The 534,630-nt window shown below is 58.5% G+C and overlaps 49 protein-coding genes and 3 long non-coding RNA genes across 72 annotated transcripts; 22 read left to right on the forward strand and 30 right to left on the reverse strand.

Moving 5' to 3' along the window:
* Positions 1-15,105: 15,105 nt before the first annotated feature.
* EPS8L2 (EPS8 signaling adaptor L2) lies at positions 15,106-62,108 on the reverse strand. Its single transcript, XM_082284530.1, has 21 exons — positions 61,941-62,108; positions 43,503-43,567; positions 42,398-42,453; positions 32,153-32,217; positions 27,974-28,135; positions 27,537-27,686; positions 27,331-27,410; positions 27,059-27,198; positions 25,552-25,631; positions 24,960-25,086; positions 24,540-24,628; positions 22,983-23,057; positions 22,173-22,321; positions 21,901-22,027; positions 21,432-21,547; positions 19,432-19,543; positions 18,558-18,665; positions 17,554-17,695; positions 16,283-16,466; positions 15,744-15,876; positions 15,106-15,417 (listed from the first exon to the last, which is right to left on the reverse strand). Exons 2-21 carry the CDS (start codon positions 43,544-43,546, stop codon positions 15,346-15,348), a joined length of 2,211 nt encoding a protein of 736 aa, XP_082140656.1. The 5' UTR covers positions 43,547-43,567; positions 61,941-62,108; the 3' UTR covers positions 15,106-15,345.
* Positions 62,109-66,373: 4,265 nt separating this feature from the next.
* Positions 66,374-72,181, reverse strand: TMEM80 (transmembrane protein 80). 2 transcript variants are annotated; one of them, XM_082282821.1, is made up of 6 exons: positions 72,134-72,162; positions 69,831-69,847; positions 69,432-69,560; positions 68,535-68,607; positions 68,341-68,433; positions 66,374-67,420 (listed from the first exon to the last, which is right to left on the reverse strand). In XM_082282821.1, the coding sequence occupies exons 3-6, from the start codon at positions 69,432-69,434 to the stop codon at positions 67,215-67,217; spliced, it is 375 nt and encodes a 124-aa protein (XP_082138947.1). In that variant the 5' UTR covers positions 69,435-69,560; positions 69,831-69,847; positions 72,134-72,162; the 3' UTR covers positions 66,374-67,214. The 2 variants fall into 2 exon arrangements, with proteins under 2 accessions (XP_082138947.1, XP_082138946.1); XM_082282820.1 differs by lacking the exon at positions 69,432-69,560 and having other exon boundaries at positions 68,535-68,628; positions 72,134-72,181.
* A 105-nt stretch (positions 72,182-72,286) lies between these two features.
* DEAF1 (DEAF1 transcription factor) lies at positions 72,287-92,029 on the forward strand. Its single transcript, XM_082282819.1, has 13 exons — positions 72,287-72,984; positions 73,759-73,856; positions 74,211-74,340; positions 75,190-75,336; positions 76,130-76,269; positions 76,887-76,952; positions 77,834-77,960; positions 79,840-79,968; positions 80,718-80,846; positions 82,620-82,870; positions 88,549-88,614; positions 90,337-90,426; positions 91,434-92,029. Exons 1-13 carry the CDS (start codon positions 72,768-72,770, stop codon positions 91,536-91,538), a joined length of 1,695 nt encoding a protein of 564 aa, XP_082138945.1. The 5' UTR covers positions 72,287-72,767; the 3' UTR covers positions 91,539-92,029.
* A 2,260-nt stretch (positions 92,030-94,289) lies between these two features.
* DRD4 (dopamine receptor D4) lies at positions 94,290-102,583 on the reverse strand (the record flags this gene model as incomplete). Its single annotated transcript, XM_082283352.1, has 4 exons — positions 94,290-94,492; positions 94,908-95,455; positions 95,799-95,911; positions 102,353-102,583. The coding sequence occupies 4 exons, from the start codon at positions 102,581-102,583 to the stop codon at positions 94,290-94,292; spliced, it is 1,095 nt and encodes a 364-aa protein (XP_082139478.1).
* An 11,204-nt stretch (positions 102,584-113,787) lies between these two features.
* On the forward strand, positions 113,788-116,055 carry SCT (secretin; the record flags this gene model as incomplete). Its single annotated transcript, XM_082284563.1, has 5 exons — positions 113,788-113,876; positions 114,618-114,722; positions 114,955-115,059; positions 115,260-115,361; positions 115,944-116,055. The coding sequence occupies 5 exons, from the start codon at positions 113,788-113,790 to the stop codon at positions 116,053-116,055; spliced, it is 513 nt and encodes a 170-aa protein (XP_082140689.1).
* A 1,706-nt stretch (positions 116,056-117,761) lies between these two features.
* CDHR5 (cadherin related family member 5) lies at positions 117,762-128,557 on the forward strand (the record flags this gene model as incomplete). The annotated part of the gene is made up of 14 exons (XM_082284360.1): positions 117,762-117,840; positions 118,030-118,205; positions 119,166-119,216; positions 119,413-119,505; positions 119,633-119,731; positions 120,874-120,984; positions 121,313-121,489; positions 121,852-121,942; positions 123,123-123,220; positions 123,555-123,761; positions 124,271-124,387; positions 124,906-124,978; positions 126,948-127,108; positions 127,973-128,557. 14 exons carry the CDS (start codon positions 117,762-117,764, stop codon positions 128,555-128,557), a joined length of 2,118 nt encoding a protein of 705 aa, XP_082140486.1.
* Positions 128,558-147,678: 19,121 nt separating this feature from the next.
* Positions 147,679-151,770, reverse strand: LOC309574578 (uncharacterized protein; the record flags this gene model as incomplete). The annotated part of the gene is made up of 4 exons (XM_082284361.1): positions 147,679-148,027; positions 149,203-149,290; positions 150,400-150,492; positions 151,426-151,770. The coding sequence occupies 4 exons, from the start codon at positions 151,768-151,770 to the stop codon at positions 147,792-147,794; spliced, it is 762 nt and encodes a 253-aa protein (XP_082140487.1). The 3' UTR covers positions 147,679-147,791.
* A 2,023-nt stretch (positions 151,771-153,793) lies between these two features.
* MPEG1 (macrophage expressed 1) lies at positions 153,794-155,950 on the forward strand (the record flags this gene model as incomplete). The annotated part of the gene is made up of 1 exon (XM_082284241.1): positions 153,794-155,950. The coding sequence occupies one exon, from the start codon at positions 153,794-153,796 to the stop codon at positions 155,948-155,950; it is 2,157 nt and encodes a 718-aa protein (XP_082140367.1).
* Positions 155,951-156,998: 1,048 nt separating this feature from the next.
* On the reverse strand, positions 156,999-164,803 carry DTX4 (deltex E3 ubiquitin ligase 4). The gene is made up of 9 exons (XM_082284305.1): positions 164,473-164,803; positions 161,449-162,163; positions 160,555-160,616; positions 160,253-160,414; positions 160,082-160,143; positions 159,670-159,822; positions 158,835-158,996; positions 158,474-158,563; positions 156,999-158,224 (listed from the first exon to the last, which is right to left on the reverse strand). Exons 1-9 carry the CDS (start codon positions 164,681-164,683, stop codon positions 157,991-157,993), a joined length of 1,851 nt encoding a protein of 616 aa, XP_082140431.1. The 5' UTR covers positions 164,684-164,803; the 3' UTR covers positions 156,999-157,990.
* A 4,352-nt stretch (positions 164,804-169,155) lies between these two features.
* CNTF (ciliary neurotrophic factor) lies at positions 169,156-172,919 on the reverse strand. The gene is made up of 3 exons (XM_082283891.1): positions 172,787-172,919; positions 169,869-170,159; positions 169,156-169,642 (listed from the first exon to the last, which is right to left on the reverse strand). Exons 2-3 carry the CDS (start codon positions 169,980-169,982, stop codon positions 169,157-169,159), a joined length of 600 nt encoding a protein of 199 aa, XP_082140017.1. The 5' UTR covers positions 169,983-170,159; positions 172,787-172,919; the 3' UTR covers position 169,156.
* ZFP91 (ZFP91 zinc finger protein, atypical E3 ubiquitin ligase) lies at positions 170,988-186,549 on the reverse strand (the record flags this gene model as incomplete). 3 transcript variants are annotated; one of them, XM_082283890.1, is made up of 11 exons in its annotated part: positions 170,988-174,292; positions 174,616-174,715; positions 175,222-175,336; positions 175,610-175,688; positions 176,216-176,266; positions 177,797-177,919; positions 178,251-178,337; positions 178,770-178,806; positions 179,000-179,215; positions 184,135-184,160; positions 186,479-186,549. In XM_082283890.1, 11 exons carry the CDS (start codon positions 186,532-186,534, stop codon positions 173,782-173,784), a joined length of 1,401 nt encoding a protein of 466 aa, XP_082140016.1. In that variant the 3' UTR covers positions 170,988-173,781. The 3 variants fall into 3 exon arrangements, with proteins under 3 accessions (XP_082140016.1, XP_082140015.1, XP_082140014.1); XM_082283889.1 differs by having other exon boundaries at positions 178,251-178,340; XM_082283888.1 differs by lacking the exon at positions 186,479-186,549 and adding an exon at positions 184,833-185,182 and having other exon boundaries at positions 178,251-178,340.
* Positions 186,550-189,425: 2,876 nt separating this feature from the next.
* Positions 189,426-190,866, forward strand: LPXN (leupaxin; the record flags this gene model as incomplete). Its single annotated transcript, XM_082284362.1, has 6 exons — positions 189,426-189,539; positions 189,615-189,764; positions 189,845-190,018; positions 190,099-190,180; positions 190,377-190,525; positions 190,600-190,866. The coding sequence occupies 6 exons, from the start codon at positions 189,426-189,428 to the stop codon at positions 190,864-190,866; spliced, it is 936 nt and encodes a 311-aa protein (XP_082140488.1).
* A 480-nt stretch (positions 190,867-191,346) lies between these two features.
* CTNND1 (catenin delta 1) lies at positions 191,347-218,343 on the reverse strand. 6 transcript variants are annotated; one of them, XM_082283048.1, is made up of 20 exons: positions 218,279-218,311; positions 204,780-204,898; positions 203,725-204,038; positions 202,636-202,707; positions 202,227-202,385; positions 201,499-202,031; positions 198,105-198,568; positions 197,828-198,011; positions 197,453-197,570; positions 196,987-197,140; positions 196,579-196,596; positions 196,258-196,326; positions 195,473-195,600; positions 195,209-195,359; positions 194,773-194,965; positions 194,568-194,682; positions 193,969-194,056; positions 193,571-193,618; positions 193,368-193,465; positions 191,347-192,954 (listed from the first exon to the last, which is right to left on the reverse strand). In XM_082283048.1, the coding sequence occupies exons 3-20, from the start codon at positions 203,917-203,919 to the stop codon at positions 192,946-192,948; spliced, it is 2,796 nt and encodes a 931-aa protein (XP_082139174.1). In that variant the 5' UTR covers positions 203,920-204,038; positions 204,780-204,898; positions 218,279-218,311; the 3' UTR covers positions 191,347-192,945. The 6 variants fall into 6 exon arrangements, with proteins under 6 accessions (XP_082139174.1, XP_082139173.1, XP_082139175.1 ...); XM_082283047.1 differs by having other exon boundaries at positions 191,347-192,957; XM_082283049.1 differs by lacking the exon at positions 196,579-196,596 and having other exon boundaries at positions 191,347-192,957.
* A 6,249-nt stretch (positions 218,344-224,592) lies between these two features.
* Positions 224,593-225,820, reverse strand: SELENOH (selenoprotein H). Of its 2 annotated transcripts, none has more exons than XM_082284197.1 (5): positions 225,754-225,820; positions 225,264-225,476; positions 225,042-225,187; positions 224,857-224,970; positions 224,593-224,766 (listed from the first exon to the last, which is right to left on the reverse strand). In XM_082284197.1, exons 2-4 carry the CDS (start codon positions 225,413-225,415, stop codon positions 224,870-224,872), a joined length of 399 nt encoding a protein of 132 aa, XP_082140323.1. In that variant the 5' UTR covers positions 225,416-225,476; positions 225,754-225,820; the 3' UTR covers positions 224,593-224,766; positions 224,857-224,869. The 2 variants fall into 2 exon arrangements, with proteins under 2 accessions (XP_082140323.1, XP_082140324.1); XM_082284198.1 differs by having other exon boundaries at positions 225,264-225,534; positions 225,754-225,806.
* Positions 225,821-225,970: 150 nt separating this feature from the next.
* On the reverse strand, positions 225,971-228,177 carry TMX2 (thioredoxin related transmembrane protein 2). The gene is made up of 8 exons (XM_082284196.1): positions 227,978-228,177; positions 227,490-227,550; positions 227,216-227,329; positions 227,006-227,082; positions 226,824-226,930; positions 226,671-226,736; positions 226,433-226,562; positions 225,971-226,345 (listed from the first exon to the last, which is right to left on the reverse strand). Exons 1-8 carry the CDS (start codon positions 228,164-228,166, stop codon positions 226,205-226,207), a joined length of 885 nt encoding a protein of 294 aa, XP_082140322.1. The 5' UTR covers positions 228,167-228,177; the 3' UTR covers positions 225,971-226,204.
* A 205-nt stretch (positions 228,178-228,382) lies between these two features.
* MED19 (mediator complex subunit 19) lies at positions 228,383-229,785 on the forward strand. Its single transcript, XM_082283533.1, has 5 exons — positions 228,383-228,596; positions 228,922-229,178; positions 229,251-229,347; positions 229,431-229,525; positions 229,649-229,785. Exons 1-5 carry the CDS (start codon positions 228,398-228,400, stop codon positions 229,709-229,711), a joined length of 711 nt encoding a protein of 236 aa, XP_082139659.1. The 5' UTR covers positions 228,383-228,397; the 3' UTR covers positions 229,712-229,785.
* Positions 229,786-231,374: 1,589 nt separating this feature from the next.
* On the reverse strand, positions 231,375-247,459 carry ZDHHC5 (zDHHC palmitoyltransferase 5). The gene is made up of 12 exons (XM_082283531.1): positions 247,372-247,459; positions 241,122-242,380; positions 235,908-236,029; positions 235,396-235,553; positions 235,138-235,310; positions 234,934-235,036; positions 234,521-234,612; positions 234,308-234,440; positions 233,764-233,887; positions 232,889-233,001; positions 231,864-232,744; positions 231,375-231,553 (listed from the first exon to the last, which is right to left on the reverse strand). The coding sequence occupies exons 2-12, from the start codon at positions 241,223-241,225 to the stop codon at positions 231,388-231,390; spliced, it is 2,169 nt and encodes a 722-aa protein (XP_082139657.1). The 5' UTR covers positions 241,226-242,380; positions 247,372-247,459; the 3' UTR covers positions 231,375-231,387.
* A 290-nt stretch (positions 247,460-247,749) lies between these two features.
* On the reverse strand, positions 247,750-249,864 carry CLP1 (cleavage factor polyribonucleotide kinase subunit 1). 2 transcript variants are annotated; one of them, XM_082284550.1, is made up of 2 exons: positions 249,206-249,864; positions 247,750-248,523 (listed from the first exon to the last, which is right to left on the reverse strand). In XM_082284550.1, the coding sequence occupies exons 1-2, from the start codon at positions 249,809-249,811 to the stop codon at positions 247,885-247,887; spliced, it is 1,245 nt and encodes a 414-aa protein (XP_082140676.1). In that variant the 5' UTR covers positions 249,812-249,864; the 3' UTR covers positions 247,750-247,884. The 2 variants fall into 2 exon arrangements, with proteins under 2 accessions (XP_082140676.1, XP_082140675.1); XM_082284549.1 differs by having other exon boundaries at positions 247,750-248,556.
* Positions 249,810-252,427, forward strand: YPEL4 (yippee like 4; the record flags this gene model as incomplete). Its single annotated transcript, XM_082284363.1, has 6 exons — positions 249,810-249,910; positions 250,518-250,588; positions 251,123-251,409; positions 251,897-251,940; positions 252,042-252,150; positions 252,330-252,427. The coding sequence occupies 6 exons, from the start codon at positions 249,810-249,812 to the stop codon at positions 252,417-252,419; spliced, it is 702 nt and encodes a 233-aa protein (XP_082140489.1). The 3' UTR covers positions 252,420-252,427.
* A 297-nt stretch (positions 252,428-252,724) lies between these two features.
* On the reverse strand, positions 252,725-257,655 carry SERPING1 (serpin family G member 1). 2 transcript variants are annotated; one of them, XM_082283387.1, is made up of 9 exons: positions 256,785-257,655; positions 255,912-255,981; positions 255,665-255,734; positions 255,091-255,550; positions 254,865-255,002; positions 254,581-254,784; positions 254,317-254,459; positions 253,793-254,012; positions 252,725-253,345 (listed from the first exon to the last, which is right to left on the reverse strand). In XM_082283387.1, the coding sequence occupies exons 3-9, from the start codon at positions 255,731-255,733 to the stop codon at positions 253,098-253,100; spliced, it is 1,482 nt and encodes a 493-aa protein (XP_082139513.1). In that variant the 5' UTR covers position 255,734; positions 255,912-255,981; positions 256,785-257,655; the 3' UTR covers positions 252,725-253,097. The 2 variants fall into 2 exon arrangements, with proteins under 2 accessions (XP_082139513.1, XP_082139512.1); XM_082283386.1 differs by having other exon boundaries at positions 256,713-257,655.
* On the forward strand, positions 256,307-258,057 carry LOC309574066 (ubiquitin-conjugating enzyme E2 L5-like). The gene is made up of 4 exons (XM_082283389.1): positions 256,307-256,330; positions 257,076-257,165; positions 257,541-257,727; positions 257,793-258,057. The coding sequence occupies exons 1-4, from the start codon at positions 256,310-256,312 to the stop codon at positions 257,951-257,953; spliced, it is 459 nt and encodes a 152-aa protein (XP_082139515.1). The 5' UTR covers positions 256,307-256,309; the 3' UTR covers positions 257,954-258,057.
* A 103-nt stretch (positions 258,058-258,160) lies between these two features.
* SMTNL1 (smoothelin like 1) lies at positions 258,161-260,213 on the reverse strand. The gene is made up of 7 exons (XM_082283388.1): positions 260,081-260,213; positions 259,717-259,885; positions 259,523-259,556; positions 259,286-259,426; positions 258,696-258,798; positions 258,471-258,622; positions 258,161-258,392 (listed from the first exon to the last, which is right to left on the reverse strand). Exons 2-7 carry the CDS (start codon positions 259,772-259,774, stop codon positions 258,248-258,250), a joined length of 633 nt encoding a protein of 210 aa, XP_082139514.1. The 5' UTR covers positions 259,775-259,885; positions 260,081-260,213; the 3' UTR covers positions 258,161-258,247.
* A 321-nt stretch (positions 260,214-260,534) lies between these two features.
* On the reverse strand, positions 260,535-261,932 carry LOC309574728. Its single transcript, XR_014226550.1, has 2 exons — positions 261,304-261,932; positions 260,535-260,735 (listed from the first exon to the last, which is right to left on the reverse strand). It is a non-coding gene; the product is annotated as an uncharacterized lncRNA (long non-coding RNA).
* A 183-nt stretch (positions 261,933-262,115) lies between these two features.
* On the forward strand, positions 262,116-264,135 carry TIMM10 (translocase of inner mitochondrial membrane 10). The gene is made up of 2 exons (XM_082283094.1): positions 262,116-262,326; positions 262,818-264,135. The coding sequence occupies exons 1-2, from the start codon at positions 262,256-262,258 to the stop codon at positions 263,017-263,019; spliced, it is 273 nt and encodes a 90-aa protein (XP_082139220.1). The 5' UTR covers positions 262,116-262,255; the 3' UTR covers positions 263,020-264,135.
* Positions 264,136-264,348: 213 nt separating this feature from the next.
* RTN4RL2 (reticulon 4 receptor like 2) lies at positions 264,349-268,066 on the reverse strand (the record flags this gene model as incomplete). Its single annotated transcript, XM_082282796.1, has 3 exons — positions 264,349-265,098; positions 265,445-265,932; positions 268,033-268,066. The coding sequence occupies 3 exons, from the start codon at positions 268,064-268,066 to the stop codon at positions 264,349-264,351; spliced, it is 1,272 nt and encodes a 423-aa protein (XP_082138922.1).
* Positions 268,067-273,185: 5,119 nt separating this feature from the next.
* Positions 273,186-276,728, forward strand: SLC43A3 (solute carrier family 43 member 3; the record flags this gene model as incomplete). The annotated part of the gene is given in 12 exon segments (XM_082283096.1): positions 273,186-273,346; positions 273,348-273,533; positions 273,702-273,748; positions 273,833-273,909; positions 274,004-274,096; positions 274,295-274,434; positions 274,572-274,678; positions 275,011-275,169; positions 275,247-275,360; positions 275,613-275,799; positions 276,036-276,159; positions 276,573-276,728. Coding segments are annotated over 12 exon segments (1,551 nt in total).
* A 212-nt stretch (positions 276,729-276,940) lies between these two features.
* On the reverse strand, positions 276,941-278,130 carry LOC309574581 (proteoglycan 3-like; the record flags this gene model as incomplete). The annotated part of the gene is made up of 5 exons (XM_082284364.1): positions 276,941-276,999; positions 277,256-277,367; positions 277,553-277,684; positions 277,810-277,901; positions 278,070-278,130. The coding sequence occupies 5 exons, from the start codon at positions 278,128-278,130 to the stop codon at positions 276,941-276,943; spliced, it is 456 nt and encodes a 151-aa protein (XP_082140490.1).
* Positions 278,131-281,874: 3,744 nt separating this feature from the next.
* Positions 281,875-290,598, reverse strand: TNKS1BP1 (tankyrase 1 binding protein 1). Of its 3 annotated transcripts, none has more exons than XM_082283068.1 (12): positions 290,462-290,598; positions 289,859-289,984; positions 289,114-289,732; positions 288,335-288,407; positions 286,298-287,542; positions 283,790-286,002; positions 283,352-283,667; positions 283,004-283,133; positions 282,784-282,920; positions 282,467-282,633; positions 282,288-282,353; positions 281,875-282,100 (listed from the first exon to the last, which is right to left on the reverse strand). In XM_082283068.1, the coding sequence occupies exons 2-11, from the start codon at positions 289,950-289,952 to the stop codon at positions 282,293-282,295; spliced, it is 5,055 nt and encodes a 1,684-aa protein (XP_082139194.1). In that variant the 5' UTR covers positions 289,953-289,984; positions 290,462-290,598; the 3' UTR covers positions 281,875-282,100; positions 282,288-282,292. The 3 variants fall into 3 exon arrangements, with proteins under 3 accessions (XP_082139194.1, XP_082139195.1, XP_082139193.1); XM_082283069.1 differs by having other exon boundaries at positions 282,288-282,322; positions 283,352-283,670; XM_082283067.1 differs by having other exon boundaries at positions 283,352-283,670.
* A 1,242-nt stretch (positions 290,599-291,840) lies between these two features.
* SSRP1 (structure specific recognition protein 1) lies at positions 291,841-297,926 on the reverse strand. Of its 3 annotated transcripts, none has more exons than XM_082282966.1 (17): positions 297,840-297,926; positions 297,176-297,335; positions 296,776-296,961; positions 296,500-296,605; positions 296,114-296,304; positions 295,816-296,046; positions 295,623-295,726; positions 295,383-295,511; positions 295,020-295,241; positions 294,865-294,937; positions 294,301-294,439; positions 294,165-294,210; positions 293,547-293,670; positions 293,118-293,288; positions 292,801-292,883; positions 292,499-292,679; positions 291,841-292,218 (listed from the first exon to the last, which is right to left on the reverse strand). In XM_082282966.1, the coding sequence occupies exons 2-17, from the start codon at positions 297,227-297,229 to the stop codon at positions 292,150-292,152; spliced, it is 2,109 nt and encodes a 702-aa protein (XP_082139092.1). In that variant the 5' UTR covers positions 297,230-297,335; positions 297,840-297,926; the 3' UTR covers positions 291,841-292,149. The 3 variants fall into 3 exon arrangements, with proteins under 3 accessions (XP_082139092.1, XP_082139093.1, XP_082139094.1); XM_082282967.1 differs by having other exon boundaries at positions 297,811-297,892; XM_082282968.1 differs by having other exon boundaries at positions 297,843-297,858.
* An 869-nt stretch (positions 297,927-298,795) lies between these two features.
* Positions 298,796-302,726, forward strand: P2RX3 (purinergic receptor P2X 3; the record flags this gene model as incomplete). The annotated part of the gene is made up of 12 exons (XM_082283663.1): positions 298,796-298,935; positions 299,610-299,745; positions 299,847-299,918; positions 299,990-300,056; positions 300,657-300,750; positions 300,841-300,918; positions 301,118-301,259; positions 301,765-301,895; positions 301,983-302,076; positions 302,172-302,237; positions 302,421-302,498; positions 302,604-302,726. 12 exons carry the CDS (start codon positions 298,796-298,798, stop codon positions 302,724-302,726), a joined length of 1,221 nt encoding a protein of 406 aa, XP_082139789.1.
* Positions 302,727-305,480: 2,754 nt separating this feature from the next.
* On the forward strand, positions 305,481-306,628 carry APLNR (apelin receptor; the record flags this gene model as incomplete). The annotated part of the gene is made up of 1 exon (XM_082283203.1): positions 305,481-306,628. Exon 1 carries the CDS (start codon positions 305,513-305,515, stop codon positions 306,626-306,628), a length of 1,116 nt encoding a protein of 371 aa, XP_082139329.1. The 5' UTR covers positions 305,481-305,512.
* A 5,263-nt stretch (positions 306,629-311,891) lies between these two features.
* LRRC55 (leucine rich repeat containing 55) lies at positions 311,892-312,825 on the reverse strand (the record flags this gene model as incomplete). The annotated part of the gene is made up of 2 exons (XM_082283849.1): positions 311,892-312,127; positions 312,216-312,825. The coding sequence occupies 2 exons, from the start codon at positions 312,823-312,825 to the stop codon at positions 311,892-311,894; spliced, it is 846 nt and encodes a 281-aa protein (XP_082139975.1).
* Positions 312,826-315,984: 3,159 nt separating this feature from the next.
* LOC309574229 (inner centromere protein-like) lies at positions 315,985-326,146 on the reverse strand (the record flags this gene model as incomplete). The annotated part of the gene is made up of 19 exons (XM_082283671.1): positions 315,985-316,184; positions 316,531-316,687; positions 317,228-317,314; positions 317,493-317,594; positions 318,377-318,455; positions 318,641-318,762; positions 318,991-319,101; positions 319,759-319,870; positions 319,999-320,108; positions 320,575-320,586; positions 320,696-320,788; positions 320,860-320,995; positions 321,492-321,579; positions 322,096-322,195; positions 322,442-322,475; positions 323,009-323,060; positions 324,001-324,683; positions 325,753-325,866; positions 326,016-326,146. The coding sequence occupies 19 exons, from the start codon at positions 326,144-326,146 to the stop codon at positions 315,985-315,987; spliced, it is 2,523 nt and encodes an 840-aa protein (XP_082139797.1).
* A 609-nt stretch (positions 326,147-326,755) lies between these two features.
* Positions 326,756-339,408, forward strand: INCENP (inner centromere protein; the record flags this gene model as incomplete). Its single annotated transcript, XM_082282992.1, has 17 exons — positions 326,756-326,928; positions 327,016-327,129; positions 327,677-328,425; positions 329,788-329,839; positions 329,986-330,019; positions 331,449-331,527; positions 331,980-332,031; positions 332,530-332,647; positions 332,730-332,864; positions 334,747-334,856; positions 335,207-335,327; positions 336,012-336,134; positions 336,328-336,503; positions 336,773-336,863; positions 337,370-337,483; positions 338,600-338,759; positions 339,194-339,408. The coding sequence occupies 17 exons, from the start codon at positions 326,756-326,758 to the stop codon at positions 339,406-339,408; spliced, it is 2,616 nt and encodes an 871-aa protein (XP_082139118.1).
* Positions 339,409-341,001: 1,593 nt separating this feature from the next.
* Positions 341,002-346,034, reverse strand: VPS51 (VPS51 subunit of GARP complex). Its single transcript, XM_082283331.1, has 10 exons — positions 345,810-346,034; positions 345,198-345,327; positions 344,828-344,974; positions 344,430-344,646; positions 343,608-344,337; positions 343,241-343,459; positions 342,720-342,941; positions 342,423-342,544; positions 341,878-341,965; positions 341,002-341,548 (listed from the first exon to the last, which is right to left on the reverse strand). The coding sequence occupies exons 1-10, from the start codon at positions 346,020-346,022 to the stop codon at positions 341,288-341,290; spliced, it is 2,349 nt and encodes a 782-aa protein (XP_082139457.1). The 5' UTR covers positions 346,023-346,034; the 3' UTR covers positions 341,002-341,287.
* Positions 346,035-346,362: 328 nt separating this feature from the next.
* Positions 346,363-349,731, reverse strand: BET1L (Bet1 golgi vesicular membrane trafficking protein like). The gene is made up of 4 exons (XM_082283214.1): positions 349,604-349,731; positions 348,869-348,960; positions 348,132-348,188; positions 346,363-347,904 (listed from the first exon to the last, which is right to left on the reverse strand). Exons 1-4 carry the CDS (start codon positions 349,620-349,622, stop codon positions 347,737-347,739), a joined length of 336 nt encoding a protein of 111 aa, XP_082139340.1. The 5' UTR covers positions 349,623-349,731; the 3' UTR covers positions 346,363-347,736.
* RIC8A (RIC8 guanine nucleotide exchange factor A) lies at positions 349,703-361,803 on the forward strand. Of its 2 annotated transcripts, none has more exons than XM_082283213.1 (11): positions 349,703-349,784; positions 351,149-351,320; positions 353,564-353,611; positions 355,695-356,309; positions 356,650-356,744; positions 357,534-357,684; positions 358,289-358,384; positions 358,534-358,678; positions 359,040-359,184; positions 359,866-359,985; positions 360,740-361,803. In XM_082283213.1, exons 2-11 carry the CDS (start codon positions 351,237-351,239, stop codon positions 360,858-360,860), a joined length of 1,620 nt encoding a protein of 539 aa, XP_082139339.1. In that variant the 5' UTR covers positions 349,703-349,784; positions 351,149-351,236; the 3' UTR covers positions 360,861-361,803. The 2 variants fall into 2 exon arrangements, with proteins under 2 accessions (XP_082139339.1, XP_082139338.1); XM_082283212.1 differs by lacking the exon at positions 349,703-349,784 and adding an exon at positions 350,504-350,674 and having other exon boundaries at positions 351,147-351,320.
* Positions 361,804-363,050: 1,247 nt separating this feature from the next.
* Positions 363,051-368,000, reverse strand: SIRT3 (sirtuin 3; the record flags this gene model as incomplete). Its single annotated transcript, XM_082284537.1, has 8 exons — positions 363,051-363,559; positions 364,796-365,005; positions 365,341-365,502; positions 365,705-365,805; positions 365,923-366,155; positions 366,426-366,617; positions 367,810-367,885; positions 367,967-368,000. The coding sequence occupies 8 exons, from the start codon at positions 367,998-368,000 to the stop codon at positions 363,539-363,541; spliced, it is 1,029 nt and encodes a 342-aa protein (XP_082140663.1). The 3' UTR covers positions 363,051-363,538.
* Positions 368,001-368,254: 254 nt separating this feature from the next.
* Positions 368,255-374,639, forward strand: PSMD13 (proteasome 26S subunit, non-ATPase 13). The gene is made up of 13 exons (XM_082282950.1): positions 368,255-368,454; positions 368,725-368,803; positions 369,398-369,432; positions 369,540-369,595; positions 369,767-369,810; positions 370,003-370,089; positions 370,657-370,828; positions 371,322-371,401; positions 371,485-371,610; positions 372,085-372,147; positions 372,862-372,942; positions 373,602-373,718; positions 374,398-374,639. The coding sequence occupies exons 1-13, from the start codon at positions 368,360-368,362 to the stop codon at positions 374,491-374,493; spliced, it is 1,131 nt and encodes a 376-aa protein (XP_082139076.1). The 5' UTR covers positions 368,255-368,359; the 3' UTR covers positions 374,494-374,639.
* Positions 374,640-376,302: 1,663 nt separating this feature from the next.
* On the reverse strand, positions 376,303-377,677 carry LOC309573766. Its single transcript, XR_014226465.1, has 2 exons — positions 377,497-377,677; positions 376,303-376,520 (listed from the first exon to the last, which is right to left on the reverse strand). It is a non-coding gene; the product is annotated as an uncharacterized lncRNA (long non-coding RNA).
* Positions 377,678-379,764: 2,087 nt separating this feature from the next.
* On the forward strand, positions 379,765-386,981 carry PGGHG (protein-glucosylgalactosylhydroxylysine glucosidase). Of its 2 annotated transcripts, XM_082283845.1 has the most exons (13): positions 379,765-380,075; positions 380,488-380,698; positions 381,186-381,621; positions 381,834-381,953; positions 382,240-382,371; positions 382,644-382,755; positions 383,156-383,228; positions 383,662-383,798; positions 384,032-384,165; positions 384,332-384,427; positions 384,551-384,648; positions 386,018-386,229; positions 386,314-386,981. In XM_082283845.1, exons 1-13 carry the CDS (start codon positions 379,823-379,825, stop codon positions 386,376-386,378), a joined length of 2,079 nt encoding a protein of 692 aa, XP_082139971.1. In that variant the 5' UTR covers positions 379,765-379,822; the 3' UTR covers positions 386,379-386,981. The 2 variants fall into 2 exon arrangements, with proteins under 2 accessions (XP_082139971.1, XP_082139970.1); XM_082283844.1 differs by lacking the exons at positions 379,765-380,075; positions 380,488-380,698; positions 383,156-383,228 and adding an exon at positions 382,466-382,538 and having other exon boundaries at positions 380,712-381,621.
* A 1,222-nt stretch (positions 386,982-388,203) lies between these two features.
* IFITM5 (interferon induced transmembrane protein 5) lies at positions 388,204-389,184 on the reverse strand (the record flags this gene model as incomplete). Its single annotated transcript, XM_082283850.1, has 2 exons — positions 389,000-389,184; positions 388,204-388,422 (listed from the first exon to the last, which is right to left on the reverse strand). The coding sequence occupies exons 1-2, from the start codon at positions 389,156-389,158 to the stop codon at positions 388,204-388,206; spliced, it is 378 nt and encodes a 125-aa protein (XP_082139976.1). The 5' UTR covers positions 389,159-389,184.
* Positions 389,185-392,984: 3,800 nt separating this feature from the next.
* Positions 392,985-394,336, reverse strand: LOC309574305 (dispanin subfamily A member 2b-like). Its single transcript, XM_082283846.1, has 2 exons — positions 394,034-394,336; positions 392,985-393,514 (listed from the first exon to the last, which is right to left on the reverse strand). Exons 1-2 carry the CDS (start codon positions 394,226-394,228, stop codon positions 393,329-393,331), a joined length of 381 nt encoding a protein of 126 aa, XP_082139972.1. The 5' UTR covers positions 394,229-394,336; the 3' UTR covers positions 392,985-393,328.
* A 2,628-nt stretch (positions 394,337-396,964) lies between these two features.
* B4GALNT4 (beta-1,4-N-acetyl-galactosaminyltransferase 4) lies at positions 396,965-415,328 on the forward strand (the record flags this gene model as incomplete). Its single annotated transcript, XM_082284531.1, has 20 exons — positions 396,965-397,115; positions 404,233-404,336; positions 405,907-406,017; positions 406,092-406,187; positions 406,374-406,464; positions 406,795-406,895; positions 407,203-407,270; positions 407,594-407,672; positions 408,910-408,976; positions 410,326-410,469; positions 410,629-410,738; positions 410,995-411,095; positions 411,348-411,430; positions 412,032-413,232; positions 413,340-413,647; positions 413,837-413,990; positions 414,328-414,400; positions 414,491-414,644; positions 414,863-414,989; positions 415,214-415,328. 20 exons carry the CDS (start codon positions 396,965-396,967, stop codon positions 415,326-415,328), a joined length of 3,438 nt encoding a protein of 1,145 aa, XP_082140657.1.
* Positions 415,329-420,727: 5,399 nt separating this feature from the next.
* On the forward strand, positions 420,728-426,640 carry PKP3 (plakophilin 3; the record flags this gene model as incomplete). Its single annotated transcript, XM_082284441.1, has 13 exons — positions 420,728-420,947; positions 421,920-421,996; positions 422,113-422,819; positions 423,182-423,305; positions 423,427-423,631; positions 423,826-424,000; positions 424,150-424,267; positions 424,485-424,652; positions 424,985-425,170; positions 425,311-425,464; positions 425,682-425,874; positions 426,273-426,360; positions 426,605-426,640. The coding sequence occupies 13 exons, from the start codon at positions 420,728-420,730 to the stop codon at positions 426,638-426,640; spliced, it is 2,451 nt and encodes an 816-aa protein (XP_082140567.1).
* A 1,820-nt stretch (positions 426,641-428,460) lies between these two features.
* SIGIRR (single Ig and TIR domain containing) lies at positions 428,461-435,012 on the reverse strand (the record flags this gene model as incomplete). Its single annotated transcript, XM_082284365.1, has 10 exons — positions 428,461-428,660; positions 428,807-428,981; positions 429,581-429,731; positions 429,800-429,902; positions 429,974-430,117; positions 430,215-430,355; positions 430,518-430,648; positions 430,725-430,911; positions 431,188-431,296; positions 434,989-435,012. The coding sequence occupies 10 exons, from the start codon at positions 435,010-435,012 to the stop codon at positions 428,461-428,463; spliced, it is 1,365 nt and encodes a 454-aa protein (XP_082140491.1).
* Positions 435,013-436,131: 1,119 nt separating this feature from the next.
* Positions 436,132-450,104, reverse strand: ANO9 (anoctamin 9; the record flags this gene model as incomplete). Its single annotated transcript, XM_082284366.1, has 25 exons — positions 436,132-436,159; positions 436,994-437,113; positions 437,782-437,894; positions 437,991-438,084; positions 438,179-438,289; positions 438,756-438,903; positions 439,126-439,278; positions 439,696-439,862; positions 440,002-440,099; positions 440,245-440,302; positions 440,461-440,572; positions 441,052-441,088; positions 441,168-441,332; positions 442,026-442,130; positions 442,385-442,467; positions 443,376-443,436; positions 443,723-443,819; positions 443,920-444,054; positions 444,762-444,844; positions 445,054-445,112; positions 445,357-445,406; positions 445,690-445,826; positions 446,072-446,188; positions 446,384-446,449; positions 450,099-450,104. The coding sequence occupies 25 exons, from the start codon at positions 450,102-450,104 to the stop codon at positions 436,132-436,134; spliced, it is 2,403 nt and encodes an 800-aa protein (XP_082140492.1).
* Positions 450,105-454,120: 4,016 nt separating this feature from the next.
* Positions 454,121-484,191, forward strand: PTDSS2 (phosphatidylserine synthase 2). Of its 2 annotated transcripts, XM_082284426.1 has the most exons (12): positions 454,121-454,429; positions 462,530-462,631; positions 467,257-467,339; positions 471,998-472,065; positions 473,652-473,786; positions 474,592-474,642; positions 476,116-476,229; positions 476,834-476,952; positions 477,594-477,708; positions 479,317-479,462; positions 482,311-482,496; positions 483,292-484,191. In XM_082284426.1, exons 1-12 carry the CDS (start codon positions 454,245-454,247, stop codon positions 483,434-483,436), a joined length of 1,449 nt encoding a protein of 482 aa, XP_082140552.1. In that variant the 5' UTR covers positions 454,121-454,244; the 3' UTR covers positions 483,437-484,191. The 2 variants fall into 2 exon arrangements, with proteins under 2 accessions (XP_082140552.1, XP_082140553.1); XM_082284427.1 differs by lacking the exon at positions 454,121-454,429 and having other exon boundaries at positions 462,531-462,631; positions 473,621-473,786.
* Positions 484,192-485,376: 1,185 nt separating this feature from the next.
* SYT12 (synaptotagmin 12) lies at positions 485,377-495,532 on the forward strand (the record flags this gene model as incomplete). The annotated part of the gene is given in 16 exon segments (XM_082282851.1): positions 485,377-485,439; positions 485,443-485,503; positions 485,793-485,836; positions 485,840-485,849; positions 485,852-485,885; positions 485,887-485,938; positions 485,942-485,974; positions 485,976-486,017; positions 486,019-486,188; positions 489,887-489,951; positions 491,270-491,463; positions 491,759-492,151; positions 494,078-494,293; positions 494,375-494,495; positions 494,665-494,798; positions 495,359-495,532. Coding segments are annotated over 16 exon segments (1,806 nt in total).
* Positions 495,533-498,159: 2,627 nt separating this feature from the next.
* On the reverse strand, positions 498,160-521,360 carry IGHMBP2 (immunoglobulin mu DNA binding protein 2; the record flags this gene model as incomplete). Of its 3 annotated transcripts, XM_082283225.1 has the most annotated exons (15): positions 498,160-498,484; positions 499,915-500,087; positions 500,466-501,311; positions 503,195-503,318; positions 503,612-503,706; positions 504,649-504,767; positions 505,195-505,377; positions 509,972-510,146; positions 511,862-512,009; positions 514,023-514,223; positions 514,948-515,111; positions 519,449-519,546; positions 520,055-520,247; positions 520,522-520,691; positions 521,287-521,360. In XM_082283225.1, the coding sequence occupies 15 exons, from the start codon at positions 521,358-521,360 to the stop codon at positions 498,287-498,289; spliced, it is 2,961 nt and encodes a 986-aa protein (XP_082139351.1). In that variant the 3' UTR covers positions 498,160-498,286. The 3 variants fall into 3 exon arrangements, with proteins under 3 accessions (XP_082139351.1, XP_082139350.1, XP_082139352.1); XM_082283224.1 differs by lacking the exon at positions 498,160-498,484 and having other exon boundaries at positions 498,732-500,087; XM_082283226.1 differs by lacking the exons at positions 498,160-498,484; positions 514,023-514,223 and having other exon boundaries at positions 498,732-500,087.
* On the forward strand, positions 515,142-519,922 carry LOC309573954. The gene is made up of 5 exons (XR_014226479.1): positions 515,142-515,278; positions 515,473-515,661; positions 517,262-517,387; positions 519,458-519,624; positions 519,786-519,922. It is a non-coding gene; the product is annotated as an uncharacterized lncRNA (long non-coding RNA).
* Positions 521,361-521,419: 59 nt separating the features above from the next.
* MRPL21 (mitochondrial ribosomal protein L21) lies at positions 521,420-531,615 on the forward strand. The gene is made up of 7 exons (XM_082283927.1): positions 521,420-521,474; positions 522,053-522,113; positions 523,278-523,363; positions 525,549-525,712; positions 527,329-527,381; positions 530,771-530,874; positions 531,396-531,615. Exons 1-7 carry the CDS (start codon positions 521,444-521,446, stop codon positions 531,458-531,460), a joined length of 564 nt encoding a protein of 187 aa, XP_082140053.1. The 5' UTR covers positions 521,420-521,443; the 3' UTR covers positions 531,461-531,615.
* The last annotated feature ends 3,015 nt before the right edge of the window (positions 531,616-534,630 follow it).

Here is a 534,630-nt window from a genome sequence, read left to right on the forward strand (position 1 = left end):
TTTTTCAGTTTTATTTATAATGAATACATCCCTAATTAGAGACCCCAACAGGAGTTACACCATGTATATTATTACTATTCTTCTCCACCCTCCATAGTCCTGTGACTCAATAGCCACCAATGAACAATTACAGAACTTAACAAGGAATCATGCAACTCATGTGTCTACGCTGCCAAAACAAGAAGCTTTTTTACCCTTTCAGTGGATGCAGCTGTAGTAAAACAGAAGGCATCTACAGAGCCCTTTAGTCACCTAGAATTTAAGGCAGAGCAGCCAAACAGCTGCAGCTCCTCCCAGTGCTTTTATCCCTTCTGGTAAAATTGCCTCCTCCCTTTTCCCGGGCATTGTGGGAACGAGAGGCGGGCCCGGCCAGGGGTATATTAACCCCAGCCCTGGGTAAAAAGAGGCTCATTCTTTCTGTGGGGTTAGTTGGGTGAGGGTGTCTTTTTATTTCCATGAAGGGGGGGGTCATTCAGGTTTTTTCAGCTTTCTTTCAACAGGTGCTTTTGGCATCTAAAGCAATAGAGGCTTTGAAGACACTGTGAAGAAGATAGCATTGAGTGCATAGTTCGTGATTTTTGGATCGAGTGTTCAAGGTTGTTAAGGTGCTTGGTGCTTTTTGTATTTTTTTTTTTCCTTTGCCTTGTTTTTCTTAGAAGCACTGCAATTTCCTGAAATTCCAGATTGTGTCAGTATTACACTCCAAATTTTTCAGCAGGTTCATTGTGCTGCAAGAGGGAGCTACCCTGGGTCAGAGATGACATTGGAGATGAAGGCTTCTGATAGGTAAGTTAAAGACTGCAAGTATGAGTGGGAGCGGGAGCAGGGTCCCAGTTAGTAGCTGACTTGTTGGGATTTGGCTTGTATGCCACTACACTGGTGCATTGATTTTGGTTTTCTTTGTCATAGCTGACTAAGAGGCCAACCTGGTGATCCCAGTGCCTTTGGAGATGGCTGAGGTGGACTCCTTTGCATCCAGTGTGGATTCACATCACTGGTCATCTGAAAGCTAAGTTGGGGGCTGGGGCCCGGAGAAGGGATGATAGCAGGATAGTGGGTTGGAAATTGCTGGGAGAGATTTAAAAAGTAGTGTAGGGGAAAGGGATGCTCTCCAAGGGGCTTCTTAGGTAAGCTAAAGGGAGTAGCCCTACTTTTGACTGCAACTGTAGGGTGTGCAGCGCAGAGCAGTTCCAGTGTGTGTTGTCTTGTCCGGTGTGTGTTCTGTGTCTTTGGCTTCCCTTGGATCAGATCTCTCTGCCTTTTACCCTTAAGGGGCTCATCATAAGCATTGGCCATCATCTCTAGCTTCTTGATCTTTTGTACTTCTCTGTAGGATGCCAATATCACTTGTTCTTTTACCAGTGGGCTTGGCCACATCTTGGAATCACATCTTGAAAGCATTGAGTTGGATCTCTTTGGAGGCCTTGTTCCTGGCTGTACTGCCATCCATCCTTTCCAGCCTTGAGCTGTAATGTCCTGGAGCTTGTAAGATTGTCAGGATATGGGAGCATTCTAAATGTGGCCTTGTCTCTCACAGCCATCTTGATCATTGTGACTGACAGTTCTTAGAACAGGTCACTGTTCCAGTCTTTTCTTCTGCTCCTTAGAGCCTCTTTCATCCACCATTGCCATACCATCAGTTGTCTCTTTTGGCGTCGTCCCTGTCCTTGCTATCGTTCTTCTTGCTGAGAGCTTTTTTTTATCATCCTCATGTCACACTGCTTGTAGTATAATGTGTTGTTTGAGTTTGTGTCTAGCCTGGAATTGCTCTGCTCTGTAGAGTAGTCTTGGGGGGGGGGGGGGGGGAGGGGTTAGGTGGAGAATAAAGGAGACTTTACAGGGAGCCTTTTGCGTTGCTCAGCCACCTGAGCCACGCCTCGGATGGAGTGACTGTGGCCAGTCTGTGTGGTGTTCAGTGGAGATGTGGGAGTGGTGCAGTGGTGTCTTGCAGTTTCATAGTAGTTTGTCCTAAGGCCGACTACTGTGGGATCCTAGGCAGTTTGCTTTGAGGAATGAGAACTTGGGAAAGGCTAAGCTTTCCCTGTCTGTCTGGGTAACTTTGACAAATAATTCTTTTGCAGAGGGAGAGCATGTAAACCTGATATGAATGGAGGAGACCAGAGGAGCACAGCAGCGAGGTGGGTCAGTGCCTGAAGTCCAAGCTACGGCCTGACTTTGGGCTCTATGTTTACCTCACTGTTGGGATTTTCATTTTGAAGATGCAAAGCACTTGGCACAGCAGGGTATTGGCACCGGGGGACCATGAGCTGGATGAGTATTGATTCCAGCACAGAACTGGATGCTACTGGAGTTGTTGTATTAGTGATGAAACTATAAGTAGCCTTTGATTTTTTTTTTTTTTTGTTTTACAGGTGGTCTGCAGCATTCAAATCGCTACTCCAACATGACAGACACCCTTGCAGAAAGAGGTCACAGCCGAGCACTTTCAGGTGGAACCTATCTTGGCAATGCAACCTTTTTGGACACTACATGGGCATGTGCCTTTCCATTTTGTTTTGCCCCTTCTCCCCTGGGAAGGTTGGTCATCATTCAGCTTTTCAGGGGTGGTGTTTCATTTTGGTTATGTTGCAGGGCTGTTCTTTGTCTTTATTTTTAGGAAGTAAACCTGGATATCAGCAGTCAAGGTCAAGTGAGTGAGGTAAGCAGTGACCAGTGGACGCAACCAGTTATTGCTCGGGTGCCAAATTCTGGGGCAGCTCAAAGCATGCATTGTCTGAGCATCCATTTGTGTGTTTTAGGTGGCCCACTTGTATTATGCCTACAGGGGCTGAACCCCCTCATGGACCAGCTGATGGAGCCAGTTTATCACCCTTGAGCTGCCTGTCCCTGTGAGCCTTCCAGAAGTATTACAGGGCTCTGCGATGAAGCCTGTACCTTTTCTGTTTGAAGGTGCCATCTGGGCAGCCTTTGGCAATGGCTGAGGAGTTGTGGAGAGTCGGGGAGGGAGGGAGGAGCAAGGGTCCCCTCAAGTTTCAGTAATGCCACATCACCTTGTCTCCCCTTAACCCAGGGATACCCTGTGACGTCGGCGTCGGAGTGCGGCCACAGAGTATGAGCCAAGGACCGGGGCGTTCTCAGGAGCTGGTGAGTAGTGGAATTGTTGGGTTTTGGCTGATGTGCTGCTGAGTTCAGGCACTGATGTTGGGTTTTCTTTATTGTAGTAGACTGAGAGAGAACAGCCCTCTGAGGGCAGGAACTTCCCAGACGATGAGGTGGCCTTGTTTTGCACCTGATGAGGATTTGCATCCCTGGATATCTGAGAGCTAAGTCGAGGGCTACACCTCAGGGAGGGGGATGAGAGTGGGGTGCTGGGTCAGGACTTGGTGGGAGGGATCTTTGAATTAGCTTTGGAGTTGGGGATGTCCACGAGAGGGACCCTTAGGCCACGTAAAGGCAAAGTCTCGCTGTTGATCACAATGCTGAGGTGTGCAGGGCAGAGCAGTCCTGGTGCGTGTTGTGTCACTTGTCTATTGTGTGTTCTGTGTCTCTATTGTGGGCATCTTGTGTCACATGTCTTTTGCCTTACCCCTTTGAGGGGCTTATCAGAAATGCTGGGCATCATCCTCAGCAGCTCCTTTGCGTTCCTTGGCCCGACGCTGGTACCCTTGAACCTTTGACTTGCAGGCTCGGACATGCATCGGAATCGCATCTCTCTTTAGCACTATTGAGTCAGACACCTTTTACAGTCTTGTTCTGAGCTGTATTGACAGCTGTGCACGGCAACGATCCCTTATAACAGATTAGGACTTGGGAGAATGTGAGGATAGGTAGAGGATTCCAACCGTACGATTCTCGGGCGTCCATCTTTGCGGTTCTTGGCATAAGTCCTTCTGTTAAGGTCTTTTCCTGCCAGAGTTCTTTGAGCCTCATCTAGGTCATGTCATTGGTAATTCTTCTTGCTGAGACTTTCCTCTCCTTGTTGCATCCCCTTGTTTGTTATCTCCTGTGTCACAGGTGTCTGTGTGTTTGGCCTGGGGCTGCTTTGCCCTGCTACATAGTCTGGGTGTAGGTGTAATAGGGTAAGTCCTAGGGACTTGACATTTGTAATGTAGGGATTAGTTGGACTCAAGATGGTATTTCTAGATTAACACAAAGTGTCTGGAGCTGCTAAGTTATGATGCAGTACTTTGACTTTTGTCATCACTTTCTTTCAGATGCAGATGGATTGAATCTGTGGCAGAGTGCCCCATACCAGGTGAGGTGGTTCCCACAGGAAGGTCAGTCACCGTTTGTCTTTGCAGGGCAAGTGTAAATGGTGACTATGTTACAGCTTTGTTCTTCATCTTTATTTGTAGGAAGTAATGCTGAAGATCAGTGGTCAAGGTCGATGGAGCGAGGTGAGCGGTGACTGGTGGCCAGAATGAGTTGTTGCTGCTTGGGTACCAGTTTCTGGTGCAGCTCTAAGCATCCGTTTTTGTTTGTGCATTTTAGGTGGTCCACTGGGAAGGTGTCCCGGCCCTGGGATGCTGGAGGCCAGGTGGGTGCAAGCTTAAGCTGTAGGTGTGGTGTACTTGAGTTGGAGCAGGGAGGCTGTGGTTTCAGTCTCTCAGCATGTTTTATTGCTTTGCTTCTCTGCAGGTGCTGCTGCTGCCCTGGGCATGCCAAGGGACAGAGGCGAGCAGGTGAGTTGGCATTTAGGTGGGGCGACTGATAGGTGAGAGGTACGTGGCAGCATGCGAAGCGTGTCCCTTTTCGCTTTGCGGGTATCGTCCGGGCCACCTCCGGAGTCGGATGGAGATTTGAGGTGAGCCTGGGCCAGTGGTGCAGAGGGAGCCCAGCCCGTGCATTTATTCTTCTGGAGGGCAATAGTCGCAGTTTCTGTTTTGTTGTCTTAGGTACCACAAGTAGGTGCAGAGCCTGAGTTTGGAAACGGCCGGTGAGCGATGAGCCTCAGCAGTTATGAGGGAGAGAGGCATTGTGCAAGGGGTCACTTCTGGGACGTGTCATCACAGTCTGAATTTTGTCATTATTCTCCATCTTTTGCAGCTGCCCAAGTGGGCTGTGGGCCATGTATTGACATCCACGGTGCTGAAGCGTTCTTTTCTGTTGAGGATGGATTTCGTCTGCTGGTCTTCAGAGAGCTAAGTGTGGGAACTGTTGGTTGGGAGAAGGCAAAAACCTTTGGAATCACAGGAGGCAATTTGAAGTTAGCTGAGAGGAGAGGGCTGTAGTGGGCCAGGCCCCTTGGAGGTTAAGGGAGAGAGGGTTTCTCTTCAGCATCACTCGAGCCTTTGCTGGGCTGGGCAGTTCCAACCCATCTCCATGTTCTCGTGAGCTTTGCATCATTGGATTTTGAGTCTCGATGTCATTGTCCATCTTTTCACCCGAGGAGCCTGCCTTCGGGTCTGGCATGATTGCCACGGTCTAAAGTTTGCCTACTCTTCAGTGTAGCCATGCTTTTGAGCACTTTTGAGCATAGCAAGCACGTGGACATCTTGCATCTTGGCCATTTGTGGGTCGGTCATGTTTTGTGATGTCACTTCAGCCTTTGGCAGCAGAATCCTTCTCTAGGGATCCCTTTGTATCAGCTGGCAGTCGTTGCCTCCTTCTCTAGGCCTACTGCACTTCTTGAGCATCCTCTTACCAGCTTTGGCACTAACTTCTCATAAGGAGTTTACCTTTCACTGTCACGTGCTACTGCCGTAGAGCCTTCTTTCCTTCGGCGTCATCAGCCTCTGGCTCATCTTGCACTAGCAATCTTGGGTCCATCAGGTAAAACTGCTGGGCAGTTTCAGTTTGTGTCTATGTGATGTGGTCTGTGTCCGTTGTCTTCAGTGTCATAGGGCTTTGTGATGTCTCAGTGCTTTACAGGCATCGTTATGGGCCATATCGGCAGCAGGAGCACTTGCATGCTTTCCTGGATCGGGCTTATTCTGGCATCTTTCTGGTTTTGCTTTTTGAGACCAGAAGAAGTACACAAGGTGTTCCTATCCATCTTCCTTCTCAGTTTTGGTAGTATCTTTTTTTTCATGTGCCGTTCTCTTGGACTTCTGTATGAAGTATACTAGACCCTCCTCACTGCAGTAGTTTCGTAGCTTCCGTCGCCTCAAAGCATCCTGGTCTCAAAAATTTATCTTCTGAAGCGTTATCTCAAGTCTTCATGTCATCTTTGCTTATATTTGATGCACTGTGTGTCCATGTGCCACTTATGCTTGGAGCTGCCCTGCCCTGGCACATTCAGTCCTGGCTAGTTTGAACAGTTTTAAAACTCTCCTCTCTTGTCTATGGGCTTTTGGGTAGAAAGTTTATGGGGCTGGTGTGGGGATAACTCCTAGCTGTCAGCTACTTGCAGACTGCCTCATGCTGTCTTGCAGGTCCCTAAGGCAAATTTTGATCCCTGTGGTCACTGATGCTACCAATTTTCCCAGGATCTACTGTTCCACATCAAGGAGCAGCAGATGGAAGATGTTAAAGCATCTTCTTTAGGGGGGAGTGTTTCTAGTAAGGGCTGCAGTCAGCGTGTAAGCTGAAGAAGGGGTATCTGAGAGTGTGTCTGTCTGTGTGTGTTGACTGGCTCTAACCTTATATGTGTGTTGTTTTTTGCCTTTCAGGTTCTTCAGTTCATTTTAAAATTTAGAATATGAAGAACCCAGCTGGTCCTGCCCATGCTGTGGGGTCAGTCAGAGGGACACAGGGTTCCTCTTCTCCTTTCTGCTGGGATGAACTGCCTAGGGAATACCATTTCTGACAGCCCAGTCCTACCTGTGTCCTTTGGAAAAGGGCAGAGGTGAAGAGGCGACTGCCAGAGTTCCTTGGGGATGATGGAATTGTGGTGTTTGGCTGTGCCCAGAGGGGCAGGTTGGGCATTATTTGTGTGTCTGAGGACTGGGGAGCCGAGCTCTCAGTGCATTCCCAGCTCTCCCAGGGGTGGGAGCTGGTGCAGGGCTGGGTGACAGCCTCTGGTCGGGGCAGGCCCTGGCCCCGGCACAGACACGCTGGGGTGGTTTGGGGACGCTTGGGGAGCAATGGGAGGAAAATGAGGGATGGTGCTGGGCAGAGCGATCGGCCTGTGCTCGTGTCAGCGCAGCCGTGCAGGGCACTGGGATCTGGGTAAAACTCCAGCTTTCCTGGTGTTCAGGGATGCAAGGTCTGAGGGACTGGATTTACCTAGGGCTTTCCAGGAACAAGGGGAAATGTGGTGCCAGAGCTGTGCCCTATCAGGTTGTGTTTCCCTTTGGGGACAGGGAGTCTCTGGGCTGAGGTGAGATTGCTGTGTGAGTGGCAGGGAACAGGGAGCTGAGAATTGCAGGCACTGATGGAATAATTGTCTTAGGTCTGTTTGGTTTGTGTTGGTGAAAACTGGGATTTGGGCTGGAGAGGTGCTCTTGGGAACAATGGATAGAGTACATTTGCTCCATGGATGTGTCAGGAAGGACAGAGAAGGGGAGTATTTATAACCTGTTCTAAGTATTTCATGCAAATTTGGGGTGGAGCAGCAATGCAGGTGGGTGGGTTTGGCCTGGGCCTGTCAGGACTAACCACAAAGAATCCAGCAAAGCCCCTGACCCCTCAAGGCATCTGTGAAACACTTCCACAGCAACCCAAGTCAGAAATCCAGTGATTAGGGAGGTAAAATTATAGGTAATTGCCTATGATCTGTGGGGAATTTCCTTTGGAATTATCAATCAAGGCAGGGCCTATCTTTCAGCTCTTTTCCTGGTGTGCAGTTTCCTCTCTGGTTTCAATGAGTTTGTGTGCTCCTGTTAACAAGCAGTGTGTTTTCACCCTGAAATTTGGGGTGATAGGCCTTCTTTAGCGTTTTTCCCACAACTGAATCATCCCTTCCATGAGTAGTCCATGTTGTTCTACACAGCTGCTTTGGCTGTGGGTCAGAGAGAGAGAAGGGAAATGACTTTTTAGGGCATTGAAATTTCTCCAGGCAGGAGTGGGAGGTCGTCTTGCCCCTCCCCAGAGCCCTGCAGGCGCATGGGAGTAGCTCAGTGCCAGCGCAGCTCTCTGAGCAATAACAACGCTTGGGAGGTTCGGGTGTTGATAGCAGCTCTCCTGTCTCCTGGTAGCAGTCCTAGGCGGAGGAGGGGAAAATAGGAACTTGTGTTATTCATGGAAAACTTTCTGCTGTTTCTTGTGCAGTGTTTTAGATCTTTGTATGATTTACTATCCAGTGTCTGTAGGTAGAGAATGACTTATTGGAGGTAAAAATTGAGATAATCACTAATGGAAATGGTAGGGAAAACTTTTGAAGTGAACTTGAGGTGACCTGTAATGGAGAGCATGAAGATTTTGAAGTAAACTATAGCAATCAGTTGTGCACAGGTAGGGAAACCTTTGGGGGTAAAATACAAGGTCACCTCTAGGTGAGGGAATGAACACTTGTTGAGGTAAACTGAGTGAATCAGTTGTGGAAGTATTAGTAAATTCTGGGGGTGAAACTTGATGTAACCTCCATGGTAGAAAATAAATGAATCTTTTGAGGTAAAAAGGAAGTAATCAGTGTTGGAGAGGCAGGGAGATTGAGAGTAAACTTGAGTGTGTAGTCCAGAGAATGAACATACTGAAGTTAAATGGAGGTAGTAACTTGCAGACAGGGAAAAAATGTGGGGGTCAAGTCTGAGGTAATCTCTAGGGGAGACAACATTTTTGAGGTAAACTGAGGCAGTCACTAGGTGACAGGTTGGAAAAGTTTTGGGGGGTAGAAATTCAAATGACCTGTTGGGCAGAGAATGGACATACTGAGGTGAATATCAGGTAATAAGTAGTGGACAAGTAGCAATAATTTTGGAGGTGAAAGCTGGGGTGATGTGTGGCAGGGAGAGCGTACATCCTGAGGTAAAGTGAGACAGTACTGGAAAGATAGTGAAATATTTCAGGGTAAAACTTGATGAAATCTCCAGGATAGAAAGAGAATATTTATAGGTCAAAAAGAGTAAATAGTTAGTGGGCAGGTAGGGAAAATACTGGGGGTAAAACCTGAGGTTATCTCTAGGGGGAGAGAATGAACATAGTGAGGTAAAAATCAGGCAATGACTAGTGAATGTTAGGGCAATTTTGGGGGGGTAAAACTGGAGCTAATCTCCAGAGTAGTGAATGAATACTTTCTTGTAAAAAAGAAGAAATCAGAAGTGCACAGACAGGGACAGCTTGGAGGGAAAATCTGAAGCAATCCCCAGGGAAGAGAATGAACAGCATGAGGTAAACTGAGGTAGTCACTTGCAGAGACACAGTGAAAATTTTGGGGATAGACACTGAGACATTCTGGAGGACAGAGAAAATTACTTTTTGGGGTAAAAATGGGATGATGGGTAGGGCAAAGCTTGTGGGAAAAACTTGAAATAATCTGTAGGAAAGAGCATGAGCATTTTGATGGAAAAATGAGATATTTATTCTTTGCTTCCCTTTGGGATAACTTAATCTGCACCCTTCCATGAGCAATTCCTTGGCTTCTCCTGGAGAAAACCCCCATGGCAGAGGCAGTGTGCAAAGGAGCCCAGAGCTGTGCTTGGAGCAGAGAGTGCTGAGAGCTGCGTGTGCCTCTGCTGCCCCAGGCTGGCAATATCCCCATGGAACAGACTGGGCAAATGGCATTAGAGGAAGCACAATCCCTTCCTGGAAGAGGTTTTCTCCTGTGCAGATCAGGCACAGGGCAGGAAGGGAACTTTGGAGATCAGCTGCTTTCCCCCAGAAAGCATCACTCACACCAGCATGGATGACATGACCTGTGCCCAGCACTCACCATGCACCTGGCCAGAATCAAGAGCAAAGGTGGGTTTGGGTGTGAGCACTTGAAATAACTTTGAAAGAGAAGCAATCACCTTTTGCTGCTTCTTTCTTTCTTGCAGATGCTGGGATTGCCTCTGGGCACATGTGCTGAGCTCTCCCTGCAGGGAACTGTCAGCCCTGAATGCCTGTGCAATAACTGCAGCTGCCCAGGCAGACACAGGAAACTATTCCACACATGAAATTGCCATGACCCAAGGCACTCCTGGAGAGAGAGTGTAGAGAGTTAGAGCACTGATCCTGCTCCCTGCTTTCCCAGTAGTGCATGAACATGATTTCATCCTGATCCTGAGAGCTCCAAGGACAGTAACAACTGAGGTGCCACTGATGCTGCCACTTTTCTGATGGGCCTGGCCCAGAACCATAGCCCAGCAGGGGTCTGTGGGAGCAGTTCAGTTCCCCCTCCCTTCCTGCACTCTGGGCAGTTCCAGGAGCCATCTGATCCCTTTCCTAGGTTGCCACCACAGCCTAAGCTCCCCCCCCCCACTGGGCCATGATGGCATCTGCGTTCCCAGAGCCAGCGAACGGCTCCGGCCCTCGCACCACTGCCGCACATCAGGCCGGGCCAGGGGAGCTGAAATAAAGCCTGGAACTCTCAAGGGTAAACTGGCACCACAACCACAAACCTCCCTCAGTTGAGAGTAAAGAGGTGTCCCTGTATTTATACACGTCCAGGAACAATACTCCTCTAGAGCAGGCGTGGATTTACTTTTTTATCAGTTGAACTGGCACTGCTGCCCCCTGATGCCATTAAATTCTCCATCCCCACAATCCCTGGTTACCCTTGGCTGTGGGGTTTTTGCTGTCCCACAGTGAGTTAGGAGGGATCTCTGGCCAGCCTTGTTGCCCAAGAGCATTCAAAATCCTAATCCTCACTTCTCTGACTACTGACTACCTTAAATGCCACTCTGCGTTGTGCAAAAAAGTGCCTTGGTCCCACTGGGAACTGCACATCTCTAACAGCTGTTCTCAGTTATTCCAACTGAGTAAAATAATTATTAAGGAAAAGAGGAACCAGTTAAACCTAACAGCTTTTGCCTGATGTTTTCCTCAGGAATGAGTTAGGAGCTCAGTAGCAAGGCCTTCAGACAGGCACAGTGTCTGATATAAACTATATCTGGGCACACATAAAAAATAGGTTATATATAAATAGATAGCTATATGCCCTAATATATAATACATATTTATATTACAGAGTTATGTAAGGCATAAATATCTGCCCTACACATAACCAAAAATATTTATCACCAACTACCTCTAAATTACCCCCTGACCCCTGATGCTAGGAATGTAACATTTTTAGGGATCCTAAAATCAAACAGATGCAGGAAAATAAACCACGATTTTATGCCATTAATTCCAAGATGTTTTCCTGGATGTGTGCTGCTGCGTCTGTTTTTCTGTAAGATCTTGTGCCTTATCCCTGAAGTGCACTCAGAATTGTCAGGATCATGAAATCCATTTGGGATTTTACTGTTGCTGCAGTATCCAGTGAGATGAGTTTTTTCAAAATTATTTCTCTTGGACCGAGCACATCTCCTCAAGTTCCTTCTCACTTTCTGCATCCTGGAAATGCAAAAAGGGAAAAGATCAATGTACAGCTCAAGTGAAACAAATAAAAAGCATCATTTCCCTTCTTTCTCTCCAACCCCAAATCAGTTTTTAAGCATATCATGGAATCCTGGAATGGTTTGGGTTGGAAGGAGTCTTGAAGCTCATCCAGTTCCACTCGCTTCCACTGGGCCAAGCTGCTCCAAGCCCCGTCCAAGCGTGAGTCTGAAAAACCCCAAACAAGTCCCAGATCTAGACAGCCCACTGGAAGAAAACCCAAAATTAATTAGAGCAGCAGAGCCTGGCTTCAGTCTGGCACTTCTCCTTGACAGCACGCAGAGCTGAACGGAGTGGTCAGGGCACACTCGAGGGCAAACTGGGAGAAATCACGGCGGGGTCTGCCCTGGGATGGAGACCCAGCGCCGTCCCGCTCGCCCCCCCTCCGGCCCCAGGGTGGGTCGGTCCCCGCAGCGCGCGCCCCTTCGGCCGGGCTCGCCCACTCTCCGTGAAGAGGGGCGGGAGAGGGGGCTAAGCAGAAGCTGCGGAGACAGGATCCCCTCATGCCGCTTCTCACCGTTGAAGTCCCCGGTGTCGCCACCACCGTGGTGTGGTGCTTGAGCTGGTCCAGCGCCGACTCCACCTTCTGCCGCTTCACGGGGGACACCGACACGTCCGCGGCTCCGGGGGACTCGCGCGCCCAGGAGGGACGGTACGTGCCCGAAGGGCACCGGCCCGCGCGCTCCCGCCGCCCGCCGCCAATCCCAGCCTGGCTGGGCGGCAGCGGCCAATCAGGAGCGCGGACAGGAGACGGACGAGGCCGGGAGGAGCCGAGGCGGGGCAGCGGGAGGGAGAGCGATTCTGATTGGCTGGTTCGTGAGGGCCGGGCGGGGGTTCGCCTTGGCGACCGTGACGCCGCCATCGTCCCCGACGGAGCGTATCGGGGGAGTCTCCTGGCCCCGAGATCTCTCGGGCCCGGAACCTCCTGTCCCCGGAGTCTCCGTGTCGCCAGAACCCCCGGCAGTCTTCCCCGCGGCCGGTACGGCGCCCGACCCGCCCCTGAGCCACCCGTCCCTCGTGGCCGCGCGGGGCCCGGGCGCGGCCGGTGCCGCAAGGTGGCGGCGGGCAGCCCCTGAGGGAGGCGGCCGTGAGGGAAGGCTCGGGGCCGCGTCGGTGGTGCCCCGCTGCAGGAGCTGAGCGCTCTGGGCTCCCTTCCCCGCCGTTGTGGCAAGGTTCGAAATGGTTTATCGAGTGCAGCTCCAGGCGCTGAGAGAGCCCTCGGCCCAGTAAGGCAGGTGTTTTGGGCTCGTGGTTCGCCTGAACTTTATTTAGGCTGTAAAAGAGGTGATCTTGTTAGTGTGGGCCCACTTGGAAATTGTACTCTCCAAAACATCTACAGAAGGAATTACCAGTTATTTCAGCTGGGTAATTTAATTGTTAAGGAAAAGAGAAGACAAACTTTTGCTTCTGGAAACAGGATGGCTCTTGGCTGGAAATGTTGGAGAATCCGTGTAACAGGCTCCTAGTCATGGGGTTATGCTGTTCCCTCTTTCTGTATGGTTCCACTTGGGACAGCTGCCACAGTCGTTCCCCTTCCAGAGAGGCAAGAATGTGCTTTTGTGCAGCCTTCTCATGCTTTGCCCCTATTCTTAAGACACAGCTATCCAGGCCGTAACATCCTTCCTGTTGAATGTCAGTCCCCAAACCCAAAAGGAAATGTGTGGTTTCAGACATTCTGCTGAGTTTCTGAGACTCTCAGTGACAAAGCATTATGAAAACCCAGTGAAAGAGACGGAGATGGAGTTATAACTTAACTATTTTAATAAATCTTGTACAGTGCATGGTTATATCATTGTCTCCTTCGCTCAGTTACATCAATGTACAGTACTTTATAGCAGTGTCTGCAGGCAGTACAAACAGAACAGATGCACAGCTCAGTCGCGTGGAAATTTGTAAAAGTGGCCTCTGCAATAAGGTCTACTGAGCTATTTGTTTTAGGAAGTGCTCCTGTGGCTCCCGGCTTTACAGAGCTGTCATGTACACTCCTGTTAAAATCCCAGATAACTGTAATTCCCTGTGATTTGCTTTCCTCTACACCCCAGGACTAGAAGATGGTGTGTTTCCTAGCTCAACATTCATTTTTATTTTCATTTTAGAAACTTTTTCGCCTCCCGTGCTTGCCATCCTGCCTCCCATCTCCACCCTAATCCGGAGCCAGGGCTTCTCAGGAGGATTGTCCTCTTCATCCCTCCCTGACAAGGTGAGTGCCCTTCTCAGATCCTAGCAGGGCTGTGACTAAACCCAGGATCCTCCCCTGCCTGCACCCTAATTCTGCTGGTGAGAGCAGTGTCCTGTTTCAAATGAAGAAAACAGATTATCCATTGGAGACGCTTAAGAATGAAGCCAAAACTAAGGTGCACTGGTGTTCTCAGTTTTAGACATGAGCTCCCCAGATGCTGTTTTAAAGCTTTTTCCATTAAATGTGCAATGACAGGCACAAATTTGGACGAAGACTCAGCATGTGCTGAGAGAGAAAACCCAGCTGTCCCTGGGCTGTGGGCAGCTCTGGAGCTCTGTGTGCTTCACTGCTTTGCAATCAGATTGGTCTGTCAGTCAAACAGAGCTAGAAATGCAATGTGCCAAACTTGCTGTGGACAGGAACTACGCTGCTTGCTTGAGTTTTGAAATGGTGAGTAAATTTTGGAAGCATAATCACTTAATTCTGCTTCTAGGGAGAGGGATTTTCCTCACCCCTATTTACAGATTGCTATATACAAATGCACATAACTTTATGAAGGAAAACGGGAAGTAAAGAGCAACACCCTGTGCTAAATTAGAGGGGTTTTTTCTTGTGGCCATTTAATTTGTGTTAAACCTGCCTTTCCCAGTGTGCTTTGGGGTTTCAGCTATTTGGGAATCATTTCAGCTGACTTTTTGCAGTGAAAACGTGAAGATGGGGACAAGTGACCAACACCCTGGGAAGGGCTGTGGGTGTGCCTGGGTCGGGAGCAAACGGTCAGGGCTTATCTTCTCCTGGTTTGAGGCCCGGTTTGGCAACACCACCGCAACATTCCAGTGCAGGATCCGTGCCCCAGGGAAGGGCTGCACAGCTGCCCCGAGCCCCAGCCTCTGCATCAGCAGCGGTGGGCGGGTGGAACTCACCTATTTCCAGATTCAAATCCCTTTGTTTGTCATTCCTGCTCATTTCTAGGCACTGAAAGCTCATTTCAGCTGTTCAGAGATAGCACTAGCTGGTCCATGGATTTAAGGAAGCAGCCAGACTTCGGGAATGTGTGTTGCCATTCTAGCCTTGTCCAACGAGGGGGCACAGGGGGACAGGACAAGGACAGGCAGTTGTCACCGGCCCTGTGCTCGTGGGCTGCAGGGGACACCTGCACTGAGGAGGAAATGGAAATGGAAATAGAAAGGGTTAGGTTGCCCAGAGAGGTCATGACTCACCATTCCTGGAAGTGTCCGAGGCCAGGTTGGACAAGATTTGGAACAACTTGGGCTTGTGACAGGCATTCCTGCCCATGGCAGGGGGGTGGAATGGGATGAGCTTTAATGTCCTTTCCTTAAACCCAAACCATTGCAGGGTTCTAAAGCCTTATTCCTCTGGTCCAGGCTCCAAGCCTTGAGGCTGGCCTCTCTTGTGCTGTGTGCCACGCCTGCTCTGCCAGGGGAGAGTGGGGAGCAGGGGACAGCCCTCGGAGAAAAGCTTTGGGGGTCTTTTTTTGCTTGAAGCCAGCCCTTGTACATCCAGCCCCGTGTGAATCCTGCTCTGATCGCATGCACGGAAAATTTCAGTATAAAATATATAGTTATAAAAAAAATACTTCATGCAAAATTAAAACACCTTTCCCAGTGGGACATGGTCTTATTGTCAACCCTTCCCAACAGTGTTCAAGGAATTGTCACTCTGATGGCAGCTGGACCCCAAGGGGAGCTCTGCTGCATCTGGCCTGGGCCAGGAATCATTGCTTTCATTCCCTTTTTTTCTGCACTACTTAGGGCTAAGAGCTGAAATAAAGCAGAGAGACTTTAATTTGCAGAATCAATCCTTTCCTGGCGGCGCTTCATGATTTCTTGGAGCTCCGACTCCCCTCTGCTTTTCTGGAATGGAAACAAAACAGGCAGTTTGGATTTGAACTTCAAGCTGCAGTTAAGTGACAGTATTTAATTAATGCTGTAGAAGTAGAGCTAGTTTCAAAGAGATAAGTTATATCAATAAAAAGCAGATTAATTAGTGGAAACAGGGGGGTCTTACAGATTTGCTCAAAAGACACTTCGGAATTTTTACGTGTGTTTTATTGCTGGTGTAGGTTTGGTTGCATTTTTTTTCCCCACAATTGTATTTTTTAAAATGCCTGTTTAATGAGCTATCTGACGCTGCTGGTACAGCCCCCATTCCAGCAGGAATTATCCAGAAAAATGCTTACCTCCAGCTGGTTTTTCTCCACTGTGATCTTGCTGTAGACTCTGTTTCCCTCATCACCGCACACCTTCTTCAGCTCCTCTCTGTTGAGGGAGAAGAGCTGAGCTCCGGTGAGGATGCCCAGGTGTTCCACGGTCCTGGGGAGACACAAAGTAGGGAGGTGACGATTGTGCTGCACGTGGCCTCGTGCCAGAGGTGAGGAGTTGGAGATGGGAGGCCAGGAGCTGCAGTGGGACCATATCACGGGGCCCTGGGGCTGTTCCAAGGTGGCAGCTGCAATTCCAGTAGCATTTCAGGCCTTGGATTTAGTTAGTTAACTATTTATCCCCAAGAAAATATTTATACCAGAGAAAGGGAGTGACTTTGGGCTCTGAACATTCTGGTTATAGAGCCTGGATTGAACAGGGTTGAAATCTAATTTGCAACACAGGCTCTGTAAGTAAATCCAAGTGGCTTGTCCCAGGTGAGATGGTGCCGGTGGCCTCCCCCGCTCCTTCTCCAGGGAAGGACGAGCATTGCACGTGGCAATAGGGCAAATCTTACTCTTTGCTGAATGACTTGGCCTCCAGCCAGGCTTTGACTTCTTCAGTGCTGGATTCAAAGGTGAGGGGCACGAAAACTTGCTGAGGCTTTTCCACTTTGAAATTCCTGTGGGGAGGCTGAATTTTATTGTTTGTGATCTTCTTTAGCAGCTCGTCGTTCAGCTCATCCATTTGGTGAATAAGTTCTGTAGAAACAAGTAGGGAATGAAAGCAAGTCTTCAGTCAAAAATGCCATTAAATGTTTGTGGGGAAACTGTAAGGCAAATGGGGATGTGGCTCAACATTCTTATTTAAATTCAGCCCAGAAAAGTGATTCCCATTTTCCTGTGCCCCTGTGTTGCCATTTATTTTGCTCCCATCACCCCTTGGCTGGTGCCTGATGTGGAAGCACAGTTCTGTGAGAATCTACAATTGGAGGTTTGGAATTGAGACCTTTTCAGTCCTCTCTGCTGCTTCTAGTCACTAATTTGCTGATCGCAGAGCTCCAGGTTTTGCTCCGCAACAGAACAGAAGCGGCAGGAAGCACAAACTGGGAATGAGCAACACACTCATGATGGGATGAGCTTGAAGGTCCCTTCCAGCCCAGGGCATCCTGTGCTTCTGTGAAAACTCCAGTGACTCTTCATCCAGTATCGCTTTCCCCATGAAACTCCTGAAGACTGTGGAGAATAACTCAGTGATACGAACAGATTTGTGTCCTCGTATTGTGGGGCTTCCTGTCGCCCCAGAAGGGCTCCTGCTTCCAGGAGTGGACAGGGTGGGATAAGGGGTGAGGTGAGCAGGGCCCCTGATCTCTCTCCTGCTCTGTGAGCCCCACAGCACGTGCAGGGTGAGGGAGTGATGCGGATCTCCTGTTTGGCCGGGAATTCTGTGGAACCACATGAAGGAAGTGGCCAGGCGGGCACTGTGTGTGTGCCGGGAGATGAGCAAAAGGAAGTGAGAGAAAGGGATTGACCTGAGCTGTTCCTTAGACACACTTAAACATTTTGGAAGAGAAAGGAAACTCTCTCCTTGGGAGGAGGAAGTTAGAACTGGAGGAAGGAGGCATGGGGTGATCACTTATTGCCCTGCTCGGCCCGGGCCGCCCGAGAGCCCCGGCGGTGTCACAAGCCCCAGGGCTGCTCTCTTGGCTCTTGTCCTGCCTGGAATGGCCTCCAGACACAGTGCTGCTCCATTGCTGTGATCAGTAAAAGGTGCAGGGGAGCCCCTTGGGCAGGTCTGGTCCCCCGAGCGCCCAAACCCAGGGGAGCCCAGAGTGGGACACACACGTACGTTCTTTGGCGTCCTGTGCAGAGTGGCGCGACAACATCTCACTGCCCCACTTATCCCCGGCGTAGCTGGCAGGCAGCTTGTGGGTTGGGCTGGATGGGCCATGGCCCCTGGGGCTCAGGTCTCCTTTGTACCTCTGGTTAGACTGGTTAGAAAGGGGAAAAAAAGTAAGAATTTTTTTTGGTCGTTTTTAATTTTCTTAAGCTTTCTGCCTCACACCCACGGAGGGACAAACTGCCGTGTTCTCCTTGTGCTGATGTGGGGCTGGGGAGACCTCAGGTGGAGCTGCATGGAAGAAGTTAATTTCTGGGAATGAAGAACCCAAAGCAAAGTCTGAAGTTTGCGCAAGGGAATTCCTAGTTGTGCCAAACGTGTTCGATCTCATTGGAAGGCAGAGCCTCACTGCTCCGTAGCTGGGATGTGAAGCGGGACCACTGCCAAGGGCCTGGAGCGGACTGGAAAGTTTTTTGACATTTTGATTAAACTAGCAGGGATTTATCCAGAAGCCTGCTGGGCCCCCTTAGGCTTTGCCCAAACGCTGCAATACCAAAATGGGGAAGCAATTCCATGCTTCCCTAGGGTGTTTAGAACACTCCAGCTCCACATTTCTGCAGTGCAAGTTGCAGTATTCAGTTAATTCTCACTTAGATGGTGTTTCCATCTGCCTCCACTCCAGTAACGTGTTCCTGGTGCTGAACTGAACTGGCTGAGGGAAGTGTCCATCTTTAATTTAACCCCCAAGAAAAATCTTGATGTGGAAAAATATGGAAAGCAGGAGGCTGGTGCACAAATAGGAAGGATAGGCCTTATTTGGGAAGACGATCGTGGCAAAATGTGAATTTTATCATAGGAGACTCAGGAATCTCCTGGCTTTGTCTACTTCTGAGGGTCTGTCCTGATTTGTGCATAGTATCCTAAGAAATCAGGGAGGTCTAATGACAACATTATTCCCAGAGGCAGATTGTGCCCTGCAGCTGATACCAGTCAGGTATTACCTGACTACAGACCTGTTCGAGCTCTTCCAGTTTCACCACATCCAGGATATTGTACGGAACATAACCGGCCTGCCCACTCCGGTTGAGCAACTTCCACCACTGCTTATTATCTTCCAACACCTGAGAGAGGGACAAAAATAAATCTGCTGTGGGAAAATGGGATTTCAGGCATAAACAACCAGGATATAGCGGGGCCGAACCATCCAAAAGGTGAAGTTGCCAGAAGGACATCACTGAGGCCAGGAGCTCTAATTAGATCTGTTGCTCTCAGATGCAATCCAGGACTGAAACTTTTCCTGGAAAGCATCAGAATTTATCGTAAGGATGAACAGGAGAGCACCTCTGCGTGCTGAAGAACTCATAGTTCCTACATAATGTCCCTGTTTCTCCAGACCTTTTTTTCCTAATGACTGAGTTTCTAATGTCTTTTTGCATTAAAATAAATAATTAAATAAATAAAAAGCCACATTTTGCAGAGAAACCTTTTCCTCAGGTCACAGATCAGTGTCAGCCCAAGTCATGTCCCACCTTGTCCAGCTGCCAACAGTGCTGCAGTAAGAGAAAGGTTATGAGAAAGGTGCTTTTCAGAGAAAACAAATCCTCGTGGAGGAGGAAGTGGTGATAAGGAACCGACCCAGCGGGGGATGAGCAGGGCTCTAGAGCGAGTTGTTGTCCTCCCTCCTCACTGTGGTTAAAATGGGACCGATGTCTTTGAGCTGAGGAAATGACACGACACAGCACAGGCAGCCTGCTCCAGCTTTGGGTTTGAGCAAAGCTTTGTGTCACTGCTGAGATACCACCAGGGAAAATGGAGTTGGTGCTTGTTGCTATCCCGAGCTCTCTCCTGCCCCTGGGGGACACACCTTTTCCAGGAGCGGTCACGTACCTCCAGGATTTCATCCTTCAGCACCGAGAGCTCACTGGCGTTTCGCGCGGTGAAATCGTAGCGGATTTTGGCAAATCTCTTGGGCACAGCCACCCCCTGGGCCTCGAAATTCCTGCAGAAGAGAAAAACTGGAGTTTTAGTGGAGGCCCATCCAACAAGGCCAAGAAAATCAGAATTGGAGAAGAGAAATGATCCTAATTCTTTCCCTGCTCCACATTGCATCTCTACCACCTGATGTTCCTACCAGAATCAGTGATGGGGTGAATGAGAAAAAGAGTTATTTTGCTGATATAATTTGATTTAAGGTACTTGCCTGTGGATTTGAACTCTTGTAGTAAAGCTTATAAATCCTTTAGATTAGAACAGAAAAGCATGGAAAAACAGTCTGGCTTGAGGGTTTTTTCCCAGACTCGAACTGGCATCAGCAAAGTGGATGGTCAGCTGAAAACTTTGAGTCAAATCCCTGTAAAGTGATGTGTCAAATCACGGCAGAGGATTCGCGTGGAGTTTGAGAAGAGTTTGGTTGCGCTCCGAGGTGTGACAGTTTCCAAGGTGTGAGCTCATGTAAACAAGGAAGCAGATGGGGCTTCTAAACTCTGAACTAAAAGTACTTTGATGAAGGTTTTGTACCACGGAGTAACCGGTGATGGGAAATGAGTGTCAGGGCTGTTAGAAGGTGGAAGAGCCATCTTTCCCTTGGGGAAAAACCGAAGGCAAAGGGGTGGCCTTGTTTGTTCTGGCTTTGGAAGTGACCTTCCCAAGACTTCTGAAGAAAGGGGACGGGTTTTCCCCCATTTTCTAGAATTCTGTCTCATTAAGAAGAGTTGTCTGAACCCAGCGCCCTGTCGGTTCCCTGGGGGAGAGGTGGGCAGGACTGAAATACACTGTTCTATTCAGCCCCTAAACAGTGGGTTTGCCTTTGGTTTTGTCTAAAGCCAAGGGGGAGCTGCTGTCTCCAGTGAAACAAAGCTCCTTCCTCAGTTAAAATGTTTTCCAGCAGAGCTGGGAGGTCAGGCTGCTCTTCCCCGGCCCTGTGTTTCCAACAGGGTGAGGTTTGTGTGTGCCCTTCCCTTAGGGCAGATTCCTCCTGTAGGCAGATTCCTCCTGTAGGCAGCTTCTGTCTGTGCAAGCTGGGGTGACTTTGGGATGGATGGAGAGATCCTCCAGGGAGTCCAGAGGAGGCCAGGAAGGGCCAGGAAGTGCTCCAAGAGCTAGAGCATTACACAGATGGGCTGGGAGGGCTGGGAATGTTCAGCCTGGAGAAGAGGAGGCTCTGGAGAGCCCTTAGAGCCCTTTCCAGTGCCTAAAGGTGCCCCAAGAGAGCTGGAGAGGGACTTGAAGAGCCTGGAGTGAAAGGACAAGGAGGAATGGCTTCCCGCTGCCAGAGGGTGGGTTTAGATGGGATATTGGGAAGAAATCCTTCCCTGTGAAGGTGCTGAGGCCCTGGCACAGGTTGCCCAGAGAAGCTGTGGCTGCCCCTGGATCCCTGGCAGTGTCCAAGGCCAGGCTGGACAGAGCTTGAAGCAACCTGGGATAGTGAAAGGTGTCTCTGGCCATGGCAGGGGGTTGGAACGGGATAATCTTTAAGGTCCCTTCCCACCCAATCCCTTCTGTGATTCCATGATTCCAGCGTCTCTACACACATGGAGAGCCAAAGCGCAGTGCAGCATCTTTGGCACCTGATCCTTAAGGTCACTTTGCTGGGCTGATGTTGGGAAACAAGACCTATGGATGGACTGATGAAGTCAGTCAATATTTTTGCCTCCTGCGGTGGAAAACACCTGCGATTCCTTTCCTTGCAGAGCTGCTGGGGGTTAAACAGCAGACAGTGCTTATGGGAATAACCCCTCAGCTGATCTTTGTCTTCCCTTGGTGGTTATTAACAGTGGCAGGGAGTTGTCTCCAGGATGCCCAAACGTCCCAGTGTCACTGTACGTGTCCGTGTGCGTTCATGAGGTTCCGAGGTGGGAGCCAAAGCTCCGGGCGTGCGGATCCATTACCTATTTCCATGTGGAGTGATGTTCTGTTTGAAGGCATCCCCGACCTGTGTCTGCTCAGCTGTCTGGCCACGCTTGAGTGAGGAGTTCCGATAAGGATATCCATTGGCTGAGGAGAGCTGGAAAGGCAGACATGGAGTCAGTGTTACCAGGAAAGGGGAAAGCTGATCGGAGAAAAGGAGAGGGATAGTGGTAGATGAGTCATGGTCTGGCAGATTTTGGTCAAGGTGTTCTCCAGGGAAGCCTGTGTCCCTGGAGCTCAGTTACGCTGTAGGGTGCTGTTGCCTTGGATTGGGAGAGGCTCATTATTGCTGCCCTTTTCCAGCCTCATTTGCTTTCTGTATTTAACTGGGGCAACCAGATCCAACTGAGTTTTGAGCCAACTACTTGTTGCATGCCACCACTACCCCTGCAGCTCCATCTCTCCGGAAAGGGGGGAGGGAGAGTGAAGGGACAGGGACACAGGACTAACCTCCTCTTGCAAGTGTCCAATGTCTATTTCCCAGGGAGCTCCACGGAAGATTTCTATGGGCGGTTCCCAGCCGTTGCGGAATTTGGGGATGTAGGTGGGGATGTTCGTGTCTCGGGGCCACTCGGCTCTAGGACAGAAAGTGGGAATATGAGGTGACATTCACGAAGAATGTGTCTTTCAGGGCATCCCCTGAAAGAAGAAGCAGGAGCATCAGGGAATCCAAGCATCCCGTCTGCGTGGGGAGCCTGGGGAGATGGCAGCTCTGTCCTTACCTGGATCTGGTCCATGTCTCCCCCAGGGAATCCCAGAGGTTTATCTCTTTGGGTGTCAGGTGTCCTCTCAGGAAATCGGTGGCATCTTTAGAAAGCAGTGGGCTGAGGACAGACCGGGCCAGCTCGGGGCCACTGCAGCTGTTGATGATCTGGGTCACACACAAACCACACAAAGAGGAGAGAACTTGCAGGAAACGGTCAAAATGTCAAACCAGGGACACACAGAGGAGCAGGAATCGAAGACAAAGCTGATCCTTGGATCAGCACAGTCACTGCAAGAAACATCAACCTAAGTCTTTGAAGGAGACTGGACAGTTCAAGGGAACATGAGATTTTTTTGGATTGGAGTCAAAGGAAGAGCTGATCTACAAATGAGCTGTTGTTACAGACGAGTGAAGTGTCAGAAGCTGACACTTCAAAAAATGGAAAGTATCTTGCTATTCCTTTGTGGCTCCTTTTCCAAGTTGGGATTTCTGCTTCCAAGCATTTTCAGTGCAAATACTGAGCCGTATTTGCCTGAAGGTGAGACCAGACAGATTCCCAGTGGGGACTCCAGCTGGCTGCCCCTTTTGTTCACAGTAATGCCTTATTGACCCGGTGGAAGGATTCATATTTGCTGGGGTTCCTGTATTTACTTCAAGCTTCAAACCGGATCAGAGGCCAGGAACAACCGGCATCGCTTCTGGAAGTTCCTGAGAAAGCTGTGGCCAGGTGTGAGCAGTTTTCCAACCCTGTTGCACAATCTATCTACTTGTAAGTGTGAACTAGAAATAAAAGGAGTTCCCAGTGAGACCTGGGAATAAGATTTACCAGTTCCAGCGGCCCAAAGAGGAAATGCACCAACTCCGAAGCACTGGGGTTTTGGATGTGCTTCCTTAGTTTGGCCTGAAAAGAGAACGTAAACACAGTTTAACCTTAACCTGAGTGTGCCTTCTCTTTTCTGTCACATGGGGCAAGTGTTGTGGACTGATGAGAAGAGTAAGGGATGGAGGAGTAGGAATCATTCATTTTTATTTTGTGTCCATTTCTAATTCCCAGTGAATTTCAGGAGGGGGGGAATACCCTCTCTGTTAAATCAGTGCCTTTAAAGCTAATTTGAACAGACACAGAAGACCTTGGCTTATTTTGAAAGTCCTAGTGAGGAAGGGCCTGGATTATTGGTGCTACTGCCTCTTGCAGGGTTGAGAATCCCACTAGTTCCATGGATGAAAACAACAGGATAGGTGTTCTGAGGGTCCCCTGGCAAACTACTGACAAGGGAAAGTCTCCACCAAGGTCTTGCCTGGGGCACCCGGAGCTGCCCTGGCCACTGAAAGGCTCCAAATCCAGTGGTATTTGAGGTGAGCTGTGGCAGAATGGAGGAGCAAACACCTGGGATTGATTTACTGCAAGAACTGGGTTTCAGTAACAGCAATCAGCTGAGCTGTGGTGAGAAACCTCTCCAGTTTGTGCTCCCATTCAGCTCCTTCTGTCCTGGACTCCTGGCACTGTTGCCATGGGAGACAGGCTCCCCGCTCCTACCGAAATGCAAAGCATTTGAAATGCCGGAGATGAAACATTAATGTGGAGTGGGAAGTGCGAAACAACTGCTGGCAGCAGGGTGACCCAATGAACGGGCACTTCCCAGGGACTCGGCAGCCCCATGGTGAGGAACGTGGCAGGACCCCACCACAGTGTCCCAGCTCTGCTGCGTGCTCCACCCTGGGCTCTTGCCAGGAGATCAGCTGCTCCTTCTGATCCTGAGCAGGCACAAATTAGCCATATTTGCTTCTCAAAGAAAAGGCTGGAGCTTGGTATCCTGCTTTAAGGTTGTTTACAGTCTCTTGGTTTTCCTTATTAATAACTGCCCAGGAAGGAGCTTGTCGGATGCATTCGCTGGACAAGTTTGGTCACAACTGACAGAATTCCTGCTGCCTCGTTACCCTCCTGGCCTCTAGTGTTTCACTGAGCAGAGCTGGCAACACTGGGAACATCTTTATGCTCCTCCTTTTCATCCCCTCCTTAATCCAGAGGGTCTGACAGGGGAGAAAGAGAGGAGCCAGGACTATCGGAGCAATGGGGGACTTCAGTTACTGTCAACCAGAGACTTCCCAGGCCTGGATCAGAAAAGATCCAGGCGTTGCAACCCTCTGGCTGGTCTGTCCCATCCTGGTCTTGATGCTTCAAGTTTTGGTTTAACAGCTTGGCCCAGAAAACCTGCACAAGCCTGACACAATGTTTGTCCTGGGTTCTGAAGAACCTGGAATTCACACCTTTGTCCCTTGGCAGTGTTTTCTGTTCAAAATTCACTCTAAACACTCACTGCTGGGATACACGGGGGAAAGCCCTGCTGTCCCTGCATGGGATGGAAATTCCTTCGTGTCTTACCAAGAGGTTAAAAGCCAGTTTGGTTTTCTGGAAGCAGTCGATGAACTCGGCCTCACTGGGGGGTCTTGCTCGGAGGGTCAGCATTCCCTCTGCCAGGAGAAGGGGTACGTTAATTTGGACACCTTTGGGATGGTTCCATCTGCCTGCCATGCAGAAGGCACAGCAGAAATGGGTGTTGAGACCAGAACTACTGAAAATCAGGGGTTCAGGGAAAGGCAAACTCCCTCTGTGTGCCGGAAGCTCCATGTGATCTACCAGAGGTCCCCACGGAGCAGCGGCACCTCCCAAACTGGTGTGCCTGGATCCGTGGCTGTGCCACGGCATCGATCTGGCCTTGCTGGGCTGGGAGCTGAGGTGTCCCCCCCCACCTTCATCCATGCCCCCCCGTGCTCCCCATTTGTTCCGGCTGCTGCACTGCACCTGCTGGCCCTTTCTTCTTGTTCTTCTTCCCTTTCTTCCTTTGGTTGAGCTGTCGGAATGCCTCTGCAGCCTTCTGGAGCCGGGCGACAAACACTTCGATGTCATCCAGGGTGCAGTTCAGGATTTGCTGTGAGGACAGAAACCCAAAGGACCGAGGTGAAAGTGAGCCCGGGCTGTGCATGGCTGCGAGCCCAAATCCCAGGGCCTGCTGCATTTCCCAGGAGAATGCACAGGAGTGGGCAATCCAGGCATCAAATGGAGCTGAATGCATCCCTTTGCAAGGACAGAGCTGCTGGGCCTGACTGTGTGCTGCCCTTACCAATGTAACAGGTGATCCCTACTGATGGGCGGCTGGAAAATAACCCAAGTTTTAACAGGATGGGGAGGAGCAGAGCTGGAATCAGCAGAGCTGCCTCAGGTCAGAGGACATTGTCACTGACCCGGTGATGGAGATTTGCTTTTGGCCACCTTATCTTTATGCACAGCAGGTATCAATTGGAAAAATGCCCAGAAAAATGCCTGCTCACGGAGGAGCCCCTTGCTCCCTGCCTCTGCTCCTGCGTATGGGCTGTGCAGTGTCCTTGTCACCCACCGTTTCCTTTTCAATCTTCTGTGCTAACATGGCTCGGGATTCCTCATGGTCGTGAGAGCCAGAGCTTCGTCGTTCATAGTCTGCAGCCAAGGGAGAGAAAAATAGAGTTACTGTCAGAGTCTGGAAATAGGCTCCACGAAAGGCAGGGATCCATGGGATGGTAACTCCCAGCCTGGGTGTTTGTTCTGGGTTGTGAGAGGACCTTAGGAATAATGTTTGTAATAGGTGCTAAATTCCAATCATCCTGCAAAAAACCCAAGCCGGAGGCACCTCCTGGTTTCCAAAAGCCACACACCCAGTGTGGGGGGGATATTCCAGCAGGAGCAATCTCTGGGGTGGCCCCTCGTGCAAAGAAAATGGCATCAGTTCAGGGCAAGGGCTTGGAAAGGGCCGGCAGAGCAGGATCTGCCAAGTGGGAGAACTGGGGAGGCAGTTTTGGCAAAGGACCGTGACAAGTCTGCAGCACCTGTGAGTGTGGGGATGAGATGCCCCATTGGGACAGGTTTTGTAGGAAAAGCGGGAAGGCATTTCATGGAGAAGGGACCTCGGCAAACAGGCATCACTCAAGGCTTTTTCCTGTCATCTGCTCTCCTGCCAGGCTCTGTGCACTCAGAGCCAGAAATCCTGCCGGGGGGAACTCCCAGCTCTGCTGGTGTGAGCACTCTGTGAAGGGCAGAGGTAAGAGTGGCTGCTTTTCATCAGAATAGAGATATTTGTTCATGGTCCAGCTCAGAAATAGAGATATTCCTTTTATGATGCAGAACTGGACCTGAAATAAGTTCTCCGTTCAGCAGCCAGAGCAGTTGCTCGGCTTCAGATGCCATCCCAGGAAAGGAGTGTTTTGGATGTGTTACAGTATCCTATTACATGTTTTCCTTGAAATTGGAAATGAATGCTAAGAGAAGGTGGTATGATAGGCAGGGGTGAAAAATGCTTACAGTTTGTTCATCAGTTTGATTTTTTGTCAGAGAAAGAGCTTGTTTCTGTTCCTAGGAACTTACTTCTGTTACTTCTTTCTCCAAAGGAAAATATCAAGTTTTTCTAAGCCAACTCAAACGGGGTGAAGTCAGGATGGTTTTGCAATCAGTCTTCAGATGAGTGCATAAGAGGGATGAGTTCAGACCTGCATTTCCACACTCGACTTTACAAGAATTCATGAAAAACAGTTGATTTTAGAGGGTGAAATCTTGGCTCCTGTGAAGTCAGCAGAGCCAGGAATTTGTCTTTCTGACCAAATGTCTTGTCTGTACCTTTTAAGATCACCAGTGCCTGGTTCAAATTTCATGTGATGGCTTATGAGGGGCTTTTGCTTCTTTGGGAATTTCTCTATCCCCCAAATACAGGTGTTGTTACAAGGAGTTTCTGTGAGCTTTTCTTTGTCGAGCAGAGCAGAAGATGCCCAGTGGGTACAACACTTATTTTCATCACAGATCACTTCAGGAAGGTTGGCTGTCTGGATTAATTAGTCTCCCGTCCCCAGGACAGACTTCATGAGTGTTCCCGGTACCTGGATCATGCTGGGAAGGAGGTGCCACCCTGTTCCTGTTCATCGCTGAGCCTCTCATGTCGTGCTGGATCGGGATGGGAGCTGGTCCTTGAGGTGGGGGGAGGATGGATTGTCTCTGCTTGATCTTTTCCTGGTTTGCCCTGCAAGGAAAATGGCACAGACCAACCCCATCAGTGGCTGTGGATCCCGTTTCCAAGAGAGTGGAGCGTGACTAAACCACTGGAAGCAGGGGTTTATTGTTGTTACTCCCAGCTGTATCCCGCAGTACTTACTTGAGTGTCTGTGGCCGTATCTTCTTCCCGTGCTTGTGGTCTGCCAGGGCACTTTCTATGTCCTCATGAACCATCTCAGCCTCAAGGATAAAACAGGAATGTTTTTAAGGGTTTGGCTTTAGGAAGGATTGGAGGAAGGGGGAAAGGGCAGACAGCAAGAAATATGTTTTATTCTGTTTCACACCAAGCAGGAAGGCTTTGCTCACCTCCACCTCGTCACAGTTGAAGAAGTGGATGTCAGGTTTGTGCTGCTCGGAATCCTGACACACGAGCAGGAGGATGGAGGAGTAGCGCATCTGATTGAGCACTGTCTGACAGTGCTGTACTGTCGGCAGGGGGAAGTCCTCCAGCTCCTCCTGCAAGAGAAGGGGGAAGGTGTCAGGCAGTGGGGAACTATTAGACTGAGGGGGAATGGTCCTGTGCAGGAACTCCTGGGATCCATGGGCTCATATTCCTTAGTTTGTCATTGCTAAAAACATCCTGCTCCCATACTGCAGGGCTGACTCTAATCCAGGAGAGTACTTTGGTAGTGATTCACCCTTGTTTGTGTTCCTTAGAGCTTGCCCTCTCCCAGGCAGAATGGGAAGGGTACTCACTGCACCCCACACTTCAGTCTGGGGTCAGTCCCACAGGGCTTTGGTACCTGTGTCTCACAGTCCAGCAGCCGGATGGACTTGTCATTCACTTGCAGCAGCATCTCTTGTGTCCAGATCTTCTCTTTGGAGTTGAGCAGGATGAGTTTCCGGATTGCGTCATCCACTGTCGTGATGGACTCGCTCTTGTCCATGATGAAGGTGGCCAAGTGCTGAAGTTGGGGAGAGAGAGGAGATAAAAAAAGGTGGAAAATGTTTGTTGGGGTGTGTAAATCAGTGGTGAAAGCATCTCTAGAGGCTACCATTACTGTTTGTAGTTCCTCAGATCTCAGGCGTGAAGGAGGTGCTGCACAAAACAATTCTGGTTGTTGGTACCAGCCTGGCCATGGCAGTGAAAGATTTGGGTTTCATAATGGGTTCTCATAACCAGTTTCACCATCTGCATATTACTGTCATCAATTCCAGCAGCTCTGATCCCCGTCCAGCAGGGCAAATGCCTCACACACACGAGTTACTCCCTGGGCCCCTCTGAACCTGGCTTGGAAGTCAGACTGTGAAAGTTACACTTTGCTTGCCAAGCTATAAAAGCACTTGTGTTTTGCTTGTCTTGTGTAGCAAAGCTGCTTGTGTGGGATTTGTGCCAGGCAAAGTGCTCACAGAAGCCATGGGCAAGTGTTGGTGCTCTGTGCCAAGTGGGATCCATGTAATGTGTGGGGTCCCATCCTTTGGGAACAGCAACTCTGGAGAGCTTCTATGCTGCAAAGCCTGCTGGAGCTCCAAACCTGGCAGCTCACTCTACATCAGCCCTTTAAGCCCCCCTTAGGGCTGGGGTTACCTTCCCCCCAAAAATACCCAGCTCAGTCCTCACGGTAGTGAAAATGGGTGTTGCTGACTGTAAGAAAGGATTTTTTGCTGCTTGCCTCTGTCCTGCCCTGTGGCTTTGCTTGGTTATCCTGGTTTTTGTACCTCCCTCCACCTGTCCTATAAACCCAGCCCATGCTCTTCTCCCGTCAGCCAGGCTTCCGTGCTGTTCTCCCCTCCTTTGCTGTCCCATGTGTGCACTTGGGCCAGGAGCAGCTCAGCTACAGCGTAACCGTCCAAGCTGCTTTCCCATCCCTGCTCCAGCTACATACTGAAGCATGTGGTGATTCAGGCCTTGCACTTGGCACCTGCATGACCAGAGTTTGTGTAATGGGGCAGCACTTGCAGCTTTGGTCTGCTCCTGGGTGGGCCTCCATGGGAAGGGAATGCTGGGCAGGGAGGCAGCTGTGGAAAGGAGAGGTGTGTCGCATCCAAATGTATGCTCGCCAGCAGTGGGTGAAGGCCACTCCAAAAATTCAGGTGAGTAAGTGCTGCTCCCTGCAGATGGAAGAACCTGTTGTGTCTGCCAGCAGAGGGGACTGCAAAGCAAGAAGAGCTGCGACTCAGAGCAGCCAGGCTGTTTGCCCAGCTGTTATCCCTGTGCCAGTGGCAGCACAGCCAGGCCACATGTTCAGGTGACAACAGGGAAGGAAAAAAATCAGGAGGGAAAAGGAGGTGGTCCTCTTTCATCTTGTTCCTTTTGTTGCCCAGCTGTGTTCCCGGTGAGATGGGAAGGGGAACGTGCCTGACTGGCAAAAAGCAGCTGAAGCTTTTCCCTGTCTTTACCAACTTTTCCAGGAGAGAAAGGCAGGAGGTTTTTGGATGGATAAGTTTCAGGCCTGACCAAGGCATCTGTGCAGTCCAAGGGCCTGCAGCCCTTGGAGGCTTATTGGGCCAGATCCCAGCTTTTTCTCTTGTCCCTGGAATATTGAAGCATGACCCTCTCATCCTGGTTTCCTTGCTCAGTAGGGTACAGAACAGGCGCTTCAGCAGTGGTGGCTAAGCTGGAGAACCAGGAGCAGATTAAGCCTTGGAGCAGGGACACCCAGGTGCTGCAGGTAGAGCTGCCCTGGGGGACCAGGGACAGCAGTGTGGCCACCCCAAATTGTCCTGCTGGGCATTCAGAGTTTGTGGGGAGGGCAGCAGTGGAATGCCTGCTTCTCTCTGATGCAGACATCCTGTAGTCTGGTTTCAAAGCAAGAGCTGGAAAAACGGGGGGTGTTTTAAAGCAAGTCCTAAATTGATAGGAAATTTGTTGTAAGGGGATGAGTTTTGCCTGGCTTTTCTGCCTTTGATACCATATCTTCCTGTCTTCTCCTAGGAGAAGTAAGGGATCAGGTAACTTCTTTGTGGTGCTGATGTACTCATGAGCTGATTCAGTAACCCAGTAGGTTGTGTCCACAGTTGACATGTGCGTCAGTGGGCCATGGAGGAGGATGAGAGAGTTGCTGAGAAAGAATTCCTTTCTCCCTGTAAAAGCCCAGGTAAATGCTAAGTGGGAAGCAGATTAGGAGGCAGCAAAAGCTGATGCTGCTCCAGCATGTCCTGCCGTGGGAACTGGAACCTTGGAGAAGCTGTGGATCTCGGGATCTGACACAGACCAGGTGGACCCGAGAGGGATGTGTGCACTCAGAGCACACAGTCTTGGACAGTTGTGAGGAAGCACAGGCAAGAACTGTTGTTGCAGTTGGCTCCACACAAGGTGGATGCAGGGAAAGCCTCAGATTTAAAGCACTGGTGCACCTCACTGGCAGAAAGTCTTGAAACGTGCTCTTGGGCATTAGGGGTGGATAGGGTTTGTGGTGTCCCATTTGCTCTTAGATGATTCCCAAAGACGGGAGGAAGGAGCAGAGAAGAGGGCAAACACTTCAGAGTGCAAGGCCCATTCCTGTGTTCGTCAAGCAAAGGTATGGGGTGAGGCACTATCTAAATAAAACTCCAGGCAGGTGTGTGAGCCGAAAGCTGAGATTAGCAATGCAATCACGAATGAAAAACATGCTGGGTGTATGTTACTGTAATTGTAAAATAGTGCATGGGAAGGTATTTGCCAAGTCAGTCTTATCTGTGCAGAGGTGACGAGCCCTCTGCTTTCAGAGCAGTGAGGAGAATAGGTTTACTCAAAATGACAGGCATTTTTATCTCTGCTATTATTTTATCCACCACCTTTACAAGCTTCATAAATTCCTTTGCTGTTTATTGTTCAGTTAGTTTTCATGGAGGGGAAGCTACTTGTCTGACTCAGTCATTAAAATATTTTTCTGCTTTCCATTTTCCATAGATATGGGTGGATTGAGAGGGAGAAGCTTGCTGCTGTCTTTGTTTTATCCCTTAAAACCCCTTTTCACCCACATGGATATTCAAATACAGCAGCTTTTACTAGAAAGGGCAATGAGTCCATCCACTATTAAACTTTGATCAGATTACTTCAAAGGGTGTAAAATGCTTCCCACGAGGAAACTGCATTCTATCTCACTGCCTGCCACCACAGTCCTGTTTGCCTTGGTCAAAGTTCAGGGGAGAGACTCACAAACAGGCGGCTTATGGCATAACTAATGAAGAATTCATTTACATGTCACCATTTAAAGTCCCTTCTCTGCATCCATGAGTGACTTCTGAGCCACTGAGTTGGTTTCTCTGATGGAAACCAGGACCTCTTTCCAAACAGGCATTTTACAAGTCTGAATTTAGACTTTTAAGGGGCCCCATCTCCTAAATATGAACCTCAGGAAGTGTTTTCCTGTCTTGCCTCCCTCAGTTTTCGGTGATGAATGGCCCCGCCTCCTCCATGGAGTTCTGCACCAGCGAGTTGCGCTACAGGAATCGCTGAGCTCGGGATGGCCGGGATGGCCAGGCTGGCTCCTCTTTTTGGGGTGGGTGTCTGTGGCAGTGGGAGATGGATTTGGCTTATTGCCTGTCTTGTGTGAAGGGGTTTGTGTTACCAGAGAGGACACAGTAGCTGGGGAGAGCTGAAAGCTGATAGTCCATGTGGTCTCTGTTGTTTGGAAAGCTGAGTTCTGGTGACCACCATGGGAGCTCTGCTTTTAACCTGTCTGTACTGATCAGAAGGGTTTGAAACACAGGGTGAGAGGAGGGACAACATTTCCTGGTCTCCTTCAGACACAGAGGAGGGAGAGGACAAGAGCTTCTCCATTTCCTCTTTCCTTGTACAGAGTTCCCCTTGTTTATTTAAATCTTTTTTCCCCCATTCTCCTTTACTCAGTGACTTGGGACTTTACTGGTAGGGAGGTTCCCAACTCCGCCTTGGCCTCCTGAAGGTCCAGCACACACAGAACACACTGCACTACTGGCACCTGTCACTGACCTTGGCCTCTCAGCCCCTTAGCACTCCATTGCATGTGTGTGCTCACCTGGACGTGGTACTGGGAAGTCTCGTGCATGATGATGTTGGAGTTGGAGTATTTTTTCCTTTGTTCTGTAAGAAACAAGAAAACAAGCATTGGTTGTTTTTCTTTGGATCTGAGAATTACAACTCCGAGTCTTTCTCGTGGTCTCTGAGCTTTCCAGCTTGGGCTCCATGGGCATTGCCAGCAGGTGTCTCTCCAGAACAAGCATTGCCTTTCCTTGAGATTTGCCTTGGGGATTTCACCTTCCTCCTTGGCCAGCCAAGAGCTTTTAAATCGAGCTCCTCTTGGTGCACAGGGCTGAGCACAATCCTGCCCACGGCTTGGGGAGCATACTGAGCACCCAGAGATATTCCAGAGATAAGGATCGTGGAAAGATGCTGCTGCTCTTGTTTGGAGCCTGGCAAGGGTGGGTAGAAGCTGATTCAAGCCGATTTCTAAAGCTTTTTAACACTTATTCTAACACTCTTTAGGCTGCACCATCAGCCTGGCAGGACACACGAGTACTTCATACCTTGTAGCTCTGCACCTGTGGCTGAAAACACGGCAGTGTTTTGCCTCTGCACCTGACTGCTGACAGCCCTGGAATGGTGGCTGTTGCTCAGTAGAAGTGATTTATTGATTTATTGGTGGGAATATTGTCAGAGGCATTAATGGAGACTGCAGGGCTCTGAGCCTGTGTCTCATACACCACCAGCACCAGCTCGGAGGTGGAGTGAGGATGGTTCAGGGGAAAGACCTCAGACACCCAGCCCAGCTCCCTGCTCAGCCATTCCAGAGTGACCTTGAATGAACAAATTAACATTGCAGCACAGCCCCTTCCCACCTCAGGCTGGCAGGAAAGGCTCAGTGGCACTTTCTGGTTGCTGGGGGCTTTAATTGCAGTCTGTCCTACTTGAAATATGGGGCAAGGTCTGGGGTAGGGCACAGGCAGTGCATCCCGCAGGGATTCAGGGCTGATGTGAGGCACTTTTTTCCTCTCAGTAACCTCAATTTCCTCCCCGAGCATTTCTTGTGTAAATAGATGACACTGATGGAAATGAGAACACCACATTCATGTGGGATGGAGACAGATTTGGGTTTTAAGACATCCCATCTCCTCCTTTTCCAAAGGGAGTGGAAAAGGCTGAAGTGGGTGGTCTGGAAACAAAGGGAGTTTACATTCGGACAGGCAAGTGTCTCCAGCCCTGAGAGGAAGGGTGCGGAGTTGTGTTGGGAACTGGTAGTCCCTGAGGGAAGGAAAGAATAGCAGGGGGATGAGGTTTCCAGTGGGAGGCTAGCACAGGTCTGTGTTCCTATTAGGAAAACAGCCCATGCAGCTGTATCAGTGGTCAGGGCGACAGCTGGTTGCCCTCAGACCCTCTGGGATCCCCTCCAATGCCTTTTCCCCATCCTCCAAGCTCAAAGAAGCTGCACGTGTCACAGTCAGGGGAGATCTCAGCATCACCGCTGAGAAAATATTTGGAGAAGTTTTAGGGACTGATCAAAACCTCAGAACTCTGCATAGCCCATCTTCCCATTGCCTGCACTCCATGAGTGCAAGAGAGCAAAGGCCCCTTTAGCCCTTTGTAGCCTTGTTCAGACAGCAGCAAGCCCTGGGACAGGGAGAAACGCAGATGTTTCCCCTCCCTCTGTTGATTTTTCCCAGGGGGAATTTCTGCATTACCTCCAGGAGTCACAGAACTAGAACAAAGTGCCTCTATTTTGTCTCCCGATGTCATCCAAGTGATGTCCCAGAAGCTGCACAGGGCAAGAAATGGGGTGTTTCTGCATGCTCTGAAGTCCCTTCTGTCTCCTTGGCTTCTACCTGGCCCCCACACCCATGGAAACTTTTATTTTTGTGTTTCCTGCTGGCATCTGCAAAGAAGACCACGAGGTCTGGAACCAGACAGGCTTTCTGGGGACAGGGGGGTGTCAAAACACTGAAATCTCCTTCTTTCCTAGCGCTTAGTTTTGATTTAAACACAGGAAGAATTAAAGATCCAGACTGCAGATCACAGAAGAGTCAGGTTTGGGCCACATCTATCCAAGGAGTGTGGGTGCTTTAAAGAAAAAGAGTGGTGTTTGGTTTATATACTCAAAGCAATGTGGTGAAACACTGCAGGGCTTTCCAAGATGCATCATTATTTGTCTTTGATTAAATCTGGCCCTGGCTGGGCTGATCCCAAAATGCTTTTAGGAAGAAATTCTTCCCTGTAAGGGTGGTGAGGCCCTGGAACAGGCTGCCCAGAGCAGCTGTGGCTGCCCCTCCCTGGTAGTGTCCAAGGCCAGGCTGGACTGGACTTGGAGTAACCTGGGATAGTGGAAGGTGTCCCTGTCTGTGGCAGGGGATGGAATGAGATGGGCTTTAAGGTCCCTTCCAACCCAAACCATTCTGGCATTCTGTGAATGATGCTTAGAGCAAGATCTGTGGCTGTTTGACTCCTGGATCAAGGGGGATCCTTTCCTTTGCCCAGGTGAACTCCCTTGGCCAGCCATATACCTCAGAAGGCAGGTCAGCTGTCCTGTGTGGCTCCACCCTGCCCTTCTGCACAGCCTTGTCCCTGATCTGCTGAATTTTGTATGAGTGCATGCTGGCCTGTTAGCAGCAGCAGCAGCAGCTCATTTCCTCTGGCTTCATCTGACACCTCACATCAGGACACTTGGCATTTCTACAGCATCCTGCAACAGGACCTCGGCACCTTCAGGTGTTATCTGACCCCTAACCTGGCCCCAGGATGTGGAGAATTTGCATAATCCCCATGTGATAGATGAGCACTGCAGGAATACAGTGATGATTTCCCCAAATTAGCTCAGACACCCATCTGCATCTCTGTTTATCTCCTGCTGTGACCTTCAGAGTCTGTGGCAGTGGAGGACTCTGGATATAACACATGCAAAGGGCAGGGAGAGCTCCAGGGCTGTGGCACTGGTGCAGCAAACATCCAGAGGTGATAAAACTGGCATGAGCACACAGTGACCACCACTGTCCTTTTTCCCTTTTGTCTGCCAAGAGAACCAAAGAGATGGGAAAACAATACAGCTTTGTCCTGTCCTTTTTGTCTCTGGCAAGGAAAAAACCCAGCTCATAGCATGGGTATCCTGGCAGGTGCTGCTGTGATCCCCTGTGGCCTGAGGAGCAGTCGTGCTGATCCCAGACTGTATGAATGGGATGGGGAATCCAGAAACCTTTGAATGCCTTGAGCATGGATAACACGTGGGGCATGCGCAGCTTCTGGTAAACTGTCTAATCTCTTGCCTCTCAGGGTCTGGCCCAGTGATCCCTAAGACAATCCTTTGAGGGGAAAAAGCCCTATAAATGGTTCTTTAACGGAATTCACTTCAGTTCTCTCCTAACCAGGTAGCTTTAATCTTGCCTCTCACCCAGAGGCGTGCAATGTATGTTATCTACCACTGTTACCTTACAGCTAAACAGTGCTGTAGGAATGGTGTTTACCACTGGCACCAGTGAGGAAATGGGAAGAGCTGAGACCACTGCAGAGGTACAAGGTGGTACCTGAGGGCTCAAAACAGTGCTGGGCTGAAATCCCAGTGATGATACTAAAATCTTGGCTGGCAGGGAAAGAGTCCTGTTCGGCTTTATGTTAAGGAGCAGAAAGGATGAAAGAGAGCACTAAATGAGGAAAAAAAAGCAGTATCGATGCACATCCTGGAGGGCTGGGGTTATCAGCTTGGTCCAGGAAGCCAAAGCATGTCTTTAGTGCCAAGTTCCCTCCCCATTTCCATGCAAAACCTTATTTTACAGGGAGCTGGGACGTGGCTGTGAACGCTCCGTTCAGTGAGCACAGGAGATCAACTAGCGGGATAAAACTGCCAGCTTAGAGCTGGGATAATTGGTTAAGATCTCTGGGAATGTTGGAACAGTGCCAAGGACGGCAGGAGCAGGCTTGTCTTTCTCCATGCACGGCTTCTGCCAAGCCAGAGGGGCACAGCACCCCCAGTACAATGTGACAGTGGGCCCCTGCCCCGCCTCTGTGCATGTCATTCTCTGATTAATTAGTTTCACCACACAAGATCCCACAGGATCCTACCTGATCCTCCCTGTCCCCCCCCCCCATTTGTTTCCAGCTGTTGCTGGGCAGAAGGCACAGCAGAAGACGGGGGGATGTACAGACAAGTACGGAGCAGTCTGTGAGGAATGAGAGGTATTGGATTTGTTTTCCTTGCCAGTACCATACCAAGGATCTCTCCTCCATTCTCTGAATCACACTGCTGACCTCCCCAGCCTCCACATCCATTACAGCAGCCTAAGGGAAGTCCTGGCGGTGCCTTCTGGAGCTTGCCAGTTCCTTATATAATCTTCACATTATCTATACGTTATCTAGCAGTGCACATGCTGTTTATAGGAACCTGCCAGCGCAGTGTGAGCTGCTCTGTGCCAAATGGCAGATCAGGACCAGCCTCCCAAGGAGAAATGGGGCAGCAAATGCTCTGTGTGCTCATGGCAGCCACAGAAACCTGCCAGGCTGGCTTACAGAGCAGCAGTATGGAATAACCTCCATTCCAGGATCCCTGCATGGGGATGTGGCAGTTGAACTCAGCATCTGCCAGGTTCCAGCTTCCTCGCCAGGTAGGAGGATGGGATGCTCCAGGTTACCCATGGCTAATCAAGGATCTGGTTTTGGGCCTTGCACAGACCTGCTGTGCCTGAGCTCCCGACAGGGGAGAATCTGCAGGTCCTACCTTGCTCCTTCCTTGTTCTCTATGGCCAGCACAGGAAGACCTCCATTTTGGGATATCTTTGCAGATTAGGGAGCATCAAGCTCCCTGGGTTTGCTGCTAGATCCAAGGTACTTGCTGACGTGCTGGAACTGGTCTGTACCAGCGCCTGTGGCACTGGGAATGTCTGCCTGGTCAGCTCTCACTCACGGCTGGTGTGTGCGGATGGCTCTGGAAGCTCTTGGAGTGAATGAACAGCTCTCACTGAGGTGTGAATGGGCTGTGGCAGCAGGGAGCAGCTGCTCTGGGTGTCACACGGCTGAATTCCTATTTGGCACACTTTATATTTGCCACAGCTCAGCCCCAAGTGCTCACATTCCTGGTTTATTAGCTGAAGACACAACCCACTCTAGGAAAGCAAATAAAAACCTGGCGCAGCTCCTGGGTTGTGCAAGGACTGAGTACATGGAGGAACAGTGTGTGTTTGTGTCCAGTATGTCTGGCGGCACGGTGTCCACCGGCCTGCTTGGAGCAGGATAATCAGGGCATTGAGGAGCTGCAGCTCACTGGTAGAGATGTTCCCTTTTGCCTTTACAACCAGACCTGGAAGAAACCTGCAAATTATTTTTCACCAAAAAACCCAAAGTGGTGTTTTCTCAACTTCCTGTAGCTGGTAATGACATTTTTGAATGTCAGAACATAGTAAGATTGGGGGAATCCTGATTTAATTAATTCGCTTTATTTGAGTCTTGAAAAAAATTTGTAATGAAGAGTTCCCCCTTGGTTTTTTGTTGTTATTTTTATGAACTACCACAGCTTTAGCTCCCAAGCTACTTGGGCGTATCCAAAACCCCATTTCCATTTAGGAAAAGGTTCCTCTGTGTGAGCTCTGAGCAGTTACTCCATGTAAGGAGAGAACTTGTGCTCAGCAGTTTCAAGGTAGCAAAGAAAAAGGGTCACTGTAGATGCTGAGTGGCATTAGAGGTGGGAGATCCCTCTCCACAGCATCCCTGTCACTAACTGCCATCCCAAACTCCTGGCCAGCAGCACCTGGAGCAGTGTCTGCTCCTCCCAGTAGCTCCAGTCAGGGCTGAACTGAGCCAATGTGTTCCCTGTTTCACCCACCACTGGGGTTTGATCTGTAGGAACCAACAGGATTGTTGGCTTCCAGTTTTTCTTCCAGCCCTGTTTGCAGTTGGTGTATTAAATGTCCAAGACATTGAATAAACGGGTCACCCACACACAGAGTGCCAAGGGGAGCCGGGTAATCTGAAGCTGGAATCTCAGGTGGGAAAGGGGATGTGAAAAAGGGTGCTGGAATGGCACCGAGGGAGCAGTGGGGGAGGACAAGGGAGTTATTCAGGACTGGCAGCAGAGGAGATGAGCAATTAATGGTCTGGGCAAGGAGGCTGGACCTCTGCTGAACCTCAGGCTTTTTCTCCAGTATGATGAAGCCTTTAAAGACATGACAGTGAGTGGCACTGTTCAGATGTTGCCCAAATCCCTGTGGATTTAGGTATGGACACGGTCCTCTTGACCCAGCAGTGCAGCTGAGCAGGCTCGGGTTTAGCCACCTCTCCTGTCAGGGTTGTCTCTTGCAGACAATACCAGTGTGTGTTAAATCCTGCACACATCCTCTCCTAAAGGTTGTGGGGAAGGAACAGTCCCTCTGTGCTCCTGTCAGTAATGGTGTGACAGCCGTGTGGCCTCCAGCTGGAATTGTGAAGAAGCTCATGGTTTGAGCAGGGTGTGGCAGAGCCAGCAGCAGGGAATTACAGACTGGGCACTGTGCTCAGGGCTGGCGGGTCTCATCTCAGAGACCCCTCCATGTGGCTGGGCTGGAAGCCCCATTGGGATACAAGGGAGATCTGTGGAGACCCCCAGGAGTTGGTTCATGACCATTAAACGTAATTTACTCCTTCTCCATTGGTGTGTTCTGCCTGGCTAGCGCCAAGCAGCTGCCCGTGGCTCAGGGGTGATGCTGGCGCCAGTGCAGCCTCTCTGCCTGTGGCTCCCCAGGGAGATGATCCCTGTCCAGGGCCACGCCAGGCAGGAAGTGGCTCTTCTCTTTGTGATAGTGCCTCGTGTCCTGTTACAGCGCCGCAGCCTGGCTTGGGTTACGGGTGTGCAGTGTCAAGTGATCGGTGTTAGCACCGCGCTTCTCCAGCCTAACCCATTGCTCCAAAACCCATTTTCCAGCCCTGTGCCCTATCAAGTCTGGTTCTCTCCCAGAAATGAGTGCATCGAGGATGGGTGGGCAGGCTGGAACCAACTGGCTGTGTCCCTCTTGGCCTGGGGTGCTGGAAGGAGGCTGAGCACCGCAGGGACAGACAGCAGCTAAACAGAAATGAGCTGCACCTCGCCAGTGCCCCATGAGAAATCATTCCCATCATCAAACTGCCCTCAACTTCTCCAGCTACGCTGCCTAATCCATCAGGAGAGCCAGCCAGCGCTGTTTGACAGCCCTGGAAACAGCTGAGGGGAACACCTGCAGAAGTCCACCTGGAGTCACCTCAGAAAGGTGTGGCAGCAGCTTTCCTGCTGTGGGAAGTGCTGTGCAGAAATGCTGCCTGCCAGCCCTTCCCGTGGGTTCTGCTGGAGCCTGGTTTCACCCCCCCGCCACAGGCTTTCATCTGGGCTTGGAACCGACGCCTGTAAGCAGAGAAGCAGCCTAATTATTTATGGTGTGCATTAATATTTATTCAGCTGGTGGCTGTGTAGGGAGAGAGGTGGCAACCTGAGAGGGGCTAGCCATTCCCTGCTGCCAGCTGAGGCAGGACTGCTCCCTGCAGCCACAGACCTCTCCAGAATGTGAAGCTGAACGAATGTGGTGCTGTTTTACTAAGGGGGTAGGAAAAGGATGAGTGTTCTGCTCCCATGAGAGCCAGAAAACTCCACCGAGGATGGCAGAGCAGCTGGAAAACACATCCAATTCTGGTAGGGATAGAGCATGGGAGGGTATCTTGACACTTTAAGCCAATTTTGTTGTAGAATTCCCTTTGGTCATCTCTCCACATCCCTCTGTGCTCACCACAGACACTATGGTAGACAACATATTTGGTGATTAAAGCAATTTCAGTGGGCCAAGTGTGACACCAGAGCCTTCCCCACCCATCAACAGCCATGTGATGAGGCTGTGTCCTGTGAGGACCTTCACACTATGCCCTGGAGCCCCCCAGAGTGGTCCCCCACCTTCATCATCCGGGTGCCTTCCTGTGCACAGCCTGAAGCTGCTGCTGTGTTCCAGCTTCATCATGACAATTTTAAATATCCCTCTTCAGGGTCTCCCCCTGAGGTGGGTTTAATATTCCCAGTGTACCCTCGACTGGCACCCCTGTCAGATTAGGCCAGTATTACTGTAGGAAAAGCATCTTTGGAAAGCTAAACCCAAGGCCTTGTTCACCAAGAAATAATATTTAGACACCTGTGTGCATTGGAGCATCTGTGGTCATTACCCAGCGCGCCTTAAATGCAGTGGATGCCTGTGAGCTGGGAATTTGGAACTCACTGCACTTGCTTCTTGGAGGTCCGGCAGTGTACACAGGCTGAGGGTCCAGCCTGATTGCACTGGAGGAAAATGGAGATATGAAAAGTCTTGTCAGCTCCAAATGTCCCTCAGCAGTGTTGTAATCACATAATCAAGGCCAGCTCGGCTTGGTGTGATTTGTTTCATTATGAAACATAATTCTCCCTGGAATTTTAGTTTTTGCCTGCCCTCTACCCCCAAATGTGCCAGCTCACAGCAGAAATTAATGCTGGGGGAGGAAGGATCTGAGTGGGAAAGGGACCAAGACATTTAAATACTGGTTTATGCGTGCTGAATGTCCTTTACTGAATTAGCGGGTGGGTTTCAAGTGCTGCTAAGCAAAATCCCTCTGGATGTGCTCATGCCAGGGGCTGGGCTGGCGAAGAGCCACTGATTTGTGCAGGGAATGCCTGCAGAGCTCGTTCTGCATTTCAGTGGTGGCAGGGAAATAACAGGCAGCTGCTTTACTCCTCCTGAGGATTTGGCCCAGGGACATCCAGTCCTCATTTCAGGTTTGCTGGAATTTGGTCAGAGAGGTCCCAACTCTGATGAATTTGCTTTTGAGGTGTGTTCATGCAAAAAAATGTAGAAGATTAAATTCTGTGCTGAAAAGTGCTTATTTGAGAGCTGTGTTTGTTTCCAAGGCAGTCTGTCAGCCTTTACCTGCTCTGGCTTTCATGGCATGGGATTGAGGGGTGCTCCCTGTGCTATGGCACCATTAGATTCCCCCCTAGAACTCTGATGGCACCCGCGGGTGCCAGCCTGCAAATCTGCTTGACTTTAACGCCGTTGTGAGCTCCCAGGTTCATTTTTACACATCTCTGTAGGGCTGTTTACCTGGCAACTGCAGCCCTCCTGCCCCTGACGGCATGTGCCACAATTTCAGTGCACAGCCAAAGGAATGTGCATTGCCTTGGAGGCAGGAGTTTGTTGCATTAGCAGCCCTCTGTGCACCCAAAATTTCCACACCTCATCCTCTTGCTTCTTTATCATGTGTCTTTCCATCTTCAGAAGCAACTGACACATTCAAACCCCTGCTTGGCACCTGCCCACCCTGCAGCATCCAGGCCACAAACAGCCCAAATTTCTGCTCTGTCATTATCCCTATGTTTCATTTCTTGGCAGCTAATTGAAGTTAACAACGACTTTGTTTAACACTAAGTACAGCCCCTGCCATCCCGCTTCTCCCCAGGTGAGATCGGTCTCTCTGGACACTGCTCCAGGCCATCCCACACAGATAAACCTCCAGCCAAAACCCTTGGGCAGAGTCACTTCCCAGGGACAAATAAACCACCTTGGCAGTTCATAGCTGCCCAGTTATCGCAGGGCATCACTGATCAAATAGAAGATCTCCAAGGAGAAGCACACGCAGCCTGTTCCTTCCCAATTAAACATCGACCAGGTAAATCCACAGCTCTCAGGTGGGAGAGCTGGCAGGCTCAGACTCTCCGAAAGCTGCTTGAGTTCCCCCAGACAACCCCCAACTTCTTATCCAAGAAATAACTGAGGGAGGTGATTTCTCACATGATTTATGCTTGCTCTGCCCATCACAGAGGCCACATTTTCACCTGGGGTACCTGGATCTGCTGAGATCAGGAATAACTGTTATTGATACCTAAATGTGCTCAACCCAAACAAGCTGACTCTCAGACTGTGAAGGAACACCCATCCTGCCCATTCCCTGCACTTCCAAAGAGCCAAAGGGCATGGAATTTTCATAGTTCACTGAGTAGTTAAAAGAGGATAATCATTAACCTGCCGAGGACAGTCTTTCTTTTGTGAGGCCCTTTATCAGGTGATCTTGCTAACAGACCTGGGGAGGATCTGGGTGGGGGAAGCAGCCGTTCTGTTCCCACAAAATCCCAACTGTCCCCAGCGTGGGAGGTGTAGGCACAGATGTGAGGTGTGTTTTTGCTGCCAGGTCAGGCCAGCCTGTTGCATATGGAACCCTGGATTCATGAGGCTTTGGTTGAGTTCCAGCCTAAAGCTCCCCAGCGTCCACATCCAGCTCTCCAGAGGTGCCTTTGCCATGGGAAACTTTGGGTATGTTTGCAGGCACGACTCACCGTACAGGTCCTTTGCGCTCAGCTTGGAGGCTCCGTCGGCTTTGCCGATGCTGCCACTGGAGAAGAAAGAAGGTACAAATCAACCGTCAGCTCTCAAATATTTTTAACATCAGTTTTCACACAGCAGCACTGCAGCTGTCCCAGAGGGACCAGCCCTTCCCTTCCTTGCAAAGCGTTTCCTTGTGGGCCGTGCCAGCGGCTCCCTGTGCAACCCTATCTGCTATCCACACCGCAGGCACATGTCACTGAACCCAGCAGTGGAAACAGGACACGGAGCAGCCCAGCCAGGCCTGTCCCCACTAGAGTTACCTTTGCAGTGTCCCCTGGAAGGGCAGCACTCTGGAGGGGCTGGGCTAAGGACAGCGGCTCCCAGTGTGCCATAAGTGGGGCTGTTACAGGGAGACCTGAGTCCACCTGAACCTGAGGCAGTGTAAGAGCCAAGGTGATGATCCCTTCTCAACGGACATGTTGGAGATGTGCCCCTTGAAGGCAGGTGCTCAGATATAGAACATATCCCATGTAAGAATGTGAGAGGGTGGAATCGTGTGTAAACAGTCGAATTTTGGAGTGTCAGGTCTCTAAGCACCACATGTAGGGCCACCCCCCATGCCTGGGTTATGGGTAGGAATGAGCAGCCAGGAGATAATGGTGTTCTCTCTGGCAGAGGAGGATCCAAGCGAGATCTGAGGCACTGTGGTCAGGCTGTCCTGCATGGAGCAGTGAGTGCACGGGCGCCCAGGGGCTGCTTTGTGCTCTGTCACCATGTCCCCCGAGGGCAGGCAGTGGTTCAGGTGCTCATAGCCATTGCAGGAAGGAGGGAGAGAGAGAGCTGGTGGCTCTGGCTCCGTTAGGAAGTTGCCATGGGCTGCTGTAGCCCGAGGCTCCTGGTGTCCCTCCTGTGGAGAGGCTCCTGGTATCCCTCTGCTCTCTCCACCTAATGTGCCATTATCAAACCCCAGTGCACAGGGCAGGTGATGTGTGAAGCAGTCCCAGCTTGTGAGGTGCCCAGGAGGGGTTAAACAAACACCAAGGACTTTGGGGATGAGTGGGACTGCTTAGAGTATCCCCTGGACGGTAGGAAGGATTGGTGCAGGAAGATCCTTACTTTGATGGGCCGGGGTTGCTGCTGAGGGTTCCTTTGTGACTCATGTTGCTTCACAGGCCAGGCAACTGCAGCAGAAGCACAAGAGACAGGGTCAGTGGTTATAGAACAGGCTCTCAGGTGATTTATCCACGTGCACCCTGCCCTCCCTGCCTCCGAGCTGGGGTCTCCAAGCAGATGGAGCAGTCATGTGAGCACAAGGGTGTTTCCTCCCTGCTCTCAGTCACCTCTCACTGCTCTGACCCGAGCTGAAGGTGACACATCCCAGGATGCTTTTTCAAAACCTGCTTCCACCCCTCCCTCTTGCCCTTCCATTCCAGGCACACCCCAACTTCGTGGCTTTTCAGCACATCTTTTTCCAGCAGCACTGTCCTGCCTAGGGTTAAACAGGGACTGAGGTGGCCTTTGCCTTCATGGTCTGTCCCAGCTCCCTGTGCCTCTGTGCTCGTGGCTGTGTGTCCCAAGTCATTTTTCATGCCTAGAGTGCTGTTAGCTTCTGTTAGTGGTAATTTTAAGCTCTACACCAGCTGTGAAAGCATTTTTACAAGGGGACTGCCCACATAAAGAAAAATGTGATAACTGAATGCTGCTCCACTGGCAGCACAAGGATGAAGGAAAATGTACTGTGGTGTCTGAGTGGTTAGTGAAAGGTAGCCAGGATCAGCACTGATTTTTTTTCCTCCTCTTACCAATGAGAATTAGAATGTGGGAGGAGATGTGAGAGAGATCCAGGGACTGCTCTGACAGCAGAACTGCAAGGGAAAAGAAACAAAACCAGCAAACAGGGTAATAAGATCTCAGGGAATGATTTGTCTTGGTATCCAAGCTCTTCACCTGTGCTCCATGTGTGAGCTCAAGGGAAGCCAAGGCGAAGTCCTAAAGTTTTTTTAAGTCTCTTTTGGAAAGTTCAGGGGCACTTCTGTGCCTGGGTCAGACCCTGCTCGCCTCATGATAAGGTTATCAGAATTCAGAAGTTTGGCTTTGAAATACTCATTGCTGGCCTAAAGGAAGAAATTCCTCAGTGTCCTCAGTGGGATTTCCTGCAAGGGAACCACTGAGTGTGCTTGGCGTGTGCCAAGGTCTGCCATGACAGCCATGGGCAGGCCATGGAACTTCCTCCAAGGGTTTGTCTTCACTGAATCTAGGCTAAAGTGTGTGTAATCCCCAGGGAATACTTTGGAGTCATCCCTGACACCTGGGATTTCCCCTCTGGAGGCTGACTATGTGCTGCAGGGTTTGTTGTATCGTCAGCAGAGCTGCCCTAGATTCCTTACATATCCGTTTTATTCCTCCTGTTGGAACACTTGTGGTATTTTGCTCCATGTGTTTCACCCTGAGGTGAGGGCAGAGACAGTTCTCTCACTGATCTTATCAGAACTGTCAGTGGGATGTCAGAGGGATGCACTTATGGGGATGCAGGTGAAGTACCTGGCTGTACACAGACTGCATGGAGAACCCCAGCAGGTTTTGGGCTCAGCCTTACAACTTTCAGCCTGTTTTCTGTCACAGTAACACACTCAGCATGGAGACACTGCTAGAAAGGACTCTCAAGTGCATTTTAGTAGCTAGTATGTTAAATTCACCCTTTTTTGTCTCTGTTGTGGTCGATACTGAAATCCCTATGCACACCTATAAGAGGTATAAATCCATATCCACATTAGAATAGAAACTTGGTGGGTTTGCCAACACCTCAGAGTGTAATAAAACCCATCGCTGTGCCCAAGCTTGGGTACCTGTGAATTTTTCCTCTGGTAATAGCTGTCTGCTGGTTTCCTTTTACAGTCCTCAAACTGTTCCTATCTCCTGGATCTCTTTGTGCATTAGCATAAGATACCTGGAAAAGAGAACTGGGGCTTTTAAAAACCCCACTCTGCTCTGTTTACTGTGCACCACCCAATCACTTGAGTCCCACAGCTGATGACAGCTGGGAGTGTTTCTGCATATTAGTGTCATATTCTCACCCCCTTTCTCTCACTGCCCCAGGGCCATGTCCTAATGTACTGAAATCCAGGTTATTCCAGCAGGAATGTGTCACCAGGTTTGGCCTGTGGAGCTCAGACCTGCTCCCAGCCCCAGCTGTGAAACACTAGGAGGAACCAGGGATCTAGCTGAGGTCACCCTGGTTTTTATTTCTTCTTCCCAAGCTGTGTCCAAAAAATAAGCCTCTGGGATCTGCTCTGTGAGGAGCCCATCTGGTGCAACCCAAGGTGGCTGACAGAGGTGCAGACTCCATGGCAGTGGCAGAGGAGTCTGGCTTCGTGGGCGAAGCAGGACCAGCCCTGAATTCTTCATCTCGTGGTGGTTAATAAAATACTGATGGGATCAGCTGGGTTCCCCAAAGAATAAGATAACCTGGAAGGCTGTCCTCTCTTCCAGGGTGCCTGTGTCCCAAGGAGGCCATGAAACTGGAAGCAGTGCATACACCTGCCAAGTCAGCAGGTCCTTATTATGCTGGGCTCCCTTTTCTTTGTTTATTCCTGCTATTTTCCTATTTGCCCTTTGCTCGGCTCTCCCCGCTGCGTTCCGGCCGGGGCTGTGTTTGGCCTTGTGCTGGTGACAGCGAGGGCATGGTGTGGTGCTGGCCAAGTGAAACCAGGATGGAGCCTCATGCCAAAGCTTTTAATTCAGCCTCAATTGCCTGATATTAATTGAATCCAAACTGGAAGATTGCAAGGGGGAAGGGCACATTTCTGAGGGGTTGGAGACTTTCTAATCAATCTGCTAAATCAAGAGACAGCTGGGCTTGTGAAAGGTGAAGGAGGGCTAAGAGCACTTCACCTGAAATGTGGACAGAGCCGAAGACATGAGAGATGAAGCTGTGGGCTGGCCTTCCCTCTCCCCTTGGGTGGTTCTCTCTCCCCTTGGGAACATCCTTAAGAGCTCCCACAGTCTGCAGCCTCAGCCAGATGTTGTCTTCTCCCTGCCCTGATTAGAGGGTTCTCAGCTCCCTCTTATCTCCCAGCAGGTGTGGCTGCTGCCTCCTCCTTCCGCAGCGGGATGAGCGTAAGGAGGGAGACGAGACGCAAATGTCACCACACAGTGTGTGGCTGTGCAGGTGTCGCCTTTGACTCAGCCTAATCAAAGCCAATTTCAAGACCATCACCTGCCCCTTTGCTGGTGCAGGGCACTGGCTCTGCATGGGTCACCAAGCAAGGCAGCTAAGCCTTGCACATGTGTATGGTGTGGAATGGGACAGGGACTCCAGGAGCTACAGCAGGCTCAAATTCTGTCCGCTGCTGCTGGAGCAGCTGCAGGGAAGCTAAACTGCATGGCTAAAGCCTGGTACCTTGATCTGGCCCAGGCCAGGAGGTCCCAGAGGGACTTAGGAAGGCCAGCACAAATCAGTGCTGAAGGCCATCAAGGTGGGTGAAGACATGTTGTACTTTAAAGCACAGGAAATCCCACTCCCTGACTTTCTAGCCAGTCTTATCCTTGGAGGTCAGATATCCTCCCGAAGACACACGGAGCCATGACAGGAGCCTGGCATTGTCTGCACCACATTTCTGTACTTTAATAGCAAATGGAAGCTGGCCATGCATTGTTTTGGCTTTCTCTGAGTCTCTTTGAAGAGGGAGCTGTGACATAGATCCCTCTTCTCCAAGGGTGGAGAAGCACTTTGTGAAGGGAAAGAGTAATATCTCTTCTCCTCTCTGGGCTGATCTTGGCTATTGTTGTATTTTGTTTTTGTTAGGTATAGTTCTCCCTTATCTGCTGTGGTCAGACTTCTTATAGGGCATGGAAAGGACATGAAAAATTCTGGATTTGGCTAAAGATTGGACAGCTTGCAAATGTGAAATACTAGTGGGGTTTTTAGGGCTATTATTATTATCATTACTGTTAATAACAGCAGCATCTGGTGTTTGTGGTTTTTTCTCTTCATGGGTCTAAGACCTTTAAGACTGAGACTGGGTTCGTTGGTATCAGAGAATATTAGGATGTGATTGTAGCAGCAGGGACTTATGCTGGTCAAAACAGAACAGTTTTTGCTGGAACAGAAGAAGAATATGGCAAAACCCCCAAAAACCTTAAGCTAAGTGACCTAGGAGTAAAAACAAGTTTTTCCAAGCATGTTCTAACCCAGTTCTAACAGACCTTGTCTGTGTTTCCATCAGTCATCCCACCGAAATCTGCCTGGGGCAACAGGACTTCCGAATTGCCCATCAGCCATGGTGAAGGGACTCTCTGCACCAAGAGGTGAAGCCACTTGGGCGCTGGTGAGATCCCTGGGATGGAAACGCTCCCAGGGGTCCTGCCCGGAGTGAGGGGTCCAGTGTAACCCTGCTGTCTGTGCGTGTATCCTGCGCCAGGGGGATGCGCCAGGCAGAAATGCTGGGTTGGCAGCAGCCTTGGGGAGTAACATAAAGCGTCAGGGAGAAACATGAGCTGGCCACCACACGATGTTATCTCTTAGACTTCCCAGACCCACAAAGTGCCGTCTGTTAGGGCTGCTGGATGTTTTCCTATGGGAATGTCAGTCTGGAGAAAGCTGTTTGATGGGCTGTGCTGCAAAGCTTGGGCTGTTTGGACTCACAGGAGAGCAAAGGGAGCACAGGCACTGTGGTGTGTGTGTCCTGCACTGTTCCTGCTCCAGACAGCTCCCCCAGCCCCTGGGAGTATCCCACCAGCTCCCACAATCCATCCTACCCTCTCTGATGGTATGGAAGGAGCTGGCAGGGAAGTATGGCAGGGAAGTATGGTAGGGAAGGCCACAATCTCACATCAATCCACAAACAAAACAGCTTTTGGGCATTAGTGAGGCACTGGGATATGTGTGCTCAGGGCTCCTCATGAGGCATCAAGAGTCCTAAATTCACACAAACTGGTTTAGATCTCTCAATGCAGTTGTGAGAGGGACCCTGTGAGCCTGTGGTTGACTTGAGAACTTCACATGGGTCTCTGGTCTCCCGGTCCAGCCTCCTGGAACCACCCTTCTCCTGCTTTTTGTTGCTTTTCTGAACCTGCCTGTAAGGATGGCTTCAGGGCTCACCAGGAGAAACTCAGGGTCTCTGCCAGGAACATGCACTCATAAAAAAAAATAATATTTGGGTTAGTCAGAAAGCATCAGGAAATGCAAAGCCAGAGCAGAGAGGCTGACAGCCAAACAGAGGAACAGGTTGTTGTTTCTCCATGGAGGAGCAAGCCAGGATCTTGTCCCATCCAAAATTTCCAAAAATTTGCAAAATCAGGCCTTGGTTGACCAAGTCAGAACCTCACCACTCTGTTTTAATGGTGATGATTCCTGCTTTGGAAAGGGGAACACATCCAGATGACACCGCCTGGAGAGTCTGGTGGCCATAGAAGTCCCCATTGTTATCTGTGTTGTTTGAGATGCCTTCACAACACCCCAAGTCTGGGAAAGTGGCAAGTCCTCTGGTTTTTTCCTTCTTCCACCCTTTCAAGTTATCTTTACAGTGGCAGACCTACTCAGGATCATGGATCCCTTTGGAAAGACAGAAGCCTATGGAAGAGGGGCGTGTGTGTGTGGAGCTCTGGGGTGTGCATGGCACGTGCCGTGTTCCAGCAGAGGCAGTCCCCAGGTACAACCTGCCAGGTGTCTGGAGGAAACACTCCCTGTTCTGCACATCAAATTGTTCACATTGTGGAGATTCTCCGGAAGACGAGCACCTGGATAAATATAACCCAGCCCAACAGGTCTGGGCAGAGAGGAACAAAGTGTTCTTCAGGCTGCACGGCAGAAGTGGCAGCAGCTCTTTTGGACTGAGGCATCTCAGACCTACAGCCACCCCCATACCAGCTTTGGTGGACCATGGCCCGCCTTTGAATCCCATCTGGATTTACTGTTGGTCTCCAAGGGGCTGAAATGGAGCCTTGGGAGCTCAGAAACACAAACTGGCACTACAGAGCAAAAGTGCCAATATTTACAGATTCCTGATGGGAGATTCATGAACTACCTAGAGAGGGAATGTGTCCATGGTGATCCGCAGACAGACCTTAATTTAGGTCCCAGTCTGGAGTCCAGCAGCACTGGAGGCCCTTGGTGCCCACAGGCTGGAGTGGGAAAGGAAAGATCTTAACCTAAAATGAGGAGCTTTTATATTCCTGCCAGAAAATAAAACCTTCCTCCCAGAACTACAACCAAAAGCAAGTCTAGACAGCACCCTGCTCTATAAATACCCAGGGAAAATGCACGAATAGCCACAGTCTCCAAGATCTTGGGAAAAAACTGGAAGCTGGCTCCACTACCCCTCCGAAAGGCTTGTTTGCAGAGTCCTGGTGCCGAGTCTCAGCTCCTGGATTTACATTTTTCCTCTCTGTTGGAGGAATTCTGCAGAAGCTGGATGGAAGGAAAACAGGGAGCAGGTCTGGACTTGCTGTGTGTCTTGCCAGGGGTTCCAAGGTGAGCATTATCTATGCTTGGGCTGCAGTTTAGAAAGCTGGGGAGCCAGGCCCAGGAACAGCGCATTAAATATTAATGGATGCTTTTGGAAAGGTGGAAGGAGATGGATGAGCATCCTTACATAAAAGCTTATTAAATGGTTTAAATTAAAAGACCCCAGTTCAAAACTACCCAACTGGTAGAAAGTGTCATGTGAGTCACTTGTACTCCCCAGGAAGAAAAACCAGCATGATGTGTTTCCTTGGCTTCCTGGGAAGAGAGGAGTGTTGTGTGGAATTTTGTAGCTTTTTCCCTCTGTCCTGTTTTTGTTTTGTGCCCACACCTTCTGTGAGCTAATCCTGTCCTTAGCACCACCCAGCTTCTGGGAGGTGGGAGCCAAGGAGCTGTGGGAGGCCAGAGCTGGCCGTGGGACTGTCTGGGCAGGATGCAAGGGAAGGGCTGAATGGTTCCAGTGCTGCCAGGACCTGTGAGTGTAGCATGCCTGGTATCCAAAAAGTTTGCTGAAGAAAGCACTGGTGGTTGTCATGCTGAAGGTTTCTCTGCCCTGCATCCTTATTCACCCCACAACCCCCAAAAACTATCCCCTTTTCCCAGCCTGGTGCTGTACTCTGGGCACTGGATCACCAGCAGCAAGGGGTTTAAAGCTGTGATTTTTAAACATGGGAAGGATTTCACACTATTGATGAAAGGGAAGCTTTTTCTTTGCTCTGTGTAAAAATCAGGACTCAGAGATCAGGCCAGTAAAAATAGGGAGTGACTCTGCCTGTGTGTGTCTTATTCCAGAGCAGGACAGATAATGGCTGAGCCCAGACTGGAGCAGGGCATTGAATTGCCTCTGTGTTCAGGCAAAACACCAAAATCCTGAAACGGGCTGTGTGCTCGTGTCCCTGGCTGCAGGCACCAGCTCCCACAGCTGTTCCTCACGTGCACCTCCTGTAGAGCTGGAATATTTCTCTGATGGCTTTTCCAAGCTTGAAGGCATTTGTGGAACAGCTGGGAGACTCGGTGAAAGGCTGGCACCAATGGTGGTTGTGGACTGCCCATCCCTGGAAGTGTCCAGGGCCAGGTTGGACGGGGCTTGGAGCAACCTGGTCTAAGGGAAGGTGTCCCTGCCCACGGCAGGGGGTGAGTTGGATGGTCCTTATGGTCCCTTCCAACCCAAACCATCCCAGATTCTGTGAGGATGAGCTAAAGCTGGGATGGAGTTGTGAGGGTTCCTGTTGTGTCCAGGCTGCTTCCCACAGTAATGTCATAGTTCTGATGGAGAAAAGCACAGCAGAGTGGTGTTTGTCATGCTCAGATTTCAAGGAACAAAGCTCAGGGCTGGAAGGTGGTACTGTGTTTATGCAAAGCACCCACAGCAAAACTGCTTCTTTCAGAAGCTTCAAAGCTGCCTGGTCCAACAGGGACCACGCTGATATCCCCTGGGTAGTCCTGGTTTGTCTGGTGGGGATCAGTCATTTCTCACCAGGTGTGGGTGTGCAGGTAGGGGACAGATTGGCTTCGCTGTTTGACCTAATCATTCAAATGTCTTAATTTTCATTAAATGATTGCTGTAACGTGTAAATACACGGCGCCCTCCTCACATCAATCCTGCGCAATCCCTACGAGCCAGCCTCAGCATTCCTGCTTCCTTACCTCTAACAGGACAGCTGTAAAACCTAACAGATGCATTTGGCAGGCAAATTCATTTTCCACAGTAATTCCCAACCTTTAGCCCCAGGTGGAGCATGATACACCTGACCATCCTTGCCTGGCTACTGCCAGCCCAAACTGGGCTGAAATGCATCAAGCAAAGCTGGGGGATGTGGCTGGTCCCTCACCCCCTCGGGAGGAGCAGAGGGAGTCTTGTTTGTCAGTGCACTCCCCTGTGCTGACTTGTTCATGAGCAAGACAGAGCTGCTGAGATCCAAGGGACCTTTCCACCACCTCCTCCTAAAGGAAGGGCATTTTTGGTCACTCCTTGAAATGCTGATTCACTTCCCTGGCAGAAATTCAGGCATGTAGCAGGGCAGTTGGTGTGCCAAGAGCTTTTTCTCCAGCAGAGAAAAGCTGTTATTAGGCTGAGAGCCACTTTGGGGCCACGCTTAGCTTCAGTTTGTCTCCAGCAATGTCAGCTCAAAGTCTCTGGGGTTAGATGAGGATTGGTAAATCTGCACCAAGTAATTGGTCAATCTGAACTAAAAATCCTTCTCTGCCTGTGTAGGAAGGTCACAGCATCCTATCTTTCCTCAAAGAAAGGGAGAGGGCTGCAACCCATCTCCCTCTGCCTATACCAGTGAGGAGCTATTCCACTCTGCTCCTGTTCCAAATTTCTGCCCACAGCAGTAGGGGCTTGGGGCTTGGGAAGCATCAGCAATTTTTATTTCCTGCTGTAAAACTCACCCCAGGCTTTTTGATGGGAGGGTGGGGCAGAAGATTTAAGGCAGGAGATTCATCTCTTTAAAATCCCAGTTGATATTTAAGGTTTTTCCAGCCTTTTTAAGCTAATCATGACAACATTCATTACCATCTCTTCCCATCCTATTTTGTGCTTCCTACTCATATCCTGTCCAGGTATTTTTGGCCATTTCTAACAATTCATTTGAGCTAAAACTTGGCACATGGGAACTCAGCTCTGAGTGTCACTGCAGGAAAACAGCCTGACACCAGTTTAACCAGCTCAGTGGTGGCTCCCAGAGATGTGGCAGGACTCAGGTCAGATTTTGGTCTGACAACATCACTTGAGCTTTTTGAGTAGTAGTCTAATGTAGCTTTTTCCTTCTGTGGTTGGTATTTTCATATATATTATCATGGTAGGTAAAATTTTAAATGGAAAAATGGTGATTTATCCCTTACCAGTCACCTCTGAAAGGCAGAAATGGGGGTTCATCCAAAGGAACTTTTGCTGCCCATCATTGATTCATTTTGCGTGCAAAATGCTGAGATTTCTGGATTTTCACACAATATTCATTGCTGGTACAAAACATGTTCTGCTTCAAAATACTCAACCCAACCAGCTGAAGGATTCTGGGGTCAGAAGACAAGATGTACAGTCACAGGAAATCACTGGGTTGATTTCCAGTGTTTGGGCTTTCAGTGAAGCTGTGGATGAGACCACAGGAGGGTTTTGCAGCCTGAACATCCAGTTACCCAGTGACCAGAACAGTCCCAGGAGAGATCATTCCAAAACCAAAATAAACCCCATTCCCTTTGCCCTTTGTTTTGTATAGAATAGAAGGATGTGTGAGGCTGAGTTTATCAAAATAATTCAAATGGCAGTTTCTAATCTTGCGGTGCAGAAATGTTTTAACAATCTTGCCACAAAAAAAAAATTAATCTCTTGCGAGGGCGAGGAGGAAAAAGCACACAATTGGTCCCTGCAGAGGCTGGGATGGGAGTCTGAGCTGGCCTAGGAGGAGCCAGACTGATTCCAGGGCTGGGAAGGGGAGAGAAGAGTTTCCTGCAGCTCCTTAAAGAGGAAAGGCTTCTTTGGCCACTCCTGTGTGCCCACAGGGTCTTTGGTGCAGAGATTTCCAGTCCCAAAAGGCTAAAGCTGTGCAGGGCACATGAAGAGAGGGTTTCTGCTGTGGGAATCACAGCACTGTGGAACAGGTTTGCCCAGAGTGGTTGTGCCATCTCATTCTTGGAGATTTTCAAGAACAGCAGGAGTGAACTGTGCAGCCTGTTCTGATTTCAGAGCTGACCCTGCTTCAGGTTGGACTGGAGACCTCCTGAGGTCCCTTGTGGCCCAGATAACCTTGCAATCCTGAGAGGAGAGGGGGAAAGGAGCAAGAAAGCCCTTTTATGCCAGGTGGGCAAGGTGTGTGTGGAAGGATCAGGGCTGTTGGCACGCAGTGGGTCCAACACAGGCCACGTGGATGCTTGAGCAGCCAAAGGGGAGCCAGGTGGTGCTTACTGTGACCTGGGGTTTAAAAGCACTGAACTCTCCTTGCTGGTCTGACTGTCATTAGGGTCTGATCCTTAAATGAGCCACAGGTTTATGGGTCCCCTCTGGAGCAGAGAAAATTGTCAGAAGCAGAATTGTGCCTAAACATGCACACTGGAGAACCTGGCATATTCTGGGAAGGTCATTCTGAAGGAAGGGGCAGGCAGCCCTGAGAGCACAGGAATACCTGTGGTTTGGGAAGGATAAAGGGCTGTTCCTGGTGCTCCCCAGCCAGGTGTTCCTGAATCCTGCCCCAGGGGCCTGCTGCTGAGCTCATGGATGCTCAGGGATATCATGAGCTACCCAAATGCTCCTTTAGCTTGAGTTGTTGGGACAGGATTCCTAGAGAAGAACCTGCGTGCCCATCACCCACGTGGCGCTGGATTGGAGCACGGCCTCTCTGAGCAGCATCCTGGCAGCCACAGGCAGCTGGCAAGGGCGGATCGTGTCGGAGGCAGCTCCGGGAAAATACCGGGGACTGCCAAGGATGGTGGCAGCTCAGATCTCCCCCGCAACTTTCTCCTGCTTCACATCGTCCTTCTCACATGACTGTTTGCTCACCAGGTGTTGGCAGGCAGGGAGCAGGAGTGTCTTGAGGCTCGTGCCAAGTGTGAAGCAGATGTTCTGGGACCTGTCTGGTTTAGTTTGCACGTGGCTGTGGCAGGGCTTTGGCTGCCTGGCTGGTTTCAGGCCTCCCTTCCTGGGCTGTGACTAAACCTGTACAACGATTCCTTCCGCTGAGCAGTCACTGAGGCCAGAGCTCCTCTCCTCCCCTCCATCCTCCCCTTGGCTCAGAGGAACCAGGGACAGCTGCCTGGATGTGGGGTGGTCCATTGCCTCTCCCATCACCTGCCCTCAGTTCTGCTTGGTAGCAGGTTGGGGCACACATGGCTGCAGCACTCATGGATACCTGGAGGAGAAGCCAGGAACAGGACAGGAGCACGGGACGCCTCTCTGCAAATTTTCCCAGCCCCCAGCAATGGGAGTGAAGAGCTCCTGGTACCCTTTTCCATCCCTGAATTTCTCCAGCTTTTGGCCAAGCTGTGTAAACCTTAGACATCCTGAATGGCCTGTGGCAAGATGCTCTGTGCTCGGCTCTGCAGGGTGTTCTCAGCCACCTCCTTTTGTTCATGTTGCACTCGCCAGCTGCTGGTTTCATAGGATGCCCCCCAGCTCTGTCAGCAGGAAGCAGCTGTTCCCTCATTCCCTGTCTCTGTGCCATGGGCTGTATCACAGATCTCAAGGAGAGCAGCACCTCAGTGTCCCTCTCCCATGCTGAAGAACACTGGAAGTTTCATGGCTGAAGTCACAGACATAGGGGCTGTTCCTGGTTTGTTTTTAAGCCTGGAGCAGATGCAGCAGTGGCAAGAGGTGCTTCCTTGTCAAGAGATTGCTCAGGCAGCCGATGGCCCAGCCACACCTTGGGTGTTACCTGCTGGTTCTGGCAGAGACCAGCTATGAGCACAGCTCTGGTACATTTGCTCTCAATTTATCCTGTTGAACCTGCTCCTGCCTCGCTCCGTGCAGCAGCTTCTCTGACAGAGGCGCAGCTTTTCTGGCTTTCTTTTAGCTGCTAAAACTTTATCGACTTATTTTCCAAGCAGCAGCAACTCACAGCACACCTGACAATCTTGGAGTTGTCCCTGAGAGCCTTTCATGCCACTTTCACACTCCTGCCCTGCACCTTCTATTGCAAAAAAAAAGGTGGAAAAATCCAACCCAATATTTTCCTTGTGTTTTGACTATGGCTTGAATGCCAGGTTGGAGTGAGCATGTGCCTGGATGCTGGACTAGAGCCTTCCTTCACCAGTTGGGTTCCCTGCTATGGAAACTCTGCAGGGGCAGCTGGAGATTCTCTTCGGGAATCATGGAAACACAGAATAAATAGATAGAATCACAGAATCAGCCCTTTGACTTCAGTGGATCAAACTGTCATTTCCATGGCCCAGATGTACCACTCCCCTCCCACAGTTTGGCAGGGTTTTTGTTCTCCTGAGCTGGAAAAAGAGGTGAATCAGGAATCCACCTGCCTGCATGCCCAGGTCCCAAAGCCATCAGGAGATCAGGCAGAGATGCTGGCGTGCAGATGCCTGGTGGTACAAGACTCCTTCCCCCACCAGCCTGACGGACGGGACTCTCTTCTCGTGGGGAACAGGATCAAGCCTGTTAAAGTCCACGTAACTCCAATGAGAGGATTTGTTTGGGTGCAGTCTGGGATACCATCTCCATCACAGAAATCCTGCCTGTGTCACATATCAAGGGGCAGTCCCTTTTGTGGTCAGTGTACCTGGACTGAGGAGCCAACCCTACTACCTAACCTTACCTCCACACCTGCACAGTCTGCCTAGGTACATGTTATTCCTCTTCCTTTTTCAAGGGCTTTTGAAAGTCCCATATCTCAGCCCAGAAGCAATGCTGGGAGCACCAAGTACCGAAAGCAGGACGAACTGCCTGGCTGGGTGAAAGTCAGAGTTACAGGTTAACTCGCGGGAATGGCCACAAACAAGGCCATTCGCTTCTGCCCCAGAGGAAGACATTAATATCTTCCCAGAGAAAAGAGGTTTTAATTAGTGCTCCCTTCTGCATAGAGCCTGGCACTCCTCCTCTGTCTCCTCAGCTGAACACAGCTATAATTAAGAGGCAGCAGTGTCAGGAATGAGAGTAGGCTCCAGCCTATGATTTGTTAAGGGATATCGTGGGTGCAATTACCTTTCTCTCTTCTCCTCTCCCTGGTGTTTTTATGAAGTGAATTTACTGACGAAATTATTATCTCAGGCTCAGGCAAATGGACACCTCTGTGTTTATCTCAGCACCAACAGCAAAGTCACTCTTTTGCCTCCATACAGTCACCACTGAAAGCCTCAAATGTGACTTATCATAATGTCATAAATGGATTGGTTTGGGTTGGAAAAAGTTCCATTTCCCTGTCATGAACAGGGACCTGCCCTGTCCCTGCTTTCCACTATCCCAGGTTGCTGCAAGCCCCATCCAGCCTGGCCTTCAACACTCCCAAGGATGAGGCAGCCACAGCTTCTCTGGGCAACCTGTGCCAGGGCCTCAGCACCCTCACAGGGAAGAATTTCTTCCCAATATTTAATGTAAAGCCACCCTCCTTCAGCTTAAGGCCATTTCTCCTTGTCCCATCACTCCATGCCCTTGTGAAAAGGGCATGGAGAAGTTTGGAGGACTTGGAGGAGTCTGTGTCCACAGAGTCAGGTTCTGGCTGGCAGCAGCAGTGGGACAAGGAGTGACCCAAGGGAGTCCTGATGGTGGCAGTGAGGAGTGCATGACTGACTAGGACAAGCCACTGGCATTTCCACAGCAGTGAGGTGGGTCAGGTTTGGGATTCATTTTGTATTTGCCAGTGAGGGAACCTGGGGCTGCCCATGATTTTAGGTGTCAGCTCTGGTTCCAGCAGCCAACACCTGTAAGGCGTGAAGAGATTCTCAGCTCCCAGCTGGTTCCCACTTCTGTCCGTCTTGAGAGAGAGGGAAGTTAGGTGTAAACAGTCTGGGGGAGGGTAGTGTTGACTCAGCCTGATTCTAATCGCCATCCCACCAGCAGCACTATTTCACTTTCTGAATCAGCTGTGGTGCCTGAACTTTGCTTTATTGCCATTCGGATGGGCTGCACTTTACCTTTGTAGGATATAAATCTGGACACGTTGAGACTGATAAGACAGAAGAAGAAAAAATGAAAAAGAAAGCAGGAAGGACTAAACTTGAATTTGAATTATGAAAAGCTTCTGGGGGTCAGTGCCCCAACCAGAAACCAAAAATAGGAAAGAATTTTTTGTCCCATTCCAAGGCAGTGCTGAAAGACCCCAGCTCACAAATGTGGAGTGTTCCTGTTCCATCAGCCATGGAAAGATCTGCCTTCACCTGGGGCAAGGCTGGGTTGTAGGATCATGAGCCATGAGGGCTCATTTGTGCCACACCTGCCCATCGTGACAGCCAAGGCTGTTGCAAAATCCTATCCCATCACCCTGAGGGTGCTCAGCTCCTCCATTCCAGCTGAAATTGCTGCTAGAAGCTGTGGTAGTGTCCAGGGAGTGGGAAAGAAGAGGTAAATAGGTGGGCTAATGCCTCTACAGGTGAAACCCCAAGTGTGGACTGGATGGGGGAAATGCGCCCCTGGCTCTGGAGATGAGGATTTCTCGCATTTGAGATGTGTTTGCCCGTCTCAGCAGGACAAGGAGAGCCTTCGTGGGAGATGCTGGTGAGAGGGGTTGATTTGGGCCCTGCTCTGAAGGCAGGGATGGATGTAAGGGCACAGAGCATCCCAAACAGGGTCTAGCTCCGTGCCAGATGGGCTGGAGCAGCCCAGCCCCTGCCATCAGCCTCTTGCCTTGTGAGGGTCCCCTGATCCCACTGTGCCTGCAGGAACAGGCACCTCCAGGCCTTGCTTGGTGCTTTCAACCAAATCAGGGCCCCAGCAGCTTGTCTGGGCACTTCAGTCCCGGTCCCAGGGCAGCTGAGCAGACAGAGACTGTGACTCCTCACTTCTTCCCGGGGGTTGGAAGCTTTTGTTCTGTTCCTCAGCAGATGCTCAGTGGAAGTAAGCACGTTGCAGTAATGCCCTTGGGAGCACTCGGATAATGGGAACAAGGGCTGGGCTCTCCTGGGGAATTGCAGTTCAGGTGAATGGGAAATATCTCCAAACCGGTCCAGCTCAGCTACACACCCTTCCCTCCCTTCTTAATTGCAATTCTTCCTAATTTATCTGGATTACCAGGAAGTAAAATGCCAGGACTCTTTTGGTTACCCCCCTGGCATCGTGCATTTCAATTTTGGAGGCGGTACTGTCGCCAGCCCAGGAGAAAGGAAAACTCTCGCTGCCTTGGGAAAAGACAAACCATCACCTGTGTGCAGAGGCGGCCATGTCCATGTGGAAGCAGCTCTCCCTGGATCCCCTTCCTTTCCCTCTTGACACCTAAATATTTTAGGGATGGGTGACAGCATTTTTTTCCCTGAGCTTGACCTTTCAAACCCACTGCAAGCAGACAGAGATACTGTTCACAGCCTCCCCACTCTATGAAAATCCTTCTGCTCTACTCCATTCCTGACTGTGGTCTTGTCAGCAGGTGGGGATCCAGAGCCAAACTGTGCTCTCAGGCCTCCTGGGCCTCTTTGGATCTTGTCTCCTGCGTCTCTCAGGTGTTGTACGGTGCCTGGCACAATTTCTGATGGTGCAAGGACTCTCCTACAATGCGAGTGGATGAGCAGAGAGGGTTTCTGGAGTACCACCCTTCCCCTCCCTTGGAGTGGGAAACATGAATACCTCCTGGACAGGCAGATGGGTATTTTTCTGGGCACTTTCTGAGCCTTGGCCAAACAGGTGGTTCAGCAGGCCGTGCTGGCAGAGCCAAGTGCTGCTGGATCTGCCGGTGCTCTACGGGAGCTGCCATGCCAGGCAGATACTGAGCTGCTGGTAAAGCTCTAGCGCAGTGCAGGAGATCATCCCTGTCGCTCCAGGAAGTCTGTGGACTTTACTTGGCACTTCTGCTTGGGGGTCACCAGGCTAGGCTCAAGTATTTTCCAAGGATGATTGTTTTATTGCCAATGACACCAAACTCGCAGGCTAAAGGCCGTGCATTCCTGTCCGCCCCGGAGGGAAGGGCAGCACTGCTGACTGCATTTGTGGAAAGGAGTCATGAGCCCTGACCAGCCCCATGCAAGGACAAAAACATAAAGTCTTCTTCAAAACCACAAACCTGCCCTGACCCAGCACTTCAGGGAGACCATGGCATGGAAGGGAGAAAGCCAAGAGTATGACGGAGAGTCAGCACCCCCGGATGCAGCCCTCTGGGAATAATACTCCAAGAGTTCCCCACGCACTCAGGATTTATTTCATATGGATGTTTCTCAAGCCCACGCAAGCCAACGCATTTGTTCTCCCTGTTTCACTCCTTTCTTTTTTGCTACAAGGGCTGAAACCTCCCAAGTCCTACAGCACATTAGTGTCTCTTCTGAATCTTTCTGTTCCAGAATGATCCTGTGAGCCTATGAAAAGCATTTTGTTTTCCAGCACATTCCAAGCCATCTCATCCAGGGGCAGATGCCAACAAACCTCTGGCAGGTTTGGACCTGCAGCCATGCCCCAGCAGGGTCTCCTCTCAGGACTTACAGCCCGGTTGAATGACCAGAGTGGAGCAAGCAGGCCAGGGTTCCTCCTGTGCGACCCCTCCCTGTCTCTTCGTGCCCTTGGATGAATCCAGGCAGGCAGCCATGACAATTTGTCATAGCCTGGCAAAATGGTGGCTACTGTGACATTACCATAGACAGCATCTGCTCTGCAATGTCCCTCACGGAATCATCATGGTTGGAAGAGACCTTCGAGATCATGTAGTCCTACCCTCGACACCATCCATGGGAGTTGGGCAGATGGAGCCCTAGGATCTGCAGGGCTATTTCAGGCTCAGGGCTGGGCTTTGTCACTCCGACTGATGGCGAGTGGTTTGCAGTCAGCAAAGGTGGGCACTGAAGGCGCATTCTGTCTGTCCCTGCGATACCTATCCTGTGGCTCAGAAGACATTTCCTGCTGGTGCTGAGCAGCATCCAGGCTGCCCACCTCTGTCATGGTGCCTGTGCCCATCCTGACATCAGGGGTGATGGCAGAGGGGCAGAAAGCCAAGCACTCAAAGCTTGTCTTGGCAAACTGCTCCCAGTGGTGTGCGCACGTCACAGCCGTTCTCCAGCGTCACTCACAGCTGTTCCCTTCCCAGGACTTCACCAACAGCCAGTTCAACAATGCTGGTGCTAAACTTTTCCTCAGGTGCCTAAAACCACTCCCCGTTCCTCTAAGCTCTATGATTATATGACAAACCCACCCTGCCCTGCTGAGTACAGTGGAGTAGATCCTGCTCTAGACCACCTGGAGGGCGGGATACAGCTGGAAGAGCACCAGTTCCTTGGCCAGCCTTCCCAAGGCTTCAGCTATGGAAACCACCAGCAGGAGCAACGCAGGCCTGACCACAGTGGAACTGAGCTTAGTGTTGTCCCAAACACCAGTTCAAGCTTTTGTTTTAAACAGGGCCAACCAACGACCTCTCACAGACACCTTCCCACAGTGAATCCCAAGTCCCTCTTCCCAGTCCTGTTTTAAAGGGCTCCTTGATTCAGCACTGCTGCCTGCCCTTTCTGTCTGTGAAGGACAGAATCAACTGAAAACTCAGATCACAGAGCAAAATAGAGCAAGGAATGTGCTGCTGCCTGCGGCATCCGCAGGTGAAACCCTGTGTGGGTCCCTGCTGTATCAGCTGGGGGCTGAGCCTCTGGCTGTCACTTCTTTTCCTCAGACAAAGTCCTTTTTAGGGGCACATCCCAGCCAAGCTCTGGTACTCCTGGATGAGCAGCTACTGATGGATCTGATCCGTGCTTTTGGAGCAGCCCAGCAACACAAGTGTTAACTCCCTGTTGCCCTAATTACAGCGGGGCAGTCACCGGATTTTACTACTGTGCTGTGTCACAGTTATTTCCAGTATTTGAAAATAATGTTGGTCACATCATTTGTCCCTGAGCCTTGTCCTCGGTGGAGTTTGCACCAGCATTTTCCAGGAAAATAAGAGAAAGGGGACAGGAATGCTGTGACTCGTAAACGTGGATGAAAGCTCATCAGGAGGCAGAGCTGTCACGAGAGGGAACAGGGCAGCTCCGAGCTTCCCTCCGTGCTGAAATCGGGTGGTGAATCCTGCCAGGATCAGGGGTAGGGAGATCTCACCCACCAAAAGCAGCAGGTCCTTGAGGGGCCCGGCGGAGAACGGCCAGAAGTTCTACACATGTCCCCAAAAGAGGAAACCCCGAGGTTTGCAAACAAACAGCTGCTCAAAGCTACGTCTCCAGACTTCATTACGAAGAGAAAAAAAGCCTCGTTCTGTGCCAAATGGACATTTTGCTGCCAAGAAAGTGCCACCTACTGGATCTCACCTGGTGGGGAATCACCAGGACGGGAAACAAACTCAGAAAACACAATGCTAGGAAAAGTACGTTTTTTCATCTTTTTAAACTAAAACAACAGAAAACTACACTGATATTTCTCCCAGCCACAGCCCCTCTCCAGCCGTGCTCCCTCCACAGCAGAATCAGACAGACTTTTGAAGTGGATAAAAGCTGGGGAGGGGGGTGTCAAGTTTTAGGGCTTGCAAAGAAGGACTCACCGGTGCTGAGAAGCCGCTCTCGTCTCCCGCAGTTCGCTCAGCTCCCGTGAGTTCTCACCCAGTTTTCCGTGCCCTCCTACTTAAATCCTGCTGCCGTTCTCCAGCAGCCAAGCTCCCTGTCCTCCCTGCACAGGCTGTGAGCCCGGTGCCCCGAACGCTGAAGGAGAGTGGGAGGCAGAGCCCACCCGGCAGCCCGGCCTGGGGTCCCCGTGCTGTGGTTCCCCTCTGCCCTTTCCTCCTGGTGCCGCTCGCCCCGAGTGTCTGAGAGCAGGTGACAGAGGTTTCTTGGCAGAGGAGAGAGGAGGGGAGGGATGTGGAGGCAGCGAGAGGTGGAGCTGGGACCCGGAGCAACAGGTTACTGTATAACCAGGAGCCGGTGGCCCCGGGGGCGCCGGGGGCTGCTGCACCCTTCGCCCACTCCCTGGGCAAGGCGACCAAGAGCCCAGGAGGGACGTGTTAAACTTCGGGTTTCCTGCTCCCGAGAACATTTTGTACCCAATGAGAAAGTTGAAGGTGGCGAGGGGAAGTGAAGGAGTGCTTGGAGCTCAGTTTTCCATCGCCGGTGAGAGAGGGGACGTGCTGCCCGACCGCCTCATAGGGGGAACAAGGCACCTTTTGTGCAGCACAGGGCTCTCCTCCGCGCTGGCTCGCGGGTTGTTTTCCTCCAGCATCGCTCCTGCCTGCTCTCTGTCCCGACGTCTGCAGCAAGGAAAGGTGTTGGGAGATGGAGGGAGAAGGCAAAGCGTCCTCTCTCTCATATTCCCCAAAGCAATTGGGGTGCAGAGCAGAGTCCCCTTTGGGGTACCCCCTCTGTTGCACTGTGTTCCTTGGGGTTACGTGGCCATAAAGCCCCTCATTTTGTCCCAGCTCTTCCATGAAAGGTTTAGATGGGATACTGGGAACAAAGCCTTCCCTGTGAGGGTGCTGAGGCTCTGGCACAGGTTGCCCAGAGAAGCTGTGGCTGCCCCTGGATCCCTGGAATTGTTCAAGGCCAGTTTAGACAGAGCTTAGAACAACTTGGGCTAGTGGAAGGTGTCCCCGGCAGGGAAAATATCAGCTGGGTCATACAGACGTGTCGATGGCAGGGTGGGATCCTTCTGGTTAGCCATTCCTCTCCCAAAACAGAGGCTTTAAAGAGTGTTTTATTGAAGTGCAAGTGCCTGCAGGCCTCCCTACCATGCCCACGCTCCGCGTTGAATCCCCGCCGTGTACATGTGAAGTGAGACCCCGTGTCACTGGCCCTGGGAGGAAACAGCTGTAACTGTGACACTAGGGAAAGAAACAAGGAAAAGCTTCCCCCTCAGGACAGAGGTCTGCGAGAAGCCCAAATTCCTTAGCTCGACATATGCTGAGTTCCCCGCTGCTGTGGGTTTCTTTGAGGGGCTTGTGCCCAGCGCAGGGGCTGGCGCAGGTCCAGGCGCCGCACGGAGGAGCCGCCCCGGTGAGTTCCTGTGGGAGGAATGCGGCCGGGTGAGCCGGGAGAGCAGCTCCCTGCCTGACAGTCGGGATGTCGGCAGCTCGGGTTTGACAGGAACACGACCTCTCCTGCAGCGGGAGAACACGAACCGATACTCGGTGTGACATTCCCGCCCAGTGCCCCGTCATCCTCCTCGCCGGGTTCCCATGGGATACATTGTGAAAACACGGCCAGCCCTAGGAAAAGCGGGATTTAGGGAATGCCTGCCGTACCAGGCAGGAGAAGGGATATCAGTCCAAAACAAGGGAAATGCAGTGGGAATGTCAGCTGTGCTGGAGCCTGGTGAGCCTCAGCAGCTGGAAGGTTTTGTGCAGGAGATCCCTACTCCCTGAAATGCATCACTGGGGTATTTCAGGAGGACTGCTGGACTGGACTGACTTTCCTGGGATGCAAACGGGGAGTTGTCAGGATGGTGTTCTAAGGCACTGCTTCCTATCCAGCTCCACATTCACAATGAAGACAGGGCTACTGTGAGCTGCTGTGCCCCACAGCAAATCTCTTAACTGCTCTGCAGAGGCAGCAACTTTTCCTCTGGGCAGGGAAGAAAACCACAGCAGAGCTTATTACACCTTCCCTGCTGTCCCACCTGACAGCTGGTGCCGGCGGGGGTGGGCCAGAGGCAACTGTAGAATCATGGAATGGTTTGGCATGAGTGAATCATCCTGTGGCATGGTGGCGGTTCCTGGCGTGGCTCCCACGTGTGGAACCAACTGAGTGCATGTCCTTGGCCTCCCTCCTTCACCACAGCACCAGGCCACTCCAGAGGGACTTCATAAAGTCATGGACCCATAACACCCTATCTCCCAGTATCTCCAATTTGGAAATCACAGGAGGCTGACTTGCCTCTCAGGATCAGCCTTTTAAATCAGCTTGGCGGCAGACACCCCTGTGATGGCTCAAGAACAAAGACTTGTTAAGTAAACACCACCCAAACCCAGCTCCTCAAAATATGTGTTCCTCTAAATTTTTAATGCTGTTTGCATCCAACTTGCTTGTCCTGTTTCAGAAGGGCTGGGCCTCGTAATTAAAAGCTCCAGCGATTTTATGTCTGGCAAATGTCATCAATGGCTTCACTATGTGTGCCCTGCTTCTCCAAGCAGTGGGAACGGTTTGGAAAGGAGCTCCTGGTTAGGGGAACTCTCTGAAGCTGATTCACTTTGGGTCTTTGTACCAGCTCCGCATAGAGAGATGCCACCATGGCATCAGGGACACCAACACAGTGACAATTCCCATTGAAAATCTGGAAGTACTTGGGAGGAAGGAGCTGTTTGAAGCTTCCAGGCTTCATCCTTCATCACGAAGCACAGGGCTGTCAGCAGCAGCAGTATCCCACAAAAGAGTTCATGGACAATTTTATCTGAAATTGGAAAACTGAAACCAGAGCTGTCCTGCTCTTGGGAAGATGCAAGTCTAGGTTGGTGCCAGCTGACCCCAGCAGGCATCAACAGCCAGCCAGGGCTCTGAGCAGTTGGAGCCATCAGGCCCTGCTCTGAAACAAGCCCAAAAAGTCATGTGTGTTATCCTATGTGCTCATGGCTCACTATCAGCAAGTATTGGCACTCTCTGCTGATCCTTGTTTTTCACCTGGGTGATGAGGAGGGAGCAAAGGGTTCACCATGTTTTATAATACATATTTTGTATTTATTTTGTTTGTGCTGATCACCCCAAGAAGGTGAAGCACAGGGGCTGTGAATCAACATTAACCTATGTTACCCTGTTTACCATTTCACTTGCATTCAGGTAAATATCCCACTTTGCAATATTCCCTTTAAAGCCTGTCAGTTGTTCTGTGGGCAGACCTTTGTGTAAGGCATATGCAAACACCAGGAAAAGTTTGTGCTTTTTTTTGTGCCCATCCAGGAAGTTTTGCTTGTGTGCTTTGATCGTTAACGGGGCAGGGACAGCTCGGTATGTTGGTCACTCCTCAGAACAAGCATGTGATGGCACATTCCATCATGCCAAACAAATCTGGGAGGACAAATAGGTGGGGGCTCCATTCAGGCAGATTAAGCACAGGAACATTTGGTCGTTCAGTTTCCTGGGTGCTCCTTAGCCCCAGTTCTGCTGCTGTGACATTTCCATGGGAACAGCAAAGGGCCGGCTGTGCCCTGGCTTAGCAGGACCTGTCCAAGGGGATTTGTGCCAGTGGGTACTTTGATTATGACTGTCAGGTGGTGAAATGTAGACAGAACTTGCTGTTACCTGGCCTGGGAGTAGAAAGATTGGGGTGCAAGGGACTTTAAAGCTCATCTCCTTCCATCCCCTGCCAAGGGCAGGGATACCTTCCACTAGACCAGGCTGCTGCAAGCCATGTCCAACCTGACCTTGGACACTTCCAGGGATGGGGCAGCCACAGCTTCTCTGGGGAACCTGTGCCAGGGCCTCAGCACCCTCTGAGTCACAAATTATCTCATAATATCTCATCCAAACCTATCTTCCTTTGGCTTGATGCCATTCCCCCTCATCCTGTCACTACATGCCCTTGTGAAAGGTCCCTCTCCAGCCTTCTTGTAAGCCCCCTTTAGGTACTGGAATCCTTAAGGTTGGAAAAGCCCTCCATGATGATCAAGTCCAACCACTGAATGACTGAGGGATGAAACTGGGCCCTTCCACAGAACTTGTGTCTTTTGTCCCCCACCAGAAAGCAAAGAGCAGCATGACTGAGGTGCCACAGGCCTGCACCCCACTATTTTCAGCCCCTGGCGAGTCCAAATTAGCTCAGACCTTCTCAGGGCAGGAGAAGGGGCTACACACAACAGCAGGATCAGGATCAGGCTGAGAAGAGGCTTTCACACACATCCAGGCTTGCCCAAGTTTTCCTTTGGGTGACTTAGCTGGAGCCCAAGATCTGAACAAGATGCTCTGCACTTCAAACACTCCTTAGATCTAAACCATTATTTATTTGAATGAATAAATAAATACAAAAATAGGAAATTCTGAATACAAAATTGGCTTCTTCAAAAACTGAGAAACTCCCAAAGCTTTCCATTAACATATATTTTTGATACAGTAAAAAACTCTGCACTTGCACCAGTTAGAAGGTAAAAGACAGGCTTGAATGTAGTAATTTTTGCAGAATAGCAGAAATAAGCACATTTAACACCAAACAGAAATAAACCTGCCAACATGCTGTTGGACTTTTAAACAGGACAGAAGGGAAAATGAATGGTGAATGGTTTTGTTAATTTAAAAGCCATCCTGTTTAACCAAACATCCCCTCACGCAGTGTGTCAGTAAGAATTGGCTGCCAAACCTTGTGGCTTGGCTCTCCAGGTATGCACAAAACCCAGTTCCACTCTCCCCCACTGGGATACATCAGGTTCTGCCCTACTCAAGTCAGGGAAATTACCACTGAGGTCTAGAAACACAAATGAGAGCAGGAGAGCAGCTGTGCCCTCAAACATGGACGTGTGCGTGGCAAGGCACAAGTGAGCCCTGGCCTGATTCATTTCTGTGTCACTTGGGCTGCATGTTGCTGCTGTGCCATGAAAACTCCCACCATGCCAGTAGCACTGGCTCCTACCCTGTGTTAGGAGTGGGTAATTAGTACTGATCCCTGGTGAATGCCAGAGCATGATGGGTTTTGCTGATTTATCCCTTGCCTTTGTCCATAAATAAGCCAACGGTGGGACAGCGTCACACATCTGCTGGGCAGGACGCCTCTGTCCCCAAAACTTCTAATTTAAACAGAGAGAAGCTTTACAGGGTTTTTATATACAAAGGAATTCAATAGTGGAAGTGAAGCCCCACTCTTTCAGAGAAGGAATGTGTGGCAGGTTTGTGGGAAGGGGCCAGGCTCAGCTGACAAAGGCAGCGATGGCCATGACCTTGAGCCCCGACTCGAGCCCGTAGGCCGAGAGCAGCACCGCGTTGAGGAGCACGTCTGCCCACAGCACGTAGGTCTGCCACAGCAGCAGGTACACGCACAGCACCACGCTGCCCACCGTGAGCCCCAGGCTCAGCCCCAGCGGGGCCTCTGCTTCTGTCAGGTTACCCTTGAAACCTGCAAGGAAACAGAAACCAGAGGTCCGATTTGTTCTGACAAGAGCTCAAGCTGTAACTCGAGAAGATTTCTGCTCAAAAAAGGCCCTGGACCTTGCTCTTACCGAGTCCTAAAAAAGCTCAAAATACATTGAAGTACCAGCCTAAATCAAGGCTCTGCAAACCCAACACCAAAGACAATCCATTTCGAAACAGGAAAATGAACCAAGGTTAATCTAAATAAGAGAGCCACCAGCTCATCAGTTGATAGTCACAGCCAGGGCACCTCTTCTTACCACAGAGAATCACTTCTGAAGCTGCACCGTTCTGAGCACTCATCTTCAACCTCCCTGAGCCCCCCAGCCCCGCACTCACACATGGTGACCTCGGTGCACTCCAGGAGTCCAATCCTCATTTTCAAGTCTTATTCCCTGCTAATCTATTCCCGTTTCAAATGACTGTCATTGTGGAGAAGCTGTCCTTCTCTCTTCCTTGCAGCTTATTTCCAAGCTCAGCTCAGTAGATTTTGGTGTTTAACTACATTAGAGTTGAAACCCGCTTCTTTATTCATGGAGCGGGCTCCAAGCAAATACGCAGAGAGCTTTAAGGCAGCAGAACAAATCCACCCCTAAAGACACTCTGATTGATTCAAGAGCCTCATCGTGCATAGATGTCTTGGGAATATTGAGCAGATTTGGATGGTGATTTGGGTTTTTTAAAAATTGGACTTGAAGAAGTTTTAGCATGTTCTGGACAGGGTCAGGAGGCCCTTCATGCCCTTCCATCTTAGTGACAGGAAGGTGTTCTTGGTGCTTGCAGGTGTCCTCAGGAGTGAAAGGAAAGGTGTAGGGGTCTCCAAATATCTGCTCAACTAACAGACTCCATTTCCAAATGATTCATGTTTACAGATTACATTCCAGGTGCACTGATAACATTACCTACCCAAGTACAATCGAAGCACTTCCAGAATGGCCAAAAGGAAAAGCACAGCAAGATCAGGAGCCAAAAAATCATCTGGATAACTGAAAACTTGACCTGGAGAATAAACCAGAGTAAATAAAGCAGGAAAACACAGCAGGACAAAGCCCAGCTGTGCATCAGCACGGCCTGCTCTGCGGAAAATACGTGCGACTTACTTTTGTAAATGATCATTGCAAGAGTTGCCAGGAAATAGAAGATGTAATAAATCCCATTTACATAAAGCAGGATCTGTAAGGGAAGTGATGACAGCTGAGAACTGTTGTTAAGGATTTCTCATAGTGATGAGGTGGGATCTATTCCATAAAATTACCATTTCCCAGTAACCCCAAAATATACTGCACTCTCTCTCTCCATACTGAATGGTTCAGCTATGCCTGGCCTATGGGGAGGGTTCAGGAAGGAACTTGAGGCTGCAAACACCACAGGCTGGGATAAAAGCTTGCTGTTTCAGGCTTGGCTTTAGTTCCTTTTTAAAGGAATTTTATTTGGTCTGTAGTGGGGCATCCATTAGCCTGAGGAAGTGGGGGGGATGCATATGTACATTGCCCCAGACTACTTCTACTGACCTCTTAGTCAGCCTTAAGGAAGTTGACAGAGAGTTGGCAAACTCCATCAACCTTGTGTTTGGAGGTGGCTCTGTGCAGCAGCCAGGCCTTGTTTGTCCCTACAGCATGGAAAAGCTGTCCTCCATACCTGTCTGAGCTCAGCTTTGAGATGCAAATTCCTAAGAAACAGCCTTAATTCACTCCCCTCTTTCCCCCAGCCCGTTTCAAATCCTACAAATATCTCCAAGCAGGGATTTCAGCCCAGGCATCTTTTACAAGAACTGCCCATCCCGTTTCTAAACCCACCCACGCACCATGGATGGATTCCAGTTCCCAGAGCAGCTCATTTTATTAACACAGAACCAGGTTTTGGGGTTCTTCCAGTTGAAGGAAGGTGGAGCAAAAAATTACTAGATAGGTTCTAAGCATGGAAATCTCCAGAGCCAAGGGTGTCTCCTCCTAGGAAGTTACTTGGATCTTGGCAGAAGTAAAGGTGGGGTGACTTACCATAAGAGAGGAGGAAGTTACTACTGAGAGCTGCTTTTACTACCTCTTGTCAGCTGTGTCAGCTGTCTGTGAGCTGTGATGGAGGGGGTGTGTCCAGCAGTCCATATATGCAGTTTTTAGCCTCCTTTCCTAAGAAAATGAGTTAAGTCATGACTGCAGGGGGGCTAAAGGGGTTTCTGCAGGAGCAGGAGCCCATCAGGGCCAAATCCCAGCTAAACCTGCACAAAACATCTTCCCTTGGAAGCAATGGGGTTGTGCTTCCTGTGGATGATGCTGATGGAAAACTCAGGAGCACAGCCCCAGCACTGTGCAGAGCTACTGGGGAGAAGACAGGAATCCACTTGAGGCAGTCTTCTTGAGGATTCCCGCACGCAGGGAGCAGTGGTACAGAAAGGATACAATCTCTGATGTTCTTCCTTTGCATGGAGAAGGAGAAAATAAAGAGAAGAAATAAGTCTAAATCCTGAAACATTCTAACAATGGTATCTAAATGCTGGGAGGAATCTCTTTTTTCACCTTCCAGGAACATTTATTGTTTTCCAGATAGTGGAGCTCAGGTTCCAAAAATAACCTTTTCACCTAGATGAAGCCTAAAACAATTTGGGGGAAATCCCTACTGGGAAAAGCCACTTTCAGTGAAGAACTTTAGGCTCTTTCAAAGCTTGAAGGAGTGCACAGGCATTATCCAGAACTTGTTCATCCTGTCCTTTCCCAGCACATGACACTTCATCCCCTCTAACTATGCAGGAAGGAGGTGAACATGGGAACCAGAAGGGACCATTTGCTTGTAAATTGTGAGAAAGTTTGTGGAGAACACAGAGCTCCAGGGTTCCTCTAAATACCATCCCTCCAAATGTCATCTGTCCAAACCAGTTCCCTTCACAAAGTCATTCCACGTCCAACCTCAGTGTGTTCTGACTGCCCACAAAAATCAAACCAAGTATTTCCAATGACCCAACCAACACATTTCACTTTCTTATTATTTTCTGAAAAAATCACATAAAATTGCCATGCAACATGACAGCACCGATCTACTGGAGCACCTCTTGAGTTCCTCATTAATATTCTCAGCCTCTCTGAGACACACGAGGAATTGCACAGTTGGGATTTCTGTTCCAGGGAGAGTAAAACCTGTGAAAGGCCATTTCATGTGTCTGCTCAGGGACAGCTCATCATTGTCACGCCGCCATCCTCATCCCCGGATTCCTGAAGTCAATGTCCTCTTCACCTCAGATTTTTATGCACTTAGGCCCAAATTAATTCCCCCTAACTCCAGGCAGCTAATTAAGGTGTCCAGTTTGGGAACACAGTGGAAACAGGCACATGATTTTAGGTGATTAACGTGTCCATGACCTGAAATGTCTCCTGGACCTGATCCTCTCCTCTCAGCTCTCTGTACTGGGACTGGGGGCTCCAAAACTCATCCTGTTACTTAGGAGTGACACAACAGGGGAGAATGGCTCTGATAATGGAAGAAATTCTTCCCTGTGAGGGTGGGCAGGCCCTGGCACAGGATGCCCAGAGCAGCTGTGGCTTCCCCTGGATCCCTGGCAGTGCCCAAGGCCAGGCTGGACAGAGCTTGGAGCAGCCTGGGACAGTGGAAGGTGTCCCTGGCCCTGGTAGGGGGTGGCACTGGATGAGCTTCAAGGTCTCTTCCAACCCAAACCATTCCAGGATTCCACGTTCATTCAATATCCAAAAGTGCAGCTACACCACTGATGCTGAATTGTATGATGGTTGGAGTCATACAATTCCCATAGGCAACTCTGAGTGAATTCCCTCAGGGCAGTTCCCCAGCTTTGTATCTGAACTCTCCTTAATCCTTTCCCAGGAGAGGGCAGTGAGCCTCCTGCAGCCGCTCCAGGCTGGGATGGCAGCCACTGTTCCTGAGGATGTGCTGCCTCCCCCAGAGCGACCGGGACATTCAGGGATAAACCCTGAAACCCCACAGCACACCCGGGAGAGGCACTCTGGAGTCAAGAGGGATTATTAAACCACCTGAGTATATCATTTCAGTGCTTCACCCAACAAAATCTTACGTATTATGGTTATTTATCCAGGCTGGTGCTGATTTTAGAGTGAGTGACATTGATAATGGGGATTTGAGGTGGAGCATGGCCCATTTTCTAACAAAATGGCTTCATTTTTAACATAAAACTGTATTAAAGGCAGCAGCTGTGGTGAACACCACCCAGAGCACCTCACTGCACAGACTTGGGATTACAATTTTTTTTTTTACGAATTCGGCAAAAATTTTCTAAACCACCCTTATCTACTCAGGGCAGAAATTTACATTTTTGGGAAAAAACTTTGACCTCTGTGAAAGATTTGGAAATTAATGATTTTGACCACACTAAGGATGAATTTTTTTCCCCTCTGGATCCCAGCAGTTCCTAATTTGAAGCAAAAATGTGGATTTTTATGCGGCGTCTCTCGGCCTCAGGAAAGCGTCCTTCCCGGGGTCAAGGTGCCTCCTCAGCCCGCACATGCGCCAAGGCTCTGCTCACGCGCCACCGGGATCTGCCTCAGCGTGTCGGGGCTGTCGCGATATGCCACCGGGGCTGGGCTCGACCTCGGCCCCGCCTCGCTCTAGTCATGTCCCCTGCAAGAGGTCACCTCTAGCACGGTGGGAGATAGCCCTCCCCGGTGCCCCGGAAAGGGCTGTCGTGCCGCTGTCGCGCCGCTATCGCGACACCGCTCACCTCGGCTCGGCACCGCCATCTTGGCACCCCGCCCCGCCCGCCGGTCCTCCGCCGTCCCGGCAGCCCGCGCGCGGCCGCTCGCCCCGCCCAACCCGCCTTCGGGCGCGATCGGAGCGTTCGGCCCGGTTCGGTCTCTTTCGGGCGGATTCGGGCGCTGCCCGTTCGGGCGTCTCCGTTCGGGCCGGCGATCGGAGCTCGGGTGCGATCGGAGAGGACTCGGCACACATCGGCGCTCCTCGCTACCGCCTTCGGCAGAGATCGGAAACGGCTCGAGCGCGCTCGGGACTCTTCGCCTCGCCGGGCCGCACCGCTCGGGGACTCGGCCGCGTTCGGGCGGGCTCGGGTCTCACCCGATCCGTCAGGTACCGCTTCGGGCCGCGCCGCGCGGACTCGGCCGCGCCCCATTGGCCAGCCGGCAGGGAGCGCGCGCGCCGGCCGCCTTCGCAAGGGGCCCGAGCGGCTCGGGCCGCTTCGGGCCTCATCGGAAGTCGGTCGGAAGGCCCCGAACCGGCTCGTCAGCGCTCGGGCAGACTCGGCGCCGCTCGGCTCGCCGGCCCCCCCCGCCCGCAGGGCCCCCCTCAGGCGCGCCCGGGGGGGGGCGGCGGGGCGGGCTCGGCCACCCCCGGCCCCGCGCATGGAGCACAGCGACGGCGACCCGGCCGCCGGACAGCTCGGCTTGCCTGCGGGACCCGGGCAGCAGCAGGAGCCACCGCAGGCAGCGGAGGGGGAGGCGGAGCCCGAGGAGGAGGAGGAGGCGGTAACGGTGATGGCGGCAGACGCCGAGCACATCGAGATGGGAGCACCGCCAATGCCAAGCGCCGACGAGGCCGCCGCCGCCGCTGCCTTCGCAGGTCAGGGCGGGCAGCGCTCCCTCAGCCCGCCCGGGGCTCCCCCAGCCCGGCCTTCTGCCCCCACACAGCCCCCGGGGCTCGGGCTGGGACAGCGAGCTCCCTCAGGGAGCGCTCCCACCCCCTCACCGAATCCCACACTCCGCCCGTTCACACACAGTAAAGGGCGGGAGCCGCCCCGTGCACCTGAGCCACACGGCCCCGTGTCCCGGGTCACGCAGGGTGGTGCAGCCCAACTGCGGTGCCGCAGAGCCCAGAGAGCCCGGCGCCCGCCCGGGTGTCTCCGGAGTTACTCCTTCACCCTCACCCCACGTGAAAACCCAGAGGTTCGAGCCAGTCCAAGCGCTGAACACCACAGAAACGCTGGACTGTAAATTTGGGCAGTTCTTAACTGGACGGAGCGCACAGGTCATGGCACCATTGGAATTAATACGTGACAGAGGCAGTCAGTTGTTCAATTTATCCTGATGTTTGCCCGTTGCCCCTGTTTAAATAAAAGCACCGCAGCTCAGAGTATCCCTAGTATAGGTGCAATACTTATTTTTCCCTTAGTTCATCACATGCTGATAGTGACTGCCCTGGTTTCAAGGAGGTTAAAGCCTGTTGAACTCAGAGATGAATAAAAATTAGAATGATTGTGTTCATAACAAAGGTGCCATGAAAAATAAAATTAATTTCGAGTAGGAAGGAAGAAGGAATTTTTTTGTTGTTGTTCAGCTGTTCATCAGGCTCTCTGCATGCAGTAGAACATTAAATTAACCCTGTTTTACATTCCAGAAGTCACCACAGTGACAGTAGCCAACGTGGGGGCCTCTGCAGACAATGTTTTCACCACATCTGTGGCCAATGCAGCTTCAATTTCAGGACATGTGTTGGTAAGTTCGTCCTTTCATTTGAGGGCCTTGACAAAGTTTCTCAGGTAAATGAAAGCTGTAGTAAGGTCAAAGACTTGTTTTCATTGTAACATCCAGGCTTTAAGCCACAAACTCATTAGCTGGGGGACATACAGGAGTTTTATTCTTAGCTTTTTCACCTTTCCACCCCTGCGTACTCATTTTGTAACAGAACTGATGGCCTGGAACATGAAATCTTTGAATTTGCTTGTCCGAACACTCAAAAATTGACCTAATAACTGCCATACTGATTGGAATTTTGGGTTCCTGTGGGTTATTGAAATCTATTTGTGTTGAAGTATTTTAATCAATTTAAACTCTTTATTTCTTCTGTAGTCTGGGAGAACAGCCCTCCAAATTGGTGACAGCTTGAACCCTGAAAAAGCCACTCTGATAGTGGTGCACACGGATGGCAGCATCGTTGAAACCACCGGGATCAAGGGGCCTTCGGCACCTCTCACACCAGGTATAAGACAGTCTGCTTGTGGTGGGTCACTCTCCCAGAGGGATGGGTTCTTCTCCCCCCTAATTGTCTTTCTAGAATCTAAAAATATGTGCATAATATTATAACGATAGTTTGCCCCCTCTTAAAACCATAAAGTTGTTCAGGTTGGAAAAGACCTTTAAGATACCAAGTCCTCGCACAGTATTTTGTGTTTTTCTTGGGAGTACAAGAATGCTTATTATTTTTAAAAATTTTTTCCTGTCAGAAATGTGTTTCATTTCCTCATTCTTTGCCCTAATCGTGGCAAAGAAGCTGCTTGAAAAACCTTGCCTTGCTACTGGGCTTTCTACACCCATCCCACCCCCAAGGGCACACGAATCATTTTAACATGGGTAATAAAAATCCGAGTGTCCCAGTTCTGCACGTGTTCTTTCCAAGGCTCCTGGAGCACATTTTCATGTCCATTCAGGTCACTGGCTGATACTTCAGTGTCTCTATCAGTGAGGTTTTGTTCAGGGCTGCCTGGCAGTTTCCTTGCTGCCCACAAGATGGCACAGCAAACCTTCAGTGCTCTAAAACTGCCCACAGGAGGTGCTCTGGGAAGGAGAATCTCCAGCCAGCTCCTTATGCCGTGGCTTACAGGTGGTGTAAGGATCAGGTCACAATCTGAATTCCCTATTAGAGCCTGTTTCCTCAGGTCCTCTTTGCTTAATTACCAGCCCTTCTCGGATCGTTCAGGCTGCTCCATTGTGGCAGGGGGGGTTCCAGCTGCTCCAGTCAACCCCTTGGCATATCGCCCAGCTGAGCATGGGATGGAACAGCCACTCTGCCTTTTGGTTGCTGTCACCTTTCTTTTCTCTTTTCTCCAAGGACCACAGTCTCCTCCTACCCCTTTGACAGCCGTCCAGGGGAAAAGCGGAACCAAGTACAACTGGGACCCGTCTGTGTATGAGAACGAGCTCCCGGTGCGGTGTCGGAATATCAGTGGCATTCTGTACAAGAACAGGCTCGGCTCAGGTAACTGCCACCCAGGCTGAGGAGTGGCACAGCTCCTTCTGTACTCTTCTTTTAATCAGGCTACTCTTAAGGGCTGATCATGAGAGAAAAAAAGCCAAGAGAATTTCCAAGCCAGCCCAGTGCCTTTTGATATTATTGTTTCCTTTTGTTTTGCTTTTTCTTCAGAGGCTTTTTAACTTTTTCTTAAGCCTGCAAATATCCAGGCTGCCATGCAGTGTGTCTCCTCAGCAACAGGCCGACTCCTCTGATTTTTGTCTCATGAATAGACTTGTGTTTCTGCAAAGCTCTGAAGAATCCCTGCTGGAATGCGAATAGAAAGTTCGTCTCTTCACGGGGCTCCTGAGCTCCTCCTCTTGTCTTTTATCCCTGTGGGGAAGCTGGGGAAGCAGCAGCAGAAATTGCCAGCCAGCTTGGCGGCCCAGTGCAGTGCTTGCTTCGTGGACAGAAAGTTTTCTTCAACACAAAAAAGATCAGAAATTTAAGTGCAAATTGAGGAAAGACTTAAATTTGTGGTGTTTATCCAATAAAGACTTCTCTTTCATGTGGAGGAGTAATTTTTATAGCCTTTTGAGGCCCAGAGTTGGAGCTCTGACCATGCCCAGTCATTGTCACAGCCATGATAATAAATGGACATAGTTATCTCAGAGCAATGGGAAGCAGCCATTGGGCAGATTTGGTGGTTCTCACAGATTAACTGCTATTTTGTCCAGCAATTTCCGTATTTTCTTCTTCAGGGAAGTGGCAAAATTATCCTTAACCAGGACTAACAGCTTGTTGTGGTGCTTTACTTCAGGAGGCCGTGGCAGGTGCATTAAGCAAGGGGACAACTGGTACAGCCCCACGGAGTTTGAAGCCATGGCGGGGCGAGCCAGCAGCAAGGACTGGAAGAGGAGCATCCGCTATGCCGGGCGGCCCCTGCAGTGCCTTATCCACGTAAGGTTAAGTTTGCTCCCTCCTTTCTGCGGGAAGGGGCAGCTGGCGCCAGGTGCTGATGGCACAGGAGCAGCGCTCGCTTTGGTTGAGAGTCAGTGACATAGGGGAATTGTTTTCAGTGTGTCTCAAATAGCACACTGGGAATCTTGCTTATACTGGAAAGAGTTTCTGCAGGGTGAAGCCCAGCCTTGAGCTGTGCCACAGGAACTGAGCTCTCACCCATGATACTGTAATTCAGTAACCTGGTCTCCTTCCGGGTCTTTGCCTGACACATATTCTTCACTTTCACCATCCGTTATTTGGGTCCTTTATTTGAGTCTCCTGGAGAACTTGGCATTGCCACTAGGCTGACAGTCAGTTTCTGTTTGGGCAGAAATCAAGTCTCAAATTCATATTTCCTGGCATTTGGGTGTGGAAAAGGTTTGGTTTTCCTTTGCTCTCCTCTGACCCTCTCACCCCATTGCTCTGGTGTGGTGAACTGGCCTCTCTGTTACTGTACAGCATCCAGGAGGGAATGGGTACCACTATGGGAGCCATCCACATTTTTTAGCAGGATCAAGGTGTGCTCTGGGTGATTTTGGTGACTCTCATGCTGAACTGGTCACTTCTGATTCCAGGATGGGATTTTAAATCCCCACGCTGCCTCGTGTACTTGTGCCGCTTGCTGTGATGACATGACACTGGTGAGTGGGGGGGCTTTACATCCATTACTTTAGGAACTAATTATTTTTGTTGGAAAAACTAACCGGTCAAGCTGCCGCAGCCCTTGGGCGGGCAGGTAATGGGTGTCCTGGGAATTGAGTGCCCTGACACGTGAGTGTCTCTGCCCCATGGAGAAAGGAGATAAGGAACTGCTGGCATTATTGTAGAACAGCCTCAGTAAAACTGGATCATACTGCTTTTTTCTTATTTTCTTTCTCCTAATTAATGTATCTATGCAAAATGCCTTTTGGGGATGTCAGTGCTATTTGTGATTTTTCACTCAAATTTCACAATGTTCTGAGTTGGAAAAATAATTTTGTAAAGAAGTAACATCATAATCTTATGACAGATCAATATCTTCATATTAAAACTGCTTAGTTGATTTGGGGTTTGGTTTTTTTGTTTCAAAAGTGAGGTTTAAGTCCTGAAAGCAGAAGACTTTAGCTTGAGCTGGTGCTTTGCCTTTCTTTTCTGCTAAGAACTGACTCATGTGCTTGTTTTCTAGCCTGGAACTTCTTTCTCTCTTCTCCTCCCTCCTTTTCTCTTTTCTTTCCACCATTTTGGCCAGCAGCTGATTATCTGCCCAGTTCTACTCCTTAAATAATAGTGGGAAGAGGTTGAATTTGTGCCTCTTCAAATGGAGGGAGCCAAGTTTAACTTTTTTTTTTTTTTTCAAAGTTTCTTTTTGTTTGGAGAACTTTCAGGTGTTTTGGTCAATTGTTGCAAACCACACATCATCCATGGGGATCCGTGCTGCTGTTCCTGGAAAGATGAGAGTAAACCCAAAGTCTTCAAAGAGGTGCCTCAGCTAATGCCTTCTCCTTTTTTCTTTTCATTTTCTTTCCGGTGTTGTTCTGCCCAGAGCGGCCCTATACGACTCTTTGTGCCATATAAAAGGCGGAAAAAGGAAAATGAAATACCTGCAACTCCAGTGAAGAAGAATTGCTCCAAAAACATCACTCTGCTTCCAGCCACTGCTGCAACTACGTGTAGGTTCTTTTCTCCTGGTAAAAATTGCTCCCTTTCTTTGGGGAGTTGCCCCACTAGGTGTTTTATGTCTGTTAGTGGCTCCTTGGAACTGTCCAACTGAGAAAAATGTCCTTTTTTTGGTCACATTTTTTTCCATTGGATGGTTTTATTGGCTCAGTGTCACTTCCTATTTTACAGAAAGTAGCACAGTGTTGCCACATCTGGACACAAGTTGAATAGGAAAAAGTGCAGCTCTAGACTTCCAGGAAACTCAGGCTTAAGCATCATGACATGCTTGTGCAGTGAACAGTAGGTTTCATATTTTGTGCTGAGAGAGGTTTGGATTATGTCCTATGCCTGGAAGTGTTCAAGGCCAGGATGGACGGGGCTTGGAGCTACCTGGCTTAGTAGAAGGTGCCCCTGCCCATGGCAGGGTGGTGGAAAGAGATGACCTTAAGGTCCCTTTGAAGCCCAAGCATTCCAGGATTGTATGGTTGTAGTCTATGATTATATTGCCCCCTGTACCAGCTCTCAGTGGGGGGAGAACTACGGAGTCCTGGCCTGGATCCATAGTGGATTTCAGGTAGATTTTTCACAAATAACAACTGGGAAATTTCCTGCTGGAATTAGATTTTGGGGAAGGCTGGCCCTTCTCTGCTCTGCAGAAATCCCCATTCCATCCCCTGAGCTTCTTTGTGTCCCTTAGAAACTGGAGCAACGTTTTTGCTATTCCTTGCAATATGTAGAAAAAACATCTGGAAGCAGCTGGAACGAAACCCCCAGCCTGAAAGTTGTTAATGAAGGAGGCAGAAGGTGATGCTTTGATCTGCACGTCCCTCTCCAACATTCAGCACGCACTTTGATTGGCAAACCATCTGTGTGAGAACAGGAATTAATTTGCAAGCTGATCCAGCTCACACATCCCCCGTCACATCCATGTGTCCTCCTGCTCTCGGCACACTGGCATCATTTGGACAGTAACAATACAAAGTGAGTTGAGGAGGAAGCAACAGAAATGTAAAAAAAGAACAAAAACCGTAAGATTAGATCATCAGCAGCAGTAGGAGGAGAAACACGCAAGGATTCTGCAGAGTTGTTTCGTGGCTTTGGGTTTTTTAGGCCCCAGATAGGTTTAATCTGTATTGGTTTGTTCTGTGAGGTGCTGTGAGGCTGCTTGTTCTCTCATGCTGGCACTGGGAGAGGGAACTTCTTGTTTTGGTGGCCACATATTTCACCAGCCAGGAATTTGTAGCTACCGTATTTTAAAATTTAATTTTTGTGTGCCACAGAATCAGCCCATCACCAATTAATGGTACCAGTTAAATAATCCTCTCTAAAAAGGGTTTTAAACATTCTGAAGCCACTGAGGTGTAATTATCCAGAAGGATTTTGTGCCCTGTTCCTTGCATTGGCCAAGCACATTCTATCACTTTGTGTAGATAAACAGCTAAAATTGTTCTGGAATGTCATGGAATTAGCAGTAGTCCACAGGTTGTTATGTTGATTTAAGTAGCAACAATCATTCTTGCTAAAATTGTCATAAAGCAGCCAGAAATTGATGGGGTGTGTGGCCTCACTGAACCTTTATGGGAGGTGCTAAGTTATGGTTTGTAAAATAACTGAAAAGGTGGTGATTTGGGAGGTGTTAGGTTGTAAATTAACGTTTTGGCCTCGTGCCCCCAGAGCCTTGGAAGGACAGTAGAGCCTTCAGAAGCCCTTTGGGGCTTTTATTCCTGTTTCCAACCGCACTGGTCACAGGCGTGATCCAAACTGGGTTATCCCAGGCTGGTGGTCTGTGAGTACCCTGAGCTTGGACAGTGCAGCACAGGGATATCAACAGCTGGACGGGTGTGTCCTCCATGCTGAGTGTTAATTATGAAAGTGCTTTAATGTTTTCAGTCACCGTGACTCCCTCTGGACAGATCACAACCTCCGGGGCACTGACCTTCGACCGGGCGTCCACCGTGGAGGCCACGGCCATCATCTCGGAGAGCCCGGCACAGGGGGATGTTTTCACTGGAGCCGCTGGTAAGAGCTGAGGCGTCTCCCAGACAGCCATGGGGAGAAGGAAAAGAGGGTTGGATGCCCACTGCTGTAGGAAGGAACATTTTGAATGCAACACAAAGGATTTATTTCTCAAGGGAGACACTCCGTAAGGCACTGTCCTTCCTGTGGAGTCATTTCAGCAGCTTGAAATCCTAGCAGTTGCACCAAAGGAGAAACTTTGCCCAGGTGTGGCAGCTGCTAGTGTTCACCTCTGCTGAGTTCCTGGGATTTGTGTTCATCTCTGTAATTTATTTTTCTTTATTCCTCATTTAACCTAAAATACTACAAAAAAAAAAAAAAATCCCATACTAGATGAGGGTTGAAACTGAGTGAAAAATGCCAGAAAAAAATCAAACAAAATATAAATGCATGACATACATTTCAGTTCTCTCAATCTGAGTCATGCTTTGGGTTGTGAGCTCTCCTGGGGGAATGATCCTGCTCCGAGAACCGGAGTTTGGAGCCCTGTGATGATCGGGGATATTTCAATGTGTGGGAGGGAACCAAGGAACCTGTGGCTCTAAACGTGAAAGCAGAGCATGGTGGAGCCAGAACCAGGCTTCCTTGCTTGCTGACTGTGAGAGATCATGCTGCTGTTTCGCATTTCCAACCCTTGGGAATTACCACAGAGTGAGGAACTTGTATAAAATGTAAAGAAATGGGGGTGAAAGTAACATAAGAACCACCTGCCAGGTGTGTTAGTGATTCCCAAGGCCCTTGTTCTCCTGCAGTTCAGGACACCAACGTCCAGCAGCCTTGCCGAGTGTCTCATCCAGAGCCTCACTATCCCAGTTACCAGGACAACTGCCAGATCTCACCTTTCCCTGAGGCTGCACTGCCAACATCTCATCCAAAAATCGGTATGTTTGCTCTCACTGTGCTTGAATATCCTCACATCTTTCTCAGCAAAGGGCAGATTAGGGCAGAAAATTAAACTTTGGTCTATTTTGCTTGTGAGTTTTACTAAGATTTGGACAAGCAGGTTTCCACTCTGTGGGAAGTTTGTCAGTCTTTATTGGGAACTCTGATTTGTTGGTTCTGCCGGAGGCAGCTGCTGTAATTCTGCATCATGAGTCATCTTGCATTCCCTGCCTTCCCTAAAGTTCTTGCTTCCAGGCTTTTGTCCTCTTTGGGCACTGTGGCTGAACATTTATTTAGTGTTTGGTCTGAGGAGAATGAACCCCTTTAAAATCATGTCATAGAAGCTTTTCTAGACATCCTCACATGGCTTTATGACTCCAGTGGTGCATGCTGGAGGTACTTTTGGGCAGGTTTGGTGTCAGTTTTCAATCCCCTCTGTATGACCTTTATTTATTTATTTATTTATTTGGACCAGCACAGGATGTCCCTGGTCTCCAGAGTCAGATCTTCTTGTGTTAAGACTTAGTCAGATCTTGATGTTACTAATTAAACATTGATTATTTTTTCACCGGTGAATACTTTCGCTTGCCTGAGGTGCTTGTGCCAAAATGAGGAATCGGAAGTAATTCCTGTTTGATATGTTATCAAATGGCATGCAGGGATAAATATTGTGCTGGAAATGGAGAGTGGGAAAGGCTCTTGTGCAAACAGACACTGATAAAAAAGACTGGTTTATCTCATACTCATATCTAAGTGCAAATAGTTCCACGCCACTTGTGTGCAAATTCATTAAAATTACTGTTTTAATTAAGGACATTTTGAGGTAAGAAGTCTGCACAGCCCTGAGCCTGGTAGTACCTTCTTTTTACTGGTAAAGAATTCAGTGAAGAATGTCGAGGTCAGTGTTGGTAGATGTGAATGTCTTGGACTGAGTTTTATGGCAGATGGTATTTATTGCATTTTGGAAAAGTAAAGCTAGATAACATTTCTTCCCGGAATGTTACCTAAGCTGAGCTGACACTGTGTATGGCGGAGTTCCTGGGTCTGCATTTAATTTCCTCATAGCTTGATCTCCCAGTGTACATGCACATCTAATATGAAAAGTAGCTGCTTCAGTGACACAGCAACTGCTGGGTTATTAAAGGGCTTCCCAACCCATGGTTTTGGGAAGTGCATGTTTGGAATACGCTCACTTGGAGGTAATGGTGACTGTTTGGGGTTAAGTCCAGTGTCTGGCCACGGTTATGTAAAGGTCAGAATTCAGGAAGCACAGATGTGGATCAGTGCCTGAGTTTTGTGGTTCGCAACATGAGAACTGACATCTGGGTAGGAACATCAGGATGTTTCTGTAAAGTATTGGGTCACTGAGTGACTTACTCTAACCTTACCTAGCCATGGCTGAAGGAAATGTTGTTGGCAGTGGTGGAGGAGTTCCTGGGAATGCCGCTTTCACAGTGGCATCATGGTGCTTCTCCACAATAGTGCTGGGAGGTGTTAACTGTTCCCAGAGCATCCAGGTCAGGAGGAGGTGTTCTTGTCCTGTGGTTTGAGAGTGCCCATGGGCTTGTTCTGCACAGACCTGCACTTGATGTTGCAGAAGGAATGATCTGTTTAGCAAAAACTTTCCTGGATTGGAAATTTTGCAAACGATGTTTTAAGAAAGAAACCAAACAACACAGAAAAAAACCAAAACCCAACTCCCCCCCACCCCCCCTTTATGGAAATGAAATGCTCTGACTGTCTGTATATTCTCTTTTGTTCCTGATGTCCAGTGTTGACCTCTCTGCCTGCCCTGGCGGTGCCCCCCACGACGCCCACCAAAGCCATGTCGCCGTCGGTGGTGAACGGGCTGGAGGTGACGGAGCAGCGGAGCTGGCTCTACCTGGAGGAGATGGTCAATTCCCTGCTCAGCACAGCACAGCAGCTGAAGACTCTGATTGAGCAGGCCAAGCAGGCCAGCTCCTCCTTCCGCGAGGCCGCTGTCACCCAGGCCAAGATCCAGGCTGATGTGGAGAGGAAAGAGGTAACTGTGCCACAGGGGCTGCGGGGGCTCAGCCATGGGCACCTTTGGGGCTGAATTGGTGAGCAGAGCAATTCCCGGCTGAAGCAGTGGTCTTGGAAATTTTCTCCAAGCCTTGAGAGCAGTGTTAGCGAGAGAGATCTTCCCAAGTTATTTGTATCATGGGGAAAGGAATAGAGTGCTCTGGGATTCCAAGAGCTGTGGGCAGCAGGCTGGTTGTACAGACTGTTTGGTGTCACGATCCTGAGTTCTTCCATCAGCTGTCCATAAATTTATGGGATGTGGGCACTGGGTCCTGGTCTGAGAAAGCTGATGAGTGTTCAGCAGTGCAGTGGCTGCTGTCAGGTGAGCCTGTTGGAGGCTTTCGATGGAATATATGGAACAGCTTATCCCAGAGTTTATGGGGAATGTTCTGTCCCAACGTAAAAGAGGGAGTCAGGGAGGAGTCGTCTTGACAGACTTCTCCGACAAAAATAAAGTACAAATGCGACAATATTATATCTGAGAACCGTTTCTTCATAAAGAAGGGTAAGTGTCCTACCGAAGTGGGATGGAAAAGAGAGCAGAGAGGGGAAAAGAGAGATGGAGAAAGAAATAGAAGACAGGGACAGCGTTACCACAAGAACCCCGGCGCTCTGTCAGGGTCAGCTCAGCAGGCGGAGCGTGCGAGTTGCAATCCGCAGCGAGCCCCCGCGGCGTTCGTTCAGTGGTTGGGCACGATCCTCAAGCGGCGGCAGCAGCAGCAGGAGCAGGAGCAGTAGCAGTAGCAGCAGCAGCAGCAGCAGCAGCAGCAGCAGCAGCAGCAGCAGCACCAGCAGCAGCAGCACCAGCAGCAGCAGCAGCAGCAGCAGCAGCGTGCCTCTGGCGTCGGCTCAAGCTGCCTTGCGCGGCTCTTGTGAGCGGCTGGCGGCGGCCGCAGGCTGCGACTGCGGGCTCGGCTGGGTGCGGGCGGCGGCCACAGGCTGGTCGCTACGGGCTAGTGCTGCGGCGGGTCGGTGCGGCGGGCGGCGCAGGAGCCACGGCGGAGGTGGTTCGCGGAAACGGTGAAGCAGGGCAAAGCAGGTATGGGCAGGGAAACAGGACCACAGGAAAGAAAAGGCGAGGGGAGGGAAAGAAGGGCCAGGCTGACCCTCCGAGCGAGCCCCTGAGCCCTCCAAAAAAGCCAAAGCTCCCCCGTGTGTCGCAGTTAGCTGCTTTTATGGGCTAAGGCTCCTCTCACAGCCCGATTTCCCGGGCATTTTTTCGCGGGCATCCGGGCATTTGCCCTACAGGCGGGTGGGGGGTTTGTTCACAGCCCCATCGTGGAAACCTTCTCTGCCCTGATGGGCTGCCAGGCGAAGCTGCCCCTTGAACAGGGTTGCCAGAACGTGTCCAGCCCCTGTAGGAATCCTTCACCTCATGTGTAGCATATGTTGAGGCATAAATAAAAACCAGACGGATCCCTCTCAGGAAAATAAGCAGTAACGTTTAGAGGTGTCTTGCTGAGAACTGTGCAAGCAAAGCTGATCTCACACGAGTCCTGTGGTAGGACTGGCAGGCTGCCTGGCCTCACAGGAGCCCTGGCTGGTTCCCATATTCTCTCTCTTGTGGACAGGGATTACCCACAACGACTGCCCTCTTCTCGCTGCTTTTCTTCTCTGTAACTGATGCACAGTAGGGATCTTGGATCCTTCTGACCACCAGCTCATGTATGCACCCAAGTATGGCTCCATACTGAATGTGCTCTCCCTCTCCCACAGATCCACAGCTGCCTCTTTGATATTCTTTGCCACGTGGGCTCTGCTAAACTCTCCCATACGCTGCATCCTTGATGTGCAGGTGTGTGATATGTTGGGAGTGTAATCCTTGCCTGCCTTCCTCCTGCAGAACAGGTGCCAGTGCTGCTGGCCAGGTTTGGGCTGGCTGCTGCTGGAAAGCTGCACAGAGTGTGGGACACTGAAACATTGGAAGCTTTGGCACAGTTCAGAGATAAACATCTGCTTTCCTTTAACTTCACTCTGCTCTTTTTCCAGTCTGTGTGCATCTTCCCTTGTGTTTATCCTCACAGTGGTTTCTGGAATGGTTGTTCAATACCTTCTCCACACCCTCTGATCCAAAGGCAGCTCTCTTTGATGTTCTTCTAGTTACTTCTTGTCCTGTGTATGGATTAAAGCTGACTTGACATGGGAAGGATGAGCACGTGATTGTTTCCAGAGAAAACCCCTTTCCCAGGAACTACTGCATCCCCAGTTACAGCACTTGTGTCTCATCATTCTCAGTGTGTAATGGGGATCTGCACACTTGTGCATTTTGGTAAAACTGTGTGCTCATGATGGTATTTTTTATCATCCAGACAATTCTGAGCTGTGCTGGCTCCTGGAACCATCTGGGCAGTATCACAGGTAGCTATCTCTGAATTAATTCCTGCTTGTGAATTCCGTATTTCGACAAAACTCTGTGTTCCTGGATACAGGGAAGCAATTACACTAGAAGGTCAAAGAATTTGCTCACTGCTTTTGTGTTGGTCAAAGGGCCTTTCCCAAATTCCTTGTGGTTTGTAACATGAGTCTCTTTCCTACTCTATGTGTGTGATCCCATGGCTTTTTGGGCAGTTAAGGTGTATGAGAGACAGATGGGGGGGGGGGTCTTCCTGCCCTTAAGGTGGGGGATTTTTTCTGAACCAGTTTAATACAAAGGAAACTGGTGCTTTATCACCACTTCGTGTTTGTTCCACTGACAGACCTTCCAAGGGTGAGCAAACAGGGGGCACCTTTCCTGGTGGTGTCGTTGTGTCAGAGCTGCAGAGCAAGGCTGGACCACAGATGAGATGATAACAGAGACTCAGACTCAGCTCTTCCTGGAGGAGTGACTTAGTACAGAGCAGGATTGTAGAGACCTGATAGAAACAGGCTGGTTCCCAAGTGGATACACAAACTTAGGTGCCTTGTTGTATGTTACACATCACTCACTATAATGTGTTTCGGTATGATATTTATTATTTGATGTGCTTTGGAGTCATTAAATACCACAAATGAGCTGTCCTGCTCCCATAGAGCAGCAGTTTGGTTGCCTTAGCTTTAAATAGCAGGAGCTGTGCTCTGTACTGGGCTGTGTTGGTGCTTGTGGGACTCACACAGCTCTGAAGTGTGTCTGACATGAGGGTTTTGCACTCTGCCTCCCTACTCATAGGATCTCAGCCCTGTGCCAGGGGCTGGGGACATCCTTATCCCTTCTGAAGGAACTGTTCCAAGTGCTGGAGCTAAAGGCTTCACCAGCAGGGAGGTGTTTTAGCATATAATTTAGTATTTTGGCAGTTCTGACATGCACTCAGTTGCTCTCTTTGCACTTCTTAATTTCTGTAAATTTGTTCAAGGGTCATGGTTTGTTGGGCAAATTTCAAGACTGAGGACCTCCTTCAAATTTTATTTCCATCTTTCCCACAAGTCATTTTGATGCCCCTGGGTAAGTCCTTGGCCTCACTGTGCCTCAGATGAAAATAACCCTTCCCAGACAGCTTGTGTGCGAGTTTGCAAAGTGTTAGGATTCTCTGAGTAAGGTTACATTTGTGTTACTTAGAAGTCCTGGGGAACGACATCCTGAAAGAAAAGCAAACCATGAGCCCTCCAGCACCATGTTATTTGTATGAACTTCCAAAATGTGTCATGATATTGCAAAAAATTGAAATGTTGAGATATTTACAAGGTTTTTCCGAATTGCAGCATTTTGTGTGGGATTAGTTAAATACAACTGCTTTGGTGGAATCTCATGTGGCTGTTAAGAAAACAGTTCTTGAGTATCATTAGTAATTATAATTAGGTTGTAGCTGAGTATCTGATCCTTAGGTTAGTATGTCCATGTTGGATTTACTGCATTTTTTGGTAAGGGAAAGACATTTAGGAATTCAGGGTGAGTGGGGTAACAAAGACTCAGTGTCTCTTGCAATGGATATTTGACATTTGCAGATCAGGCCCAAAATGAAGAGTTTAAGGACAGGACTGACATGTGTTGGTGTGCTTGGGCAGTGTAATTTTTTTGAGTGTGCATTAATCCATTGTTTATATCAGATAAACTTTAGGATGGGGAGATTACACATGCTCACCAAATTCTGTGCCAGCATTGCTGGGGGATAATAAAGATATTCAGGAGCTGTGTTAAATGGATTTTCTGTATAAATTGAAGAGAATCAGTGTTGAAATCTGACAAGTGTTTTAATTGGAATATCCCTCTGTAAAGCAGGGATACTTCCAGAGCCCTGCTCGTTTGAAAGCAAGGTGGAAAATTAAATCAGCAAACAGCTGGGGCATCTGAATGCTTTTTTAGAAGGATTAAATCAATTCAGGACTGGAGAGTATGAAATTAATTTTAAAAGGGTTGGACAGTTAAGAAATATGTCTCTGGTCAGAAAACAGTGCCTTGTGTACTCCAAACTAGCAAGTAATACTCTTGGAATTGGAGGTTCTGGGTTTTGTGGAGCTGTTTTTGTGAGAGATCTGAATGTATCTGGCTCGTTCCTCTCTCTTGTCACACCTTTTCCTTCTCCATGGTTGGTGCATGGCTGGAATTGCCATGTCAAATAGGCCAGAACCAAATCACACCCCTGGCAGGCCACAGCAAGAGGTTTCCCTGCCTCCGCCTCCATCTGCCTGGATTTTTTAAACTTAATTTCTGTCATGGTTATATAAAGGTTTTGAAGGTTGTGGTTTCACAGGAGAATAAATACTGTGCTCTCAGGTCATACACTTGTAAATTAAGCCTTTTATCTCCTTATGGGTTGAGTGAACTCCTGGATGAACCTGCTTGGCCTGGAGGATGGGGTTCAGCTTTTTTCGGACTTTTTAACTGTTCCAAATACGTTTAAGCCAGGGTTAACACATAATTAATTTGGGATTGTGTTTGGGTGTTGTTGGTTTGGGACTCCTGTCCCCCACTGTTGAGTGTATTGCTGCTGCAACAGGTACAGCAGCACCTGGTTGGGCTTGAGCTGGTGTGAAGTGACTCTGCCAGGCAGCCAAAGCGGGCCCAAAGCAGGCTGTGAACATCACCTCCAGAGAAGTGATGGAGTCACAGCTTGTTCTACAGCCCTCTCACTCTTCTGTTGCAAGGAGGAGTAATGGTTATGATTAGTGCTGTTCCTAAAGTCTTAGGTGTGTTGATTTTGTCTGGGTATTTTTCCCCCTAATCCCATCTGTTGGGCTGTGCCTTCTCTCCAGACTCCTTTGCCTCTTAGTGGATAAGGATCACTGGACTTGACCCAAAATTTGTCCCCGGAATGTGCCACTTGTCCCTGTTACCTTGGCGTTTTCCTATAGCCTATTTCCATAGGCTAACCTATGACATCATGTTTCCTGTGCCAATTTCCCAGTTCCCATGTGTGGGGGGGTTGCAGTTAAACCCCCAATTTTAAGGACAAGTTTGTGGCTGGATGGAGTGGGAAGCTGGGCTTGGAGGACATGCTGTACTGAACTGGCAGTTTGCCACCTCAGGCCATTTCCTCAACCGACTCCTTGCCCTGTCTCTGCATCAGGTGACAGTGTCCCCCTCCTAGAAGGGAGGAGTGAGGGGCCGCCCTGTCCTCTTGCAACTGCAGTGTGGGGCTGGGCAGACACAGCTCAGCATGGGGAGCCTCCATCCCAGCGCCCTTTCCAACCCCTCATGTCATGCTCCGGCTGGGAAATGACACGTCTGGTGTGTTTTCCTTGCAGCAATACCAGAGCCAGTTATTCCAACAAACAGAGGATGTGGACGGGAAGACAGAAATCATCATCAAGGTAGGCTGGGGATGTCTGGTGTTGTGAAGAGCCTTTTGGTCTTTGTCTCAGTCCATTTAAAGACACAGAGGTTTTGTCATTGCTATGGAATCCTGTGCTCTGTGTCTGGCCTTCTGGCAAGGGATCTGAGCCCTTCCTAGTAGGGCCAGTGCTCCAAGCAGTGTCTCCCCTTTCCCACGCAGTTTTCTATGCTCCTTCACTGTCACCTGTCCAGGTTCATCAGTCTCCCTCACCTCTGAGTGGTGGTGCTGCAGCTCTGGTGGGTGGCTGTCACAGAGCTGCGACAGGAAGAGAACTCGCTTCCTTTCTGTCCTGTCAGCTGGTTTTCATAACTCCACAATTTCCTCTGGCTTTTGGAATGGGAGTTAGTTCTGGACCCATGACTGAAGCCCTTAGAGCTGTGTTGCTCAGTTCTCTTTCAGATCTTCAGGTACAACCATGCCCCGTGTATTTTCCACATTTTCCAGTAGCTGTACAGGTTACAAACAGCCCCAGTCAAGTGTCCCCTCAGGGCAGGCTTTGCAAGTCCCAAATCACAGCTTTAAGCCATTTTTGGTGTCCCAAAACCCCAGCTGCACATCAGGAGCACAAGCACAGTTCAGTCTCACCAGCTGTTCACTTCAGGTACATGGAAAGGTGTGAGAGGGGGTGTTAATCAGAGCACTGATTTTTGGTGTGGTTGTGCTCAAAGAGAGAAGGAGCCTGGAGGAACTCAAGAGCCCACGATACTTTTCACAGCCCAGCAACGCTTCCTGTCACTGCTGCTGACGTGCTAATGAATTGTCAGGAGTTTAATGAGCTGGAAGTGGAATGCTCTGTGAAGTGCTTATTTTCGTGGCAGTTCAATGCTGTTTCCACCTAAATATACAGGTTATGTTAATTGATGTCACCAAGATACGATGAAAGTGATAGACAAAAACATCCCTTAAAAAGCAGGTGTGATTTTTCACCTGTGTATCCTATCTTGCCTTGCTTTTGGATTTAAATCTTGCTCCTGTTAGAGCCTTCTTAATTTGACTCCTGTTTCCCTCCTGTTTTCTACCAAGAAACCTCCTGTTTCTTGGTACTCTCCTTACGTAGCCATGACCGGGAAAGGACCAAGGAACATAGGAGCAGATCCCTTTTTCCTCTCTAAAACCAGGGGAAAATTACCTGAAGGCCCCATCCGTATTCCCAGTCTGTTGTCCTTCCTCAGTCTCTCTCTCTCAGACGAACACGGGCTTATAAACCCAACAAAAGCACCAATGAAATCTGCCTTTAAACCTTTAAATTTGAGATAAACTCAGAGCTTGTGTGTCAACAGCCTGTGCACAGCCTGACATGTCTGGTTGGGATACACCCAACTCCTGCAGTTACCTGGCTGATGGATACCTGACCTATCTGGAGGGAGGTTTGCCTGGGGTGGTGGAGATGGATTTCTATGACCACTCAGTGTCCACCCACAGTTTTGGAGAGCTTCCTTCCCAACAGAAAAGAAAACAGAGGTGCATTCCATTTTCCAAAGTGATCCCTGCTAAAACAGCAAGGAGAGTGGGTTTCTGAGGGTATATCCAGAGGCTGCTGGGCCTGTTTGTTGTGGGTTGGTGTGCTGAGGGTATTCTGGAAAACGGGAGCTTTTCCCACTGCTCTGGCATTCCAGCTGACCACAGCACCTCTGTTGCACCTCGGTGACGCCCCTGGTTTGTCTCTGTGTGACACGTCCCTCTCCATCCCTTCCCACAGCAATCCTGCGTCAACTGCGGTCGGGAGGCCACCAACGAGTGCACAGGATGCCACAAAGTCAACTACTGCTCCACGTTCTGCCAGCGGAAGGTATCAGCCTGCTTGTGACTTGGGATTCAGTTCCCTGGACAGGGCTGCGTGACCTTGGGGACAGCCAGGCAGCTCAGGCTGTCACCTGATGGGTGTCAGCACGGAGGTAGAAACAGGCAGCACAGCCATTGAGTCAGAGCAGAACCTTGTGTGGGTCAGGCATTCCAAACCCACGCTGCCAGTGCGATCACCAGCAAGGCTGTAGTGATGGGGCAGGTCTGCAAGTCAGGACAGGGTTAAAAGGGTAGAGAAGGTCCCCAGGTTTGTGGACACCTTCCCAAAGGTGATGCAAAAAATCCGAGCAACAGCAGAAATGAAGCATGGGACACCTCTCTGGGAACTGTGGGGAGCTGGGAGCACTTTTACAGCCCCTTCCTGCTGCGTCCTGGTGAGCGGCTTCCTTCCTTCCCTGCTGCTCCTACCATGGTACTGAGGACATAGTTCTCCTTTCCATTATTTGTGATGGCTGCAGGTGATACAGTGGGACAGACTCTACAATTGTGAACTTGGGAGGTGGGAACGGGTGTGAAGTACAGTGGAGGAAGCTGCTGTGTGTCATGTCTCAGACCAGTCCCTTACAGTGAGCCTTGGCCCCTGCTTGCAGAGGATGGCCAGTCACAGCTCTGCTGGGTGGTTCAGCTGAGTCAGCTGTCCTGAATTTAGTCAGTTCCAGGAGGAATCTGTTCTCCTAGCTGAACTAAGATTCTGGCACAGCACTGTCCTTCAGGAGTGCTGAGTGTCATGAGATGCCCTCCAGGAGAGGCTTTAAGTCAAGGTTCTGACTCAGTAAATTTTCCACCTGGCACTGATATCCTGGACTTCAGTTTGTGTGGAGATGGCAGCATTCTGCTTAGTCCGATTCCACCTCTTATACTAATCCAGTGCGTGGCTCCTTTGCCCTCCATCACTGGTCTGGTTCGTGGAGAGAAGGTGCTTCTCACACAGTGAGGGCCCTTCTCCAAGGGCCTGTTCTGCTCACAGCCTTTCCCTCTGCTCTCCCCTGGCAGGACTGGAAGGACCACCAGCACATCTGTGGCCAGTCAGCCACGGTGACGGTGCAAGGGGATGAGGTGCATGTCCCAGACAATGTCATGGAGAAGGTCACCGTGTGAGGGTTCTACCTCTGCAGCTGCTCGTGGACACACGGGGCCGGCTGGATCGGCGACCGGCAGGAACGGTCTCTCCTGTGCCAACAGCACTCTCCTCACTAGCAGACTCATTTTTCATTGACTTTTTGATACTGTGACAGCATTTGTCTACTCCCAATCCCCTTCCAAAGCTTTGGATAATACAGACTGTGAAAACTTCATTTGGAACCCTTTCTCTTCCGTCCCAGCCCCGACTGGCTTTGGGAGGCTTTGCCTTTGCCTGACTGGATCCTCCACCATGTGGATTACAGCAGTCTCCTCATCTCTCTTGAGATGGATCTAAAGCAGGTGCTGCAAGATCTGCCAGTGCTTCCTCCTGCCAGGGCCTCCCTACCTCTTGTTAGAGAAACGAATCTTTGTTTGGTTTATTTAATTGCCTTGACAAAGTCAGTACAAGTTCTTAGTTTGGCATTGAAAGAATTTTTGTTTTCCTTGTGTTCCGTCTGTGCTGGGCAAATTTGGAACACACTGGAGCGTCTCCAGTTAAATATAGTTGAAAAATAACATGTTGTTAAATAAAATGCGGTGAAAGCATGAGTGTGCCCAGCAGTTCCCTTTAGTTCCCAGGGCAGCACTTTGGGGCACAGGTGGGTGCACCAGCAGGTACAGGTGTGTCTGTACTCCCTGTCTACTTGGGAGGTGTTTTCTCCACAGGGAAGCACAGCCTTATTCCACAGCATGCCTGGAATGTCACTCATAGCATCCAGCTGACCAGAATCAGATGGGATCAAGCCCAAGGTGAGCTCACGTGGACATGGGGCTGTCCTGTCCCTGATTAGGAGCTGCTAATGAGAGATGTGCTGACCAATTAGGGAGTTACTTGCCTTGTTCACTGCAAACATGTCTCCCATGGAGGGAGGTGACGGGGCTCCCGCAGTCGGTGGCAGGTGGTGAGTGTCGCTTCCTGGCTGTTTCCTGGGAAAAGTTATTCCTCGTAACACAGAGCTGAGCAGGCCTGGGGGGCAGCACTGTGGTGCCATCGAGGGTGAGGAGCTGGTGGCCACAGCGTGCAGCTCCTCCAGAAGGAGGTGTGCTTCCAGTGAAAGCCAAGCAGGAACTGAGGCAGGATGGGAACAGAAATTATCTGTGATACTCCTGGGAAGGAAACAACAGGCAACTCCTTCCATCCCTATAGCAAAATGCTCACTCCTGCTTCCCAAAGTAATACTTGAGCGTTGGCAATGGTTTCTGCTCACAGTTAAATGCTGATTGCCTGTTGTCTAGAACGTGGAGACAGTTAATTGAGAAGACAGTCTTAATTGAGCCCACAGTAACGCAGCTCATTTACAAGGTTTCTTGCATCCCGCATTCGGATTCAGCAAAGACAGCTCCAAAACAGCACCTCTGGAGTGCTAAAGCTGCACTTCCAGCGTCAAATGCAGCTTCTGGTTGGAAATTATTCCTGTTGCTTCACTCCCCAGAGCCATCCCTGTCCAGCCTGGCTGGTGTGAGCAGTGGGGCTCTGCCTGGATTCAGGACGAGCACAGCTCCACGGACAGGTGAGCTGGGCACTGGGCACTAGTTTGCCAGGCCTCCTGCTTGTGTAGGTGACTGGGCAGCAGCTGAATCCCCCACCGTCCACTACCAGTAGCTTGTGGCCAGGTATAGCCAAGCCTAAGTCACTGAATTCTGGCTTTACTGCACCTTTTAAGAGGAAAAAATCTGTAAGGGCGTGGGGCAACTTCCCTGAATGACAGAACAGTAGATGTGACTCAGCTGTCATTAAAGCTCTCGGGGACCTGAGAAAGCTCAGGGTGCCCTGGTACCTGGGACAGCCGCGTCCCGACCCACCAAGCGACAGCTCAGAAATGCACAGTACAGTCATGTGGGAATTGAGTCTGTTTGCTGATGAGAAACTGAGCATTTGCTATTTTTAGTCAAAGGAACACTCAAGACATCCCTCTTCTGTTCTGCTTCCAAGCAAATTCCCCCCTGGAAAGCAACAATCCCATACAAAACCAGTACTTGGAAGACTGTAATTTTCTGCAGTATTCTTTTTCTCCCCTCCGAGCCTCAGCAACAAGCATCACCTGTCCCACTGGCTGCTGTGGCTGTCTCTGCATGCAGGTTCATCTAAAGGTATGAAGGAATTTTTCCTGAGGCTGGTAATGGTTCCTGGCAGGAATCATGTGGCTTCACAGGAAATTCTGGAGCACCAGCAATAACATTGTGGTGCCTTCGTAAGACCCTTGTTAAACATGAGCGAAATCAGGTTTTGGGTTTAAAATTATCAAGGATCAGGGGAAAGGAGGTTGCCTAGGTAGATTCACCCTCACCTGGCATATGGACATCTGGAAACGAGCTTGGTACCCTCGTCTGGTATGTGGACATCTGGGAAGTTAGCTTAACAGACTTTTTTCCCCCAGGCTCGTGTCCATGTCATCTCACAGCCCTGTTTAATACCACCCCAGAAGCCAGAAGATTAGAAATTACTATTATTATCATCCCTGCTTAGCTCAAGCACCAAGTGTTGAAGAAATGGCTACACTTGCAATTTCCAGTGGGTAGAGGATCTGAGCTGCATCCACTGGCCCTCACCTATAACACCTTACTACAAGGACCTGGGCAGCCCCTTCCTTCAGCTGCCAGCTCTCCTCATCCTCCCTTCATCCCCAACAAAGACAGCAGATAGAGGCAGAAATAGATCTTTAATGAACTATACAAAAAATCACCCAGTGGTTCCTCCTGCCTGGTGGTTCCTCCTGCATGGAGGGCTCAGCAGAAGAGCTGCAAGACTTTGCGGAAGAAGTTCCTGAACTCGGCATTGAACACGGTGTAAATGATGGGGTTGAGAGCACTGTTGACGTAGCCCAGCCAAGTGACAGTGCTGGTGACTTGAGGGGGGATGGAGCAGGCCTTGCAGAGAGCCCTGGTAATGTGCACCACAAAAAAAGGTGTCCAGCAGAACAGGAAAGCACCTGCCAGGAGGACAATAAAGAGAAAAGGTGATGTGAATGTTCAAAAGGGTTTAATTTAACAAAGCCTGAGCCAAACAGGACAGACACAGCTCAGGCACTCAGGGAAAAGGCAGCAGCTGTGCTGACATGTGGAGCTGGGCTTATGCCCAGACAAAAAATTGGGATGTCTTTCCTGTCCTAACCATTGATGAAAAGTCTTGAGTTAGTCTCGCTTTGGCTTTGAATGTTAAGATACTGGGAGTCACAGGTTTGCCTTGAAGGGAGGTTGGGTTATAAACACTGCACGTGTTCTTTCCCAAGGGTGGTGGTTTTTGGCACTGCTCTGGATTCACCCAGGTCCTGCCAGTCTGAGCGCTGTGGTGGGACAAGGTGGCACATTTCCCAACCTCCCCAGCCATCCCTGACAGCCACTCACCAACGACGACTGGCAGCACCCGCATGGCCTTGCGCTCCCGGCCGTTGATCTTGGCCCGCTTGCGCCCGTGCCCTGGCTGCGGGTAGCTGAGGTGTGGGTAGGACACAGTCTGGATCCCATTGTTCATCCCACACTCCCCAGGGAGGCTGGCACGGGCATAGGGGCTGCACGCCGGTGGCCCCAGCCGGCTCTGCTCTCTCTCCATCAAGGTTGGGGGATGATAGAGCTTCCTGTTGGCTCCATAGATGCAGCCCCTCAGCTTGGCCTTCCGGGCTTCTTCCCAGCGCTTGAGTCCTTGGAACATGCCACAGTACAGCACCAGCATGACGGGGCATGGGATGAAGAAGGAGCAGATGGAGGAATACACGATGTAGTTGTCATCCTCCAGCTGGCACAAGCTGGGGTCGCGGTCTGGGACGTTGTTGAGGCCAAATATGACTGGGGATGCCACAGCAAAGGCGAGTATCCAGGTGGTGGATATAAGGATGAGCTGCCGCAGGTCGATCTGTCGCCGGTTGTAGTTGAGCGGGATTTGAACAGCGATGAACCTGCCAACACAGCCCCAGGTGAGTCAGTCCTGGTGTGGTGGCGGCACCATTGGTAATGTAACCCGAGGGGCCCCAAGCTCCTTGTCACTGTCCTCTCCCCATTAATTTACTTTACACAGCTGAGGCCTGGGCTACAACCAGAGCAGCCAATGGACAGCTCTGGCTCGTCACACAACGACCTTTCAGCTTGGCCACCACTGATGGGACACAAACCTAGTGGTGGAGGACATGAGGGCAGAACACGCTCCTTAGGGGACAGCAGGATCCTCCCAGCTTGGACTGTGGCAAGGGCCTATGGAACCAGCGTGCTGCCCAGGCACAGCCAGAGCAGGAAGCCACTCACCGATCCACACTGATAGCACACAGGTTGAAGATAGAGGCCGTGCATAGCATCACGTCCATGGTCATCAGGGCATCGCACAGCACCGTGCTGAGGGACCACACTCCTCCCTGGAACTGAAAAGATCCCTGGGATCAGGAGATGCTGTGTCCTTTAAGATGACAGGAACATGGCCATGCCTGGGTGCCTCAGCCACTCGTTTCCTCCGAACAAGCAGCCCAAAGCTGAGTGCTTCTCCCATGGCACAGTGTGCAGCATCCTTCCCAGCGCAGCAGCAGAACATGGGAATCAGCCTCACACAGAGTCTGCAGCCTGCTCAGGGCTTGTGGTTCTGGCCTGAATGGAGAACTGAGCGCTCAGACCATCAGCACAGCCAAGTGAGTCATGCTGGGCAGAGAGACATGGACACAGGACATTGTGCTGCCTTGGGTGAGGGCAGGAACCCCCAAACTCCTCAAACCCCCCAGTTCAGCACCCCAGGATCTCCCCAACACGGCAGTGTTGGCTGCACGGCATCCTGAGCTTGGTCCCCAAGCAAGCAAGAGACAGAGCACAAAGCTCCTCTTCCACTTCTGTGTCCCAGCCATTCCAAACCCCTGTTTGCAGATGATGTGAATGGTTTCCCTGTGTTACACAACTGTTCCATCCTGGCAGGCAATATATATATATAAAATTTACTATGTATGTTTATCTATAGATAATGTGCATCATCTACTGTATGTAATTTACTTTATAGTTTTATCTATAGAAAATGTGCTACATAAACATTTTATATATATATATATATATATATATATATTTATATAAAAATCCCAGGAAGTTTTTTGTCTATAGCAATAGTCAGCCAGTGCTCATAGAGTCTAATGCTGCTGCCCTCTAATGTTGCAGGTTTCAGGAAGCAGGTATGGATTTGTTCCTGTACTGGTGCTAAACAACAGTTTCTGGTTTCATTCATCCCAGCACAGAGTGGAGCCACATGGGGAACACACTCCATGGAACGCTGGGAAGGTGGCGAGCCCCAGCCCCTGCCAGCAACAGGGCAGGCAGCTCTGCAGGGATTAATATCAGCCAGTAATGATGTCAAGCACAGGATTATGCTTAGAGGAGCTGTAAAGCCAAAGGAGTCTCTGAAGTAACTGTTTGGCTATTTCTGTACAGCATCCCCTTGAGATACCTCCAGGGGAGCTCTGGAGTCAGACCTGAGTGCTTCATTCAGCCTCTTCTCTAGCACAGAGCAGCCACCCCAAACTGAATTTGGGACCTGAATCACCAAAAAACAAATCTCTGCCAAGTTCACTGGGATCTTGACAAGTTCAGTTCAGCTTATGAAAGAGAAAATTTGATTTTGGGCTGCAGTTTTCCAAACCTATTTGTGAACTGGGGGAACTAACTGATTCTGGCAAGGACGAGGGCTCTTGGGCTGCAGCACCTTTGGAGTATGTGAGATTGAAGTTGGGCACTTGGAAAATGCTATAAACGCTTCCCTTTCCCCACCAACCCCCAAGACTCTGGCTTTGGGGAAGGTGCTAGGAGAGAACTTCCCATTCCATGGTGTTTGTCGCCTGCCCACCTTGGCAAAACGTGCCAAGGACCCCTCTGACGGGAGAGTGACTTCAGATTAGGGGCTTTGCTAGGCCACGTGATTAAGGAGTACCTAATTCCAGGAGACTGCAGCAGATTAGCCCGTCAAGGTACACAGTGTAGAGATTTAGGGATCACAAACAGCTCAAGCTTCCTTTAAGAAGTGCTCCAGAGCAACTCCACCTTCAGCGGCTCTTTGGGTTCTCCACTTTGCCAGAATACAATGCAGAAGATTTTATAGGATGGTGGCTGGCAGGAGACAGACTTGGCTTCTTGAACACCCTTGCAGCTGCCTTCCTAGTCAGCCCACTCTGGTATCTTTATTCCTAAGCACAGCTGATTTGTGAGGAAAACTCTGCCTTCTGAACCAGCCTGATGCCAGAAGAGCTCCTGAGGGCAGGAGCCAGGACAGAGCCAAAGGTTTTAGTCCTATTTCCTCCACCCTCCACCAACTCTTGTCTCAGTCCTGCCACATGCAGGGAACAGCAGGAGCCTGAAAGGGAATTAGGAGATGCCTGGCTGGACTTTGAGCAAGCATCTGCAGCCATGGCTCAAGGACATGGCATGGAGTGAGAGGGCTGTGACACCAGTTGGAAGAGGAATAGTCCTTTCCAGTGGGCAAAGTCCAGCATCAGAACCAAAGAATTGTCCCCATGTCCACCAGAAGCTGACTTGGGGCCTTTTGTCATGAGCTGTGACAACTGTCCCAGTCCCCAGAAGACACAATGCAGCCTGCAAGGGGAGAGGAAGGAGAGGGAGTGGGACATAAGACAGAGGTCCCTCACGCCTGCTCTGATGTTCTTTCTTAAATCATTGAGGTCAAGGTTCTTCAGAGATGAGGAGCAAGTCTGATCATCCACCTGAGACATTATGAGGGCCTAAAATTCCAAGACACCTCTCCCCAGTTACGGGTCTCTGGAAATAAACCCCTAAGCACTGGTTTGTCACCGCTGGCCTGTCTCACCTCCCTCGTACTTTGTGTGGCTCAGACATCAGCCAGGCCCAGAATAACATCTATTTCCACTAAAGCTGTAACATTCCAAGAAAGACTAATCCTGAATCCTGCTGCAAACAAGCTGACATGCATTCACAGAGAGCCTGGGGAAATTCAGAGAGGGTAGAGGTCTGGTCTCTCATTAGAGGAGCTGCATCACAGGCACACAGAAAATGCTGCAAGAAAAGAGATGGTTTGATACCAAACCAGTGACACCCTGAAAGTTTTAGGCAGAACCCATCACCCTCACCAAGATGAGAAGATAGCTCGTGTGGTTTTGACTGGCTGCTCCATCGCTGTGCCTACTGGGAACACTCATCTTCCCTGGCCTGGAGAAGGAGCCAGGTAAACATGCAAATCTGCTCAAACTGTTTCCTCTTTTCTGTAATCACTTACACAGGTCTTAGTGGCAAAGATGTTTACATAACCAACACCCTCAGCTCCCGCCAGCAGCTTCCTGGCTCGGGCCTGTTCCGCAGCTCCGCTGCTCAGCAGGGATTAGCAGAGAGCTGATCACAGGAGCAGCAGGTACAGGTGTGCTCCACAGCACAGCCCACGTGGGGAGGTTGTCCTGGTGCCTGCCCTAGTTGCTGGGACACCTCCACTTAATGAGGACTGCATAAACTCCTGCAAGTATCCCAGAGTCTTTGGGACTCCTGCCATTGTCACAGTCTCTGGGAAGAGGAAGCAGTTACACGCAAGGGAGGCCTTTGGAGTCGTGCAGCTCCCTCCCAAAGCCACCCAGAGCCAAGTGATATCCTGCAGTAACTCCACAGCACCTGAAGCTCTGCTTCCTCAGGTAACCCCTGTTTCAGTGCTACCAATGCTCCAGGCACTCTCTGAGATCCTCTCCTGGCTGCTCTTCACATGAAAGCAGAACTCTGCTCCTCAGGAACAGCTGTTAATGCCTGGCCATCTCCTTCCCCCTTGCTTCCCATCATCCCTGCCTTTCTGGCACTGGATTGATTGCAGGAAAGCACTTGACACAATCATCAGAAAGCCAAGGCTGGCAGAAGAGCTGTGCAACTTCCCCATGGAAGTTACTGTTACCTCTCCCTGTCATACTGCTGGGATTCCCAAGCAAGCAGAAAGGTAAGTGCCTTCTGCCCACCAGGGCAGGCTGCTGTGTGGTAATTACAACAGGAAAACATTGGAACATGTCTTTGTGCCATCTTTGGATGAGTCCAGTAGAAAGAGAGTGTGTGTCCACAACTGCTGCCAATGGCTGAAATTAGCTTTCTTAACAAGCAGAAATAACAGCCAAGATCAAGGACTCTCCCACTGTGCTCCAGCTCCTGTGAACGGCAGTAGAGGATCATCTGCATCCCACAGGAAGGAATCCCATCCCCACTGGGGCTTGGAGGAGATCTGTTGTGTGTGAGGATGTCAGATGCCACCTCAAAAGTTAAGTCCCTCCAGCTGTCTTCTAAAGCCCTGACTGGGAGGACTGTTTCCAGAACTGGAACACAAGATGCCACCTCACAGGAAAACCAGCACAAGGTGAGCAGGTTTCTGCTGGATGAAAAAATGCTCAGAGCTTATTGTTCTGTTCCTGCTAAAAAAGCAAAAAAACACCCCCTCAGCTGGTTTTCAGGTTTTCCAATAGGCCCTCAGAGTCCACATTTACTGTGTCAGGAGTTGTACTAAAGTTTAAAACAACAAAACAAAACCCCACACCAGGAATGAAGGTTGAGGTGAACATTCTGGACTGTCCAGGCCATATTTTCAGTGGCTACTATGGTTGGTACAGAGTGCAAGCTGAAACCAAGCTAGTTTTAAAGAGCAATCACTACCTCCTGCATTTTGCATCCTAACAACCAATTCTCTGAGTTTTGTCTCCAAGAAAAAAAAAGAAAAAAAGAAACCACAAAAATTCTGTCCTCTGGCATGGATTCAGCGGTTACTCTCCCTTTTCCTTATGTTATTTCAGAACAAAATGAGCTGGAAATCCTGCACCAGCGTACAGGAGATGATTAAAATGAACATGGGCACCTGCAGACTCTGAGCCCACAGAGAAGCTTGCAGGCATGGAATGGGAACTGCTGCAACACATTTGCTGGAGCTGCTCTACACACCAGAGCCCCACTGCCTGCTCGAGGGAGCTGTGACTGCTGCACAGTGCTCTCTCTCTCTCTCTGTACCTGTTCAGCACTTCCCACACCTGCTCCATGCATTCCCTCCAAGTGCCAGGAGTGCAAATCCTGCTGCCTGTGCTGTTTTGTGCCTCCAAACACCTGCCTGGCTGCAGGAACTGCAGAGGTTGGAGGGAAAGATTTCTGTCATACAGCACCTTCCTTCCCCATGTTTAATATCCTGGGAGCAGAGACATGGAAGAATTCCCTTACAGAACTGATGTTTATGAACAGCCGTGGAAGTGAACACACCAAGTGTCACCACAAGCTGGACAGCCCCAGTTTTTAAGGCTCGTACAGGTATGAACACCCGTTACCTGAGAAACCAGAACTTGTGGAATGTCTGTGGTACCCAAGGAAAGCCCCACAATACTCCTGCCCCACTGGAAGCGTTTTCAGAGGTACCCCAGAGTATGTTAACCTGTGTTTTATATATTCCAGCAAAACTCCCACCTGCAGGCAAGAGGAAACCACTCTGGAGTTGGTGACTGCCCATAGACCTGGGGACTGAAGGCACTGAGAGACAACAGAAAGAGGAAGGAAGGAAAGGGATCCCAATTAGCAAAAAGTAGCTGAGAAGAATGACCAAGATTGTGCCTTTCTAACCAGCAAAATGGAAGTAATGAAAGAAAAGCAAATCCACCAAAACCAACAGCACAGTGGAAAAAGAGGGGATCTAATGCTCCGGTTCTTCACTGGTTCTTGTCCCCTGCTGAACCTGCCATTCCACAATACCTGTCTCCGGAGAGGTCACAATGTCCTGCAAAATCCTAGGAGCAGGTAGAGACCATTCTAAGCTCTGAACTGCAGCCTGCCTTGCTTAGGGGAGTACAGGCCCACACACTCAGGGCCTGCTGAGCCATGGGGTGCTCCCCATGGCTTGGGAGAGGCGGGAGATGCTCTTCCACAGCTGAGAAGAAGATCCACACTGCCAGCTACCACAAGCATGGGTGGAAAAACTTGCTATTTTGCCCAGTGGGTGCTCTCATCCTCTTGAGCGGGGAAGAGCCACCAGCTGGTACTAACAGGTTCTAAAACATCCCCCTGCAAGCACAAGGGTTTATTCATGCCTGGCAGTAAGTGTTACAGAGAGAACCACTCAACCTTGGGAGTGCCTGTGGTTCTTTCCCTCAGCTATCACAGTCTTGGAGCAGGTGAACAGGTTTTGGGGGCGAACAGCAATTCTGCCCCATGTCCCTGAGCTGGCTCTCCACGACCACCATCGCACACTGGGTCAGGCCTCTGCCAACCAACAACCTGCCAGCCAAAGCCACCTTGGTACAGGGTGACCAAATCCCATCCAGCTCCCGGAAAAGACAGCTTCTCCTTCTCAGCCAACATGGAAAGTTGTTTCCCGGCTAAAGATGCTAAAGATCTCCCTTTATCACGAAGATCTGCTCACTTTATGTCAAACGGAGCACAGCACCTGTCTCTTCCTATCCATTTGCTGATGGCAGCCGGGACAGTGTGCAAGCCAAGGGCTGCCGGAGCTGCCGGCCTGGCCCGAGACTGCCCTCCCGGTGTGCCTCCCCTCGGGGCATCTCCACTCGGCGCGGTTCGGACGGGGATCCCAGGGACCCGCACGGAGCCGGCTCCGCTCCGCCGCCCGCGGTCCCGCAGCGCCGTGCGATGCCGTGAAGCTCGCAGGTAAGAGCCGGGGGGTCTGACCGCCACATGCCGGGGCGCAGGGCAGTCCCCGGGCCGGCGGGGTGGCGATGGGGAGCGAGCCCGGAGAGCGGCTCTGACCTTCGGTGCTTGGTCTCCTGCCCTCCCCGCAGCCCAGGAACCAGCAGGCTCGGCGGGCACGCAGCCCCAGCCCGCCGTCCGCCGGTGTCCCCGGGCTGTCTCACCTCGGAGTAGACGTAGAGGGGCAGGACGAGGAGGGCGAGCAGCAGGTCGGCCACGGCGAGGCTGACGATGAAGTAGTTGGTGGTGGTCTTGAGCGCCCGCTCCGTGCAGACGCTCAGACAGACGAGCCCGTTGCCGCCGACGATGAGGAGGATGAGGAGGATGCCGAGCACCAGGGCGGCGATGCTGTGGCCGGGTGCGGCGGGCGGGGGTCCGGCGGTGCCGTTGCCCATGGCCCCGCGGCGCTGCCCCGCAGCCCCCGCACGGAGCCGGGCCGGCCGCCGGGAGCTGCCCGCCAGCCGCGGGAGGAGCCTCCGCCGCCGCCCCGCCCGGCCCCGGCCCCGCGGGGACAACTGGGTCACCAAGCGGCTTAAAGAGGTGCCGGAGGGGGGCAGGCTCCCGGTGCCCCGGCTCCCGGTGTCCCGAGCGCTGCAGAGGTCTTGCCGTGTTCTCACATGGGGCTGTTCTCTTAAGGAATGTCAGAGGAGAGAAGTGGAATTAGTACAGACAGAGTGAATAACTGGGAATTGTATTTCAGTGTGTGTGTAGAATCTGGTAATGTTTAGGAGTTTGTAATTAAACTGAGTGAGGATCCAGACAGTCCATAACGAAATTTGAAGATACTGCCAAGACAGGATGCTGCAAGCGTCTTGGGGCACAGAGTAGGGGTTCAAAATGTTCTTGATTAGTTGGCAAATGCAGGATGCACCTCAAAAGGAATTTTGCACCTTACCCATGCTCGGGCTGCAATAACCAACTGCAGAAATGCAGCCCCACAGGGGCTGGGGTGTCTTACTGAGGAAAATGAGAGAAAAATGCTGGTTTAGGGGTACCTGTGCACCTGGAGGATCAGGAAGGACAGGGAGGTGTGACCTCTCATTTTTAGCCCAGATGACTTGGGAGATGTGAAAGCTGATCCAGACTCTGTGGGCATCTCTGCAGCTGTGCCACCAAACCTCAGCCCAGATGTTAATGCCAGGTAAGCATTCAGGTCACGCTGGTGTTTGTGGAAGGCAGTGGGAGGAGAAGGCATGGCAGAAAAGGGACATTTATACTGAATGCAGGGGGGAAATTACATAATTGGAAGCTTTTTATGAGACAAATTGCTTCTAAAGTCTGTTCATAGGCTGCAGCTATCAGAGTTTCGTCCAAACTATTGAGAACTGTGGGAGAAATCTTCTCTCCAAACCCTGCCCTTGCTGCCTCCAGTTCCCTGACTCTTTTTTGGAAAGGGTCGTGGTTACCCCTCAGCATGTGCAGCACAGAAAGGGCACAGCCCTGGTGTCAGCCACGGGACACAGATCCAGGCACTGTCCTTCCCTTGGACTGGACCAACAGAGCTGATCCACACAGCCTGTTTTGCCCAGCTGCTGGGGCTCTGCAATTTCATACACGAGTAGGAGAAAATGCCCTTGGTTTAAGCCCTCGGATGCCAGTCTGGCTGGCTAAATTCTGTCTCCAGAGGTGCGGCTTCCAGGTCTTTTCTAAAGCCAGCAAGAATGCCGTGTCTTCAGTAGCTACGGAGTTGTACCACTCTTCTCTCCCATCCCAGTGAAGGCTGCCCATCCTCATGCTGATCCCAATACTCATGGATTTGTTTTTCCAGTCATCTCCCTCTTCTAGTGTGCAAAGACAGGAGAGACAATTTCACCTGGCCTGAGTGGGACCAGGTCTTGCTCTAGATCTGTCTGTCACCAGCACTCGAGTGGGTACTCACAAAGCTGTTTCTCTACATTCCTTTTGGGAATGGTTTGTGTTGGACTCAGGAGAACACAAGCATGGTTGCACATCTGTCAGGTTCGGAGCTTGGTGCTACCTCATCTGCTGGGAAGTTCAGACAAGGGAGATGGTTTCCATCATCTGGTCACAGCTTTTCCTATCTGGGTTTGATCCCTAAAGCCTGACCCCTGACACAGCCCTCACTCAGGGAGGAGCTGGGATAGCAGAACCACTTTCACTAGAGCCCTTTTTATTCTGAGAAATCAACTCAAATTAGTCAAAGAAGGCCCTGAAGTGCATTAATGACACTGTGCAGACAGAATACTATTAACTTTTTTATGTTTAAACCACCTGAGCGACCAAGAGAGCAGGATGGAAACGTGACTGCTGTCATCCTGCCTTCCCACAGGGATTAGTGCCATTCCTCTAATCCCCTTTAACAGTTAATTTACATTCATTATCTCCATTTTTCCTGTGAGTTAGTGCTGAATGACTTAACTCTCAGTGTGGAAACCCATATTCCAGACTAACAGAGCCTTAATCCTAAACTAGTTTAATCCTGGAGTGGATTAAACTAATGTGAAATAATGCTTTTGACTTCCAACAGTGAGTAGCCACGCAAACCACTAATTAGGACAGTGCTCCCATGGCAAACAGGCTACAGACATCAAACACAATTCCTTTCTTGGATAAGAGGAAATGCCCTCCTAGCAGAGGAGAAGGAAAGTCTGTCATACATCAGCAAATCCAAAGAAATCATGTAACATCACTGCGCGAAAAAACAGATGACAAAGGACAGAGTCATGCATCACCCTCATGGAAAGCAGGAGTTATGCCAGAGCGATGGACTGGGAATGCTTAGAGCACTTTTGGAGAGAGCCTGATGTGGTTGGTGTTTTGGAACAACCCTTTTTTGGATGCACGGCCAAAAAAGTGTCCTCGTTCCCCATCTCGCTGTGACAGGAGCTGTGGAAGCATCACAGCTGCTCCCTGTGTCAGGAAACAGCAGCACCAGGAAAACACCCATACCAGCAAACCAGTGGGAGATCTGCATTTCCAGAGTGTTTTGGAGTGTTTGGAAAAGAAACTCAGGAAGATAAGCAGTGTGGTTTGTGGCTATGGTGGAGCTGGTCCCCGACCAAGAGAAGCTGCCAAAGAGCCAGGAGGAGTCCTCCAGAGACTCCCCCAGGATAAATTAATGGAGCATTTGATTCCCAGCCAGTTCAAAGGATCAGGAAGTTTGCGAAGTGAGACATCTGTCAGAGTCTCCACAAAGAGATGGAGCTTTTATCGCCATAATTTTTCACATCTGAGGCACTACAAATTTAAAGAGAAAAGGGGAACAATGTGGCTGCCAAAGTTTCAGGGCAGATGTGCCAAACTCATGAATAGTGCCCTGATAGCATCAGCTCTCCCAGCTGCCTTCAGGTTCAGGACAAAGGGAGGAAAACAAAGAGCTTTCAAGGCCAATCGTGTTCCTTTCATTTGCCATATTCAGCCGGGCAATTCTCTGCGAGAGACTCATCGGCAACAAAGCAATCCTGCTTTCCAATCTCTTGTAATGCATTTCTCAGAAAAGAGGCAGAGGCAGCCTCCCCCCTCTCAGGTGAACTTTTGCAAGAGAGGGCAGAGGATGGCACGGCTCTATGGGCTTTCCAGGCTCTCCCAGTCCACTCTGAGAAGCTGCGGGGATTTATTTACACCCTGAATGGATCTCTTGATATTTACCATCCTAGTAAGTTATGATAAATCCATTTAAGATGTTAAAACTAAGGCTAGTAGTTAGCTGTGGGGGTGAAACTATGGAGAAAATGGCTGGATTTTCCATATCTGTTTGCTTGGAGTCAAAACTAGATGTTTTTGTGGATGCCTGGTTTCATCTTAACCACTTAATTGATCTCATACAAGGGCTTGTGGCACAGGACAGATCAAAATAATATAACTTAAGAGCTCCTACTGGGTTTAAAACATCAGTGAGCCTATTAGAGCAACTTGTTGGGCAAAACCTCCTGGGCAGGGGGAGAAGTGGAAGACAACACAAGCAGGAAAGGCAAGGAAAGGCGTGACTGGGAGCAGTAAGCACCCCTAAATGCACCTCCCTCCATGCTCATCTTGACAAAGCCTGTTCCTGTTCACTGGAAGCGGAGTCCCTTCAGGTCCCTGATGAGCCGAAATGCAGCCCGAGCAGCTGTGTCAGGAGCTTCTGTGCTTGGTGCTGCCAGCCAGGACACAGAGCACATCGTTCTTCTAATTCAAATTAATTCCCCGAAGTGCTTTCTCCTCTTCCCCAGACACAGCAAACAGCTGGAGGCTGAGATTACAGCGCTGATGCCAATCAGAGCCCTGTTGAGGCCAGACACATGTGGGGGCACTCAGAGCTTCCAGCTGGGCAGGGAGCAGTGCTGGGCCAGCAGGGCAAGGTTGGCCAGAGCAGGCCTGGGGAGGAGGCCACCCAGTCCTGCGTGGTTGTGTCCCTGTGTTAGAGAATCAAGGCATGATTTTGTCTGCACAACCCAGGCAATGTGTGGATGAAATTATTTCTGTTGCACATCCTGGCCAGAATAAAGTAATGCCTTGATTCTCTAAACACTAAAAATGTTGTTGGAGAGTTTTTTGTTTTTCCTGCGGTTTTGGTGGGACGTGTTGTTCCACCCTGGGAACATTACTGGGGTCAGGCAATTTTTTTCCCCACTTGGGCGGAAAAACCAGCCCAAGGAAAACCAGGGGAGCTTTGTAAGAAGTTCCATAGGGTGTAAAATTCCAGCAGGTGATTGATGGGGGTGACAGCTTGTCTTTAAAAATCCTTTGGGCATCCTTGGTGACAGGGAGACAGCCACGATGCACTCACAGGCTGGGAAAACAGCCCTTCTTCCTGTAAAAAGACCGTGCCCTGAGCCTGGCTTTTCCTTTTCTGGATCACAGTGCCAGCCACAGTGAAACCAACCCTTCTTTCCCCCTACAATAACCATTCCCAAGCAGGCAGGGAGAATTCCTTCTCAGGAAGAATTTCCTCGTGGAAAAGGTGGTCAGGCAATGGAAGGGGCTGCCCTGGGAGGTGGTGGAGTCCCCACCCCTGGAGGTGTCCAAGGAACGACTGGACGTGGCACTCGGTGCTCTGGGCTGGGTGACAAGGAGGGGGTCGGGCACAGGTTGGATGTGGAGATGTTCAGTTGGACTGAGTGGTCTTGGAGGTCCTTTCCAACCTCAATGATTCCATGATTCTATGGCTTGCTTGCAGGAGGGAAGTGCCTCATGGCAGCCCTTCCAGATTCAAGGCTTGCCACAGGTGTTCCTGCTGCAGGATGGGCCTGCCTCATCCAGCATCCCCAGGGAGAGCATCCCTAGGGAGGCACCCCAGGGGACCCTGGGGCTTAGCACCTATCCCTGCTTCAGAGCAGGGGGATAAGGGATGTTCTCCCTTGCAAAGCACCTCTCATCCTGTACTCAGGAGAGCCAAAGGCACCGTGCCAGCACCCAAGGAACCACTCCTGCACCAACAGGATACTTTTCCCCTTGTTCTTCCCAACTCTTAGCAGAATGTTTTAAGCATTTGGGGATGCTTTTTTTTCCAATATGAGCCAAACACCTAATATTTAATCTTTTCCTTCCAAGGAGGTGGGGTTTACTGCAGGGTTTGCCAAGGGTTTGGCAGGAAGCAGATACAGCTTTGACCAAAATGACTGAGGTCTGCTCCAGCACAACCCAGAGCTCCTGACATGTGTTTCGCTGTCCTTGCCCCTGGATAATGCTGCCAGCCATGGATGTCACCAGCATGTCCAGCACCTTGCCTCCTGACTTCAGAGCAAGCAGGCACAACTCCAGGTATGTGACACTTAGTGCTTTTGTCCCTCACATCTGGTTTTCATTTTAAACTGGTGCAAATCCAGAAAGGTGCCACATATTTCAGTCAAACAAAGCAATGGAGAGACAGGCAATCCAAGCCAGCTCAGGAGCAGCTCAGGAGCTGAGCTCCTGAGGTAGGTAGAGGGACAAACATATCCTGGATCTACACATCTTATTTGCTTAATTTGCCCCTTTGAGACTGGGTAAGTGTTTTTCTGAGGTTCCATGACCATATGGGACTGTGATTTTCCTTCTTCTCCCAAGCCCACCTGGGCTGCCCTGCTTGCCTCTTCCTTCCATCCCACTCTTCACTCTTGCAGCCAAAATAAGGAAATCAGGTGGTAAAGATTAAAACCACTCCTGAAAGCATCCTGTGCAAGAAAGGAGCATTTAGAAGGCTAAATCCTGCAATCCCCTTATTCCAATTAGGGTCCTTTCTCTTAGGGACCTGGGAGTGATGCAAGGAATCGCCTCCAATCCGCTCTCAGGAGCGGCGTCACTGTCATCGCGTGGTGTGGGCCAGGCTCACCTGCAAACACACCAGAGACAATCCCCACTGCCACATGGCCTCACACAGACACAGGAAGGGGGAAAAAGAATAGGGGAGGTAGAAGTTCCTGAACACCCTGTAAGCTGATTAAAAGGTATTTTACGTAGGAAGGATTTAGCCATGCAGTTCCTAGTACCATCTGACCTCAATAAACTCCCCTGTCATGGGCTGCTCCTGCCATTGCATGGGGCACAGCCTGTGCTGGGCTCCCCAAAGGTCAGCTGCACCTGGACCGCTCCATCAGGACTTGGGACACCATTGCTGGACATGTGTGGGGCATGACATAGTCCTTCCACAGCCTTTTCAGCCTGGCTTGACCCTTGTGCACTTTGCCATCCCAAAGTCATGGAGCAGAGGCTGTAAGATTTTGGGATGTGTTTTGGCCAGCTAAGGTGTCTCCATGAAGAAAAGCAGCTCCAGCAGATCCCGGGGTCTGGATTCTGGACAGGCTGGCAGGACAGGGCTAACTTTGTAAGGACTGCCCTGAATAAACAGCAGCCCCAAAGTCTGGATGGGCTTTCCTTGTCCAAGGCAGGAGCAACGATGTCCACGTGACAATAGCAGCATTTATCCAGCCTGTTCTTAATGCTCTCTGGAGGGGGACACTGAATGCATCCACACTGCTTCTCCAGGGAAAATTCTTTTCTGATCTCCTGCATCAATTACTTTGAGGGGATAGGGAATTTCTCCCCTTCAGAACTCAGAATGACCCCTCAGAGCTCTGAGTGCTGGTTTTGGAGAGTGCCTGCATCCTCCCTGTGCTGTGGGCCAGGATAGGTAGCTCTGTGATGAAATCCTCTCTTTTCCAAAATGCAGTTTCTTGTCTTTACCTCCAACGTCGTAAAAAGCCAGGCTCACATGCTCTCTCAAGTATTGCCAAATTTGGGGCTAAAGCATTTAACATGGTTCTAAGATGCTGCCTTTCACACTGCAGATTTGGTGACGCCTCCCACTGTAAAGAGGAGGAAAAAGACCTTCCTCAATTCCATTCTCAGCTCGGCTCTGACGCCTTTGAGACAGAGCAGTGACCAGAACCTGGGTGTTGAAGGGGGGAGGCCCCTGTGTTTCATAATCTTTGCTCTCTGCTGGCACAAGGGCGTCCCCAGCCATCAGCGTGGCTACTGGGAATAGCCCTGGCACCCATGGCAACTGGATTTACTTAAGGCATCCCATCACAGGTCTCTCCACGCTGGGCATGTCAGTCGGTGTCAAGCCTAAGCACAAGAGACTTCACAAAGATCCTGCTGGCTTTACACCTGGCAGCGTCCCCAGGGCAGCTCAGGGATGGCCCCAAAGCTCACTGATCCCTTCTCCATCCTGTCCTGGGGCATTTCTCCCTGCTGTCTTCAAGGAGTGTGGTTGCATAGCCTCAGCACTCCTCAGTGTCATCTGTTTGTGGCCCTTTGCTAAAACCCTGTACAACACTTAAGTGCCGTGGGCAGGTCAGTCAGGGAGCTCGGGGCTGGGGTCAGTCCAGCCCTGACTTCCTGCACCCACAGGCATGGCAGTGGTACAGGAGCCATGGGGATCAGGTGAGGCCACTCATTTTCTGTATCATTCTTAGAGCCAGAAAAAAGCTGAAACCTTTTCTCTGTGGTGTTGCTGCACAGAGATGACGGGTTCGATTCCATCTAAATGGGTTTAAATTTAATCCTGCTTTGTGCCTGCTGGATGCGGGCAAGGGGAATCTCCACTCCCCTGCTGGGGCTCGGAGTGTTCACACAAATGGAGAGTGGAAGAAGCAAGGTGCAAATTCACAAAGCTCCTTTCGGCTGATATTGTTAAACAGGATTCTTTATTACTCCTATTTCCATAGTGTCTCCATAATGATGAGAGTTCGGTGTTAATTCTGGTTAAGGAGAATCAGATGTTGTTTCAGGACTGAGGATTTGGGTTGGACTCTGGTTTGCTCCGTTATAAATTTCAGCTTGCAAATGCTTTTGCATTCTCTTTGTGGCCCTGAGTTTCCTCATCAGGGGCCTCCAGAGCTGCATTGGAGCTCGAGCCCATGGCTGGCACCTGCCCCAAGTTGCAGCAGTGCTGGACGTAGCCACACCGTTTCTTACCCCATCGCCTTTTCACTCTGCCCTTGCTGCTGGAGGCAAACCCCGTTTGTTGTTGCAAAGTGGTTGATCGCGTTGCTTATTTCATGTTCTTACAGTCCCCAGAAGCTTTTAGAGTCCTGTTATTCACCCTCTGCTGCCATCGTGGGGCCACTCTGTCATTCCAACCTCTTCTCTGTCCTCATCCAGATTCTCATGGCAATCTGAGATTACCCAGAGTTTGGGGGCATTTCACACCCGCTGAGGTTGTTTGCAAAGGAAGGAAAATCACTTTAGTAATTTTCAGCTCCCTCCATGTTGTTCAGCCTCTTTTATGAACCCGAAGCTGCCACCACCACTGCAGGCAGAAGCAGAGGCACAAGGCTGCAGCTGGAGAAAGCAGGTACAGAGAGGAGAGGAAAGTGGCTGGGAAATGCCTGGACCAGTACAGGACTGACCTGCGCTGTCCCAGAGGAGGAATTGGGCTCCCCTGTCCTAGTGCTGCCCATGGCACATCTCAGTGCTCCAGTCCTGGAGTGAGACCTGGAGTGTCCCTGCTCTTTTCCCCCTCCCTGCTGCAGGGCTCCAGCTGCAGCCTGCATTCACAGGCTGAGGTTCTGCTCATCAGGGCCTGGGGTGTTCTTCCAAGGGAAAGATACAGGGAAAATCTTGTCCCTCCCTGTCCTCTTGTCATGGGGACACCCTCTGCTTTTCCAGAGAAAAGGAAAGATAAGTAGATAAAAAGTGTAATACAGCTCCCGTTTCTCCAGTTGGAAGATTTAAAAAATTATTTATGGTGATTATTCCTTCCAAGCTACTTTATACAATACAAAGAAGGAGAGAAAGGGTGATCCTATTTTCTTCCTCCATTTCCATGTCACCTTTAGCTGCAGTACTTGAGACCAACCAGTTCCAAACCCCAGCAATGGCAGGGAATGTATTCAGGATGTTTTCCATGCATGCATAAGTATGCTGGTTTTTTAGATGCTGTGACAAAATTTGTACTTGGCAGACCCTTCCCAGGTGGAACCACAGCTCAGAAGGTGTTGTTCCCTCATGGAAAAGTCAGCCCTGATGCTACTGATCAGGCAATGCTTGCCCTAAAAAGCGACACGTCGTTCAGCCAAATCACTGGTACACACAGGGACTCACTGACAGATCCTGGCAATTGCAAACACAGCCTGAGCCAGGATGAAAAGACAAGAACAGAAGATTAAGCCCCTATCAAGAGGTAATTAAAGCCAGGAAATAACGATGACAATCGTAGCAAATCAATTGGTACAGGGATGTTTGCCCAACAAATGTCATTATAGGCAGAAACAGGAATTATTATCCATCAGCAGAAATATTCCATCAAATTGCTTTGAATGACCCGATCAGGTAATTAAAAGGACATTCCAACCCCGCTGCATTATTTGCTGTTAATCATGATTGCTCATATCCATATCTTTATCCAAATAATTGCTGCTGATAAGGCTGCAGATTTATAGGGGTCCCCGAGAGGAGCAGGCAGTGGAGCATCAGCTGCGAGCCAGGAGCGACCAGGGCTGGTGAGTCCCAGCTGGGGTAGGGGGGCTGCACGTGCTGCCTTCCCCCCTTTCACTTTGTGGGGGTGGATTTCAGACCTCCGTGATGCCTCACTGAGCCACTGCCACGAGGCCATCCATGTCCTGAGCCGCAGGGCTGGAATATGGGGGATTGGATTTCCCTCCTCAGGGCTCCCAGGCTGGCTTGGGGCGTAGTTCTTTCAGCTGAAGGTCCCAGCTGGCCAAAGAGTTTGCGGTCATCGAAAACCAGCATCAATGGGGAGGAAATGAAAAGCTTGGAAGTATCTTAAGAAGGTTAAACAGCCCTTCTTTGATGACACTGGGGATCTACCTGCTCCTTGTGGTCTGACTAATTTAAAAAACAATGCAATCATTATTGATAGGCAGGAGAAGTTCCCCAGCAGCCATCACTGCTTCTGGGAACTTCAGCAAGTGAATATGGTCTACCCAGGGGAGACAAAATTATGTCCAGAAAGAGAAAAGAGAAGCTGATCACCAGATTAGCAGCTAGAAAGGTTATGAAGAGAGGGGAAACTCTGGAGCCAGGGATGGGCTTTAAAATGGTCTCTTAAATGTGGTGCTCCCAGAGAAATGCCAGCCCAGGGGAGGCCAAATGCTGAGGTGAGATCCTGGGGTCAAGGCAGTGTGTGACAGCTGTTGGGCAGATGCAAGGACAGGCTCAGGATCCAGGTTCCCCTTGGCCAAGGATGCTCTGGTTTTGGTGGCTGTTTTCAGCTCCTCCTGCATCCCAGGACTGTGGAGTCTGCCTTGTTTGGACTCCGGTAAGAGTCTGGCCTTTGAAATGTCCTTCTTGTTTTACTATTCTGTCCCCTCAAAGCTGGATCAGGCAGGAAAACACAACACTAAATCTTGAAGTGTGTGTGAGATGAAGCTTATGATTCCTTCATCCTCTCATCTCTTTGCTCTGCAGCCCCCTTAAATATTTGCCCTGTGGTTTACAGTGAACAAATTTCTGTATAAACCCCCGCTCTTGTTCTTTCTCCTTGTGCCTCTTCTCATCTTGCAGCACCTCCAGAGCAGCAAACAGTCCCAGAAGGGTGGCTAGAAAGTGTTCAGAATTCTGTGACAGTCCTGTCATGTTCTTTGTACTGTTTAGCTTCAGAATAAAGTAAAAGCCGAGGGGGAGGACTTTGATTTGGGGTTAGCAAGCGCCGTCTGAGAGTTTGCAGGACAGTGATGAAGGTTTGCTTTTTTGCAGGAGGAAGGCAAAAAATAAAGTAGTGTATTATAAATTACAGGTAGAGCTGCTGCGTGATCCTTGAGGAAGGGTGAGCACCTGGAAATAAAGGGGGAAACAACCTGGGAATAAAGGGGGAAAACATGCAATGGCTTGTGATAAATGAAATGTACTTTTCTTTTTATTTCAGTAAGAGAACAAAATAGGAGGGTCTGCTGCGACTGCAAATGTGTGTTATTTCGATTTTCCTTCTTGAAGGACTGGAGGATAGGTGGATATGGGCACACATACGAGCCCTTCCCTTCCTCTGTGTGCGGATGAATTTTATTTAGCACACATAATTTTTTTTGTCTGAAAGCCCCTTGCAGATATCTCCAGGTGTTTATCTCTGCTGGCAGAAATTCCTGCCTCATTTAATTACAGTGGTGGTGTTTCCACAGCCCTGTCTCTGTGGGACACATGAACTGCACCAGGCACACACACCAACGTCATTTGTCCTGCTGCTCACAAAACCTTGTGCTTTATTTCAGGAGAGAACATGGTTTCCATGATGACAACTCTGTGGCAAGTAATTATTCCCATGATTGTCCTGTCCCACTTCTCAGCATCTTTGCCATCCTGGGAGAGGTAAGCAATTCTTGGGACTCTGCTTCTCTTTTCTCCACGGTTTTTGTTCAGAGAGCCTGCTAGCTGTAAACCCAGCCTTTTAGCTGCCTTCCTGAACTTGCATCTGCTTGCTTGTGGATCTTCATCTTCCCTAAACAGATTGAGTTAAATGAATCCAAATACTGGAAATGTTTTTTCTTGCTTAAGAATGGGAACGTTAATTTGAGTTAATTCAGGAGAAGATTTGTGACCCCAAAACAAAACACAGTTACAAAGACACTTCTGTTTTTCTGCTGTGCACTTACACAGCCTGAGAGAGGTGAAAGTTTCTGTTTCCAGTAGCCCGGTCCCATGAAAACATAACCAGAAATAGCCAACCCTGTAAATTCACCAAGGGAGTCACCTGCAAGGTGACTTAGATAAGCCCTTATCTAAGTGCTCCTCAGCTTTCTGTCTCTGGGTGTTCGTTTGTTACCTCTCCAGCCTCTCGCCCTACTCTTTCGTGCTGAGTCAGCAATAACCCCACATTCCCACGTCCCTGTGGCAAGGTGATTACATCAGTCAAATCAAGGGCAGGTCGTTTTCCTGTGGGATGTTTAACAAAGATACATTTTAAACTCCTGTAAGGTTTTCCCTTGTTTTGTGGAACTTTGCCCGTGCGCGTTTGGGACTCTCTTGTCTTGAGGCAGGAGCGTTTAATGCCTTTTCTTGGGCAGTTCTAAGCCATACCTTCTGACCCCCCTTCGCTGTTCCACCGGGCAGGTCGGAGCGCCACGCAGACGGGCTCTTCCACAGCGAGCTCAGCAAGATGAACGGCAACGCCTACGTGCGGCAGCTGGTCAAGAACCTGGTGGGCCTCAAGGACAGGTGAGGAGCAGCCACTTCCACCCTCCTGGGGCACGGAAGTCTCCAGCGGGACACGCTGCACTGAGGGGCTGCCCGTGGCGCTGAGCTCCCCAGCTGCAGAGCCTCCCCGGCGCCGGCGGCCCACGATGAGGAGGAGAAGGGCAGGGGTACAGGGCCCGTAGAGGTGGGAGGAGAGGCACGGCTGTGCCGTGGCTGGGAGGAGCAGCCACTGTCCCGTGCTGTCCACACACAGGTCCCAGAGGCACTCGGATGGGCTGTTCACCAGCGAGTACAGCAAGATGAGAGGCAACGCCCAGGTTCAGAAGTTCATCCAGAACCTCATGGGTCGCAAGCGCAGGTGAGAGGAAACCCCAGGTGTCCCGGTCCCCAGGCGTGGCTCTCACTGCCACACTGGGCCAGCAGCCCCCGCCGAGGCCATGTCTGCGAGCACAGCAGCAGATACAACACAAGGTGCAAATGCTGCTCTGAAGTGGTTATGGTTACACTATTGGTGTTTTGGAGGTTTTAATTATTTTTAATTTTCTTTATCTAAACCAGCTCTCCTGGCCCAGTCAACACAGATGTGCAGGGGGGAGAGGGAGTCAACAACCCTGAGGAACTCTGCTTTCTCTGGTTGTACCAGAGCTTTCTGAACACCAGGTAGGTGGGAGAGATTGGTCACCTCTGTGGCCCTGAGCCCCACAATGCTGGAGCCAAAAGAGGACTTTCATGAACGGCCATAGAAAAGTCAGTTGTTAAAAATAGTAAAACCCAGGGAAGCAAAATAATATCTTTTCCTAATCATTTCCTAAGAGCTGTCATTCTGGATTGAAGCAATTATTCATCCCATTAGGAAATGTGATCTGATGGTTAAAATTGAAAGAAAGCCTTTGCTACCCTGTCTGGATTCAGCTGCTGATTCAAACACACACCTCAGGATGGGTCGTCCCACACCTGGGTATTGTCTTTTCCCAGCGCCCAACAACTTTCCCTTAGACATCTAGCTCTTAAATCACTATAATTAGGAGGAATAACTTGGCCCTTAGTACCTCTTGTGCCCACAGTGGGGGTGAAACACCACTGTGCATTTGTGGAGTGCCTGGCAGCAGGCAGCCACGATCCCTCTATCATACACCTGCTCCTTGGAGTCATCTCTGAATGTCACAAGGTGGCCTTGTCACACTTCCTGCAGTCCATGCTCCTGGGAATAATGAACTATCCTTCATTTTTCCCTTCCCACAGCTGCTCGGCCAGAGATGCCAGGGAGGCTGCTGCCATTACCAGCCAGTACGTTTGCCCTTTCGCTAAGCAGCTGGTTGCAGACACGAAGGAAGAAACAGATGGTTCTGAGTGAAGGTGAAGGGAAAGAAACAGCCAAGGAGACAGCTTTGCACATGTATGGCCTTGAAAATAAACAGGGAAGCTCTTGCTTAGGAAAAACTCTTGAGATAGGCAAATAAATAAAAATAATCCTGGAAAGCAGTCAAAAGCCGATGAAACCTCTGAGATTATCCGAAGTTAAATGTACATGGGTGGGAACTGCTGTCAGTAGATGGAGCCTGGGTAAAGCACATCCCTTCCACTCTGTGCTGGCATCTGGCTGCCTGCTGCTAATCCCAAATAAAGATGGTTAGCTGTGCCTGTGCCTTGGCTGCTCTTTGGGAGTAAGGGTGGTTCCATTACGAGGCCTTGGATCATTAGAAATGCTGGGGAGGAGCATTCTGCCAGGATTCCCCTACATGAAGCATGGTGGGACACGTGGCTGGGAGTGGGGAGTGCCTACAGTCCAGCTGTGCACAGAGGTCAGAATCAGGGCTCCATGTAGCAAGAACAGAGCCAGATGTTAGGTTTTATGGCAAAGAAATGTTCTGAGAGCTACACAACAGAGATGCTCCCTGTAAACTTTGTTTCTGCTCCATTCTGCCCCTGGAGCTGATGGCCCGGCTTTGTCAGAGCCACTAAAGACAAAGCTCCACAAGGAATAATTTGTTCCCACCACTTAATGAGTTTTATGTGCTGTCCCCGTGCCACATAGGCAGATTGCCCCCCTTTGATGGAACAGCCACTCCAGCTTTCCTGTAAAACCAATGGATTTTGGAGAGCAATTCTAAAATAAGGATCTTCACCTGCGATCCTGTGCTGAATGCAGTCCTGCCCAGCCCATGCTGCTCCAGCAGTTTTCACCATCTGTGATGGACCTGGCACCTGCAAAAGGAGCCGTTCCCACTCAAATGCTCACCTAAGCACCATTCCCTTACTGAGGAGCTGAACAAACCCTGGCAGTTGTTCATTTTGGTCCATAGGAAGTCTCTGCTAGGAAAGTTTCCTTTTGGAATACTTTTGGAAGGAGTGTTGACAACCTGGATTTCATTAAGCCTCTAATAACCACCTGGCTGAGGTGCAGCACCCTGAAATCAGAAAGAACCTGAAAAGATCAGTGAGAGCAGAGGTCCCCTGAAAACTTCAGGACGCTGCTGAGATTCAAATAGTTGAAGATTTCCAGGTGTGGAATCTCCTGGAAGGAGATTCTGGGAAGCATCTCTGCGAGGAGCAGCCACTGGTAGAAGGAGATATGTTTTCCCTACAAAGTTGCTGGGCGTTCCCTGGGCTGCAGCTGAGCCTTGTCACTGCTGGGATCCACTTGTGGGATACAGGCCCCATCTCTGGTACATCAGAAACCAAATTTGCCCCCTTCCCAGTGGGAGGGGTTGGAGTACACAGGCAGCTTCTGAAGTACCAGCCCTTGTTCTTCATGCTCAGCTGGGCAGGGGCTCGACTGTGAGCTCTGAACTGCTTCAAAGATATCCTTGTTTCTGCAGAGAGTTTAGGGTTTAGGAAAGACCCAGCAAGGATTTATGCGTCATCGTGTTCCATGCCTGGTAAATCCTTCAATAAGTCATCCAATGGGGCAAAGAGGCAAAGGTTGAACCACGGCAATCCACAGCCAGCCGGTGTTTTTCGATGCCATAAAGTGGTGAACGCAGACAAGGGCACAGGGCAGAACACAGAGAAGATCAGCTTAGTTGGAAAAGGGGATTTTTCAGCAGCTGGCAGCTCACCATGGCTATTCCCCACTGGCTCCTCCTGTCTGCGCTCCTCCTGCTGCCCCTCTTGGCACAGGTTTCGGCACAGGAACCAGGTAAACTCTTTCACGAGGTCCTTGTCTCCAAGGAAGGTCTCCCCTGGGAGGGGGTGGCCCTGTTACAGGTGGGAGGTTGCTAGGCTCCGAGACAGCTTCGCTCCACAACTTGTGACCACAGCTCTCACCCAACTCCTTCGCAATGTGAATCCTTGGGCAATTTTGCATCTTACTTGTGTGTTTTTCCAGGATGTTCTGTCAGTAACAACAAACCAAGCGTTCCTGAAAATGCATGTCCTTACGTGGTGACCACCATCCACGTGGAGCCAGGGTTCACCCTAACAATTGATCCCAATTTCCCTGATGGCCAATTCTTCACCATTGAGGGCTCCGAGCTGTGGCTGACAAAGTGTGTGGACTATGAGGTAAGCCTTTAACTGGCAGGCTGTAAGGTTAGGATGGATAATGCTGGGATGCAATGAGTTTTAACATGTAGTCTTCCAGTGATTCTTAACCTGTTTCTAAAGGAAATAAGTTTTATGTCAGTTGTGTGAGTTTGGGAGCCTACAAAAAAGATGGAGAGAGACCATTTATAAGGGCCTGGAATGACAGGATAAGGGGGGAGTGACTTCAAACTGCCAGAGAGCAGGGTTAGGTGGGATATCCTTCCCTGTGAGGGTGGGCAGGCCCTGGCACAGGGTGCCCAGAGCAGCTGTGGCTGCCCCTGGATCCCTGGAAGTGTCCAAGGCCAGGCTGGACAGGGCTTGGTGCAACCTGGGATAGTGAAAGGTGTCCCTGCCCACAGCAGGGGGTTGGAATGAGATGAGCTTTAAGGTCCTTTCCAACCCAAATCATTCTGGGATTCTGTCATCTTGTGTGAAGCAGAAAGGCGGTATAAAAGGTCATTGTATTCACTTAGGTTGCTGCTAAATTATTTTAGCTCCCTGGAGTGCTCTGTTTCAGCCACAGGCATCCTTAAGTTCCCTTTCAATGTAAAAACCCACATTTACTTGAGCAAAGAGCAACAGCCAGAGTTAACACCCCGCAGGTGCCACTGTACTTGCTGCCATAGAATGTTTCTGATTTATTCAAATTTAAAAGAAATCTGTTTGAATTCACCTGAGGTGACAGAGAATGGCAGATGAGCTCTGCCAGCATCTTACAGGAATTGCAGGGAGAGAGCCTGGAAGATGGGGCTGCTTTGATGTCATCATAAACAAGATCCAAGCATTAAGGAAAGAAAGGAAAAGCTAGATACACCTGAAAATACGATAAAGCCCAGCAGCATTTCTGAATCAGCACAGTATGAATTTGGCTCATTTGCTTTAGCCAGAGTTTGCACTCCTGGGCTGTTTCTACAGTGGGTGGGTTTGTTTTTCATGCAGGAAGACCCTGCGCTGCTGGTGTACCTGATCTGCAAGGACCCTGCTGGCCAGGTGAGTGCTCTCCCAGTGCTGAGCCCTGGGATACACCTGCTTCCCTCTGCTCTTCCTAATCCCCATGCTGGGATGGGCAGATGTCCTTCTCATCCAGCCCCCATCCTTACACCATCCCCTCTGGTCACTCTGCAAAGCAGGATCAGCCCCAACAGTCTATTTTTGGGTTTGATTCTTTGATTTGCCCATTCTGCAGAGTGATTCCTTGGAAATCCTGGTCACCATTCTGAACGAGAACGACAATAGCCCCGTGTTTGCACAGCCGAACCTCGCCAGGGATGTTCCAGAGGTAAGGGGTTTTTGGAAGGGAAGAGGGCACTGCCTCACTGAGTGCTGTGGGACTGAGGAAGGGTCAGCAGGGAGAGGACTTCAATCCATTTCACACAGACAATAGCCACAACAACATGTTTTTTCAGGATACAAAAGTGGACACAACCATTGTAACCCGTGAAGAATTAAGTGCTACTGATGCTGACCTGGACACCATCTACTATGAACTCACTACCACAGTGCAGGTGAGCATCTCTGGGGACACACAGTAGCTCTGGAGAAGCTGGATTCAGAAGAACCCCAGCTTTCAGGAGAGGGTCACTGCATTTAGCTCTCTCGTCTTTTACAAAACCCAAACATTTATTTGGTCAGCGGAACAGAGCCATCAATGCTGCAGGTATAGAATTCTTTTATTGCTCACACTTTTAATGCACTGTATAGATTAAATTTTCATCTAGGATATTCAGAGCCATATGACTCAGGGAAGTCTTGTTGGCATAATCTGTAAACATAGCAGGAGACCTTTGTACCTCAGGGAGCTCAGAATTGTGCTGAGTCTGATGGGGAAAGGAGTCCTTGCCCTAACTGGCAACAGCAGCACAGGAAATGGATTGTGCACACAGTTAAACTAATGCCAGCCTAGAGTGCAAGGGCTGGCTGTAAACGAAATGAAAAGGAAATTCAAGAGAAGAACCAAATGTATGTTTGCATTTTTGAAAAGCCTTGTGGCAAGAGCAGACAGTGCCTGTGTTATCTCTACATCCCCAGGGAATTTAAGTGTCTGTGAACAGAAACCACCAGTTTTTCAGCTCTAGAGTCAGACTTTGCATTCACATTGGTGTAAATCCAGAGGGATTTAGAAATTCAGAGGCATAAGATTAAAGGAGAACCAAGGTGAGGAAGGTTATAGAGTGAAATGCAGCGCATGATACTTCAACTTGGCTTTACAGTTTCTTTCAAAGTCCAGCTGTGTTAGGCTAAGGTGGGTGATCCTGCCAGCTCTCAAAGGCTGAGCCATCCTGGACCTTTTTCGTGCATGGAAGTGAGATTGCTTGGCTGTTAGGGACCCAAAATCAAGGATTGTTGGCAACTGGCTAAATGTAGGAAATAAATGAGGTGATTGACTTCATCCAGAAGCTGCCGAGCAGGTGGGCAGGAAAAGCTGGGGGTCTGGGAGAGGAAATTCACAAGAACAAACCTTTCTGATAAGACAGGCAACTGCAGTGTGCAGTACCAAAGATTAAGTAGTTCAGACATTCCCACACTGCCCCTCATCCACGTCCCCAGGATTAAAGGTCCAGTTGGGATGACAAACACAGCAATGAGCAGGATTTGGAATGTGCCTGTGATTGAGTCTGCTATAGGATTTTTCCTTTTCCCTTGCCAGGACACAGATGGTTATTTTGCCATAAGAGGAGTTAATAACCCAGAAATTTATTTACAAAAAGCATTGGACTATGACAAATTTAATTCAACAACGTTGCTCCTGTATGCGAGGGTAAGTGGTTTGGGAAGAACAGAACGCCTCGTTTGCCTGGTCCCTCTTACCTGAAGGGTGAGTCTGGATGGGAGATCTCTGGGATAGCAGGAGGGGGGGTGTGCATTTGAAGCAGGCTTTCCATCATTCCAGTGACAGACCTGCAGTCAGCCCACCTTTGTCAGCAGAACAAGATAAGCCACTGCTTTAGCTACTCCCACCCAGATTGCTAATTAAACAGAATGGAGTGACAATGGCTAAAGGGCGCCAGGCCACTGCTTTTGGCAGATGGGCCCTTGTTTAGGCAGTGAAACTTGTGTCTCACCGGTGTGCTTTGCCTTGCGGGCAGGACAGGCCTCTGACCAGCATGGACCACACCAACACGGCCACTGCGACAATAACCATCGTCATCAAGCAGAGTGACACCCGGGCACCCTGGTTCCTGCCCTGCAACCACATCCACAATGACACCAGCATCTGCATCAGCAGCCCCTACTCCGGCAGGGTCAACATCTCCGAGATGTCGGTGAGCAGGAGGGCTCAGACAGTGCCCCTGGTGCTGTTCCCAGTGGGAAGCACTGAGTAATTTCCATGAGCTCATGCCTGTCTCCAGCTGTAATGCAGATGGTGCAGCAGAACAGGGAGCCTTCATCACGCCCCCACCCCGAGCAGCACTGCTTCTCTCAGCTCCTACAGCACATGGCAGGAGAGGCAGGAGCTGGAACACCAGCTTCAGGCTGTCTCACCTCCGCCCTGTCACAGACCCCTCTCAGCAGCTAATCCCGTTCTGCCCAGGCAGAGCCACTGGATCCACGCTGGGATAGGAGAGCTCCAGCTGCTGATCTGGTGCTGGCTTGTGGTGTGTGATTGTTTGCCTTGCTGTTGCAGACGGACCCGCTCCTCCTGGAGCCAGGACCCCTCTATGCTGTTGACCCTGACTACACCATCAATGACAAGATCGTGTACAGTATTGTTGGGGGTGAGTAGACCTTGTCACCTTCCGCAAGGGACATGGCTCATGTCTCCTCTGGTACCTGCCGAGAGCACTTGAGGGAGGGCCTGGGATTTGCCCCTCTGTTTCTGTTACAGAAACATAACTAGATCCACAGAACATTGTGGTTTAAGTAGAAGAAACAGACTGTACAGAGAGGAAGGAAAAAAAAGATTTACAGTCCCACAAACTGATCTCAATGAAATCTGTTTCAAAAAGACTGGCTTTTTTGCGAGATGAGATGTGTTTTATCTTTAAGCTTTTAGAAGTGATTTTGTCAACCTGGTCATGCTACTTTCATGCAGTCTTTGAGCCGAACCTAAAATTCCCACATTATCAGCCTCATTTCCATTCATTGCCCAGAATTATGTTTTTATTCCCCAGCACATTGCCACTACCTCATCTGCCCTGTTTCAGTCTTGATTCCAAAAGGATCAAGGCAAAGATCATATTGGTCAAGTGGAGTGTTCCTCTCCCTTTACCTATTATGCCTCATGGCACCTCAGCTGTGAATATCCTCCTGATATCAAATGTATTAAAGAACCTGAAATTCCACTGGCATTTGGAAGGAGTGTGGCCTCCCTCCCCACGGTCAATGACTCAGATCCTTGTCAAAAGAGAGCCCACGGTGTCTCAGGGTGAGGAAGAGAATTAAAAATTCCGCTTATGTTACAACATGTATCCTACATAGGTGCCTTTAGGATTCTCACACAGATGTAGGAATCTGCTTTCTACCTGTACATAAATACAAGGTTTGTCTCTAGGCTCCCCTTATAGTCAGTAGAGAGAAATAAGCATTCCCAGAGCTAAGTGGGAACTGGATGGAGATTTTCTGTCCTCAAACTGCACCAGAAGCTCTGGGCATTTATCATACCTTAGACTGACAATATGTGGGCCTAGGCATTGGAAATGCAAAGCTTTGTTGTCCTACCTCATTTAATTGGGTTCACACACCTCTAATGTGTCCCTCTGCATCCCTGGCCAGCATTCCCAGCCTTTGGAGGAGCCAGGCAGGCAAGGAAAACAGCTTTTTTTCTTGGGTAAATGGTATTTACCCAAGGGAAATACTTTGAGGGTATTTTCACTGAGACGTGGAAGAATGAGTCTGTGAGCTCCAGGTCACTTTACGGAAGAATCTGATGGTGAACGGTCTTTGCATTTTCTCTAGGGAATAAAGACGAAGTGTTCTCAGTGGGTGCAGACACAGGGAATCTAACCATGAACAAGAAAGTGACTTCCCCAGATTCCTTTCTGTTGCAAGTGATGGTAAGTTATGACATTACGGCCAGCCACCCAGCACAGCTGGATTTCTAGGGAGCAGCAGCCTGGGTTCAACGGGAGTCAATGACCTCAGCAATAACTCAGTTACTCCCCTTCTTTTGAAGGGCCCAGTGTTTGACCTGTGTCTTACACCAACCCACATGCAAAGCTCCTGCAGCAGTTGAGAGTTTCCCCTCAGGTGTGGGTGGTGACAGCAAAGGAATTAACCCTGGGGACATTCTGCTGAGTTGGGAATTGCAACAGGCTTGGGATGGAGCCTGTCCTTTCATGTCTCATCAGGGGCAGGAGAAGTCTGGCATCTCTCTCTTTTTCCCTCCAGGCCACCCAGATCAGCAACATAAGGAAATACTCTGTAGCCACTGTAGAGATCAAGGTCATCAATAAAAGTGATTATCCACCCTACTTCGAGAAGGGGGTCTACAACGGGACGGTGTTTGTTGGGCTGCCCCAGAGAAGCTTCGTCTACCAAGCTGGGGATCCTTCCACCCCTCTGGTGATAACAGCAATGGATAATGATTTCCCTGATGTAAGAAATTAGAAGTGCTCTGTGTTCTGTCTCACTGCTTCAGGCTTAAAGCAGGTTTGGGAAACACAAGGGAGGGGCGATGGGGAGAGGCAAACACACGCTGTCCTCTAGTGTTCTGTGTTATATTCCCTCGGAAATTCCACAGAGATCAGAACCTCTTATGGTGTGATGTAATGGGGAGAAGCTGCTGGACTCCCCTCTTCCAAAGCCAATCCCACACAGATCACTTGCATAGGTGTGTTTTGCTTGGACAAGTACAAAAGTTACCAACACAAGCTGGGTTAAGACTTGGGATTTTTAAAAATGTTTTTGTGATACATTCTTGACCTCTGAGCAACAGGGTGAACACAGCTGAGTTCAGCCTCTCTCACCAGCTCAGCCCAGGTTTATTTATTGCTCTCCACACCCACTCATACCTCAGGTGTTTTGGACAAGTCCTGCCAAGGGGTTGTTGGGAAGATGCACGTGAAGCACAGTGTGGTTTGATCACCCACTCTCTGGCTTTTCAGAAAGTCAACCCCAACATCGAGTACTATCTCAAAAACAGCACTGATTTCACTGCAACGAGGGATGGGCTCATCCTGACCAACAGGGTGCTGGAGTCCCCAGGAACCGTGACCATCCAGGTAGGGCAGCTTTCCTGGGTATTTTGGCAGGGGCGTGGAAAAGAAGGAGGAATTCAAATCCTCTTTTTGCTTGGGTCAAAGAAAGCAGTCAATAACTTTAGACTTGTAAGAAGCTGGATGTTCCCTTTGCCCACATGCTGCCCGGGGCTTGCCTGGCACAATGCCAAGCCCTGTGGAGCTGCCTGAGCCAGCCTGCCCACAGCACTGCTGGAGCTCCACGGGCAGGGCACAGCGAGGTACCAACACCTGCTGCTCCTGCCCCACGCCGCCTCAGAACCTGTGCTCTGCACTGTGCTGGGAGCTGAACACAGAGCAGGGACGTGGCTCAGCTCATCCATTCCCAGGGCAGGGAATCTTCAGAGCTCTTGTTCCCCTGGGACCAGGCTGTACCGCCGCAGCGAAGGGCTGTGGTGAGGACAGGGACAAGGTACTTTGTCCTCAAAGGGCCCCCCACAGACTTTGAGAGTGAGCTGGAGATCTGGAAGTCCCTGAGCCATCTCTCTCCCCTCTTCCCATAGGCTGTTGGACAAGATGTGTTGAGCCTGCAGGAGGCAAGCACCATAATTGTCGTGGAGGTGATCCTTGCCACAGGTAGGCTGGGGGGGGTCCCTGTTTTCTGCTCTGTGGAGGTGACTGGGGAGTCTTTTCTACTTCTGTGGCAAACTGGCCATGATGGGTCACCTGCTGAAGTCTGTGGGCCTGGGCTGAGGCCAGCGCCGTACCTATAGGAGGTTCCGTGGTGGCTTTAAGAGAGAAAACACCCCAACAATATCCTCACAGCACAGTCACCACACGCCTCAAGGAGCCTCCTGAGACTTTAAGTGGTGCTGTGTGTTGTAGTGTCTTTTCTTGTTGTTCCAAAGCCAAGTCTGGGGTTGGTTCATGCTGGGAAATAACCCAGGATGTCTTATCATGGCAAAGGAGACCTCGGTACATCATTGCTCCTTTTTAGCCAAGCACAGAGAAAACTGCAAGGTTCTTGCCTGTCTTAGGCAGAGCAGAGGGCAGCTGGCACACCCCAAAGCCAGGCTTGCCTGTGAGCCAAGGCATTTTCTGCTCAGGTCAGGTCAGGCTCTTTTACACCAGGATTTTATGGTCTTACAGGAGAAACAGCCCATGAGTAATAAGATAGACATGAGGCTTCCTATGTACCCCTCCAGCTACTGTTTAACCTTGTCAGTGTAAAAACAGCTCACACTTCCACGCTGCTGAGAAACGACTCTTAAATTGGTCTTATAAAGAAATTAGGTTGGAAGTTCATGAAGCTTTGGATTAAGATGAACCAATATCATTTCAGAATAGGCAGACAATGCCCAGGCTCCACTGGATTCTACACAATGATGTGTGATTGAAGTGATTCCATCGCTTCACCCTCTTATCACCGCCCTCATGGGGTGGGAAAAACAAGTGGGCTCCTGGGTGTAAATTCGGATTCCCTAAAGGTAGTGTCACTTCACAGCTAAAAACCACCTAAACTCCATTTAAGGGGACAGCCCAGCTCAGCATAAAACTAGTCCTGGTGTCAGCACACAGAGCTGAAAATGCTCCTAGCATATACTTCGGGACAATTTTGAAATGTTGCCCTTGCTGCTCAAGCTACACAAAGCAATGGTGCTGTTGAATGTGCAGAATTACACAGCTCTGTGACTCTCTGTGGGCTCTGGCTCCCCAGGAGACAGGATTAAGCAGCAAAAATTCGCTGAGCTCCTAAATCCTCTCCAAGGTGTTAATGATAAACTGAAGGAGGGAATACTCCCATTTCATTATCATGAACAGGGCAGCAGGAGAAAAAAACCTTGTTTCATTAATCATTAATGAAAGTCACTTACACTACAAAACGAGGCTGGAAAACTTAAAGAATCCCACCACCACCAAGCAAAGCTGAGAATGGTACTGTCTTCCCACTCTGGTGTCAACCTCAGTACAAATACCTGACACTGACCAGTGGCTGGAAGCAGAAGCTGCCCCTGAGCAGGCTGGACAATATTGTTACAGCTACAAAAAGGGAAGGAAAGCTTTCCTTGTCCTGGGACTTTCTAATGCTTTTCCTATTTCCTCTTCTGCTTTTTTGTTTCTTATTTTGATGTGCTCATCTGTATTGGAGGGGATGTTCCAGATGAAAGGAAGCTTTGCATTTTCACACACAGATGGACAAACAAACCTCATTTTTGCATTCTGCTGTATGTGAAGTGGGAAAGTCAAAGACCTAAATAGCTTTATTCCATGTAGCATCTGCATGCCTGATGCAGTCGGGTATTTATTAACTTAGTTAAATCACAGGGTAAAAGTCACTGTCCTGTAAATCGCTGCTATTTCCATTTCATGGAATTTATTGGAAATGGCACTCTTCTGTGCAATAAAAAAGAAGTCCTCTGCTTTTAGAACAGCAAAAAAAGAAGGTTTTCTGTGGTATCAGATATATCACTGTCACATTCTGCAGCACAGGATGCTTCCTTGCCCTTCAAACATCGGTCGGAGCTTCTCCCACAGTGAAGGGTTGTGTTGGAAAATGCTGCCTGCCAGTTTTAGGCTTTGTAACACTGGTTTGTTCTCCTCACAGCTGTAACCCCCTCTGGCAAGATGTACTCTGCTCAGGACATGGCTATCTTAGGGGGCACGTTAGCAGCATTGCTGTTAGTTGCCTTAGTCTTCCTTGGAGTGCTGGTATGGAAATCCAGTAGATGCTATGGAAAACCTGTCAAATACGTGGTGAAGAAAAAGGTAAGTGCCTTGCTTGTACCTGAACTTCTAAGAGTTAGAAGATCAGAGTTAGAGTTAGGGATCTGAGGAGGGTTTAAAGTATGGATGGGCTGTCCAAGTACTACACATTTGTGTGAAGGTGGTGAATCACTCCCGAGATGAAGTTTGCAGAGGTGGCATCACTTTGGTGGTGTTTGCTGCTGTTCTTTGTGCCCCTGAGGCTGGACCTAAATGGTGGATGATGGCAAAGAGAGCACCACAGCTCCACGGAGCACAAAATCTGGGATGATTGTGGTACACATCAGGGCTGGTCTCTGAAAAACACCTGTCTGTGGTATAAACCACTGTTCATCCTCCATAGTCAAAGGAGAGGAGAGTCCCTTCATACCTGATCCCAAAGCCTGGGCTCAGACACTCGTCTGCACCTGAGCTGTTTAATTTTGGACCTCTCAGGTCCCTGGCAGATCGGTCACTGGGAAGTTTAGGGTGTAATTCATCTGAGCAGATGTTGGTCTGTGCCATCGGCTGGGCCTGCCAGGAGCCTGGACGTAAGTCCAGAGCACATAGCTCAGGTGGGTAACAAAAGTCCTTCACCCTGAGGGAGGGAAATCCCATTGCAGAGTGGGGAGAGTACGGATCAGTGTGTGGTGCTGGTGCTCAGCCCTCCCGGAGAATAAGCCCACTTATCTGAGAAAACTCCAGAAATGGAGCCAATAAAAAATGTCTGTTCCAGGGATCTGCATCTTCCCTGGCTTCAAATAGGTCTAACTGCAAACCAAGCTGAACTTTCCTGAGCAGGAGCTCAGTCACTGGAGCCGCCCCTCCCCTCCTGCCCCCCATCTCTTTTCCTGTCACTACAATCACAGTGTGTCTCTCCTCCTGCAGCTCTCCAAGGAAATCTCTGGGGGTCACCAGAACAAATATTACCAGGAAGATGAACAACCAGATGTGAGCACCAAGCAGTGTGAGACATCAGAAACCAGCAGTGTCCAGGCAGAGACTCCTGTGCCAGAGCAGCCAGCACTTTCCTTGCCCTCCTCCAGTGCAGAGGAAACGGAGAGTCTCCCAAAAGGCTCCATAGCTTCCACTGTCATCTTCGACCAGGAAGAGAAAGAGGAAGAAAAGGAAGAAGAGGCTGGACAGGAGAAAGAAGTGAAGTCAATCCTCAAGACAGACAGGCACGTGGCAGATGATGGCTACAAAGCTGTGTGGTTTAAGACTGATGTGGACCCCGAGGCTGGAGAGAGGGTTGAAGTGATTGAGAACAATGCAGCAGATGATGATGGTGGTGATGAGAGTGACCAAGATCTGCAGAAGAATGAGGAGGAGGAGGAAGAAGGTTCTGACACAGGTGGTCACCACAGAGGGCTGGGAGTATTCTTTGCCTCAGAGAGCTCATCACCCGCTGCAGCAGAGGTGACAGTCAACACGTCTCACACAGGTGCAGGGACAGATGATTCTGAGATATAATGGAAATTGGGAACATACCCCCAAAAAGGGGACAATCTCAGCTTCTTTGCTGACATGAAGCCCATCTTTCTGCTCAGGGGGAAAACTGGAATGCAGAAGGGTGAGGTTGTCTGTCCTGCTTGTCTGAATGCAGCAAATAAGGCCTGAAGAGATTACAGCTAATTTAACCCTTTCATGAGACCTTGGACTATCACTTAGGATTTTCAGGGTGAAGCGTTTCATCTTTCCACCTTCCTGCCTGTGCCCCCTGGGCCCCTTGACATCACCTTTCCCAAAATGGCTGCAGGTGCCACTGACCTGGCCTGGCAGCAGCGAGCCCAGCTCACCAGGAGCAGCTGAGCTGCACAGTCCAGCACTGTTTGGCTCTTCCCTTTTAGGGTGCTGCAGCTGGGTGTCAGCAAGTCCCTCTGAGCGTGCAGGTGCTCCTGTGACTATGCAGGAGCTGACCTCAGGGCTGGCTCCGCCCTGTGCTCCCAGCACAAGCAGCTGGAATGTGCCACCAGGTCCTTGTCCTGCCAGCCAGGAGGTTCCACGCTCAGGACCTGCTGTTTCCTTTGTCACTGCTAAACAAGGACTGATCACATGTTCTTTACTGAAGGACTTTGTCATCAATTTTCTATGTCATAAATCCTAATTGTGCAGTACTTTAGCTGTCTATCTGCTGTCAGGCAAAAGAGGCTTTTATCCTCTTGGGCCATACCTGTCCCAGTGCTCCCATGCTCAGTCCTGCTCTCCTGTCTCTGAGGAATGCTGCCCTGGCTGCGTGGACTTCAGGAGCTGTGTTTGTGCCGAAGATCAAGCCCAGGACCTGGGAAGCTTCCCTACTTCCTGCAGCAAAGCTGTTTGTCCGGGAATTACAGTGCGATAACGGAGGGCGGGGAGCACGCCCTGTGTTTGCCGTGTAAACAGAGTCCTTCCAGCAGCTTTGGGGTATCTCCAGGAAGCATTTCCCACAGGACTCTCAGAACTCTCCAGCAGCTGCTCACTGCCAACCCTCTGGCCACCAGCAAGGCTGAGCCTGCCTGCCCCCCGTGCTGATGCTGCTGATGGGGGAGAGGCCGGAGTGCTTCTCCTCTGCTCGGTTTCCTTGGTGGCTGTGCCGTGTGTGGTCCATTCCTGTCAGTGCTCTGCTGTCTGTCTGCCTTCCCTCTGCTGCTGTGTACTCTGGGTTTCTGCTGGCACACTGATTTATGAGCTCCCTGCAGCTGCCATCTGTGCTCAGCTTGTGGTGCTTTCCTTCCCCTCACCAGTGTGCTTCCCATGCTGTTGGAATGGGACTGGTCCCATCAAACCAGTCTTTGTTTTCTCCCAGGTCTTCTCAGTGCACACAGCCACAGTATTTGGTGGTTTTCATCGTTATGGGTGTTTAATTTCAACGGAGATGATGTTTGGTAAATATTGTGTCTGTGGAAGTGGTTGTTGCTGTGAGGAGAACTAATAAAACCTGGCAGCAGGCAGAGCTCAGCTGCTTCCAGCTATTGCCTCTTAAAGCCTCCAGATCCTGTGTCCTTGATTCCTCTCTTTTTGGAAAGAAATGAAGAAAAATATGTAAGGAACAAGAAGAAAATTTAACCTCTTAAGTTCAAGTCCATGTGAGCTTGCACTCCATCTGTTTGGGTTGGTTTGTCTGCTGAGGCTGGGACGGGTGACAGACTTTTTGCATCATTGTACAACAATCATGTTCATTTATAAACATCTGCATAAGAAAGAAAAATGTATGGCTAGAAATGCTTTTAGAAAATTGGATCGGCTTAAGTGGGTTTTGATGGCAAATAAATATCAAAGCACCTTGAAAATCTCATCCTTACACTCCAAAGACATTCAAGTGCTTTTGGAAGTTCAACTCTGCAGGTAGATTTAAGAAATCTCTTTCACCCCATCCCCAGTCAAGCTGGTTTTTACTTCTGTATCAGCTTAGAATGATACTTTTTTAATACTTGTGGTGTAGAGCTCTAAACAGCTGGCTAACAAATCTGCAGGGGGAGAAAGAGCAGTTTCGGTGTGGCCGTGGTAAGTGTGGATTTGAGGTTTTACAGGTGGGAGTCGCACAGTTGCCAAGGGAGAGGATCCTCACGGCTTTCCAGCTTGGAGCACCCTCTCCTGATGTAACACAGACCTGGCATGTGCCTGTTTGACCTTCATTTTGGCCTCTACAAGGAAAAGAAGCCAAATCCCCTCTCAGCTGCCAGGGGAAACTCTAAAGCTGAATTGAAACCAGCAGGTGCAAGCAGGGAATTGGAAAAATCAAGTAAATACAGACATTTTACCTGCAGGAAGTAACAGAAACAGACTGAAAAATTCCCAGGTGTCTGGAAATTAATTTCTGCTCAAATTCTCTTCCCATTTAGAACTGAATAACCTCATGGATTTCATCAAGTCTCATTGGCATAACTGACAGCAAATGCATCCTTTTGCTTTTTTTTTGCTTCTGAGAGAAAAATGCTTTTGGCACATGGCTTGCCAGAGTGCAGAGGACACTTGTTGGTTTAGTTGTGAGGGGATGGAAGAGAATTGGAGACCTTTCTCTTTGTATGTAGGATAGCAGAATGATCTAGCATTTATAAACTTCTAAATGATAAATGGTCAGAAACAAAAGATCTGTTCTAACCTGATTCCCCTTGGATATTGAGCAGCCTTAGCTCTAAAAGGGATTCCTTTTCCTTCCAAAAAAAAAGTCAACTCGATTTTATTCTAGTTGGTGCAATTTATTTTTTCATGAGTTGATTGCTGAGTCGTCATGAAAATAAAGCTGACCTCAGCAGTAAATGGAATTTTAAAGAAACAGGAGCAACTCCATCACACAGGTTTTAAGCAAATTATGGTCTTTCCTTTTTATAAATACATATTTTATCCAATCAACAGTAACAGCAGTTTGCCATCCAATTGAAAGGAACAAATTTTGAGCTATAAGGACTGAGGCTACAGAAATGGCCCAGTAGTAATACTTGGATAGGAATTGTATTCCTGTGCTCTTTTTGCACAGAGGTTGCTGTAATGAAGGACAGAGATTGGAGTGTTGGGTTTCCCCTTGATTTGTGTAAGTTGAGATAAACACTTCTGGGAGAAGCCTTAATGGAATAGCTGAAAAATGTAAGACATCATATTATACTTGGGTTCTGCTTGGATTTATACATCTTTATGCATGTGTTATGCATTTTATAGTAGGATAAGTAAGCTAACTGTTCAGGTGTAAAAGTAACATTTCTTAGGGAGATACAAGGCCATATATAGGCCATATATCCCTTCTAGGTCCGTCATGAGCTTCATGAGTCACAGGCATCACAAAGGCCTTCAGAGTCTGTGAGTTAAGGGCAGTTGTGAGGAAACAACATCACTTTTTGCTCATCCAGTTTTCTTTACGAGAAATATCTCTGTTATTGATCACATTCCCAATAACAGCAGGCAGCTAACGTGTCGCTGCAGATCCCAAAAACCCGTTGAAGGGGAGATCATCACTCGTGCTTCCACCACCAGGTAAGACAAGAGATGGTCATATCCCAGGAGGCTGGTTTTGGAATGTTTTATGGAATTGGCCAAGTAGCTTTTACTTCTTGGGCTTCAGCTCAGTGCCACTCTGAGCCCTCAGTCCGCAGGGAAATGAACGTCCCGGGCAGTTCGTACAGCTCTGTTTAATCTTTTATGGATTAGGATGATTTTCTGGGAGCAGGCTGTCTATCCTGACCTGTTCCTTCCCTCTCCCTGTCAGACTGTACCTGTGGAAGGGCCGAGATGAGACCAGGATCTGTAAAACCTCTTCCTCTCCGTGTCTGGCTGAGGCTGAAGCCGTGTTTGCTGTCAGTGTCGACGGGGTGGGAGATGCTAAAGACTGAAAACTCCTTTTCTTCCCCTGCATCCCAAGACTCTGTGTTCATAAGAGAGTCCTTTCTTGGTGTCACCTTAGGAATACTTCCTAAGGCAGCAGGCGGAGGAAGCTGTGTTGTGTCAGTGTGGAAACCGTCGGGACACACCAAGCACAGCTGGAGCTGGTGGGAAGAGATTCCCTCTGGGCTGCAGGCACAGATGAGGTCAGTGTGCTTCCTGGGCAGCATTCCCAGAGGAGCATACCCTGCGTGTTTTCCTGGAACCCACCGTGGACACGGTGCAGCAGAATCTCAGTGTCCACAGCTGGGAACTCGGTGACTTGGAAGCAAAGCTGTAGGGCTTGTCCACTAAGAGAAGTGGTGGTTGATAAACCAAAGCAGAGTGGTGTTCCACACGAGGGATTTGGGATTGCTGATGGTCCCAGTCCATAATCTTCTGTTCATTTTCTTTCGGATGCTGCAACCTACTGGCTTGGGAGAGCTGTTCCTTTACATTTCCATTTAATTTTGTGTATTTCGTTAATTCTCCATGGAAATCTGCTTTTAATAACAAGGTCCCTAAGGATATTCATGACGTCCCAGGTTCCTGGGATTCACAGGTGTCTGTTCAGACCAAGGATTGTTTTGGCTGGCAGAAACTGCACTAATCTCCTGGGACTCTCAGTCTGGGTTTGTCTTTGCTCCCAGTTATCCTCGGTTTGGGGGTGCAGTGCAGCCCAGCCCTGTGGATCTCCTAGAAGAGTTTTGGGGTTAAAAAGGTTCTTTTCTATTTGTTGGGTTTGGGGTTTTTTTTCTGTGCTAAACCACGACACTATTCTGCAATATTTCCTCTAGAACCTGATTAAAAAGAATAAAACCATGTCAATGTGGTTTTAATTGGTTCATTTACATTGGTTAATTAAAGCAAATAATTGAGAAGGGGCTTGAGCACTCCTTGGTTGGAGCTGGCAGCTCTTCTTTATTTTCCCTTCATTATTTTAATTTCTTTCAATTATTTCTTAAGCAATTACTGCAATTAAGGTATACAGTGAGGAGAACAGCATTGCTGCCCTGCTGGATTAGGAAATCCAAGTGCAATTCCTTGGAGAGATTGAGGGGATGGGGAGCTGAGCCTCAGGCTGCATTTTGGCAGCGGGAATTCAGTAAGGAAGAGAGAGGGAAGATTCCCTCCAAATTGGTTAAAGTCAATTCTGATGGATTTGGGTGCGCCCACCCCAAAAAATTATCCTGGTTAAAGAGGACTTGAGGAAGCAGCAGGATGTGCTGGGGGGGGCTGTGCTGGAACCCCCAAGCCCTGGTCAGGGATGGCAGGCAGTGCCAGGTCCACAGGGACACTACAGAGGGGCTGTGTTGGGATCCCCAAATTCCAGCCAGGAATGCTGGGTACTGCCAGACCTTTGGGACACTGCCCGATCCAAAGTTTTCCCATTATGTTCAGCTCACTAGAGCCCCACAGGTTGCAAATCCCATGGGAGCAGTTGGAATCCCAGCCGGTCACACAGAAGCCAGTCTGGAAGAGGAAATGAGTTGTTCCACAGATTTATTTTTCCCAATGCGTTTTTAATTCAAGCCAGACCCGACCCACACCACCTCCCACCCCCCCACCCCCCCCGCCCCAGACCCCATATCCTTTAGCTTTGGGGTTTCTCCATCAGAATTCCCTGCCTACGCTGGACAAAAAAAATTCCAAAAAAATTGCGCTGGCGCTGCAAGGACCGGTGGGGTTTGGGGGTTCCGGGGCCGCGGCGGAGCCGCAGCCGGAGCAGGAGCGGCAGCCACGGACTCGGGCCCAGCGCCCGTCCGGGAGCGACTTCTCCCCGTCCCGGTCCCGGGAGCGGCCCCGGTGCGGCCCCGGTGCGCGGGGCGGGTCCGGCCCGGGAGAGAGGGGCGGGGCCCCGAGCGATGGAGCCGCCCCCGTGCCGGGCAGGGCGGGCCCCGGGGCCGGGCGGGGCCGGGGCTCTGGGGCGGTCCCGGGCGGGGCCGAGCGGGGCCGGGGGCGGCTTCAGGGGCGGGGCCGGGCCCGGCTCAGGTGCGCGGGGCGGGGTCCGCACAGGTGCGCGGGGTCCCAGGGCGGCTGCGCAGGGCGGGGCCGAGGTGATTTAAGCCCCCGAAATCGCCCCCGCCGCCATTTGCTCCCTCAGAGCTCGGGGAGGCTGCGGCCGGGCCGGGCTCCCCCGGCGTGGCCCGGGAGAGGCCCCCGCTCCCCCTCTTTCCTCCCCCTCTTTCTCCTGCCCTTCTCCTCCTCCTTCTTCCCCCGCTTATCACCTCTTTCCTACCCCCCCCCCCCCCAGTTTCTTTCTCTCTCCCACCCCTCTCTTCTTTTCCCACCTCGCCAGCCTTCTGCACCCCTTTTCTCTGTTACCCTGCGCATCCCGGGTCCACCCACACCCCTCCTTCTTCACCTGTCCCTGACCCCCCTCTGTTCTCCCTCTACCCCTCCTCTGTCCACCATCTTCCCCCCCAACTAGCCTTCCCTTTCCTCTTCCCTTTCTCCTTCCCTTTCCCCTTCCCTTTCCCCTCCCCTTTCCCTCTTTCCCCCGCAGCCGCGGGGCTCGGGGCGCCGGAGAATAAAGCCCAGAGGGCCGGAGCCCGGCGCCCCTGCCCTCGCTGGAGCCCCACACGGGCCGGGCCCGCTCGGCGGGTCCCCCGTGCAGTACAACAACAGCGCCGGGGCTCCGGCTTTCCACACATCACACTGGGGGGAGCCGGGGGGAGCCGGGGCTGGAGGTCAGGGTGGGCCCCCTCTGCCGGCGGGGGTCCTAGAGTGGGGGGTTGGGGTGGGATAGATGATGATCATACCATGGAATCATGGAAGGGACACAAAGACCCTCTGGATTCATTCTGTCGTCCCATCCCACAGCAAAGAACACGTCCAAAAGTGCCTCCTCACCTTCATGGAATGGGAATGGCTGTTAGGGGCTCTTGGCAGGAGCACTTGGAGACCAGGTAAGAATTGGAATGGGATTTTTTTGGCTGCTGTTGGATGTGGTTTTCTCTTTTCAAGATGCTCCTCTGACTGATGTTTTCCAGGGCTCATTTGAGGTTAATGCCAAGAATATTGAAGTAGTTGGAAAAGAGTGAGGAAAAAATGGGAACCTGATCCATTTGTAGTAATTCCAAACTTCTCCTACAGCGCTGTTCTGGGGGAAAGCTGATGAAAGGATAAAGATGCAGAGGAACAAGTGTTGTAAACCCCCCAGGCTCTCTGAGAGAGCAAACCTTCCAGTAATGCCAGTACATTGCTCTGAGAGACTCTGGGATCACAAAGTTTTCCAGGAAAGCAAAACAAGGACAGAGATGAGGGAATAGGCTTCCTGTTAAGAATGGTTTGGTGGGTGTAGGAATGATTCTTGTATGTTTGATGCTTCCCTTTTTATTCCTGCTATAATTTAAAAATTATTCCTTTAACAAATTCCTTTGACAAATGAACAAATTTGAGAATTTGAATTTGAGAGAAAACAATGCAAAATGAACGCATGGAGAGGTCATGGAATCATCCTGGACTTGCGGAATGGTTGGGGATGGAAGGGGCCTTATGGATCACCTCGTTCCATCCCCTGCCATTCCATCCACTAGCCCAGCGTGCTCCAAGGCCCATCCAGCCTGGCCTCGGACATTTCCAGGGATGGGGCTGCCACCATTTCCCTGGGTTTACGGGCACAAGAGGAAATTTCCAGCAGGAACTGAGGGGTTTCCCTTGCTCTGCCTGGCCCTAGCAGGGCTTTGGGAGGCAGAGGCTGTGGGAGCAGGAGCTTTGCCCACTGCCTTGGAGGAGTCTCTGATGTCCCAAAACCCAGCAGAGCAAGTGGTTGTGGTTTAACATCCCGTTCAAAGGAGATGCCAGGCCAGGAACGGGAATGGACTGCAGAGCAGGGATGGTGGCCAGCAGAGGGGTGAGTGTCCAGGGGGTCCCAGCAGTCCATCCCTGCTGCCCAGGTTTGGGATGAGCAGGCTGGTGAGTGTCCCTGTGCTTGCTCTGCAGGATGAGGAAGCCAGGCCTGCTGAGGAGGAAGATGAGGAGGTGTGGGAGGATGGAGACAACGGCCACCAAAGGCTGGGGAAGGCACAGATCCAGGTAGGAGACGTTGCCTTGCGAGGAGAGGGACTTGTGTGTCCCGTTGGAATTTGGGGCGTGAGGCCAGTGGAACAAAGGCTTTGATTCCATTTTCTTACTTGGGTGTTCATGTGCCTTAAGAGAGCTTTGTGAAAATGTCATTGTTCCTGATTGGGTCTCTGAAAAACAGGGATTGAAGCTTTCAGAAGGGGCCCAACCCTGCCTGCATGTATCCAAGTGCAGCCCCCACTCCCTGTTTTTGTGTCATCCATTGCTGCTCTTCCCTGTTATTACTGTTATTGCTGCTATTACTACTATTGTAAATTCCCACTCCATTTCTTCCATAGCCCTTTGCTTCCCAGAGGTGGTGCTTTAGGCAAGCCCCTCCAGCCTGGGAAGGGGCTTTTGGCTCCAGACTCAGTCCCAGTCCCCATGAGCAGCTGGAGCTGTGCTGTCCCCAGCAGGTGCCTTTCCTTCCTTCCCTGCTGCACTTTGGCTTTTTGAGGGCTCTCTAGGGGGCTGAGGGAGAAGTTCTTTGTCATTCCAGGGCAGCATAAGCCCTGATCCCACTAAAAGCAGCAGGAATCATTTCATCCTTGTTTTTGGATACACCTTTGGTGTTCTCTCTCTTTTGCTGACACTGTGTGGTGAAGCAGCAGCTCCCTGGAATAATTTTTAGTTGTAAAACAATGAATTCCCTGCTGGAATCCCAGTCCCAGCCCCCCAGATCAAGGTGCAGTTTAAGGCCTTACACCCTGACCAGGACAAGTTCCTGTCCTTAGACATGGAAAACAGGGGAAAACTCAGACTGGATTGGAGCCAGCATCCAGAATGGGGAGAGTGAGGCAGCGTGCTTGGCCCAGGCTGGGGCTGGTACAGGGGGTGTTCCCCACAGGATGACACCCGTTTGGAGCAGATGCTTCTCTTCCTTTGTCCAAAGTCCAATGGCAAAGGAGTGAAGAACCCACAAGTGGGGCCTGGAAGGAAAATGGTTCTGTTAAAATTAGGCAAAGAATGCACTAAGAAAAAATGGACATCCTTTTTAGGTATGAAAGTAAGTAGAGGAAAAATGTTGAAAAAGAGCTCTTTTATTTGGTGTCACCTCTCATTTTTTTATAGATAAGACCCTATAGCAAGCAGTCAGAACAGCAGTGTGAAAGGCACAAGCCTTTGACTTCCACAGTGGACTTAATTTCCATTTCCTCCTCTCTTTCAGGACAGGAAAAACCACTTAACTTGTCCCATCTTTACCAAAAGCTTTGGTGTTTGAGCAGCCAAACCTGATGGGCTCCAGACTGCACTGGAGGGCCCCTGGTCCTGCCTGTTGTGTAGAGTAAGTCCCCAGTTGTCCCCAGAGTGTCACAAATCCAGAGGGATCTGCCCTGGTTTCAGGCTGTCCTTGCCCTGGTCCCTGCAGTGCCCAGCACCTGAGACACAGAGAGAGCCCTGTCCAAAGGGGCTCCTTGTCAGGAATGTGGCAGCAGCCCCAGGAGCAGGCTGGAGGTGAGAACTGGGGCTGTGTTTGAGACTGACCAGCTCAGCTCAGTGTTTACCTGTGGGGGGAGTTTGGCCCCCCACGCTGAGTTGAAGCTGGATCAGGGTGACAGATGCTGCATTTTGGGCACCCTGAGAGTTTCTCTCCCCCTTGGAGATTTCCTGCAGGGATGGGGCAGGGCAGGGAGCAGAATTAACCCTGCACCTCCCGTGGGCACTGCTGGCCTTTGTCTCTCTGCTGTGCCATCAGCCTGTGGGAATTTGCTGCTGCTGCTGCCACCCCACCTGGGGGCTGCGTGCTCCTGGCAGCCCTTCCCAGCCCCACACCCGAGCTCCAGCGCTGCCTCCAGGCTGTGTTGGGAGAGTTTGCTGGGAATGTGCCTCATCCCTGGGAGTATCCTTTCCTTCCAGAGTGGCTGGATGGAGCTTCTGGGCTTGTCAGCTTCAGAGTTTGCTTGCAAAAGTCACTGCAGGGAAGAATGACAAGGAGGTTTGTCAGAGTGCTGCTGTCAGACCCCACCTGCCAGTCTGTGCTTTGGCTTGGAGGTTGTTGTGTATTGGCCCTGCAGGGAATGAATGTCCCCTTCCCACCTCAGCCCAGCAGATCCCAAGGGCTCTTCCTGGAATACTTATTCTTTGCTTCCCTTTGGGATAACTTAATCTGCACCCTTCCAGGAGCAATTCCTTGGCTTCTCCTGGAGAAAACCCCAGGGCAGAGGCAGTGTGCAAAGGAGCCCAGAGCTGTGCTTGGAGCAGAGAGTGCTGAGAGCTGCGTGTGCCTCTGCTGCCCCAGGCTGGCAATATCCCCATGGAACAGACTGGGCAAATGGCATTAGAGGGAGCACAATCCCTTCCTGGAAGAGGTTTTCTCCTGTGCAGATCAGGCACGGGGCAGGAAGGGAACTTTGGAGATCAGCTGCTTTCCCCCAGAAAGCATCACTCACACCAGCATGGATGACATGACCTGTGCCCACTGCTCACCATGCACCCGGCCAGAATCAAGAGCAAAGGTGGGTTTGGGTGTGAGCACTTGAAATAACTTTGAAAGAGAAGCAATCACCTTTTGCTGCTTCTTTCTTTCTTGCAGATGCTGGGATTGCCTCTGGGCACATGGGCTGAGCTCTCCCTGCAGGGAACTGTCAGGCCTTAACAGCTGTGAGGTTGTGTTCTTCTCAGTGGGGATCTGGAAATAATTATTAATTAATTAATTGCAGAAATGTTTTCTGAACCTTTCCCCTTTCCTGGTAGATCTTCTCTCTCTGCCTCTGAATTTACAGCTGTTCCCTGGTGTCATTGGCCCTGCCTGAATTCCTTGCAGCTCCTCACTGGGAAAACCTGGGATGACTTTGAGGGGACAGAGGAGACATTTTCAGCTGAAAACCTGGGGTGACTGAGAGGGGACACAAGAATTGTTTGTGTAGGAAAATGGGAGGGGATGTCGAGGGGAGCGAGGTGGCATTTTTGAGGGAAAAGCTGAGGTGATGTTTAGGGGAGAGAATGCACATTTTTGGGGCAGAAAAGAGTTAATATTGTACAGGAAGGAAAAATTGGGGGGTAAAACTTGATGTAATCTGTAGGGGACAATGAATATTTTGGCATAAAAATGAGTAGTAGACAAATAAGGAAAATTTTGGAGGCAAAACTTGACAAAATCTCAAGAGTAGAGAATGAACACTTGGAGGGAAAAATGAGGTGATGAGTACTGAGCATGGGGGAAAATTTGGGGGCTAAATCTGAGCTAATCTCTAGGGGAGAGCATGAACACACTGAGGTAACATGAGGGAATCAGTTGTGGGCAGGTAGGGAAACTTGTGTAAAAATAAAATAATCTGTAGAAAGAACATTTTGAGGTAAAAATGAGGTAAGCAGTAGTAGACAGATGGAAAACTTTGGGGGTAAATCTTGATAGAAGCTACATGGTAGAAAGTAAATAAATATTGAGGGAAGAATGAGGGAATCAGTAGTGGACAGGTAGGGGAATTTTGAGGGGTCAAACTTGAAATGATCTAAAGGTTGAGAATGAATCTTTTTTGGTAAAAATGAGGTAATAAGTTGTGGACAGTTAAGGAAAATTTTGGGGGTTAAACTTGAGGTAATCTCTAGGGAGAGTGTGACCACTGACATGAACTGAGGCAGTCACTGGGGTGAGGCAAGGAAATTTCAGGTGTAAAACTTGGGAAGATCTGTAGGGCAAAGAATGAACATATTGAGGAAGCAATGAGGTGATCAGTAGTCAAGATGAGGTAGAATGTGGGGGGCAAACCCTGAGGTAATTATGTAGGAACCATTAAGTGGTTTTGAGGAAAAATCTGACCTAATTTGTAGGGGGCAGAATGAACATTTTGGGGGTAAGACAGACATAACCTGCGTGGTTTGGGTTTTAAAATCTAGTCAGTGCACAGGGGACAAAATAGACATTTTGGTAATAAAATCCGAGTTCATCAGTAGAAGAAAGAACTCATGTTTTGAGGTAAAAAGGAGGTGATCAGAACTGGGCAGGTAGGGAAAACTGAGGGGGTAAAATGTGAGGTCATCTCTAGGAGAGAGCAGGAGCATCCTGAGGTAAACTGAGGGAATTGCTGTGGACAGGTGGGTAAATCTGGGGGGTAAAACTTGAGGGAATCTCCATGGTAGAAAATGAGTATTTGGAGGTAAAAATAAAGTACTCAGTCAGTGGTGGAGATGTACGGAAAATGTTGGAGGTAAAATCTGAGGTGATCTGTAGCAGAGAGAATGCACTTGATGGGGTAAACTGAGGTAATCACTTATGGACAGGTAGGGAAGTTCAGAGGGGTAAAAATTGAAAGCATCTGTAAGGCAAAGAATGAAAAGATTGAGGTGGAAATGAGGAAAGAGGTAGTGGACAGGTGGGGAAAGTTTTGGGGGCAAATCTTGTGGTAATCTCCAGAGCAGAGAAAGAATGCTTCCTTGTAAAAAATGAGGAACTCAGAAGGAGGCAGATGGGGACATTTTGGGGGTAAAATCTCAGGTCATCTCAAGGTGAGGGAAGGACTATTTGGAGGTCAACTCAGGACTCACTGTGTCCTCCTTCCTTGGCAGCAGCTGGCAGGGAAGGGAGAAGAGGCCTCAGGCTGGAGAGGGGCAGGAGAAAGGCACTGTGGGCAAAGGCACCTCCCTGGCATCCCCAGGGCACCTGTGGGGAACACAGTGGACACTTGGGGAGCAAAGGGAGGTGATGGCATTGTCCCTTTGGGGGATGCTGGCATTTAGATCATTCCATCCATTTGCCTGCTGACATTTCCCAGCCCAGGGGCTTTGGCTGCCAGGGCAGCACAAAGATTGTTCCCTGGGTGGTGGGCAGATTTGGGGGTTGGCTTTGCTAGTTCAGATGAATTCTACCCAAAGCCCTGAATTCCCTGCTGAATTGCCACTGGAACAGCCTCCCAGTGCCTCCTGGAGCATGGATATTCCCATGCAGAGCTGCCTATTTAACACCAGCTGTGTCAGGAACCAGCAGAGCTTCCAGGGAAGCTCAGCAGGGTCAGGGCAAGGACAGCTTCATGTTCCATAGAATTTGCTGTTTGTAACCCTCATCCCCCAGCCCCCCCCCCCAATGTCCCTGGGGGCACCCGACAGAGTTCCCTGGAATTCAGCTGCCTGCACCCCCCGAGCTGGGGCTCCAGGTGATATTTGAAAGCAGGAACAGGCGCTGGCTGGACACGCTCCCAGCCCGTGCTGAGGCAGCCCCTGTGCCCACGGGAGGACTTCTCTCCCTGCAGGAGTTGATTTCATTCCAGAGCCTCAGGAGTGGCCTCTGCAAGTTCTTTTCCCTCAGGAAAGGGATGCACATCCCTGCCTTCAGGGCACCTGCAGTGGGAGCCACCTGGGAAAGCTTTCCATCAGTTGTGCAGTTCCAGCTGGCTCCCCAAAAACTCCCAACTCAATCCAAAGAGATTTCTCTGACTCTGACCTTTCATTTGAAGGCATCTCTGAGGGCATTGCTTGGCATTTCATTGCTGTGGGGGAAGCTTGCCTTGGCTTTAACACTGCTGAGGGATGATGGCCTCAGGCTGGAAGGGAAGGCATTTTGGGTGGCTGGGACATAGCTGGCAGGAGTGTGGGAGGTCAGCACTGGGAATTGCTGTCTGAGCCCCTCTGCAAACAGCCCATTCTGACATTGCCCAGTGCCAGCTGTTCCTTGGGGCATTTTTGGGGTGTCAGTGGGGTCTGTCAGGACTGAAGCATCTCTGGGTGCCTGTTCAGAGCAGCCCCTGGCCGAGGGGCCGCGGGCAGCCCTTTATCCATGTCCATCCCAGCGCTGCCCGGGCAGCCCAGTGCCCGTTCCGGGGATGTGTGTTTGGCACACTGCGTGCCACGGGCAGGACACTGCAGGCACAGCTCCTCTCTGCAAATCCAAAGCACAAGAGCTGCTGCTTCCCTTCCTGGGCCTCCTGGCCTTCTCCTTCCCCCCATTCCCTGCCAGCTGGGACACACAGAGGGAGCACCAAGGAACACTCCTGGCAGTGAGCAGGAGTCCCTGAGAGCTCTGTGCAGCTCTGGGCCACAAAAGCTGGCCCGGCCTCAGCAGCCCCTGGGATTTTGGGCTGTGAACACTCACCTGTGGGAAAGGCCCCTCTGCAGGCAGGAGCAGCCCTGACACTCTCCAGAAGAACTTTTGCCAAGGACCAAGTGAACCCTCAGGACTTGCCTTGCTCATTCCTCCCTGGAAAGGGCCATGGAACGAGCACCTTTGCAGCTGTTGGGTAAATCCTGGAAAGGGCAGGAAATCAGGGTTATGGGAAGAGTTCAGTGCTGTCACACAACTGCTCACCCGTGTTGTTCCATGATCAGGTGCTGGCCATGGAGCTCTGCCCTGTGGCCATTGCAGGGGCTGGTGTGGAAAGCAGCATTAGCATAAAAGAAGGAGCTGTATTTGCACAGGAATGACCTTGCTGGCACTTGGCATTCCCGTCCCAGGACATTCCCGGGATCTGGGATTGGCTCGGTTGGAGCAGTGTACTGAGAATGCCCAGGTGTGGGTTCAATCTCCAGATGAGTCGTTCTCATAAGGGTTTGACTTGGTGGTCCTTGTGTTTCCCTTCCTACTCCGGATCTCCTGTGCTCTGGAAATAAAGAATAAATACTTTTCACTGGCCTTTTAAAGCCAGAGGTTTTTGCATTGAAGCGTGCAAGCCCCAGAGAAAGCGGGGGGGAGGAAGGAGAGCATCAGGTCTCACCCGGCAGGTATCGGATGAGCGGCCCAAGCAGCAGCGAGCCCCGGCGAGGCCCCGGTCCCGCAGCGGGCGCAGTCAGAGCAGGAGCGGCAGCAGCGGCCTCGGCGCCAGCGCCCGGCCCGGAGCGGCTCGTCCCGCTGCAGCCGCGCTGGTTGGGCGGGGGCGCGGCGGGCGGGAGGCCCCCGGGGGAGCGGCCCGGGGCAGGGGGTGCGGCGGCCTCGGCAGTGCCGGGGCTGGGGGAGCTCCGCGTCCCCGCGGGGGCTGCGGGCGGGGCCGGGCCGGGAGCGCCGGCGCTCCGGTTGCGCCAGGGGGCGCCCCACAGGGCGGGCGGCGCTGAGGGAGCGGCGGCCTCGGGGGGTGCCGGGGCGGGCACGGGCGGTCCCCGCGGCCCGGCCGCTTCCAGGCGCGATCCAGCGCCTGCTGCGGGGAAGCGCCGCCCTCCCGGCGGGCCCGGCACCGGCACGGCCCCGGCTCCCCGCGGCCGCAGCGGGAGCGTAGCCGGAGCTCCGGCGGGACCCCGGCCCCGCGCTGGCCGCAGCCGGAGCGGCAGCGCCGGGCTCGGCGCCAGCGCCAATCCCGGAGCGGCACTTGCCAGCCGCAGCGATCCCGATGCCTAATGCCATCCCCCATCCCACCTCAGTTCTCCGAGCCCGGCAGCCGCACCCCGCCCGCCGAGCGACAAGCGGCTCGGCCCGGGACCCCCAGCAGACACCGACAGGACCCAGCCCCGAATCCCAGGGCCCGGGTCCCGTTCCCGTCCCACCTCAGCGCCTCGGGCTCGGCGCAGCGCCGGGAGCAGCCCCCGGTGCCGGGCTCCGCACAGCGCTCCGAACGACGGTCCCGCCACAGCCCGGGAGGAGCAGGATGAGCATCCACCGCACAAAGCGGAGCGGGCGCGGACCCGCCGGCATTTACGGGCGCGGGCGGCTTCAGGGGCGGGCCCGGCACAGGTGTGAAGGGCGGGGTCCGCACAGGTGCGCGGGGCCCCAGAGCGGCTGCGCGGGGCGGGGCCGAGGGGATTTAAGCCTCGGGAATCGGCGCCGCCGCCATTTGCTCCCTCGGCGCTCGGTGGGAGAGGCTGTGGCCGGGCCGGGCTCTATATATCTCTGTGTTTCTTTTCCTTTATATTTGTCTTTACCTCTCTTCTTCTAACCCTCTCCGTTCTTTCCCCTCTTCCTCTCCTCCCCCACCCCCTACACCCCCCCCCCCAACCCCCCCCCCTCTCCCCCCTAGCCCTCCCCTCCCTCCCCCCCGGCCCGGTCCCCCCCATCCCCCCTCCCTGTCCCCCTACACACCCCAACCCTGCCCTACCCCTCCACCCTCTCTCCCCTTCTCCACCGTTCCTTCCCCCCCATCCCGGGTCCCCCCTGCCCCCTCACCCTGCTCCCCTTTCCCTCCCAATTCCCCCCACCTGCCCTCAATCCTCCCCCTCCGTCCCCCACCTTTGCTTCCCCCTCTACCACCTTCTGTTCCTCTTCCCTCTTTCCCCCTCTGCACCTTGACCCCCCACTTGTGCTCCGTCCTCGTCTTCCCCCCGCCTCCTTTCCTGTCCCCCCATCCCACCTCTCCCTGCACACCCCGAACCCCCCACCTGCGCTCCTTCTTTGACCCCCTCTGCTCCCTTATTCTCGTCCTCTGTCCCGTCTTTCCCCCGCAGCCGCGGGGCACGGGGCGCCGGAGAATAAAGCCCAGAGGGCCGGAGCCCGGCGCCCCTGCCCTCGCTGGAGCCCCACACGGGCCGGGCCCGCTCGGCGGGTCCCCCGTGCAGTACAAAAACAGCGCCGGGGCTCCGGCTTTCCACACATCACACTGGGGATCCCCTCCTCAGGAGGGGTTCCCGGGGGGGGTGGTGGGTTTCAGGGAGGGTGGTGGGTTGGGGTAGGGTGGGCCCCCTCCTGAGGAGGGGGTGCCGGGGGGGTGGGTGGGGTGGGCCCCCTCCGGAGGAGGGGGTCCCGGGAGGGGGTCGGGGTGGGCCCCCTCCGGAGGAGGGGGTCCGGGAGAGGGGGTGGGGCGGAGGGGGGCTTTCACCCCCCTCCAGTCCCCGTCCCCTCTCCCGGACCCCCTCCTCCGGACGGGGCTCACCCCGGCCCCCTCCCCGGGATCCCCTCCTCCGGACCGGGGCCCCGGGAGGGGGGTGGGGGGGGAAGCAGAGGGGGGTCACGTCACTCTGCGGCATGAACAGACATAGAGACCACAGGCCAAACCAACAGCCCCTCCCGCCCAGACCCCCCCACCCCACCCGCCCCCCCCCCCCCCTCCCCCCGGGGCCCCGGTCCGGAGGAGGGGGTCCCGGGGAGGGGGCCGGGGTGAGCCCCGTCCGGAGGAGGGGGTCCGGGAGAGGGGGCGGGGACTGGAGGGGGGTGAAAGTCCCCCCTCCGCCCCACCCCCTCCCCCGGACCCCCTCCTCCGGAGGGGGCCCACCCTGACCCCCTCCCGGGACCCCCTCCTCCGGAGGGGGCCCACCCCACCCACCCCCCCCGGACCCCCCACCCCCCCGGGACCTCCTCCTCAGGAGGGGGCCCACCCTACCCCAACCCACCACCCTCCCCGAAACCCACCACCCCCCCGGGAACCCCTCCTGAGGAGGGGATCCCCAGTGTGATGTGTGGAAAGCCGGAGCCCCGGCGCTGTTTTTGTACTGCACGGGGGACCCGCCGAGCGGGCCCGGCCCGTGTGGGGCTCCAGCGAGGGCAGGGGCGCCGGGCTCCGGCCCTCTGGGCTTTATTCTCCGGCGCCCCGAGCCCCGCGGCTGCGGGGGAAGGAGGGAAAGGGGAGAGTCAGGGAGGGATGAGGGGGGGTAGGGAGAGGAGTCGGGGTGGTTTGGGGAGAACGAGGGGGTAAGGGAAAGGCCGGGTGAGGGGGAGGGATGATGGTCAGAGGAGGGGGAAGAGAGGGGAGTCGGGTTGGGGAGCGGGGTACGGAGAGGGGAGAAAGGAGGGGTGGGGGAGAAAGGAGGGGGGGGGGGGTCGGGGATGCACAGGGGAGCAGGGAGAGAGGGTGGGGGGCGCTGGGAAGAGGGCAGGCGAGGGGCTGGGAGAGAGAGAGGGTGTGGGGAGAGAGAAAGAAACTGGGGGAGCAGGAAAGAGGTGATAAGCGGGGGAAGAAGGAGGAGGATAAGGGCAGGAGAAAGAGGGGGAAGAAAGAGGGGGAGCGGGAGCCTCTCCCGGGCCACGCCGGGGGAGCCCGGCCCGGCCGCAGCCTCCCCGAGCTCTGAGGGAGCAAATGGCGGCAGGGGCGATTTCGGGGGCTTAAATCACCTCGGCCCCGCCCTGCGCAGCCGCCCTGGGACCCCGCGCACCTGTGCGGACCCCGCCCCGCGCACCTGAGCCGGGCCCGGCCCCGCCCCTGAAGCCGCCCCCGGCCCCGCTCGGCCCCGCCCCAGAGCCCCGGCCCCGCCCGGCCCCGGGGCCCGCCCTGCCCGGCACGGGGGCGGCTCCATCGCTCGGGGCCCCGCCCATCTCTCCCGGGCCGGGCCCGCCCCGCGCACCGGGGCCGCACCGGGGCCGCTCCCGGGACCGGGGCTCCGGGTCGTGCCGGCGGCCGCTGCGGGTCCCGGGCGGTGCCGCCTCTCCCCCGGCGGGATCGGGGCTGGGATCGGCACCGGCAGGAGCCGCTCCGGGACGGGCGCTGGGGCCGAGCCCGGCGCTGCCGCTCCTGCTCCGGCCGGCTCTCCGCGGGGAGCCGGGGCTGTGCCGGCGCCCGGGCAGCCCCGGGATCCCGAGCCGGGCCCGACGCGCCGGGCCGGGCTCCGCTCTCAGCCCTGAGCCCCTCCCGGAGCCCGCCTTGGGCCCCACGACGCGGCCCCGGGCTCTGCCGCCAGCCCCGGACGCGGCGCTGAGTCGCTGCTCCCGAGCTCTGCGTGGGGCCGGCGAGCCCGGCTTCGGGCTGTGCCTGAGGCAGGACTCGGAGCCCAGAGACACACACTCGCCCTGGCCCGAAGAGCCCGCTTTGAGCATCAAAACACGGCACTTGGCCTTTAATTCAGGGCCAGCAAAACGCAGCACTTCCGTTTCTCTTTGTGAGCCCAAACACACAGGACTCGGTCTCTTCCTCAAGGCCTGAGAACAGGATTTAGTCACTGTTTCTGAGTCCCAGCTCTGGCCATACCAGCCTGCTCTCAGGACTCCACAGTGCAGGATTTAGTCTCTGCTTTTAAGCTCTGCGCCTGCTTTTGAGCCCCCAAAACGCAGCACTGGGTCTCTTTTTGTGAGCCCAAAACCGCTCCTGTCCCTCGGGTTCGGAGCCCCCAGAAGTGCCCGGGGCCACGGCTGGACCCCAGCTGGGCACCAGCAGCCGCTCCCTCACCCCCCCGTGGGATGGGGAAGAGACCAGAGACAAAATTCCAGCTCAGAGCAGTTTAAGAATGGAAACCAAGACAAATGCAATCATTTGAGAGTAATGACAACACATAGTAACAGTGAGAGCAACAAGAGCAGTGGTAACAATAATGAACAGGAGAGAGAGAAAAGCCCCTCCACACGCCCCCCTTTAACATTATAAATTCAAAATTTAATCCAGAGCAACACAAACTCCCACTGTGGGGGATTTTCATATTCCTGTTCCTTTCTCTGTGTTCTGTCCTGGGGATTTGTGGACTGAGGGAGGCACTGGCCGCTCCTCTGGCCAAGGGGAAGGCTCCTGTGCTATTGCCATGAAGAGAACACCTGGAATTACTGCCCTGGGAGCCCAGTCCGGTCCTTCCAGTGACTGGGGGGCACCCAGAGGGTCTTTACACGAAATGAAAATGACATCCTGGTCCAGTGCATTGACAGCAGGATTGGACACTCCTGGCCAAGGTGACCAGTCCGTGGGAGTCGCACCGGTGACCATCCAGGGGGGATTTTAACTTGGAGACTTAAAATCAGAAACTCCAATTCTTTCTGGCACCTCTTGCTTAAATGTTTCCCTGATGGAAGACATCAATTAATATTTTTATTGACCAGATTGCCAAAACGAGGGAAAAACAATCAGCATTCCCTGAACACCTCCATCACTTCCACAGCCATCTGCAACCAGTGGCCGATGGTCAGGAGCCTGCCCGGAACAGGCTTGAGGGGTGCTATTAAGTCCATTATTCCCAAGGTTTGAATGATTCTGGCATTATCCCCTCATGTCCCTGAGTGTGCCAGAAACCCCAGAGCTCCAGGAGCTGCAGGCAGGTGTTTTTCCTTCCCAGCTTTTTGGGAGTGTGGGTGAAGGTCCCCTTCCCTGTCCAGTTCTGGGGGTTGTCCTCGCCGCAGAGCCCACACTGACCCTTGGCCTTGTTGGAGCCAATTCCCTTGTCATGGCCCATTTGCTACAGAAAAATGGGAAAGTGCCCAGTCAGCCCCAGCTCCAGTCAGGAACATCTCAAACAGCACCGTGGGGTGTTCCTCTTGCTCTGGAAAGGAAGCCGGGATGAGCCCAATCCCCAGGGGCTGTGCAGGGGCTCCCTGGGGAACAGCACTTCTATTACCGCAGGCCTGGGCCCTAGGGTACATCACCGTGCCCCGCAGCCGTAGGGAGGAGGAGGAGAGAAGATCCAGCAGCAGGAATTGTGCAGCGAGATTGATTTATTTAATTATTTTACAAACTCTTTTATAGACGTTTTTCTTTATAGTCTAATTGGACAAGGATCAGCCACCCCTTGGGGTGATTGGCTAAAATCCTAAAGCATCCATTGTCAAAATATTTTTCTACTGTACCATAAACAAGACTTTTCAAGGTTGCAGGTGGCTTGGTTGTTTACATTCCCTGCTACCTCTTCTGTGAGAGAGAAAAGTCTCTCACAGATTTAGAAAATAGCAAGAAAATCCTTGCTAGCAGCATTTTTGTATCTACACACTTCAGTTTTTCAGCCAAGGGCTTTTCCTGGTCCCTTGAGGCACAGGATGAGCCATACATTTGTCTCTCCTTTCTCACTCGCAGGCCGAGGTCCTGCTCTTTTTGCCCTCCCTCAGGGTCTGCATTTTGCCAGTGGGATTTTCCCGCTTTTCAGTAGACCAGGGATCATTCTCCAGTGTCTCCAGGGAATTTCCAGAGCTGACCCATTCCCGATTACAGAGCTCAGGACAAGGGAAGAACAAAGGTTTTAGCACTTACCATCTTTCACTTTCCTTTCCCACAACAACTCGCTCTGGCTCTTCCCATCCCAGAAAGTTCCTTGTCTTTGTTTCAGCCTCAGAGGATTCTGTGAGAAAATTTCACACCCACAAATCAAGATCCCACACCCAGAGGGTTGTCCATGAAGGTGGAGCAGCATTGGCTGCTCCTGTGAATTTCCTCCATGCACACAACATAAAAACCATTGCACCACTTCATAATTACCTTCAGCTGGTGCTGTAACAATGAAAAACTGATTTTCCACATCCAGAGGCAGGACATTTTCCAGTTGAGGCTGTGAGACCTTAAACTGCACATTTATCTGGGGGCTGTGACAGGGATTCCAGCAGGGATTGAGCCTTGTGTGTGTGCAAACTCAGCAAGGGATTGGGCAGGTTTTCACTGGGGAAGCTCTCACTTTATTCCTTGGCAGCTTTTCTCTGGAATATTAATGAAGAGGGAGGCCTTGTCCTTAATCCAATTACCCCAAGGCAGCAAGTTACTGTTTCTTGTTTACCAGCTACGAACAAAACTGGGAGCAGCACTGAAAAGTTGGGAGCTGCTGCTTTACCACACAGTGTCAGCAAAAGAGAGAAAACACCAAAGGTGTATCCAAAAACAAGGATGAAATGATTCCTCCTGCTTTTAGTAGGACCAGAGCTAATTCTGCCCTGGAGTGACAAAGAACTTCTCCCTCAGCCCCCCAGAGAGCCCTCGAAAAGCCAAAGTACAGCAGGGAAGGAAGGAAAGGCACCTGCTGGGGACAGCACAGCTCCAGCTGCTCATGGGGACTGGGAATGAGTCCGGAGCCAAAAGCCCCTTCCCAGGCTGGAGGGGCCTGACTAAAGCACCACCTCTGGGAAGCAAAGGGCTATGGAAGAAATGGAGTGGGAATTTACAATAGTAGTAATAGCAGCAATAACAGTAATAACAGGGAAGAGCAGCAATGGATGACACAAAAACAGGGAGTGGGGGCTGCACTTGGATACATGCAGGCAGGGTTGGGCCCCTTCTGAAAGCTTCAATCCCTGTTTTTCAGAGACCCAATCAGGAACAATGACATTTTCACAAAGCTCTCTTAAGGCACATGAACACCCAAGTAAGAAAATGGAATCAAAGCCTTTGTTCCACTGGCCTCACGCCCCAAATTCCAACGGGACAGACAAGTCCCTCTCCTCGCAAGGCAACGTCTCCTACCTGGATCTGTGCCTTCCCCAGCCTTTGGTGGCCGTTGTCTCCATCCTCCCACTCCTCCTCATCTTCCTCCTCAGCAGGCCTGGCTTCCTCATCCTGCAGAGCAAGCACAGGGACACTCACCAGCCTGCTCATCCCAAACCTGGGCAGCAGGGATGGACTGCTGGGACCCCCTGGACAGTCACCCCTCTGCTGGGCACCATCCCTGCTCTGCAGTCCATTCCCGTTCCTGGCCTGGCATCTCCTTTGAACGGGATGTTAAACCACAACCACTTGCTCTGCTGGGTTTTGGGACATCAGAGACTCCTCCAAGGCAGTGGGCAAAGCTCCTGCTCCCACAGCCTCTGCCTCCCAAAGCCCTGCTAGGGCCAGGCAGAGCAAGGGAAACCCCTCAGTTCCTGCTGGAAATTTCCTCTTGTGCCCGTAAACCCAGGGAAATGGTGGCAGCCCCATCCCTGGAAATGTCCAAGGCCAGGCTGGATGGGCCTTGGAGCACGCTGGGCTAGTGGATGGAATGGCAGGGGATGGAACGAGGTGATCCATAAGGCCCCTTCCATCCCCAACCATTCCGCAAGTCCAGGATGATTCCATGACCTCTCCATGCGTTCATTTTGCATTGTTTCCTCTCAAATTCAAATTCTCAAATTTGTTCATTTGTCAAAGGAATTTGTTAAAGGAATAATTTTTAAATTATCCCAGGAATAAAAAGGGGTGCATCAAACATACAAGAATCATTCCTACACCCACCAAACCATTCTTAACTGGAAGCCTATTCCCACATCTCTGTCCTTGTTTTGCTTTCCTGGAAAACCTTGTGATCCCAGAGTCTCTCAGAGCGATGTACTGGCATTACTGGAAGGTTTGCTCTCTCAGAGAGCCTGGGGGGTTTACAGCACTTGTTCCTCTGCATCTTTATCCTTTCATCAGCTTTCCCTCCGCCGCGACACCGGGTCCCCCCGCTTCCCCCGCCCGCTCCCTCCCCGGCCCGTCCCCGCCGTCCGCTCGGGGCTGTCCCCGTTCCCCGCTCACCTCCAAGCCCGGAGCAGCCGCCCCGGTGTCCCCGGCCCGGCCGCGCTGCTCCCCGGGCTCCCCGCCACTGCCGCTCCCGGCGCTCCGCCATTGCCGCTCCCGGTTCCGCGCCTGCGCTCCCGGCACAGCGGCCGCGGGTCCTGCCGGGAGCGGCCCCGGGAGCAGGACCCGGCCATGGGCCCCGCACGGCCGGTCCCGGTCGCTGTCTCGGTCGTTGTCCCGGTCCAGCTCCACGTGCCGGTGCCGGTGCCGGAGGAGCCGCGGGAAGCGCCGCGGGCGCTCGGAGCTGCAGTACCGGGTGTGCCCACAAGGCGGCAGCACTGAGGTGTAGCGGTCACCGCGCATGCGCAGGGGTTTTAGGGGCGCCGCTAAAACCCCAATTTCAATCCCATCCCAGATCCCAGATTTCGGGTGCTCCAGCGGGAGGAGAGAGAAAGAACTCCGAATACACAGAGCTGTTTCTAGGTCCTTCATACAGATCACCTTGTCTAACTTTTTCAAGCCCTTTATTTTTCATTTTTATGCATGAACGTTGTATTTTTACTTTCAAACCCTATGGATCCATATTCAGAATTCCTTATAGTCTAAAATCTTGTCTATAATATCGCAGATTTATCTTGAAATAAATTAATAGTATTTTTCAATATATGTATAAATAAGAATCCTTACACTTTCTACTATTTTACACATAAATGAATTTTCAGGCATTTTGGGGCTATGACCTCCCTTTTTTTGCGGGGTTCCCCCCTCGCTCCCCCACCACAGACACTGGGGTTCCCCAAATGATACCATCACCCCCCAGACTCACCCATCTCTCTTTTTCCTCGCCCCCCAGAGAAGGCACAAAACGAATCCAAGTGCCCTCACCAGCAGCTCAGTGCTTCAAGCATGCGGGCGTCCCCCACAAAAAAAGGGGGGAAAAATCGAGGCCAGGGCAGCCCCGCACAGTTTTGGAGTCCCCTCAGCTCCAGTGCCGCAGGCCAGCAGCTGCCCCACGGCACAGGAAATGTCCCTAAGGACGGTGTCTCATCTCCCCCTCAGGCTCCACCGTGTTCCCTCTCCAGACAGTCCAGGCAGGGAACTCTCCCGTTCCAGGAGATGTCTGATCCCTTCCCTCGGCTGCCGCTGCAGGGAGATCCCTGGAGGCTGCCAGGCCCGGCAGGGCCATGATGGCATCTGCGTTCCCAGAGCCAGCCGCCGGCTCCAGCCCTCGCACCACTGCTGCACCTCAGGCCCGGCCAGGGGAGCTGAAATAAAGCCTGGAACTCTCAAGGGTAAACTGGCAGCACAACCACAAACCTCCCTCACATGAGAGTAAAGAGGTGTCCCTGTGTTTACACACATCCAGGAACAATACTCCTCTAGAGCAGGCGTGGATTTACTTTTTTATCAGTTGAACTGGCACAGCTGCCACCTGATGCCATTAAATTCTCCATCCCCACCACAATCCCTGGTTACCCTTGGCCATGGGGTTTTTGCTGTCCCACAGTCGGGAGGGATGACACCGCTGAGAGCCAGCTGCACTGCCCGGGAGAGATGCCAGGGGACTGATGGGGATCTCACCACTGGAAGCAAGGCGGGAACAGGCTAATTCAGAGCACCTCCTCAAAATACTGGGGGAAAAACCTGAACCGTTCCACTGCCCCCATGGCACAGTGGGTAGGTTTTAGGTGAGGTGACCGCACAGCCTGCACGTCCCAGTGCAGACGAGAATCCCCGCACCAGCTACACCAGGGGCTTGAGCCAGCAAGGACGTCCACAGTGGTGTTCCTGTTATCCCTTTGCCCGCCACTCCTGGCGTTATCCTGCTGAAAAAACACAGGCACCTACGGCCCCTCTGCCTCCATCACAGCTCTCTCTTCAGCCTCCTCCCAGGCAGAAGTGTCCTGGAAAGAGGAACGCAGGAGCAAAACCAGGGGAAGTGAATCTGTCTATATGGAAGGAGTCACAGTTATCACGGCAGAAACTTCTTTAACCGTTTGTTCTCCAAAACTTGCAGCACCTGCCCTGTGCCGCTGGAGCTGAAGCCCAGCCGGCTGGGCAGTGCTGGATCGGTATCCTCAGCACCTGTGGCTCGGCATTCCCAAGCAGGAGCTGCTTTCCCCAGCTGGTGACACTGCAGACCCTGGGAGAAGGACGGGAGGGGGGTGGAGGAGGCTGCAGAGGGCCTCAGTGCAGATGTCGGGGCTGAGGGAGGGGCAGACACCTACCTTCCTGCTCCCCACCCCCTGGCCTCAGCTTCCACTCTGTCATTTCTCACATGCCTCAGCTCTCACTTCTCCTTTCCCTTTTGCCGTTTCCCTCGGCCAGCTCATTTTCCCAGCTCCTGTCCCACCGCTCGGACTGGTGAGGGCTGGGGCGTTCAGCCATGGGCTGGGGGCTCTGGGGGGTCTTGCTCACCTGGGCACTGCTGGCATGGGTGACAGGGGCTGGGCAGCTCCAGGAGCTCTCCTCCTCTTCGGGGTTTGGGGCGTGCGGCAGGACCTTGAAGCTCCCGCGGCTGGAAGTTCTGCCGGGGGGGGGCTGGGATAACCTCAGGAATTTGGATATGGGCAGAGTCATCAACCTGGGCTACTCGCAGTGCAAGACCACAGAGGATGGATCTTACATCATCCCAGATGAGATCTTCACTATCCCCCGCAAGCAGAGCAACCTGGACATCAACTCCGAGATCATCGAGTCCTGGAAAGATTACCAGAGCGTCACCTCTGCCTCCATCAACCTGGAGCTGTCCCTCTTCTCCGCCATCAACGGCAAGTTCTCCAGCGACTTCCACCGCACCAAGACCCACCACGTGAGAGACCAGGCTGTCACCACCCGGGTGCAAGTCAGGAACCTGGTTTACACTGCCAGGATCGACCCCGAGGCGGCCCTGGACAAGGGCTTCAAGAAGCAGCTGCTGACCATCGCCAGCCACCTGGAGAACAACCAGACCCAGATGGCCGACTTTCTGGCCGAGGTGCTGGTGCTCAGCTACGGCACCCACGCCGTCACCTCCGTGGACGCGGGAGCCACCTTGGTACAGGAGGACCAGATCAAGGCCACCTTCCTGAAGGACAGCTGGGCCACCCGGAGCGCTGTCACTGCCTCGGCCGGCGTGGCCTTCCACAGCATCATCAGTGCGGGAACCAAGGAATCCCTGGATGTCAGCTCTGGCTTCACCAAGCAGTACCTGGAGAACCGCACCAGCTCCCGGGTGGAGAGCATCGGCGGGACTCCTTTCTACCCAGGCATCACCCTGAAGACGTGGCAGGAGAGGATTCAAAACCAGCTGGTGGCCCTGGACCGCTCGGGGCTGCCCCTGTTCTACTTCATCAAGCCCAGCACGGTGCCGGAGCTGCCGGCGCCCACGGTGCGGAGGGTGGCCCGGCGGGTGGAGCTGGCCATCCGCCGCTACTACACCTTCAACACCGCCCCGGGCTGCACCGACACCTCCTCGCCCAACTTCAACTTCTACGCCAACACCGACGACGGCTCCTGCAAGGGCACCATGGCCAACTTCACCTTCGGGGGAGTCTTCCAGGAGTGCGTCGGCCTGGCCGGCCCCGACACCACCGTGCTGTGCCAGGCGCTGGAGCAGAGGAACCCCCTCACCGGGGCCTTCTCCTGCCCCGCCGCCTACACCCCGGTGCTGCTGGGCGTGCAGGAGCGGGAGGAGGGTCACAGCCACCTGGAGTGCCACAACAAGTGCACCCTGGGCATCTTCTGCCACCGCAAGTGCCAGGACGTCTTCTGGCTCTCCCGGGTGCAGTTCAGTGCCTACTGGTGTGCTGCGAGCGGGCCGGCAGCCCCAAACTCGGGATACCTCTTCGGGGGGCTGTTCAGCACCCACAGCGCCAACCCCCTCACGGGAGCCCAGTCCTGTCCCTCGGGCTACTTCCCGCTGAAGCTCTTCGGCGAGCTCAGAGTGTGCGTGAGCCAGGATTACGAGATGGGGGCCGCGTACGCGGTGCCCTTCGGGGGCTTCTTCAGCTGTCAGGCGGGGAACCCCCTGGCCGGGCAGCACCAGGGCACGGCCGAGGACCCCCACGCCAAGGGCTGTCCCCCGGGCTTCAGCCAGCACCTGGCACTCATCAGTGACAGCTGCCAGGTGCAGTTCTGCGTCCAGGCCGGGCTCCTCACGGGGGGCTCGCTGCCGCCCGCCCGCCTGCCCCCCTTCACCCGGCCCCCCGCCAACCTGCCGGCCGTGGACACGCTGCTGGTGCGGGACGGGGACAGCACCTGGGTCAGGGACGGCCAGAGCCACGTGTGGCGGCTGGCACGGCCGGACGAGGCCCGGCACGTGGCCGAAATGGTCCGGGACCGGGGGCTGTCAGGGGGAGAGGTGGCTGGAGTCACCGTGGCCGTGCTGGCAGGGCTGGCCACCGTCCTGGGGACAGCGTGGTACGGCCGCCGGCGCTGCAGGGCCAGGGGCTACCGCACGCTGGGCACAGGGGACAGCCCGGCCCCCACCAGCCCCGAGCACTGCACGGTGCTCAGCGTGGGCGAGGGGTACCAGCAGGAGCCGGAGGGCACGGTGCCCTGAGCGCCCCCTCCCCTCGTCCCCAAAGCCCCAAACCCGCAGGAAAAGGAGGGAACGGAGCGGCCCCGCGGAGGGTTATCGCCCAAATCCTGCATGCTGCAAGCTGCAACCCCCGTCTCCATGTATATCTATCGGGATAGATATACACACGCATGCAGAGAGGCACGGAGCAGTTTTATTTCAGCCAGCAACTCATCGTGTAGTCAACAGAGCATTAAAAAAAGGAAAAAAAAAGTCACGTCGTGGAAAGACTTACTCACAGTAAGAGCCATCGGGCTGGCACCGAGGAGGGCGGGGGAACCCTCCCCTTCCTCGCCCAGAGGGTTTTGCATAGCTCCAGACAGGCTTTCTCCGCACTGGGGAAAACCCAGGGCGTGCGTGGAGAAACCACACCGTTGAGAGCCACCCAAACAGGGGCGTGTGCCTGGGGAAAGAGGGTTTCTCCCTTGAGGTAGAAGATAACAACCCACGCTGAGGGTGGCTGGGGACAGGTCGCTGCAAAGCGCCATCAGGGGGACTCGGGGCACCTGGCCCTGCCCACAGTGGCCCTGGCTCGCCTGGCCACACAGATGACTGACAGAAGACAACAGAGAGGCCAGGCCGTGCAGGGACCGCCAGAGTCCCCTGCCATCCGCTTTATTGACCCCCAGCCCCTCCGCGGGGTGGCCACGGGGGTGACGGACCCTCCAGGCCACGGAGAGGAAAAACAGCAATGACAACAGAACGATGCACAGCAGGATGGGCCCCCCCTCCCGCCAGCACAGAGGGGCAGGGAACCCCCAGCACCCGGCACAGGCGGCTCCGAGAGGCCCCACGAATCTCTGGTTTGGGATGGAAGGGACCCACAGACCCTCTCGTTCCTAACCCCTGCCCTGGGCAGGGCCATCTTCCACCAGCCCAGGGCTCTCCAAGGCCCAGTCACCCCGGGGGACTGACAGGAACCCCCAGAGCCCTAGAACACACTTCCCCCACCCACATCACCCACACTCTCCTACCCACACCACCCTTCTGGCCCAGCCCACGCCAACCCCTCAGCAGCCACCTTCCCCTCCAGACCCCCCCGAGGCCTCTCTGGGTGCAGGAAGGGGGACAGTTCTCACCCCACCTCCACGTGGCCCCATGGGGACCCACAGGTGACAGCCCTCTGGTGGGGCAGAGCCCTGCCAGGGTGGGGGGGCCCCACAAACCCCTGTCCCAACCCCGAGCACCACCGTGCCCAGCCCCGGCCCGGCTGCAGCACCGCGTTCTCCCAGGCTGCCTCCCCAAACGCCCCCCCTATATGTACATATATACGACAAAACCCCAAAACACGAGGTATATAGAAATTCCAACGCGGGGACGCCCCCATACGAACAGTTCAAGGAACCCACTGCGGGGGGCTGGGATGTCACTGTCCCCCCCCCCTCCTACCACCCGCCAGCCCCTCCCTGGCCCGCAGAGGCGGGGGCAGCCCAGACAAGGGGACCCTGCAGGGCACAGCTCAGACACAGCCAAGAGGAGCAGGGGGCACAGGGCTGGGGGGAGCCGAGGCAGCCCAGGGCCCCCCCAACCTCCACAGACACGGGAGACCGGTGGGGAGGTACCGGACAGAACGAACAAACAAACGAACGTCAGAGGGACGAGGCAGGGCAAGGGGGACTCCCGCGGCCCCAGCTCCCGCCCCGAGCCAGGTCCCAGCCCCAGGCGGGTGCCAGGGGTGCTGGGTCAGGCTGGGACCGGCACAGGTGAGGAGAGAGGGGAGCCTGGCACCCCCCAAGCCCTCAGCACAGTGGCAGCAAGGACAGGACACCATCCAGAGGGGTGGCCAAGCCAGCCTGAAGCCCCCCAGCTGTGTGTGGGGATGTTCCCGCCCTGCAGGAGTGAAGGGGATGGCCAAAAGGACCTTCTCCCACATTCCCAGCCAGCCCGGGGCACTGTACGGCTGCCACTGGGAGCAGGGGGCTCCAGGTGTGCCCTGAAAAGCCCCCAGGCAGGTGTCTCCAGCAGCTTTATCCTGGCGGGTGCCGGCACAGGCAACCCTTTCCTTGCCTCCTCGCCGCGGTCTCAGTCCTTCTCCTGCGCCAGGCTCTCCTCCGTGATGCCCTGGGCCGCCAGCTCGGCCAGGACGTTGTCCAGGTAGTTGATGTCGGGGTAGCCGTGGCCAGTGAGGTTGGAGCCGAACTCCGTCTTGTGGTGGATCTCGTTCCAGATCACCGTGTCCGACTCGCCCGTGGTGCTGGAGGTCCCGATGGCGAAGATCAGGCGCCGGTCCCAGGCCACCAGCAGCAGCTTCAGTACCTGCAGAGGCCGGGAACGGGGCAGGCAGCAAAGCGAGCGCGGCAACGCGGGCGACCCACAGGCAAGGCCTCCCGGAGCGTCCCAGCCCAGCCTCCCGCCCCAGCCAGAACAGAGGGACCAGCCTGCACGGGAAGGTCACGGGGCTCCCGCAGAGCCTGCTGGATGGGGCTGCAGGGAAAACCTCCACCCACATTCCCCCTCTTAAGCCATGTTTGCTTTTCCCACCCTGGCACGCCTTGGCCAGCTCACCTTCCTGCCCTTCTCACTGTCTGGCAGGTAGCAGTGCCGGGGGAAGCCACGGGCTGTGAAGCTCTTCCCAGGGTTTGGATGTTCTGGTCCCTGCGATGTGGGAAGTGGGAGAAGAAAACCCTTTTGGAGCTCAAAAGGATGCTCTGGGCACCCCCCAAGCCTTGGTGGGCACTAATGGCCACCACCCCCCTCCACCAAGCAGACAGGGACAGCACTTTGACGCAGATACACCCCAAACTTCCTACAACATCCTTATGGACGAGCAGCTCCCAAGTCAAGGCACGAGCTGCAGCGTGACCTGGGGGGGATACAGCAGCGACAAGGACCATCCCCCCCAGGTGATTTCCCCCCCCAGACCCACCTGCACCCCCGGGGGGATGTTGTAGATGATGCGGATGGTTTTGCAGTCGGCGTGGCCAGGCAGCGCGTGGGGGATGATGTGATATTCCATCTTCCCGGGAGGCTGCGTCCCCGTCTTCACCCCGTAGATGGTTTTGCAGGTGGGACACTGCAGACTCCCATCCTGAGAGCAGGAAAAGGGCCACACAGTGAAACCAGGATCCCCAGCACCGAGCCACGCCAGGCACTGAGTCCCTGAGCAGCACTGAATGCTGTTTTAATTGGGAAAAGCATCATTTGAAGAGCTCTCAGGAAGCCTGGGACAGGGCTGGGAGAATTCACTACACAACTTCAACCAAAACCACGAGGTCTGCATTTCTCTTCCCATCAGCTTTCCAGTCCTCATTGCTTTCCCTAGCTCTGATTTGGTGGCTTGTTTTGTTTTGTTTTTTTTCAAAGAGGGAAATACAATAAATATTGAAAACCTCCAAACAGTGCGTTTCCCAGGGAGTGTCAAGCACGAGGGGTATTTGCAAAAACCCTCCCGTGGCTGGAGAAGCACTGCTTGGCACCAGATTCCAGGTAGCTCTGCTCAAACATGCAGGGATCAAAGTCCACCCTGGGAAGGAAAACAAGCACACAAAACCGGGCATAGTGGGGGGAAACACAAGCGCACAGCCCCGGGTTCTGATTTCGCACTCCCCAAGCGCTTGCTGCTGATAAAAACTAAACTCTGAGTCGAGGTGGGAGCTCACAGCCCTCGAAGGCAGCCAGGCTGGAGCTCTGTCCTGTGGAGAGCTCATGGAGCTCAGCCGAGGTGGCTGAGCTGGGGGTCCCCCAGGGCTGCACCCTCTCACCTTGTTGCCGTTGTTGTACATGGCCACCAGGCAGTGGAGGTGGAAGACGTGGCTGCACTTGACCAGCTTCCCCACGAGGTCAGGCTTGACGGCCGGCTGGGGCCCCTTGTAGCCAGAGGGGGCAGAGAGCCGCTCCATGCAGATGGTGCAGTCCTGTGCCGGAGGGGAGGACAGGGATCAGAGGGACGGGTGCTGATGGGCTGCGCTGCTCTCACCCAGGGACCGGCGCCCACCCCCGGGCCGGGCCACCACCCTGCAGCACACGGCCCCTCCTGGGGACAGGGCAGAGCCACGCAGGTGGCGGCAGATCCCTGCACGTGGCATCGCTGGGTCCCCGGTGGCTCATCCCAGGGCAGAGCTCATCCCAGGGCAGAGCCCCCCGGACGCCCCGGCGCAGCCCCACCGCTCGCACCTCATCCGGCGGATGCCGCACCTTCTGCAGGTATTTCTTCAGCACCTCCTCTGGGGTTTTACCTGCGGGAGAGCGAGAGTCAAAGGATGGGAGAAACCCGCTGCCAGGGGCGGCAGAGGGGATGGGGGGCACAGGGGAACCAGGAAGGGCAGGAGGGACAGTCTCTCCTACCCTTCTTGGCCTGTTTCTTGGTGGTCTTGCGGCAGGAGTGGGAGATGCCGGGGATGGGCTGGATCTCACTCTTGCTGACGGGCGGGGGGTGCAGCACCAGCTTGGGGGGCCGGGTCAGGCACACGGGCAGCCCGGCTGCGCTCATGAGGATCCCCGTGATCCCTGCGCAAGGAGGTAGCAAATGGCACCGAGGAAAACCAGGGACACCCTGAACCCCAGACGCTCCCTAAAACCCACCCCACTGGGGCTGTTTGTCCCCCCCACCCCGCGGGAACGAGCACCCACTGCGGCCCCATCCTCACCTGCCAGTGCTGGGTTGACGGGGCTGGAGCCGGTGAGGTTCTTCACAGGGACCGTGGGGACCCTGAGGGGATGGGCAGGAGGCACATCAGGATGGGCAGGAGGCACCCACGTCCCCACAGGGCCCAGGGGCAACACAAGGGTTGCCCGAGCAACTGCACGGGCCCTGGCTGGAAACAGAGAATCCCCCGGTGGGGCAACGTGCCCCTCCCTGCCCCACCACCGCCTTTTCTCTGGTGCTTTAGAAACCCTGCCTGCATCTCCATTCATGGCCCCTTTTTGTCACAGCTCCCCGGGCCAGTCTGTTGTTTCTTTTCCTCTTTTCTCCTTATGGCCACGTCACTGCCACAGCTCTTCCCCCCCCCCCTTCCCCTTGGGGCTCTCTTCCATGGGAAAGTTTCCCGGCAGGTCAGGAGCAGAGGGAAGGGGGAGGACGGAGAGGGAGAGGAAAGGGGCCAGGCTGCGACAGAAGGCTGCCGGCAGAGACAGACAAAGGGGAGAAACAGGCCCATTAAATGTCCACCCCATCACAAAAAAGTGTCTTCGGAGGGTGGGGGTCTGGAGGGACCCCTTCTCATGGGGCCTGAATGGCTTTTCTTTGGGCCTTTCGCAGTCCCCCACCCAACCCCTGACTCCAAGAGAAAGAGCAGCCCCAGCCTCTTCATTGAGATGCAGGAGCCACCCCATCCCTGCTCCAGTCCCCAGGCACCTGCGGGGAAGACGAGGGGCCCAGCAGAACCCACCACCCTCCACGGGAGGTTGGGGACCACCGGGGCGTCTCCCACCAGGCTCAGGGGTGGCAGACCCCTGCGGCAGGGGCTGTGGCCCCTCTGCGCCCCGGGGAGGGAGGAAGGTCTGTGCCAGGCATCCTGTGGCCGGCAGGCAGCGGGACTCACCCGGAGGCGATGAGCACGCGGGACTGGGCGATGGCCAGGCGCTGCAGGTGGCTGCGGTTCAGGGTGCCGAGGCCGGGCCGGGGGGCTTTGCCGCTGCCCACGCCGGGGGGGCTGCCGGAGGCACTGGCCGAGCTCAGGGCGGGCGTGCTGGCCGCCTGCCGCCGGCCACCCTGCGCCGCCAGCGGCTTCAGCGAGCCGCGCACCACGGCCACGCCGTCCGGCGCCTTCGGCCCTGCCGTGGGCAGCGGGGGCTTGGGGGTGGCCGGCGGCGCGGGGGAGGCTTTGCGGGGCTGCAGGGTGGCGGCGCTGGGGCCGGCGGCGGCTTTGACGCTCATGACCAGGAGGCACTGGGGACAGGTGCAGGCCGGGACCGGAGGGGCCGCCGCCGCCCCGGGGCTGGCCGGCCACGACTGCGACTTGGGCAGGGTGCCCGACACCAGCGGGTAGACCATGTCGAGGCGGCGGCGGACGCGGCGCTTGCGCTGGGTCTGCCGGTTGATCTGGCCCATGGTGGCGAAGTCGATGACGTAGCAGAAGCCGATGGCGCTCAGGTCCACCCAGGGGTGCTGCTTCTCGTAGGCGCGCTGGATGGTGATGCCCACGTCCATGTCGTAGGGCGTCCACGTCCCGCTGTCATTCTCCCACTCCCAGACGACTCCCTTGCCCGGCGCCGAGGACGGGTCGTAGTAGCTGCGCCGGACGGGCCGGATGGTGCCTGAGGGAGGGCGACAGACGCCGTCAGACCCTGGCGCCAGCACCCACCCGTGGGCAGGCAGCGAAACCACCCCAACCTGCCCCGCCGGTGCCGTTCCATGCGGGGACAGCACGGCTTTCCGGCTCCGCTGCTGTCCCCGCCCTGCCCGGGGACTGGTGTGCCTCGGTTTCCCCAGAGAGCAGGGAGCCCCACAGCCTGGGGGGGGTGGGGGGAACCCCCCGTGCAACTGGGCTGAAGGGAAGGGCAGATTTCACCCCCACTGGCCCACAGCCCCCGTGTGGAGCCACTCAGCCCTGATGGGGAAACACAGAACCGCAAGGCTTGGCTGCTCCAGCCTGTTCTCAGGGGCCTCCCGCGGGAGCCTGACGAAACCAGGCATTAGGGCACCCGAGCCCTGCAGTGCCTGTCTCCCTCCCACCTCTGGGCTGGAGCAGGTGAATGAAAGATTTGAGGGGCAGCTCTGAGCCCCCAGCAGTGACACACACGGGCCCTCACGCACGTAGGGGAGCAGGGCTCGTGCCAGCCCCACCATCTGCAGCTGCCAAACCAGCCTGCAACGAAAACCCCCACTGTGGCACAGGGAAAATCCCTGGGAGGCCAAGCTAAGGATTTCGAGCGGGGCCCCATGCCCAGCTCCCGCTGCCCCATCAGCAAACATCAGGAGTAGGATGAGAGCACAAAGCACCAAGGCTTTGTGCCCTGCATCCTTATTTTGGCTAGGCGTTTCCTTTCCCACCACTCCCAGTCAACTAGGACGCATTCAAAGCGTGGACACAAAATTTGCAAACTCCTGCCATGAGGAGAGAGCCTTCCTCTTTGGGACGGCTCACAGCAGGGCAGGGCAGGCCGAGCACGGCTGGGCTTGGTCCCAGGGTCCCATCCCAAGCGTGTCACTAATGTCCAGAGGTGTTTTGGGTAACAGGTGGGACAAGTACTGCTGCCTTCAGGTCCTTCTGCAGAACTCCATGGCTGAGCCCAGCGCGAGGAACAAGAAAGCACTCAGAGAGAAGCAATAACAAGTCTGCTGCTTCGGCTTTTCACCACGTGTCCTGCAAAGCCTGCAAGAATTTCAGTCCCTTCTCACCTCCCCCCCGCCCCACCTCTCCGCGGGGAGCAGCCGCCACCGCAGGTCCCGCAGGGACACGAGCGGGATAAGGAGGAAAAGGTGTTTATCAGCACCCTGCTAAGGGGCGTGGGGTGGAGCTACACCCCAGCCAAGCCAAGCCAAGCCAAGCCACCCGCCCTGTCCTGCCAAGGGGCACCCGGGGCAGAAAAGCCGAGGGGAGCGGGGCAGTGATTTATCCTAATCCGGCGGCAGCATGCGGCATCTGGCGGTCCCCAGGCAGCAGTGTGGGAATGCTGTGTGTTCCCCCAGCCCCGCGCCGCCAGCCGGCCTCCCATTCAACAGGGGAAGAAAGGGAACAATAGCTATTCAGGGCCTGCCAGGGTCGCGACCCCCCCAAATCAGAGCTGTTTAATGACCCAAAATACCAACATCCCCAGCAACCCAGGGAGAGACAGAACAATCTCCCTTTCAGTCCTCCACCCTGGGCAACAATAGCCCTCAGAAGCTGGCCCCCAGCCCCCCTGCTCGCAGAGGTCCCTTGTCCCCACGCCCACGGGCAGGGGAGGGTCGCCGCCAGCCCCCAGGGCTGCTGGGGAAAGAGGGACAAAGGAGGGTGTCTGGGCGCTCTGCTGCACCCCAGGGACAAAGCACGCTGGCCATCACGGGGGCGCTGGGGGGGGTCACAACCCCCCCACGCTAATGCCCTGCCACGGGTGCTTGTGCCCCGGACAAGCCCATCACGCTGGGGACCCACCCACCTGCCCGTGCCCTCCTCGAGCATCCCTCCACCGGCGCCGCTGCCCCGGGACTGCCATCCCCCAGGGAGGGCAGGATCTGTCACCCAAGTGCCATTCAGCTCTAGGTCGATGGCGGCTCCGGGACAGCACAGAGGGAGCCGGGCACGGCCCTGGGAAGGGTGTGCAGGAGACGGGCTCCCCTGAAGGGAGAAGGAAAGGCCACGGGGTGGGTGCAACAGGGCACGGGGCGCTGCAGCAGCGAGGAGGGCGGGCAGCACGACCCCGGGGGGCGGGGGGGGACCACGGATGCGTGGGCAGGACTGGGCAGCGAGGGCAGGGCGAGGACCTGGGGACCAGGTGGGAGGACATCGGGCGAGCCGGCATCGCGGCCGGGCGGTGCGGGAGCGGGCACGGCGGGGCCGCACGGCGCAGCCCCGGAGCGGGGGACACCGGGAGCCCCCCGCCCGCCCGCCCGCCCGGCCGTGCGGGCCGCGGGGCCGACTCACCGGTGTCCTGGCGGAACTGGTGCATGGACTGCAGGTCGATGATGTAGGGCGCCAGGCGGCTGTCGGCCTGGCCCAGCACCACGCTGCCGCCCGCCCGCGGCCCGGCGCGGGCCACCGCCTCGATGTGGTGGCTGACGGCCGGGCTGTAGGGCCGCCACCGCCCGTGCTCGTTCAGCCATTCCCACACCACCACGGCCGAGGCCAGCAGCATGGCTCCGCCGCCCCGGCCGCGGCCCCGGCTGGCTGCGCCGCTGCCGCCCGCCCCGGCGGCTCTCGCATGCTCGGCGCGGCGCAGGGCTCTGCCCGCCCCCGCCGGGGCCGGAGCCGCGCACGGCCGGGCCGCCCCTCGCCCCTGCGCGCACCCGCGGCGCCGCTCCCGGCCCGCTCCGCCCGGCCCCGCCCGCACCGAGCGCCCCGGGCCGGGGGCGGGGCCGCGCGGCGTCACCGCGCCCCGCCCGCCCCGGTGCCGGCGGCGGGGGGCGAGGGACCCTTCCCGCCTCTGTTCCTGTACCCTCATCCTGCGGCCCGGCACCTCCCGCTGCCCCTGTATCCCTATCCTGCACCCCGGGTCCCCCTGTATCTCCGCCCTGCTCCCCCGGGACCCCTCTCCATGTCCCTGTATCCCCGTCCTGCTCCCCCGGGACCCCTCTCCATGTCCTGTATCCCCGCCCTGCAGCCCGAAGACCCCCCTCTCCCCCATACCCCTAACCAGGTGTGCAGCCCAGGGAGCCCCTGATGCGCACCCATCCTCGTGGGGACCCACAGCCCCTGCCTGCCAGCGATGGGAATCAGGGTGCTGGTGGGTCACAGGGATCCTGCTGCATGTGCTGTGACAGAGAAATGTGGTCCAAGAGCTTCTTCAGGAAGTGGCCCCCTGAGCTGCCCTTGCCCGTGGCCCGTGACACACAAAAATGGCTTCAAAGCCCAAAGCTGCCTCCTGTCTGAGGGGCACGTGGGCCATAGCCCCAGCTCCTGCACCCCAGCTCTCCCAGCTGCCTGCCTGGCTGCTCCCTGCTGTGACGTGGGCACCTCTGTGCTGTGACAACCCCCGGACCGGACCAGCGCTGGACTGCTGGCCCTTCCCTGCAGGCCAGGAAAACATTCCTGAGCTTGTTTTTCCACGGAGCCCCATAAGCAGCCTCCCAGAGCAGCCCTGAATGGCAGGATAGTGGTGACAGACTGGTCTCACCTCCTTTCGTGCTCCTGTGCTCAGACACAGCAAACACTGATTTCCTTGGGTATTAGACACATGGACTTTCCTGGTTTGGGAGCACTGTACAAATTGCACCTGTGTCCCAGGTTTTGCAGCACCAGGAAATCCCCCAGTCCATGGCCCACCTCGGCTTGGAGGCAGCTCATCTCCAGGCAGGTGGCGAAGCTCCTCTCCCGCCAAACCTGTTTCCCAGGCACTGCCCATCCCGCCGAGCACCTGCCAGTGGCGCTTGTGGTGAGAAACCATTAGACAGGATCCAAGGAGAGGAAAAAACGAAGGGATGAAAAAGGGGGAAGGAACAGGTGGGGACTAACTGCGGTGATGCCAGCTGGCGGGCACGGTGGTGAGAGAGGATGAGGTGAACCGCAGAAGTTCTCCTTTTTTCCAGCTCGCACTTGGAGAGACACACGGGGCTACGCTCGAGGCACACTTTCCTGCAAGGAGGGAGGGCTCCTGGCCCTTCCCAGGAAAGCAGCACAGCCACAGAGAGCCACTCCTCTGGGTTTTCACCTGTTCCTTTGAGGCAGACAAGTGCAGCCAAGGCCACGACGGGGAAACCCGGGGAAATCCTTTCCGCTGACTCAGGCAGGAGGAAAAGGCTTTCCTGCTATTAAAAAAGGAAAGTGTTGGTGAACATCCACCCACCCCCCCCAGCTCCAGCTCAGGATCAAGAAGTCAGGAGCCAGCACTGCAGTGCTGGCGTGGGACTGTGGGTGAAGCAGCGGGACCAGCACAGCTGAACCCCGCCGGCCTCTGGTGCCCCACGGGCAAGGGGCAAATCCACTCTCACCCTGCACCAAGGCCTGAGGTCAGGGAGCAGCCTCAGTCAGCTTGAAACCTTTCCAACCCCAACAAAGCGTGCCCAGCCGCATGTTAAGCCCTAAAAACATTTATTATTTTGAAATTAAACACATCCATGGGTTGCTTTTGGTGGCTCCATCCCTGCTGCAATTTGGGAGCGCAGCCCTCCCTCCCCCCACCCCGCTTCCCTGTTCCCACCAGCACTGCCAACCATTTCTCTCTTCCCAAAGCACAAAGTTGGATGTTTTTGGGGGGTTCTCAGTTTGCAGAAGGCCATTGCAGGGGTCCTCAGCAGCATTAGCCACACGGGTACAACTGTCCTCCCCTCAAACTCCTAATTTCTGATTCCAAAATGAACGGCTTCAGTCTCCTTCAGCCACCCGGATCAGCTTCACTTCAATCCATGGCAAAGCAAATCCAAGAGCCTCCTGGCACCACGGGAGCTCGGCTGCCGGGCGCCCCTGTCCTCGCCAAATCACTTCACTGGTGATTCCCTCAGGGCTGCAGCTGAAAAACAGCATTAAAACCCAGCCAGCTCAGACGTCACCGCCTCTGCACGGCACGGTGGGGGCTGGCTGGCAGGGAAAGGCCGGGAGCCGGAGCCTCTTGCTCAGCCGGAGTGCGGAGGTTTGGATTAACGGATTGCTTTTTCCCGTTGTTTCTGGTTAGGGTGGCCATTCCCGAGCGTGGCGCCTGCTCCACAAGTGCAGGTGCACCCAGCTGGCAAGGTAACAGGGAAGGAGTAAGGAAGGTTGCAAAAGCCCAGGGAAGTCCCTGGGGCAACACCATTGTCCACCTTGGGTCTCCGTTGCTGCTTCCATCCTGGAGTGCAAGTGCAGCACCGAGCTCAGCTCTCTGCCAGCAGCTGATGTGGGAGGATCGAGTTGCAGCCCTGGCCGGCTCCCAGGGACCTGAAGGTCACCTCGTACCCGGCCTGTGCCGCCGGAGAAAAGGAGTCTGTTCCCACCTGGTCGGGTGGTGAGGTTCAAGGACACCCTCCAGATGTCCGTGCCCCCCCGCAGGAAGGTGAGGAGGGTGCGAGCACCCAGCCACTGCTGAGCTGGAGGGTGCAAGGGGAGAAGAGCAAGGTGGCTTCAAGCATACAGCAGCAGGCAAGAAAAACACTTGTCAGAAAAGGGACTTGCTTTGACTAATCCTGAAAAAAAAATAATGGCCATAAATTGTTATTCCTGAGCGCAGGGAAGCATAAAGATTGAAATAATCCAGTCTGAGCTGCCAAGCTGAGGGCAGGCAGTGAGTGGCAATGAAAAAGGTGTATGTTCTTCCTCTCAGGCATCACCCATAAAACAACAGACCCCATCAAACCCCCCTTGCCCCAGCCCTGAGGCCCTGTGTGCCCCGATGTGGCCAGTGGGGTGGGCAGGATGGCACTGGGGGCTCTGCCCCGGGCTGCTCTTTGTGCTCCCAGGGCCCCCGTGCCTGTGCAGACGCTGCTGGTGCTGGGGCAGGCGCTGTGCCCGGTGCTGTCCGCACCCGCCGCCACAAAGCCGCTTTGTGCGGGGCCAGCCGGGCATGTCTCCCGCCTCCTCCCCACTCCGTGGCCCCTGTCTCCCCCCATGCTGCCTGTGCTCTCACAGCCCAGGGAGGAAGGCAGGGCCACACCAGGGCAGGGCACAGCCCCTGTGATCCCCGCCACATCCTCCCACCATCTCCTTCATCCCCAGCTCCTTCGTCTTCCCCATGGCCTCCCGGTGGGTCGCATCCCTCCAAACTTCTCACCCCACTGGGACAGACCCTTCCCTGGAGTGGGAACTGGGCAGCCCAGACTCTCTGGTGAGGCTGGCTGCCCTGCCTCCCCCCAAGAAGTACATCACCCTGGTAGATCTCCCAGCCCTTTTATTCACTCGGCAGCCAGCAGCCATCACATCCAGTCGGCAGGAGAATCGTGGCCCAGGAAGCTGTGAAACCAGTCCCAGCACTCCACAGGGTGAGCGATGTGGCTGGGGCTGTTAGATTCTCGCATGCTGTTCCCAGTCCTAAAATAACCCCTGTAGGCGCCAACCTCCTTGCAGAGGGGCTTCTGAATCACAGCTAAAAGATCCCCTTTCAGTTAAAAGATCCTCTCCATTATCGTGTCCAAGAGTTAAGAGTTCCCCTCCTGACCGCATCCCTGCTTCCCCCCCTCCCCAAAAAGCCCCCAAGCAGTTAGAGCAGAAATTCAATGAGCAGCCAACACAAGCTGGGCAAAAGGAAAGAGTCCACGTGCAGGAGGCCAAGCCTTGTGCCTTGCAGGTGGGGGGCAGGTCTCAAGACTCCTTTCACCGGGTGATGCTTTTCTGTCCCTTCGCTCCTGCCCTGCATCTGCAAGAGCCCCAAAGGCAGCTTCCGCCTGCCATAGGAAGCGTCCAAATTCCCAAGACAAGGGCAGCGCTGCTGGTCACGGCATCCAGGCCTTGGGGCGAACAGCAAAGCTGCTTCCCGGGGAACAATTCAACAGGAAAAGCCCAAGGACCAATTCAGCAGGAAAAGCCCAAGGACCCCTGAGGATCCCGAGGCCTGTGCCTCAGTTTCCCCACAGGGAGCAGCACTAAAAGCACGGGGATTAATGACACGGCCCCTCCCCTCCCCGTCCCCCTCCTTCGCTGTCAGCTGCCCTCTGAGAGGGTGGGCAAGGAGCCTCAGCAAAGACCCCCCTCCCCGTGCTCGCCTTCAGGGGCTCTCGGCCAGGCCGGGGGCAGCGCCGGGGGCCGTGCCGGTGGCCGGGCTGGGCTTGGCGAGCTGCCGCAGGTCCCGCGCAGACCTCACGGCCCACTGGGCCAGCTCCCGCAGCACGCCCAGGCCCCGCAGCTTCTGCTCGAAGAGGCTGAGGCGCGGCGGGGGCGGCGGCCCGTCCCCCTCCTCGCCGGGGATCCCGCGGCTCTCCAGCCGCAGCAGCTCCTCGAGGTGGTAGGCGAAGGCCGAGACCTGGAGCAGGACGGCTGCCAGTGCCCGGCCCAGGCCCGCGTCGGCCTCACCCAGCTGCTCCCGCTGCTCCTCCAGCATCTGGGCCAGCAGGGCGCGGAAGGCGCGGTAGGCCGCCAGGTTCTCCAGCAGCCGCTGCGTGCCCGTCTGCTCGTCCCAGCGCTCCACCGCCGCCAGCGGCACCCCCTCCAGCGCCGCCACGGTGGCCGAGGCGTCCAAGCCCTGCTGCTCCACCTGCAGGGTGAGACCCGCCGGGGATCAGCGGAGGCAGGAGCCGCAGCCCTGAGCCCTGCAGGTGTTGGGGCAGTGCAAGCTGTCCGAGTCTCGCCCAGGTGCGTCGGCAGGCCCCGATCCAGCAGCACTCCGTGCCCCATCCCTGCCAGGGGTCAGAGTCCTGCCGCTGCCCAGGTCCCACCAGTGCTCCCAGCCTCGCGGCTGGGAAGGATCGGGGCAAACTCACGTAGGTGTCCAGGAGGTCGACGACGTCCGCGCGCATCTTCCCGGCCAGGCGGATGCCACGGCTGCAGAGGTCGCGGCGCCGGAGGGCAGTGGAGGGGCTGTCTGCGGCCGCCATGGTCCGGGCAGCTGTCACGGCCACCAGGCTCCGGGCGCAGCACCCGCCCGGCCCGGCGAGGACAATCCCTTGCTGAGCTGGTGCATTCCAGCCGGGAGCTCCGCTCACACGTCCGCTGGCCTGGCTCTCCCCCTCTTCCGTGCCTGGGGCTTGGCACCGCGCTGCAAATTCCCGCCTCTGGGATCAACAGCGACAGATTATTTCCCTAATTCCCCCACGCATCGCTACTCCAAGTGCCTTGCCCAGAAGCATCTGGCTCGGCAGCAACAGGCTCCCAGCCCCGGCTGACCCACTCCTCCCTCCCAGCCACACAGTGAGATTAGCAGCACGCTAATCCCTCGACTCATTCCAGAGCTCGGGAACCCACTGCCGGGAAGAGGTGAGCAAAGCCCGGACATTGCTCAAGACCTCAGCCCGGGCAGCCGGCTGGGGCCTGAGCGGGCGAGAGCAATGCTCGAGGGCAGCCCCCAGGCTGGAGATCTCGCAGCAGCCCCAGGCCAAACTGCAAACCAAACCCCTGGCAGAACGATCTGTCACTTCTAACCCCGCTCTCCCAGAGGGGTCCTGCCCTAAAGAGGGGCTGCAGATAGGGAAAGATGTCCCAGCCACCCCAGGACAACACCGGCCACCCCACAGCTGAGCTGCACACACCAAGACAAAAACAGTCCTTCGGGCTGGGTTGGTTTTTCCTCAGTATGTTTTATTTTGGTTATGCATTACCCAGATCAAGAGGGAAAAAAACCCCAGGAGTTGAAAAGCAGCTTCCCATGAATACCACAGTGTGTCTGGCTGGGGATCCCAGGGCTGGGGGGTCCCCATACACCCAGCAGCCTCCCTGCCACCCCGTGGCTACTGCAGAAGCTGCTGAGCTTGGGGAGCCCCTGGCCACGGTAGCCCCCAGTCCCAGCCCAGTGGCCCAGGGTCCCCGAAGTGCTGCCCGTGCCAAAGGGCCCCGTGCCCCCTCCGATCCCTCCCCGGGAGGAGAAAAAAAAATAAATACAGGGGAAAAAAATACAAAAAAGTTTATTGCAAACTACTACAATAATTTATTGAAGCAAACTGCATGCGAGTGAAGGAGAGACATCGAGGGGAGGAGGAGCTGCAGGAGGGCTGTGTCAGTTTTAGAGCTTCAGAGGGGCATGGGAAGGGAGCTACACATCTCTCCTGCACCAGGGGCGAGCAGGCTGTGGTTAGAGGACAGACAGGCACCTGGCCATGGCCAGAAAAAGAAAAGGGACAGCTACGAGAGGTGTCATGGAAGGGTGGGGGGGGGGGAGCGAAAAGGATCAGAGGTGTCCAGGCCGGGAAGCAAAGGAAATGTTTGATTTTGCATCCCAGAAGTGCAGCCGGGGGCAAACCCTGCTCCGCTGGGGCGGATGTGGGATGAGGCAGCCTCCCCCAGCCCCGAGCCCAGCGCCAAATGCTGGGTCACCAGAGGTCAGCAAGCCCTTGGCCCAAAGGCGTTTTAGTGCCATCCCTCGACCAACCAACCCCCGAGCTCTCCTTTAGTGTCCTGCGCAAGGCTCTGCCCACCCCGCACCTCCCCCGGGCACAGGGCCCAGCAGAGACGCAGCTCCAGCAGCCCCGAGGGCCGGCAAGTGTCCCCAGAGAGAAGCCCCGCGCTGAACTGAACTGCTGGCCTCTAGTCTAGCTGCCCCTCTCCAGTCTGCAGAGGGAGGGGACCAGCTGCCACCCAGAACGTTTCCTGCTGGAAACCACAGTAAAGCAATCCAAGCGAGACGCTGGATCATCCCAACTGAAGGAAGCTTAACACCATTCCAATGCGGACCTGCCACCAGGTGTGCTGCTGGGCCCTCACCCCAGCCAGGCTGCTGCCACAGGGCACGGGACACGCAACTGCTCAGCCTCGATCCGCCCCAACACCAGGAAGTGCTTCAACTTGCTCTGACAAAGGTATCAGTGTAAGGGGGAAGGGGAGGAGGGAGGGGGCAAACCAGGACAAACGGCCCAAGGAAAGCCGTCATGTTTGGGCCACAGCTGGATTTCCAGGCATCACAGGGGACAGAGTGGGTGTTCAGAGTCAGTTTCCTGTTAATCCAGTTAAATTCCGCGTTTTTATTGCGGTTTTCCAGACCCCAGGTACCCGACTTCAACAAGCTGCTGTGTGCTACAGACCAACTCAGCTGATCTTGTGCTCAGACAAGATACTTCAGCCCTGCTCCCAACCCCAGAAACCCAACCAAAAAACAAGCAAACAAAAAAAGCCAGGTTATTCTTCACCTCTTCCAAAACCGCTACGAATTCAAGGCCACTGAATCTCCACGCAAAGTTTCAGAGAAGAGCAAAAAAAAATCCAAGTCTCCATAGCAGACACATCTTATCCTATGTAAACTTTTCCAAGGGCTCGAAGCTGCCCTAACTACACCAGCAGGCAACGCCTGACCCACCACGTTTCAGGGAAAGCTGGGGTGTCTGTGCAGAACAGAGAAGCTTTCAGAACATGGCTACACAACACCCCCCCCCCCACCCCCAAAACGGGGGCGGGGAGAGAAGCTGACAGCCCCTTAGTCCCCCGTCAATCTATTGCCTTGGATAAACAAGCCTGAGAAAACCATATCCAGTCCCTGCTTAACTGCATCTTTGTCTAGACCTGGAAAGGAGAGGCAGAGTCGGATGAGGAGCGCCACGTCCCCCAGCAGCAAGCAGCGCTCGGCTGTCCCGAGTCACAAGGACAAGCTCCTGGCTAAACACGTCCTTCCCCGAAAGGCTGGAGGCAAAACGGGCATGTAATGCGAGGAGCTCACCCGGAGCTGGGAGGGAGGGAGGGACAGCCCATCACTCACCTCATCCTCCTGCTAACACGCTGCTGCCGAGACTCCCACTGCACCCAGGCTCTTCTCCAGGGGCTCTCCCTCTACTCTGGAAGAGCTGCGAGACACATCTGACTCCAGAGCGCTGCCTTCACCTCGGCTCTCCCAGCTGCTGGCACGCCGGCACTGGAGCTCCCTGCACTGGAGCCTACTGGGAAACAGCCTGAACCCCTTCCACCCCCGCCCCCTAAGAACAGAACTAAAAAATACCGACCCTTTTTTAAACAATAAATAAGGAATCTTGTTACCACAACACAAAAACGAAGCATGTTCAAAGTGCAAATTACTGTCGTCAAACTGGGATGCTCCTCCTCGCCTCTCCCACGCAGGGCTCCTGTAGCCCCCGGGCCTCTCCGAGCAAACACGATCTACGAGCCAGGGCGTTCCCTCCCTCCACTTCCTGCCAGGGCTGGAGCAGGGGAGCGCGGTGGGAGCGGGACGTGCGCTGCTGCTTCACAGCTCACCCTGCCGAGGGGCTAAAGTGCCAAACTCCCAGCCCCGGCAAGGAAGGAGGAGACTGCAAGGACCAGAGTGCAGCGGTGCATAGAAGTCGGGGCCGGGGGCAGAGGGAGTCCTAAGGAACTTCTCCGGAGCATGTCCAATGCCTTTTTGTTTGCCAGCGGGGCCACGCCAAGGAGCCAGAAAGGCAAATGCTTTGGGGTAGAGCGAAGGGTTTCGGCAGTGCCCCCTCCCTTGGAGAAATCCACCGCTCAATCCAACTTGCTCTGGCAACGGCAGCACGTGCCCCTTTCCACAAAGGGGCCGTGGGAGAGAGAGAAGTGGTTGGGATAAAGAGGATGTGCTGTGATCCACGCTGGAGGGGAGCAGACCCTTCAGTTATTTACTAGTATTGTAAGTTTTGTTTAACTTTCCTCTCTTTCAGTAAGTGCCTCCTCCTTCTTTTTTCTTTCCTTTTCCTTTTAAATACAGAGTCCCAACTGTCCCAGCACCCGGGTGCTCCCCCGCCACTAGGGTCCAGTGGAATCTGAATCTTCGATGAGCACCTCTGTGCTGGCTCCCAGCATCTCTGTGTTCATGACCAGCCCCTCTGGGTTCGCGCCGCTGCCGCTGCCCACGAAGAGCTTGCCGTCGGCCACCAGGCTCACGCGCTCTGCCCCGCCACAGTAGGGCTTTGGCATCCCCTCCGAGCTCAGCAGCAGGCAGTCTGCTGGGGGAGCACTGCCCAGGGGGTCGGGGAGCAGCGGGAGGCCCTGGCCATCCGTGGGCGGCACGATGGCCTCGGGATTAGTGCCCAGGATATCCGTGCTGGTGATCAGGGCACCCGCGTTGGCAGCCAGTGCTTCAGCAATGAGCACTTCGGGGTGGCTCTTGGCTTTGTGGGCCACGACGCTGTCCTTCTTCTCGAATTTCTTGCCACAAATATTGCAGGAGAACTGGTAGAAGGAGTCTGCATCGTGCTTCTTCATGTGCCAGTTGAGGGAAGCCTTCTGCCGGCAGGTGAATCCGCAGATCTCGCACCTGCAAGGGGACAGCAAGGAGGTCACAACAAAGGGACATCCACACATGCTCATAGGGACAGCAGGAGCGAGGTGGCAGCCCAGGAAAACAGCAGGGGCTCGCTCATGTCACTGCAGCTCCCGCTCTGGTTTTACCTACTGAGGGCTTACGTTCCCCAGATCTGCACCGAGACACTGCCCCGAGGAGCAGCTGACACAAGTGTGCGTTCAAAGAGAGCCGGGACACCAGGAACAGGCTCTGGCCCTGACTTCAGGGCGCCTCTGCAACGGGAGTTTCGGGGGTCCCTCAGAGCAGGAGGGCGAGGCACAGGCAGAGGTACTCACTGCAAGGGCTTCTCGCCCGTGTGGATCATCCGGTGCACCGCCAAGTTGTGGGAGCTCTTGAAGGCCCGGGCGCAGTACTCGCAGATGTAATCCCTTTGATCTGAAAGACAGCAGCAGTTGCAGCATTGCTCTCCCACAGACCTGCTCCCTTTCCCAATGCTCAGGTGGTGCAGTAAAGCTGCCCAACAAGGAGCAGAACTACAAGTTCTGGGAGGCACAGCAAAGGAGGAGGTGTCCCACGACACACCGCAGCCGCTGATCTGGAGAGGTGAGGCACGATTAAGACTCTGCTAAGAGCTAATTATCCACGCTGACCAACACTGAAAGACTGGTAAATTGGGATAAATCTTTATCTGTAGACGTTTATTCCTCTACAGAGCCCCTGAGTGATGCTTGCCAGAAGGAGAATTAAAACCTCTGTAGTCTATCTCTTTCATTTCCTTAAAAGATGTTAATCCAGAAGACAGCAATACCCTGCTGCTGCAAATCTATGCCACCTGACTTGGCTTCACCCTCCCCAGAAGTCCTAGAGGCTTTTCCCTTTTTCCCCCCTGTCTGTTCACTGACCTGAAGAGGAGTTTGTGTCTATTTCCCACCCCCCTGTACCTGTGTGATGTTTGGCATGCCGCAGGAGCTGCTTCTGGAGCCGGAACAGCCGACCGCAGGAAGGATGAGGACACACGTATTTTTTCTTCAGTAAGTGCTGGTATTTTATGTGATGCTGGAAAGAAAAAGTGGAAGTTTGCAGACTGTATATGGCTGAGTGAACAGCTGAGCTTCACTCAAGTTTAGATCTCCACTGGAAAACAAAACACACGTGGACCTGCAACCTGACAGACACTCACACACACGGCCGCAACTGGCCACAATTAAGTCTTCCAAAACAACGATGTCAGGAACAGGTGTGAGTGCCAGTGGAGGCTTAGCTGCCCGTTCCAAGCACCCCTTCCCTGCCCTCCCACGTGCCACAGAGGAAGTGAACACCTCCACCAACCTGCAGGTACCGTGGGTGAGCCAGGACCGTGCCGCAGCCTTCCATCTCACAGCGGACATACTGGATCGGAGGCTTCTTCCTGGGAAATCAGCAAGGAGAGGGCCAGAGTGCTTGGCTGCTTCTATGATCAGGTGATTCTATAGATAAAGGTTCTATATACATTCTATTTAGAATCACAATTCTCTGTGTCTGTGAGGGGCTGACGCCTCTGATGCCGCAAGTAACAAGTGCAAGCACAGCAGAGAACTATTGCTCCAAAACCCCTGCCTGGGCTGTGACAGAGCTGCTGTCCAAGAGCCACCTCCTGTCCTGGCACTACTCGAGGGCTCTCCCTAGAGCTGGGAAAACCTCAGGAGACACAAAACCTTACTGCTGGGCAATACCACAGGAGGGATTGACTGAGAAGTGGGGAGGGGGCTGGTTCACTTGGAAGGAATCAAACCCACATCCACAGGGGAAGGAAAAGAGGGAAGACAAGGCATGCTGCTATTTTTGGTTTTTATTCCCTTTAAGGCAGAGAGATGGCTTTGGGACAAACCACGTCTTCATGCACAACACAAGGGAAGCAAGTCTGCAGAACAGAACTGGGCTGAGAGCATCACTTACCTTCTCTTGGGCAGCCTTGGGCTCTTGTCATCCTTTCTCCTCCTTCCCCTCCTGTAACAGGGATACAGAAACAGGACTGAGAGAAGCTTCTTTACATTAGCAGTGGGCAGAGACTTTGAAGTGTATGCTGTATTGCCTCATTAACTACATGGTCTAGAAAAAAAAACTGAGTGCAAGCTGGAGACAGATTCAGAGGACAGAGAATTCCAGAGAAATAAATGCTTCACGTGGTCTGCCCTCTCAATCCTTCCTGTTTCCTAATGCATTTTTCATAAACGTGTGATTTTGCGGTCTAGAACCGACAGTGCATCCTATTTCCTCTGCTCTGTTGGGGAACATTCCACACCGTGGGAAAACATCCATCTGCTTGATCAGGAAGAATGGGATTAATGACCCAGCAGCTATTTTACAGGCCTCTGACTTAGCCACAGCAGCTTCTGTACCTGTCAAGACAAAAATCTGGGCTCTGTCTGAGCAGACCTGTGCTCACATGTAAACTGCAGCCTCCCAAGCCACAGCTCTGCCCAGCTGGGCCTGCCTGACCCCATTGCTGCAGAGACACTTGGAGCAGATTGATGGAAGTATCTTCTAGACTCTACTGAGACGTCTGTATCGATGGCCAGCCAGGAACACGCTGAACACACACTCAGCATTCAAGCCAAGCCCTCAGAGGAGCTACAGGTTTTATTACGCACAAAAAAGTAGTGTCTGATTCAAACAACGAAAACCTCAAGCCTCAGAAAGCAGTCTCCAACAGACAAAAATATTCTCAAAATACCAGCCTCCTCACTCCTCTCCACTGTGAATCAGCAGCAGCTCAGGAACAGCAAGAGAAATTACACCAGCAGTGCACGGCAGGTCAGCAGAGGGAGCCCGGGCTGTTCCAACCACTCAGAGAGGAGCTGAGGTACGAAACCAGCTCCTTTTCCTTTTTTTCCCCTCACATTACCCCAAAGAATGGCCTTGACACACTCACATAAACCAATCCCCCTCTGTTGCCAGGAGGAATGCTTCAGCCGTGAGTTCCAGCGGCAGCACACCCGAAGGTGTCGAGCCACTGGCGACTGACTGGGTGGCAAAAGTTTGTTGGTTTACTTCTCAAAAGCAAGGGGAAAACAGCCGATTTTCCTGAGCTCCAGTGTACTCCCATATGTACAAAAAGGACACTTAACCACACACACAAGGTATTCCAGTGACAAGATATCCCAGTGTCTGCCCCCAGCACACAGCAGGAATGCTGCCCTCTCACACTGGCTTTTGGGATGCACTTCAGGCATCACAACAGAACCCACTGTAAGGACACCCTGAAGTATTTCCCACTGTGTGGTCACACCCAGGGAGGCTGACTAACCACAGGATGATGAAAAACCCCTCCACTTAAGCTAAACTCTGAATTTTTGTGGCTGAACACAGGCAAGATATGAGGGCACACGATAAACAGTGCTGCCCCATCAGCTCTCAGGCTCAGAGGGGGAGGAGGAGGCGGGGGCAACCAACAACAATTAAACACTGTTGTACACCAGCAAGAATGCAAAATACACAGCACACACACTGGCATGTGTATCTGCAGAGTTTACTCACTTCCTTGGTGGTTCTTCATCCTCCTGAAACTCATTCTCTTCTTTCACTTCCACTTTAATCTCCTTCTGCCTTTCTTTTTCCTCCTTCCCCTTGCTAGCTTTTCTCCTTTGCTTTGGTGCTTCCCTGCAAAGACACAAATACAACACATTACTCCAATACTCTTCCCAATGCCTGCTTTTTACAAAGACTTAAACAAAAACTGGACCCAAGTTCAGGTCTATTCTTCAAGTGCCGCTTTCAAGCAGAAGTAAGAACCAGGCTTAAGGAAGCACCCAGCAGCCAGCAAGGCTCTAAAGGCTTCAGTCCAGAGAGAAGAACAGTTCTGGCCAATGCAGGCAATGTTTAGAACCAGACCAACTAGCACAGGTGCTTTGGGGCATATTAAGCTAATTCAGGTAACATGCCCATTATTTTTTTTGGTCTAAATCCCCAGTAAATCCATAATCCAATATACTTCTCTAGGTGGGGCTTGTAGGTCTCATCTCTGGGATCATCTTTGAAGGGAACTTCTTCCTCACTGATGAGCATCTCATCATCATCGCTGCTGGGAGAAAAGGAGAAGAGAGGACTTTGGCAGCAACAGCTTCGCCACTACTCCAAGAATACCTGTGCACCATGCCCCAGGATGGGAAGGACACTGTTACACAGCACTTCCTCATCCCACAGGACTGGGAAAAGGTTGCACAGCTTGCACTGACCAAGGAGCACAGCGACTACCAAAACAGGCCAGAGCAGTGTCCCCTCCTGAAGCCACCCACCCACGGCAACACAGCTAGCAGGTGGAATGCCCAGGTCAAATCTTACTATCCGTTTCTCTACAGTATCTCCTGACATCTGCAGTGCACACTGGAAATGCAAAGGCCAGGGACCAAAGGAGACAGAGCTACAGTGGGTCCCACAGGACGTTTCACACAAACATTTTATTTTCAAGCAACTCAGGCCCGAAGAAACACCACAAAATGACGTATCCTACCTGACTCCATCTGGAGACTGATGCTCTTCTGTGACCACTGAAAGGAAAAGTCACCATTAGGTTTCAAAGTGTGTTCGCTGCAGTGAGCTCATCTGTCTCACGGCTCCGTCGGCATTCAGAGCTGGGAGTGCTGGTGGCAGAAGGCACCCGTGACAAGCAGCACCACGCCAGCACCAGCCACACGCCCAGAGTGACCCCGCAGCCGTGCCCGGGCCTTCCGTGCCACGTACCGTACTCCAGCTGGTCGGCGTTGGGCTCCGACTTGCAGACGAGCTGCAGGGAGCTCGCCTTGGATCTGGAGGCGCGGGAATTCTCGGAGTCACGCTGGCGAGCGGCGGCCGCCGTCCGGCTGCTGCGCCAGCTCCGGCTGGGCCGGGCCGTGCCCACGGGAGAGCCATGGCTGAGCACGCTGGACACTTCCTCCTCTTCCTTCTCTTCTTTGGGAGCTGAAACAGCCGTTGCAGTCTCTTTCATCATAGTAGAAAAAATGCCTAAATCCTGTCATTAAATCACACCTTAAATCACGGCGGCCCCTGCCCACTGTGGGAACCTGCTCAGCCTTCTCTGCTGAGCCAGGACACTCCCCAGGCCCTTACCTCAGAAAACCTTCCCTTAAAACTCTCCTCACATTCCCTCTAAGGAAAGACACTACTATTTAAAAGCTGCTTATATTTTCCCTCGGATAAAGGCTTCTAAGACAACGATTTGCTGGCTCTAAGCACAACAAAAGAGACACTCATAAACCTCAGCAAGTGCTTTATGAAAGGCCAGCTTCAAAGTCAGGCCATGTGAAAAGTCATGTTGAGAGAATCCCCCAAACATATACTTGACTGGAGTTGTACACCTGGCAACATCCCTGAGGGATCTGAGCCGGATGTGTCTGGTGCTGCGCTAAAGCAAAAGGCATCATCAATGCTCTTAGCCTGAGGTCTCCACGCTTATTTACAGCTTGTACAGGTGGTTTCCTTTTGGCTCATGGCTGGTCTCCAAACATGCTTTGGCAAGATAACAGAGCTGGCTGAAATGCCTTGTGAGCAAGTCAATCCCTTAAAAACTAAAATTCCTAAGTACAGTTCATTCAATCTCACTTTTTGGTGCTTGCTGTGACACTGGGCCTCCAGGAACTCAATGCCTTTTGTAATGTTACGGATGATCACAGAATGGTTTGGGCTGGAAGGGACCTTAAATCTCACCTTATTCCAACCCCTGCCACTAGTTCAGGTTGCTCCAAGCCCTGTCCAACCTACCCTGGAACACTTCCAGGGATAGGGCATCCACAGCGTCTCTGATCCCTCCCAACCTGCAACATCCAGTTTTGCATCAAGCCTTCTGAGCCAAACGATCCTTTTTCTCCTAGCATGTAGTTTGGTTTGCATTTCTCGCTGTCTGATCCTCCATTAACAGGGTGGGAATAAGCAACATTTGGCTGGAAAAGTCTGACTGGAATCCCAGATGTGAGGCATAACATTCTGTTGTAAACCATCAAGTTGATGTTTTACACGTATAAACCTCAGCACCAGAGCATGAACTGCACCTTCTTGGCTTTCTTTAGCAGACCTCAAGGTGTGACTGCTGCCATGTTCTCGGTCCTCATGGTGAACATCTCAGGTTTTTGAACGCTAAATCAAACCCAAAGACACTTGAAACCATCCTCTAGAAACTCCCCCCTCAACCACTACCGTGTTGCCAGGGATAGCACACGCTACTGCTCTGAAAGAGCTGTATTCCCTTGGGAGATCAGGCATTCAGCTGATTACTCATCACTGTAAAAATCAGGCTCGCAGGTCTGAAGCAGACCTGCCTCAGAACACACCTGGACAGAGCACACCCCTCACCCAGCAGCTCTGCTTCCTTCCTCTGAAGTGAAGGTCTTTGATAAGCCTTTTCCCAGGATGTCTCCTTCCTACTTCCTCTGCTTCAGCACGGCTATCGAACAGATTCAGGGCATTTTTACGTGCTGAGAATACCCAGGTACGTCCCAAACCCCACCCGGAGATGCATCAGGTATTTACTTTGCAGCAGAACTCGCAGAGTGATACAGAGTTGTGAGCTGAAAAACCTTCTAACTCTAGACCCTCCAAACATGGTCCCTTATCCAAGCAGGATAAGGGCTGCACCAGGAAACTTCTCTCTGTCAAATGTTCAGCTGCAGGAACAGCTGGAATCAGCAATCACCAAGGCTTTGCCCAAAATATGGGAAGTCCTAGATTTGGAATCAATTTTTGCCTCTTTTTCCTTCACAGAAAAATAGATTAAAAGTTGTCAGCAAACACCAGGGAGAAGGGACAAGAAAAGGAAACCTGGAAGGACACTAGCAGTGAAGTTGTGGCTTTGTTTAGACAACCAAAAGACAAGACTCTGGGCACTGCTCTGCTTTTCAACAGAGCTGAACTTTGATTTATAAGGCATTTGAAAGCATCTTACTGACCCTGCAGACAATCTCAGAAAAGACCTGTGTGCAATTAAGTGAAAGGAAAATAAACTACTAATTGCTAAGTTAAAAAGCTGTTATGAAAATAAATACACCACGACATACGCACACCTCTGATATTTAAGGCAGCAACCACACAGCAGATAAGGCCCCAAACACCTGCTGTTATAACAGCATGGACAAAAATGAAACTCAGGAAAAAAATCCAAGTGCAAAGCTCCATCCAAAGGGCTCTTCCCCACCAGAGCACTGCAGAACTGTACAGATAGGACACAGGAAAACCCTTGGAAGGTGTGGGCAGTCTGAGCTATTCAAATTCAGAGCATTTTTATAAGGCTTGGTTTTAAGTAATGACATTTCTCTCTCCAAACACTGACAAAGCCTTAAGGGAAAGCAATCACTCCCAAAAGGAGCACGAAGCATTAAGAACAAAACACTGAGGTATAATGTGAGTCCTCTATGCACAAACCCATTTGGTACTACCTGAGTCTCAAAATTTTTTGGTTTTCTTCTATATCTGCCGAGCCTGACTTTTCCTAGCCAAACCCCTGGATTTGAGAACAGGCTTCCAGGGAGGTGACTCTCCTGACTAAAATGAAAACGATTCCCACAAGGATACAGAGCGCTGTGAGAAGTCAGATGTGAATTCTGCTACACAGAGACTGCAGCTACACGAATTCGTTTGTAAGCGGAGATTAAACGTTCTACTTATGCATCCAGTATTCCTGCGGGCACACGTTGGGAAATCCTGCCACTGCATGACTAAGCAGGTGGCAGGGAATAGCCAGGGAGCAGGGGCTGACACTGCAGCTGCCCCCGTGCACGCCGCTGTGGTGACAGTCACACTGGGGCTGTGGCACAACACACACCTTCGGCTCTCATCTCCCTGTAATCTCCCCGCCAGACCTGCACAGCCAGAACTCCCAAGGGGATGCTGGGGAAGCCTGATCCCGCGGCTCTGTACAGGGAATATTCCAAACTAGATTTAGCAGTTGATAGTAAAGGCTAATACTGCAGTGCAAAAAAATCAATTCCATTTCAGGAAACACTAGCAAACAATTCCAAGCCCTCAGCAGAAGCACTCAGCACCTTATCCCAGCTCCAAGCCAGGTGAAAGGACAAACGGGATTGTGCCTTCCAGGTGTACAGGGGACTCCTGGCTACCAAAAGCCCTGTTGTGCAAGGAAAGCTGCTGCTTGCTTACACTGCTCTGGCTCCTTCAAAAACTTCTGCTAAAGCCCAACAGGAGGAGCAGGGAGAAGCTCCTCTCCAGCTCCTGCACAACCTGTCCAAGGAGGACGCTCCTGGCCTGTTTCCAGGTCCTCGCCAACCAGCACAAGGTGCACAAGGGCTCCATCCAGCGTGCAGCCAAGACACAGGAGTGCAGCTTCCCCACTCCTGTGCTTCTGCAGACTGAAAAACAAACCAGAAACAAACACCCCCCCACCCCGATCTCCTCTGGCCCAGAAGAAGTCAGCACTTCCCTGTGCCAATTTCCACGCAACTGTTCCTCCCATCATTTCGGCTGCAAATCTAATCGGGGGAAAAAAAAGAGCCCCAGAAGTTGAACAAGTGCTTTTTCCACCCTCACCTTCAAGCACAGCTGAAACTCTCAGAACCCAAGTTAGAGGCTAAAATGGCTCGAGTGCAGAGCCCCCAAACCTGTGAATTTCAGACTGACAGCTTTCACTTCCTGGGGTAAAAATGGGAATATTCTGCCCACTTTCTACCATTACCAATAAATATTTCTGCTTAAACCAAAAAAACAACCATGACCACTGAAGTCTTAACTCTACATACATATGAAGGTAAACTTTTTTACACCTTTCAGCAACTGTGCTTTGAAGTAAAAGGCTGAAGCTCTGACATTACGCTGCCCACCCTTTACACAGTGAGGGGTAAAAACACAGGAGCTGGGCTCAACACACAGTAGTTAATTCTGCTTCAGTCTGTAAAAACACACCTTGCCAGCTGGAATTGTGATGGATTTCCACACCCAGATGGAATAAAGACTTGTAGGAGGAAAGCTAAAGAGTTACCAAAACACGAGAATAACAGCAGCCTCCGAGACACAACTGCTGGCAAACAAACCCGGACAGCTCCAGCAGAACAGGGAATTCATCTGCACAGGTGTGTGACCTCCTTTCCTCAGTGCTTCATTCCACCACAATTCTCTGGTGCCAGATCAAAAACAACACTACACAAAGCCCTTTGCTTGGACCTGTTTCAGAAGTCATCACCACGTAAGGAGCAAAGCCCTCTTTTTTTTTTTTTTTTTTCTTTTTGGTTGTTTGTGGGGTTGTTTTGTTTTGTTTTTTTAACAAGAAGTTGTTATACAGATGCACAAAGCTCACAAGCTCAGTTTGCGTTGGAAAACAAAAGTTCTGCTCCAGGTCGCAGATCCCCACAGTTGGGGCTCTTGTGTTCAGACCCTACTCACTCCCCCAGTTCTGAATAATCTTCTCTTTCACCCCTGAAGACATTAGCGTAAAAAAATCCGTAATCCACTAAAGCTAAAAAAGAACAAGTGTGAATATCTGAATACGCCGATTTCCACACAACTTCCCCAGGTCTCTCTAGGGTCTACACCTATACTGCTGAGCACAGAACAGAAGTGAGCCCAGGATTCGCCAGCTACTTGGGACTGCTGTGCAACAAGAACTGTCAGACCACGGAGCAGCCCAGCCTCGCGCTCCAACAGCCTGAGTGCTTTTTGGGACAGTAAGATTTTGCAGGTTGGGCACGTGCCAACAGCAGCAGCAGCTTATCACAGTTCCACAATCTTGAGAGAGACCTCAGAAAGAAACCACACATCACTCAGCACCAAATCATTCTTTAAAAGGAAGATCCAAAAGGAGGATCTGGCTAACCCGGGTGACAGCCCAGACTTTCTAGATGGAACACAGCACGAGGAGTGAGTAATTCAGCTCTTACCTTTACCAGCGACTTTATCTGCACACCTGAAAAAACACAAAAGCAAGTGTGAGAGCCAGACTCTCTGGGATGGAGACAGACACGAGGAACTGAATGACACGGAGACAAGCCCCAACTCCCCAAAGTCCCGATGCCTCTCTGTCAGATCATTGTTTTCAACCCCTCATGCCAAGGTGGGTTATTGCAGCCGCAGGAAGCTGAAAGGAACTGTAGAAATATCCAGCAGCAAAGACCCAGCCCTGCCCAGGACAGTTATGACCGACCCAGGGGGATTTCGTGCTTAGAACAGGGCAGAACAGCTGCACTTCCAAAGGCTCCGGTGTCCTGCTCAGGATCGAAGGTGCAGCGAATGCAGCATCTCCCCCGGGAAGGTGGATCCCACCGCCTCCCTCACCCAGACCTCCGGCAGACGGGGCCAGACCGCGCCGGCGCCGCGGGGCACCGGGACAGCGGCCGCTGCCCGAGGGCGCTGCGCAGCCGGCGATTCCCGGGACACTGCCCTTCCTGGGAAGGGACCGTCGGGGCCGGCCCAGCCCGGCCGGAACAAAGGGGCGGCGACGCGGGGCACCCCGAGGCGGGAGGCGGCCCCGGGGTCTGGGCCCGCTGACGCGGGTCGGGCAGAAGCCGCCCGCAGCCCCCCCCCGCGCGGCCGCGACCCCCGGAAGGCACGGGCGGAGCCCGGCGCTGCAGGGACTCACCCGGCCCGGGGGGCCTTCCTGGCCGCGGGCGGCGTCTCGGCGGCGGGCTGCTCGGCGGCCGGCCGCGCCCCGGGGCTGCTCCGCCGGCGCCGGGGATACTCGGCCTTACGGCGGCGGGACGCGGCGGCGGCGGCGGCGGCTCCCCCCGCGGCCGAAGCGGCGCGGCCGCGCTCCCGGCCGCCCCTCAGCACCCGGTTGCCGCTGGACTCCTCCCCCTGATCGGCGGCGGGCGGCGGTGGCGGCGGGCGGCGGCGGCCCGAAGCCGGCGGCCTGTCTGCGGCGGGCGGCGGTCCCGGGGCGGGCGGCGGCTCGGCGGCAGCGCCCCCCGGCTGCTCGGTGCCCGCCGGCATCGGGGCGGCGGCGGCGGCGGCGGCGGGGCCGGGACGGCCGCGCTCCACCCTCGGCCGGGCACGCCCGCCCCCGCCGCCCGCGGCCAATCAGCGCCCGCCGCCCGCCTTCACGCGCGGCCCCTCCGCCCCGCCCCCCGGCCGCGACCACCAACCGGCAGGCGGGACGCGGGGGACGGCCCCGCCCCCCGGGCCCAACTCCCCCCGCCCGCCGCGCTCACGCCTTTCCCCGCCGCTCGCGCGCCGCCTGGCCAATGGGCGACCGGGCCGGGGCGGGGCCCGCCCCCCCGCCGCCGAGCGGCCAATGAGCGCGCCGCTCCCGCGCGCGCCCCGGGCTCGCGCCGCCTCTCGCGCAGGCGCCGCCGCGGCCGCTGCGCTCGCGCTCCCGCTCCCCCCCCGGCCGGCCCCGCTCGGCGCCCACTCGAGCGCGGCCCCCGCGGCCGCCGCCCCGCAGGCCCCGCCGCCCGGACCGCCCGTCCGCCGCGCGGCCGCCGCCCGGTCCCCGGCGCCGCCGGGCTCCCTACCGCCGCCGCTGCCTGCGCCCCTCCGCCTGCCCCCGGGCCCCTTTGCCCCTCGGGCGAGGCCCGGCAGGGGAAGCCGTTTGCCGCCCCGCCCCACGCGGCTGCTCCGTGCCGCGGGGCTGCAGCGCCGCCCGCGGTACCGGCGGGGCCTGGCGGCGGGGCCGCTTTTGGCTGCCGCTTCTCCTTTAAGAAAAAAAAAACCGCCCCGTCGGGCGGCGGGTGAAAGTCGGTGACAAAATGGCGGCCGGCGCAGGGGGGGCGGGGCACACAGCCCGAGCTCCGCCCGCTTCCGCCCTGCTGTCGCGCATGCGCGGTGCCTGCCGGGAGTTGTAGTCCGCCGGGGCTGAGGCCGTGCCGCTTCCCCGTTCCCGGTTGTGTCTCCGCCCCGGACGGCTCCTGGGCAGGAACCCCGGGAGTGGCTGTGCGGGGGCACCCTCCCCCCTGGTCGCCAAGGCCCGCGTCCCTTTCCAAAAGAACCCCGGCAGCGCCTGATTCTCCCGCAGGAACTGCACTAACACATTAAACCCACACAGAGCCCCAAAACTTCGCCCCCACAGGCGCTGAAGGCACCAGCCGGGAGCGGGTTTTGTCTCGGTCACCACTCTGCCCCCTTCCCTGGTGTGCAGGTGTGCTCCTGGACCTGGAGCGATGCCGGCGCACTGTTCCCTTGCCTTGGCCACAGCGGGATGTGACACCCGGCTGGGAGCCCGGGGCTGGGCTGGGGAAGGGGACCGGGTGCGAGTGCTGTGGAGAGCAGGGTTCGGCTGATCTCACGCACCGTTTGAGGGCAGGAGAACAAAGGGTAACACTTCCCCAGAACAAGGTGCTCCTCATCCTCCCTCGGGAGACAGCAAAAATCACAGGGGTTCAAAGAGCCCGCAGCGTTCAGCTGGAAAATCCTGTTTGCCGAACTGGTTCCCACCAGCGAGAGGGCTCCGAGCGCCTGGTGCTTCCTTCTGCTTCTGCATTCCGAGTCCCGGGCTCTGGTGTGTTCCTAGAAAACAAAAGTGCGTCCGGCAGTTCCCGAGAGCGTGCTAATAAACCCCTCACTGTGGAGAACCGCGTTCCCCTGACCCAGACACCAGGAAGGAGGAGAATGTCCTTGCATAAGAGTTAAAGAAAACCTCGGGATCCTTGCACGGGGACTCCTCCTTGTCCTGCTTTTTGTCAGCCCGTGCCAACCTGTCCCTATCATTGCCGTGAGTGAGTTCCCCTCTGCAGGCCAGGCTGGGCTCCCGTCGTTCTTGTTAAAACAGGGGCGCAGAGCTCAGGGCAGGGCACAGCTCAGCTTTTGGCCTCTGGGTTCCGCAAGGACAAGTTTTATATTAACAAGTTCCGGCTCCAGACGCTCCTGTGTACTCGGGCTCACACATCGCTAAATCACCCAGAAAGCTAAAAATAGCCCGAAACCTTCCCCAGGCAGGAAGGGTCTGTTGTGTGCCGCAGAAAGGGAAGCGCCTGACACGAGAAGCAGCTGCGAGGATCGGCACCAGCAGCGGCTTTGGGTGGCTCTCCGCATTCCTGGCCTGCAGCGCAGCCGGACACCGCGGGATGGTGTCCCGGGGCTCTTCCTGAGGCGGGGCCGCGCTCGATGTCCCTGCTGTGAGCAGGCGACAAAACGGGGTCAGGAGTGAGGTGACCCCTGGGGTGGCAGCTTGAGGGGCTCGGCTCCGGCCCGTCCCAGCCGTGGGGGTTCAGCAGTGCCCAGGAGCGGGGCCAAGGCGGTGCCAGCCTGACCCGTGCGGGTGCTGGTGCCCTCACCACAGAGAGGATGGAGTCTGTGGCTCTTAACCTTTGCTCCCGAGGTTTTTTTGGCTGGACTAAAGAGGAGCCAAGCCAGGACATGGTGAAGCTTTGGCAGAGCTGGTGGCCAAGGTGACAGAGGCGTTATCGGTCACCCACCAGGCGCTGCCTCCTCCGAAGAGCCAAACGAGCCCAAAGGACTCTCCAAGCCGCGTGCACCCACCTCTGGCACTGACATTCCCCCTGTCCCTTGGAACTGTTCCCACACCCACTGCCTGCTCCCAGCAGCGCCAGGAGATTTCTCTGCCAAAAAGGGATTTGCTGTTACCTGGAAATCCAAGACGAGGCTCCAGAAGCATCCCCTAAAGGCAAGGTTCTGCTGGAATGTCACAGCACTGCTCCATCACGCTGCCACAAATCCATTTCCAGCCAGCACAGGGATGCCGTCCCTCGGCACACGTGGCCAGTGGCTTCTGGAAAGGGCCTGGGTCAGCAGAACACCCCCATCCTGGCTTCTGGAGCTCCTTGGGCAGCCTGTTTGCCAGTTTCTCCCCTCCGCAGCCCCAGTCTGGGCTGTTGGTGGGTCCCCGTGCCCCAGCTGTGCCCGTCACACGTGGTGTGAGGCACGCAGCCCACAGAGGAAACCCTGGGTGACAAACCCTGGCGCGGGGGGCGGAGGCGAGACCGGAACAGAGCCGGCGCAGCCTTGACTGCCGTCTCAGCGCCTCGGGGTGCTGCCCCTGCCCTGGGACCCCACGCCAAGGCAGGATGGAGGATTTGGGTAAGTTGGGCCTCTCCGGAGCTGGTTCTGCAGCCAGGGCTGGCTTGGGGTCACGCTTTCGGCACCTCCGGGGAGCCTTTTCCTTCCTCTGCCTCAGGACTGGGAGGGGGTGCTGCAGAGGGGCAGCCATGGAGCCCTGCTCCCTCCTGTGCCTCCACCGTGCCAAGGGACCAATGGGGCCGATGGTCGAGCGAGCACTTGGCCAAAAATGGAGTGAGCTTGAGAGCAGGAAATGGGCTGCGGCAGCGCCACAAGCCCCGCTGCAGCCAGTGGGAGCTGGGAGCCATCCCTGGCCTGGCCTGGGGGAGCAGCCACTCTGCTGGGAGCACTCCCTGTGCCCCAGTGTGAGGGACAGAGAGGCAAAAGCAGAAAGGAAAAGCGCTCGGCCCTCCTTGGGGGAAGTGGTGCTCCGGGCACGCAGGATGGGCCCAGGGTGAGCTTTTCCCTGCCAGGGCTTGTGCTGGGTCAAGCTGAGGACTGGCAGAGGTTTCTTTGCTGGCCAGGGATGGTGTACGGGGGCAGGACCCGTTGCGCCGCTCTTTGGGAAGGTGGGCACGTCCTGCACTGGGATGGGGGTCTCGGGGAGGGTGCTCAGGGCCCCTCGGGGCGCTGGCAGCTGGCCAGCAGGACCTGCTGTGACACTCCTTTTGCTCCTGAGGCTTTGGGAGTGGTACAAGAGCGCAGGGTGGGCAGCTAGTGGCTGTGAGGCCTGACCTGGGCATCTTGGTGCAGATGCTTTGCTGGCAGAACTGGAGCAGAGCTCCTGCCTGGCCTCCAAGGACCGCGTGCCACAGGGATCGAGCTCCTGCCAGGATGCCCAGCATGGTACCCTGAAGGTAATGCCTGGGCACAGAGAGCCCTCAGCTCGTGAAGAGGTGTTGGAGCCGGGCGGGGAAGCTGCCAGGGGAGCAGCCTGAGGGCTCTGCCACGAGGGTTTGTCCTTCCAGGTGCCGCTGCCACCTCGAGCTCCGCCTCCAGGAGAAGGTTCGGATTCAGTGTACAGGTAAAAATGGCCGTGGGAGGGCGAAGCCGTCTGGGGCTGTCCATTCCTTGCTGGGGTCTGCCATCCAGGGTCACCTGGGACAGATTGTACCCTGCAGTGTTCCGTGAGGTTGCCTGTGGGAAAGGGCTGTGTTGGCAGGGGTGGAGGGGTCTCAGTCCTGGCCTTGGGGTGGACACCACAGCACCTCCCCTCTCTGCCATGTCCAGCACCCCCGTGCCAGTCCCAAAGCCGCTGCTCCCCTCACCCCCACCGACGGAGGCCGCCCGGCAGCTGGATGAACTCCTGGCCGACCTGGGCCACACGCAGAGCAAGGTGAGCCTTAGCCCGGGGCCAGGCGGTTGGGGGGCTTGGCCCTCACCCAGCCCTCACCACCCTCCTTCCCGGCAGCTGGCAGCTGCGGGACAGGGAGCCGGGGTGCCCGCGGAGTCCTTGCTGGATGATATGCTGGGCAGCCTCACCCGGGACCTGCAGGAGCTGGGCATCACGGCTGCGCCTGCCGGCCTCTGCGCCGCCTGCCGCAAGCCCATCGCTGGCAAGGTGAGCCCCTGCCGCCAGCCCGGCACCCCTGGGCATCCCCCCGGAGCCGCCCTTGCAGCACCCGTGCCTCCTCCCCACAGGTGCTCACAGCCCTGGGCAAAACCTGGCACCCCGAGCACTTCACCTGCGCCCGCTGCGGGCAGGAGCTGGACAAGGGGCCCTTCTTCGAGCAGGGTGGGCAGGCGTTCTGTGAGGAGGATTATCACCAGGCCTTCTCCCCGCGCTGTGCCTACTGCGCCGGCCCCATCCGTGAGGTGAGTGAGTGAGTGACCCCCCTGCCCTCCCCCGCCAGCCCCCACCACCACCAGCCCCCTCATCTCGGCTTTTCCTGCAGAAAGTCCTCACGGCCCTGGAGCAGACCTGGCACCCCGAGCACTTCTTCTGTGCCCACTGTGGGAAGGTGTTCGGAGAGGAGGGTATGTCCCAAGGAACAGGTGTGGGGGTCCTGCCCCCATCCCAGGTATCCCCTGCCCTTGCACTTACCGCCTCATCTGACAGCTCCCCACGGTCTCCTCCTTTGCCTCCTGTCCTGGGCACCACCGTGTCCACGTCCCGCGGCCCCCAGCAGGAGCCGTCCCCAGGCGGGTGCCCATCCCAATCTCCTCCCCACAGGGTTCCTGGAGCACAACAGGAAGCCGTACTGCCACCAGGACTTCCTGGCCCTGTTTGCCCCCAAATGCCGGGGCTGCGAGCGCCCTGTCACGGACAACTACCTGTCGGCCTTGGAGGGTGTCTGGCACACCGAGTGCTTCGTGTGCACGGTGAGTGACGGTGGGGAGGCACGGAATGGCTGCGTTCCCAGGGCCGTGCCAGCCTTCCCCTCTCCTTCCCCCAGGAGTGCCTGACTGGCTTCACCGGCGGGTCCTTCTTCGAGCTGGAGGGGCGGCCCTACTGTGAGCTGCACTTCCACCAGCGGCAGGGCACCATCTGCCACGGCTGCAGCCGCCCCGTCACCGGGCGCTGCATCACGGCCGCGGGGCGCAGGTACCACCCCGAGCACTTTGTCTGCACCTACTGCCTGGGCCGGCTGCACAAGGGCACCTTCCGCGAGTGCGGCGACAAGATGTACTGCCAACCCTGCCACGACAAGCTCTTCGTCTGAGCCCCAGGTACCCAGCACAGCCACCTGCCTGGATGTCCCCAGCATCGTCCTCACCACCAGCATGCCTGGCCTCGGCCCTGCTGACCCAAACGCCTCACGTCCCACCCATCAACATCCCTGGCGTGGGTCCCGCTCAGCCAACTGTCCCCCCAGCCTTGCTGCTGCCAAGACAGGCCTCGCTCCCTGCAAGACATCCCTGGCATTTGCCCCCTGGACCTGAAGCAATAAAACAACCTGGGTCCTGCCTCTTCTCTGCTCACTGGTGGCTTTGGGGATGAGGGTCCAAGGCAAAGTGGGAGGGCTGAGAAATACCACATGGTTTGTCACAGTGACACCTCTGGGAGCCACGGAGACCAGCACCACGCCTGGAAAAGGCACTTGGGCCCAGCAGCAAAGCCAGAAACACCAAAGGGGCAGGCGCGCATCACACTTTAAAAACTTTATTTATATAAAAAAATCATTTTGTTTTAAAAGCGTTACAAGAGTGTGCACAGGAATCAGACAAGGAACGGCTTGGCGCTTCCCCCTCCCCGCCTCCTTGGCCCCCCTCCCCACCAGGGCCGAGGAGGAGAGAAGGGGGATGCTGGCTTTTTGGTTCATTTGGAATTAAAAATTAAAAAAGGAATTAGTGTTTTACATATTTAAAGGAAAAGAGAAGAGTTAGACCCCAGAACAAAACCCAACCGAGCTGAGGTGGGGCTGGAAGCAGGGCAGGCCCAGCCAGAACTGGGGGTGAACTGGGGCAGGAGCAAGGCACCAGCTCCGCCCCACCACCTCCCCGCGCCCCGGAGAGCCCGCCCCGGGGGGAGCCCCGGGCTGGGAGGGCTCCTGCTCCAGTTTGCAGCCTCCTGCAGAGGCTTCCAGTTGCACAGGGAGCCCCAGGGCCTCCCGAAAGATCACAGCACATGGATGTGCCCCAGCACCACAGCCAAGAGGAGGAGGAGGAGGAGGAGGAGCACATCCCAGCTCCTGCGGCAGCCCAGGCCAGGATGCCGATGAGCACCCCCTGCACCCTCTGAGAGAGGGCAGGGGAGCTGGGTTCCCCCCAGACAGGCTCCCAGCCCCACTGCAGACAGGTAAGGCTCCCAGTGGGGAAGGGAAGAGCTCAGCCCTGCCAGAAGCCCGGGAAACTCCCCTTTCCCAGGGAAGCAGCTGGACAGTACGATTCAAAGAGCTATTTCACAGTGGCAAAAGAAAGGCACGTGTCAAGAGAAAGTCAGCGGGGCAGCGCCGCGGGATCCCGGCTCCAGGTGCCCGGCACAGTGCGCCCTGAACCGCCCGCTCTCCCCAAAACCCTGCCGCATCTCCTCCCTCCGCGGGACCCCAGCCCACGCCCCCCTCCTCACAGAAGGATCCTCCTCAGACAGACACTGGGTGGGAGCCAGGGCCCCATCCAGACCCCTCTGCAGGATCCAGAGCTGGATCTCCCCCTTCCCACGCCCTCAAAGCCTCATCTAGAGCAAAGCAAGAGACATTATTGCTGCTTTTCCTTCCTCTCGCCCCCCCGTGCCTCCAGCCCCCGGACTCTGGTCCTACAGCCCTCAGGGAGGAGGGATGCTCCTGTTGTCCCCATGGCCCCGGCTGAAGAGTGATCCTGCACAAAAAAATATATCCTATAGGCAACAAAACCAAACCAAAAACAAGGCGGCGGCGAGTGAGGTCCCAGTCCCTGTCCCTGCAGACGCCTCGGAGCAGGGCGAAGGCGTGGGAGAGAAGGCAGCTCCTGGTCAAGGCAGAGATCCGAGTCCTTGTGCAGCATCCACGCCGGCTGATCCGGCAGAGTCAGGCAGGAAGGTTTAACTCTCAGGAAGAGGGAGGTGGTGGAGGACGGGAGGAGGAGGAGTTGTTCTCAGTGGTGGTGTCCCAGAACAGGGAGGTGCAGCGGCCCGAGGAGACCGAGTGGCCCGGGCTGCCCCGGGGACCCGGCCCAGGCGTTTGGCTGGATGGTTGGCACAGAGAGTCCAGCAAAAATTCCAACAATAAGACAAGGTAAAAGTCGGTCCATTCCACCATGAAGAGTTATATATTTATATATATAATATATTATCAACCCAAACGGAGTGGAGGCGGGGAGGCCAGCTAGATCTTCTGCTGTGGAGAGAGAGAGAGAGAGGGGGACAGGCATTAAGGCTGGAGCAGGAGCAAGGGCGGAGGCAGGATCACGGCACCAGTGATTGCAGCAGCAGTGATTGGAGCAGGATTTGGCTGGCCAAGCACCCCTAAGAGCACAGCAGGATCTGTCACCACTGTCAGATTGGGCAGGACACCGTGGGACATACCGACACGGGGGAGGGCACAGCAGCATCTTCCTCTGCCTCCTCTACCTCGGGCTGAGACTCCTGCCCCTCCTCCTGCTGCAGACACATGGGGTTAGTAGGGGGCCATGGCATGGGGGGTGTTAGTTGTGGGAGCCCAGCTCTCCCCTCCTCTGCCAGCCAGGACAGCAATGCAGCATTTCCTGCACCCATCCCACTCTTCCCGAGTTCAGGAGAACTGCTCACCATCAGCGGCGCTGCCTTCACCGGCTCCATCTCCCCGAGGTCACCGGATCGGTCCAGCGTCCTGCTGTGGTCCCTCTCATTGAGCGTGGAATAGTTGTCTGGAGCAGGAGCAGGGACAGTCGGTCAGTCTGCTGCACCACCCCCGCAGCAGATGTGAGCTCTGCCCCACTCCCCACATACCGAGGGAGGGTCCCCTCTCCTACCTGGTCCCATGTTGCTCATCTGGATCTCCTCCCGGGAGGATTTCTTGTCTACAAGCATGGGAGAGCACATCAGGGACAGTCCCTGCAGCCAGGAGCCGCAGAGGAACTGCTCCCTGCCCTGGCTGGGGGAGCCCGGGCACAGCTGCAGCTGCAGCTCTGTGACCCAAGGACACGACAGGACCTAAGGTGCCAGCCCCAAGAAGCCATCTAAGGCCCAAACTGACGGCTCTGATGTCCAGGAAAGCCACCCAAGTCCCAGACTGATGGCCTTGTGTGAGCAGCTGTGGCTGCCAGGGAAGCCAAAGCTGAAGAGCAGGGAGGGGACCAACACCAGCTGCTCTGGGTACCCACGAAGCAGAGGGACAATGGCGGGCACGGTGCTGAAGGCGGGCACATACCTGTTTTTTGGTTCCTGTCGATGAGAGGCAAGGTGCTGTCATCAAAGGAGTTGCCTCCCTGGGTCCGAGAGGCATTGCTCAGGTTCACCTACCGTAACAGACAGTGACCACTCAAACCCTGGGCCTGGAGGCTCCTTCCCACCAGCACTAGCACAAACCCAGGAGCCCTCCCACGGCCCTTGAGGAAGGGGCCCAAAGTAACCAGAGGGTGCTGAAGCCCCCACTGCACCCCTGTCAGAATGGGGGGACCTGCGTGGACCAGGGCAGTGCCCAGCCCTCCAGCAGCAAGGGCAGTCCCCGCTTTTGGGAAGGAAACTGAGCCTGGGAGAACCTCATTCTTCAGCACTGCCACAGCAGCACTTGGGGTGACAAAATTCCTGCCTCATGCTCATGTGGGACATGGGGCACAACACTTTACAGAGTGTTCCGAGCAGAGACTTCCTGCTGGCCATTGGCTGAAAAACAGCACAGGGACACCTCTGCGAGTGCCCAGTGCCACCAGCAGGGTGAAGAGCTGCAGGCCAGTACTGCCAAGCTCCAGGAACAGCCTCCTCCCTGCTGCAGGACCCCCCACCGACCGCCCCAGGGCATCCCCGCACCTGGAAATCTGACTTCTTCCAGCCTTCCTTCTCAAGGGGCTTCCGCAGCTCCTTATAGCCCCAGACTGTCTGCAGGACGAGGGCGGCTGCCCGGACTTCTCTCTCTGAGCGGTTCCTAGGGAGAGGCGAAGGAAGAGATGTTTGGAAACCTGGAGAAAGTGAAGCCCCTCTCCACCCCCGGCATCATCCTTTGAGCAGAGCCTACCCAGATTTGTTGATCAGCACAAGCTTCTCGATGCCCTGTGTTTCCCGGAGCTTCTTGGCCGCCTCGAGGTTGTCCACGATCACTTCATTGATGGTGTTGAGGATTGACACTACTGTGTCCTCAGAGAGGTTTTTGGCAGGGGTCTGCTGGCCTCCAGGCAGGTTCTTCACCAGGTTGGGGATGGCATGTTTGCCTGGAAAGGATAAAGAGCTGGGCATGAGCAAGCAGGCAACAGGACTGAAGGGAAAACCACCGGCAGGTGACCCATTGTGCTGCCCCTCTCTGCAGAGCTCAGCACTCTCTGCTCTGTGCGGGGTCAGCAGACAGAAGCTGGGCTGACGCTGTGCCCACGCACTTCCCCAGCGGCCAGGAGGAGGAGGAGGAGGAGGAAGCTCCTGCCTAGCCCGCGTGGGTACAGGGAGCGTGCCGTCCTCACCGATCAGCTCCTTGTTGCGCAGGTCCACAGCCAGGTTGCGCAGGGCCCCGGACGCCGCTTTCACCACGCGCTCGCTGTCGTGGGTCAGGAGGTCGGCGATGGCGGAGAGCCCCTTCTCCTGGCGCAGGGCCGAGCGGATGTAGCGGCCGTACTGCGGGCAGGCACGGGGCCACCGCGTCACCCGGGGCTGGGCACACCCGCCGGCCCCACGGGCGGTGCTCCCGGCCCCCTCCCTGCCACGCCGCCAGCTCTGCGGGCACTCACCGTCCAGCTGCCCGCGCACAGGTTCTGGATGGCTCCAGCCGAAGCCTCCAGGATAGCTGGGGTCTTGCTTTCCTTCAGGAGGGAGATGTATATCCGCACCACTTCTGGCTGGAAGAGGAGCTCGTAGCCTGCCGGGAGCACATGGGTAGGAAGGGCTTATCCAAGGGCTCCAGCAGCGTCTGCCTAATCCAAAGGGGCACTGCTGGGCAGATGAGGCTGGAAGCTTCTTCCCAGGCTCCCAGGGGGTAGGATCCTTGGCACAGAGGGCCAGGCTGCCCCAGGGTACCAGAGACTCCAGCCGCTGCTTGGCCAGGGACTGTGATTGACATGCAGCGAGGCTTCTGGGAATGACCCTTACTCATTCTGGGAACGACCCTTGCTCATTCTTATGAGTGGGGAACACTTCACCACAGAGATTTTAGGTTTAAATCGTGCCTGTTCCTCACGCCCAGGAGAGAGAAGCAGGCACAAGGGCAGCTGTGCTGGCGAGTCTGAGACCACCAGAGGGCTGTGTCACTGTGCTCAGCCCCTGAAGCAGTACTTCCCTCTGAAGGGTGGCTGTCCTGAGACAGCGCTGACCTCATCCATGCACAAGATCCTCACAACTACTGGCAGAGCTCTCGTTTTAACAGGCCCTTGGGCATTCCTGCTCCAAACCCAACTTCTGCCCATCGGAGAGGCTCACTTGAATGGCAAACAGCTCCTCTTGCTCGCTCCTCTCCCAGGCTGCTGTGGCAAAAGCTGCCCTGACACCCAAGCCCTGCATAATTGCTCAAGGAGCATACCTTTGGCTGGAGTTGTTCTTTTGGGAAAATCCACTGTGTCGGCACCAGGGTCTTCCGGGAGCTTTTTACCTTCAAAGGGCAAGTGGAGAGGTGTGAGACTCCTCCTCTCCCCACCCACCTTGGCCCAACAGCTCTTTGCCACTTGCAGGAAAAAGCCCAGAGGCGAGCTGAAGCCAAGCAACCAGCGTGTCCCAGGAGAGGACATTGGGGGCATTAGCCACGCTGCAGGCAGAACGTGCCCAGCTGGGGAGGGGGGACAAAGAGAGCTGTAGAAAGCACCCAATTAAACCACAGGAAAAGTAAAACCAAGAGCGCACTCACCTCTGGAGAACCACTCGTCTATTGGTGAGGCGGAGAGAAGGACAGGAGAGAGGGGAGGCAGGAGAAGAGAGGTGCCGACAGCGTCATGGGGCAGATCATTTGGCAAGAAAGCAAAGGGGAGGGGAAGGGGTAACACAGGAGACAAGGGAAGGCGTGGAATTAATGGACATGTATCCGTCACCATCCCACCACCACGGACACCCACCACAGCTTGTGTCAAACGCTTTGGGGCAAGCCAAGCAGCAGCTCCCAGAGCCAGGGAAGCAGGGACCACTGCGCCTCTGGAGAAAGCTGCCCCCTCCAGCCTTCACATGAGATGCCCCAGTAGGAGCACAGAGACCCCAGACCACCCTCGAGAGCCGCCTCTGTCCCCCTCCCTCCCCTCCCTGCTGCTGCTGGCACACGAACCTTTGCCTTTCTTGGCCCCGAAGCAGCTGGCGGCGTGGGGCCCGGCATTGTTGGCAGGGGCAAGGGGCGTCTCCTGGTAGCGCTCGGCGTGGGGGATCTCGCGGTGGACTTGGTAGGACAGGTTCCTCAGCAGGCACACACAGTTCTCCACCAGCTGGGGAGAGAACCAGAGCGTCTGACTGAGACGCTGGGAGCAGCACTCCAGCTCCACGAGCGAGGGCCCGACCCAGCCTTCAGCTTAAAGCTCAAGGAAAACCCAAGCCAAGACCTTAACCCAGGCAGACTGGGAAGCCCTGAGCCAGGGAGAGCAGCGTGGGGATGAGTGACACAACCAGGCCCCCGCTGGGGAGGCCAACATTGCTACCCCAAACCACAGGCCGAGTGCCAGACACCTCCTGGTCCAACTGCGCCAGGTGCACCCCACGCAGGCTCTCCCCTTCCCGACATCGACCCCGCTGTGGGGTACCTTGCTGTCCGAGTCCTTCTGGCCGATCTCGGACTGCACGATGTAGATCAGGGCGTCCACCAGCCCGTCACATTCCCGCAGCTTCCGACGGGCCTCGCTCCGCTCCGAGCTCACGTTCCTGGCAGGCAGGAGAGAACCGTCACAGGAGAGACAGCTGAGAGCAGGCGAGGGGCAGCCCGCACCCCGCAGAGCTCAAGAGAGAAAACGGCTCCTGTGGCTCCCCTCACCGAGGGGAAACGCCTCCAAACTCAGGGTCTGTGTCACCAGCAGCTGTCTTAGCAGAGCAGCTGCTCCACAGACCTCTGGAAGTGCCAGGAACGGCCCGGAAAGAGTGTTGCAGCCCAAACCCAGGCCAGTGCTCCGACAGATCCATACCTAAGGCAGCCAGCGGTGTTGGTGAGCACCGACTCCCACTCTATATGGCGGGGTTTGGAGTCCTCGTTGGGCTCCCGCTCCCAGCCGGAGCGGGGAATGACCACCTCATCCGTCAGGGCATGTAGTGCGTGATCCACGATGGCCATCTTGATGGAGTCGTGTGAGGAGAGGTTCCACAACGTCCCTGCAACGCCACAAGCGGAAGGTGAGCACTCGGACCCCGGTCACAGACCCCACCCCGGGGCCAAGCCTGCCCTGCCCTCCCTGGAGTCACTACCTGTGATGACCTCGGTGAGGTCCATGTCGTGGGCCTTGCGCAGCAGGCGCACCAGCGCGGGCACGCCGTCGCAGTTCTTGATGGCGATCTTGTTATCCTGGTCCTTGCCGAAGGAGATGTTCTTGAGGGCTCCGCAGGCGCCGTAGTGCACCTCCTTCTTGGGGTGGTCCAGCAGCCCCACGAGCACGGGGATGCCCTTCAGCCGGCGCACCTCCGTCTTCACCTTGTCGTTGCGGTAGCACAGGTGCTGCAGGTAGGCGGCCGCGTTGGACTTGACGGCATCCAGCCGGAAGCTCAGCATGGCTATGACCTCTGGCAGCTCCGGCTGGCGCCAGTTCCCTGGGGCCGGGCCACCTTTCCGCAGGCTGTCCAGGCTGGCCAGGCTGCCCCGCTCGTGCTGGGCCAGCGGGGCCCAGTAGTACCGGTCGGGGGCCACGTCGTCCACCAGCATGTCTTCATAACTCCTAGGAGAGAGGGCAGAGGGTGTCTGAGCACAATCCCGGACCTGGGGGAGGCTGTGCCCCCTCCAGCCCACTGGAAGGGATGAAGCTGGATCCTGGTCTCTGAGCCCTGTGGAAGCAGGAGCCAGCCCCGGGGCACGGGCAAGAGCCAGCCCCACAGGCAAGGTGCACTGCTGCCCACCCCCGTCCTGACCAGGAGCAGCTCATCCACAGACTGGCAGCGCTGGGAATGAGCCCAAAAAAGCACACGGAAGTTTGAAGTGTTAACTACTGCCCCACATGCCGAAGTGACATTTCACACCCCCAGAACACACACCTCTTCTCAAACCCCAGATTCTCCCATTTTTGCAGTCACTGGCACTATAATCCTTCTCCCACACAGGCAGAGGAATCCACTGATTTCCAACAGAAAGGGATGGGAGGGAACAGCTCTGTCACCCCTGCTGTGCCAGGACACTGAGGACATTCAAACAAGACCCAAGGAGAGGCTTCCACTCTCTGCTCTGGTTCACACCTGCCCCAGGGGCTGCTCAGCCACCTCCCGAGCTCCTGGATCAGGCACACTCAGCTCCTGCCCATGAGCATCCTGACAAGGATGGTGGCAGGTCCTGCTGCTGCCACCACGTCCCTTCCTACAGCCTCTGGTACAGGACTTGCCCAAGCCACCAGCTTTAGAGCCGCTTGTGCAGCCACGCACCCACCGGGCGTTGTGGCACGGCCGTGGTGCGGTGGCGGGCTGCCAGGCTGGCTTCCAGCAGGTCCCAGTGGGGACCACACCTGGCTGCTCAGAGGTGCCGAGGAGCAGCAGCAGCACAAGGCTGGAGCGGGACGCAGCCACCAACATTTGCCAACACGGCTGGCAGCTGATCCTGCTCCCGTGCCAAGACTCAAGCTCCCTGGAAGGGAGGTCCCATCCCGCCACGGTGCCAGATCCCACCCTGCAAGTGTGGAGGATTCCACCTCCTGCGGTGCCGGATCCCCCCCCAGGCAAGACGGGGCTGGGCAGGGAGCAGGAAGGACCCCCCTTCCCTGCAGAGGGAGCTCCGAGAAGAGCCCCAGAGCAGGGGCCGGAGCTCTCCGCAGCTGACGGCAGCCAGCACGCGCGGTGTCCCGCGGCTCGAGGCGCTCCTTCGGCTCCGCGTGCCTGGCGAGCTGCCTCCCCGAAGGGAAGTCGTTAACAGCCAGGCTCCTGCTCAAGACAAACATCTGTGAGGCGGGGGGACGCTGCTCTCCCTGTTCCCATCGCTGCGAGCTGGGCAGCCTGTGCGGACGGTAACTGAGAAGGTGAGGGACAAGCCAAGCTCAACAGCGCCTGGATTCCACAGATTGCTGTGATCTTTATCGCTCTCTCTGCCCGGGGAAGGAGAGCCGGCTCAGGGGCCCACCAACCCATCTTTCATACCCTGAATCGTTCCCACAACTCCAACAGAGTTGACCTCTCCCTGCATGACCCACATCCCCCAGCCTCCCACCCGGCTGCAGCTCCTGCACCCCCTGTCCTCCAGGACCTGGAGGAGCAGGAGCACAGACACCTTCCTGAGCAGCAGAGAGGGCTTGTGGTCTCAAAGGCCACCCAGGACACAGCCCAGGGAAAGTACATGAGCCAGAGTCTCTGTATGGCCAAGCAGCCAGGGGTTGGACACACCTGTGTAACCCCTTCTCGCCAGGATGTTCCCTGAGGGATGAGACCTGATGGCCATGTGCTCAAAACTGCCCACACTGGCTCGTCCCCGGCTGCCCAAGGGGGGAAAAGCCTGGAGCAGCCCTGCCTGCCTTCCTCCAGTCGGCACAAGCTGCACAAAGCGAGGACGCCGAGCAAATCCATCTGGGTGAGCAACCGCCCTGACTGGTTCAGCAGAGCCCAGGAGCACTTGTGCTGGCACCAGCCACAAGGACAGACAAAGCTGCTCCTTCAGTCCCTCTCGCAGCCAGGAGCTACCCCGGATTTACAGCATGCACCTGGATTGGGCAAATCTCCACAGGGGCTGGCAAGAGTCTCCTCTCCCCCAGGTCTCTCTCCCTGTTGTCTCTGTTTTGTGTCCCAGGATTTTAGGCAGCCTGTGCTGAGCCTTACCTGTCTGCCTGGGCCCACTCTGGGGCACTCAGGAGGTGCTGACACAGTCCCTTCCCCATCTCCAGGACTCTGGCTCAGCCCCTCGCTCCACTGCTACCTCACCACCCCCAGAGCCATCCCCCAGCACCTGCCCGAAGTCCTGCTGACAGCCCAGCAAGGAGCAGAGCAGGAAGCAGTACTTGCGTGGGGACAGCTGGCACCAGAGATCAACGGGCAGGAGTCACGACCTCAGGCATGTGACATCCTGAATGCCTGGCAGGGCAGGAAGGAGCTCCAGGACCCTGCTCTGGCCTCTGAGGGCAGCGCAGCCCAGCAAGCTGGAGGAGCCACCATCGCCACAGACACACGAGGAGGAGAAGCTGCTGCTGCTGCCGAACAGGTTGAGCAGCTTCTCCCACCCTGCCCTGTGGCAGGGTCGGGCTGTGCAGGAACGCTCCCAGGGCACTGTGGGGCCGAGCCCTGCTCACCCCAGCCTGGGCTCGGCTCCGCTTCCCGGGGCTGCTCTTGGCTCAGAGAGAGCACAAGCGTGGGACTGCAGCTGCTCCCGACACACAACCCACACAGGCACCACTCCCAGAGGGATGCACCACACTGGGGCACACACGGCCCTGGTGGCACAGAAGGAAGGGCCTGGAGCTACATCCAGCTGCCCACCGGAACTCCTGGCTGCAGGACGACTGGCTCAATTAGCACCCAGGTTTAACCACCAATTAAGCAGACAATTAGAAGCGGATGCAAGTTTTCTCCTGCGTGAGCCACGTGTGACTCAGCTCAAAGTGTTGTGTCCGTGGTCCTGCCTCCTCCAAGGAGGGTGAAGTTCAAGGGACCCCAGAGCACCCCAGAGCCTCCTGCCACGTACCTGAGGCGCCGCCGAGCATCAGACGGGGTCCCCGCCCTCCTGGCCGTGCCGTAGTCAGACATGAGCCCGTAGTCCACGTCTTCAAAGCCCACACTGCGCTGGTCATCCTCCAGGCCGTAGGGCTCGGGGTGGAAATGGTTGAGGTCCATGTTGCTGCCCCCAACGCGCACCTGGGGCTGGGGGCCGTAGATGTCCTGGCGGCTGGGGGCGCGGTAGGTGTCCATGGAGGGGCGGTAGCGCTCGTCGATGCGGGTGACGCGGGACAGGCTGCCGTAGCTGTGGTCGCTGCCCGGGTACCCGTCCTCGTAGGGGCGGCCGTAGCCGTCGGGGTAGTGGTAGTTGCGAGGGAGGGTGGCTGTGCCCGCCTGGCCCAGGTAGCTGCCGGGGCCCCCGTTGCCGTTCTTGCGGAAGTTCCTGTCCATGGTCTGGACGTAGTTGCTGGTGACGGGGGACGTTTCCAAAGGCAGCCCGTCAGGCCCCACCGGCACCTGCTGCACCGTCCGGGTGGTCACGGTCTTCACCACTTTCTTCACCTGGAAGGGGTGACACGTGCGCAGGACACGCTCACATCAGGAAACCCACCGTGTCCCTGCGTCCCCACGTTCCCCTGCCGGCCCAGCACTTTACTTCAGGACCATTTTACGCCCTGTTTCAGCTCATGGCAGAGCACCCAGCCACCAGGGTCCCCCACCGTGCCCTGTCCCTCCGTGGTGTCCCCAGGCCTGTACCGTGGTCTCTGTACGCCGGGTTGTCCCATCATCTGATGTCTCCACAGACACAACTGACATGGCCCCTTCCGGGTCCTCCTCCATGGTGTACGTCTCCTCCACGATCTGGCCCGGGTCCTGCATCCTGGGGATTGTGCTGTACAAGAGGTGGCTGTGGTCCTGACGGGAGAAAGCAACAGGCAGTCAGACCCTGTCACCAGTCTGGACCTTCCTGGGAGTCAGCTGGATGAGAGATCTTTCCTCACAGGGAGCCCTGATACCTTTCGGAAGACAGTACCTTTAAGCCAGAGTGGCCACATGAAAAGCCCAAGTCACCCTCTCCCAGTTGGAATGGGGACACTGGGGCACTGTCCTGGACCCTCCCCCAGCAAGGAGGCTGCCCGCAGCCAGAGGGCCGAGCTCCCCCTACCTGTGGCCCGTTGAGCTTCAGATCTGAATATTTCTGCCTTTCCAGGTCAGCATCGCCCAGGAAACGTCCGTTCTGAAACACAGCAGGGCAGCAGGCCTGTTACTACACGGATCCACCATGCATCCATCCTCACCTCCCTGCAGGGCCCTGAGCAGCCCGTCTCACGCATCGGACAGACACACCCGCCGTGCACCCCACGGGAGCCCCAGGAGAGGAACGTACTCCTCAGGGGTCTGTGCCATGTGCAGCAAAACCTCCTCTGGGCCAGCCTGGGGAAGAGTCGGAGGAGACACCCTGACATCCCAGCTCTCCTGCACGCTCCTGATGGAATGGCCACGACCTTTCCCTGCTCCCCAGCAGGGCCCCAGACACCTTCCACATCTCCCAAGGCAGGAGCCACCAGTGACCCCAGAGGCCCCCCCGGGCCTGGGGGAACCGCGCGGTGGCCGATCGCAGGGTGCTGCTGTTTGACACTTGAACTCTTCCTCTGTCCATCCTGCCCTGCCCCACAGGTCCCTCCTGGCACCACCACCTTCCACAGCCGGAAAGGCACCCGGCTCCTGCACACCACCATGCACCAGCCCTCCAGGCACCCCTCTCCGACTGAGCCTGAGAAAGTGAGGAGACACCTCAAGCCAAGGCAGATGAGACCACATTTCCAGCCCTGCAGAGAAGATCTCTCCAAGCCCTGGTATGGCCATGGGGGGACCGACAGACTCCAGGGATTTGCCCTTTGTCACACACAGAGGGAGACACGCAGCCCCCAGCCCCAGCATTTCAGCTGCCCTCCAAGCAGCCGAGTGGGATGGGGAGCAGAGATGCCCTGGAACTGAGCACAGCCGACCTCTGACCTTCCCAAAACCAGACCAGAGCCGACCTGGCAGCAAGACCCTCCAGGCTGGCACCTCCTCCCCCGAAGCCTCTGTCTGCCGAGGGAGGCCTGCGCACCCCCAGACCAACTCCAGTACACCAGTGCCACAAGAACAGCTGGGCCCTCCTCCTCCTCCCGTATCCAAGGAGGGCCGAGGGGAGGCAGCTCCGGGGGCTCCAGGAGCCTGTGCACGCCCCTCTGCCGAGGGGGTGTTTTACCTGGTGCCGCCGGGTGAGCGTGCCGTTGGCCAAGCCCGGGCCGGCGTCCTGTGGGGAGACCCGCACTCGCTCCAGCTGGGCTGAGACATGGCGCCGTTCCTCCTCCAGGGCCCGGGTCAGCTTCTCGAACTGTGCCTCCTGCTCCTTGACAGAGGCAAGGATGCTGGCGGTCGACTCCACTTCCGAGTCGTCCATGGGTGACGGGTGCCCAGGGTGGGCAGGGCGGGGGGCACAGGGAGGCACAAGCGAAGGCGGCTTGGTGGCAAGGTGAGGGTGGGAAAAGTGACCTCGAAGGGCAGGAGCCCCTCTCTTCACTGCACATGATTTTGGGGGAGGAAAGGAGGAGAGAAGAGCGGTCAGAAGAGACTGATTTCATTAAGAAAGATTTTCAGAACAGGGGGAAAAAAAAAAAAAAAAAAAAAATTCTTACGGCATTAACACCCGCTCCCACCCATCACCAGAGAGCTGGCAAGAGGGTCCTGGAGCAGGACTCAGATGCAAACTGCCCCAGCGTTAAAGCCTGGAAAAATGTCACTGTGGGGCCAGAAGGTTCCCCCAGCACACCAAACAGGTGGGGCTGAGCCAGGTTCAGAAGAGCTGCTGTGGGCTGAGGGAAAACCTCATGGGTAAGGAAAAGCTGTGGGCAGAAAGTGCAGGAGGGGAGGGCATGTCCCTGGGGTGGGGCAGGGGACACTCCTGAAGAACAAGAAGTGACCCACATCCCACCACTTCCTCCAGGGAAGGGCGGAGGGAGAGGGCCCTGTCACTTATCTGCTCCCTCCTCCTTGGTGTGGTAAGAGATGGGGAGACGGCCCTGGCTAAACAGCTCCTTCCTAGCCAGGAAAGGGGATGGAATGCAATGGGATCCCACTAATGGGGATCCCATCAGCCCCTGTGACTGCTGCCAAAACTCACCACCCTCCAGGGATGCTCAGCCCACAGACCAAGGAATGGGCTTTGGCCTGGACCCCTCCAACATCCCCGCCCAAAGGAGAACAGCAAGTGAGCCACAATCAACATTTTGGTACAGAAAGGCAATATTGTTCCATACAGACCTGTTAGAGGAGGAAGCTCAGGTTTGATTGGCAAAGGCACGGGACAGCCAGGTCTAGACGCAGAGAGTCATGGGAGAAACAGCCCAGCCACCACAGTGAGGAAGCAGGAGGGAAGAGAGCTGCAGGGACAGCGGGAGCAGGTCAAAATCACACACGGGAACTCCAAACAGGAGGTAGGGCAGGCACGGAGCTGGGAAACAGGCGCCTCTCTCCCACCCCCTCCCCTCTGAAGGATGGGCAGCGTCTGGAAGGGCCGGTGGGCAGCAAACGCGGCGCTGCTCCCACAACAGCCCCCAGCTCTACGGAGACTCCAGCACCCCTCACTGTTCCCAGCGATGGGAGAAACGGCAGAGGCGGGGAGGAGTGGCCAGGGCTCAGCCCTCCACCCCTCCCGCACAGCCTGGCTGAGTCCCTGCAAGCCCGAGAGGTTTTCCCAAAGCTGTGCAGTCACGGCAGGCGTGTGGGGACTCGCTCGAGCCGGGCAGGCGGCACAGAGGCTGCTTTCCCACGGTCTCCAGCACCAGCTCTGCCCACTCCGCTCCCCGGTGCCACGGCCCCGGAGCGCCGATAAGGACGACCCGGGGCTGAGAGCTCGCTTAGGCAGCATCCCCGCTCCCAGCACCTCCTGCAGCCCCTCGGGACCCAGCCTGCAGCACATGCTGGTGCACAGGAGCTCAGTAAAGCCTCTTCTGGTCCGTCACACCCCTCCCCACTCCTCCTGTGGCTCTGCTCCCCAAAGCCTCCCTCGGGTGCAGGCGCGTGTCAGCCACGGTGGCACCGCCGTGACGGAGCCCAGCCACGCAGGGTGGACGCTTTCCAAGCGCTTTGGAGGGCGCCCACAGCACGTTCCGCCATCTGGTCACTGCCACTCTGTCATCTGCCTTCATCAGTAAAAAAATCCAGTTGCTCTACTCGTGCCCACGTGGTGCCCAGCAGGAGAAGGAGCTGTGGCACACCCAGCCAAGCCCGGCACCCTGGGAGGAACACGGCCCACCACCCTCTGGAGCCCAGGCAAGCTTTTGGAGGCTCCCAGACACAACTCCTGGCGCATGCACGAAGCTTTCCACCACTCCCACCTCGCGGCAGGTACTCCCTGAGGCTTTTCCAACCGATCGGCTGCCCGAGCCTTGTATGGAAATGCAAGGATGGCTCTGACCCTTGCTGCTCACCTGCCCTGCGGACTTGCAGGATTCTCCAAAGGAGAGGCTCAGTGCCTCCCAGAACAGTGCTGACACATCCCAACTCTCATCCCTGGGTAGCACTCCGTATCTCTGGTGGGCTACCACCCACTTTAAGCAGGGACACAGATCCTCAGCCTTTCCAGGGCTCCCTGACAGAAGGGGAGCAGCTCCTTGCCACATCCCAGTATTGTCCAGCAGGACACAGGGCAGTCCTACCACCCCACAAAACAGCAGCATCCAAAATCCCAGCCAGCAGTCCCCCGGCTCGTTGGGATTTGTTTCCAGACTGGTATTTCAGCAAACCCTTTAAAGGAGGGGAACAGCCCCCTGTGGAGGAGGGATCCTCCACAACATGGCCTTGTCCAAGCAGCTGTGCTCCCCAGCCAGCCCTCAACTGTGCTGATGCAGAAGAGGCAGATTTTTAGGGCACGGGAGGGCAGAGGCAGCGCCCTGACTCCAAGGAGAGACTTGGCTAGTCTGGTCTCATGAAGAGGATCACGCCTGCAGCAAGTGTGGACTAGCAGGGTCTGGCTCTGTGGGAAGCATGGACAGGAGAGACGGGAGCCCCAGGAGATCCCCTTGGTCCCACACGGCTGCCAGGCAGGGCCCGCACAGCCCACTGGGCCGCCCCAGCCCCAAGTCCCCACCTCTGCACGTTCCCTGGGAATGGGGCTGGGAATCATGGACACTAACAATGAAACCTGCAGGGCTGTTAGGGCCCCAGATAAGGGGCCAGAGCAGCTGCGAGGCTGTTTCCTTCCCGTCCCTTCCACAGGGAGTAAACACAACAGCAGGGGAAGGAACAGGACAGGTCCCGCACCCTCCGGCTCCCGTCCCCTCGCACCCGCAAATCCACCAGTGGATGCTCAGGAGGGGCCACCCTGAGGGTCTCTCAGCAGGATCAGGCCACGTTAAGCAGAGAGACTCGGTGTCAGGGGCCATGCTGCCTGCGCAGTCGCCATTCCTGCCCTGAGCACTGGACATGGCTCCACAAGGGGCAAGAGGTCCCAGCAGAACGGGGCCTCTCCCAGTTTTCCTCCACCACCAGGACACACCAGCTCTCTCCACCCTCATTCCAGCCATTGTCTCTATCGATCTGGGATTAAAGACATAATTATGGAGAGGCAGTGGCAGGTCCAGAGAGGCCAGCAAGAGCTGTCCCCGCAGACACAGCCAACACCATCCCGGCTGGAGCACGGCCATTCCCTGGGTTTGGCACACAACCTCCAAACTCGGCCCTACACCCCTCAGCCGTGAAGAAACCACCCCACATTCAGGGACGGGGCACAGCACAGCCCCTTGATGCATCCCAATGCCTGTTTGGGGCACTCAGTGGCCATCTCTGGAGCAAGGCAGGGAGGGCAGGAAGGGGAGAGCCTCAGTTATGCATCCTGCTCCCTCCAGCCAGTGAGCTGCTTGTGACAGCGCAAAGCCAAGTACACAGGAACCCGCAAGGGTGAAATTCCAGGGATCGCTTTGCGCCCATTCCCCCCCCTCCTCTTCCCCCCAGCCTCTGAAGATCCAACTACAGAGCATTCTTCCAGAGCCAGACCCTGACCGGCTCTGAGGATGGCTCATGAAGGCCCTTTCATCATGAGAGAGGCACTTGCTGACACACCCGTTACTTAAAAACCCCAGCAAGCCAAAAATATTTCAGCTGGCTCAGTTCAGGGCAAACCAAAAAGCCTAAGGACAAAGCACACCCTGAGCGGCTTCACCCCAGGGGCAGAACCCTCTCCGTTCCCCCAGCAGTCAGTACGAGGGAACCCCAGGGAACAACGCAGTGACCCAGGAAGCTCCACACCTAAATCCCCCTGGCCTTATCTCCCAACTTCCCGGCACCAGCCCCACCCTGTGCTGCGCCCACAGGTCCCAAAGCCAGAGCGGGTCCACTGGAGAGATGTCACAGAGCCTCGGGAGCAGAGCTGCTTGCTGGCCAGCAGGCAGCTGCCAGCCCACCTGTGTGCACAGAGCTTCCCCACCACGATCTTCCAGTCTGGATAAAGGCTCGGCCACAGCCGGACAGGCACCCCAGACCCTGAGCCCTCCACAGCTCTTCAGCTGCAGCCAGCTTTGACACGGCAGGTTCTTCCAAAACCTCTCACCCTGGCTTCTTCTGGCAGAACTGCCTTCCCACAGAACAAATCCTTTCCCTGGAAAAATAAACTTCCAGGGCCAAACCACAGACATACCCTCTTAGAGTTCACCTGCACCCTCCTCTGCCAGAGGATGGAGTCCAGGCCTTGAAGGCTCCCCACCAGGAGCGTTTTCCTGGAGTCTGCCACGGAAAGATTAACCCCAGGGCCCCGACTGAGCCAGCAGATGGGGAATTGTATTCCACAGGCCAGGGAAAATGGACAAGATCTGGCAGATAAGACTCAGGCTGGAGGCTTGACAGGCAGCACCACTGCAGCACAGGGGATCTCCAGCATAGTCCTCTACGTGGATTCTTCCAACAACCTGCTCCAGCCCTGCTCCATGCCCCGAGTCCCTGGAGAGCTGTCACCCAAAGGTCTTGGGATCCCTGGGGCTAAGGCCGCTGCCTCAGCACAGAACACTTCGGGCAAAGTTCAACCCAAGCACTGCCAAGTCAGAATCTCCTCTGCCACATCATCCCTGCCCCAGCAGCCTAAGGGACGCACCAGGCGCCCACGGCCATCGTCCTGTGGCCACCAGGGAGGGGGAACAGAATGGCATCGGCTCTGTCTGCCACGTCCCGGCCCTTCACGCAGCTTCACTGCTTGTTTGAGACCCCCAGACACCTGTCCAGCACGCGGCAAGGTTTGTCACCATGGCCAGACACCCTTGGCAGCCCCCACACCGTGAAGCATGAGCAGAGCCCTTCTCCTCCAGCTCCATCAGAGCCAGGACGGACACAGCCCCTCATCCAGGCTGGCTGAGCCCCCGTGGGGCTCCTGGGCCAGACCCACCTGCCACGCTGACAAGAAGGGATGCGCTTCCTGAGGAATTTTGCAACACAGTCCCCAACTCTGCTCCGATAACTGGCCTTTCCCTCTCAGCCCGAGGGTCTGAGGAGAGCCAGCTGGCTGCCCGCTCTCTGAAAGCTCTCAGCACCAGACCCTGTCCTCGAGAAAGAGAGGAAGCAACGAATTCTCCTGATTGCAGCTGCCTATCATGATGCACTTAGGAAAACAGAAACTCCATCAATAATTCAAGCCTGCAGTTGTCCGAGTGCTCGCAGTGCACTTGCTCTGCACAAACTCACAGCCCTGCTAATTCACCACAGGCTTCTGGTCAGTCTCAATTACCTAAAAAATAAATGAGCCGGCATCCTTGGCATCTTTCCCCATGCTGAGCGCAGGGTGCAGGCTCACACATCAACCCTTAGACCTCAGCCTGGCCAAAGCAGCAGGGCACGGGAGGGGCGACCACGGGCCTGGGCTGTGTCCAGCTCAGAGCGCCCACAGCCCTCAGGCCATGGGGGAAGCAGGACAGCTGGTGGTGGGCAGTAGATCCCACATCCCTGTGCGGGTGAAGGAGAGTTTTGGCTGCTTTTCTCTCTCCCCCGGAGGCAGGAAGGTGCCCACAGCCATCACTGCAGAGCAGCCCACCCTTGAGGGACCCCTGCCCAGGACTACATCCTCATTGCCAGGCTGTGTGAGGCCCCTTGCCCCCACTCCCCAGCATACCCTGGCCCTGCCAGACGCTACATCGGACGAGAGGTTTCCCCGCCTCCTGCCCTGGGCTCCAGGAGGGCTCTTCCTGCCGGCAGGTCACAGAGCACAGTGGACTTCGGGCAGGCTGGCAGGTGGCCAGGAAAGGGCTGCTCCAGCGGCAGGTCGGACACCGCCCTGGGCGCCTGCCTGCTCCGGCCCAGCCCCACCTTCCCCGTGGAGAGCCGTGCCCCAGGTGCCGGTCACGGCAGGAGCCCGGCGGGTGAACACCCAGGAGCGGCGCCGCGGGCGGGGACAGGCAGGGAGCCGTTCCTCCTCCGCCCGTCACACCCAACTGGTTGGACTGGCAGCGGGATCGCCGCCTGGCCTACCTCACCTGCCGCCCCCAGTGCCAGGGATGACGATGGCCACGTAGCCGGGACGGGTTGGGAAAGCCTCCCTTCGGAGAGGGGAGTCACCTGGAGACGCAAGCCGGGTGCAGATCGCACCTTATAAGGGAGCGGGCCGGCAGCCAGGGAGCAGGATGAGGAGGGAGCGATAAGGGCAGGGTGGGGCTGGAGGGGAGGAAGCAGAAGGAAGCAGGAGTGTGGGTCGTTCCCTCAGCCAGGGCAGGGGGCCGAGAACGGAGATACCGATCGGGTCTGCAGGACAGGTCTGGACACAGCCGACGTTGTGAAACACGGGCGATCCCCTGGGGAAGGGATCTGTCCCTGGCTGCGCTGAGGTCACCGGGCCGGTGCCACCCCGGCAGGGCCAAGAGCGAGGCAGCCGAGCACGGAGCGGCGCAGGGTCGGCTGTGGAGAGCTGCGATTGTTCTGCTGGAATGCCAGCAATCCTGCGGCGGGGCAGCTGTCCTCCCAGGCACGCCAGGGGCCACTCGCCCGCCTCCGAGCACGGCCAGGACACAGCATGCCAGGAGCTCCTTCCCTCCAGGAGAGCCGGGAAGCGGCCGACCCTCTGCACCGGCTGGATGGAGCACCACGGCGAGGGGAAGGGAGACGAGCTTCCCTCGGCATTTTCAGGGAGGAGAGGACCGCAGGAGGGCAGCCAAGCGGCCGGGCTCCGGGCAGAGCCTCTGTCCGCCCGCAGCCCCCAAGCGGGACGGCCACAGGGCCGGAGCCTTCCTGCCAGCAACATCCTGCTGCATCCCACTGCCCCACTGCTCCCATGGGGCACTGCCGCGAAGGTCCCCGCCCTGGGGACAGCAGCAAGCAGGGTCCCCGCCGCCCCTCTGCACCAGCCCCACGGCTCACACCCCCAGGCCCAGGAGATTCACATGTCGGGAGCCCTGCAGCAGCACAAAGGCGGCTCTCTCTCCTCGCTGTGGGAATTCGCAGCTGAGCGCTCGGCAGGGACAAAGGGATTTCACAGGCACATCCCCAGCCGGCGGCCGGCCTCCCTCCCCCCGGCGTCCCCGCTTCCTGTCACAGTAGCACCAGACCTCGGGGGCGCAGCAGCAAACAAACACCCAGCGCCGGATTCTGGGAATGGGGCCAGAGCATTCCCGGGGCAGGCCACGCTTCGGCAAGCCAGCGGGCTCCTGCTTCACCCCAGCGGCTCCCGGGCAGGGGGAGGCAGCAGCCCCCCGGCTCTGCCACCGCGGCCCCAGGCGAGCAGGTGAGCCGGGGGGATTGCAGGGCAGCCCCCTGCTCCACCCAAGGAGCAATGGCCACCTCGAAGGGGGACATGAGCTGTCCCCACGGCCACAAAGCTCAGTGGACGCTAGCACAGGGCTGAAGGTCAACGCGGCCCCCCAGGCTCCAGCCACGCCAATGTCCCTGCCCTTCACCCGTCCCCCCCACCCTCCACCAGGCTCAACTTTGCCATTCAGCTGCCTCTCTCCCACAGAGAGAACAAACACACCAGAGATAAGGGCCATACTGGCGGAGTCCAGGGAGCAAAGTCCCCTCTGTGAGACCCGAGGCTGCCTGCCCAAGCCGAGGGCACTGCAGGTGGGGGAAACTGTACGCTGTGGCTCCCCATCCCAGGGGCACATGAGCTACTCCAGAGCACACAAGCGCTGCTGGCTGTCCCCAAGCAGAGAGTGCAGTCTGGCGGCCAGCATTCCCAGCAGGATTAGGGGCAGCCTCCCTTTATCAGGCCACGGGCGCAGGCACCTGCAGCTACCTGTGCCAGCCCAGCACCCGGGCACACGGATCTGGGACCATTCCCGGGCATAGAGCTCTCCCCACAGCCCTCTTCCCAAGGAAGCCACTTGAGATCATTTCCTGTCCCGCACCTGCAGCCCCAGGAACCAGTCCTGGCTCCAGTTACCCTGCTCCAACCAGTGGACAAAGGAAGCACAGGAGAATCTCACTGGCACCAGCACAGGCCCTGCACCACCGGGGAGAGCCAGCACTATCCGCCCTTCCTGCAAGAGCAAGTCACCAAGGAACCAGGAGTGGGGAGAAGGGCAGGAGACAGGGCCCCCCAGCCTTCCCAGCAACCCCACGTGGGGTCTCCCCACCCAAAGGGTACCCGGGCACCCCTGAGGCTGACAGGGCGCCCCTCCCTCTGCCAGAGGGGACACGCTCCCCTCCGCTCCCCGCGCTGAGCAAACAGGTGAAGTAGCATTTGGTGAGGGAGTGGCCAGGAGGGAATTGCCGAGATTAAGCCAAGCTGGCCGGAGGGAGTGGCCCAGGAGCGGGACCCCCTGCTCCCCCTCACCCCAGCCAGCCCAGACTCCCCGAGCAGGTAGGGCGGCCGAGGGCTGAGTCAGAGCACAAACCACGCGGGGCTGGGCTGAACTGCCCGGCTCCTCTCGCTCGGCATGACCTCATCAGGTGCCCGGCTCTCCAACTGCACGCGTGCATCTGCTGGAGACGGCTCCGAGGGCCCTGGCAAGAGCAGTAATGAACGGGTGAAGGAAAGCCACTGGAGAAGCATCAGGCAGGAGCCAGGGAGTGAATCACGCACGGCTGGAGGTGGGGAAGGGGGTGCTGCAGCAGGGTGACAGCGAGCCCCCCAGAGCACTCCGAGGCCCCGCGAGCTGCGCACACAGGCTGGCGGGAGCCAGCGCTCACACAGAGCGGCAAGGGACACACAGGAGAGCGGGCCAGGCCATGCTCAGAGGGACGGCAGGACCCCATCCTGCCCCAGCCCCGTGCCCAAGCTGCCTGCACCCCCAGCTCTCTCACCAAGAAGCAGCTTCCCAGGCTCCTGTGCGAGCCAAAGGGAAGGAAACCTGCGCTTCCTGGTCAGACAGGAGATGACATCGTGGCTTCCCTTTCCTGCAAGTTTCTAAACACGACGTCCTGCCAAGGACCACTCCCCGCCGCCCCTGGCCTCCACGCAGACGACCTGGAACCAGGCTGGGAATGCCAGGCACGGGCACCACCACCAGCCCAGCCTCGGCCAGCTGTGCCAGCCAGAAGGTCAGCGTGGCCCACCCAGGAGAGCAGATGCCTGGCCTTCCAGCTTGCTGAAAGCATCCTGCCTCCAGGGAACGCATCCAGGGGTTCTCTCACCCACAGTGCTATCACATTGCTGTCCAGGGCTGGGAGCATCCTAGAGGAGAGGGTGGAAGATGTTTTCCAACCCTGTGAGGCTCTGGCTGTGCCCGCCATGCCCCAGAGATGGGTTGGTTACCCGCACAGCTACAGCAGCACCAATACCACAACCCCAGAACAACATGTGCCCCCTAAACCAGCTCTCCAGCCTCCCTCACACACCTCATCTCCGTGGCTGCACGACTCCCTCAGGGCTCCCTGACACCATGGGGCTGCCAAGGGTCCTGAAGGCAGGACAGGGCACCCTGGGAAGCCAAGCACGAGTCCCCTCAGAGCTCTCACGGCTGCCAGAGCTTTGCTCCGCAGGCCCATCCACCTGCCCTTCACAGGGCAGCTCCTCTTGCTGCTGAAAGGAGAACGGAGAAGGGAAGTGAGTGGTTTTCCACCCCAGCCAGCTGCTGGTGACAGACCCTGGGCAGAGATCAGGGGAGAGCAGGTGGCTCTGCCGCACCAGTGCCTTCTGGAGGTAAAAGGAGGCAAAAAAGAGAAGGGAGAGGAACGATGGCACAAAGCCAACCTGGAGTAAGCGGGCTCCCCACATCAGAGAGGATTTCTCCCAGAAACACCCTGGGCTCTCCACCTCCTCCCCCTCAGACCCCAGCGAGCAGGAGGGGGATGACATCTCTCCCCCCAGAGCGAGCCGGCCTGCCCGCAGCTGAGCCAAGCATGGCAAGCAGCAGCCCTGCGTGCAGCAACACGCTCGCAGGAATGTGTTACTCCATTGGGCAAGGGGCCTGCCAGCAGCATGCAAACACCCCCGGTGACCCACCCTTCCAGGTCGGAAAAACTCGTCTTTGCAGTTCCACACACTCCCTCCCACCCACAGCAGATACCCACATGCAGCCCAGCACCACCGCCTCTCCTTTCCGACTGGGCCGGGACTGGGAGCACCGGGAAGCAGCTGAGAGAGCCAGGGGCTCTTCTCAGAACGGACCAGCCCCAGCGTCACACGAGATGGGGGAGAGAGGAAAACGCATCGTCTGGGGACAGGGAGACGCCTTCCTCCTTCTGGACAGGGCGGGAACCAGTTCCCCATATTCATCCAGTCCAAGGCCACCCGGCTCTCACACACAGGGCCACCTTGCTCCCTCCCCCAGGTAACCACTCTCCTATGCAGGAGGCACTTTCACGGTTGCAAAAGCTGCGTGAGACGAGGGGAGAAGGGAGAGCTGCCCTCCCGCGTGCTCCGGCTGCTGTCTCCCCATGCCCAGTGCCCACAGCTCAGCCCTCGGGGACCCAGCAGTAGCAGGTACAGCTCAGGTGTGCCCAGGAGGGCCAGTGAACTTTGAGCAGCATTTGCTGTGACCAGGGCCAACGCCCAGAGGCCAGGATGGAGGTACGGGAACAGCTCCTGCCCTCACATGCACGAGCCCAGCACACTGCTGCCACCAACCCCAGCCCACCCAGGGGCAACTCATACAAGCCCTGGAGCTGCAGATGTTTCCAGAGCACCACCACCCTGGCCAGGCTATAGGAGAGCTGTTCCTAGGGCTTGGCCCCCACCCCAATTTGCCTGGACCCTTCCCTGTTTGTGCTGGAAAGCCAGGCACACCTGGCCTGGACAAGCACCCCACCACTGGTACCACAGCAGAAATCCCCCGCCCCATCAGCACAAACATCTGGGCACAGAACTGCTAAAATCGAACACGGGATAAAGGGTTCAGCCTGGCTCAGGTCCTCAGGCCTGCACTGGCACAAGCATTCTTGGAGTGGGTAAGAGCTCTGCAGTGCAAAGTCACCGTGGACCTGCCGCACAAGGTTAGGGACACCAGCACAAGCTCCTGGGACCCTCCACTTCTGTCAGCATCCCCTGGCAGGGAAGGCCATTGCCCTGAAGGCGGCAGGAGCCAGTGTGGAGGGCTGGGCAGCAGGGACCATTCGTTCCCACCTCAGTCCAGGGTCCGTACACGCCAGACGTCCCACTGCCAACCTCCGACCAGCAGCTGCTCCGGGCTGGGAAGAGCAGATGAAAGCAGAGGTGACTGGCACCCTGGTTAAGGGTTGGCCCATCCTGGCACCACGCCTGGCAGCTTGCGCTCCTTAGTCACTGGTTTGCCCCCACACCCAGCAGAGCCACCTCATCTCGCCCCTCCTCGCACAGGCCACCACAAGGAAGCAGTATTCCTCACAGGGAAAAGCTGCATCCTCCATGGCCAAAGGGGAACAACAGGATCGCACTGCCACCCCCCAACAGGCTGGGGGCACACGGGAACACAACAGAGCACATGAACCCAGAGGTCAGGCCCCGCACGCAGCGGTCACCGGACAGGGCAGAGGGACAGGCGCGCCTGTGCTGAACCAGCACCAGAAGCCTTCCTGGAGGGAAGAAAGGCGGATTAGCAACAAGCACAAGACAGGCAGGAGCCGGACAGACTCATCAGCCTGCTGCTGGGGGTTTCCAGCATAAGAACTGGCTCTAAGAAACCATTTCCTCCCCCAGACAGCCTCCTAGGATGATATAAAGCAAAGAGAAGGTTGTGGCCACCTCGGAGAACTCGAGGACTTTGGTCGAGAGCCCGTAAATCCAACCCCTTTCCGACAGCCTAGCGCTGAGGCACATTCCTGAACTCTGTGCCAGAGGACAACCTCCTCCACTGGCCAAGCCCTGTGTCACACACAGAGGAGTGCCTGAATCACCCAGGTTCGAGTTTTGTCATCACATCCAGGCAACACCTGTTGTCTTCTATTGACCCAAACCAGCTCCGGGTTCCGCTCCTCTCTGTCAGCGAGGCACGGACAGGACACAGCCACGGCGCTGCAGAGACACGGGTGTTCAGAGCCAGGAGAGCTCTGCACTTCCCCGGAGACAGCATCACCACAGTCTTGGGAAAGGGCTCTGTCCTTGCCAGCAGTAAATGAGAGACAGTTATGAGGGGTTGTTGGGAAGGGAAACCAAGAGCTTTACCCAGCACTCTCCCCCTAAGGCCACAGACATTGGTAAGCTATTTCGAGAAGCCAACAGCCTTCCAGGCACGGTCCAAGCCACACTATTATTTTCTGGGTGTCCTAAAGCCACCTCCACTGCAGATACAATGGGCCAAGGTCTTATCTCCGTGCCAGAGGCTGGAGGAGGGAAGAGATGAGAGGCAATCCAGGGACAGACGCCGGCTCCGCGGTCTGGGCTGGACCATTCATCTGACTCCCAGCCCATCTTTAGGGAAGGGATGGCCTCAAGGGCTCCTCAACCACAAAGATCAGGCCCTGACCTCCGCGTCGGAAGGGAGGAGGCTCACCCCTCCGTGGCCGCCCAGGCAAGCCCAGCACGCTCCACTGAGCGAGCGCTTTCATCCTCCCACCCCTTCCAGGAAGGCTCCGCGCGAGATTCCAGCAACGCTGCACACAGCAAAGGACAGTCATCTGCACACTCAAGAGTCTGGCTAAGCTCAGCCAAGTGGAAGAGCAGATCCTTAAAAACTGCCTTATTGCTGTTGACAGAGCACGAGCAAACACCAGCAGGTAAGGAACCTGCCTCAAGAAAGCCCTGGGAGCGGGATGGAGCGGACAAGGTACCCCTGGGGAAGATGACTAACAATTCCCCTGCCTAGATTCTTCCCACAGACCTGGTGGACACTGCCCCGCTCCACAGGCAGGAGCCCCAGCAGAGGCAGCAGCCTGGGAGTCACCAGCCAGCCGCTGACCCCACCTTGCCACAGCCAGGAGAGAGGGCATGGAAGTGGCAACTTCAAACACAAGCTCTGAGCACGGCTTATGGGATCCCAGCATGCCTGCAGAGCTGAGGACAAGCTCAGTGCTCCACTGCAAAGACCTGGGCAGCCGAGTCCAAAAGCATCTGTGCGGCACAAGGAGGGCATCAGTGAAACCACAGGTAGCTGCAGTTCAATACCACCACAAGGCTCCGTGTGCCCAGATGCTCCCCTCTGGCTCAGCGGGAGCTGGACAGAAGCCTGGGACAGGAACCTCCAGCTCCTGCTGGTCACAGGACAGCCCAGCCCTCCCAGATAATGGCCTGCGAGCCCCATCGTCACCGGCTCCCTAGAAGGGCATAAGCACCGAGCCCTTGGAGAGAGAGAGAGGGAGGCACTCCAGGAGGTCCACCCCTCTCTCCCAACAATCAGAGGAAGCTTTGTTGTCCAGGCTCCCTCGCCCAAAGCCCAGGGCCATAACGGAGGCGCCCCACCTCCCTTCAGCCAGCCCGCGGGTGCCTCGCCGATGCCAGCAGCCCTCATGACTGAGAGCCACCCAAACTTTCTCACCCCAAGCTAAGTCTCCTCACTGCAACGCTCCGAGGAGGCATAGGAATGCCCACGGTGCAGGGGAAAGCGATGCCGAAGGAGGTCACCGGAGAAGGCATAGCGAGCGCTGGGTAGGGGGGAGGCAGCCGGGCTGTCGCTAAATGACAGTGTGGCCAAGGGAGACTCAGAACGAAGCGGCTGCTGAGCAGACCCCCGAGGCCGGCTCCGGCACCCTCCTGCCTCCCCGGGAAGCGTTTCGGTGTCGCTTGTGAGCTCGGGCGGACGGGCCTGTCGGGCTGTTTTTAAGCTCAGAGCGGTTCTATTAGGAGGAGGCGCAGCCCCACCCGCACGCTTGACCCCCCCGGGCACACCGGCCCCTTCCCCGCCAGAACAAAGGCGCAGGCGAACGACACACCGGGCGATGAGTCCCTGCGCGGACGGGCAGAGCCGAACCGGGAGGCCGGACGCAGAGCCGGAGAGCCGGGCCGTGCCCCGGTCGAGACCCCGCGGAGGGCCGCAGCCCCGATCCCCGCCCGGGGGCGGGGGGGCCCGCCGGTGCCGGCCGCGGGAAGCTGGCACACGGGCCGCCTTTGTTCCGGGCAGGGCGAGCGGCGGCGGCCCCGGGCGGGGAGCGGGGCGCCCGCCCGGCCCAGCCGCCTTTGTGTCGCTCCCCGCGGGCTCCCGGGCGCCGCCAGCGCCCCCGCCAGGGCCGGGCTCCGCCGCCCCACCGGTCCCGCGGGGCGCGGCCGCGCCTGGCACCGGCTCCCGGGCAGGACGGGGCTCCCGGGGCCCGGTACCGACCGGGCCCGGCAGGAGAGCGCGGCCAAGCTCCGATCCGGCCCCGCCGGGCGAGGACCGGACCGGACCGGCCCGCCCCGCCGCGGGGGCGTGCGGCGCCCGGCAGGCGCCGGCCCGCACCGGCTCCACTTCCTTCCCTCTGCTCCCCCGAGCGGCGGCGCGGACGCCGCGATCGGAACTCACCGTGGCCGGGCTCCTCGGCGGGCGGGCGGGCGGGCGAGGGGGGGCGGTCCCGCCCCGCGGCGGCGGCACGGCCGCCCGGCCCGCTCCGCGGGTCCCGCCGCGGCGGCGAGGCGAGAGGCGAGGCGGGCGCCCGGTGCGGCGGCGGCGCGGGTCAGGCCGGGTCCCGCCGGGCGGCGCGGGGCGGTGTGCGCGGAGCGCGGGGTCGGTCGGGTCCCGCCGTGCGCCCGCGCCGCTCCCGCACCTAAAATGGAAGTTGGTCCGGCGGGCGGGGCGGGGCGGGCGCGGGGCCGCCCCCGGCGTCAGCGGCCGCGACGAGGACGGGCGGGACCGGGGCGGGGCCTGGGCGGCCGTCCCAGTGGGGTCTGTCCCGAGAGCGGTCTGTGCCCCGCGTGCTCCGTGCCGGTGGGGTCTGCCCCAGCGGTGCATGTTCTCCAAACTGGGGTCTGTCCTCAGACGGGCTCCACGTCGGGGCCATGCCGCCCCGGGCGCAGACCAGCTCCTCCTCAAGGTCCGGGTCTGCCCCGGCCCGGCAAGGGGCTCTCGGCGACACCCCCGGAGCAGAGCCTCCTCCGGCCTGTCCCGCTGGAGCGGCGGGAGAACAGGTTACCCTGCCCAGGGTGGAACTTGCCCAGAAGCAAGATTCCATGGCAGGACGGGCTGCAGTACGTCCCCGGGAAGTCACCCGGTCCTCTCTGGCTCGAGGGAAGAGGTGCTGGCGGGACCCCAGCCACAGCTCATCCTCAGTGGTGGAGGGGTTCCCCTTCCCTGGGAGGCAAGGAAGTGATGCCGGGCCAGCCCCATCGCGCGTTCCGGGCTGCTCCCCTGGGAGAAGTCCAGGTCCCCCGAAGGTGACAGTTTTCTGCCTCGTGCCTGGTCAGGCACCGGGGAGAACCCTGCCTGCTCCTGACTGCAAAACTCTTAGTGAGATAATGATAGAGGAAAAGAGCTGAGGACGGGTTTGGGTGGGATAGGTGATTCTTGGGGTAAATATGAGCTGGGAGGCAGGGAGGATTCGATAACAGCCTGAGGATGGAGGTGTGAATGATGTGATCCCGAGCCTCCCCAGCCGGGTGGGGGTTGCTAAAGGTGGTGCAGAAAGGTGTAACGAGGCAAAATGGGATTTGATCCGTACAAAGGGCACGTCTAGGGAGCTGATCGGGGCGTGGGACCCCCAAACCCTCCCTGATGTTTGATTTGTAAAGTAGAGCATCCAACCGGCCGGCAGCAGAGGGAGAGCTGGTCCACCCCTCCCAGGGAGGAGAGGTTCTCTCCATCCCACAGCAGGGGAGTGAGACCTTCTCTCTGCCTCCCTTCATCCTCGTTGTCACCCAAAACAAGCAAGCTGGGTCCCCTCTCAGCCTTGTGCCTCAAGTGAGAACTGCTCCCAGATCAGAAATAATTCCCATCTGCCCTCCCCTTCCTCTTGGCCCACACAGGGAGGAAGGTGGGTGCATCCCCTGAGTCTCAGGGACAAGGAGGGAGAAGAGGTGCTCTAAAAATCCCTTCTGGGAAGAAGGGTCCTCACCTACCTGACACACCTCCCAAGGGACAGCTCTCCCTCAGGGAAAAGGCATCAGAAACACCTTGCTCCTCCATCCCAGCACCAATGACACGTCTGTCCTTCCTTCCTCTGCCCAGGCAGAGTTTGGGCAGCAGGGTCTCGGGGGTCCATGCGTGGTCCCGGCACAGTCACACCCTTCCTCTGCCCTCTTCAGAGACTGAAGGTGCTCTAGCAAACACGGCTCTGATGCCGGGCGAGTGCCTCCTGTCCCCAGGATGGAGCTGGACAGGGTTTATCCAGGCACTGGCCCTGCCCCAGCCCTGCCCCGGCAGCTGGAACACCCGACAGCGCGTGCTTACTTTGGAAGGCAGGCTGGACCCTGATCCTCCAGCTTCGGCTCACCCTGCAGCAGATCACGCTCTCGTTTGACTGTAACTCCTGGGGCAGAGAAGTCCGTCCTACTGCGTCCTGGGAAGAGGAGAGATGAGTTACTAGCCTGGGAAAGTCTCCCCTCTTTTACAGTAATTGCTTGTAATAACATCTTGCACATCCCCTTTCATCCTACAGCTGATGCCTTTTCCAGATGAGACGCCCAAAAGTGCAGCTGCCACCGGAACAGAGCAAGACAATTTGTTTACAAGGCAGGCCCGTGCTCTCGGCGGCCGAGGGCAGGAGGAAGGGGAGGCTGCCGTCTCCGGGTGCACGCAGGCGGCTCAGGGGGATGGCCTGCATTGTTCCAGGTCAGGATAACGAGGCCCTTCCGCAGCCCCTTTCCTATGGGAATCCCGACAGGTTGTCGTCCCTCCCCGCACGAGGGGAAGTGCGGCACCGGGAGGGGGTGGGGGGGTGAAGCAACTCATCCGCCAGCACCGCAGGGGGAGGAGGAGGGAAGCAGAGCCTGGCAGAGCTTTCTAGCTCCAACTGGGAGATGCCAGGCCATAAAGCAAGCCCAGAGCCCACCCTGACACCTTTCCCAGTGCAGCTCCACACGCTCGGTGTTGTCCCTGCTTCCCACCAGCCTCCCACCGTGCCTGGGCTCTCCCATGCCCACAGACCATCCTGCTTTCAGCCTGGCTGCATCCCATCGTGCCCTTGGACTGTCAAATTCCTGCTCCATCTTTTGCTCAAATGTGCACAGAAATCTCCCTCCCTCCCAGCCCACGAGGATTTATTGCCACTTACAGTTTCTCCTTCCTCTCTCCTTTTGCAGCCTCAGATCCTGCCTCCATCCATCCCTTTTGCCACTGCAGCAGGGTACAAGGTCCCTCTGGAGAGCAGGGACTCAGAGGCAAGTCCTGCCCTGCAACACAGGCAAAGGGGACATTGCTGAAAATGATCCTGGCTATGAGACCTGAGGCAGGAATTTCCTTTCTCTTACAGAAGAAGCTGGCTCAGAATCTGCTGATTTGAGGGCTTGGGAGACACTGGAAAGATGGAACTTCTCCTGTGAGGAGGCCTCTCTTCCTATCAATAGCAGAGGGAGCCTGGACAGCCAGCAGAGTTTAGGCATTGCCTTCCCCTCTACAGTGAATCCCACCAGGAGATAAGCCCTGCTGGACATTCCCAGCCCTCTGAGTCACCCAGGGCTGTGCCCAGCCACCCGACAAGGGCCAAGGACACTGGCTGTGCTGCACGTCTGCAGCACAGGAGCACCTGAAGGTGGACAGAAAGATTCAGGGTCTGACACGTTTTGCAGTGAAAACTGCAACCGCATACTTTTACCCAGGAAAATCTGGCAGCAGAAATGGAGTTTAGAGAGAGGGGTTAATGGGACAAAGGGCTGCTGGTGATTCTTCTGCTCTAGGTTATTTGGCTTTGGATACTAGTAAAAATGGCACTCATAAAAGGCCTCTTTTGTGTACCTACAACGGGAGTGGTTGCTGGGGTTGGCAGTTCAAGTATCAGTGAATTGTAAGGGCAGACAAGGCCACTGGTGAGGGGGGAGCAGCGCTGCAGCTGTTGGGGTGCAGTGGGCTGGGGGCTTTGCCCTGCTTGCCAGAGTGTGGCTGCCCTCCTGTCCCACCTTGGTCCCACTCACTGTCACAGGGCACTCCATGGCGTCCGGATCCACGCGCTCCCAGTGAGGTCAGGCTTTCCAGGCGACGGCTCCGATCATTGTAATTCCAAAGGATTGCAAGGGGTGGGGGAGGAAACATCTCTATTTTCCTTCTATTTTTGTGAGCATATGATAGCACTTTGATATGAAATTACTTGTTTTGCTGCATCCCTCGGTATTCCGGGCCGGGCTCCAAGCCACCCGGGGGCAGTGACAGGCTGCCAGTGACCTCAAAGGCCGCTGGCCCAGGCCTGGCACCAGCCGCTTTCTCCCTTGGTTTGTGTCCATTTTGCAGACAGCAAAAACAGAGAAGAAAAACCACCCTCACATGTCCAACCAGATGAAAATCCCTCTGCAAGACCACATTTGAAGACTCTGTAGATTTAAACTCTATGGCGACATCCAGGCTCCTGTCCTTCTGCAGTTCCTGAAACTTCCACCCACTTGGGTTGTTTGTAGGAACAGCCACTGTCTCCAGGCAATGGGGATGGATTATAATCTTTGTTCGTGTATGTGGAGTGACTGACGCAGATGTGTGTACAATGGGTGCTTTATAGAACGACAAAATACTTTAAAACTAAGTGGGCAGCATCACTTGCTTGAAGGACGGCTTCGAAAAGTACCATCAATCCTCCCCTTCAGAGAAGCTTGGGGCATGAAAACACCGTTTCTCACGCTGTGGAGTCTGAAAATCCAAACCAAGGCGCAGCACGGGGCTCTGAGCTCCTCAACGCAGAGCTGCCCCCCAGACAATACCTTCCCCATTATCGACCTCATGTTCTTCAGTGCCACCACTGCAGTGACCACGAGCAGCCCTGGCCTGGCTGTCGTGTCCGCGGCCCGACGAGGCTGAAGGAGGGATGAGCGGTGGCCGCACCCCGGGCTGCCCTTCGCCATCACACGGCAAAACACGAGCCTGGGCAGAGCAGGGGCACGGCGGCGGGAGGAAGGCTGCGGCAAGGGGCCGGCCGCAGCAGGCGGCCCTGCGCCGAGCGCCGCTCCCGTCCCCGCTGCGCCGCCATTGGCTGCCGGCTGCGATTGGCGGCCGGGCCGCGCCACGTGAGGCCGCGGGCGCGAGGCGAGGGCGGGCAGGGCCCCGATCCCGGTCACCGCACCCCGCGTTCTCGCCGCGGGCTCGGGACGCGCCCCCGGGGCGCTTCGGCGGCGGCCCGCGCCCCCCTCGGCAGGTACACGGCGGGCCCAGCCCGGGCGGCGGGGGCTGCGCCGGGGGCGCCTCGGGCCGCGGCGGCCTCACAGCGCCCGCTGTGGCGCCCCCTGGCGGGCGCGCGGGGCCGGTGCGGCGGGGCCGGTGCGGGTGACCGGGGCCGGTGCGGGTGACCGGGGCGGTGCGGCGGGGCCGGTGCGGGTGACCGGGTCCGGTGCGGGTGACCGGGCCGGTGCGGCGGGGCCGGTGCGGGCTGTCCCGCGGCGCTGCCGGCCGGGCACGGGCACACGGGGCTCCGCAGGCCCGCGTGCGCCCCGCCACATCCCAGCGCCAAACCGTTTGGGACAGCCCGAAGAGGGCGGGCAGGCAGGCGCTGGTCCCCGAGTCGCCAGCACGGCGCTGTGTGTCCCTGCAGGGCGCCCATGGGTTCTTCCGCAGCCACGCCGCAGCTGCTGTACCGCAGCACCCGCCTGCTGCGCACGGCCTTCCAGCACCTCCACCAGCAGCAGCAGCGAGCCGACGTCTTCTGCGATGTGGTCCTGTGGGCTGAAGGTGAGCGGGCAGCACTGCCCAGGGAGGGGCCAGTGCGCCTGGGGAGCTGCGGGCAGTGTCTCTGCAACCCCCTAGGAAGGTCTGGGGCGAGCAGGACGGGCTGCAGGACAGTGACGGCCACTGTTGCTTTGCAGGCGAGGCAGTGGTGGCCCACTGCAGCGTTCTCTCTGTCTGCAGCCCCTTCTTCATGGAGCAGCTGGGCCGGGAGCTGCCCCCCAAGGGTTGCAGGGTGGTGCTGGAGCTGGCGGGGCTGAAGATCGGGGTGTTGCGCAAGCTGGTGCGCTTCTTCTACACCGCCGAGCTGGAGGTCACACAGGAGGAGGTGCACGAGGTGCTGGCAGCCGCCCGCCGCCTCCGCATCACCGAGCTCGAGTCGCTGCAGCTCTGGAGTGGGCGCCTGGTGAGACTGGGACCCCAGCGGCAGCTCGACCGCTCCTGCCTGCAGTCCAGCCAGGAAGCCCCCGCCGTGGTGGCACGTGCCACAGCTGAGCCTGGCAGCGCCTGCTCTGGGCTGTCCCCCCAGGGGCAGCCACGCTCTCTGGGGCGCACGCAGCCCAGCCCCATCAGGCGGATGAGGCTGCGGAAGGTGGAGAGCCGGGGGTGCTGGGAGGTGGTGCGGGAGGCGCAGCCCCGCCCTGTGCCTCCGGCAGTGCCGGCGGGTGGTGTGGGGGTGACAGAAGCACAGCCCCCCCATGGTGTGGATGCACTGGAGCAGGTGAGCGAGCGCTCCCCACCCTGGCAGCCCCCCAGTGCAAACGGGATGCAGAAGCGTGGGGACTCCCCTGTGTCCCAGCAGGGCTGCCAGCAGGCGGTGCCCCTGGGGGCCCCTGGAAGTGACACTGAGGAGGAAGAGGTGGATGTGGGGACAGGGGAGCTGTTCCAGCCCCCTGGCACAGTCTGCCTCTGGCCCTGTCCCTCGTCTGAGTCAGAAGAGGAGGTGGATGTCCTCACCTAGGCGGGGGGGCTGGCTCTGCCTCTCCCCCATCACTGCCTGCACCCCTTGGGCTGTGTGTCCTTGGAATAAAGGGCTGGAGCTGTGCTGGGGAGTACTAAACTTTATTGGAGGTTGGGGGGACAGCGGGGTGTGGAGGGAGCCAGGAGTCTGGCAGCGGCAGAGCTGCAGCATCAGGGACGGGACTGGGGCTGGCAGGTGCCCCCCACTTGGTCTCGCCTCTTCATGGACGCTCGTGCCGCCTGCGCCGGTCCTGGCTCGGCTGTGGAGAGAGGGGCAGTTGGTCCCGTCCTCTTGGTCCCGTCCCGGTCCCGTCCCTGTCCCGTCCCATCCCGGTCCCATCCCCGCTCACCTGGCCAATGTCTCTATGCCAAGCTGCTCTTCAGGGCTTCCACTACGGTCTCCGGCTGGGGGAACTTCAGCTTGCGGGGGGGCCCCTTCCCGATACCGCTCCACAGCTCCACGGCTGGGGGGACAAAGGGGATTGTTGGATCAGGGGTGCCGGGAGCCCCCGCCGCCCCCCAGCCCAGCACTTACTGCTGCCGTCCTCCTTCACCAGGGACACCTCGAAGCTGTTCCTGCGCGGCGGCCGGGGGTTGATGTCCACGGGGAGGCTGGCCATGGCCCCGCGCAGGGCCTCGCTCACCGCCGCCGCGTTGCGCCCGAACACGCGTCAGCTCTTGCTATGGGGGCACGGCCGTCAGCGACCTGGGGGGCACCCGAAGGCGTCCCACCACCCCCGGCACCTCGGCTGCTCACCAGTGCTCGATGACAACGCGGGGGCCGATGTTCCCGGGGCTGCCCTCGCCCTGGGCCTGGGCCCGCGCCCGCTTCTGCGGGGCTTCCGCTGGCCCCGGTGTCTCGGCCGCCGCCGGCTGCTGGGCTCCGCGCTTCCTCCCGCGGGGAGCCATCCTGGGAGAGCCGAGGCGGTGCGGCCGACGCCGGAGCAGGATGGGGGTCCCAGGGATGGCGCTGTGGGGTGGGAAGGGATCTCAGCTACGCCGCCGTCAGGGAAGTGAAAGGCGGGTCCCTACGGAGACACTGCTGCGGGAGGGGGCCAGGAAGGGCCAGCCCCCGGCGGTGCGCCATTGCGGGAAACGAGGGTCCCCGCTGGGATCCTGCGGAAGAGGGCGGGAAGCGGCTCCCCGGGGATCCCGCCGCGGTGTGTGGCTGGCGAGAGTAGGGAAGCGGGGCCCAGGGGAAGGGAGGGGACAGGCCCGGGGCCTGGAGCGGCCGCGCCGCCTCCTACCTGCCGCTGGCCACGTGCCGGGAGCGCGCGCCGCCGGGAGGGGCGGGACCGGAAGGGGCGGGGCCGAGAAGGGCACAGGAGCCCCCCGGTGGGCGCCGCTTCCGCCCGCTCCGCCTCAGCCAATCAGAGCGCGGGGGCGCCGGTAAGCCCCGCCCCCGCCAGTAAGCCCCGCCCCGCTCACGGACCGGGACCACGGACACGGCACGGACACGGCACGGACACGGCACACGGACCGTTTATTGTCAGCGATGGATGAGAGCGAGCGTTAACCGAGGCGGGGCCCCTCCTACCGCCCTGCCCGCACGGGGCCGGGGGCACCGCTGCTTTCCCGGGGCTCAGCCGGGACCAGCCCCCACGGGGAGCAGCTCCGGGCAGGGCCGGGCGAGGCCCGCGGGGCCGGTGCCACCACGGTGATGGTGACATGGTGATGGGCGACAGTACAGGGCAGCTTCTACTTGTCCTTCTTGGTCTCCTGCTGTGGCACGGCCGCTGGCACGGCTGGGGGCTCCTCGGGCCCCTCCTCCCGCGGCTTCGCCTGCTTCTTGGCCTTCTGGTACAGCTCGTTGAGGTTGAACTCTCTGATCACGTTCTCCTGTGGGGCCAAGAGGCAGCATCAGCACTGGGACCTCGTGTTCCCCGTTCATCCCAGGCACAGGCTGGGCAGGAAGGCCCCACCCACCTCAGAGAAGGTCCAGGACACAGCCCGGCCCTTCTTGTCGATCTGCGGTCGCCGCATGATCTCCGTCCCGCCCTGGAAGAGGATGAGGGTGGGCAGCTGCTTGGTGAGAGGCGAGGTGCTGACCTTGTACCTGGGTCAGGACAAGCCAACAGTGACCCTCGGGCAGCCTGAGGGGGCTGGAGGGTCACGGGGACTGCCCCAGAGTGGGCCCGGCTCGCCCAGGCTGCATCCCCCACACCTGGTGCTGACGTCCGTGTACCGGCCAACATCCACCTTCCCAAACTGGAGTCCTGAGCAGTTGTACCTGGGCAGGATGGGGACACGTGGCTGTGAGGGACGCAGGGGACCGCAGGCCCCGTGACCCACCACGATCCCAGTGGGTGCCACTCACTTGAGAGAGAGGTCAGCGAAGATGGGGGCAAAGGACTGGCACTCGCTGGACCAGTTGGCAAAGAACTCAACAATCCATGTCACCCGCTTGTCCCTCTCCAGCTCCTCCTGCCACAGCGGCACAGGCTTAGGGGCGCAGTGGGCAGAGCCCCCCAAAACTCGCAGGGTTGGGGAGATACTCACATCGATAGTCTTGTCACTGAAGTACTTGATGTATTCAGGGCCCATGTAGAGCGGTGGCTTGCAGGTCATCAGGAACACTGCAATGACAGCACCCTGAGACCCCAGAGCCAGGAGGGCCAGGCTGGGCCTGGGACGGAGCTCCCCTGCCCCAGAGCAGCCAGGGGGAGCCAGGACTAGGCGAATCTAGGGCAGCAAAACACCCAGACTCACCGATGCAGAGCGTGAGGTAGAGCAGCCCCATGCGGATGTCGAGGCGGAAGAAGAGGATGGCGTTGGCCACTTTGCTGAACATGAAGATATTCCCGATGTGCTGCTCCACAGTGACTGCCAAGGGCAGACAGGAAGAAGGGATGGGGCCAGACTCCCCCAGACAGCTGGGGTAACTTGAGGGAGGGCTGGATCTGGTCCTCCAGACGCCACCCCACCCAGCTCCTTGGAGGATGCCCCATAAGCAGCCCCAGCCCCCCATGGTCCCCTGACTCACTGGAGCGCCGGTTCTTCATCATGACAATGGCACTGAGGAACATGAGGATCTCCACCTCCCTCTGGCACAGAGAAGGGACAGCATGAGCTAGAAGTGCTCAGGGCACCTTGGAGCCACACCTGGCCTGGCCAGGCCCGGCACCGGGACCTGTGGCCACGCCAGGCCCTACCGGCCCCAAGGCCCTGCCAGAGCCTGGAGCCGCCATCCCTCCCTGGGGGAGAACAGCGAGGAGAGGGGCTGCCCCGCGGCCATGGGCTCGGCCAGTGCCTGGGGGCCCTTTCGGCTGTAGGGAGGCACCGCAGAACAACTCAGGGGCTACCGGGCATCTCCGCCCTCAGCCCAGTCGAGGTGCTGTGTGAGCAGGAGGGGAGCCAGGCCAGGGCTGGGGGGGCGGGGACAGGCCCGGGGACAGGCCCAGGGGAGCGGGGACAGGCCCGGGAATGCGGGGACAGGCCCCGGGGATGCGGGGACAGGCCGCGCCGCCTCACCCAGTCGAAGTCGCAGGGGTTGCCATCCTCCCGCTGCGAGGGAAGCCCGCGGCAGAGCGGCGGGACCTTGCGCACGAGCAGGAAGGCGGCGGCGAGCAGCGCGGAGAGTGGATAGTAGGGCCGGGCGAGCCATCGGCAGAGCCCCGGTAGCGCCCACAGCAGCGCCAGCAGCGGCGCCACCACCGCCATCTTCCCTCCGCCCCGCCCACTGCCGCGGGGGCGGGGCCTCCCCGCGCCGACCAATGGGGAGCGGCGAGGCGGGCGCTCCCCTGCGCCCGCGGGCTAATGAGAGGAAAGGGAGAAGCGGCCAATCAGAAGGCTGGGATGGGTCTCCCGTAGCAACGGGGGGCAGGGGCGGTGCGGGGGCGGTGCTCGGCCAATGGCGGGGCGGGGCGGCCCCGCGCGGGGCACGCCGGGAATATGGAGAACTTCTCGGCCCTGTTCGGCGCGGCCGAGCCGCCGCCCGCCGCCGCCGCCGCGCTCGGGTTCGGGCCCGCCAAGGCGCCGGGCGCCGGTGCCGCACCGCCACCCGCCGCCTCGGCCGCCGCGCCGCCGCCGGGCGAGGACGCGGCCCGCAAGGCCGCCGCCGGCCCCTTCTACCTGCTGCGGGAGCTGCCAGGTGCGGGCGGGCCGCGGGGCGGGGCGGGGCGAGTGCCGCGCTCGGCCAATCAGCGCGGCGAAACGCGGCCGCGGGGGGAACTGACGGCGCGCCGAGCCAATGAGCGTGCAGGGGGCGGGGCCACGCAACGTTCGGTCCAGCGGGGATCCCGGTGCTGAGGGGACCCAGCGGGTCCCGGGGCCTGGGCACGGCTGGGGAAGAGGGCCCAGGGATCCCGGTGATGGGGGGACCCAGCGGGTCCCGGGGCCTGGGCAGGGCTGGGGAGAGGGGCCGGGGGTGCCCTCGGGGCGTTCCCCCCTCCCCATCTCCTCCCGCGGCCGCACAGGCACTACGGAGCTGACGGGCAGCACCAACCTGATCACGCACTATAACCTGGAGCACGCCTACAACAAGTTCTGCGGGAAGAAGGTGAAGGAGAAGCTCAGCAACTTCCTCCCCGACCTGCCCGGCATGATCGACCTGCCCGGCTCCCACGACAGCAGCAGCCTGCGCTCGCTCATCGAGAAGCCACCCATCTGTGGCAGTTCCTTCACCCCGCTCACCGGTGCCATGCTGACCGGTTTCCGCCTGCACGCCGGCCCGGTGAGCCCCGGGGCCTGGAGCCGGGGGGTGGGAGGGGCCCGACGTGGCCTGACCAGCCCCTTTTCTCCACAGCTGCCCGAGCAGTGCCGGCTGATGCACATCCAGCCGCCTAAGAAGAAGAACAAGCACAAGCATAAACAGAGCCGCACGCAGGACCCCGTCCCCCCGGGTAAGGGCGGCTGCAGCCGCCCCCCTCCTCCCCCCTTCAGCACCGGCAGAGCGTCAGCTTATCTGGTGCTTCCACTTCTCCAGAAACCCCCTCGGACTCCGACCACAAGAAGAAGAAGAAGAAAAAAGAGGAGGATCCGGAGCGGAAGAGGAAGAAGAAAGAGAAGAAGAAGAAGAAGGTGAGTGGTAAGGCTGGGGTCCAGCGCCCAGCCTGCGTCCCCCCGAGGGGCTCTGTGAGGGGCCATCCCCACGGGGCTGCTGCCCAGCGGCTCTCACAGGCTCTGCCTGTCCTTCTTCCGCAGAACCGGCACAGCCCGGAGCACCCGGGCGTGGGCAGCTCCCAGGCCAGCAGCAGCTTACGGTGAGGCCGCGCCGGCGCCGCCCCGGGGATCCCCCGGCCCACGGGAACAGCCCCGGCTGACCCCAGGGACGCTGGGGCTGGCCTGTTCCCCTGGCCAAGGGAACAACCCCTGCAGCCACCCAGGACCAGGGGCACGGACTCTGTGGGTGCTGACCTCGGGACCTTTTGTACCTGAAGAAGCCGGAGCGCTGGAGCCTCTTTTTCAGTCGCCTTTGAATTAAAGTCTGCTCCGAGGAGGGGCTGGTGGCAGTGGCTGCTGTGACCCTCGGCTGTCACGGAGGAGCCCGAACCAAGGTGGTCCCCGGAGCGTGCAGGGTGCCCCCTCCTCCTCTGGATCCCAAACCTCACCAGCACCCACGACGCCTTCCCTGGACCTGCTTTTCCCGTGCCTGGAAAATCCTTACCTTCTGTGGGAGCAGAGCTTGCCTCGAGGCGGTGCCTCCCCAAAACTGGGAGGCCAGGCTCAGCTCTTCTCAGACCCCCTTCCCTCTCTCCCTGGGGATCGGGCGGGGGGGGGAAAAGGCTGAGACCCTGAGGATCAGGAGCCCTGGAGGGGCTGCTCCATCCCTGGACGCCAAACAAAGCACACGCACGGCCCCGGGGTGGCTCATTAAATATCCTTTTTATTCCTCGTTTTTAAAATGGCTGATAATAATAAAAAACCCTGGCGTGGCTGTGCGGGGCCACGGGAGCTATTGCCGTAGAGAAAGAGTCCGGTAGTGCCGGCAGGGCTCTGGGGACAGGGAGCACGGGGCTCCTTGGCTGCGCTTTTTTGGCATGTGATGAGAAAATATTGCTTTCCGGGGATGCACCTGCCTCTTCCCCGAGCGAGCGGAAATAAAAACACCCCTGCGACGGCGAGAAACCCCCTCGGAGTCATTAACAGAAATTTTAAAAAGGCAACAAAACCAACAGCCCCCCGACCACACCCCCCCTACCCCGGGGAAAGGGAACAAAGAGCGAAAACTGCGGGTGGGGGAGGCTGGGGCCACTGTGCCAGCTCGGGCTGGGGCTGTGGGGGGAGGGCTGCCACCACCCTGCCTCCTCCCTGGGCCCCCCAGGGGGGCTGGAGGCCGCGGGCACCGTGGATCAGCGAGGGGAGCGTCCGAGGAGGGGCACCTGGCACCCACGGCCCCCTTCAGGGAGGGAACGGTGACACCCAGCACCCACCACAGCTCCTTCCGTGGGTGCAGGAGGCGGCCCCACGTCCCTCCTTTGGGGACAGGGACGAGGTGGGGTGGCCCAGGCCCTGAGCAGGGTAGTTTCTTCCTCTCTCTGGGTAAGATATATAATTTCTGCTTTTTTTTGCTTTTTTTTTTTCAATATTTATATTTATATATATAGATATTTATATATACACACACCTGGTAACTCGGAAAGAGAAAAAAAATAGAATCCGTAACAATAATAATAAAAAAAAGTATTCTGGTTTAAAAACAATCCGTTCCTACCACGCCAGGCGAGCGGGTGATTGCACAAGGCCCACAAGTGGCTGGCGCAGCCGAGGCTGCGGCCCCCCGAGCCCTCCCCGAGCCCCCCGCGGGTGTGTGCCAGCCCCCGCGGCCGGGGGGGGCAGAGGGAGGAGCGGGGGCCCGGCTCTCCCGGGAGTCCACAAGCGTCCGGCCGCGGCGCGTCCCTGGGGCCGCCGGGGAGGAGGGGAGGGGGCGGCGGCTCTGCCCCTCATACCGAGATCTCGTAGGTGGTGCCCCCCACGCCCGAGACCTTCTTGACGCCTCCGCGGGTGGGGCTGCTGAGGGGCACCGGCCCCGGGCCCGGCGGGGCCGAGCCCAGGCTCTTGGGCTGCCCGTTGGACTTGCTGTAGGCTGTTCTCATCTGCACCTCGTCCCTGCGGGAAGGAAGCACGGACACGGGGTCAGCAGGGGGGGACAGGTCACTGGCACCCAGCATTGCCACAGCCCTGCCCTCCCCCGGGACCACCAGCACCCACCCGCTGCAGACCCCGAGGGGCCCGGGGGGTGACCAAGGAGATGTGGGGGGGTACCAGCTCTGTTCGGGGAGGAGCAGGAAGATTTCTCTTGCTCTTCCCAACGTCTCTCCCCAGGGAGGGGGCTGCCCCAGGGGCTTGGTGGGACACTGGGCGAGGGTCCCCCCCCCCCACAGGCCCCAGACACCCCTGTGCCATCACAGCAACTCACTTGGGTGCCAGTAAGGGCTGCAAGGCCACCTCCTCGGTCTCGGGGCCGCCGGCCTGAGAGGCTGTTTTTTGGCTGCTGTAAGACACGGATTTGCCCAGGTGGGGGGCGGCGGGCTGGTCGGGGGAGCCCAGCGAGCGCACCCGCAGCGCCGGGGGGGGCTCGGGCTTGCCGAAGCGGGGCAGGGCCGGGCGGGTGAGCGGGTTCTTGCCCAGGGGCGAGCGCTTCGAATCGTCCGAGGAGGAGCTGGTGCGGGGGGCGTTGCTGGAGCCCGGCGTCGACTGGATGCCCGAGTCCGCCAGCCCCGCGTCCTCCTCCCGGCCCGGGGCCGGCGGCTGCTGCAGCAGCTTCTCCCGCTCCTGGATGGAGGCCACGATGTGGCGGGAGAGATTGTCATAGCGCACGGGCGAGGGCTCGCGCGGCGCCGCGTGCTTGGGCGAGGCGGCGCTGGCGAAGCGGCCGTGCAGGTCGGTCTCGCGCTGCTGGGCGATGCGGGCCGACAGGAAGGGCGAGGTGTAGCCCACCGGTGGCTCAGGCTCCGGGCCCGCCTGCACCGACTCGAAGTCGGGGCTGTCGGAGGGCGTGAGCAGGCTGTCGTACGAGAGGCTGCCGTTGCGCGTCTGGTTCACCAGGCTCTTGTAGGAGGTGGAGGTGGTGCCCTCCGAGCGGATGGACTGCAGGTGGCCCGTCTCAAAGCCTGTGCCCTGGGCCGACTTGAGGCTGGAGGAGCGGGAGCCGCTGGAGAGAGGGTCAAAGTGGAAGCTCTTGCCGAAGGTGGGCGAGCGGAAGCTCTCGGGTTCCAGGCTCGGCTCTGAGCGGTAGCTGGGCTTGTGGCCGCCGTCACAGATGGAGTTGGGCTCCTTCAGGCTGTTCACCCGGCTCAGCTGAGGGGCAGAGGGGCCACAGTTACCCACAGAACGGCCACAGGGCCCCTGTGGAGCTCCCAAAGCACACCCTAAACCCTCCCCGCACCAGCAACGGCGTGGCATCCCCTCGGGGCTGGTCCCCCATGCCAGCCTCAGCCTTACCTTGGCGCTGGTGGAGTGGGGCAGGGCCGCCGAGCTGCTGCTGCTGCTGTAACCGGGCCGGTACTTGTACATGGTGGGAGTCGGGGGGCTGTCCTTGCCTAGCAAGCTGCTGTCTGCGCCGGGAGACAGGGGCACGCTCAGGGGGGCCGCGGGCAAGGAACGCGCTGAGCCCCGCCCTCCCTGCCCGAGAACCGGCTCCGAGCCTGGGGGGGAACAGACCGAGGGGGAGGAGGGACGGGCTGGAGGGGAGGTGCACCGGGGTGGGAGAGACAGACCGGGAGGAAGGGGTGTCCCCACAGCCCCGCGTGTGGGGCTGGCTGGCACTTCCGTGCCCCTGCGGCAGCCCCGGCTGGGTGTCGCACTGGGGGCGCACGGCACAGGGGTGTCGGGGCGCTCCATGGGACACACACACACACACACCCCCTGCAGCGGGCAGCGGAGCCCAGCCGGGGCCAGGAGAGCTGCGGGGTCTCCAGCTGCTGCGGGAAGCAGCTGCCACAGCTCTGCCCATCACATCCCACCTCTGGCCAGGCCCACGCGGAGCCGGCCGCAGACGCGCTGTGCCGCCGAGCCAGGCCCGCCACCGCTTCGCCTCCTCCGTCCTGGCAGCGTGGCGGCTGCGAGGTGCAGCTCCCGGAGGCTCCAGACAGCGCCGCGCGGCTGGGCTCGGCCTCTGGCTGAGCAGAGCTGGCTGTGAGCATCCCACAGGCTTCTCCAAGTGCAAGGGGCCACATACACCGGCCCGGGAATGCCGATGTGCTCCGGGTCTGCCCTGCAGCCTGCTAAAGCCGCCTACGGCCCTGGCTCCTGGCCTGCCTGGCGCAGCCCTGGGCTCCCCTCCCAGCGGCTGGCAGGGCCCTGGTGGCCCTCCTTACCCTCGGTGGTGGCCAGGGTTAAGTGTGTCCTCAGGCCCGTGTAGCGGCTGAGGTCGGGCTTAGGTGGGGGTGGCGGCTCGGCGTCAGCAGACTGGCTCTCCGTCACCTCCAGGCTCCCCTTGGACTGCAGAGACAAAGCGCAGGCGGGGTCAGGAGGGGCCGAGGCCTCAGCCCCTCCCGGGCAGGCAGGGCACGGGCAGCGGCGCTGGGGCTCCCGCTGCCTCTCAGGCCATCCAACAGAACGAGGGGCGGCGCGCGCCCCGGGCGGGTGCTGGAAGTGCCAAGGAGGGGGAACCTCCAGAGGGTGCTGTGCGGGCAAGGATGGGACCAGTAAGGGCAATGGAGGGGGCAAAGCCTCATGTGGTCGCTGCCACATGGGAGGGGGACAGTTTCCATCCCGCAGGGACATAGAACAAGACGACACGGAGCGGGACAGGGAACGTGACCAGGCTCACTTGGTTCTCTACTCACGGATGCAGGCTTGCACCCCCTGGGCTCGATGGAGGGCCCCAGCGCAGGCAGCGCTGGTCCCCACCTTCCTCACCTTCGTCCTTTTCAGCTCTGTCTGGATACCGTTGTCCATGATCTTGACGGTGATCTGACCGTCCGACACCTCGGGCCGCAGGAAGGGTGGTCTCACCAGCACCGTCTGCTCAGCCTTCGGGCGCCCGAGGTACCTGGGCAGGGGGCGGGAGGAAGGTCACGGCCTGGAACCTGGGATGGAGCAGTTTTTCCAGGGGTGCAGAGCCCGGCTCACCTGGGGGCGGGGGAGCTGCAGAGGACCCGGCTGACATTCTTACAGCAACCATTGGTGAAGGGGTTGACACCCCCACGGAACTTGCCCGTCACCTGCGGGACAAAGGAGCGTCACAGCCAGCCATGCCAGCTCCCTCAGGACAGCCTCCCAGGACAGGCACGCTCTGAGATCCCACTCCTTTTCCTAGTCCCTGTTTCAGTGGGCTCTCCTCAGCTTCACCTCCCGGCCCCCCAGAAGCGCCTGGCTCCCTCCTCTGACTGCACCCCCATGGATGCAGCTGCTGCTCAGTCACCCTGGGCTCTCCCCTCCCCAGCTCAGGGGCCTCCCACACCCATCCTCTCCCGGGAAATCCCAAAATGTATCCATAGGTGGCCTGGCCAGGCTGGCAGTCCCCCCGTAGCCCCTGGACGTACCTGTTCATTGGTAGTGCGGCCCCTGGCCACGAGCACCACGTGGAAGCCCGTCAGGCCCGCGACGGGAATGAAGAAGAGCCCGGCCACGCACATCACCACCATCCTGCCACAGCCAGCTAAGGAGCAGCCACAGCCCCGCCCGGCACCGCGCCGCCCCCAGACCCCAGCGACGCCCCCCGCCCGCTCCCGCTGCCCGGAGGATACGTGACGGCCATGCGGACACCGGAGAGCTCCTCCACCTGGTACAGGACGTAGAGCAGCCCGAAGCCGAAGACGCCCATGATGTGCGTGGTGAGCGACAGCAGGAAGAGGAAGAAGTAGCGGTAGTTGCGCCGCCCGATGCAGTTGTTGACCCAGGGGCAGTGGTGGTCGAACTCCTGCCGGGGACGGGGCACGGTGAGGGGGTGCTCCCGGGGCTCCCTGCCCCGCGCGGGGCGGGCGGAGGCCCCGGCAGCTGCTCACCTCCACGCAGTTGTCGCAGACGCTGCAGTGGGAGCAGCGCGGCGGGCGGTAGAAGCGGCAGGTCGCGCACCACTTCATGCGCACCTGGATGCCCTTGATCTCCACCGTCTTGTACAGCGGGGCCCGGAAATCGTCCTCCTTGTCCTCGTCCTCCTCAGCTGATGGGGACACCCCGGCACGGCGTCAGGGCCCGGCCAGCCCCTGCCCGCCCGAGCCGAAGGCTCCCGGCACCGCCCTCCTGTCACCCGGCACAGGGACAGCCAGGGACCCCCGAACACGGGCCAGGGGGGCTCTCCCGGGCCCTGCCCCGGCATCCTGACGCTGCCTGAGCCCCAGGGGCCCAACACGGGGTGCTGGACCCAGAGCTGCCATCGCTGCAGCGCGTGCCACCGCCTGATCCCACCGGGCAGGGCGAAGAGGGCTCCTCACCAGCCCCTTGGGCCCCAGAAATCCCCTATACCTCGGAGGAAGGGTGCAAGGAGGCAGCTCTTCCCGGCTGGAGCCAGACTCACCTCGCGGGAATATGCCCGGGTCCATGAAGGTGGCCATGCTGAAGTTGGCCAGCACGAAGAGGAAGACGACGGCATTGTAGGCGGGGATGACGGGGGACACGTAGAGACTGAGCCCCGGGCACCTGCGGGCACAGCAGCCGTGAGACCTCGCGCCCCTCGCTTGTGTCCTCCCGCCACCTCCCACTGTCCTAGGGGCTCCCAGCAGTGCATCCCACACCCAAATGGGAGCCACCTCTACAGCACAGCCTGACCCCGGCCCGGGGAGCACCTGGGACGTGCTCCGGGCATCCATCAGGGAGCAAAGTTCCCCTTTGGGACCCCGCTGGAGGGTCCCACAGAGCAGTGGTGCTGGGAGGCACCCAGGGGACCCGCTGGAAGGCACCTGCACGTGGCCCTCCCTGTGCCCCACCAGCTGCTTCGGGCAGAAGGGACCCTGTGAGGGGACACAAAACCAGCACCGGTGCCTCCAGAGCCACTGATGCTCCTCACATCCCAGAGACAGCTCCAGTGGGACACGGGGACCCCAGCCAGCACCCAGCTCCTCCAGGAGGCCTGTGGGAGCGCAGCGAGGGAATCACCCTGCTCCCTCTTTCCCCAGCGGGCTTCCCCCTTGCAGGCGCCAGCATAATTCCCTAATCTGCTTTGCTGCTGGGATTTAATCCCACAGATCTAGGGCAGCATCTGTCCCTCTCTTCCCCCCACCTGGCTAAGTGCCGATGGATTTAGGTGGCCGGAGCGTGTGGGGCTGGGCGGGCAGGGCGACATATGGTGCCAGCGCCGTAATCCCCCACAGGCTGGGGTGAAGGGGCAGGCACCGGCCCCATCCCCTCCTCCACCACTGCCCATGGGGATGGGTCCCATCGCCGGGTGAGGCAGCCCCGTCCTTGTCACGGCAGCTCTGGGGCCACGGCGAGGCTCCAGCTGGGAATGACCCCTTGGTGCGGGGCTCTGTCCCTGCTCAGGGCCCTGAGGAGGGCAGGGGGGCACCCCCGGGTGAGGAGCAGCGGCTGTGCCGGGGGGGCTGCCCCGGGCAGGGCAGGAGGAGCGGGCACACCCTTCAGCACACACCTGGCAGCACAGAGGGCGAGGCGGGCAGGGCGCTCCCAGCACTGGGCACTGCCCCAGGGAGGGCGGGAATCACCAGTGGGACCTGCTCCCAACAGGCCAAGGCTGAGGCTGTCCCCATCCAGGCACAGGGATGAGAGCAGGAGGGCAGACCTTTGGTTGCAGGAGATCCCTGGCAAGGAGCACAGCATGGCCAAGCCACCCAGCACACTCCTCTTCTTCCTCCTTCTCCTCATCCTCTCTGGCCCCTCCAGGCCCCACACACCATGCCAAGGCTCTCCTGCAAACCATCTTCCCCAAAGCCTCTTCCTGCTGCGCTCCTCAGGAGCTGCCCTGCTGGGCACCCTGGGCGCTGCCTCCCTGCTCCCTATCAGGCCGGGATCTCCTCCCGGGATGGCACCTCCCGGCCCCCCGAGCTCTGCCCCGGGCTGGGGAGCGGCTCCATGCGCGGCACCTGCTGTGCCGGCCCTGCTGCCTCCGCTGGAAGCCAGCCAGGCGGATTCTCTGCAGCTGGGACAGGCTGCAGAGGAGGAGTCCTCTCCAACCCGTGCCCCAAAACCCTCAGGGAGCAGTGCTGGAGGCACAGGACCTACGTGACAGCGCCAGGCCACAGCCTGAGAAGGGAAGAACCAGAGAGCCACGGAATCACAGAATTGTTCAGGTTGGAAAAGCCCTCCAAGATCACCATTCCAACTGCTTCCCCAGCACTGTCGAGGCCACCATGCCCTCAAGTTCCACAGACACATGGCTTCTGGTGACTTCACCACTGCCCTGGGCTGAACAACCCTTTCCACGAGGAAATTTCCCCTAACATCCAAACGAAACCTCTCCTGGCACCACCTGAGGCCGCTTCCTCTTGTCCCATCACTTGCTCCTTGGGAGAAGAGCTCAGCCTCACCTGGCCACACGCTCCTGTCAGGGGGTTGCAGGGAGGGAGGAGGACACACCAGAACCAAGGACCCCATGTCCCTGAGCTGAACTCCTACTCCACTCAAGAGGAGTCTGGACAGAGAGGGGCAGAGGGCTCAGAGAAGCCCTAAAAGTAGGAAATGCCCTTCCAGAAACCCTGCGGAAGGAGCTCCTCTCTCCAGGAAGGGAAATCCCAGCCCAAACCTTTGCTTGAAAGAGATGGAGGGGAGCCAGGAAGACCCATGCCCAGGCAGCCATCCCACACAGGGAACAGCCAGCAGCCAGGCTGAGCCAAGCACATGGCCTGGATCCAAAGAGACAGAGCCCAGGGAGGCAGGGAAGGACCCAGCTGCCTCGGAAAGCTCTGGGGCAGGCAGAGAGGGAAGGACCAGGGGGAAGAGAACAGCTCTGTGCTGTCCCAGCAGCCAGCCCTTCCTGGAGGGACACGGAGCTCCCGGGGCAGGATGGGGCCCAGCAGGTCCCTGGCTCAGACACAGCAACAACACCCGCTGGGTGGGATTCACGGGCCAGCACAAGCACAACACCCTCCGCAGGGAACACCAGGACCCGCTGCCCTCCTGGCTCCCCCACACTCAGGGACCCTTCCTGTGCTGTGGGAAGGAGGGAGGAGGGAGGGAGGGAATCCCCACAGAGCCAGATCAGCCGGTGGCACCACGCCGGTGACCCCAAAGCCAGGGAGTCACCTCCTGGGACCAACCCCACCTGCGAGAGGGAGCAGGGTCCTCCGCAGGGAGCAAAGGTGCTGCCCATCCCTGAAGGAACCTCCTTATCAGGAGAGCGATGTGTTCCTGCCTTTTGCTCTCCTGAACGGGCTGCAGGCCCTGCCTCGACGCCGGGGCACACAGGGCAGGAGGAGCAGGAGCAGGAGCAGCAGGGAGGCTCCTCCCCATCGCACCGGCCACGCAGGTCCCGCGGCACCCATCGGGCTCCCCCTCGGGATCGGGATGCAACACGCTCACGGCCACAGGAGCTGTCGGGACTTGTCCCTGGCAGCGCATGAGAGGACTCAAGGAACCTCGGGCACCATGAGTCACACCGGGATGCGAGACGGGCTTTTTGCCACCAGTCATGCCCGGAGAAGCCTGTCCCTCCCTGCTGGCGTCCCCTCCCCAGCCCCGCATCCCCTGCACTCTCCAGGAGCACACAGCCTTCCCTCCCTGCCTGTTCCCCGGAGCCCTGGGGCTCTGACCCACGCCGGCACAAACACAATCCCTGCTTGCCCTGAGCCTCACACAAGTTTGGATCCGACTGGGAGCGCGCACGCGACGCCGTGTCCCAGCGGCACTGCCAGCCCCAGGGAGGGGACAGGCAACCTGAGAGCCACCAGCACCAGGAGCTGGGACCACTCAGTGGGGAGACACAAGAATGGACAGATGGACCCCCAACGGACCTGTCTGAGGGCCCACAAAGCCCGGGACCCCCGCTCATCCCAGGGGGAAGCAGGAACATCCCCTCTCCTGCTGCCCCTCCCTCCAGCGCAACCGGCCTCATTTCCACAGGCACGTGCTCAGCAGCAGCTCCTAATTAAATTAATCAATCAAAGAGAGTTCTTGGCCCAGAGACACAAATCCTGGATGGACCAAAAAGCGTCCAGTGGATAGGCTGGAAGCAACGCAACTGGAGCCTGAAGAGCTGTGCCGAGCCCCGGCTGCTCCCTGCTTGGGGGAGGTCTCCCAGAGCCCGCCCTTACAGCTTTCCATCGCACTTCCCAAGGGACGAGCCTTAGGACTCTGCTGGCAGTGGGAAGGGGGTCAGCAGCCACCCTGGCTGTCCTTGGCCCCAAGGCGACCATCCCGGCGGGGGCAGCGCAGCTCCCTCGTGGCCGTGCCCAGGGTTTGACGGGACGTTCTGAAGTAGGATAAACAACACCGCTGACCTGCAATTACAGCGACCTGCCCAGGTGTTCCTGCCCCGGCCAAACCTGCTCCGCGGCGCCGGCGCCGCCTCTCACCGCTCGCCGATAAGCCGCTGCTCCCGGCGCTGCTCGCACCCGTGGCCGGGATGGGCTTGGGGTCCAGCTGTCCAGCAGGCACCGCGCCAGAGCAGAGCCAGCCCGTGCCCCCAGGTCACACACGGGCTGGCACACACAGCTCGGAGGGCGCTGCCAGCTCCCCTTCGCTTCTCCTTCATCCCCGTGGCACAGGAGCAAGCCAGCGACTTCCGCAGGCACCTGGCAGCCTGGGCAGCCAAACCCCGGGCCTGGGAGCCTGGTGACCGCTCGGTGTCCCAGTGGGGGACGGCCACACGCGGCGGAGTGACACCACCAGCTGCACCAGGCGCCGGACGGGGCGAACCAACCCCGCTCCCCTCTTTGCTCGGCAAGTTCCCCTGTCCCTGCCCGGTGGCTGCCAAAGCCAAAGCCACGGTGACCTTCCCGCCACCAATGGCTCCATCCCAGGCAGCGGCAGCAGCCATGGCACCCACCCCTTTGGCCTCCTGCAGCTCCAGCAGGAAAAGCCCAGGGAGCGGGAGAGGCTCCCTGAAGCAGAGGGTGCACACCTTCCCAGCACCCTGCCAGGACCCCGAGCACAAACCCGCTGGGACCCCGGGGATGCCCTGCAGGACTTGGCAGCCATTCCAGATGCAGGGCTCTGGCATTCCTGCCTGGCACACCGTGCCACGGTGCCAGCCCGGCTGAGCCGCTCTCTGCTGGGCTCCCTCAGCACCTCGAGGTCCTGTTCCCCCCGCCTGTCACCCCCTGGGCATGTCGCCGAGGCACGTGTCAGCGGGCAGGGAAGAGCAGCGTCACCACGCCTCTCTAGCACCATCTCCCACCCCGGGGGACCCCCCCAAGGCCCCCTGTGACCTGCTGGCCACTTCCCTGGGGCCCTCTCCAGGAACGTGGAACCCTCATTGCCCCAGGGCAGGGGACAGATCACGTCCAACGATCGGCACAGGGGTCAGAGTTCTCCTCCCTGCACTTTCCTTTGTGGCTCACGAATCGATTATGAAACTAAAAATAACACGTGTCCTGCCCCAGCCCACCAATCCACCCCGCCTGGCTCCAAAGGAGAAAGTGATCCGTGCCTTTTCCACCCACAGGTCACAAACCAGTTCCCAGCCCAGCCGACCACGGACGGGCTCATGGAGTGAAACAGCTCCCGCTGCGGCTGCAGCACCCAGAGCACAAGACCCCCCTTGCCTCCGGGAGGAAATCCCAGCTCCTCTCCCCTGTCCCCCCCTGGCCCTCCCCGCTCTGGCCGAGCAGCTGGGACTCACGTGAAGGCGAAGAAGAGGGTGGTGGCTCCCACTAGGAAGATGGCAGCAGCGGAGACCGGGACATACTTGCTGGGTTTGAATCTCTTTCCAGAGGCTGCTGGCATGTTGGAGCTGTGGTGGGGGGTCCGCCCCGCAGCATAGCCCAGGCCCCAGGGGACTCAGAGCAGGACGAGAAGGGGAGGGGGACAGGGGCCGACCCCTACCCTGCCCCTGCGCCCGCTCCCGGGGCGAGCTCCGACCGGGGCGGACAGTCCGGAGAAGGGTCTGGAGCAGGAGGCCCAGGAGAGGAGCCCACCCTACGCTCTGCCCCGGGAGAGCTCGCGGGCGCAGGGAAGGAGGGTTAAAAACATTAAAAATTCACAACAGAGGAGGGGATTTGGGTTTAGAACAACCGTTGGAGAGGGAACGCTGAGAGCCCTTCCGAGCCTCAGCCCAGGCAACAGCCCACAGGGAGCAGGACTCCGACAGGCAGGCTCTGAAGAGAGGGAATTCCCCAGGCTGGGGCAGGGCACCTCCCACCCGGCCAGCACCCTGGGAAGAGCGCAGGATCAGCAAACTCCTTGCAAAAAAGCCCCTCTGGGAGCCTCAGGGAAGCCACTTCTCCTTTTTCATCCACCTCTGCGGTGCCGCACGGGAGGAGGGGGTGGTGTCCAAGCAATCCCAGCTTCCTCACGGCGCTGCCGTGCCTCCTCCTCCTCCCCTCGCTGGAGGGGTCACGGAAACACTCTCCCTGATTTCACCAAGATCTGGGGCTGGCTGGCGGTGGCCGTTTAATTTTATTTATTTCTCTCTTGTCTGTTAAAACCGAGGAACAGCTGGTGCAAGGTTGAGCCGTAAATCCTTTCTTTCAAGGGGGGCGGAGGGGAAGGCCTGGCGGATTGTGGGTTTTCCTACTTGCTCCTTTCTCCTGACCCCCCGGGCCCTTCCACGGGCTCAGTATCCACTTGGCGGTTGGGGAGCAACAGGAATTTCATTTAAATCTTCTCTGCAGCAACCATCTCCCAGCAGGTGAATGGGAAGGGGGCGTTCAGGGAGCGCCTTCACAATTCCAGCAGACACCCAAGGGTGGAAGTGGTGCTGAGCAGCTCTGTCTCACCCATGGCCCAGGCGGTGCGGGGGGAAACCTCAGCTTGCTCCAAACAGCTCCATTTCTCCCTCCCTCTTCCTTTGTTAAAATCCTTCTTCATTCATCCATCCCTCTTTTTAAAAAGAACTGCATAAAACCATTAAAACTCAAGGTCTGGTGCACCACAGCTCACCTGGAAAAAACAACAACAGAAATTAGCATGGCGAGAGAAGGGACGGAGCCGGCTGTCATTAGCCACAGCAGCCTGGCCACAGCGTCTCCCGTCCCAGCCCAGGGGCACTGGCTGCTGCAGGAGTTCCAAGCCACCCCCTCTACCACCGAGAAACCCGCCCCGAGACCTGGAAGGACGGGAGGGACCCCCTGAATTCCTTCCTGCAGCTCCAGCTCCAAGCCCAGCGCCAGCGAGTGCTGGCTCCCTGAGGAGCAGGGGCTGAGCAGAGGCTCCAGGACTTAACGTGAGGGTGGAGACCGCAGCGGGAAAAGACATCCAGGAATCTCATCCCCTTCCCTGGAGGGCAGGAGACAGGAGAGGCCCATGGAAAACACCAATCCCATGATCAGAGGTGGCCTTTGCAGCTCTGGGTTCATCAGCAACTGTAGTGCCAGGACAAGGGGGAGTGGATTTGAAATGACAGAGCTCAGGGTTAGGTGGGATATTGGGAAGAAATCCTTCCCTGTGAGGGTGGTGAGGCCCTGGCACAGGTTGCCCAGAGGAGCTGTGGATGCCACATTCCTGGAAGTGTCCAAGGCCAGGCTGGATGGGGCTTGGAGCACCCTGGGATAGTGGAAGGTGTCCCTGGCCCGTGGCCCTGAGCTGCCCCAAGCAGCCCCAAGCCCATCATCCACCATATCCCATCAGCTCCTGCTGCTACAGCCACCGCTCCTCAGCTTGTCACCGTCTGTCACCCACCCTCCCCTTGCTGCCTCCGCAGCGCTGCAGGCCCGAGAGGAGCCTACAACTCACTCCTTTCTCCCTTCCAGCTTTCTCTGCCTCCCCATTTTCTGCTTCGGGGCGGGCAGGGAACTCTCTAGCGCTGACTAAACGCAGGTGAAGGTTTGGGAGAGCTGTGGCACCCAATTAAAGGCGGGTTTAATGACAAGGATGTGTTACCATTAAGTGGGTTCAGCCCCGGCTCTCGGCGTCAGCCGCCCCGGCTGACTCACCCAGCAACCGCTCCCGCCGCCCGGCCCCTGCAGGACCCAAGCCCAGCTTCCCACCCCAAGGTTTCCCTGCCCTTGGAAGTGAGAGGAAACGTGGGGCCGATGCTCTACCCGGCCAGGAACACGCAGGCTTCACCTGGCAACAGCTCCTGAGCGGAGCAAGCTGAACAGTGACACCAGGGAAAGCCGTTTTCCACGGCGGGGACTGAGTTCCCTGGAGAGCAGCAGTTGCGCAGCCCCGCTCTGCTCTCTGTTTGGGGAAGAGCCCAGCACCCCGCAGAGCCGAGCCCAACAGCAGTTCCAGGGACGGGCTATGGGAAGTCCAGGCCTGACATCATGGCTGATTGCTTTAGCAGGAGCAATCTGCTCCCAGAGCACCTGGCCCTTTGAACGCTCCGCCGGCGAGGCACGGCCACACCTCGGGTTCAAGCGGACGCTGCCAGGCAGAAGGGGCTGTGCCCTGATATTCCTCCTCCGGAGATCCCCACCCTGCCCTCCTCGCAGGGCGCCACGGGCATTGTCTCACAGCCCTGCTCTGCCCCAGCTCTTTTCCAGCTGGAGATCCAGGCGCTCCTGCCCTTCCAGGGGCGATCCCTGCGGAGCTGTGCGTGCCGGAGCCAGCTCCCCACGGAATCAGGTACCCATGGGACAGGCCCATGAGCAGGGGAGAGCCCCAGCGCCGTCATCAGTGACACCCCAGCGAGAGGCGATGCAAATGCATCCCATCTCCAGCCGCCTGTGCCTGGAGTTAACTCCACAACTCATCAAACAGGAGGCTGCCGAGCCCATCCCGGCTCCCAGAGCCACCACGCTGCTCTGGGAATGCCTTCCTGATCCCCCTGATGTGCAGGACCCCGCAGGACTGCCCAACCCCAGCCCTGGCACAGGCCTGGGCAGAAGCTGTCAAAGCACAGCACAGCATGCCGGGGTCTCTGCTCTGCAGTCCTTAAGGGGTCCAGGAGAAACACAAGGAAAATCCACCCCAAATTCCCACAGATTACACTAATTCAGGCCACAGTTCTCCCAAACACACACATTCTTTCCCAGCCATCCCCTTGCCCAGCCCTACAACCGGCCCACCTCTGGTCAGCCGACCCTTCCTTTCCCTCCACCTTCGCCCCAAATCCTCCATCTCTCTGGCCACTTTCTCCCCATCCACAAAGGCCGCTCACAGACTTCCCTGCTCCAAAGAGACCCCAACTCATCCTGCTTACCTGTGGCCTTCACAGGCTCTGCTCTTGCCTCCCATTCCTTTCCCTCTGCCAATTCCAGTCCAGCAACTCCTCCTCTCCCGCTGCTCCTCCAGACCTGCCCTGCTCCTTCCTCCCCCAGCGCCTGTGTCACCGCTCACTCCCCCTTCCCTCTCCCTCAGAAATTCCACCTGGTTTTCCCATCCCAGCTCCTCCTTTTCGAAGCGCTTTCCCAGCTCCGCTCTGCTCAGCCACCTCCAGAGCAGCCATCTCCACTCTCCAGGGTTTCTCTCCATTCGTACAGGGGAGCTGCTCCTGTTTCCTTCATCTCCGTTTCCGGGGATTTCTTTTAATTCCAAATTCCCTCCCTCGGGACATGTGCAAGCACGACTGCTGCCACCTTCCACGGCTTTGAGCCTGCGTCTGCTTTTCTTGGGTCAAGGCCCCGTAGAGCCTCACTGATTTCCTCCTCTTACTCCCCTTCCTGCCCCACTCTGCTCATCTGCTCCGGCCCCTCTCCAGCCTTTCCAGGCGTAGCCAGGTGCTCCATGGCTTGTCCCTTCTGGAGCACGAGTCAGGCCCTCCCTACCTCTGCTGGGACAGGGACACAGGCGTCTCCAGCTCCCAACATTCCCTCCTCCCTCACTTCAGCTCTCCGCTCTGCCCCTGCCCAGGAAGGAGGAAATGCACCTTGGCACCCACCACGCAGCTGCCGCCACCGCCTGGGACCGGATCCCACGGCACGGGGAGGACAGAATTCCCTCCCAGTTACCGGCTCCCACACCTGTGTCACTCGCCGGGATCCGCAGCTCCCGACCTGCCCCGATCCAGCCGGGTTCCCATGGCACGGGGCAAACACACAAACAATTCCTTCCACGCGAGGCAACTCCCAGATCCAGGGCAGATCCCAGGGCTGCACAGAGACGGGATGTGCTTTACCTGTTCCCACTTCTTGTTTTGATCAGCTGCATCCCAGAGTTCCGTAGAGCCATTCCAGAGCTCGCTGCCTGGCACTGTGAGCGAGGGGCATCCGTGGAACAAGGCCTCCCTCCTCCCTCTGCAGCTCCCTCTGCTCTCCCCATCCTCGCACAGCCAGCCACTGACACTTCACACTCCAAAACCCATCAGAGGAACTGGAAATTTTCCCAAACCTGGCACTCTGGCCGGAGCAATGCCAGCATCAGATCCCCACTGGTCACTTCCGTGTCCAAACAGGAGCCCCTGCCCCAACAGGGCGGTCTGGGGACACTTCCCTGCTCTTAACCCCAAAGAAGGGTGCACAGCAATGTGTGTCCGGCCGCCCCTCGGCTCCAGGTGCATCCTGCACACCCGCCTTTCTCCCGGCTGGATGTACAGAGGGATCAGCACAGAACACGGAGAAACAGTCCACTGCAGACAGCCAGAAGACTGGAATCACTCCACGCTTATCTCTTGCCCGGGGCTTACATCCTCCTTCCCCAGCCCATCCCACTGGTTTACACGGGATTAGCCCCATTTTATGGGCAAAGCAGGAGGAACAACGCCTCACCCACTGAGGCCGCGTCCCAACGGGCCCCACAGCGAGCAAGGACAGCCCCAGCCTCTTGTCACCACGCTGGGAGACACCGGGCACAGCGACAGGTGGGAATGTTCCCAGGCAGGCCCCTCACAGGGGAGCTCGAGGTCTCCCCTCAGACCCACTCAATCACTGCCCTCTCCATTCCCGGCCTCGGGAACCAAGGGGAATAAACGCCTGCTAAAGCAGCGCCTGGGCCCGACGGAGGGAAGGCGGTAACCGGATTAAGCTCAGAGAGAGGCTCCAAGATAACTCTGCCTCTGATCGAGCCAAGGCTCTGGTTGTACTTTACACGCCCCCAAAAACCCAAGCAGCCCCTAGCGCAGAGAATCCCGCTTCCCGGATGCCCAAATCCAGCTCTGGGCCGGGGCGAGAGCCAGCAGATCCGGGGGAGCCGCTTCCCAGAGCTACGGGCAGCACCGGGACAGCCGGTCCGCCCGCGACCGCCGCGGCGGCACCCCGGGGCTGGGGACGCAGCTCAGGCCTTCGGGAGCTCGGGAATTCTGAGGAGAGGCCAGGCTGGATCCCCGCCAGCGCCCCCAAACCGGGAGCGCGCCCTGCGAGCCGCGAGGAGGGGCCGTGCTGCGAGCAGCGGTGTCCCTTCGGCCGCGGCACGGGGGCCGAGCTCCGGTGCCCCGAACCAGCGCGGTGACGGCGCTCCCGGGGGCGGCGGGGACAGGCCGGGCGCGGGACAGGGAACGAGTCCCCCGGGCGCTCCCCGCGGCAGCCCCCGAGCGCTCCCGGGCCCCGGGCGCTTTCCAGGCGCGGGGACGAGCCCCGCTCCGCTGCGCTCACCCCGCAGCCGTGCGCAGGGGCGGCCCCAGCCCGCGGGGCACCGCCGCTCCCGCAGCCCCCGGCGCGGCTCCCCGCGGCAGCGGCAGAACGTCCCGGTGCCGGCGGGGCCGCGGGCAAGGCAGCCGGGGCAGGAGGAGGAAGCGGCGCTCCCGTGCAGAGGCGGCGCGGCCATCGGGCAGGGGCGGCCGTGCGGAACGGCGGAGCGGGGCCGCGGCCGGAGGGACGGGCCGGGCAGGGGTCGGTGCCCGCCGGGGGCGCCGGGCGGGAGAGTCCCCGGCGCGGCGAGGGGGCACCGGGGCACGGCCCGAGCCGCGCGCGGGGGGAGCCGCGGGGGCAGCGGCGGGGCGGGGGCGGCCGCGGCCGGGCCCCGGCGAGGGGCGCGAGGTACCGGCGGGCCGGGGAGGCGGCGGCGGTGCCGGCGCGGCGGGGTCCCGGCGGGGCCGCGCGGCCCACGTGACTCACCGGCGGCAGGCCGCGCGCGGCGGCGGCTCCGGGCACGGACGGCGGCGGCGGCGGCTGCGGCGGGCGGGACGTCACGGGCGCGCGTGCGCACCGCGCCCCCCCGCGCGCCTCCATTGGCCGCCGCCCGCCGCCCCGCCCCGGGAGCGGCGGCGCGCATGCGCGGGTCCGCGCAACGGGGGCGCGCGCTCCCCCGGCGGAGGGCGGGGCCACGGCCGGAGCCTCGGCGCGTGCGCGGGACGTACCACACCGGGGCCGGGGGGGCAAACGGAGGGCGGCCGGGAGCGGGCGGTGCGCACTGCGGGCGCGGGGGGAGCCCGGGGCCGGTGATCCCCGCTCCCCGCGGGGACCCCCCGCCCTCAGCAGACGCTCAGCAGCGGCAAAGGCTTCCAGATTTAATAGCAAAGTGTACAAAAAGTATAAAACCAAAGGGCAGGGTCACACCGCGCCGGGGGGGACAAGGAGCGGGCATGGGGAGCAGGAGGAGGAGGCAGGGGGCACATCCCGCCCTTCCCCCTACTTGAGGTCCATGAAGCGAATGTCCATGATGAGCAAGAAGTTCTTGGGGAGGGGCCGCGGGGCGGGGGACAGCACGGTGAAGACCTGGCGCTCCAGGTCGACGCCGGTGACGACGATGAAGCCGGCCACGCTGGTCTCGGAGATGTTGTCGTCGGGGCTGTCGGCGGTGCTGACGCTCAGCAGGTGGTGCACCATGTCCCGCCCCGGCGTCACCGGCACCAGCTTCAGCTGGTTGTCCTCCTGCGACATTCCCAGCGGCAGGCACGAGTCCGGGATGGTGGGAGCGCCCACCTTGTAGATCTTGACGTCGGAGAACTTGACGTCGAAGGCGTGCGGGTAGAAGCAACCGCGGAAGCCGTAGAAGTACTCGCGGATGCGCTCGTCCCGGCACTCCCGGCGGAAGTCCTTGGAGCGCTCCACCACGCCGCCGGACTTGGGCAGCAGCACGGTGCGCACAAAGTGCGGCAGGTCCCGCTTGAGCTCGTTGTAGAGGCGCTCCTGGTCCAGCACCACCACCACGTCCACCTCGAAGGCGGAGGCGGCGTGCACCAGCGCCTGGTAGCCCGAGCTCTTGACCCAGCCGCAGGTGTTGATGACGCAGCCGCTCACCGACGCCCGCCGGTTCACCTCGCACCGCTGGTTGAAGACGTCGGCCAGGCACGACGTGATCTGCAGCAGGAGGGGTCACACAGAGGCATCCCCGCGTCCCCAGGCTCTCCCCAGCTCCTCCAGTACTCCCAAGGCCTCCATCTGGGCGGCCGCCCAGGGCAAAATCGTGGAACGGACCTTAAAGCCCATCCAGTTCCCTGCGGCAGGGACCCCCCCCACCAGCCCAGGATCCCCCAAGCCCCGTCCAGCCTGGCCTCGCACGCTTCCAGGGAGGGCTGGGGCAGCCACAGCCTCTCCAGGCAGCCCCGCAGGGCCTCACCATCCTCACAGCAAAAGAGCTTCTTCCCAATAGCCAGCCTGAATCTCCCTTCTGCCCCTGCGAACCCATTCCACCCCTTCCTATCACTCCGCTCCCTGACAAGAATCCCCCTCTGGATTCCCTATAGCCCTTCAGGACAGAAAAGGCCGCTCTGAGGTCAGCACACCAGGCCGAACTGCCCCACCTCTCCCAGCCTGTCTCCATAACAGGGGTGCTCCAGTTCCCTTCATCAGCTCCCTGTCCCCCTCTGGACTCCCTTCCCGCCCTGATCCTGGGAAGGGGTGACCGCCTGTGCCCCCCGGAATTCAGAGACCCCGCAGCGCGGGTTGGGGGGAGAGCCTGGGGGATTCTGGGGCCGGATCCGACCCGGGGCGAGCCCCCCGTGCTCACCTTGTTGTAGAGCTTGATGTTGGTGCCGGGCGTGGTGGAGCCGAAGTGGTAGACGAGGGGGGCCTGGAGGGAGAAGCCCTCCTCCACGTCGGCCGGGCGCTCGATGTACAGCGCGCCCATGGTGCCGGGGATGGACACCGAGCCCTGCCCCACGTCCAGCTCCACGAAGGTGGGCCGGCGGCCCAGGCGCACGGCGTAGTTGAGCAGCAGGCGGCACACGGTGGTCTTGCCCACGTCGGTGGGCCCCACCACCATGACGCGGGGCCCGCGCTCGTCCTCCCGCTCGGCCTGGCGCCGCATCTGCTCCAGCGCCGTGTGCGTGTTCAGGTACAGCAGCATCGGCGTGTCCCGCGACACGTAGGCCACCTCGGTGCGGCCGCTGAGCTGCACGGTGCAGCCGTGCCACGTGAACACGGCCACCTTGGCGCCCGCGTCGAACGTGAACTTCTTGTTGCGGGTGAGCTCGGTGCCGAACACCTCGGCCATGCCGGTCAGCAGCTCCAGCTGCACCGTCTGCGCCGCCTCCACCTCGAACCGCAGCTCCGTCTCCCGCTCCAGCTCGAACTTGGCCACCTGCTTCTTCTCCTCGCCGCCGTCGTCCGCCATGACGGCGCCGCGGGGCTCGAGGGCCCGGTGCCCCGCTCCCGCCGCGGCCGCGACAGAAGTGACGTCAGAGCGGCGCGCCGGGGAGCGCGAGGCGCCCGGGTCACGTGGGGCGCCCGTGTCACGTGGGGCGCCCGGATCACGTGTGGGGGGGCGAGCCCTGTCCGGCTCCTGCTGTTAATTTGCATCTCGTTTGCATATCGCCCGCGGGCCCGCCTCTCGTTTGCATCCCATTGCAGTGGGGGCTCCCCCCCCGTCCCCGATCCCTCGGGATGAGTCCCGGGATCGCTTGCATGACGTTCGCATGACATTGCCACGCAGCCCCGCCCGCTCCCCCCCCGCCCCCGCCCTCCGGTTTACATCTCACGGCGGTGACACGGGGGACATGAGGGGACAGGGGGGACAGGGAGGCACCCTGGGGACGAGGCAGAACACGGGGACATGCGGGGGACACAAGGGACACGGGGGACAAGACAAAACGCGGGGAGCTGGGCGGCCACGGAGGGCACGGGGGGCCGGCGGGACGGGGCAGCCGCGGGGACACCGGGGGGACGCGGGGGACCGGGAGAAGCCGGCGGCCGCAGCGCATCCCCGGCGGCCGCGCTGACGTCGGAGGGCCGGGCGGTGACGTCACGGCGGCGGTGGCGGGCGGTGACGTCACGGCCGCGGGATGAGTCACGGTGCCGTGATGCGGCCCCCGGGCACGCAGGGCCCCCCCCGCGCCCGCCCCGGGGACAGCGGCGACAGCGGCAGCGGCGGCAGCGGGGACAGCGGCAGGCGGTGAGCGGCTCCGGCCCCCCGGGAACCCACGGAACCCGGTACCCCCCCGCGGCGTCCCCCGGAGACCCCCAAACCCCGGCGAGCCCCCGCCGTGTCCCCCAGCGCTCCTGACATCTCCCCCCGCAGAGACACCCCTGTCCTCCTCCACCGCGGCCGCCAATATCCCCCCCGCCCCCAGCCCCCTCTCGCCTCCCGGGGACCCCCATCCCCGCACCTTGGAACCCTCATCAGCCCCCCCGAGGACTCCCACTGCCCTTCCTCCGGCTCCCTGTTCCCCCCACTCGGTACGCGCGGTTCCCCCCGCAGGACCCCCAGCACCTCCCCGGGGACCGCCGCTGGCCCGGGACTCGCCGGCGTTTCGAGAAGAAGCGCCAGAGCCCGCTTGGGACGCCCCCCCGGGCCCCCCCGGCGTCCCCGCGCTGCCCGTCACTGCTGCGATGAGCCGCCCGGTCTCGGCGGGCTCGGGAGGGGATGCCCACACCTGGGAGATTGAGGAGGGGGTCTTCCCTCACCGCCCCCTCTCCCCCTTCGCAGCCGCCTCCCTTTTCCGCCTCCTTCTGCCGGGGGGCCCCGGCGGAGCCCCCCGAGCCCGGCCGGGCGGGACGGCGGCTCTGGGCGCGCTGCTGCGCTGCTTCCCCTGCGAGCGGCTGTGCGGGGGCTGCGCGGTGCCCCCCGGGGCGCTGCCCCCGGCCATGCCGCCCCCGGCCCGCCGCCGCCTGCCCCCGCGCACCTTCCGCAGCTACCTGCCGCGCTCCCACCGCACCTACAGCTGCGTCCACTGCCGGGCGCACCTGGCCCGCCACGAGGAGCTCATCTCCAAGGTGCCACCGCCACCTCCCGCGATGGGTGGGGACGGGTGGGACAGTGGGAGGCCCCCTTGCCGTGTCCTGGGACAGCGGGTGTCCCTCCGCCGTGTCTCCAGAGCGTTGGGTTTCTCCCCACGGTGGCGCTGGGACGGCCAGCGTCCCCCCCACGGTGCCCCTGCGGTGTCCCCGGGCTGGCGAGCGCTTACCCCGTGCTGTCCCGAGGTGAGGACATTCCCACGGTGGCCAGCATCGCCCCGAGGCGGCAAGCATCCCCCGCACACACCGGGTGGTGTCCGTCCGGGGGGCGGCAGGTGACCCGTATGGCGCTACCGTGGAGGTGTCCGTCTCCCCCTCAGTGTCCCCAGGCTGGCAGTGTCCCCCTGCGGTGTCCCCGGGCGGGTGGGCTGCACGGTGGCAGTGCGGCTGCATGGGTGAGGACGCGGAGGAAGGGGGGCCAGGGGACGCGGGGGACCCAGCAGTGACAGTGGCCGTGTCCCCACAGTCCTTCCAGGGCAGCCACGGCCGTGCCTACCTGTTCAACTCCGTGTGAGTACCGGCGGGCACCGGGGATGGCAGCGGGGCGGGGGGGCCCGGGGGGGCCCGGGCGGGGTGTGCCGAGCCTGTGGGACACCGCGCTCTCGGCACAGGGTGAACGTGGGCTGCGGCCCGGCTGAGCAGCGGCTGCTGCTGACGGGGCTGCACTCGGTGGCCGACATCTTCTGCCAGAGCTGCAAGACCACCCTGGGCTGGAAATATGTGAGTGCCCCCCGGCTGGGACCCACCTGCTGCAAGCGCTGCCCGGGGGCCCCAACCCCTGCCTGGGCTCCCCAGCCCCTGCCCCCGGGCACCCCAAACCTTTGCTGCGGACACCCCCAAGGCCTGGGAGGCCAGCGCCCATCGGGGCACGGGGGGGCTGACACTGTGTCCCCCCCCAGGAACAGGCGTTCGAGAGCAGCCAGAAGTACAAGGAGGGGAAGTTCATCATCGAGATGTCGCACATGGTGAAAGAGAACGGCTGGGACTGACGCGGGGGGGCAGCTGGGACTGGGGGGCACGTGGGGGGCGCAGCTGGGGGGCTGGCGCTGGGTGACCCCCTCCTTGGCACCTTCCCAGTGCCCCCCGGCGGCCCCTGGGTCGCACCAGCCGCGGGGGCTGCGGGGCTTTTCTAGGGCAATAAAGGCTTTTTTTTTTTTAGGAAGGTGCGGGTTGTCACCTGCCCCCGGCGCTGCCACCACCCCTGGCTCGCCCTGGCACGCAGCCTGGCACAGAGTGGGGGTCCCTGGTGGCCCCAGCCTGCCCCTTCCCCTCTTCACACGCAGGAGGTGGGAGGTGGTCGGTGCCTTTATTGGGACGCCGAGCCGGAGGGGAAAATGAGGCACGGGGGGAACGGGGACCCCCCTGGTGCCCTGAGGAGCTGGGGCGGGTGGAGGGTGAAGAGGTGGGGAGGGAAAGGGGGGAGATGGGAGGGAGGAGAGGACAGGAAGGAGGCACGAGGGATGCAGAGAGGGAAGGAAGGACGGAGGGAGGAAGGGATGAAGGGAGGCAGGGAGGGAGGAGGGACAAGTGAAGGAAGGATGGGAGGAGAGAGAAAGGGGTAAAGGAAAGAGGGAAGGAGGCAGGGATGGAGGGAGGAGGGAGAGGAGGAGGCGGGAGCGAAGGATGGAGGGGTGGGAGGAGGGAGGCGAGGGACAGGAGGGGCAGAGTCAGGGCTGGGGGTCGCTGAGACGGCCCATGAAGACGGGGAAGTCGCCGGTGTTGTGCCAGAGGACGAAGAGGAAGGGGCGCAGGGCCTCCAGCACCAGGGCCGAGCGCGCCACCGAGGTGGCCATGGCCGCCGCCGCCTCCACGCCGGCCTCGTCCAGTGCCAGCACCGCCCGGTGCCGCGCCGTGTCCACCGCCGCCGGGCCCCGCGCCAGCCCGCACAGCTCCGCGTCCAGGAACAGCCCGTAGTCTGCGGCACCCGGCCTCAGCGCCACTCCCGCGGCACACGGGGACACCGCGGCAGCGGGGGCCGAGGGGACACCGGGGACGGAGGGGGCACCGCGGGGACCCGCGGACACAAGGGACCCAGGGAAGACCGGGGGGACAGGGACGCTGGGGATAGGGGAGACACCGGGACACTCCGGGGACACTGGGAGGCGCCAGGGGACACTCAGGGATGCGGGGAACACCGGGGGCATGGGGGATATTTGGGCCACTGGGGACGTGAGAGACAGCAGGGGTAATACGGGGACACTGGGATGCAAGGGGACATCCGGGGCGCTGGGGACATGGGGGGCACCAGGGACGCGGGGGTGGGGGGGGGGAACTCAGGGGAAACCAAAGGTGTGGGGATACCAGGGACATTGTGGTCTTTGGGGACACGGGGGAAAGTGACCCCCAGGGGACGGGTCCTTACCCATGTCGTGGACCAGAGCCACCACGTCCAGGTCGAGGTCGAGGCGCAGGCGGGGCAGGGACAGCGCGGTGGGCCGGTGCGGGGTGCGGGCCGCCCGCCGCAGCAGCGCCAGGAAGGTCGGGGCGTCCAGCGCCCGCTCCAGGGTCTCCAGAGGCTCCAGGGGCCCCCGTGGCATCAGCACCACCAGGCTCAGCCCCCCATTCAGCTCCAGCCGCCCCACCTGTGGGGCAGACCCCCACCTAAGGGCCACTGCGGGGACCCCGTGGGCTGGCACCCCCCCAGTGCCACCAGGGAGGTGCCAGCCTGGCATGCCCCAAAGTCCCAGGGGAGCGAGGCCACGGCCTGTGCCCCGTTCGGTGCCAGGGCAGTGACATCAGCCTGGCATCCTCCCCGAGCGCCGCAGGAGCTACGCCACAGCCTGGCACTCCTCCTCAGCGCCGCTGGAGTGGCATCATGCCACTGTCCCCCCAGCAGCGACCCTCCAGACCCCCAGCGCCTGGCGGCCAGTCCCGGCCACGGCGTACCTGGACCTGCAGGCGGGAGTCGGTGAAGGAGGCCACCGGGTACTTGGCGCTGGTCATGGTGGGCACCTCGCGGGGCGGGTGCCCGGGCCGCAGGAAGGGCAGCAGCACCGTCTTCTTGCGGTCCAGCGGCGTGCGCCAGGCGGCTGCGGGGACACGGCACCGCGGCTGGGGGGCGGGGGCCACCGGAGGGCCGCACGGGGCAGCCTCAGCCCCGCGCCCCATGCCCGGCGGATGCCCGGCGGATGCCCGGTGGCGGGGCCGTACCGCGCAGGTGGACGGCGCTGAGCAGCAGCAGGCGGGGCTCGGGGGGCAGCGCGGACAGCAGCGTGGGCAGCAGCCCTTTGCTGGCCTCCCGCACCCAGGCGTTGATGCGCTGCAGGTCCAGGCTCTCGTTGCCGCTCAGGGCGTCCGGGAGGGCGCCGTAGAAGCGCAGGGAGTCATTGAGGAAGCGGGGCCGGAGGTGCAGCTCTGCGGGGCGGCACGGTGCCGGTGTCAGCCCGGCGCCCACCCGGCAGCGGCACCCCAGCGGCACCCGGTGCCCGCCTCACCTGGGTGGTGGAAGATTTGGGCGGCCGAGAAGAGGCCGGGCGCGCTGGCCAGCTGCTGCAGGGCGCCGTGCACGCAGTCCAGCCCCGACGGGTACGCCAGGAGGGCGGCCAGACGCTCCTGGGTCTCACCGCGGGCGCCTGCGGAGGGGCACAGGGGAAGCTCAGCGAGCCGCCCCGGCTGACAGCGGTGACACGGCGCTGCCGCTGCCCACGGGCAGCCCCTCACCCAGCAGCAGGTGCGAGAGCCCCACGGCGACGTTGATGGGGGAGAAGAGCAGGTTGGCGTCGGGCTGGGCAGCCGCTGCCATGTGCTGGTAGAAGCGGAGGGCGAAGGTGCCCAGAGCCTCGGCCACGGCCGCCTGCTGCTCCCCCGTGGGCTCCCCGCAGCTCTCGGCCGGCTCCTCGTCCCCGGGGCAGGGCGGGGCATCGGTGCCAGGCGTGGGCACTGCCGTGGTCCCCTCGGCCTCGGCGCCCGCCTCCTCCGGTGCTCCCTCGGGCGCTGTGGGGCTGGGGGCATCCCACCCATGCCATCCCAGGCCCTCGGGGTGGGCGCTGGGGGTGGGCACAGGCAGCACGGGGGCCTCCGTGTCCTGCGAGGGAGCCGGGGCGCGAGCAGGGGGCACAGGCGGTGTCGGGTGCTCTCTGAGCAGCGTCATCCAGCTGGGAGAGGCCTCCAGAGTGAGCACCTGGGCACAGGGACTTGCGTGAGGGCGGCATGGGGCACACGGGTGGGGGGCTCAGGTGAGGGGATGTAGAGAGGTGGCGGCCACAGGGAGCCCGGGTCCCTGGGCCACACTTACCGGGGTGACAGTGACCGTGGCTGTGGCCACCAGCCACGCCAGAGGCAGCCAGAGCGTCTTGGTGGGCATGCTGGTGGGAGGGCACAGGTCAAGGGCAGGAGGGACACCCAGCACCCCCAGCCCGGCACCTGCACCCCCACTCCCTGCACCACCCGTACCCCCACCCCTTGCAGCCCCACTCCAGGGTGCCCCCGCTCTGTCCCCCCCGGGGGACCGGGGGTGGGAGGAGGCAGCACCCCGGGCCCACCTGGGTGCCCGGCGGGTCAGTCCCTGCGTGTCCAGCGGGCGCCGGGGGATCTGGCCGCGTCCGACCCTGCCTGGTTAAAGATTAAGGAGGTTCCCGTAAATCAGCCGGGACACGGCCGGGATGCGGGGGCAGCCGTGGGGGACGGGCAGGGGGGTGCGGGGGCAGCCGCGATGCGGCCCCGCGGCCCGTTTTGCTCCCGTCAGGCACACTCTGGGCGGGGCTCCGGCTCTCTGTCACCCACCGCCCCTGGGACCTCGGGGTGACGGGGGTCGCCGGCCGCCCCGGGCCGGTCTGTCCCCACCCACCCGTGCCGGGGGCGCGGCCGGAGAACCTCGTCCCGCCCGCCCAGAGGCGTGACTCCACGGAGCCCATCCCCGTGGCACCGGGCACAGACCACCATGGCCGGGCGGATCGCCAAGGTGGGCACCGGGGGCACCGGGACTGGACCAGGACTCCGAGACCGCTGCGGTACCGGCGCGGGGGTCCTGGTGTCCGCACCGGAGCGGGGGCCGAGGGGAGCCGAGCTTGTGGTGCGGGGATCCCGGTACCGGGGAGAGGCAGGGCTGGGGTGTCAGTACCGGTGCGGGGATCCCGGTACCGGGGAGAGGCAGGGCTGGGGTGTCAGTGCCGGTGCGGGGATCCCGGTACCGGGGAGAGGCAGGGCTGGGGTGTCAGTACCGGTGCGGGGGTCCCGGTACCGGGGAGTGGCGGGGCTGGGGGTGTTAGTGCCGGTGCGGGGGTCCCGGTACCGGGGAGAGGCGGGGCTGGGGGATGTTAGTGCCGGTGCGGGGATCCCGGTACCGGGGAGAGGCGGGGCTGGGGTGTCAGTGCCGGTGCGGGGGTCCCGGTGCCGGGGTGCGACGGGAGCAGTACCGGGGTGCAGAGTCTCCGGTGCGGGGGTGCCGAATCCCCCGGCCCGTTTCAGTTTCGTTTCCCCGGCGGGGCGGCCCCGCCCAGGGGTGTGTCCAGGCTGGCGGCCCCGACCATAACGGTGCGCCCGGTAATTAAACTCTGCCCATTAAGGCGTGGCCCGCGGTGTGACCCCGCCCGGAGGCGTGTCCGGGATGGAGGATTAACCTATGGAGGGGTCTCTCGGGACACGCCCTTTGGGGCGGAGGTGTGTCCCGAGCGGCCCCGCCCACGCCTGCCCCACCCCTTCCGCAGGAGCTGGAGGAGGCGCGGCGCTGGGAGGGGGCCCGCGACGTGCGGCTGCTGGACGGGAACGTGCGGCGCTGGGGGGGGCTCCTGCTGCCCGTGCGTGGGGAGAGGGCACGGGGGGCTGCGGGCGGTGTGAGGGTCCCCTGGGCATGGGGGACATGCGGGCTTGCAGGGCAGATGGCCCCCTGGGGGCATGGGAGGGACTGAGGGTGACCCTTGGGACCAGGGGTGACTCAAGGGGGCGCTGAGTGAGGGTCTCTATCAGGACAGAATTGGGGAGGGTCCCTCTGAGGACACTCTCGAGTCCTGGGCTGGGGACGCTGGGTGGAGGTTCCCCTCCTGAGGGGCTTGGGCTGGCACGGGGGAGGCTCTATGGGGGGCATGGGGGTCACTGGGTATCAGGGCTGGACAGGGACCTCCCCCGATGGACGCTGTGGCAGAGGGGGCTGAGGTGCCGCCACACCCCGGCAGAACAACCCCCCATACAACACGGGCGCCTTCCGCTTCGAGCTGACCTTCTCCCCCCACCACCCGCTGGAGCCCCCCCGCGCCACCCTCCGCACCCCCATCTACCACCCCAGCGTGGACCCCGAGGGCCGCGTCTGCCAGCCCCTCACCGCCCACGAGCACTGGCAGCACACCACCCGCGCCATCCAAGGTGGGCACCGCGGGGACGGGGGGCACAGCGCCGGAGGTGCCCCTCTGACCGCCCCGCCCCTGCAGTGCTGCAGGACCTGCTGCTGCAGCTGGACAGCCCAGACCCGGAGCGGGTGCTGCGGCCGGACGTGGCCCGAGAGCTGCAGGAGCGCCCCGAGGAGTTCCGGCGCCGGGCAGAGGAGTACACCCGGCTCCACGCCGAGCCGCGCCCCGAGCCCCGTACATAAGGCAATAAATTCTCTCCATCGCCTGCTCTGGCTCCGGGTGGCCTCACTGGGAGGACGGGGGGCTCCAGGAGATGCTGCCCCCCACACGTGCGAGCCCTGGGGGATGTCACCCTCCTGGTGGCAGAGCCAGGGCTGCGCCCAACCCGGCGCCAACGCCCAGACACTCCTCGGTGCCAGCGTCCCTCCCTCCAGAGACGAGGCCACCACCGCCTGGCACCGCGGCCTTTACTGCTGGGGGACAGAGCGGGGGACAAAGAGGGGGATGGCATAGCTGGGGGCCTGTGGGGGACCCTCTCAGCGCTTCTTGGTCTTCACGAGCCCCTTGGCCACCAGGCAGCGGTACAGCTCCTGCACGTACGTGTACACGCACTTGGCGTCCGGCACCGGCAGCCGCACCATGTCCTCCACCTCCAGCAGCGGGGCACAGCCCGCCCGCTCCCTGTGGGGGTGACAGGGCGGTCACCGGGGCCGGGGGGTGGCCGGGGGGGACCGGGGGCCCGGGGCTGCGCTCACGCACTCGGCGGTGGCGAAGGCCAGGGCGAAGTTGTCCCGGCGGGCGTCGGGCTCCAGGGTGGCAAAGTCGAAGGCGTCGGGGAAGAAGCTGTGCAGGAGGGCGCAGAAGGCCAGGCCGCTGCCCCAGCTCCCCGAGAAGTTCTGCACGTCCACGTGCTGCGCGGGCAGGGGGGTCAGGCCAGCCCCGGGCCCCCACCGGACCCTCCCGCCGCCCCCCAGCTGCACTCACCGGGTACCCGCGGGTGCGGGCGCGGCACCACTCCAGCAGCATCGTCTTGACCGTGGCGGCTCCCCCCGAGCGCCGCAGGTGCGGGGCTGGGCCCTTGGCAGCCCTGGGGGGATCTGGGCTGTGGGACCCCCACACCCCGCCATCCCCCGTAGGGACCCCCAGCCCCTCTGTGACCCCGCTGCCCCCTGACTCTGGGCCCCCAGTGCCCCACGGTGACACAGCCCCCCCCTTATTGCCCTCCGTACCCGGTTGCCCCATGCCCCCCAATGTCCCCTCTGTCCCATACCCTCCCTCACTGCCCCATGCCCCCCCCAGTACCACCCCTGCCCCACGGAGCCCCAGTTCCCCTGTGACCCCCTTGCCCTGCGCCCCCCAATACCCCCACTGTGCCGTGCCCCCACCATGGCCCCCAATTTCCCCTGCACCTCCCATTGCCTCAACGCTTCCCAACGCCACCACCGCTCCATGACCCACCCATCCCGCTGCCCCCACTCCCGCGTAGGCCCCCAGTCCCCCCGCGTCCCCCACTCCCTCAATGCCCCTCCTGGCCCCCACTCCCTGTGCCCGCCATGGGGCCAGGCCCCTCTCACCCTCCGAACTTCTCCAGGATGGCGCTGCGTCCCTGTGCCCGGGACCCCACTCGCGGCCGCCCCCCGGCCCCCTCCAGCCTCAGCCTCTGTCCCGCCGAACCGGGGGCTGCCTTTTCCCGTGGCCCCCCTGCTGGAGCACCCCTGCAGGCACACACGGGTGGGACAGCCATGAGCCCGGGGTTGTGGGGTGCCGCTCCTGGGGAGGGGCAGTGCCGTGCCACGTGTGGGGACACTCACTTCTTGCTGTCCCCCGCATCCTCGGTGGTGCCAGCTGCAAGGAGAGAGGCAGGGTCAGAGGGGTGCAAGGGGGCACCCACACCCCCTCTAGGCACCCCTGGGGTTCAAGGTCCTTTCCCATGGGGAGGATGGACACCGTGTGGGGCAGCGGTGACCCCAGGACACTCGGGTGCCATTGCCCACATGGCTCTTACCTGGGGAGGACGCTGGGGATGCTGGGGACGTAGGGGTCGTGGGGGAGGTGGGGGACATAGGGGATGTGGGGGACGTGGGGGACGTGGGGCTGGTGGCCCCCTCTGGGGACGAGCAGGGAGCGAACTCGGGCCACAGCTCGTCGTCCTCGTCCTGAAGCCAAGTGGGCTCCTGTAAGCAACAGGCAGGGTGCCACTGCCAGCACGGGCGGTGTCACTCACACAATGTCCCTGGCACTGTCATCCCGGCCTTGGCACTCTCACCCTGCCCCGGCAAAGTGAGAGTGTCCCCATCCCTACCGCGGCCGCCCTCCCCACCGCCTCCTGCCCTGGCTGTGCCGCCACCTCCCCTCCGACCCCTCCTCACCTGTCGGCGCCGGGTGTTCCCCGCTGCTGCCGGCGCCGCTTTCCCCCCGGTACCGTCCTCGGTGCCCCCTCCGGTGCCCCCGGCTGTCCCTGCCTCGGCACCGCCACCACCGTCCCCGGCATCGCCCCCGACATCGCCCCCGGCACCCTTGGGTGCTTCTGCCCCGCCATCGCCGGCAGCCTCTCCCCCCGCGCACCCCCCCGAGCCCCCCGAATCCTCCCGTTCCCCCGCCGTGTCCTTCCCTTCACCCCTCGTGTCCCCCGCATCGCCCCCCGTATCCCCCTCTCCAGCCCTTGTGCCCTTCCCTTCACCCCCCGTGTCCCCCCCATCGCTCCCCGCTTCCCGAGCTTCCTCCCCACGCTGCGGGGTCGTCGCTTCCCCGCTGCCCGCCCCCGGCCCCGCGGCGGGGTCAGAGGGGGTGTCCGGGGTCGGGCTACCGCGGGTGGGGGTGCCGGGGGTGGGGGTGTCTGAGGTGGGGGTGCCGGGGGTCGGGGTGCTCGCGGTGGGGGTGTCCGGGGTGGGGGTGCTCGCGGTGGGGGTGTCCGGGGTGGGGGTGTCCGACGTGGGGGTGTCCGAGGTGGGGGTGTCCGAGGTGGGGGTGTCCGGGGTGGGGGTTTCGGCGTCTCCCGGAGCCTCCATGTCGCTGCGGTCACCGCTGCAGGGGCACGGGGCCGTCACAGGGGAGCCCCCCGATGACGCCGTGAGCTTGCCCGTGCCCCCCCCAGCCCGGGTAAGCCCCCTCCTGCCCCTGTCCCCACGCCCTCCTCCAGCCCCGGCACTCCCTCGTCGGGCACCCCGGTTGCCCCACCCAGGCTCCCCCGTTCCCTATCCCGACACCGCAATAACACAGCCCGGTCCCTCCACTTCTTCGTGCGGCCGCACATGCCCCAAACCAACCCTCCCATTCCCCTCCTGCCCCACTCCCCGTCCCTCCCGTGCCCCATGTCAGCACCCCTGTGCCCCTCCCTGCCCCCATGTCCCCTCCCGACCACCCGTATCCCATCCCGGTGCCGCCATATCCCTCTCCCGATCCCACGCGTCTTCTCCCGGCCCTCCAGTTCCCACTGCCGGCCCCCTGTAACCCCTTCCCGGTCTCCCTTGCTTCCCCGCGGTGTCCCTCCCCGGAGCCCCCCGGCCCCTACCCTCCCGGCCTCTCCCCGCTCCACCCCCGCCCCACGTACCCCCGTTCCCCCGGGAGCCCCCCGGAGCCCCTCGCCCCGTACCCTCCGGCCGCTGCCGCTCCGCCGCCCCTGCTGCGCCCCGGCCCCCCCGCCCGGCGCTATTTTTACCCGGCGGGGGCAGGTGCCGCCTTCACTCACCGCCCACCCGCGGGGCACGCGTGGGGCCGGGCCGGACACCCGGGCACGGCTGGGGCGGGGGGACACGGCGACAGTCCCAGCCGGACAGCGGTGACACGCCAGAGGAGCCCACGGCGGGGGACCGAGCCCGTGTCGGAGGACCCGAGGGGCACGGGAGACACGGACACCCCGGGCAGGGACAGGGAGACTTGGGGGTCACAGGCACACGGGCGAGGCGGGGAACACAGACACGCGAGGGTACGTGGGAGGACACAGCGGGGACGCGGGCACACGGGGGACGCGGGGAACACGGGGAGGGCAGGGACACAGATTCCCCGGGGGCATCGAGGGACACGGACACCTGGGCCCTGAGGTCACCCGGGGACAGCGCGGGCAGGACGGCGGGACTCAGGAGGACCCAAGGAGAGGGGACCCAGGGAACACAGAGGGGGTGTCCCGGGGGACCCGGAGACCCCGGCCATGCCCGGGTACGGTCCCGGCGATAGCCACGCCCCCTGCGGGCTGACCACGCCCCCTGCGAGCTGGCCACGCCCCTGCGGGGCAAAGGCCGGGCAGAGCGCGCGCCTTCCCCTCCCGCCGCTCGGCCGCCGCCACGCCCCTCCAGCGCGACCAATCAGCGCTAGGGACGCACCCCTGGTCCCGCCTTCGCCCGCACGCGATTGGTCGATCCCGGCGCTGGGGCGGGGCCGCTGCGCGGGTGGGCGGAAGCGCGGCGCCCACGTGGTTCCTGCAGGGAGCCGCCGCCGGGTCCCGAACCGAGCGGGACCGGGGGGTCCAACGGGGCCGATCCGAGCGGGGCCGGGCCCAGAGGGACCGTGGTCAGGACCGGGACCGAGCGGGGCCGGTGCTGGCTGCCATGGATCCGCTGCGGGCTCAGCAGCTGGCGGCCGAGCTGGAGGTTGAGATGATGGCCGACATGTACAACCGGTGCGGCCCGCCGGCGGGGGCAGTGGGGGTGTTGGGGTACCGGGGGGTGTCCGTGGCTTGGGGGACCCTGGGGCGCTGGGGTTGGAGGGGTGTGCGGGGGGTCCTAGGGGACACCCGGAAAAGGAGGGGGCCCCGGAGGTGCCCGAGGATGGGGGACAGTGGGGGGGTCCTAGGGGTGCCGGGGATGGCTATGACGGGGGATACTGGGGGGCGTTGGGGTGCAGAGGCCGGGGTCCCGGTGCGGTGATGATGGGGGTACAGGACGTGTCGGGGTGCAAGGGCTGGGGGTGCCGGCGATGGCGATAACGGGGAGTACCGGGGGGGTGCTGAGGTGCGGGGCTGCCTCCCGGGGGTGGCGACGGCGGGGTACAGGAGATGCTGGGGCGCGGGGTGGGGGTCCCGGGGGCGGCGATGGCGGGGTACAGGACGTGCTGGGGCGCAGGGCCGGGCCCCGGGTGGCGCGGGGCTCAGGCGCGGTGCGGTCCGTGCAGGATGACCCAGGCGTGCCACCGCAAGTGCGTCCCGCCGCACTACAAGGAGTCGGAGCTGTCCAAAGGGGAGTGCGTGTGCCTGGACCGCTGCGTGGCCAAGTACCTGGAGGTGCACGAGCGGATGGGCAAGAAGCTGACGGAGCTGTCGCTGCAGGACGAGGAGCTGCTCAAGCGAATGCAGCAGGGCACCGGCACCGCCTGAGCCCGGCACCCCAATAAACCGGGGGCGTCTGCTGTGCTCCCCTCGCCCCCCAAACCCACCCCGTGGCCGTGTGTTGGGGTACGTGGTGCCCGTGGCTGCTGCTGGGAGCCCCCCTCGCTGTCCCCAGCTGCCCCGTGTCGTGTCCTTGTGGGGGGCACCCCTGGGTGCCCCCCCCGGCTGGACCTAGCCCATGTAATCCCCTGGATTAGGCAGAGCCGGGCTGAGCCCCTTGTAATCCCCAGTGGGGTGGGACAGGGCTCAGCCCCTCCCTTTCTGTCTGTGCTGGGGGTCACCAGAGGGGACAACCGGGGGGCCCTGTACTGGGACACAGCCCCGGAGGGGCAGGGCACAGGGACACCCTCACATGGACACCCCCAGGACACCCAGCCCCCGGCTGAGGATACACAGGTGGAACCATGTGGGGACAACCCAGGGACACCTCTGCCTGGGCAAAGACGGCACGGGGACAGCCAGAGACCACAGGGGAGGGGGCATGGGGACACCCCCACAGGGACAGCCTGCATGCACACACACAAACTGACACCCCCCCCACACACCCCTGGGGACAGCTGCAGGGGACAAGGGGCACATGGACACCCAGGGAGCTACACCCGCTGAGGGACACCCCACCCTGTGTGAGGGACCCCTGCTGAGGGGCACCCCAGGGCTGACACACGCCCCGAGGGACGCACGGTGGGTGGGCAGGGGCCGTGTCCCTGCGCCCGCAGCCCGGCAGCGTGTGCTCCATCTGTGTGCCAGCGCCTGCGGCAAGTGGGTCAGGCTGCGCAGGGCGCGGGTGACGGCGCGGGGGTGGCTCTGCACCCCGCGGCTCCCGTGATACCCGCCAGCACCCTGCCGGGGGTGCGGGGTGTCGGCGTCACGGGAGCCTGCGCGTCCCCGGCCCCGCGGTGGCGCTGGCTGCGTGTGGCCGCACACCCCGCGGGGGGTGTCCGTCCGTCCGCCCGTCCATCCATCCATCCATCTCCCCCGCAGCGCCCTGCACGCCTCGCTGCCCTGCTGCCCGCCGTTGCCATCAATATTTCAGGAGCGGCAGGCGGTGACCTGGAACGCCAATGGCCCCCCCCCCCCCCCGCCCCCGCAGCAGCCAGGCCCCGCTCTCCCAAAATAAGACCATTTTTAATAAATAATTTCCCACCTTTTGGTTCCTGTTGGGGGTTTTTCCCGCTCAGGATGGGAGGGGACCCCCTTCTGCATCCTGCTGCCCCCACCCGCTGCCTGTTCCCCGCAGTTCTTGAGGCCTCCCCCGGGGAGAAGGGGGGCACGGGCGCCCCGAGGAGCCGGGACCCCCCCTGGGGCGCCGAGGGGGGCTCAGAGTCGGGGCAGGATCAGAGCCAGGAGGGGCAGGAGGACGGGGGCCCGGCGGGGCGCGGCGGCGGCCATGGGGGCGCAGGGGTCATGGGGGCAGCTGGCGTCCTCGGGGGGCCCGCGGGAGTCACGGGACGGGGGGGGCGGCCGGGGCTGGGGTCCCCGCAGGTCGTGGGGGGGCAGCCCGTCGCGGTAGAAGGCGGAGGGCGGCGCGGCCGGGAGGGTGCCGGGGCGACCCAGCGCCCGCCCCGGGGTGCCCATCACCGCCACCCCATTGCCGCCGCCGGCGGTGCCATCTTCCATCTCCTCGTCGTCGTCGTCGTCGTCGTCGTCGGGGCAGGCGTCGAAGTCGCGGGGGCGGAGCTGGCGCAGGTCGGTGCCGCGGCGGTGCGGGGGGCTGGCGCATGGCACCGGGGAGCTGGAGACGCGCGTGCGGCGGAACCAGGCCCAGAGCGGGCGAGCGCGGCAGTCGCAGGCCCAGGGGTTGGCGTTGAGGCGCAGGAACTGGAGCGAGGGCAGGGCGGCCAGCGGGTCCCCGGGCAGGGCCACCAGGCTGTTGTTGAACAGGTAGAGGATGGTGAGGCGCGCCAGCCCCCCGAAGGCGCGGCGGTGGATGGCTGCCAGCCGGTTGGCGTGCAGCAGCAGGCGGTCCAGGCTCGCCAGCCCCCGGAAGACGCCCTCCGACAGCGCCCGCAGCCGGTTGCCGTGCAGGAAGAGGTGGCTTAGGTTGGCCAGGTCGGCAAAGAGGTCGTCCTGTGGGGAATGGGAGAGGGGTGGGCGTGGGGTGGGGGTCCACAGGGCTCTGCATCGCCTGCAGAGCCACCGGCGTGGGCCCCACGGAGCCCTGCCCTGGCATCACCCGTCACCCTCTCCCGTGCCCCTGCTCCATGAGCACCACGCAAGGCCTTGTCCCGCGTCCCTGCCGTGCTGGTGTCACCCGTGGTCCTGCCCCACGGCCCGTCACCCTGCTCCATCGGCAGCTCCTGTCACCGCCCCGCTTTCTGGCGCCGTCGGCACCGCCTTGTGTCCCACATCCTGACTCCGCACCCCCTCACCCTGCCCGGCCCCACCTCTGTGCCCAGCACCCGGCCTCACCCACCTGGAGGTAGAGCAGCCCGTTCTCCTGCAGGTAGAGGTACTGGAGGCTGCGGAGGCCGCGGAAGATGCCGCTGGGCAGGCTGGCCAGCCGGCACCGGTACAGGTGCAGGGCCTGGAGGCGGTGGAGGCCGTGGAAGGTGTCGGGGGCCAGGACGCGGAGGTGCGGGTTGTCACCCAGGTCGAGCTCCTCCAGGGCGGGCAGGTGTCGGAAGGTGCCCGGCTGGATGGAGGAGATGTTGTTGGAGTAGAGCCAGAGGGTGACGGTGCTGGGCCCGAAGGTGCCCGCCCGCAGCGCCCCGATGACGTTGTTCTGCAGGAAGAGGCGGCGGGCGCCGGGCGGGAGCCCCGCGGGCACCGAGGAGAAGTTGTTGGCCTGGCAGCTGACGGTGGGCGGCGAGACGTAGCAGGTGCAGAGCGCGGGGCAGGCGGGAGCCCCGCCGGGCACCCACACCAGCGCCGCCAGCAGCAGCAGGGCCGCCGGGCGCCCGCCTGAGGGCACAGCGGGGCGTCAGCGCGGGGCACCGCGCGTCCCCGACCCCCGCGCCGCCGCCGCCCGCCCCCCGCCGCCCCCCGGCAGCCGCAGCCCACGGAGCCTCCCGGGGCCGTGCCCACCCGCCTGGCCGCGGCACTCCAGGAGCGCCCCGGGGACGCCTCTCGGAGCCCCCCGGGGCCGTGCCCACCCCACCGAGCCACGGTTCCTTAGGAGAGTCCCAGGGTCCTGAGCAGTCCCTAGGGCTGGACACCCCCTAGGAGCCCCCCAGGACTGTGCCCACCCACAGGGCCATGGCTCCCCAGGAGAACCCCCCCAAGGTCATGACCACCCCATGGGGCTGGACACCCCGGGTGGGTGTGCCCACCCTCAGGGCCATGGTCCCCGGGAGTCCCCCGAGGGCCGTGCCTCCCCAGGGACCCCCGAAGGCCATGGTCCCCTGGGAGATCCCCAGGACCACAGTGCCCTAGGAGAATCCCAAGGTCACGGCCACCCCATAGGACTGAGCACCTCTTGCAGCCCGCAGATGCCCACCAGCCCCATAGGACTGTGCTCCCCAGGGCCATGCTGCTCCACAGCACCAAGGCTGGGCACCCCAAAAGGTGACCGTCCAGCTGGGACCTCCTGGGGCCGTTCCTGCCACTGGGGCCACGGTCTCCTAGGACCCCCAAAGCTCCCTGACCCCCCCCTGCCGTGGCCACGCTCCCGTGGGACCATGCCCGCCCCACGGTCCACCAGAACCCCCCACAGGGTCACGGACCCCTGGGACCCCCCTCACCCCAGTCGGGGGGGGGGGTCCGTGCCCCCTCCCCAAACGGGGCGGTGCCACGTGCGCGCGTGCCGCGGCCACGTGTGGGGCGGGGCACGCGTGGGCGCGGGCTGACGACACGCGCCGCCGCTCCGGGTGTGCAGCATCCCCCCTTCCCCCCCCCACCCGTGTCCATCCCCCCCCCTCAGGCTGCAACCCGAGAGCTTCATCCATAATTCAGCCCGGCGGCCTGGATCCACGCCCGGGGATGCGTGGATGCGCCCAGTCGCCGCTACCGGGGGAGGGGAAGGGAAGGAGGGGGGCGGTGGGACCCTCCGGTGCACCGGAGGTCACACCGGAGATGCACCGAGGGGTCCCACCGCCCCCTTCCCTCCCTTCCCCTCTGCCGGTGCTCCACGAGTTAGGGGGTGCCCACCCCCCACCCACCCACGGAGGCGTCCGGCGCATCTGCTCAGCGCCGCCCCCCTCCCCCGGCGCCCCGTGCCGGCGTGCGCCCCCCACCCGCGTCCCATCTGTCACTCCCCCACGCCGCGGGCTGACTCAGTTGGGAGCTGAAGTCACCGGTTCTCAGCTTTCCCCCCCTCCCCGGTACCAAGCCCCCCCCCCCCCCACCCCGGTACTTGCGGGTACCCCGCAGACCCCGCGGCACCCACCCGCGGGGTGACCCGGGCACTCCCGGCTCCCCGGCGGTGCCCACATTGTGAACTGGGGGGCGTCTCCACGCCGCGCTGGGGGTCCTGGGGTGGCACCACGTAGCCCCTGGGTCGTGGGACACACCCCGCTGGGGTCGTGGGGTACCCCCACTCCGGGCTGGGGCTCCTGGGGGTGGCTCCGGGCAGCCCGTGGATCGTGGAGCACCCGGAAGCCCGGCTACGCACCCCGGTGCTGCGCAGGGTGTGCCGGGGTTCCTGGGGCACCCGCACGCCGCACTGGGGGTCCCGGGCTGGCACCGAGTACCCCACGTGTCACGGGGCCCCCCCACGCTGGGCTGGGGGCCCCGGGGTGGCACCGGATACCCCGTGCGTCATGAGACAGCCACACTTGGGGCTGGGCTGGCAGCAGGCACCTCGTGGGTCGGGGCGCACCCCCGCGCCGGGCAGCCGGGGGTCGCGGGGTGCCCAGCCTGGGGATGCCCCGGGACCGCGCCCCCACGCCGGGCTGTGCGTTCCGGGGCGGCCCCGGGGTCCCCGCACACCCCGGGGCTCCCCGCGCACCCCGGGGCACCCGCACCCCGAGCGCCGCGGGGCGCCCCGAGCCGGGACCGAGGTCTCCGGGTGGCACCCCAGGGTTCGCCCGACACCCCTGGGACCCCGCCCGACCCCGCGCCTACCTGGGGGCAGGTCCCGAGCCGTGGGGGGCCGCATGGCGGGGCGGCCGCTCAGGCGCTGCCCACCCGCGGGGTCATGGCCGGTGCCGGGGGGGCTGCTCGCCCCCTTCGCCCCCGCCGCGCCGCCGGGAGCAGCAGCCGCCGCCGCCCCGGGGCATGGCACGGGTGGGCTCGGGCTCGGGCACGGGTGGGCTCGGCGCGGCGCTGCCCGCGGCTCCGTGGGGCTGAGCCCTCCCCGCGCCGCGCCTTATCCCGGGGCGGCCGCTCCGCCCCCCGTGCCGGCCCCGCCGCTTAACCCTTCCCGGGCCGGCCCGCCCCAGGCGGGACAGGGGTGGGCACGGGGACCCCGCGGCTCGGCGGGGACAGCGGGGAATGCGCTGCGGGCGTCCACGGGGGGCGCGCCCTGCGGGATCCGCGAGGGGGGCCCCGATGGGGACACGGGGGCGTGGTGGGTTCCCCCCACGGGGGAGGGACGCGGGGCTCGCGTGGGCAGCTGTGAGCGCGGGACGGGGAGGGTGGTCTGCGGCCGTCCGTCCGTCTGTCCGTCCATCCCTCCCTCCTTCCCTCCCTCCCTCTGTGCCACGATCCCGGGACCGGCGCCGGGCCGTGGTGCCCCCATGGACGGCGGGACCCCGCGGGGGCTGCCCACGGAGTGGGAGCGGCGGGGCCGGGAGTCCCGCACCCAGCGGGCCGCCGGGAGGGCGCGGGGGGCGGTGGTCCCCACACCCACGCGGGACCGCGGCGCTCTTCGTGGTGCCGGACCGGCGCTGTCCGTGGTGCCGCCGCGCGGCTGCCCGGCCCGGGGCAGAGCGGGCGGCCGCGGTGCGGGGTGCCCCGTCCCCGTGCGGGCCCCGCGCCGGTGCCGCGCGTGGGGGGGGGGACGCGTGGCCGCGCGGGCTGCGGCGGCACCGGCACCGGCTGGCACTGGCGCGTGTTTGCGGCGCCGTCTCCGGCGAGCGAAATGCCACAAGCTGGTGCGGCGGCACCCGTGGGAGGGGGCGTGGGCGGCGCGGGGCTGACTCAGGGGCCGCCATCCGCTCCCCCCGCCCGTGCCCCCCGCCCGTGCCCCCACCCCGGGCGCGGAGCCCCCGGCCGGACACCGCTGAGCTGGCCAGGGGAGGGGGAGCCCGCCCTGTGGGGGCTGTGGGTGCTGGTGCCCACCCGCCCGGGGAGCTGGGCACGGGGTGCATGGGGAAGGGATGGAAGGACGGACGGACGGCAGAGGATGGACGGACAGAAAGGTGGAGGATGGATTGACGGACAGGTGGACATAAGGAGAGAAGGACAGATGGATAGACAGATGCAGGGAGAACATCTGGAGATGGGGACGGACGGATGGAGGGATGGGTGCAGGATGGAGAGGACGGACAGACGGACAGGTGGAGGGAAGAGCAGGTGATGGGCAGCTGGATGGGTGTGGGACAGATGGATGGGACGGATTGAGTCGTGCTTGGAGGGGGACAGATGGACAGGTGACAGACAGACGGGTGGGTGATGGACAGATGGATGGGTGACGGACAGATGGACGGGTGATGAACAGACAGAAGGGCAGCTGGCAGAGCAGACGAGAGGCTGGAGCAGTGGGGACAGGTGGGGACAGACCAGGTGGCTGCGAGCGCTGAGGGATGGACAGAGGGACAGAGGAGAGGATGCGGCCGAGGGGAGGGTGACAGGAGGGTCTGGGGTGTCCTGGGCGGGGACAAAGGCAGGGGATGGGGGACCAGGGACAGCAGGGGACACGGCAGAACACAGCGGGGTGGCACGGGGATGGCTCTGGGATGGCACAGCTGGAGTGGCCCAGGGACAGCCCAAGGGCGGTCCTGGGGTGTCCAGGAGTGGCCTAGGGGTGACCCAAGCATCACTCCAGGCTGGCCCAAGAGTGACCGAAAGGGCGAGTCAAGGGTGGCCCGAGGGTGGCGCCAGCGGGAGCGCACCTTGGGGACGCCAGGTGAGCTGTCGCACCTGGAGATGCCGAGGGGGCACCCGCGGCGGGCGCGGGGCGGTGCCGGGCAAGGGCTCCGTGCCAGGCCGGCCCCTCCTGGGCGGACCCGCGGGTGACCGGGGCCGCTGCTCCGAGGCCGCCCCCCGCGCCCCCCCGAAACGCCGCTCCCGGGGGCGGGGCCGGGCCCGGCCGCTGCGCTCCGCCCGCAGTGGGGGGGAAGGGGGGGGCGGCATCGGGGGCACCGGGAGCGCCGGGAGCGCCGGGAGCGCCGGGAGAGCCGGGGCGGGGAGAGCCCGGTCCCCTCCCCGCCGGGCCGGGCGGGAGGCGGGTGAGCGGCGCGGGGATGTGGCGGGAGGAGCCGGAGGGCGCGGAGGGGCCCGGATGGACACGGAGCGGCGGCGGGAGCGGGGCTGTGACCGGGACGGGAGGATCCGGGAGAGGGGGCACCGAGGGCCCCGGAGCCCGGCCTGCGGGGCTGGGCCCGGCGCGGACGCGGTGCGGGTGTCCCGGGCGGTGCCGGGGGTGCGCCTGGCGGGGCCGCGGGGCAGGCTCGGGGGGCTGGCACGGCGGGGCCCCACGGCTGCCCATCCCCGGGACCACGCGTTTTTCCCACCGCCAAAAGCGTGCGGGCCAAGTGCCCGCGGCCGGGGCTGCCCCTGCTCCGTGGGGCGCGGGCAGTGCCCACCCCGGGACACCCCGTCCCTCGGGGGGCGGCGGGGTGCGAAGGCGGACCCCAGCCCTGTGGCAGCCCCCAGAGGCCCCGTGACCCCGGCTGCCCCCGTCACGGCCCGGGGGGAGCTGGGGGACACAGCAGGGGCAGAGGGGACAGAGGGGACAGAGTCACTAATGCTGCTAGTCCCCGACCCGAGCTGGACCCTTCTGCTCTCTCGTGGAGGGCTCACCCGTCTGGGGGGCTCACCACCGGGGGGACCTCACCACTGTGGGGGGAGTCACTGCTGTGGGGGCTCTCCAGTGTGGCTGGCAGGGACCAGCATGTCCAGGACATCCCAGCATGGCTCGGTGGCTGGCACCCATAGCGAGTGGCTCAGGGTGCCCCAGGCAGTGACCCCCCCATATCTCAGGGTGCCTCGGTGCCCCCCAGCTGGTGCTACAGCCCCAGACCCCGCCTGGGTGGCTAAAAATACCACAGCTCCCCCCGGGCCGCCCCCCCGGCTCTGTCCAGGTTAATCTTTAGCTGCTGGTCACTGTAATGAGGCCTCATTACCCGACATTACAGCAGGCAGGGGAGCGGGACAGAGACAGGCCCTGGACACTGGCACGGTGACGAGGGGCTCGGTGACGAGGGGCCGGCCTGTGAGCGGGTGAGCGAGGCAGGGGGACACGGAGGACAGTGAACTGGGGGTGGCGTGGCCTTGGTGCCCTTGTCACCCATCTGTGGGTCATGGGGGAGTCCCAGCTGCGTGTGTGGGCTGACCTGTTGTCAGCCCCGGCACGGTGACAGTCCCCAGTGCAGTGCAGTGCTTGGGGTGGCAGCGTCCCCAGGAGATGTGTCATTGTCCCCAGCAGTGTGAGGGTCCCCATAGGGATGGCAGGGTCCCAGAGGTGTGACAGCGTCCCTGAGAGCCGTGCCAGGGTCCCCAGGGGAGGGCTCCAGGGGCTGTGCTGGGGCCCCGGCGGGTGTGTCATCATCCCCTGCAGAGTGCCTGTGTCCCCAGGGGCTGTGCCAGCGTCTCCAGGGATTGTGCCAGTTTCCCAAGAACCGTGCCAGGTCCCGGGGGAGGGGTGTGTTGGTGTCCCCGAGGGGGTGCCAGTGTCCCCAGGGGCTGTGCCAGCGTTGCCAGGAAGAGTGCCAGTTTCCCAAGGGCTGTGCCAGGTCCCCAGCAGGGTGCTGGTGTCCCCGGGGTGAGGTGTGTTGTTGTAGTGTCCCCAGCGCTCACACTAGGGTGCGCAGCCGTGTGCCAGTGTCCCCACGGCTGTGCCAGGTCCCCTGGGGATGCTGGTGTCCCTGGGAGATGTTGGTGTTCCCAGGGCTGTGTTGTTGTCACCAGAGCACGTGCCAGTGTCCCCAGGGTTGTGCCAGGTCCTGGGCCGGGCTGGCTCGGGGCAATAGGGACAGCACAGGGGGAGTGCAGTGGGGGGACCGAGTCACCACCGGGGGGCCCGAGGTGCTATCGGGGGGCCCGAGGTCCTATCGGGACCGGCAGCCCGGGGGATCCGCGCGTGCTCCCGGGAGATTAGAGCGGGGTCAGCGGGGATGCGGAGGTGCATCCCAGCCACGCTGCTGGGGTTCAAACTCCACGGCGGCGGCGAAAGTCACGGTGGCACCAGGAGGGCCTGGCCGCGTGCAGGTGGGTGAGGGGCGCAGGACGGGGCTCAGCAGGTGTGTGTGCCTGTAAGGCTGTGTGTGTGCATGCCAACACGCGTGTGTGTGCCTGTGAGCAGGTGTGTGTGTGCCCATAAATGTGTGTGTGTGTGCCCATGTGTGTGTGCCCATAAATGTGTGTGCCTGTAAACGTGTGTGTGCCCGTAAATGTGTGTGTGTGCCCATGTGTGTGTGCCCATAAATGTGTGCCCACAGACCTGCGTGCGCACCTGTGAACCCGCGCATGCCCCCGCGAACCCTCGTGTGCGTCTGTAAACGGGTGTGTGCCACCCGTGAACAGCTGTCGCCACCTGTGCGAGCCCTGGCCGCTGCAGGGGCCTGCCCTGTGCCCTGGCACATGGAGGGACACCAGCGCCAGCCGCCGTGGCGAGGGACAAGGGGCAGAGCCGGACCCACGGTGGCCTTTGCCCGGGTGGCCACGTGCTGGCACGTGCCCCTGTGCGCCCCACGCGTCCCCGTGCCCCCGGTGGGTGCCAGCATGGTGTGACACCCGGCCTTTGTCACCCGCAGGCTCTGCGAAGACGTCCCAGGCTGGTGACAGCCCGGGCAGGTGGCCGCCCGGGCGGGGGACATGGCGGGGGGTGCGGGGCTGGCCAAGCGCCTGGGGACCTTCCTGTCGGGGCTGCTGGAGTGCGGCGCCTTCTGCGGCATCATCTTCGGCTGGGCCTCCCTCGTCTTCGTCCTCAAGGACCTGGGCTACTTCGAGGGGCTGTGCCAGCCCTCCGCCACCCCCGGCCCCAACCTCACCCTGGGGTCTGGTATGGACCCCCACCTGTCCCCCTGGTCCCCTGACTCGTGCCCCCGCTGTCCTGATGCCCCGTGCTGCCCCACGTCCCCACTGCGCCTGTGCCTGTGTCTTTGCTGTCCCCGATGTCCTGCTGCCCTGCAGTGTTCCGTGTCCCTGCCATCTCCGAGCCCACGTGCCTGCTGTCCCCCAGTCCGTGTCTCCAGTATCGTCACGTCCGTGGTGTCCCCGCACGCCCGGTGTCCCCTGCATCTCTGCTGACCCGTGTCCCCGGGTGCCTGCGTCCCGGCGTCCCCATGCCCACGTCTCCGTGTCCCCATGCCCCACTTATGGCCATCCCCAGATTGCAGCGGGCAGGATGAGCAGTTCTCCCTGGTCTTCACCATTGGCTCCTTCATGAACAACTTCATGACCTTCCCCATGGGCGTCGTTTTTGACCGCTTCGGCACCATGGCCGCACGCCTCATCGCCATGTGAGCCCTGCGCCGGGGGGACACGGGCACCGGGGGGACAGGGCTTGGGCCGGGGGCTGCTGAGAAAGGGGGGTTATTGGGGTGGCCCGCCTCCCATGGGGCTGGGATAGGGGAATCTCGTGTGATTCCCGGGATCCTGTCCCCACGTGTCTCCGCTGTGCCCTCCAGCTCCCTCTACGCTGGTGGGACCCTGCTCGTTGCCTTCTCCACCCCAGGTGAGGCTCTTTGGCCGGGGGGTCCCCAGCCCCGGGGGGGATCTCTTCGGTAACCGCTGTCCCCGCTGACCCCCATGTCCCCAGAGATGGCGGTGCTGCTCTTCCCGGCCATGTCCATGCTGTCGGTGGGTGGCATCCTCCTCATCCTCACCAACATGCAGGTGGGTCTCCCGGCACCCTGACACCCACCCGGCAGCAGGACACCCGCCCTCCATGGGACGGCCCTGATGGCACACGGGTCTCTCCTGGTGCCAGGTGGGAAACCTGTTCGGGAACTACCGCTCCATCCTCATCACCCTCTACAACGGGGCCTTCGACTCCTCCTCTGCCATCTTCCTCATCGTCAAGGTGGGTGCGAGGGACGTGGCGGTGGGGGCAGGGGAGGACAGAGCTGGGAACAGTTGGGTCACATTTACGGACATGGCGGGGACACAGTCTGGGACACAGCTGGGTCGCTGCTGGGGCCACAGATGGGGACAGACCTAGGCCCTGAGCAGGTGGCCGGTGGCGGCCTGTCTCCGTCCCTGACTCCGTCCCTGTCCCCAGCTGCTGTACGAGCACGGGCTGTCCCTGCGGGCCATGTTCCTCTTCCTGGCAGCCTGCAGCGCCTGGCACCTCCTGCGCACCCTCTTCCTGATGCCGCGCACCCACATCCCGTACCCGCTGCCCCCCGACTACGACTACGGGTACGGGGGGCTGGCCGCGCCCCGCTGGGGCTCTGGGGAGAGGGGCGGCTGGGTCCCGCCCTGTGGGCAGCGGGTCCTGTCCCCGGGCAGGTCCAGCCGCGCCAGGCGGACACAGGGTGACACAGGCGCTCCCGCAGGCTGCGGTGCCGGGGCCGTTCCCGCTCCTACCGAACCTACAAGGACAAGCAGCCCCCGGCAGAGGCCGGACCCGAGGAGACACCCCTGGAACCCCCCATCCCTCGAGGTGCCGGGGGTGGGGATCTGGTCTGCGGGGGGTGGGGCTACCTAAGGAGGTGGGCGCGGCCGCAGGTAGGCAGGGCCATGTAAATGATGGGGCGTGGCACGACCGGAGGGCGGTCCTGAGTATGCAAATTGAGGGGTGCGGCCCGCTGGTGGGCGGGCACGGCCGTACATGGGCGTGGCCATGATATGCAAATGCAGGAGTGAATGGGCACTCGGGAATGGGTGCGGCAGTGTGGGCGCGGCCGAAGGGTGGGCACGTCCGAAGGGGCAGGGGCAGGGTGCGGGTGCGGCCGGGGGTGTGTCTGTGTGTGCCCCGCCCTGACTCCTGCGCAGGTGGGGCCCCCTCCGGGACGCCGTTCCGGGCCTGCGCCTGCTCGTGGCTCTTCGCCTGGCACGTGGCCTGGCTCTCGGTGATGCAGCTTCGCCACTACCTGTTCATCGGCACCCTCAACCCGCAGCTCGAGCACCTGGCGCACGGGGACCACGGCCGGGGTACGGCAGCGTGGCGGGGGGGACGCGGCGCAGAGCCCCGGGGCTGGCGGCGCCCGCCTGACGCTGTCCCCCCGCAGTGAGCACCTACACCAACGCCTTCGCCTTCACCCAGCTCTGCGGGGTGCTCTGTGCCCCCTGGAACGGCCTCATCCTCGACCGGCACAAGCGGGGAAAGGGTCCCCGCCCTGAGGGTAACTGTCCCCCCGCCCTGCCCCAAGGGCAGCTGAGCCCCGTGCCCTGAGAACAACTGACCCCCACGGCCCCTCACCCCAAGGGTCAGCCCCCCCTGGCACAACACTTTGGGGGCGACCATGCCTCCCAGTCCTGCGGCCCCTGTCCCCCACGGCCTCATTGCTGCCACCACCATCGTGCCCGAGCCCGCGGCCCCTGGGAGGGGACACGGAGGGGGCCGTGTCGCCGTGCCCTGAGCCCCGTGCCCGCAGGGGCGCTGGCCGCGCTGGCAGACCTGCGGTCGGCGGTGCTGTCGCTGGTGGTGACGGTGGCGCAGTGCCTGCTGTTCTCCGTGCTTGCCGCCGTGCCCGTCCTGCCCGTCCAGTTCGGCACCTTCGTGCTGCAGGTCATCAGCCGCTCCTTCCTGTACGGCGGCAACGCCGCCTTCCTGGCCATCGCGTGAGTGGGGACAGCCGCGGCCACGGGGGACGCAGGGCCCAGGGTGGCAGGGGATGGGGACACGGTCCTTGTGGGCGTGGCAGGGGACAGGCTGGCATGGTCGGGATGGGGTGGCAGGGGATGGCGGTGGAGCTGGAGGGTGGCAGGCGACGTGGTGGAGGTGTCGGGGGAGAGGGCATCGGGGTGGGGCTGTCAGGGGTCAGGAGATGCCCGTTGGTGACGCGGGTGCCTGGCAGGTTCCCCCCGCAGCACTTCGGGAAGCTGTACGGGCTGGCCATGGCGCTGTCGGCGCTGGTGGCCCTGCTGCAGTACCCGTGTGTCGCCCTGGTGCAGGGGCCGCTCCAGGGGGACCCCTTCTATGTGAGTGTGCCCTGTGGGCCCCCCGAGTGAGGGATGGGGGGGCTGCTCCACGGGGAAATGGGGGTCCTGCCCCGGGAGGGATGCAGCCTTGCCCCGCAGGGCAATGGGGGTCTCGTGCCGTGGGGAAACGGGGATCCTGCCCGAGGAGTGACTGAGGTTCTGCCCGTGGGAAAATGGGGGTCCTGCCCCATGGGGAAATGGGGATGCTGCCCCGGGAGGGATGGGGTCCTGCTCCAGGGGAAATGGGGGCCCTGCGCCAGGGAGGATGGGAATCCTGCCCTTGGGGAAATGGGAGTGCCGCCCCAAGTGTCCTGGGCTAACGCAGGGGATGGGGGAATCATGGGGCTGGCCCAGGGGCCCCTTGGGTGGGGTCAGCCCCCAGCCCCCTGCCCTGACACTCTTCCACCCCGCAGATGAACTTGGGGCTCATCGCCGTGGTGCTGTTGGCCTTTGTCAGCCCCGTGGTGGTGGCCCGCGAGTGCCAGCGGCGAGCCAAGGAGCTGGGGATGGCCAGCACCCCCCTGGCAGCCACCCCCAGCGCTGAGATCCACGCCGAGACCCCACACTGAGCCCCAGCACCCCATTTTTGTACTGGCCTGGGGGCGCTGTGCCAGTGGGGTGGGGGGCTTGGGGACAATAAACATCGCTGCCCCCTCCACTCGCCGTGCTGCCCCCACGACTCCCCAGCCCCCTCTGCAGGCCCTCGGCGCACACAGACACGGCTCAGGGCACCTCTGCTTTACTGGGAAAGGACCTGGGGGGCCACGGCAGCACTGGGGGCTCAGTACTGGCAGATGAAGGGGCGCAGCTGGAAGCAGAAGCGGCTTCGCCAGAGCCCGTCTGGGGACAAGGACAGTGTCAGGGCCGTGGGTGGTTCCCAGGGCCCCCAGCACCCTGCAACCGCTTCCAGTGCCCCCTACGTCCCCCCCTTGGCCCCCCAGTACCCTGTACCCCCTCCCAGTGCCCCCCCCAGAGACCTGTAGCCCTCTCCCCACACCGCCCCAGTGTCCTCCCAGTGTTCCTCCAATTCCTCAGTAGCCTGTGCTCCCCTCCCCAGCATCCCCCAAGCCTGGACACGGTGGGTGGGTGACCTCACCTCGGGTACTGAGGGTGGTGCAGGTGGTGACGATGTGGTGAGGATGGATGGGCGCCCAGTTCGCGTAGTTCCAGGGGCTGGAGTCCTCCCAGCGCGACTCCCACTGCCCCGCCTGCTGTGCCAACACTTCAGCCCCCAGTGGCAGCCCCCAGCACCCCATACTCAGCCCCTCAAACCCCAGCCTCCGGCCCCAGCACCCCCTACCCAGCCCCTCACCCCCCAAAGCAGCCCCCAGCTGATCTCCTCGCCAGCACCCAGCACCCCTTTGGCAGCCCCTTGCCCCCGGTGTCCCCTCACCCTGCAGCTGGTGACAGCTCCGATCCAGGGTGCCAACTTGGTGTGGGTTCGTGCCAGTTTCTGCAGCTCCTGGTTGCGGGCAGCGCTGTGCACAGAGGCCAGCTGGCCCCGGTACACGTCCTGGCAGTAGCGCTGTGGGACGGGCACAGGCTGGCACCGGGCGCTCACCTGTGCCCACGGGCACCTCCCGGCAGTGCCGCTGTGGGACGGGCACAGCCTGGCGTCCCCCGCACCCCCCGTGCCCCATGTCCCCTCACCTGGGCGCCCGCGTAGGTGCGCAGCTTCTTCACCACCACGTAGCGCAGCTGGGGGGTCTCACCAGCAGGAACCCCCCCGGGCTGGTAGGGGGCTGCAGGGCGCAGGAGGGGGGGGTTGGTACCACGGGTCCCTCTGCCACCCACTGCCAGCCCCGGGCATCTGGCGTCAGTGGGGTGGGCATGGCACGGGGGTGGCAGGGACTGAGGGTGTCCCCAGGGTGTCCCTGGGAGCAGGCAGGGGTGTGTGGGGGGGAACTCACCAGGGTGGCTGGCAGGAACAGTGTCCAGCAGGGCCAGAGCGAGCAGCAGCCAGGGCCACATGGCAGCAGGACACGCAGGGACACCGGGGACACCACCAGCACCCTCTGGAGATGCCACAGGCCCATCAACCTCGGCCACCCCCATGGTCCAGAGCCCCTGTGCCACCCTTGGTAACAACCCGTCCTCTCCGTGGCCCCTCTGCCAGCCCTAATGTCTCCACTGTTCCTCTGCCACCCCCAGTGCCACCTTGTGTCCCTCACCCCATCCTGCCCCTCTGCGCCCCTTATCCCCACTGTCCCTCCACCATCCCCTGTGCCACTCCCGTGTCTGCCTGGCATCCCAGTGCCAGCCTCAGGGATGCCCACCCCTGGTCCCCAGCCCCAGCAGCCAGGGGCTGAGCCCACTCTGATGTCACCCTCCATGTCCCTGTCCCCGTCCTCAGTCCTCACCTGGGGGCTGGGGGGCTCTGCCCGTTGTCCCCCTTATAGGGCTGACAGGGCCACATGTCACCACCACAGCCTTGCGCCACCCAGCCTGGCCCTGGGGACACCATGGGGGCACCGGGGTGACACTGCAGCGGGACACATATGGCCTGGGGTGGGGGGACTGCGGGCTGGGGGGGGCACGGCAGTGCCCAGGGCAGAGGGTGGGTGCTGGGGGGGGCAGGGCTGGGGCTACAGGGGTGGGGGCGGCTCCAGTTTGAGGGGTGCAAGGCGGGTGTATGGGGTGCCGTGTGTCTCGGGGTGGGGGTGCTGGGGGTGCAGAGGGGATGTTGGCGTGCTGATACCATCTCCCGCCGGCCATGCTTGCCCAAGGGCTGTTTCCTTCCCAACGGTCGTGGCCCCCCAGGTCCGGCCTGGCCGTTTGGCCACAGACCCCCTTAAGCCCCTCCTAAGCCGCCCACTCCCCTGACCAGCCCCCTGGCCTGCAGCTGAGCACCCACACCCCCCCGGGGACTCTGCACCCCAATCCCCCATCCTCATCTCCACACCCCTGCACCCCTGCACCCCCACCCATTCAGCCCCTGCACCCCAAACTCCCTGAGCCCCTGTACTGACACCCTGCACCCCAAAGCACCACAGCCCTTCCCCACACTCCTGCACCCCAAACTCCCTGAGCCCCTGTACTGACACCCTGCACTCCAAACTCCCTGAACCCCCTCCCCACACCCCTGCACCCCAAAGCACCACAGCCCCTCCCCACACCTCTGCTCCCCAAACTCCCTGAGCCCCTGTACTGACACCCTGCACCCCAAACTCCCTGAGCCCCCTCCCCACACCCCTGCACCCCAAAGCACCACAGCCCCTCCCCACACCTCTGCTCCCCAAACTCCCTGAGCCCCTGTACTGACACCCTGCACCCCAAACTCCCTGAGCCCCCTCCCCACACCCCTGCACCCCAAACTCCCTGAGCCCCCTCCGCACACCCCTGCACCCCAAACTCCCTGAGCCCCCTCCCCACAGCCCCGCACCCCAAACTCCCTGAGCCCCCTCCCCACAGCCCCGCACCCCAAACTCCCTGAGCCCCCTCCTCACAGCCCCTCCCCACAGCCCCGCACCCCAAAGCAGCACAGCCCCTCCCCACAGCCCTGCACCCCAAAGCAGCACAGCCCCCTCCCCATGCCCTGCACCCCCTGCCCCGGACCAAGCAGACCCCAGGCACTGGCTGGGCAGGCTGCTGGCAGAGCCCCCCCGGGTGTCCCCCCCTGTGTCCCCAACAGTTGGTGGTTGGGGGTGTCACAAGGCTGTGGTCAGGGCCATGTGTCCCTGTCACCGATATAAGGGTGGCAGTGGGCAGAGCCCCCCAAGACCGAGGTGAGGAGCGCAGACAGGGACATGGGGGTGGGCTCAGCCCTCAGCTGCCAGGGTTGGGGGTTCCCGAATCTGGCATTGGGGGGCTCTGGAGTGCCGGGGGGGCATGGTGGGGGACAGAATGGCACGGGGTGCCCAGGGGAGGGGGTGACCCAAGGGCTGGAGGTGAGGAACTGGGCACACGGTGGGCACAGGAGGGCTGGGGGCTGTGGGGATGGCACTGGGGGTGGCAGAGGGGACGGGGCATGGAGTGGCACTGGGGATGGCGGAGGGACAGTGGGGATATGGGGGGTTTCTGAGGGGACGTGGGGAGGACAGGGTGACGCTGGGGCTGGCAGAGGCCCCACGGGGTGTCCTCCGGCTGGCCGAGGGTGACGGGGCTGTGGCATCTCCCGAGGGTGCCAGTGGTGTCCCCAGTGTGCCCACGCCATGCGGCCCTGCCTGCTGATCGCCCTGGCCCTGCTGGGCACAGTTCCCGTCAGCCGCTCCGGTGAGTGCCCCCCACACCCCACCTGCCCACGGGGACATCCCGGGGACACCCCTGATGCCAGGGTGACACAGCCGGTGTCCCCAGCTCTCGCCAGCCCTGCGGCGGAGGACGAGGAGGATGTGACAGAGCTGGAGGTGCCCGAGGAGTACAGCGGGTGCCTGGGGAGCAGTGACAAGGGGGCGCTCGGTGTCCCCAGCATGCCGGGCACTGCCACCTGCCGCTACGTCGTCGTCTCCCGCTGCCGAAACTTCTACAGTGCGCAGGTGGGATGGGGTGGGATGGGGTGGCTGGGGCGTCAGGGTGGGGGCACCAGTGCCCCCCTGTAACAGCCGTGTCCCTGCAGCGCATCTGTGCCCGGCGCTTCCGCGGGCGCTTGGCCTCGATCCACGATTCCCGCACCAACACCTTCCTGCTGCTCCTGGCGCGCCGGCACTCCAACGCCGGCCAGGTCTGGATCGGCGCCGTCAGCCAGCCTGCCGTAAGGACCCCCGTCCCACCGCCACCGCTCTGGCCTCGGGGCACCCTGCCTCCTCCCAGTGTCCCCAGCGCCCACCCCGGGTGTCCCAGCCCCGTCCCGCTGTTCCCAGTGCACAACCTGGGTTCCCGATCCCATTCCCAGCGTTCTCACAGCCCACCAGCAGGGCTGCAACTCCGCCCGTGTCCGCAGTGCCCGCTTGGGTGCTCCAGCCTTGCCCCAGCATCCCTAGTGCCCACCCTGGATGTCCCATTCCCACGCCACTGTCCCCAGTGCTGGGGGTCCCCACACCCTTTCTCTGCTGGCAGATCCCATACCCGAGCTGCCACTGGACCGACCGGAGCCCCTGGAACTACAGCCAGTGGCTGCCTGGGCACCCCCTGCCCGGCCGCCGCTTCTGCACCACCCTCTGCACCAACAGTCAGTGGGGGCTCTCGGGGGGTCTGGGCGATGGGGGGAGGGTGCTGAGGGGCTGGGGATGGAGAGGTGGCACCGGGGGGCTGGCACTGGGGGATCTGGGAGGTATCCCTGAGGGCTGGAGGGGGTCCCTGGAGGTGGGGGTGCTGGTGGGCGATGGGCTGATCCCCCCTCTTCTCTCCCCAGATGGACGCTGGAGGAGCGTGCCTTGCAAGAGGCGGCTGCCCTTCATCTGCGAGATATGAGGGGCTCAGTCCCCCCAGGTGCCCCCAGGCCTCCCCCACTGCTGTCCCCGCACGGGGGGCTGCACCCCCTGCCTCAGAGCTCAATAAAGTCTCGGTGTCAGCACCCACTCGGTGTTTGGGCAGGGCCGGGGGGCCTGGCTGGGTGCACCCACGGTGGGCACAGAGGGGTTCTGGAGGTGTCCCTTGTTTCCTGCACAGCTCCTGCGTGGGCAGTGGAGGTCGCAGTGTCCTCTCCCCAAGGACCTCTGTGATCCCCACGCAGGGCCTGGGAGAAGAGCCAGGACCCCCTGAACTGACCAGCGAGGTTTTATTGTCTGTGGCAGCGGCACCACGAGCCGGACCCATCGCCCTGTGTCCGGGGCCATACACGAGCAGGGGGGAGGGGAAGGGGGGGCTCGTGCCCACCCCCAGCCCCTTGGGGACCACGGGAACAGGGTACAATGGGGGGATGGGGAGGAGGTGTTGGGAAGACAGGGACCCTGCGAGCTCGTACAAAGTGCATAGGTGAGTGTGTGTTTGTGTGTGTGTGTGTCCCCACGGGAGGGGACAGCCCTGGTCCGGGGACAGCGGCTGTCGGCGTCGGGGAGCGAGCCTGGAAGGGACACAGTGGGGACGGGGTGAGGACCCGGCAGGGCCCCCCCAGGGGTGACCCATCCCGGGGGGACCCAGCCAGAGCAGACAGGAGGGAGGCTGTCCCCCAGCAGTGCAGACCCCAGGGACATGGGGAGGCCCGAGCTGGGGGAGTGTGTCCCTAGCACTGCCCCAAATCCCACACTCACCCCGCTCAAGGCTTCTTCCTTTTCAGCTTCAGCGCCTGCAGCCAGTGGGGGGGAGAGGCCTCGGATCTGGGGTGTTGGCACAGCCTCAGCATGACCCCCCCAAAACCAGCCCCGGCACCCAGACCGATGCCCTCAGCCCCCCTTTTGCCCCCATGAGGGTCCTGGCCCCCCACACTCACCCTGAGGATCTCTCTGGCTTGGGGGGCAGAGTCGGGGGTTTCCCACTCACACCAGGGATCTTGCAGGACTTGGAGCGCTGCACGTGGGGGTCCTTAGGAGGGGTCCCCTTGCTCTCCCCTGACGATGTCCCCTCCTCGGCCGAGCGGTTGCGACCCCTCAGCTTGGCCTGGGGGCAGAGAGAGAGGTCAGGGAGACACACAGTGCTCTGCCCCCCAAATCGCCCCACTGCCTCCTCCCTGCCTTTAGCTCCCAGCCCCACCCTGCCTCAGTTTCCCTGTGTTCCACCCTCCCTTGCACAGGAGTCCGAGGGTCTCACCTTGATGGCGGAGGCACTGAGGCCAGGAAAGAGTGGCACCTTGACCCCCCTGCCCGAGGGGGAGCCGCGCATCCGCCGGCTCCGGGGTTCCTCCGCTGCCTCCTCGTCAGAGGACGCTGCCGGGGCTGGCCGGGGCTCTGTGGGGACACAGGGACAGCGTCACCACGACACTGTGCCAGGACAGACACCCCGCTCCCGTCCCCATCCCTGCTGGGCTCACCCGTGGAGTCCTGGAAGATCCAGCTGTCCCCCTCGGTGGCGGTGGGGCGCACGGACGGTGCCCGGTGCTGGCGCTTGCGGCCCAGGCTGGCCTTGCTGCGGAACACGCTGCTGTCCAGGAGCTCCGTGTCCTGCCGAGTCCGGGGGACAGGTCAGAGCTGGCACAGGGAGCCCAGGGACCCCCCACCCCAGCCAGCACACCCACAGCAGTGCTGGGGGCCCTCAACCCACGGCCGACCCTGGGGGCAGCAGGGTCAGAGGGCAAAGCCCCATCCACAGACACATCCTGTGACAGCCAGGCAGTCCCAGGCCTTACAGGGTGACTGGAATCTCCCCACTCCCCACTCACCTCCAGAAGAGGAAATTCCTGCCCCTGCTCCACGGACCCCTCGGGCTGGGGGGTACCCAGAGAGAGCTGCTGCTCCCCCCAGCTTGAGGAGCTCTCCCCATCCGGGTGGTCTGAGGACTGTTCCTCACTTCCTGTGCCTGCTGGGATCCCACTGGCAGCCTCTGGCAGCAAAGGGCGGGCCCTGGTGCTCTGCGGGGCAGCGGCTGGCTCAGAGGGGTCCTTCTCCTCCTCGGAGGGGCTGGGTGACTCGCTCCGGGGGGGCTCAGCAGCCAGGAGATCAGCTGGAACGTCACCCATCGATGGGCTGGGGGCCGACCTGCTTGGGAGACAAAACCCCAGAGTTGCTCCAGCCCCAGAAAACACAAGCCCTGCCCCAAACCCCTCTGTCTGCTGCAGGGGAAGCTGCTCCCTCCCTGCCACCACCGGTGCCCTCCTTACCAGTGCTCTGCGCCGATGTCACCTCCCAGGCTCCACTCCCCCGTGCCAAGGTCCCGGCTGCGGGCGGCACAGCGGGCGCCAAAGGCACTCGCCCACTCCTGGCGCCTGGCCTCGGCATCCTGCGGGTCCACACTCCAGCTGTCCACATCCTGGCTCCAGCGGGCATTGCCCATGTCCAGAGAGAGATCCCTGTGCCAGCCTGCCTGGGGGGGCTGTGGCAGGACCCCAGACACGGAGCCATCCGAGGCTCTGGCACTGCAGGGGTCTGGCACCCGCTCTGTCCTGATGAGACCGAACTGGTTGTGGCACTCAGCTGCTCGGAGCTCCTCAGCCCAGTCCCTGCTGCCGGAGCTGTCACGCTCCTGCTGGTGGGCACCGCCCCAGCTGGGCTGCTGGGCCAGGGGATTGGGGTGGTGGGAGCTGGGCATGTCCTCCTCGCCACCCCTGACCAGCCCGGTCTGCCCGATGCTGCCCTCACCGGGCCAGCTCAGCCGGGCCGGGATCAGCTCCTGCTCTTCCTCCCTGGGGGTCACGGAGCTGTGCTCCCCATGCCAGGCTGCTCCACTGGGGCTGGACTCTCTGTCCTGGGCCTCCACATCCCTGCTGCTGCATCTGTCATCCCAGACAGCTCCGCTGGGGCTGAACAACTCCCCACTCCGGGCCTCCATGTCCCTGGTGCTGTGCCTGCCATCCCTGGCTGCTCTGCTGGGTGTGAATTCACTGTCCTGGGTCTCCAGGTCCCTGGTGCTGGATCCATCACCCCAGGCTGCTCTGCTGGGACTGAACTCATCCTGGGCCTCCAGGTCCCTGGTGCTGCATTCACTGGCTTCAGCCGGCCTGCTGGGGCTCAACTCTTGGTCCTGGCTCTCTGTGTCCCTGGTGCTGGATCTGTCATCCCAGCCTGGCCTGCTGGGGCTCAACTCTTGGTCCCGGCTCTCTGTGTCCCTGGTGCTGGATCTGTCATCCCAGCCCGGCCTGCTGGGGCTCAACTCTCGGTCCCGGCTCTCCGTGTCCCTGCTGCTGGATCTGTCATCCCAGCCTGGCCTGCTGGGGCTCAACTCTTGGTCCCGGCTCTCTGTGTCCCTGGTGCTGGATCTGTCATCCCAGCCCGGCCTGCTGGGGCTCAACTCTCGGCTCCAGCTCTCCGTGTCCCTGCTGCTGGATCTGTCATCCCAGCCCGGCCTGCTGGGGCTGAACTCCCTGTCCTGGCTTTCCATTTCCCTGTATTCACTGGTCCAGGCTGGTCTCCTGGGGCTGAACTCGCTGTCCTGGCTGTCCATGTCCCTGACTTCACCAGTCCAGGCCGGCCGGCTGGGGCTGAACTCCCGGTCCTGGCTCTCCATGTCCTGGGTGCTGTACCTGTTATCCCAGGCCACTCCGCTGGGGCTGAATTCCTGGTCCCGGGAATCCACGTTCCCGGCGCTGTACTCACTGCCTTCAGCCCGACGGCTGGGGCTGAACTCCCGGTCCTGGCTTTCCGTGCCCCTGTATTCCCCAGTCCAGGCTGGCCGGCTGGGGCTGAACTCCCGGTCCTGGCTCTCCATGTCCCTGGGGTTATACCCCCTGTCCCAGGCTGGCCGGCCGGGGCTGAGCTCCTTATCTGGGCTCCCAGCGTCCCCAGTGCTGGATCTGCCAGCCCAGCCCAGCGTTAAATCCTTGTCCTTGCTCCCAGCATCCCGGCTGCTGTATTTACCGGCCCAGTCTGGGGTGAGCTCCCTGTCCTTCATCTCCGTGTCCCCGCCGCTGTACCTGCCTGCCCAGGTGGGCTGCCCGGAGCGCGGCTCCTTGTCCAGCTGCCGGACGTGTCCCGTGCCAAGGCCGCTGCCCCAGTTGGCCTGTCCAGTGCCGAGCTCCTCCGTGCTGCCATAGCCCTGGCCCCACTTGGCTGTGCTGGCACTCAAGTCTGGATCCTGCAGGCAGCTCTCCCCAGTGCCAAGGGACTGGGACCAGTCACTGCAGCCCAGTTTCATGTCCCCCATCAGCTCCGTTGTTCTGTAGTCACCGCTCCAGCTCTCCCGGGCACTGCTGTCCTTGTCACCGTGGGTGCTGCCCCAGCTGGATCTGGTCCCGAATTCCTGGTCCTGCTTGGTCTCAGCAGGCCAGTCTCTCTCCCTGGACACACCTGGGTGGCTCCAGTCGAAGGTGCCGTCCTGGCGAGGGCGGCCAATGCCAAACTCACTGCACAGGTCCTTCCGTGACCAGCCCAACAGATTCTGGGGGAAAAAGGGGAGAGGAGTTAGAGGGGAGAGAGGTTAGAAAGGGGAGAGGAGTTTGAGGGCGGAGCAACCCTGGCTCCCGCAGCAGTGGAGCTGGGGAGGAGGGACACACCTTGGGGACACAGCACGGCGGGGCCCATCCCGAGGAGAGGGCAGACCCCGCCACCTGCCCCTCAGCACACAGCCCTGCTCAGCCTCCACCCACCACCCGCCCGTCCTGTCCCATCCCACTGCCCCATGGAGGGAGGAGCCCAGCCCACCCTGACCCCACAGAGCCCCCCACACTCCTCACCTCCGGAGAGCTGTGGACCCCGGGCGACGCCAGCAGCTCCGTCAGCCAGCCCGGGTCGGCGTGGGGGTCAGGGCCCTGCGAGGGCCCTTCGGCCTGGCCTGGGCCCCCGGGACCCTGCAGGCTCTTGGGGCCATCACCTGCCCAGGCTGAGTCAGCTGGAGCAGCTGGATCTGGGGGGGCTGGACCCAGGGGGGCAGCTGTGGTGAGCCTGGGCTGGGAGGGGGACTCAGGTTCAGCTGGCTCCTGGCCAGGCTCTGTCACGTGAAGTGGGGAGTGGGACATGGGAGCATCCCGCTCTGCCTCCCCTTCCTCCTCCTCCTCCTCCTGTGCTGAGCCCTCAGCCTCTCGCTGGGCCACGGGACCCCCTGGGCACGGAGCCCCCTCCGCCTCCTGGCTGTCAGATCCTTCAGACCTGCTGTCCTTCGGAGGGCCGGGGGCCGTAGCCTCCCCATCCGACTCCCCCTCTTCGGAGAGCCCTGAGTCAGGTGTCTCCCGGATGGGGGAGCGGGGAGGGAAGGCTGGCAGGCGTGCTCCCCGCGACGGGAATGTCCACTCAAAGGACTGGGAGAGGCTCCACGCGGACTCGCTGCCCAGGGAGGGCTCCGACAGGAGGTCTCCAGGCCGGGGCAGGGCGCTCAGCGAGCCCCCCAGCTCCCCCAGGCCCTGCCCCGTGGGTGGGGGCCGCAGCACCCCCTCTGAGGAGCGCCGGAGCCCCACATCCCGGGGAGGGAGGTTGAAATCAGGACCCTCAGGGGACGGTGGGGACACTGCAGAGTCATCAGGTCCCTCTGGGGAGCCCGGGGGAAGAGAGGCTTTGGCAAGGGGTGGGCTGGGGGGGCCCAGGTACTCGGCAGCAGCCTCGGGAGAGCCGGGGGGGCAGGTGACTCGCAGGGGCAGGTCAGGAGTGCCAGGAGGGCTGGCAGTGCCAGGAGATCCCTCCCCCGGAGTGTGCGGGGAGCCGGGGGAACGGGAGACGCTGAGCTGGGGTTTGGTGGCCGAGGGAGCACCCGGGGCCTGGACGGAGGCGACGGGGACCCTGGCTGGAGGCCGAGCGGGGGATTCGGGGGAGCCGGGGGGCAGTGTGGGGGAGTCAGGGGCCAGGAGCTCAGGGGGGGCATCAGGGGAGCCAGGGGCCGGGGCAGAGGGCTCGACAGGCTGGAAAGGAGCTCCTGGGGCCGGGGCTGGGCAGGTGGGGGGCCTTGGGGAGCCTGGAGGTCCGAGGGCACCCAGCTGTAGAGAGGAAAGCTGTGGAAAGAGCCGGCAGGGGGGTCATGTCAATCAAGAGGCACCTCCGAACGTCATCCATCCCAAAGCCAGCCCCCCAAATCTCTGGAGGGTCCCTCCCTCCAGCCCTGCTCCCCTCCCCGCACCCGGGGCAGGAAGTGCCCGTGCTGCGTGCCAGCACCAGGCTGCTCCTGCGTGACTCAACCAGGGCGGCTCCCGGTGACCCAGCCCCGCTCCCTGCCCGGCCCCCCGCTGCCCCCAGAGCGCCTGGACAGATGGAGAGAAGAAATGAAGCAGGAAGAAGTCAGAACCCCCCCAGCACAGCCCCCCGCCCTGCCCGCAGCTGGCATCACCCTGCCCAGCACTGCTGTGGTCTGCCCCTCACCGGGTGACCTGGTGCCGCTGGCCAGGCTGCCACCCGCGGTGTCACCGCGGCCCGGTGTCCCAGTCACCGCCCTGAGCACGGCACGGGAAAAAGGGGCTGGCGGGATGCCCGCGGGGCCTGCCCTGCCACATACCTGCCAGGTCACCGAACCCCAGCTGGTGACTCACAGCTGCTCCCTGCCCACGCCTGGCACCGGTGTTGGCACACGCCACCCCCACAGCCCCGGGCCCCACGCCGGGCTCTCGGCACAGGGGGCACTGACCCTCCCCCGGCCGCCCCCGGCCCAGGAAGGGGCAGCCAGCACCCCAAGGAGAAAGGAGAGACACGCACCCCGCAGAGAGGGAGCCCCGGAGGAGACAGGAGAGCCCCGAAGGAGAGAGCCCAGGAGCGGAGCCGCCATGGCGCCGGAGGGCGAGGCCAGCACTCACGTCAGGGGGGGACGGCGGCCTCCGGCGTCCGCGGGGGTCCCCGGCACAGCTCGGCCCGGCTGGGGGGGAGCTGCTGCAGAGAGAAAAGGGGAAGGAGGGTAAATCCCACTGTGTGCCTCAGTGCTACTCTCCCACCACCCACGAGGCACCCCTGCCCCAAACCACCCTTCAAGGACGCAGGGTACAGGGGCCGGGCCCTGCCACGGCTACATGGTCTCTGGCTTGGGCTGCCAGGGAAAGGAGGCAAAGCAGCCCCAGCTCCTCTGCCGGAAAGTTTTCGGTCCTTTGGGAGCGTGTTTCTCACACTCCCGTTCAGAGTTGAGCAGGCAGCCCCCGCCCAGCTCTCCCTGAGGTGCCCGGCTCTCGGGAGCATGGCCAAGCCCTGGCTCTGGCCCAGGACATCCAGCAGCTGGGAGTCCCGCCGATCTGCCTGCTCCCTGTGCCCTGGCATGGCCCAGCAGGGAGAAAATAGCAAGGCTGGAAAATCAGGAGCATTTCCTGGGGGTGCGACCCCCGGCCTGTTACTCCCAGCCCAGAGGCTGGCTCGGAGCTTGCCTGCAGGCAGCTCCTGGCCCGGGACAGCCCTTCCTGCGGTCGGCACTGGCCGCCCCGGCCTTCCCACGGAGGCACCTCGAGGCACTGCAGCTCGGGAGGAACCCGGGCCCCGTGGCGGCGACCAGACCTCAGCTCTGTTACATTCCCAGCCCCGGGACGGCTCGGAGTGATGTCCCCTGCTCCCACTGCCACTCTCCTCCCAGCGTCAGCTCCCGGGCACTCACCTCGTCTCAGCCACAGGGTGTCCATCGTCCCCCGTTCCCTCTGCTGCAGGTTGGGGCACCTGGGGGGCTTCACCGGCGGGGTCTCCATCAGCCTCCCCGCTGGGACGCTTCCGGAAGGCAGCAAAGGTCTTGGAGCCAAAGCGGGAGGAGGGGTCGGTGCAGAAGGGCGAGAGCCAGGCCCGGTCTGGGCTGCCTGGGCCCTCCCTGCTGTCCATCTTGGCCAGGATCTCCTCCACGGTGGTGCCGGGGAACCGCTCCGGCCTGGTGGCCACCGGCACCGGCGTCACCTTGAAGGGCGCCGGGCCCTTGCGCGAGGGGGCTGGTGGGGCCGGGGACACCTCCTCCTCGGTAGCTGCCACCGGGGGCGATGAGAGCCCCTTCCCATTGGGGGTCTCGGGCGACTTGACAGTGAAGGAGGGGCGCCGGAGGGGCCCCCCCGCGCCTCCCCCGCTGTAGGGCTGGGGCCCGGCCAGGCGATTCATCTTCTCGGCCGAGGGCAGCTCGGGCCGGGGGTGCCGCGGGCCCGGTGCGGGGGGCAGCACCGGGGGCTTGGCGGGGACGGCCGGCTTGGGCAGCACGCGGGGCTTGGGCCGCACCGGTGGCTTGGGGCGCGCGATGCCTGCGGAGGGCAAGGGAGGGGGCCGGAGTCAGCGGAGTGGTGCGGCCCCCCACAGCTGGGAACAGCTCTGAGGAGGCTGCCCCAGCAGCCCCTCCACCCCGATTCCCCCCAGCCCGGGGCACTGACCTTTGTCGGGGCTGCCGGCCAGCCCGGCCCCCCCAGTGCCGGCGGGGGAGGCGCAGGGCACGGCGGGGCAGAGGGGCTGCGGCTGGGAGGCCATGGCGACGCTGGGGCGCGGTGCAGGGTCAGCCCCTAGGGAGAGAGGGAGAATCGTCTCGGAGAGCGCCCCGAGCCTGGGGGAGCCCAAGCGCCCCGCGGGGCCCTGTGCCGAGCCCCGTCCGGCTGCGCCAAGCGGTGATCGCGCCGCGGTGCCACCCTCGGCACATCGGGCCCGGCTCACCTGAGCCAGCCCTGCCCGGCAGCAGCCCCGGCCACCGCCCCAACCCCCCCGGAGCCACCCCGACCCCGCGCTACGCTCCCTAACGCCGTGGGGCCCCTCCTCTACCTGTCTGACCCTGCGCTAACCTGTCCCAACACACACGTGTCACTCCTGCCGACCTTCGCCAAGCCCCCCGCGCCGGGCTGGCCCCCGGTTTGCCCCAGCCCCCATCTCAGCTCCCTGCCCAGGCCACCCCCGGCCCCCCGAGCCCCCGGGCGCCCGGGAGGCCCCGCCCGGCGCCCCGAGCCCCTCCGCCAGCCCCTAGCAGGGGCCGCGAGCGCCGCGCTCACCTTCCCCACAGCAGCCGCATGCCGGCGGCGGGCCGGGGACACGCGTGGGGGGCGCGGGGCGGGCGGGGAGGAGGGGCTCGTGTCCCCACGGGTCTCACGCTGCCGCCGCCGCCGCCTCTCCCGTGACTCACCGGGGCTGCGGGGACAGGAAAAACCCGCTCGGTGCCTCCTCCCGGCCCGGCCCTGCCCTCCCCTCCCCGCCTCGCTCCCTCCTGCCCCGCCGGGGTCCACCCTCCCCAAGACCCCCCTCCTCGCGCCTTCCGCGGGGGAACCGCCGCCACAACCCACATCTGGAAACCATCGGGCCCGTGTCCCAGCCCGGGATGGCGGCGGGGCCCCGGGATGCGGGTCCGGCCCCCCCGGGGTCCTCCGCCAGCGCGGCCTACCCTCGTTGCCACGACAACGAAGCCTCCGATCGAGTGGCTGAGTAGGCCGCGACCGCGGCCTAGCGCCGTCCCCATGACAACGAAGCCCCCCCCTCAAATTCGGGAGGTCCCGGGCCCGTGTTGCCCGCCGCGGCTGAAGCCGCGTGGTCCCCCGGCGGGCGCCACGGGCCCGGGGGGGTTCCCGGTTCCCCGCAGCCCCATCCCGGCAGAGAGACCCCCACTCACCCTCCACCGGCGCTGCTCATGCATATTCATGAGCGCCAGGCCGCGCCCCCGACGGCGAGGGGCGGGGCAGAGCGGCGCCGCGTGGCGGGCGGACCACAGAGAGGGGCGGCTAGAGAGCCCTCCGAGGGGGGGCCGGAGGGGCCGGAGACCTCCAGCGCCCCCCGGATCACCCTCGGGGGCGGGAGCAGCCGGGCAGGACCCCCCGGGCACCCCCGGACTCAAAATCGTCCCGTTCCCGGTGTCCTTCAACCGTGGGGCAGCCGCCAGAGGGGCAGCAGTGCATAGTTAGGTGGAGGTCGCTGTGACAATAGAGCCCCCCCACCCCCACCATTTGGGGGTCCAGGGCCCCTTGTGCCCACCGGGGACCCGCGGCTTCCGCCCCGGGGGGCTCCTGCTTCCCCGCAGCCCCATCCCAGCGGTGCCAGTAAAGGCAGTGGAAGGAGGGGGGAAGAGGCAGCCATGGGGGACCGGGAACTGGCCGCAATCAACACCGGAGGGGAAACGGGACTTAATCGGATCAACCCCCTCACGAGGGAGGTAGAAAAACGCCCAGATGGCATCAGGATCGAGCGAGGGGCTGTAATTAGGAGCTCTGATGGCTGAGCAGGGGCTGGGGGCCACTAATGGAGGGTGGGGAGAGAATGAAGTCAGCCCTGGAAGCGGTTCAAGGAGGGGAACGAGCTCCCGGATGGCTGCAGGAAGGAAGGAGGGATGGGGGAGCCAGCCCCACACCCACACAAACACCATCAGTGGGATTTTTTTTTTTTATTCAACCCGAGTTGCCATGTGAACGGACCCAAAATACAAAAAAACAACACCAAAAAAAAACCAGCGAGGGAAGGAAAGAAAAGGAGAGAAACCCAAGTGTTTAGAAAAAATAAATTGATGGGGAACAGGAGTGAGGGACTGAGGAGCCTCTGGCACCTCCGGCCACCACGGGGTGCTGGGGGGACAGGGGAGCCTGGCCCCGCTCCGGGTGGGAGCCTTCGGGAGCCCGGGATGCCGGTCCCTGCTGCGGGGCCGGCCCGCCCAGTCCTCTCCCAACCGGGAACCAGCCTGGAGCCAGCCGGGACGGGGCTAATCCGAGCCGGACGCCGAGTCCTCGGAGCTGGGGGGCGGGCTGGCAGCGCCCTCGTCCTCCGAGTCCTGCGGGTGGGGACAGAGAGGAGGTCAGCAAGGGACAGTGAAGGCAGGGCAGCATCCCCCACTCCTCCCGTGGCCCCACTGCAGGGACAGCGTGATGGTGCTGGCCTGGGGACAAGCCCTGAGGGATGGCCAAATACCACGGACACGAGGTACCAGGAGGACCCAGCCTCTCCAGCAGAAGCCACCGGGATGTTCCCCGAGGGGAGAGGGGCGGGGACCCTCCCAGACAGTTGTTTCCCAGGGAAGAGGGGCCAGGACCTCCCCGAGTTGTGACCCCCACCTCCTTCTTGCTCTCTGCAGAGGAGCTCTCGTCGCTGGACACGAACTCCTTGCTCTTGAAGCTGTCGCTCATGCCTTTAGCAGGGGACTTGGAGGATGAGGACTTGGAGGTGGCGCCTTTCTTGTCCCCTTTCCCCTTCACCTGCTTCTCCTGCTTCTTCTTCTTCTTCTTGGACCTCTCCCTGCGTGGGGTTGGGTGGGCAGAGGGGAGAGCAGTGGCGTTACCTGGCTGGCAGCGCTGGCCCCGGGAACAGCCCGATTTTGGGGGGCCAAGCCCTGCCGGCCCCTTGCCAGCACGCTCACCCCCTGTGGCTGTCAGCCTTGCTGTACTCCTTCATGGCCTTCTCGTAGTCCCGCCTGGCGTCTTCCGCCTTCCGATCCCACTCCTGCGGCCAGAACACGGGGTCAGCGAGGCCCCCCCTCCTCCTCCACCATCCTCCTGCACCCCACCCTGCTCCCACTTCTGATCACCCAGCTCACCACCCCTAGGATGTCCCCGCCCCTTCCCAACTCCCCACCAGTGCAGCTCCATGCTCCCAGGAGCAAGGAGGGGTTTCCCACATCCAGCCTCCCCTTCTGTACCAGGCCCAGCTCTGCCCCCTGGGCCTCCCACCCCTCACCTCCTTCTTCTCCTTGGACATGGCCTTCCAGAGCTCCCCAGCCTTCTTGGACAGGTCAGTGATGCTGATGCCAGGGTGGTCCGACTTGATCTTCTCCCGGCTGGCATTCAGCCAGAGCATGTAGGCCGACATCGGGCGCTTGGGAGCATTGGGGTCCTTCCCCTTCTTGCTCTGGGAGGTGGAGAAAACCCATGGAACCACAATGCACCCCTCACCCAACACCTCGGAACAACGACCAGGACAGGCTGGGCATGGGAACAACGCGCCCTTGGGAGAGGCTCAGCCCGGACCCATCTGGAGCAGCGACGCCAGGCCTGGACAACAGTTCCGGCCAGGGCTGCAGAGACTGAGGTGAGGCAGCTCAGGCGGGGCTGTGACCTGCCTGATGCTGCTCCAGGAGCTGCTCCTGCTCCCGGAGCAGCCCCTCACCTCCGGCTGCTTCTTGCGGGGCTTGCGGTCCTTGACGATCTTGGCCTTCTTGGCTGGTTTCTTCTCGTCCCGGTCGCTGTCGCCGTCGCCGCTGGAGGAACTGGCCGAGGCGTTGCTGTCGAACCTGCACAGGGGCACCGGCCTCGGAGCTGCCCCCAGACACCACAGCCCCGAGGAGGCTTCCCGGGCTGGAGCTGCCGTGCTCCCGCTAACAGCCCTCAGGGGAGTCGCCGTCCACGAGCACGGCTCACTCTGCTCTGCTTCCCGGACGTTCGGAGCTCTCAGGGAAACAGGGCTCCTGCCACCACTCCCACCCATCCTCACCCCAGCCTGGGGCCTTAACCCTCCTCCCAGCTGCTCTCTTTCCCGGACAGAGCAGCCAAGGCCTCCCCAGGAGCCCTTGGTCCCTTCCAGAACTCTCTCGTACTGCCTAATGCCATTATGAGGGAGCGAGCCCAGAACTGCCCCAGCTGCCCAACATTTCCAAATCCAGGGCTGCACATTCCCAAATCCAGGTGATCCCATTCATGCTGTGAGCATCTCTCAATGCTCACACAGCCCTAGAACAGCACCTTCTTACAGGGCCTCTGGACAGAGCCCTGCCCGGCCTCTACTCACTCTTCAGCCACGTCGTCATCCTCTTCTCCAGGGTTGAAGGACTCATCTGGAGGGGAAAGCGAGGGCTCAGTGCTTCGGATCCTCACGAGGAACAGGAGCTGGAGCACCGCAGCAGCCCCTCAGCCCCAGCCCTCACCTGTCTCCTCCCCGGAGCCGTCACTGCTGTCGTTGGCATTCTCCTCCCGGATCTTGCCCTCCTCCTTCATCCTCTCCAAGTAGGCATCGTGCTGGTCCTCGTCAGAGTCGGCATATTCATCGTAGCTCTGCTTCATTCCCTGCAGAGAGGCAGTGTGAGAGCTGCTCCCTGTGCCCCCCAGGCACACTGCCCCTCTGGAACACAGCCCTGGGTGAGCACGGCCCTGGGCATGCACACAGCAGAAGCCAGACATGGCCACATCCCCTCCTTCCCCCCTCAGGGCCCCGGAGAGAGGGGCAGAGCAGTTATGGGGGTTACGGGGGGCCCTCGCACACCACGCTGGGGTTACTGGGTTAGTCAGAGACCACCACGGCCATGCACAGGAAACCTGCACCAGGAGGAGGAGGAGGAGGAGAAAGAGGAAGGGATATCGCACGGACCTTTTTCCTCTACAAGGGCAAGGAGAGAAAAGAGAGGTGAAAAAAGGAGGGAAAAGCAGCCGGATTCTGGGAGAAGGTGGTGCTGGCGCCAGCGGGCGCGAGCCCGGCCCCGCGCGGCCGGTACCTCCTTCAGGCCCCGGTTCTTGATGTTCAGCTTCTTGGCATTGACGAAGTCGAAGAGCTTCCCGTACTCCTCCCTGTGGGAGAGGGCACGGTCGGGCTGGGCTGCCGGGGAGCCCTGGTGGGCACGGCCGGGCTGGCCCCCCAGCCCACACCCACCTCTCGATGCTGCTGAAGGTGTACTGGGTGCCCTGCTTGGTCTCGATCTCGAAGTCGAAGGAGCGCGTGGTGGTGGTGCCGCGGGCGAAGTTGACGAAGGAGATCTCGTCGAAGCGGATGTGCACGGGGGGCTTGTGCACGTAGATGAAGCCCCTCTCCAGCGGGTACAGCAGCCCCGAGCTGGCCTTGTAGGAGCAGGTGATGCACTGGGCTCCGGAGTGTCTGTGGGGCAAACTCCGCTGTCCGTGCGGACACTGTGCCCAGCCACAGCAGCCAGGCCCTGCTCCCCAGCACAGAGAGCCCCTTCCCTGCTGGCCATGGGAATGAGGAGGGAAGAGAGGGACTGGCCCTGCAGCCACTCACCCCTGGAAGTTTCCGGGTACGGTGATCTTGCGGTTCACCAGCGCCTTCATCACCCGGCTGACCATCTCGTAGAGGGACCCCGACATGTTCTTGGTGAGCCGCCCCTCGAAGCGCTTCTCCACCTCCTCCCTGCGTGGAGGGAGGGAGGGCAGAGGTGAGAACGGGGTCTGGGGGGGTCAGCACCTCCCTCAGGATCCAGGGAGGGGTCTGGGAAGCGGCCTGGCAGCGGGGGGAGCTCACTCATTCATGTTGAGGGTCAGGGAGATGTCCTCATCCTTGGAGAAGAGCAGGATCAGGAAGTGGTAGCGGGTCTGGCCTTGCTTTATCGGGGGGTCCAGGCTGATCTGGAAAGCGAGGGGGAGGTGAGGACACAAAACCGCCCTGAACCACCCCCGCTGCCCTCCCAGGGGAGGGCCGCGGCCCTCCCGCTCACCACGAAGAACATCTGGCGCTGGTCCTTGTGTGGGAGCAGGAAGAGGCGCAGCACGGTGGTGTAGGGGATCTTGTAGTCGAAGGTCTTGCCGTGCAGGTGCAGGAAGGTGGGGTAGATGCGGATGTCGTAGCGCCCGCGCGGCGTCAGGCACTGCAGCTCCCGGAAGATGCAGATGGCGTCTCCGGTGGCCTGGATCACGTCTGCCTTGGACAGCACGTTCTGGGCGAAGGCCTGCGAGGGAAGCGGTCACAAAAAGGCCCTCGCTGCCACCCCCCGCCCCCCTGCCAGCCCCACACACCTCCACGGGGTCCACGCCATCCTCCTGGGTGGGAGGCACGTAGAACCGGACCTCCATGAGCGAGACCTCGGCATCGTCGTTCTGGTGGAACTCCAGCGTCACCTCGTTCTTGCCCGTGGTGCACTGGGACACGTTGCTGAGCGGGATCTCGAACACCGGCTGCTCCCCGATGTCGAAGGACAGCAGCTGCCCTGCGGGGAACGTCACAGCCACCTCAGAGCTGTGCCCCTCAAATCCCATCTCCAGACACAGTCCCGCTCCTCTCCCAAAATCCCTAGAAACATCGCTAGAAAGCAGCTGCTCCCAAGGGAGCGGCAGGGGCAGCAGAACAGCCATGCCGGTGGGAACATCCCACCCCACGGCCTCAGGCTGCCACTGGGACTCACCTCCAAACCTCACCGTGCCCCAGTTCCAGCCCTTCACACACAGATCCTTCTCCGCCAGCTCCAGGCAATAGTGGGCCTTGAAGAAATCTGAGAGCTTGTCAAATTCCTGGGTTGGGTGAGAGGGAGGGCACACCATCAGGAAACACCCAGAGCCCCACGCGAGACACAGCCCCCGGGCACAGAGACGCAGGGGGCAGAGCTGCTCTGGGGCTCGCAGGGAGCACGGCTGGGCCAGGGCCAGGGCCAAGGCAGCGGGAGCAGGGAACATGGACTCACCGACTCCCGGAACCCATCATACTTGTAGACGTGGCCGTTCTTGGTGAGCAGCTTGAGGCCGTGCCCCAGCGCCACGCGTCGCCACACGCCCTCGGCCAGCTCCGAGGCCTGGATGTTGTCCACCTTCCCCGTCTTGCTGTTCTTGAAGATGACGCCCTGCCGGCTCAGCCGCAGCCGCCCATCGTTCTGCGGGAGAGCCGGGCATCACGGGACTCGGTCCCCTGGAACCGTGGGGGAACCAGGGCCCCTTTGGGTGCAGCCCCCCAGGCACCCACACCACCGACCACAGCTTCATGGCCCCCGCCCTCCTCACCACGCAGCATTCGCTCTCCCGTCCACACCCCAACACACTCCAACCCCAGAAGTGCCCCTGGGGCCGTCCCCGCGTCCCCTCGCTCACCATGGAACCTTTCACCTCCTGGTAGATCTCGTTGAACTCCAGCGTATCGGCCATGGCGGCTGCAGGGTGCGGGAGGGGACGGGGACGAGCTCAGGAGGGGTTCAGCAGCCCCCCCAGCCCGGCATGCCCGGGGCAGTGGCACGGGACTCAGTCAGGGCAGCTGCGGGGGGACAGCGGGTGAGCCGGGCTGGCGACGGGCTCCTGGCGCTCCTCAGCGCCCCGAGAACCACACCTCAGCCCCCACACAGCTGCTCCCACCCCCAGTCCCGGGCGCTGCCTCTCGCGGGGGCACCTGAATCACCGGCGGCGGCGACCCCGGCCCCTCCCGCCCCCTTCCCCGGATGTGCCCTGGCCCGGGGGCCACCCCCTCCTGCACCCCTCGGCCACCGCTGTGTCATCGCACCGCTCCAACACCCCCACCCCTGCCCTTCCCCTCCCCGATGCGGCCTCTCCGCGCCCCAAACCACCCGCCGCACCCCCAAATTCCTTCCGGGACCGAGCTCCCAAGCGCCCCCCAACCCCGGGCCTGCCCCGCCGCCCCGAACCTGCTCCCATCTCAGGCCTGTTCCCCCCCCCCCAGCCCGGCCTCCCCTGACCGCGGGTTCCCCCCCGCGGGATCCAGACACCCCCCATACCCCGGGCGAGCCCGCCCAGCCCCCCGCACCACCGCCGCCGCCGCCGCCGCCTTTCCCGCCTGCGCAGCGCCAACCGCGCGGAGCCGCCGCCGCCGCCGCCGCCGCCGGAAGTCGCCCGCACTTCCGCCATGGCGCCGGTCCGCGCTGGCGCCCCCTGGCGACGTGGCGGGCCCGTGCAACGCCCGCCGCCGCACGGCGGGCGGCTCCGCAGCGCGCCGGAGGACCCCGCCCACCGAGGCGGCGGGGGCGGGGCTAGAGCGGCCGCGCCCCCTCCCCCGCCGGCCGCCGCTCTGCCCCGCCCAGCACCATGAAGAGAAGGGGAGAAGGGACCCCATTGGCCAGCGCGGGGCGAGCCCCGTGACGTCACCTCGTGTGGGGACCCCCACCCCCCCAAAAGCGGGGTGCCCCAAAGTGCTGGAACCGGGCAGCGGGGCGGCCCACAGCGGGGCACCCCCGAAACCGCACACACGGGGCCCCCCGGGCGTGCTCCCCTGCAGAGGAGCCCCCCAAACCCGGCATCCTCAGCCTGGAGCGCGCCCCCCACGTGCACCCCGGCGCGGGGCTCCCCGGTGTCCGAGTGCGTCCCCCGTTTGGGGCTCCCCACCGCAGGGACGCCCGGGAAGGACCCCGCCTGCCCGCCCTCCATCCCCCCAGCAAGGGGGCGACCCCTCCCGTCCCCCCGGGCCGTGCCCCCGCCCCCGGCCCCCGCCCTGCCCCCGCCTCCGCCCGCCCCCGCTGCCCGCACCCCTGCGGGCTGCCGCCCACACCCTGCCGGTACCCGCACCCTGCCCGTGCCCCTGCCGGTACCCCTGCCCGCACCGGCGCCCGCGCCCTGCCCTGCCCGCATCCCCGCTCACTGCCCGCATCCCTGCCCTGCCCTTCCCACATCGCCCTCCGTTCCCGCATCCCTGCCTGCCGCTGCCCTGCCCGTAGCCCTGCCTTGCCCTGCCCGGACCCCCGTCGCCGGCCGCCCCCCGCGCTGCCCATGCCCCCGCCGCGCTCCCGCACCCGCTGGGTGAGCGACTTCTTCTCGTACGAGACCACCAAGTCGGTGGTGGTGAAGAGCTGGGTGGTGGGCGTCGTCAACCGCGGCGTCCAGCTCCTCATCCTCGCCTACTTCGTCGGGTGAGCCCCGCGGCAGCCGCCGGGACAGCTCTCGGGCACCTCTGGGACGCGCCGCCCCGGGACATCCCCCGGGACACCCCCCGCACCCTCTTCCCGGCACCGCGGCGACTCCCGCTTGCTGCTGCAGGCGGCACCCGGGGGTGACACGGGTGATGGGGGGGTGACAGCGAGGGGACACCCGGCCGGCGGTGCGGGGTGAGGGGGTGGCCAGGCCGGGAGCGGTGAGCGATGGAGCAGAGGAGGGACGCGAGAGCGGGTGACAAAATGTGTCAGCGCCGGGAATTCAGGTGTGCCGGAGCGGGTGGCACGACGGGGACAGCCGGGACAGAGGGTGTCGGTGCGGCTGACACGGCGGGGACAGCCAGAGAGTGTGCCGGTGCGGGTGGCAGGAGGGTGGCAGCGCAGGTGACATGACGGGGACAGCGAGCTGTCGTTACGGGGGACACACGGGGGACAGCCAGGACAGCATCTCTGGTGGGTGACACTGTGGGTGGCACCGAGGAGCGGAGAAGCCTCTCGGCCCCAGGGGATGACAGGAGGGGGTCCCTGTCCCCGAGTGCTCCCGGGGGGTGACAGCAGCCGCCGGCGGGGCTGTCGGGGACCGCGAGCCAGGGGCAGGTCAGGGGGCTGCCGGAGGGTGGCTGTCCCCAGCGTCACCCGCGGTGCTGTCCCAGCTGGGTGTTCCTCCATGAGAAAGCGTACCAGGTGCGGGATACCGCCATCGAGTCCTCCGTGGTCACCAAGGTGAAGGGCGTGGGGCGCTACGCGGGGCAGGTGATGGACACGGCCGACTACGTCACGCCCCCCCAGGTGAGGACCGGGCACCGGAGGGGTCGCCGAGGGGCGCGGGGCCACCCCCGCCTCAGCTCGCCACCCCCCCGGACGGGTCGCGTGACAGCCACGTCCCTCAGGGCACCTCGGTGTTCGTGGTGGTCACCAAGCAGATCCGGACCGAGGACCAGGAGCAGGGCTTGTGCCCGGAGGTGCGGGGGGGCGGGGAGCGCTCGGGGGGACCCCTCGATGAGCCCCCCGCCCGCTGACCCCCGCCCCGCAGAGCGAAGCCGCGTTCCACTGCTCGGCGGACCGGGACTGCCGGGAGCTGAGCCCGGGCACGAGCAACGGTGAGGGATCCCGGTGGGAACGGGGGCTGAGGGGGCCGGAGGGACCGGGGGAGCCACCACGGGAAGGAGTGAGGGATCCTTGGTGGGCTCAGGGGACTGGGGGGGGCCGGGGCTCTGATGCGGGAGCTGGGGGTCTGGGGGAGCCGGGGGTTCAGGGTCCCAGGGGTGCCGACAGGGATTTGGGGTCTCAGGGGTGCTGTCGGGGGTCTGGGGTCTCAGGGGTGCTCCCGGGGGTACTGGCAGGGGTTTGGGAGTCCCAAGAGTGCTGACGGGGGTCTGGGGTCTCAGGGATGCTCCCGGGGGGAATGACGGGGGTTTGGGAGTCCCAGGGGTGCTGACGGGGGTCTGGGGTCTCAGGGGTGCTCCCGGGGGTGCTGACGGGGGTTTGGGAGTCCCAGGGGTGCTGACAGGGGTCGGGGGTCTCAGGGATGCTCCCGGGGGTGCTGATGGGGGTCCGGAGTCTCAGGGGTGCTGGCAGAGGTACGGGGGTCCCGGGAGTGCTGACAGGGGCTGGGGTCCGAGGTGCCAGCGGTGCTCCCGGGGGGGTACTGATGGGGGTACAGGGGTCCCAGGGGTGCTGACAGGGGTTCGGGGTCCCAGGGATGCTGACGGGGCGCTGCATCGCCTACAACGCGACCCTGCGCACCTGCGAGATCCAGGGCTGGTGCCCGCCCGAGGTGGACACTGTTGACGTGTGAGTGGGGCCGGGGGGACACAGGGGACACAGGGAGGAGCAGGGGACGTGCCCCCTGCCGTTTCCCCAGCGTCACCCCCTTTGCTCCAGCCCCGTCATGCTGGAAGCTGAGAACTTCACCCTCCTCATCAAGAACAGCATCCGCTTCCCGCTCTTCGGCTTTGAGAAGTGAGTGGCACAAGGCACGGGGGGACACGGGGGGACGTGAGGACAGGGGGACAGGGTAACACAGGGACACGGCGACGGGGGGACATGGGGACACAGGCTCACGATGGTGGGGGAACACTGGGATGGGGGTCCACGAGCCCCAGACTGCTGCCTGATGGCACATCCCTCCCTGTCCCCCTGTGTCCCCCCGTGTCCCCAGGACCAACCTGCCACCCCCAGGCAGTGGGGTGGAGCTGGGCCGGTGCCGCTTCCACCCACAGCTGCAGCCCCTGTGCCCCATCCTGCGCCTGGGGGACGTGGCACGTCTGGCCGGGCAGGACTTCCCTGCGCTGGCTGCCACCGTGAGCGGGGACACGGGGGGCACGGGGGACACGGCGGGGGAATGGGGTGGGTGTGGGGACATACGGGTACGGGCAGGTGGGATGTGAGGGCATGGGGCTTGGGGACACAGAGACCTGGGATGTGGGGATGTGGGACATGGGGACGTGAGACATGGGATGGGAGGGGCATGGGGTGGTGGGATACATGGACATGGAACATGGGGACATAGGGGTGCAGGGGTGTGGGATGTTGGGAACAGGACATGGGGATACAGGAACACAAGACACAGCGATGGCGTGGGGCTCCACACAGGGACATGTATGTGGGTGCGTGGGGTTTGGGATACGGGGCATGGGGACATGGGGTGTACGGACACGGGGATTTGAGACAGGGGCAGGGGACTTAGGGGCATGGGGATGTGGGATGGGACATGGAGCATGGGGCCAGGGGACACAAGGCTGTGAAGCTGCGGGGACTTGGGGCCGTGGGTCTGGGGTCCGTGGTGCTGACGCAGGGTTGGGGCAGGGCGGGGTGCTGGGGATCAAGATCGGGTGGGTGTGTGACCTGGACCGGGCCTGGGAGCGCTGCCTGCCCCGCTACTCCTTCACCCGCCTGGACAGCCTGGCCCGGACCCCCGCCCCTGGATACAACTTCAGGTACGGCCGGGACGCGCCTGGCACAGGGGTGTGTGCTGCCTGGCGTGGCTCCTGTCCCCATGTCCCCGTGTCCCCGCGGCCCCGCAGGCACGCCCGGTACTACCGCTGGCCCAATGGCTCCGAGCGCCGCACCCTCACCAAGGCCTTTGGGATCCGCTTTGATGTCCTGGTGTATGGCAGCGTACGTGTGGGGCCGGGGGCTCGGGGGGCCGAGGGGGGCTCGGGGGGCCGCGGGGGGCTCGGGAGCTCTGGCCAACAAGGGCTCTGCTCCCCCAGGCCGGGAAGTTCGGCATTGTCCCCACCCTCATCAACACGGTGGCCGCGTTCACCTCCATCGGTGTGGTGAGTTGTGGCCGTTCTCAGCCCCGGCGTGGTGACACCCCGCAGGGCAAAAGGGGGAAATCCCGTGGCCGTGGGGCACGGGGACACAGCGCAGCCGCAGGGTGACAGCGGCCGGGCTCCCTGCGGGTCCCGGGGGTGCTCCACAGCGCGGGGCCCCCCCCACCCCAACGCTGCCGCCCCCAGGGCACGGTGCTGTGCGACATCATCCTGCTCAACTTCCTCAAGGGCGCCGAGCACTACAAGGCCCGCAAGTTCGAGGAGGTCAGACGTGGGGCCGGGGTGCCCTGGGGATGGGGGCACCTCCGGAGGGCTCGATCGGCCCCCCGGGGGCAGTGACTCACCCAGCGCCCGTCCCCTGCCCCACAGGTGCCAGAGGCCGGTGAGCCCGCCACCCCCGCCAGCCCCACGGCGTGTCCCCCCGGGGCGCTGGGGGCCTGCACCCGGGACAAGCAATCCACCGACTCGGGCACCTTCTCCCTCGGCCTCTAGCCCCGGGGGCCGCGGGGCAGCCTACGGCCGGCTGAGGGGCTCCTACTGCTCGCCCCTCTCCAGCGCTCACCCTGTGAGCCCCATCTGCATCCCAGTGTCCCCGGTGCCCACCCCGGGTGCCCGGGTGTCCCAGTACATCCCAGTGTCCCCTGTGCCCACACGGAGCGCCCCTTGCTCCGAGGGTGCTGCATTCCCCCCCTCCAATAAACCCGTGGCTCGCAGCACCCACCCGTGTCCAGCTTTGGTGGGCGCGGGGCGGTTTTGGGGGCCGACGGGCAGGGTTGGGGTGCGGGAGCAGAGGGGAGAGGGGTCGGGGTGCTGTCCGTGGGATGGGGCACACCGCGGGGGGGGCTGCCAGCAGGAGCGCGGCCCGTGGAAGGGGGCACAGAGGGACAGGAGCTGAGCCCGAGGGGGTCACTTCCTCGGTCGGATGTGAGTAACTCTGGTGGATTCGGAGGAAGCTGCCGGATCCCTCCTCGTGCAGGGCCAAGCGCTGCCCTTCCTGCTCCGGGGAGGGGGGGATCTGGCTCCTCATCCCACCCCAATCCCCCTGCAGGGCCGGTGGGGACGCCGTGAGCCTGGCTTGGTGCCGGTGGAGCCGCCGGTGCCAAGTCCCGGCGTTCGTTCCTGGGAGCGAGGAGCGAGGGTCCCGGAGCCCCTCGCTGCTGCCCAGGGCAGCCCCCGCCCCGCAGGGAGAGCGGCTCCTGCCCTCCCCCCGCTGCAGACAGCGGGGCTCGTTATCAGCCGCACGGATTCCTTATCAGCTCAGCCCTGGCCACCCACCCACCACCCGTGGCCACCACAAACCCGGCCTGGGGGGCTCCTTCCCCGGCGCCGGGACTAACAGGACCCCCTGGGTGGCACCGGGGGCGAGCGGAGCCATCTCAGCTTCCAGGGCAGCGAGGGGGTGAGCGGGACACTCAACCCCCAGTTTTTGGGAAGGGAGGAGACTGGGAAAGGACTCGTGTGGCGGCTGGAAAGGGATACTTGCGCCGTGTTCCAGTAGCACACAGATTGCCGGGATTGTTATTAATAGTCATTAATAGAGCTGCTCGTTAGCGGTCCTGCTCATTAACGGGGCTCCGGCCGGGGCGGCAGCAGCCCGGGGAGCCTCGCTGAGACCCCGGGGGCTCATTAGCGGCGCTGGGGCTTCCCCGCTAATGCTGTTAATTGGCGGAAAGGCTCGAGCCGTGTCTGCACTGGGGAGTGGGGGGTTCCGGCTCTTCTTCGTTCCGATTTGGGATTTCACCGGAACCGGGCGCCCTCGCAGCTCTGCCACCAGTTTGAGCAGGTTTGGGGTTTAAAGCCTCCGTCCCCGCAAGCCGGCTGTCCCGGCGCTGGGATACGGGATCGTTCCTTATCTCCAGCCTGATTAAGCCTGGTTTGTTGTCCCGCCTGACGCTGCAGCTCTGCGTGTCTGGTTCGGCGCTGCTGTGCCCGCACCTCCGGGGGCCCCTAACCTGCACCCCATTCCCCCCTACACCACTCTGTCTCATTTTGGAGACCCCTGTGAGCTCCCCCCTATTTCAGCCACTGAATTGCCCCCACAACCCCTCCTTTACACCCCTTTGCTGGGAGAAGGGCCCCACTGAGCCGGAGGGGGGGGCTCTGTGACCCCCCTGCCTCCGTCCGTGCACTCGGGTGTTAAACCTGCCCCTTTCCACAGCCCGTCCCATGCTTAATCCCCGCCTTCAGCCCCAGCCCAGGCCCCAGCCCAGACCCCGCAGCGTGTCCCGAGGGACCTGGGGCTCTTCAGACCTCACTCTGCAAAGTCCCGCTCGGCTTCTTCGGTTCCGTCGCCCAGAGCTGGAATTGTGAGAGTTCAGTCCCAGCGGGACAATCCCAGACCACGGCCCCACCACCGCGGTGGGCTTCCCTCCCGCCTCCCCCCAGTATTTATTTGTGGGGTGGAGGGAAGTTTGCTCTCTCTCGGCTCAGTGCTGCGGCGTCCGGCTCCGTGACCGACCCGCGGAGCTGGGATGCACCGAGGGCTCCGGTGGCGGCTGCCCTGAAATGGCCTTTTTCCGGCGTGGGGGGTCCCAAAGCCCCCCTCCCCGCCCCGGATTTTTGGTAGATGTATAAATCTCCTCGCCATGCTGTGCTCAAAGCGGGGCCCCGGCGCTGGGGGACCCCGCGGAGCCAGCACTGTGCGCACAGCGCCCCAAAGCTGGGAGCAAAACGGGGAACCCCGAGTGCCAAACGCAAGATGCCAAATGCACCCCCGCCCCGTGCGACTCCCCACAGCGCGACACCACACCCCCAAATGTCACATCACCCCCCCAAATGTCACACCACCCCCCAAATGCGACACCACCCCCCAGCGCGACCCCCCGCCGCCAAGGGCCCGGCGTGAGGCTGCCCGTGCGAAACGCAGACCCGGTGTGTGACACGGAATGCGGCGCCCCGAGGTGAAACCCCAAATGCTGGCAGACCCCCGAAGCCCCCCTCGTCTCTGAGCCCCCGCACCGGACGCCGTCGTGGTGGGCGAGCGAACCCCGCGGGCGTGGCGGGGCCGGGGTTATCCCGGGGGTCGGCGCGTTGACACGCGGGTGAGAGCTCGGTAAAGCCCCCCGGGAAGGAGCCAGATGGAGGTGGGGGGAGCTGTGAAGTTTCCCACGGGGGCTCCCGCCCGGCCCTGCCTCCCGCCCTGGGCTGTCCGTCCCCTCCGGGAGGAGGGCGGGGAGGAGGAGGAAGGGGAGGTAACGCGGTGGGATTCGCCTGCGGCTCAGGGGCCGAAGGAGCGGTGAGCCCGGGATGAGCTGAGCCGAGCGGAGCCCAGCGCCGGGATGGAGGAGGCGGCGGACTCCTACACCTACGGCTTCGACAACGACACGGACTGCGACTACGCGGAGTGGGGCCCCTCGCTGGCCCTGCTGCCCACCATCTACCTGCTGGTCTTCCTGCTGGGCACCACCGGCAACGGGCTGGTCCTCTGGACCGTCTTCAAGGGCGGCCGCGACCGCCGGCGCTCGGCCGACACCTTCATCGCCAACCTGGCCGTGGCCGACCTCACCTTCGTGGTCACCCTGCCCCTCTGGGCCGCCTACGCCTGGCTGGGCTACCACTGGCCCTTCGGCACGGCCGCCTGCAAGGTCAGCAGCTACCTGGTGTTCGTCAACATGTACGCCAGCGTCTTCTGCCTGACCGGCCTCAGCTTCGACCGCTACCTGGCCATCGTCCGGCCGCTGGCCACTGCCAAGCTGCGCTCGCGGGTCAGCGGGCTGGTGGCCACCGTGGCCCTGTGGCTGCTGGCGGCCCTGCTGGCCCTGCCCGCCCTGGTGCTGCGGCGTGCGGCCGCCCTCGGCGGGGACACCAAGATCACCTGCTACATGGACTACGGGGACCTGGCGGCGCAGGGGACGGAGGGCGCCTGGGAGGTGGGGCTGGGGCTCTCCTCCACCGCGCTGGGCTTCGTGGCCCCCTTCGCCGTGATGCTGACCTGCTACTTCTTCATCGCCCGCACCGTGGCCACTCACTTCCGCCGGGAGCGGGCCGAGGGGCCCCGCAAGCGCAAGCGCCTGCTCACCATCATCACGGTGCTGGTGGCCGCCTTCGGGGGCTGCTGGCTGCCCTTCCACCTGGTCAAGACCCTCTACGTGCTGATGGACCTGGAGGTGCTGCCCTGGTCCTGCGCCCTCCACACCTTCCTCAACAACCTCCATCCCTACTGCACCGGCATCGCCTACATCAACAGCTGCCTCAACCCCTTCCTCTACGCCTTCTTCGACCCCCGCTTCCGCCACTCCTGCGCCGCCCTCCTCTGCTGCCGGACCCCCGGCCCCGGCCCCGAGCGCTCCGCCAGCTACTCCTCGGGGCACAGCCACCCCCCCGGCGGCAAGGGGGGCCCCGGCCCGGGGGGCAAGCTGGACCCCGCCACCCAGGAGACGCTCTTCCGCGCCTGAACCCCTCCCCCGACCGCCCCCGGCGCCCCCCGAGCTGGTCTCCTCGGGGGGGACCCCGCCACCTCCGCCTCTCCCCAAAGCCTGGCTTGCTTTGGGGATCCCCCGCTGGAAAGCCCTGCTCGCGGGAAGGGGAAACTGAGGCGCAGCCGGGGAGGAGCCCCTTGTGGGCTCAGGCGGGGGCGGCTCCCCCGGCACCCCCAGGGCTTTGTGTTTTGTGACAAATAAATGAATTTTGGTTAAAAAAGGAGCAGGGTGTGCGCAGTTCCCTCGGGGGGCTGTCGGGGTGAGGTGGAAGGGAGGATGGAGGGGTGGGGGTTCGGCTGGGTTTTGGGGTGTCCATGAGCGAGGGCGCGGTGCGTGGGGGGGGGCGGGGGGGGTGTGCACTCTGTGGGGGTCCTTGCCTGGGACAGATTCTCCCAGCAACACTTTGGGAAATGCGGGAAAACCCCCTTCCCAACCCTTCGGAGCACGGCAGCACCGGGATGGGGGTGTTCGACCCTCGCGGCACCTGCCCGCCCCAGCCCCCAGCTCTGATTGTATCAGGCGGCAGCCCCGTCCCACCAAATCCCATTTTGGGGCTTTTATCCTTATCTGAGGCTGGGACGAGCGCTGGGTGACTCACCCGGGCGCGGAAACGGGACCCGGCGCTGGGAAACACCCAAAGCTGAGGGATGGGGACACGGGACCCCCTGGGCATGGATGGGAGGTTTGGGCACCGGGCAGGACCCCGGCTCACCCCAACCAGGATTTAGATGAACCACCAAATGGCTCCTGTCCCATTCCCCCCCCCCACCCCAGCCCCCGCCGCTTCCTGAGGCTCTGCTCGAAATAAATCTTCCCCCTATTTGCTATTTACATCCTTCATTTATCGGTGATGAACTATCCTGTCTCCTCAGGCTTTGTTCTCGCTTGGAAAGGATGCGGGATCATTACTGGGTTCCTCGGGATGCTTCCCGTCGGGGGAGCTGCCTCCGCCTTCCTGCCGGCCCCCACCGTGTTTGGGGGCCACCGCCCGGGGTCCCCCCGTGTGCGGACAGTCCTTTGTCCAAAGAGAGGGAAGGGAGGGGGCCGCCAGGGGGCTGGGGACGGCACAAACTCCAAACTGGAGGGGCGGGAGCCCCCTTGGGCATTTTTGGGAGTTTCTCAAGGGATCTGGTTTGATCTAAGGGCTGGGGGAGCTTGAGGAGGGGGAATGCTGCATCCAGGGACACGTCCCTAAGTGTGTTTACATTCCAGCGCCATCCAGGCTCCCTCAGCCTGGAGAGACCCCTGGATACCACCCATCCATCTGTCAATCCAGCTGTCCATCCATCAGTCCAGCAGTCCCTTCATCCATCCATCCATCCATCCATCCATCCATCCATCCATCCATCCATCCATCCATCCATCCATCCAAGGTTTAATGGTTTTGGGGTTACAGGGGCAGCGCTGGGGCTGATAGTTGGGCTTGATCTTAAAGGTCTCTTCCAGCCTCGAGGATCCAAGGATTTTTCCTTCTCTCTCCCTTTGCCCATCCCTCCATCCTCCTTTCCCTCCCTCTCCCCATGTCTCCCCCTGTCCCTCCATCCCTCCACCACCCCCAAGCAGGCCAGCACCATGGGGTTGTCGGGGTTGCTGCTTCCCCCCATCCGGTGCGGAAATGGCCGCAGGCGCCCGGCCAGCGGAGACGGAGCTGCCGACTTTCTATGCGCGTCCTTGAGATTTCCCTTTCCCTTCCAGGAGGGAAATGTTTGGTTGAGGAGTCTCTGGGGAGAAATGCAGGGACACTACAGAAAATAACAAGGCCGGAGCCGGGGGTGAGGGACAGCAGGGCCGGACCACCCGTCGGAAGAAGATAAGGAAGGTGTTGCCTTCCTGCGAGTGCCTGGGGAAGATGAGGAGGGAAGATAGAGGGGGGACAGCGGGCACGGGGGGATGGGGAGCATCCTTGGAAAGGATGGCCGGGGAGTGGGGGGTGAGTGTGATCCTCAGGGGAGCCTGGGGGCCCTTAAACCCCAAAATGCGATGCCTTGGGAGCGCTGCGGGTCCCAGCTGAGCCGGAGGGCACGGCCAGGGGTCCCCAGACGGCGGTGGCGGGAATGTGACACCGGGAAAACAGAGATTGTTCCGCGCAGGGAGTAAAAGTGGGCTCCGGGGGGGGATGGATGCACCAGGGCTGGGGACAGGGACAGCTTCCCCCGCCCCCGGGAGCCCCCCCGTCCGCTTTTCCAAGCTGCCAAACGGGATGTTCACCCCCCCCGCCCCCCGATCTCCCCCCGCCTCGCATCCCGCCCGGGGGTGCCGAAATAATCTGGTGGTGCTAAGGATGTCCCCGGGCGTCCCCTTTGAAGTGACCTCCGTGTTTACAGCCCGGCTCGGGCTCCTTCACACCTCCCGCCCCAAAGCAAACGGAGGGGGGGACCCGCGTGGGTGGGGGGGCTCAGCTCCCGTTTGTGCCGGGAAAACGCGGATTTGCCAAAGCCGCGGGAAAGCTTTGCCACCGCACCCAGGGCTCAGAAACTTTTGTCACTGTGGGGCGGGGGCGGCGGCTGCCGGGGGTGATATTTGGGGGCGGTGCCTGCCTCGGCGTGTCCCCACCGTGCCGAGCCCTGGGTGACCCACCCGACAGCCTCTGGGGGCCGGTTCGCCCCCAGGTGAGGGGATCCCCGAGGGTGACCCTGCAGGACCGAGGAGGGGACCGAGGGGGAGGACGGAGAGAGGAAAACGGGTGGAAAACAAGGCGGGGGAACAATTTGGGTCGGGGGGAGGTTTGGGATGGGAGGTGGGATTGGATGGGTGGGTGGACGGATGGAAATGCTGGGAGGGGAGGAAAGACGGGCGCACGGAAAGAGGGGTGGATGGACGGACATACGGGAGGGCAGGCAGGGCAGTACCGGGGTTTGGGGGTGCCCCGGGCGCTGGGGGTGGGCGCTGGGGGCCACTGTCCGGCCGCTGCCCCCATCCCTCCCCCGGGGCCGCCGGCGCGGCCGGACGCGGCACAGCTGCTGCCCGACCTCTGGGCTCCGGCCAGGCGGGACGGGCCCCGCGTCCCCCCCGCGGGAGGGGGTCCCGGGCAGGGGGGGACGCGGGGGTGACCCGGCGGCCACAGCTGGGCCCCGCCGGGGCCGGGAGATGCTGCCGGAGGAATAACAGGAAGCGCCGGAGGGAAAAGCACGGCTGATGCCTTCTGCAGGCTGCGGGACGGGGGTGTCTGTCACACGCATGTCCCTGTCACACACACACAGCGTCCCCCCATGTCCCTGTCGCACACACACAGCGTCCCCCCGCCACGCGCGTGTCCCGGCCCCGGCTGCGCTGACACTCTTTATTGTCGAGGTTTGGCGCTGAAAAAGTGCCCCGTGGTACAAAACCCGCGGTTACAAAACGTACAAAGAGCGGGGCCGGGGGAGAAGAGAGAGAAACGGAAAGGAAAAGGGAAAGGGAAAAGGGAAAGGAAAAGGAAAGAAAAGGAAAAGAGAATAGAAGAAAAACGAAAAGAAAAGAAAAGAAAAGAAAAGAAAAGAAAAGAAAAGAAAAGAAAAGAAAAGAAAAGAAAAGAAAAGAAAAGAAAAGAAAAGAAAAGAAAAGAAAAGAAAAGAAAAAGAAAAGAAAAGAAAAGAAAAGAAAAGAAAAGAAAAGAAAAGAAAAGAAAAGAAAAGAAAAGAAAAGAAAAGAAAAGAAAAGAAAAGAAAAGAAAAGAAAAGAAAAGAAAAGAAAAGCATCTAAGAAGACAAGGGGAAGAAAGGAAAGGAAAGGAAAGGAAAGGAAAGGAAAGGAAAGGAAAGGAAAGGAAAGGAAAGGAAAGGAAAGGAAAGGAAAGGAAAGGAAAGGAAAGGAAAGGAAAGGAAAGGAAAGGAAAGGAAAGGAAAGGAAAGGAAAGGAAAGGAAAGGAAAGGAAAGGAAAGGAAAGGAAAGGAAAGGAAAGGAAAGGAAAGGAAAGGAAAGGAAAGGAAAGGAAAGGAAAGGAGAAACAATAAAATAAAAGGACAAGAAGAAACAAAAGAGAAGGAAAATAAAACATAATTATAAATATAAAAAGAAGAGAGTGAGGACGAGGCAGAGGAAGGAGCTGGTGGGATGCAGGCGGATGCTCCGTGCCCGTGTGGCTGGCCCGGGGGTGCAGGAGTTGTGGGGGGTGCAGGGGGTGTGGAGCAGGGGGGGTGGTTCTCGGACTCACTGAAAGGAAAATAATAAAAACCCAGAGAAAACAGAGAAGGCAGAGGTCAGGTTCCCTTTCCCGGGGGCAGCGCTGGGGCTGGGGTGCAGCTGGAGCCCTTTTGGGGTGGGCTGGGGTTACACCAAACCCCTCCCCCCATGCACTCAGCCTCCACGGGGGACAGGGGAAGGGACAAAGCAGCCCCCGGGCGACCCCAGCCCCGAGCCCCAAGCCTCAAGCCCCGATCCCCACCTGATGTGCTCCCACAGTGACGGGGGAACGCGGGCACCAGGGACAGGTGACACCGGCACTGGGGATGTGGCCACCCCAGCTGGACAGAGGGTCTCGTTGGATTTCCGCTTTTGCTTTTTTTTTCTTTTTCTGCCCGTTTTTAGAGCTCCTTCCACCTCCCAACCCTCCCCCAGGGCGGGCAATGCTGGCGCACGGTTTGGCCCCGAAGAGGAGGGAGAAGTCATCCCTGGGAGATGCAATCCCTGGACGGGGCCATCCTTGGGAGATCCCATCCCCTGGAGATGTCACAGCCCGTCCCACCACCAGGCTCGGTGGTGCCGGTGGTGCCCCAGCGCATCCCGGCGTCACCAGTGAGGCGCAGGCATGCCCTGGAGCGGTGGGTGCCGAGCTGGGCGTCAGCACCACTTTGTGCCCCCCTGGATTTCTGGGGAGGCTGGAGAGCGTGGGCAGGATTTGGGGGGGCTCCAGCGGTGCTGCTTTGGGGCTGAAAGCGGGGATTTCCTCGGTGCCCCCAGGAGAGCGGCTGCGGTCCCCAAGGCACACAGAGGCCTCGGGGGTCTCTGTCTCTCCCAGGCAGAGGTGGAGGGGTTCCCAGGGGATTCCCAAGTGGCTGCCTCAACCAGTCCTGGGCAGCGGGAACAGCACAGGAGGGGGACCAAGCTCACGGTGATGGGGGGTGCAAAAACTCCCCACTTTGGGGCAAAAGGAAGCGGGGCTGTCCCCTGGTGTCCCCGGCGTCTCGAGGGCCACCCCGGCGCGGGGGGGCGGCGGGAGGGGACGCGGACAAGGCACAGTCTGGTGTCCCCGCGGGGGCGGCCGGGCCGGGGGGTGGCCGGGGCGGGGGTCTATCGGCGGTGGTGGCGGCGGCGGCGGTCCCTAAACGTCCTCGTCCTCGCTGGCCTTGCTCCAGCGGTGGCAGCAGTTGGCCGTGATGCCCAGCAGGAAGTTGGTGGCCACCGAGGCGATGGAGACGACGAAGCCGACGAAGGCGATGAAGAGATAGTCGTCGAGGGTCAGCGTGAGGTGGCAGGCCTGGAAGCTCTCCTCGGTCAGCGACAGCAGCGGGGCCCCCGCCAGCTCCGGGGGAGCCCAGCACTCCGCCTGCTGCGAATCTGCGGGACGGAGGGATGGCGTCAGCCCGGCCGCCAGCCCCCCGCATGGGACGGGGCACGGGCTGGGGGGGGTCCCGGCAGCACCTACCCGAGGAGCAGCGCTGGATGCGCCCCCGCAGCCACTTGAGCAGGGGCTCCATGGCACAGCCGCAGAGCCAGGGGTTGCCCCCCAGGCGCAGCCCCACCAGGCCGGGCAGCCCCTCCAGGGCGTCGAGGCTGAGGGCGGCCAGGCCGCCGTAGCTGAGGTCCAGCTCGCGCAGCTGGGCCAGGCCGCGGAAGGCCTGGGGGTGGACGCGGCGCAGCCCCGGGTTGTGGCTGAGGTCGAGGCGCAGCAGCGCGCTGGCCTCGCGGAACATGTCGGCGGGCACCAGGCTGAAGTTGTTGTAGCTGAGGTCCAGGTGCGCCAGGCGCCGGGCGCCGCGGAACAGCCCGGCCGGCAGCGCCGCCAGCGAGTTGTTGCGCAGGTCGAGGGCGCGCAGCTGCCCGTAGCAGCCCAGGTAGCCCGGCGGGATGCTGGCGATGCGGTTGTGGGCCAGGCTCAGGTTGCCGGTGTCCAGCGGCAGCTCGGGGGGCACGGAGAAGAGGCGCTGCCCGCTGCAGTCCACCGCCTGCCCGCGGCAGCTGCACAGCACCGGGCAGCCCGCGCCCGCCGCCGCCACCGCCGCCGCCGCCGCCACCAGCCAGGGGCCCAGCAGCATGGCCTCGTGGCCGCGGCCCTCACGGGGCGCCGGGGGCCATCCCGCCCGCCCGCTCGCTCACGCCCGGCGCTGCCGGCGGCCGGCCGCGGGGCCGGGCTCGCGGCGGTCACAGCGACGTCCCCGGCATCCCGGCGGCATCCGGGGGGCAACGCCGAGCCCTCCGGGGGCAGCGGCGGCGCCGGCGTCGGGCCGTCAGCAGCCGCCTGCGAGGGAGAGCAGCGCGGGGAAGCCGTGCCGGCCGCACGCCCCGCCGGGGGGGCCGCAGCTCTTGCAGCCCGAGGTGGCCTCGGGGGCACCCGCACCCTCCCCGTGCCCCCCGGCCCGGGGCCACTCCTCCAAGCATCCCCCGGGGATTTCAGGCAGGAAAGGGCCCCCCCAGTCCTGCTGACCTTGGCCAGCCCATCCTGGCCGGTGGTGGGCAGAGCCGAGGTGCTGCTCCGGGCCCCCCCGCCAGCCCCCGCCGGCCCCCCGCCGCCACGAGCTGAGCCCGGTGCCAGGGATACCCTCCCCGCCTCTCTGCTGGGGGAAGATCCCCGTTCCCTGCACCCGCCGGGGTCCCCCCAGGCCTGCCCTCGCCCCCCACCACCCGACCGTGTCTGCCTCCATCCTCCCTCGCCCGCAACCCCCCAGCTCCATCCTCTCCCACCGGCCCAGCTTGGCCCGGTCACTCCCCATCCCCACAGCCCCCCGACCCCTGAGGTGGAGCCGGGGTGCCCCGGGGTACTCACTGGGAGGGAGCAGGGCCTGGCTGCCTGCGGTGATGGGGGGGTCCTCCTGAGTGGCGATGTGGGGGGCTCCGGACGGTGATGGGGGGGGTCCCCGGTGGCCGCCCACACCCCGGAGGCCGTCAAGTCGGGAGCTGGGCTCCGGCAGCGGCGGCCAAGGCTGCTGCGAGCCTGGCGATGGGAGCAGGTCTTTCCCCACCTCCTTCCTCCCCTCCTCCTCCTCGTCCTCCCTTGTCTCTCTCTTTCTCTGTCTCTTTTTTTTTTTTTTTTCCTCTTTTTTTCCTTAGGGCCAGATACTGACGTGTCGGTGTCTCTTAGCAACTGCCTCCACATCTCTGAGCAACAGGAGAGCGGGATGCGGAGCCGCCGAGCCAGGGAGACAGCGGCGGGCGGAGGTGCCCCCGCCCCAGGGACCTCCTGCCCGGGCCGGGGGACCCGCACCCGCACGGCCCAGGCAGCCGGCAGGGATGCAGCAGGAAGAGGGGTGGCATCCTGCTCCCCTGCCCCGGTCCCCAGCCCTCCCACACTCTCCCAGCCCCGGGAAGCATCCTCGTGGGATGGGGTGAATCAGGGGTTCCCAGGCGCTGAAAACAGAAACAGATGACGTGGCGGCAGAGGGGAGAAACGAGGCAGCCGGGATCCAAGGGGAGCTCGGGGATCCAAAGGCAGCGCTGGGATCCAAGGGGCACGGCCACCGCCCCGTGCTCCCGCTGTGCTCACAGCCCTGGAAAATGCCTCAGGCTGTCATGGACTACTTTGCTTCATGCGAGCTGAAGCATTCCCTTTCCCTTTTCCGTTTGGAGGGATACGGTGGGGTCAGGCGCCTGCCCCCTCCCACCTGAGAACGGCCCTTTGGGATCACAGGGATGCCCACGGTTTGCTCTGGGAATGCTGCAACACCATGGCTCCAGCATTTCTAGGAAGGAGGCACTTCCACAGCCAGCCCGCCCACGTCTAGGGGATCCCTGCTTAATTCTCTCCTGCTGATTTCATGGAGCTGCTCCTTTTTCCAGCTGGCACTGGCAGCCCGATGCTGGTGCTGGGGGGGTCTTTTGCTCCCCACATCCCATGGGATGGAGCCTCCCTGGTGCGGTGCTGGCAGACAGACGGCACAGCCGCCTCTCCTGGGGTGGCATTAACAAGCGCTGCTCCAGGCTCACGGAGAGCTCCTGGGAGCTCCTGGAGCGTGAGGCCCGGGCTCCCAGCGGGCTCCGGGAGCCAAGCAGAGCCAGCGGCAGCACAGACACCTCATTAGCGCTCAGCCCGGAGCCTGCCAGCGCATCCCTGGCAGCAGCTGTTGGCGCCGAGGTTTTTTCCACTCCCGCCCCTGTTCCGGACTCCTCTGGCACCAGAGAAACCGGGGAATTGTCCTGACTGGGGCTGGGCTGCAGCAGAGCTCGTGTCCTCCTCACCCAAGCCCCTGTGGAGGTGGCCATGGGGACATGGTGCTGCGGGGCAGCGGCCCTGAGGCAGCCAGGGGCTGGGAGGGAGCCTGGCTGTCCTGCCCTGTGTTCCCCCTGCAGCCCCTGTACAGCCCCCACTCCCTCCAAAAGGCATTCCTGGGACACAGGTCGCCTTGGGTGAGCACTGGCTCCAGGAGTGAGCACTCTAAGTGCTTCCAGCCCCTCTTTGTGGAAGGAGTGGCAGGACAGCTCCAGGGATTCTGGCTCCATATCTACCTTAGAGCCAGAGCCTTTTCTCTTTGAATCCATCACTGCTCCCATCACTCCCTGTGCATCCAGGCTTGGGAAAGGAGGAAGGAAGGAGTAGGAAGGGTGCAGGTCTGCTGCTGAGGGTGGGGGGGATGCAAAGCTGCAGCACTGACCTCCCCTCCCTCACTCTTCCCAAGCCCTTGCTCCCATCTGACCCCAGCTCCTGCTCAAGAGAGGCTGGACACTGATCCTGCCACAACAGGATCCAGAGCTGAGCCTGGGCTTCCTTTTTCCATTAGAAAAGAAAGGTGATGAGGCATTAGCCACTGCTTAAAGTGTCCAGGGAGATTTTTCCAACAGCAGGAAGAAGATTCTGGCTCAGACTAAGCTGAGTGCACAGGAACTGTTGAAGGAAGAGGAATTGTAGATCATTAAGATAGTAAAGACAGAGGAACACAAATATAGTAAATAGATTAAAAAAGTGTTACAAAAACATTACCTGGTCTTCCCTACAGCAAGGTCCAAGCTTCCTTGTGTGAGGGAACATCCTAAGTGAATAGGAAATGAGGCAGAATAAAAAAATATCTCTGGTTGCAGGGTAGTATCTGCGATTTCTGCAAGGCCAAGGGCACCGCAGCCACCAGGGTGTGAGAAAGGAGACACACCCACCGAGTGTTGGACTTTATTAAACAACTTTATTTCTGTACAAAAGAAGGAAAAAAGTTAAAATCGTAAATACAGTAGAACACACAGTCCCTAGAGACCCCTTCCTGTGCCTTGGCTCAGCTCTGGAAGGTGCAGGAGGGGCCGCAGGAGGGGCCGGGCGGGGAGTGCCACACGGCCGAGCTGGTGCGCTTGAAGTAGCGGGGTTTGCTCTTGTAGAAGATGTGCTCCAGCCTGGGGCTGGGGATGGCCCCGAACAGCGCGTCCACGTCCACCGGGTGGTAGTACTGGTGCACGATGGTCTGCTGGAGCTGCGCCCCTGCGGGAGCAACGGGAACACCGCACGCATGGATGCGGGCCCCGCCTAAGCCCTTCCCTTCCCCTCTGAGAACCCACGAGCCGCGCAGGAGGGGTGGGACATCGCCCAAAGCCACCACAGCTCGCCGCTCCTCGGGATCTGGGGCTGTCCCCCCTTCCTGCTGAGAGGATTCTGGTTTCACCTCAGCCCAGGAAGCGGTGCTGATCCCCTCAGCACAGAGCGCTGGGAGCTGCCAGTGCTTCCACAGGTGCACCCGCTCCTGGACTGTGCTTTGGGATGGCTCCAAGCGAGGCTGGAGAGCTCCAGCGCAGGAGGGAAAGGAAGCCAGGCCAGAGCTGGCACCTACCATCGGCCCAGGCAGGGATGGGCTTCCGAGGGTTGCTCTCATCATCGGTGGAGTCGTCACTGTTCAGATCCAGCCCGTAGCTGTTCTCATCAGCCGGGGGCGACCCTGGCTCCTGAGCACCCTGCGGGGACCCGAGGCAGGAGGTGGAGAGGGATTCCTGAAACCAAACAGAGCAGTGTCACAAGCAAGGGAAGCAACTCTGCCATGGCTGGGATGGCCGCCAGAGCCCCACTGCGCTCAGATCCTGAACCACCACCACGAAACCGTCACTGGGCTCCGCGCCTCGACGCCCGCTCTTAGCGCTCTCTCGCCTCCTGTCTTCCGTGGAAAAGCCTGGGAAAGGCACACTGTGCGTGTCCCAGCACTCAGCTCTACGCCCGAACCCTCCCACACAGTCGGCTTTCCCTCGCGGGAGCTCTGACACAGCGCGGATGGAGCCCCAGCCCCAGGGCAGACTCCCGGCGGCGGCGGCAGCGTTCCCTCCCGGCTCCGAGCAGCCTCCGCCGCCGCTCGGCCCGGGGACGGCTCCGCAGCGGCTGCCCAGGGCCCTCCTGCGGCCGCTTCCAGCATCTTTCCCGTCACCGACCACTTGTTTTCCCGTCGCATCCCCCGCGCCGAGCGCTGCGGTGGCTCCGAGCCGCGGAGGCCAAGTAGCCACAGCGGGCGGGAGCCACCCAAGGGCTGTGCCGGGGCTCACCATGACGGCTTCGCTCGGCTGCGTCCCTGGGGCTGCTGGTTGGAGGGGTTTTTGCTCCTCTCCCAGCCGCTGCTGACCGTCTGCCCCCTGTAAGACACGGGAATTCGGTCATTGCTCGCTCACACGGAACAGAGCTGTGTTCTCGGCAGCCCTCAGTGCCCCCGCGGCTTATTCTGCAGCAACAACCCCAAATCCAAGACTCCCAGATAAAGCCACTCCTGTCTCTGCTTGGGTCCAGCCCGGCTCTCTGGAGCCCCACACTCACCCTCTCTGCTTGGAGCCAGATGTTAAGAGCTGGGAAAAAGGATTGTGGTGGTTCATATCTTTTCTCCGGCCCAAGGGGCAGCTCTTTGGGACTCTCTTTCCCCTAATAAAGGGAAAAAAAATTAACTTCTCAAGATCCTTTTTGACCCAAACCACTCCTCCCAGAGTTTCCCCTCCTGTGCTGCTCAGCACTTGGAGTTCTACTTCCATTTTCTCCTGCCTGGAAAAGCTTTGCTAGGCTCATTCTGGCCCAGCTGCTGGCAGCACAGGGACGATTCAGACCTTAAATTAAATTTATACAGCGCAAAAGAGTCCAAGTACCAGGAACTGAGGGAAGGAGTACAGCAGGAGCCCACAGAGGAGGAAGAATCGATCCTGAAGAGGAAGAACCTTTTGGGGCATTGATTTTTCACTAATGAAGCAATGAATTTAAGAGCAGAGAGCGAAAGCAAATGTTACTGTGATATTCCAAGACAACAACCCTGACTTTAAGCACCAACACTCTTCGTGTGAGTGCAAATGAAGTGACACAGAGCCATGGGGCAGCTGAGGTTTGGTTTGGGGGTCGCGGCCTTTGGGCCTGGTGAGGAAATGTGGCAGGAAGACATGAATAAATCTCTAATTTCCATATTCATTTCAGGATCAGTGAATGTTCTTTGGGGTGTTCTTCCAAGTGCCATTTCAGGGCTGAGGGCTCACCTGCCCGCCAGGGAACCCCCAGCCCTTGGCTTGCTCCTGCACAGAGCCTCTGTACAGGAAGTCACTCATGTTACTGTACTTGATGCTCTAAACAACATCCCAGCAGCACAGCACGTGCAGAACACCTGACCCTGAACCCAGCCTGTGTGCTGCAGAGAGGCTGATCCCAGGACGCTCCAAGCCCACCTTGGTGGCCTTGCCAGCCAACGCCGCTGGCTCCCGCTGTGCTTGGGGGGGCTTCTCCTTCCCTTGCTGCTTGGGATCCCTGGGGAAAAGAGAGAATTTAGAGACGGGAGCACGTCCATCTGTCCCTCACCCTCTCACAGCCTCCTGCTCCTGCCCTCCGACCTCCAGGCAGCCCCAGAGCCCAGTTCCAACACCACATTGACATCCACTGCTTCCCCATGCCTGTGGCCAACTCCCTGCTCCAGGACAGGCACCAGCTCACACCTCTCCTTCGCTTGTCCCAGCTGTTGCTGCTCCAGAAGGTTCTTCAGTTCCAAGACTTTCTTCCCTCTTTCCTTCCCTTCATCCTCTCTTCTCTGCAGTGGTTCTTGCTGCTCGTTTTCCTCCTGAGGAAGCAAGAGGAAAACCCCCTAAGCCTCCAGCAGCCAGGACTTGTCTCCCTTCTGTCCCAACCCAGCCTCAGCCGCCTGGACAGAGATCTGGCGGCCCAGACCCCAAAAATCACTGTAGAAGTAGGTGGTGACCTGTCCCTGTCCCACCAGCCACACCAGCACAGCAGGTCCCTGCTACCCCTGTCCTTTTCCACGTGCAGAAGGGCCCCGAGTTGCTCTTACCCCTCTCAGTGCTTTCTGCTTCCGTGCCTCTGCTTCCCCATGTTTCCTGGACGTTTTCCTCTTGCTCAGCTCCTCTGCCACCTTCTCTTCCCTCACCTGTGAGATGTGCACCTGGGAAAGCCTCACCTGTGGGCTCCACCGCTCCAAGGACACACCTCACAGCCTTGGAGGCAGGTCTGGAGCTTGGGATATCCCAGGCCCCCAGGAGGACCCAGCACCCAGCAGTGGGAGCGCTTTTGTCCGCTCAGGGCTTGGGAAGGGCTGAAAGGAACACGACTCCTTGTTTTCCAAGGCTGACCCTTTCCAAAGGTCTCTTCAGTCCAGCCCAAAACGAGCACCCAGAGACTGCTCAGGCTCTGGGCCCCCAGGCACAGCTGCCTCAGCTCTTCACAGCCGTAACACAGCGGCAGCACCGGCACGTGGCCACCAGCCCAGCCTGCCCCCCCAAAAAGGGGCCAGGTCAGGCTCTGACACCCAAACCTGACCCAAATGCACCCCCAGATGAGTCACACTTCAGTCTGAGCACATGGGCCTAGTGAGGCTGGCACCTGCAGGGCTGTGCCCAGAGCAGGCAGGGGCTGCCACGTTCCCCGAACACAGAGCAGCGTGAACATGGCCTGTCCCAACAAGAACGTGCACAGGGATGGAGAACAAAAGCCTCCCCTTGTCAGGGGGGATTCTGGCATGCATGGACCTTGCCAGTGCCCTGCTCGCACCTCCTGGTCTCACAGCTCTGGGAGAGGCCCAAAGCCCACTCAGCCTTCTCACCTTCTCATCACTCTGCAGGATCTTCTGCTCCATCCGCCTTTTCTTCTTCTCCTCCATCTGCTCCGCGCGCTCCCGAGCCTGCAGGGCCTTCCTCAGGCGCTCTTCCCTCTTCCTGGGCGGCGCGTGGGCAAGAGGGGCCCGTTAGCTCTGCCTGCTCCCAGAGTGCTCATTCCAAGTGGGAGGCACGAGGCAAGTCTGTGCTGACCAGGGAAAGAGCCGGGGGAAAGGGGCCCAACTCACTGCTTCATTTCTGCCTGGCGCCGTCTCTTCTCCTCCTCCACTTTCTTCTTCCTCTGTTCCTCAGCCTCCTGCTTCTTGCGGAGGTTCTCCAGTCTCTGCCTCTCCTTCTCCTGAAGGGAGAAGGGTTCAGACTGTACCAGGTGCTGGGGCCTGTGTCCCCCCTCAGGCAGCCTGGTATATGCAGTCCCTGTTGGAATCATTCACCTGGACACCGGGATGGGGAGGGAGCAGAAGGGGAGACAACACATACTCGGCAACAGGGATGATCCAATGCAAGCAGAGCTACAGGAGGGAAAAACCTCCATCCTTCAGCTGCAGAGAATATATTTAGAAAAGAACAGCACACCCCTGCTGTAGGTGACCACCTGTCCCAGGAGCCAGGAGAATGGTGGAGAGAGAGCACAGGGCAGCCTGGCTCAGGCCGGAAGCTCCCAGCAGTGCCCAGTCCCAGCAGAACACACCTGCACAGAGATCCTGTCACCTCACCACCCATGTGGCCAGAGGGCTGACGGACATTGGCGTGAGGGGAGAGTGTGGTCAGTGTGTCCAGCCCCACAGATAAGGTGTCATACTTACCACAAAGTCTCCCTGCAGAGAAAGGACATCAAGAACACGATTAAAGGTTTGGAAGCAACACCAGAACTCCCCTTCCCAGCACACACAGCCCCTTCTCCTCCCCTGCCCTGACACAATGCACCTTCAGGTTGGGCCGGGTGGCAGTGCTGCGCTTGATGAAGTCCTTGATGCCACCCCCTTGTCCCTGCAGGAAGTTCTTCAGTGGCCTGACAGCCTGAGGAGAGAGAAGGGAGGGAGCTCAGGGCCTGCCTGGGACAGGGGGCACAGGGCTGTGGCACCACTCACCTTGCTGGACGGAGAGGAGGACGACGGAGCCTGGTTTGCCGAGGCCTTGTGCTTCTCATCCAAGGGGGAAAACGGCCGGCCCCCCGGCTGCTGCCCGTGCCACAGGACACCCAGGGCTTGCTTGCAGCCTCTCACCCTGGTGGCAATTAGCAGGAGGGACATGAAGCAGCTGTCACACTCCCCAGAGGGATTTACTGGCTGCTTTACACTTCCCCCAAAACCTGCCCAGCAACACGCAGTGAGGAGACACCTCAGGTATTCCGGGAGTCAGGTCAGGCATTCCAGACACTCACACAGACAAATATAACCAGGTCAGTCACTCGCACCCTGACCACCCCCTCAGGAGCCCTTGGAGTGGCCTTCCAGCTCTGAGCTAACTGTGATGGGCTCCTCTGCTGGTCTGTGCAGGACCTTGGGTGCTCCTCCCCACGCCAGACCCAGTCCCAGACCCAAGCAAGGCTCCACAAGTCACCAAGGAGTTCCAGGAGACAGCATCCGGCCAAAGGAGATTTCAGAGCTGCTGGAAGGGGAAGGCAGGGAAACACACCCCTTTTTAACACAAACGACTTAAAATGCTAAACCTGAGTCCCTCCAGACCCTGGCTCATCCCTGCTCCTTGCAGGGTCTCCTACCACATGCGGGAGGGATTCTCCTGGGACTTGGCACAGGGGGGCTGCTCCTGGCTCTTCTGGGGCTCACTGTTAGGATTTACACAGCTTCCTGTGGAGAAACCTGCAGTCAGTACCACATGGGAGGCATCCAGCTCCCTCCAGGGACTCTTCCCTCCACTCCAGCTGCTTGTCAGCTCCTGCAGCTCCCACAGGGAACAAAAACCCCACCCAACTCCTCCTCCTTCCTCAGAGGCACAGAAAATAATCAGGACCTCTAAGTCTTCGTGTAACATGACCCCAGAGGGAAAGGGCGTGACGTTCTGTGGGAGATGCCAGCTCCAGGAGCTCCTTCCCCAATGTCCCCACTCAGTCACTGCACAGACTGAAGCAGGACAGGGCAGTGTTTGTCCCACGGCCTGGACACATGTATGTGTCCTTGCCCACCTAACTGGTGCCACCTCTTCAAGGAGGCACAAGCTTCACCTGGAAAACTTCCCTGAGCAGTCAGAACCGGTTCTGTTTGAACACAAATCCCACGTTTCCCAGGAATGCCCCTCCACCCCGACCCCTAGGTTGGTGTGTGCTGAGGGCTGCATGCAAGGAAAGCACGAGCACCTGAAGTTACCTGCAGCATTCCCTGCCTGCTGCTCCAGAGGGGACAGGTGCTGTGCAGGAGGGCTAGCAGCTCGGGGACTTGTGCTTGGAACAAGGGCATCTCGGGGAGCCTGCAGGGAAAGGGGACAAGCATTCCCTTAGCACAGCTCCTCCCAAGAACAAGGCTCCCAGGGACCTGCTGCCCTGGAAAAGCCAGCTGCTTGCTCGGATAGGGTCTGTTTCCCCTCCCAGCGAGGGCTGTGCTGGCTCATTTTGGGACACTGGCCACATCCCTGCATCCAGTGACAGCCTGAGCAGAGGTGCTGACTCAGCAAGAAGGCGTCCACACAGCCTGAGCATTGCTCCTTGGAACTCACCTTTTCCCTGGGGGAATTTGGCTCCAGCTCAGGCCTGTAAAGGGAAAAAAACCTCCACTTAAATAACTTGAATTCTCTCTGAAGGCGGGTTACTGGTGATGGAGGCAGCATATGGGACCCCAAGGGAGGTGCAGGTTCCTGAGCACATCCAGAGGCTGCTCCAGCCAGGCACACCAAGGCTGGGCTGTAAAGTCCTCTGAGGGGCTGTCCCACAGTGCTGCTGAACACCCCATGACCAGCTTCGGCCCCAGCAGTGGGTAAGGAGGGAGCCGCAGCAGCCTTGTGCTGTCCCTTCCTTACCTGTCCCCTCTGCAGCCAGAGCAGACCTGACTGACCACCAGCATCCTGGGGCTAGTGGCAGCCAGGAATTCCAGGAACCCCAGGACACACCACCACCTACCCCAGTGAAGGACTTCATCTCACTGTGCCTGAGCAGCGCAACGTGAAATCTCATCCAGCCCCAGGTGACAGCAACACCCGAGCAGTCCCTGACAAAATCTGTGACAGAAAAGCCACCTGGAGAGTGTCCTCACAGGGAATTCTGGGATCCCTTCCCACCGGCCTCACCTCGCGCTGCCGGTCGCATCTTCTTCCACACACGCCTCCAAGGAGCTGTGACCTGGAGAGGAAAGCCTAAGTGGGGCTGGGGATTTCACTCCCAGGCTCCCAACAGCCACAGGGTGCACATGGAGGAGCTCAGGCCTCCTCCCAGGATTGCTCAGCTTTCCCCACCAGCACCGCACCTCCCTCAAGTGCCACTGAAGCTGGAGTGGGCTGGGAAGGCAGAGCACCGAGGCAGCAGCTCTGCTGCCTGCAGCCTGCTCCAGCTGCCTGTGTCACAGCCAGCACTCCCAGGCCATTGGCTGCAGCTCCTGCCTCCCTGCAGGCTCGGGTGTGGGGAGCCGGGGGGTTCGGGCTGATTCCAGACTCCTTCCACCCCCCCATCACACCCCTTCGCTCCAAGTGTTATAACAAATGCCTGGATACGGCGTGACTCAAGGCTGACAAAGCTGAATTCCAGAGGCCTCCGTGCTCTGCCACAGCGGCAATGGTTTTGGAAAGCCCCAACAGCCAAACCCTGCCAGGAGCAGCAGGAGTGGAGGATACAAGGGATTTGGAGCTACCAGGAACAGCCTGGGCTCCTGATCCCTGTTCCTCTGGTGACACAGCTAGTTTGAGTCTCTTCTATCCTCCCCCAAAAAGCATCTGAGCTCCTCTGCCCATTTCAGCCTCACTTCAGGGCTGCACTTTCAGCCCTATCGATTTTTTGGAGAGCTGGCAGATGCCATAAATGAAAGCCCTTCCCCAGGGAAGGCAGCAGTCTCTCCCGACCCACAGGCACACGTGGCTGGAACCAGCCTGGCCACGCTCTCCCTTCCACAACGGCGCTTTCTGCCCACTCCCAGCCCGCGGACCCAACTCCACCCGCTGCAGCAAAGCCCCGGCCTGAAGCCGCACCCCAGGAGCCCACGAGGACAGGGAGACGTGGAGGAGCCGGAGCCAGGGACGAGCCGCTCCACACCACTCCATTCCCGCATGGAAGCGGCGCAGGGACTCACAGCTCACTCTGCTGGAGGCCGAGGAGGACTCTCGCGCCGCTGCCTTCCTGGCCATGGCCCTGCCGATGGATCTCCGGATCATGTTCTCCCTCCTGCTGGCCAGGGAGCATTTTGCCGCCAAGGAAGCCCTGCGGCTCTTGCGGGGGGCACCCACTCCGCTCCGGCGCCGCGTCCTGGATTGCTCTGTCGCGCTTTTCCCGGGGGAATCCTGGGAGAGCAGCGTCTCGAGGCCTTGGGGAGACCCATCTCCCTGGAGCGCAGCAGGATCGCCATTCCGAGTGGCCTTGGGAGTGGAGGTGCTGGCTCTCCCGGGGTCCTGCTCTCCATCCCTCCCCGGCTGCTCAGCCGGGATCCCAGGGACCTCCTGCAGCTCGGCCGCTGCGTCGCCCTCAGGAGGCGGCTGCTCCCCCAAAACCGCTGGAGGGGCTGCAACACCCCCAGCAGCGCCCTGGGGACACTGCTGGCAACCCAGATCCGCCACGGGAACACGTGCTTCCACAGGCTGCTTCCCGGGCAGAGCTGGGAGCTGGGGTGCGATGCCAGCCTGAGGTCCCGGAGCACAGCCGGGCACGGATGCATCCTGCCCCTCACAGCCAGGGCTGCGGGGCTGCTCCTGGCTCAGGCACCGCTGGGAATTCAGACTGAAAGACAGCAGCTTGACACCACTCCTCCTTCGGGACAACCTTAAAGGAGAAGAATTTCAAAGGAAGTGATGAAGGAGTCGTCTGCTCCCAAATAAGCTTCAGAGGGTAAAGCAGACTGTGTTAAAGGGAAGCTGCTGCTGGCTTCTCCACTGCACCGTTCCCCCTCACAGCCCATCCTATCCCTGGGGAGAGGCCCACGGACACAGCCCAGGCCGGGTATCCAAAGTCACATGTGGAGAAACGGGAGTGGAAAGGTGTGCTTAGCCCTATGCCAAGAGCTGGGTTTAACCCCCAGCCTGGGAGCAGCGCCTGCAGAGGGACACACGGTGTGTCACCTTCCTGCTGACAGGCCTGGCTGCAGCAGCACAGCTTCCCAGGCCAAGTTTAAGCGAGGGAGAACACAAACAGGAGTTAGCTGGGCTGCTGCCCTGCAGAAGGTGTGACCTGAGCACCCAGAGCGGGGCCCAGAGCTCTCCCTGCTGCGATCCGCAGCACTGCTGCTCCCGCCCTCCCTCGCACACACACAAACCTCCCACGCTCCCGCTATTCCTGCTGCTCTCCCCACCCTCCCTGTCTGCTTCCTGACAGTCTCCTGGCTCTAACGCTTCCTCCTGTGGGCTTTTCACCACGGTTAGCACGATTTTAGTGCCCTAACACACCAACGGATCAGGTTTGGGCAGCTTCAAAAGTGTGGTGGTGCCTAAGCAAATCACTTAGAATTTCCACTTCAGCACCTCGGGAAACCCTTGGAGCCTCCCTGCCTGCCAGCTCAAGACATGGTGCTGGGAACACATCCCTTTCCCAAGTTTTCCAGGCACTGACACAGGGACAGGGGGTGAACACCAGGAGCAGCAACCTCAGGCCAAAAGCCAAACCCAGTGAGACAAAACCCGCATCTAAACAGACAAGAAAATAGAATGTTTGTTGTTCTTTAACCAGAAAAAAAAAAAAAAAGTGAAGGAAAGCAGCCAACTTTACCCCAGACTGTCACTAGAATCCAAACAGTGATCAATCCCAATGTGCCCCTTTGATTACTCAGGGAATGCAGGCACTGTTTTGCTCCATCCAAACACCACGAGGCAGAGCCAGAGTAAGCTGACCCACCCACCTCCTCCTGCTCAGCTCCTTGCTTTCTTCCCTCATCCAGGAGGACTGCCTTTTCCTGGGCTTCCTCCTCTGCGACGGCGTTTTGGGCAAGAGCATGGGCTCATCCCTGAAGCTGCTGTGAGGCACAAGAGGCAGAGCACAGATTGCTTCCCCCACTGCCCACACCAGTACTCCCAAAACAAGGGCAGGATGCGGCCCAAACACACCCACACCCAGCTGGGAGCTCAGGTGGGCACACAAGGATCCCCTCAGGGCAGTCCCAACCTCTTGAGCATCCTCATGCCCTGCTCCTCCACCTCCCGCAGCCAGGCCAGGCGCTTGTGCTGGGCATCGCAGAGGAAGCGGGACAGCCTCAGCCGGCACACTTCCAGCAGCTGCTGGGGACCCTCAGCCATCGCCTTGCCTGGAACACAGAAGGGGAGGACGAGGCTGGTGGGCAGCCAGGACACCCCTCAGGGAGGGAAAGAGGGGTGCGGGCACCGGGGTGCTCCCGGGCACGGGGGGAACGTGAACACAGCCTGGGGTAGAGTTCCCGGGGGACCCTCCAGAGCACTCACTCGCCGCCTAACCAGAGCTGGAGCAGCTGCTGCTTCTTCTTGTTCTGCTGCCGCCGCCGCCTCGCTCTCTCACCACACCCTCACAGCACAGCCCTTCCCCTCCCGTCCCACCCCGAGTTTATCCCCGGCCTCCGCCAATCACAGCGCGCATCTCCCAACCTCTGGTCTCTTATTGGTTACAGAGCCCGTCCGTCACCCTCCCAGCTATTAAAGAGACCGGCTATGGGCCCGCCTCCCCAAGCCCCGCCTTCCGAGCTGAGTCCTCCAGGAGCATAGAGACGGGCAAGCAGAGCGGCACCGAGTGCTGGCCAATGGGAAGGGCGGGCCGTGTGGGGCGGCGGGCGGTGATTGGCTGCCGAGGGGGCAGGGCTGGTGATTGGCTGCGGCGGGGGGCGGGGCCGCTTTTGAACGGCGTGCCGCGCGCGCGCGGCAGTTGACGCTGAGGCGATGGCCGCGAAGGTGGCCGCGGCGGCGATGGGGCCTGCGGCGGCCGCGGCGCGTTCGCTGGAGCTGCCCGCGGAGTGCGACCGGCGTCTGGCCCAGTTCCTGCAGCACGTGGACGAGACCGATATGGTGTGGCTGGATGAGATCTATGAGGAGGCCGTCCGGATGTTTGTCAGGTACCCGCGTCCCGCTCCCCGCTGGGCCCCGGCCCGTACCGGCCGCCCTCCGCGCTGATCCCGTCTTGATCTCCCCTTCCTCTCTAGCAACTACAGCGAGGAGCTGGAGCTGATGCCCAAGACGCCGTCGCAGAAGAAACGGCAGCGGAGGAAGCGGCTGTCGGCCCTGCAGGAAGAGGAGCAGGAGCCCGGCAGGAAGCGGTGAGGGGCGGCGGGAGCGGGGATCGGGGAGCCCCGTTCGGGACGGGCCGCGGAGAGGGGGAGCGTAGAGGGTGTCCGCGGGGCCTGGAGAACGGAGGGAGCCCGTGGGAGGCTGAGCAGACCTGCTGCCAAGGGTTCAGGGGAACAGTCCCCTGCACGGAGCGTGTCCTGGCGATCCTCTCTCCTTTGTCAGTGCGAGTTCCCCTTCCTTTGTCCCGCGGGACCCCCTGATGTTAAAGGTCCGGTCAGGCCGTGTGCCTGGGGCACTCTCGGCCGAAAAACATTGGATTTTGATTCTCACGAGAAGTGCTTTTGTTTGTTGCCTGGTTCTATGTCCCCGTGTCTCTGTCTGTTATCTTTCTTCTTCAAAGTCATTTAAACTTAATTTATTCCATAATTTAATTACTGTCTGCATTAACTGCTTTGTGCAGCTCTGTGTCTCCTGGGCCTGTCCCAGGTGTTTTGGCTCCGCTCCCGTGCGTGCACGGAAGGAGTCAGGGCTGTTCCCGACTACTGTTCCCACCTAACGCACTGTTGCTGTGATCAGACTCTCCAGGAGGAGGAACAGCAGCCTCAAACTGGTGCCTTCTGTGCGAGCTTCTCAGCGACTCCGGAACAAAGAAAGCCTGGAACTCAGCAGGGCCGAGGCAAAAGAAAGCTCTCCACCCCAGCGTGTGACACGATCCCGGGCTGCAGCCTCTGCCAGCAGCTCCAAGGTGGTTCCTGAGACCCCTCCTCCCCAGCAGGCAGCAGGGAAGGACAAGGATCCCTGCATGGAAGCTGACCACATTGGTGCTACAGTGCCCCTCCGGAGGAGTGGAACAGAGCCAGCAGAGCTGCTCCCCACGAGCTCAGGGAATGGCTCTCCCGAGGAACACGGTGCTCCCACATCGCCGCTGGTGCCCACGGCCCCTGAGCTGGCGGTGCCCTGTACCCCCGAGGCCAGGCAGGCTGTGCCCGAGCCGCAGACTGCGAAGGCAGCCAACGTCACCATCATCCTGAGCACGGAGGCTGGGCTGGAGGAGGGGGACGGCTCCCTGCAGGAGCACAGCCACACCGAGGAGCCCTGCCAGCCCCCGAGGGACAGCCCGGGGACTCCGACCGGCGCCCGGCTCAGCCGCCGCTCCGTGCGCCGCAGCCTGATGGGGAAAGCCTCGCTGAGCCGCAGAACCTCCCTGGCAGAGAAGTACTCCCTGGCCAGCAAGAGGGAGAGCATGATCCGGACATCCATCGCCAGGGCAGCGGGCAGGAAGAAGGCAGCTCGGAAGAGATCCGTGTCTTGCAGCTCCGTGGATGGTGAGTTGGGGTGCCGTGGGGGGGTTCTGCTGCTTTCTGCTGCTGAGGAAAGCAGAGTGCTGGGGCTGGGTACCTGCTCTGGGGGTAGCAGCTGAGCTTCCCAGGCTAGACAGGCTGCAGTCCCTCGTGGAAGTTCTCCCTGGCTTTCTGGAGCCCCCTGTGAGCAGAGAAACGCAGGTAACTGAATTAATTCAGCCTTGTCAACCACCTGGGAGATCAGCCTCAGTGTCTCCATTTCAATTTAGCTTTAACCATTGCTGATTTGCTGGGAGAAGTCGTTAATCCTGGAATCCCAGGATGGTTTGGGCTGGAAGTACCAGTACCATTATCCCAGGGTGCTCCAAGGCCCATCCAACCCGGCCTTGAACACTTCCAGGGATGGGGCAGGCACAGCTCTGCTCAGCTGGTCTTCCTGGTTTCTGTGGGGACAGCTGGCAAAGCTGAGAAGGGTTTGGGGATCCAAAAGGGCTGATGGATTCTCCCAAAGCCCTGCCTGTTTCCTTCAGTTCCCTTCTCCTTAGCAGCATCTGGCTGCTGGGTCTAGAGTTTGAGAAGGGAATTTCAAGGCTGAGCTTTGTAGATTAAAAGTCTCCCACACTTTTACAGTTGGTGGCAGAGGCAGGTTTAGGGAAGGACAGTCTGGTCTAAACTGCCCGAATTATTAAGCAAACAAGCTGGAGAGGGACTCTTAATCAGGAACTGGAGTAACAGGACAAGGGGAAATGGGTTCAAACTGAAAAAGGGGAAATTTAGATGGGATATGTGGAAGGAATCCTTCCATTTGAGGGAGGCAAGGCCTTGGCACGGGTTGATAGAGCTGTGGCTGCCCCACCCCTGGCAGTGCCCAAGGCCAGGTTGGACAGGGCTTGGAGCAACCTGGGCTAGTGCGAGGTGTCCCTGTTCAAGGCAGGGGCTGGGAGTGGATGATCCTTAAGCTCCCTTCCCACCCCAGCCAGTCTGGGATTGTTGGGTGCTCTGGTTATTCATGGCAGGTTCGGCTGTGCTGGGGCTTCCGAGCTCAGCACAGCAGAGCCAGCTGGAATGCTGGCTTGGGGAGCAGCACTCCCACTGTAAATAAGGCTGGCTCTGACTGCTCCTGATGTCCACTCAGGGCCCTGCAGATAAGCCCAAGGCCAAGCCCCGCCCCATTAGTGCTAGCTGGTGGAATATTGCCCTGAACTCATCCATAATTGACAAGTGCTTTCCTGAGAGGAACCGCCGGGCGCGTTCCTGCAGTGCCACCTGCGTGTGCTCCCCAGGGCAGGACAGGCCCCTCTGCAGTGTCTGCAGGCCCTTGTCCCAGCAGAGCCTTGGCCTGCACCCCAGCCTCACAGCTCAGGTGTGTTCTTTCCTCTCCCACAGTCTCCAGCTCCGTAAGTGTGCCAGAGGATGAGGAAACAGTTGTCAAAGCTGGGTGAGAATGCTTTCACTTATTTATTTATCCTCACTACCCTCCTTGCAGGACCTTTTCACTGCCATTCTTGGTGTAAAACCCAAGTGGCTTCCCAGTTTCCTCAGTGTTGTTAAGCACAGCCCCTTTTGTCTTTGGTTTCTTTCTAGGCCTCCTCCTGGATCTTCCACCCCCTCCAAGCTGGTAAGACTTGGGCAGGGATTAAAAGCATTTGTGTCTGTGTGGATTTGGGAGGGAAACGTGTGGAATACACCTTAGTGGGAAACTTGGGAGCTCTGGCTGTGGATTGCCAGACCTTGTGACCTGTCCCATAGCAGTGAGTGGGGAAGGCACAGAGCATCTGGCTCAGAGGTGCATGAGCCCCTCCACAGCCTCTGTGGTTCTGGTACTCGGACTAGCGAAAGTCTCAATCACAACATTCCAGAACCAGCAAAACCAAAACCAGCAAAGTTTTCTCTGGGAAATGAGCACGTGTGACCCATGGCTTTGGGTGCAGGTGGAGGTGTTCTGTCAGAAGGGTGTGACAGTCTCGGATGCTTTCCAAGATTCTCTGACTAAAACATGGCCTTTCCTCTGTCACTTTCCTAAATCTGTTGAACTTGTTGCACACCACCCTGAGCCTGACCTCAGGGTTGAGTCCTGCTTGGCTCTTCCTTCTTAACCTCTTGCTAGAGATCATTGTATGAAGATTCAGTGCCCAATCTCTACAGATAAAAAAACCTTATAGTTCGGGGGAGTTTGGTTCAGCTGGTGGCATGGTTTGCACACCGTATTTTTAAAGCTTCTTTTGGCCTTTTGGTCAGTCCTGCAGGTAATTCAACACTTGTTAGTTTGGACACAGGCAGAAATTTGTGAATATTATTCAGGTCAACACCTTTCCCTCCACAATCCTCGCCGAGGAAGTAATCCCAGGATCATGTCAGTGTTTTGTCCGGAATAAATTTCAATGAGCACAGCCTGAATTAATGGGGAAGAGCAGTGACCTGAAGCGCTTGTGAAGACAAGGAGAGCTGTTACAGCTGTGCAGAAACTCAAAAAAAAGTCAGTTTTTCTGGGCCCTGCAGAAGGAATTGGGGAGGATGAATTCTCCATCAATGCCTTTTCTTCTCTTCCCAGCGCAGCACTGTGAAGTGCTGACCGGGAGGTAATGCTGGTGCTGCTAGCAGGGAGCAATTCCAGAACCACAGCCCATTATCCCAGCGGAGCACGCCCCAGCCTAAGTGCAGAGGCAGCGAGCAGCGCTGGGTATCCCATAACAAACAGATAAATCATGGGAATGAGCCATTTGCCCGCTGTCTCCAGGCTCCCCGTTCGTCACTGCGCAGGGAAATGGGCACGCTGGCTCTGGCCAGCGCTCCGGCAGCGCAGATTTACAGCTTGGAAGGCTCCTGCCTTAATGGTTGATGAGCTGGTTCAGCTGAAGCAGCGCAGATGCTCGTGTCTGTCTGCGCCTCTCCTGATGATGCAGCATCCAGGGCTTTGCCAAGAGGGGCTCTGGCATTCCCTGCTAACGCCGCTGACCATTCCCGTGTCGGAACCACGCCACCAGCTGAACCAGGAACGGGCCGTTTCCATGTGCAGTTGTCCTGAGACCCCTCTGCTTTTCCCACAGGATTGCCAAAGCCCTCGGATGTCCCTTCGCTCCCACACAGTCAGCAAACACGGGCAGCCCCAGGAGCCGAGCAGCAGTGGTAATTCCGGAGGGCTTTGGGGCAGCACTTAGGGAAGCTATTGTTTTGGGAGGCTGGTTGGGAAGCTGGAAAGATTGACTGGTTAATTTGAGAGCTCAGTTGGAAAGATTAATTAATGTTTGATGAGCAGGGATTTGTTTCAGACAATTAGCAGTGAGAAAACTCTGTGCTGGAGTTATTTCCATCCTGGCAAGCACATGGAGATGGATATAATGAGGCTGGAGGGTTGTGGGAGGCCCAGTTGAGCACTGTTGCTGAAGCTGTGCAGAACCCAGACAGCTTTGTCTGGAGTTTCCAGGTGGGAGCGGTGCCATGAGAGCCAGGTGCTGCCGTGCCCACTCACGCAGGTGGTTTTGCTGTTCAGTGAGCTGCAACGTCCCTTCTCTGCTGTCAAACCCGTGTTGGAGGGGATTTTTCCTTCTAGAACTCACTGTGTAACTGTTCTCTTTCAGAAAATAACTTAAATAAGAATGGAGGGACCCTGGATCCACCCCAGAGTGCCAGGTATGTCCTGGTTGGAAGTGTCTCGGGCGGGCTGTGGTTCTGTTCCAAACAGGTTCAGTGCTGGGACGTTGTTCAATGGCCTCAGCGTTTGTGACCCTGAAACTTCTGCAAATAAGTTTTCCCTGCCTCCACTATTCTATGATTTAATTTGTATTTTCTATTGCATTAGGGTTTTATTTATTGGCCAACTGTGTGTGCACAATCTTAGAATTACAGACTGGTTTGGGTTGGAAGGGACATTAAAGCCCATCCAGTCCCACCCCTGCCATGGCAGGGACACCTTCCACTGTCCCGGGCTGCTCCAAACCCCAGTGTCCAGCCTGGCCTTGGACACTGCCAGGGATCCAGGGGCAGCCCCAGCTGCTCTGGGCACCCTGTGCCAGGGCCTGGCCACGCTGGAGTCTCTCTTAAGCCCAGGATAGTTTATGGCCCTTTCCAGCCCTGGCTTGGAGGCAGGAGGAGGATTTGCCCGGTGTGATGGGCTGTGCTGTCTCACAGGAGGAAGCCGAGCTACAAGAGAGCCGTGGACGAGCGCTACGACCACCAGCAGGCAGAGGAGGGGGGGCTGTCTCCTCTCAGGAGGAAGACCCCATCCCCAGTCCTCCCAGCCAGCAGGGTGAGGTCCTTGTAACCCTGGAATGCCTCACCAAGACCCTTTTTTACTCAGCCCCGCTCACACTTTGCTGTTCCTCCCACAGGTGGTACGCCCATTCAAAACGTTCCTGCACACCGTGCAGAAGAACCAGCTCCTCATGACACCGAGCTCTGTGGGGAGGACCGGAGTCATAAAATCCTTCATCAGGTACAACACCCCTGTCCAGGCTGATCCCAAGGTAAGAGGGGGCTCTGCTCTCAGCTGGTACGTGGTGGTTTGATTAAGTGCCTAACTTAAAGCGCAGGCGTGAAAGGAGCTTTGCAACCCATTTGAAACTATGTGACTTGAAGAGGTCTGTTTACTCTTGAATAAATAAAATTCGGGTTAGTCAGCTTCCTGGAGAATTCCAGTTTTAACTCCAGGCTTTATTCCTGCATCGTTCCCCTGTGCTATTGGCAAGTAACAGTCAGAGATGAAAACTGGGAAACAGAAATCGAGGGGATTGTGAATGTTGAGTTGTATTGATAACTGAAGCCTGTAGATCCCAGGTCTCCTTCCTAGGACTTTTCTCATGATTGAGATTGAGTAAATACCTCTTAAATCCAAACCTTGGAGGTTTTCCAAACCCTTGAGGCAGGAGGAAACATAAGGCTGTCCTGGATGTGGGGCCAGTCAGACAGCTGCTGGTGTCCAAATCAAGCAGGCATCAGTCTCACTGATGGATCCTGTTGGGACCAGCAGCACACCTTGGCTGGCTGCAGGCAGGTGCTTCTGCAGTACCCCAGGGAGCTTTCCAACCAAGCCCCTGGTTTTCCAAGCCCGGAGCAGTTTGGGAGGGAGGGATTTGAGAGCTGGTTCTAGGCAAGGGTGTAGCTCCCTGGATTCACTCAGAGCCATGCTCGAAGCCGTGTGCCAAGCAGGAATTGCTCATACTCCTGATACCCAACAACTCACCTGCAATCAGGCAGCTCTGGGGCTGGTTTTTCCTTGCAGGAGAGCTGAGAGGGAGAAAGGGGAGGGCAGGATGCAGGGATTGGTATTCCTGCATCTAGCAGCCTAATGGCAGAGCTTCCTAGAGCCGTGTTAGAGGCTGCCTGTGCTCCAGCAGGTCGGGGAAGGCCGTTGGGAAACAGTGAAGGATTCCAGCTTCAGTCTCGCTGGGCCCCTGCTGATGTTAGTGTCAGTACTACAGAGGAGTTAATAGGATGAGAAAAGAGTCTTGTGGCTAGAGAGTGCTTCCTCTGCTGCTGTCAGTTCGTGGAATGTTTCAGGTTTCATTCCAGTGCAGGCAGCTCCCCCTCGGGAGTTTTTCCATGTGGGAGCTAAACATAACTAAATAGCATCAGAGCAATAAGATGTAGTTGTTAGTTTTATATTAACCAGTTTGGATGCTGACAGCACCAAGCATTCCCAGCACGGAGCCCAGTGTAAGGGATTCCCTTGGACAATGCCCATGCTGACCTGTGGGTTTGTGCTGAGACCAGGCCTGCTTTGGCATGGAGTGGGTCGATGTTAATCCATTTGCTGTGGCTGCAGTGGTGGCTGGATCTTGCTCCCCTGGCTGACAGTGTGCCTAGGCTGGGTCAGGAGAACGAGGAGAAAGCCCCCGTTTCTGGCTGGCACATGGAGCTGGCTGCGTGCCAGAGCAGGCTGGGCGCTCTCGGAGCGCTCGTGGTTCACCACCAGATCGAGCCTCGTGGGAGGCACAGGCGCCAGCAGGAGCTCAAGGTGTTTCCTGGAGCACCATCTGTCCCCGCGCTCGCCGCAGGAAGCGGGAGCCGTGCCAGGCATTAGCGCTGCTTGGTGGCTCCTTTGCACCAAGAGAAAGCACGGGGCTGGCTGCCTGCAGTCCCTGAGGATGCTGCCTGGGCTTCCAGAGCTGATGCTCCTGTTTGAGCGCCCCGGCTTCTCCTCTTGCTCCCTGAGATTCACAGCGGTGTTTTCCTTTCATGTGTCCATGTGTGACCAGGTCACAGGCTGCCTGAGCCCTGCTCCAGGGCTGTCACCATCCCACTTTTCTGCTGCAGCTCCTTGCTGTCACCTCTGGGCCCTTGTGCAGAGCAGGTGGGGTGGGAAGGAGCCCTGGCCAGTGGGTGCAATCACACTTCAATTCCCCTCAGGAAAAGGAGAGGCAGAAGCTGGAGACTCTGCGGAAGAAGCAAGAAGCCGAGCAGCTGAGAAGGCAAAAGCTGGAGGAGGAGAAGAAACGGCGACTCGGAGAGGCGAAGCTGTGAGTAGATGTGGTCACGCTGCTCTTGGCACCTGTAGGTTCCTGCGTCCAGGTGTTTTATCTTGCAGGGACTGTGCAAGCAGCAGAAATTCCTGTGGGCACAGGCACAAGTGTTTATCCTTGGGGTATCTCTGGAATGCTGATACAAAGCTTTGACTGTCCTCGCTGCCCACTGCTGCAGCTTTTTTGTCTTGAGTCCTCCCTTTCTGACGGAGCTTAAACGTGGCTGGTGCTTAAATGAATGGGGAATTTGGGCCACTGAATTTCCTGCTGTGTCTCTTTGGCCTTGTGCTGAGCTGGGGGGAGCTCACCTGGCTGGAACACGAGGGTGAGCTGGGTTGTGTCCTCAGGAAGCGCGAGGAGCGGCTGCGCAAGGTGCTGCAAGCCCGGGAGCGGGCGGAGGAGATGGAGAAGGAGAGGAAGAGGAAGATCAAGGAGAAGATTGCGCTGTTTGATGAGAAGACCGAGAAGGTACAGCCCCTGCAGAGCTTGTTGGGGACAAACAGGAGTCACTGAGGCAGCTGGTAGGGCACAAATGTGCTCTCTGGGAAGAGACTGCTTGGGTTTTAGAGGCTGAACCAAAGAGTAGTCAAATAAGGAAGTTTCCAGAGCCTTGGTGATCCTGAGGGACAGCCTTTGTCTGGATACAGCACGTGGCAGATGAACCCCTGTTTTTCCATAATCCTGAATCTAAATGGGATTTATTAATGCTCTGGTAGATGGGAGAAGGACTTGCAGTAGATAAAGGCGGCCTAATGGCCCCAAGGCTTCATCTGCTGCTTCTCACATCTGAGTAATAGCTGGACAGGGGAAAGCAAACATCCTTCATCCAGAGCCTTCCTCAGATCCCCGACTTCCAGGCAATTTGTGCAGTGGCCTAGTGGTCATTTGTCTGCTTTAATTATCCCAAGCTGCCTGTCTGATTGCACGGCTCTGAGGTTATATTGCAATGGCTTTGTGGGACTGGACGTGCAAACCGCAGGATGGGGTCAGCTCTGCCTGTGAGGATGTAAAACAAGGTCACTGCCCTAAATATGACCTTTTTAAAATAGAGCACAGGCCTCCTTGGTTGCTGGGGGAAAAGGAGGGAGGGTTTGCCCTGTGAGATGTCCTGCTGTGCTGTCCTGCCTGAGACTGGGTCCGTGTGTGCTCCAGGTGCGGGAGGAAAGGCTGGCAGAGGAGAAGATCAAGAAGAGAGTGGCCGCCAGGAAGATGGAGGAAGCTGAGGCCCGGCGCAGACAAGAGGAGGAGGCCAGGAGACAAAGAGCTCTGCAGCAGGTGTGTGTGTGGGCCTGCTGTGTCCCACAGGCAGAACTGGGCAGGGGATGCACCTGCCTTGGGCACTGGGGATTTACCCCCAAAGTGTTTCCCTGCCATGTAGCAATGGGTCTTTGGGTCAAACAAGGGGTTCCTGGTGCTGTCCCCTGGAGCCTTCTCCTGTCAGGTGAGTAACTCCTGCCTGGGCTTGCAGGCGGAGGAGGAGGAACGGCGGCACAGGGAGCTGATGCAGAAGAAGAGGGAAGAGGAGCAGGAGCGTGCTCAGAAGATCGCTGAGCAGAGGCAGGCGGAGCAGGAGCAGGAGAGACAATTGGCTGCAGAGAGAGAACTGGAGAGGAAGAGGGAGCAGGAGCGGATCCAGGCGGAGAAGTAAGGCGAAATCCCCATTTATGTGCCAAATTCTGTGCTGGGATTGAAACGCAGCTGGAGCAGAGGGCAGGAGTGGAAGGCTGGCGCAGCAGGGAGCTGCTGTGACCTGGCAGCACAGCTCTGCACTGTCGCTGGTGCCGAGCTGCCAAGGAGGAACTCTGGGCTCAGGGATGTCAGGAGCGTGGTGGGGAGTGCCTGAAGAGCTGGCAGGGAGGGAGGGAGGGCCCTGGTGTGGTTCTGGCAGTGAGGGCCTGTGCTGTGGTTCCCAGGCTCCGGGAGCAGCAGGAGAAGGCTGCCCGCCTGCAGAAGGAAGCAGCGGATGCTAAGGAGCGGCTCCGCAGGGAGATGGAGAAGAAGGAGGTAAGTGGTTGATTTTGGGGAAGGATAGAGCCACCCAGTCTGGCCACAGCAGCTCTTGCTGTTGGAGCAGCTCAGTGGGGATGCTGTGGGGAGCCCTGAGGAGCTGCTGTGGCACTTCGGAGAAGGAAGTTGGACCTGGTTACAGTATCGTGTGCAGACTAAACTGAAAATGCTGTTTACTAGTCTAGAAAGAGGCCAAGATCAGTAGCACAGACTTCTGCAGATGGTCAGCTGGTTTCTGGCTTTTATAGCCCCAAGATAAAGTCAGCAGCAAGTTTTCCAAGGCGGAAGGCCCTGGCTTTGTCAGGGAAAGGCAGCTGATGCTCTGGCATGGGGGTCGGTGGGTTTGTGCCCCTCTGAGGAGGCTGCACCACGTCCCAGGCGCTCCTCAGTAGCACGAGGACCAGCTGTAATGAGGTGCTTGGGTGTTTTGCCTGTCACAAGGGTGGATGGCTGGGCTGGCAGTGTAGTCCCTAAGGGTAATCCTGTGGGTGTCTTCTTGGCAGCAGGAGCAGCAGATGCTGGCGGAGAAGAAGAGGCAGGAGGAAGAGCAGAAGAAACTGTCAGAGGAGCAAAAGGCCAAAGACGGTGCCCAGGCACTGCTCCTGGAGAACAAGGAGGTAACTGGGGTGGCTCCTTAGAGGTGACAGCAGAGTTCAGTCCGAGCACTGACCCACTCCAACCTCGGGCAGCTCCCCCCTCTGCTTTTATCTGCCTTTCCAGTAACACAGGGATTCTGTAAATCCTGGTTGTCTGGGGTTGGCTCCACGAATGTTTCAATGACGGGGGGAAGGGAAGCAGGAGGGATTGGACAGGGGTTCTGGCTGTGGGTAAGACAGCAGCTGTTGGAGCTGTCTTAAGTGTCTCTTAAGTTAGCGGAAAGACCTCAGGGGCAGAAAGCGCTGCGAGTTTTATTTGGGGTCAAATTTGGGAAGAGCCACAAGGTGGCGGCAGAGGCTGTGGAACGGTGGTGCTTTGGCACGGGAGAATCCTGCGGGTGTGCATTCGTGTCCTGGACACTGGCAACGAACGCGTGGCTCTTGGCTCCGTGCAAAGCTCCGAATCTTAATCTTTAGGTGTAGAACCAGTGGATGGGAGTTAATGTCACTAGACACAAAGCCATGAAGGGAGTCTCTGGTGGGGAAGGACAACTGTGTCCAGCTCTCCAGACACTCATTTCCTGACCGATAATTGAATTTCTACTGAAAATTTCCAGCTGAAAAAACGGAAATCCGTAGTTGTAGGTTTTGTCCTGCTCTTACACTTCCTGCCCGTGCTGCTCCCATTAGCGTGAGCTCAATTTGGTTGAGCTGGTGGGCAGGTTCTCTGTACAGCAATTAGCAGTTTTGTATCATTAATCAAGCCCCGAAGTTGGGTTGTGGAGTGTTTAGAGCATGTGACTCTGCCCCAGCGACATAAAACCTCCAGTTAACCTTGCCTTGATTGGAGTGGAGCTCTGTTCTATTAGAGCTGTTAGATTAATCTATCGCTGTGTGCTCATGCCACAGATGGCAAATTAATCAGCCTAATTAAACAGGAGAAGGCCATGCACAGCCATCATCGGGCCACAGCTTTGGAACTTGGGTCAAGCTCTCGGGTCCCAGCTTGAGAACTGCCAGACTCAGGGTTTGCTATGAGGTGACAGAGCAGGAGGTGGGGATGAGCTGGTCCTGCTGCAGCTTGGAGCCTGCTGGTGCTGCTGCATCCAGCACCTGTGGAATGTGTTTCCCTTCTAGAATTCCCCTGCCTGCAACTCGTATGAGATGACTCCGCAGAACAGGAAGGAATTCAAGCTGCCTGTGACAAGCTCGAACGACTACGGGATGGACCTGAACAGCGACGACTCGACGGATGACGAGAGCCAGCCGCGCAAGCCTGTCCCTGCCTGGGCCACAGGTATGTGGGGGGGGGGGGAACACGGGTGTCCAGGACCCCCAGCAGACTGTGGGACCTGCTGTGGGGCTTTGCCCAGTTCCTCCTGCCTGGAGGAGTCAAAAGTACTCCAGCATGGAAGGGGTACTTCTGTGTCCAAGACTGGACAGGGGCTTGGAGCAGCCCGGTCTAGTGGAAGGTGTGCCTGCCCGTGGCAGGGGGCTGGAACTGCATGAGTTTCAAAATCCCTTTCAGTCCAGACTGTTCCATGAGTCTATGTGGAACGTGGAATCCTCCTCCACCACTTGGGGGTCTTGTCACAACGTGATGGGGGACAAATACACTGCTGAGCTGCCTTGGAGCGATGAGAGATGAGCAGAGCGGGACACGCGGCACGCAACAGCGTACACAGCAGTCCCAGTTAACAAAATTAACGCAGCCCTCGTCTGTTCCCGCAGGGCACCAGCTCAGCCAGGCTGTGATCCGGCAGTACTACAACCCCCCCGACGTGGACGCGCTGTTCGGGGCCATCCCCAGCCCCAGGCTGGAGCACATCTTCTACAAGAGCAAACCCCGCTACTTCAAGCGCACCAGCTCGGCCGTGTGGCACTCCCCGCCCACCGTGGGGGCCAAGCCGGCCCTGGGGCTGCCCTGCGGCCTCAAGAAGCCCTGAGGTGAGCGCTGGTGTGCAGCAGCTGTGCCTTCCTGTCTCCAGGTGAGGAAGGAGTCACTCTTCACTTTAAGTATTTAGGTTCTAGCGTTGAATAAATGGCAGCTTTTCCTGGGTTCCTGCGCCTCGGTTTGCGGGGCTGGTGTCTGTCAGGCCAAGCCATGAGGTGCTGCCCTGGGAAGTGCCTCTCTCTTACCCTTAGCTTGCAGCTGGCGTGGACTCAGACCTTTGGCGGGTGAGGGGTGTCACTGAAGCTGTGGGATCCCCCCTGCCCGCCCCACGGGCCTGGCAGTACCTGCCGCCAGTTGTACGTCTGTGCTGCCCGCGAGGCCAGGGACAGCCAGGCACCACTGCACCAGGGCACAGTCCGGCCTGCTCCGCCGCTCTTCTCAGGAAGGTGTGCCCAGGTGTGCTCTTCATCTCCTGCAATCCCACAGGGATTCATCACTCTGTTTCCCACCTGCGTGGTGGTGTCCATCAGCCGGGCATGGCTGATGTTGGCACAGCTGGAACAAGGCGGGAACACGCCGAGGGTCTCAGTGACCACAGGTGTGACCATGTCCCCGAGGAGCCACAGGTGTGTGAGCCAGCTCTAGGCCTCGAGAGGAGAAACTCTGCAAGGGTTCTGGCAGACTTCTTTTGTTTCTCAGTGAAAATTCCATCTGTGAGGCCAGATGGGATTGAGAGGATGTTTTTAACCGTAATCCCCCTTGTTCACCCTTGGCTGTGGCTCAGCATCAGCTCGCTGTCTCTCGGCCTGTTTAGCACTTCCTGTTCAGTGAGCCGCTGTTAACCGGACTCTGGCCAACCCGATTTCATCGAACCAAAAATTCCAGCTCAGCCTTCCCATTCCAGGAGCCCGTGGTGGTTTAGTCATTCCTTCTGCACCCACCCAGCCCAGTCCTGTAAAACCCCTGTAGAGACTTTGCTCTGTGTGAGGCAACGTGATCCTGTCTGTGTATCTGTAGCCAATGCGCTGTTTGCCAGCAAATGTTCTTCAAAAGATGTGTGTTTTGTATTTAAATGCACTGGTGTCTGTATTCTGGGGCTGCTCTGAATGTCCAGGTCTGTATCTGTGGAGTGTCTGTGCTTCTGGGGTTGCTCTGTAGGTCCAGGTCTGGCTCTTGCTGTCTGTACCCATGGAGTGCCCGTGCTTCCATGGCTGTCCTGTGCATCCAGGTCTGTATCCATGTGACCGCGATTTCTTGTACAAAAGCTTCTGACCTGGCCAAACACTGTTGGATAAAATGAGTTTTACCCTCTCTGGGCTCCTTGCAGCTTTTTGTTAGCGGAAATCGAGGGTTTGGAGTCTGCCCCTTTTGTGCCGATTCCTTGAGGCAGGAGCGTCCTGTCTGGGGAGAACTTCTGACCTCCAATGGAGAATCTGTGTCCTGGGGGTTCCCCAGCACTCTGTAGCACCCATGAGGGCTTTTGGTGCCTGATTTTTAAGGTTTGGGGCCCTCATGTCTGTGGGTCCATTGGGGACATCGCTCAGTGCCCAGCCCCTGTCCCTGTGCTGTCACCCTGGCTGCAGGTGGGACCCCCCTGCGTGCAGGGCCAGCTCCCGCCCCCCGGGCACAGACAGGGACGCAACACTCAGTTCACACATAATTTATTAGTGACAAAGGGGCTGTCTCCAGGCGAAAGGGGATGTCACCAAGGTGGGGGATGACACTGTGTCACTGGGGTGGGGAGGCAATGGGGAAGGAGGGTTTGAGCAACATGGTGGGACCCAGCGTGGGGACAAGGTGTCCTCGTGTGCTGCCATGCTGGGAAGGACACACAAAGCGTCCTCACATAGGTGCAGGGACTCACAGGGTGCAGGTCTGCTGTCCCCAGAGGTGTAACAGGCCCCAGGCGTGGCACGTCCCTGTCCCTCACGCTACCCGCGCTCGCAGATGAGCTCGACGACGCTGTGCTCCATGGGGACGGGGTCGAGGCAGCGGTGGGCGGCGCTGGCGGCCACCTCGTCCAGCAGCCCCTGCACCACGCGCTCGTCGGAGGCGAAGCGCCACAGGTAGAGCTGCAGGTAGTGCCCGTCCACCTGCACCTGCTGCAGCCCGAAGCGCCCCAGCGTGCGCAGCCGCACGCACTCCAGCAGCGTCTTCAGGCTGATCTTGATGATGCCCGTCAGCACCGACACCTGCGTGAGGGGACAGCGGCAACACGTGGCACACGGGGAGCACATGGCATGTGGGGGCCCCTGTCCTGGCTGCCACTCCCCAGGAACTCCTGAGCATGGGGACATGTGGCACAAGGACACCCTTGGCCTGGTCGCTATACAGATCCCCACCCATCTCCTGCCAGAGTCCTGATACCGAGGACAGGGAACACTGGGGACACCCTTGTCCTGGTCACCAGCTCCCAGGGACCCCCCAAGCCCTGACAACAGGGACAAGTGGCACTGGGAAGGTGGGCAGTTGGGGGCCTCTGGGGATGTTTAGGGACATGGTGGTGTCCCCATGACCTCACCTTGTTGAACTCAACAGGGCTGAAGATGTCGATGCGCTCAGAGAAGAGCTTCTGGATGTTGCTGAGCAGGTGGGTGTCCATGGGGGCACTGAGGGCATGGACACAGGGACAGTCAGGGACTTGATAGAGCCAGGGATGTGGGGACAGGGACACAGGGACCGTTAGGGGCCATGGAGACGGTCAGAGGATGCAGGGATGGTTTGGGGACAGAAAGGCAGGGGAACGTGAGGATGGTCCTAGGACATGGAGGGACAAGACAACTGAGGGACACAAGAGCCATGGGGATTACCGGGGGATTCTGGGGCAGTTGTAAAGAACACAGGGATGGTTGGGACAAACAGGGACAGTTTGGGGACATGGGGGCAGCTAAGGGCTGTCAAGATTATGTGAGGATATTGGGACAGTCTGGGACCATAAAGAGGATGACAGGGAAGATGCAGTGAATACTGCAGGAGTGACAAGGAGCCCAGGGGTGCTGGGGTGGCCCACGCAGTGACACAGGGAGCCTGGGGCTGCCAGGGTGACCCAGGGGTGGCGGGGCTGACCTGGGGGTGTAGCTGGGGGCGTAGCGGCCGGGCGCCCGCGAGCTGCTGTAGACGGAGAAGGCGCGTCGGCTGGAATCGCTGCTCTGCGCCCGCCTCACCCCCTCCTCGAAGAGCTGCCCCACCTGTGTGTGGCACCACACCCTCAGCACCCAAAACCCCCTCCAAGGACCCCCCAAACCACCCAGCAGCCCTCTAAGTCTTTGCGACCCTCCCAAACCCTTCCCAAAGGGCCGCTCTGGGATCTTGGGCAAACCCCCTGGAGCCCTCCAGGAACGCCCACCCCGCCGGCAGCCCCACCTGGACGTCGATGGCGGTGATGTCCTCCACCACGCGCTTCATGACGGCGCGCACGTTGCGGGGCTCGACGGTGCCCAGCCAGTCGCGCGTCTCGACGCTCTTGCGCAGCATCTGCGCCACGGCCGCGCCCTGCACCTGCACGTAGTGGTCCAGCAGCCGCTGCGCCGCCGCCCGCGCCTCCGCACACAGCGCTGGCCCCGGCGTCACCGCCAGCCCCGAGTCCTGGGGGACACACACCGCTAGGGACAGCCCCGCGCCTCCCCTGCGGCGGCGCTGGCCCTGCTGGCGGTACGAGGGGCGTGGGGAGGTGTGGGGATGCCACCCCGCCCACGACTCCACATCTCATGTCCTGGGGGCACGCGGACGGACGGGTGCGGCACTCTGGGCCACCCTGCCTGCAGCAGCATCGCTGCTCCTCTCACGTGTACTTGGGGCTCCAGGGGCTCTTGGGGCCATGCAAAACCCCCCTGAACATCTCTGGGGGACATTCATGATCCCCTTAGGGCCACTTAGGGGCTCACCTGGGGCGGGAACTGCTCGTCGGTGAGGGTGAGGATGTAGCCGATGGTGGAGTTCTCATAGTCCAGGCAGAGGCGGGCGAGGAGCAGCAGCAGGGCTGGGGGGGCAGTGGGAGCTCCCCGCTCAGCCGGGCCGTCAGCGAAGCCACGGGCGGTGCGGCACAGCCAGCGCACGAAGGCCACCACCAGTCCCTCACGCACTGCTGTCACACAGAACTCCCCCTGTGCCACAAACGGGGGGGGGGGTCACACTCCAAACTGCCCTGTACGGGCTCCAAACCTCCCTGTGCCACCCCCAGATTGCTCCAGTGACCCCAAACTGCCCCCAGCCCCCTCAGCCTGTCCCGCGCCCCACCCCGCGGTGCCCCACCTTGAAGTAGGGCAGGCTGGCAAAGGCGACATCCCTGGCGGTGAAGAGCTGCACGTAGGCCAGCACGGCCTTGAGCTGGCCCAGCACGGAGGCGGCCAGTGTGGCCAGAAGGTCGGGCAGGCCGGGCCCCTCTTTGCCAGGGGGCCGGGGGGCAGCCAGCGCCTGGCGCACGTCGCCCAGGCAGCCGAGGAAGAAGGTCTGCAGGGCGCGCAGGTAGCGGTCGACGCGCTCACGGGCGGCTCGGGCCACCAGCGCGGCGGCGGCGGCGGCGCCCGCGGGCAGCAGCTCGAGCAGGGCGCGCAGCCGGCGGTGGAAGCGGTCGAGCGCCCGCACCAGCAGGGACGTGTCGCCCAGGCCGCGCTCCAGCGCCAGCCGCCGCTCCAGCAGCGCGAAGTAGCGGGCGGCCAGCGCGGCGGCGAAGGGCTCCAGGCGCCCCGCGTCCCCGCCGAACAGCGCGCGGTACGAGCCGGCCAGCTGGCACAGCGTGCCCACGAAGGCCGAGCTGCCGCGGTCCACGAAGTCCAGGATGTCGGAGGCGGGCGGCGGCGGCGTGGTGGCCGCGCCCGAGGGGTCGGCCACGGGCAGCTCGGCCTCCAGCGCCGCCAGCTCGGCCTCGAGGCGCGCGCCCGCCTGGCTCAGGAACTCCTCGCTCAGCTCCTCGGCCGGCTCCTCCAGCTGCAGCAGCATCTCCACGCACTCGGTGAGCTCCTTGGGGTCCAGCGTCTCCTCCCTGGTGGGTGGGAGGGTCCGGGGTTAACCGTGGCACGGCAGAAAACAGGGAATAGGCAACAGAAGTCACCAGCAGGCTCCAGGGTGACGCACCGGAGGCGTGTGCGGAGGCGCTGGGCCAGCTCGGCCATGATGGCGTGGCTCTCATCCTCGATGGCGCGGAAGGAGGGCAGGTGGCGGTAGTGGCGCAGCACGGCGCGGGCGCGGGCGTGGCAGCGCAGGGCCCGCGCGGGCTCCGTGCCCGCCCAGCGCCGCAGCCGCCCCGGCACCTCCACCAGCGCCTGCAGCTTCCGCAGCAGCGCCTGCACCCCTGCAGGGACAGGGGGTCAGGCGTGGGGAGACAAGGGGAGCAGGACAAGACAGGCGGTGGCACCAGCTGCTGGGTCTGCCCCCCACGTGGGACACCCACCTGCTGGGTCTGCCCCTGCACCCCACATGCCCCATCCCCACAGATCCCCCTGGATCTGCCCCCGGACGGCCCCGGTCTGTACCGGCCAGCTGGGCGCCGCGGCGGTGCCGGTCCTGCAGCGCGGCGCTGACGCGGGCGCTCGAGGCACTGATGGCTGCCATGTTGGCCGCCAGGTCGTCCATCTCCGCCTCCATGTGCCGGAAATCCACCTTCATCTTCCGGATGGTGTCTGGGGAACACGAGCCAAGCGCCGAGTCCCTCGGCTGCCCGGGACGCCCCCGGCCCGCCCAGGGCTACCAGACCACAGCCACAACCCCCAGAGAAGGCTGGTTACCGCAGCGGGGTGAGCCGCCGCGTTCCTCAGGGCAGCTTCCCAGCGCTGCCAGAGTGAACAGCCCCGAGCTCCCACCTCCCGCTGCTGCCATCGGCAGGATCCAGAGGGAACGGCTCACCGGTGGCGGAGATAAACTTGTTGTAGTTCTCGTAGAGCAGGGTCTGCATGTCGCTGTCCAGCGCGCGGATCTCCCGCCCCAGCGCGGCCTCGCGGGCCAGGAGCTGCCCCAGGGGACACTCGCTGCGCACCTGGGGGGGACGACGGGTGCACATCTGCCTCTGGCCCCCTCCCCTGCCCCCTAACTGAGATCATCAGCTGCCCTCCGGGATCCCAACCTGCGCCCCCGGATTCCTCCTGGGATACGGCAGTGTTCCCCAGGAGCCTCCCCCCGCCCTCCAGGGATCCCCCCGTAGTGCCAACTGGCCCCGACCCAGCTGCTCCGGAGCACCCCGGTACCATTCCCGTAGGATCCTACAGGCCCACAGGAGCCCCACAAGAGCATAGCCATAGGGATGCCCGACCAGGCCCTTTCTGGGGTGCCCTCGGGACACTGGAGCTCCCAAGGTTCTGGGGACCCTGGGGACCGGTCCCGCCGGGGTCGGGGGCATCCACCGGGATCCCTCGCGACGCGGCCCCGCGGGGACCTCCCGGCGCCCATCGGGGTCCCCGGAGCCGCCTCCGAAGTGGGGGTGCCCGCGGGAGAGGTTTCCTGGGGAGGATCAAAGGTCACCTTGGTCATGAACACCTCCGGGTCGAAGTGGGGCCCGTTGATGTCGGTGGGGTCCGGGGCGGCCTCAGCCGCCTCGGCAGTGGACGGGCCATAGTAGCGCTGGAGCGGTCCGTGGGGACGCCGCCACCCGCCGCCGCCGGTGCTTCCGCCGGTGGCCTCAGGGCTGCCCCCGGCCCCGCTCCCGGCTCCGCTCCCCGCTGTCACCGCCGCCATCGCGCCGCCGCTTCCGCCTCGGCGCCGCTTCCGGCTCCTCCGCGCGTCACTTCCGGCGCGACGCCGGTTGCCATGGCGACGGGGAGAGCGGCGCCGGACGTGGCGGGGCCCGGTTACCGTCCCCGGGCCTCCCCCGTGTCCCCGTGAGTCCCCGCTGCATCCCCATGCTCATCTCCCCAAGACACCGGGTGGGAACCTGGGGACACCCCCCACCCCACGCGAGGGCCCTGCTCCAGCCCTGGGCTGACGCCGGAATTGGGCTGTGAGGCCGCAGGTACAGCCAGGTGATCGACCTTGCGCCTCGCACAAGGAACAAACATTCGGGCTAAAAGGTCTAAAATCAGCTTTATTTACAGCAGGAAAGGCAAAACAAACCCCGCCAGGGTGAGGGTCAGGCTGCTCCAGCGGCCTTCTGTCCAGAGTCACCTGCTCCAGGAATCACAGGCCATCGATTCTTTCCAAGGGAAAGAGCCCAGAGCTGCCACGTTGCACCAGGGAAGTTCCTGCTGCCTCCTTTCTCCTCCCCAAACGTGGAAAAGAACACACCTAATCCAGCCAGGGTGTGTTCCGTGAGCGGGCCGGTACGTGGGACAACATTCCTGTTGTAGCTGTGGACCTGAGTTAGCCCCAGGGCAAAGGAATTCCCAGTGGGAATGGGGAGAAGGCAAAGGAACACCAGCCATCCATGAAGACGGTTTGCTGGGGAGTCTAGACCAGAGGCAGAGGAATGGCTGAGCCCTGGTTGCTACAGGAAGGGAGAAGCAAATAAGCAAAGACCCCCCCAAGGCAAGGCAGGCATTCCTTTCGTACCTTCTAAATCCATAAACCAATCAGCAAATCCCTCCTTGATTGCCCCCACCCCCGACAGCACTGCAGGGGGAATTCCACCTCACCTCAGGCTCTGCTTTATTGGCACAACACATCCCCAAAGCGCTCTAAAACCAGGCTGCCACAGTAACCACAACCAGCTGGACCTTCTGCCACCGGATTCCTTTCCCCCGGTTCAGTGACCTCCCCGGCACGAGCGTGGGAAGCTTCTGGAGGGTTCCACGCACGGGCTAACCCACGTGGCTACGGACCGTGGCCCTCCCTCCCGCAGGCTCCAGCCCGGTTTGCCCACAAGGATGACGCAGACAACCGAGCCGGGACTTAACCCTGCTCCTCTGCAGCTCCTCCCTGCCACGATCTGACCCAGCCCAGGCCCAGATCCATTGCTAATTCCACCTGAAAGCAGCACAGGTCTCCTCTCAGCCCAGGGATACGGTCTGCAAGTCCCAGGGAAACGGAGAGCGGCCACAGGAATGTAAGTCACACCCCAGTACTCCCAAATCCCACAAATCAGCATCCTAAATCCTACAGCTCGCACAGCTCAGCTGGGCTATGGAGCATCCACCACCAGTGCCCGGATTCGTCGGCTCCTGGTCTCGGCGAGGGCGGCGATGCGGCCGTGGCCCTTAGAAACAGCCCACAAGGCAGGAGGTCACGGCCTGAGCCACGACCCCAAAATCACGGCAGACATGAAGATCCCTTTGGAGCCCAACTTGTTTTGGAAGAGCTGTCTGGGCCCAGCTGGAGCGACAACGAGGAGCTGGAGGGAGGAAGAGTCGCTCAGAAGGCGGAGGCGTGGCTGGAGGCTCCTCTGGAAATGCACGGACAGGTCTGTGGGTGGCGGGGTCTGGCCTGGGACACCCTGGGACGCCCTCCCAGGCCGGGCTCAGGTCCCTGCCCGGGACACCAGGTAGTAGAGGATGAAGAAGATGAGGACGAGCGCCACGGAGACGGCGAGGAGCAGCCGGCGGTTGTCGCGGCCGGAGCGCGCCATGCCGGAGAAGCGCTTCACGCTGCCCGTCAGCAGCCCCGTCACGCTCAGGAAATCCGAGTCCTGGCGGGAAAGCACACGCTGCAGGCATTGCAGAGCCACCGGACATCCCGAACGGGAGGGACTCACAGGGATGAGCCAGCCCGACTCCAGGTCCCGCACGGGACGCCCCTACAAGCCCTGATTGGGCTGATTTAGGGCTTCTCCCTTCAGGGCCTTTGCCATCCCACCTCTCACCCCGATCCCTGATTGGCACAGAAAGCCCCGTGCCCCGTTTCCCAGGTCCTTACCATGCCGTCCAGGTAGTGGTTCTGTTCCTCAGCATCCTTGTCGATATCCAGAGCCAGCTGCAGGGCAAGGCAGGAAATGGGCATTAATGAGCTTTTAATGTCCAGAGGACCTCTAAAATCTGAAATGCAAATTATTCAAACAAGCTGCTGCTTTCCCAGCTGCAACAGACACACAGGGCCTTGTCTGGTGCAGGAACAAGGAAAATGATTCGCGTTTCCCCGTCAGGCAGATGAACTTTTCCAGCTCTGAAAACAAAGCCTGTCTGTCTAAATCTGTCAGGTAAAGGACAGGGGAGTTTAAGCCCTGGGACACGATGGCAGGAATTCAGTCTGCCCTTTTACACGGTGAGTCAATGACTTCTTTCACGGTTTGCACTAAATTTTTAATGATAATTTAGAGCCTAAAGCTCTGAATCAGAGTGTTTGATGCCAGTAAGAGCAACCCAGCTTTAAGAACCCTTGCACAGAGACACAGGTATTTCCCCAAATTAATCTACCTGCCTTTTCTTGGTGAATTTTTCCCCAAGGAGGTGAGCTTAGGAGGTGATCAAGGCCAGGTCAGACAGGGGCTTGGAGCAACCTGGTCTGGTGGATAGGTGTCCCTGCCCATGGCAGAGGGGTGGGACCGGATGAGCCTTAAGGCCCTTTCCCACCCAAGCCTTTCCAAGGTTCTGCGATCCCCTGCAGGACCCCCAGGTAACCGGAGCCTCGACGCCTGATGTCACCTCGGCACTCACCGACTTCAGCCTGGTGACCTTGCTGGCCAGGCTGTCGGCCATCCGCTTGTTCTCCACATCCAGCAGGTCCTCCATGGCGCTCGGGCTCTGCCCTGGGGAGAAGAAGGAGGAGCACACGTGTCCCTGCCCTGCCACAGCACGGGTCTGTTCCCATCACAGCCCCTCCCGGCACGGTTCGCGCCGCGGAACCCTCTGAAAGTGTGACCAAAACACCGCAGACTCTCCCCAAAGAGGCCAGGGCAAGAAGCCAGACTTGCACCCCGAACTGGCAGCACGGCCCAGCAGCGGCTCGGGGCCTCGGCGCCCGGGGAGATCCGTGGGGGAGGTTCGGGTGGCACACGGCACAGCCGGGCCCCTTGCCCCTCGCCCGTGTTGGGGTCTGTCGGCATCGCCCCCGCTGCGGGGCTCCGGGGGTGAGGAGCGCCGGGGCCGTCAGGGGTTATGGGGGCAGCTGGGGGCTCCAGGGGCTGCTTAGGGCTTATGGGGCTTCAGGAGGACAATTAAGGGGTTAGGGGGGGCAATTAAGGGTTGGGGGGGTGCAGCTGAGGATCCCAAAAAGGGCGCAGGGCGGCAATTGTGGGTTACGGGGGTGCGATTCCGGGGTATAGGGGGGAAATCGGGGCACTGCAAGAGGCCCCGTGGGGTTCAGTAGGATCGTGGCTCCTCCTCCCTCTGAGCCCCTCCAGCCCCTTCTGCCCCCCAAACCCGTCCCCGTGGCTGTCGCTGTCCCCTCACCTCGGCCCCGCTCCGCCATGGCCGCCCCGGCCCGGCCCGCCCCGCCGGGCGGAGCCGCCACGAAATGTCCGCCCGCTCTTCCTCCTCCTCCTCCTTCCCCCCGGCACCGGGACCCTCGGGCCGCTCGCCCGGGCCGGGGCGGAAGGGCTGGAACTTGCCCCCGAGCGATCCCGGGCCGCAGGTACGGCCAGTGCCCTGCCCGGGCTCAGGGGCGGGACACGGGGCTGCGGGGGCGAGTAGGGGCTTGGGGACCAAAAAAAGGGGGGGTTGGGGCAAATGCAGGGCTTCGGGGACAAGAATAGGAGTCTGGGGACAAAAAGAAGTTTTGGGGAAATAATTTGGGGTCTTGGGACAAAAATAGAGGTTTGGGGGGGGGGGAAGTAGGGGTTTAGGGACATAAATAGGGTTTTGGGGGCAAAAAGGGGGGTTTGGAATGCACCCAAATGGTGGGAGAAGGAGGTGGCAGCGTGAGGAGCCAGCAGGAGTATGGAAAAGGGGGATATGCCCAATGATCCATTGGCTCGTGCCATCCCCCCGAAAGCAGAGGTGGATCCCCTCCATGCCAGCCCCTAGGCATGGGGATGCTGTGTCCCTGTCCCCGGCCAGCCCAGCCTCCTGTCTCCGCAGGTTTCCGCCTTCCAAAATGCAGGATCTGCCTCCTTTGGTCCCCCCAAGAAGTCCCTCTGGGGCTGCGTGGGCAGGAGGGAACAACCCGTGTGATTCCCAAACCCCGGGGGCTCTGGGCCTGGGCTCCCGGTTTGCTGAGGTCGGTGTGGCCAGCTCAGCCTCATCCCCGTGGGAACACAGAAGCCGGACACATGTCCGAGCCCAAACCTGCTGGATTTCCCCTCGCTGGGAGTCACGTCCCCCCCGCGCCGTGGGCTCGCGTGGCTCCGTGAGCCGCTAAACCGGTGCCGCGTCCAGAAGCACCGCGCGGTGCCGCGCATCTGCTCGCTGGCAGTGTCGGCACGGACATCCTCGCCCGGGGGGCTTGTGGCTGCGCCTGCAGGCATCGGCCATAATCCAACCCGCCAGCGAGCCCCGCTCGGCTGCTCCCCGCCACCTGCGAAGGTAGCTCCGCCTGGAGCCGGAGGATGCTCTCCCGCCTGGCCGCTCCATCCCTTGTCGCTCCACGGGAATGTTTCTGGCTTTATTTATTGTTTCCACCCCCCCCCCCACCCCGCCCCGTGCGGCAGCAGAAATCAGGGCAGGCGGGGAGGAGGAGGAGGAGGAGGAGGAGGAGGAGGCAGGGAGCTATTTCGGGGAGCTGCTGTTATCTGCTCCGCGTTAATCCCCGGCTGGTGGGGGGAAGGTTTTCCCTGAGTGCTTTCCTGGGAGGGCGTATATGAAACATTGAAAAGCAGAGCAAGGAAGAAGAGGATTAGCCGGAGAGAGAGAGGAAGCTGGCTGCTGGCTTTGCTCGGGTTATCCATCCGCTCCACTTTTATGGATGCAGCAGCGTGAGCAATATCACTGGGGATTTTTTTTGTGCTGCGTTTTTTCCCTCCTTGCTCTCCCCACCCATTTCTCTCTTCCCTCTCAGAGATCGGTGTGCCGAGGTGCTTTTCCATCACCCTGGAAGTCCCCTCGCTCCCCTTCCTCCAGGCTGCGCCGTAGCTGAGCTGTTGGGATAATGGAGCTCCAGGCTGTGGTATCCACGCTGGAAAGCGGGGAGCAGGACACGGTTCTCAAGGTTCTCCAGGTCTACAACCAAGAGGTGAGTGAGCATGAACCCCTCCCTCAAATCAGGGACTCCTAAAAAAATTATTGTCCAGATCCCAAGTAAAACCTGGCCGGGAAATTAGAGTCAGCGTGAGGACCGAGTAGGAGGAGCTTTTATGTTAAGGCAGTTTTGGAGGTGCTGAGAGAGGCCAGGGGGGAGCTGCAGGTGAAACAATGTTGGAATTTGCAAGGCAAAGATGATTAGAGGTGACTGCTGGGATCTCGTACGGGCACGGCTCTGAAAGCAGGAAATAATGAATATGGAATATCAAACCCCAGTGATCTGGGTGCAGAGGTGGGAGCGTTTCTAGCCTTAAAGTAAGAAAAGATTATCCGTGGTGGTAAATCTCTGCTTGGAGAAAGGAAACTGAGGGGAGACCTCAGCTGTTTACAGCTTCCTCTGGAGGGGCAGCTCCAATCTCTGCTCTCTGTGGCCAGTGACAGGACCCAAGGGAACAGCTGGAGAGGTTTAGGTTAGGATATTAGGAGAAGGTTCTTTCTCCCAGATGGTGGTCAGGCACCGAGCGGGCTCCCCAGGGAATGGTCACGGCCCCAAGACTGCCTGGAGCTCCAGGAGTGTTTGGACAACAGGCACAGGGTGGAACTGTTGGGGTGCCTGTGCAGGGCAGGAGTTGGACTGGCTGATCCTTATGGATCCCTTCCCGCTCAGGATATTCTGTGGCTCTGTGAAATCCTGCTTGACACCGACTCTGGTTGTCAGGGAAATTTCCTTCGGAGGTTTCCCCTGGGAGGGGCTGGCCCTGTGGATCACTCTGACTCACTCTGCACCAGGCTCTGGAGTAGGTGGAAGCCAGCAGGGAAAACCTGAGGAATATTTTGCAAGAGCGTGTGAGAGAGAGTGTGTGTGGAACTATTCCTGACAGTTGGATTTGGAATGGGGAGGTATTGGCCAAGAAGGAGCAGGTGCCTGTTAAGGACAGCACTGGGGATTAACAGCACCAGCAGCAGGTGCAGCATTGGAGTCCTCAGGAGGGTGCAAACAGTGTCTGTGTGCCCCCCAAGCCACGATATCTCCTGTTGGATTCCCCCAGCTGGGTCCTTCCCGGGGTATCGGGCCTAGGGAACTGGAACCACAGGGTTTGCTGGCCCATCTGGAGGAAATGGAGCAGTCAAAGAGGATTATGAAACTGCAGATAAACCTGGCACAGCCTGGCATCGCTTCTGCTGCAAGACTGATGGGTCTGTATCCTTTTCCTGTGGATTTATTTTAATTCACTGTCGTGCACACAGTTTTTGGTTGCTGGGAATAAACTACAGCTAAAGCAAAACCCCAGGTGCAGCTAAAACACCCCCAAATGGGATTACAGCCTGCAGAGAGGATGTGCTGAGGGAAGAACAAGCAGCCTGCCTGTGGGTCACAGCGGTGCCGGGACCCAGCCTCCAGCTCCTGGCAACGTGGTCCAACAGCCTGTGGGTGGATCAGCTCCTGGAGCTCCCACACAGCCCCACGCCCGGGGCTGCTCCAGGCACTGTGTCCATCGCCGCTTCCAGACTGGACAGACCAGCCCCGTCCCCGGGCTCTCGGTGACTGCACACACAGGATCAGTGCTTCATGGATTTTAAACGTTTTCGTTCCCCAAGCTGGCATCAAACTCTCTCTTGGTATGAGCAAGGATTGCCTCAGTCACTGGGAAGTGCTGCTTTTCCCCCGGCACCTGTGCTCTCCAGTGCTCTCCAGTTCCATGGGAGCAGGTTTGGCCAGGAAGGAGACTGTCAGTGAAGAGCAACCAAAACAGCGAGAGAAGCCCGATGAATGGAGATCAGGAGTGTTTGTTAGGCAGGGGACAGGATGGAGTGTGGAGATCAAGTCCCTGGTGTTTAAAGAACGGCTTGGATAACCACAAGGATCCATTCCCATGTACCAGGGAGACAGGACTTCTTTTGGTCAGGAAAAGGAATAGTAAATGTCAAGGGGAGGCGTGTAGGCACAGCTCAGTGGTGTCGCTGAGCAGGGGAATTACCGGCTCTGACGGGATACTGGGATTGGGATGAATACCCACTGTGCTGCTGCAGTATTTAAACTAAACCCAGTGGCTTTCCACTGGTGCTGTGGATCCGGGGGTGATGCCCAGAATGGAAGCAGGGGGCTGTCAGGAGATGGTCTGTTTGCTGTTGCAGCATGTTTCGGACCCACTGCTTTCCAACTGAATGTCCCTGCCCTGGTCCCATGGAGTTTTAACCTATTCCTTATTCTGATTGGTTTTGTTTTTCCCACAGAAATCTCAGTGCTTCACCTTCGAGGATGAGGAACGGGAAGAGAGGAAGGTAGGCACACGCTGCTTGCTTTTCTCCTCTGGTCGGCGTGTAAATCTGCTGCTCCGTACTCATGTCCAGCTGGGCTTGGCAAGCAGCTCCCACAGGAGAGGAAATGAGAGTTTTCCATTAACATGGTTAGGGAGTGGTGTGCCTGGAATGCCTGGCTGTGTTTTTTGCATCAGGAGTTGGCGGTTTGGATAAAGGGCAGCATCTGTCCAGCGTTAGCAGTGGTTCCGTGACCCACATAGTCCCAGCCACGGCTGTGATCCCTGGGGCCTCTGGGCAGGGATCACAGCTGTGCCGGCTCCGGGGGAGGGCGAGGGGCTCCGCTGGCAGCCAGCAGCGGGATTTGCCTGGAGCTGTGTGTCAGCAGATCCTTTAAGCTGGTGTAACCTGGCACTTGGAGGGAAGGAGCACTCTGCCTGCTCATTCCTGCTCCTGCAGCTCTTCGTGCCAGGGCAGGCCTCGGCCTGGCTGTTCTGCCGCAAGGATGACTGTTTTCTTTGGATTGTTTTCCAGCTGGCTCAGTCCTGTGGTCAGTTCACTGGTGGATGGTGCCAGTGCCTGTGTTAGCACAGCAAGTGCAGGCCAGCTGACCCGGGTGGAGAGCGGGGCCTCCTTTGGCTGTGCCAGGGCCAGCTGCAGCCCCACGGAGCGTTCCAGGCGCAGCCTGAAACGTGGGGTTGGATCTTTGAGATCTGAGCTCTTTGCCTTGCACTGACCTGCTGCTTGAGCTGGGACAGTCACACAGAGCATGGCTCTGGGCACAGTGTCCTACTTTTGGGGTGTATGCCCCAAATATGAGTTGAGCATCACCACCAGCTCCTGGTGCTCGGGTGTTCAGATGGTTCAGCTTCAGGCACACACCCCGAGATCTCTTTCTCCTGAACCAGCCCGAGGCTTTGGTTGCTGGGGCTGAACCTGAAGCTCTGTCTCTGTGTGAGGAAGGAGAAGAGAACAGCTGTACTTCCTCATTTCCCCAGGATGTGAGTGTGGGGCGCACCATGAGCCTCGCATTAGGGACGGAAGTTCAGTTTTTCTTCATTCCTTCCCGCAGCAGTTTCATTCCACCAGGGGAGAGTCAGGTTGGACATCAGGAGGAATTTCTTCATGGGAAGGGCGGTCAGGCATTGGAAGGGGCTGCCCAGGGAGGTGGTGTGGTCATTGTCTATCTCTGGAGGTATTCAAGGAACGCCTGGACGTGGCCTGGTGTGGTTGTGAAGGTGCTGATTGGTCACAGGTTGGACTTGATGGTCTTGGAGGTCTTTTCCAACCTGGATGATTATGAATAATGACTAATGATTATGATTAATGATTTCAACCTTAATGATTCTCTGATTATTTCGAAGTGTAACCAATGGGGCTGTGTTAGGCTAGTTACAAACCTCATTTTTTTGGGTTCTTTCACTCTTGTAACGTCACAGAAAGACCCGTGCTCTGAGCTGTGTTTGAGGTCCGGTGGGCTGCTGCAGCGGTGTGTGTGGGTTACTGCTGTGACGTCAAGTGTTGCCACACGTGGTTCAGCCTGAGCTGCCCGTGTCTGTGAGGCCTTACCTGTGCTCTCGTGCTGCTCCGTGACTCACTGTTCCCCATGAGCTTTGCAGCTCCCGTGAATTGTGTTAGTGGGGCGCTGCCAGTCTGTACCCATGGAGGATCTGGGCCAGTAGGGCTCCAGACAGCACTGAAATTGAGGAGATGCTGCTTATTTGAATCTCCTGAGGTCTCTTCACCTCTTTTCCCAAGGCACCACGTGCTCTCTTCACCTCCCTTGGGTCCTGTGTCCCTCCCTTGTGCAGGGGGGCAGGTCGGCCCTGCCAGCCTGAACCATCCTCACCAGGGCAGAGCCACCACAGGGACCTATTTGTGCTCTCCCTTTACACCCAATACCCTCTGCAAGACATTTTTTTCCTGGTTGTTCTTGCCCAAACTGGTCAGGATCAATGCCAGATCCAGGCACTTCCCGAGTGCTGCCGAGTGCACACCTGAGCGGGCCCAGGTGACACTGCTGTTGTCCAGGGCAGAGCACGCCAGGGCCGGAGGGAGCACTGGGAAGCGTCAGTATCCAAGGTATTGCTTGTTTCCAACTGCACAGAAAATGGCCCAGCTGCTGATCAGGTTCCTGGAGAGGGAGCTGCAGCCGTCCTGCCAGGTCACCTGCCTGGAGAGCATCCGCATCCTGTCCCGGGACAAGCACTGCCTTGACCCTTTCACCACCAAGGAAGGCCTGAAGACCCTCTCCAGGCACGCTGGCATCGATTACTCGGAGGAGCTCATCCGGGAGGTCCCAGACTTGGATGTAATCCTGGAATCCCTGAAATGCCTGTGCAACATTGTGTTCAGCAGCGCCATGGCGCAGGAGCTGACGGCAGAGGGGCGGCTGGTGGTGGGGCTGGCCCGGCGCATCAAGCTCTACAACGAGCGCAGTCTTCCTCACGACATCAAGTTCTTCGACCTGCGCCTGCTGTTCCTGCTGACGGCCCTCAGGGTGGACGTCCGGCAGCAGCTCGCCCAGGAGCTCCGAGGCATCAGCCTCATGACAGACACCCTGGAGCTCACCCTCGGTGTCAAGTGGTTGGACCCCTACGAAGTTGCCACCGAGGAGGGACTTCTCCCACCTTTGCCGCGGCAGGAGACGGAGCGAGCCATGGAGATCCTCAAAGTGCTCTTCAACATCACCTTTGATTCCAGCAAGAGGGAGGTGGACGAGGTGAGCTCCTTGGGCCCAGGGCATTCACATGTCTCTGGGCTCTGGCTTTGCAGGTTTTCTCCTCCCTTGCGTTTCCTTGTGTCCCAGGCTGGTCCTTGTGCACCCTCAGGGCGGTGAGGGCCTCGGGTGTCCTTGGGGCACTGCCTCTGTCCAGTGCAGTATCACCCCTGACTTTACCTGTGCTTTTAGAGCATTCCCAAAGGGAGAATTGAGAGTCTGCTTCCCTTGGAGCGCCCTGCAGTCCATGGTCAGGCTGCTGGGGGGGGATAGGCTGCAGGCTCTGGGGTGTGTGGGATCCCCTTTGCTGATGGAGCTGTTCCTTCCTCCATGCTGGGGCCAGGAAGATGCTGCTTTGTACCGGCACTTGGGTGCCCTCCTGCGCCACTGCCTCATGATCTCCGCCGACGGCGAGGACCGCACCGAGGAGTTCCACAGGTCTGTGTTGGGAAGAGCTTCACCTGCAGCTTCACCAGCTCCCCCAGGCACATCCTGCCTGACCTTGGGCGTTTGGGAGGGACCCTGCTGACCAGCAGCTCTTGGGGTTGGCCTGGGGATCCCTCACACTCCCGGAACTCAGAAACAGCTTTTCCTGCCCTGGGAATGCCATGTGGGAATACCACGGCCTCCTGGCCCCTGAGATCTTGTTCCATGTCCTGTGTCAGGCTGTCCCAGCGGTGACATCCACCTCAGTGGGCAACTGGCCGGAGAAGACGTGCGCTGCTTTAATTAAAAAGTCCATGAGGTGGCCTTAATTAGCCTTAAGCTGTGCTGAGAAGTTGGCTGTCATGTTGCCGGGCGTTATTGGTGCAGGGGTTTCGGCTCGGAGCAGGCAGCACTGCCTTGTCCCCAAGAACACATAGTCAGGGGGATCCCAAGCAGTGCTGGCGTAGAACGTCAGGATGAGGAGTGAAGCAGGAGACTCCACAGACAGACCTTGGACCACCCAGATTGGTCCTGCTTGGCTCTGTGTCTAGATCCATGGGTTCTCAGTTGTCACTGAAGTCTCTTGGACTCTCAGCATATAGTTCAGCTGCCCAAAAAGTATTTCAAGTTATTCCCTTTCAGCGGTGTGAGGAGCTTGAGATGCTCCAGGAGAACTCGGATCACAGGGTCCTCACACTCCTGCAAGTTAATGACGGGCCTTCGTTTCTGCAGAGCTGGAGAACTTCTGGGAGCAAAGCCCCGTCACTGTGTGTTCACTTCTCTTCTCTTCCACACGTGCAGCCACACGGTCAACCTGCTGGGCAACCTGCCCCTGAAGTGTCTGGATGTGCTGCTGACTCCCAAAGTGCAGCCGGGCTCGCTGGAGTACATGGGCGTCAACATGGATGCGGTCAGCATCCTCCTGGACTTCCTGGAGCGGCGCCTGGACAGAGTGAGTGCTGGGGCCGCTGCTTCCCACAGGTCCAGGGCACCTTTCCCTCAGCCTGGAAGAGCCTGGTGGGAGCACCACGCTTGGTTTGCAGCTAGCCCTTTGTAGGGGGGACAGCCTTTGGCAGAGCTGTGGTTGGTGGGACTAAACCAGCATCTCTGGACTGGGAAGGTGACTGCCATTGCTTTGAGGGCTGCAGGCAGTGAGATCAGTGGAACAGGGGATGATTAGCTGATAATTAACTGGGTGATTGGCAAATCAGCCCTGTTTCACTCAGCAGTGATCCAGTTGGCAGCTCTGGAAGCCTGAGTTGGTGTTACTTTCAAACTGAGTACAGTTTTCAGCCTCTGGAATTGTTCCAAAGGGCCTCCAAATTCTACCACTGCACTTCTCTGCTCTGGATGCCCGGCCCAAGTATTTCTGGCACTGCCTGTGCCACAGCGAGTGGTGTGGTGAGGGAGGAGGCACTGAATGCCTGTGGCAGAGGTCGGGAAGCTCCGTGTCCATCCATCTCCCTGATGGTCTGTGCTCGTGTTCTCCAGCATGAGCCACACAAGCTGAGCTCAGCATGACTGACGTGCTGCTCCTTCTGGGGATGTTTTTGCAGGGCCACAAGCTGAAGGAGAACCTGACCCCTGTGCTGAACCTGCTGACGGAGAGCGCCCGAGTCCACCGGCAGACCAGGAAGTTCCTGAAGGCCAGGGTAGGCTGTGCTCAGCCCCACGTTGAGGGGTGCTGCCCTGAGGGGAGCGGAGACGAGCAAAGCCCTGCCTCTGGCCACGCTCTGGGTCCTGCCAGGGGTGGCTGAGGCCTTTGGCACCCACAGTGACCCGTCACCCTGCGGCCCTGCAGGTGCTGCCGCCGCTGCGGGACGTGCGGAACCGGCCGGAGGTGGGGAATTCCCTGCGGAACAAGCTGGTGAGGCTCATGACCCACATCGACACCGACGTCAAGCACTGCGCCGCCGAGTTCCTCTTCGTGCTGTGCAAGGAGAGTGGTGAGTCCTGCGGGGCTTCCTCAGGGAGACCCTGGGACGGGGACCCTCTGCAGGGCTTCTGCCTTCCCTTTGGGACAGCCCTGCCGAGTGGGGGAAAAGGGGAGCGCTCCAGGAGCTCTGTGGGAAGGAGGTGGTGCCTCACAGGCCAGCGGCGAGGGACAGGCTGTGCTGGAGGACAGCCCAGCCCCCTGCACACAGCCTGGCCCCCGTTCAGCCCCCACGCATGGGACTTGCTCCCTGTCAGCATCTCCGTGTCTCCGTGGCCTGGAGGCATGGCACAACCGCGCTGCTGGGGCTGGCGGGAACACGGGGCTGGCGGCGGGGGGGAGCCCAGCGTGGCGTCTGTCCCTTCTCCCGGCAGTGTCCCGCTTTGTGAAGTACACGGGCTACGGCAACGCCGCGGGGCTGCTGGCGGCACGGGGCCTCATGGCCGGCGGCCGGGAAGAGGGGGAGTACTCGGAGGATGAAGACACGGACACGGAGGAGTACAAAGAGGCAAAGCCCAAGTAAAGAGATCTGCTCCCCCTCTAGAGCTCCCCTCCTCCCTCACCTTCCTCCCGCTCCTGCTTTATCCCTCTTGGTGCACCTGCTGCCATCTCCCTGTTCTGCTCTTCCACGTGCAGCAGGGGTGGAAGTGCCCGTTACTCCTATCCCTCTCCAGAGCTCAATGTTGCTACACCCAGCTAGTTTTTGGTTCCTCTTTTTCCCTTCCCTCTCTTTCTTTTCCCCTTCCCTCTCTTTTTCTTTCTCTTTGCCTCTCCTTTCCTGCACAATGGGTGGTGTCTCGAGGGTGGGGGTCCAGGCTCATGCCCACCCGTGTGTCCCACACTCACCGGCTTCCTGTTCAGTGTCCCTGCAGGTTGGGCTCGTTGGGATTTCCTTCATTAGCTTTTGTCTCCTGCCTTGAGGAGAGGGAGGAAATGTCACCTGCCCTCGTGTACCTCATTTCCAGTGGCACCGTGGCATTGGCAGGAGGGGGTGTTGGAGAAAAGGGAGGTGTTTATAAGGATGTAGGTCAGAAGCCCTCGGAGCACTGTGATGGCACTTGGGGCTCAGGACACAAACAGTGGTGACAGCCAGTCCTGTCGTGCCATTCCTCTGCTCCATGAGGCTCAGAAGGGTTCCAAACAGCCCTTTGTCACCTGCTGTCCCCCTCCTGAGCCCTGGCCTCCCTGCTCTCTGTGCAGCATCAACCCCGTGACGGGACGTGTGGAGGAGAAGCTGCCCAACCCCATGGAAGGGATGACGGAGGAGCAGAAGGAGCACGAAGCCATGAAATTGGTCAACATGTTTGACAAGTTGTCCAGGTACTGGGACATGGTGTGTGTCCGGGGGTGCATCTGTCACAAACCTTCCTTTGGCTGTGTTCCCAAGACCTGAGGGGATCTAGGAGAGGGAGTAGTAGGGGATGTGTGGGGAAACTCTTCCCTCAGCATGGCCCCATGACGTGCCGGGGAAGTGCTGCCAGCCCCTCCAGCTTTGGCAGGATGGGACACTGTGGAACTCCTCGCTGTGCCTGCGCTGTTCCCAAGCACCTGCTGCTCGCCAGCTTTGTCCAGGTGCTTGGGAAGGACAGCAGCCTCTGTCGTGGCAGTGCTGCTCAGGGGGAAGCAGCATTTTGGGGACAGATGGGGGGGACAGATGGCAGCCAGCGCCACCAGCCACTTTCCCTGTTGGAGTGCTTTCTCCAGTCGTCTCTGACCCAGAGGAGCCCAGCTGAGTTCAGGCTTCCGAGAGTAGGAGGGAAGTAACCCCAGGATGTGTCGGAGGGAGAGGAGCGCGGACCCTGGTGCTGGTTTCCCTCTGGGAATCCTGAACCACACAGAACAGGACTCTAGAAGGGAGCCTATTCCAGGGAATAGGATTGTGCTTCCAGGCCATTGCTTCGCCATGCTGCAAGTTTTAGGGCTGGGACTGTCCCTGCTTCTCAGAAGGGATCTTTAGTGGTGCCAGGGGTGTTTCAGGCCATTTCCACAAGCCCCACATTCCTGCTGTATTCCTGGTGTGTTCCCGTGCTCCGCTGCAGCTCCGCCTGACCTTCCCCCTCTCCCCTGGCTGCAGGGAGAAGGTGATCCAGCCCATGGGCATCACCCCGAGCGGCAACCTGGCGCCCATGGAGAACGCCATCCGCAACATCGCCGACGAGCGCTCGTCCTCCGACTCAGACCTGGGGCTGGACTGACCCTGCCCCAGCCACGGAGAGCCGGGCTCCAGCTGCTCTCCCCCGGAACTGGTGCTGCACCCAGGGGCTGGCACTGCGCCAGGACTCTCCCTGTGGGATCCAGATCCAGCCTGGACCCCTCACAGCCCACCACATGGAACACCCGCCTCCTTCCCAGCTCCATAGCCACCTCTCCTTCCAGAGGTCTCCGTGACCTGGCTCCGCCTCGGTCTCTCCTGTCAGCAGCCTTGAGGACTTCACACTCCAAATTGCTTCCAGGACTCTCCAGCAGGATTTTTGGTTTTTAAGTATGTGCTGTTTGGGAAGAAGGGTCAGGGGGAGGCTCTTCCTGCCACTCCACCACGGTTCAGTGATGCACGGAGCCTCCGGTGTGCACGCGGCTGTGTGTGCGCTCGGCCCCACAGTGGGGCTGCTCCCCAGGAATGCCGTGGGAAGGGGGGCTGCCAGAGAGGGGTGTGGGCCTCCAGCGGGAGTGGCATCTGCAGGGTGTGGTGCAGGTGGCCGTGTCCATGTCTGTGCACACCCGGAGCGCGTGGGTGAGCAGAGCAGAGCCCGGCCAGGCCCTGGAAGCTTCCAGCATTGCACTGGCCGCAGGAGAGAGCGCGCGGGCGGCTGCTGGGAACGCTCCGATGTCCCTTCCCTGGCACTGGGCACTGTCCCTGTCACCACCCAGCTGGGTTTGGGCGTTCGCCTCTCCCCACCTCCCGCTTTCCAGACGAAAGGCCAATACCTGTGCTCTGCCCTTGGCTCCTCCTCGCTGTCCCCAGGTCGCTGTGTCCCCCAGGGGCTGCTGTCGGGCCTGGTGTAGACTCATCTTTATTTTTATTCCTGTTTTCTTTGGAAAGAAAATCTTCCCGTTTGTCTCATGTGCCCGAGTTCCCAAACCTCCCATCACGAGTAGGAATGCACAAGTGACGCTAGAATAAAGCCAGCCTGACACGTGGGACCGTGGCCGTGATTCCTCTGAGCAGGGAAATCCCCCTGGCTGTCCCCATGGCAGAGGATCCTGCAGAGGTGTTCCTGCCCTTAGGTGTCCTTAGGAGCAGGGGTTTTCCTGGACGTGGTCCTGGAGGTGAAGAGCTGGAGGAGCGCTTTGCTTGGCTTTCCCGTTTCCACTGCTGAGGCCCCCGAGGCAAGGAGGATATTGAGGGGCTGGAGCATGTCCAGGGAAGGGAATGGAGCTGGGGAAGGGTCTGGAGCACAAGGAACCTGGAGAAAAGGAGGCTCTGGGGAGATCCCTGACAGGAGGGGGCAGCTCCCGGGGAGCAGGGACAGGACAGGAGGAAATGGCCTCAAGCTGTGCCAGGGCAGGTTCAGGTTGGACACCAAGGAGGAATTTCCTCATGGAAAGGGCTGTCAGCCATTGGAAGGGGCTGCCCAGGGAGGTTTGGAGTGCCCATCCCTGGAGGTGTCCAGGGAAGGCCTGGAGGGGGCACTCAGTGCTCTGGGCTGGGGACAAGGTGGGGACCGGGCACAGGGTGGACTCGATGATTTTGGAGGTCTTTTCTAAGCTGGATGATTCTGTGGTTCCATTTAGTTCCTGACTGACCCTCAAGTGCCATTCCAGGCTGCTGGGCTAGGGACAGCCCTGCTCTGTCACAGTGTGAGCTTTTAGGCCAATTGTACCTTTCTCTTTTTAACTAGCAACCCCCCCCCACTCCGCTCCCAGCCCTTCTGTGTGCAGACACAGACCCCTGATCCCTTCCCAGCTGCTGAAGCTTTCCCAAGCTTTCTGTGCAAAAGGAAAAGGGGGGTTTGGTGCTTTTAATGCAATTGCTTCTGATACTGCTGTTTGAATTTTCCAGAGAGCTTAAATCCCTAAGAACAGCTGCCAGGCCTGGCCTGGAATGCCCTGGAGCAGGGGCTGAGCTTGGCACTGGGCGTTTTGGGGGGAGGTGTTCATAGAATCATGGAACTCTGTTTTGGGGGGAAGCAGGGGATGGTTAAAAACAAAGTCCCCACCATTTCCAGTGTGGATCCATAAGGCTCTGCGTTGTGTTCTGGCAGGTTTGGGACAGAGCAGGATATGGCTGCAGTGCTGTGACGCTGCCACCCCCCCAGGATGGCATCTGCAGCAGGGAAAGGCATTTGTGTGAGGGGGAAAAAGGGAAAAAAGGTACTGAAAAGCAGGTGAAAGAAGCAGTGGTGGGAACAGAAGGTGTGACTTTACAGAAAACCTCTCAGGTGACATCCAGAAACGAATTATCTGTCTTTATTATTAAATAATTAACACTCCAGTGATTCAGAAACTCCCCAGCAGCTTGAGCTGGAATGGGAATGGGGGGCAGCCCCCCCGCCCCTGGCTTGTCCCCTGATTAGCAGAGATTTCATGGAAGACTAAACACAGCCTGCAGCAGCTGAGGATCGTGGCCAAGGGAACAGTGGCTGGGGAGGAGCTGTGACAGGAACTGGATGCTCAGCCCGGTGGGAGCTGGAAAACACTCTCCAGTCTGTCCTGGCCTGACCCTCATGGCATTCCAGCTCCTGCTCCGTGGAACCAGTGTCTGTGAGGGGCTCTGGGATGGATGGCTCGGAAGGAGGGAGATCCAAACAGCAGCTGCAGACACAGAGCTCATTGGATGTGCTGGCACGAGCCCCCAGGCCCTCGGACACTTGCTGGTGACACTCATGGCTGGACATCCTCCAGTGAAGTGCTGAGGGGTGACAGGAGCACCTTCCTACTTGTCCTTGGCATCCAGCTGGAAACAGAGACCACAGCGCTGGCCAGGGAGCATCAAATGTCCCAGCCCCAGCACCATCCCCACAGTCACAGAATCCCAGAATCCCGGAGTGGTTTGGCTTGGAAGGGACCTTAAAGCTCATCCAGTCCCACCCCTGGCCACGGACAGGGACACTTTTCCACTAGTCCAGGCTGCTCCACGCAAATGGCTTTCCTCTGTCACTGTTGCAGCAGCATTATCCCTCAGGGATTCAAAGCAGCACAAGCATCATGCCAAGGGCTGGCTCGTCCCCAAAATGTTGGTACCGAAGAATCAAAAACCTGGCCAAAAGGCTAAGAATTCCTACTCATTCCTGCTGCGTTATCTGAGGGAAGTAAGAACAACCTGGATGTTGCAATTGGAATGTTGAAGCCAGATTTTGTGGAGTCACGTTTGGACAATGTATGCCTAAAAAATAACAGCTCTGTTTGATGTCAAATGTGGAAAAAACCTCCCAGTGGTCTACAGGAATGTAGTAATTAACATCTGCACTGAGCTCTGAGTAATTAAGAACTTGTTCCCCTGCAATTTCTCACTCCTGAAGATCCCAGAAGGTGACAGGTGTGAGAATGGTGGGGGAAAACAGTCTGTTTAAAGATTTTCATCACTGCCAAGTGGAGCAGGAGCAGGAACCCCACTCCCTGTCCGGCCGTGGCAGCACAGGCTGGGTCTCAGCACACCTGGAGCCTCCCTTCCCTCTCTCCTACTGCGTATTGCTCCAGAGGAACCTCTGGAAGTGGCAGCACAGCCATGAAGGGGCTGCAGGGAGCGAGGGCTTCCAGCCCCTCACATCCCGGTTTTGTGTTGAGGCACTGCTGGCTGGGGGCATTTCCTGGCTGGTTACTCCCAGCCCCTGGAATCGGCACCTCCAGCTGCAGCTACGGGGCTTGTCTGGGAACAAATCACACAGCAGGTGATGTAGCGGGAAGCTTTTCAGTCCCTGAGGGGGTCACTGCTTCCAGCCCAAATCCTGCCCTTTTCCATGCTCCTAGCTCATCCGGGACTGGCAGATCCACGTCTTCCCATCTACCACACACAGCGCTCTGCCCTGGCACCCGGCTGTGAAACAGCACTCAGCTTTGGGTCGGTTTGGGGTTGTTTTGCACTCTTCTGTGCGGTGTGACCCCAGCAAGCACAAACCCACTCCCCTGGATAACTGCAGCACAGGGAACGCAGGGGCTGAGGGAGGAGCTGGGGCTCCAAGCCTCTTCCCACCTTCTCCTTCTCCTTCTGGGTCAGCGTTTGCATCTCGTCACTCCAGCCCAGCAGCTCCACCAGCTTCTCGACGCCGCCCACCACATCCCCGAGCTGGGCCACGTCGTTGTGGCGCTGCTGCCAAGCAAAGGGGCCCACGAGCTCCCGGTTGATGAGGACCCGGGGCACGGAACTGCGCACGGCTCCGGCCAGGCTGGCAAAGGGCTCCACCTGAGGGGGGAACCGAGGGGGCACGGGGACGGTCACCCTGCCAGGGGCACCAGTTCCCAGCACACTGGGCTTGCAACCGCTCAGCCACCCCGGCTCTGAACGGGTCACAGCATCACCAGGTACCTGGTGGCCTTCCCTCAGGTAGCCCCACAGCTCTCCAGGTGCCCAGAAGGTCTCTTGGAGCTCCTCCGCCCTATTTCTAACCCTCCACCTCAAATTCCACCTCCCTAACCCATTTTCTCGCCTTCTCCTCTAAGCCCTCTCTCCCCTCCGGAGTTCCTTCAGGCCCTGTTGTCCGTGTGCCTTTTCCCCAGGGGTTTCCCCCATTCCCAGACCTCCAGGGATGTCCCGATGACGAAGAGCAGGTCTGCCATGGGGAAGTCTGTGAGGTGCAGGAGGAAGCGCTGCGGGAGCTGCTCGCCGAAGAACACGATGTCAGGCTTGACGATTCCGGTGCAGACAGGGCAGCGAGGGATCCTGTCCCCCATGACATCTCCCTGAAGGGAGACGCCCCAAAACTGCCCATCACAGGGGTTCAGAACCACCATGTGTCCTCAGAGACACACCCAACCCCAAACCTGGTCCCCTCCTTAAACCTCTTGCCCCCGAGGGGAAAAAAACAGGTTGGGACCTGTCATTATGATAATAATTAATGCCTCCTTGCGTTAATTGTGTTGATGCCCAGCTGGGCCCACTCACCCTGAAGTCCTCTCCGGGGAAGTTCCTCTGACACACCGTACAGGTGGCAGTGGCAAAGGTGCCGTGGGCTTCCACCAGCCTGTCGGGAGGGATCCCAGCCACTGGAATACAGCGTGGGGGAGAGGACTGAGCCAGAGCCTCCCTGTGCACGTCTCCCCGCTCCTGCCTCTCCCCTCAGCTCCTGGTGCTGCTGCTGGGGATGGGAGGAGGGAGCTCACCTCTCTCCAACCCGTCGATGTTCTGCGTGTAGAGGCGCAGGAGCAGCCCCTTGTCGTGCAGCAGCCGGAGGAAATAGTGGGCGGAATTGGGGCGGTAGTTGCCAGGATAGAGCTCCTTGGCCAGGGTGAAGAAGGGCTTGGGGTTGACGAAGAAATAACCCAGCTCAAAGATGGCCTCGGGGTAGGGGATGTTGTACTGCTCCAGGTTGCTGTACAGGCCGCTCCCGGGGGATCTGCGGGGACAGGGGGCACCTGAGAGGGGCTGCCGTGGGACCTGGGCTGGAGACAGAATCCCAGGATCCCTGAGGTTGGAAAGACCTCCAGGTCCATCAACGTGTCCAACCTTGTCAGCAAGAGCACCGAGTGCCACGTCCGGTCATTCCTCGGACACCTCCAGGGATGGGGGCTCCACCAGCTCCCTGGGCAGCCCCTTCCAATGTTTACTCACCCCTTCCATGGACAAGACCTCAGCCCTCCAAGGATGCAGAGGATGGAGGCATCACCTGAAGTCCGGGATGCCGCTGGGCGTGCTGATCCCGGCGCCGGCCATCACCACCACGCGCCGACATTCCTTCTTCCGGAGCAGCTCGGCCACGTCCTTCAAGGTGAGCTTCTGCTTCCCCTCGTCACCTCCCCATGTGCCCCAAATGGCTCTGGCAGCCGCGCTCAGACAGAAGGGCCTGGAGCCCTGGGTCCTGCTCGGCACAGGGGGAAGCACAGCACTGAGACCACTGACAGTGACTTCGGCTCGGGGGGAGAAAACCACCCAAAAATTCCACAGGGAGCTCTTCCCTGGGCAGGATTGTGCTAGGGCTTCACTAGGAGAGAGCCTGGCCGTTATCCAACCCAAACCCTGGAGCAGACACGTCCCTCTGCGCCTCCTTCCATGGATCTAAAATACCAAATCGCCGGCGTTCCTGTGAGAGGGGATTTTTGGACAGGGATGGACACGAGGCTGGACCCACTGGGAATCACCAGTCTCAGTGTTGGTTTACACTCCTCTGGGATCCAGGAGACTCTTCTGTGTCCTGAGTTCAACAAGTTTCTCTCAGGGTGGTGTGTGACCCTGCCCAGGTGAGCACAGACACTGTCGTTCCCCTGTTCCCCCCTCGGGCTGTGTGTGTCCTTGTGCCAAGGAATCGCAGCCCGTGCCCAGCTGGGCTGGGAACAGCCATTATCATCTGGGAACAGTCATTAGCAGTTCAGGAACACTCATTATCAGCAGGGAACAGCTTCTTCTCCCAGAAAATTAGTGCTGCTGGAGCAGGGCATTGTGCACAGTCCAGAGCAGGCGTGGGGAGAGCCAGCAGAGCTGCTGGGGCTTGGCAAGCCCGAGGAGCAAGGACAGAGCTGGAAGTGTCTCCAGGCCTCAGAGTGGTCAGCTCTGCCTTCCCAGGGATGTGTGACACTGCCTTCCCAGGGATGTGTGACATTGCCTTCCCTGGGATGTGTGACATTGCTTTCCCAGGGATGTGTGACATTGCTTTCCCAGGGATGTGTGACATTGCCGTCCCAGGGATGTGTGACATTGCCTTCCCTGGGATATGTGACACTGCTTTCCCAGGGATGTGACCCTGCCTTGCTCGCTGTCACAGGGATGTGACAGTGCCTTCCCAGGGACGTGACACCGCATGGCCTTTCCCTGCTGTCACAAGGACTCGGCTCTGCCCTGTCTCACCGGGTTCCCGGAGAGCTGAACTCGACATTTCCCCGGCAGATCCCGACTCTGCGGGCTCCCAGGCCAGCCCTGGCTCACACAGTGACGTCCCTGCTCAAACGGACACGGGACATCCTCCATCGCGGCAGCGCACCCCATCCCAACACCGATTCCCACCCTGCCCTTCCCGCAGGGATGCTCCGGCCCCGGGCCGCCCGTTCCCCGCCTACCTCCCGTCCCCGCCGCGCCGTGCGGCCCGCGCCGTGCTGCCATGGCGGGCCCCGCGCTGCCACAGGCTCCTGCAGGCTGCAAGAGAGCAGAGCGGTGCTGGGGGCGGTGCTGGGGGCTCCCGGGGCTCCCGGGGCTCCCCCCGGCCCCGGCGCTCACCGGCCGCCAGCAGCGCCCGCGCCCCGCGCTCCATCGCCGCTACCGCACTGCCGCGAGCGCGCGCGCCCGCGCTCCCGCCCCCCGCCGCCGCTCACCCCGCCCGCGGTCGTTCTGGCGGTTCCGGCGGTTCCGGCGCGGGGAAAGGCACCGGGGGAAGGCGCGGGGTGGCGGCGGCGCGGCGGCGTTACCGCGGTGACCGCGGGGTGCGGCGGCACCGGCGCGGAGCGAGTGCGCGGCGGCGGCGGGCGCGGGGCGTTACGGTACCCGGCGTGCCCCGCGCGGCCGGAAGTGAGTGCGCACAGCGGGCACGGCGCGGCCTCCTCGCTCCGGCCCCGTCCGGCCCCGTCCCGGCCCCGGCCCCGGCCCCTTCCCGGCCCCGCCGCCGCCGCCGCCATGAAGGACGTGCCGGGCTTCCTGCAGCAGAGCCAGAGCGCGGGGCCGGGCCAGGCCGCCGTGTGGCACCGCCTCGAGGAGCTCTACAACAAGAAGTGAGCGGGGACGGGGTGCGGGGGGTTCGCCCGCCCCGGGTGCCGGAGCCGAGCGCGGCCGGGCCCGCCCGCCTGAGGAGCCCTCGCGGGGCCCGCCGGACCCGCGTCCCTTTAGCCGCCTCGGTGCTCGCCCGGGAGGTGGCTCCCGCGGTGTTCGCCCCTGTCAGGCGGTCCTAGCCCCCGGTTCGCCCCCTCAGACCCTGCTCGGCACGGGCCGGGAGGGGGCACGGGCCGGCGGCGTTGGGCTCACGGGGGTGTTTGTGTCCTCAGGCTGTGGCACCAGCTCACTCTGCAGGTGCTCGACTTCGTGCAGGACCCTTGCTTCGCCCAGGGAGATGGGCTCATCAAGGTGAGCGCACTCCTCCCGGCTCTCCCGGTTTTCTGTACTGGGAAAAGCTCGGCCTGTGGCTTCTCTCTTTCCTGATTCTCTGGTAGAATTACTAACCGGGGTGGGTTCGGCTCCCGGGGTGTTTGCACTGGTGACTGTGTGAAAATTCTGCTAAAATCAAGTGTCTCGAGTTCAGAAGCTTCAAAGTGATTCTTTCCTTCACTCGCCTAGAATTTTCATTTTTGGGGGTTGCAGGGGGATTTTTTTTTTATTATTCTGTATTTTAGCAAGAGGTTTGCAAGTGCAAGATGTGGGGATAGAATTAGATAAAATGAGCAGTTCTGGGTTCTGAACAGTGCTGGAATTTCTGTATGGGATGCCCGATTTTCTGGAGAAATCATAGGACCCTGGAATGCTCTGGGTTGGAAGAGACCTCGAGGACCATCATGTTCCACCCTCCCTTTAAGGGACACCTTCCACTAGCCCAGCTGGCTCAGAGCTCTGTCCAGCACTTCCAGGGCTGTCCAAATAGAGCTGGAATAGAGAGGAAATGTGGTGAGAAGCTCTGAACCGGGCTTTCCTTGACCCTGAGTGTCCCTGTCCTTGTCCCCGCAGCTCTATGAGAACTTCATCAGCGAGTTTGAGCACAGGTGAGTTACTGGGGGTCGCCTGGGAGGGTTTGAGGGTCACCTGGGAGGGTTTGGGGTCGCCTGGGGGGAACTGGGGGTCCCTGCTGACTCGGAGCTGCTCCCTGCAGGGTGAACCCCCTGTCCCTGGTGGAGATCATCCTGCACGTGGTCCGGCAGATGACAGGTGCGTGTCCTCCCCTCTTCCCCGTGCTGTTGTTAGCTCTGCATCGTGGCTGGGGGCCCTGGATGGGAACCCCTAGTGCAGCCTGCAGGGAGCCTGTAAAAGGCGGGTTGGTGGGCGAGGTTTGGCTCCACGAGAGCTGCACGTTTAAATCCGTTTTTCCCTCTGCTCCAGATCCCAACGTGGCCCTGACTTTTCTGGAGAAGACCCGGGAGAAGGTATGTTGGGAGTTGCTCTCGGTTGTTGTGAGCAAGCCGAGAGGCACGGGCGTATGTGACACCTGTGCTGGAGAGCAGCGCCTTTCCACGGGGATTTGAGTGCAGGAATGCGGGCACAAGGGACGTTTATGCAGCCCCTGGAGCACACCTGGCTGCAGGTGACACTCCAAAGGGGTCCCTGGGTCCCTGCAGGTGAAGAGCAGCGACGAGGCTGTGATCCTGTGCAAAACGGCCATCGGGGCCCTCAAGCTCAACATCGGGGACCTGCAGGTCACCAAGGTGAGGGGCGGCCTGGGATGGGGGATGGGGAGTTTTGGGGTGCTGGGACATTCCTTGGTTCTCCCAGCTCCCGGCTCAGAGGGGCTCGTGAGCACACTAGGATGAGGGAGCTGCTCAGGGTGACCTGTGGTGGTGTTGCCTGAGCGAAGCACATGGGGTTTGTCATCCTTGGCTGGCTTTGAAACCATCTTTCAAACCTGAAATGATGTTTTTCAGGCAGGGCAGCTTTGGCTCTCCTCGAGCGAGTACAGAGGGATGGGTTTGGGGGGTGGAATCCTGGAATGGTTTGGGTTGGAAGGGATCTTGAAGATCACCCAGTCATGGGCAGGGACGCCTTCCACTAGAGCAGGTTGCTCCACCCTGGCCTTGGACACTTTCAGGGATGGGGCAGCCAGAGCTTCTCTGGGCACAGGGAGGGGTTTGGGAGGGGTGGTGGCTTTGGCTGTGTCACACCTGCCCGGGATGTCACCGGGCATCCCCTGGGAGGGCTGCGACCCTCGGAGCCGGGAGTGCAAGCGCACCCCAGGTGCTCCTTGCCCTGTAAGAGCCAGGTCTTGCCCTTCCCAGGAGACCATCGAGGAGGTGGAGGAGATGCTGAACACCCTCCCCGGGGTGACATCAGTGCACAGCCGCTTCTACGACCTCTCCAGCAAGTACTACCAGACCGTGGGGAACCACGCCGCCTACTACAAGGACGCGCTGCGCTTCCTGGGCTGCATCGAGGTCAAGGACCTGCCAGGTAACTCCTCTGCAGGGGAAATCCCACTTCCCACACCCTGCTTCATCCCCACAAGACAAATGAGTGCCCTGGCTGGGGTTTTCTCCGTGTTGTTTTGGCTGTGCCGTGGTGGATCCGAGGTCCGGCTGGACTGAGGAGTGACCCCCGAGGACCTGCTCCTGGCCTGCAGCAGGGGGAAGAGGGGGAGTGCCCCTGCCAGAAGGACAAGTTTGTTCCAATTCCCCAAAATCTTCACTCTAGATTCAAAAAGCAGCCCTTTTGTGCTGCAGGCTCCTGAGTTTCAGGCAGCGTGGGGGAAGATGAGGGCTGGGAATTGTTTAATGTAGGTGAGGTAGGGCTCGATGGTGCTTAAAGTGGTGCTTTATCCAAAATATTATTGGCTTGGCTTTTTTTTATCATCCAGTTATTTTTGGTTGGGGTTTTCTTTATCCATAGCGGTTTTGGTTTGGTTTTTTTTTTCATGCAAATTATTTTTGTTTTGTTTTTTTCCCAGTATCAGAGCAGCAGGAGAGAGCCTTCACCCTGGGGCTGGCCGGGCTGCTGGGAGAAGGTGTCTACAACTTCGGGGAGCTGGTGAGTGCTGCCACATCCCTTGGTCCCTGGAGCCCCAGGAGCTGTTTCTGCCCTGCTCACACCCTCCTGCCTGTCCCCTGCAGCTGATGCACCCCGTGCTGGAGTCCCTGCGCAGCACGGACCGGCAGTGGCTCATCGACACCCTCTTCGCCTTCAACAGCGGCAACGTGGAGACCTTCCAGGCCCTCAAGTCGGCCTGGGGGCAGCAGGTGAGGGCTCTGGCACTGCTGAAGGCCCAGGCTTGGGGTTTGCAGCTGACATTTGGAGTCTGTGGGCCTTTTCCTGATCACCTTTGCCTCATTCCCGGCTCTGGAGCACTGGTGTAATCCTGGTCGGAGCATAGGGGTGGTTATTCCATCTCGGTACCATCATTAGTTTTCTTTTGGCTTCCCTCTGGAGTGCTTCCAGTGCTTTCCCTCCTGTTCTGGGAAGTGGGAGGGAGAGCAGTGATGCTGGATGTTACCTGTGCTGGCTACACCAGGAGTCACTGGCGTAGCAGTGGATTTGTGAGACTGCTGGCACTTGGACTGTTTTCTGGAACCATTCCTGGCTGCTGGGTGGGGTGTAGTGCCCTCCTTCCTCCAAAATGAACCCTCCCAGGGATTTACTCGTGCATGTTCTCCCCCAGGATGGGGGGGAAATGCAATTAATGACCTGCTTTGGTGCCTCTTCTCCCCTCACAGCCCGACCTGGCTGCGAACGAAGCGCTCCTGCTGCAGAAGATCCAGCTGTTGTGTCTCATGGAGGTGAGCTGGGATGTGCTCAGGGTGCCTGGTCCCTCAGCTGCAGGAGCTCTGGGATACAGGAGGTTTAGGGTGGATTTTGCCTGTAGATGGAGCCACGGGCAGGTGCTGTGAGGGAAAACGCCTTGTGCTGGGCTGCTTGTCCCTAGTCCCAGGGGGGGCTCTTGCGTGGAGTGCCGGGACAGGTGGGAATGGGTTATTGGGAAGGGCTAGATGGGATATTGGGAAGAAATCCTTCCCTGTGAGGATGCTGAGGCCCTGGCACAGGGTGCCCAGAGCAGCTGTGGCTGCCCCTGGATCCCTGCCAGTGTCCAAGACCAGGCTGGACACTGGGGCTTGGAGCAGCCTGGGATCAAGGGAGGTGTCCATTCTGTGATGTGGAGGAGGGGGAGAGCAATCCCTCAGGGATGGTGTCTGGAGGATGTTCCAGGATAACAAAAGGCTTCTGGAACATGGTTAAACGTCTCTGTCTCCCACGACTGAGGGTCCTTTCCCTGGTGGATAACCTGAACAGTCCCTTCCTGTCACCGGCTCTGTTGTCACCGCCCCACACTGGTGTAAAACATTCTCGTTGGACTTACCTTGGTTAAACGTGAGAAATGCCATTGCCAGCAGCAGAGTGAGACTGGGCAGGGCAGCTTGAGGGAGGCTCTGGGAGCTGTGGGAATCCCCAAAACCCCGTGGGGGTTGTTTTTTTGGTTTGTTCCCTGGATCCAGATGACTTTCACCCGCCCGGCCAACCACCGCCAGCTCACCTTCGAGGAGATTGCCAAGAGTGCCAAAGTCACCGTCAACGAGGTGGGTTTGGGGGTGGACACCCTTGGTAATGTCCAGGTTCTGGAGCTCTAAGGGTGCCTGGATAGACCTGAACCACACAGAATCCCAGAGTCATCTGGGCTGGAAAAAAGCTCCGAGATCATCGAGTCCAACCCGTGCCCAGAGCACCGAGTGCCACGTCCAGTCATTCCTTGGACACCTCCGGGGATGGGGATTCCCTGGGCAGCCCCTTCCAAGGCCTGACAGCTCTTCCCATGAGGAAGTCCTTCCTGGTGTCCAACCTGAACCTGCCCTGGTGCAGATTGAGGCTGTTTCCTCCTGTCCTGTCCCTTGAATCCTGGGAGAAGAAACCGACTCCCACCTGCTGCTCAGGGACAGTTGGGCTCTGTTGGCTTTTTCCACTTGCCTTGTTTTTCCTGGGATTTCAGAGAAAAGGAAATAAATCTAGTTGTAGGGAAAAAGAACTAAAAACCCCTAAAATCGAGTTTTAGGGGCAAGTTCTAGGGAGCAGGACTCCTCCACGTTGAGGTGCCGAGTCTCGAGGCAGTTCTGTCACCTGAAAGGGGGCGGGTGTGAGAGCTGCTGCCCTGGATTCTGAGGGGATCTCGTGTGAAGGTGCCAGGTTTTACTCCTGTCAGGGGGAAAGCGGGGTCATTGCCCAGGATCATCTGTGTTCCCAGGTGGAGCTGCTGGTGATGAAGGCGCTCTCGGTGGGGCTGGTGAAGGGCAGCATCGACGAGGTGGACAAGAGGGTGCACATGACGTGGGTGCAGCCACGGGTGCTGGACCTGCAGCAGGTAAAGCCACCAGCTCCAGCTGGGCCGGGCTAGGGGGACCTGGGAGCGACAGCGGAGCTGGGAAGGGTCACAGCTTGGGGTATATCACAGGGACAGGGCTGGCACGTCCTTCGTGAAAGCCACACAGAAGCCGTGGCTGTGATTTCCAGAAGGATCCAGGCCTCATTCCTAAGTGCATGAAACAGCCTCTGGGAGTTCTGGGGGTGTAGGAAGCACATTGCTCTTGGGAAGAGGGAAGTCCAGGATGATGATGGAGCTGTTGAGCTTCTCACCTTCATCCTTGTAACGTTTAAGGAGACTGTGCAGGGTGTCTTTACCTTTAAACCCAAAATCGAGTGCCTGGAATTCCAGCTGCAAACGACTCCTTTGGTGCATTTCAGTTTAACCCTTGCTGATTTGCTGGTAGAAGCTGTTCATCCCAGAATCCCAGGATGGTTTGGGTTGGGGGGGGACCTTAAAGCCCATCCAGTGCCACCCGCTGCCATGGGCAGGGACACCTTGCGCTATCCCAGGCTGCTCCAAGCCCCGTCCAGCCTGTCCTGGAACATTTCCAGGGATGGGGCATCCCTGTTTCTGGCTGTGTGGAGCTTGGGAGTGGTGTGGGCTCTCTGGTGTGAGGAGGAGCCTGTGGGCATTCCCAGGAGCTGAGGCACTCCGTCCTCGTGGCCTTGCCTTGCAGATCAAGGGCATGAAGGATCGCCTGGAGTTCTGGTGCACGGACGTGCGGAGCATGGAGATGCTGGTGGAGCACCAAGCCCACGACATCCTGACATAGAGGAGAGAGTGATTCCTGCTGCTCCTGAGGCCGGCAGCACGCAGACCACTGACTGCACTGGATCCCCGGAGGGGTGGGTGGGCAGAGTGGGAGCAGCCGGGGATGTGGTGAGCAGGAGGACGAGGACGTGGCCTTTTGCCGTGTGACCCTTTGGTGCTCGAGCCAAGCTTTCCCTCTGCTGGCACGAGTGGCTCTGATCCCTGGTCCCAGAGCTCTGTCCTGGGGGGATGGATCACTCCTGAGCCCTCCTGCCTCCAGCTGCTGCAGGAGGGTGGGATCCTGGTGCAGGATCCGAGGGGTCTTGGCCTTAGGGGGCACGGCCCGTCCCGCTGCCCTCTCCCCCTGCCCCTGCAGCAGCCTGAGGCAGCATTCCCCAAGTCCTCTTCCCCAAATCCTCTTCCTCCCCTGGCCCCCCTTCCCTCCACCTCTCCTCATCTGCAGCAGATGGAGCTTTTGCTCCATCCAAGGGTTTTCCCGGGATTCCTGGTTAGTGGGTGTGTCTATACACTTGAGGGGGTGGTTGTCTTTCACCCATGCTTTGTGCTCAGGTGAGGTGCAGTGGCATTGCCGGAATAAACGTCTCTGCCTTCCCTTTTTGGGAATTCTGTGTCATCTCCGTCCCTCACAGCTGAGCTGCTGATCCCTTTAAAAACGTGTTTCCACGGTCAGGCCTTGCCACTGCTGGGATTCAGGAGCTTTCCCCAGCAGTTTGGTTCTCTGGTGTCGTTAGCAAACAGCACTGATGGAATTTTGGTACTTTTCCTGCTTTTCCTGCCTTGCCTGAGGGCATAAACCCAGCAAGAGAAAGAAGGGAGCTGGTGCCAGACTGGTGCAGGCACAGAGGTGTCTCATGCAAGGGAGACAAGCTTTGGGACACAGGACAAAATGGAATTGTTGGAGTCTGTACCCGCTCAGCCACCTGCTGCTGCTCTCCAGGCCCTTCTGGCTGAAATTCCCTCCTGGATGGGGGTTGTTCAGTGCTCAGGGCCTGCCTCCTCCCTGCCCAGACACTGGGTTTGAATTCCCCAGTTCCTGCTGCACCCTGTCTTCCAAGGCTTGTTCCTGGTGCCACTTTGACTGACTTCAGGAGAGCGTGTGGAAGGGATAAGTGTTCTGATCGGGAAAAGAGTCCCTTTATTTCATAGCTGGGGACAGGAGAAGGCTTTAAGGAGCACAGTCTCCTTCCCAGTGCTGTGTCAGATCTGGCCCTCACTCCCAGGGCTGTCACTGCTCCTTAGGGAGTAAAGGAAACTCCACTGGAGTCAGAGTCATGGGGCTGCTGCCGCTTGAGATCGGCATCCAAAACCCGGAATGTCGCTGTGGGAAGCAGTGGCAGCTTCTCCCAGGAGCATTCCGACAGCTCTCCCGGCTGTGGAGCTCTGAGCAGCTCCTGGGAATGAGGCTCAGATCTGCAGAACCGTGACAGCTCCAGAGGTTTTTCCAAGCTACCTGGAAGTACCCCTTGCTACCCGAATCTTCCACGTGCTGGCTGCTTCCCTGGCACAGGTACCTTGGGATGTGGCGGGTGGAGAGGCCCTTCCTGCAGGGAGGGGAGCAGGCAGGCGTGCAGCCCCCAGCCTGTGGCACCCTTTTAATGTCACTTCCAGCCTTGGGGTGTTTTCCTGCCAGGAATTTACCTTGGATTGGCTTCCTGGCTTGCGCTGGGAGGGGTGCACGCAGCTCTGCAGCTGGGAGAGGCTCCAGTGGGAAGGAGCCTGCAGCCAGCCCTCGAGGGAAAGCTGCGGCCGGGAATCCGGATCATTCCCTATGGGCACCCCCGTGGGCGGAGCAAACCCAGCGAGCCACTGCTGAACGCAAACGTGGGTTTTAATGAGCAGCCTCGGGGGGCTCCATCCCGGCGAGGCTCTGTCCCGAGGCCTCTTCCCCCGGGATTCCCTCGGCAGGGAGCGGGCTGCTCCTGCCGCTCCTCACTCCGGCCGGCTCCTGTAGTGATGGATGTTGGCCAGGACCCAGGCTGTGGGCAGCAGGAAGGAGGTGAACATCACGGTGAGGGCGATGGCTTGTTCCTGTGGGGGACGAGGAGCGGGAATCAGGGGCATGGCTGGTGCCGCCCAACACCGCACCCCCAGCTCGCTCCCCTGCGCTCTTCCCCCTCCTGCGGGGCCGCCCCGGGGCTCTGGAGGCAGGTCTGGGGAGCAGAGCTGTTCCCACTGGCAGTGGGTCGAGCTGGTGCTCTCCAGGTTCGTTGTTTCTCTGGGACACGGGAGCAGTGCATGACCTTGAAGCTGTGGCCGGGGCCTGCGGTGTCCCTGACTTTCAGATGACTTTGGGATGGGAATTGCAGCCTCATATCCCTGGTGCAACCAGGACAGCATTAACTCCCTGCACTGGCACCTTTCTTTGATTTATTTGCCTGGAAAAAGCCTCTCCAGGCTCCTGCAGCTCCTCTTGTTGCAGACCTTGGAAAGGCAGCAGAGGGAAACCCCCCCAAAAAAGGGAGTGGAGGGGGAACCAGGCAGGATTTTGGTAGAAAGCTCCTTTTTCCCAGCTTGTTTCACCCAGCCCAGGAGGGTCTGCTTTGGTGGGGGGACTGTCCCCACAGGGGGAGTGTCAGAGGGACTTTGGGCTCTGCGGTGACAGCAGCCCTGTCCTTGCCCGTGGGGACACCCCTTTGGGGTGGCTGTCCCAGGACAGGGGCACAGGGTCTGGGTCTGTCCTGGTCTGTCACGGCTGCCCCTCACCCTGGGCTGCAGGGGAACCCCAAACCCCAAAGGTTAAGAAAGGGGCTGAAAGGACAAAGTCAAACGGCAGCAGGAGCCAGAGGTGGGGAGCAGGGTACAGACACCGCGGGGGTGTCCATGGACACTGCGGGGTGTGGGCTGGAGCCCGAGGGCACATTCCTCCTGTTCCGCCCCCTCCCCTTTTGCTTCCACCCCCTTCCAGAATAATTTGACCCCGACACCACAGAGGGTTTGCCCCCTCTTCCCCCCCCCCCCAAAACCCAGGCTGTTCCCACTTTTTCAGCCCCCCCAGGATACTCACGCCAGCAGAGAGCGGGTGCTCGGGGGGGCGGGAGCGGAGCTGTGCCCGGGGGACCCGGGAGGTCTGGAGGGCAGCTGCCAGGAGCTGGGAGCCCCTCTGGAAACCCCTCATGGCGCTGTCAGGGTGATCCCGCTGCTCCTGGCTCTGCAGCTGCCCAGCTTGTCACTGTCACCGCTGCCACCACGCCCCTGCCACCCTCGGCACGGCTCCAGGGGCACAGGGAGGAACGGCCTGGCACGGCAAGGTTTTCCCAAATTGCTCTCGGCCTGATTTTTCTTCCCTTAATTGTTTTCGGATTTTTTTCCCCTCAGCACTGCCCAGGACTCTGAGACCAAAAACTGTCCCCAGCCGGCACAGGGGGACACTGAGATGCTCTGCTGGAGAGCAGAGACCTCCTCTTGCAGGGACCTTTTCCCTTGGAGCAAAACTCTTCCTCTGGAGCAGAACTCCTCTCTCCTTGGACCTCCTCTTCAGCGGGCTTTTACAAACTTTGTAGCGCTCAAAACACCATTCAGCGAGAAAGGACACTCTGGGAAAGGCTCTTTCCAAATTCCTCTGGTGAAGGGAAGGAGGTGGGGTGCATGCCACTGGGATCAGCTGGGGAAAGAGCTGCTCGTCCCCGTGTACCGGTGGCTGCTGGACAGGGATCCAGTGCTCCAGAATCCCTGTGGATGCCCAGCCATATCCCCAGCCAGGGGATGGATATCCCTGCCCCTGCCACGGACTCAGCCTGTGCTGGCATCACTGTGCTGGTTGTGAGGAACAAACCAAAGGGGACGTGAATCCTGCTGGGGCACAGCTGGGATTAGACCCTGGGACACCAAAGCAGGAGAGCTGGCAGCACCTGCCCGGGCTCTGCCCTTTGTCAGGGTGTCCCCAGGGCAGCCCCGGGGCATGGGGACTGACCCAGCCGGGCTCCATGGGGGGTTTCCGTGGATTTACAGCGCAGGACAGATGTGTTATGCCGGTCCTGTAGGGGCTGGATCGGGCAGTAGCATAACCCCTGTGGGCACCGGGGCCGCTGGCCGCTCGGAGTCGCCGGATCCCTGAACCAGCAGGCTGGGACCCGCTGAACGGGCTTGGAAAAGCGTGCCAAAGCCAGAGTCCACATGGAATTTTTTTCCTCCCTGGAAACAGCCGAGGGGAAGGGTCAGAGCGTGGCTGGGGACACGGGAGGTCAGCAGGGTGTGCTGCTACCCCGGCTCTCTGCCGGCGGCTTTGGGACCACCGAGCCATCCGGCTTGGTTTTGCTCTTTCAGTTCCTCCTGCCCCGGCTCCCTCCGCGGGCACTGAGCTCAGCTGGACCAACACCTGCGTGTCCAGGATCGTTTTTCCAACTTTCTTTTTAAGGGGGGGGGGGGGGGGAAAGCGATTTCCTTCCTTCTTTCTCGGTTGGGCAACTTCCGTTCGTCCCTGGAGCAGCCTCTCTCCGCCTGCACAGGCTCAGCCCGGCCTCGGAACCGAAGGCAAGACCCACCTCCTCCCTTCCGCGCCCTGGGGCTTGGGCTGGGTCGGGATTTTTCACTTTCCCGGAGGCAGGACTTTTCTCGCAGTGCAGTCTCGGTGAGGAAACCGGGCTGAGCCCGGGCGTGCCTGCACCCGGCTGCTCTCAGGGAGGGGTTTGGGGGCTGGGCGCCCTCCTTGCCCCTGCGTCCCCCCGGCTGGATTCCCAGCTCCGCTCGGAGTCTCTCAGAGCCCCATTTCATCATTCCTGTGTTTTCCCTGTGCCCGGCATTGCCAGGAGGCAGCTGCAGCTCCCTTTTGTCAGGGGCTGCTTACGCGCGTCCGTCTCTGTGCGTGTTTTTGGTCTGTAGTTACACGGATGTTTGTACGTGGCACGTAAATACGATTTTGTGTACAAACCAGTGGAATAGAAAGGTCCTGCCCCAGGAAGCTGAGCTGGAAATGCAGGAGCGAGGGGGAACAGAGGGGTGCAGTGAGCTGGGAGAGGGGAAGTCTCGGGAGCTTTTCGAAGTGCCACGGAACAGCACGGGGAGGAAGAGGAGGCCGGAGGGGGAAGGTGGCTCTGTGTGTTGGGAGAGACCGCTGCGATCCCATCGCGGCAGCAGAAGAGCAAGAGGGGGGAGGCCGGGGAGTGATGAAGCCCGTGAGCTGTCGGGGGTTTGGGACAGCTGGAGATGGCGTGCAGGAGCGGAGGGGATCCACCCTGGGGCTGGGGGGAAGCTGGGATGGGGGAAAACCGCTGGAGGTGACCAGAGGGGACGGAGACGGCTGGTGGCAGGCGGGGGGGTGATGGGGAGCGGGCAGCGCTTTGTGCCCTCAGCCCCCGCCCCGTCGCTGCGCTCCGCAGGCGGGGCCGGCGGCGATGGCCCACGGCGAGGGCGACCCCGGCGTGTTCACGGCCACGGCCCTGCCCGGGGACCCGCGGCTGCTGCCCACGGTGACCAACGCCTTCCTGGGCACCCGCGTGTTCCGGGACATCCTGCACGCCGCCGGCGTGTACAGCGGGGCCGCGGGGGACACGCACCGCGCCGATGTCCCCAGCCCCCTGGGGCTGCGCATGGCAGCGCCCGGCGCCCACTGCCCGGCCGAGAGCTTCACCCTCGACACCTGGACAGGTGAGCAGCGAGCCGCCCCCTTCCCCTCGGGCTCTGCCGCAGGTTCCCTTCTCTCTGCTTTTGCTGCCTCTGCCGCTCAGTCACATCTTCCCTCTCATGCTCCGTTCGCCTCGGGGTGCTGCTCCCCTGGAACAAGAGGGAAATTCCCCTTTTGTGCGGGAATAAGTGATTTTCAGGCTGTAGCTCTATCCCTGCTGGGGCCAGGCTCGGCAGATGCTCTTTAATCAAAATGTTTGATGGCACAGACCATCCCTCAGCAGCTTGGCCAGGCTTGGTGTCAGAGGTGTTGTCCAGTCCACAGCTGGCTCTGGACCCGGGAAAAGCCGTTCCTTGGCCAGTAGGAACCAGCAGACAGGGCAGGGGTGGGAATCCATGTGTTTCCAAAGGCTGGTGGCTCTGGCTGTGCTTGCAGGGACCTTCAGCCACACGATTCAGTGCCCTGGCTACACGGCCACCCACCAGCTCTATGCCCACCACTCCCTGGTCCACCTGATGGCCTTCAGCATCACCGTCCGGCGCTTGGACAGCTCCACTCATCCCATCACCGTCCAGCTCCAGAGCCTGTTCGTGCCACAGAGCCAGGACCTGGACCTGACCCCAGGGCCAGACTTCCAGGGTGCGCAGTGAGTGTGGGGGCCGGGGGTCCCGGCCCTGAGCCCACCCTCCACGGGCTGTGGCACAGGGGTCTGCTCCCCTGGGGAATGAACTGCAGGTGTAAGGCTGGAGTGGGGCTGGAATGGTGAGGGGTGTAGGGCTGGAATGGTGACGGGTGTGAGGCTGGAATGGTGACGGGTGTGGAGGCTTCTGTACACTCGCTTCACCCTGAACCCCTGAAAACCTCTGAAATTAAGCACAGAAACATTTTTATTCCTTGCAAGTCCAGAATTATCCCTCACTCTGATGTGTGAGAGCAGGGAAGGGGCCAGGGGCTAGATGTGATTCTAAAGAAGTGAGGCTGGGAAAAACGGGAGGTTTGGAGGGGATGATGTTTTTTAGAACTGGATTCCTGGGACCGGAGACCATTTGTGGCAGCTTCCCACTGCCAGAGGGCAGGGTTAGATGGAATACTGGGAAGAAACACCTTCCCGCACCGCTTCCCGTCTCCCACAGCTACATCTACGGGCAGACGCTGGTTCCCGAGGTGGAGGGCGGCCCCCGTCCCACTGTCCACATGCTGTGGACCCCCATCCCACAGTCGCTGACGCTGGGCGGGGAGGAGCGGGAGCGGTGCTGGGAGTTCCTGGCGGCCGTGGCCGGGAGCGAGGAGGAGGCGAAGCGGAGCTACAGCGCGGGGCTGGCCCTGGTGGCCGCGGGGTCCCTGCACCGCTCCCACATCCGCGCCTGGGCCGCGCTGCGCCGGGGCTGCTCCGTGGAGCTGGACGGGCCCCCGGCCCTGCGCCAGGCGCTCCACGGCTGCCTCTACTACCTGCTGAGCGCCGTCCCGCCCCAGGACAGCCCCGGAGTCCCGTTCCACGGCATCAGCCCCGGCGGCTTGTCCAACGGCACCCGCGGCGAGGACTACTGGGGACACGTCTTCTGGGACCAGGTGAGGGGGGCCGTGCTGGCCTGGGGGCTTGGCACGGCGAGGGGGATGGAGGAGACTCCATCCTTCCTCCGTCGGGGTGGAGAAGGCTATCCTTCAGTAGGGATGGAGGAGACTCCATCCCTCCGTCGGGATGGGGGTGTCCTTGGAGGGTGGAGCTGGCGGGAGCACTTGGGTGTCCCCACCGCAGCCAATCCCGCCTCGTGGCCTGGCAGGACACCTGGGTGTTCCCGAATATCCTGCTGCTGTATCCCGCGGCTGCCCGCGCCGTCCTGCAGTACCGGCTGCGCACGCTGGAGGGCGCCAGGCGCAACGCGCAGGAACAGGGCTACGAGGTGCGGCAGCGACACCGGGCGGGGCTGTCCCCAGCGCTGTCCCCAGCCCCTGTCCCCAACGCTGTCCCCAACGCTGTCCCCAGCCCCTGTCCCCAGCCCCTGTCCCCAATGCTGTCCCCAATGCTGTCCCCAACGCTGTCCCCAGCCCCTGTCCCCAACGCTGTCCCCAATGCTGTCCCCAATGCTGTCCCCAGCCCCGTCCCCAGCCCCTGTCCCCAGGGCATCCCGGGCTGTTCCCGCGGGGCGCAGCACAAGGGGATGTGCTCATGGATGCTTCGCCCGGCAGGGTGCAAAGTTCCCGTGGGAGAGCGCGGCCACTGGCCGGGAGGTGTGTCCTGAGGAGATCTACGGAGCCCAGGAAATCCACGTCAGCGGGGATGTCCTGATGGCTTTCGAGCAGTATTACTGCACCACGCAGGTAAAGGGAGGGTCGCCCCCGATGGCCGGTGGCCGGACACCTGGACGCTGTCGCTGTCCCTTCGCTGAGGAGCTCTGCTCCCACTGCTCCGCAGGCTCCCTCCTGCAGCCCTGCCTCCTCTGTCCTTGCTCCCGTGGGCGTCTCAGCATCTTTTTGGCTCAAAGCAGGCCAGTCTCTCCTCCTGCTCCCTCCATCTCCTCAGAGCTCCTCTCCATCCTCCTGCTGACTTTGGGCCTGGCAGAGTCTCCCTCATGGCCCTGTTTTTGCCCCAGGACCAGCAGCTGTTCCGGGAGGACGGGGGCTGGGAGCTGGTGGAAGCCGTGGCTCAGTACTGGTGCAGCAGGATGGAGTGGAGCGAGGAGGAGCAGCTCTACCACATCAGAGGTATCTCTGCCGTGGGAATGGGGTGGAAAGCAGAGGTTTGGAGACACCTGGTCTAGTGGAAGCTGTCCCTGCCCATGGCAGGGGTGTGGAACTGGATGAGCTTTAGGGCAACCCAAACCACCCTGGGATTCCATGACCTGGAGGTCCCCTTCAAGATGTCCTCAGGATGACGTGCCTGCAGCCACCAGCCAGAGCTGCATCCCAGCTTGTTCCTCCTTCAGCACCAGCACCACGCATGTTCTCCACTGAGCATCCCATCGGGACTGTGTGGGACCCTGCCAGCAGGATCCGGATGGGCAGGAGGGTCCCCTTCCTCCAGCCGTGTCCCCGAGGAGGGGCCCAGAGCCACGGCAGCCCCTGGGTGTGCTGAGGTGCGAGGTGTCCCCTCCTGTCCCCTCAGGTGTCATGCCCCCAGACGAGTACCACAGCCAGGTCGATAACTCTGCCTTCACCAACGCCGTGGCCCGGCGCAGGTAACGCTTGGAAAGCCTCCCGGGAGCACCTGGAAGCATGGCCCGGCTCCCTGCTCTTCCACCTGGCACTCCCGAGGGCATCCTTCCTCCCTCTGCTCACAGCCCTCTCCCTGTCGCCCCTCTGCAGTCGGAGGAAGAGCAGGGGCTCCCCCGGCTCCTCTGCCCTGCTCAGTGCCCAGTGAGGCTGAGCGGGATCTCCCTTCGCAGCGGGGCTTCTCCCTCGGCATTCCGTGAGGTGTCCGTGCTGTCAGCCAGCTGGAGACGCCCGCAGCCAGGGGAACGGGCTCCCGGCTCCGTGATGGAAGCTCTTAGCCCGGCTCAATCTGTGCCCCCCGTTCTTCCACAGCAGCTTTTTCTGCAGCTCCTTCTGTCCCCTCCCTCCTCTCACTGTCACCCATCCCTGACATAAAACCTTGTTCCTCCTCCTTTCCAGCTTAAATTTTGCCGCTGACCTGGCTCGGGACCTGCTGCTCCCGGTGCCGGAGGAGTGGCAGGACCGTGCCAGGAAAATCAAAGTGCCCTTTGACGAGGAGAGGAAATACCACCCTGAGTACGACGGCTACAGCCCAGGTGAGCGGGGAGGCAGTGGCAGCAGCCCACGGATCACACTTTTAATCCTGGAAGGATCAGAACTCCGACCGGTTCAGACTTGGGAATGGTAAAAGAAGAGTCCCTGCCCTTGCTGCAGCGCACAGAGCTGGGCTCGGGGTGGTTTTCCTGCCTCACTGGATTGTTTCTCATCAGCGGGCTCAAAAACTCAGGAAATTTGGGAACTGTCCCTGTCTGACCAGCCCTGTCCCCAGGTGAGCCAGTGAAACAGGCCGACGTGGTCCTGCTGGGCTTCCCACTGATGCATCCCATGAGTGCCGAGGTCCGGAGGAACGACCTGGAGATGTACGAGCCCGTCACCGACCCGGCCGGGCCGGCCATGACCTGGGTGAGGAGAGAGCAGGGCCCAGCCTGGGACTGACCCCCGGGGGGGGGTGTCCCCATCCAGGGGATGCTGCAGAGCTGGGACGTGCCCTGGAAGTGTTCGCCCCGGGTCGGAGGGGTGGCGGAGGCGGCGCTGCTCCGCTGCGCTGCCACCTTTCCCTCTCCGGCAGAGCATGTTTGCCGTGGGCTGGCTGGAGCTGAAGGAGCTGCAGAGAGCCCGGAGCCAGCTGCAGAAGTGCTTCAGCAACATCACAGAGCCCTTCAAGGTGAGCAGTGGGGCTGCAGAGCCCTCCTGCTCCCGGGCAGGTGACGATGGGATTGAAACCCACAAAACCGCCCGGAGCATCCCAAACCAGCTCCTGCATCATCTCTTTCTCGTGCTGGAGCAGGTCTGGGTGGAGAACTCGGACGGGTCAGGAGCTGTGAACTTCTTGACGGGGATGGGTGGATTCCTGCAGGTCGTCCTCTTTGGCTTCACGGGGTTCAGGTGAGACCTGCTGTGTCACTTTTAACTCCCGAGCAATGCTGGCCCCTTCAAATGTCCCCGTCTGGCTGGAGGGAAGGCAGGAACAGGTAGGAGGCTCATGGTCCCAGGTCACTTTGGGGAAGCAAAACGCCATTCCCTAAGCCTGTTCTGCGGCTCAGCAGCATCACCCCGTCTCCTTTGGATGTGGTGAGGGAGCACCTCCTGCAGCCTTGCTGTGGGCTCCCTGCTCACATGTGGCTCCGGGAGCCTCCCTGCAGGGAGGTGCTGAGCAGGCATCGCCTCAGCTTTAAAATATCCTGGGAAAACACGGAGCTGCTCATGTAATTTCAGAGCTGTGGTGGTTTCCACCCTGGAGCCGCCGTCTCTTCAGCCTATTCCTGGTTTAACTGAGGCTGGATCCAGCCTTTTGGTTCCCGGTGAAAACTTCCAGCCCTAACTATGTGTTTTTATTCTCTGTGTGTGGCCAGAGCTGCTGGGAAACCCACCCCGTTCCTTGGCAGAGCTGGGTGCGAGCTGCCGTATTCCCAGCTGGAAACCTCAGCTTTGGCTGAGCTGGGAGGTCTCCAGGCGCCCGGTGTGTGCCGGCTCGGGCCCCTCGTGGCACCGGCTCAAGCCACGGCTTTGGGGCTCCGGCCAAATTCCAGAGGCGGCGGCGACGTCGTGCGGCCACGCTGCCGCCTGTCCCGCCGCGGGACACGGATCCCGCGCAGCACTGGGGCTCCCCAAGCCTCCCTCGAGCCCTCTCCGGTCCCTCAAGCCCTCTCAGCACTCTGGTGCACCGGGATTTGGGTCGGAGACAAGAGGGGCCGTTGTTTTTCCTCACCCAGAGCCAACGCCCACCCAGGCAGCTCGGCTTTGGGTCAGGGATGGAGGGAGCGAGCCGGGATCTTGCTCCGTTGTTTCTGGGCAGGGAGCATGACCAGCGGTGCTGGGCTCCCAGCCCTCCATCCCGTGGGAGTGGCAGCTGGGGTGAGTGTCTGAGGGTCACCTGCTCCCAGAGGAGCAGGGCGTTCCCGAGGTTTTGCCAGCACGGCTGCTGCTGAAGCCAGGCTCTGAACCGGAGCAGGGAACCAAGCTGCATTTGTTTTAATATAAAATCCAAGCTTACGGAAACGCCAGGTCCCAGCCGTGGAACTGGGATGGGACAGGAGTGCCCTGGGGTGGGCTGTGGAATCACAGCCCCAGTAGCTCCTCTTCAGGTGCTCCATCGGGGTGTTCGGGATTTGCCCGGGGATCCCCGGGTGCACCGAGGACCCTTTTGGACTCCTCTAGGCTGGTGATGCCTGGAGAGGTGGCTGCTCCCCCAGCCCGAGCTGGGCACCTCTGTGGCTCCTGCTGTTCCCACCCCGCCGTGTTCCTGCCTTTCCAGGATCACGAGGTCCGGCCTCCTCTTTGATCCCGCCTTTCCCGACGATATCACCAAGCTGAACATCTCCGGCGTCTCCTACTTGGGCAACAAACTGGGGGTGACCATCACCAGGGAGGAGACCAGGATGGAAGTGACTGAGACCTGCCGGGACCCTCCGGCATCTGCCCTGGAAGCTGTGCTGGAGTCGGGACAGCGCTTTCCCCTGAGGGAAGGTACGGCAGCGGCGCCCGGATCTGGATCAAATCATTTGGGAAGAAACCATTCCCGTATCTCACACGAGGGGTTTTGTGTTGCAGGGCAGAGCATCTCCTTCCCCACAGCGCCCGGATGGATCCAGAGGTTCCCCGGCAGGACCCCCTAAACCTTGGCTGATCCGGGCGTTGCCCCCTGGAGCAGCAGATCTGGGATGCTCGGGGTGGGGGAAGGTAACAGTGGGTGGAGAGGGGGTGCCAGGCTGTGCCAGGAGGCCTTTGCCCCCTAGGACTGTGTGTGCCACCTGTCGCTGTGGCCCCGGGGGTCGGTGGCCGGAGCTGTCACCATGGCCAGAGCGGTCACCGCGTCAGAGCCCCCCACTGCCCTCCACACATCTCTTACTCAGCACAGGAGAGGAAACCCAGCCTGAAAACGACCATTTCAGACGTGTTTTCTAAACACCCAGGAGCTGTCTGTGCTCTCAGGTGTTTGTGTTTGTAAGGAAGCCCCTTCCTGACTCCAGGATCCTGACTCCAGCCCCTCCAGCATGTCCTGCCCCACTCCTCACCTTCCTGCCGTGTTGCTCCGTGGGCTCAAAGGCTGTGGAGGCTCAGCCAGCGCTGTTCCACCAGATGAGTGATGTTTTGGCACTGAATATTACCCCAAGATGTGCAGCCGAAAGCCTTTTAGCCCCGTGTTGGCAGCACACAGCTCCTTCCCCGTTGTTTGTTGTGTAACATCCCTTACGTGTTCTTAAACCCTTATCTGCGTTATTTCCCCTCTTTTCAACCGGTTTTGGCGTGAAATCCTTTCTCGCCTGGTATCTGAGGGGCTGCAGGAAGCCCGGACAGCAGTGATCTGTAGAACCACCCTGCCAGATGGAGGCAAGGGCAGCGTTTTTCCGGGCCCGGAGCTCCTGTGGGTTTGCTCAGGGCGTTGCTGGTGTCACGGAAATCCCAAGAATTGCTGCGCCTGCACAGGGCGGGCGTGGCACCCCCCGCACCGCACTCTGGGCTGCGCAGCATCCCTGTCCCCGGGGAGAGCAGGACAGCCCCGGGTGGAAGCAGGGAATGCCGAAGGCGTTCCGTGCCCCGCGGGGTCTGTCCTGGCCAAACCGACCCCAGGAATCTCGGCCCGGTTTATAAAAAGCCCCGCGGCTGCTCCGTGCCCCGAAGCATCTGGGACTGCTTAGGGCTGGAGCAGCGACTCTCCCGCTGCCGTGTAATTACTTGGGGCCTGCTCCGACCTCATTAGAGCCGCCGGCCCCTAATTAGAGGCAACTCTTGGCAGGAGAAAGGGACCACGATGTCCCCAGCCCCGTCACTGCGCCCGGATTGGGATTTGGATGGCGCTGGGATAAAGCCCAGCTCTGAGCCAGGGCTAGTTGGCAGTAAAGGGGGTTTATCCTCAAAAAAGGTGTCCTTTAGTCCCAAAATGAGCCATCTCCACCCCAGGCAGGGAGAGCAGGGAGCAGTGGGGGTGCATCCCACCTCCCCCCCGTCCTGTCTGGGACTGGCTGGGGATATCTCCGTTGCTGTAATGAGTTCGCAGGTCTCAGCTCCCCTTTGGGGTGGGGAGGTGACAGCCCATTTCCTTCATCCTGTCCCCACGAGGCCCGGGAGCGGCTCTGCTTCCTCCCCTCCTCGGTCCTGGGGCTCCCGGTGGCCAGAGGTGGCCCTGAAGGCTGTGGGAATGATGGTGTCACCCGGTTGCCAGGAGCCCGATGGGAGCCCAAAATCTCTATTTACGTTTTCCCTTTGGCACCCCCCCTGTCCCTTTCCACACCCAGAAACTCGCGCTCAGTGAAGCGTTTAATGACTAAACAGTGATCACGGAAGCTGGGGCTCCACATGAGGTCACGGGAGGTGAAAAAAACCCCCACAGGACAAAGAAAAATGACTCTGCCCTCACAGCGGGGTGGCAGAGAGGGGTGGTGGCCTTTTGGGCGGCCGCCAGCGAGGCAGAGGAGGTTCCGCCAGCCCTTCATCCCTGGCTCACTGGTCCTCGTCGTCACTCCCGCTGAACTGGTAGGTGAAGAAGCCGACGGACTCCTGGGCCAGCTTGGAGAGGTGGATGACACCGGTGACAATGAGGGCACCGAGCAGCAGCGGCAGCACCACGCTGCCCGCCGTGGCCAGGGCGTTGTAGCAGCGTGCCTTGGAGCTGAAGTGCCGAGCAGCTTCCACGTCCCCGGACACTTTCCGATCCCGAGCCTGCAACAGCCGGGGAGAGCCCCTTCCCTCAGCCCCCTTCCCTCAGCCCCCTTCCCTCAGCCCCTTCGTGCTCCAGGGCTTTGTCCCCCTTGCAACCCACAATTCATCCATCCACCCATCCATCCATCTGTCCGTCCATCTGTCCCAGGCTGCTCCTGCTCCCCTCCAGCCCTGCATTCTTCCCCACGCGTGTTTTCCCTCCTGCTTCATCCAGAGCCTCTCTGGCTCCAGCCGCTGCTCATCTGTGTCTTTCTGCAGCTGGAGCTGCTCCTGCCAGAGGGGCTGGAGGCGTCACGACCCCCACGGCCCTTTTTAGGATGAAGCAGCTGCTCCTCGGGTGGTGGGAAGGGGGCTGTGGTTATCCGGGGCTGTCCCACAACCTCCGGAATCAGTGGCAGGAAAAGCAGGGAGGATTCACCAGCAGCAGGTGTCACCTGCCTGTGGAGAGCGTGGGGATCTGCCCGCCCGGGAGTTATCCCGAGTGCTCTGTGCCTCCGCGGGCATCCCTCCCCGGCCGTCCGCGTGGGGCGGGATTCCCGGAGCCCCCCGGGCGCTCGGGTGCCGCCGGTGCCGGTACCTTGACGGCGAAGGCGAGCGCCACGAAGCCCAGGCAGCAGAAGTTCATGTAGAGGGTGTTGAAGATGGCCCAGACGAGGTGGTCGCGGGGCGCGGGGGCGGCGGGGGACGAGCCCCGCTTGGGGGGCGGCCGCTCCTCCCGGGGATACGAGGTGTCCATGGCCACCGAGAGGGGCACCGCGGCTCCGGCAGCCTCGGGGCAGCGCGGCCGGCGCCCCTTTTATACCCCTGCTCCGCTAAATATAAACCTGGGAAATTACAGCCCTGAGGCGTGCGGTTGTCCCACGGGCCGGGCTGGGAGAACGGCTGGGATGGCGAGGCCACGGGCTTTTTATAGCCAGCCTTCCTCCCGGGATGAGGAGCACGGGTGGCTCCAGCGTGACTCGGACGCCGCGGGAGGGTCACTCCGAGGACCACCACGGCGCTGGCCGGCACAGGTACCTCCAGCCCCACCCTCCAGGTGTGCTGGGCAGGCCAGAGCCCACCTCGGCAGCACCTTTGGGCTGCCGATGCGATGAAATGGGAAGCTGATGTGGGAAGGTGGAAGAGCCACGTCCACGGGGCTCCGCAGCAGCGGGGGGGAGACGGGGCTGCAGCGTGGGGGGCGTGGGCAGCCAAAACACACGGAGGGGCCTTAATTTCCTTTTTCTGCAGTGCCCAAGGTGTTGGGAAGGAACTTCCCTGGGATGTGGGCTGGAAGCGCTCTGCTCCGCGGCAGGATGGAGGCAGAGAGGGGAGGGAGAGGAGGAGGAGGAGGACGCCACAAAGATGCCCGAGGACCCTCTGCGGCGCCCCGCGGTGAATGAGGTGACAGCGAGGGGGGTGGGCGGGACGGACTCTCCTGGGGGCAGCGGTGACCCACAGGTGTGTCACAGGTGCCAGGAAGGGCGTGAGCAGAGCAAAGAGCGGGGGCTGCCCCCCACGCCCCGTCCCCTCCCGCGGCTGTGCGGGGACACCCGCGGAATGGACAGCGAGGGGACGTGGGGTCACACCCATCGCCCCCGCGCCCCATTTTGGGGGCAGGAGGAGGGGGAAGCACCCCGCGGGTGGGGCCAGGCCAGGAAGCACACTCAGGGTGGTCCTGTGTGTGGAGATGACGATGGCGGCGACGATGATGATGATGATCATCACCACGACGACGGCGACCACCAGGGAGCAGATGATGTTCGCCACCCTGGCGCGGTCGCCGTGACGCCGGGCACCCTCCAGGTCCCCCACCAACTTGCAGTCACGGGCCTGGGGGGCAGTCGGGGGGCTCAGTGTGTGGGGGACAGGCTGGGGGGCCAACCCAGCCGGGGGTGGCCTCAAGGTTGTGCTGGGACCCCAGGGACGTGTCACCAAGGGCAGGGGTGAGGCCGGGGTGGTGTCAGGGGGGGCTGGGGGTGGGGGGACGGGACTGGGAGGTGCCGAGGTGAGGGAAAGGTCCGAGTCGGGCTGGGTCGAGGGGTCCCGGGTCGGGTTGGATTGGGGGGTCCCGAGCTGAGGAGGGAGTCGGGAAACGCCGGGGGTCCCGTGCCGGGCTCAGTCGGGGTGTCCTGGGAGGAGCTGGCTGGGGGGTCGGTCTGCGTGGGGGTGCCGGGGCCGATCGGGACTGGATCCGGGGTGCCTGGTGAGGGTCCCCGGTTCGTCCCTCACCACGACGGAGCAGACGAGCGCGGGGAAGCCGAGGCAGCCCAGCCCACCTCCCGCGCACCGCAGCAGCACATTGAACACCGAGCAGAGCACGTAGTCCCGGGGCTGCGGGTCGGACCGGGGGCCGGGGGGGGCCGCCCCCGCCCGGAGGACTGCAGTGGGACGGACACGTCCGCCTGCCTAGGCTCCGTGACCGGGAATGAACGCCTGGAACGGGAACGGAGCGCGCTCAGGGCGGGGGACCGGCCCCGCACCGCCCCGCAGGGGGAGGGGGGCACGGCCCTCGGGACCCCCATCCCGCGCAGCCCGGGGGTGCAGGGCAGCTCTGGGGACCCGGAGGGGCTTCGGGGGACTTGGGAGGCTCTGAGGGGACTTGAGAGGAGTTGGGAATGTTGGAAATGATACGACTTCTAATCTTTTTTATGTAACTTTAGTCAGGGGTTTGTTCGCCTTCGCCCGGGGGGAAGGGAGTTCAAGTTTCTCTTGGAAAAGAGAAGTTTCTCTGTCCGCCGGGAGAGGCCCGATGATCTGAACATGCACAGATCGGGAGCAGCCAGAAGATACAGAGAAGAGAAGCGGCCAGTAGCGAACATTAACCAGCATCACTCCCCTGGCGTGGTCGGGGACACGTGGGCTGGGAAATTGATCGGTGAGAGAAGCGAACAATGAGGACCAAATTATCACCGGAGGCGAAGGGATCAAGAACCAACAGGAGATCGAGTGCTAAGAACTGTGCAATTTTAAGACCGGTGAACGAGGATTTCTTTGGGGTTTTGTCTGTATAGATATGGGAAACGTCAGGTAAGGAGCTATGTGTGGATGGGATGTTCTCCATGGCACGTCCTGGCCAGAACAAAGTCATGCCTGATTCTCTCCCTCTACAAACATCGTGCTGGAATGTTTTTATTCTCTTCCCGAGTTTTGGTGACAGATGGGTTGGGGGGAGCTCTCCATGGCAGCCCGGAGTGGCCACAGGCGGGAGGGAGGGAGGCTTTGGGCTGGGAAAGGGTCGATTTTTTTCCGTGTTGGCTTGCGTGGGGCTGCCCTTTGGATTTGTGCTGGAAGCTATTGATAACACAGGGAGAAGGAGGAAGAGGGGATCTTGGGGCGGTGGCCTTTGCTGTCCTGAGTTCCCATTGGATGTGCTGGGGTTTGGGCAGGCCGAGCCTGGGGCCGGGCAGGCAGCAGATCCTGCTTGCAGCGAGGAGCCCGTGTCTTCCAGGAAAAAGCGAGCAAAAAATGATTCACCAGAGGCTCAGTGCCAGGGATCCTGCAACAAATATCGGCTGTGTTTGTGAGTGGGATTTCAGACATCTTACGAGTGCGGTGTCCTAGCAGGAGCCCGATGTTCGCGGGGCAAGGGAAAAACAGGGTTTTGTTCCCATCCATGCGGGGCCCCAGCCCCGAGGACCGGGGTCTGCCGAGGGTGAGGAGTGCGAAGGGGAAGGGGGAAGCCAGGCCAGCTGCATAGCTGAGGCTCTGCCAGATGGGCTGCGGCCAGGATTTTCCACGATGTCCCTGCCGAGGTCACTCCAGGCTCCGCCGGAGCCGGGCAGGGGGTGGCACGTGTGGCAGCCCGGAGGCGCGAGGATCGCTGCCCTGCCAGCCCTTCCAGCCGGGTGACAGGGACGGCTGGTGCTTGGTGTGGCTTCCTCCGGCTATAATTCCCTCCCCTGTGGTATGAGGAAGGAATTGGGAGCATAAATGGGAGGAAACTGGTGGGCTGGAATGAGTTTAATAGCAAAAGCAAAGGCGCATGCCAACGAAGCAAGACACGGAATTCATTCCCCGCTTCCCGTTGCAGGCAGATGGGCAGTTGTTCCCAGGAAAACCGGGCTCCAGGCAAGCAGGATGGGGGCTGTGAGCCATAGCAGGATCCCAAATCGCCTGGCTGCAGGGGAGAGCCATGGAATCCAGTCCCAGTGAGGGGATTCGGGATGGACCCACAGCACCCGCCGGCCCCTTCCCTCTGGGAGCCTCTCCAGCCCCGCTGCCCCACACAATCCCATTCCAGCTCATATCCTGCTCAAGCCCTTTGCACATCCTGCCCCACCAAAGCCAGCTTGCCCTCAGCCCCTCCTGAGGGCTGGCGAGGACGGGGGTGCTCCCGGTGACACCCCGGCAAGGATCAGGTTCCACCCGCATCCTCGGCGTGACCCCTCGCACCCCGTACGGATGCAGTATCCAGGATCGTGGAGCCTGGTGTGTCCCCCGAGCTTTGTCTCTGTGATGAGGGACAGTTTCCCCCTCCCTCAGGCACATCCCACGAGCTGATATTGTTTGTCATCCGGCCAAGCTGCGGAGGAACACAAAACCACTTCCCTATGATACGAAACCAAGATGGGGCAAAAGTGAAAGAGACCTTTATTTGAACGAGGTTTCTCTGAACCAGGTGCTTCTCCTCTGGATTATTTTGAGGCAGTTGGGGCTCCAGACCCAGAGCAAAGCAGCAAACAGGCAACAGCGGGGTTGGGGGTGCTCAGCTCCTCCCTGGTGTCCGTCCCCAGACACCTCCAGTGAGGGCCTCACAAAAGCTCCGAGCGGCGAGGGAAGAGGGACAGCACACCAGCGGGCTCCGGGGGAGCACGTGGATTGTCACTCTGCAGTTTCGGTGACCGGAGGACACTCCCCGGCTCCGAGGGGCTGAGGGGAACTCGGAGGGGAGGGGGAATGCACAGCTCTCGCGGCAAGGAGGGGACTAAGTGGGGCCGTACGGGTAGCGATGCACCCCTCCGATGGCGCCGGAGGCGACCAGGGCCAAGACGGTGATGACAATGACGACAATGAGGATGTTGATCACCAGGGCCGTGATGTTCAGGCACTTGGCCGTGGAGCCGTAGCTCAGTGCCCCGCTGTAGTCACCCAGCACTTTGCGGTCCCTGGACTGGGGGGAGGCAGAGGCAGAGTCAGTGGGGCTGGGCGGGGGCACCCCGGGGTCTCAGGGCTGCGGGAGGGTGGGAGAGGTGCTGGAGGTGCCAGAGCGGGCTGAATCCCCCCAAAACGCCGGGGATACCCTGAGGTGGCCACTGCCCTCCCCCCCCTCCCCCCCCCCCCAAATCCCTGCCGTCTCCAGAGCTTCCAGCCAGGACTCTGTGGGGTCAGTGGTCCATGAAGAGGGAACTCTGTGGGGTCCATGGGGCACCCTCTGGTCTGGAGTCTGTGGGGTCCATGGGACACCCCTGAACCGAGGCTCCCTGGGGTCCATGGGTCTCCCTGGGGCCGGGGGCTCAGTGGCGTCCACGGGGGCTCAGTGGCGTCCACGGGGGCTCAGTGGGGTCCACGGGGCATCCCGGGCTGGGGGCTCAGTGGGCTCTATGGGCGTCCCTGAGCTCGGGGACTCCGTGGGGTCCCCGGGGCCGTCCCCACCCCCGGTGCCCTCCCGGTGCCCCCCCGGGCTCCCCACCTTGACGGAGAAGACGAACGCCATGAGGCCGAGGCAGCAGAAGTTGCCGTACAGGGTGGTGAAGAGGGACCACACCAGGTGGTCCCGGGGCGGCGGCGGCTGCGTCTCCTCCACCGTCACCGTCGTGCTCCGGGGCAGCTCCTCCATGCTCACGTCCGCCCGCAGCACCTCGTACGGCGGCAGTGACTGCTGCATGCCTCCGGCTGGGGGACACCGGAGGTGGCACCTGGGGGACACGTGGTTGTCCGGGAGGTGGAGGCACGGCGGGGCGGGTGCACCAGCGGTGGTTTCGTTTCCCCGAGATTCAGGATGGAGCGGGAAGAGGCGGCCCCTCCGGGCACCCCTGTGAGGGGGAAGGAGGCTCCTCCTCCGCCGTCGGAAGAACGCCGGACCCGCTGTCAGGAAAATCCACCGGCGCCAGAGGTTTATGTCCAAAAGGGAGACAGAGGACTCCTCCAACTTTATTCGAATAAAAGGAGAGAGTGCACCGGGGCACAGGCTCGCGGGGTTCTCTCTCTCTCTCGGTTTTGGGGGACGCAGCCTCCTTTAATCCCAAACTCCCGGCCGCACGTTGCTCTCTTCCTTTCCCCCTTGGCTGCGGTAGCAGGAAGGTGCAGCCTTCCCGAACCGCCTGCCCCACATGCCAAGGTCAGGAGTTCACGCCTGTGCAGAGCCGTGTCTCCTTGAGCAGCCACGCCGTCCGCGCCCGGGGGCGAACCGGCTGCCCGAAGGCAGCACAGACGCTGAGACCCATTGCAAAGACACCCGTGCCCCCACCCACGGAATTGTTCGTGAAGACATTGGCACACGTTTCCTCTCTCCGCTGTCCTCCTTCCCTGCTCTATCTCTCTCCTTACCCCTTTCCCCGCTTCTTTCTTTGCCCCCTCACTGCCCGCTTCTTTCCTTGTCTCCATCTTTAGCTGTTCTTTGCCCCCTTTTTGCTTCACCGTTTTCTTTCCCTTTTCTTTCTTTACCCCCTGGTTTCCCTGTCCCTTTCCTTGTCCCCTTTTTTGCCCCCTATCCCCCCTTTATCCTTTACCCCATTCTTTCCCGTCTTTTTTCCTCCCTTACTTGTGCCTTTCTTCCCTCTTCCCCTGTGTTGTCCCCTCTTTGCCCTTTCTTTTTTTCCTCACTTCTTTCCCTGTCCCTTTCTCTGCCCCCCTTCATTGCCCCCTTTTTACCCCCTTTTTCTTTCCCCTGCTGTCTGTACCCCCTTCTCTTCCCTCCCTCTTTCCCTGTCCCTATCTTGTCCCTTTCCTTGCCCCCTCCCAGGCAGCCACCTGGGGACAACCGTGAGCATTTTGGGGTGCGTTTGGGACAACAGGCCCTAAGACAGAGTCCTCTCCACGTGGCACCAGGACCCCTGTTGGCACTCCCACCCCCCACTGCCAGGGCTTGGATTCTCGGTGCCGACGGGATGCAGGTTGCTGCTCCCGGAATTTTTTTGGAGGAAGTTTCTCCTGGGTCCCACAAATACAAGGTGAGGCCGGGAGGTACCACTTCTTGGAGATGCCATTTGGGATCCCTGGAAAGCTCCGCTTCCCGAGGGCTGCGTCCCCTTAAAGGAATCCCCCTCCCGGGCTTCACGGTGTGAGAGTGCTCGAGCTGTGTTAATGCATCGGAATCCGCAGGACACGCTGGCCCGTAACATCCTGCTGGCAATTCTGGGAATGTTTCTGATTAAACAAACCGGACAAGGATGGCCCCGCCCTGGAAACCGGGATTTGGTTTCTGGGAATCGCAGCCCAGGGCGCTGGTGCCCTCTAGTTTTCCCAGCCGTGAGGGTTATTTTTTCTTTTAGTAACAGATCTCTCCCGTCTTTTTGCCCCTAGCCCGAGCCGCAGCAAGGAGGGGACACTGCCTCAGCCTGTGGAATGGGACAGGAGGGAAAAAGTCCCACTGTTTCTCACCCCTGAGCAGCAGAGGGAAGAACCAGCCCGCACATCAGTGCAGTGAGTTGTGGGCGGCCTCAGCCCGGCTGAGCAGAGGCGGCCGGGGGGGGGCACAGAGCCGTGGCCCCCGGGGCCCCTGCATCCAGCCAGGGGGATCCTGGGGATCCCGGCACCCACCAGGGAGGATCCTGGGAATCCAGCCCCCACGGGGCTCCTGAACCCAGTGAGTGCGAGTCGGGGGGTCGCAGCCCCCACGGGACCCCCGCACCCAGCGGGGGGATGATCCCGGGGATCCCGCACTCATCTTCCCGGGCTGATCCCGGGGATCCCGCCCGCCATCCCATGGGATCCCCGCGGGTCCGGGGGGGCCCGTGGGTGCGGGTAGCGCCCCCCTGCGGACCGCGCTGGGCGCTGCAGCCCCCGCCGCTGCCGGGCGGGAACGTACCATCCTCGCCGCCGGGGGGAGGAGTCGGGGGGCGGCCCCGCCGAACCCCGCGTCACCAAACGCGCCGATCCCTCCGTCCCCGCGGCACTGAGACCCCGCTCGCCTCCGTCTCGCCGCCGCCGCCCCGCTCTCCCTCCGCGCGGCGCCGGGGACAGCGCCGGGGGCACGGCGCCCCCCCCGCGCCCCGCATGGCCGCGCCCGCGGCGCCCCGCGGGGATGCCGGACCGTTGGCGTGGAGACGCGCGGCGCCTCCGCAGGCCCCGCCCCCGCGGAGCTCCCATTGGCGGAGGGCCCGCGGCCGGCGCCCTGTGATTGGCCGGCGGCGCCGTCGCTCCTCGGCGGGGGCGTGGCCGCGCCCAGCGCCCGCTCATTCATTGCCCCCGCGGGCGCGGCGCGGGGGGGGCCATGCACCGGCGGGCCCGGGGCCGCCGAGCCCCGCACCGACCCCCGGCCCCACGAGCCGCAGCCGCCCCGCGGCCGGCCCGGAGCGCGCGGGCTGGACGGGCGAGGGGCCCCATGGGCCGGGGTTAGCCCGGCGGCGGCGGCGGTGGTGGTGGCGGCGGCGGCGGCGGCGGGGGCGATGCGGGCGGCAGCATGCCGCGGCTCCCGGTGAAGAAGCTCCGGAAGCAGCTGAAGCTGCTGCTGCTGCTGGCGCTGCTCACCTCGGCCGCCTGGTTCACCTACCTGCACATCAGCCTGGTGCGCCAGGGCCGCGCCCTGCGCCTCCCCTTCGCCTACGGCAAAGGTAACGGGGGGAATGGGGACCCGGCAGCCCCCGGAGCGGGGCCTCGGGGGGCTTTGGGGGGGCCCCAAGGGGTGGTGGAGCCCCCCCCGCCCCGCCGGAGTACCGGAGCACCTGAGGTTTGGGGGTCCCCAGGGCGTGCCAGGGCTCCCCCCCTCACCGAGCTCTCAGAGCACCTGGGGTTTGGGGGTCCCCAGGGGATTTGGGGGTCCCCCGCCCCGCTGGGGCCCCGGAGCATCCCCTCAGGGGTGGGACCCCCCCGTTTGCAGCGCTGGCTTTGCGTCCCGCATCGCCCGCGTGGGTTTGGGGCGAGCGGGACCCCTCCGTGGGCTGCGCGCCCCGGCGTTGGACCTCCGGGAGAAGGGGACACCCAGGAGGGCCCCCAAACCGGCCGGGGCATTCATTGTCCCCCCTCGAGCGGCTCCGTCCTCATTTTTCCACCCGCTGCCTTGGCTGCGATGACAAAGAGGCCATTTATAGCCGCTCGCCGCTGCTGGAAGGGGCAACCTCTTCGTTCCCGTCCCTTCCCGACGTTCCCAACCCTCCCGATCCCATCCCAACACTTTCTCAGCCTGTGCTTCTCTGCTGTATAAAAAACCAAAATTCCTTTTTTCTCCCGCCCTCGGATCGCGGCCGGGACGGGATTCCGGGATGCTCCGGAGGGACAGGTGCCCTAAGGCTCGGCTTCGTGTCCAGCCGCTCCCGGTTTTCCCGTGGCAGACCTCCGTGGGCTGCCCGGGGGCGGCGGGGGGCACAAAGCGGCTCGGAATATTTGCTGGGTGAAACTTGAGCCGCAGCGTTCCTGGTGGGACCGACCTCGCCCAGCGCGTTTTGTCCTAAAAAATGAGAAGGGGACGGGATTTGGTGCTTATGGAGGGAGGGTACGGCTTTCCCGAGGGGGTCAGAGCAGTCCCGGGGGTTGGCAAAGCCTCCCGGCTGGAAAAACCAAAGTTTCCGAGCAGAGCAGCAGCATGATCCTGCAAATTTTTGGGCCTTACGGTAAAATCGGGATAATGCGAATGAGCGAGGCAGGAAATGAGGCTGCTGGGGGAGGGGGGGCACCGGGGGCTGCCGGCTCCCTGCGGGATCCTCCGTGGTGGGAAAGCCGCAGGGTCCGCCTGGTGTTCCCAAGGGGATTTTCTCTGTGTCCCCACCGTCATCCCGAGGTGCTTCCCGCTGGCCCCGCCGTAATCCCAGTGCTCGGGACGGCCGTGTCCGGCGTCGGGCAGGAGGGAAATGGCACGGGGTCGCCGTCCCTGTGGATGGCTGGCTGGGAAAACCGGGGACCGGGGTACCCCCCGGGTGCTGGGGTGCAGCGGCGCGAGGGTGAGCCGAGGTTTTCCTGCCGGGAGGATGCACAGGGATGCCGTGTGCCGGGATGTTCCCAGGTGCTGAGCCGGGCACAGTGCCTTATCCCTGCTCTCCCTGCGTGCCTGGCATCCCGGCCGGCCCCTGGGGTGCTCCATGGGTTCTCCTGTGGAAGGAAGGAAGGGAGGGGATGCCCAGCCCCGCTCTGGGTGCCAGTGGGGCCGAATGGCTGCGAGCTGGGAGCGAGGGACGCTGGGCTTTGGTGGAGAACAGGGTCTCTGGGAGGGGGGAAGACAGATGGGAAAGCGTTGGCCTGGTGATGGGCTCGGGTTGCCCCTTGCCATGGGGAACATGGGCTCCTTCCCTGGCTGAGGTGTGGAGAGGTGGCTGATTCCCCAGGGAAAGCTGGATCCGGTTGTCCGGGACAGGACTCCAGGGAGATACCGCTCCTTGCACTGGGATTTTCCAGTGGGTGCCTAAAACCTGGGTGAAGGTGTGGGAAAGGCAGAGTTTAGGTCCCATTCAGCTTTTTTGGGCACGAGGTGGTGGAAAGGGGTTGGGTGGAAGCTGGGGAAGGCTTTGGCCGTGCACAGATGGACCCTCATCCTGCTGCTGCCAGAGCGGGAGAGCCAGGGAGTGTTTTAGGTGGAAAAACATTGAACGGAGTAGAAAAAAAACCAGACCAAAAAACCCCAAAACAGATCACAGGAAATAAACCACATTGAGGAAAAAACTTGGTGCAAGGGTTTGGGGGAAGAGCATCACCCCAATGGTCTGCACACCAAAAGGAGTTTGGGGATGACTTTTGGATTTGGCCACCATGAGCCGGGACCTGTCTGTCTGTGCCAGGGGTGCTGCCCGGTTAATTAATAGGGAAAAAGGTTAATTACTCATTAAACAGGGTGTCAGCGAGCAGCTGGACGCTCTGGAGGCTGCAGATGCAGGGCAGGAGGATTTTAGGTAGTTTTGGGGGGTGTAAAGTGGGGAAGACCCATCCAAGTGGGGTTGGGAGCACAGTGGGATTATCCCAGGGGTCCTGGCCCCCTCGTTGGTGACACCTGGAGCATCCAGGGGCTGTGCTGGGAGCTGGGCTGGCCCCTGATAAAACATCCCCCTTCTCCTCATCTTCTCCGAGTAGATAATTGCCCTTCTCTGCCTAATTGAACACACGGGTTCTTCTTGGAAATAATGAGGCCATTACCGTGCTCTCCCGGCTGGAAACCGCGCCGAGGCAATGGGGTGTGGAAACGTGGATGCGCCAGGTGGAAAGGGAAGGGGAAAGGATGAGAAAGCCAAAAAGAAGAGGGAGAAAATGACAATAAAACCCTGAAGTGGCTCTTGGTGGGGGTGTGGGGCTGGGGGTTTGCTGGGATTTAGCATGGAGGGTGCTGGCGGTGCTGGAGCGAGGTTTTGGGAGGATTTTGGGGTTCCGGGGAGCCCAGGATGGGTGCTCAAGGGTGCTAAAGGCAGTCCAGGGGTGAAACGGGGGATGCTGCCTGCTGGCTGTGGGTCACCCCTCTGCCGTGGTCCAAAGGGCTCCCGAAACCCCCTGATCCCGAGGCAGCCATGGGATGGATGCTCGGTGTCCTGTCCTTGGCTGTGCTCCCTGCAGGGACCTGTCTTTGTGGGGAGCAGGAGGGAGAGGGTTTGGGATGATGTGTCCCTCTGGGATCTGTCTTGGCAGATCCTTTGATTTTAATTGGGAGGCTGGGATGCTGCAGCCTGCTGTGGGCTCCATCCTTTTTGTCGGGGACGCCGGGAGCGGGTAGGGAAGGGGATGGGAAGGGCCCTTTGAAGATGAAGGGCAGCGGGATTTGGGACTGGGCCGGGAGCTGCTTTTTCTTCTCCTGGCATCACCCTGCTCTCCTGTCCCTGCTGGGAAAGGCTGTTTTCCCTGGGTGGACCCACACGGGGTCCTGGTGCCAGGGAAAGCAGGTCCCATCCCTGCTGCTGGAAGGGAAGCTTGGAGCTGGGGGAATGGGCTGCTTTGGGTGTCACTGGGACCCTTTTTTCCAGTCTGCCCCAGGCTCCATGCCCTGCTCCTCTAGGGTGCCCAATGGGAAAAATTTGGCATCTGCCTCTTTTGGGTTTTTCAAAGGCAAAAATGTGTCTCTTCAGAGGCACGAGTGGCTTTGAACCACCCCAGGGTGGCACCTGTCCCCAGCCTGGCTGTGACCCGGTCCCCTTGGCACCCAGAGGGTCCTCAAAACTGCCCCTTTCAGCCAGGGGTGAAGCGAGGGATGGCTTTTCCCAAGCACCGGGAGCTCTTTGCATTGGTGTTTGGGAGCTTTATCCTTCCCAGCGCTGCCCTGGGTCTCTTCCATCCCTTCCCTGGGCCTGCAGCTGGGCCTCTCCAGAGCCGCTCCTTGGGAAGGGGTGAGCAGCCCCCTGGGGTATCAGTGGCCTTGGCACTGGCAGGATGCAGGGATTTTGGCTGGATGAGGAGCCAGGTGGGAGCTGCTGGAAGAGGCTGGAAAGCTGGAACTGGGATGGTGACCCCGTGGGCAGCGCGGAGCTCAGGGGCTGGAATGTCTCTGGGGTGAAATGCACCCTAAAGTTGCCAGCATTTCACAGGGACCTTCTCCAGAGGCTGCATCCCAGGCAGCCGGATCTCTGTGCTGTGCTGGGGGCTGCGAGTGAGCCTCTGTTGGCATGGAGCAGGGTCTCGTGGAAGCTGCTCCCGCTCTCTGTGGGGCTGCACGGTGGGGCTGAAGGGCGTCGGACGCGCAGGGAGGGACATGGGGGCGGTCTGGGGGCTGCCCGGTCCCAGGAGGGATTCGAGGTCCTGATTATGAGCACGGAAGTGTCGGAGCTGCCTCCCCTGGTGGGTGTTTGTCAGCTGGAGTGGTCTCATGGCAGCTCCATCGCCAGCCAGAGCGATTCCGCATCGATTTCCACGGCTCCAGCCGAGAGGGCTGTCACGGAGTGGGAAAACAGCTGGAAAGGAGTGGGGCAGGCAGGAAAAATCCCCCTCTCTCCTCCAGTTCCCTCGGCGAGGCCGTGACAGGTCCGAGCAGGCAGCGGTGCCCAAGGGAGGCAGGGCAGGGGTGGCCAGGGACTGGTGCTGTGTCCCCGTGGTGGACACAAACCCCGTTCCCCTCGGCCCCGTTGGTGTCACCGGTTGTCACCCAGCCCGTGCCACCACCTTCCGTCCGGTGGCCGGGGGTTGTGGCCGGGATTTTTGTCCCGTGTTTCTGTGGCACTGACAGGGGGACTTGTGGTATTGATTCCTCGCTGGCTAATTATGATCGCCTGACATCTCGTTAGGAGGCTCGTGCAGGGCCGGGAAGATTTGGGAATGGAACCTCGGGGTTTAACGGAGGTGCCACCGCTGCCGCCACCTCTGCTGCAGCTGTGTCGGGGTTTAAATGTCACCTCCCTCCCTCCCTCTGCGTCGAAGGGCTTGGAAAAGGGCCAGGAGAAACCCCGGCATGGAAGAAAGGGGCTGTGTTTGGAGCTGGGGAGGAGGAGGCGGGCGCTGGGATGTGAAAGGCTCTCTGTGCTTCCCAGCGGAGTTACGGGGCTGGGATAGCGGGGAAGCGCTTCTCCCGTGGGAGGCATCGCTGTGGGTCCGTCGTACCCATGGCCTGCTCCCCGGGATGAGGATCCTGGCTCCCTGTCTGGAGGCTGCTGTGACTCAGAGCTGGTTTGTGCCATGGTTGGTGCTTCCTGCCCCCTCCTCGCTGCTCCCGACGCATCAGCGTCGCTCCAGGGAAGAGCTCTTAGTGCTTCCATCCCCTCCCTGAGCATCCCCTTCCCGAGGCCAGCAGGTCCCTGCTTGTCCTCAGACCTTCCGCCGTCCCTCTCCCGCCCTCTCTGCTCCTGGAGGGAGGCTGGCGAGGGAATGGGTGCAGCAGTACTGCTGTGCATCCCGGTGGGATGCTGGGAGGAATTGGAATCCTTCTTCCTCCTCTTCCTCTTCTCCTACTCCTGAGCCGCTCCTCCCGCAGGGCTGTGCTTGGGACCGAAGGGATTTTTGGGAGCGGTGATGCTCGTTGGCAGCAGGCGCTGCCCTGCCCCGCCCATTATCCCCATGGCTCTGGTTCCCAGCTCCCCACAGCCCGACCAGCAGTCGTTTTCCGATATTAACATTGCCAGGGAATTGCGTGGATGCCCGGAAGCCTTTTCTGGAGCGGTGCTGGTGCTTTTGCTCCTCCCTGGATGTGGGAGCCCCTCGGAAGGGATGGGGAGAGCGCGGGGGGCTCGTGGGGTCCTGAGAGCTCCAAGGATGAGCCTGCCCAGCTTGGGTTAACTCCTAGGGGAGAGTGAAACAGGATGGCCATGTCCAGCCATCCTTCTGGATGCAGCCAGGGATGCTGCTGCCTTGGGATGCCAGGCAGGGGGTTTGTCTGTGGCAAATCCCACGGGAGACAGGTTTATCTCTCCCGAGGCTAGAAGAGACTCCCTGAGTGGGTACCACAGAGCCACTCCTGCCTCCCAGCCCCGGGCAAGTCCCTTGGGAACGCCGGGCTCCCGGTGGCCGCGGTGAACGCACGGATCAGCGCGGTGGGAACTCCTGAGCCGAGTGCGCGAGACGAGCGCTGGCTCCAGTCCCGCTGCTCCCCATCACCCTCCTCGCGGAGGGAAGAGGGATGGATGCAGGAACGGAGCTGGGAGAAGGGAGGGGGCGGCCGGGGGAGCTGCCAGGAGCGAGCTGGGGCTGCCAGGGGCTGAAGAATGGCCGAGAGCAGAAGAAGGGGCTTTAGAGCTTAATTTCCTGTCCCTGCTGTGGGGATGGGATTTGTGCTGCCATCTCCAAGGAGACGCCGGCTGCGCGGCCACTGGAATACTAATGGTGTGGGAGGCGTGTGGCGGGGGGCCCCGGGCACCCCGGGCCCCTCCCCGGCTGTGGCAGCTGCTGGGGCTGCTTCATTTTGGGGAGTGGGAGCCCCCAGGACTCACTGGTGGTGTGAAGGAGGGTGTGGAGGGACAGGGACATCTTCCCACACCCTTGGGAATGGGTCAGTGACCCCTTTCCCGCAATTCCTGGGGGGGGTCACTGCTGGGCACACCTGAGGCTCCCCCTCGTTGCCACGTGGGGGTGGCTGGCTTTTGGGGGCCCACAGGAGCTGGCTTTTGGACACCCACCTCTCCGAGCATTGCCTTGAGCTTCCCGTGGCTCTGGATTGAACCACGGAGCCGTGCGCCGGCAGTGGTGGCTGAACTGCAAACTCCCCCCGCCCCCCCGGGTTTTGGGGTGGCAGGAAAAGGAGATGTGCCCCCCCCCCCCCCCCCCCCCCCAAAAAAAACCCCATTTTCCAAGTCTGCTCCCCTGTTTTGGGGGCAGTTTAAAATTCCCTGCCCAAGGAAAAGGAGCTGCAGAGGGGAGTCGAAGGCCGGGGATAATTAACCCGGCATGGTAACGAAGCTGATGGGTCTGGGAGCGAGGTCTCGATGTGAGTGTGCTGTAGTGGGGAGAAGATGGTTTGGGGGAATGATGTCTGGGGGGTCTGGGGCTCTGGGCAGAGCTGCAGGGTGGTGCTCTGGGAGAGCTGGGGTTTGGAGGGGCAGGAAGCAGGGATGCATCCCTGAGGATGGACGGGGAGCGAGACCCCTGGCAGCTCATCCCAGCATCTCTCATGTGAAGGGCTGGGAGCTGCGGGGGGTGTAATTAAAGCTGCTGCTGATGAGCTGCTGCGAAGCTGCTTAGGGCAAATGGAACGAGGGGAATGGCAGCCAGGGCCCCCCGTGCCACCCCCCTTTCCGTGTCGCTGTCCCCTGGCAGTGGAGGCAATGCCGGGGAGAGGGGTGTCCCCAAAAGGGGTGTGGGGATGGGGGGCCGTGGTCTGACCCCTCTCTGCTGCCCTCGCAGATGGAGAGAGGCCGGGGGAGGTGACGGATCCCAGGAGGCGGCCGGCGGCGGCGCGGCGCAGGAAAGCCGAGGATTCCAGCGAGAGCCACGAGGAAGATCCGATGGTAACGGGGTGGGAAGGGGCCCGTGGAGGTCTCTGGTGTGAGAGCGGAGCGCTGCAGGCCTCGTCCAGCTGAGGGGATCCAAGGGCTCGGGGCTGCGACCGCTGATTCTGCCCAGCAGCCCTCCCAGTGGGTACAGCCCCAGTCTCCCGCTGAAACTGGGCGGGATATCCCCCCCAGCATCCCACACCCTGCTCCCTGTGCCCTGGCACAGCTTCCCTGAGAAGGGCCTGGCTTCATCTGCTCTGCGCTTCCTGCCTTGCTGGGCAAAGCCGGCTGCTCCCGTGTGCTCCGCTCCATCCCGGATATTGGGAGCCTCCGGGCAGGAGGCACTTGGAGTTGTGGCCACGAGGACACCCGGCTGCTGTCCCCTGTCCAGCAGGTCACCGAGGCCCTGTTGAAGGCCCTGCTGTCCCTGTGCATCCCGTTGTCACCAAGAGGCCTCGTGGCAGGGCAGCCGGGTGGGATGGCATGAGGGGGAGCCACAGGGTGTTCCCTGCCCCATCCCACCAGTGGGTCACTCCTCAGAAATAAGGATGGACAGATGGACAAAGGAGGAATGACCAGAGGAGGCACAGGCTGGTGCTGGGTAAGGACAGAGGGCACAGCAGGAATCGCATCCCAGCTTTCCCTGGGAGGAGGGAGAATCCTTCCAGTGAGCATGGCACAAAACCCTTCCTCGTGAGGTCTTCCGAGGGCACTGCTCCCTCCTCCGGGACTCTAATGAGTTTGTTTAGGCAGATTGCTAATTATTTCCCTGGCGCTGTGCATCCACCTGGGCTGTGCCATGGTGACAGAGCTGTGTCTGCCCCGGGGCAGGGTTGAGGAGGAGCGGGATGATGCTCTAGGGAAGCTGAGGAAGAGGGGGTAGGGGGTATGCTCTGGAGGGGCTCCAGAAATACCTGGCACTTCCTGGTCACCCATCAGTGAGCTGGAGGCAGGTGAATGCTCACTTAATCCCTCTACATGATGAGATACAAGCAATGGGATTAACCTAATCCCCTTTAAAGGAAGAGGGGGAGTGGAGAGACATCCTGCTTCCTCCGCTGAGGACATAGAGATCGCCTCTGTGCTTTTGGAGAGGGAGCCCAAAATTCCAGCAGCCCCCAAGAGTGGCCAAACATCTTGGACGAACAGAAAACTCACTGTTTTGGAGAAGTTTTGGCAGAGGAAGGGAAACAAGTTTAGCTGGAACATTTTGTAACTGCTGCCTGCGCCACCTTGCCAGTACTTTTGTGCCTCCTCCTGCTTTCCTTTGCTGTGAGCCGTGAAATCTTTGGCCTTGGTTTGGCAACGCTCAAAATGAGGTGTTCAGATCATGGAATCCTGGAGTGGTGTGGGTTGGAAGGGACCTTAAAGCCATCCAGTTCCGTGGGCAGGGGCATCTTCCTCTACCCCAGGCTGCTCCAAGCCCTGTCCAACCTGGCCTTGAACTTTTCCAGGGATGGGGCAGGCACAGCTTTTCTGGGCAGCCTGTGCCAGGGCCTCCCCACAGATGCAGGGAGACATCCCACAAGCACAGGATGTGCTGGCCCCCATCACCCATCCCATCTCTCCCTCTGTTCCTCCACAGAACGACGGGCAGGACGTGGATGGCTGGTTGTCCAGAAGCCAGCGTTCCAACCGAGCCAGCACCCGCCCCAAACTCAACCTGACCAAGCAGGCCTTGCCCTGGAGCGAGCAGGTGGGTGGGCAGGGAGCAGCCTGGGGGGGATGGAGGAGGAGGAGCCCCACTCAGCTCCCCCTCTTCCCCCGCAGTACAAAGGGAAGGCAAACCTGCACGTCTTCGAGGACTGGTGTGGCGGGGCCGTGAGGCACCTGAGGAAGAACCTCCACTTCCCACTCTTTCCCCACGTGAGTCCCGGGACAGGTGCTCGGGGGTCGGCGGGAGGCTCCACCCGTCCCCCCCTGGGTCTCTGCTGGTCCTCTAGGGCCTGGCAGGCAGCGTCTGGCTTGGGGAGGTGATTCCCAGCCGGAAGGAGAGGTGGGTGGTGATGGGGATAACACGGAGGAGGTGATCCGTGCCCGTCTCCTCGGCAGACCCGCACCACGGTCAAGAAGCTGGCTGTGTCTCCCAAGTGGAAGAACTACGGGCTGAGGATTTTTGGCTACATCCATCCCTTCAAGGATGGTGAGTGACGGGGTGTGGCCTTTTTCCCCATGCAGCAACGTGCAGACGCCGTGTCCTTCCCCTTCCTGGCCACAGGAGGACAGAAGGGCTCTTGGAGACGGTTCCCAAATCTTGGCTCCTTGGCGGGAGGGCCCTTCTGGAGCCCAGAACTTTTCTCTGTGGCTTTGAAGAGAGCCGAAGCCCTGATCCCATCCAGGACAGAGCCGTGACGTGGGGTCAGGGGTGGCCCCATCCCTGTTTCCCCATCTCACCACGAGGCACCGGGACTGAGGCCTCGCCACCGGGCTCCCCGTGTCCCTCCGTGGTGACCCTCTCCGTGGCTCTCCGCAGGGGATTTCCAGTTTTCCGTGGCATCGGATGACAACTCGGAGTTCTGGCTCAGCTCCGACGACAGTCCCTCCAACTCCCGGCTGGCCGCCTTCGTGGGCAAGGTATGGTGTCACCTCTCCTCCTTTCCCTGCTCCAGGGGGAAGGACCTGTGTGGGATCCATGTGTGGCTTCTCTGCTCCCTTGGAATGCCGGGCTGTTTCAGCCTGCTCCCATCCCTGCCCCTGGCTCTGCCTGGCTTGGCTTCTAGAGGAGCCCCCTTGGTCCCCTCTGGGTTGCAGCTGCCGCAGACCAGGAGATGTAATGTTTATCCCTGGGTTTTCTTGGGGTCAGTCCCTCTGACGGGAGGCTGGTGGGCTTTGGTTGGTGTCCTGCTGCTCTCATGCTCCTCCTTCCTTCCCTCCTTCCCAGCTGGGCACCGAGTGGACGGCGCCGGGAGAGTTCACCAAGTTCAGCTCCCAAGTCTCCAAGCCCCTGCGGTGAGTGCGTCCTTGGGGATCATCCCGTGGGCATGGAGCTGCTGGCTCTGACCTCCCTGGGCCGTGGTCCCTTCCCAGAAGGCACGTGAGGCCGGGCTGGACCCCAGATCCGTGGTTTGACAGGGCAGCTGATGGGGTGGGGATGTCCCAGTGTCCGCCCCATCCCACAAAACCCCTCTGCAGTGGGATGGGGGGGGGGAGCAGACACCCTCCTTGGCTCCCGGCCTCCTTGCCCCAGGAAGGGATTGCCCACCCGTGGGCAGGGCAGGGAGGCTTTCCCAGGCTGGTCCTGGGCTCTGACCGCTGTGTCCCCTCCCCTGCAGCCTCATGTCCTCCCGGCGTTACTACTTTGAGCTGCTCCACAAGCAGGACGACCGGGGCTCGGACCACGTGGAGGTTGGGGTGAGTCAGTGCCCCCCACCCCAGGCCAGGCTCCTCCCAGGACTGCAGAGCCAGTGCCAGGGCTTTTCCCCACGCGTGTCAAAGGGCTTCATCCCGGAGCAAAGCCACGGTTTCCCCCTGCCGTGGATGCTGGTGGGGACAGATCAGGGTTGCCGTTTCCCTGGTTATTCCAGCACTGGGACACGTGGAATTCTCCTTTCCTGCTGGCGGTCTTTGGGCAGCCAAAGACCCTGCCATCCCCCTCCCGTGGGCAAGGAGAGCGCAGAGCAGGCAGGTCCCACCTTGCTGGCTGCATCCCAGCAGTGGGAGAGAGGCGGCCGAGGCGATGGAGCGATTCCCTGTTTTCTTCTTTTCCCCCCTTGGAACCACCGTGAGTTTCGAATCTGAACTTGCCTGCCTTGGCAGCGCAGCCCTGGCCAAGCCCCGAGCGTGTGTCAGGGGCTCAGGCTGGCTGAGGGGAAGATGTTGGCTCGTTAGCAAAGGTTTCCTTTCTCCCAAGAACTCATTAATCACCGGAGTCAAAGTGGTGCCAGCAAAGCACCAGGGAGGCCGGCAGCGGCAGCACCCCTTCCTCGCTGGCTGCCTCCCTCCTCCCCATCCCCTCCATCCCGATAAGATCTGCGTTTCTTCGGGCAAAAACAAATAGTGGGGAAAACAAAGAGACGGGGGAGATGTTTCTGAGATGGGATGTTTTTGCTGGAGGGAGGGAGGGAGGAGGGAGCGAAGCCTTTCAGCCGTGCACAGGAACCTCTCGGCTGTGCAGAGAGAGACAACAACAACATCCACAACAAAAGCAGGACCCTGTGTGCCTCGCCCCGGGGGCATGGAAGGGCTTGTCCTGACAAAGGCTCCAGACTGGCTTTTAAAATGCTGGAGTTCAATCAGGGCAGGCAGCTCTGGAGACCCTCTTAAGGCAAACTCTCCTTTATGAAGCACTGGAGTGAGGAAAGGAGTCCTTTGGCCACAGGACTTGTGGCAGTCCCAAAGGGAAGCAGCATGAGCCTGTGTCCCACCCACAGGAGCCTTTCCCTCTCTGACCCTGCAGGGATCCCTGCTAGTCCCAAACCCTGCAGGAAATGGGGCAGGATCACCCCTCTCTCTTTGCTCCTCTTCTGCAGGGAAGTTTCTGGGAGCTGCAGGCAGGGAGGACCCATCCTGGGGTGCCGGCGTTGGGCAGCTGCATCCCCACCCCTGCCTCTCTCCCGCTCATTCCCCATCTCCTTTTATTTTTTCCCAGTGGCGAGTTTTCCTCCCCAGCCTGAAGTTTGAGGTGATCGACTCTTCCTACATCTCCCTGTACACAGGTAAGGGCCAGGCTGCTCCTGCAGCCACAGCCAGCAGGCTCTCCAGGGGCTGCACGTGCTGGGAGAGGTGGGAAGGAGAGCAGAACCTGGGAAATGGGATCCTGGGGAGAGATCTCAGCCTCTGAATCCCCACCACTGGGCTTCTGCCTGGTGTAGGGAGGGATGCAAGGGCTGCAGTGGGTAGGATTGATGCTGGGAGCAGGCTGAGGCGCTGCTGAAAGTGGGATGTGGAGGCAGCACACCACGGAGGAAGCACAGCTCTGCTGGTGCCGCAGCCTTGTCCTGGCTGCCAAGACCCCGCTGGCTCCGGGGCCTGGCCCTGAGTTATGAGGAGCTGTCGTGGGAGCGGGGATGGATGGCACAAGGTTTAATTAAATCTATAGATCTTCTGCTTCCTGCCCCTGCCCTGGCAGCAGGAAAGGGCTTGATGGATGGGTGCTGGCCCGGCGCTCCGCACGGAGCGGGAGCGGTCATCATTCCTGCTCTGGAAGGTGTCGATAAGGAGGAGGGGGCAGGCAGCAGGCGGGATCTGTGGGGGGAAGAGGGATGAGCGGTGCCAGTGGTGCTGATGCAGGTGCCCACGAGATGGATGACGTGCAGATAAATCCCTGTCCCTCAGCGCTGGCTCTTCCCGCTCCTCCCTCCTGCTTCCCGGCTCCCTCAGACCCAGCAGCACCCCGAGGCAAAGCCATGTCACCCCTGGGGAGCCCATCCCAGCAGCAGCCAGAGCTCCTTCCTTCTTTCCATCCTTCCTCCCTCCCTCTGGACTTTTCCAGGGGCTCCAGCACAACCCCAGCCAGCTGCAAGGACACATTTGGGAAGCCTTTCCTTGCCACAAGCAGAAGGATTTGGGGCTCGGGAAGGGGGAATCCTGCTTCCCTGTGGCTCTGCAGCAGGCAGGGCTTCCTGGGAAGGGAGCAGCCGTGGGAGCACGGCTGAGGTGACCTCCTGTGGGAGCCTGGGGGCTGGCTGGTGGCCAAGGGTGACATGCCACCCTCATCCCTGGGCAGGAGGCACCCCAGCTCGTGTCGCAGCTACCTGCAGGAAGGACACCCAGGGTTTAATTCCCGTGTCCTTGGGAGTTAAAGCCCTGAGCGTTCCCTGAGCATTTTTGAGGCCGCAGTAATCGGAGCAGGGTGGCCTGGCTGGGATCAGCCGTGCCCTCGCCCTCATTAGTCCACGCAATAATCGTTAGGCTGATTAGTCACGGGGTCTGCGGGATGGCTGGGAGGGCTACATCGGCTTCCCTGGGAGCAGGAGGAACCCACAGTGCTCCAGGGATTGGGAAAGGCCCCCTTGGAGGGTGCTCCCGGCGTGCCGGGGGGTTCAGCCCCGACCCTGTCCCGCAGATGAGTCGTCCCTGAAGATGAACCACGTGGAGCACATCCCGCAGACCGTGGCCAGCCACAGCGGGAGCCACCTCTGGGAGGCCCAGCAGGACGAGCACGGGGCCGACATGCTCAAGGCTGACCCCAGGGACACCTTCTTCCTCAGTAAGTTCCAGCGGAATGGCTCCGTGCCGATCCCTGATGGGATCTGGGGAGGAAAAAGGCTGCTGTGGGCACCTGGGTCATCCCTGCCGCCCTCTGCCCGTCTCTCGGGTGGAGGCATCTCTGCTGGGCTCTGTTGGGACGCTTTGGGCTTCTCCACAGCCCCTGCCATCGAGGCGTCCCGCGTGGAGAACGTGCTGGTGCCCTGTGCCTACAGCCCCACCTACGTGGTGAAGGATTTCCCCATCGCCCGCTACCAGGGCCTGCAGTTCGTAAGTGTCTCCCTGGGGACAGGGCCACGCTCCCACGGGGATGCTGCGGAGCCCAGGGCGGGGATGTTCCCATCCGGGGAAAATCCAGGAGGAAGCGTCCCTCGCTGGAGGGTCGGGCTCAGCTTCCCAGGCTTGGCCCGAGCAGCTCGGGGTTAAATCCCCGTGGGGTGTTTGAGGTGCCGGGGGTCACTTCAGTGCTGGTGGTGGCCTCGGGTCCCCAGCTGCTCGGGGTGACACGGCACCATCACCCCCCCAGGTCTACCTCTCATTCGTGTATCCCAACGACTTCACGCGCCTCACTCACATGGAGACGGAGAACAAGTGCTTCTACAGGGAGTCCCCCCTCTACCTGGAAAAGTAGGTACTGGGGGCTGGGATTTTGGGACAGCGCTGAGGTGGTTCGTCCTCGGCCGCGTGTCCCTGTCCCCCATGGAAGGGCCACCCAGGCTGGCTCTTTGCTCGTCTCCTGGACACGCAGCAGCAGCTTGAGTGCTGGCAGGGCTCCTGGATTTGGGAACCCCAGCTCCCTTGGCAGCTGGGTGCTCCTCCCCGCACACATCCCTTGCTCCTCCCTTCTCCCGGGTCCTCAGCTGCCCTCTCCATCCCCAGGTTTGGGTTCTACAAGTACATGAAGATGGATGAGGAGGAGGAGGATCCGCGGCAGCGAGCGTTTCTCTTCCTCGGCCCCGACAGTGAGTCACCAGCATCGCTGGGCACAGGGCCGAGCTCCCGGCAGCCTCGCTGGCAGCTCATCCCCTCCGAGCTGTGGCTCAGCAGGATGACTCCAGCGGTGCCAGAGGCTCCAGGAGGGCAGGGCTGTGCAGAGCAGCATCCCTCAGAGCACCCCTCCGAGCATCCTGCTTGGCATGACCACAGGGCGGTGTGGGAAGCGGGACACTGGAGTGGGATTTGCTCTTCCTCCCGCATCTCCTGGGTTGGCCTCGGCAGTGGGCAGCAGGAACCGGACCCATTGTGGAGTCTGGGGATGTCCATGGAGCCTGGGGGTGCTCCTGGGGGACCAGAGGCTGTTTGGAGCCTGCCCTGGTCAGTTTGCCACTTGGCAAAGGTCGGGTTTGCTCCTGGACGAGGTGCGATTGGTGCCGAGATTTGAGGTGGGGATAAGCGGCAGCAACTGGAGCTGCCAGCCCTGGGTGGGCATCCCTGGGTGGGCACCCCCTGGTGCCCCAGCCCTGCTCCCTCACCTCAGCCACAAACAGGCTCCTCTCCTGGTGGTGTCAGGCTCTGCCTCCTTGTCTTGGCCTCAGGATATTAATCTCTGCCTTCGCTCACTAGACTTCCTGGAGGATGAGGAGGAGGAGGAAGGAGTGGACAGCCCTGAGCCCACAGACCCCCCTGCCGAGGCCAAGGAGCAGAGCTTGGGGCCGGCACCCAGAGCCAAAGGGAAGGATGCCCCGCCGGTCACCGGGGATTACAGGGACGCCCTGGACTATTACAGCTTCCGCCGGCAGCGGGGCTGGGCGCGGGCCGAGGCGGGCACCCCCGGGCAGCTGGGGACGTGGAGCACGTCCAGCCCAGCCCCTGCCCTCCAGCAGGATCCTGCGCCGGAGCGGGGTCCGGGCCGGGCGCTCCACTGGCTGCCCCAGGACGAGGGCGAGGAGGATGAGCTGGGGCTGCCGGCAGCGGTGTCTCCAAAGCACGGCCCGGCCCTGGGCCTGCAGCCCCACCTCTCCGTGCCCATCTTTGGTGGCAAAGCCAAAACGCCGAGTCCCAGCAGGCCGGCAGCTCCCAGTGAGGACAAGAAGCCCCGGAAAAGCCAGGAGAAGGTCTACGTGACCCGGCTGCAGCCCGGGAAGCGCAAAGCCCCAGCCCAGGAGCCGGCCTTCCCCGGCATCTTCCTGTACCCAAAGCCTGTGAAGAGAGTCCACCTGCGCTCCAGGAGCCCGCAGAAGCATCCCATCACCCCCAGCAAGCTCCGGGCCGTCCCTGGCCGCCGGAGCCCCTGGCTCCTGAGCAACATCTCCAAGGAGAGGGACCCTGCCAGGCGGAAGAGCGGCAGGAGGTGGGAGCGGCCGCCCAAGCAGCGGGGGCTGCCCGGCCTCCTCGCCCTGGGCACCGAGGGGCTCTTCAGCCGTGAGGACACGACCCCTGCCCCGGGCAGGACACTAGCCACTGCCGGCTACAACTCATCCGAGGCCACGCGCTCCGAGGGGACGCGGGCCACGTCCTTTCTGAAGGTGTCGGAAACGACGGCGTCGCAGCAGGAGGAGGGGAAGGGGCAGGAGGAGGAGGAGGAGGATGAGGAGGAGGAGGTGTCGGACTACTCCTACGAGGCGGGGGAGCTGCAGCAGGGCTGGCTGGAGGACTCCATCAACTGGCAGCGGACATTCAGCGTCAGCTCCGTGGACTTCGAGCTGCTGCGCTCCGACTGGAACGACCTGCGCTGCAACGTGTCGGGAAACCTGCAGCTGGGCGAGAGCGAGGTGGTGGACGTGGTGGCCCAGTACATGGAGAGGCTCAACGAGAAGAACGGAGGGTGCGGAGGGAGCGGGATGGCGGCGGGAGTTCAGGGGCCGGGTCCTGGATCGTGGGAAGCAGAGCCTCGTGGTGGCGGTGACTTCAAGGCTTCCCTTTTCCCTGTAGGATCTACACCCTCCTGCGGATCATCAACGTGGAGAAGCGGCGGGACACGGCGCGGGGGAACCGGTACCTGCTGGAGCTGGAGCTGGCGGAGCGTGGCCAGCGCACGGTGCGGCTCTCCGAGTACGTCTACGTCCTCCTGCACCAGGGCAAGCAGGACGACAGCGCCGAGGCCAACCCCGACGGGCTGGCCCTGGGGGCCACCGAGCCCCAGCCCAGTGCCTGGAGCGTCCTCTATGGGAAATCTGTCCTGTGCCGGCCCCTGCGGCTCAGCTGGAGGCAGGACGTCATGGTGCACTTTGTGGTGCCAGGTAGGTGACAGTGAGGACACGGCTCCCTGGGCTCTGTGCTGCTCCCTCAGCATCCTCCCGCGGGAGGAAGGCAGCCCCTTGGCTCCCCCAGCATGATGAGGGTGTCAGCTCACCTCAGGAGGGGCTGGCTTGGCTGGGAGGGGGTGCTGTGGGTGCCCCACGTGAGCCTGAGGGCCGTGTCTCTGGCAGTGAAGAACCAGGCCCGCTGGGTGCAGCAGTTCATCTCGGACATGGCCGGCCTCTACGGGGCCACGAGGGACGCCAACTTCAACGTCATCCTGGTGGATTTTGACAGCGAGGACATGGACGTGGAGAAGGCCCTGCGGGATGCCCGCCTGCCCCGGTAACTCCCAGCCTGCAGCCTCGGGGGCCTGGGGGGCTCCCCGTGGTGGGACAGCTGCTCACACAGCCTGCTGCTCCTTCCCTGCCTGCTCAGTGCCTGCCTCGCTGCCCCTTCCCTCCTCCTCCTCCTCCTCCTCCTCATTTTTGGGCGTTTAAACTACTTTTCCATGTGGATTTGGGGGTGCAGAAACTTGTGGCTGCACAGGGGGAGCCTCAGCTTGAGCTGTAGCACCTGGGCCTTCCTGGGAAGGTTCTTTCTCCATGCCAGTGGCTCCTGTCCCCCTTCTGGCTGTGTCCCTGCCTGTCCCAAGCGCTACCTGCCCTGTCCTCTCTCCCAGGTTCCAGTACCTGCGGCGCACGGGGAATTTCGAGCGCTCGGCCGGGCTCCAGGCCGGCGTGGACATGGTGGAGGTGAGCAGGGACAGGGACCAGCTCTGGCCGTGGCTCCTCTCCCCGGGGCTGTTCCTCTCTGATCCCCTGACCGTGCCCGTCCCCTCCCAGGACGAGCACAGCATCGTGTTCCTGTGCGACCTGCACATCCATTTCCCTGCCAACATCCTGGACAGCATCCGGAAGCACTGCGTGGAGGGCAAGCTGGCCTACGCTCCCATTGTCATGAGGCTGAGCTGTGGCAGCTCCCCCCGGGAGCCCAACGGTGAGCAGGGACCTCTGTCCGGCCGGGAGCACCCCAAAACCGGGCCATGCCCTGGTGCACCTCCGCAGGAGGTGGCGCAGGTGGGGACGGACCCGTGGTGGCAAGAGGGGTTGGGATGGGGAGTTCCCGTGGCTCCCAGGTGGTGGGGAGAGCACAGAGGGGATGATGAGATGGGCATTTGGGGGTCCCCCCACCCCTCACCTCATTGTTCCCCCCAGGCTACTGGGAGGTGAACGGCTTCGGCCTCTTCGGCATCTACAAGTCGGACTTTGACCGCGTGGGAGGGATGAACACGGAGGAGTTCCGGGACCGCTGGGGCGGGGAGGACTGGGAGCTGCTGGACAGGTGAGCCTGGGGGTCCTGCAGCCCCTGAACCCCCAGGAGCAGGGTTGGCCACGTGGATTTGGGCACATCCATCAAGCTGGCTGGGGGCTGGGGTGGTGAAGGGGAAAACTTCCCTTTGGGAGGGCTGTGTCCTTCTGTCCGTCCACCCGGAGCCCTGTCCCTCTGTCCATCCATTTCTTGAGCCCCGTCCCCTGAGCCCCATCCCTGTGTCCCTCGGTCCGCAGGGTGCTCCAGAGCGGGCTGGAGGTGGAGCGCTTGCGCCTCAGGAACTTTTACCACTACTACCACTCCAAGCGCGGCATGTGGAACGCCCGCAGCAAGAAGCCCTCCAAGGACTAGTGCCCGAGCCCGGCCCGTAGCCACCGAGCCCCAGCACCCGCCTGTGCCCCGCCACCACAGCCACCGCGCCCCGGTGCCAGCACGGGGGGCACCCAGCACCCCCTGCCTGGGGAGGGGGGAGCGGGGAGGGCCACGGCGGGTGGTGGCTGTTTTCTCGAGGGTCTTATTTCTTAGTCAGCAATGAATTTATTAGCTCCTTAGTGCCGGTGGGTCCCGGGGGCTGTGCTGGGTCCTGGGGGGCTGTGCCAGGCTGGGGATACCGGAGGTGGAATTGTGGCATCCAGGATCGCTTTACAGCTGGGGCTGCCCAAGCCCTCCTGCTCCCCTTCCAGGACCCACGGAGGGAAGGGGGGGGTCTGGCTGTGCCCTGCACTTGGGACACGCTGTGGGTGGGGGGCAGAGCCCCGAGGCTGGCGCTGCCCGTGCCGGGCTGGGCTGGGGGGGGGATGGGGCAGAGCCTGGAGCAGGTACGGGCAGATGACATTTCCAAGCTAATTTCTGTGAAATTATGAGGTAGGAAGCTGTTTTCAGGAAGTTTTTGTCTGTTTGGTTTGGTTTTTTTTTATTCTTAAAAAATTAAAATCAATGTCTTGGCTGGGATTTCCCTCCGCTCCATCACCCCCACACCCGGGTGGGGATGCAGGGCATGGGAACTGCATTGGCCTATGTCCCTTGGTCCCCGAGGGTCCCCTCTCTGTGGTGGGAGTGGGCAGCAGCTTTACGTGCTGTTTCCATTCGAGGAGGAGGAGGAGGAGGCAGCGCCCTGTTTGATGCCCGGCCACGAGCCCGGGCTTGCTGAGCCTCCGCCCCACTCCTGGGCTCCACCCAGCTCCATGGGGGGCTGCCTGGGTTCCCTGGGCTCCTGCATGTCCTGGCACACTTGTCCCTGCCCACCCTCTGTGCTGGTGCTGCCCCTCACCCGAGTCTGTCTGTGGTGGTGTCTCGAGGGTTGTGTCCTGTCCCACCTGCCATGGGCTCCTGCTCCTCAGCCAGGTCCTCCCGTCCCCCAAATCCCCTGGGCTCCTCCCTGAAACAGCTTCGCAGTTTCCCTCCAAGTGCTTCGTGCCCCATCTGCATCCCCCAGGCTTGCTCCGAGCATCCCAAGTTTGAGGTGAGGATGGACATGGGGGGCTCAGCCACCCGAGTGCCATCAGCAAACAGCTACAGTTGGCGGCTTTTTGTCCCAAATTCGGTACCTGTGGCCCCAGGCTCTGTTGGGGAGGGACCATCCTGGCAGGCAGGAGTTGTTTCTCCCCTCTCCTTGCCCTGCTCCCTGGTTTTTTGCAGCGCTTTGGAAGTGCTTTGTTGTGGGCGAGGGCTGTGCCCGCTGCGCCGGGAGCTGGTCTGTGGCTGGGCAGAGCGGGTGGCCCCACGGCCCCCGGGCCACCAGTCCCATCCCAAAACCAGCCTGGCCTTAGGCACAGCTTTTCCAGCAGCTTCCCAGCCGGGAGAGCTCCAAAAGCTACCACCATCGGAGCGGGCACCGGGCTCAGCCCAACGCAGAGCTGCCGCTGGTGCTGGGAAGGATTGGTGCCAGCAGTGCCATCCCCACCGGTGCTGGGGACAGTTTGGGGCCGGCTGATGGTGTCTGCTTGGGACAGGGCCAGCAGCACAACGCCCGAGGGGTTGTTTCTGCCGCGGTGGCTGAGCTGTGGCCGCGGGATGACACAGGGATCACGGGGACTGCAGGAGCCACAGGGAGCCTCTTCCGGGCCAGGCGTCGGAGCCCCAGGTGACAGCGGGGCGCGGGCAGGTCCCCGCTCCTGGAGGATCAGCCCTGGCCCTCCCTGCCCCGCGGGGACACTGCGAAGGCGTCGGGGCTTGTCCGGGGCGGCAGAGGCGAACTCCAGCCTGGAGTTCCCTCACCGAGGGGCTGCCCCAGCCACGGGCGTGAGGGGAGGGAGGTTGTGGAGGCTGGGGGGGGGGGGGGGGAGTACAGAAACCCCCTGACACCCCCGGGCTGAGAACGGGCCACACGTGACAGCAGTGGCCGTGTGCAGCGTCCCGGCACCTCCTGCCCGGCGCTGGGCTTTGCCGGGGGGTCCCCTCCTGGCATCCCCCAGTGAGCGTGGGGGTGTGGTGGGGGGCCTGGGTTAGCGGTGGCAAGAGCTAAGTGGTGACCCCCCCAAACTGGTTTGGCCCGTTTCAAATGCTCCCTCTCAGCTTATCTGGCTTCAAAGGGCTCCTGCTCCATCCCACGCACACAAACACGCTCCCTGTGAACCAGGGGGAGCCCCTTGCATCCCAAAAAACGTGTGTGCCCCCCAAGCTCTGCCTCCCCTCCATCTTCTCCTTCTGGCACCCCCAAACCCTCCCTGTTGCAGCCATGGGTGCCCCGAGCTGGGTGTTCAGGGGGACGTGGCGGGAAGGACGCGTTGGATCATGGCCACGGTGGCGGTGGGGATCCCTGGGGGCTCTTTGCAGCATCACGAAGGCGGCCGAGACGTGGCTCCGCTCTGGGGGGCTGGCTCCCCCGGACCCCTGGCCGCGCTGACGATTTTGAGGAGCCCCGGTGAGCCCCGAGAGGCCGGCCTCGGCGGGGAGGCGAGAGGTTCCATGCAAAACCCCGGCCCCAGGAGACTGGTTGGGCGAGGTGCGGGGCGGGCCCGCGCGCCCCACGCCCGCCGCAGACGCCGGCGCCCACCCGCACCCGCAGCACCCAGGGCTGCACCTGCCCGCCCGAGGATGCTGCAGGACAATGGCCCCCCGGGGCCACCCACCCAGGTACGTGCGGGCCACTGCCGCGGCCATCGGCGCGACTGTCCCCACCGCGGGTCCCTGGGGCGAGCCGCTGTCACCCGCACCCTGTCCCCGTGCACTGGCCCGCCTGGTGCCGGGGGTCCGGGGGTCCACCGCGTGCGTCTGGTGGCTGCCCAGCCCCGGCCAGCTCTGGCCTCCGGGCGGCTTTTCCCTCCCTGCCCGTGCCTCGCTGTCCCCAGCGTGGCTCCTGGCACGTGCGCGCCGTGTCCGGGCTGCGCGGGGCCACGCCGGCCACTCCCTGCCCCAACGCCGCTGGCCCCGGCGGGCACGGCCGGCCCTGGGCACCCGGGCGTGGGGACGGGCGCTCGGCGCTGCTCGGGGGGGGCGGGAGAGGACGCGGCGCTCCCAGGAGCCGGGGCTCCCCGGGAATGTGGCTCTGTCACCCCGCGAGGGAGTGACAGAGGTGCCTCCGGGCTGGGGGGGGTGTCAGCGACTGCTTTAGGGATCCCAGACTGGGTTTATTTAACTCTGTGTCACTCCAGCTGGGGTGGGCTCCCCTCGGGAATCCCTCGATTTTGCTTCAAATGTTTTCTTTGTGCTGATTTGCTGTTTTTAAGCCCCCTGGTGTATCCCGCTCCTATCCAACCCTTCCCCAATTAACGAGCTTCTTGATGAGGCGAGCGCTGCCCATTCCGGCTCCAAGCGTTCCTTGAATCCCCCGGGACCCCCAAATTTCCATCTGTCAGCTGCAGGGCAGTGTTACGCTGGGGGAACGGAGTTTTGGGAAGGAGGCAGAGCTGGGGGAGAGTGGGGCTGCCAGGGGGCTCAGGGGTGTCCCCGGAGCCCCCGGGGCTGGGGGGCTCCTGGGATGGCCCCGATCCCCCGGGATCCTGGCACAGGGACGGCGGGCAAGTGTTGGCTTGCAGAGGGAGCGACCCGCCCCCTCCGCCCGCTGCGGGGGGAACCCGTGATTCATCCGGGCTCGGAGGGCTGGGAGCGCCCGCCGAGCTCTGCCAAACTCGGTGCGCCCGTGGGGCGGTGCCGCGGTGGGAGAAGAGGGGGGGCTTCGGGGGTTTTCCTGGGTGCTGCACCCCAAAAGGCTCAGGAGGCCCCCTGGGCAAAAGGGGGCTCCCACAAACCCCGGAGCTGGGGAGGTGGGTTACCCCCACGCCGGTCCTCCGAACATCGGGACGGTGCCACCGCGGGGGATTTGGGGGGGCCGTCAGGGGACTGTCACCCCAAACTGCTGGCTCGCAGCTCTTGCCACCCCGCCCCTGCCCCGGCTCCTGCTGACGGCGGCACATTCCTCGGGGACAGCCGCCCTTTTCACCCCCGACCGAAGCGCACACGGTGTCACCGCCGGCTGCTGTAAACGCGGCCCAGCCCGAACGCGCTGTCGCTGCCGGAGCGCTGACGCCCAGCGCTGAGCCGGGGCTGGCCGCAGAGCTCACCCCAAAGCGGCCGGGCGGTGACCCGGAGCCGCCGCGTCCCCGAGCAGGGGCTCAGAAGGGCCACAGCTCTGCTCAGGAACGGGGGCGGCTCGCTCAGCGGGCTGCGGGACAGCGGCGGGGGCGTCCCGGGAGCTGCTCCCGAGCACGGCGGGCCGGGGGGACGCGGTGTCCCCGGTCCGGCTGTGATGGGGCGGCTCGGCGGGTGGGGCGAGGCTAATTAGTACCTGTGGTGGCAGCGGGGCCTGAGTCACCGCGTTCGTCACCGCGGGCCCGCGGCGGCTCAGCCGCCCCTTTTTTATTGTTGTTTCTTCGTTCCCCGGCTGATTTGAAAAGCAAAGCAGGGAGGGCTCAGCCAGGAGTTTACTGCACGGAGCCCCCGCTCCAGGCCGGACCCCTGTGCACAAGCGGGGTCCAGAGTGCTCCTGGAAAGTGGCTTGAGGGATTTGGGGGTCCCTGTGGAGGCTGCCAGTCAGAGCTGGCTGAGGGGTCTCCATGGGGGTCTGGGACACTCCTGGGAGGCCATGTGGGGGCCTGGGGCTCATTGGAGTGACAATATGGGGGTCCAGAGCCGTACAGAGAGGTCGTATGGGGGTCCAGAGTGCTCTCCGAGGAGGTTTCCTGGGGGCCTTGAGCTCATTGGGGGGGACATTGTAGGGGTCTGGGGCTCAGTGCCAGGGCCATGTGAGTCTCTGGAGGTCAGTGGGAAGGTTGTCCGGGGGTCTGGTACTCTCCTAGGAGACCACGTGAGACTGCAAGGCTCACTGGGGGAACAATGTGGGTGTCCAGGGTTCAATGGCAGGGATCTCTGGGATCAACGGGGAGGCTTCTGGGGGGGCCCAGAACTCTTCTGCGAGGTTGTCTGGGGGTCTTGGGCTTACTGACAGGACAGTGGGGGGGTCTGGGGCTCACTGGTGTGGCTGCCCAGGAGTCAGGGGCTGGCTGTCTGAGGGGATCCTGGCTCTTCCCAAGGTAGGACCCCCCAGACCCCTGGACCACCCACCTCCCCCATGCCCTCGTCCCCGCGAGGTCGCCCCTGGGCACCTCCACCTGTGGCGGTGACGATGGTGATGGTGACGATGGTGACAGTGGCCCCGGTGGGGCCCCCTCCTTTTCCCGGCGAGGCGTGGCGGCGGGGCGGGACGGACGGGCCGGGCCGGAGCCTCCCTACGGCTGGGGAACGCCGGAACGCCGCCACTGCCGCCGCTCACCTGCGCAGGGCGGCCGGGCTGGCCGCGGCCCCTCGCCGCCATGCAGGAGACTAACGCCTTCCTGCTGTCGGCCCTGCAGCCCGAGGCCGGCGTCTGCTCCCTGGCCTTGCCCTCGGACCGGCAGCTGGACGAGCGTGGCCGGGAGGCGGCCGAGGCCCAGCGGCTGCGCAGCGCCCGCGTCCAGGAGCAGGTCCGCATCCGCATGATGCTGCGGGGGCAAGCGCCCGCCCGCCCCGAGGACCTCGCCGACGGCACCAGAGGTGGGAGACCCCCCCCCGGGACCCCCTGGGAACACGCGGTGGGACGGGCGGTGGGAGCCCCTCGGCCGGCGCTGGGCTCTGGGCACACCCTGGCTGCGGGTTGTGGGGTGCCCCCCCACCGTGGCCGAGCCCCCCGAACGCCCCCGAGCACCCCCGGCACTGGGATCAGGGGTAGCTCAGCCCCAGCGTGGGCTCGCTTCACCCCACTCGGGGTCCCGCCTCAGTTCCCCCACCTGCCCTTGGAGGGCTGTGGGCTGGTGGGGCCCCACACCCTGCCCAGGGCCGGGAGGGGGGAGGCTTTTCCCGCCCTGGCGGAGCCCCCCCGGCCCTGAGCGGCAGCGCTGGCCGGGCTCCAGCTCCTCCATTTAACGTCTGCGCCTCCGCCCTGCCGCCCCGCCCGGCACCGCCGGGATCCCCGGCGCCCTGACCCCCGTGCTGGGCACCCCGGTGGTGGGGACAGACCCCCTGTGGCACCCCGAGGGCTGCCCCAGGCGTGACTCACGCTCCTGGCACCACCAGCACTGGCGGCGTCCCCGTCCCGTCCCGTCCCACCGGCGGCCCTGGGGCGGTGGCGGATGGGCAGCGTGAGGTGCCATGGGGCGCACTGCGGTGTCCAGGCCCTGCCAGGGTCCCGTTCCTAGGGTGGGGGAGCCGGGACTGGCTGTGGGGGATGCCTGGGCTGCCGATCCGGCTGCGGCGGGGACCGGGCTGAGCCGCGGCGTCCCCGCCAAGGTGGCAATTAGTGCCCTCGCCGTCGGGGCACGGGGCGTGGCGGGGAGGCCACTTCTGCTCCCCGTGGCCAGCGGGCAGGTGAAGGCAGCCTCCTCCCACCCCTTTGTCCCCCCAGCTCCGCTTGCGCTGCCGTGGTTCCCGCAGCAGGTCCCCCTGGGATGAGCTGGGGCGATCTTTGATCTCCAGGTCCCTTCCTGCCCTGCCCGTGCTCACGCTGCTTCCTCTGTCGCTGTCCCGCAGGTGCTCAGTACAGCTCGACCCTGCGCTCCTCCTTCAGCTCCCGCTCCCAGAGCAATGGCGTGGACCCCAAAGCCCCGGTACGTACCGCGCCTCTGTCCCCTGCCCACCGCCTCGGCTGTGCCGAGGAGGGCTCTGGGCTCCCCCGGCGGGGGTGGAGGGACGGGCACCTCACCGGCCGTTCTCCCCCCGGCAGCTCTACCAGCCGCTGGCCAAGAAGGATTTCGGCACGGTGCGGGGCAGCGGCTGGTCCTCGCGCTCGGCCGTGGACCTCACCCCGCACAAGCGCATGGCCACCATCAGCAACGGGGGCCTGGCCAAGGGCCGCGCGTACGTCGCCGGCTACGCGGCCTCGCAGGCGGCCACCGCCTCGCCGCGGCCCAGCTCCTTCCATGAGCGCAACTTCCGCTGCCGCCAGAACCTGGACACGCTGTCGCTGCGCTCCCTGCGCCTGGCCGACGGGCCCCTCCCGCTCGCCGACGACCGCTACAGCGTCCTGTCGGAGCAGCTGGACGCGCCGGGGCACCGGCAGCTCTACAAGAGCCAGGCCGCCGGCGGCTTCGGCCGCTCCTTCGCCTTCGAGCGGCAGCTGAGCGCCGGCACGGCCGCCAAGGCCGCCTGCGACTGGCTGGACGGCGCCGAGGGGCCGCCGAGCCGCACCATCCGCGCACCCGCCATGCGCACGCTCCAGCGCTTCCAGAGCAACAACCGCTCGCGGCTGAGCGCCGGCTCCTTCGGCACGGTGCCCGCGGGAGGCAGCGGCGCCTTCCTGGGGCTGGGGGAGCACAGCTCCCGCGCCCCCTCCGTACGCAGCCTGGCCGAGTCCGGCCACCACCTCGCGGAGCCGCGCGCCATGGAGATGTACAACGGGCACGGCACGCTGCTCGGACACCACGCCGGCGGGTGAGTGCCCGGGGCTGCTCTGGGGTGTCTTGGTCCTTGTCCTCACTGTGGTCACCTGCCCGGGGAGGGTGAACCCCTCCAGCTCCGGCGGGCGCAGTTTGGCGGCGTGGCTACGGAGCACGGCATGGGCTGATGTCTGAGCGGGTCCTGCCTGTGGTCTTGGCTCCTCCACAGACACATCCTGAGATGTGGCAGGAGGGTGATGCTCCTTCCCCTGGGAGCGGAATCCCATGCCCAGAGCGCAGTGGGAAGCAGATGGGTTGGTGGGGCTCCTTGGAGGTGGGGGACGTGGTGGGGTGCAGAGCTGGAGGATCCTGTGGGACGCTCCACTGGGGCTGCCCCTCACCCGGCCGTGGTTCCAGGTTTGACGACATCGACCTGCCCTCGGCGGTGAAGTACCTGATCGCCAGCGACCCCAACCTGCAGGTGCTGGGCGCTGCCTACCTGCAGCACAAGTGCTACAGCGACAGCAGCGCCAAGAAGCAGGTGAGCCCCCGGAGCAGCGGGAGCAGGGGCTTTCTCAGCCCCTCCGACACCGCGGGCAGGCGCAGGGGCTGGAGGGAGCCCCGGGAGCGCAGCGTGTCTGACCCCCTGGGCTGTCCCCCAGGCCCGCAGCCTGCAGGCCATGCCCAAGCTGGTGAAGCTGTTCAACAGCCCGAACCAGGAGGTGCAGCGCCACGCCACCGGCGCCATGCGCAACCTCATCTACGACAACGCCGAGAACAAGCTGGCGCTGGTGGAGGAGAACGGCATCTACGAGCTCATGCGCACCCTGCGGGAGCCCGACGATGAGCTCCGCAAGAACGTCACAGGTTGGGGACAACAGCGGGGGTCCCCCGTCCCCAGGGGGTGGCACTCTACTCCCTTGGTGTGAGGGGAGCTGGGATGATGCTCCACAGGGGTGATCCCTTTGCATCATTGTCAGCAGCGTGAGCCCCCTGGGGAGGGGAGGTGGGGTGGATGTGCTCTCTAGCCATTCCGGTACTGAGGGGCCCCCTCTGTGCAGGGATCCTGTGGAATCTGTCCTCCAGTGACAACCTGAAGGATCGCCTGGCCCGGGACACGCTGGAGCAGCTCACAGACCTGGTCCTGGTCCCTCTCTCAGGGCTGGGGGGCTCGGGTGTCATCCAGCAGAACCCCTCAGAGGCAGAGATCTTCTATAACTCCACAGGCTTCCTCAGGTATCTCCTCCAGGTCCTCCCACTGGGAGCAAAGTTTTGGAAGGGAGGAGGAGACAGGAGCCAGGTCTGCAGGGCTCATTTTTGGGCTCAGGAGGGGGTGTTTGTGGGGGATCCCCTCCTCTCCATGACACAGCCCCGTTCCCATGCAGGAACCTGAGCTCTGCCAGCCAGCAGACCCGGCAGAAGATGCGCAAGTGCCACGGGCTGGTGGACTCCATGATCCACTACGTGAACAGCTCCCTGGAGGTGGGCAAGTCGGAGGACAAGGTGAGCTCCTGAGCTGGTGCTGGGGGGGCTGAGGTGCTGCTCCCCCGTCCCGTGGTGCAAAGGCAGGCACGCCTTGATGTGATGCTGGCAGAACCAGAACCTCCAGGCTCACTGGGCACGGCCGGTGTCATGACTCTGCCATGGAGCGTCCGTGCCAGCTGGACACACCCTGCAGGTGGCCCTGGGATGCCACCCTCGTGTTCCCTGTCCCCCCTAGAGCGTGGAGAACGCTGTCTGTGTCCTGCGCAACCTCTCCTACCGCCTGTACGATGAGATGCCCCCGTCCTCGCTCCAGCGCCTCGAGGGCCACCGGAGGAACGCCGGCGGCACGGTGACGGGGGAGCTGGTCGGCTGTTTCAGCCCCCAGAGCAAGAAAGCCCGGGAGGTCAGTGGGGGCACGTTGTGGCCGTGTCACCAGGGTGGGGCTGGCGCTGGGAAGCGCTGGCAGCAGAAGTGATGCCAGGGTGGAGGTGGACGCCGGCCTCAGCTGGTGGGTGGGACACGGGTGAGCTCAGCGGAGGGTGAATCAGGTGTTTGGGGTGAATCAGGGTGCTGAAGTCCCGCTTTTCCATGCCATGGGGCATGATGCAGCCAGGGTGACCTGCCAGCTGCCTGTCCAGCAGTTCAGGCCAGGCAGGCAGGGAAAAGGGGACGCTGGCAGTGAGGGACACTGCGGAGGGGACAGCCCTGGAGTCTAACAGTGCCCGTGTCCCTCAGCACTACCTGAACGCGGACATCGTCACCTTCACGGAGGTCTCCAAGGACCCCAAGGGCATGGAGTGGCTCTGGAACCCGCAGATCGTGGGCATCTACAACCGGCTGCTGCAGCGCTGCGAGCTCAACAAGCACACGACGGAGGCGGCCTCGGGCGCCCTGCAGAACATCACGGCCGGGGACCGCAGGGTGAGGAGAGCCGGGTGGTCCCCACCGCCTGCCCACCACAGCCGTGCTGGCAGGGGGGGCACCTGGGCAGGGTTCATCCTGACCTGCTCCCGTGAGCGGGAGGAGGAGGAGGAGTCTCCAAGGGGGTGTTTGCCTTGCAGTGGGCGGGTGTGCTGAGCCGGCTGGCGCTGGAGCAGGAGCGCATCCTGAACCCCGTGCTGGACCGCGTCCGCACCGCCGACCACCACCAGCTGCGCTCCCTCACCGGCCTCATCCGCAACCTGTCCCGCCACGCCCGCAACAAGGACGAGATGTGTGAGTGCCGGGGGTGAACCAGGCCCGGGGGGGGGGGTTCCTCCCAGCCTTTTCCTCAGTCTGGCCTCCCGTTACCTCCAGCCACATCCCAGCCCTGTCCTGCCTGCTGTGCCCCCGCTCACAGCTAAGCGTGCGGGCTGCTCCATCCCCTATTCCCAGACGTGGCTCTGTCCCCCCCGGCTCTGGCCACCAGCCCTGACATGCCCTTTGCCTGCAGCCACCAAGGTGGTCAGCCACCTGATCGAGAAGCTGCCGGGGAGCGTTGGGGACAAGGCCCCTCCCGCTGATGTCATCGTGAACATCATCGCGGTGCTCAACAACCTGGTGGTGGAGAGCCCCATGGCCGCCCGCGACATCGTCTACTTCGACGGCCTCAGGAAGCTCTTCTTCATCAAGAAGCGACGGGACAGGTGGGAGCTGCCGTGTCCCAGCTCACACCCGGACTCCTGTCCTGCTCTCCCCTCCCTCCCCTGCTCCAGCCCAGTGCAAGAGGGGCACAAGTGTCCCTTCCCAAGCCGTGGTGATGGGAGTCCCCTGACCGGCTCAGAGTGGCCTCGTGGCCACCTGCCAGCCCTTTGTCACCCCCTAAGGACGCCCCACCATTGCCACAGCTGCCTTTTCCCATCAGGGAGCCTCTCTCTGCTCCTGCCTGTTGTGGTGGGACTGAGATGTTCACCTCCTGCCTCTCCCCACCTGCAATAAGCCCCCAGTCCCTTTGGGCCCCTCTGGGGTGGTCTCCTTGGCCTGGTGGGCACTGTCCCGTGCTCAGTGGTGCCCAGAACCTCATTGCATCCTGTCCCTTTCCCAGCTCGGACAACGAGAAGTCCTCCCGAGCCGCCGCCAGCCTCCTGGGAAACATGTGGCAGTACACCAAGCTCCACCGGGACTTCAAGATGGTACGTACCCCTCCCACAGCCAGCAGGGCCCTGGGGGAGATCCTGAGCAGGGATCCCGAGGGAATGGAGGCCAGGGGATTCATCCTGGAGAGCCACACCACCCAAATGCTGCATGTGCTGGGTCCCCACTCCACGCCTGCTTTTCCCAGAGCGTTGTCCCTGTGCAGGAGGGGTGGGGACGGCGTGGCCCGTCAGTGCCAGAGCAGAGGGGCTCCGTGTGCCTGATGGGGCTGTCTCCTTGCAGAAGGGGTACCGGAAGGAGGACTTCCTCAGCCTGTGAGGACACCCTGGGAGCTGGAATGCCCCAGCTGGGATGCTCCGTGCTGCCGGCCACGCCGTGGGGAGGCTGCTCGCTGCCGGACCCCTGCCCTGTAACCTAATCCCTACATCCCATGCACCTCCCCCTTCCGCCGGGTCCCCTTCCCCGGCCGGGGGACACTTGTCCTCCCTCCTGCCCAGCCTTAAACCCAGCTGCTGCTTTTGGCTCTGCTGTGGGGCTCCACTGGGACCCCAGTTATGGGGCTCTCCCCCACTCTCAGCCAGCTGTCTGCAAAACTTGGCTTGTCCTGCAGCTTGAAGGGGGCAGGAGCTGCAGGGATTTGGGAAGGCTCCTGTAGAGCAATTCTGGGGCAAGGGGGCTTCTGGGGGTGCTTCATCCCAGGTCCCTGAGCCGCAGGGCCGGGGGGTGTCCGTGCCCCATGCCAGTGTGGGATGTGCTGCGCGTTACACTTGTGTGGTGCCCTGGCTGGGTGGGGATGGGGCTTTGCATGGCTTGGGGGCTTGGAGGGCTCTGAGGCAGCTTCCCACAGTTTATGGGGTGGCACGGTGGCTGCAGGGAGCTGGGAAGTGATGTCGTGACAGTGCTGCGTTCCCCTTCGCTAGGGAGGGTGGGCAGGGGCTTGTGTCTGATGGGGCTGCCCTGGCCCTCAGTGCAGGAAGCCCAGGGGGGCCTCAGGGCCCCATCTGTCACCCTGTGGGGACTGTCCCAGTGTGGCAGAGCCGCTGCTGTCGCTCCTCACCAGCTGTTGCCAGGGCTGGGCCCTGCTGGCATAGCAGGAGCAGGATCCGGGCAGGGCCATCCGGGTCGTGTTTGCTGAACGGTGTTGCCCCGTGGGTGGGGAGATGCCCCGGGTGTCCCCAGTGTCCCCAGTGCTGGGTGCAGACGGGTCCAAAGCTCTCTGTGCCGCAGTGGTGGCTGGGAGGGGACACACGGGTGGGCTGGGGGTGGCTTTGGGCTGCTGGTGGGTTTGGGGCTGGGGAGCCCCTGCGCTTGGGGGGCACAGGGCACCCCGGGGGGGTGATGTAGAGTAGGTGGAGGGGTGGGAGGATGGGGGGAGTGGGCAGAGGGGCCAGAGGGGTCCCCACGGTGAGCGGCACCGGTGCAGTCCCAGCTCGGGGTCAGGGCGTGTTTGGCTCTGCAGCTCTCTGTGTACAACCCCCAGCCCTGTGTACCCCTGAAATAAAGGCCTTGAGTGCTGCCCATCTGCACCTGTGTTTGGATGGCACCTGGGAGGGGGGACAGCACCCCGGGGACACCCAGTGCCATGGGGACACCAGCACAGGGTGAGCTCACCCCACGGTGCCACTCCGTGCCCGGCGTGGCTCCGAGTTAGTGGGACAGGGACAGTGATGTGGGAAGGACAGAGCACAGCACTGCCTGCGGTGGGGAGACCGCCCCTGTGTCACCCTGCCAGTGTCACCCGTGTCCCCACCATGGACAGACCCAGTGGCTGCAGCAGCCTTTTATTGTCACGGGGGTTTCCATGGGACAAAGGTCCTGCTGCCGCTCCCGTCGGACACTTCCTGGGGCTGGGGCATGTTGTTCCTCGGAGAGCATCACCCATCCCAGCACTTGTCCATCACGCAGGAGGAATGTCCCTGCTGCCCACATGGGCAAGGGACAGGGCCCAGCACCCTGGGGTGGCACTGAGGCACTACGGGCAGGGTGTTCCTGGTGATGGTTTTCCAGTTTTCCACTTAGGAGCCAGCTCCTGCTTTCCTAGCATGGCCGTGGCTCTGGTCCCATCCTAACTCCCGGGCTCCTCGACTGTGTCCTGGTCCGTGTGTCCCCACAGGGATGGGGGACAGCTGTGGCCCTGCTCAGATGTCATCTGTCACCAGGCAGTAGAAGTCCGTGCGGGCGCCGTAGTTGCGCGATCCCAGATCCGAGACGTCGAGCTCGGAGCGCTGCCCTTCCCGCAGCTGCGCATCCTCCATCCCGCCGGCTGCCGGAGCCCTGGGAGCGCTGCGCCCGCCGAGGCGGGGGGCCGGGGGGCTTCCGAAGACGCGCCCTCGGAGGCCTGGCAGGAGCAGGGAGATGGGTTTAGGTGGAAGGGAAGGGGCCGGACCCACCCCCGCCGCCACAGGAGCGGGAGGCAAAGCCCAGGAGCGACGTCCAGCGCCCATCTGTCCCCTCAGGAGAAGCAGCAGGGACACGGACCTGTACCGAGGTCCCCGTCCGGGTCCAGGTCTCCCGCGCTGTCCAGGTAGCTGCTGTGCAGGATCAGCATGGGGTCCTTGTCCTCCTGCAGCTGGGTCTGCGGGTCCCCCACGCTCCCCGGGAAGGACACCTTGCGCGGCAGGGCCAGGCACAGCTCCTTCCAGAAGTCCGACGACGGGGTCTGAAGGGGCCGGGCGGGGATGAGCCGGGCCGGGGCCACCGGAGCACGGCGCCGCACGGTTTCACGGGCTAGGTTCGCTCTCCCCGGCGCTGGGAGCTCCGCCAGGGTGAGGGCTGTGCTTCGGCGTGGCACCGTGCCCACGCGCCGGCGGAGAAACCGGCCCGACCTGCTGGAACAGTCCCCAGGGCTCCGGCTCCCCGCCTGGCCCCGAAAGGGCCGGAGTGGCCCTGGGCCAGAACTCCGCTCCGGGAGCTGAGGCTGGGGAGACCCTGGAGTGCCATGGGGTCCTGACCGTGCAGGTTTGGGGGAGTGAGCTCCCAGGTCCAGGGCTTTTCTGGTTGGGTTTTTTAATTTCCTCCGAAAGGCGAGTGCCCCAACCTGCTGTTTAGCCCTGGAGCCCGGGAGCATCCCCGGCGGGGGCAGCAGGGAGGCTGACACAACATGGGGAGCTGGGAGGGGAAGGGGCGTGCTGGTGGGATGGGTCCTGCTCAGCTCTCACCATGGGGCAGCCCCAAGGGGCAGCAGGGAGGCTGGCACTGTAGGGTGCTGGGGAGGGAAAGGGGGTGCCGAGGGGGGTCAGGATCCTGCTCGGCACTCACCATGGAGCCGGCTCTCCACACCAGCAGGGTCACGGCACTCCGGTGCTGCTTCAGCAGGGTGATGGCGGGGTGAGTGATCTCCCGGTACTGGCTCTCGAAGACGATGAAGATGGGTTTCCTGGAGAGCTCCAGCAGCCTCCAGAGCCCTTCCCTGCGAGACAGGGGGGTGAGGGACCCACCAGCCCCTCTCCTCTCCTGGGGGAGCTGCTCCACTCCTACCTGAAGCTGCTGTTGCACCACTCCTGCTCCAGGTACGCGACGGAGAGCACCACGATGAGGCGCCGGCACCGGCTGACGTTCATGATGAGGTCGGCTGACGGCTCTGCGGGCAAAGAGGGTCTCAAGCGCCCAGGTCCCCGTGTCACCCCCTGCCCAGCCCTGCGTGGTGCCTACCTGAGTTGGGCAGGATGTTCTGCTCGTCCAGGAAGAGCTTGTAGCCGTGGCGGTTTTCCAGCTGCGGCTTCACGATGAAGTGGACGAACTTTCGGTCATCGGGGGCGGTGGCGTGGGAGACGTAGGCGTCGTAGAGCTTCCCGTCTGGGGAGAGCCAGGGAGCAGGGATCACACGGGAAGGGCTGGGTGAGCCCCCGGAGCGCGGGAGGCTGTTCCCAGCGCGGTGTCACCTCCGGCTCACCGTTGATCTCCAGCTCTCCGTAGCGGTCCCGGTACCAGAGGAGCACGTTCAGGCGGCACCGGACGTAGAGCACAGCCAGGAGCACCAGGAGCACCAGGACCAGGAGGGCCGCCAGCACCGCCGGCACGTGCCCCGCCGCCTCTGCCGGGACAGGGATGGGCACGGTGAGCAGCGCACCTGGGTTTGGCGCAGGTTTGCACCCCGGTGCGAGAGAGGCAGCGGTGCCCCTATCACTGTCCTCAATCCCCCGTGCACCTGGGCTCTCCGTGGGATGCCCCCTCCCTGTCCCCAGCAGGTCCCTACCCGCTCGCCGCAGGGTGAAGGTGGCCGTGGCATTGCTGATCCAGCAGGCAAACACCCCAAAATCAGCATCGTGGGTGAGGTTGAGCTGCAGGACGCTGGCCAGGAGCTGCTCCGAGGAGTTTTGGCCAGACCTGAGGGGACATGGGGATGCTGTGGTGACACCCCCCAAAAGCACATGCATGGGTGTCCCCAGGGCAGGCTCCTTACCAGGTGGTGTCCTGGCTGCTCCCGCTGCCCAGCCACTGCCCGTCCTTGCTCCAGGCGGGAATGGGCTGGCAGTGCTCGGTGCCCGCCCAGCGCACGGTGCAGTTCAGCTCCACCCGGCTCCCCAGCACCAGGTCCAGCGTCTCGTTGGCAGCTGGCACCAGGATTTCGGGGGGCACACTGCAAAGGTCTGGGGGCACACAGGGGAGGGGGTTTGGGTGGGAAAGCTGATCCAGCTCCCCGCTGGGCAGGTGAGTGGTGTAGCCATCCCGGAAAAGCAAGCTGTGCCGTGGGGGTCTGGCAGTGAGTGGTGCTCGTGGCTGTTTAGCAGCAGGCTGAGCCGGTTTGGGAGCCTGGGAAGGACCCTCGCCCTCCCTGTGAGGTGACACCAGAGCAGGACCCCCAGCTGTGCCTGCACAGGGATCCTTCCCAGCTGAGAACAGGGGAAAATTGGGCTTTCACCTACCTGCCATGGCACGCTCAGGTGACAGGCGCGGGCGCTGCCGGCATCGCAAGCGGCGGCGTCTTCCGGGGCGGACAAAGTCCACCTGCCTCCGCCGCAGGGCGGGCCGGGCCTGGGACAGACCGGGAAGGGCTCCGTGAGTGCTGGCATAGGCAGGGCCCGGCCACCCCCATCGGCCCCCGCAACGATTCCGTCTGGGGGTGGTGGGTGCTGCTCTGCGGTAAAGCCAAAGCCATGTCCCACCCACGGCCTGGTGGCCGCTGTGTCACCTGCCCGCCCTGCACTGACTCCCAGCCTGGCTTTCCCAACCATGAATTCATGGGTGGGAGGAGATTAATGACCAGCCGGGGGCCGCAGGATTTTAAAAATTTGGCTTCAGCCTAAATCCAAAACCAAGGAGGGGAAATGAGCTCAGCCATGGGAAACCGCAGCTTTGGGGGTCTCAGTGGGACCCCCTTCACCTGCCAGCCTCCTGCCTGGGCTGCAGAGCTGCCTCCAGCCTGACATGCCCTTGAACCTGTTAATTACCAGAGGTCTGCTTTGTTTATGGAAACGCTGCCTCCCACCTGGAGGTGCGGTGTTCCTCGGTGCATTGCTCCTCGGTGCGTTGCTACCCCGTGGCCGTGCCCAGGGATTGGCACAGCTGCACGGCATTCCAGGCAAGCGGGGAGCACAGGGATGGCACACGGGGACCCCCCAGCTGGCACCACGCAGCGGTGTCACTGCGCTGGCCCCGCGGGAAGAGGCGGATGCTGGGAGCAGGGAGCGGAGCAGAGCCCGGCGAGGCTGGGCTCCTCTGTGCCCACACGCCCGCTGCGGGAGATGCGGGTGCTGGGGCTGAGGGGGGAGCCTCAGGGACATCACGGTGCCGGTGTTTCCATGGTAAACACCCGGCCTAACTCTGGGAGTCAGGAGGGGTGAAAGCCTCTCCCGAGCTCCTCTTTGCTCTGGAGCTTCAGCGCTCCTGATTTTGGGTGGGAGCAGGGCTGGTCCCTCCGTGTTTGTTGGTGTGGCATGGGAAGTGGGAGGTTGTGGTGCTGCCTGGCTTGGAGCAGGGATGCAGGCACGGTGCTTCCCTCTGGAACAGCCTGGTGCCAGGCGTGGGGTGAAACCAGGGATCAAGGTACGCGAGAGACGCTCGGTACGTGTTCAGCTTGACCAGCTGGAAGTGATTTATGCCTAAAGGATTAACTGAGTTTCTCCATGGCCAGGGAAGGAAGAGGACAGGATGGAGATGAGCCAGCCCACCTGGATTTCACACAGAGAAAGGGTGGGAGACACTCATGAGTGTGGCGTGGGGCTGTCTCTGCCTGGCACAATGCTCCGGCTCTGCTCTTGGATGGGTCACTCCTAAGCCATTTCCTCTGATGGCTGGAACAAGGAAGCTCCAACAAGCTGCAGCCTGGCCAGGGGGCATGGGGAGCCCCAAAACCCCTGGAGCCCTTTGCTCCAGGGAATGACAGCGTTGGATGCCCACAAGGGAGTGAGTGGGTGCCAGGGCTGCTGAGTGCCAGGGAGGGAGGAGCACCGGTTAACGGGCAGCAGTGGCTCCCATTTCCCATATCTTGGGATGGGGACACCCGGGATTTAAGGCAGAGGACTGTGTGGATGTTGTGGGGTGGTAAATGATGGCTGGGCGCAGCATTTCCTGGAGCACGGCCATGGGGAAAGCGAGGAGGGCAGGGAGGCACCGTGGTCAGGGAGTTGTGGGGTGGGTGTGCCAGGGAGCAAGCGGGACGGAGAGCCGGAGGAGAGCGAAGGAGAGCCAGAGGAGAGCCACGGGGAATGGGGTGAGGGTGAAACCCTGCCGACCTCATCTGAGGTGGCTTCAGCATGGAAAGGGGAGCAGAACAGAGCTGCTTTTACCTTTGGAGCTTCCCCAGCCGTGGGCTTCCTTCCGTCGCCTCCCGCTCGAGCCGACCGGACCGGCCAGATCAGTGCTTGGAATTTCTCTTCTTTCCTTTCTGTTTTAATAGTTTATCTATTTCTCCTCCCAGTTCAGCCCCTGCCCTCGGCTGGGTGCTCCCGCTGCCCCAATCCCCAGGCACCAGGCCTGTGGGAAGGGCTGGCTGTCCCTCCTCCCACTGCCCCACCTCCACCTGAACCTTCGGGGAAAAATTCAACAACTCCGGCTTCAGGGGAGGGGAAAAGAGAGGAAAAAAGAGAAAAGCAGAGGGGGACACAGCACACCCAGCAGGCATCACAAGGCTTGGGGGCCAAGGAGGAGCCCCCTGTTTTTCCATGGCTGGAAGAGCCCACGGAGGTGTCAGGGCAAGAAGAAACCTGCAATCAGCTGTACCCGTGGGCATCACGGGGTCTCCTGTTTGTTTCCTTCTCCTCCCTTTCCCTCTCTCCGTGACTTCAGAGCCTTTTTGCCGGATGAAGCTGGTACTGGAGGTGGTTGCTCCGGCTGGTGCTGGCCGTGGGGAGCCGGATCCCGCCGCGGCCACTGGTGGACAGCAGGTATCCCCTGTGCTAATTACCATGGAGGTGATTAGAGCCTTGGCACGCCCTGAGCACGGACGTGGTCACAGCAGCACCAGCAGCCTCTGGACAAACACCAGCCTGAGCTGCAAAAGCATCAACCAGCATGTGATTTGAGGCCCGAAAGGGGAGAAGAGGGCCATGGGTGCAGTGTAAGTATGCATATATATATATAAAATAATATAATATGATATTTACTAATATAAAAATATATGTAGATGTATGCTGAATAACTATCTATATATACATAAACAGGTACAGGTCACTGGTAGGTCTGTGGGCCTATTCCCATGGAGAAACACCCCGACACTGACTCCTCATTGTTTAGGATGTAAACTAGCAGTGCTGCTGGCTTTTTGTGGGAAGGAAAGGGACAGAGGGAATCCTGCTGGATCTCTGGGGAGAATCCCCTGCTCCTGGGCCCCAAAGCCACTGGCTGTGTGTGTTTGGGGCAGCAGGTGTTGGAGCAGCCCTTTTTGAGGGCTGGCCACTTGTCATGGACACAGCGATGCATCAGCTGCAAAATCCAGTGTAAATCTGTTGGATTTGTGGGTTGGTGAAGGGTTGCATGGAACAAGCCCAGGTCCTGGGCACGGCAGGGGTGTGGGGAGGCTTGGGAGTAAATCAGGAGCTGATGAGACCTTCCTTGTCCGTCAGGGTTATCCCTGTGGTAGGTTTGTTAAATGGAGGAGCAGAGGCCGTTTTGGTCACAATGGTGCAACAACAGGATAAGCCTGAGGGCTCAGCAAGCTCCTTTCCATTCCCTTTGGGATCATTAGCAGCTTTCCATGCTCTTGGGGCTCAGTTAACCCTTGTGCCTTTCCCTGCAGTCCTGACTCGGGTATGTCACCTCCAGGGCACAGCCTCCAGGACTGGCACCTTGGGAAGCATCTGTGGCGGGACCCTCAGGGACACAGGCAGCATCAGGCTGGTGTCCGGCCAGGTTGGGGTCACTACCGGTGGGAAAGGAGGGGGCTGCCCCCCAGTTCTGCCTCTGGGATCCCCTGTCAGACCTCTCTGAGCTGTGGCACCTGTCCAGCCCCGGGGTGTCACCCCATTCCTGCTGCAGACAAACCCATTCTGTCTGGAGTAGGGGGGGCAGCCAGCAGTGGTGTCTCTAAAGGAAAAGGTAGGATAACCCTATCATTTGGGATTTGCTGTGTTTTCCCCATTTTCCCCAGGTGTTTCCATTATCCTGGCACATTTACCAGGCTGATGTCCCACCAGCCAGCTCCCACCTGCTGTGATTGTCCCCAGTAAGACAAGGAAAGGTTATGGGGGATGATTTGGGACGGCAGAGGAGGAAGGCAGGAGCAATACCGGGCAGCAGGTGACAGTCTGCATGTCCACGTGGGTGTTGTGTTTATTTACCGATGGCCGGTGGCAGCTGAGCCAGGAACAGCTCTCAGCACCCGGCTGAGCCCGGAGCTAAGCACAAGGTAACAATGACCGTGGAGACACCAGGGTGGAGCTGTGTCCATGGGGACAGCAGGGCGGAGCGGCAGCCACGTGGGAGTCACGCCGGGGAGGAGTGTGCTGAAAGGGGGACTCGGGCTCCCCAGTGGTGCGAGAGTGGGGAGGTCACGGAAGGCAGTGGAAAAAGAGGCCAAGGTGCAAAAAGAGGGCTGGAGAGGGAGCCTGGAATGAGGTAAAGTGGTGTTTCTTGTGCTTAAGGAAGTGAGTGACAAGGAGCCCGGTCATCTCCTGCAGCCCAGCAGCCGGGTGCTGCCCCTGGGTTTGTCCCCAGTGCCACAGCTCTGTCCCAGCCACTCCCCGTGCTGGGGAGGCACATCCCGGCTCTGCCACAGCATCCTTCCTTCCCAAGTCACAAAGCAGCCTGCTCCTGTGAAGCCACTGTGTTGTCATCACTTCCCAGCTCAAGTCCAGCTCAGTCCCAGATGGGACATGTGGCACTGTGTCGTGGGGTTCATCCAGCACCCGCAGCACTGCCAGGCTGGGAAAGGGGCTCGAGTCCGTGTTCTCCTTCTCCTTGGTGAGTGGTGGCTACACCTCAGAGATGCATTCCATCATGCTGGGGAGAGAGGAGAGGAGAGAGGTGCTGGGAAGGGAACCGTCTGAGTTGGGAGGTGTGAAAAAGCACTCTCTGCGGGAACAGGGCCTTTTTCCCAAAATAGATGGAGAAAGAATGACAGGCTGTTTGTGGGAAACCCGTGTTTGTGGGAAATCCCACAGTCAATAGGAAGGCAGAGATGGAAAGCTATGGCAGTGTGGTGTTGTGTTGGTTTGGCACGGGCTGGTTTTTGGTAGCAGGGGGGCCACAGAGGTGGCTTCTGTGAGGAGCTGCTGGAAGCTTCCACCATGTCCAGCAGAGCCAGTCCCTGATGGCTCTGAAGATGGACATGCTGCTGGCCAAAGCTGGGCCAGTGAGAGAGGTTGGTAACGCCTCTGTGATAACAGATTTCAGAAGAAAATCAAAACAAAAAGGGCCACAGGTTTTTTTTGCTAGTCAGAGAAGAAGAGGAGGTGAGAACTGTGAGGGAAACAACAGGGAGACACCAAGGGCAGTGGAGAAGGAGAGGCAGGAGGTGCTCCAGGAGCCAGAGCCGAGATTCCTCTGCAGGCCATGGTGAGACTGTGGTGGAGCAGCTGTGCCCCTGCAGCCCCTGGGCATCCACAGGGGATGCAGAGATCCACCCGCAGCCCCTGGGGATTCACAGGGGATGCAGAGATCCACCCACAGCCCCTGGGGATTCACGGGGGATGCAGAGATCCACCCACAGCCCCTGGGGATTCACGGGGGATGCAGAGATCCACCCACAGCCCCTGGGGATTCACGGGGGATGCAGGGATCCACGGGGGATGCAGAGATCCACCTGCAGCCCCTGGGGATCCACGGGGGATGCAGAGATCCACCCACAGCCCCTGGGGATCCACGGGGGATGCAGAGATCCCCTCACAGCCCCTGGGGATCCACGGGGGATGCAGAGATCCATCCACGGGGGATGCAGAGATCCACCCACGGCCCCTGGGGATCCACGGGGGATGCAGAGATCCACCCACGGCCCCTGGGGATCCACGGGGGATGCAGAGATCCACCCACGGCCCCTGGGGATCCACGGGGATGCAGAGATCCACCCACGGCCCCTGGGGATCCATGGGGATGCAGAGATCCACCCATGGCCCCTGGGGATCCATGGGGATGCAGAGATCCACCCGTGGAGGAGGCTGTGCTCCAGTGGGAGAGCCGGTGGAGAGAGGGTGCCCTGCTCCCAGGCTGCTGCCTTGGAGGACTGCACCCAGTGGAAGAGTGACCCACACGCCACAGCAGTTTTGGGAGGACTGTGTACATGTGGGAGGGACTCACTTTGCAGCAGTTTTGGGAGGACTCCTGCTCGTGAGGGTGGACCCACGCTGGAGAGGTTCACAGAGAACTGTCTCCTGTGGGAAGGGACCCCACGGTGCAGCAGGGGAAGGACTCCTCTCCCTGAGCAGTGGAAGAAAACCTCAGGTGACGAACTGACCAACCCCCCGTGCCCTGTTTTCCCGCACTGTTGGTGGGAAGGAGGGAGGGGCTGGGGGAAAGGAGGTGTTTTTAAGGGCTTATTAATTCTCATCCTCCTCCTCTGGTTTTGTTAGTGTTAAATTCACTTTGTACTTCTAAGCTGAGCCTGTTTTGCCCTTGGAGTGTTTTCTCTGGGTCCTTATCTCAACCTATGAACCCTTTGTTAATTTTTTCTCTCCTCTGCCTAGCTGTGGCAGGGGAGGGTGAGTGAGTGGCTGTCCTGGGTGCCTGGTATTTGGCCAGTGTCAAACCACGACAGGTGTTTCCTGTACCCTGCTGTCTGCTCCCATCGGGATTATGGGCGGCAGCTGGGACAGGGTGGCCATGGAGGGGGGTCAGGCTGAGCCCTTGCCAGAGCAGGGCTTAGTCAGTGTGGGACAGCAGCACTGGGGCAGGTACAATGGTTCTGTTTCCCACTGTGATACTTAATCCTTTCTCTTTAAGCAAAATTTAGATGGAAAACATGGGCAAAGCCCTTCCCTTGGCAAAATCGCTTCTTGTTTTAACTTGGAGCTTCTCTTTTTCTGAAGGAAAAGGGGCCCCAGAGCAGACAAATCCTGAAACCTGGCACCTTCCAGGGCATCACCCACCTTGATTCATTACAGAGATTTTCGTATTTTTCCTTCAGAATTTCATTCTTGACCCTCTGGGGGACGTCGGGGATGTACCAGGCTGCGATCAGCTTCACGCACAGAGCCACGTGCTGTGGGAAGCAAAGGCATTCAGGGGCTCCCAGCCCGGGCACAAGGCACGGATCCAACCCCTTTCCCAGCCCTCTCCTGGCTCCCCGGGTGCTCACCTCGAAGAGGATGAGGAAGGCGAGCCGGGCTGCGAAGATGTGCCAGAACTGGACGGTGTAGGTGTAGTCGTCGGCATCCCGGTAATCGCGGTACCTGCAGCACAGCTCTGTCGGTGCCAGCCCAGGCCCCTCCATTCCAGCCCGGATGTCCCGGTGAGGGGCGGGACGTGGCAGGGGGCTGCTCTTACCTGCACTCCTTGATCTGGTGCCCCTTAAATTCCGGCAGCACCCTGGTGTGGGGCTCGAAGTCCTGGATGCGGAATACAGAGAGGCTGTTGTTGATGTAGCCGGTGGAGCAGCTGTGGGGAAGGACCGGGCTGAGCACGGATTGTACCCTCCTGTTTTGGGGAAGCAGAACCCACCTGGGGCTCTCACTACCCACTTTCACGAAGAGTGGTGAAAATGGAGGGCTCGGAGGCTTCTGTCCAGTTTGAGTGAACTTGGTCAGGCAGCCAAGGCTCGGAGGAACAGGGAGAGGGCAGGAGAGAGCATGTGCCTGCATCCTGGGAATCCTGCAGCTCTCCAGTGTCACACACTGCCCTTCCCAGTCAGTTCACCCACCACAGGAATGACGTGAGTGGGAGGCTGAAGGTGATGCCGTGTGGGAATGTTCCCCTGCTCCCCTTTCCCCCCCACCTCGCTTTGGGGCACAGCTCAGCTGCCTCACGCTCCTGCGGTGGTGGCACCGAGGCAGGTGGTGACACAGCTGTGGGGACAGGGCCGTGGGGATGCTGTGGGCAGGGACTGTCCCAGAACTGAACTCACTCCATGCTGGTGTGGTTCTCCCTCGTGCAGGGGCTGTACATGTACTTGTAGACCTGCACAGGGATGAAGTCAGAGGTGATGGCGATCACCAGCCCGTTTCCGATGACAGCCAGGGTGCCGATGGCCTCTAGGATCTGCAGCCAGATCCCTGCGGGAGAGGAGCAGCCAGTGAGGTCCCTCTGCCAGCTCACTGCCACCATTCCAGCTCAGGGACAGCTTTGGCATGGCCAGGTCAAGGAAGGGGCCTCCAAGCTGCCCCTCAGCCTCTGGCAGGGTCTGAAGCAGCTTCTCCTTGCCCGACCCACAGCTCTCCCTGTGCTGTCCCATGGCCATGGGGTGCTCAGGGGCTCAGCTGGCAGGACCCCCTCACCGATGTCCTTGGCCTTCCTGGGCACCATGCGCCGGTGCAGCTGCGTCATCTTGATGGCGTCCATGTGGATCTCGATGATGTTGTTGATGAGGGCCAGCAGCGGGGCCAGGGGAAAGGCTGCCACGAAGATGGTGGTGAAGCTGTACTGGATCACTGTGGAGGGGGACACACCATGTGCTGGTGTGAAGCACTGGGTTTGTCCTGCTTTGTGGCTTGGGTCAGGGGGTTTGCAGGGGTGGAAGGGGGAGACAGCCATGTCTTGGGGACGCCCAGCTCTCACAGGGCTGTCAGAGAGTGGGATCTGTGGGGATAATTGAGCCAGCCAGGCACAGGCACACCCTGGGGTTACAGCTGTGGCCCTGGAAGGAGAGGAAGGTCCGAGGCAGGGCCCGAGGCCAGCACAGTTGCCTGCTCTCTGTTTTGGGAATGATCTTGGCATCCCAGGGCTCTCGGAGGGGGACGGGGTGTGGCGCTGTGGCTCAGAGCTCTCCCTTGCCTGCGTACGGCCTCCCTAGCATCTGTCACTCCCCAGCCAAGGAGTGCACGTGGATCTGCCCCTGCCCCACGTACCCATCTCCAAATACTCGTCGAACAAGCTGAAGATGTAGACGTCATTGAGTTCGTAGTTGTTCAGCCACTTCCTTTTGCAAGGGTCCTCTGCCTCCTCCTCCTCTCCTAACATCATGCTTCTCTTCTTGGGGTGCTTGCGCTTCTTCCGTAGCTGGTGGGATATCGAGCTGCAATGGGAGAGAGGGATTTGTGTGGCTGCCTGCAGAGGACAGCAGGGCTGGGCTGCTGCCGGCACATCCCTGGAGGAAGGGAAAAAGGAAAACGACCAGGGTTCCTCTCTGAAAAGTGTCAGTGTGGGAAGCTTACGGAATGAGATACTCCATGATGTTGCTGATGGTCTGCTTGAGCAGCATGATGATGGCCATCTGGATGAAGAGGTCGGTGATGCAGCCGCTGGGGTGGCACTGGAAGGGACAACAAAGGTGGGTGGGCCCGAGGGACCCTTTGGCAGGTGCTATGGGAGAAAGCTGAGCTTCCCAGAGCCTCCCTGGGCGGTAGGGAAAGGAAGAGGAGGAGTTGTTTGGGGGGGTCAGAGAGTGGGTGCCTCACCTCCTCCAGCCTCCAGCGGCCAGCAATGCGCACATAGTGTCCTGGATGACCATTGATCCTGAGCAAGGGAGCAACAGTGATATCCATGGGGTCATGGCCCTCCTGAGTCCCAAATGGGGCCTCTGCGCCTGGTGGGGAGGGTAGAGGGGCTGGGGTGTTCCTACACCCTGGGCAACATCCATCCCAAACCCTGGCTGCCCTGTGTTCTCCACTCACCGTCCCAGGAAGAAGGCGATGTAGATGAGCGAGGAGAAGTTTGTGAAGAACTGGAAGATGAAGACCTTCACGGCAAAGCTGTTCTCCTGCTGGGACAAGGTCCGTGGTTTCTCTAGGAAAGGGAGCAATGCCCAGGGGCTTGGTCACAGAGCAGTGGGATTTTGCCCTGTGCCCCCATGGGTGCCACCACAGCTCTGAAGGTCTGAAAGGTGTCTGCCCCTTGTGAAGCCTTCTCTGCCTTCCACCTGAGCCCTCTGATGGAGGTCAGTCCAGGTCCCTCAGAGCCATGAGCTCTGGGAGGGAGAAGAGGCCTTAGGACTGGGAGGAAATCCAGGTTGTGACCTCTCCTGGAGCTGGGGTAGCTTCCTGCTCATGCCAGGTCTCAGCCCTGTAGGTTGACTGTCCCTGCAAAGCTGGCTGTGGGACAGCATGTGGGCCACAGGTGAGTGTGTGCTGGGGGGCTGCTGGCCTCCCGGGCTGGAGCTGCCTGGGAGCTGCCTTGTGCTGGTGAAGGGAGTGAAGGGGATGGGAGGCTGGCTGTGCTCAGGGGCAAAAGGGCACCTCAGGTGGCACACACCCCATTTCCCTTACCCAGGTCACAGAGGAAGAGGGCCACACGCCGGTTGACCTGCAGGACAGAGGGACAAGATGAGCAGGGAGGGCTGGCCGTGGAGAAATCCTGCCAGGCACCCCATGTGGCTCCTCACCTTGGTCATGATGATGATGGTGATGTAGTGCAGCACGGCCCCCGTCATCACAGCCATGGTGTCGGCGTGCTTGCTCAGCAGGTTCACTTCGCTCTGCATGAACAGTGCCGTGGCCACCGCCCGGTAGACGACGAGCATTTGGGCGATGCCGATCAGCACCATGATCTGTGGAGAGGGAGAGGCGGGGTCAGGAGCCACCGAGGCCACGTGTTCCATCCCACCTGATGGTCCCCTCAGCAGGGCTCTGGACGTGGCTTCAAAGGCAAACCAGCGCCCTTCGGTGGAGGCCGACAGGTTCGTGAGATGGGTATAGTGATAAGACAAGGAGTAACGGGTACAAACGGAAAGAGGGGAAATTTAGGCTGGATGTTAGGAAGAAATTCTTCCCTGTGAGGGTGGGGAGATACTGGAACAGGCTGCCCAGGGATGTTGCAGATGCCCTGACCCTGGCAGTGCTCAAGGACAGGTGGGACAAAGCTTGAGCAGCCTGGGGTAGTGGGAGGTGTCCCTGCCCACGGCGCAGGGGTTGGGACTAGATAAGGTCCCTTCCAACCCTTAACATTCTATGATTCCAGGATTCTGTGTCTCCACCTGAACCAGTCTCCATTGACCCACTGTGGGGACAAGTGCATTGGGATTTGCCTCTTCCTGCCCTCCGTGTCCTTGCCTTGATCCTCACTGCAAGAGCAGAGCCTTCAGCCCATGTCCCTAAAGGGTGGGGGGCTCCTGCCCTCAGCACAGTGAGGTGCGAGCACGAGGAAGCCCCGGGATCCTCGTGATGAGCATGGAACTGCCCTAAAAACCTGGTCTGTGCCTTTGCCCTTAAACCAAACATTCCCGTGGTCACCTGGCACGTACCAGCAGCAGAGCCAAGATGAGGATGATGGTGCTGCGCAAGTAGGAGTGCTGGTACCACCGGGGTTTGTGCTGCAAGTTATTGATCAGCTGCAGAGCCAGCTCCTCCTTAAAAAAAAAAAAAATTAAAGTTAAAAATGGGAGAGAAAGGACCCAGCAGTGCTTTGTGCCCCTTGTGTCAGTGGACATATGGGATGAGCAGTGCTGAAGAAAGACAGGGGTGAGCACCCAACCCACAACAGCATGGCCCAGCCTGATTGAGTTCAGTCTGGGCAGGGGATCCCTCTGATGTGTGTTTTCTAGGTGCAGGTGACTCCTGCCCTGAAAAGGGAAGCACCGAGCAGGAAAGATGATGTCCTCACCTCATCCTCATCCCACTCGTGCAGCTTCCATTTGGTGACCACAGTGGCTCTCTTCCTCTTCCACAGCTCCAGGAATACAGTGGCTGGATTGGGAAGGAGAAAGTGCAGTGACACTTAGGGATGGCTCTGAAAGCCACTCCTCTGCCTCCCAGAGAGTCACATCACATCCAACCTGATGGTGAACCAGCCTGGACTGCCCTTGGGCCATGAAGGACAGGCAGTCCCCTCTGCACCTTGGTGACCTGGAAGGGCCCTGGATTGGCAGCAGTGAGGGAATGGGGATAGTGCAGGTGAGCTTTCACTGGCAGCCAGGCCTGTTCTAGTGTCTGCAGGGAATTTGGGATAAGTCACTTTTCAGGTGGAATGGGTGTCCTGTGCTGCACCCTGGCAAGGCCACGCCACTCCAACTCCAATTCCAGCCACCCCTTCTGTTTATTGGATCGACCCTCCTGAGTGCATCCCTGTGTGACCCAGCCCACGGACACACCCAGGACCCTGCCGCGGCTTCACGGGTGGGACACCCAGCCCAATCCTGAGGTGGCTGGTCAAGGAAAGGGTTGAGGAAAAGCCAGATGAGTGTGTAGCTAAGGCAGTGATGGGATCCCATCATCCCACAGCAAATAAGAGGCCGTGCAGTGATTTGGGAAGGTGGAGGAGGAGTCTGAAGGCCCCTCCTTCCTGTGGCAGTGGCCATTTATGGGCAGCTGCTAGAAAACTGCTGGGTACGCTGGGGGAGGCTGTGCTGAGAGGAAGCTTCAGGTAGGACAAGCTTCAGGTAAGGAATATTTGGGGAGCTGGAGGATAGCACCACAATGGTTTTGTCTCTTGCTGTGTCTGGAAGGGGAGCTGAAGGCCCTGGAAGCAGAGGAGGTATAAACCGGCCCCCCCCCCCCCCCCCCCCAAAAGGGTGAAGCTATGTTGGCGTCCTGTTTTCCACCTTCTGCTCCCTCTCCAAGCCACGTGTGCTGGGCACCCAGACATGGACACCTACCCCAGAGGGCCATGAACATGGCAAACGCCACCGTGGCCTCATTGTCAATCATGTGAGTGACCTGGAAGAGATGAAGGAAGAGTGTGATGGGGCACTGAGGTGCAGGCGCTGTGGCACCTCGGGATCTTGCCGTGCTCATGTCCCCCGAGACAGGTAAAGGTGCTGCAGGAGGGCAAAAGGCAGGAAGGTGATGGACACTGGGGCTTGTTGCTGGTAAAATATTCCATGATGTCAATGGAGGCTGTGATCCAGGCTGGGGGTTTGTTTTAGTGATGTGGGAGCAGCATGAGCTGGGAGTGTTTCCCCATCGTTTACCCTGAGCCTGCTTTGGGAAGGGGGTTCCCTACCTTGGCATAGGTGCACGTGTCAGAGAGGACCCAGAAGGAGCAATTCTGGTCGCAGAGCGGGCACATGATGGTGGTGTTGGCGTCACAGATCTCCTTGCTGGAGAGAAAGGAGGAGGGAAGCCAAGGGGGACAAGGGTGGCTCAGAGCCACCTGCAGAGATGACCGGGATGTGCATTTGGCATTCCCAAGGGCCTTACCTCACCTGGCTGGAACTGAAAACAGTAGTCCCAGCCACGAAGGTCACCAGTCCAGCCAGGGCAGCGAAAAACAGCAGGTAGGTGTACCAGCCCAGCCAGGCGAAGTACAAGGCCACCTTCTCTCCAAAATAGCACCTAGGAGGAAAGATGAGGTGTGGCCAGAGAGCAGATTAGATTTTGGGAGTCACTAGAAAATGCCCATGGTGGCAGTATCTGAGTTTCCATGGTGTGGGGAGCAGGTTGGAGTCACGGATAAGAAATGACCTACTGACTGAGGAACTGGGAGCCCGGTATCCCAGAGGAATTAACTTTGTGCCAGCTGTCAGAGATGCGCCTCTATTTTAAGATCTCGCCTCTCTACCAGAGCCCCCTGGCAGGTTTATGAATAGCACGTTCTTTCTGCCCTCCCACCCCTGCCCATGGAGTTAGTTTTCAAAAACAAGAGCTGTGGTCCTTCCTGGGATTTCATGTGGTTGTAGGAGCCCCATGTTGCCTTTACTGCCCTGAGTTCAGCCCCGGGCTGGGTGTGCAGCACTGATGCTCCGTTCCCACCTCTCCTGCCTTCTGAACGTGGCTGAAAACCAAACGGGTTCATTAAAGTCCACACAGACATGGGGGTTGTTTCATTCTACAGGATCAGCAGATGGAGCTTGGAGCCACAGGGATAACCCTCAGGCTAAGAGCTTTGGAAGCTGCAGGGGCAGCCCAGTGCTTGTGAGAAGAGCCAGGTTCAAACTAATGATTTTTTAGACAATGCAGGAGCCTGGCAAAGGGCACTGAGCCCTCTGGGTTTCACATGGGACCTCTTGGTTAGAAAGATCTGCCTCTCGTGCCTGTATTACCTGATCGCCTCAATTGACTGTTCCTTAAATAAAACTCCCCAGCAAGCCCACTTCTCATTTAGTATTCTCTTTGTCTCTTCTTTCTGGAGAGCAGAGAAGTTGGTTGGATGCAGGAATATCAGAGCACCGTTAATGCCCTGCCCAGCTCCGAGGCAGCTGCCGGGAGCTTTGCCGTGCCCTTCACCCAGCGAGCTCTTGGTGCAGCCCCAGTCACCCACAGGTCCCCCCCACCCCGTCCTGCTCCTCCATCTCTCCTGGATTTTCCTCCCAGGCGCTGTGTGCTCAGCCTCACCTCGTGCAGGGGAAAGGCTGCCTCAAACACCTTCTTGTTCATCAGGTCGTGCAGCTTCTCTGGGAGCAGAGCAGAAGGAAGAGGGTTAGGCTTAGGGATTTGGGGAGACAGAGCAGAGGAACTGCTGGTTCCTGCAGTGCACATCTCCCAGCCTCTGGATGCAGCAGTAAATTGTCTTGTCTGAGCACCCCTTTTCTATTCTCCCCAGGATGGCAAGGCAGTTGAGATGCCAGTGCCCACCACGTGGCAGGATTCTTCCTGCAGATCCAGGCTGAGCATCACCCGTGATCCCCGTTCACTTACCAAAGTCGGGCGTCACGGTGTTGCGCACAATGAAGTTCACGATCCGTATCCTGAACAAGGAGAAACTCTGTTTAGAGGCTGCTCTGGGATACAGACTTGTGTTGTGTGGCTCAGAAAAACAGGGCAGAGAAGGGAGAAGGTGTGCACTAAAACCCAGGGAAGCAAGGGAGGGAGAAATGTGGGCAGTCAGAAGCCATCAGCTTTGGACATGGAAGGTGCAGGAAGGTTCTGTGGAAAATGAAAAGCCTGGCACAGCTGTGAGCCAAGCTGGAAGATGGATGCTGGTGTGGAGAACAGTGAGTGCAGGGTGCTGGAAATCAGCTCAGCACCCACCTGGCAGTATCTTCGACATCCTCGTGGTCGCTGGAGGTTGGCTGCCTGCTGTCAGCCTTCCTGCGGAGACGCTGGTATTTCTGGAAGATGTCCTTCGGGGCACGGACTCCATAAAAGAGCTTTGTGTCCTCAATTTTCTGGTGAGGGGAAGAGAAGAGCTGTTAAAACAGGGCCAGAGGGGCAGGGTAGGGCCAGAGCTGGAAGGGCGGGGGGCTGTGTGAGTCCTGGGGCTGGGGTCTCTCTCTGCTGGTTGAGCAAGTGGGTTATTTTCCAGCTCTGACATGGTGAACAGCTCAATGGTTCAGGCCTCTCCCATTTCCTGGGATGCAGGAGCCCAAGCCAGGCCAAGTATCTGCTGCCTTTTCCTCCCACAGCCCCTCACCTTGATGGTGAAGCCTTTCTTGCTCAGCTCATCCAGGAACTTCCTCCTCTTGATCTCCTTCTTGCTGTCCACTTCGTGGATGTCGCTCACCAGGACAAAATCCCACTTCTCTTCATTCTGCCCACAAAACCAGCAGGGAATTATTAGGGATGGAAAGCTGAGAGCTCTCCTTCCCAGCTCCAGCCTCTCAGAGGTTTGGACCTTCATTGTGGCTGTGTAGAGGGGAACTGGGAATGAGCAGGGGAAATGGGGATTTGTCCCCTCTCTGAGCTGGGCTGGACTCGCTGTGGGTGCAGAAGGAGCAAAGCTTACCGGGAAGGCCAAGGGCTCCATGTCCTCAGCAGGAGATTCCCTGAGGGGAGTCAGCAGAATTCCATCCTGCTGAAAAGAAAACCAGTGAAGGGATGGCTTCAGCAGGCTCCCTGGGAGATCCCGTGTTTTTCTCTTCCAGAAGCCTTGAAGGGACGCCCAGGGAGGAAGGTAAGACGAGGCTTGTGTGAAACCTTCTCCCACATGCTCCTGGTCACCAGTTTGGGGTCTTCCCGAGCCAGCCAGGGATCTGTGTTTAGGGATGCTGCAGAGACTGCTGCCCTGGGAGGGTGTGCAGCCTCCCCAGAACTCATCATGCCCAACAGCACCCTGGGGCTGTGAGGGATCTGGACCAGGAGGAAAACCCTCCCTCAGCTCTTTCACCCGATGCCCTGACGTTTGTGGTGGGGAAGTGTTCACCCTTCACCCTCTCTCTCTCTACGCTACAGTGGATTTTACAGGCTTTAATCGGCCTTTTCCATTTGCCAGTTGTTCCTATCAGATAGGGCACTGTTGGCTTTTTGGGGAGGGTGAGGAAGGTAGTTTTAAATTCCAGTGAAGGGAGAGTGGAGGCTGGCACAACCTTGGAGGAAAGCAGGTGAAAAGAGCCCTTGGAAAACAGGTTGGATGCCTCAGACTGCAGCCATGGGACAGAGAGGGGAGGATGAGCTGCTGATCGTAGAACCATAGAATATCCCAGGCTGGAAGGGACTCTCATGGATAATTGAATCCAGCTCCTGGCCCTGCACAGGACCACCCCAAGTATCCACGTGCCTAAGAGCGTTGTCCAAACACTGCTTGAACTCTGGATTTTCCCTGTTTCCCTCCTGTGTGTCAGTGGCTCTGGAAAGAAGGGCTGTGCAGCTCCCACCTTCCTGGTTACAGGTAATTACACTCAGACATCCAAGGGTGCAGCTCTGGGGGAGCACAAAGCAGGTATTGTGGAATGGTTTGTGTTGGAAAGGACTTCCAAGCCCATCCAGTCCCATCCCCTGCCATGGGCAGGGACACCTGCCACTATCCCAGGTTGCTCCAACCTGGTCTTGGACACTTCCAGGGATGTGGCAGCCACAGCTTCCCTGTGCACCCTGTGCCAGGCCCTCAGCACCCCCACAGGGAAGGTTTTCTTCCCAATATCCCATCAAACCCTGCTCTCCTTCAGCTTAAGCCATCAGCTGCCCCTGTGGGGGATCTTCCCACAACTTGGTGTGACTCGTGGTGTGTCCCCACAAACAGTTACGCCGCTGTTCCCCAGGAGGGTGACGCAGCGCAGCAGTAGGAGGGAGCTGCCCGGGATGGGAATATTGTCACTCAGTGTCACCAGAGACACTGTGACCTGAAAGAGCGGCCAGCCAGACGAGTTCCTCCAGCTGTAATCTTCGCAGCAGAGCTGTGGTGCTGCAACTGCGCCCTGATGTAAGATCTGGATCCCGAGCTTTCACTGGAGAATGAGGCCATGGGAACAGAGAGGCCGGGATGAGGAAAGGGCTGGAAGCACAAGAGCCATGAGGAGACTGAGTGACAAGAAGGAGAAGCGGAAAGGCTTGAGGAGAGGGATGCTCTCCCCCAGAGGTGCTAATGTAACAAGAGCCAGAACTTCTCTTGGATAAAAGGTATCCAATTTATGGCAAGAGGCAGAGGGAGGGTTCTGGTGTTGTCGTCTGCTCTAACCAGGTCTGGGGTGCAGGATTGGGTGCAGCAGTTCCCTGTATCCCAGTCTGAGCCCCTCTCTGGGCACAGGGGAGGGAGTGGGAGCCTCTCTGGGATCTACCCACTGCCAGTGAGTGCTCTGATGCTGGCACAGATCTGGCTTGGCACACTCTCTGCTGTCATGTTGGCTCATTCCTGCCTGGCTGGTTTCTCTCAGCCTCCATGTGCACCAGCCTCATCCTGCAGCAATTCCCTGCCAGTGCTGCCTGCGATCATGGGGATGGGAAGCCATCCTTTGGGTACGGGGATGTTTTTGGGTGTTCCTAATGCCACCTTGGCACACTGTTCCTGCTGCTGCTGACCCCAGTAGAGCTCAAGATGAGGTGAAGGGATCTGCTGGCATCACACCTTCTGTTCCCAGGTGGCTCCCAACTCCAACGCCTGCAGGCACAGTCCTGCTTGGGAGTCCAAGCCAGCATGTCCACTTCCTTGGGAAGAGGCTGAGAGGTTACCAAGGCGGGTTCACAAATGGGGTGTTGGATTCATCCCAGTGGCTGCTGGGGCTCAGGCTGCCATGCGGGTGCCCAGCTTGCTTTTGGGGCCATACGGAGTGTGTATAGAATCCCAGAATCCCAGAGTGGCTTGGGTGGAAGGGACCTTAAAGCCTGTCCAGTTCCACCTTCTGCCATGGGCCCGGACACCTTCCACTGGCCCAGGGTGCTCCAAGCACCCCTGTCCAGCCTGGTGTTGGACACTGCCAGGGATCCAGGGGCAGCCACAGCTTCTCTGGGCACCCTGTGCCAGGGCCTCCCCACCCTCACAGGGAAGGATTTCTTCCCAATATCCCATCTAACCCTGCCCTCTGGCAGTTCGAAGCCATTCCCCCTTGTCCTGCCACTGCAGGTCCTGATGGGAAGGCAGGGATGTCTGGGCAGGGGTAGCCGCAGAGGGCAGGGACTTCAGATCACTGTTACTCTCACACCTAACTGTTTTTTCCTGGGAATTAGGGATGCTGTCTGATGGTGGCTGCTGTGCTCTGGCCTCGCAGGGCAGTGGGATCAGGTGCAGGTAGGGCCGTCTGGGCTCTGCAGCGGTAGTAGGAACCCTGGACTTCATCCCTGCTCTCAGGAAGGATAGTTTCAGTTTCACTCCTCCCTGCCCTGTGGTTGGAACAGGATGTGGAGGTGCTGCAGTGCAAAGGTGTAGAAGTGACCGGCACAATGGGAAGCAGGAATGTCCGTTTTGAAGTGGGTTTCTGTGCCTCTGGGTGTGTCACTGGTCCTTGTCCCCTGGCCAGGTGACCCACTGCCCTGAGCGTTCCTCCTGGGAAATGGCCACGGGCACCCTTGGGCTGGGTGCGGAGTCACCCGTGTGAGTAACTCAGGATAAGGACCTGGATAGGATCCGGCATCCTTGTTTTCCTTTCCACTCATGGATTGGTGTGGGATTGGGTGGTTCCCATCACCCACATTGAGATGATCAAATTGCTCTTATCTCCAGGATGATTCTTACACAGCTTCCCTTGGAGCACTTCCAGCTTAGCCCATGGCTTCCTGAGAAGTGGGACAGCCTTTGCTTGGACAGGCAGACCTGTACCTTTACTACCTGCCCTGACCTTGGAGAGTTTGCCTGGCTTTTTCCAGGAGAAAAACCCACATCTTTTCTTCCAAGGTAGAGAAGAAGAAGATCACAGCTCCCCCTCTGCCCTTGCTGTATGCCAGGTGCTCCTGGAACACCTGGGGCTGTCATCTCTGCAGTGCTTGTTCCTAGGTTTACATAAGCTCCATCCATACCATCTTTCTCTGATCCGTGCGCTGGCACCTCTGAACTCTGGGACCAACATGTGGGGCCAGTGTGACCCCACTACACCTTGGGATGGTGCATGGGACCAGCAGCACATCCTGCTTTCCCTGTCACACACCTGTGGTAGGAATTTTGTACCTTAAAGGCCAAAAGCAGAGGAGTGGTAGAGATTGGAGGTTAGTGTATCCCGTGTTTCCAAGCCAGAGGTGCTCAGAGGTGCTGAAAAGCAGCATCCTGGGAATATCGGGGCAGTTTCTGTTCCTACCTGCATGGTGAAGCGGAGAGCCTTCCTCGGTGCCCCTCTCTCCTGGAGCCCCTCGGGGCAGATCCCTAAGGAACGGGCTGGTGGGCAGGACCGGCTGGAGGCTCCTGGGCTCTCTCACTCTGTGGTTTCCTTCCCCACCTCCTTCGACCGAGGTCTCAGAGGTCTCATGTGAACCGAGTGGCGCCGTGACTTCCGTGTGGGACTCGTGCCTGCCTTGGGAGGGAGCTGCCTCTGCCTGGCAGTGGGCAGATATCGGGAGGAGGCAAAGGAGCTGCCCTTCACCCTCGCCCAGAGGAGTGGCAAGCCCAGAACCGCCCAGCGCAGGTAACAGTGCCGAGTTCCTCCTGTCAGCCCCGGGGCTCTGCTTCCCCCTCTGCCCCTCGCAGTGCCAGGGCCATGTGCTGTACCCTGTGACGTCCCCAAGAGGTGCCATAAACTGGCCAAAAGGAGCTATTAGCAGAAGCTCTGGAAAGCTCTAGAAATCTCCTCTTGATGCCTCACTGGTTGGTAAAACAGGTGTGGGAGCCGTGTGCTTTTTCCCCCCCATGTGTAATAGTGCTATCAACCTGACCTTGAACACTTCCGCAGCTTCTCTGGGCACCCTGTGCCAGGGCCTCACCACCCTCACAGGGAAGAACTTCTTCCCAATATCCCATCTAACCCTGCTCTCTGGCAGTGGAAAGCCATTCCTCCTTATCCTGTCACTCCAGGCCCTTGTCCAAAGCCCCTCTCCAGCTTTCTTGCAGGCTCCCTTCAGGTACTGGAAGGGGCAGTCAGGTTACCCCGAAGCTTTCTCTTCTCCAGGCTGAACAATTCCAATCCTCTCAGCCTTTCCTCATGGCAGAGCTGCTGCGTTCCCCTGATCAGCTTGGTGTCCCTCCTGTGGCCTCTCTCCAACAGGCCGCTGTCCTTCCTGTGCTGGGGACCCCGGAGCTGGGTGCAGGACTTCAGGTGGCATCTCACCTGAGTGGAGCAGGGGGAAAGAATCGTCTCCAATCTGGACTTTTGGAACAGGGAAGAACTGTTACTCTAAAAAGTGAGTGAAGGGGCTATGTGTAAGCCACGTCTTGCCTTACACCTGTTTTCTGGGGGGCTTGTTGCTTTCATTTACAAATAAGAAGAGCATTTCCTGGGAATAACAGGATGGTGAACAACTGCTCTGGATTTCCTTGTGCCCTCCAACAGCATTCCTGTGGGCTGCTGTAAAATAAACTAGGTCCTGGGGGTGGTAATCCAGCTGTATCCTGCTAGGAAAGGCAGCCAGCATTTTCAGAGTGGTGATCCCAGTTAAACTACCATCACCCTGCGGCTTTGTGCCTTGAACAGGTGCCAAACCAGACCTGGGGATTATCGGGGGAAAAAAAGAGTTGTCTTCCCAATGTCCTGCTGTGTGTGAAACCAAGGTGTGGGCAGACCTTCAGCCTTCCAGGGGTGATCCATGGGCTGGGAGCGGAGAACGGGCTTTATCTCTGGGAGCGTGTGGTGTTTACCCAGAGAGAGTGAAGCTCTGCCAGGCAGTGCTTTCCACCCGACAGCAGAGGAAAGGCCTTTGCAACGGGAGCGCCGCCGTGTTCCAGGGAAACGGGGTTACCTGTGGGAGGAACAGCCCGTGGCGCTCCTCCCACGCTCCTGCTTCTCCCTCCGGAGAAAGACTCGGCTCTCTGGACAGCCCAGGAGTTCGTGCACCCAGCAGCAGTCCCGAAAGCCCATGGGTGTCACCAGCCAGCGGGGAAGGTGAGTCTGTGCCTGCAGGTTGGCTTTGTCCGAGGTATACCCAGCCCCTGCAGCATCTCTCGTGGCACTCGGAGGAGACTGTGCTGCTGCTGTTCCTGTTTAGGAGGAATTTGGTTTTGCCTGGGCAGGATTTAGCTGCTTTTGCAGCAAGGCAGGTGAGCAGGTCGATGCTGACCCTCTTCCAGTGCTTCCCTTCCTTCCTGCATTTGCTGCTCTCGGGTGACTGGGGCTGAGGACAGCAGCAGGAAAAGCTGAAATTGGGGAGGGAGATGTTGCACCTGCCAGGCTGTTGTGGAGGTGTTGTGGAGCTCTGGCTTGTACCTGTGCCAAGGTATTGCGGCCACATGAACCCTGTGTGAGCAGAGGGAATTATTTAGGATATGATCAGTTCCGTGGCTGCTGGGTTGGTCACAAACCCGAACCCACTGGGCTCCAGCCACCTTGGGCAGAGGTTTGACCTGCACCGAGTGTTGGCAGGGAAGCTGCAGGAGCACTCTGTGACCTGTTAGTCCTGGCTGGATGTGGAGATGGTAATTCCCACCCGAGGAGACTGCTGAAGGGTTTTGTGTGTGAAATCACTGCGGCTGGATAGAGGCTGCCTGTCCACCTCCTGCTTTTGGACAGCGAGCTCCTCTTCTGAGGGTGCAAAGGCACTGATTCAAGATGGTGCTAAAATGGCAGCAGATGTCTGTGTTCTCTTGTAAAGCTGGGGGTGTTTTCACCCAAATCCTGGTCTGTCTGGATCCATCACTATCCTTGGAGCTACAGTCAATACGTTAGAGCAGAGGATGTGGTTTGGGGTGAAGCCCTGCTTGTAATTAAAGTCCTGGGTGCTCATTCCAAGCAGAGAAGGCTTACGCTGGGTATTAGGAGAAGGTTCTTCCCCCAGAGGGTGGTTAGGCACTGAGCAGGCTCCCCAGGGAATGGTCACGGCTCCACGGCTGCCGGAGCTCCAGGAGCGTTTGGACAACACTCTCAGGCACAGGATGGGATTGTTGGGGTTTGTGTGCAGGGCAGGAGTTGGACTGGCTGATCCTTATGGATCCCTTCCAACTAGAGACATTCTGTGGTCTCTTGGAACAAGATGAGCGCCCCTAGCTCTCATAAAGCATCGTGGGATGTGCGGGAGGGAGCGTTTCGGGCTCGGGCTCGGCCGGGGATTGTGCAGCAGCCAGAAATGTCCTTTATCTGTCCCAGAACCGTGTTTCGGCCGCTCCTCGCCCAGCCCGCTGCTGCCCTCCTGTGGCCAGCTCCGTTATTCCGCAGAATCCGAGAGTCCTGGAATGGTTGGGGTTGGAAGGGACATTAAAGCCCGTCCAGTGCCACCCCCTGCCATGGCAGGGACACCTTCCACTGTCCCAGGTTGTTTCAAGCCCCAATGTCCAGCCTGGCCTTGGACACTGCCAGGGATCCAGGGGCAGCCACAGCTGCTCTGGGCGCCCTGTGCCAGGGCCTCAGCATTTCCTGGGATTTCTTCCCAGTATCCCATCTAACCCTGCTCCCTTTCAGTGTTTCATAGAACCATGGAATAGCTTGGGTGGGAAGGGACCATCTTGATTATTTGCAGTCCTGTAAATGTTTCCTCTAATTTCTTTCCTCGTTTCGTTTCTCTGCTCCCGCAGGACTTTCCCTTTCCTCCATGCAGCATCCCTGGTGCCTGCTGCCATGCCCGGATCTTTCCAGAAAGCCGGAGCTCCCTGCCTGCCATCCAGGATCAGCATGGCACATTCCGGACGAGGAGCCTGACCAAGGTAATTTGGGAAGGGTCGAGGAATTCCGGAATTCTTCAAATCCGAGGGCACAGGGGCACCCTGCAGGCACCCCCAGCCCTGGCCAGACCCTCCGGGTGGGAACAAAAACCTTTGCCAAGCAAAACACTTTTATTTTGCCAGCAAAACGCAGATACCTAACAGGCATTTAACGTCTCATCGCACAAAGACGCGGGGATCGGGACAGCCACGGCGTCAGGGACGGGACTAACTGGAATCCCCAAGGTGGGGGGTACTGGAGAGCAGCACGGCAGCCCGGCAAAGGACGCTTTTCCCCGCACAGTTCCGGAGCGAGTGCGCAGAACGAAGACATTTTGTTTAATTGGCGCTCTTCGGTCGCGCCCTGAGGGGCTCGGGGTTCCCCCCTGAGGGGCGGCGGCGGCGGCGGCGGAGGGCGCCGCCTGGCGGTCATGCGGCCGGGATGGGGGGGAGGAAGAGGAGGCCGCGCGGTTGCCACGGCAACGGTGGGGCCCGCCCCGCCCGGCCCCGCCCTCCCCGGGAGCGGCCGCCCCGCGCACGCGCCGACGCGGGGTCGCGCGCGCTCCGCCTCACGCCTCCCGCCCCGCGGCCCCGCCGGCCCCCGGGGTGTCCCCTCCCCACCCCACCCCCGGTGCGTCCCCGCCGCCGGTCCCCCCCCGCCGCCATGAGGCGCGGCGAGCGGCGGGCGCACGGCGGGAACGTGGGCAAGGCCGCGCTGGAGGAGCAGCCGCCGCCGCCGCCCCCCGCGCAGCCCAACGGCGGCGCCCCCGGGGCCGAGCGGGACGGCGCCGGGCCCCGCCGCAGCACCGAGTCCGAGGTGTACGACGACGGCACCAACACGTTCTTCTGGTGAGAGACGCCCGGCATGGCCCCCACCCCGTTCGGGGCTGCGCGTGGGCCTGAGGGGGCCCTAAGGAATGCGATATGGAAAGGCTGAGGAACGGGATATCGGGGTCCCCGAAGGAATGGGGTATGGAGGGGGCCCTGAGGAATGGGATAGCCGAGTTGTCTGCTACGCGTTGTCTTGTTTACGCGTCTTTTCTGTCGCTGATACCGGTGCTGGAATAGGCTGCCGGTGTTTTCCCGGTGTGGCCCTACCGTTAATGGTTTCCTGGCAATGTAACGGGGATTCAGGGCTGGCTTTTGGCCCTGGCACCTCCTTTCCCTGTCCTGGTCCCCGCCTTTCCAGGAGCAGGACCCTTAGGGCTGACCCCGACAGCCTGTCCTGCCTGGTGGGTGCTCTGGGAGGTGTTTTCCAGCACCTTGGGAGCCCACCGTGTTCGAGCAAGCTTTCCTGCCTGACTCCAGTTATCAGCATTGTTTATATGGACCCCACCTCCTTCTCTCCCCTCCCTTAATCTTGGAAGAGGCTCTTTCCATCCATGTTCTTCCCAGTGATCCTGGCAGAAAGCTGAAGCTGTCGTGCCCCGCTCCTGGTGGTGTTGTGTATTTTTTGCGTGTCTCAGTCCATAAAACGGGTGCAGAAACCCACGGCTGGTGGTGTTGGGCCAGCGGAGAAAATCAGCTTTTTGTTAAATTCGGTCCTTGCAGGAAGAGGTGTGTTGGTACCTGGAAAAGTGCTGCTAAATCCCAGCCTTGCTGAAGTTGTTCCATAAATCCCCTCAGCAGCACCCGTGTGCGTAGCTACAGGGTTTTTTTCTGGGTGAAACACACGTCCCTTTCCATGAAGGAAGCCAGGCTGACACTGAAGACGCTCGTTTGGAATACGAACCGAGGGCGATGGGATTTGGCTGGAGCCTGGCGTGGAGGAGTGGGAGGGGAGGGCACTTGGCTCTCACCCTGCCAATCTGGGCAGCAGCGGAGCCGAGGGCGTCGATCCCGGTGAAGGACGTGACATTCCTGCCGGTGCAAGCTGCAAAGGAGCACTGGGATGCTGCTGGATCCCGGCGGGATCTCTGCGGAGCCCTGACGCGCGCGGGTGTAGCCGAGGGACGCCGTGGTCTCGGGGACAAAAGGACTTCTCCCGGCGGGCACACCACATGTAGGCTGAGCGAATCGTGGGATCCCGGTGCCAACCTTTAAATGGAAAATGGGTAAAACTGTCCTTTCCTTACTCCCTCGTTACGGTGGCTCTTGCCAGCTGTTTTGTGAAGCCTTAAAATACCTGTTTTTTGCTGTAGAATCTCGCCTTGTTGCACCTTTTTGTGGTGGTGACAGGCTGTCACCCCAGAGGAAATGCTGTGATGCAGTTAGTGTGTCCAGGTGGATTATTCCTATGGAAATCTGGATGTGCCTTGTTCTCTCAGGAGCTCCCCTGTGTCGGGCAGTCCCTTCCAGGAGGGCAGCATGGACAAGTGTGTTCTTTAACTTCCTATTTATCCGATTTTCTTTTCCCTACTAGCTTGTGCTGGCAGCCAGGAGTTCAAACACCTGGAAAAGTCCCAAGGTTTTTCCTCGTGTTACTTTTACCCTGTACATGTTAGAGTGTTCTTTGGCAATGACTCAGTTCCTACCGTGTCCAAGAATAAAGATTATCCAGAGGAATGGTTTTCTTCCTGTGACCCTTGGGACTCCTCTCCTGCTGTGGAGGTGGCCACAGGAAAAGGAAATTTTTAGCAGTAACAGTGACAGTTTCCCTCTGACTTTGGAAAAATATGGAATGCACCTTCTCTTTGGAGTTCAGGAGTTAGGGATAAGGTTACTCACGTGTCTCACTCCTTTTGGGAAAATGAGAGGACTTGGGATCTGTGGATGCAGAAATCACTCCCGGAGTAGTTTAATTTGTAGAGATGATTTTCCTGCTATCAATGTGGTCCTTGGGAAAGGTGGGGCTTCCTAGCTGGCTTCCTGCTCTTTAAAATGTGTTTGAAACTTTGGAAAACCACTTGTGTGCTAATCTCTCTGCTCTTATTCCATACAAATGACTTGGAGCTGGAAAATACTCCCTTGTGGGAACCTGCTCAGTCGGCGTAGCCTGGCAGCTCCCTTTGCCATTAGGAAATGCCAAGGGAAGGGAACAGGAGGAGGCTTTCTGAGGCAGATCAGTGGTTTCTGTATCATTTATCCCTGAACTAATTTCCTAGCGGAGAGCTGGGAATGCCAGGCCCGCCTGGCAAGCCACTGGAACATGTTCCCTGGTGTTTCCAGCACCTTGGATTGTTCTTGTCTGTGTGCCTCCAGCAGGAGCTGTCACACAAAGCCCCTCTTGTTTCTGGGGTCATTTAGTTGGATATTGTGTAGGATGTTCTCCTAAAATTCCTGTAGATATTTCGTAGATTGTCTTTAACCAAAGAAGATTTTCTGGGAAAACATCCATCCAGTCTCGATTTGAGGCTGTTGGGAGGTGCCAGATGCACCTTTGCCACCCCCATTGTGACTCTGTGGGTTAATTGGTTTTTCAAAGCCTTACTTTAATTTGAGTTTAATTAGCTTTAATGTCACCTTTTGATTATTAATGTGTTTTATCTCTCACACTAATGATCCTGTATTGCCACCACGTGGATGTGATATTAATTCCTGAGGTCATGGTGTGGCAGCAGAGATCTGTGGAGTTAAAATTAACAAGAAAAGAACTAAGAAAGAGGGAGTGGCAGTGATTCTATAGGCTAGTGGCAGTGTTTGGAGGAATTACTTCCACCTTTTTGTGCAAAAAGCGTGGAATTTGCAGCTAAGGAAGAGGCAGCCCCTGCTGGCATGTCCCTCTCGGGGTGTTCAGTGTGGTGAGCCTTCCCAGATGGCCTGGGAAATGAGGATATGTGTGGGCAAACCGGCTGGCATTGGAAAGAAGGGGTTGGTACTCAACCCAGAACATTCCTCACCCATTCCTCGTGGAGCTTGCTCTTATCTCTGAAACACCTCCCGGGATTTGCTAAGGGCAGTCTGGAGGAAGGGGTGGGGATTTATCCGGAAGAGACATTAGGAAGAGGGAACATCTGCAGGTCGGCAGGAGCTGCTCTCTGTGCCCTCTCCTGAGGGATGGCCGTGGCACTCCCAAGGCAGCATTCCTCGAGTTTGCTGGGAACTGAACACGGGATTTTTCCCTGCTTTAATGGGGCCGTGCCGAGCCATGCTGCCCACTCAGGATTCACCGTGCTGGAGCAGAGGAACATTGCTCCAGAGTCCTGGGTCACCCTGCCACGCTTTTCCAGCCTGTGGGAATGCCCTGGGCAGGGCAGGGAGCAGGGACATCCAGGCCTTGTGCAATCCCACTAAGCCACGTTTGCCAGCTGGTCACGGATGAGAGGGCCTGTGCCTTGGGAATTGAGTTGTGGGAATGGCATTGCCCTTTCCTCAAAGGAGGGGGTTGCATGGTTGTGCCAAGTGAGCTGGAAGTGCAGAAGGAATATCTGTGTGGAGAGGGCCTGTGAGAGTTCCATGCCCCACCTGGACATCAGTTGTCTATATTGCTTTTTTTTTTTTTTTTGGAAACACATTCCCAAAGTTTTAAGGAGAATAGGGGAAAGTGTGCTCAGAGAGTGTTACCTGTAATTCCTGGTCACCTGTCCCGGTAGAACTGCTCTGAACTAAGTCCTGAGACACAGATTTCCATAGGTTTAAACAAAAAAATGTTTACTAATTGAAATAGGGCATTTGTGGAACTTGTGAGCTCTGTGGAAACTTTGGGAACTTTGGCAGCTCGGTCTTTCCTTGTGATTGGAAGGAAAACTCGAGGTTTGCCAAAGCTTTGCCGGTTGACTTGTGGTTCTGGTTCTCCGGAGGTCTGTGTTCCTGGGCTTCTTTGAGGAGATGGCAAGGAAAAGGCAGGTTGCTATTTTGGAGTGTCACAAGTCCGTACGGAAATTTAATCGGCCTTGGGTGACTTCAGGGATGTGCTGAAGATGTGCGACTGCTCTAAGAATAGGGACTGTTTTATTAACTCTGAGAGTTTAGACATTTTAAAACACAACTGAGAGCTTAAAACCAACAGGGATGTTTATATGGCTGGGTTTGAGTTGAAGGTTTCCAAACCCTCTGTCTATCCCCAGCAGTTTGCCTGTTAATTACAATTTTCTATTTCAAAAGTGGTTGGTTTTAAATCAGTATTGATTTTTGTTGTATTTTCTTGTGTCTTATTCTTCATGTGAACCCCCTGCTGCTTTTGGAGGAAAGGGTTTGTTGTGCTGTTTGCCATATTTTCTTGGAATTTCCAGGTGTTGTGTTGGTCTATGGAGGGTACAGAGCTTTGACATCCGTTTAAAAATCTGCTTCAGGAATGGTTTCATGAATTTGCCATTATTTGGAATAAATAATTAAATAGTGAAAAAGTCACTGATGGGACTGATTGGGTTTGCTGAAATATCCTTTCACCAGCAGCTGCAATTAATGCAACTTTTTAAACCCAAGGGGCAAACTGGACTGGCTCTCCTTTGGAATTTTGTTCCACTTAAGAGGACTGACCAAAATACTAATAAATAAATTCTTTGCATTGTGTTCCAGTGATTGTTGTTGTGTTTAATGGAGTTGTTGCATCACTGGTGACAAACAAGCCATGGATAACAAGGGTGCGGTCCCTGCTTAAGCTGATTTTATTTTGTGGGAGATGGAATGAGGCCATGGGCCGCCTGCTCCTGGGTGTTACTCTCTCCTTTCCACCCAAGGATCTGCCAGAATCAACCAAAAAATGAGATACTTAAACGACTTCCTTCTGTCATTTCTGTCATAGACTTCAGTTGGGAAACCTGCAGTGCCTCAATGTGACAGGAGAATGACTTAGCATGAGAAAGAGAAGCTGAGATCAAACTTAATCCCGTTAACTGGGAAAAAAAACCCACTTGTTTGTGGTCTGCAGCGCAGGAGAGCTTTGCTTGCTCTCACTGGGTGTTTGAATTAGCGGGGCAAGGGCTTTTGTGAAAACAAACCTGATTTATTTAATTTCCATCTCCCAGGGCTTGACTGGGGAAAGAGCCAAATGTGTGGTGCAGAAAGGCAGAAAAATAAGCCACTTAATATCTTTTTAACAGTTTGGGATTTGTTGTGAGTTCTCTCCCTGGCCTTAGATATTTTTGTGCTCAGGTACATCAGGCACTGCTTTGCAGAGTTTTTGATGTGAAACCTCCCAGATCTGGCTGCAGTTTGTACCCCCTTTGCTTTGGGCAAAGTGTTGCCCAAACTCCTGTATGTAATTCCGAGGGGAAGATTCCCAGCTTAGTTCTTTTCAGCCTCCCAGGTTCCAGGCCAGGAGAACATAAGCCTTTCCATGTAATTCCTGCCTTGCTTACCTTGCTGGGTTGTTCTTAGCTCACCTTCCTCTGGTGTGTTATTTTAAAGTGTGTGTGTGGAGATGAAAACAATCCCCTTGTGCCATTAAATTCATCCTGATCACTCGGATAAGCCCTTCCTTAAGGAGAGCTCTCCTTTTTGTGGAGTTTTATTTTATTTTTAAACTCCTGAGCTGTGGGAAGACACGGTGTGCATCCATATTTCCTGGCTTTTTTCCCCCTCTGAGGCGGATTTGGGTGGTGGTGCTGTGCTTCTTCTCACTGCTGTGTCACTGCTCACAGCTCTCTGGCAGAGCTGCCAGCTTGCTCTTTCCAGAAGTCAAGCCCATCTCCAGAGTCTTTCATCCCAGCTCCTGGAATTCATGCTGTGCTGGAAGCATCTTTACCTTGAAAACCTGCTAGGAGGAAATCTGGCAGCAGCTGGAGATGAAAGCTGAGCTACAAGGGAAGGGATGAGAGAGCAGCCTCTTGTTTCTCCTTAAACAGGGCAGCTGGTTGGGTTTCAGGCTGGTGGCTGTGGCACCAAAAATGAATGGGAAATGGGATACCTGGGGCTCTCTAACACCGACCCTTCGCTGTGCTACAAGATTCTCGCAGGGAGGAACGCAACTAAATCATCCCGGTGCTGGCAGAGGGGTTTCTCGAGGCGTTTATCCAAGGGAGGACGTGCAATAAGGGATCTTTTGGCAGTTTATGGGATGCTGGATGCATTGGGAAAGCAGCTGGCTGCGGGTGTCCAGGTGGTGAAATGCTAAGGTGGGATTTCTAGATCTGTTTTCGTAGCCTCTTCAGAAACAAACAGTGACATAACAATTGTGTGTAATACATAATGTGTATAACTATACAACGAGGTGTATAACTGTAACAGTATAACAATACGATAACAAGTTCCAAACGCAAAGGACAAAACGAGGCACAAGGTACAAGAGTAGCCTTGAGTCCACGTAACCTTTTTGGTGGCGGCAGTAGAATCCATTCGTGGTACCCCACGTGTAAGTGCAGCGAGCGGGAGCGCGGTGTGATTGGAGCCTGGGTTCCGTGCCTGCTGTCCTGCCTCCTGGGAGAGGCCGGGGTTGGGCTTTCCAGCTCCTGCAGGATCCAGGGCAGGCCCCACGTGAGCACTGATGGCTGAATCACCTGTCCTGGCACCCGGGAAGATGCAGCTGCCCAGCAGGAGCTTGCGGCTCCCGAGTCTCTCCCTGGGTTTTGGCACGCCGATTCCTTGCTAATTCCAGAAGTGGTCGTGGGTCCTTGTGGTTTTCTCCTGGAGCTGGTGGTCCGTGTTCTCGGGACCACGAGGAAGGAGAGCCTTCAATGCCAAACTCCGTTGTGGCAGGGGCAGAAGAGGATTGTGTCTGCTTATGAGGTACTGCGTGTGTTCCCAGTGGGATTGCAGGGATGGTGTGGAGTACTGGGGTCTGAAGTAGGATGGAATTTTCATTCAACAGCACTGTTTCCTTGACTTTCAGAGCAGTTTTAGGTGGGTTACTGGGGGAGTTGTTTAGAGCTAAGTCGGTGGATGGTTTGGAAATTCCAAGGTTTACTGTGCACCGCACAACCAGAATATACAAACCTTGGCATGACGTGGAGATGGGATGTGAGCTGCTGTTACAAAAGAATATATAAAGAAAATGGAAATACAGCCAAATACGTCACGTACAGACACTTTCTTTTACAGCTTTTGTCCTCCCTAAGCTTCCTCTTTATACATGGTTTGTTTTATTAGTTTGTGTTAAGGGACGTTGTCCTCTAAAGCAAAACTGGCGGCTTGTCCTTTGGCCTTCCACGGACAGAGTTCCTGTGCTTCCCAGCTGGGGCTGCAGGAGTTTTCCATTGAAAACAATAACTGACTTCTCATTAGGAAAGGAATTTTCAACTCAAAGTAAGAAAAAGATGAGGGCATTGTAAGAATGTTCTCTGTGTGGTGGTCAGTGGGTGTAGGGTGTGGGTGTCCCCTGGCTGGGTGTGCGCTGCTCACTCTGCTTCCGTAGAATCACAGAATCCTGGAATGGTTTGGGCTGGAAGGGACCTTCAAACTCATCCAGTCCCAAGGGCAGGGACACCTTCCATTGGCCCAGGTTCCTCTAAGCCCAGTCCAACCCAGCCTTGGACACTTTCAGGAATAGGGCAGCCACAGCTTCTCCGGGCACCCTGTGCCAGGAGAATTTCTCCCTGAGTGCTTCACCAAAATCCGTATAAACCTATGGACTCCAATGGATGGGGAAGTTTTACTGGTGTGGAACAGCCACCCAGCTTTGCTGACATGGCTGTTCCCACAGAAACCCCTTGTGCTAAGTGCACTGAAACTGTAGGGATCCCTGGAAATCCGACATCTTGAGGTGGCATCAGAGTTCTTACAACAGCAACTATGGTCCTAGAGATTTTTTTTTTATAAATTTTTTTTTTAACGACTTGTTTTTCTTGTGTGATTCCCATGTCTGGAGTGAATTCCCTTTGGTTGCTCTCAAGGGCCTGTTCCCTCAGCTGCAGTTTTGATTGGCAGGCTGTGAAGTAGAGCAGCACTGTCAGATGTGGACCTGCCAAACCTGGAGCTGTTTAGATCCGGGTGTTTGCACTGGGTGCTGGTTTTTCCCAAGCTGCTGCTGATCACACGCAGTGCCACTGTAAGTTCTGTTCTCTGTGCCCTGCCATAGAGAAAACCTCAATACTACTGACTGCTGGCCGTGGTTTTGGCCTCCTGAGGCTGCACTGGCAGGGGGAGGTGTGAGTTTTCCTTCTTAATGTCGTTTTTCTCTGTTGTGAATTTCAGGAGAGCTCATACCCTGACAGTCCTGTTCATCCTCACCTGTGCGCTGGGCTACGTAACCCTGCTGGAAGAGACTCCCCAGGACACGGCCTACAACACAAAGAGGTGAATATCTGAGGAATATCTGAATATTCCCAGGTGTGTTTTGGAAAAGGGACCTCCAGTGACCCCTCCACTCCCTTTTGGAAGTGCCTGTTCCCTTAGGAAGTTACAAAACCAGTCGTAAATCCGTAAGCTCCTCTGCTGCTGATGGTTGAATTTAATTTCTAATCAGTTTAGTGTCACTGTCAGGCCTGTGGCTGCTCTGTGGTGTGATTTAAAACAAAATACACACTCTTGCTAAAGCCTCCTGGCTGGGTTTCTTTGGCAAGGGTTCTGCTGCTGTTTCTTAAAATAGCCTTTTCTTAAAAATAACCTTTCCTTAAAATAACCATCATTTCAAAATGCTGGGAGCTGTGACTATATTTTTCTGGCTCAAGTGCTTTTTGTAAACTTCAAGATTTCGGTACAAATCCTTGTTTGTTGTTGAAAATCGCTGTGAGAGCGTGTAGCCCAGAGGGAAGCTCTGGGGGAATAAGAATGAATCGTACGTGTGTGGTCAGTTCCTACTGTAATTTAAACTGGTTCAATGTGGTTGAATTTCTCCCGTTTTAAAGTGCAGTAGGGAAGAAAAAGGAGGTAGGAAAGCGGTGTTTTAAAAAGCTAAGTATGTCTTAAAAATATGCTGCAAAGCATCATTGCTAGAAGCATGAAAATCATTGTTTTCTGCCAGTCTGGTTTCTTAAATACAGTGAAATTTTTCCCATTGCTGTTGAAGGGTTTTTTCCTCTTTTTGTACCTTTCTGAAGGGACTCAGGATACAGCATTCATCGTGCTGGAGGTGCAGGAATTGGGGTGTTTCCTGAGATAACCTTGGTTGTTGTTCTGGCAGTTACACAGTGCCCAGGGGTAATGGAACTCACACCGTGCCCCGCTGAGGGCTGGGGTTTCACACGTGGGGGTGACACGGGACAAGCTGGAAGGCATCTGGAGCTGGGAAAGGTTCTGGAAGGCTTCTGTGTGAACAAATGCTATTTTATTCCCAGTCATAATGAGGGAGGCCAGGCTGGAGGCGTGGTGTGGCCTGGAATGGCCGCTCAGAGCTGGGAAGGGGAAAAGCTGAAGGAGAAATGATGACGCCTCCTTAGGGAGTAACACGGAGCTGAGGTGACTCAGTGGAATATCTTATTATTGAGCTTAGAGCCTCGACTGCCTGAATCAAAACAAACCCAGGGAAGACTAGTCAGCAGGTGGATCTTTCTCTCAGGAAACACGGCTTGCTGTCTGCTTTTCCAGTGCCCAGTTGTTAAAATCGATTTACAGCATCATGCCAGGGAAGGGGCAGCAAATGGGCTTTGCTCACTCCTGCAGCTCCGCAAGGTCTTGGCACAACAGCCCTTGAAAAGCAGCATCCTGAGGCTTAGACACGACCTTCCAAATATTCCAGGTTTCGTGTGTTTAAGCGTATCTCCGAACAAAAGGAGGCATTTCAGAGCAGAGTAAGATGGGCACAATGTGCATCAGTGTATCCATAGCCCAGAGTGTCAGAGATTTTGTATCTTTGCTTCCATAGCCTAAAATCCCTTATCCTGCCCCAAGACCTCGGTCAGTCCTAGCGTGGAGCTGTGCTGCAGTTGGATTCCAAGCCCTGTCCAGCACAAGGCTGTCCCTGTGTGCCGGTATTCCACGGGAGCACTTGGTGCTTAATAACCGGGGGGGGGGGGGGTTTGTCACCGTGGAGCAGAGCCTGGAGCTGTCACGGGGTTTTATTTCCACCTCCTGCACACTGACAGTGGAGCAGTGTCTGGGGTAGGTGCAAAGCCTAAGTACACACTTCCGAAGGCTCCAGCCTCCTTTGTTTCCGTGCCCTGGCTGAGGTGCCCCTGTGAGCTGCAGTAGGTGCTCAGAGCAGTAAATTGAAGTGAGCTTCCCAAATTTGCTGGCTCTATGTTTCCCGGGCTGGAGTTGCTTGATGGTCGCACCTTTCCCCTATAAAATCAGGATTGTGTCACCCTATGTCACCGTATCCATCCGGTCACTGGCGGGAGCAGGGTGAGAGGTGGATTCGTGGAATCACTCACAGGAGAAGTGATGGGCAAGACCCAAAGGCGAGCAGGAGCCTCTGAGCTCACGGGGTGTGGTCTCTGTGGCTGTGAGATTGGTGTTTGCACCTGTTGCAGGATATTTTCCTTCCTGCACCAGGGCTGGGGATGAAACGATTAAAGGAGGATTGGTTTCTTTCTTTTAAGGTAAGGTTTACAGGAGCCTTTTATATGTAAATGTAGTCAGAGTTTATTGGGATTGCACACGTGGTCAAACTGCCCCTGTTGTAAGAGCCGTGGAACATTTCCTTTGTTAGGCAGGGAGAGATTGTGCTGCAAACCTGTCTGATCCACGGGAGCTTTATTCCCACAGTTCTTCCAGCCATGGAATAGCCCATCCTGACTGACAGCTGTGGCATTCTCCTCTGTTCAGCCTGGACTGAGCTCCAGCTCTGAGAGTAGCCAAATAAACACTGAGCACCTCCTCTGCAGACCATGGGAGAAATCCACAGCTCCCCAGTATTTGGAATGCTGAGCAGGGTTTCTTGGGGGAAAAAAAAAAAAAAATCTCTTTTTCTTTTTTTTCCATAAAAACACATTCGGGTTTAAAACCACCTGTATGCTTCAGGGTTGTTGAATTTCCAGTTGGGAAATGCCTCTCCTGAGATTTTTTTAAATAGCTTTTGGCAATGCCTGCCTTCCACGGGGACAGATCCAGGGGCATGTGGGTTTGCATGCTGATCTCCTGCTGCTGTGGCTGAGCACCCGCAGGGAAATGGAGGTAACCGGAGGCCAGAGCCCTCTGCCAGGGCTTGTGGTACCCTGAGGGGGTTGTACCAGCTGTGCCAGCATGGATCCAGCTTGGGAGGGGACAGGGAGTGGGAGCTGGCTCCTTGAATCCCAGGACATAGGGCCATACACAGCTCCTCATTGTCCTGTGTGTCTGAATCGACTCTCAGCACAAACAAGAGTTTGTTTGTGCTGATGGAGCTGCTGCCAGGCTCTCCCTTTTTTTGTTTGTTTGGTTAAGTGCTAGAATGATTTTTGAGGGCACTCTTTGCTATTTGATGCCTTCCTGATTTGCTGCTTGAGAAAATCCATTGGCTGTGTCCAGCCAGGTGAGGAGAGGAGAACCCCTCTCAGGTGCTGGAGCATTCCTGCCTCAGGCCAGGCTGCTGCTTAGGCAGTGGAAGCCTCCTAAGGAGGTAGATTAATGATGATAAGAGGGAAAATTTAGTTAACCACTGAGAAGAAAAAATGTAATGGAGCTGGTGTAGTTATTTATGTAAATTTGTGATTTGCTTCCAAACTTCCCATGGTGAACTTGAAGTAAATGAATGTATCTGGAGCCCCAGCATATTTCAGCACAGCTGCTCTAGGGCTGATGGTGGGTTTTAGGGGATGGAGCACTGCTAAGCTCCCATGGTGATTTGGATCCGGGATTTGAATTCCAGCTTTGGGGAAACAACCCTCCCAAGGCCCAGAGCAATGGTCTGGACCTCTCAGTTCATGGCTGAGCAGGGATGGGATTGTCACATCACACAGCACTGCAGCTTCCAGATGCAGCCAGGGACTCAAAATGCAGAATATTCTCATTATTGGAGGTCAGCTGAAAGGGTTTTGCCCTGCAGATCTTTGGAGATCCCCGTGGAACTGTCTATTCACAGATCCAGTCAGCAGCTAATTCTGGTGTGCTTCCCAGTGTTTAAAGCAAGCAAAATAACTGAGTTACATCTGTTAACTGGACCCCATTTTTATTTTCAGGAGGCTCAAACATTTATACTCAGAGGTGAACAAAAATAGAGGTTACAAAATAGTTTTTGTAAATCCTTCAGTTTTCTGTTTTGAAAGATTTTTTGGACGCGTTTAAAGCACGAACAGTCTCGTGTCGCTTCTGCTTTGCAACATTTTCTCCCTAGCAGCAAAATTACTGGGTGTTGTGTGTGGCTCCTGCAGACTGAGCCATTTTATTTGCAGTCAGGGGTTGCATCATTTACTGCCAGCGTGGAATGAGCTCTTTCCCAGTTGCCCATCCTTTCAGCCAGCTCTTGAGCAGGTGATGTGAGACAGCAAGCAGGATCCAGTGGGAGTTGAGGTGTAGTAAAAAGAGCATTTTTTGATTGCTTTGTGCCATTTAATCCATTAAAGGAACATGCCCAGGGTCGTGGCTCTTTAGTATATTTGGGCTCCTGGTCTGATAATCTATTTTTATTTAAAATCTCTGTTATGTTCCTTAGGCTCTGTGTTGTGGTTCCAGCTCCTGAAATAGCAGCAGTGCTGGTGTGGTCGGGAGAGCTCCTGCTTGTCTTTAGTTGGTTAAGAAGCTGTTTTGGAGTGGTGACAAGTCTGACAGCTCCTTTTTAAATTCCATGGAAATCTGGTGAGAGCTCTCTCACTGCTAAATCCAACATGTCTTTGTGAGCCAGCGGGAATAAAAGCTGCTCCCAGACGCTGGGAAGTGTTTGACTCTCTGTGATCCTCAGCCTTTTTCTGTTTGGTTTTTCTGGATGGCGTCTGGATCCATTTAAGATGGACACATTCAGCAGTTAGAAAACAAGGGCCAGACGTTTCTCACATCAAAGAACGTAATTTGCAGTCCCAGGAGGAGGATGAGGCAATAAAACCAGAGTGTTCTGTTTTTCCTTCCAGAGGAATCGTCGCCAGTATTTTGGTTTTCTTGTGTTTCGGGGTGACACAAGCTAAAGATGGACCATTCTCGAGACCTCACCCAGGTAATTCACCTTGCTGGGCTCACTCAGATACTCCCGAGGAGCTGCCTGGTGTGTGGGGAAGGTGAATGTTTGTGTTGCCTGGAGAGCAGGTAAGTTGTAATCTCAGTAATCACAGAGGTTCCTCCATAACCATCCTGCTGGAGCCTGGAGATCTGTTCGGATCTCCCTGGTTTGGCTTCCCGTTGTTGGTGAAAAGCTCTGTGAGAACTGCCAGGTTCCTAAACCTGAACTTCCCCTGTTTATCCTCTTTTTTTTCCTCCTCTCTGTGCTGGGACTGCACTTGTGACCATGTATCCAGTGCTGGAGCACTTCCTTAGCTCCATGCCCATTATCCATGGGAGACTAGAGGCCCTTGATTATAATTTTAAAGGTTTCTCATAAGACTGGAAGTCTTGAAAGCCTTTGAAAGCACAACACAAGCCTCTTCCAGGTAATGTAACAGCATGTGAAACATGAAAATGTGTAGATATCTTTGATCTTTTGCTGATTTTTAGATGTGAATCATTGAAACAGAAGGAATTAAGGGAATTCCTACAGGCTCAAATGATATTCCTGAAAGCACTGGGCTCTCCTACAGCCAAATAAAGCTGTGGTTTAGGCCAAAAATGTAACCCGGCAGCCACCCCACAAGCCCCAGCCAAAGCAGGCGTGGTTCCAGAGCGGTGCCCTCAGCACACCTCTGCGCACCTGGGGTTTATTACATTGGCCTTTCTTGTTAAGCAGCAGGTTTTAGTCTTTCCTTCTGTTCCAGGTGATTGTGGTTCCTCCTGTTAAATCAATTGCTCCTTTTGAAGGCACCAGTGACACTTGGCTGCACCCAGGTTTGGGACACCTGGGGGTTTGTCTGGTTTTATTCCCTAGAACAAAGCAGGGGAGTTTGGCTTTTAGTCTTGCCCTCAATGTAACGTTTCCCCATAGCATTTTGGTGTTGTTCTGAGCTTTCTGCTTTCAGATGTCCTCTCCAGAGCTGCAGGGTTGTTTTGGGGATTTTTGTGATACTGTGATGCTTCCCAGATTACTGGTTCCAGAGTGTGGAGCTGTGTTAGGGGCTCCTCTGTCCCTGCAGTCCCTTGGGATCATCTTCTCTGCTGTCCCTGCCTTCCCTGCTGCTCCTGCTGTGTGTCATTAACCTACTTTTCACTAAGGCCATTAACGAAACTGATCCCAGCCACCACCTCAGTGGCACCTGTCCAGATTTATTTCTTTTTTTGGCTGCCTTCTCAGCATTCCCAGCTTCAGCCAGGGGCTCATCCAGCTTTGCCATTTCCCTACTGATTCCACACAAGCCCCTGTTTTCTCCAGTTTAATAATTTGCTATGTGGATGGGCACCAGTTGCCTCCCTGTAACTCAAAAATGTAGGATTATCATGGAAGTAAGGAGGTATGACTGTTTAGGCAAGACTTTACCAGCTTGCCCTGCTTTTACCCCATTTTCCCCTGGCTTTGGCTCCATCCAAACCTTCAGGCAAAGGGGGAGTACTGCCTTAGCCCCAGTGTGGTGCAAGGGACACATCTTAAACTCTGCTTGAGGATCCATTTATTGGTGGGTGAACAGCCAAATTTGGGGAGCATTTCCCGGTTGAATTAATCCTGGATACAGTCAGCATCAGTAGCCTGTCTCCTTAGGATTTGCAGATGAGAGACGCTCTTCCTTCTCCCTGGCAGCTCCTGTTCTGGAGCCTGGTGTTGTAGGAGCCCAGGGATGCTTTACCGCCTCTGTCAAGATAACACATCCACGCTGTCACGCCAGAGAAATTATCCATGACAGTTATTAATGCCCTGAGAAGCAGCTTTTCACATTCCCAGCCTTTGCCAGGAGTTGTTTTGGCTGAGTACACAGTGTGTGACAGGACAAGCTGTTTGGGGAGTAAGCTGTGAGGGTCTGGAGTAACCCATGGGATTGAGGGCTGGGATGGCTGGGAATGTGCAGGCAGGGACCAGGGACAGGCAGCACTGGTGGCACTGGGAGGAGCAGCTCCAGGACAAGTGTTTTCCTTGGGAAAACAACCCAGATTTTTGTGGGTTTTTTGCTCATTTAGCCCCTCAGAGTGGGCCAAACTCTGAGCAGAAGTAGGGAAAGAGGCTGGTTGGAATCAGCTCTCCGGGATGTTCATGCCCTGTTCCCAAATCCTGGCAAAGGCAGCAGTTTAGTGTTGGATGGTGGGAATCACTGGGTTAGCAGGTGTGTGTCAGGGGTTAGTGGAGACCTCCTTAATCAGGAGGAGAGCCCTGGCTGGAGGGAGGCAAAGTGGCAAGTGAATTTAAGGGAAACGAGTATTGGAGATGTGCCGAAGTAACCTTACGGAGAAAGCTGAGCCTGGCCCAGGAGAGGGAGCAGTGTTTGTAGAGCCTTGAAGACATTTGGGGTGCAGGTACTGGGTGTGTTCAGAACCTCTCGGGGACCTCTGTCAGCTGGGGAGAAACCACAGCACTAAATCAGAACCAGATCTCAACTTTTCATTTCCTCTTTTGGCTGAGCCTGCTCAGCAGCTGCCACAGCCCTGTGTACAGAGGGGAATATAACTCAGACAAGGAGGAATAAAAGCTCAGACAAGGGTTTCGATTTCTCTGCTTTCTGTGTCTACACCACTTTCAGGGCCAGTCTGTCACTCTGCTGACTGTGAGCAGTGTAAGTCTCTGGAACGAGGTTTATGGGTTAGAAAAAGGAGCATTTTCAGGCATCTGGCAGTGGCATTTAAAGGAAACCACTCAGTTCTGGTGGGAGAAGTGTGGTGAGGAAAGGTTCATTCTCCCTGCTGGCTTGAACGTGGTGCCAGCCTGGGAAGAGGTTCCTCTCTCCCAAATGCTCCTGTGACCGATGGAGGATATTTTTTTTGGCTGTTTGATTTTTCCTAAGCTGCATTCTGGAAAGACAGGAGGGTGAAAGCTGTCACGGAGCCCTGGACTGCTGTTCTCTGGGCCACACCTGCCTTTTTTATTTTCCCTTTTTCTTTTTTATTTTCCAGAAGTGTAAAAAAGGTGATTTGGATGGAATTAATTTAGCAGGTTTGCTGCAAAAAGGTCCCACTTTCCACACTGTGGTCTGTTTCAATGGTGGTGTCAGAGACTGCTTTTAAAAATGTGTGGGTTTGTTGGTATTTTTGGTTTGGTTATTTTTCCTTATTGTTTCTTTGTTGTTTTGGGGTTTTTTTAAGCATTATTTCCTACTTGAGGCTGAACTGGATAAAGACACGTTTCTGGATAAAGCAGCTCCTGAGGAGCTCCATGGGGAGTTGATTTGGGGTTCTGAGCTGATAACTCTTGGGTGCAAGCCCGGAATTTGTTTCATTCTTGCATGATTTATGCCTGGCCCTGCTTTAAACATCAGAGTGCCTACATTGCCTTGGAATTAACAGGGAGGAGTTCCCAAGCCAGGCCTGAGGGTCTGGGTTTCCTGGCCAACCCTGTTGGGATTCCTCTCCATCACCCCCATGGAGCTGAGGAAGGACAGCTCCATTTATAACCAGGAAACACCTGAAGGCAGGTCCTGTTCCAGAGGGGCCGGTGTGTGATGTTTCTGCAGTTTCAATACCCACTGGGAACATGTCCAGTTTTCCTGAATTCCCTTGTGTAGAATCCTTGGATCTGGGGAGGGAAAACTGCTGGAGCTGTGTCTGTGCCTACCCTGGCTCTGCATCAGCCTCTCGGGGCAGGATCAGAAACGCTGGGGGAGTTCAGAGCCCAGAAGTTACTGCATGGGACGGAAACCAGGCTCTGGGTGGAGCGGGATGGATCAGGGGCATGGATGAGCCCGTGGAGCACTAAACTCCCATCCAGGATGGCCTGTGACCCGAGGGCTGAGCCTGTCAGGAGGGCTGAGGTGCCGGGGTGGAGCTGGAAGTGTGCAGACATGGTAGTTTGGGCACCCTTTGGGTTCAGGTGTCACTGGGGTGTGAGCAGGTCTGTAATCACACATCTGTGGAGGGCTCCGAAGCAGCTGGGCTTTGCCTGGCGGTTCTTGTAGAGAGTCCCAGGTGGTCTCAGAGGCTTTGCATCCAGCACCTGCTGAACCTTCGGTCCCCGTGTTTTTAATTGCATTCCAAGTGAATTCCAAGGCTCTGGCCTGCCTTGGGTGCGTCTGGTGTAGCCAAGGTTGGACAGGTCAGGTCACCTGAGACCAGGGAGGAAGTTCAGGAAGGATCAGGTTCCCCTCCAGGGACTGCTGGAAAGCAGTGCAGGTGGCACATTCCTTTCCTTCCACTTCTCAGCTGCTGAGTTTGTTGGGTCGAGGTGCTCTGGATCTGGGTCCCTTCTCCCAGATGCAGGCTAGTGCCTGAGCAGTTCCAGCAAACCTGCACAGCAGCCTGTGTGGGAGTTGAAGATCCTCTCTGGCTGTGGCCCTGAGGGAGGGTGGGGAGCCCTGTGCTTGGGAGCTGGGGTTTATAATTCCATGCTGGGAGCATCCCTTGAAACGGAGCTTCCCTGAGAAGCTCGGCTGCCCCATGCCTGGAAGTGTTCCAGGCCAGGTTGGGCTGGGAGCAACCTGGGATAGTGGCAGGTGTCCCTGCCCATGGCAGGGGGTGGGATGAGATGGGATTTCAGGTCCCTCCCAACACAAACCACTCCAGGATTCCATGCTTGGTGATATTGAAGTAAATGAATAATTCATTTATGGTTTGCTCTGAAGTTCCTGACATCCCCCCTGTGTCTCTCTGCAGCTTACTGGAGGTTTTGGCTGTGTGTCAGTGTGGTCTATGAGCTCTTCCTCATCTTCATCCTCTTCCAGGTAAGTGACTGACACCTCCAGCTCCTAAAGGCCACTTCCATGTGGAGATCAACTCCTTTGTGGTGGTTTTTTTCCCTGCTGACTACAGGAGATGTTAATTTTTGTGAGATGGAATCACTGGGCTGTTTAATGAGGCTGAGGGAAATGATAATGCAAAAATATTTCACCTGCTCTGACCTCCAGTCACTCTCAGCCTGGGGTAGACACCGTGTTGAAGTGGTTTTAGATGAGCTGGTGAGGGAGTTCACGTTCAGGAGCTGGTGTTTCACAGTCCAGTCTCTTCCCTGCTGGACTCAGGGGGAATTCACCTGGTTTCACCTTTGGAAATACCTTTAGCCTTGAATGACAGGTAGGTGTGGGGTTTTTGCAATAAACCAAAACTTCACACCCAGCTTTGTGTGGTGGCAGGAGCTGAGAGGGAGGTTTTTCATGGAAAGACATGCCCTTGGTGCTTCCAAATGAAACTGGTTTTACCGTGTTCTTTTTTGACCACATTTTGCCATGTCTTGTCCTTTAGTAAACTGAGACTTTCCCCCTGACTTTTACGATTCTCAGAAGTTAAAACTAAAATATTTTGAGGCAATATACTCACCAGGCAGCTCTAAAAATCGTTTTACATGAGAGAAGGGTGAGGAATGCTTTTTTTTTTTAAAAGTTTTGCTTCTAGAGGCCATGTGAGCTTGAAGAAGTGGGGCTGGTCACCCTGGGTTTTTCCAGCCATCCTTGAGCATGATATGTCCCGAGTGGCTGCAGTCAGACTGAGTAATTTTCATTGGTTGTACTGGTGTGGCTCTGAATTCCAGCAGAAAAGGCTGGAATGGCTTTGCTTCCCTCTGGCAGCGTGTGGTGTCAGCAGAGATTTAGTGGTTAAGGAACTCCCTGCTGTTGCTCAGCTCTTTACTAAAAATACATCATTGCCTTGCCCAGGTTTAAATAAGGTTCAGTTCTGCTGAGTCTGCAGGTGTCTGGACTTCCTGACAGCACATCCAAGCTCACTCGTGGCTGAAACTTGTCCCAGAGTTCGTGTGGCTTCAGCAGTTCATTCTGTAATTTCATTATTACTCTGTTAATTAATTTTGGCCTTGTCCTGCTGTGCTGCCTGTCACAGATGTTCTGGGGTAAAGCCTTGACCACAGCACCGAGTGATTCCATTGGGAAATAAACTCTCAGCAATGTGTGGTTGTTTTAGTGGCAGATGAGTTCACTTTTTGGTCATTTTGATAATTTCTTTTTGCTGTTTGCATGGGACCTTACTGGAAATGAGGGTTGGGAAGGATGAGCTGTGTGAAGGTTTTGGGAGAGATGGGGAGCACAGAGGAGTGGCTTGGGGTAAAGGGTTAAGGATCACTGATTTCTCATCTTTAAGGTCATTCTGTAGCCATTTTCTCCCTTAATATTTAGGATTGGAGGCTCCATGTCAGGTGTGTGTGTGTGGGGTGCTTCGAGGCCTGGCTTTATGTCAAGAATTGTTCAGCAGCCAATTTGAAAGAAGGTCAATGTGAAGATCAATTCTGGCCTTAATTCTGTTTGTGCCTTCTGTGTGTGGGTCCTTCAGGAGGATCCTGGGTTTCTGTGTTCCCTTGCAGACCGTGCAGGACGGGAGGCAGTTCATGAAGTACATTGACCCCCATTTAGGGGTTCCTCTGCCAGAGAGAGACTACGGGGGCAACTGCCTGATTTATGACCCTGGCAATGGAACTGACCCCTTCCACAACATCTGGGTAAGGAGCAAACTCACTAATGAAGCTGTTTTGGGGTAAAAAGCTGCTTAATTGAACTCTTTAGAGTGCAGTTGTGAGTCTGGCTGAGTGCTGAATCGGAGCACAGCCTGTGACTGACTCTTCAGCCTCTTTATTTCTCTTCTCTTGACCTTTCCTGTCCATCAGATGGGGATGTGTCTCTCGGGATCCCAATTACCTGATTGCCCGGGGGTGAACTGTTCAATAGCCTTTCCTTCTCAGGTTGTTGGTGTCAATTTTCCCTGCAGAGTTTGGGTTTCTTTGTGTGCTTGAGGACTCCTCCTCGGTCACCTTGAGGCACGAAGCCCAGAAGCTGCACCACACAATCCCACAAGGGTTTGGGTTGGAAAAATGATGTAGTCCCACCCCCTGCCATGGGCAAGGACACCTTCCACTAGTCCAGGTTGCTCCAGCAGCACTTTTCTGAGTCCTGAAAACCATCAGATTATTGTTTCTCCCTGGCAGAAATTCCAGGGCAAAGGAATTATGGTCATTTACAGCTCCCTGATTTCATGAAGTGAGGAGCACCGAATCCTTTGGGTCTGCCCCGTAAATCTGCAGTGTCCCAGGGACTGGAGTAACTGGGATCTTATAAAAGTAGAGGGAAAGGCACTGTGCCCAGGGACTGGCAGGGCTGGTAGGATTTAAGAAGCTCTGCTAAATTCCTTCCTGATGAAGGAATGCAAGTATTTGTGTGGGAAAACCAGAAGTTTGTTGCTGCATTTTTCTTGGGGGTGGGAGGGGAAAAAAAAAGGGCTGTGACCTTCACTCTCTTCTTGGTTTGCAGGACAAGCTGGATGGATTTGTTCCTGCTCACTTTTTTGGGTGGTACCTGAAGGTAAGAATGGCTCATTTCGCCTTAGGGACTCTGCTCCTCTGCTCCCAGAGCCTCACTGCTGCTGCTTTTGTGGTGCCAAGCCACAGTCAGTTATACCAGGCTTTGTAATACATGAAAATACATGTAAAGATGTGAAAAGCCTTTTTCCCCGTTTTTTTCTGTCTCCTGCCCAGGTTAGGCCACCTCATTTCTTTCCAGAGATTTATTGCAGCAACAGGCTCCCTCTCTCCTCTACAGGGATTCATTCTGGGGTCAGATCAATAAAGAATTTAATTCCTGTAGCAGCAGAAATGCTGGAACAACCTTTGGAAGTGGAGTGTGGGGCAGGCAGTGACAGTGATATTCCCAAACACAGATGCTGCTGCTTTCCCAGTGGCGTCAGATCAGGGTTTTAAACCATTAAATGGGCAGTGGTTTAATTCTTGTTGCTTTTTAGGCAGTATCAACCAACTGTGGAAGGAATTCCAGCTGCGCCTGTCGCTGGCAGAACAGTCAGCAGTGTTTTGCTGAGTACTTTGGTCTAAATGTTACCTTTTTTAACCCAAGCAGACTGACTAACTCAGGCGGTTTTGCCCCCTGCAGACCTTGTTTGGGTTTGCTATTTAAATAACAAGCTGACAGAGCTCGGCTGTTTGAAAAACAAGCTGGAGCTGTTGGTTTGTGTTTTCATTTAAAAGTGCTGATGTGTTCTGTGAGTGGTTTGGGGCATGCCTCAGAACCAGAGGTGAATTTGCTGGGCCTGGGGAGACCTGGACTTCAGCTTGTTCTGTTAGTGAACTGAGCTGTAAATTTGGAAAACTTGGATCCTCTTCTTCCAAGAGAATTGCAGTACAAACTGGGCTGCCCAGCTGGAAGGAAGCAGGCTGCTGGATTTCCGCTGGGCCATAGCATATTTTTCTCTTAAATATGTTAAATATTAACCTATTTCTCTATTAAAAGCTGGAGGTTGAGTGTATTGTCTCAATAAACAGAGATGGGCTTGTGTTTGGGTTTTTTCCCCAAATATCAAGGCCCCAGGATAGCAATATTGAGAATGAATGGGCCTCATTCATCAGAAATTATTGTGGCTTTGGAGTCGTTTAGAGCCCATAAAAAGCTCTGAAAAGCCTTTTCTGAGCACTGTTAGAATGGTGCTGCCTGTGGTGGTTGAGCACCCAGTAAGTAATTCCATGCATTCAACTCATTTCCCTCCTGCTCAATCCCATTTTACCTCTCTCTGTTCTTCATGTGATGGGATTGTTATCATAATCTATATTCCTGGGCTGGTTTTGGCTGGGGTAGAGGTGATTTTCTTCAGTGTCTTTTCCTGTCTCTTGTGCTGGAAATGTTGAGAGGCGGTGGGCATTTGGATCATCGCATCATGAAAACAAAACTATCCTGAGTTTCCTGATCCTTTTCTGGATACTGGTGACAAGATCTACAACTGTAGATGGATTTTAGCAGCTGTTTAAAAGACATTTTTTCTCCCTTCAGACCTTGATGATTCGGGACTGGTGGATGTGCATGATCATCAGTGTCATGTTTGAGTTCCTGGAGTACAGCCTGGAGCACCAGCTCCCAAACTTCAGTGAATGCTGGTGGGATCACGTACGTACTGCAGGGACCAGGGCTTATTTGGGAATGCACATTTTGTGGGGAGGGCTGGGAAGTGGTGAGAGCTGAATTGTATCACATGTGGGACTGCTCCCTGTTGAGTTTGTGACGTGCTTGTCACTGTTTCTGTAATTTTGTGGGTTACAAACCCTTGGACACGGTTGAATATTTGTTTGGGCTCATTTCACACCAGAGGGGAGAATCTAAAGCTGTACCTGAACACTTTCAAATATTGGCTTCTGGTGCAAAGCTTAAAGTCTGAAATTCAGAGGAAGGCAAAACTTGGTGTGAGCTTCAAGGGACACCATAAAATTATGCTTTATTTTCCTGTGAGGTTTAAGTTGGTGCCAGAGCGATCAGAGTTCCCTGCAGTCAGGGCACACAGCTCTGGGTCTGTGTTTGGATGGATTTTGGGAAAGACCCAAGCTTGGAATGATTTGCTCCGTGGTTGTGTTTACAAAAGTCAGTGCATTATTAGAGACACCAAGCCAAGCTATTTAGCCTTCAGAAAATCCGTGGAATTAACCTTCTGTCCCACTCCTTGGACCCATGCTCTAGTGTTCCTTCCCCAGCATCACTGGTGTGTTTCTCCTTCCAGTGGATAATGGATGTGATCTTATGTAACGGGTTAGGAATTTACTGCGGGATGAAGACCCTGTCCTGGCTTTCCTTGAAAACCTACAAGTGGCAAGGACTCTGGAACATTCCGACCTACAAGTAAGCTGGGGAGGAGGGAACAACACAAAGGTTGGGCTCCTGTTCAAGAGCTTGGTTGTTCCATGTGGGTTAATGTGGATTAAAGAATTCCTGGGTGTTCAGGTGACTCCAGGATCCAGTGACTTACTGCTGCAGGGAGGTTTGTTTGAGAGTTTTATTCACCTTGTGGATGGGATTGTTGGAAATACACCTGTGTGTCCCAGGCATTGCCCGATGGAAGTGAGCTTATTTAATGAAATGGTTTAAGGAGGTGTGGGAATCCCAGCTGTCATCCTACTCCCATTCACAGCAAGGATCTGTTTGGTCTTTCTGCATTCCCTAGTAACCAGAACTTCACGGGAACTGGGACACTGGGAATTAAAATTTAATAAATCCCTTGTAGTCGTGTACCAGTAATGCCCTGTCGTGCTGTGTAGTGTCTTTGCTGAGCAGAGCAGAACTGCTTACAACACGGGGTGTACTATATTAAAGCTTAAATTGATAATTGAAATAACAAGCTCAGAGCTAATCTCATTAAGTTGTGATTTTAATGGAGTAAACGGAGGCGTTTTGCATATCTGAACTGGTGTCTCAAGTGGAAGCGCTGGCAGATGCCTCTTGCCTTGCCTTCAAGCTGCAGTGGTTATTTTGCTCTTTTCCAGAGGCAAGATGAAGAGGATTGTGTTCCAGTTCACCCCGTACAGCTGGGTGAAGTTCGAGTGGAAGCCGGCCTCCAGCCTGCGCAGGTGGCTCGCAGTCTGCGGCATCATCTTCGTGGTGAGGACACCTCTCTGGCGCTCCTGTGCCCTGGTTCCAGCTCCTGTAACTCAGGCTGCAGCTTTGGGGATGTTCCTGAAGCTGAGGCCGGGAGGGATCCCTTCCCAGTCCCGCAGAGCTGTGTCCGTATCTCTGGGACAGGTGACAGATTCACTGCAGGAAGGGTTGTCCTTGCTTGCTGAACACTGTTGCTGGCAATGGGAGCGATATAAAGTGGGATCTCTGGGTTTTCAGCAATTTGCTGCTCCCCAAAGCATCGACTGTGGGTGAAAGCAGCTCAAATCCCTTGGTTTTATGCAGGTACGGGTCATGTTACAGCTGGAAAGGGCTGTATCCAAGGCCTCGGGCTCCTCTGAGCTCACTCCTGAAGCACAGATCTGCCTAAATAATTCAATTCTCCTGGATTTTTCATTTTTTAAATATTTCACTGCACACACAGCACCTGAGGGGGTGGAATTGTTTCATGCTGGGAATGCAGCGTCTGAAATTCATACCTGTGCCTGTGGAACAGAACTTGTCACCCACGTGACACTGATAGGGAGGGTGAACTGGGCAGTTTAAATGCCTTTTTCCCACTCCTGGCCCTTTGCCAGCCAGGGGACTTTGGCCTTTGTGTCGTCCGTGGGATGTCACTTGGCTCTGCTCTGAGCAACTCAAACTTATTTCAACCCAGCAGCTGTGAAATTGAATTAAACCCGTCCCCGTGACACTTGGGGTGATCCAGAGGCACTGGGCATGATCCAGGTTCCGTGGCACAGGACAGAACTCTGTGTCTGCCAGAACAAGCTCCCAGCACCTGCTTCCTGCTGCAGGACACATTGGCCAAGCTCATGTGGTACTCCAGGCCTGCTTTGTGGGAGCAGTGACTGAGTGTAAATAAAACAGATGTTTCCCCAAAGGTTGCTGCTTGCACCCTGAAGAAATTGGGGTTGAGGTGCTGCTGCAACAGAGATCCCAGTGAATTTATACTGGACTGCGGGATTATGTTTCTTTCAGCACATCCCAGCTTCAGCTGACAGGTTCTAAGCAGCTTCAGGTTCTGGCTTGCTCCTTGGGCTTAAGCAATGCTTAATGCCCTTTGTTATCACTTCTTTTGAAGTGACACTCTGGTGTCTCTCTGCTCCCTTAAGCACATTGCCAGGGCAGCTGCTTGAGAGAACATTTTGCTCTTGATTTATAATCAACTTTCCCGAGTTGGCTTTGAGGGTGAGTTTGCATAACTGAGACAAAACAACCCAGCCCAGCCCCCCAGGATGTGCAGCTCGTGCCTCTTGTTATGGTGGGTTTTAAAGGACAGGGAAAGGAAAAGCTGTGCTTTTGGGATCTGTCCTCAGTGCTTCTGCTGGTACTTCAGGCTCTTTCTTTGAAGTTCACAAACGTGTTTGAAATTTGAGGGTCCTGCTTGTCCAGCTGTTTTTGGTGCCTCTTCCAACGTAGAGGAAATGTTTAAAAACCCAGTTGGTTTTTTTGGGTTGGTGCTGGTGGTTCACTCAGTGATGCTGAGCAGGGCTGAGAAATGGGCAGGAGGAGCCCTGCAGGGAGAGAGGGGCATTCCAGGCTTCATCCACTGGCGTTTTCCAAATGTAATCCACGTGTCCTTTCTCCCAGTTTTTGTTGGCAGAGCTGAACACGTTTTACCTGAAGTTCGTGCTGTGGATGCCCCCCGAACACTACTTGGTGCTGCTACGCCTCGTGTTTTTTGTCAACGTGGGAGGAGTGGCCATGAGGGAGATCTACGACTTCATGGACGACCCGTAAGCCCCACCTCTCTGTACTTCCCATGTCGGGCTCCACGTGCTTTGTTTTGAACTTGCTCCAGCTTGCTGGCATCCATCTCGGGCACTAGTTCAGCTTGTCAGGGACAAAAAAGGCCTAATCCCAAAGCATCCCGCTTCGTGTTCCTTTGTTTTGGAGGTACCACTCTCACTGCCCCCAGTCAGAGAGCAGCTGTTGTTAAGGGCATTGTGTGTGCACTGTGTTAACCTCAGTGTCTGGTAAATGATCTCTCTGTGGAGAAGGGAGTGTGGAAATGAGCTGGAGTGCCACTGGCTCGTGGGCAGAGGAGCTCTGTGCTCCGATTCCAGACCGAGAGCCAGGAACTGCAGTCCTTGGATGTGCCCCTGGGGACATCAGGGCCCAGACTAAAAAATGTGATTCTTAAAGGCACTTCTTTCCTTGAGCTGTCTTCCCCATGGCCCTCCGGAGCTCTCCTGGCATCCTCTTGCAGGTCAGAGGCCCTCAGTAGAAGGATGTGCTGCAGGTGAAGCACCACACACAGCAGTGCATGTACTTGAGACTGTTCCCACCTCAGCATCATATTTGTCCTCGCTGCTTTTGTTTCTGCAGACCATGTGAGAGCTGAGAAAGCTTTGTTCTCAAAATCACCTTTTCTTTTAATGTCACAACCTGCCTGAGCCCACATCCTCAGCCTAAGGCACTGTCTGGCTTCCAGGGGTGTTCATTGTCTGTCGCTGACCAACGCAAAAAAGTGTCTGTGTTCAGAATTTAGGGTTCCAACATTGTCTGAAGATCAGTTTCCCTTGCAAGGCTTTGACTCCTAGAAGTGGGAAGAAGGGCCAGCCCACATTGCTTAGTCGGAATTCAGGACATTCCGCAGGGGCAGGATGCCCTGCCCTTGGTGTTGGACCTACTGGTTTGGGACGTGCCTCCAACTCACAGGTAAGAAGAGTCTCTGCCTCGCTGCCGAGCTCCTCTCCTTAGCACCATTCATCTTCTTGTGGTGGGGTTGGAAAAGCTCCTTTGCCCTCTGTTCCACCACGTGGCATAACGCTGGAATTTGGGAGAGCCATCCGTCGCCGGTGCCTCACCCCTGGTTCCGATTGCTGCTGTTCCTTCCGCGAGCCGGAGCAGCTCATCCCGAGCTGCGTGCCCCCGGCACTGCCGCCGCCTCCTGCCGCGTTCCCTGCTGGGGGAGGTGGCTGCCCCCACATCCTGGCCTTCCTGGCTCTGCTTGATGCCCCCCAGAGCTGACATCAGGCTGCTCCTGCAGAAGGGCAGAGCTGAGCTCTTACCTGGTACCTTCTCCGCAGAGGGTTTTGCCATCCCTTCCTGCATTCCAGGCCATCCAGGCAGAGAGGATCTGCCCCCGTTTGCCAGCTTCACTGGCACATCATTTCAAGCCAAGGATCCTTCAGGATTCTTCCCGTGGTGTTGTAGGGAGAAGCTGCTGGGAAGAGCAGGTTGTACCAGAGGCTCCCAGCTTACATCACGTGGGAAACCTTGCTGACCTTTTCCTTTTGGAAACGCTTAATGCTCAAAGACTGGAACATCCCACTTCTTTTGTGAAGTTTTCTGTTTTGTGAAGATTTCTGTTTCCTTGACAGAAACGTGGCTCACTGCCTTGTCTGGTGGTGATGGGATTGTCTGGGATGAACTGATGAGGTCTCTCCAGCCAGCCCTGCAGTGTTGGGTCTGCAAAGCAGTGAAATTCCAACTTGAAGAATTCTTTTTCCCATTCAGGATGCTGAGTGTCCGCAGGCAGTTCTGGGGCTTTGCTTGCAGGGCCTTGGGCTGAGCGTGGTGACAGTGAAGTGCCTGGAATTGCTGTAGTCCCAGAAGAGGGGTGGAGCTTTCTCCAGCCCTCACACACCCCACTGCCGTCCTGATCCACGTGCTGCCCGAGTTCCCGAGGACTGGATGTGTGAAGTGTTCCTGACCAGGAATGTCTTGATGCAACAGCCTGTAGCACTTGACCCTAGTCCCACGTTCCTGCTTGGAGTCTTGCTGTCACTTCCAGGGAGTCTGCATCAAGGCCATGAATTTTAGCTCCTTCATCACAAGAAAAACCTTTCACCTCTTTCCTGAGTGTTAGGGCAGGAAACCAGCTCTCTTCCTCGGCTGCCTTGGGGCTGCACAGCTCTTGTGTTGGGGTTACCTTTGATTCTGTTGTCAGGGAAAGGATGGCAGAGGAGGAAGCAGTCCGGCAGAGCAGAAAGCTGCCCTCATCATCCCAGCAGTTGGAATTCCCTGTGAGAGATCTGCTGCTTCCTTTCATCTCCCTGCCTGTGAGTTAGGGCTGGTCTCTGCCTATTTAATCTGTCACCACCTGGAGCAGTTTCTGCAGCCCTTTCATCCAAGCTGATCCAGGCAGGATACCTTTTAAGAAGGAATGCACTCATCCCCTCTGCGTCAGCAATCACCTACGCTTGATTTATTCCATGCTTTTTCCCAGGGTATTTGGATGGTTTGGTGTAGCTTGAGCTACACATTGGTGTCAAAGACAGCTCTGGGCCTCGTGTGTGAGAAGCTCCTGCTTGGAGCCATACCCTGAACATCAGCTGGTCTCAGGCTGCTCAGAGAATCGTTTCATGTGGATTTACCTGGGAATGGGGACGTTTCCCTCCATTGTGTGGTGATGAAGTTTAACTTTGCTTGCTTTTAGAGCCTCTGCGAGGAAACTGAAGTAACACCACCGTGCAAGTGTCATCCCTGCAGAGCCTTAGTGCATGTGTGATCTGAACTAGGCTTGTAGGACTGTGCAAAGCTGAGTGAAATCACTGCCCCAGCTGTCTTTTTGTGCAGATTTCTCCACATCCCTAACTTGACAGCAATGAGATGGTTTTGTCTGTGTTTCTCCTGCAGGAAGTTCCACAAGAAGCTGGGCCAGCAGGCCTGGCTGGTTGCTGCTATTACTGCCACGGAGTTCCTGATCGTCGTCAAGTACGATCCCTACACGCTCACCCTCTCCCTGCCCTTCTACATCACCCAGTGCTGGATCCTGGGGATTATCCTGGTGCTCACCTGGACAGCCTGGCGCTTCTTCATTCGGTGAGTGGGGCTGCATTTGGGGCTGGCCAGGGCTTTAGGGGGATTTGTTCAACCCCCATCCTCAAACATGCTCCCCGGGACTGCCTGGGGAGAGAGCACAGCTCTCCTGGGTGGGTGCAAGTCCTGAAATAAACAGGGCCAGGGCCTGGTCCTGGCAGTTTCCTGTCTGGATCGAGGAAAGCAGCTGCACAGGCCCTCAGGGGTTAGCAGCCTTCCAGTATTGGAAGGGGCCCACAAGGAAGCTGGAGAGGGACTCTGCATGTCAGGGACTGGAGGAATAGGACAAGGGGGAATGGCTTCACACTGCCAGAGGGCAGGGTTAGATGGGGTGTGGGGAAAAACTTTTTCCCTGTGAGGGTGGGGAGGCCCTGGCAGAGGGTGCCCAGGGAAGCTGTGGCTGCCCCTGGATCCCTGGAAGTGTCCAAGGCCAGGTTGGACGGGGCTTGGAGCAGCCTGGGATAGTGGAAGGTGTCCCTGCCAGTGGCAGGGGGTGGAATGGGATGGGCTTTAAGACCCCTTTCAACCCAAACCCTTCCATGATTGATTGAAGTGCAGTGGTGTGTGGAGGGGTGGCAGTGGCTGCTCCTGCAGGATTGGCTGCTGTGCTGTGGCAGAGGTGGGAAGAGCCAAGCCACCAGCCAGAAACACGAACTGCCCGTGAATCAGTGCCATCAGCAGCTGCAGAAACGCCCAGCCAGGGGCTCCAGTGAGTTGTTATCCCAGGAAGCCTGGTGCAGAGCAGGTTGCCGTGCCGTTCTTCCTGCAGGCTGGAATGGTGTGCTGTGTGTGTTGCAGGGACATCACCCTGCGGTACAAGGAGATCCGGCGGCAGAAGCAGGAGCACAGGCACGAGAGGGACAAATGCCTGAGCAACGGGGATGGACACTCGGCCCTGCTGGATGAGCCCAGCGGGGACAAACTCCGCGAGAGGAAGCTCTGAGCGCGGACACGCGGCTGACAGGAACTCGCGGTGCCCGAGCGGGCCTTGTGCGCGGTCCCAACCTTATCCTACCTAACTCCTAATTGTCACTGTTAGCGTTCCGGCGTGTGGGAATCCTCTCGGGGAGGATGGCACTGACACAGCCCCCCCCTCTCCTCGTGTCACCTGGGCAGGGCCAGAGGAAGTCGGTGTGGAGGGAGGTCAGCGCCGACCCCGCGCACGGGGCGGGGCCCTCACCGGGTGCTGCGCGTCTTCCTCGGAACCAGGTGTGGAGGCAGGGGGCTCAGAGCACGGCACACAGGGATCTGCTGCTGCATTCCCAGGGAACTGAGAGCTCCGTGGGGCGCTGGGGCACTAGGAACACTTGTTTTGGAGCGTACAGAGACCAGGCACGGGAAATGAATGCTGTTCTTCCTGCTGGAACTACCTGGAGCTGCGGAGGAGGCTTGGGTGAAGGGTTGAGCGAGATGGCCGCGGGTACACGGGGGCCTGTGGCCGCGCTGCGTTCCTTGCACAGGATGTACCACAGCACGCTGCTGTTCCAGCCCCTCCGCAGGGCATCCCGCCGACTCCCAGCGTCCCGGAGCGGCCTGCGGCACTCGGGTGGTGTGTCCCAGCTCTGGGGGGACAGGCAACTTCTCCTTAGCTCTTATTTTTAATTTCTCTTTTAGTCTCGGTCATCTCTTAAATGTAAGGGAAGGTGAAGTGAGAAAGGTCAACCTGCCTTCGCTCTGCGGAGTAAAATGTGTCACAAGCAGAAACCGGGAGTGTCCTGTCGGTCTGGGGTTCCCTGCTTTCTCCTCAGCTGGGTTTGTGTCCCCACCTGGTGGGGTTTGCTCCGGGGTCTGACAGGGGCACGTCAGGCTCTGCCACCCTTTGTCGCTGCCCCATTCCTCCTGGGATGGCTCCAGAGTGAGGGGTCTCTGGGAAAGCTGTTCCCTGCAGTGTCGCACCGCACGTCCCTGGCACAGCCCAGCCCAGCCAGGGAGCATCCTGAGCCAGGCAGTGTTTCTGCTGGTGACTCAGCATCCTGGAAGGGGAATGGGAAGCCTGGGCTGCTTTGTTTCCCCAGCTCATATTTCCAAAATGTGAGAGCTCCACTCATCCACATGGATTCTGTATCCTCCGCTCCGAGCCCTCGCGTCGCTGTCCCGGGCACCGACGTCACCCTGTCCCTGCTTAATTCAATCTGGCTGTTTTCCAGGGAAGGGTTTATCCAGAAGAAAATGACACACACACCACAGTACAGCTCCGAGAGTGCAACCCCAAGCTTCTGAGGTGGCAGGAGCTTGCAGACTTGCTACCCAGCACACAGCTGGGTTTTAATCCTGCTTGGTCTTGTGTGGGAATGGCAGCCAACATTCCCAGCTTTAGTGTTCCAAATGCTTTCCACTCATAAAAAGTGGGCAACGGGCAGTCTGGAAGTTGGGAATCCCCAGCTGGGGGGGTGGCCAGGTGACCTGGGGGGACTTGTCCCTGCACCCCCCCTCCCGCCAAAGGGCCGCTTACCTGCACTGGCAACACCTGGTGAGGAATATCCAGAAGGATCCGGGAGATTTGGCCTCACACATGAGCCACTGGCTCATCTGTCTGCATCCAAGGGATCCCAGGGATAGTCTGGATCCTGCCCATTTAGTTCTGTGTGCTGCTTTGTCCTTTGGGACATGGGTGCTCTCTTGTCACCTCACACACGGAGCCGGGGCCCGAGGGGGTCGGGCGGTGCCCCCTCCAGCACATGGGATGGGTGCACGGATGCTGGGCCTTGAGGTAAGGAGTGTGTCCAGGTTTTCAGGGAAAAAGGGGCTCTGGCAGTCACAAATTCGCCTGGATTTAGGAATCCTTTGTGATCGTCTTGAGGCAGTGCTCAAAGCAGCCTCATCATGAGGAGGTGGAAGGGAAGCCAAGAGTCCTCGTGGGAATAACATTTGGCGTGGCCTGAAATGGGACCCTCCCTGTGGAGAGGGCAGAGGTGGAGGGCTCCTGCTCCCGCACACTGGCGTGTCTGACTCACCTGGAACAGGTGTCCCACCTGTGGTCACCCTGATTTCACGGAGAGCTTGGCCAAAGGTAAGTGCTGGCTTTAGAAAGGAGGGGTTTTCAATAGGAGGGTTGGTGTCTGTGTGAGGCTGGAGGAATCCCGGTGCCCAGCTGGGGCATTCGGACAGTTCCAAACCTCAGCCTGATCCCATCCCGTCTGGAACAGCTCTGGGAGTCACTTTTGCCCAGAGTCTGGAGTGGTGAGCCCCGAGGTGCCCTGCGGGCAGGAGGGTGCTGGGTCCCGGGCAGTGCTGCAGAGGGACAGCCTGCCACATCCCTGGGGAAGGATCATGGCCTGCTCTTTTCCAGCTGTGCCCAGGGGAGAGCCAGGAAGCCCCATGGAAAGGAGCTTTGGCTGCAGGATGAGGCAGCTCTCCCACCCAGTTTTTGGTACAGTCAAAACTTGCTGTTTCCTCCCTGAAAGTGAGCTTCCTACCAGGAAGATCACAGGAGCATCTCCCAGTGTAGAGCAGGGAGCCTGCAGCCAGGGTTGAGCTGGCCCCCGTGGCTGGATGTGGTGGGTGTTCCTGGGAATTGCAGGTCCCTCTGGAATGTCACACTGCTCCATGGCTCCTGACCCCACCTCTGCTCAGCGTGTGTGGGTGTTTTCTCCCCACAAAATCCCAATTATTTCGTTTCCTCCAAGCAAAGTGTTTCTCCTGCTGTCTGAAATTGCTCCGTGCTGCCCTGGAAGTCGCCTGGCCTGTGAGGTCAGGTGGCTGAAGCCATGGATACGAAGGCAGGGAAAGGGAAGATTCCCTGGAAAGGTGCGTAGGCACAGTTTTTCCGATGGTCACGGTGTCAGGCTGTGGTTGGCACGGTGCCAAACTGCATGAGGAGCTTTTGGGGCCAGATCCCAAAAAATTCCACCTCTTGGTGCAGAGGGAGAGGATCTGATGGGTTTTCTTAGGAACATCCAAAGGCAAGACCTTTCTGGATGGCCCCAGGAGGGATACACAGCTGGAACAAGCTGTTTGGGACAAGGGAGAACCCAAGGATTCAGTTTGGGGTGGTGATCCAGAGACCCCAAGGGGCTCTGCGCCCTTTGAGGGACAAGGGGAGGGGATGTGGGGCCCCATGCAGCGAAACGCTCCTCAGGGCCCGTGAGGAGGAGCAGCTGGAGATGCAGAGGTGCGGTGGGACGGACCAGGGAGTCCCTGGGAAGTGGCATTGGGGGATTTGGGGGAGGCTGCTATGGCCAAGCGCATAGCAGAGGGTCTCTGGTGTGGGGTGAGGGGTCTGGCGTTATCCTCCTCACTCCTGGCTGGGATTTGGGGTGCGTTTGCAAGGTTTGGGGTCAATTTCGTTGAGGGTTTTTTATGGCGACTACCTCAGGAAAGCTGGGAGGCAAACCAGAGCGAGAGACCGCCGGGGTCCGCAGGCTCTGCCGGGGGGTTCGGGCTGGGCCGAGCCGAGCCCCGGGGAGGGTCTGGCGAGCGCAGAGACCGCCCAGCTCATGGCACGGATGAGCGGCGGCTCCGCCCCGGGCTGGGCTGGGCGAGGGAGCGGAGCCGCTCCCGGTCCCGCACCGCCGGGAAACATCCCGGCCGTGGGGGGACATCCCGGATCCCGGGGCTGGGCTCCGGAGCCGCAGAGACCCCCGGGCAGCCGCGGGGGGCTCTGCCCGCTCCCCGGGGGTGGGGAGATCCGTGGATCCCGGGGCTGGGCTCGGGGACCCCCGGGCGGCGCGGGGGGCTCTGCCCGGTCCCCACCGCCGGCCGGGCGGGCCCCGGGGCTCGCAGCTTCCCCCCCGCCCCGGGAGCGGACGCAGCTCGGCGGATGCCGGGGCCGCCCGGGAGTCCCCGCGCTCCCCGCAGGTCCCTGAGGATTTGTACCTGTCCAGGTAAAGCGCGGGGGCCGCCGCTTTGGGTGCCCGTGGGTGGGACGTGTGCCCTGCGGGGGGCTGGGGAGGGCGCTGGGGGAGAGCAGAGCCCAAATCCTTCTGTTTTGGCAAGTTTGGGATGCGTCTTTATTCGTGCCGGGGGCAGACTGCATCCCGCTTCTGTGCCCTGCGGATGGAGGCCGGGGGCCGGAGGGGGCAGGACAGGGCTGGAAGGGGCCCAGCAGCGCTGCGGGACCGGCCTCACCGCTGAGCTGCGTTTAGGCCGGGCTCGGCACACCGGGCACGGGTGTCTGGGGCAGGACAGGGAGGGAGGATGAGCAGGGACATCGCTGGAACCTGGATCGGGACGTTTGGGGACTGCAGCGTGCTCGGAGGGGTCGTAGCCAGGTTGGTCCCGGTGCTCTGGGACCAGCAATTGGGGTTGCTGTGCCTGGGGCCTTGGCAGCAGCGAGGTGACAACCCCCTGAAGGCTGGGGGACCCCCTTTTCCAGGGGGGACAGGTGGCTTTGATGCTGTTTTATTGTCCCTCCAAGCAGGGAAAAGGGAGCTGAGCTCTGCAGCAGCTCCCGAGGAAAATGAGGCTGCGTTGGGGTATTGGGATGGATGGAGAGGGCTCTGCGCCCCAAACCTGGGACTCTGCCCCCCTTTCTTGGTCTCTGCACCCCAAACCAGGGCTCTGCAGCCTGATCTTGAGGTCTGTGGGTGAAAAATCCATCTATCCCTGTGCTGCCAGCAGTGGGAGAGCGGTGCCTGTTCCCTTCCCAATGCCTCAGGCTTGATTTCCCAGGGATTTGAGCAGCAGGTCAGGGGGATGTCAGAGCAGCTCCATGCAACGCTCCGGGGAAGAGCTTAGTTAACAAAAAAAAGCGCCATAAATCGTTCCCCGAGCTCCTCCACCCCCGTTTCCTCGCTCAGGGGAGATTGATGCTGCTCTCCTAATAGGAAAATACCTCTGGGTTTCATCCCAGTCCTGAGCACCGCAGTCTCTTTCGTGGTGATGCCTTGGAAATCTGCTTGACTTGCTGCTTACAGCTCATTAGAGAGGGAGGTTTTGGGGGTGGAAGCTCTGAAAGAAAGGAAAAATCAGAAATTCCTTCTAATTTCCAGAAGAAATTGGGAAGAGATGGAGGGGGTTTAAAGGGAATGTTTGTCCTCCTGCAGGGAAAGCTGGTCCTGAAAACTTTGCTATTTTCATATTAAAAATAATTGGGAAGCAGGGAGAGGAACAGAGCCCCTTGCTTGGGTACAGGAGCTTTTCAGGGCGTGAAAAGAGGCAGTTTAGGGTAAATCTCTGTCACGTTGGTCTGTTGAGATGTCAATTTTCAGCACTAAACAGCAAAGTGTGCCTTGAGCTGAGCTCAGCCCGGGACACAAGCCCAGCCAGGATGGGACTGTTTTATCCATTGCACAGGGGGATCTGTGCCAGAGGGAGGAGGGCGGGGAGGAGCTGGGCACCTCCCAGCCCCATCCCAGCATCGCTGTCACTTCGGGTGACATTAGGGCTCCCCCTCCTCCTGTTACCCCAAGGATGGGCTGTGTGCCCCTGCAGAGGGGGCCAGGCCAGCACAGGTGATATTCCATGTCGTGAAATTCCCACTTTTGCCCTTTAAAATCCAAGCCTGGATGGTTTGGGGGGAGAGTTGATCACCTCCCGCAGTGCCTGAGGCTGTGAGCACCCGAGGGGAGCTGGAATTTGGGGCCCAGATATTGTGGGATCATCTGTCCAAGGCCGATCCAGCTCCATGAGTGGGCTTTGGGAATTCTGGGGAGGGGCTGAGGGGCTCTGAGGGAGGTGTGTGGGGCTTTAGGTGCAGTGCTGAGGTTGTGTCCCCGTGGGGGTCTGTGGGATCCCACCAGCTCCTTGTGGTCTGTGATCCCCCGGCAGGGATGCCAGGGAACAGGGGGTGCTGGTCAGTTCCTGTTGGATTTCCTTGTTGGGTGTTTTTGGGGATTCCAAATCCCCTTCTCATAGCAGGAACAGCTGGCTTGGATAAATCCCCCTCAGCATCCGTGCTGCCTGTGCTGGGATCTGCCTGGCAGAGCAGCTTCCTTTGGACTCGACTGGGAAAAGCCCTGTCGGGGGAGGGGAAGGCGACGCAGCTTTCCCGCTGCAGGAGCTGATTCCTGGGCAACAGCATCCCCTAAACCCCGCAGTGACCCCAAAATGGGGGAATGGGGCTGCCCCCCTCCGCTGGGGCCAGGGCACCCCTCGGGAGAGGCTGGGAAACTGCAGGAGGCAAAGGAAGGTTTCAGCTGGAAAAGCAGCAAAGGGCTTTGAGGGCTCCTGGAGGGGAGATGTCCACACACACAGAGGGGTTGGGAATGTCGCTTGTTAAACGCTCCCGAGGTAAATGGAGCGGCTCTGCCCCTTCCCGAGGGTTCCTGTCCCCCCTTCAGCTCCTGCCGGTGGCTCAGAGGCTCCAGAGCGTTTGCTCAGCGCCTGGAAGGGGAGCCAAGGCCGGCAGCGATGGAGGGGGAGCAGTGATGGAGCGTCCCTGCTGGAAAATCACAAGGCATTCCCTTTTCGGGTTCTTCCCCTTCATCCTAACGCGGTGTCTCGCTCATTCCAGGCTGTCCCGCTCGCCGGGAGCGTTTGCCATGGACACGGGGCACGTAAGCAGATCCCGCTTCAGTGGTGAGTCCTCCCCAGGGAGCCCGGGAAGGGTTTGGGGCAGAGCTGCTGGCGCTCACACCGAGGTTTTTCGGGGGGAAGGGATGGCTGGTCCTTACTGCTTCCCATGGGGAGACCCCTCTGCTCCATGCGCCCGCGGGGTTTTGTTTCCTAAAACAAGGGTAAAACCCTTAAAACCTCCAAGTTTTCCAACATGAGAGCTCAGCCCTCGGAAACGGGCAGGAATGAGGGGGAAGCAGGTTCCAGCTCAGCTGGGATTTGCGCTTGGAGTTACTCAGAGGTAGGAGCCAGTAAAAGATTATTCTGCTATTTTTATTTTTATTCCCAATTTTATTCCCGATTTTGCCTCTCCGGCATAGCAGAAGCCTGGGAGCTCTGGCACGGGGAGCCTCCAGCTGCTTCCCACAGTATCATTAGCCCGGACGCAGGGATAAAGCAGAGCCCTTGAGGGGTTTGTGCCGGGGTGGAGGCAGCAGGACCCGGGTCCCACCCCAATGTTTAACCCGGGAGATCCCTGCGGGCTGCTCCCGGATCCAAAGCAGGTGCTTTGGATGCGAATACTCAGTTCCTTCCGCAGTTCCCGCTGGAGGAGGGCTGCGGGGAGCAGCAGGTTGTCCCTGCGCTCGGATGCGATGTGGGAGTTCAGCCTGGCTTTGGGCTTTTTCCGGCTCCGAAGGAGGGAGCGCTGCGGCGTGATGATGCCGGAGGACTCCCCGGCAGCGCTCCGGGATGAGAAATCCTCTCTTTCCCCCTTTTTCTGTGTCGCACGGAGCGGCTGGTGCCGGTTCGGCGCGGGAGTGATGGAGGCTGGTGCAATGCAGCAGGAACCGAGCCCGGCGCTCCCTCCCCGCTCGCTCCGGCGGCACCCGCGGGGCTCTGCCCGTTTTCGACAGCTTCTCGTTTGGCTTTTCCTTGCTCCCGGCTTTCCCTGGCATCCCCGGGCAGCAGCGGGGGCTGTCCCGCGGGGCCCAGGGCGATGCAGATGTGCGCCGGGCACATCTGTCCGTGGGACAGAGCCGCGGCTGGCAAAGGGACCCCCCGGCGCCTCGGGAGTGGCACAGCCACTCGCTGGGAAGCGGGGCTGGGACGCAGAACTTCACCTCCCGGGGAAGCCAAGGCAGGGCTGGCATTCTTCGGCTGGCAGAGCCTCTGCCCGGCCCGTTTGCAGAGCCCGGGGGGGAGCTGCCGTTTATCCGCTCCTCGGCCCATCCCATCCCATCCTCGGAGCTCGGAGCCGGGGTCGCGGCGCGGCAGCAGCCGAGGCTGAACCAGGCGCGCTCCCGGGGCTGTGAGCGGCTCACGGAGCCCCCTGTCCCTGCAGCGGCCTCCAGCCCGCCGCGCTGGGAGATCGGGCTCTACGCCGCCGGCGCCCTGGCGCTGCTGGGAATCGCAGCCATCAACCTGTGGAAGCTCTGGCGCTCCGGGAGCTACCCGGCCCCTTCCCCCTTCCCCAACTATGACTACCGGTACCTGGAGCAGAAGTACGGAGCGGCGTGTCCGGACATCAGGAGCAAGGTGAGGGGGGGAAGTCGGGTTCGCCTCTTTCCCTTTGCAGCACGCGGGACGCTGGAGGGCTGGGAATCTCTCCTGGATCCCCTCGCGCAGGGGAACGGCCGCAGGCAGCGACCTGGTGCTGCCGGAGCTTTTGGGGGGATCGCCGGAGCTGGGAGCTGCGGGAAGCTCCGGGCTCGCTGCCGCGGCAGCTTGAGGCCAGGCGGGGGCCGGGATGCATCCAAGGAGAAGCCCAGCTGTCCGGCTCCGCACGGAGGGACGGGATGGATGGCAGCGCCTGCTTTCCTTCCCCTGGCAGCGAGGGCTGGCCCCGGGCTCGCAGAGGGCGCCAGGTCGGAGCTCTTCGTCCCGCAAGAGCAGCCTGAGGGCAGAGGACACCTTGGAGAGCATCCAGGAGCTGGGCAGCCTGGAGCTGATGGGCAGAGACCTGGGCCTGGCCCACTGCGGCCCCCTGCGGAAATCCATCTCGGCCGACTCCCTCAACTCCATCTCGTCCATCGGGAACAACTTCGGGCAGGATTTCACGGTGGGGCAGGTGGAGGTGTCCATGGAGTACGACGCGAGGGCGACCGCCCTGCACGTGACGCTGCTGCAGGGCAAGGACCTGCTGGAGAAGGAGGACACGCGCTTCGAGTCCTGCTTCATGCGGATCAGCCTCCTCCCGGCCGAGCAGATCGTCGGCATCTCCCGGGTGAGCCCTTCATTCCCACCCGGACGCCCCCCACAGACCCCTGTGCACACGGATTGCCCTGGGATTTTGGGTGGCAGCGTCCCTTGGCCACATTTCCCAAGGCAGTGGTGGGGTTTGGGAGCATGGAGTTCAAGGCTGGATGTGGTTGACAAGGGATTTTGGGGGGTCTCAGCTCCCCGAGGCAGTGATGGGATGTGGGAGCAGCGAGCTCTGGGTTGGCATGGGATTTTGGGGAGTGTCCCAGGTGGGGTTTGCACATCAGAAACCTGGCAGAGGCAGGAATGTCTCCCTCTTGGCTGGGATTTGGGCTCACTTTGTCATCTCTGAGCGTGGCTGGTGGCAAGTTTTCCTGCTTGACTGTCCCTGCTCCTGGGGATGCTGTGGCAGGTGGAGGAAGTGGCCTGGGGTGGGATTTGGAGCCAGTGGCAGTCTGGGCAGGTGCTGCTGGTGTCTTGTCGTGGCCCCACAGTCCCCTGAGTTCCCACAGTCCCTCTCCTTCCCACAGCAGCCCCAACGCTTTTCCATCCCTGCACGGCAGCGGAAAATCCACGTGGCGGCACTGATAGGGGTGGATCTGGGGCAAACCCTCCCTTTTTAAGTGCCTCAAAAGCTGCTTGTGGGAAAGCAGGAGCCCCTGTTTTCTTCCAGGAGCTCCTTTTTTGCAGAGCCAGTTTGATTTAATCAGGATGTCCCAGCAAGGAGTAGGAATGTGCGTCCCATTAAGGCATCTCTCCACTGGGCTGGAGGTGCTGCTCCATCCACACACACCGGCTGCTGCCTCCAGAATTTCCACAGTGCCCTTTTAGCCCATTTTCCCATCCAGATCTCTGGCTCTTTATTTATGCTCTGGAGATATTTATTATTTAGCATCGTTATTTATAATTCACCAGCACAATTTACCTCCTTGGCTGCCCCGAGGCCACGGATAAAGGCCCAGCCGGAGCTTTTCCAGTGCTTCTGGAGGGGTTTTAAATAGCAGCTCCTGTTTGGTTTTGCTTGATCCAGAGCTCCCAAAATACAGCGTGGGCTGCAGACAGACAGTCTGTAAAATCCGTAGGGCTGTAAAATCTGATCTTCCCACAGAGGAACTTCAGAGTCCCCGGGGATTCTGGAGGTTGGTGGTATCCAGTGGGAGAGCACGGACTAGAAAGGGGGATATGGCAGGTGCCACATCTGTGTCCTCCATGCCAGGGATGGAGCAGGGTTAGGAGCAGGCTGAGACAGGAGAGAGTCCTTGGGGGAGATGAACCCTCTCCTGGGAGGCTTTGGGGTCACACAGCCCCACAGAGGGGTCCCTTCTCCACCCAGATTTGGGTGGCTTTGGGGAGCCGGTGGATCTGCTTTGCTCCACACTGTCCAGGGTTGCAGCTTTCCATCCCATGGGACAAACCCCTGGTTTGTGTGAGGCATCTTGGATGCTGAAACAGGGCCGGAGTAGGGGAAAAAAAACCACCCCAAAATCCATGACTTTAGAGCAGTTTCCCTCGGCCAGTTCTTTGGGATCAGCACCCGCAGGATGAGCCGTGGCAGCTGCTGCTGCCTCTGCTCCCAGGGAATGACGTGACACAGGGACAGCATCAGCCAAACAGCACCATTCCCACTGGGCATGTTCAGGAGTTGGTTCTGCCTGGAGAAGGGCTGGGGGTTGTACCTGGTATCCATAAATCCTGGTACCTGATATGGCCAAGCCGGATGCGCATCCGCGCTCCCAGGGGGGTGGGATGTACCTGAGAGCACTGGGGCAGGTCACAGCCCTGGTTTTTACCCCAGTGGCTGAGCAGCTGCTGCGGTCGGGTCAGGAATAAATCATCCCATTGGATGGGGGGTGCCCTGGGGATGTCTTTGCAATTCCCATGGAACGGGGCAGAGCAGGGACGCAGCCCCAAGCCCCGTGGGTGCCAGGGCGCTCCCTCCTTCCCGTGGCAGATCCAGAGGAGCGCCTACTCTGTGGCCTTCGACGAGCGCTTCTCGGTGCCGCTGGATCCGGCGGCGCTGGAGGAGAACAGCCTGCGCTTCTCCGTCTTCGGCATCGACGAGGACGAGCGCAGCGTCAGCACCGGCGTGGCCGAGCTCAAGCTCTCCGACCTGGACCTGGCCACACGCCCCTTCAACGCCTGGCTCTACCTGCAGGACACCAACAAGGTGAGCCGGGGGTGCCCCATCTCCCAGCCAGGGTTTTGGGGACAGGCTGGTGGGTGACAGCCTGGGCTTTGCGTCCCGCAGGCGGTGGACACGGTGGGGGAGATCCTGCTCTCCCTGAGTTACCTGCCCACGGCCGAGCGGCTCACGGTGGTGGTGGTCAAAGCCAAGAACCTCGTGTGGAGCAACGGGAAGGTGACCGCAGGTGAGGGGGGCTCCGTAGTGGCGTTTGTCCTGGTTTGTCCCATTTGTTCCACTGGAGTGGCTCCCGGTGAGGACAGACCTGCTGGGGAGGGCCACCAGAAAGGGTCCCCCTGCTTTGTCCACATGGCTGGGGACACGTGTGACTGATCCTTCTTCTGCCCCCCGAGCAGATCCCTTCGTCAAGGTGTACCTGCTGCAGGACGGGAGGAAGATCAGCAAGAAGAAGACAGCGGTGAAGAGGGGAGACACCAACCCTGTGTTCAACGAGGCCATGATCTTCTCCGTGCCCGCCATCGTGCTCCAGGTCCGGCCCAGCTTGGGGTGGGGCACATCCCAGTGCTCCTCAAGCTCCCCAAACCCACTAGTGGGGAGCTCTGGGGGCATCCTGGGAGCTGTGGGGGTTGTGTGTGTTTGGGTCTGGTTTGGGGTGGACGTGTGGGGGCTGTTTGGGGAGGTGTGGATGTGTGGAAGTGGCTGCTGGAGAGGGGATGTGTGTGGGGAACTCTTGGGAGGGATATGGATACATGGGTTGGGATATAGCAGGGTGCACAGGGATGGTTCGGTATGTGGGCAGGGGCATGGATTTAGGGCATGTGGGGAAAAGAGGGGGATGAGTAAGTGTGGGGGGAACAGGAGGGTGGGTTTGTAGGGGCTTGGGGGGGTTTCAACAGCAGGGGCTGGGTTTGAACGGGGTGAGGGCACAGAGGGCCGTGTGTATGTGGGGTACAGCAGGTTGGGTGGCGATTTTCTGGGCTTGGGATGCGTGGATGCGTTGGCATCGTGGGTGCAGGTCCCCTCGGAGAGGGCACAGGGGCACGTGTCCGGGGGGTCTGTGCGTGGTGACGACAGCCCCGTGCCCCCCAGGAGCTGTCCCTGCGCGTGACGGTGGCCGAGAGCGGCGAGGACGGGCGCGGCGACAACACGGGCCACGTGCTCATCGGGCCCGCGGCCAGCGGCATGGGCACCACGCACTGGAACCAGATGCTGGCCACGCTCCGCAAGCCCGTCTCCATGTGGCACCCGCTGCGCAGGAATTAGGCCGCATCCCGACACCGGGGACAGCGGGCCCGGAGCAGGGACTCGGTGGCACCGCGTGGGGCCGAGGGGCCCGAAACACCCGGAGCACGGACGGAGCGGCTCTGGGGGCGCAGCCCGGGTCGCCCCCGCGTTTGCCGGGCCAGACCCGCCGGGAAGGAGCCCAAATGGACCAAAACGAGCAGGAACCTCCCCAAACTGCGGCTCCCGAGCGTTCCGTGTGCTCCCGGCGGCCTCGAAATCCGCGGAATCCTCAAACGTGGACTCCTAGAGAGGGAGAGGGGGGATTCCTTCGGAAGGTGGTTTTGGGGCGGGAATGGTGAGCGGGGTGATAGAAGCCAGCCTGGTGTGGGTGGTGATCCTGAGGGGATCTTTTGTAGGGATTTTGGTGCGCTGTGCCAGGGTTGGAATGTTTCCACTGAGGATGGAAAAAGGGAGCAATTACAGCAGAAAATCAATTGTTACATACGGCTCCTCCTTCCGTCTGTTCCCCCACACACTCGATCCCTGCCCATCTCCACTGCTGCACAGGCAGGGCTGCACTTGGTTTCCAACCTCTTGGGTTTGAGGCCAGATCCACGCTGGGAATCATCCCCTGAAGGTCCAGTAGGATCAGGGGCAGCTTTTCCAACCCCAGCCACTTTTCCAACCCAAACTCACCCTCGGGGTGCTCAGGACAGCACGGCAAACTCCTGCTCCTTAACACAACTCTCACACCTGGGGATTGTTTTTTCCAGCTCCTAATCCTGGACTTGGGCTGTGACTTAACCCTGTAACTAATTTTATCCAGGATTTGGGCACAGAGAGGAACATCTTGGCCCTGTGACCCAAGGCAGGTGGGAGAGGTCCCTAATTTCATGATTTTTAAGCCCAACTCCCATTTCAGGAGGGAGAGGAAAAGCCTGTGTGGATCCTGTCTGCTGGTGGGCTCTGGCTCAAGCCAGGTTTGGGATTTTTGGGGAGCTGATTCCCACTGTTTTGTGCAGGGTGATGGAGCCCCTCATGGCACAGGCTGGAGAGCAGAGGATGCCCTGGGGCCACATCCCTCCTTGCCTGGAGCCTTGGCTTTTCCCTGCCTGCAGGATGCTGGTGGGAAGCCAGGCTGGGAAATCTGGGGGTGTCCGGGGCCCTGTGCCAGGAAATCGGCACCACAGGATGAGCATGGGCTGGGATGTGGCTGCTTGGATGATCTGAGCAGGGAAAAAGGTGTGAATGAGCCGTTTATGTGTTTTTCCCTGATTAAAAGTAACTCTGAGGTGAGTTCTTCCCTGAGCTGGTGGCACTTTGCCCTTCCCATCTGTCCTGCCTGACCCTCCCTTTGGGACACGGCTGTCATGTCCCTGTTCCATCACCCACCTCTGCTCCAGCTCCTCCCCCTGCCCGTCTCCACTCACTGATGCCCAGATTCCCTTCTCCCACGCTTCCTCCTCCCCACCTTTCCTTCCAGGAGCCCCCCTGTCCCATCTGCTGCCAGGGGAGCCGGTGCCATCCCTCCATGGGCGACACATGGCCTTGCCCTGGGCACTGAGGCACGAGCCAAGGATGGGGGGGCGGGGTTGAAGGATGAGGTTTTCTGAAGGATGAGGAAGTTTTTGTGGGAAGTTGTTCACAGCCAGTACCCACAGGCCACAAGGTCTGGGGGAAAATTTGCTTATTAGCTATCCCAGCCAAGTACTTGGGAAAAATTGAACACAGAAATCCCTGGCTGTCTGGCAGCTCCTGCCAACTGCTGAGCTTTGCTTGGGATGAGGTGAGTGACTCCCACAGGTGCTGGAATCTGTGATGTTCAGCCCCAAAATGATGGGGAATGTGTGGGTCAGGCATTTTTATAGTGCTCCTCTCCAGCCATTCCTATTTGCACCTGTCTGCACCTTCTCCTTCATCCTGGGCTCAAAAAATGCTGCTGCAGCTGTTTTGGTGGGGAGATGGATGGACCCTGCATGAGGGGTTAGGAAAAGGTCCAGGAGGGACACAAGGCTCCCTCCCACCTGGGAGGGCTGCACAGAGCTCACGTGGCTGTACCTGCTGTCACTGTGGGCTTTCCCAGTGGGAATCAGCCTCCAAGGAGCTCTGCAGGAAGGGCAGGACAGGTCTGGGAAGCGTCAGGGAAGGGACAGGCGGCAGTGAGGAGGGAGAGACCTCCCAGTGCCACAGGGAAGGCTGGCTCTCCCAGGGAAGTGGTTCCCTGGGCTGGAGCGGCTCCGTTTGGGCTCGAGGCCTCCCGATTCCCATCCCTGTTCCCATCCCCAGGCACAGGCGGAGCAGGGCTGAGCCCCTCCTGAGCCCCTGGCCCAGGTGGGGAGGGGATGGCTGTGGTGTGGACAGGCCGGGTCCCTCCAGCTCCGAGCGGTGCCGGAGGATTGCCGGGCTGGGATACAGCCATTCCCTCAGCCATCCTCCCTGGAGCACAGGGTCAGCCGGGCTTTTCGGGGCCTCCCACGCTCCTGCTCCCGGAGATCCACCTTTTGTGCTGCAGGGGCCGATGTGACAGTGACACCGACAGCTTTGGGTGTTTAATGCCCGTTTCCCCCGTGTGCCCCGGCCCCTGAGCGCATCCATCACCGTGTCCGTACGGATAACCGGGACAACACAGCAGCCCTCCCTCCCCTGCCTCAGCCCTGCGGCTTGGGAAGGCTCCCAGCTCCAGGTTTCCCCCCCAGAATGGAGCCCCCCATTCCACCCAGGCCCAGAACAGCAGCTTCACCCTCGGGGGGCTGAGCTGTGGCTTTGAGGTTAAAAAAGCAGCATTTGGGTTCCTCATTTCTCCTTGTCTTTCTTCTTGCCCTTCCTCTGGCTCGTCAGCTCGCTGAGCTTCTTGTCCAGGCGCCGCTGGAGTTGGGCTCGCTTGGCGGGATGCAGGGATTTGTCCTTGGAGCCGCTGCCGGGATACAGGATCCCTTCCCGGCTGATGCGCTGCTGCGCGTGGGCCTTGGCCTGCTCCCCACAGCCGTGGGCCTGGCGGGAGAGAACGGACAGCGGGCCAGGGACCGCCCGTGGGGCAACCAGGGGCTTGCACTGCCTGAGCCTGCAACCCCCTTTCTGCCTGCTTTGCATCCCCCTGAAATCAGCTCCCATCACTTACAACCATTATTACTATTATTATCATTATTATCACTATCATCATTATCTATTATTATATTACTGTGTTGCTATATTGCTTTATACACTTGCTTATTTTTATAATTTAAATTTATTGGTTTATGATGATTTATTTTTATTTATCGTTGTTAACTATTTAATTTTACTTGCACTTAGTTTCATTTTATATTTAGGTTCTATAAGTTTCATTTTATATTTAGATTCTATATTTTTATATATTTATTCATACACTTACTGTTTAAAATTAATAATTAATATTTATGATTCTATCTTTTATTAAGCCATCATTTCTAGCTCCTCTCGCAGAGAATGAAATACAAAGATCCAGGTCCTGGGCTCTGCACAGCAGGTAAATCATCCTTTGGGATGCTCAAGTGGCTCCTCCCACCCCCTTTCCAGTGAACTGGGAAAGGTCTTTTGGGGAATGGGAGACCTTTTTTAGCCATGGATCTGCTTTAATGAGCCAACTCCAACACTGGAATTATCTCCCACAGCTGAGATCCTAAAACCTGACCCCTTTTCCTGGCCCATCCCAGAGTCATTTATGTTTCCCTGGAGGGGGGTCCCAGCCTGTTCCCTCAGAGCCGTGACAGCCCTTCCTGGGGCTGACATGGATTTGAATCCCTACAGCTGTTGGAGCCTCGTTACAATTCAGCAGGGAGAGGCCATTCTGCAGGGAATAAATCCACATCCTCCTGGATGGTGAGTGACCATAAATACAACTAATCCTTGCCATGGAAACAGATAGCTCTTGACAGGGGGAAAAGCTGTGCCAAGGATTTATAGGGCTGCTGAGCTCCAGGAGGCTCCACAGGGCATGGAAGCTGTGGGGTGAGCAACAGGGACACAGGCAATTCTGAATTGCTGGCCAGGCAGCACTGCTCCGTGCCTGACCTGTCCCCAGGATGCAGAGAGGATCTGCAGAGGGCTGGGAATCATCCTCAGAATGCAGAGGGAATGTGCAAAGAGCTGGGAATTGAGTCCAGGCTTGCTCGAGCCTGAAACTTGTGCTTCTCCATTTCTGCTCCCTGCCTCACTTTATCCACACGGCCTCAGATGACAAGTGCCAGAAAATGGTAAAGGGCACAAAATGTGAGGGAAACAGAAAAGCCCTCAGGAGGAGGTGAGCAGAGCCCAGGTGTCAGCACCTGCCAGCCCTGTGTACCTGAGGTCGGTGCAGGCTCTGACAGGGAGGGGGGCTCTGCCCAAACTCCCTGCAAGGAAACCCTGCCCGGGGAGCTCCACAGGGAGAATTGCCAGGCAAAGCTCCTCCTGCCCCTCCTTACCTCGGGGATGTGGTGGCTGAGGCAGAAGAGCCGCTGGCAGTGGTGGCAGAGCTGGCCCAGGGTGGTGACAGAGGCCTTGCAGCGGGGGAAGCCGCAGGTCCTGTCAGCTTCGATGGCAGCCGAGATCAGAGTGTCGAAATCCTCCCCGGCCGTGCTCCCGATCACCGGCTTTCCTGGGAGAGGGGAGCACACACCTGGACTGGGGCCTGGGATCAAACCCACCCTCCTGCAGCCACAGGGCAGCCTCTGCCTTTACATCCTTCAGTGTAGGCCAGGTACTTCCCTCAGCTCCTCTTGGGAGCCTCCCACGAAACTCCTGAGCCTCTCCCCTGGGAAAGGGTCCCCAGTGTTTTTCCTTTGACTTAAGGAACGTGCCTCCAGGTATCCAAACCCCTCTCCCTGGGTGCTGCAGCCAGTTCCCACCTCCCTGCAGCTTTCCAGGAGCTACACCCTCCATGCACAAATCCCAAGGTCTGGAGCAACCCCACCGGGATTTAAGATCCATTCAAGGAAGAGCATTACTTGTGCTGGTTAGGAAAAGCTTGACCCACCTTTGGCTTCGCTCTTGTCCTTTTTCCTGCTGCCACGGCCGGGCTCCTGCACCTTCCTCGCCGCCTCCTCCCGCCTGGCTTTCTCCCTCTGGACTCTCTCCAGGTGCAGGGATTTCAGGTCCACTTTCCCTGAGCCCTCGCTGCTTTTCCCCGGCTCCGCGGGGTCAGGGGTGTTCCCGCCGGGATGCTGGGGCTCAGGAAGCGGCTCGGAGGGCAGCGGGGGCTCGGAGGGCAGCAGGGTCTCGGAGGGCAGCGGGGGCTCGGAGGGCAGCGGGGGCTGCTCGGGGAGTCTCTTGCGGACACTGATGTACCTGTCCCGGCCCTCCCCGGAGCTCAGGTGCTGCAGCCCGTACTCCTCCGCCAGCACGTGAACCAGCATCCGCTCGTGGGAATTCAGGGACGCTGGGAAATCCAGCTGCGCCTCGCTGCTCGCCAGGAAGGCCACCAGCATGGCCCTGAACCTGTCCCCACCCTCCTTGGTCCCCGAGCCCTCTCTCCCAGGCCCAGAGGTGCTTGGCGAGCTCCGTGCTCCTGGTTTCTGGCTCCCTGCTCCGGCTGCCGCCGCCTTGAGCTTCCCAGCCGGAGCCGGCCGCGCTTTGGGGCCCGGCGGTTTGGGGCCCTGCTGGCGCTGGGCCCGGCCCTCCCCGGGGTAATTTTGGGGCACGAGGTCATCCAGGTACTCGAAGGCGGAGCGCACGAGGCCGTGCTGGGCCAGGTGGTCCAGGAGGCGCCGCAGGAAGGGGCGGCTGCCCACGGTGTGGCTGTCACACACCACGGCCACCTGGCGCCGCGCCCGCGTCACCGCCACGTTGATGCGCCGCTCCTCGGCCAGGAAGCCCACCTCACCTGGGAGACAGGAGGGAAGGGATGCCAGAGGGGGCAGGGCTGCCTCCAAGTAGGGGTTTGGTCCAAGTGACCCAAGGATTTCTTTGCTGGAGGGTGGGAGTTGGCGTTTACGGGCTCCGGTCCCTGCTCACACCTGCTCCTCTTCCTACCTGTGTTCCACAGGCCCCACACTGAGCTCCTGGGGTTGGGAAGAGGATGGAAGGCACATGGAAAGGGGAACTATCTCCCTGCCTGGCCCACGACACAAGCTCAGCTTGGAGCTGGGAGCAAACACAAGATGGAGCAGCGTGGAAAAGGCTCACCTTGTGACAGAGGAGGGACTGCAGGTAAAGAACTCCCCCCTGTCCTACAGAGCTCCCAAACTCTCAGAGGGTCTGTGGGAACAGCCATTTGGGAAGTCGGGGAGGTTCTGCTCCGCTCACAGACAGCAGCGGGAGCCGGCAGCGCCGGGATGACTCAGGCAGGATCAGGCAGCGAGAGCGGAGCGTGGGTGGTGCCGAGCTCCAGGCAACAGCGAGCAGGGCAGTCAGGAAGAGATTAATGCAATCTCTGCCAGAGCAGTGCCCAGCCTGGCTCTGCCTCAGCAGCCTCATCTGTGCTGCCTTTGGGGGACGGGCTGAGGGGGAGCCCCTCTCCCTGCTCGGAGAACAGTTCCCAGCTTCTCCGATGAGGTTTAACCCAGCTGCAGGGGCAAGTCCAACTCCTCTGAACCCTGGAATGGTTTGGGTTGGGAAGGACCTTAAGGCCCATCCAGTGCCACCCCCGGCCAGGGATACCTTCCATTATCCCAGGTTGCTTCCAGCCCTGTCCAGCCTGGCCTTGGACACTGCCAGGGATGGGGCAGCCACAGCTTCTCTGGGCAACCTGTGCCAGGGCCTCAGCACCTTCATGGAAGGATTTCCTCTTAAAAGAAGGTTTCCTGCTGCATCAGGAATGGCTGCAGAGGGACAGGTCAAGGAGAAGCCTCCCCGTGCCCCCAGGAAAGCAGTTCCTGCCTCACACCTGAGCTTTGGCCTCTCCCTGTGCAGGAGAAGGGGCTGTGGGACACTCACCCTCCTGGGGCCACCAGCTCCCACCAGCACAGGGGTGAGTCACTCCTGGATCAAGACTATTCTTAGTGCTGTCCCCACCTCCATTCTCCCCACAAGGCTGCTTTTCCTCCTCTAGGCTTGGAAAAAGAGGCACCTCCTCCTTCCAAGCACATTTTCCCCCCTTTTTTCCCCTTCCAGCCCTCGGCATTTCACCTCCAGCAGCACATGTGGGGCAGCAGGGCTGTGGATTTGGAAAGGGAATTGATCCCAGCATGGAACAGAGGTGATCACAGAGCGATCCTGTTCAGCTGGCTCCACAAAATCCTTCAGCTCCCCCACAGGAGGCTCGTGCCCCCAGGGCAGCAGCTTTTTTCCAGCTATTAACTTTCACTGCAGCTGCTGATAGCAAAGAACTCGATTTTCTGCTCTAGATTTTGCTCCCAAAAGCAGCATTTTCTGTGCATGGCTTGGGATGGCAGTTCCTGCTCACTTTCTGCAGCGAACTGACCCAAAATGGGCTCAAACCCCAAGAAATTACCCCCCAACTCCCCTAAATGTGGAGCTAATGGGATGTGACGTTCTTAGGGCTCTGGTTTAAATTGTTTCTGAGGCCTCAAGGGCCAGGAAACCTTCAAACTGAGCACTCCTGGACCTGCTGTACCACAGGAGCCTCCTCTGCAGCCCTGACAGCACAGAGATTCATTAATTAAACAAAAACGGCTGAAAAGGGAGGGTTTGCCAGTAAATCCACGCAGAGCCAAGTGTTAGAGCCCCGCAATTAAACCACAGCACTTGGCTACACGACTTCCATCCCACTCCCCGAGGGGCAGCGCTCCAGCAGCGAGCTCTTACCTTTCCTGTTGGATCTGACAAAGGACAGGATCACTGCCTCCTTCTCCCTTCCCTGGAAACCATCCACTGATTTAATTTCTAGCTCGGGGTGGCTGTGGCCAAGGTGCTGTCGGAGCATGTCCACCTGAGAAACAGGCCAAGGGTAGCTTTTAAAGGAAATACATGGGTGAAAAGGATTAAAATGGCACCATCTGGGGGAAAATCCCTCCCTCCCAAACCCACAAGGATGAGCACTGGCATCTCCTGAGGCTGGGAGGGGAACACCTGACTAACAGCTCTTCCCTCCACGGCCTCCAGCTGCCCAAAGGTGCAGGATTTGGTGCCAAATGCGGGTTAAATTTGGCTCTGCAGGTCTCTGGGATCTTGTGGTACTCCATGTGCAGGGAGAGGGGGGATGCCAGGAGAGGGACAGTTCACCTGGAGGTTGTAGGGAGCCACCACAGCGATGTCCTTGGCCTTCACACCGGCGTCCACCAAGGCCTGGACGTGCAACCCCACCAGCTGGACCTCCCCTGGGACAGGAACAGAGTGTGACAGGGAATAGGGGCCGGAGGAATGTGCCCATCTCCCCCAAAACAGCAGGAAAGGCTGCCACAAACTGGTTATCCAAGATGGTGCCTGGTTCAGAGGGATCTAAGGGGAAAAATTAAATCCTATACGAATTCTTTCATGGTTTATTGGCTGGGCTTCTGCTTTGCAGCAAAACACAGTGATAAACATCAAGACTCTGCAGTGAGCTGTGCCAAAAGGCTGCCTCCCAAATCTGGGGAGATGTGCTTCTAATCCCCTGCTCCAAATCCCTGAGTTCTCTCAGAGCAGGCTTTTTGGCTCTCTGTGAGGGAACAAGAGCCTGTTGTGTTCAGCAGGGCCCTGGGAAAAATGGGGCACTTGAATGATGGTGGGGGTCAAACAGAAGGTGAAAGATATTTAAACTGGTAAAAACTGCCCTTGCATTTTCCAGCCTGACTTTGCATCCAAGCTCCGTAATGAAACCTAATTTTTCAGGTGAAAACCAGCAGGAACTCGGCGTTCTAGGAAAATCCATGGAGAAGAGCCAGACAGGATTTCATGGAAGGAGCAGAGGACTGGGAGGTAATTCTGAGCCCTATCCACAGCCTTCCCAAAACAGGCCTGTGCTCTGCCTGCTGCTGTTTGCCCTTCCCTGGTGCAAAGCACCTGCCACAGGCATTCTCCACCCTGCCCCAGCCCTCAGCATGGAGAAATGTCCCTGCAAGGGGACATGGCAGCCAGAGTGGCCATCCACAAGCTGGACACTGTCACCAGAGCTCCAACACAGCTCGGAGTCCCTGGAGCTTGAGGATTTATGGAGGGAATAATCTCTCAGCTAAGCAAGGCTCTCTGGGAGCCCACCTTCCCCAGGGGGACATCTCTGGGATGTGGCCAAGCCCATGGTGGGCTGAGCACCTCAGTCCATCCATTCTGGCCAATGGTACCTGGATTGCCCTTGGACTGTTCATCCTCCACTTCCAGCTCGAACAGGCCACAGCCAGCGGTGTCTATGAGCAGCAAGGGAATGCTGGTCTCTTCCGTGGAGGACACGCCCGGCAGGTCCCTGCACAAAGGTATTTGGGAAAGGGCCAGTTACCATCGCTGATGTTACAGCAATATCCAGACAAGCTGTGGCTGCCCTGTCCCCGGAAGAGCCAGGCTGGATGGGATATGGAGCAATCTGGTCTAGTGGAAGGTGTCCCTTCCCATGGCACGCGACTGGATGGGCTTCCAACCTTCCAACCCAAACCACCCTGGGATTCCATGATTATCACAGCAAAGGAGGACACAGAAGGCAACTCTGCCTCACTTCTGCTTACAGGGCAAAAAGGACAAACCCCCCCAGGTAATGTCTCCTCGACGAAGCAATGGCTGAAACAAAAACACCGCCCCGGCCACAGGAGGAGCAGAAAACTCCGCAGGGAAGGGACAAACCGGGATGCAAAGGACATTTCAGCTGATGATGCAGCAGCAGAGAGCAAGTGACCCACCTGAGCAGGTGCTGTGCCACGGAGGGGTGTGCGCTGAGCCGGCCGCCGTAGAGCTCCGAGGACGCCCATTCCATGATGTCCCGGTGCATGCGGTACTGCACCGTCAGCATCCGCACCGCCCGCTGCCCGTAGTGCCCCGCCAGCCGCTCCATCAGGCTCAGGGACAGCCCCTCGGCCGCAGCCCTGCGCGGAGAAGCGCCTCAGGGCGGGAGTGCCCGTCCCCCAGTGACGGCCCAGGGCGGGATGGGCTCAGCCAGCCCTTCCCGACACGCGCGGTGTCCGTCGGTGCCGAGGGTGCCCGTGGGAACGCTCCGGGAGCACGTGCACTCCAGCCCTGCTCAGCACCCTCGTGTGGCTCCCCTGGGGTGACACTGTCTCCCCTGCTCCACCTGGGTGCCAACAGTGCTGCCTGTCAGACCCTCTTCATTCTGTGAGATCAGAGAACCCTGGACACCCGGATCCTGCCACCGGAATTCAAGCAATGCCAACCGTATGGCCTGTGGAGTCACCACCCCTGGAGGTGTTCAAGGAACAACTGATTGTGGAACTCAGTGCTCTGACAAGGTGGGGATTGGTCACAGGGGGGGCCTCAGTGGTCTTGGAGGTCTTTCCCAACCCCAGTGGTTCCAGGATTCCATGATCCATCAGTGTAAGGCTGCAGCGGTGTTACTCCGGTGCACTAGGATCAGAGCTCCACCCCAAAGTTTGGAACGCTCAGTGTCAACACAGCAAGACCCCTGCTGCTCCAGCATTTCCATCCTTCCCTGGGCCTTCACCCTGGACTAACACATGGATGCACCACACTCGTTGCTTTTTCACCCATTAAACCCCCATCACATCCAGCAGCACCCTTTCCCCCTATCTGTGGCACAAATCAATCAAATTCCTACTGATCTCAGCCTTTCAGGAGCCTATTTGCTTTCCCCGGCCCCACAGAGCGTTTGTTGGGAGGCACCGTCTGAGGAAGAAGGATGGAAGTCGCTGCGCTTGGATGCTGCGAGCATGCGGAGATTTTTCACGGAGGCTGACACTGAGGGGGGCTGGCAGCTGCCAGACACAATGGAGCAGCATGAAGGTGATGGAACGATGACAGGGGAGAGCTCAGGAGAACGCCTTCCATCGAGCTCCGGGGCACGGCACGCATCCGATGCCTGCCGGGAAGTTCCAGCGCTACGCGGCCCCACAGCGAGCGGATCGTGGCGGCACCGGCCAGCCCTGCCACGCTCACCACAGGCACTTGGGAAACGTGACAAGACACTGCCGAGTCATTAAACGTGCAGAAGGGACAATTAAGGACAAATCTTTCCAAGAAGCCAGGCCTCATTAGCTCTCCTCATCGCTGACTCATAGGATGCAGCACACAGGCGAAAAAAAGGGGAAAAACCTCTGGATGGACAGGGCTGCAGGACGTGGGAGGCAGCAGTTTGCCAGAGGTGGGCTGGGGTGGGGGGGCAGAGCAGGATGTGGGGTTGGGGGATGCATTCCAGTTATCAGGAATTGACTCTCCCAGCTCCGCTCTGCCCACGGAGCGTGGATCTCCTGGACAGGAAGGAAATTTAGCAGGGAGAGCTGTTGGTACTCAGGTGCAGGCACATGCCTGAAACAGCCACTAAACCTCACAGCAAGCCTCAGGAATGATGCTCTTCCCTACCCTTCCAGCACCATTCCCACCACAGGGATCCGCAGCAGGTTGGTTATATGCTGAATTAATAATGAGGAATTAATCTGCCTGGTAATATTTCACCTGTTAATAATTTTCTATTATTTTACCACTCAGTTAATTCCTACAGTGGTTAATTTCTCTGCCCACAAAATCCTGAGTGCCCTGAGCAGATGGTTTTTTACTTATCGATTGCTTTAGAGAAATAAAATTGGGATAAGAGGTTGGACAGACAGAACCATGCAGGGGATGCTTGGGAATATCTACTTTAAAGTACAGCTGGGAAGGTAGAATTCCCAAAGCCAGCCCACAGCAGGCAGGAATTGTTGCTAACCTGCCTTCACCTTGTTTTGCCTGCAGGAAGTGCTGTGCTTGGCCAGCCTGCCCTGTACGTGTCCACAATGATCAGCACTAGGAGAAAAACAGGGAATTGTTTCCCATGGAAGGCTGGAGCTGTGTCCTCAGTCACGGCATATCTTTTCTTATTCATCCCTGAGACAGGAGCTGCTGGTGTGACTGATCCCTGCAGTACACACTGGATTTGGCTGGAAAAGCCTGGAGAAGGCTGAGTTTTCCCGCCTCAGGAACTCCACATTAATGGAGTTTTTAATAATAATAGTAATTAATACTAATTCATTCATGGATGTGCACCCAGGACATTTCAGCTGTGGAGGCTACCAGAGAAACCCAAGGCCTGGCACTTCAATGGCAAAGTGAAAGTGACTCCATTCAGACCTGATGTGGGAATCAGCACATGGAGCACGGAGAATCAGCACATGGATTTGGGATGATTTGGGATGGTGCAGACATCCAGAATGACCATTGGCAAACGAGATGGCAAAATATCCCTCTGTTTTGTCTAGGAAACGGGTTGAGAGCAAGAGGTTTGATAAACATCTGCTGATATCTGAGGGGAGTAAAACCAAATTAATACATCAGAGCCCTGATGTGGAGATGAATTCGTCGGGAAAAGGGTGGAATGAGGGCTCCAACAAGGCAAACAAATGTTCCTGTCAGACTGCAGGAAGTGCCCTGGCATGGAGATGCCCACTGGGACAGGGACAAAATGGAGGAGAAGGAGGACCTCCAAGATGGACGTTGGAAGCTGCTGCCTGTGAGCCTCGGCTGGAGCTGCTGAGGGGGATCAGAGGGGGCTGGAATCTGCCAGCATGGACTGCAAGGTGTGTGTGGGGATGCCCTCTGCATCCTGGGACAGCTCCAGATGTGTCAGAAAGCAGGGAAGAGGAGCACCCTTCAGACTCTCTGTCGAACACTCCCTAGGCCTCATGGAATCACTGCTGACAGTAACAGGTAAATGCTGATTCCACGGAGAAAAATAGAGTCCCAGAGCATTCCTGCTGGACAGAGGCTTCCTGCCTGAGCAGGGCTGACTTCCCCTGCTGTAGTAACAGCCGAGCCTCCTGCCAGCCTGGATTCATCCTGGCTAACTTCAGACCCTTCCCTGTGGCCCCAAAAATAGGAGCCCACCCACTCCAGGCCCGCTGTCATCAATGGAGAAGGGGAAGGTGGGTGGAAGGGTTGGAGTCCTCCGCATGAATCATCCCTGGAAATAGCTCCTTGCTTCCTCTGAACCACAGAGGAGGTGGCAGGTGATTCGGGGCCTTTGTGGGAGCTCTGGAAATACCCACGGAAGGAGGTGGAAGGGACCTGCCTCTGCCCTGCTTCCCGGGCCTGCAGGGAATGTGGAAAGCCCAAACCAGGGCTCTCCAGCGTCCCATTTATTTGCATCACATTGTTCAGGCTGGGAAAGATCCTTGACAGCATGGAGTTTGACCATTCCCCCAGCACTGCCGAGGCCACCAAGTCTAGGTGACGGAGAGCAAAGCACAACTCCTCAAGCAGGAGCAGGAGGAGATCCAGGAGCTCTGCAGGACGTGAGGAGCTTTTTGCTGCTGGCTCCAGCCAAGGCTCCTGGCAGCAGCCACCGTGACAGAGCAGAAAAAAGCAGCTGCTGTAATGTTTCTGGAGTGAAGAAAAGCTGCCTTATCTCAAAAGAGGGAGCCAAAAGTGACATCAGCTGAGTGTCAGCCCTGTTCCGGAGTAACAGAGCTGGGATTTTTACTGTGTTTTGCCCTTAATCTGACAGTCTGGGGTAAGAAACAGCCTGAGGCTGCTGAGGTGGATCCAGCTGGATGGGCACTATGGAGCAGTATGGATGCAGTTTTTCTGGAGGAGAAGAGGAACCTTATGCACCACTTACAGAAGATAATGACAACCCTGAAATTAGAAGGACCAAATGGCCAATTTCTTCTTGCTACCAACAAGATACTACTCCAAAATGTGCCTTGCTTGGAAAACCCAGGCATGGAGAGCTGGCCTGCAAATTCCCAGGGAATAAACAGCAGGATGCCAAGGGTGCAGGGCTCTGGAGAGGCTTTTGGAGCTCACCAGCCCGGACACCTCCAGGCAGCTGAGCATGTGTTTATCACCTGCCACGATCAGCAAGCCTTTGGGCATCTGAGAGAGGTAAAATGAGAGGATGCTGCAGCCCCTGAACGTTGCTCTCCCTATCTCTCAGCCATGTGCCGTGAGCTGCTGCCTGCCTTGGATTTTTCATTTCCTGTGTTCAAAACTCAAGTGAGATGGCAGATATGTGTCTTGTTCATTATTCTCTGAAAGCAGGAGAGGACGTTTATGAAGTCAGCCCCATTTCTCTGCTTCTGTGGTTCAGTAATTCCAGATTTGGAACTGCCTAAACCAGATAAACATGAGCACATTTATGTTTTAAATTACTCCAAGATTCCTCAGAACTCTTTGCAGTATCCCCCTGGAAGCACAGGCAATTTGCACTATCCCCAGCTCTTTTTCACAAACTAACTGTTCTTATTATCCACGTTGTAGGGATTAGGAGGTTTTATAACCCCTGAGGTGTGTGATAATGCAGCATCTCACTGGGCCAATTCAGATATTAATACAGTAAATAAATAAATGTGGAAACCACAGAAGCAGAATTAAAGGAGAGACTTGGATTAGCCTGAGGATGAGCCCGAATTCATTCCACAGAGCCTGCAGGCAGCACAGAACTCCATCATGAAATGTCTCCCATCGCGAGAATTCGGAAGATGCATAAAAGCCAGGAGGATCCAGGATTTTTACCTGTGGGAGATAATGGTGGGGGGCAGCTGCTTGTGATCCCCAGCCAGGATGCACTTGGGAGCCTTCAGCAGAGGGATCCAGCAGCTGGCTTCCAGAGCCTGGGCACACTCATCAATCACCACCAGGTCAAAGTGGGTTTCAGGCAGCAGCTTCAGGGGGCCATCTGAGGAAGCACCTGGTGGAAGGAAAAGGTTCCCAACTGAGCAGGGAAGTGAGGAAGAGCGAGGAACCTGCTCTGGAAACAAACCTCACCAGCTGTAATAGTGACTGAGGCAAGTGAAATCATGTTTCTTTGCAGAGATTTAGGAATCCAGCCCTGCCAAACACGTATCCACTGGTATGTGTAAGTCAGGATTGTTTTTGCCAGTTCCTCTTTGTCCTTTTTTCCCTGGCATCTGGGCCCAGAAGCTTCCAAGTGTCTTTGGGAACAGCAGCAAAGCCCAGATGCCAAACAATATGCTCCAGTGCTTCACCCAGAGCGGAGCAAGGAACACCCACCTTCCTGCTGCCCCCAGTGCCAACAGAACTCCTCATCCGCAGCACTCAGAGGGCGAGGGACTGGGGATCCACCCATCTGGTAACCGAGGGACACCCGGGGAGGGGGAGATGGGCTGAGACCCCAGCGCCTCTGCTCCTCCCTGTGGCACTGGGAAGAGGGGAAGAACGAGGGCTGATTTTTAACATCAGAAGTCCATCTGTAACATCTGTCTCCTTACAAAATCCTGCTCTAACCCAGACCTACTGATACTGATCCACGCCTTGATCAGAAATCTGAATTCCAGGGGCGTCCGAATCTCCCTGCTGTTCCCAAAAACGATGCCAGGGAGGAGAGCAGGGTGGAGAAGCCAGCCTCCCAGACCAGGGGATTTTTATTCACAGAAATGTTTTTTCCAAAGCTCCTGTGCTATTGCAGCTCGGAGAGCAGGGATTTGGCTTTGCCACTGTAAATCCTGCTGCCTCTACAGCTCTGCATCACCTCAGACGTTCCAGTTTGCCATCAAAGGCACTGTTTTCCTTCCAAAACTGTTTTCCAGCCTGTATGAATCCGCTCTGGTGAGTTGTACAGGTATAACTTGACTTTTGCCACTTGCACAGACCCCCAGCTGGCTGGGAAGCTCCAGTTCCAGGGAGAATCACAGCTGATCAACAAGAATACCAGCTCAACTGGGAGAAGGAAATCTCCCCCTGTCTTTCAGGCAAGTTAAAAGAAGAGAGAGGCCAATTCCCAGGGACTAAGACACGGAAGGATTTATCTTTCCATTAACCTTCACTCCAGTAACTAGCTTTTTTGTGACCTAAAATTATTGATGTTTCCTTTCAGCAAACGACCCTTGAGCAACCAGATCTGAAGATTGTAAGTGGGCCCTGGAGGATCAAGAACCTGAGGCAGAAAAGCCCTTCCACATGTGCCAAACCTTCCCACCCGCAGCTGCAGGCGCCCGATGGACACCTGGAACTGCTCCCTAAAACCCTGTGTCACACCATTTGGGTGAGTACAGGAGCAGCCCCGTGCAGCCGTGGGAGCGGGCTCTGGAAACACGTGCTGGATTCCATCAGTCCTGGAAGGGCTCCAGGCAGGGAAGCAATCCCACGTGACTTATGCAATCGGGAGCAGATTGCACACCTCCAGCAGCACTTGTTTACTCACTGCACTCCCAGCTCCCACTCAGAGCTACCAGGGGCCCTTCCAGATCCATATTCTGAGCTCAACAACATCCTGTGCCAGAGTGGGAGCCGGGAGAACCCCACTGGGGAGGGGTTTGGGAGACTTTGCTGAGCTCCCAAGAGCTTGGAGCAAGTCTCCCAGCTATCCCAGCAGGATGCTGCCCTGCAGGGCACGTGGTTCACCTGGCAAAGGGAGGGAAAACACCGAGCAGGAGGATCTCACACCTGTGTTGGTGGCAAGGACAATGCCGGCCTGGCTGAGGGCCGCAGCCATGGCAGCCTCTTCTCGCTCCTTCAGCTCCTTCTTCAGGGTCTTAATCTCACCCAGGAAATGGCTTCGCTCTCCCTTGTCTTGGGCCTTTTTGGTTTTTGCCTAGAAAACAGAAAAATCGGGATAGAGCCAACTCCTGCTACTCAGTTCTGGCCATATCTGCGACCAGCCAAAGCATCTGGGCACAGAGCACAGAGGAATGCTTGGAAAGAGGGGTCTTGTTCCTCTGCTGAGGGAGAGACTGGGATTTCCTATTTTATTCTGGGGAAGAAGAACCCTTCTGGAAGCAGGAGGGCTCCCCAAGCCCCAGCAGCAGCTCTGCCATCTCAAACTGGCCTCTCCGAGCTGCTGGAAAGGATCCAGGGCAGCACCCAGACAGGCCCAGGGCTTTTTTTAACAGGTATTATGAAATGCATCTACCACCCCAACCCACCAGCACTGGGCATCAGCACTTCCAGAACAGCAGCCGTGGGACCACAGCTCAGATGTGGCTCACTGAGCAATCCCAGATGGAAACTGGGATTATTTCCCTGGAGGTAAGGCTGATGACTTGAGAAAGATGAAAAGGCTGCAGACAGAAGCTCTTATATGCAGCCAAAACAGTAAGACTTGCTGGTTCCTATGGTCATACCATGGATGGATGGATGGATTTTCCAGGGTCTACCATGGATCAGCTCAGCCGCCTGTTTTGGTTGGACTCATGGGTATTTAAAACTGTGAAACCTCCATGTGTCTGTCAAGTGTGGTTGAAATGGGCTCAGGAATTCCAGGAGTGGGATCACAGGCCCTGAGGATATGGTCAGTCTGGATGCCACCCATTCCTAGTTAGTGATTAGGAATTTCAGCTCTAATCATCCCCACCTGCCTCATGGGGGCTCCCCCATCCACTCATTGGTCTGGGAGTCTATTTAAGGCCAGCTCATGGAGTGAGCCCGGTTTCTTCCCTGGACTCCCTGCCTCATCCTCCTGGACTGCTCCCTGACCCTCCTCAGCATCCCTGGAGCTGGACTGGCCCTGGACCTGTGCTGCATTTCTTGCTCAGGTACTGTGGGGCTGAAACCTTGCTGGGGCAAGGGGCATCCAGAAGTTGAGGTGAGGGAAGGAGGCACAAAGGGGTGGGAAATGCCCACAGAGGGCACAGGTTTTTATTCTGTTACTGCTCCTTCTGTGGGCTGGGGTGAAGGGAAGCAGGGAGAAGAGGCAAAACATGGAGTTGCAAAGGGAGAAATTGTTCCAGGGACAAATAGGGCATGTGGCAGGGGAGAAACGGGCAGGAGGAGGAAAAGATGGGTCAGGACCTCAGATAGATGAGCTCTCTGCAGCCAAGGGCAGCTTCTGTGACAGAATCCTCCCAAGGACATGAAAGGGAAAATTAATCACCAGTGAGACAGAAAGAAAATAAGTAAAGAACTAAAAAAATGGCTTTTGGACAGTGCTGCCACCAGAAAGGGAAGGAAAAGAACCTAATTAGCATCAAATCCTCACCCCAAGTAGCGGAGCTATGTTGCAAGATAAGGTTAGGAAAATTAGGGTGAGAAAGAAGAAATTAAGGATGCATTTTTAAATCTGCTCTGCTTCCTACTTGAGGTGGCTGAGGGTGGGAGGGAGTGTCAGGACAGGCAGAGAGCTCGTTAGGAAGTGACTTAATGATGGGAATGTTTCTCTGGTGAAGAGGAGGGCATGGAGCCCGCCAGACAGGTGATGTGAGGGGCAGCAGCTCCCCACACAGCAGCAGGGACTGGGATTTTCCCACTGCCATGAGGGATTCAGGCAGGAGGAGTTCTGCCCTCCGGCACATGAAGATCAGAGAACCCCAGAATGGTCTGGGTTGGAAAGGACCTTATGGATCATCTCATTCCACCCCCTGCCATGGGCAGGGACACCTTCCACTAGCCCAGGTTGCTCCAAGCCCCATCCAACCTGGCCTTGGACACTGCCAGGGGGGATCCAGGGGCAGCCCCAGCTTCTCTGAAATACCCATTCCAGGGCCTCCCCTGCCTCACAGGGAAGAACTTCTCCCGAATATCCGACCTTCTATCCCCCAGCCAGAGCAGCGGGATTACTCCAGGCCCCACACGTGCCCACCCCCGCGGGACGCGCTGCAGGGCCGCGCACCCAGGCCTGGTCGATGTCCCTCCTGATGTCGGCCACGATCTGGGCGTTGTCCCCGCGGGCCAGGACGGCGTCCAGGGAGTGCTGCTGGATGGGCTGGAGCAGGCGGGCGGGGTGGCCCAGCCGCAGCAGCCGCGCCCTGCCGCCGGCCAGCCGCTCCACCAGGTTATCCACGGCCACGTTGGAGGGGGCACAGCACAGCACCTGCCGGGCACAAACACGGCCTTGGCACCTCTGGGGCACCCAAAGGCTGGAGCAGAGGAATCCAAGCAGGAAGAAGCAGAGAGAGGGAGACCAGCGTGCTTCTGTTGGGAATAAACCACCATCACAGGTAACTCCCTCCCTGCTTTGCAGCACGGGTGTAGGGTCCCCAGTGAACACCAAACCCGAGCTCTGTCAGGACCTTGCTGGAGCTGCTGGGGAAGCCCCTGGACCCTGCAAGCCAAGCCAGGCTCTGGAGCAGCACAGATCCAACGGGAGCTGCTCCAGCTACCAGAAAGCCCAGGAGCGTGCAAAACAACCACAGAAACCTGGAATGGTTTGGGTGGGACCTTAAAGCCCATCCAGTCCCGCCCCCTGCACCTTCCACTATCCCAGGCTGCTCCCAACCCTGTCCAGCCTGGCCTTGGACACTGCCAGGGATCCAGGGGCAGCCACAGCTTTTCTGGGCACCCTGTGCCAGGGCCCCACCACCCTCACAGGGAAGGATTTCTTCCCAATATCCAACCTAAATTTCCCCTCTTCCCACTTGAAGCCATTTCCCCTTGTGGTATCACCCCAGTTCCGGATGAAGAATCCCCGCCCAGCTTCCCTGTAGGCCCCTCCCTTAATTGGAAAGCTGCTCTGAGGTCCCCACGCCAGGAAGGGTGGTCACTGGTGGCCACCTGAGGTGGTCACCTATCACCACAGCCCTGGCACCGAGCCTCACCTTCAGGCCCTGCTGCACAGCCTGCAGGATGACCTCCACCAGCGTCGTGGTTTTCCCTGTGCCGGGAGGCCCGTGGATGATGGCGAGCTCCCTCTGAGCCAGGGAGAAGGACACAGCTTCCCTCTGAGACTCATCCAGGGAGGCATTGAAGAACTCCAGAGGCTCTGGGGAGACAGCAGGACAGTCACTGGGACCTCAGCCCCAGCTGGGAGCTGGCTGAGAAGCACAAATCCAGGAATACACGGCGCTCTCTGCAGCCAGCCCAAATCTATCTGATAATGAGGAGAACGCTGGGAGGGAAGGCACTGAGGGGGCTGGAAGACCCCAGAAGGTAAAATTAAGCATTTCATGTTTCCAAAACAAACAGGCATCCATGCATCCTGCATCCTTGCTTCCCCAGCCCTGATATCTGGCCTTCAGCCAGTCAGTGGTAGAATTCCCAGAATTTTAGAGGTATATAGCTGCTCCAGCATCAAACAGGTAGGTTTTCCTGGCTCTGGAGGGAGCTCTGGGTTTGTTTTGCAGGAGAACCAGCATCTCTGATGAAATCTACAATGAAAATTGGGGAGGAAGTAGCAGATCTGGCAAACAAATCACTGCCAGTGAACAAACCCAACGCAGCACCAGCGAACAAGCAGGAAAACCCACAGTCTGTGAGCAGAACAGAGCAGCCCCGTGGTGGCCAGCCAAGACTGGGAATGAAGGCAGGAAAAGGTACAAAGAGCAACTTAAATGATAAAACTAAAATTAGTTCCTGCTTTAGGAAGGGAGGAAAAAAGAGGAAAGAATATGCAAATTGCATTAGAAGAGAATTGGTTTCACTGCAGAGACCGAATTCTCAAAAGCTCCTTTTTAACCTGCCAGATTTATCTCATTTAGGCCCAAATTGATTCTCATCCCCCCCAGTGCTGCTCCTAATCTCCTTGTTCATTATGGGAGTTAATTACAGCAGGGATGATGACTCATTACACCGAGGTTTCCTGAAAATAACGTTCCCACAAAAGCTTATATAAGACACGTCTCTGGGCATCCTTCCCTGCTGGGCATCATGTGCTTCATCCCTCCCTTTGCATTAAGGGCTGGATTAAAGCCATGGAAGTTTCTCCTGGTTTTAGGCAGGTGAACTCACGTGCGGCCTGGGGCTTTTGAAGCAGCACCACCAAATGAGGTTAAACAAAATGTACTCATTGAGAAAGTGATGGGGAAGAGAGAAATGGGGCTAAAGGTGCTTTTTGCTGCCACTGCCTCTTGGTTTAGATGTAATTTTTGGGTGAGTGTGTTAATGACTAAGAGAAGAGCAGGAAGCATCCCATGGGCTGGGGAGAAAAAGCAGGAATAGCTTAAAACCTGAGAGGCTTTTCCCACAGTGAGGAACAGCCGGGCCGTGGGAGTCATTGATGTTTCCTTGCTCAAGGATGAGCTCAGGAACTTCTCCAGGCATGTGCCCACCCTCATCCCTCCTAAGCACACGCTGCCACGAGCTGCTGTGTGGGAAGGCTGGGAATGTGCCTCTCCTGGGCTGGCCACAGTGGTGGGGAGGAGGGAAAAGCCTCCTATGGGATGCTGTGGCTCCTCCAAACTCTTCTCCCTGCAGCAGCTGGGCTCTAGGTATCCTCATCTGAAGAAATCCCTGCAATGTGTCTCCCTGGTGGCCGGGTAATTGTTCCCTGATGCACAGCTCCGTTTCTTAGTGTTGAAAACCAAATCACCTTGGCCGCCCAGGCTGGTGCCCCAACATTCCCAGGAACTGAGATGCTTTTCTGCGCAGTTCCAGCTGCTCTGGTGAGGCAGTGGGTGGGCAGGTGCTATCCAAGCCCAGGAAAGGGGTCTTTGCACCAAAAATGGATGGGAACAGCCCTTTCTGGGAGGAAAAGCCCAGGTTTTCCAGAGCTGGAAGCCCTTTCCAAGGTATATTCCCCACTAAGAGCAATCCAGACCCTCCCCAGCAGCTCCTCCCCGGCACAACCTCACTGCAGCCAACGCTGCTGGACAAAATCCACCTGGGAACTTCAGCCTGGATCAGAACTTTCCCTGTTTTCCAGACAAAGTATGTCACAGCTGAGCTGTCTGGACTGCTTAGTCTTCCCCAAGAGCCTCAGGGGCCTCTCCACGCCCCTGTGATGACAGGGCAGAGGGACAAGGAGCATTTCAGGTGTTTTGCAAGTGGCTTGTGCCAAAAAGCCAAGGAAGTTTTTCATGGAAATCCCTGGTGCTTTCCCAGTGCTCTGCTGCCAGGCTGGCTTTTACTGGGGACATTCCTGCCTTTTAGCCAGGATTTTAAATTGCTTCTTTCCCTTTTCAAATGTTTTTACAGCCATGGGCTGAACTGGACACAAGCCAGGCCTTCTGGAGCCAGTGCTGGGGTGAAAAATGAGCCTCTCTTACTTCCTCCAGCCCAGGAGCACAGGAGAGAGCTGGCAGCTATCACTGACGGGCACAGGTAAGGCAGAGCCTGCCTTCCAAAGGGAATCCAATCCTCTTGGATGGCCGGGAGGAGCACGGCAAGCAGAGCAATGCTGGCCTCTGCTGGCAAGCAAAGCCTCTCCGCTCCCCCCCATTCCCAAAATGTGGGGGTGCAGGGGTCCCACATGGATGCTGGGAGCAGGGGAGGATTGTCTGGAGGAGATTTCAGGTGTGGAAGCTCCGGCAGGGCCATGGGTGCAGGTCAAAGTGGAAGGGAGACAAGCAGGGCATTTTTGATGGGTGAGCACCTGGATTCTGCTTCCCAGGGAGTCTGGTAAGGGCAAAATTCCTGCTCAGTTCAGAGTCTGCCCTTTCTGGAAAAATTCTTCTCCCACTTGGCACCTTCCTGGAGGCAGCAAGGAGAGGTGTGGAAGTGCTTTGTGCCAGTCCCAATCTTTGCTGCAGATCCCAGCTACCTGCTGGTGATCCCTTCCTCTCCTTTTGACTGTTCTTAGGTTATTCTTCCCACAGCCTGTCCCATGCTTTTGTGTTATGCCAAGGGTATTTATCATTGCATTTTTAAGTGCTTTGAAGGGACTTGGGCTTTGATGTGCTGGGTTGGGCTGCTGCTGTCTGGTAATTAATTACTGAAATGCACAGTGGTATCAGGGCCCACCTACAAGATTCCCTGATTGAAAAATTAGGATTCTCATCTTTTCCCCCACATTTAAATAAAAAATCAGATTTAGGCTTCTACTGCTGCACATTTCACCTGCTGGAGTGGATTTTGCCCTCTCTCCTCCCCTTGGCTCCTTGGTCTCTGACGGAAGCGAGCTCGTCTCGCATCCCAGAACGGTGTTGACACAGATGTGTGTCTAGACAGCCAATTTCATCAGCTGTCCAGGACTTATTGACTGAGCCTGCTGCTGATGGGTTTGTGTGAAACCAGGTAATGGACGGGACGAGACAGATCCCCAAAGAAACCAGGCTAATGGGTGCTCGGTCATGGAAGGAGAGGCTGTGACGTGGAAAAGCTGCCTGAGTGCGGGGAGGTTTGTCTGCCAGAGCCCTTCTGCTCAGGGCAGGCTTATTCCAAGTTATTATCACTTAATTCCTGGCTAGTACAACATCTCCCTAGCTGGGGAGAAAGCAGCTCTGAAGTGAGGAGGTAACTGCGAGGCCTTTGTGTTCACACTGCACCTCCTCTGTCTGCCTAACGTGGCTCAATCCGTCCATCCACATTCCCAGTGCTGGGGAGATGGAAAGTTCATCTCTGCGCAGCCTGGCACAGCTGAGTGATGTGGTGAAAAGGAGTTTTCCTTCATTAGAGGCAGTTCTGCTCCCCCAGGGGTGAAAGCACTGTTGAGGGAAGTCGGTTGATTAAAATTTAATTATTTTATTTAATATTAAAACCTTGAGTGCACCAAGGTCCTCAGGCAGCCAAAAGGCTAAAAGGTTTGACTCAGACTGGGATCAGTGCTTAGAGAAATGGGGATAGGACTCATTAACACCCATTTTTTGTCCCTGGTATATCCTATCAGAAGTCAAGCCTGGCTGGAGGGGATGGCAGAGAGGCAAACCATGGTGGGCAGCCCAATCCCGGAATCCAAGGAACACAAACAGTGCAGGGAGCTGTGGAGGGGAGGAAAAGGGGCAGAACCCTGGCAGGGATGGACAGCACGAGTGGGGAGAGCAGAGACCTGAGCTCTGCACATGGCTCAGACACAGCCCACCCTTCAGCCCAGCCCACCCTCAGGCCTCATTCCCTGACTTTTGCAGCCCAGATGATCCTTCCCTTCTGTCAAGGGATAAAATCCATTAGCAGTTACTGATACCTGACACAGCTGCTGATCAGAGCCTTTGCTCTCCCCGTGGCTTCTCCGAAAGGTGAAGCTGTGTCACTCCATCTTTCGTTTTTTTCCAGAGAAGCACACAATGCTACCAGCTGCAGCACCACTGGTGACTCACATTCAGCACTGGGGTCTTTTCTGCAGCAAAGTGGCTGCACATGTGGATAAAAACTGGGATCGGAGCTATCTGTGTTCCCATGGGCAATTCCCAAGGATGCCCGTAAAGCCTGATAAGAAAGGCTCCTTACTTGTTTCAGGGAACGCCCTGGGAGCAGAGGCAAAGAAGAGGACATCAATCAGGTCGGAGGCTGGGCCATCACGGTACTGCTTGAGTGCAGTCAAAGCTCTGCCAAAGAAGGGAATATCCAGGTTACAGGCACAGCAGGAATTCCTCTGGAGACTCCCAAGGGCCCAGGGACAGGCTGTGAGTACGGACTGAACTATTCCAAGGCTGCACAATGCCACCCCACAGGACTAATCCCACGCAATTCCTGCATCCCCCAGCCCTTGCACACACATCCCTGTGCTGGCCAGGCTTCCACTTCCCACCGTCCCTGCTTGGTACAGCCACGTGTGCTTTTTCAGGACGTTTATCCCGCAAGGAGCTGTTCACTCCTGCTGCCAGGATGGAAAAGGCCCTACAAAGAACCCAGAGAGTTCCAAAGGAAATGCAACAGGGCCAAAGCACAGCCAGGAGACGGGAAGAGCAGGACCAGCCAGCAGGTGGGTAAACTGAGGCTGTTGTGAGGCTGTAGAACAACAAATCCAAACTGGGAAGGGTCTGGGAAGAGCTTTTCCAGACTAACCTTGGCACTCCTCAACCCTCTGGGCAGTCAGCCCGGGCGAGCCCTCACCTTTTGAGCCTGTTGTAGGTGACATCGTTGGCCAGCTTGAGCAGGCGGAAGGAGTGCTCGTGGTCCACGGCCAGCTCCCCATCCCGGGGCTCCTCCAGGGCCACCGTCACTGCCTTGGGGGTGACACGTGTCACCACGCCCGTGCACAGCGGCTCCCCCTGCCCGGCTGACTCGTACAGCCCCACGATGTCCCCTGCAAAGGTTTGATGGCAGAATGTGAGGTGGGGCAAACGTGTCACTGCCCAGAGAAGCTGTGGCTGCCCCTGGATCCCTGGAAATGCCCAAGGCCAGGTTGGACAGGGCTTGGAGCAACCTGGGGTAGTGGAAAGTGTCCCTGCCCATGGCAGGGGGTGGCACTGGATGGGCTTTAAGGTCCTTTCCAACCCAAACCATTCCATGACTGGAATGGAATTGGACACTTCCAGGGATGGGAAATCTTTCCTTGGAAAGACAGGAATGTCACTGACCAGGCCCAAAGCTGTTGGAGGGCAGCTCGGTGTCTGAATCCCGATTCCTGGGCTGCAATGTCACGAGGAGACGTCCATAGAGGCCGGTTCTCTGGCTGGTGACCTGGAGCTTGAGCAAGCAGACCCCTCTCCGCTGCAATTCCTTCAGGGAGACACTCTCCTGCCATGCCCTGGGAACCAAACACGGGTGGGAACACCATGGGGTAAGGCTGAGGGCCACAGCTCCAGGGGACAGTGTGGAATGGCCTCATCCTGGCTCCTGGCACCTCCGTCCTCACGGCTGGGTAAGTGTCTGTACCCCCAGCGTGGGCATGTAAGAGGGTGTCCTGGTCCTAAGGGGGAGTCCAGCAGGATTCCCCATGGATCAGAGCCCTGTGGGGTGGGTTTCCTGTTGGGGTGAGCTGCTCAGAACGGTGGGATTCCAGCAGCATTCCCACCGGGGACAGGAGGGTTTCCCGGAGGTCACACGGCGTTCCAGGGGAGGCTCTCTCAGGGTTTCCATAGGTCACAGTGGGTCCAAGGGGAGGGTCCCTGAGATCCCCACGGGTGCCAGAGGGTGCTAGGAGGGTCCCTCTGGGTTTCCTACAGATGACAGGGAGTCCCAGAGGAGGGTCCCTCTGAGTTTCTCCAGGAGACAGTGGGTCCCAGCCGAGGGTCCCTCTGCGCTCCCCACAGCGGTCCCGCGCCCCCCCAGCCGCAGGTGTCCCCGGCCGTCGCCGCCCCGCAACCCGCCGGCGGTCGGTGCCTGTGCCGTGTGTGCCGCACCTGCTCTGTGCCAGCTCGGCCTCCCGCTCGTCCCGCAGCAGCCCCAGGTGCCGCTCCGCCGCCTCGGCCGCCATGGCCTCGCCGCCCCTCCCTTCCCCTCCCCTCAGCAGCCCCGGCCCCGCCCCCGCGGTTCCGCGTCCGGCGCGAGGTCACCGCGATGGCGGCGGCGCGAGCGCGGCGGGCGGGAGGTGAGCGGGCACCGGGAACGGGACCGGGAACGGGAACAGTCCCTGCCCCTGCTGCTGGGAGGGAAGGAGGGAGCTCTGCCAGCTGCTGGGATGGAGGGAAGGAGGCGGACAGTAGGTCAGGGTCTCCGCTGCTGCCTCCTGGCCCCGCTGTATCCCTGCCGTGCACCTGCTGGATGAGCCCTGGAGCGCTTCCCTGGGTGGAAATGGAAGGGATTCGGAGCAGCCCGAAAGCCGGGCCGTGTTCACGAAAAGCAGAATCAGCTTTACACAGTTCTTCCCGCCGTGGCATAAACCCTTCAGCAAAATCCAGGGGATGGGAGGGAGTAGGGGCTTCATCAGTTTCCTCCTTCCCGGGCTGGGAAGGAGCTGCCCAGGGAGCTTTGGAGTCCCCGTCCCTGCAGGTGTCCAAGGAATGCCCGGACGTGGCACTCGGTGCTCTGGGCTGGGGACAAGGTGGGGACCGGGCACAGCTTGGACTCCATGATCTGGGAGGGCTTTTCCAGCCTAAATGATTCTGGAATTCTGTAAAAGCCCAGCAGCTGCTGCCTGTGTTTAATTCCCTCCTCTCTCCCTTTCAGCCTCCCTGCTGTCGGCTGCGGTCCGGCACCGGAGTTCCCAGAGCTCGTCCCCACAGCCAGGGTAATGTCACTTTGCCTTTTCCCCCTGGAATGCCGGCCTGCTTCAGCGGGGTGGGCAGGGCAGCTGGTTTTCCTTCGGGAAGGAGTCTTGCTCATCCTGTCGCTTCCCGATGTTTTGGACTCTGCCTACCTTCAGTCACCTTTCCCAGAAGGGTGCTTCCCTTCATTTTGTATATTTGGGGGTTTTTTTGTCCCACCCCTGGAAGTGTCCAAGGCCTGGTTGAACAGGACTTGGAGCAAGCTGGTGCGGTGGAAGGTGTTTCTGCCTTGGGCTGGGACTGGATGAGCTTTAACATCCATTCCAAGCCAGAGCTTTCTGGAATTCTGTGATAACTCTTCCAACGGGACCTTTAGGCTTTGCTTTTTCCAGCACTCTGGGAGCTGCCTGTTGTGCTTTTATTCCATTCCCCGTGCCGGGATCTCCTGCAGGACTGAGCTGCTTCTGGCTGTGACCAGGAGGGGACACTGCAGGAGCAGAGAATTCCTGCCGCAGGGAACGGCAGGATGTGCTCTTCCCTCTTCCTGCTCATCCTCTAGGGTCAGACATCCTTGGATCTCTGCCTGGGTGACACAGCACCCAAAATCCTCACTAAACCCCGTCAGGCCTCGGGGCCTGTGGTCAGGTACTCACGGGTACTTGGAGGTCCTGTTAAATTAAAGCCCTCTGGGACGTTTGGCTGGGAGTTACCGAGTAAATCAATCATTGCAAAGGATCTTGAGTCAATTTGGCTTTTCCCCACTCCCATCTCATGTTTATTCCTGAATATTTTATGCCGTTTGCGCCTCCTGTGGTGCTTAGGCAAAGTGGGGATTTCTGCACGCAGGACAACCCAAACTGCCCACCCCTGAGGGGGATGGTGTTTGCTTTTTGCTCTGGGATGCTATTTACAAAATCTACTAAGTTTTCAGATTTCAGGAACCACGACCTTTGTGGCCATCTCATGGAGCTTTCCAAGGCGAATATCTCTCCTCTTTACATCTCAGATTGGTTTTGTGCAATTGCAGATTCTTGCCTAGTTGTTACCTGTAATCTGATGCCTTTTGGTTGGGTGTTAATATCCGTTTCTATTCTATCTCCATCTCCTTTTTCCTTCTTTCCTCTCCCTGTTTTCCATCTCTTGGCAGTATCTGTTTGCTGCAGTGAATTTTACCTTGTCCTTCACAGACTTGCTGCCAAAACTTCCCTGACTTCGCCCCCATGGCCTGAAGTGAAACTTCCAGATCCAGTGGAAGAAGCCAAGTATCATGCAGGTAAAAGTATCAAATCTGGTCTTCCAGCATTGCCTCGAGGCCTGACTGAGCATAAATGCCTGCAGCTGGAAGTTTGTGTTCCTCACTTTTTTTGGTGTTTTTTTTTGTTTCTCACGTGTTTTAGTGTCACTGGAATTGTGCTCCAGCTGCTGGTTTGGGAGATTTGGGTACAATGCGATTTTTCCTTAGTTTGTGGCAGCTTGTTGTGCTGCCAGAGGAACCTTACCTGATGCGATGTGTGGCATGAAACAAGGTACTAAGAAAACTAAAAGCGTGAGAGAAGCCTTTTGGGCAGGAGAAGCGAGCTATTTTGCATTCACTGGCTAAATCAAAGCCAGCAGGAGCAGTTGGATGGTGGGCACATGGAGAGCTGGTGTATTTCGGTGCATAAAACAGAACATCCAGCCAGCAGGAGCAGTTGGATGGTGGGCACAGGACAGACCTGCAGAGGCGGGACACAACGTGACACAACGGTGGTGGTCGTGTCCCTGTCCCCTCAGCTTGTCAGGACTGCTGGGTGAGAGAGAACGGCCTCAAGCTGTGCCAGGGCAGGTTCAGGTTGAACATCAGGAGGAATTTCCTCATGGAAAGGGTGGCCAGGCCTTGGCAGGGGCTGCCCAGGGAGCTTTGGAGTCCCCACCCCTGGAGGTGTCCAGGGAATGACCGGGCATGGCCCTCAGTGCTCTGGGCTGGGGACAAGGTTGGCGAGGAGAGCTGAGCTCACCTCCCTGCAGATCTCTCCCATCACGTGGCTGGAGAGTGTCCCTAATGGAGGGATGTGCTTTGGAGAGAGCCTCCTGCTCCACGTCTCCTCCCGGGCTGTTTTGATCCTGCTTTTTATCTGCTCCGTGCTCCTGGGATTGCTCAAGTGACAGATGGGTGCCTGTCCCTGTGTGTGAAATAACCCAGCAGCGAACCACAAACTGCTCCGTGCGAGCCCTGTGGGGAGCGGGGTCCCATCCTCAGGGCTTGGTGCCATCCCTGATGGATTCCCTCCTGCTGCTGCTGCTGAACATTATCTCCTGGCTGTGCTCATCCGCAGGGAACAGCAGCGGGAGCATTGCAGTTCTGCCTCCTGTCTCCTGCTGGCTGTGGAAACAGCCCCGGATATTTTGGGATGGGTCTCTCCGCATGGTGCTGAGATCCAAGCCAGCAATCACTTGATGTTTCCTGGCACTGGAGGTGTTGGAACAGTTATCAACAACTCTTTATCCTGGTGGGAACTGCTGCAGCTCCTGCCCTACAAGTAATTTGCGTTCCTACCTCTAGCTTTAAGTTTGTATCCTCTGGCTTGGAACTTGGACCTTTTCCGAGTGTTCCTGTAAGGATTGGGTTGGGTTTGCCTGGCTGCTGGATTCCTGTCTGTCCCAAAGGGATGTTCTGTTTGCATTCCAGGAAAAAAAAAAAGAAAAAAGGATTTGGCCACTTTTTAGGACAATGAGGACAATGTGTTTTTCTGGGCAGCAGGGAGGGTGGGAAGCTGCTGCTTGGCAGTGGGATGGTGTCACGGAGCAACACCTTTTGGTGTTCCTGTAAAAGCTGGGTTTGGATTCACTGCCCAGGAGGCTGATTGCAGGAAATGGAGTTTGTCCACATGCAGGACCTGGCTTCAGGATCCTGCTCCTCCATGCACGGGGGAAGAGGTTTTTCTGGGAGGGAGCGAGGGACAGGTGTCTCTTGTCCTTGCTGCAGGTACACGTTCTCAGGCTGGGCTTTGTCGTGTGCTGGAAGCCTTTTCCCAAGCTCTTCCTGACGTTCCTGTGTGCCTTAGGCACTACTCAGAGTTCTGGGCTGTCTGCATATGACTTGGAACTGGAGGGAATTTCCCACAAAGGCGGGATGCATGGACAAGAGCTCTTTGCTGGAATGCTTTATACCCAAGTACAGTACACTTTGGGTTGCCTGAGGAACGGGCTGAGAGTCAGCAGTGTAGAGTAGCTGCACAGTGTATACAAGATGTTTACTTACACGTGGCTTTGCCAGCACCTAAAATACAAATAACTCGTGAATTTTTAAAAAGGGAGGCTCACACGTCTGGGAAGCAACACTACTGTTGATCCTTGCTTAAAGACTCCCAGGAGATAAGAGTGCTGGGGGGAGAGCCGGGTGGTTGGGTGGGTTTTCCCAGCCCTTCCCAGCTCTCTGGCTGTGCTGCCCTGATCCCTGCCTTGCTGTTTGCCAGCAGAAGTGGTGCGGAAGGTGAATGGGCTGATCTCCGCGGGGCAATACGGGCGGCTCTTTGCCGTCGTCCACTTCGCCAGCAAGCAGTGGAAAATCACCAGTGAAGACCTGATCATGATGGACAACGTCCTGGAGGCTGAGTGTGGAGACCGAATCCGCATGGAGAAGGTGAAAAAGCCAGAGCAGATTCCCTACAAACGTTCCTGGAGGCAAAACCCATCACCGGTTTTAACACCACGTCCCGAAGCGCTCCTGGGGGGTCTCCCACCCTCATTCCAGCCCTTTGCTTAGTTCCAATTCCCTTAGTTCTGTTCCAGTTTCAGATATTATTGCAATTTCTGTTCAACGGGGCTGGAGTGAGTCTTGCCAGACTCCGTGGGGAGACAGATTTTTGTTGTCCTAACTCCGTCCAAAAAAAGAAAATGACAGTTGTTGTTTCCAGAGCCGGCAGTGAAAGCCTGTGTTTGCCTTGAGACTCCAACACCCCGGATCACAGAACCATTTAGGCTGCAAAAGACCTCTAAGATCATCGAGTCCAACCCCTTAATTCCTTGCAGGGCTCCCAGAGGGATTATAAACTCCTCAGGGCTCTGTAAGATCCTTATCGTGCTGGGCCGGGTGGAGGCAGAGGGATGGGGAACGGAGGGGAGAGTTGCCAAGATCCAATTAATATCTTTATCCTCAGCCTTGGACAACCAGCAGGGACTTGCAGAGGCTCATTAATCCAGACTGAAGGGAAATATTATGGAGTGGGATTCTGTTGGCTTCACCTTCATGTGGGCTGTTGGAGCTAAGCAAGTAATTCAGGAGAGCTGAGGAGTTTTTGTGCTCAGCCTTTGCTCTGAAGCCCAGTTTCGAAGCAGTTTTTTAGGCATGTCCTCAGCTGTGTCCCACATCCCTGTGTCCAGCAGAGAGGAGGGATTTCTGTGGTGTAGCCAGCTCGGAATGCAAAGGTCTGGGTGGCAGTGGAGGTGAAAATTTGCCTGAGCACCAGAACCCTTTAGGGATTTTTTTTTTTTTTTTTTCTGTCTAAAACGAAAGCCAGGACTTCTCAAGATCGTTTCTGTGTGGTTTTTAAGTGGGGCCAGAGGATTTGTGAGGCAGCCTGGGAGAAGTGGCTCCGGATGTGGCACCTGGGGACATGGTTTAGGGAAGATTATGGTGGTGCTGGGTTGATGGTTGGACTCCGTGACCTTGAAGGTCTCTTCCAACCTCGATGATTCAGTGAAATGCAGCCTCTTCCCACTGTATCCTCTCTTATCCTGCCCGTTCCTTTAGATGCAGCTGAAATGCCCCAAACCAGCAAGGGCTGGTGAACCCCCTCATGTTCATTTCTTTCTTTCCCATCTCGAGGCCTTACTGAGAATGAGGGAATTGTTTCTCCACTGGGATTTGCAGCAACTGCTGTAAAAATCCAACAGTTTAGGAGCTGCCATTTGTCCAGATCCCACACGAGGCAGGTTATTCTTCTTCCCTGATTGCTTTCCATATTTTTTTATGGCTGCTGGTGAGCCAGGACAGAGACGTTCAGTGTGTTCTGATCATGGAGAAAGATACTTCTGCAGTCTGTTTCAGTGGGATGAGCTCTCTGGAAGAGTAATGGCTCTGTCTCCAGCCTGTTTGCAGCTTTCCCCACCACCCCTGCAGTTAGTGTCAGGTTTGAAATGTGGGGAGGCCTGGCTTTAAGCAGTTTGACTCCTTTATGGCTGTAGAATTTGAAAGGTCTAGTTTGCATTTCTGCCAGGACAATGAGCAGTGATTTGTGCCTGATTTATTTCCCCCAGGTTCTGCTGGTTGGTGCTGACGACTTCACGCTCATTGGAAGGCCGCTGCTGGGGTAAGATGCTTCATAAAGAAATTATGTGGCATTTTTGTGCTTAATTGTGGTTTCAGGGCTCTGCAGTCCCTGAAACTGGGATTTATCAGCACTAACTGTGATCCCAGCCCTGTGGCTTTTGAAAGAATCACCAATGAAACAGCTCATCAGCCTCTGGTGACTTTCCCCCTCCCCAGTGCCAGGAGAGCAGCAGGTCCCAGTTCTGAGGTAGCTCTTGGATATTCACCTCAGTTGGATCTTTTCCTCCTGGCACAAACTAGCAGGACATGTTGCCCTTCAGCATCTTTGCCTTCTTACCCTAATTTTGGTGGCAGTCACCTTGAAATAAGCCAGAAATCCTTTTCCTTAATCCCTCGAGTAGAGTTTTTAGCCCTTAGCCTTAATTTTAGGGCTCCTAATTTTTCCCTTGCTCTCAATCACGTAATCCAGCAGTCACAGAACTCGGGAGGAGTTTATCCCTTGGCACTGCCTCCATCCCAGTGCTGTAGGACTTGCTGTACAGAACCTCTGGTTCCTCAGGCTTTGCCTTCCCAGAGGGCCCAGGTGTTACTGCAGGTGGTATTTAGGAGTTATTTGTACAGTTTTAACGTGCCTTGAGTTGCACCAGTCGCACCTGCCTCAGGTCCCTGTGTGGGACAGGATTTTGGGAGCTGCCACTCCTTGTAACAGCACTGGAAGAGGATCTGGGTTAGCAGATCATTGGGATTCTATGAGTTACTGCCAGACAGTGCCCTTGGGGAAGGTTTTAAGAAGGGGAATCTCATTTCTAGGACTAGAAAGGGGCTTTTCATTGTGGGATGTGCCACGTCAGGCAGGTGAGGAGCACCTTCCTTCCCCCAGCTCTGATCCAGGGGCCCTGGGGTGGTTCTTTGCAGCTCTTTGTGCTGGATTTGGCTCGGGGATGCCCAGGAGCTCCAGGACAGGAAGCAAACCAGCTGTTGGCTCCTGCAGGCGCCTGGAGGGTGTGGGAAGTGTTGGCAGCTGCGTGAGGCAGACCAGGCTGCACATCTGGCCTGGACTCCAGGGCCTTTGGCTGAAGGGAGTCAATGGGAGGAGGAAGAGGCTGGCCACGAAGAGTGAAGGCTGGGGGGAGGTGCCATCACCCCCTGAGCTGCAGGGGAACCACCGAAATCCCAGCTCTCTGGTACGGGATGGGGGAAAGGGGAAGTGGGATGGGAAAAGGGCGTCACCAGCAACGTGCACTGCAGTTCTCTCACACAGTCCCCTAGCCCACAGGCATTTTGGGGAGGGGAGAAGAAGCTGGATGAGAGCAGAGGCAGTTCTGTGTCTCTGTTGTTGGATAAATAAACACCCGGTGAGCGCTCACAGCCCGAGACACTTCACCGGAGCCGCTTCCTGTCGGCTCCCCAGCGTGTCCTGTTTGGGACAGCTGGACAGGGTTTGTTCCTCTGATACCTCCCAGGATGATGCTCCTTTAAACCCTGAAACACCACATCTGCATGGCAGAGGCTATTCTGGGAGCTGCTGGCTGGCTCCTGCTCTGGAATCCTTCGGGCTCTGTGTTTGTCCAAGTCACTGCCTGCCCCGGCTGGCACAAGGGCTGGAGCCCGTGTTAGGCATGAGTGTAGGGAAAGTTTGGCTTATTTCTGGACAAAATAGAGCTGATGGGAATTTTCCCTCTAGGAAACCTCGCTGTTTCTCCTGCTGCCTGCTCCTTTTTGCAGTGGAAATGCCAAAGGCCTTGTCCCAGACAGCCGGGCTGGGATTCACTCCTGTGGGGCAGCTGGAGTTATGACCTCCAAGAGTTATGATCTTGTGGGCTTGTAGCTTGCCTGGATCTTTTTCTCTGCCTCTTGACAGCACCTTTCAGCCCAGCTCAGATCCAGAGTGAGATTCCAGCCGGAGTTTTTCCCGCCTCCTGCAAAAATTCAATCCATGGAACATTTTGCTGCTGAAGGCAGCAGGCCCAGCTGTGTCGGGCTCTGGGAAATGTGTGACCCCCTTCTTATTTTTATGGACATTCCAGTCATACCTAAAACGTTTGATAGAGATTTTTATTTTTTTCCTTGGGCTCTGTTTTGCTGAGAACTTGTCCTGCCCACGAGCTCTTCTCCAGCGAGTTGGTTTCTGTTGTGCTTCAGCCTCCTGCCAGCAGTTCCTAGAGCTGTGTCCCTCAGAGAACTCACCAGAGCCTTGAATCCAGGAAGTTTAGTCCCAAATTAGTGGTAAACCACGGCCTGAGTGCAGTTTGCTCCCTGGTTTCTCCCTCAGGGTGGCAGGGCGTGTGTGTGGTTCAGTGGTGCTGGATCTGGAGCAAACCCTGGAGCTGGGATGTCGGGGTCACCCAGTGGTCTCTTAAAATCTACATTGTTCTCTGGCTCTTTTCTTCTGGGCTGGTCACTAACTGCAGATAAATCAGTTTCCTCCAGGATCCAGTCTCTGATTTAATCACACCCCCAGGGTGGATTTTAAGAGATGGTGGCTGTCTGAAGCCTTTGGCCTCCCAGTGACCTTGCTGGAACAATTTCAGCTGGATGGGCTTCCCCCTCTGCCCCCCTCAAGTGCAGACAGAGCCGTTTGTCAGCAAAATGGTCTTTAAATGTCTTCCTGTGGCAAACTTAACGAGCTTTTAATGGAATTCTGCAGGGCTGTGCATGGAAGAGCAGCTCCTCCTCCTTCCCTGTGGCTGCTGACTAAAACCCCCCTGTCCAAAGCTCCAGTCTGGATCCTGCCTGGGGGTTCTCACCTTCTGAGACCCTTGAAGCATATCAAGGTTGATCACAGTTGTTTCAGCAAAACTTAGTTTTTTCCAAAAATTTTCCCAAATTGTCATTTTCGTCATTTTCCCAAAAATTGTGTTCCCACAGCAGCAGCTTGTGGCAAGCCTTGCTAAACGCTGGCTGCGGTGGAAAATTGCTTAGGGTTCATTAGAACAATTAATTTAAAAATTATTGGGAAAGTTATAGTGTTTCCAGCAAGGTGAGGTTTTCTTCCAGCTGTCTGTGATGCCGTAGAGGAGGAGGAAGGATTTCTGTGGTGACCAGGAGTGGGGATGGGCTCATCCCGTGCCGAAACCCAAGCAGGGCCCATGAGATCCGCCTGGAGGTGCCAGGGGAATTCCTCTTGCTGCAATCCTACAGGTTCCAGCAGGTCCCTGTCTCTCCTGCCTGCTCAGGTGGGATGATCTCATCCCTCACGTGACAGGGAAGTTGGGACCTGTGGCATCTCCCGATCCAGGCACAGCACCTGGAGGCTTTTTTGGCCGTGCCTGGGCAGGTGGCCCTCCTCCCACAGAGGATCTGCAGTTCCCGGGATCTGGCTCTGCCAGGCAAGATGTGTTATCTACGCGTCTCTTCTCCCAGAAACCCGCTCCCCGGGAGCAGGACGTCAGTAACTAAAACCTGATGCCTCTAACACTCATTTTTAAGGAAGGACCTGGTCCGTGTGGAGGCCACGGTGATTGAGAAGACCGAGTCGTGGCCCAAAGTCAACATGCGCTTCTGGAGGAGGCACAACTTCCAGAGGAAGAAAAGTAAGAGGGAAAGGACGTGTTTCCTTCCCTGCTGGATGTGGGAGGGGAGGTATCCCAGCACAAGGACCCGAGGAAGGGGCTCGTTCTCCGTGTCCCCAGAGCCCCTCAGGGCCCAGCCCCTCTCCCAGGCATGCCCACAGAGCACCGGGATTTAATATTCCCTCAGTGTTCCCTAAACTTCCTGGGCAGGAGAGCAATCCCATTCTCTTCCCAAAGCCTTAAACGCTGGGTGTGTCCTCACAGCTGCCCGCAGGCCCCAGCAGGCTCCTGTGTGGGTTTTGGTTGCCAAGTGACTCTTCCTTCTCTGCGAGAGGGAAGAATCCTGGCTGGTTTCATATGGGATGGATGGAAAAGCCTTGACCAGGCTGCCCCAGTGCCACTCTGGGACCTGCTGTCCCTGGCATCCCCATGGAATGCAGCTGTCTGCCAGCACCACCCTCCAGGCGCCCTGGCATGAGGTTGGCACCAGGTTTATGCTGGTACCTGATCCTTCTTTTTCCCCCCTTTTCCTTCTCTTTCAGTCATTGCCAACCCCCAGACCGTCCTCCGGATCAACACCATTGAAATCTACCCCTGCTTGTCCTGACTGGGGCGGCTGTGCCTGGGAATCACTGCTGCTCCAGGGAATTGTGGAAATAAAATGGCCTCGGCACTGGGAAGTCCTGGACTTGTTGCCGTGGTGGGAAATGGGAATCTCTATGTGCTTTCTTTTTAAAATAATGGAATATTTTTTAAACTGCTGCTTCAGCTTTGCTGGTGTTTCTTTGGCAGGGGTTTGGAAGCCCCCAGGATCCCTTGCTGGCTGTCCAGCCTTTTCATGCCTCCCTGAACTTTAGGAATTCGGGAATTCTGGTCATGTAATTCCTGGTGTTGTGTGGCTCCAGGGAACATCCTGGGGTACAGTGTGGCCCTCAGCCCGTGGCACTGAAGAGAGCAGTGAAACCAGGAGACTGCAGGGTCCTGAATCTACTCCCAAATTGTGCCAAGGGGTGAAAATCCTTCTTAAGGATTAGCACTAGGAAGTGGAGCTGAAAAATTCCCCTCTTGAAGGTGAGCAGCAATGAACTGTGTGTGTGTGTAACACTATCAGAACGAGGCACTGGTGGCTCAGGAGGGATTTTGTGCCTGTTTTAGAGCTGGATTTTGGCCTGCTGCGTGTACTCCATGTCTAGATCCTGGTCTTTCCCCTCTTCTGTGGCTGCATGTTGAGCACTGTCCTTTCCTGAGCAGCACATAACGAGGCCATGTGGATCCAGCCGAGGCCTGCTGGTGTTTCCAGGCTGGATATCCACCAGGACTGGAGTTTCCTAGAGTTTCTTGTACTGTGGGGTTCTTAATAGCCACCATGGGAAGGGATAACAGGCCCTGCTCACCTTGTCACTTCCCTAGGGAATACCTTGCTTCAAACTGGGAGGAAAATCCACGTTTGGGTGTCCTTTGCACTCCCACCATGTCTCCTTCTGGGACAAAGGTTGCCACAACCCTGTCCTGAAGGAAGTGGGAGTTCTCTTCCATCTGGGACTTGCCCTGGTTGTCCAATGTCACAATTCCTTTGGGAGATCAGGTGCCACTCGGGTGGCTCTGGCTGCATCTCACCTTCAGCTGGAGAAGGACTCAGGTGTGCCGGGGTCGAGCTGGTTCTTCAGCCACTGGAGACAGCTGGATCTGCAGGGGTGGACTCAGCCCTTCCCATTTCAGATCTTCTGGCACAAATAGCCCTTGGGAATGCTGCTCCTTCCCTGCTGCTGAGGTTGGACACGCGGTTTTCAGCAGCCGACGGAACGTGGAGGCAGGGACAGCTTGGATCGTCGCAATCCTTGTTCCCAGCCTCTTACAGAAGAGCGGGGAGGCCCCTCCAAAAATCATCTCCCACCTCTTCGCCTTCTCCCACAGGTGACTGCAGTTCCACGCTGGGAGCAGCAGATCCCAGCAGCAGGCAGGGAGTGCTGTGGGCTGGCACAGGGACCGCAGCCTCCGGATGCGGGCTGTTCCCGGTCCACAGCGGAAGCGGCGTTTGCCAGCCGAAGGAGTTGGCCTGGAAACCCTCAGTCCTTCCGTGCTTGAGCGCTGGGGCTAAGAAACAGCATGTCTTGGCTCTTAAGGGGATGTAGCAGGAATGTTCTGTCCTTCCCAAATAGGAAGAAACACTTGGAAATAACATGAGATTCAGGGCTCGGAAATACGGAGGGCAGAGGCTGCTGTGGAGTCAAAGGAAAAGCAAAGGGCTTAAGTTCTGTCAGTCTGATCCCCCAAAAAGCCCTTGGGAATGTAGTTTTGATCCAAGTGAGATACTACACAAAATTAGGGTGGTTTCACAGCACTTTGAGGGGGGATAAAAATTCAGGAAGGGAAAATCCAACCAGTATCAGGAAGTTCTTGGTTTGAAAAGTTTATGATGCAAAACAAGCAGGTTTTATTGGAACTATTTTTTCAGACTGAGGTAAAAGGAATTGTTTTAATGCTTTCTTCAAGGGAGTTTAAATCAAAAGCTTTTTGTCGTTCCAAGTGGGAGCAGGAATGCCCAGTTCTCTGGGATGAAGTCACAGGTCTCCACGTGGCTTCATGTGTCCGGGGGCGATCCTTGTCACCCTTCCTGGTGCTAAATAGCCCTGAAATAGCTTAAGAGCAGCAATTTCTCAACAAAGCAGGTTTGGGGGTTTTTCTCCTTAAGTACTGATTCCTGGCGGAAATTTATCCGCCAGGACAAAACAGCTCTGGGTGGAATTTGAGATGCTTTGCCCGGAGCTGAAGATCCACGTGGGTCGGACAAGGAGCAGGCCTGGGCTCTGGCCACCCCTGTGGCGTCTGTCCCCCCGGGAGGGAGGCTCAGAGCCGGAGCAGAGGGCATGTGCTGGGAACTGGGAGTGAATTCCAGCGCTGATCCCTGCCCGCTGGCCACAAAGCTGCTGCCTGTGTTGCTCCTGCCGTGCTTTCCAAGAATGCCAGCAGGGCTCCACGGCAGCAGGACGACTGGCTCTGCAGCCCTGACATTTCCCATCAGAAGGAAGCGTTGTTTTCTTGCCAGCTGCGAGGTTTGCTCGGGAAGAGCTGTCGGGAGTGACTCGGGAGGTGCCGCTGCTGCTCTGCCGGCTCCCCATGGCATCCCTGTTTCGGGCAGGAGCACCGAGTGGATCCCTGGCCCTGCTGCTCCCTGGATCCCAGGTGTGTGTCCCCCGAGACCCCTCCTTGCCCTCCTCTCTCTGGGAGGGGTTTGAATCCCTGATTTCTGTGTGCCACGCACTGAGCCCAGCCCTGACCTCTTCCTCTGCCCTTTCAAGAGTGGCCCATGGCATCAGAATTCCTTTGTGGCTCCAGGTTTTTCCCTCCCCCTCAGCTCTAGCTGCTTTTTGGAGCTGCTTTGGAGCAAGGTTTCCATCATATCAAAGGCCAGTGCTGTTCCAAGCCCCTCCAATGCTCTGGATGTTGCAGCTTTGGGGGGCTTGGACTTGTGTTTCACATAAAATCCTTCTTGTGACTGAAGGTAAAGCAGCCCCATCCTGGCCATCCCACGGGATCCCTTTCTGCAGCGTTTCTGGAGGTTTAGGTTACTTCCATGATGGGGTCTCTCTTCCTTCCCTCAGCACGCTGCTCTGTGTTCTAAAATCAGTTTCCCAAGCACAGCCATTCCCGCAGCAGGAAGCTTCCCGCCGTGAGGAGCTGTTTGCAGAGTCTGACGGAGCCTGGCAGACGGGGTCTGTGGCAGCGTCCTCCTTCCCAACAGCCAGCTCCTGCAGGAAAACAAAGTGCAGGACACTC

The sequence above is a fragment of the Coloeus monedula genome (assembly GCF_965178545.1).
Source record: "Coloeus monedula genome assembly, chromosome: 6".
NCBI lineage: Eukaryota > Metazoa > Chordata > Aves > Passeriformes > Corvidae > Coloeus > Coloeus monedula.

What these genes read in the sequence shown, in the direction of transcription:
- DEAF1 (XM_082282819.1), top strand. Translation starts at nt 72,768, where the DNA reads ATGGAGCACAGCGACGGCGACCCGGCCGCCGGACAGCTCGGCTTGCCT. An exon ending in CGCCGCCGCTGCCTTCGCAG is followed by an intron (nt 72,985 to 73,758) that starts GTCAGGGCGGGC and finishes TTTACATTCCAG; the next exon opens with AAGTCACCACAGTGACAGTA. An exon ending in AACATCTCATCCAAAAATCG is followed by an intron (nt 80,847 to 82,619) that starts GTATGTTTGCTC and finishes CCTGATGTCCAG; the next exon opens with TGTTGACCTCTCTGCCTGCC.
- TIMM10 (XM_082283094.1), top strand. Translation starts at nt 262,256, where the DNA reads ATGGATCCGCTGCGGGCTCAGCAGCTGGCGGCCGAGCTGGAGGTTGAG. An exon ending in ATGGCCGACATGTACAACCG is followed by an intron (nt 262,327 to 262,817) that starts GTGCGGCCCGCC and finishes CGGTCCGTGCAG; the next exon opens with GATGACCCAGGCGTGCCACC.
- SERPING1 (XM_082283387.1), bottom strand. Translation starts at nt 255,733, where the DNA reads ATGCCCACCAAGACGCTCTGGCTGCCTCTGGCGTGGCTGGTGGCCACA. An exon ending in CCACGGTCACTGTCACCCCG is followed by an intron (nt 255,551 to 255,664) that starts GTAAGTGTGGCC and finishes CCCTGTGCCCAG; the next exon opens with GTGCTCACTCTGGAGGCCTC. An exon ending in CCAAATCTTCCACCACCCAG is followed by an intron (nt 254,785 to 254,864) that starts GTGAGGCGGGCA and finishes GCCGCCCCGCAG; the next exon opens with AGCTGCACCTCCGGCCCCGC.
- TMX2 (XM_082284196.1), bottom strand. Translation starts at nt 228,166, where the DNA reads ATGGCGGTGGTGGCGCCGCTGCTGGCGCTGCTGTGGGCGCTACCGGGG. An exon ending in ACCCCTGCGACTTCGACTGG is followed by an intron (nt 227,551 to 227,977) that starts GTGAGGCGGCGC and finishes TCTCTGTGCCAG; the next exon opens with AGGGAGGTGGAGATCCTCAT. An exon ending in TGTCCTGGACCTTCTCTGAG is followed by an intron (nt 226,346 to 226,432) that starts GTGGGTGGGGCC and finishes TTGGCCCCACAG; the next exon opens with GAGAACGTGATCAGAGAGTT.
- SSRP1 (XM_082282966.1), bottom strand. Translation starts at nt 297,229, where the DNA reads ATGGCCGATACGCTGGAGTTCAACGAGATCTACCAGGAGGTGAAAGGT. An exon ending in ACCTTCAGCAGCATCGAGAG is followed by an intron (nt 294,938 to 295,019) that starts GTGGGTGTGGGC and finishes CCTCTCCCACAG; the next exon opens with GGAGGAGTACGGGAAGCTCT. An exon ending in AAGGCTGACAGCCACAGGGG is followed by an intron (nt 292,680 to 292,800) that starts GTGAGCGTGCTG and finishes AACCCCACGCAG; the next exon opens with GGAGAGGTCCAAGAAGAAGA.
- MED19 (XM_082283533.1), top strand. Translation starts at nt 228,398, where the DNA reads ATGGAGAACTTCTCGGCCCTGTTCGGCGCGGCCGAGCCGCCGCCCGCC. An exon ending in CCTGCTGCGGGAGCTGCCAG is followed by an intron (nt 228,597 to 228,921) that starts GTGCGGGCGGGC and finishes GCGGCCGCACAG; the next exon opens with GCACTACGGAGCTGACGGGC. An exon ending in GCAGGACCCCGTCCCCCCGG is followed by an intron (nt 229,348 to 229,430) that starts GTAAGGGCGGCT and finishes CCACTTCTCCAG; the next exon opens with AAACCCCCTCGGACTCCGAC.
- DTX4 (XM_082284305.1), bottom strand. Translation starts at nt 164,683, where the DNA reads ATGCTGCTGGCCTCGGCCGTGGTGGTGTGGGAATGGCTGAACGAGCAC. An exon ending in CGTCAACCCAGCACTGGCAG is followed by an intron (nt 160,415 to 160,554) that starts GTGAGGATGGGG and finishes CTCCTTGCGCAG; the next exon opens with GGATCACGGGGATCCTCATG. An exon ending in CAAGAAACAGGCCAAGAAGG is followed by an intron (nt 160,144 to 160,252) that starts GTAGGAGAGACT and finishes GCTCTCCCGCAG; the next exon opens with GTAAAACCCCAGAGGAGGTG.
- TMEM80 (XM_082282820.1), bottom strand. An exon ending in TGCAATGATCATTTACAAAA is followed by an intron (nt 68,434 to 68,534) that starts GTAAGTCGCACG and finishes TTTATTCTCCAG; the next exon opens with GTCAAGTTTTCAGTTATCCA. An exon ending in AGTGCTTCGATTGTACTTGG is followed by an intron (nt 67,421 to 68,340) that starts GTAGGTAATGTT and finishes GTTTCCTTGCAG; the next exon opens with GTTTCAAGGGTAACCTGACA.
- MRPL21 (XM_082283927.1), top strand. Translation starts at nt 521,444, where the DNA reads ATGGCGGCGGCGCGAGCGCGGCGGGCGGGAG. An exon ending in AGAAGCCAAGTATCATGCAG is followed by an intron (nt 523,364 to 525,548) that starts GTAAAAGTATCA and finishes GTTTGCCAGCAG; the next exon opens with AAGTGGTGCGGAAGGTGAAT. An exon ending in ACCGAATCCGCATGGAGAAG is followed by an intron (nt 525,713 to 527,328) that starts GTGAAAAAGCCA and finishes TATTTCCCCCAG; the next exon opens with GTTCTGCTGGTTGGTGCTGA.
- EPS8L2 (XM_082284530.1), bottom strand. Translation starts at nt 43,546, where the DNA reads ATGAGTCACAAAGGAACCCTCAGCAGCAACCCCGGCCCATCAAA. An exon ending in ATACGGCCACAGACACTCAA is followed by an intron (nt 27,199 to 27,330) that starts GTAAGTACTGCG and finishes TTTTCCTTGCAG; the next exon opens with GGCAAACCAGGAAAAGATCA. An exon ending in TGCACAGGACGCCAAAGAAC is followed by an intron (nt 16,467 to 17,553) that starts GTACGTGTGTGT and finishes TTGTTTCTACAG; the next exon opens with AACTTATTCACCAAATGGAT.
- CNTF (XM_082283891.1), bottom strand. Translation starts at nt 169,982, where the DNA reads ATGGCGGCCGCAGACAGCCCCTCCACTGCCCTCCGGCGCCGCGACCTC. An exon ending in TCGACCTCCTGGACACCTAC is followed by an intron (nt 169,643 to 169,868) that starts GTGAGTTTGCCC and finishes CTCACCCTGCAG; the next exon opens with GTGGAGCAGCAGGGCTTGGA.
- PTDSS2 (XM_082284426.1), top strand. Translation starts at nt 454,245, where the DNA reads ATGAGGCGCGGCGAGCGGCGGGCGCACGGCGGGAACGTGGGCAAGGCC. An exon ending in GTGAATGCTGGTGGGATCAC is followed by an intron (nt 476,230 to 476,833) that starts GTACGTACTGCA and finishes TTCTCCTTCCAG; the next exon opens with TGGATAATGGATGTGATCTT. An exon ending in GCCTGGCGCTTCTTCATTCG is followed by an intron (nt 482,497 to 483,291) that starts GTGAGTGGGGCT and finishes TGTGTGTTGCAG; the next exon opens with GGACATCACCCTGCGGTACA.
- TNKS1BP1 (XM_082283067.1), bottom strand. Translation starts at nt 289,952, where the DNA reads ATGGCCTCCCAGCCGCAGCCCCTCTGCCCCGCCGTGCCCTGCGCCTCC. An exon ending in CACCCTGTGGCTGAGACGAG is followed by an intron (nt 288,408 to 289,113) that starts GTGAGTGCCCGG and finishes TTCTCTCTGCAG; the next exon opens with CAGCTCCCCCCCAGCCGGGC. An exon ending in AGGAATTTCCTCTTCTGGAG is followed by an intron (nt 283,134 to 283,351) that starts GTGAGTGGGGAG and finishes CGGACTCGGCAG; the next exon opens with GACACGGAGCTCCTGGACAG.
- BET1L (XM_082283214.1), bottom strand. An exon ending in AGGTCACCAGGCTGAAGTCG is followed by an intron (nt 348,189 to 348,868) that starts GTGAGTGCCGAG and finishes CTTGCCCTGCAG; the next exon opens with CTGGCTCTGGATATCGACAA. An exon ending in ACCACTACCTGGACGGCATG is followed by an intron (nt 347,905 to 348,131) that starts GTAAGGACCTGG and finishes CTTTCCCGCCAG; the next exon opens with GACTCGGATTTCCTGAGCGT.
- CTNND1 (XM_082283047.1), bottom strand. Translation starts at nt 203,919, where the DNA reads ATGGACGACTCGGAAGTGGAGTCGACCGCCAGCATCCTTGCCTCTGTC. An exon ending in CGACAGGAACCAAAAAACAG is followed by an intron (nt 193,619 to 193,968) that starts GTATGTGCCCGC and finishes CCATGCTTGTAG; the next exon opens with ACAAGAAATCCTCCCGGGAG. An exon ending in GATGAGCAACATGGGACCAG is followed by an intron (nt 193,466 to 193,570) that starts GTAGGAGAGGGG and finishes CTCCTGCTCCAG; the next exon opens with ACAACTATTCCACGCTCAAT.
- RIC8A (XM_082283213.1), top strand. Translation starts at nt 351,237, where the DNA reads ATGGAGCTCCAGGCTGTGGTATCCACGCTGGAAAGCGGGGAGCAGGAC. An exon ending in CGCACCGAGGAGTTCCACAG is followed by an intron (nt 356,745 to 357,533) that starts GTCTGTGTTGGG and finishes CCACACGTGCAG; the next exon opens with CCACACGGTCAACCTGCTGG. An exon ending in ATGTTTGACAAGTTGTCCAG is followed by an intron (nt 359,986 to 360,739) that starts GTACTGGGACAT and finishes CCCTGGCTGCAG; the next exon opens with GGAGAAGGTGATCCAGCCCA.
- ZDHHC5 (XM_082283531.1), bottom strand. Translation starts at nt 241,225, where the DNA reads ATGCCAGCAGCCTCTGGAAAGAGATTCAAACCCAGCAAGTATGTCCCG. An exon ending in GGTGTCCGCATGGCCGTCAC is followed by an intron (nt 235,037 to 235,137) that starts GTATCCTCCGGG and finishes TGGCTGTGGCAG; the next exon opens with GATGGTGGTGATGTGCGTGG. An exon ending in TGCAGCTCCCCCGCCCCCAG is followed by an intron (nt 234,441 to 234,520) that starts GTGAGCCGGGCT and finishes CCCCCTGCCCAG; the next exon opens with GTACCTCGGGCGCCCGAAGG.
- VPS51 (XM_082283331.1), bottom strand. Translation starts at nt 346,022, where the DNA reads ATGGCGGCGGTGACAGCGGGGAGCGGAGCCGGGAGCGGGGCCGGGGGC. An exon ending in CCGCGGCGCCCAGCTGGCCG is followed by an intron (nt 344,647 to 344,827) that starts GTACAGACCGGG and finishes CTGTCCCTGCAG; the next exon opens with GGGTGCAGGCGCTGCTGCGG. An exon ending in GCCCCCAGCTACACCCCCAG is followed by an intron (nt 341,966 to 342,422) that starts GTCAGCCCCGCC and finishes CCATGCCCTCAG; the next exon opens with TGCCCCCATGGACACCCACC.
- PSMD13 (XM_082282950.1), top strand. Translation starts at nt 368,360, where the DNA reads ATGAAGGACGTGCCGGGCTTCCTGCAGCAGAGCCAGAGCGCGGGGCCG. An exon ending in TGGAGAAGACCCGGGAGAAG is followed by an intron (nt 369,811 to 370,002) that starts GTATGTTGGGAG and finishes GGGTCCCTGCAG; the next exon opens with GTGAAGAGCAGCGACGAGGC. An exon ending in CGAGGTCAAGGACCTGCCAG is followed by an intron (nt 370,829 to 371,321) that starts GTAACTCCTCTG and finishes TTTTTTTCCCAG; the next exon opens with TATCAGAGCAGCAGGAGAGA.
- PGGHG (XM_082283845.1), top strand. Translation starts at nt 379,823, where the DNA reads ATGGCCCACGGCGAGGGCGACCCCGGCGTGTTCACGGCCACGGCCCTG. An exon ending in GCAGCTCTACCACATCAGAG is followed by an intron (nt 382,756 to 383,155) that starts GTATCTCTGCCG and finishes CTGTCCCCTCAG; the next exon opens with GTGTCATGCCCCCAGACGAG. An exon ending in CCGGGCCGGCCATGACCTGG is followed by an intron (nt 384,166 to 384,331) that starts GTGAGGAGAGAG and finishes CCTCTCCGGCAG; the next exon opens with AGCATGTTTGCCGTGGGCTG.
- CLP1 (XM_082284549.1), bottom strand. Translation starts at nt 249,811, where the DNA reads ATGGCGGACGACGGCGGCGAGGAGAAGAAGCAGGTGGCCAAGTTCGAG. An exon ending in ACATCAAGCTCTACAACAAG is followed by an intron (nt 248,557 to 249,205) that starts GTGAGCACGGGG and finishes CTCCTGCTGCAG; the next exon opens with ATCACGTCGTGCCTGGCCGA.
- LOC309574066 (XM_082283389.1), top strand. Translation starts at nt 256,310, where the DNA reads ATGGCCGGGCGGATCGCCAAG. An exon ending in TGGCCGGGCGGATCGCCAAG is followed by an intron (nt 256,331 to 257,075) that starts GTGGGCACCGGG and finishes CCCCTTCCGCAG; the next exon opens with GAGCTGGAGGAGGCGCGGCG. An exon ending in GGGGGGGGCTCCTGCTGCCC is followed by an intron (nt 257,166 to 257,540) that starts GTGCGTGGGGAG and finishes ACACCCCGGCAG; the next exon opens with AACAACCCCCCATACAACAC.
- SMTNL1 (XM_082283388.1), bottom strand. Translation starts at nt 259,774, where the DNA reads ATGTCCCCCACCTCCCCCACGACCCCTACGTCCCCAGCATCCCCAGCG. An exon ending in ATCCTGGAGAAGTTCGGAGG is followed by an intron (nt 258,799 to 259,285) that starts GTGAGAGGGGCC and finishes AGATCCCCCCAG; the next exon opens with GGCTGCCAAGGGCCCAGCCC. An exon ending in CTGGCCTTCGCCACCGCCGA is followed by an intron (nt 258,393 to 258,470) that starts GTGCGTGAGCGC and finishes TCACCCCCACAG; the next exon opens with GGAGCGGGCGGGCTGTGCCC.
- LOC309574305 (XM_082283846.1), bottom strand. Translation starts at nt 394,228, where the DNA reads ATGCAGCAGTCACTGCCGCCGTACGAGGTGCTGCGGGCGGACGTGAGC. An exon ending in CGTTCGTCTTCTCCGTCAAG is followed by an intron (nt 393,515 to 394,033) that starts GTGGGGAGCCCG and finishes GCCTCCCCCCAG; the next exon opens with TCCAGGGACCGCAAAGTGCT.